The sequence below is a fragment of the Lissotriton helveticus genome, chromosome 7 (genome assembly GCF_964261635.1).
Source record: "Lissotriton helveticus chromosome 7, aLisHel1.1, whole genome shotgun sequence".
NCBI classification, from domain to species: domain Eukaryota; kingdom Metazoa; phylum Chordata; class Amphibia; order Caudata; family Salamandridae; genus Lissotriton; species Lissotriton helveticus.
Genome location: NC_136068.1, coordinates 1,437,648,101 through 1,438,224,816, shown reverse-complemented (window position 1 = coordinate 1,438,224,816; position 576,716 = coordinate 1,437,648,101). Strand labels below are relative to the sequence as shown.

The window sequence follows — 576,716 nt, the reverse complement described above, 5'->3', positions numbered from 1 at the left end:
TTGGGAGTTACCTGAACCCAGATTCAATAAAATTCTCTTTCTGCCTATCCAGGTATATTTTATATTGAACACTGTCCACATCACTGGGTCACTACTGCTATCAACCACGGGTAAGATCCTCCTGGTGGAGGCTGCATACTAACAAACTAACCCTATGATTATGCACACACGAGTATGAAGAGCGGAGAACCAAGATATACCGCTAACCACACTTCCCAACACGTGCATGAGGGTTTTTTATTGGAGACAGTTATTCCGCTTCCTGCATACCCTGGTTCATGCAGGACAAGTGATCCTTCCCCATTTGATTATTTGTATCGATATTAGGAAATTGAAGGATCACAATTTCCTCCTCCCTCTCTTTGATTATAAGATATATGGTTTGGCTGCATCACAGACAACCCTGGTGAATAGATTCCAAAGGCTGCAGAGGGACTCTGCTCTAATCTAAATATTGCTGAGGAAGCGCACTGCACGAGGAGACTTTTGTCTTTTCAGGCCGACGTGATTTTTACGGTTTTCCTGATTTGACCCTCCAGGTGGTGGCCGGTCTCGACTGGGGTTTTCTTTGGTGCAATTTTGCGGTGACCATTAGGTCGACCAGAGATCGGCAGGTGGGAGTTGGAGACTTCTGTTTGGTAAGGTAGCTGGAGCGACCCTCTTGATTTGTTTGGCCTAGGTCTTTTGGTTTGGATTTGTTATTCACTTTTTGCAAAAATTGAAGGCGGGTAATGAGGAGATTTTTCTCCTTTTGGAAAATTTGTTTGGAGTAGTAATATTTTACACACATTTGTAAAACGTGCCTGTTCGCAGAACACTCCGAAAGTGGTGTTGCTACTCTTGTGGTACCAAGATTAGTTTTGAATAAGGTCAGCCGACCCCTCCAGAAGGGACCCCTTACAGGGAGATGTATAGTAAATATGGTATTTCTCCCATAATGTGCGGTTCACTGTGGAACAAATACACAAAGAAAGAGCTTGACTTACAGTGGCCATTAGATGTAGCGTTAAGAATTTTGAATCCATAGTTAGATTATAAACATTTCTATTCACATTACTGTGGTAGTCAATATGCTATCTAGGATATTTTTGTTGGACTCTATTTTTGTGCACGATTAACATACATCTGAGTGCTTGTGCATGTTGTCTGTATGCTTAGGTGCTTTTGTGTGAGTATAAAAGCCTGTATTTGTCCTGCTTTGTTTACATTGGTGCATTTGACCCTTCTTGTTATTGGTCTCTCTCTCTCTCGGTGTACTATACAAAATTGAAACCCACTGGCTTTGTTGCTGCTTGGGCTGACTGCTGCCTATTAGGACAGGCTGTGCCTACGTATGCCTGTCATGTTCTCCTCTGGATACTTGGTAGCACTTGAATAATAATAATTTGTTGAGTGTACTTTTGTCTTTGCTAAGCCTTGAAACAGGTGTTACTATTACCTGATTTAATGGTACTCAGTTTTTTTTATTTGGAAGGATGAAAGTTGCGATCTCCAGGCAGATAAAAACTTCAGTAGATTTACATAACTATTCTATTTTTTTACCTGCACTATGCCCAGTGATAGAAGCAAGGCTTACTTAGTAATATGTGTGGTACATGCTCCATAGTGATACATTCAAGCAGCGTGAGATGTATTAATACTCTGCACTTTACGTCCTCTGCATTGCCAGTAATTATAGTCATTTACATAGTAGGTGTTTTAGGCGCTCAACAGGAAGCATTATTTAGACACTGGTGGAAAATGCAAAATACTGCTTGTTTTAAAATACCACCCATCTCATAAGTGAATTTACCTTGTTGCCAAGAGAAAAAAAAACACTCCGCTGGATTAAAACCAGCAGTAAATGCATTACTGTCAGTCTGAGGATAGCATTAAAATAAAGCGGTCTAAAACGGCAGTATGAAGAATCGATAATAAGTTCAGCTCTGAGCAAATCTTAAACTGGGTAAAACCGTAACGCGACGCCTATACCTGAAGAGTGGTCGAGGTATGGAAACAACACACTTTAGTGATGACAAATATTGCCACAATTCCTGTGACTGCCTTTTTAATTGCTACTATTTAATGTTAGCCTGTGGCATTTTCTGCTGCGGTAGAAAGTTACGACAAAGGTAAAAAAAATATATGTATACTTCTTTTACTGCAGACCATTTGAATTTTCGCTGTGTTATTTCTACCACTAATAGTAATAGTATACTAGCGGTTGTAAGAAATACCAATGACTCCAAAATTACCACCATGTTTAGTGGTAATCTCTGAGGAGTAATCATTTAACACTTGTAGCATTTCTACAGACTAAGGCCCCTTGTAGCTAATACATATAGGACATATATTGTTTTCAGGCCCTTGAAAATGAATTCACCCATCAAATACAGGAGAGCAGTACTGAAATAGCAAATGTGTGTTGTTTACCAGTGCTAATGCTTCATTTGCTATTGTGGGTGTTGCATGACTGCGGTTTGTGTTTATACGCCACGAGAGCATCAAATCGCTTGGAAAAATGATGTTGTCATAAGTCTCAAGGATAGTCATTTCACTACTGTGAAAGTGTAAAATAATGTTACTAGGGAGATGTTAATTGAGACACAGGCTGCAAGGCGTAAAAAAACTCATTAGCAAATGACTGCTCGGGAAGGGGCAGTGCAAAGCCCGGAGATCAGAGAACAGACATGGCTGGCGTCTTTGTTCCTTCACATAAAGATAGGGGACTCCTGCATAATTACTGCCACCCAATCTTTGCTGTTTGTGGAACCGGGGAGCGGACTTACCTACGGACTGCCTGCTGAGGTGGATTTTTGGTCCTGTGCTGTTGACGCGGGTGGTGGCTGCTCTGGGGGCTCTCGCCGGGCTCTGGGGACTACAGCTCTCGGCACCCCCGACTGGCGCATACGTCCTGCGTCATCTCTAAGTGCCCGAAGGCGCTTAAATCACCCTTGCGCCTCCTGCAGCGCGGGACTCCTGCATAATTACTGCCACCCAATCTTTGCTGTTTGTGGAACCGGGGAGCGGACTTACCTACGGACTACTTGCTGATGTGGATTTTTGGTCCTGTGCTGTTGACGCGGGTGGCGGCTGCTCTGGGGGCTCTCGCCGGGCTCTGGGGACTACAGCTCCCGGCACCCCCGACTGACGCATACGTCCTGTGTCATCTCTAAGCGCCCGGAGGCGCTTAAATCGCCCTCGCGCCTCGGGCAGCATGGGACTCCTGCATAATTACTGCCGCCCAATCTTTGCTGTTTGTGGAACCGGGGAGCGGACTTACCTACGGACTGACTGCTGAGGTTGATTTTTGGTCCTGTGCTGTTAACGCGGGTGCCGGCTGCTCTGGGGGCTCTCGCCGGGCTCTGGGGACTACAGCTCCCGGCACCCCCGACTGGCGCACACGTCCTGCGTCATCTCTAAGCGCCCGGAGGCGCTTAAATAACCCTCCCGCCTCCCGCAGCGCGGGACTCCTGCATAATTACTGCTGCCCAATCTTTGCTGTTTGTGGAACCGTGGAGCGGATTTACCTACAGACTGCCTGCTGAGGTGGATTTTTGGTCCTGTGCTGTTGACGCGGGTGGCGGCTGCTCTGGGGGCTCTCGCCGGGCTCTGGGGACTACAGCTCCCGGCACCCCCAACTGGCACATACGTCCTGCGTCATCTCTAAGCGCCCAAAGGCACTTAAATCACCCTCGTGCCTCTCGCAGTGCGGGACGCGAGCGTCGGGCCCGTCCTTGCCCATCACTGACCGGAGGTGGCTGGGCTGGGCCACCCCTCTTGGCTTCTTTTCTTGGGAGTAAGGTAACTTTCTTACGATGCCTACAACTAATGCTCCTGTTCCTACTCAAAGAAAGCGTGCATGTATTGTTAAAGGGCCTCGTACTAACCCAGAAACTTCCACAGTTACCCTGCCTACAGCAATTGACTTAATATTACAAAAGGCGATTGGGGTAGTAACCACAGAAATTGAACTTACGGAAAGACATGTATCTATTACCCCTGACTTTTCCCCCCTGGTAGCATTGACTCCATCTAATGCTGTAAACCTCTCTGAATCATCTGTACTTGAATGCCCCCCTTTGTAAGACTCTGTGTCAACACTCTCATCTAAAGCAGAACTTGCTAGAGAGGGTACTGTCAAAACATCCAAGGGAGACAGGAAGAGGAAGAAGGGCAAAATTAGAGGGTCTAAGGGGAAAAAGGCAGGGGATGGCAATGCAATAGGTACTTTAAATGGTCTCAGACTAGAGAATTGTTTAGGCAATAACCATGTGTCTTTGGTATCTCACCCATATCCACCTTGGGCCCAAACATTACTATCAGATCTACTCACCCAATGTAGAAATATTGTGAAGGAAGAGATTGCCCCACTTTATGATCATATTCAAAACCTAGTAGCTAGTGTGGGTAAAATCCAGGCCACCAGGCAACAGAGCGTTAATACCAACTCACTATCTAGACATCAAATAAGGGCTGAGATCCACCAGAATCCTTCTGAGACCCAACAAATTCAATCCTATCCAGAAATTATTTTGGCCCCGCTTCGGCAAATTCTGAAAAGGCAGCCTCTACTACTGAAACAGTAGATAAGTCTATTCCTCAACTGGCTGAGCATGCCCCGATAGAGACCCATTTCAAAACAGGGAGGGAGGTCAAAAAACAAAATCCGTGTATAGGGGCAAAGCCAACTTGTAATGTGGAAATGGGTAACACATCTACGGAGGGAAATAGAGGGGGGACCCTCCCACATAGGGAAACACAAAAAGTAGGACAGAGAGGCAAGATGGCGGTCGCTCACTAGTGGCTGAAGCAGTGCTGCAGTGAGGACGCATTTCTAAAACGGAGCACTAATGTCGAGGAAACTAATGCGCTAGCAGCCGCTTGTTATCTGGCTGAGGAAGGAATTGAGAAATGAGAGACTCGCCGCTCACGGTGTTGCTGATGATGATAGCTTAGCGGGAGCTGTGTGACCGATCGATAGCTGAAGTGCTTTCCTAGAGCAAGACCTGGGTTAATGCAGCCGGTACTTACTTGTAGTGCTTGCCGTGGGTCCGCGAAAGAGATCTTGCAGGACCTGCGGGATCTGATAGACGTTTTCTCCGCTGCATTCCCGGGCTGCAAATGGCTGGCTGCCGCCGGGAGGCGGAGTAAGGAGAAGGGGAAGTGCCGGGTGCGCTCTCAGCAGAGAGACGTTGTGGACGTCGAGAGTAGCGGTGGCAACTGGAGGCAGGCGAGGAGGGACGATACCTCGCGAATACTATTGAAGAAACGCTTCCAGCATAGCGTTATGGCCCCTAAATTAAATCGTGTGGATAAATCCCTCGGCGCCAGGAGAAAGCAGAAGGAGAAGGACAAGGAGAAAACGGCGGGGGGAGAGGAATGTGCCGAACCTGGGGAAATTCATACACCCCCTGCGGATGAACGAAGCAAGAAGAAACAACTACAGCAGCAGCAGCCGGCAGGGGTACGAACACGGCAAGTAACAACTTCTATTGCCGAACTTTTTGCAAAAGCCGGTAAGGAGAAAGGAGTGGTGGATAATGTAAAACCTTTCGAAAATAAAAATGTCAGCGAGGGTGTAATAATCTGTACCCAGGAATGTTCTGTATCCAGTGAAGCTACTAATCCCACTAAAGACCCCCCAGAATTTGCGACTATAGCAAAAGAGGGAGAGCTGCTAAAAATGGGTGAGAATATAAACTTTAATGTGTCAGACCAGGAGGGTGTAAAATCAAAAGAGGCACAGCAAGTTGTTAATGAACCACTCCAAACTAAGATTAAAAGTTTAATTCCATCCGAATCAGTGGAAAAAAAACCTGAAGCTTCACGTCATAGCAAATCAGACAAATGGTGATAATGGTACAGAATGTGATACAGACACTCTACCAGGTGGAGAACAAAATGGGGTTGCGAAGGAAAGCGCCCCAAGTGAGGCTTTCTATTCCGCGTCTGACGGCCAAGAATGGTCTGAGGATGAAGATGGTGGCTCCTCCTATATAGACTCGGAAAGTGATCCTGAACTGGAGCAACCGGCAACAGCCCAAAATTTTTTATGTACCAATAACAAACATGAGTCAAGCGGGGATCAGCCTCTGGATAGTTCATTGCAAGATGGCTTTGCCCTGGAATCAGCACAAATGACACTCCTAGAGAGAATACATCAAGAGATTATTGCTCACAGGAAGGAAACCCGCAGGGAGAATCAGAAAGCTCATACCACCATAAAAAAATGCATGGGGTAGTCAGAAAACTATTCAAAGTTTGCGCTACTACGGGTGACAGAGTGGCAAATTTAGAAGATAGGATTGTGTCTACTGAGACAGAGGTGGCAGCTGCGGTCTCTAAAGTTGGGTCATATGATGCACAGATGACTGACATCCATTGGAAATTAGAAGAAATGGAAAATAGACTACGCAGAAATAACCTGCGCGTACTTGGAATTCCGGAGGGAATTGAGGGGTCCGACATTAAGGCTTACATAATTAAGTTATTCGCCCAGGCTTTTCCCGAACTAAATGGATGGAACTGGTCTACAGAAGTTCAAAGAGTCCATCGTGTACCTTTTAACATTAAAAAGAACACGAAGGAGGGAGCCTATCCAAGAGCGGTATTGATGTACATTGGGAACTTTGTCCTACGGCAAGCTATATCAGACCTCGCAAGACCAAATACAAAAAGAAATGCCGAAGGAATATCCTTTTTTGTCAGGCCTGACTTCTGCCACACTACTGTGGAGAGGCGATGGCGGCTGAGAGGGATGATTAAGCCCTGCCAGGAAAAGAATTTGCAGGCCTTTCTGTTAAATCCTGCGCAGTTGAAGATAGTAAATAAGGGCAAGACTTTATTTTTCTCATCAGAGATAAAAGTTAAAGAATATCTGGACTCCCTATGATTATTACTGTCAATGTTTTTGATATTTAATGTAGGAACGAGCTGATATAAGCGGTAGCAGCGTAGCGTTGTGAAACGCTGATATTTTGGTTATCTCTTTTTCTTTATATTAAGTAGAATTGTTTTGGGCTCCACAAATTTTGTAGTTAGTTGTAATTGATGTTAGCGTCCTCACTGGGATCACTGTATTCCATCACCAACACAGACCAGTTCTGTGTGCCTCACGAAAAGGGGAGAGTAGGGGGGGTTGGGAGGGTGGGTGGGGCAGGGGTCTAGGAGGAAGGGGAGGAGGGAGGGAGGTGGGTTGGGTTTGGGTGGTGAATGGGTGGAAAAAGGAGAAAAAAGGAAAGTGGTACAATTTTGGACAAAGATCTGATGAGGACAACAACATGATTAAGGATTTAAGTGATGAGAGACATAAACAATTAAATGGCAAGCATTAGAATATGCACTATTAATGCGGGAGGTCTGAATGATTGGAGGAAGAGGCAGAGATTGGCATTCTTAGTAAGGCACGAAAGAATAGATATTATTTGTATACAAGAAACCCATCTCCCATGGTCAAAACGCAACCAACTTTCCCTGGGTGGTTTTAAACTAGTAGCTTCTTCTACACAGACGTCTACAATCCGGGGTGTAGCTATACTGATTCGAGGTTCCCTAGGCAAAGCAAGGAAAGTGAAGGCGGATAGTAATGGGAGATGGGTAATTGCTGAATTAGACCTTGATTTCACGCTATGTGTGACGTATGGCTCCAATCAGGATGAACCCAAAATATTTGATTTTTTAGAAACTGAACTTGTGGGATGGGCTACACCGTTTATAATAGCGGGGGACTTTAATATTTCGGCTGATTGGGTCGGATCTGAATTATATGTAGGTCGCAAACCTAAGGTCTATCAATCCATCCGATCACTTCTAGGCTCTCATGGAATGCATGACGTATGGGGGGCTAAAAACCCTTTGGATTTACATACTTTTCTAATCCTGCTAAAAAATACACGAAGTTAGACTATTTCCTGATCTCATCTTCTGAGTTACCTAAAGTTGACATACTCAAACTTCCTAAAGTGGTCTCTGACCATAACCCACTAATTCTATCATATAATATAGGTCAGAGGGAAAGAAAAAGTAACTCTTGGTCTTTCAAGAAAAAGCTCCTTAGTGATAATAGATTTATAGATCATTTGAAAAAATGGGTCCCACAATTCTTCGCAGCAAATAGGTATAGCGCGTCTAGAAACACGGTTTGGGAAACCTTTAAGGCGGCATTGAGGGGTGAAACTATTAGCTGCTCTGCAAGATTAAGAAAGGAAGATAGAAATAAGATCGAGGGTTTAATGAAAGAGTTAGTAAAAGTAGAAGAGCAACATACGAAGGATATAGTCAAAGGGGTCAATACCACTGTAAGTCAGGAAGCCTTACTGACAATCAAAGCTGCACTCCAGAAAGAGGTAACTATAAAAGCCACAGGAGAATATCAGTCAAATAGGGTTAAAAGATATGAGACTGGTGAGCAGGCAGGGAGAGCACTTGCCCTCAGGTTAAGGCAGGAAAAAGCAAGAAATACTATTTTATGTATAGAAGAGGACGAGATCAGGTATACAGAAAGCAAGGACATTCTGAGAGTATTTGAGAAATTTTATCAGCAGCTATATGAGCAGGAAGAACCTACTAAAAAACCATGGGAAGGAATACGAGATCGGGGCCCCTATCTAGAGGAGGCAGTCAAAAAAAAATTGGATGAGGAAATTACATTATTCGAAGTAATATTGGCATTACGGGAATTAGCCTCTGGTAAAGCTTCAGGTCCCGATGGGATTCCTTTAGAAGTATACAAAATAATAGAAACCGAAATCACTCCGCTTCTGGTAGATTTGTTTAATGGGGTTATGTGTACAGGATTAACACCCGCCTCTTGGAAAGAGACAAATATAGCAATTTTCCATAAAAAGGGGAAATCAGCGGAGAAGGCGGGATCCTACCGACCCATTTCATTAATAAATTCCGATACCAAGTTGTACTCAAAAATTTTGGCAAAGAGGTTGGGCAGGATCATTGGCGGTCTCGTATCCCCATGGCAGCATGGGTTTGTCCCAGGTCGGGGTACAACTGATCATACTTGTAGAGCAATATCTTTATTTGACGCCCAGGCTGCCGTGGGGGGGATATCGCCATGATCCTGCTCGACGCAGAGAAGGCTTTTGATCGCGTGGACTGAAGCTTTCTCTGGGCCATCTTAGAAGCGAGGGGATTTGGTCCCAATATTATAGGTGCCCTTAAAGCCATGTATGTAGAACCGACAGCTAAGGTGACAGCAATGGGCGAAAAATCTGGGGTTATACATATAAAAAGAGGAACTCGGCAAGGATGTCCCTGCTCCCCTATTCTATTTGCGTTGTATATTGATCCCCTCATTCAGGGTATCCTTGACTGCCCAGAGATAGCTCCAGTGATATGCAACAGTTATTCAAGTAAAATATTGGCCTATGCTGACGACCTTGCAGTGTTAACAAATAACCCACAACAAACTCTTCCTGTCCTGATTCAGATGGCTAAACTGTTTGGGGAAGAGTCAGGCTATCTTTTAAATGAAACGAAAACGCAGGTCATTTGCTCCAAAAATATCGCCAAAACTGATTATAGATTCGTCGACTCTGCTCTCTACCTAGGGGTGAAAATAAATGCCAATGTGGAGAAAATTGTAAGCGAGAACTATCTGCCGCTCATTAAGAATATTGAGGCAGAATTAAAAAGAATAGGTGTGATACACCTCTCATTAATAGGAAGGGTGAATGCAGTCAAAATGTCCATGTTCCCCAGAGTTCTTTATTTATTCCGTGCCATCCCTTTACTAATAGAGGACAGGATCATGAAACAACTCGAATCTATGTTTATCAGATTTGTATGGCAATATGGAAGGGTAAGGCGATCCACAAACTTAATGGCGCTACCTAGAGAAAGGGGCGGGATGGGATTACCGAATTTAAAGTTATATCACTGGTCCTGCCTGTTAACCCAAATGACTATTTTATTTCAATCTACATCTTTATCTGATATAGCATTTGGGTCTGTAGATCAACATTGTCCTCCCCAGATATATAGGATGTTATTGGGTGAAAAGGCTATAAACTTATTTCAGTGTGAATTGGAACGAAGCTTTTATAAAAAAACAGGATTGAAGACACTGCTCGGAGCATGGCAGGCTTGGAAAGCAATTATGAAAATCTTCAATATCCCGAAAGTTAATTCTTATTTGCAACTGTACAACTCGTCTCTTTTTCCCCCAACTAAAAAATGATAGTAATTTGCTGATGTGGAAAAGGTTGGGGCTTAGATCCCTGGGAGATGTGATGGAAGGAAGTGAAATCCTGGGGTTTGAAATTTTGCAGGAAAGATTTGGTATTCCAGATAGTCAATGGCTGGTATATGGTCAAGTTACCAGGGCAATTAAGGCAGCCAGGCCTCGGATTCCATGTACAGCAGATTTCCCAATGATTGAGCTATTAAATAGAGGTTGTAGGAAGATTAAGATTTTATACAATTGTTTATTGGATCAAACCCGGATGACATTGAGAAGGTTGAGGCCAATTGGGCGACAAAACTGGGAGATTTTGATGTCGATTTGGATCTTGCTCTCTTATTGAATAAAAAAATATTCCGGGCATCAAATCTTCGCGCACAACACTACAAGACTATTTTTAATCTGTATCATACACCTGCGGAGATATTTGCCTGGGGTATAAGCGAAAATGATAATTGTCCTAGATGTAATGAAAGTCAGGCTGACATTATATATATGTTTTCTTCCTGCAAACAGTTAGATAGTGTTAAAAAAGAGATAACGAAATTTATGGAGGGGCTGCTAGGTCAGTCCATCGACCTATCCCCTACCTTAATTTTACTTGGTATAGATTCCAAGTTGGGTCTGGGGGACGCTGAAAGAGATCTAATGTTTTTATCTGTTGCTGTACTTAGAATTCTAATTTCTGTGGCGTGGAAAGATACGAACCCTCCATCCTTTCAGATGTGGCTTTCAAGATTTTTAGGAATTCATAACATAGAATCTTGCCTCTATGAATATAAAGGCAAGAGGGAGCGTAAGAAGTGTATACGCCTGTGGGCTCCTGTAACTAATTGGAGAATAGATAGAAATGGTTAAAAGATGCTCGCCTTTAATTAATTGAAACTGTTTTCTATTCCTATATATATATTTATTCTCCTTGCTCCCGCTAATAAACTTCTTTTAGAAATGCATGTAAATATATCAAATGTATATCAATGTTCTTATCATGTATGTAATAATTTATGAAATTTGTCCTTATATGTACCATCTTTCTCAAATAAAAATAATAACCAAAAAAAAAGGGTAACACAAAAACTGTTCCTTCTAACTATCAATCTACCTCCAGTGGCAGCACCATATGCACTTATCTTGGCTGGAATTCCCGAACTTAAATATGGCCAAAATGAGTCTCAACTAGATCTCAGAAATAAGATACTGTTCTGGTTGGCTACATATAAACAATTCCCTATAATAGGGCTGGTGAGATCTTGATGGTGCGTAGGGTGGCTTGGATGGGTCCCCCAAAAAAACCAATCCCAGGGGACTGTGTGATTATTAATTTTAAGTCCCCCGAAGCCGTCTGTAAACTGATAACCCATCCCTCCCACTTTTTGGGCCAACAAACCGCCATTAGAGCACTCCCTTTGGACTCCTGTTACCCCTCTTCCCGAAACGCTGGTGAAGTTTATTTCCCCCGGGACTGTGGCAGCTGGCGTTGGGACTCTTACATGACTCCCCCAAACGTTCCGTCCACATTTAATATCCCGGTGTCAAATCAGTTCGCACCTCTGGAAGATGTAGAGTGACTGAGAGGCCCGGAAGTTTTTAATAGTTGTAAATCTGGAATGTGGGCGTCTGAACCTTTGTCTGGTCTAACCCAGGTCCATAGACAGGCTAAAGTACATACTGAGGAGGGTATGGGCAGGAGAATAAAATAAAAATTCTGTCCTGGAATGTGGTAGGCCTAACCAACAAAACTGCTTGCCCCGATTGGGGATCTTTTATAGATCAATATGATATATGTTTACTTCAGGAGACGTGGGCAAGGGATGAGACAGTAAAATTGGGCTTTGCTTCATTTAACCATCTGGCATCAATGGGGGAAAGGGGAAGACCTTATGGGGGGTTATCCATATTGATAGCATCACATTTGGGCTGCACAGTGACACAATTAGCCACTCCAACAATAGATCTTCAATGTGTCACACTTAAGTTCCCATCTAATCTCAGGGAGACTCTTATCAATGTCTATTCTCGTCCTCTCAGCATTGGGAAAGAATCTATGACATTGGCCCTGCTTGACACTTTTATCCCTACTGTTTCTGGTAATAGCCTACTGATCATTGCTAGTGATTTTAATTGTCAGTATGAGCCCCTACTTGCAATTGGAAACTCTATTACTATGGAAGAAGATGAGCAATGGTCTATACCCGAGCTCCAAATTACTCCAATTAAGGCTTGCTCACCACTGGCTCTCCAATTGAACTCAATAACCATGGCCCATTCTATGATACCCATTCCGATCGTGAAGGAAAGGCCTCGTTTAACCGCATTGGCCAAACATCTCGGATAGATTATATCCTGGTCGAGACACGGTCATGGTCTATGGTCACTGATTTTGAGATTTTATCCCGACATGATAGTGACCATAACGCTTTGGTTCTAAATCTGAGACTACCTAACACTGGCATTTCCGACGGGAGTAAACCAAGCCAGAATAGTGAACTGAATCTTTCCAACAATAGAAGAAGGCTTAAATGGCCTGCGGTTAAACAATCTATAGATAAAATGAATGCCTTGTATCCAGTTGTCTATAAAAATGTTATGGAGATTAGTGGTTGCATCGAGCTCGGACAAGAAGAGGTAGAAAAAAAATTGCTTAACTACATCTGAGGTTGGTGGCAGCATTGGCTGATTTACTTAATCCAGTAGTGACTAGACATAGGCCAAACCAGAAGACTCAGTCATGGTTTGATGATAACTGTAAAATGGCAAAGTCACTTTTAATTGAGTCAATTAAAGCCCCAGCCAGGAGCCTAGTAAAACTGAGGAGACAGGAATACAAGCAGGCTATTGCAGAGGCCAAGCAGCAATGGAAAAAACAATAGATGGGACAGTATAAAAAGTGCCCTGGGTAATAGGAATATGCGGGAGCTTTGGGCAATTGTGAGAACTGGCAGCAGTTACAGATATGTAGCAGATGACCCGAGTATTGCACCAGAGAGATGGATGGAGCACTTCGGGGCGCTGTATTCAATGAAAACAGGCTGTTCTGTGAGCCTGGTATCCCCCCAGAATATCCACAATGATTCTCAATACAGCCCGGAAGACGCTCCCACATTGACTACTTTTAAACCAGCTGTAGACATAATAATCACACTGTTGGAGGTGGTCTGTGCGATGAGGAGACTCCCGACAGGAAAAGCCCCTGGTATTGACAAAATCCCCAGGGACTTTTATAGGGACCAACCTGAGATTTGGACCGCGTACTTCTGTCTGTTGTTTAATGCCATACTTCAGGGCTCCCCAACTTTTAAGATTGCAACTCTTATATTGGAAAACGGTTAAAGTAGAGGGTGGGAGCCTCTACTTAATTTTCGTTGACCTTAAGATGGCATTCTATCTGGTACCCCGGGACATTTTGTGGGAAGTTTTGGCGGATATGGGGATTCCAACTTATCTTCTTAATACTCTTAGGAGAATCCATTCTAACAACTTTGCCCAGGTCAGAAGTGGTAAAAGGGGTGCCTTGACCCCTAGGTTTGTGGTCAATAGAGGAGTGAGACAGGGATGCGTTCTGGCGCCCACCCTTTTCTGTCTCTTTGTTAATGCCCTAATTGCCCATCTCAAAGGGGTCAAAGATATTGATGCACCCAAGATACGTGGTGAGCAGGTAGTGGCACTTATGTTTGCCAATGACACCCTCCTTTTGTCCGAATCCCCGATGGGAATACAGCGTGCCCTAGATAGTTTTGCCAGTTTCTGCGAGAAAAGGGGGTTGGAGATTAACATCTCGAAAACAAAGTACATGATCTGTAATTTAAAAGTATAGATTTAATGAGTAATCTGAAAGTTAATCATATTATCTGCCATATAGCTTGGATGCATTGACCTGTACCCTATGTATATTGTTGTTAATCTTGTAGTAAAAGAAAACATATCTCCTCTTTGCCTTTGTACGCACCCAGTATGAACATAGAGCAGTCTCAACCACTGAATGACTTGTATCAGGAAAACGTCTGTCATAGAAAGTGCCATGCTGCTTTGTGCAGCCAGGGTGGACACCATGCAATAATGTAATATCAAACTAACTGTACAAAACCAAACTCTAAACAGATTTATAGCCATATGATGGGGGCTTATGTAATACCTGAAGTGACAATTCGCTACTCAACTATTCAAACATTGAAAGTTCAGCAATATTCTCATACTGTTTCCTTCTTATCTATTAATAAAGTATTGGCTTCATATCCTGGGTACTTTCCACAAAAATGCCTTCGATTGTAAAGTAAAGTAAGTAAATCCACATTTGTAAAGCGCACACTCACCCGTAAGGGTCTCTAGGCGCTGGGGGCCGTCAGGAAGATTAAGCAAGCTATTGCCCAGAGTCACATGGTGCTGGGCTGACCTGCCGCCGGTAACCGTGATCCCCAGATTCCGGAGTCAGTCGCCCTGGCCGCGGCGCCACACCTCTTCTTCCACTGTCCTAATCCACCATCACAATGTTCCCACTAGCTATTTACTCCTCAAAAAACTAAAGCATTTCTCACCAAGAGTTAAGCCACTTCAGTGAACAACCAAACCACAGAAATTGCAATAAATCTGCTTTATAACTATGTGTGTGACGAAAAGGCACTGGCAGATGCAATAACAAAGCCGAAGGGTGAAAGAAAGCTCAGCCAAGGAAATGGAAGGGCAGTGAAGTGAAGTGGTTTGCCCAAGATCACATGGTACTAAACAGGCAGGAAGAGAAGCAGGGCGAAACCTGTCATTACTTTTGAGACTTTTCGTTGGGCTGATGCAGAGCCAGTCCTGTGTCTCTGCTTGAAGAGTGACTCAGCAGACGGTCCCAGTTTGCCTCTGCATAAAATGTCTGTGCTGGCAGAACATTTAATTATAGATGTTGCCTAGATTACAAAAAAATATATATCTCTATTGTCCTGAGTCATGTGGATGTCATCCATGGCGGCGATGAGGGCAGTTTCTGTACTGTTTGGATCTGAAAGCAAACTGAGTGGTGTTGCGTAGTTGGTTGTTATTGCGGTATTCGGTTTGGCGTCTGTTGATTTTCTCTAAAACCTTGGCTGGGAGTAGTGGCTGGGAGATCAGTCTGTAGTTGACCAGCATTAAAGGATCTGTAGAAGGTTTTTCAGCAATGGGAGGACGGTTGTATGTTTTCAAGCATCTGGGAATGTTACGGAGGAAGTGGAGGCATTCAGAATCGATGAGAGAATGGTGCTGATGGGTTGCAATTCTCTAGACTAAACATGGTGGGGCCAGGGGGCAGGTGGGGTCCCTGAGTAGATGGACTTCATGGTATCAGCTTTTTTTGTGGGATGATGAAGGGCCATGTGGTTAGCATTAGTTCTCTGGATAAGATTGTAAGACGGTTGGCGAGGTCAATCACTGCCATCTCCCACTCCCAGAATGTGCTGTTGGTGCAGTGGACTTTTCCTGTGAGGAGGACTGATGTATGTCCAACCGCTACCTTTCCAATGACTTTCAACACATAGTCCTCAATCCTACTGCGTTTTACTCATGCACTTGCCTCTGAAGTCATTGTCATACAATAATTTTATAGGATTTGCAGAGGGAAGGGTTTTTGGGATCATTTATTTTACTTTTGGGGAACAAAACCTTTTTAAAAGATAAAGACTACAACGTTTTATAATGGCAGATTTTTTCTTAGAACAGCAGAGTGCTGCACCCAGCACAAATCTTCTTTCCCAATACTCAAATTCTAAACACCAAAGCGCTCCAAAAAAAAGCTGTAGTTGAGCACTGGTCACCCAACTTGACCAGCAAAATCATCCCTTGCGCACTTCGTCTCACCTGACAGCCGCCGCATTCCACGGTGCACTGAGTCTGCAATAATGTCTTTAGGAATGCCTTAGGTGTTCAGCAGTGCCTCCAGCCGCTCACTCACACAAAAGCAACAGTGACATTGTATCATTTGTAAAGCACTTATGTGCCCTGTGCATGGCACTCATGCAGATCCATGACCACTTGTGCTGCAGAACTGGCGTCAGGAAGGACAGGAAAGGAAAATGTAAGCCCTCGTGGAAGATATATTAAAATAAAACAGAGAACAAATATAGCATCCTGCTGTGGAGAGAACTTTTTATTTAGTGCTATGCACCCTATTAATCCAAAAACTAAATGCAGAGGCCGTGGAGGACGGTGTCCCAGTGAGGTGCAAGATAAGGCACAGGTAAGTTTTTAAGGTGGACAACTGGCTGTGTATGATAAAGAGCACCTTTATTAAGATTTCTTTTTTTTAAATACGCTTTTTATAGGCCAATGCATAACAATGGAAAGAAAAAGAGAAACTGCAAGTAACAGAATTCTAGAATACTATAAGATAACCATTTAAAAAGAAAACACATAGACTGGCACGATGTGGTCTTGATAACACTTAGTCAACTGTCAACGCAAAAGGGTTATTATGATGTTTACTGTTTATACTAAATATCCCCTCCCAGTAAAGAAATGTTTTTAGGCGAAGACATGGCCAAGAAAACTTAAAATCTGTACAAGTGAGGAACAAAGAGGTGCAGGCAGTGGTAGGAGACAAGCATAATATTAATAAAGGAACAACGGTGTGGTGTTGGGCCTCTGGCCCGCATTATGTAATTGGTAGACTTAGACACCAGGTGAGGTAGTGTTGTAACTGGCCACGAGCACGTGCACCCGGGCCCTTTTATTCGCAGGGCCATGTCACTCCTGACACCCGTGATTGATGCGTGTGGTGTTGCAGTGTGTCCAGCCCTCAAGGGAGTGGCTGGGGTTACAGCTTCCTGCGGAACACTAGAATGTGTCCCGCAGGACATTACATTCCTCCCCAACTTTATTGAAGAACTAACAAAACGTTAGTCCAACCTGTGGGGATAAAGCAAACAGTTATATGAATACCACAGGGTCCCTCAGTCTTCTGAGTCAGGTGGCAGGACGACGTCAGAGAGGAGCTGGTGACTTTGCTTGCAGCAGGACCCTCTCGGCGGGCACCCGTAATTTAACCTGAGGGGTTCAGGACACGACCGCTGACTTGGAGACGTCCGCTGCATACCGTCAGTTCACTGATGATGACATGTCAAACGGTCTTGCATGGCTCTCACCTTGCTGACATTGGTGATGGTCTGTTGTAAGTTCTAACAGTGGGTTGCGTCGTGAGCATAAATGGAGTCCACAGTGAGAATTCACAGAGGTGTTACTGGACCGACTGTCCCTGTTGAACTGCTTGGCTGTGACCGGTAACCTGTTGGTGGGACAATGTCTCTTCTCGCTCGCCCCCCTGGGGAGGCCCTTCGTCGGGGTTGCTGCGGGACTGTAGGAGGGCTGCGCTAGGGGCCGCTTGTGTGCCATCTGGGGGCAGCCGCAGGACCGCCGAGGAGCAGTTAATTAGTCACATGCACAACCCTCACGGGTGGATGAGCTTTGGCCAAGATGTGCACTCGCTACCACGGTTCCAGTGTAGGCCAGGTTCACAGGTGGCTTCTGATTTCTTTTAGTCGGCTGGTGTGGCAACGGTGTCGGACTGCCGTCCATCGGTACTCGGGAGTGGTGTTTAACGCATGCGCTGATGGCTGGCGTGATGGCGGTTGTCAGCCATGTGGTGAGTCGGAATGACAGGTGGTGGTGACTTGCTGGGAGAGTTTGGATGTCAGGAGGGACTTAGCGGCCAGGTGTCTCCGCTTTGTTGTGGTTGATATTCGGTGGCGGCTTGACACGTAGAGTGTACGGATCCTCTCTTGCCTGTTTTGGGGCCACTGCCGACTCTATCTTGAGGCGGTGTGAGGGCGGGCACTCAGTGTTGATCTTCATCTGCGGACAGGAGCAGGGATGCCGATTGACTTAGACTGCCGACGCTTGGGGATGGACGGTCGCCTGGGGAAGCGTTGGGATGAGACGTGGTTTGTGCTTGCTGCAGCTTATGTTCGGTTCATCCGTGAGGCTGTACCCTGAGACGTCGGTCCGCCTTGGTGGCTGTCTGGTGTGTCAGGGTGTGATCTTGGCTTGCTGTGAGTCCTCGGTCTTCTCCCTTTGTTGGTCTATTCAGCCCACCTGTGTTCCTCCGACTTTCGGGGTGACCGGCCTGTCACTTTCTTCTTTCTTCGAGGGTGTCGTGCTTGGGCCTAGAAGTGGCGCTGTCATGGTGCCGGCTTCTGCTTTCGCTCCAGCGCGCTCCTTGCTTGCTAAGCGATGTGACTCCTGGTCTTGTGTCGCTGGTTGTTGGAACGCATGTTGCTGTGGCGGCCTGCCACGTGGAGTGTGAGACTCCTCTCTTGCCTGGTGTGGGTCCCTGTCAACTCCATCTGGAGGCAGTGCGAGGGAGGACACCTCTGTGTTGTCTTCGGCCCACCACGGGTCTTCGCTGGTGTAGCAGAGACGTGGTCATTCTCTGTGCGGCGTTCAGCTGTGCTTCATTGTTGAGATGTCTCTATCTCCTGGGCGCCTGCCCGTGCAGTCAGATTTGCTGGTGCGGCTTTCTGCGTGTCTCTGACTAAGTGCGCTTTGTCCTCTTCCTGGGTGCTCTCTTCTGGTAATTGGTGTGCCTGTGGTGTGGTTGGCGGTTGTGACTGTTCACCAGTAGGAGGGAGCGGGTGATGCGACCTCTTCACTGGCGGTGGTGTTGAGTAGCTCTGTGTGGTGCGTGCTCTGCACCAGTCTTTCTTGCGCTATTGCTGGGGGCAGCTCCTTTGAGACGTTGCTGTCTTCGAAGGTGTCCTTGCTGCTCTCACTTGTAGGGTGCAGATGGTCACTTTGTGAGCATTCTTCTCTGATGATATGTCTTGCTGTGCATAGTGCAGTCCGTCTCAGCAACTGGGCGTGAGCAGGCAGTCCTCCTGGTCGTGGCGGTGCGCACTCTGGGATCTGTTGACTGCTGTTACCTGCTGGTTAGAAGGATGCTATGCTGTGCTCTAGTACTGCTGGTCTGTGGGGTGCAGTGCAGCCACACTCGTCACTGGTCTGCCACTCTCGCCTGCTGATGTCAGTCGCAGTGGGAAGTCAGTGCGCGTCATGTGGCACCTTCTGGGGCTCGCCATCTTACTGGGCTTTGTTGCATAGGGACAGACACTGTAGACCTCTCATGTGCTTGTCTCTTGCAGGGCATAGGCGTGCAATCAGTTCTTGTGCTGGCTGTGCTTTGCAGCCTCAGTTCTCCTTGAGCGAGGGCGGTGCAGAGCTGTAGATGTCCCTATTCTCATCTGTTAGTTTAGGTGTGGTTGGGTACTTTCCTCTGTCGGCACGCTCCCTTTCCTCTTCCTGGGCACTGCGTGCTCAGGCTGTCCTACTTTGGGCCTTCGGGACACTGTTCTAGTTGGGGTTTACTTGCGGCGCAGGTTTAGGCTTCATGCACGCTCCCTGTGGGGTTAGCAGTGTGTCCTTCGTGCTCATGGTAGCCATGGGGCTCATGTGGCTGACATCCTTAAGCGGATGGGCAGTGTCGCTGTCAGTATTGGCGTTGCTTCTTCGTTCACTGGGTTTTCCATATGCATGTCCCCCTTTTTCCAACCGTAACGAATGGGCAGTATCGCATTGGCTTCAGACCTTACGTGGCCGGTCTCGCTTGTTGCTGTGCTTCGCAGAGGTGGCAAGCAGTGCTCGGTTTTAACACTTGCAGAGTTCAGTGATGTAGAGCAGGTGATGCACTCCTACCTGTACTCCTTGTCATGCCATGTCATGCAGGTGCTCGCGTTTCTGGCTGACTCCCACTTGCCATGAGTGACTGTCTTTCGCCACAGTATGGGAGCTGGGAAATGCTGTGTAGTTTCGTTTGGGCTGAGGAAGAGCTGGCTGCACTCTGTACTTGTATAGTTCCAGTTCCAGATGGCCGTCTTGCCTCATGAGAGAATGCTGGTACTAGTGCAGCTTTGGGGAGGAGCCCTTACGCAGCTTCTAGGCAGCGCTGCGGTGACTCCGCTCATGCTCCTGAAGCTCAGGCAGGCCCGGTGCAAGAAGGTGCTGGAGCTGAGGATGCGTGTGCAGGGACTCACTGCGCCGGTGCGGTAAGGCGGCCCTTACTGTGTCTTTTCTTCTGTCCACCCACTGCTGTAGACTCGCTAGATTGTGCCTCCACAACTCTGCGGGCCCTGTTAGGGTCTTTACATTAGCGTCTGTTGCTCGCCGGGTGCAGTACACTGGGCCACAGCTAGGTGGCACCTCCGACGTTTCTGGTCACGGTATCCGGAGCCATTACTCTAGCCACAGGCAGCCGCGGCGAAATTCCTTCACCTGCGGGATGCTCTCATGCAGGCATGTACTTGGCTCCTTGGGCAGATCGGGACTACAAAACACCACTCACGTTTTCCAGTGCTGCTGGTCAGTGTGCATGCAGGCTGCAGGTTTGGCACTCACCCTAGAGGCGGCCATGTCATGAACTGAGCTTCGGTTGTCTTCCCAGTGGGTTGAGTCTCAGCAGGCAGCTGGGTTCCCTCTCTGTCGACCGGTTATCATGCTGGCTCGCAACAGGCGTGGGCTGCAGAGGTAGGCGACAACCTTCTACTTCCGGCTGCCGCACTGGGTTATATTTTCCCTGTCACAGTGGTGTCGCAGGTTCGCCTGTAGTACGGCGGTGACTTTGTGAAGAGGGTCTTGGGGGGCAGCCGAGCGTAGGCAGGGTCGGATTGGGATCACAATTCGGCCCGGGCACTCCTTAAAAAAGTGGCCCACATTCCCGAATTTCACCCATTTATAAACCAGCATTTGGCTAGTCTCATTGTGCCATCAGGCCCCAGTGGGACCCCCTTCACTTACTCCACAGCCAAGTATAGCCTCAGGGCGATGGCCCTGCGCAGGGCAGGGGAGGGGTGAAGTAAAGCACAGATCTGTTGTTGCTCCAGGAGAGCGGAGGTGATAATGGCCCAACGGGCGCTTAACCTGCTCCCAACAGGCACCTCAGTTGCACAGCGGGTAAGTGAGACACTGCTTCGGAGTGTCTGCCCTGGGCTCACGGGGGCCAATTCTGCAGCGGCCAGAGTACTGACAGAGCGACGTTGCTGCAAGCTACCTCCTCTGAGCCTGCCTATCCATGATGCTGGCTCCACAACATTAAGGTGGCCGGGTGGGGAAGAAACAACAAGGCTCTGTGGGCCGGTTGATAGAACTAACAACAAAAAAAACGGCCCACAGGTAACTGTTAGGCACCGGCCCATCGGTCAATGCCCGACTGCCCGTGTTACCAATCCTATGCTGAGCGTAGGGAGGTCTGCCCCCCGGGATGTTTGGGGAATGGGAGCGGCACGGTCCTCTGCTCTGCCCCCTTTGGGCTTGTTGGGCTTTTTGGGCTATTTTATAGCCCAAGGGATATTTAGGTCTCCATTTTGTGTTTGCAGCCACCATTTTAAAGTATTCCGGGTGGCTGGTCATAGCCTGTGAGAATTTTTTTCATTTTCTAATTTAATAAGTGAAGGTCCTTTCCCTTTTACTCCCCCTTTCATATACCGGCTCCCTCTCGTTGGCCGTGCTTGGCTGCTAGATTTAGGATCCCTTAGAGCAGCATGACATTTGCCAGGTGTCAGTGAAGACGGGGAACTCCACAGGGAAGAGAGGCTCCTCGCTGTGGCAGCTTGCCTGTGACGCTGGAGAACTCCATATGAAGGCAAACTTAGGTGCTGTGACGGCTTGCGGGTAAACTCGTCAGTACGTGACTGCAGGTGAGACTCAGGTGGCTCCCGTCTCTGGAGGGCGAACCTGATGGGGGTATGTTGGTGCAGGCCCCTCCTTAGGAGAATATGGCTGTGTTTTGGTCTCTGGGTATGGGGGATGGAGAGATGATTTTCCGTTCGGGGTAGAAAGGGTGCAGCCTGAGTTTGGTTCTTGAGAGGCACATCTCGAGCAAAAACTTTGTTCGAGGGCTGCCAAACTTTTTTTGGGGTGGAGGGGGGTTTATTCTGCCATCATTCTTCAGAATTTTTAGTCAGGGGTTGTTTAGAGGGGCTGAAAAGCACCAATGCCTCATTACAAGGGGATAAAGGTGATATGAGCGTGGCGCACAGTAATAGGTTGAAAAATCGAGGTTTTAAAAGGTGAAGTGGAAGTTAATCAGTTTAAGGTGCACCTTACAGGTGACGCAACTGTTCGGATGCGTCCAATGGGATTATGGGGTTGCGTGCGCTACTGGGGTGTAAGCGCATCCCTGCGGCGGGCACTCTTGTGTGGACCCAACACGGAGGTTCCAAAGAAAGTAAAAATCCAAACTTGTAGAAAGTACTTAGAATTTTTAATTCAAATTTGAATGAATGTATTCCATATTAACTTCATATGTAAGGCTTGTAAATATTGTCATCAAGCGTTAAAGAAGCTCCAAAAAAAGCTCCGATGCATTTCGGACAGATGTCCTTTTTCAAGGAGCTCTGTGAATAAAGGATATACAAAAACCATAATAAATGTTGTATCAAATAACCATGATAAAACATAGAAGATAAACTGCACTTAAACATAAGTGTAAATAATGTGAAAACAACCACATGCGCCCATGGTAGAGATAGGTGTATAGCGAGGTTGAAAAAAGAAAGTCCCCGAGTGAATTCAGACACGGAGTAGTGAAAACCTAAACGGTCGGTAACAAGCGGGTGATAACGTGTTTAAGGTGCAGTTAATAACGGCGGAGCCGTGTGCCTGTGGGATAACATGCTTAACAGCAGGAAAACGGGTGCTTTACGCGGTGTGCGAGTGGGTTTAATAAACATCAAAAAGCGGCTCGCAGGAGCATGCACAGTTGAAGCATGAAGATTGATAAGTGCATGAAAGCATGAAAAGCGTGAATGAGCAGGGAAAAGTGCCCAAAGCTAACTTACTTCAGAAACATGAAATGGAGCGTAGGCTGCTCCTGTTCAAACGGCTGTTTGTGAGGAAGTGAGCGCGAGGTTTAGACGAGTGGATATGGGGATAGTAAACACAGAAAAGGGGTATAATGAACAGGGTGCAAACCGTGAGCCATCTTGGAGTGGTGTATGGGTGAGGGAAAAAAGTGAAATAAGGATCATGCAGTTTATGCAAGCATGCAACAAATGCAGGGTAAAGTGCATCGAAAAATGCCCGGGTGGGCATTTAAAGGTAACAACTTAGTTCAGTACGGTCATTCAGACCAAACGGTTTCTGGGATTGCAATCTGTACATCCATGATGTTTCGCGCTGTAGAAGCGTTTTGTTGTTGTCTCTCCCTTCTGTCTTCTGTACAATTTCCAACACTAGGAATTTGAGTTGTGCCACGCTGTGGTTGGCTTCGTTGAAATGGATAGCGATGTTGGATTTAGTGTTCTTTGTTCGGATATTAGACTTATGTTCATTTAGTCTGATTTTTATTTTACGGCTGGTTTTGCCCACGTAGGTTTTGCCGCAAGGGCATTTTAGCAGGTAGATCAGATTGGCTGAGTCACAAGTCGCATCAACATTAAGTCTAATCTTGAAACCTCTCATAGGGTGATTGAGAAAATTACCTTTGATCACATTATTGCAGTTACTGCAATGGTGGCATGGACGTGTACCAGTATGTTGGCTTGCGGTAGGTTCATTCTCGCTTTTAGAAAGCAGTTCTTTCAGGTTCATTGATCTAGTGTAGGCAAAGATCGGGGGATCTTTGAATAATACTCCAAAATCAGGTTCCGACGACAAAATCCGCCAGTGTTTCAAAATGATCCTCTTGTATTCATTGCTGGAGGTAGAATACCTCGAGACTAGTACCATTCTTTCACTTTGGGTTTTCGGTTTGCTTTGTAATGCTTCCTTGCGAGTGATGATCGTGGTACGGTCAATCGCTTCCTTCAAAATAGTTTCTGGATAATCTCTCTCTCGAAATCTTGATGCCATTGATATGATCTGGTTGGTTCTAGTGTCAGGATCTGACACGATTCTGGTAATCCTCAACATCTGACTGTAGGGGAGATGCCTTTTAAGAGAGTTCTGGTGAAAACTGCTAAAGAGCAGGGAGTTGTTGCGATCGGTGCTCTTACGAAAAAGATCTGTCTGTATGCCTTGAGGGGTGATTTTGATCAATACATCCAGGAATGCGATTTCGTTGTGGTTTAAATTCCAGGTGAAGTCAATCCGGTCATCTTTGGAGTTGAGATCAGTCAGGGCTGATTCCAAGCTCTCCTCAGTATCTTTCCAAATGAAAAGTAGGTCGTCTATGTAACGAGCGTAAAATTTCAAGTTGTCCGTCCATGTGTTGTTCTGGTAAATGTGGCTGTGCTCGAAATTCCCCATGTATAGGTTAGCATAGGTCGGTGCTGCGCAGTTGCCCATGGCCATCCCGGACCGTTGAAGGTACCATTTTTCCTCAAATTTGAAATAACTATGATATAGCGTATATATCATTAATTCCAGAATAAAAGGTTTCAAAGTGTCATCGATATTGGATTGGAGTAAAGCTTGCTCTACAGCATCGATCCCACCGTCATGGGGGATTGAGGTGTATAAACTCCTTACATCCGCTGTGCACAAGATGAGTTTTTCATGTTCAAGAAAGTCAATGCTAGATAGTTTATTCAATAGTTCCGTAGTGTCCTTAATGTAGCTGGGTAGGTTCGAAACCATAGGTTGGAGGTAGCGGTCGATGAATTTGCCAGTAGGTTCATGTATGGAACCTCTGGTAGAAACAATTGGACGGAACGGAGGATCCGTGAGGTTTTTATGGATTTTAGGTAGCATGGTAATTGAAGGACTTCGAGGGTGTTCTGTGGTAAGATATTTTCGTGTCCTTTCATCAATTATTCCATCAGTGGTGGCTTTTTCAATGATCAGGAGGAGCTCACTTTTGAACTCGCTGGTAGGATTTCCTTCAAGGACTAGATATGTATCAGGGTCCAAAACATGCTCCCTGGTGCGTAGGTTGTATAGTTCAGTGTTCAGGATGACAAGGGCGCCTCCCTTGTCAGCTTTTAGACATTTAATGGCTGGGTTCCTGGCAATTTTTCTTAAGGTATCCTTGTCTTTGTTCGTGATGTTCTTCTGAGTTTTCTTTCGAAAGTTCAGTTTAGAAATGTCCTGTTTAACCAAGGTTTCGAATGTGTCAATGCTCTTGTGGCTGATAGGTGGTATGAACGTGCTTGAAGGACGTAGCCCCTTAAGTTGATCAAGTTTAGGAACAGTGGCTGGTTCTACGATGTTCTCAAAAAAATGTCTCAGTCTCAACTTTCTAGTGAGTTTAAATGTGCTAACATCCAATTCCAACAAGTTGGTGTTGTTGGTGGGTACAAATGATAATCCTTTTTGTAAGATACTTATTTCGTGGTTCGTTAGGCGTACATCAGAAATGTTAATGACTAACGATTTCTCCTGGTTTTCTTGGTGTCCTTCTGTGGTTGTTGGGTGCCTGAGCTGTTTTTTGCCTGCCCTTTTGCCCCGTCTGGGTCTGCGATTTTGTCTGGGCCTGCCTCTAAAAAAGGCTCCGTGGTGGTTAAGTCAACTCGACTAGTTGTGGGAGTGCCTTTAGACGGTGGTGCTGAAAGTGGTTTTTTTCGGTAGAGGTTCTCCTCGGTGGGTGTCTAGTGCTATCGCCCTCGGAGGACGAAGTGTCAGTATTCGGGTTATAAGGTTTGTTTCTGCGACGCTGGGCGTAAATGTCCGCCCATGTATACACTTCTCCCAGTTTATAGTCCAGGGTGTCCCGGCGAAATTTACGTAATTTGCGTTCATTGATTTCTCTCGTATGTTTCTCTAGTTGAACTTGAATATCTGCAAGTGTTGCACTAAGTTCCTCCGGTGTAACTAGATCCTCAAGTTCCTTTTCAATGGTGGTAATCTCATGCGAAAGCTCAGTTAGGATCCCTGACAGTTCCTCCACTATCAAAAGGATGAGGTCCAGACTGCACTTATTGAGGATGGCATTCCATCGTTCAATAAATGTTTTCGAATTTTTACAGAGTGACGGTTTTAGAGCAATCCGTAGGCCACGGGGAATGCGGAGTACCTTGTGATATTTTATTAGGGTGTTGGCGTGTAGTTTCTGGTTGACTCGACGTCTTGATAAATAAAGGAGTTGTTTGATGCACTGTTCCTTTGTTTTGTTGGATGCGGTTTGGGTGAGATCTTCATTTATAAGCGCGTATATCCTTTCTGTTGCATCAGTGTCGAAAGCTAAGGTTTCAGCTCGAGCTTCAGTGGATTTTGAAATTTCTTCATACTGCATGTTGATGGGGTACGTGCTGCCTGCTCAGAGAACAGTACATAGAAATGAATAAAGGTGATATGAGCGTGGCGCACAGTAATAGGTTGAAAAATCGAGGTTTTAAAAGGTGAAGTGGAAGTTAATCAGTTTAAGGTGCACCTTACAGGTGACGCAACTGTTCGGATGCGTCCAATGGGATTATGGGGTTGCGTGCGCTACTGGGGTGTAAGCGCATCCCTGTGGCGGGCACTCTTGTGTGGACCCAACACGGAGGTTCCAAAGAAAGTAAAAATCCAAACTTGTAGAAAGTACTTAGAATTTTTAATTCAAATTTGAATGAATGTATTCCATATTAACTTCATATGTAAGGCTTGTAAATATTGTCATCAAGCGTTAAAGAAGCTCCAAAAAAAGCTCCGATGCATTTCGGACAGATGTCCTTTTTCAAGGAGCTCTGTGAATAAAGTATATACAAAAACCATAATAAATGTTGTATCAAATAACCATGATAAAACATAGAAGATGAACTGCACTTAAACATAAGTGTAAATAATGTGAAAACAACCACATGCGCCCATGGTAGAGATAGGTGTATAGCGAGGTTGAAAAAAGAAAGTCCCCGAGTGAATTCAGACACGGAGTAGTGAAAACCTAAACGGTCGGTAACAAGCGGGTGATAACGTGTTTAAGGTGCAGTTAATAACGGCGGAGCCGTGTGCCTGTGGGATAACATGCTTAACAGCAGGAAAACGGGTGCTTTACGCGGTGTGCGAGTGGGTTTAATAAACATCAAAAAGCGGCTCGCAGGAGCATGCACAGTTGAAGCATGAAGATTGATAAGTGCATGAAAGCATGAAAAGCGTGAATGAGCAGGGAAAAGTGCCCAAAGCTAACTTACTTCAGAAACATGAAATGGAGCGTAGGCTGCTCCTGTTCAAACGGCTGTTTGTGAGGAAGTGAGCGCGAGGTTTAGACGAGTGGATATGGGGATAGTAAACACAGAAAAGGGGTATAATGAACAGGGTGCAAACCGTGAGCCATCTTGGAGTGGTGTATGGGTGAGGGAAAAAAGTGAAATAAGGATCATGCAGTTTATGCAAGCATGCAACAAATGCAGGGTAAAGTGCATCGAAAAATGCCCGGGTGGGCATTTAAAGGTAACAACTTAGTTCAGTACGGTCATTCAGACCAAACGGTTTCTGGGATTGCAATCTGTACATCCATGATGTTTCGCGCTGTAGAAGCGTTTTGTTGTTGTCTCTCCCTTCTGTCTTCTGTACAATTTCCAACACTAGGAATTTGAGTTGTGCCACGCTGTGGTTGGCTTCGTTGAAATGGATAGCGATGTTGGATTTAGATTTAGTCCCAGAAACCGTTTGGTCTGAATGACCGTACTGAACTAAGTTGTTACCTTTAAATGCCCACCCGGGCATTTTTCGATGCACTTTACCCTGCATTTGTTGCATGCTTGCATAAACTGCATGATCCTTATTTCACTTTTTTCCCTCACCCATACACCACTCCAAGATGGCTCACGGTTTGCACCCTGTTCATTATACCCCTTTTCTGTGTTTACTATCCCCATATCCACTCTTCTAAACCTCGCGCTCACTTCCTCACAAACAGCCGTTTGAACAGGAGCAGCCTACGCTCCATTTCATGTTTCTGAAGTAAGTTAGCTTTGGGCACTTTTCCCTGCTCATTCACGCTTTTCATGCTTTCATGCACTTATCAATCTTCATGCTTCAACTGTGCATGCTCCTGCGAGCCGCTTTTTGATGTTTATTAAACCCACTCGCACACCGCGTAAAGCACCCGTTTTCCTGCTGTTAAGCATGTTATCCCACAGGCACACGGCTCCGCCGTTATTAACTGCACCTTAAACACGTTATCACCCGCTTGTTACCGACCGTTTAGGTTTTCACTACTCCGTGTCTGAATTCACTCTGGGACTTTCTTTTTTCAACCTCGCTATACACCTATCTCTACCATGGGCGCATGTGGTTGTTTTCACATTATTTACACTTATGTTTAAGTGCAGTTTATCTTCTATGTTTTATCATGGTTATTTGATACAACATTTATTATGGTTTTTGTATATCCTTTATTCACAGAGCTCCTTGAAAAAGGACATCTGTCCGAAATGCATCGGAGCTTTTTTTGGAGCTTCTTTAACGCTTGATGACAATATTTACAAGCCTTACATATGAAGTTAATATGGAATACATTCATTCAAATTTGAATTAAAAATTCTAAGTACTTTCTACAAGTTTGGATTTTTACTTTCTTTGGAACCTCCGTGTTGGGTCCACACAAGAGTGCCCGCCATAGGGATGCGCTTACACCCCAGTAGCGCACGCAACCCCATAATCCCATTGGACGCATCCGAACAGTTGCGTCACCTGTAAGGTGCACCTTAAACTGATTAACTTCCACTTCACCTTTTAAAACCTCGATTTTTCAACCTATTACTGTGCGCCACGCTCATATCACCTTTATTCATTTCTATGTACTGTTCTCTGAGCAGGCAGCACGTACCCCATCAACATGCAGTATGAAGAAATTTCAAAATCCACTGAAGCTCGAGCTGAAACCTTAGCTTTCGACACTGATGCAACAGAAAGGATGTACGCGCTTATAAATGAAGATCTCACCCAAACCGCATCCAACAAAACAAAGGAACAGTGCATCAAACAACTCCTTTATTTATCAAGACGTCGAGTCAACCAGAAACTACACGCCAACACCCTAATAAAATATCACAAGGTACTCCGCATTCCCCGTGGCCTACGGATTGCTCTAAAACCGTCACTCTGTAAAAATTCGAAAACATTTATTGAACGATGGAATGCCATCCTCAATAAGTGCAGTCTGGACCTCATCCTTTTGATAGTGGAGGAACTGTCAGGGATCCTAACTGAGCTTTCGCATGAGATTACCACCATTGAAAAGGAACTTGAGGATCTAGTTACACCGGAGGAACTTAGTGCAACACTTGCAGATATTCAAGTTCAACTAGAGAAACATACGAGAGAAATCAATGAACGCAAATTACGTAAATTTCGCCGGGACACCCTGGACTATAAACTGGGAGAAGTGTATACATGGGCGGACATTTACGCCCAGCGTCGCAGAAACAAACCTTATAACCCGAATACTGACACTTCGTCCTCCGAGGGCGATAGCACTAGACACCCACCGAGGAGAACCTCTACCGAAACACCACTTTCAGCACCACCGTCTAAAGGCACTCCCACAACTAGTCGAGTTGACTTAACCACCACGGAGCCTTTTTTAGAGGCAGGCCCAGACAAAATCGCAGACCCAGACGGGGCAAAAGGGCAGGCAAAAAACAGCTCAGGCACCCAACAACCACAGAAGGACACCAAGAAAACCAGGAGAAATCGTTAGTCATTAACATTTCTGATGTACGCCTAACGAACCACGAAATAAGTATCTTACAAAAAGGATTATCATTTGTACCCACCAACAACACCAACTTGTTGGAATTGGATGTTAGCACATTTAAACTCACTAGAAAGTTGAGACTGAGACATTTTTTTGAGAACATCGTAGAACCAGCCACTGTTCCTAAACTTGATCAACTTAAGGGGCTACGTCCTTCAAGCACGTTCATACCACCTATCAGCCACAAGAGCATTGACACATTCGAAACCTTGGTTAAACAGGACATTTCTAAACTGAACTTTCGAAAGAAAACTCAGAAGAACATCACGAACAAAGACAAGGATACCTTAAGAAAAATTGCCAGGAACCCAGCCATTAAATGTCTAAAAGCTGACAAGGGAGGCGCCCTTGTCATCCTGAACACTGAACTATACAACCTACGCACCAGGGAGCATGTTTTGGACCCTGATACATATCTAGTCCTTGAAGGAAATCCTACCAGCGAGTTCAAAAGTGAGCTCCTCCTGATCATTGAAAAAGCCACCACTGATGGAATAATTGATGAAAGGACACGAAAATATCTTACCACAGAACACCCTCGAAGTCCTTCAATTACCATGCTACCTAAAATCCATAAAAACCTCACGGATCCTCCGTTCCGTCCAACTGTTTCTACCAGAGGTTCCATACATGAACCTACTGGCAAATTCATCGACCGCTACCTCCAACCTATGGTTTCGAACCTACCCAGCTACATTAAGGACACTACGGAACTATTGAATAAACTATCTAGCATTGACTTTCTTGAACATGAAAAACTCATCTTGTGCACAGCGGATGTAAGGAGTTTATACACCTCAATCCCCCATGACGGTGGGATCGATGCTGTAGAGCAAGCTTTACTCCAATCCAATATCGATGACACTTTGAAACCTTTTATTCTGGAATTAATGATATATACGCTATATCATAGTTATTTCAAATTTGAGGAAAAATGGTACCTTCAACGGTCCGGGATGGCCATGGGCAACTGCGCAGCGCCGACCTATGCTAACCTATACATGGGGAATTTCGAGCACAGCCACATTTACCAGAACAACACATGGACGGACAACTTGAAATTTTACGCTCGTTACATAGACGACCTACTTTTCATTTGGAAAGATACTGAGGTGAGCTTGGAATCAGCCCTGACTGATCTCAACTCCAAAGATGACCGGATTGACTTCACCTGGAATTTAAACCACAACGAAATCGCATTCCTGGATGTATTGATCAAAATCACCCCTCAAGGCATACAGACAGATCTTTTTCGTAAGAGCACCGATCGCAACAACTCCCTGCTCTTTAGCAGTTTTCACCAGAACTCTCTTAAAAGGCATCTCCCCTACAGTCAGATGTTGAGGATTACCAGAATCGTGTCAGATCCTGACACTAGAACCAACCAGATCATATCAATGGCATCAAGATTTCGAGAGAGAGATTATCCAGAAACTATTTTGAAGGAAGCGATTGACCGTACCACGATCATCACTCGCAAGGAAGCATTACAAAGCAAACCGAAAACCCAAAGTGAAAGAATGGTACTAGTCTCGAGGTATTCTACCTCCAGCAATGAATACAAGAGGATCATTTTGAAACACTGGCGGATTTTGTCGTCGGAACCTGATTTTGGAGTATTATTCAAAGATCCCCCGATCTTTGCCTACACTAGATCAATGAACCTGAAGGAACTGCTTTCTAAAAGCGAGAATGAACCTACCGCAAGCCAACATACTGGTACACGTCCATGCCACCATTGCAGTAACTGCAATAATGTGATCAAAGGTAATTTTCTCAATCACCCTATGAGAGGTTTCAAGATTAGACTTAATGTTGATGCGACTTGTGACTCAGCCAATCTGATCTACCTGCTAAAATGCCCTTGCGGCAAAACCTACGTGGGCAAAACCAGCCGTAAAATAAAAATCAGACTAAATGAACATAAGTCTAATATCCGAACAAAGAACACTAAATCCAACATCGCTATCCATTTCAACGAAGCCAACCACAGCGTGGCACAACTCAAATTCCTAGTGTTGGAAATTGTACAGAAGACAGAAGGGAGAGACAACAACAAAACGCTTCTACAGCGCGAAACATCATGGATGTACAGATTGCAATCCCAGAAACCGTTTGGTCTGAATGACCGTACTGAACTAAGTTGTTACCTTTAAATGCCCACCCGGGCATTTTTCGATGCACTTTACCCTGCATTTGTTGCATGCTTGCATAAACTGCATGATCCTTATTTCACTTTTTTCCCTCACCCATACACCACTCCAAGATGGCTCACGGTTTGCACCCTGTTCATTATACCCCTTTTCTGTGTTTACTATCCCCATATCCACTCGTCTAAACCTCGCGCTCACTTCCTCACAAACAGCCGTTTGAACAGGAGCAGCCTACGCTCCATTTCATGTTTCTGAAGTAAGTTAGCTTTGGGCACTTTTCCCTGCTCATTCACGCTTTTCATGCTTTCATGCACTTATCAATCTTCATGCTTCAACTGTGCATGCTCCTGCGAGCCGCTTTTTGATGTTTATTAAACCCACTCGCACACCGCGTAAAGCACCCGTTTTCCTGCTGTTAAGCATGTTATCCCACAGGCACACGGCTCCGCCGTTATTAACTGCACCTTAAACACGTTATCACCCGCTTGTTACCGACCGTTTAGGTTTTCACTACTCCGTGTCTGAATTCACTCGGGGACTTTCTTTTTTCAACCTCGCTATACACCTATCTCTACCATGGGCGCATGTGGTTGTTTTCACATTATTTACACTTATGTTTAAGTGCAGTTTATCTTCTATGTTTTATCATGGTTATTTGATACAACATTTATTATGGTTTTTGTATATCCTTTATTCACAGAGCTCCTTGAAAAAGGACATCTGTCCGAAATGCATCGGAGCTTTTTTTGGAGCTTCTTTAACGCTTGATGACAATATTTACAAGCCTTACATATGAAGTTAATATGGAATACATTCATTCAAATTTGAATTAAAAATTCTAAGTACTTTCTACAAGTTTGGATTTTTACTTTCATTACAAGGGGAAACATCCTTTACAACGAAACTGTTACAACGCAGTGCTTTTACAACGCAGGTTTTACAACGAAAACCATTACAACTCATTGCACTGGGGGGCGCTCTAGGATAGGGAATAGTTTTAATTTACTATCCAACACCTTCCCTACTATCCACGGGGACTGGAGTTGGAATAGTAAATTAAACTATTCACTATCCAGCACCCCAAAGCGCTATGCGTTGTAACAGCATGCGTTGTAAAAACTGCGTTGTAACAGCATGCATGGTAAAAGCATGCGTTGTAATGTCATACATCCCATTACAAGTATGGTCTCCTTAGGACCAGGGCGGTATTTGGGGGCAGCTGTGCATGGTCCCGGGCGGCTCCTCGGCCTGGGATGACACACGCGATGGAGGGGGGGCTGGACCCCTTAGAGCCCAATGGTCGTTTAACACTTGATTCCTCCCCCTTCTTTTTGCGATTAAACCTTAGCGAGCTACAGCAAGCGGAGGCGGGGCTTTTCGGTTGGGGGGGCTGAAGGTTTCTCTGACCACCCTATTTTCTTTTACTTCTTGGCTGGCAGAGTGCGGCCACAATGATGGGTCGGCATGTCAGTGGAGCAGCTTTGCCGCTCCCATTTCTGTAAAGTTAGTCAGCTGGGTGCAGGCCCCGGGTACTTTCGGATGGCAGATTAGGATACAGGCAGGGACCAGCACACCGGACCATATATTTGCGGCGGGATCACTTTTTCAGCTTTCCCGACACCGGAGAGCACTGTACGGCTCCATTACCCCGTGGTGAAGAGAAGTGTGAGCCCAGTGCGGCCAGGCTGGAGCATCGGCGGGCCACAAGATCACTGCCACACGTAGGCCCTGTACGGCTTCGGCGGTGCACCAGGTCAAGGGGGACAGTACGCCCCCTGGCGGAAATCGAATGGAGGGTGATGGACCACAAGATCACTGCCCAACGTTGGCCCCGTACGGCTTCGCCGGTGCACCTGGAACACAAGATCACTGCCCCACGCATGCTCTGTACGGCTTCGGCGGTGCACCTGGACCGCAAGATCACTGCCCCACGTAGGCCCTCTGCGGCTTCGGCAATGCACCAGGCAAAGGGGGATTGTACTCCCCCTGGCGACAAGCGACTCAGAAAGCAGCTTTAAGGGTATGGTACTGCCTCACATAGGCCACGTACGGTTTCAGCGGTGCACCGGGCCAAGGGGGACAGTACTCCCCCTGGCAGAAACGGACAAAAAAACGCACTTTTAGGATATAGTTTGGCTGGAAGGTTACAGTACGGTTTTCAATGTGGGCGCAAGGGTATATTGATAAAGGTGGAGCGGTTTTGGAGGGAGCTATGGCTCAAATGGTAAGTGGTGTGCTGTTTTGGGTCACAGGTTCAAAAGATAAGATTCCGGTTCCTGTCGATGCTGTCAGAGTATGATGAGGATGCAGTTGAGCAGGAGAGTATGCGGGAAATGCTGCCTCGTATGAGGGCGGACACATGGAATATCTGGTCAATGAGGGAGTAGTTATTAGACGATAATTTGGAGGCACGGGGGGGGATCTCACCATTTGTTCATGACATTTTCCAGGATCTTTAATCGGGCAAGCGGACAGAGAGGTCAGTTGCAGCAGAAGAGCCGTGGGGAGCCCGACAGAAGGTGAACAAAAGGGGACAATGGGCGGGCTCCAGCATGGACGCCGGTTCTGGCACCAGGTAAAAGGGCAGCAACATACTTTGGGTGTAATTGAGGAATGAGCTCTGGCATGAGAGTTCAAGGTGGTGTTAAGGTACGAGGGAAGTCAAGTGCTGCGCTGGGGAGCATTAGTTTACACTACGGGAAGGGCCCATGGCTGTGGTTAGACGGTGTAAGCTGGCAATTAAAGAGAAAAGCTGATACTGGTGGTGCGGGCAGGAGCTTTCATACCGGAAGGGCACCAGGTATGTTGTAGGTAGTTAGGTGGGTCTAAAGGCCCCGGAGGTACACTTTCTATTACCAATGTTATGGCAGACGCCGGCAGGGACATATCAACACAGGCAGGCGTATGGGAACTGCTTCTAATACACCTAGTAATTTGGATCTTTTAATACTTTGGATTGTGGAGGTATAGTACCACAAAATTACATTAATGGCCAAGGGAAACGGCTCACGCTTAGGGGATTCTCCAGAATGTAAGGGTTAATAGTGGTTTTTCATCCAAGATTATTAAGCATGGGGTGGCTCGCTTGGAAGGTGCACTGGAGGAAGGGGGCCTGGTGCGGCTACATTTTTCCGACTGGAATGTCATGGACGACAGGGCATTTTGAGGTCACATGCCACTGGGTAAAAGTGATCATTGTGGGGTGGCAAGTCTTTGCTGGAAGCCTGGATATCTTGGGGCGTTCAGGTGGGTCTTAGGGGTAACTTTTGACATCAGAGCCATTACGATGGATTCAGTGCCCAGCGAGGTTTGTTTACATAGTGATACAGCCACCAAGATTGGGATCAGGTGGGTGTTGGGTACATGGGAGCGCAAGAGCAGATAGCTGGACACGATTTAGAACTGACATATGAGGACATTGAGATCTATCCTGTGGCCTCGGAGGTCTGGTTATGATACAGCAAAACACGATGGGGGATCATAGGCGATTTGGTGATTTGGGGCAAGAGAGCAGACAGCTGGACCCAGGTTGGGGGCTGTCAAATACAGCTGGACCCAGGTTGGGGGCTGTCAAATACAGCTGGACCCAGGTTGGGGGCTGTCAAATACAGCTGGACCCAGGTTGGGGGCTGTCAAATACAGCTGAACCCAGTTTGGGGGTTGTCACATTACAGCTGGACCCAGGTTGGGGGCTGTCAAATACAGCTGGACCCAGGTTGGGGGCTGTCAAATACAGCTGGACCCAGTTTGGGGGCAGTCAAATACAGCTGGACCCAGGTTAGGGGCTGTCAAATACAGGCCGGTGAGATGGAGCCTGAGGCCAGGGTGGCCTGGTTACTAATTGTGATAGAGCAAAGGCAGTTAGTTCGACAAGTCGCCCAGTATGGCACTAGCATACGCTCGAGGAGCGCAGAGTTGACCTTTGCGGTACCATATACAACGTTGAGGATACATGGACCAGAACGGATTTAGCACTGGTTCCAAGGGCTGCCAGAGGTTGTTGGGCAGGCTTGAGGAGCTCAGAGTGCACTTCTGGGGTACCATTGGCAACACAGCAGACGGGTGGCCACTACGTCAGTAGCACATGTTGGAAGAGTTTGTGTTGATATTTTGGGGGTTCCCTGGGCAACATATAAATCAAGTGACCCAGAACAGGACTGGCATGGAGGAGCATCAACAATGATACTGTGGCCATGGAGCCATGGCTGCTTGATGGCGATTAAAGCTGACAAGCCTGTTATGGGGTGCCAGGGGAGGCTTCACAGTTATGGGAGGCATAGGTGACAGCGTGATAGTCAACCGGATCAGCCCGGCACAGTCATTCCTGGGGTGTGATATTGAGGCAGTGATCAGGGAGGTCCTGTGGTCAGGTAGGGGAGGATATGCCTGGTCCACGGACTGCGGAGAAGGCGGGGCAGTGTTGGGAGCTAAGGGGCATGTGCTGAGCACGTTGGCAACAAGGAAAGCAGCTGGACTTATTACTGGCTGCCACTCAGGGGCATTGTATTTGATACTGTGGCAAAGGGGGGTAATTAGAGGGGACAGATTTACCAAGCTATTTTTTCCATCGGCTGTCAGTAGGCGCGGGTCAGTGTTTTGGGGGCAGCTTGGGCCTGGCTTTGGGGCCAGTGACAAACAGGGCAGACAGGTACGGCGCTGACTTGTTTCTGGGTTAGTATGCGCAGATCGGAACTTCAAGGCATGTTGTTAGCGTGTCAGGCGACAGGGAGGGGCTCGGACATTGCTTATGCTTTCTCCGGAGCACAGTGGGTGAGTCCGTTTGCGGTTCACGGTTACAATCCTTGATGGGCTGCCCTGCTTTGCAGGGAGCAAGAGAGTCAAAAAATCCAGAGTGAGGTTTGTGATCGGTACAGTTTCTTTGGCATCCGTTTGAACTGGGATAGTGGTTGTGAGTGGGACAGCCAAGTGGTCCGCAGTGCAGGGTAGTTTTGGTCAGGGTTTTTAGGTTTTTGGGTGGGACCCCCCAATGTTTCTCTCCGGAAACTGTGGAGTAGGTGCGGTAGGTTATTCCTTAAGTTCCTCAGGTGTGTCTCTGTAAATTGTAAATTGATACTTGTATAGCGCACTACTCACCCGCAAGGGTCTCAAGGCGCTTGTACGAATACCGCTGTGGAACCCATCCTGGCTTTCCCTGTGAGGTGTCCACTCCTGGGCACCCCCAAGGTGGAGGCCAGGCATCCTTAGCGTTGTGGGGGCCGTTGTGGAGATTAAGCAAGCTATTGCCCAGCGTTGCAGAGTGGGACTCCATGATTGGAACAGGCACCGAGGCGAGAATTATCAGGTCCGTGGAATTTTGAGCCCAAGACCCGCCGAGGCGGGGAATTGAACCCTGGTCCCGGGCTAGACCTCTGCATCAGGGTCTGCCGCTCTAACCATTGAGCCACACTTCTCCACAGAACTCCTGGAGAACCCTTTAGTTGTGTTTTTTTCCCGCTCATCGGGGTGGTTTTGGGGGGTTTACCCTTGGTTAGGTAGTGGTAGGGTTAAACTATTAAGCTTAGGGGTAGCCTCCTGGGAACAGCATACATTCGGATTTTTACACGCCTACCATAAATCGGAGAGGACTTGGCAGGGTGCAGGGCGTAGGTATTTAATTGTTATGTTTGCTCCGGAACGTGTAGTCTTCATTGTGAGTTTAGTGGCACCGGGCTGGGGCTTGTTAGGTCACACTGGGGGCCAAGGGGCAAATTAGTCCATTGTTCCGTCTTGCTGTGCATCTGCAGTCACACAAGGTCTTGGGAATCTGGCCATTGGGTTCGGGCATGTAGGACCTGGGGTTTTGGGGTGAAGGGCATGTACTGCTGTTAGCAATGTGTTATGGTTGGGGGGTAGTTGTTTTTCAGATTTTTCGTTTTCTGAAATATTATGGTTGTTCTTCAGGTTCGGTTACAGTTGGAGACTCCGGGGTGTCGTTTCGATACGGGAGGAGTCTTTGTTTTACATGGGAAGATCAGCAAGAAAGAGAAGCAGGCTCGGAGTTTCCTGGGCCCCGCTTCATATTGTTTGCACATGGGATCGTAAAGGAGGTGGGGGCATAGGGGTAGCTGCTACCCTCTAAAAGATAGGCTGTTGGGGTGGGGTGTAGGGGTTAGGAATTTCCGTACAGGTGAATTACGCCAATGGTCGAGCGACAGCTAGGTGGGTTGAGTGCTGTCCATGCAGGGCAGTGTATGAGGATTTTTTATTTGGAGGCAATAGGAAGTCATGGAAGGGGTCTTTGGTGCCCGGATTAATTTTCTTGAAACCCACGCGGCGGGCATTATCTATGACTCGTAGGTGATTTTAGGGTCTTTTTTCGTGGTTTCCTTTTTCTCATGGATCGGGTGGTGTCAGGTGCAGGTTTAAGGGTAGTTCACCCCCCCCTTTTTCTAGGTGGCGGTTGTCAGTCAAGTTGGCATGTTTTAGCCAAGTTTATTCATTATTGACAGAGGAAATCCAGGTTGAAAGGGAAAGGGTAGACCGGTTCATGAGGTAGGATCTTTAAGGTGCTTTCGGAAGTTAGGTTAGTGACAGGTTAATAGTCGTAAAGGTTAAGGTTGAAAGGACAAAGGTAAAAGGGTAAAGTTCAAAGGTCAAAGGCAAAGGTTAAAAGGTCATACCAAGGGTAAAAGGGTAAAGTTCAAAGGTCAAAGTTCAAAGGTCAAAAGCTAAAAGGTCACAGTAGATGGTACTGTATTGCAGGTTTTAAATGTTGTGTCGGGGAACATTAGGGGTGGGGGTACCGTAATATAGGTAACAGCTTGTATAGTGAGGTTGTAATTTTGTAAGGAATTTAGGCCAAGGGCCTTTTAATTGTGATGTGCACCTGTTTCAATAAAGCGGCCTTTTTCACACTATTTCTGTGTCAGTGGTGTGTTCCAGGCCCCATATTCCCCAAGGGGGTCTTGGGGGGAAGCCAAACCTAGGGAGGTCTGCCCCCGGGATGTTTGGGGAATGGGAGCGGCACGGTCCTCTGCTCCGCCCCCTTTGGGCTTGTTGGGCTTTGTGGGCTATTTTATAGCCCAGGGGATATTTAGGTCTCCATTTTGTGTTTCCAGCCACCATTTAAAAGTATTCCCGGTGGCTGGTCATAGCCTGTGAGAAATGTTTTCCCCACCATCCCGCCCCCTTTTTTGTTTGCTCCTTCTGCGGGCAATTAATTTCCTGTCTATCAATCTGGTTTTTATGGTTGGCTTTGCTTTGGAACAGGTGTGCAAGGGTTATATGCGTTGGTGTTAGGGTTGTCGCTTGAAGCAGGTGCATGGGCTGTTGTCAGTCAAGTTGGCTTGTTTTAGCCAAGTTTATTAGTTATTGACAGAGGAAATCCGGGCTGAAAGGGAACGGGTAGACAGGTTCATGAGGTAGGATCTTTAGGGTGCTTTAGGAAGTTAGGTTAGTGACAGGTTAATAGTCGTAAAGGTTAAGGTTGAAAGGGCAAAGGTAAAAGGGTAAAGTTCAAAGGTCAAAGGCAAAGGTTAAAAGGTCACACAAAGGGTAAAAGGGTAAAGTTCAAAGGTCAAACTTCAAAGGTCAAAAGCTAAAAGGTCACAGTAGGTTGTACTGTATTGCAGGTTTTAAATGTTGTGTCGGGGAACATTAGGGGTGGGGGTAGCGTAATCTAGGTAACAGCTTCTATAGTGAGGTTGTAGTTTTGTAAGGCATTTAGGCCAAGGGCCTTTTAATTGTGATGTGCACCTGTTTCAATAAAGCGGCCTTTTTCACACTATTTCTGTGTCAGTGGTCTGTGGCGGGCCCCATATTCCCCAAAAGTAGACTGGGTGCTTGTCCAGTGATAAGCAGTGGGGAAATTCCACTGGGTCTTGCAGCTGCCGGGTGGGCCTCGCCGCGAACCTCACATGTGGGAGGGTAGGGGTCTGTGTGTGTGTCACCTGGGATGCGCGTGGGACGTTCAGAGCTGGTATGCTCTCTGTCGTGGCACTGACCGTGGGGCTTGCAGGCAATGTGGGTCGGCAGTGCTAAGACGCCTCGGGCATTGTGCTGGCTTTGACGCTTTGCTAGTTCAGCTGATGCCTCGGGCTGGTCCGGTGAGAGTCAGTAAGGCGCGAATGCCACTTGGGTGAACAGCGCCTTGTTGTAGCGCTGACGAGGCTTTCTCGAACAGGCAGGAGGGGCCGTTACCACAAGCATCCACCGGAGGGCGCCAGGTGTCCACGGACGACGCTTCCCAGAGGCTTTAGGGAAACTGCCAGTAGTTCCGCGGCATACAAAGCCTTTCCGGGGCCGTGAAACGGGGCTTGTCAATCCATGTTTCCTGGAGTTGCCCCGCAGCAGAAGCCATCGAGAGTCCCCGCCATACCTTACAGGTATTTCAGTGGGGGACGGAGTACAGCGCGGATGCGCTGTCGGATTACTCCGCCCTTGCACTGACTTTCATAGCGGTGTTTGAGAAGCCGCCTCTGGAGGATAGTATACCTCCCTTTGGCTTCCTCTGCATTGTTTCCCCGCAATACTGTAAGGCGGGTGTGCCTCGAGACACGGTGACATTGAGAACAGCGCAGGAGCGCGTTTTCCATTCTCTGTCACGCTAGTCTCTCTGAGGGGCTTTAATTTAGCCTTTTACCACTCTGTACTTAAAAACCGGATACTTTGTGAGAATTACTATACCGGTGCACACAACAAGTGTTCTCCATAAGCCTTGCCTGCTCAAACACATAAGTCTATGTGTTTCATGCTTCTTACGTTTTGCCTTGCTGATTTTGCTTATTACGTTTTGCCTTGCTGATTTTGCTTCCTTATGTTGCCTTGCTGATTTTGCTTCTTACGTTTTGCCTTGCTGATTTTGCTTCCTCATGTTGCCTTGCTGATTTTGCTTGATTACAAGTGCGTTGCACTGGACAGATCTGGCATTTTTCCTGAATGGATTGTGGGAAATCTAGAACAAGGTTCCCTCTCTTCAGAAGTGTTTACAAACAGAAAACCTTTTCATATATTTCTGAAACTGCCTGACATGTTAGTATACGCTAAAGGGTTGTTTGTTTTTGCTTCCAAGAGTTTGCTTATGGTGTCCTAATCAAAGGCTTCTTGTCCTTCCTTACCTGCAGTAACCCCTGGGTTAGACGCCTCCTCTGATTCTGTGAATGGCCCACCTTGCTGACAAACAGAACCCAGCAACAGGAGAAGTCTTTTGGCATAGTTTATTATTTTATCCACTTCCCTTTTCCCTAGGGGGCATAGACGCATAGCGGTGTATACTTCGCCCTATGTGTTGTGCGTCCTGGAGAAGAAAGGGAGATTACTTCTATCCATCGTTCCTGCTATCATCTCTCAGAGGTTAGTGGGTATAGTATGTGGCCATTGACATCGTGACACTTGTTCAGACGTGGCAGGACGGCTCTCCCTGTTGCCCCACGGCAAGTGTCACAGGACCTCTTGATTGCAGCACTCACAGTCCGCGCGGCAGCGGGTGCATTGCTGGCATCAAGGGGGCTCTCGCTCTCACCAGAGTGGATCGTTTCTGCGCTATAGTTGGTGCCACATGGGGAGTGCTTTTCCCTCTTGTTTCTGGCGGAACCGATGGGCAGCACGGTGAAGGATGTCGCAGCTTCAGGCATACTTCCTCCTTATGAGGGACGACGCAGTGCCGAGCTGCAGGCACACATGGTCAAACCCACCTCGTCACCAATGTGGTGTTGAGCCTCTGGCCCGCATTATGTAATTGGTAGACACAGACACCAGGCGAGGTAGTGTTGTAACTGGCCACAAGGACGTGCACCCGGGCCCTTTTATTCACCCGTGATGGATGGGTGTGGGGGTGCAGTGTGTCCAGCCCTCAAGGAAGTGGCTGGGGTTACAGCTTCCTGCCGAACACTAGAATGTGTCCCGGAGGACATTACAAACGGGTCCCCAAGACCTGCACGCGCTATAGCAGGCTGATTAGGGGTCTATACACGGGGACCTCCAGGTAACAGCCCATCAACCCCAGATTTATATCACTGAAGAGAACTCGTGGCCCCGCGGGAAGATTTCAGGCCTTTTGAAGTAAAGAAATAACCAAGAGGCATATTAGCAAGGAATAGCGATATTTATCGCAAAATACGCTTAGCACATTTTTTTTTATCGCTGCCTTTCGCTGGATCTGTTAGCAGAGAAAACATGCTATTAGCAACGCTTTTCTACATTGTGCTAAAATATCCAGCGATAGCCGCGAAATGCGTGATTATCGCTGGAAATCCAGTGATATTCACGCATTAACGCCAATGGGGACTTAACCTGACAATCTACCTCCCATTGGATAAACAGGTAAGTCATGTTTTTAGCAGGCATTAGATTATAGCGATAATCGCGCTTAACGTGATTTTTTTATCGCTTTGTCTGCCTTGCTAATAGGCAATAGCTGTGTTAGCAACTGCTTTCAATCACTAACAGTTTGGGTACGCCCACTTTGCATGTCATTAGCGATAAAAATCGCTGACATGCAAAGCGGGCCCCAAACTAGTCGCTATCACCTGAGAGCTGTGCTGCTAGTGACAGGTTGCTGATAGGGCGATAAAAATATTGCTGCTTTAGCGGCAAAAAGTGCCGCTAAAGCGGTGATATGGCCATTTCTAATATGCCCCCAAGTCCCCTAGAAACCTGTATAGTTTCATCTCTTATCAGTTGCCATCCCCTGTATCACCATTATGTTTCAATAATAAAAATAATCCGGTGCCGCTTCGCGGGTTGAAGTGAGGGGCTTGGTGTTGTTGCTGCACAGGACCAGGGAGGAGCAGAGGAACACTCGGTTACTTCGAGTAGGGCGGCGAGAGGCAGGGACTCGATAGACCAGGAGTCCCTGCACTGCTTTGGAGATCTTGGCCGCGCCTTCTCGAAACCACGCCCCCGCCCACGCCACTTCCTACTTACAACCACGAACGGCGCTCAGCGGAACGCCGAGCGAAGCCCGGGCAAAGGGCGGGCAGTCTGTGGCAGTCAGGGGCTGTCTGAGGCTGGGCTGGGCCACCCCTCTGACATCGGTAACACACTACAGCGTTGGTGGACCTACTAACATTAGTGAGAGTACCTGCTCTTCCTTTATAGCTCGAGCTAATGCCCACCCGCTCAGGGAAGAGCTTGAGGGGAGGGGGCGAAGTGTGTCCAAGCGGTGTTATAGGTACCATGGATAAATTTATCACACGGGTAGCAGCCGTCATAGAGAAGGAGATAGTTATGACAGAGCGGCGACTTTCGCAGGAGCTCCATCCATCTAAGAGATCATCCTTGGGCTCTATAGCTCTGGCAGAGTCACCCATAAGCAATTCTGCTCCCCCTTTAACCTCTCCTCATATATCTGAAGAAACGCGGCTTGCTTCATTGATGGCTAGTATCGACAGATTGGAGAGCCTGGCTGCATCATCTATTCCCCCTCATGAGGTTGATGGTATTGAGGCTCTCCCTCCTATTGTTTCCCCTGCTACTATAACCGGCCCTGTGTCTACCCCTCTTTCAGCGGAAAATTCTAAGTCTCTGGGCAAACCGCTGTCGGTCCCTAAGATCCCGGCATTCACAAAAAGGAAAAGGAAAAGGATTGCTAGCCCGTTCAAAGGAAGTTCCCTGGAACTGTTTAAGAAAGCACAGAAACAGGGATCCAAGGGCTTAGGTTCCAAATGTTCAACAAATTCCTCTTCTCTTTCTCAGGGGACGGGTCCCACCTCAGAAAATGTAAGTGCACCTCCCTTTTCTGCCCACCAGCCTTTGACTTTCTGTGCCCCGGCTACCATTGTACAAATCGAGGAGCTGCTGAATTCACTGCTGTCTCCGATTGTCGATAGAGTAGCAGGGTTGGGAGATAGGCTAGACAGGTTTGAACAATCAACCCTGGATAGCTTCTTCTCGCTGAAAGCACTCATCAAACTCCACTCTCAGTTAAGGGAGGAGGGGCAGGGAGGGACTTCTGCAAATAGTAAAACTATGGTGTCTCAGCAGGCTTTGCCTGATGTATCACCTGTGGCTATTGTGGCAACCCCTCAGCCGACTGACATTGCACCCGTAGTGCCGCTGGAGGCTCCCTCGGGGAGCGCTGGTCGAAAAGCGCAAGCTCTTCCTCGTATCCCTAAGCCCCCTAAAGCGCCGGGTGCGAAGCCGGGTCGGGCTGAGCTGCCAGGGGGGAGTGGCCCAGTTAAAACAAAGGGAATCCCAAAGGGGACGGGCAAAGGCAAAGCTACTTCTCAGGCCTGTCCAGCCGAAACTTTGTCTTTAAACCCTGCTCTTACACACCCGCAAACACAACCATCAAACGTTGCCCATAAAGTCGTATCTTCCAAAACTGCGCCCAAATCTCCTCCAGTGAACTTGCCCCCAGACTGCCACCCGTATGTTGCTGTCCTTATAAATGTACCCACACTGAAGGTTGGTCAAAATGAATCCCCTCAAGCTTTACTAAACAAAACAATGCACTGGCTTAAGTCCAACAGACCCCTTGCGAGGGGTCTTGATGGCCACATTATAGGAGCCAGAAGGGTGGATTGGGTGGGCTACGGACGCAAGCAAGCGGAAGGAGACTGTGTGGTGGTCAATTTTAGGGATAGAAGAGTAGCACAAACTATTTGTGACTACAAACCTAATCCTGGGGGGCAGGGAATCGGCATAGTGGACTTAACGTTTTTCTAACCAAGAATAGTCCCAACCCCGACTGGCCGAGATTTCGGCACGGGAAGGAGTAATAGCTCTCACTGTTTTGATTTCCCTGCTAAACCGCTATTCTATCCTCAGGCATTCTGGTCATCGCCTGGGTGGAGACCTCCAGGATATTGAAACAAAATCAATTTTGGGGAGGCCCCCGGAGCTGGCAAATCTGTTGGCGGCTCTGATCTGAGTGGGCTGTCTACGGATCTTGTCATACCCTCCCCCAGCATTGTAATCCCCACTCCCATGCAAGAGTGAAGTCAGGTTCCAGAAGGGCAAGGAGGGGCCAGCAGCCTTGCGATCCAGGACCCTTTGGTGGGGGGAAATGACCTCGACTCTGGCGGTGTTCCAGCTGTGACGGATCCAGTTCTCAGGATTTTCAGCTGGAACATTGCGGGAATCGACAGGAAGTTGGAGTTGCCTGACTGGAATGCCCTTGTGGAGGGATATTCCATCTGCATATTCCAGGAGACATGGGCTATGGAGCCCTACCATAAGGTGGGCTATTCGTCCCACTTTGTTCCAGCTGTTATGTCCTTGGCAGGGAGGGGGCGCCCTTCGGGGGGCCTCCTCATTTGGGTTGCTGTCTCCCTGGATTGCAGGGTGGAGGAACACAGAGAGATAAACGGTTAAGGGGGGGTCCGAGGGGAAAAAAATTATTATAGACCTACTGGTACCTAGTCCCCCAACTAGACACTAAAACACACGGAAGGTACAGAAGGTCTCAGAAATACAGAGGGAGAGAAAAGAAAATAGCAAATCTCTCTATTGGGACCTAATAGTGTCCTCTTTACATGCCCAGAATACACAGTTAATCTGGAAACAACCAAGAAAACAAAAACAAGAGAAGATGCACAAGGAGAGGAAAAAGATACCCATCAGCCCCCTCATAAGTGGAATCTCGTCATCTGGGTATATGTTGGTAAATGGTGTCCTCTAGGGTCTGCCTTGGAAACAATCCATAGGACTGCCTAGTGATGGACCCAGAACATTTCACCAACAGATGACAGTATATGAGCGGGAGGGGTTGAGGTTGCAGTGCTCAAAGAAAAAGAAGAAGAAAAGGAAAATAATCCAAGTGATTCTAAAAATACCTACGATGATGTCATGAAATACTTTATTAGGGCTGACCATCAAAGTGGTATGGTTAAAAACAGTATGCTGATAGCATGTAAGGAATTGCTACCCACCAATGTTGTTATTCGGTCAACATGTTTCAGCCTCAAGGGCTTTCGTCAGGACCTATGGTGCTACTGCAACACTTACTTAAGTGATGTGAAAGTGGGATCTACATCTGCTTTCCAAACTGAAAAGAGTGTATCTTCTCCTGCATAGACACAATACAAAAGACAGAAACAGAGACATGGACAAATTATGTCAACAAAAAGAAGTGCACAGACTGCAAACTCTCGTTTCTATGGTCTTTATAATATGGCTATGAACACTTGAAAGACACTCACCCTTATTGTGGGGAGAGAAAACCTCACCTCACCTGGCCACTGCTCAGGAAGAAAGGGAGGCCACGCACTGGAAATAAACAGAACACTTAGAAAGTTATAACCAGTGGTAGTAGAAACACAATCTACAGACAAGAAAAACTGGATTCAAAACACATAAATCAGAGACACACATGGTGACACAATGGCCAGACTGGTTTCCTCTTGCATCAGGAAAGTATACCACAAAGCCTCACTGACTGCACTGCTTGCACAAACCTGTAGACCTATAAAGTACAAAGGCCCAGGTAGCCAGCCGCAGTCACTGGGAATAGAGGCGCCTACTCCTGTGCTTTCCACCTAGTACTCAAAGACCAAAGACCAAAGCAATAATGCTATTGACTGTACCACCACCACTGACCTCTCCGTCGTTGCCTCGGAGTGAAAACTGAGCCGAGGGGGAGGCGACGACTGATGGTCACACGCGATGTTAAATACACTGCAGTGGACCTGAAAGGAAACTCCTTTGTTTCAAAATTTGATTGGCTCATGTGCAGGCCAATGGGAATCGGCTCACAGGCAGCCAACCGTGACCTACACTGATAAGCCTGCAGTGGACCTGAAAGGAAATTCCTTTGTTTCAAAATTTGATTGGCTCATGTGTAGGCCAATGGGAATCGGCTCACAGGCAGCCAACCGTGACCTACACTGATAAGCCTGCAGTGGACCTGGAAGGAAACTCCTTTGTTTCAAAATTTGATTGGCTCTTGTGTAGGCCAATGGGAATCGGCTCACAGGCAGCCAACCGTGACCTACACTGATAAGCCTGCAGTGGACCTGAAAGGAAACTCCTTTGTTTCAAAATTTGATTGGCTCATGTGTAGGCCAATGGGAATCGGCTCACAGGCAGCCAACCGTGACCTACACTGATAAGCCTGCAGTGGACCTGAAAGGAAACTCCTTTGTTTCAAAATTTGATTGGCTCATGTGTAGGCCAATGGGAATCGGCTCACAGGCAGCCAAACGTGACCTACACTGATAAGCCTGCAGTGGACCTGAAAGGAAACTCCTTTGTTTCAAAATTTGATTGGCTCATGTGTAGGCCAATGGGAATCGGCTCACAGGCAGCCAACCGTGACCAACACTGATAAGCCTCAGCCACATTAACAGGCCGACCGTGAGACATACCTCACGCGCATATGCACACCAGTCAAATCGTAAGGCAGTAAGATGGTGTGTTGTATTCTATCCAAAGAAGAGCCATAAGAAGAGCTAGGTGTGTTTATTTATTTATACTGCTCGAGGGCAATGTTTAGAGGTCGCGCGCTAATTTAGCCGTTTGCCAACTTCCAGTCGGATAGTACCGGGGGCTTAAACTGATATAGACACTGGCTACATATATTCAATATATATAGAACATGAGAAGGGGAACCCTACCCAGCGAGGGTGTTAGAGCTCAGTGGAGTAAAGTAAAAGTAAAGTAAAGTCCACATTTGTAAAGCGCACAATCACCCGTAAGGGTCTCTAGGCGCTGGGGGGCCGTCGGGAAGATTTAGCGAGCTATTGCCCAGAGTCACATGGTGCTGGGCTAATCTGCCGCCGGAGCCGGGGATCGAACCGTGATCCCCAGATTCCAGCGTCAGTCGCCCTGGCCGCGGCGCCACACGTCTTCCACAGTGGAGTAACCCTTATGCCAAAGGCTGTTAGCACAAGGACTCTGTGTTCGGAAAAACAATCTGCGCAATCACAGCTGCATCCAAGGAATGTCATCATTCAATCCTTCTGTGTCACTATGAAGTTTGAAAACCCACTTCTGTTCTTTCCTCAATAGGAAAAGTGAAACATCCGTGACGTGACTAGGTATGTAAGGTTGTTCTAGAACCAACCATCTCAGTTCATCTGGACTATGTCTCTTGTCAAGGAAGTGAGTGGTGAGCCGTGTTGCCTGTTTTCTGCGTCTCATGGTGCTCATATGTTCCTGCACGCGCAATTTGATTTTTCTTGCGGTCATGCCGATATACCTTAGTCCACAGGGGCAGGTAATCTGGTATATCACTTTCTCACTGTTGCAATTAGTGTGGTGTTTCAATTTCCATGGTCGCGAGGTCCCAATGTCCACTTCAAGTGTTTTGCTGGTCAGTGGGCATACTGAGCAATTCCCGCAGGGATGATGTCCTCGTACCGGGGGCAGACCCCATAGAGTTTGCGGGGGTTCACATACTTCTTGCCGAGGTCGTGTATGCACAAGAGAGTCTCTCAAGTTGTTCCCTCTTTTAAAAGAAAAGAGTGGAAGGGGAATGGTCTCACCGGAGCTGTTCAGAATGCGCCACCTTTTCCTGATCATCTTTTGGATTTTAGAAGATGATGTGTTGTACGTTGTCACGCACACCAATCTGTCTAGTGGTGGTTTGACAACTGGAGGCTCAAGCAGCGCTTCGCGATGGTTATTCGCAGCGCGTTTCATTGAAGTCCGGACAAGGTTATTCGGATAGCGTCTCACTTTCAACTTCATGGAGAGATCTTTCGCTTTTCGGCGGAAGTCTGGAATGTTTGAACAATTCCTCCGGACCCTCAAGAACTGTCCAAAGGGGAGGTTCTCACGGAGGGACCGGGGGTGATGGCTATCGAATCTCAGCAGGGAGTTCCGAGCCATGGGTTTCCGATACAAGGAGCTCGCCAAATGGCCATCTTCTGGAAAGATGACAAGATCCAAGAAGGGGAGCTCTGTTCTACTATGCTCAAGGGTAAACCTCAAAAAAGCATTCTGACCATTCAGCCACTCTTGAAACAACAAGAGGGAAGGTACATCGCCACGCCAGACGACAAGAATGTCGTCGATGTACCGCTTCCACATCATCAATTGATGATGATGAGGGTTGTTGGTGCTCAACACGTGGTGGGTCTCAAACTGGTGGACATACAAATTAGCCAGGCTGGGGGCAAATTTGCTGCCCATTGATGTCCCCGAGGTTTGTAAATACAGGGAATCCTCAAAGGCAAAAAAGTTCTCGGTCATAGCAATCCGAGCTAATTCCATGACAAAGTGAGTGGGAGTTGTCAAGGTAGAAGGGAAAGCCTCTAAAAGTTCTTGTACAGTTTGTAGTGTATCCATTTGAGGAATACAAGTGTACAAAGATTCGACATCAAAACTAGCTAAAATGTCAGTATTAATGTCGAAGGTCACCTCAGGTAGAATGCGCAGGACATCTTTGGTGTCCTGAAGGTAGGTCGGCATTGTCTTAACAATGGGACTTAAAAAGATGTCAACAAAGGAGGACAGAGGTTCGAGCAAAGATCCAATGCCCGAAATGATCGGACGGCCCGGAGGGGGTCTCGCAGGCTTATGAATCTTTGGGAGGATGTAAAAGTAGGGAGTGATGGGACACTTGGTGACTAAAAAGATTGCCTCTTTCGGAGTAATCCAGCCTTCTGCGCTGGCTTCCTCTACCAGATGTTTGATCTCATTAGTTAGTCTTGGCGTGGGATTTTCAGCAAGGAGGGTGTAGGACTGTGCATTGCCTAGTTGTCTCAGGCATTCAGCTCGGTAGTCAGTAGTGTTGAGAATGACTATGGCACCCCCCTTGTCCGCTGGTTTAATCACTATCCCCGTGTCTTTCGAGAGAGTGTCCAGGGCTGATCTGTCTCTTTTTGATATATTCTGGTAGTTCCCCTCTTTGGAAAAGTCCATAGATTTGAGGTCTTGTAGTATTGCAGCCTCAAAAGTGCCAACTTTGGATGGTACTTGTTGCAACAGGGGCATGAAAGTGGATCTAACTTTAAGACCTGTGTTTGTATCTTCAGTCGGGGTATCTGTTTCTTTGTTTTTGAAGAAATAGTGCAGCCTGATGGTTCTGAAAAATCGTTCGATCTCCCCTCTTATCAAAAAGGGTTCCCCACTGTTGGTCGGGACAAACCCTAGGCCTCTGTTTAGAACATCCTGTTCAGTAGGAGTGATCACTCGACTGCTTAGGTTCACTACCAAGTCTTCATCCTCTTGTGACTCGCTCATTGCCCTTGTTTGTTGTGTGTTGTTGTCGAGTCCTGGTTGTCTGACCACTGAACTTGGTTTTGGCCTCTCCGCCTGCCTCTGTTCCAACCTCGGCCCTGTCCTAAAAAAGCCTGGTTTTCAAAATACTGAGGCTGCATCGGGTAATGAGACATTGGTGGGGGAAACTGGGGATAACCCCACGGGGCTGGTGGCCACCATGACCCCGTCTGGTACATGTTTCCACGATTATTGTATCGACGATTCGGTCGATTACCACGGCCTCTGCCTCTGGGTTGGCTATTGTCTCCACTCTCAGAGCCAGAAGACTCAGTCTCAGATGATGTGGCATATGAAGAGCCTGCAGTGTGTTTGGGTTTATTGGTATCAGTGGGAGTGTAATTATCACTGGTGTAGGGATACACCTTCTCATGTGAGAACTTAGCCAGGTCTTTCTTGAACTTTTCTATCTTGGCGAGAAAAATTGGATCTTTATACTCCTTGTTTGCTTTGTTGGAGTCTTCTAATTGTTTCTCAAATCTTTTGGTTGTTAGGGTGGTCTTAATTTGCCCTTCTAGAATTTGAATCTCGACCAAGATGGCATCTGCAATACGTTTGGCTGTAGTGATAATTAAAATCAGCCAGTCTCTTGTACAGCGCCAGGCTATTAAGGACCAGTCTTTGACAAAGACCTTGTCAGTGAGGAAGAGCCTAGGCGCGTTGGTAACTATGAGACCTGTGGGTGAACATTTGCCATGTAAATATTCTGCCATTATTTGACCGTGTATGATGGTACGTGAGTGACTTTTTTTCAGGTTTAATATCGTTTCCCAGTCTCCCACAATAGCTGGAGCTGGAGTGGGGATCTGGTCTAGCATACTAGGATTTTTCTATTCCCAGTGACTGCGGCTGGCTACCTGGGCCTTTGTACTTTATAGGTCTACAGGTTTGTGCAAGCAGTGCAGTCAGTGAGGCTTTGTGGTATACTTTCCTGATGCAAGAGGAAACCAGTCTGGCCATTGTGTCACCATGTGTGTCTCTGATTTATGTGTTTTGAATCCAGTTTTTCTTGTCTGTAGATTGTGTTTCTACTACCACTGGTTATAACTTTCTAAGTGTTCTGTTTATTTCCAGTGCGTGGCCTCCCTTTCTTCCTGAGCAGTGGCCAGGTGAGGTGAGGTTTTCTCTCCCCACAATAAGGGTGAGTGTCTTTCAAGTGTTCATAGCCATATTATAAAGACCATAGAAACGAGAGTTTGCAGTCTGTGCACTTCTTTTTGTTGACATAATTTGTCCATGTCTCTGTTTCTGTCTTTTGTATTGTGTCTATGCAGGAGAAGATACACTCTTTTCAGTTTGGAAAGCAGATGTAGATCCCACTTTCACATCACTTAAGTAAGTGTTGCAGTAGCACCATAGGTCCTGACGAAAGCCCTTGAGGCTGAAACATGTTGACCGAATAACAACATTGGTGGGTAGCAATTCCTTACATGCTATCAGCATACTGTTTTTAACCATACCACTTTGATGGTCAGCCCTAATAAAGTATTTCATGACATCATCGTAGGTATTTTTAGAATCACTTGGATTATTTTCCTTTTCTTCTTCTTTTTCTTTGAGCACTGCAACCTCAACCCCTCCCGCTCATATACTGTCATCTGTTGGTGAAATGTTCTGGGTCCATCACTAGGCAGTCCTATGGATTGTTTCCAAGGCAGACCCTAGAGGACACCATTTACCAACATATACCCAGATGACGAGATTCCACTTATGAGTGGGCTGATGGGTATCTTTTTCCTCTCCTTGTGCATCTTCTCTTGTTTTTGTTTTCTTGGTTGTTTCCAGATTAACTGTGTATTCTGGGCATGTAAAGAGGACACTATTAGGTCCCAATAGAGAGATTTGCTATTTTCTTTTCTCTCCCTCTGTATTTCTGAGACCTTCTGTACCTTCCGTGTGTTTTAGTGTCTAGTTGGGGGACTAGGTACCAGTAGGTCTATAATAATTTTTTTCCCCTCGGACCCCCCCTTAACCGTTTATCTCTCTGTTCTGTTGTGCAGCCTTGGCTGCGGGTCCTTCATCTTGAATTAAGGCACTGACCATTTGGTGCATCCCCTGGATTCTTCACATTCTGATTTGACGACACCATGGCGGACTTTGGCGGTCTTGGTTTCGACGATGAATTCCTTTCATCGATTTTATCTGAAAATCCTAGTATGCTAGACCAGATCCCCACTCCAGCTCCAGCTATTGTGGGAGACTGGGAAACGATATTAAACCTGAAAAAAAGTCACTCACGTACCATCATACACGGTCAAATAATGGCAGAATATTTACATGGCAAATGTTCACCCACAGGTCTCATAGTTACCAACGCGCCTAGGCTCTTCCTCACTGACAAGGTCTTTGTCAAAGACTGGTCCTTAATAGCCTGGCGCTGTACAAGAGACTGGCTGATTTTAATTATCACTACAGCCAAACGTATTGCAGATGCCATCTTGGTCGAGATTCAAATTCTAGAAGGGCAAATTAAGACCACCCTAACAACCAAAAGATTTGAGAAACAATTAGAAGACTCCAACAAAGCAAACAAGGAGTATAAAGATCCAATTTTTCTCGCCAAGATAGAAAAGTTCAAGAAAGACCTGGCTAAGTTCTCACATGAGAAGGTGTATCCCTACACCAGTGATAATTACACTCCCACTGATACCAATAAACCCAAACACACTGCAGGCTCTTCATATGCCACATCATCTGAGACTGAGTCTTCTGGCTCTGAGAGTGGAGACAATAGCCAACCCAGAGGCAGAGGCCGTGGTAATCGACCGAATCGTCGATACAATAATCGTGGAAACATGTACCAGACGGGGTCATGGTGGCCACCAGCCCCGTGGGGTTATCCCCAGTTTCCCCCACCAATGTCTCATTACCCGATGCAGCCTCAGTATTTTGAAAACCAGGCTTTTTTAGGACAGGGCCGAGGTTGGAACAGAGGCAGGCGGAGAGGCCAAAACCAAGTTCAGTGGTCAGACAACCAGGACAAGACAACAACACACAACAAACAAGGGCAATGAGCGAGTCACAAGAGGATGAAGACTTGGTAGTGAACCTAAGCAGTCGAGTGATCACTCCTACTGAACAGGATGTTCTAAACAGAGGCCTAGGGTTTGTCCCGACCAACAGTGGGGAACCCTTTTTGATAAGAGGGGAGATCGAACGATTTTTCAGAACCATCAGGCTGCACTATTTCTTCAAAAACAAAGAAACAGATACCCCGACTGAAGATACAAACACAGGTCTTAAAGTTAGATCCACTTTCATGCCCCTGTTGCAACAAGTACCATCCAAAGTTGGCACTTTTGAGGCTGCAATACTACAAGACCTCAAATCTATGGACTTTTCCAAAGAGGGGAACTACCAGAATATATCAAAAAGAGACAGATCAGCCCTGGACACTCTCTCGAAAGACACGGGGATAGTGATTAAACCAGCGGACAAGGGGGGTGCCATAGTCATTCTCAACACTTCTGACTACCGAGCTGAATGCCTGAGACAACTAGGCAATGCACAGTCCTACACCCTCCTTGCTGAAAATCCCACGCCAAGACTAACTAATGAGATCAAACATCTGGTAGAGGAAGCCAGCGCAGAAGGCTGGATTACTCCGAAAGAGGCAATCTTTTTAGTCACCAAGTGTCCCATCACTCCCTACTTTTACATCCTCCCAAAGATTCATAAGCCTGCGAGACCCCCTCCGGGCCGTCCGATCATTTCGGGCATTGGATCTTTGCTCGAACCTCTGTCCTCCTTTGTTGACATCTTTTTAAGTCCCATTGTTAAGACAATGCCGACCTACCTTCAGGACACCAAAGATGTCCTGCGCATTCTACCTGAGGTGACCTTCGACATTAATACTGACATTTTAGCTAGTTTTGATGTCGAATCTTTGTACACTTGTATTCCTCAAATGGATACACTACAAACTGTACAAGAACTTTTAGAGGCTTTCCCTTCTACCTTGACAACTCCCACTCACTTTGTCATGGAATTAGCTTGGATTGCTATGACCGAGAACTTTTTTGCCTTTGAGGATTCCCTGTATTTACAAACCTCGGGGACATCAATGGGCAGCAAATTTGCCCCCAGCCTGGCTAATTTGTATGTCCACCAGTTTGAGACCCACCACGTGTTGAGCACCAACAACCCTCATCATCATCGATTGATGATGTGGAAGCGGTACATCGACGACATTCTTGTCGTCTGGCGTGGCGATGTACCTTCCCTCTTGTTGTTTCAAGAGTGGCTGAATGGTCAGAATGCTTTTTTGAGGTTTACCCTTGAGCATAGTAGAACAGAGCTCCCCTTCTTGGATCTTGTCATCTTTCCAGAAGATGGCCATTTGGCGAGCTCCTTGTATCGGAAACCCATGGCTCGGAACTCCCTGCTGAGATTCGATAGCCATCACCCCCGGTCCCTCCGTGAGAACCTCCCCTTTGGACAGTTCTTGAGGGTCCGGAGGAATTGTTCAAACATTCCAGACTTCCGCCGAAAAGCGAAAGATCTCTCCATGAAGTTGAAAGTGAGACGCTATCCGAATAACCTTGTCCGGACTTCAATGAAACGCGCTGCGAATAACCATCGCGAAGCGCTGCTTGAGCCTCCAGTTGTCAAACCACCACTAGACAGATTGGTGTGCGTGACAACGTACAACACATCATCTTCTAAAATCCAAAAGATGATCAGGAAAAGGTGGCGCATTCTGAACAGCTCCGGTGAGACCATTCCCCTTCCACTCTTTTCTTTTAAAAGAGGGAACAACTTGAGAGACTCTCTTGTGCATACACGACCTCGGCAAGAAGTATGTGAACCCCCGCAAACTCTATGGGGTCTGCCCCCGGTACGAGGACATCATCCCTGCGGGAATTGCTCAGTATGCCCACTGACCAGCAAAACACTTGAAGTGGACATTGGGACCTCGCGACCATGGCAATTGAAACACCACACTAATTGCAACAGTGAGAAAGTGATATACCAGATTACCTGCCCCTGTGGACTAAGGTATATCGGCATGACCGCAAGAAAAATCAAATTGCGCGTGCAGGAACATATGAGCACCATGAGACGCAGAAAACAGGCAACACGGCTCACCACTCACTTCCTTGACAAGAGACATAGTCCAGATGAACTGAGATGGTTGGTTCTAGAACAACCTTACATACCTAGTCACGTCACGGATGTTTCACTTTTCCTATTGAGGAAAGAACAGAAGTGGGTTTTCAAACTTCATAGTGACACAGAAGGATTGAATGATGACATTCCTTGGATGCAGCTGTGATTGCGCAGATTGTTTTTCCGAACACAGAGTCCTTGTGCTAACAGCCTTTGGCATAAGGGTTACCTCCACTGAGCTCTAACACCCTCACTGGGTAGGGTTCCCCTTCTCATGTTCTATATATATTGAATATATGTAGCCAGTGTCTATATCAGTTTAAGCCCCCGGTACTATCCGACTGGAAGTTGGCAAACGGCTAAATTAGCGCGCGACCTCTAAACATTGCCCTCTAGCAGTATAAATAAATAAACACACCTAGCTCTTCTTATGGCTCTTCTTTGGATAGAATACAACACACCATCTTACTGCCTTACGATTTGACTGGTGTGCATATGCGCGTGAGGTATGTCTCACGGTCGGCCTGTTAATGTGGCTGAGGCTTATCAGTGTTGGTCACGGTTGGCTGCCTGTGAGCCGATTCCCATTGGCCTACACATGAGCCAATCAAATTTTGAAACAAAGGAGTTTCCTTTCAGGTCCACTGCAGGCTTATCAGTGTAGGTCACGTTTGGCTGCCTGTGAGCCGATTCCCATTGGCCTACACATGAGCCAATCAAATTTTGAAACAAAGGAGTTTCCTTTCAGGTCCACTGCAGGCTTATCAGTGTAGGTCACGGTTGGCTGCCTGTGAGCCGATTCCCATTGGCCTACACATGAGCCAATCAAATTTTGAAACAAAGGAGTTTCCTTTCAGGTCCACTGCAGGCTTATCAGTGTAGGTCACGGTTGGCTGCCTGTGAGCCGATTCCCATTGGCCTACACAAGAGCCAATCAAATTTTGAAACAAAGGAGTTTCCTTTCAGGTCCACTGCAGGCTTATCAGTGTAGGTCACGGTTGGCTGCCTGTGAGCCGATTCCCATTGGCCTACACATGAGCCAATCAAATTTTGAAACAAAGGAATTTCCTTTCAGGTCCACTGCAGGCTTATCAGTGTAGGTCACGGTTGGCTGCCTGTGAGCCGATTCCCATTGGCCTGCACATGAGCCAATCAAATTTTGAAACAAAGGAGTTTCCTTTCAGGTCCACTGCAGTGTATTTAACATCGCGTGTGACCATCAGTCGTCGCCTCCCCCTCGGCTCAGTTTTCACTCCGAGGCAACGACGGAGAGGTCAGTGGTGGTGGTACAGTCAATAGCATTATTGCTTTGGTCTTTGGTCTTTGAGTACTAGGTGGAAAGCACAGGAGTAGGCGCCTCTATTCCCAGTGACTGCGGCTGGCTACCTGGGCCTTTGTACTTTATAGGTCTACAGGTTTGTGCAAGCAGTGCAGTCAGTGAGGCTTTGTGGTATACTTTCCTGATGCAAGAGGAAACCAGTCTGGCCATTGTGTCACCATGTGTGTCTCTGATTTATGTGTTTTGAATCCAGTTTTTCTTGTCTGTAGATTGCGTTTCTACTACCACTGGTTATAACTTTCTAAGTGTTCTGTTTATTTCCAGTGCGTGGCCTCCCTTTCTTCCTGAGCAGTGGCCAGGTGAGGTGAGGTTTTCTCTCCCCACAATAAGGGTGAGTGTCTTTCAAGTGTTCATAGCCATATTATAAAGACCATAGAAACGAGAGTTTGCAGTCTGTGCACTTCTTTTTGTTGACATAATTTGTCCATGTCTCTGTTTCTGTCTTTTGTATTGTGTCTATGCAGGAGAAGATACACTCTTTTCAGTTTGGAAAGCAGATGTAGATCCCACTTTCACATCACTTAAGTAAGTGTTGCAGTAGCACCATAGGTCCTGACGAAAGCCCTTGAGGCTGAAACATGTTGACCGAATAACAACATTGGTGGGTAGCAATTCCTTACATGCTATCAGCATACTGTTTTTAACCATACCACTTTGATGGTCAGCCCTAATAAAGTATTTCATGACATCATCGTAGGTATTTTTAGAATCACTTGGATTATTTTCCTTTTCTTCTTCTTTTTCTTTGAGCACTGCAACCTCAACCCCTCCCGCTCATATACTGTCATCTGTTGGTGAAATGTTCTGGGTCCATCACTAGGCAGTCATATGGATTGTTTCCAAGGCAGACCCTAGAGGACTCCATTTACCAACATATACCCAGATGACGAGATTCCACTTATGAGTGGGCTGATGGGTATCTTTTTCCTCTCCTTGTGCATCTTCTCTTGTTTTTGTTTTCTTGGTTGTTTCCAGATTAACTGTGTATTCTGGGCATGTAAAGAGGACACTATTAGGTCCCAATAGAGAGATTTGCTATTTTCTTTTCTCTCCCTCTGTATTTCTGAGACCTTCTGTACCTTCCGTGTGTTTTAGTGTCTATTTGGGTGGAGGAACACCCCACAAATTCTCCTGATATCCTCAACATTACGTTGAGGGATTCTCGGGATCTCCTGCTCTTAGACATTTTTAATGTCTATGCTAGAGGTACTAGGGGAGGAGTACAATCGCCCACCATTGCACTTCTGGAAGATCTCCTAAGGCAACGGCCAAGGAACTCGTGCATCATGGTGGCGGGTGATCTAAATTGCACGTTCGAGCCCCTGGGCCTTGATGACATGCTAGGCATAGAAGAGGAGGACACGAGAAAGGGGATTCCGGCCCTGGCTCTGCCCCCCATTAAAAAGTGGACGCAAGTGGCGTTGCTGATCAACGCACTCAATTTGGAATTCGATCTGAGGGCGGTAAATGGGAGGTCCAAATCTGATCTGAAGGGCGCACACACATACAATAGGCCCAACCATACATCGAGTATAGATTATATTCTTCTCGACGTATGTTTATGGAGCACCCTGAGCGACATGGAGATTATTCAGAGCATTGAAAGCGATCATAATCTTCTCTCTCTTGTCTTGTCTCCGGAGTGGCTAAGGGGTAAGGTCGGGTCTCAACAATCACTGTTGGCACCCAACTCCCAGACGATCAGTGTATCTAACTGTGGGAGGCGGTTAAAATGGCCTAAGATCGCCCTGTCCAGGGAGAAATTATCTGCCATAGGGGCCCTGCTGGCTGCAGCCCAGAGCAATTTGGGTTCATTGCTTAGTGCACCTAAGGAGGCTACGCAGGTTTTTTGTGGCCTAATTGGGGCACTGAGCAAACTCTTCGTCTTGCCTAGCAGTGCCTCGGGTATGTCTAATAGGAATAAATCCTGGACAAGACAGGGATGGTACACGACCAAATGCAGGACCTTAAAAAAGGCCTTGATAGGGGCTGTTAAATCTAAGTCCCCACTAGCAGTTAGAACAGCAAGGAAGGACTATTCTCTCACCATAAGGGCAGCGAAAAGGGAGTGGGAGGAGAAGTTTTGGGAAGATCTTTTGGCTGCAAGCAAGGAAAAGGATGCAAGGGGCTTCTGGAGTATGATTAGAAATAGGAATAGGCCAGATGTTTCGCTGGTTACATGTAACATCCCTGCCCAGCTCTGGTACAATCACTTCGAGGCCCTGTATTCTCAACCTGAAGGGGACCTTAGCGAGTCCTTTTTCTTGGAGGATGACACAATGGTTAGTGGCATTGATGACTTTACTGAGAGGGAGGTAGAGGCTGTAATTAAGTCTCTGGTCCCACTAAAAGCTGCGGGCCGGATGGGATACCTGGCGACTTACTTCGTGCCTATCCCAAGGAATGGGGACAATTGGTCGCTACATTATTAAATGCAATCATGAAGGGCGCACTAGTACCTGATTCCTGGAAGGGGGCGGAGGTTGTCCCGATATTCAAAAAGGGGTGTCGGGACAACCCCGCTAACTACAGGCCCATCAGCCTTATTGACTCTTCCCAAAAGGTGGCAGGGAAGGTGATTTTGGGGAGGGTCCTTCAATGGGCAGATGAGCACAAAATACTGTCTGACTTCCAGGCGGGATTCCGCTCAGGTACGGGGACGATCGAACAGGCCTTCAGGCTGATGCTCCTGTACTGGAAGGTGGTGGTGCTGGGCAAGGGCAGTCTTTATTTGGCCTTTATTGACCTGAAGACTGTCTTTGACCTAGTACCGAGGGTAGAGCTATGGAGGGTTTTGCAGGGGCTGGGGCTGCCCCCATACATCCTGTCGCTTCTGATTAAACTTCACTCAGACAACTATGCACAGGTGCGGTGGGGCAAGAATGGGGAGAAAACCAACAGGATTCCAGTGCGCAGGGGTGTCCGCCAGGGATGTGTGCTGGCTCCCACACTATTCTCATTGTATGTGAATGGTGTGGTTGAGCACCTGCTTAAGGAACCAGCAGATGCTCCGTCCCTGGCGGGCACCCGGATCCCCACCCTGCTCTTTGCTGACGATACCCTGCTCATTGCAAAGACACCTCATGGTCTCCAAAAGCTCCTTACCCGCTTCCAGGAGTTCTGTTCCCTTAGGGGCCTGACAATTAATGTAGACAAGACCAAATTCCTGACTATGAACCCTCCCAAAAAGCTAGGGCCCCCTCCGGTTCTTAATACCGTTCCCCTGGAGAGGGTCCGTGAGTTTGACTATTTGGGGATTCGCCTCAGTAATTCCATGAGCTGGACCCCAGATATCCAAAAGATGTTGCTCAACCACAAAAGGGTGACTGGTGCCCTACTCAGGGAACATCGCTCATCCCCCAAACATTGTATCTCCCTTGCTATAGATATATACAAAGCTAGAGGGGTTGGTGCCGCTCTGTATGGGGCGGAGTTGTGGGGCTCCACAAACCTGGAGGTATTAGCCAAGGCAGAAAGTAAATTCCTGAAAGAACTCTTGGTTCTCCCATTGAGCACTCCTACAGTCCCAGTGCTTCTTGACTTGGGCTGCAGACCAATCGCGGACCAGGCGCGATTACGGCCTCTGCTTATGTGGGCCCGCTTGTGGAGGGTCCCGGAGCTAGCCTCTTATGCAGCAGGTCTGTCTGAGGTAATTGCAATGGAGGGATGGCATCGAATTAAATGGCTAAGGGACGTTAAGAGCCTACTGGTGGAGCTGGGTCTGGAAGATTCCTGGGTTACTCGTTCTGCCCCTCCGAAAGCCACCCTGAAGAAGCTACATTGGGACTGGATTGCCTCCAAACTCATTCGCAATCCTCGTCACTGCAACTCGACCGCAGCATTCCTGAGAATTAAAGACGTGGCTGCTTATGAGCCTTATCTGGATCTAATCTCCATCCCACTGGACAGGGCTCTCTATTTTAAACTCAGAGTGGGCACCTAACCTTTGGCCAACTTGGTGTCCAGGTGGAGATCTTCATCTTCCCAGTCCTCACCCTTCTGTGCTATGTGCTCGACACGGGTGGAGACGGTGGCACATTTGTTCTTCGAATGTCCGGACTATCGTGCTCCAAGGAGGCACTGGCTAATACCATTGTGCAGGCTCTTAGGTACACGACAGCATCTGGTGGCCCTCTGCATTTTATTGACTGATACATCCCCCTCCATTGTTTGTGGTGTTTCAAAGTTTTTAAAATGGGCTTGGGTGATTCGAGCTAAAAGGCTTTCTATTTCAATTTAATTCTCTTTTTAACTATTTATTGTATTTTACTTGATTATTTTAGGAATCACAACTGTATGTTACTATAAGCCTTGAGAATGTATTTTTGTATGTACTGCTTTTAAGATATTTACGTATCGAAATAAAGCTTTTACAACAACAACAATAATCATAATAAAATGAAAAAAAAACCTCAACAATAGTTTGATTTTAAAGCCCAACACACAACTTCAGGCCTGCTTTCGGACACAGTGAAACTCCAGCTATCAACTAGTGGAAACACTCTATCTCAGCTGCTGGGCCCAGCTTTGTGATCCCCTTCCAACCCTCTTTGACCTTCAAAGGCCCCGGTGTTTTTAGCCAGCAGCAATTAGCATCCTCCGATGTGTAGTTTCTTGTGGCATAACTGAAAGCCTGTGGGTTCCAGTATTTCCGTACTGGTTATAGGTGGTCTGTTGCCGCCTGGTAGCTGTAGCCTGCTGAAATGCAACTTCGACTTATTCCACCAAAGATTTTAACTTATTTCGTAATGAACAATAGCAGCAAACACAGCCGTGCCTGTATTAGCAGATCTTACAATCCACATATAAAGTAAGAAGAATTAAGCACGGTGGCACCGGGTGGTTTGCGTGTTGATAGCACAAAACACATGCAGAATCGGCCCATGTTGAAACAGTTGTGTAGTCAGTGTGTCATGGGTCCAAGTGCAAGAGGGGTGTAGGTCTTTTCGCTGCTGTTTAAATTACTCAATACAATAACAATCAGGATTTGTTTGGCCCCAGCACCTGCTGCGCCAATGGAAGCTACACCCCTTTGCTGAGAATAGTTTGTTGCGATCCCTCACATCACGCACCTGGCTCGGATCCTGAAGGGACATATCTACTCTTCTCTATCTGAAAAGGGTGGTTTGGGGGGAAGACGAGTCCGCGAGGTCTGCCACTCGGGCAGTTTGGGAGGGGAATGGGTGGCAGGCTGCGGCCATGTTTTGTTAAATATTTTGGGCTCTGGGGATATAGCCCAAAAGTAGCCCAAATTATTTTTATAGCCCAAAGGCTAAAAGGAGTTTGTCCTCCCTCTCCCAGCCACCATTTTAGGTTTGGTTACCAGGAGGCTGGGAGTGTAGCTGTAATTAGAATTTTATAGGGTTTCTGCTATTTGGCGCCATTTTCGTGTGGGTTTAGCGGGCGACGAGCGATATGGCTGGAGAGGACTGGAGAGTGCTAGAGGCGGTCTGGTTGCTCAAGGAGGCCGACCGGCTCGATTTCCTCAGGACGGACTCGGCAGGGGCCACGCGCCCGGTGAGTCACGCGTCCACGGGTGTAGCAGCCGCCGTTGCGGCCTGCTCGCCCCCCAACAGGGCAAAACGTGCGCAGGTGAGTGGCCCGGGCTGCAAGGGTGGCGTGCAGGCGGCCCGGGGTGCTGGCTCAGAGCCGCAGCCTCTGATGAGTGATGAGGCTGCGGCAGGAGGTGTTGCGGGAGGGGTACACAGCCGGAAGGCGTCACGTGTCTCCCCGGCTGGTCCGATAAAGGCATGGGGCCGCTCCTATACTAGGAGAGCGGGCCCACAGGAGAGAGATACACTGGAGCTGGAGGGGGCTATTGACTCATGGTAGGTTGGGAGTTCAGAGGGGGGAGGACTCAGGGACTCACCGGCAGGGCTTACCCTCTCCTTGAGAGCCTGCCGAGTAGTGGGGAGCAAGGGGGCCTTCTGGGGATGATTTCAGGAGGGGTTGAGAGGGGTTTCCAGCTGGGCAACATGAAAGGTCCAGAGGAGGGGCGTCAGGACGCGCAGGAAGGGGGGGCGGGCTAGGGAGGGATGGGGAATTTCGCGGGTACCGTGGGGGGGTCAATGGGGGAGGGCGTCTGGGTCCTGCAAGAGGAGGATGCCTCGGAGGAGCAGGGATCGGAGGAAGGGGGTCGTGATTGGGAGGGCCTGGATATATTTACCTCTTGGCATGAAAAGGTACGGGGCTTGTCTAGGCGGGAACAGATTGATGCCAACATGGCGCACGGGGGTCTCTGGGTCTGGAGACGAGGCGCAGGGATCGGGCAGGTGAGGAATCGGGTGTGGAGGGGGGCATGGTGGGGACAGGGGCGAGGCGCATCGGGGCAGGCATGCGGGGAAAGCTGGGGAGGTGGGAAAGGAGTAACGACAAGGACAGGGATGGGTCTGGAGGGGTGGCGATGGATCTCAGCAGAGTGGGGCATCATTGGGCGGCTCGTACTATGGGGGTAGGCAGGCCAAGGAGTTGGGCGGGGAGAGCTCAGGAATTTAAGCCCAGCACACCAGACCAGACTTTTCTGTTGCAGGCGGTGGAACAGCGGTGTGAGCCTGACTTGGCAGAGCTGGGAGTGGCTCATAGGCGCCAAGGTGAAGGGAGGGTGGAGCCTCACGCAGCGTACCCGGTACTGGCAAGGGAGTCCGTCGCGGCCAGCATAAGTAGGCCCCCGAACGGTCTTGCTGGCCCCAACACCCAATGGCCCTCATTGGGGCATGGAACATTGAGGACGCAGGACCATGCAGGATGGTTTTATCAGGGATTTGAGGAGAAGGCGGTCAGCACCCCCTGTAGTAGGGGGTTGGGGGCAGTTGGAGCCCGAGGATTTAGACTATGATGGGGATAGTCTTGAGGAGAGTTAATTGAGGAAAAGCAACGACGGGGCGGGGGGGCCGAGTAATGTTGTTGGTAGTACCTTGCAGATGTCACAACGCCAGGCGGGGCCTATGGGTCAGACAGCTGGATTTGCAGCAGCAACGGCTCCAGCAGAGAGGCGGGCTACAGCGAGAAGGGCACCCTCAGAACCAGGTAAAACGAACGAAGGATGGGTGATACCGGTGATGGTTTCGGTGGGGACGGGAGGGGGGAGGGGGAGAAGGTTAAGCAGGAGAAAATATGGTTTGGATGTGGGAGTAAATACAGAGAACGCAGACAAGACAGCGGGAGGAGTAGGGGACGACTCTAAATCAAAGACGTACAAAAGGGGGTGGTGATGGACGGAGCATCTGAACCAATCAAACACTCACACCCAGTCAAAAGATTCAGGTTTGATCCATCACTTTTCTTTAGCCCACTCTGCCACCCCAGTTCAGACATGGCTATATGCAAATCAGTCTGACCCTGTGCCTCATGGGAACAGTGCAGCCCGAACTGCCAAGCCATGCCTTCCCTGGACTGGAAACAAGCTTCCGAGGACCGGTTTCTGGTATTACAGCCGTCTTCAGCCCGGCTTGCTTGAATCCAGTGGCAAAGTGAGCAAGGGACTCACGCCTGAGCATACCCTGCCACACTTATGGCGGCCAAAGCGGTACAAAAGGGGGTGGTGATGGACGGAGCATCTGAACCAATCAAACACTCACACCCAGTCAAAAGATCTGGGCTTGATCCATCACCGTTCTTTAGCCCACTCTGCCACCCCAGTTCAGACATGGCTATATGCAAATCAGTTTGACCCTGTGCCTCATGGGAACAGTGCAGCCCGAACTGCCAAGCCATGCCTTCCCTGGACCGGAAACAAGCTTCCGAGGACCGGTTTCTGGTATTACAGCCGTCTTCAGTCCGGCTTGCTTGAATCCAGTGGCAAAGTGAGCAAGGGACTCACGCCTGAGCATACCCTGCCACACTTATGGCGGCCAAAGCGGTACAAAAGGGGGTGGTGATGGACGGAGCATCTGAACCAATCAAACACTCACACCCAGTCAAAAGATCTGGGCTTGATCCATCACCGTTCTTTAGCCCACTCTGCCACCCCAGTTCAGACATGGCTATATGCAAATCAGTTTGACCCTGTGCCTCATGGGAACAGTGCAGCCCGAACTGCCAAGCCATGCCTTCCCTGGACCGGAAACAAGCTTCCGAGGACCGGTTTCTGGCATTACAGCCGTCTTTAGCCCGGCTTGCTTGAATCCAGTGGCAAAGTGAGCAAGGGACTCACGTCTGAGCATACCCTGCCACACTTATGGCGGCCAAAGCGGTACAAAAGGGGGTGGTGATGGACGGAGTATCTGAACCAATCAAACACTCGCACCCAGTCTCCGTTCTTTAGCCCACTCTGCCACCCCAGTTCAGACATGGCTATATGCAAATCAGTCTGACCCTGTGCCTCATGGGAACAGTGCAGCCCGAACTGCCAAGCCATGCCTTCCCTGGACCGGAAACAAGCTTCCAAGGACCGGTTTCTGGCATTACAGCCATCTTCAGCCCGGCTTGCTTGAATCCAGTGGCAAAGTGAGCAAGGGACTCACGTCTGAGCATACCCTGCCACACTTATGGCAGCCAAAGCGGTACAAAAGGGGGTGGTGATGGACGGAGCATCTGAACCAATCAAACACTCACACCCAGTCAAAAGATCTGAGTTTGATCCATCACCGTTCTTTAGCCCACTCTGCCACCCCAGTTTAGACATGGCTATATGCAAATCAGTCTGACCCTGTGCCTCATGGGAACAGTGCAGCCCGAACTGCCAAGCCATGCCTTCCCTGGACCGGAAACAAGCTTCCGAGGACCGGTTTCTGGCATATAAATCAAAGACAGCAAGTGACGCTGGGGCAGCAGTGACAGGAGAGTCCGGTGTAAAGTTGGAGAGCAAGGAGTTAAAAATCAAGAAGCTACCGTATATGGGAGTGACAAAGCCGTAGGTCGCTCACCTGATGTTAGCAACAAAAGAGCGGATATTGAAGGGAGAGTATGTGGAAATGCTCAAGCTGCTGCACAGGAAGGTTCGAGCTAAAGAGGGGTCGAAGGAGGAAGAATATGAGTTGTCAAAGCATCCTAGGGTGCCGCTCATGATAGAAAATTGGATGGCAGCGTTTTTAATATATGCCAGCGTATATTGCGAGAAATACCCGGAGAGGTGCGTGTCACTCTTTAAGTATATGGATGTCATTAGGAAGGGTCAGATCATGGGGAGGGTTACGCTTAGGCCCAGTACAACAAGGAGTTTAGAGCTCATATGGCAATGGATACAGAAGCTAAATGGGGGGAGTTGGATACGGACCTCTGGCGGCACAGGATGGGGTCGGCCCAGGCGGGGAAGACTGTATTCTCGGCCAGCGGGCTCCCGCTCATTTATTGGCCTTCTCAGGGGCAGCCCACTTGGGGAGAGCCGGGTAGTATAGGCAGGGGGCAGACAGGCTCAGTGGGAGCCTGTTGGGAGTTCAATAAGGGATTGTGCACTACAGATTTTTGTAAGATCCGGCATGACTGCTCGAAATGCGGAGGCAGCCACGCCTTGGTGAATTGCTTTAGGGGGCGGGACCGCAGGCAGGGGGCCAGCAGTGGTAACAAGGGGGTTTTCAGGCCGGGGGTCAGCAGCAGCAGACTGTCAGGGGCTAGAGGGACGGGGCCCAAAGACTCGTACGCTAATTAGGGTGATAAAATTCTGCGGGCAATCTTACACGGTTGGAACATACCAGAGGACTGCGTAGGCGCTTCAGACAGATTTATAGTCAGTTTTCTTTGGGGCTGAGAGGCCCTGGAGTGGGACGAACAGACAGTTTCGGACATCTGGGGAATACTCAGAGGGATGCATGATAAATAGGTCAGAGAAGGGCACAAGGCTTGCATGACGTGGCCAAGTCACTGGGAGTGACCATGGGCGTCATAGTAGTTGGTTGACGTGCCCATGTCACTGGTAAGTGGCCGCAGGCGCAACTTGGTCAAGATAGGATGCAACATACAGTCAGCTTTCCGAAGGCTTCCAGCTCACCCGGAGGATGTGGACCTCCTGGGCATCCATTTTGGAGGTGAATCGTATGTGGGCAAAGCATTATCAAGGGGCGGCTTATGTCTGGCGCATCCCTCGAATTTTTTCTTCCGGATCATTCTGCCAGGTGACCGATTTCAGCAACGGCACTGTGATCATGGTGTCTAATTAGCTGGTTGGTGTGGCCAAGTCACTGGGAGTGACCACGGGCGTCGTAGTAGTTGATTGTCATGGCCATGTCACTAGTAAGTGACCACGGGTGCATTTTGGACATGGGAGGATGCGATTGAGCCTGTCTGTCTCCTAGGAGATTCTGAACAGGAGAAGCAGCTTCCAATCCCCTGGCCAGCAAACCTTGTCTGAGGTAGCTGGGACCTTATATGGTCTGCTAGTGGTTGGTACATGTCTACACTGATTGGTGGTTGTATCTGGTGTTTCTATTGGATTAGGGTTAATGTCCTCAATGGTTGGGTATTTGAGGGTTCTGATTGGTTTCTGGGTCTGTGATTCAATCATTGTAAGGGTGGGACTAGGGCTAGGGTTAGGATTTCTATTGGAAGTAGGGACTAGGGCTTCCTATGTTATTGGTTGTTGGGAGTAGGGTGGGATTAGACCTTTAATTGGAAGTAACGATTAGGGCTTCTGGTGTGATTGGTTGCTGGACTAGGTGTGGGACTTAGAGTAGGGTTAGGCTTTCTATTGGAAGTAGGGACTAGGGCTACCTGTGCCATTGGTTGCATGGACTTGTTTTGGGACTACTGGTAGGGCTCGGGCCTTTATTGGACGTAGAGATCAGGGTTTTTTAACTAATTGGGTGCCTAGACTAGGGCTAAGATTGGCTGTAAGGTCCTGGTCTCCTATTGGTTCCTAGATTTTAGGGCTAGTGTTGTGATTGAATAGTGTTAGGGCTTGGGTTCCCATTGGCTGAAGGGGTCACCTGATTACTAGGGCTATAAAAAAGGCCAGGCTTTGGGCGTCTCAGCCCGGGCGTCGAGGCTAAGGGCAGAGAGGACAAGGGCAGTTGCCTGTTTGAGCATGTTAAGGGCAGAGAGGACAAGGGCGGTTGCCTGTTTGATCTTGTTCGAGACTGGTCGGGACTAGGGCCAGAAATGCTGCACTTTTTCTCATTTAGCAAAACCCAGCCCACACCATCCACATCCACAAACAGAGCAACACACTCACACCAAATGTACACCACGCAAAACACTATGCACAGATTAATGTACCAGCCTGCAATACAAACCCAACCAAACCACATCTACACACCCTACTATCCCAACTACCACACATATCCACCATCACCTACAAACAGTACACAACTCTATCCTATACCACTAACCAATACACTCATCACTAACACAACACCAATCAACACCATACATAACTATATCCCATTCAGACACACTATCCCTGCTGTAATTACACCTAACAGACCTTCCATCAGTTGTCCAACAAACACCATCCTCTCCCTTCTACCATAATATCACTAACGCACAACATACACACTGCACACCACCACACTTTGTAACTCTTGCAACACATATACTTTCAATGTAATTATGTATCTACATATTTTTCACTTTCTTCTATTTTCGCATTTCCAATGCACAACCCTATTTCTCAGCCTATACTTCGCTCAATATATCTTCTAGCCCAACCTTCTGACTAATCTCAAACTTCTTCTACTACTCCTTCCAATGAACTACCCTATCTCTCATCCTATACATCTATCAATATATCCTCTACATCCACTCTCTCATGTATCCCAAACCCCATACCACTACTATGATTGCCAAAATAACCCTTTCTAGACTCTCTCCTACTCTACCCCTCCTTGTATCATCTGACACCTCTTTTATTTTACAGATCCCCTAAAACAAACCTTTCTAAACTCTTTCCTCTGAGTCCTCCCCTCCAAAACATATTTTTACTCATCCAAAAGCCTCCTCCTATTGCTAAGACCTAAAAAAACATACAAAAATAAAAATTTAAAAATTTATAAAAAATGTTCACTCTGTTATTGCTCCACTATGCTTTTCAATCAAAATTAACAGACTAACATGTTTACTTCTCAAATTCCATATTAAACTATACTAATATACTACCCAAATAACTGAATAACATATCCACTACTCAAATTACTTCATATTTTTTTACTATACTAATTTTCAACAGTAATCCTTTATGGGTTCCGGGGTGGCGTGCTACTCACCAGAAAAGCGATTCAATACCCATCCGGGGTAACAAGTGCTATATGAATACAAATCTTTCTTACCCTTTTATCCCTCCGCTATCCTTCTCACTTCAAGTAACTGACTAATATCTACCACTGAAATTACTTCATATTACACCATATTAATTCACCACTAATCCTTTGTAGGCTTCCTGAATAGTGTGCGTCAACAAGCGCTATATAAATACAAACCTTTGTCCTCCTCTATCCTTCTGATATCATTCCAAATCCAAATAACTGACTAACCTATCCACCACTTAAAATGTACTTGCATGTTTCACTATACTAATTCAACACTAATCCTCTATGGGTCCCGGAGTAGCGTGCTACTCACCGAAAAAGCGATTTGATGCCTCATCAGGGGTAGTAAGCGCTATATAAATGCAATTGCAATACAATACATACTGTCAGCTTTCCGAAGGCTTTCAGCCCACCCGGAGGATGGGAACCTCCCGGGCATCCATTTCAGTAGCGAATGGTACATGGGCAAAACATTATCGATGGGCGGCTTATGTCTGGCGCATCTCTCGATTTCTTTCAAATCATTCTTCTAGTATTTATTTTCCGGGCACACAAGTCACTGGTACCTGGATGACTTCCTCTATGATGGCACCTCAAGCTCCACAGAAGGCCAGGCAGCACTGGACAGTTCAAAGAGTTCATGAGGGGTATGGAGGGCCTTTAACAGCGTCAACCGATGGGCCTGGCACGGCTGGAATTTGGGGGGCTGAATGGACAGTCAGTCTGAGGGAGACTTGTCTGCTGATGGTCGTACAGTAGCAGAGGCAGGACGGACGGTTTGGGGGGTGTTGACAGGCCGGAGACCTTGGCTTCTCGGTGACCATAGGGAGGAACCAGGGTGGTAACATGCTGGGGCAACAAGGATGATGTCAAATGGTGACAAGAGTTATGCTAGCAGCTCTGCAGGAGGTTTATAGCGCGGTAATGTTTGTTTTGTCTCCTCAAATAGTTTTCTATTTCAGGTTCTGGCATGGACCCCCTCGCCACGGCCGGGATCATATGGATATTGGGGCGTTCTTTCGTGAAGCGGGCCCAGGTCAGGGAGTGGTCCTGCGTTTTTGGAGCAAATTTAGTTTAATAAAGTTTTATTCAAGATTTTGTGGAAAGGATGGGGGAACAGGCGTTGGAAGGAACTATGTGTTCATTGTATGGTATGTTGGTGGCTAGTAAGTGCCACGACATGTTGTAGATTCACATGGGTGGAATAGGAATAACACTGAAAGGGTACGTTATTGCAGAGTTTTGGGGGGTTTTGCACAGGAGAAGATTCAGTTGACTCGGGAGACTTTTTAAGAATAATAATACTCTTAGTAGGGTGAGGGGCAGAAAAAGGGGAGGCGGCTTCACGCCTATGCTACCTCTTTTTCCTGGGTGGCGGGGTTGTTCTAAAGTTGGCCAGATTGGCAGAAGTTTAGAGTTTTGGGGGCCGGGCCAGGGAATGGTTAGGGAGGTGAGATAAGTTTACAATAGAGGTTAGGTAGTTACAGTTGTAGAAGGACAGATAGCGCTGTAGGTTTTATTAGATGGTAGGAGTTTGGAGCTGCAATACTGTGGAATAGGATGTTTATGGAATGTTATGTAATGTTATGTTATTGGCAGGGTGGTGGATTATATTTGGGGATCAAAGGGGTGGGGTGGGAAAAATGGAGGAGCAGTTTTATTGATGTATAGTGAGGTTTTAGTTTGTAAGGCAATGGCCTAGGTTGGACATTGTGATATGCACCTGTTTTTAATAAAGTGGCCCTTTTCACACACAAAAAATGGGTCTCGATGTTGGCTGTCCGCCCCCCTCCCAAAGGTCCAAGGCGGAGACTGGGTAGAGAATGGATGAGACAGCAGGACTAACACTTCACTTCCAGAGGCAGACATCACTGGCCTCGTCTCGGTAATCATCTGGACAGAATTTCCCTGGACGTTCCATTATTTGCTTCTTTAAAAGGCATGTATTGTCCCATAATTACGGCAATCAGGACTACAGCTAGTGCCGCCTCATTGCTATTGCCCAATCAAGATGCTGAAAATATATTAGTAGCTGAAAAGCAAGGTAATATTACATAGGCTTAATGTATTTTCATCAGGTGATTGACTGAAGTAAGATGGTAATAATCGGTTACTGTATTCTGCGCAGCTACGAAGGCTGCGTTGTGGTTGTTTGTGATTACTGCATCACGTCCGTTTACGTTCATATGAAGCGTGGGCTCGCAGAGGCACGGCCTAGCTTCATTTACAGAGAGCAGCACGGGTCTCACCCCTACCAAGTCGACTCAGCGAACTGTTGCATAATATTAGCCAACCCGTGGAGTTAGTGAGATCACTAGGCTCTGGCCTCGTATTCAAATACCTGGCTATGATTCTGTTATACAGAAGCTCAGAGTGGCGTTGAAACCCAAGAAGTTAGTTCTCTCTAGACTGGATTATTGCAATTCTCTTCTGACTGGCCTACCCAAATCTCACCTCTCCCCCCCTCAAATCCGTCGTCCATTCAGCAGCTCGCTTTATTTCAGGGTCCAAACAAAGTGACCACATCACTCCTATCCTGTCTTCTCTTAGATGGTTTCCAATCGAGCTAAGATCAATTTACAAAACAGCCTGCATCACCCACAAACACTTGCACACTTCCTCCCCTCGTTACCTGGCGAATAAACTGAAAATGTCTGGAGGCTTGAGACCTTCTCGGAACGCAGAAAAGTTTCTTCTTGAGCCCCCCTGCTTCAAAAGGGAAAAATCGATGGCTCAATCGTTCTCAGGTAATGCGGTGAGAATCTAGAACTCGCTTCCTACATTGCTCCGTGCCACCACCTCTATCCGGATCTTCAAAGCTGACCTCAAATCTATTCTCTTCCAAGGACACTTTCAGAATTAATACCTTCCTTCTCAGACCCCTCTAGGAAGTTCGTTAGTCATTGTAAATTTGTAATATTTTCTTGTACATTCCTCACCCTTGCTTGCTGTGTTTGATATTGTGTTCTTGCCTTCTATGTTTTACCCTACCTCTTCTTGCGTGCTGTGTTTGATATTGTGTCCTGCTATTTCTGTAATGTTCTATTTTGTAACATTTCTCTCATGTAACATACCTGGTTCTATTGTCAGCGCTCTGACACCTTCGGATAAATTCCGCACTTTATAAAAATGCATTAAATAAATAAATAAAACGTCTTGCCAAAATATGAGCAAGCATTGGCAACATCAATAGGCCATGCTTTTAAATAAGTGTTGTGTGAGAGGCTGGATGAATTAAATTAAAAGAAAGAGTGGAGAAAGGCAAGCTAACCAGTGTCAGGGCACAGGACTGCGTTAGGTCTGGCAGAGACCAGGGATGTTTGCAGAGGCTGGTTATTATAAACATGATCCAGAGCAGGGATGTAGGTATATCTTTCTTTATTCTAGCACAATGGCCACATAAGTTACATATAAACTGTCAACAGCAGAATCCTTCATAATACATTCAATGGGCAAGTCAAGCGCTTGGCTTAACATAACAGAAAATAGACAATAACACATCTCCTGAGGAAAGACAGAAAGTAGCAGAAGCAAAGTTTCAATTAACTGGTTTAACAAATACAATATAAGGCAAGAAGATAACAAGGAAAAGTCACATAGAGGAAAATCAAGTACAGATGGTAACAGAATAAACATATGTAGCTAATACTAGATACGTTTTACCATACAAGTCTTTACCCTGCCATTGTGTTTAACTCTGGCAGCAATGGTATCAACTTATGACAAATGAGTATCTACTTGGAAATTGACACATTCATAAGACAATCTAGAACCACACTCCCTAGAAGAACATTACCCACCTGACCTCAATGCAATCAATTTTTTTCAGCTACTTCATGTTGGTCATATGCCATCATACCTACTGAGACAATTTCCTTCTTCAATACCCATGGGTTCAACTTGGTGACAGGATCTGTAGCCCTTAGTAATTGGACTGGACTACCCTCAGTAAGAGTATGTGGAGTAATACAATATAGCCATAGCTTATCACAAGCATACTCTTTCCATTCATGTCCGAATGTGCGTACCCACACTATGCAGCCTTTGAGAACACAATTGAATCTCTCTACTTGACCAATGCACTTAGGGTCAAACAGTTCTCTAGTAATATGTTTACTACCACACTGAATCAAGTACTCTCTCATTTCGATCAGCTTCAAATGTACACCATCGTCTGTAACCATGGAAATCAGATGTCCTTTTCTACTGAAAATCTCCTTAAAGAAGTCAATCACCCCCACTTTTGCGGCTTACTCAATTTTGAATCCATCGTTTTGAATAATCCACTAAAACCAGTGCGTACTGGGAAATAGTCAACACATTTTTAAATTAACCTGAAATTGCAAAAGCAGCCTTTTCCCAAGGCAGTCCTGGCGAAGGAACAGGATTCAGAGGACCTGTATAGATCTTCATCACTATTACCACACTCCTGGCATTCACCCACCCACCTGTCTGCCATTTTGTCGATATCAGGCTACCAGATGTGTTCCCTCAGTCTCCTTTTCATGGAAGACATCCCTGGATGTCCTTCATGAGCAGCCCGAAGAACTATTTGCGGATGTCTAACGGGAGTAAGCCTTTACCTCTCCTAAACAACAACATACCTTCCACTTTACTGGCCACATTACAAAATTTTAATGCTTCTGGGGAAAACACTTCAGTTCTGGCCAGCCTTCCACAAGCAATTCCTTCTCTCTGACACTCAACACATTATCATTTTCTGCACATTTCCATTCTTCAGAAACTGCAGTCACAACCGAAGAAATGACTTTTCATAATGTACCCACTACTTCCTTGTTAATCTTATACTTAACTTACTTATTGTAAACTTTCACTTCTAATGGTAACCTTGAAAGGCAAACAGTGCTCACATTCAAAATCATATTGATTCTTCCAGACACATACTCCACATGAATACAGTGTTCTTGTAATTTCGATGTTAACCTTGCAATTCGGGAAGTGGCAATCCAACCCCCACCAGGCGATAGAATACCAATCAGAGGTTTGCGGTCAGTTCGCAAAAGGATTTGATTAACCCACACACAATTGTGAAAATGGTCCACTGCCCATACACATGGTTATAACTTCCTCTCAATCACTGTATACATCCTTTCCATGGCATTCAATGTCCGGGAGGCAAATTCAAAATTCCATGCTTACTCTCTGAGAAAGAACAGTTCCCACACCATAGAGACTGGAATCAACTGTTATTACACACTCCGTGCCCACACAATAAGGTTTGAGATTTGGTGCTTCAATAATGTTCTTCTTGACTTGCTCAAAAGTGTTTGTTGTACATCTGTCCAAGAAAATTCAAAGTTTTTCTCAATAACTTTCTCATAGGTTCCATTTTTTCAGCAAATGTATTAACAAATTAACTGTAATAGTTGCAAAAGCCAACAAAAGATAAGAGTTTTTCATCATTGTCAGGAGGTGGAGTTTTTTTAATTGCATTGACAAGTGAGGCCTTTGGTACCACCCCATTTCCCAACAAAGTATGAGCCAAACGTTACACTTTGTTTCAGAACACCTGTGCATCTAACCATTTTTCTAAAGGTGTTTACTTCCTTTAAGTGTTTACTTCGTTTAAGTGTTTACTTCCTTTAAGTGATCCATGTGTCCTTCCTCTGATTTAGAGAAAAGCAAACTGTCATCTTGGAAGCATTTTGCATATATTTCTATGTCTTTACTGATGTGAAACATTGCACTCTGAAACGTTCATGAAGCTGAAGCCAAACAAAATGGCATCCTTCTAAATTGATACAAATCAAATGGAGTCAGGAAAGCTGTGAGTTGTTTGGAATCAGGCTTCAGTAACACTTGATGGTACGCACAACGTATATTAAGCACGGAGAACCATTTGGCCCACTCCAGGGTAGAAATTAACTCATTAATGCTTGAAAGGGGATGACAATCAATGCTAAATCTTTGCAGTCAGAGCTCTTAGGTCCACATGAAGTCTCAAATTGGTGCTTCTTTCATTAATCCTCAAATTCACCCTGGCAAAAGCTACCACATCAATCGTACTACCATCAAATGCTTCTGCCAAAATATAAGAGGCTTCTAGCTAAAGCTCTGCAATCAAGTCTTCAAATGTTTCTCCAAATAAATTGTAATGATTGTCCATGGAGACACTGAATCAGCCAAAAGATCCAAAGCTCTAGCTAAAACCAAAACTTGGCATTTGGGTGAGGAGTGGACCCCCGGTTCACCTACCTGCGCTCATTTGTGCTCTTCAAAACTTTTAATTACCAGAACTACACTCTTTACTTCCTCAGGGCGACATTCACACACACATGAACTGCATGGCACTTCTGAATCCTCATACTCACACAAGCCAGTCTCCTTTTTTTGAGTTTAGAGTTTTTCTTATCTCTACACAGTTTATAAATGGCCCAGTTTACCTCAATGTTTGCACTTCTTTCCATTTGGAGTACAACATTTTGAAAACTCTAAATGACTAATGCTTCCACCCTTAACAAAAGAGAACGTTATCATCCTTTGTTTTTAGGAGAACTTTATCAGCCCTTATTTTCCTATACTCATATGGTTAGGAGACACATTCACATTACATACTTCTGCACACTTTAGCTCATTATTTTCTTCATTCACAATCTACATCTACCTCTCAGACTTTTCAATGGCCTTGACAGTCGCTATGGCATCCTGCAACGCAGGATCTCCAAGAACCCATAATCGCTCCTGAATTTTCTTACTTTTCACATTAACTGGAATCTGGTCTCTGACCATCTCATCTTCCATGACACCAAAATTACATGACATTGATAATGCTCTCAGTGCTGTCAAACATTCATCAAAAGATTCATCCTTACGCTGTGCCCTGCTATAAAACATATATCTGTCTAATGCAAAGCTGACATTTGGTATAAACATTTGCCCCATCCTTAGCATAGCTTTTTCAAACTCATTGATGTCCCCTTGCCCCTCTAAACGAAACACCCGTGGCAATGTGTGATAAAGAACTTGTCCTTCTAAACTCAAAGCATGTAAGAATATATTTTTCCTTCTTTCCACAGTCATTGTATCTGCTTCAATAGCCCTATTAAAGTTACAAAGTCCTCCTTCAACCTGTTCCATGAAACAGGAGGTTCTCCTTTACACTGGAGAAATTTAGTAAGAGGATCAAACTGTATCGTGGAATAAAATATACTTCTCAATGGATTTCAAGAGAATATATCATCAAAAATATTATTTTTTAACGAGGAGGGAAACAACCCCAAAAACAAGCTTTACAAAGATGCAAAAACCATCGTCATTGTTAGAAATTGGGTTTCTGTTTGGCAGAGGTATTCACCTTGTCCAAGTAGAAACCACAGTCCTAATCAGGCTACGTCGGTAACACACTCTAAATTAACCTGTGCTCACCCTCTGGTAGCTTGGCACAGAGTAGTCAGGTTTAACCCCTTGTGAGCTAGTGACGAGCTGAGCTCCTCACCAGCACAGCGGCCCTCCTGCCCCCCGCACAGCGGGGGGGAAACACACCGCAGCTAAGGGGTTAACTAAGTGACAATGTGTAAAGTATTTGTGTACATAACACACAGTAACACAGTGAAAACACCACAAAGAGAACTCCACGCCTGTTTAGAAAATAGCCAATATTTCTATGTGTCACACAAGACCAAAACAACAAAAATCCAAAAAGCAGAAGTCAAGTTATGAATTTTTAAAACATAAACTGTTTTGTATTGCTTAGAAACAAATAGAACCAACCGGGGCATTGCTATCTGATCGCGCTTGGATGGTGCCAATCCAAATGTTCAGGCCTACCACGATGGAGCATGGGTCGGCTACAGCGACCAACCATGGCCCTCTGAACAGTACCTTGGATCCGTCGACTTCAAAGAGGATGCGCGGAGCAAAGCAGGCGATGCATTGCTGTTGATCCTGAAGATGTAGGGGATGCGCCAGTTACGAGCTGTGAAAAGTTGAAGATGCGATGAACATCGGGGTGATGCATCATTGTTGAACAGTTGGGCTGTAGGTGATGCGAGCAGCACAAACGATGGATTGGCCTTGCAAGCTCAGAGATGCATCAGAAACAGGGGACGATGCTTCATACAGTCAGCAATGCGGTGTCTGTGGTTTGTGCAGCATCACCGATGCGTCGATGTTGAAGGAAATGCACCGGTTCTGATCAGCACAATGCCGTAGATGCAGGAATTTTCTGGGTTGCCGTGCTGAAAAACTCGCTTCCAAGGGCCCAGGAGTGGATTGGCACCACTTGGCATAGCAGGGCTTACAGCAGAAATAGTCCAGGTGCTGGTTGCAGGGTGAAGTCTCTGATATCCCTGAGACTTCAAAAACAGGAGGCAAGCCAACAAGCCCTTAGAGATACTTTAGTTCTGGGATGTAGAGAGGTCCAGTCCTTCTCACTCTCAGACAAGAAGCAGCATGCATCAGGCCAGCACAGCAAAGCAGTTCAGCAAAGTGGAAGTCCCACCTGGTAGCAAAGCAGTCCTTCTTCCTGCTGGTATGGCCTCAGTTCCAGAAGTGTTCTTGTTTGGTGGTGTCAGAGGAGCCTGCCCTCCTGCCCCAGCTTCAGAATCACTACAGGGGGTATGCAACCATTTGTGTGGGGAAAGGACACAGCCCTTTTATGTGTAAGTGTCAGCTCTTCCCTCCCAACCTGCTCAGGATGACCCATCAGCATGTAGATGGGCACTCACTCACACCTATCCTTTCTTAGTGTGTGGCTGTCTAGAGGGAATGCTGGAAGACAGCTGACTATACCCCAGACTAGTATTCCAGAGACAGGCAGAAAGCGCCAAATGGTTACAGTAAGAAAATGCCCAACTTTTTAAAAGTGGTATTTTCAGAATTGCAATTTAAAAAACAACCGGACCATAAGTTGTATTTTTAAATTGTGATTCCAGAGACACCAAATTTGGGGGTTCCATCTTTTCCCAACTGGAAATTACACTTATAAAATGTAATACGACAATCCCAATGTTATGCTATGGTAGAGATAGGCCTTGCAGTAGTAAAAAACAAATTTAAGAATATTTCACTCCCAGGACATGTAAAACCTAAAAGTACACACACTACTTTTTAAATCACCTGCTCCCTGCCCAAGGGCTGTCCAGGGCCCATCTTAGGGGTGATCTATATGTAATAATAACGAAGGTTTGGGCCTGGCAAGTTAGTTAACTTGCTAGGTCGAAATGACAGTTGGCCAGCCCATCACAGACCTACAAAATAAAGGTTGTATAAAAGTTTTTATTCACTGTGTAGTACTAGACACCAAGGTCCTGAGGAATTGCTAGATTAGCAAGAAACATGTCGACCTAAACAAAGGGTTGCAGATATTTTCGCCAACTACCTTCGTAGCGTCTATCTCCCCTCCCACTATTTTAACCAAGGGAGTCAGCCACGTTAATAAAAATCCTAGTGGACTAACTTACCTTTTTTAATCACCACCACTTAATCACGACTACACAATTTTTCTGCCCTCTCACACGCATGCACCATATGGCTGGAACAAAAGATCTCCGCTAAAGAGCCCCTTCGCGGGTGCCCGTCAGACATTGCAGCGCCAGTCTGACGAGGAGCAGGACCCATATGATGAAGCATGACACCTAGCTTGCTTGGTGTGTGAGGGTTCTAGTTCCCAAGAGGACATTTTCCCTCTTCCTCTTTCCCTCTTTTCTTTCTCTATACACACACACTCTCTCTTTTTTTCTAGTCCTACTGGGGAACTTTGTGCTACATTTTGCTACAGTTTAAAACTGCACACACAGTCTCTGCAGTGGCAGGCCTGAGTCATGTTTAAAGGGCTACTTCAGTGTGTTGCACAATCAGTGCTGCAGACCCACTATTAGCAGTTGATTTAAAGGCCCTCTGCACATGTAGTGCACTTTACTAGAGACTTATACGTAAATAAAATATGCCAATTGTGGATAAACTAAGGTGGCCATGTTTTAAGTAAACAGCACATGCACTTTAGCCCTGGTTAGCAAATATAAGGTGCTCATAGTCCTAAGGCCAGCAAACATTAGGTCCGCAAAAACAGGAGGTCAGAAGGCAGAAAGTCAGGGGAAACAACACCAAGGATGCCAGGTCTAACAGTCATATCAACTTGTAGCAAATATGTGTGCACATAGGTTAACTTCTCAAAATGTTATACCCAATTATATGTGAATATCACACATGCATTTCAATAATTTCTTTTGTAAATATGTGTGCCCATCACAGATTGATCACTATAGAAGTGCTGTCTTCAATTATGTATGCATGTCACAAATGAAATGTAATTAATTTGAAAACTGTTACATTTAACATTAAGGTTAAAAAATCCAATTCCATCACCAATAAAGTTTGAAAATACCAGTTGCTAACTGTTGGACTTAGACCTTTCTGCAGGGTCATCGCCAAACGTTTTGCCTTCACCCTTTGTGTTGGCTTTTAGGATTCTGTGCCCTTTACCAGTGCAAACATGTGTATGCTCACTCCTTAAATCATGGTAAAATTGTTTTCTCCCCAATTGGTATGAAGAGCCTCAATCAGGTAGGTTTCGCCTGAATTTTTAATGGAGGTTGCATTATGAATGTCCAAATCAAACACAAAGCAAAGTGAAAAATGTCCAGCCATTCACCGACGCGTTTCGTGCACCAGCACTTCTTCTTGGGCCAGGCTGGTCTGAGCATGCACCCACAGATTTTTAAAGCACCTGAATTAACATTTAATATATCGAGGCTCTTCCGTTTTTGGGTAACTTTTGATGGATTTGTACGGCCTGCCTACGCCGTGGAATGAGCCCGCTGCATCGGAGCAGACCCTCGGTGAACGGCAGTGGCAGAGCCATGTTGAGGGACAGGAGCTGTTAATGGAGGTAATAAGGTGTTGGTGAATTGACTGGAACGTGCACAGCGACCCACTGGGGTTTTATTTGCAACACACACTGCCTGAGATGCACCACAGACTCACTGTAGTAATATCGGAGCACAACTAATACCAGGAGGCTCAGCGGTATTGGCCACGCCCATCTGGACGGGTATTAAATGTTAATTCAGGTGCTTTAAAAATCTGTGGGTGCATGCTCAGACCAGCCTGGCCCCAGAAGAAGTGCTGGTGCACGAAACGCGTCGACGAATGATTGGACATTTTTCACTTTGCTTTGTGTTTGATTTGGACATTCATACTGCAACCTCCATTAAAGATTCAAGCAAAACCTACCTGATCGAGGCTCTTCCGTTTTTGGGTAACTTTTGATGGATATATATATAGATATAAATAAGTCAAATGTTGGATGTGTTTTTATATGTCTAACAGCATAAAACCAATTTGTAATTTTTGCTGTAGATGGGCTTTTAGCCCCATTGGGTTAGACAATGTCAACTCAGCTGTGCTAACATCTTAATCGACTACTAAAGGTGGTACTACTTCAAGCTGTCAAAATAAATGTTACATTGAACCCAACTTTTTGTCCAAGTCGAATTTAATGTAACTTTTAAGTAGATGGCAACCTTACGAAGTTTGAAGAAACCAGGTAGCTGCCTGGACACAGGGAACTCCTACATTAAGGCCCTACACATGTAATGGATGAAGAGACTTACTTGCTGCTTGAAAAGGATCCTACAGATAAACTTATGGAAACATTGTTGATAATCTTGAATTCAGCCCTTGACCAAGGTTAGATTTTAGAACGATCCATGAAATTCTTGAAGACAAACTACCACAAAAGACCTTGGATATACATGTTGCCTAACATTCATAAACATTCAGCATATCCACCTTTTAGACCAATTGTATCAGGATGTGGCTCATTATTTGAACCAATTGTGAGATACTTGGAACACTTTTTACAACATATGGTGCAATCCTGGAGAACTTACATTTGTGACACAACAGATTTCTGAATGAAGTTAGATTCAATAAAAAAATGTTGACAGCACAACAATCGTACTGTGTACTATCGATGTTGCGTCTCTCTACACATCTATTCCACACTCAGAGGGATTGGAAGCTGTAGAATGGATGCTCTCACAGCATGAAGGGATCAAAGCTAACAAAATCGTTTTGTTGCAGTTGCTACCCTTTTGTTTGTTTCACAGCTATTTCACTTGGCAAGATAATTTTTTTCTTCAGTGAACCGGTACTTGCGGGGGTTTTGCTGGGGCACCTGCTTACGCTAATGTCTTTATGGCTTCATTCGAAAAAAGCATATCTTTGACAAAACATCATGGTCTGATTATCTAATTTTATACCATTATTTTGTTGATGATATATACTTCATCTAGAAAGGCAGCAGAAATACATTGGAAGAAAACATTTATGCATTAAACACTTGTAATCCTCTGACACAATTTGCACATAAAATCAGTCAAACTACTATTAACTTTTTAGATGTACATATTAAACTCACAGCAACAGGAATGTCAACTAGCGCCTTTCAAAACCCAACAGATAGAAACAACAAACTCAGATATGATAGTTTTCATCCACCATCCCTGAAGAAGCACTTGACAGTGTTGCAGTTTATGTGCATCAAACATATTACATCTGATCAACAGACTTACCAGACCACAATCCGGAGTTCTTGTCAAAATACATGCAACAGCCTTATCCAAACAACATACTAAATACAGCCATCCAACAAGCCTCACAAGACACACTATTACATACAGGCAACAAAAATTCAAAGAAACCTGTGGTATTGTTTAATAATTTTCCACTAAAGCTCATGAAATCAAACATCAGGTTTTAAAACGTTGGGAGTTGTTATAGATAGAACCAGATTCCAAAGAATTATTTCATGACAAACTTTGGTGAGGACACAACACTATAAAAAATAGGACAATTCTTATGTTTTGATGGACATAGATGAACAGTTCTGTCCACAATAGGTTTTTCTTTGATACGGTGTACTGCATGCAGTTTGATATGTAAATCTGAGTATCATGGATGATATACATGCTTAATCATGTTCACATAGGATCATCATTACTTGAAATGAGAGTTTAGGCAACAATCAATCAATCAATCAGTGACACTTATAAAGCGCGCTACATACCCGTAGGGTCTCAAGGCGCTGGGGGGGGGGGGGGTGCCGCTACTGCTCGAACAGCCAGGTCTTCAGCTTCTTCCTGAAGGAGAGGTGGTCTTGGGTCAGGCGCAGGTCGGTCGGGAGGGAGTTCCAGGTCTTGGCGGCCAGGTAGGAGAAGGACCTTCCTCCTGTAGTCGCTCTTCGGATGCGGGGGACGGCGGCGAGGGCGTGGTTGGCTGATCGGAGGTGGCGTTTGGGAGCGTAGAAGTTGACTCAGCTGTTGAGGTAGCTCGGGCCTTGATCGTGTAGAGCTTTGTGTGCGTGGGTGAGGAGGCGGAAGGTGATTCTTTTGTTGACGGGGAGCCAGTGAAGGTCTCTCAGATGTCCGGAGATGTGGCTGGTTCGTGGGATGTCGAGGATGAGTCTGGCTGAGGCGTTCTGGATCCGCTGGAGTCTCTTCTGGAGCTTGGCGGTGGTACCGGCGTATAGGGCGTTGCCGTAGTCCAGACGGCTGGTGACGAGGGCCTGGGTGACGGTCTTCCTGGTCTCGGTGGGGATCCACCAGAAGATCTTTCGTAGCATGCGCAGGATGTTGAAGCACGACGAGGAGACGGCGTTGACTTGTCTGGTCATGGAGAGGGAGGAGTCCAGGATGAATCCCAGGTTGCGTGCGTGGTCTGTCGGTTTGGGTGCGGTGCCCAGGGCGGGTGGCCACCAGGAGTCGTCCCAGGCGGAGGGTGAAGAGCCCAGGATGAGGACCTCCGTCTTGTCTGAGTTCAGTTTCAGGCGGCTGGTCGTCATCCACTCGGCTACCTCTTTCATCCCTTCGTGCAGGTTGGCTCTGGCGGCGGCGGGGTCGTTGGTCAGGGAGAGGATCAGCTGGGTGTCGTCGGCGTAGGAGATTATGCTGAGGTTGTGTTTGCGTACGATGGCCGCGAGGGGGCTCATGTAGACGTTGAAGAGGGTGGGGCTCAGAGATGATCCTTGGGGGACGCCGCAGATGACTTCGGAGGCCTCTGACTTGTACGGTGGCAGGCGGACTCTCTGTGTTCTTCCGTCGAGGAAGGAGATGATCCATTCCAGTGCCTTCTCCTGAATTCCGACGTCGCTGAGGCGCTGCACTAGGGTGCGGTGGCAGACAGTGTCGAATGCCGCGGAGAGGTCTAGGAGGATGAGGGCCGCTGTTTTTCCATTGTCCATCAGGGCTCGGATGTCATCGGTGGCGGCGATGAGGGCGGTCTCGGTGCTGTGGTTGGCTCGGAAGCCGGACTGTGAGGGGTCGAGGGATCCGTTCGTCTCGAGGAAGGCGGCCATCTGCTTGTTGACGGTCTTCTCGATGACTTTGGCTGGACGCCTTTAGGTAACAACAGTAAAAGGAGATTGATGCATATTCTGCTGAATTTATATTGATGCAGCGCGGCTCCCAAAAACCCCTCAAAACTCATCTCATTAACCCAGGAGCAACTATTTTACACATCGGTGGGGCCCATGACACAGTGAGTCACACATTCACACATAAGCATTCACTGCTCCTGAATCAATGACAAAAGAAGGCGAGCTTCTGGATAAGCGGGGTACCTCATTAACCTAAATTCTATATTTAATACATTATATATAAATTTCAAAATGATTCAACAGTCATGAAGAATAACACATAAAGATACTCCGCTATTTGGTCGATGAACCAACTAGTAGATATCAGTTGATGGCGATTAAGTCCAGCTCAATCACAATATATTCCCATAACTTTTAATATTTAATTTGTCATGACTTTTATTCTAAATAAAAAACAGACTCAAGTTTATATTTTACAGTAAATTAATCTAAATCCATTAGGAAAGGAAAATAGCATTTTCTTTAGACAAGCACAATTTAAGCATTTATTAATTATATTCAAGAAATGAAAAATTAGAAAGCATATTACCAATCTGCCATAAGAAGATGACAGAACTGCATAGAACAGGTTCCCAAGCTGACTGTCTTTCTAACCTCCTCGATGTCTCCTAAGTACAAAAATATTTCAAAGTCCTTTGCACCATAAAATTGTACAAACCGACAGCATGTCGTGGTGCGAAATAAAATCCACGGAACCAACACTTTCCCTCATTTGCGCAAGCTCTTTTATACCCTTTTCACTAACTATCTAACCCAAAATTGAAAATTTTAGGGTTCTCACTCATTTCTCATTGGTCCATTAGAGGGGTGGTGATGATCACCTCATGGCCTCCTTGTCCAAACCAGTTCACAAATTTGCCCTGTCATTCCCAAGGCTTTCTCATAACTTAATGTTCACATTCGTACTTGTCGTTCAGTTCTTGTATCTTTTATACAACAGAAAGTTCAACTTCTTCCTTTCCCAGGCTTTTAAATGCAGGCATCCTTTGGCACATCTCCCGTTCATAGGCCAACCTGGACTCGACATCTCTCGCTCCGAGCATAGGCTGTTCACTCATCCCTCATCTACTCCTGCGCATGTCTGGGGGCCATCTTTTTGGAGTCAACTTTCATTGTTTAGTTTAAACAGCCATTTTCAGACTAGGCCGCGCAGGCCTCAAGGGGAATATGAAAACAAACACAACAGAAGTTAGATATAGGATTTTAGCCCTTCTGTTTACCTCCCACCATTCTAAATGTTCCCTGTTAGTAGTTAACTAGCAAAAAAAAGCACACGAACATGCATCATTTACTTACCATCTGCATTCTTTGTGCCATAAAACTACTCACATAAGCACAAATACAAGCATGTATTAAATTATATCCACAATATCACAGCTCTATATTAGTAAGCCTCCTTGTTTTATTAGCAAATTACTTTTTAGCAAAAACAGCAATTAGTTTTACCACGTGTTGTGTTGATTCTATGTGCACTTGGTTGATTAGCCTTCATGCTTCACAAAATTAGTATTATTACAGTTATGAGAGAATGACTTTACAAGGGGTCCACACAAATTTTTGTCTCTCCCCTGCTCCATCAATACTTAGGACATTTATTTTATTTTGTGGACAGTGCTTAGTAGACTAAAATTCATTGATATATTTCAAATCTTAAATTCTTTACTTTATTGTCAATTGTATTTGCCTCTTCCCGATGTTGATTTTCAGGTTCTGGTACCCGGATGGTGTGGCTAGCATGAACCCACCTTTTCACACCTGCACACTTCACTGCTGTGGTGCTGACCAGGATCACTTGGCATGGTTTTTCCCAGCATGGAAATAGGCAGTTCTCCTTCTGTGCACCTTTATTCTAACCCAGTCTCCAAGGCTCAGGTCATGAGCTGGATGCTTTTCCTTAGTAACCTGGTGAAACACAGAAGTCACCACATCAGAAAAAACCGTGCAGTAATCCAGCAAAATATCATCATTTGCAGTTAGCAGTTTGTCAACAGGTACAAATGCTTTACATTGGCTACCCATCGCCAAAAGGATCCTTTTCAAAACCTTGACCATGACCTTTAAGGCCCTACATGGCATAGGCCCTAAATATATTGCAAAACGACTTTCTTGGTACCAGCCCTCTAGGTCCCTTAGATCTTCTTCCCTATCCAAAATGACTGTTCCCATTATCAAGCGCGCCAGAGCAGGAGGCCGGTCCTTTCGCTATTTAGCTCCCCGTGCCTGGAATGACCTCCCGATTTCTTTAAGACAGGCTTCCAGCCTTTTTTCCTTTCGAAAGGCCCTCAAAACATGGCTCTTCCCTTAACTGGTGTTGTTCTCTTGTTTTTATGTTTCCCTTCAGTTGTTATGTTGCTCCCTTTTTGGTGGGTACCTTCGCTAAAGCGCCGGGATGCTCCGTGGAGTGGCCGTGCGCTATAGAAGCACAAAATTAACATAACATAACATAACATGCTTGTCTCATTACTCGTCCATCAGTATTTCATGAGGACTCAAACCTGTTTTTCTGTCTGGTATGCTTCTTAAAGTCATTAGAACAAGTGAAAAAGCATCTGGCCATTTGAATCCTGTTGCCAAATACATTTTTCCCAGCCTGATCTTGATTGTTCCATTTACTTGTTCGACTACCCCAGAAGCCTCTGGTCTGTAAGCACAATGCAATTTCTGACGAATGTCCAGTGCTTCACATATCAATTGTATGAGTTCATTTTGGAAGTGACTTCCTCTGTGTGTTTCAATTGTTACTGGAAATCCATATCTGGGGATGATTTCTCTTAAAAAGAGCTTTGCTACAGTAACTCCATCATTCCTTCTGGTTGGGCATGCCTCCACCCATCGTGAAAACAAGCAAATGATCACAAGCACGTATCGTAAACGATTACATGGTGGCATCTCAATTAAATCTAGCTGTATTCTGGTAAAAGGACCTCCCTCTCATCCTATGGTTACAACAGTTTTTTGTCCTGGATTCAATTGTTGACATATTAAACATCTTCGGCATAAGCTTTCTGCTATCATGCAAAACTTGGGATTATACCAAGTCTGTCTGAAAAGTCTAATCATTGCATCCCTACCAATGTGTGCCTGACCATGGTACATTTGGGCCATATTAGAGATCATGCTATCAGGCATGACTGATCTTTCATCTCTGTATACCCAAATGTCATCTTCCTCTCTTTGTCTACAACTTGCTTTTATCCACAAATCGTTTTCCTCATCACCTGCCTCTTCTTGTAATTGTTTCACTTATTGCCAGGTCTCAACTATGTTAGTAAGCATTAGAGGACTTGAAACATGTTCTTTTTCTCTGTCCCGATTTGTAGATGATGTGTTCTTAGCACAGTACTGGGCTATGGCATCTGCAAACCTATTACCTTCAGTGACGTAGTCATCTCCATTTTTGTAAGCAGCACACTTCACAACCGCAATCCTCTTTGGCAGCTGTATCGCCTCAAGCAACGTTCTCACAAACTCACCATTTCTAATGGGTGATCCCGCAGAAGTCATATAGCCTCTTTGAAACCACAGTTGTCCATAATCATGGACAACTCCCAATCCATATTGACTGTCAGTCACTACGGTGATTCGGACATCTTTTCCCAATTTGCATGCTCGAATCAAAGCAATCAGCTCAGCCACTTAGGCGGAACGTATTCCTTTCAAACAAGATGCTGCCATGACATCTGCCACTGTGCGTACAGCATATGCAGCACTCAAAACACCTTCATCTGTTCTCAGGCATGAACCATCCACAAACAACACATAGTCTGGTTCTTCCAAAGGTTCATCCTTAATGTCAGGTCTTGGTTTGGTACAATACTCAAGCACATCCAAAAATGTATGATCAATGTCATTTTTGACTTCCACATCTAACGTATCAGGCAGCAAAGTAGAAGGGTTCACATTTACACATCTTGCAACTGTCACGTTGTCTGCACCCAGAATCACTTTTTCATATCTGGTCAAACGACTGTTTGTCATATACTGCGTCTTGGTCCTAGTGAAGAGTGTTGCAGAATCACAAACGAGACGCTCCGGTGTTTCCTTCTGGAAGACGCTTTATCCCAACCCCCTCAAGAAACAGTCACTCCAACAAGGATATCAACTCTTGATGGAATAACTGGCACTCAAGGGAAAGGGGAAGTGGAGTGAGAAACAAGACAAACAAAAACTGTTCTTCATCACTGGGAAACCAGCTTTCTGTTTCTCTGTCGAAGTGTTCGGAGTCTTGGTTACACGGGTTACCAGTTCAATCTATACGTGACACACAACAAGGCTTACATAAGTTCTTTTGTGAATATTCACTTGTACCAAACAAACCTATTTAAGAGTGTTATTACAATACGCACCAGTAATCTAAAAAACTCTTGTTCACACTTCAAAGCTTCTTAGTCTCTCTCATAAGAATGGCTCTTGACAACTTGAGCTTAATTCCTTAAGATAAAAGGTTATTTATAAATTGTGCACTTTTATTCCACATTAAGGGTTAGTGTGATTATTGAGTTAGCAACCAATAACTAAACAAATAACAATGATACCTGTGATAGACTTCGAAGCTGGTCTTCAGAGGGTTCAGTTCTACAAGAGAAAACAAAGAAAAGCACAGCAAGGCAACTACTAACTCAGCAAATGGCCTACAGTATTCTTGTACATGCTTCACAACTTTTAACTTTGACTAAACAACCTTAACCTCGTTGTTTTATAGTTGTTGTACAATTATTCATCACTTGCATTGACCAATGCTTATTTGACTTGCGACAGTTGATTAAACAAACATCAGCTGCCCTAATAAGTTTTATGTCCAGTATTTGTTAAACACGAGTAGTCTGCTTATTTAAACAAGAAATGTCCAAAAATCCTTCTGTTGCCAATGCTTGATCCTACTTGGTAAGTTCCAACGATGTACGTGCGGTTTTTAAAACACACTGAATGTCAAATAAAATAAATCTTACTGTTCCTTTGTTTTTTCTTATCTCTAGGGCTCCAGGAAGTGATGCGACGACCAAGGAAGTCCCAGACCGAGGAAGCTTCGGGGAAGAGCAGAATGAAGCCTCGAAGACGGACCGGACAAGGTTGAAGAACCGGAACAGGTGAGAAGGGCTCAGGAGAGGGATCACATGAAGGGAGGTGACAGGAGGGTTCTTACTTTAATGCTGCAGGATCGGGTCCGAAGCGCTCGCTATGTAATGGCAAAGAAGCGAAGCATCGGCAAAATGTCAAGCGGTTCTATTTATAGCGCAGGCAACACCGGTTCCTAATTTGCATATTCCGCACGAGTCAAACTGTGTAAGCGGAACACGTGAAACTCCTAGCACAAGTACGCGTGCATCAGCACGCTTGGTATACCGGCCAAACAAACATTGTTACCTGCAACTTTGATAAACAAGCATTGATAACAACAAGCAGGCAATTAATTCTTATATGCAATACAAATAAATTGTACTGGGAACCAAGTGCAACAGACTAACCACAGCTGGCATGAGCAAAATGAGGTCCCTTAACAAAGAGGATCTCAACTGAATGTGGCACATAGACCTTTACTGGATACCCCATCACTATACCTTCACTCTGTTCCAAACTCACACTTGTAGCAGCTACTGCTTTTAAACATCCAGGCAATGCTCTGGCTACTGGATCCAAAACAGCTAAAGAATATGCAATAGGTCTTCTCATTCTTCCATGCCTTTGAATCAGAACTGAAAATGCACACCCATCTCTTTCACTGCAATACAATTCAAATTATTTTTCATTATCAGGCATGCCTAATGCTGGTGCTTCACACAAGCTAGTTTTTAATTGCTCAATGTCTTCCATCTCTTCTTCATTCAGCACTATAGGATCTTTTACATCTCCTTTAGTTAATTGCTGTAAAGGCTTTGCAATCAATGAAAATCCACTTATCCACTGTCTGCAATAACCAACCATTCCCAGAAACATTCTCACTTGCTTCTGTGTCTTTGGGGGGCTCATTCCTCTTATACTCTTGATTCTTTCCGAGTTCACTTTTCTCACTCCTTTTCCAATCTTATGACCTAGATACTGCACTTCTTGTTGACAAAACTGTAATTCTGATGGAGACACTTTATGTCCTTTTCTGCTAAATGGTTCAGCAGTGCAATAGTATCAGAAATGCAAGCTTCTTTGGTCCTTGATGCCACTAATAGGTCATCAATATATTGAACAAAAAGAGATTTTTCAGGCATTTTTAGACTTTCCAATGATTTCTTCAGTATCTGATTAAAAATGGAAGGCCTATCAGTATACCCTTGAGGAATTTGGCACCATGCCAAAATATGCTCGCCAAGTCTGAAGGCAAATATTGGCTGGCTTTCAGGGTGCAATGGAACTGTAAATAACGCATTACACAAATCAATGACTGTGTACCATTTGGCATCATGTGGAATTTGGTATAATATTACAGCCGGATTTAGTACAATTGGACAACATGGGACAACAATTTTATTCACCTTTCTCAAATCCTGTACTATCCTAAAAGTTCTGTTTGGCTTTTTCAGTCCCATTATGGGTGAATTACAGGAACTACTTATTATTTCTTTTAGGATTGCTTGCTCAATCATTTTGTTAATTACTGGAGTTACTCCTTCAATTATTTCTGGCGTTAATTTATATTGTGCGGTATTTGGATAAATTGCTCCTTCTTTTACAGTGATTTTTACAGGACTTACTCCTTTCATTAGACCTATCTCTTCTCCTGTAAAATCCCACACCTCATCTTTAACTGTTTCTTTTAATTCAATTGGAATTTTCTCTTTGTCAAAACAGGGAACATTTCACTATTTTCTGGATGTATTTTTGACATTGTCATTTTATACAGAATATCATCATCTGCTGTTTGAAAAGCAATACCATCTGGTGAACAGTAAATGGCACAATTCATTTTACAGAGTATGTTGCGTCCAAGCAAGTTTACAGGACTGCTGTCACATACTACAAAGCGATGCATTTCTTTAAAAGAACCAATTTTCACCTCCACGGGTTGTGTGAGAGGGGTTTTAATCTGCCTGTTCGTCACACCTACAACTTGGATATGTTCACCTGAGAGAGGAAGGTTTTGAATTTCTACTGAACTAACTGTAGAATGGGTAGCACCTGTGTCCACTAGGAAAGCAATATTTACACCATTCACTTTTCCATTCACAATGGGACCAGACTGATCTACCTCCAGAGTTGTGCCAAGCACGCACTCCACTTCCTCTCCTATGCACCATCAGTAACTCTCATCGGATTCATTTCCATCCGTTCACAACCAAAACTGCGGAACAGCAGCTGGACGCGACAATCTTTTTACCTTCTCTCCTCCGTAGAATCCTGTTTCTGCACTGTATTTCTGAAGATTAACACCCTGTGGGAGAGGTGCTAATGGCACCTGACTCTGTTGGGTAACTACCTGTTGCTGTGGCGGTGATTGTTGATTTACCTCATTTGGCACCTGTGGATTCAATGATTTATTTTCAGGATTACCCTTTGGGGGTAACGTACACTTTCTTACAATGCCTTATCTTGCAGCAATTATGACATGGCCATTTCTTTTTAGCCTCATCGATATTCGTTTGTCCTTTTCCTTTATTCACATTACCGTTCATTTTTACTTGACCCACTTCAGTATTTTGATCAATCAATGGTGCTTCTTGTTGTTCTGCAACTTTCACTTGTTCCCACATGGCCTTTTCTTTAAGCTTTAGCTGTCTAGCTTCAATATCATCACTACAATACTTTGCATATCTCAATACATCGTCAACTGAACTGGATTGCCAACACATCATGTGATGTTTTATCATGTCACCTATTTCAGGTCTCAAACGAAACACAAACTGATATACAAAGTGACTCATATCCTTCTCACTCAAATTTTCATAACCACTATATTGTTTAAAAACTAGAAGGAATCTTTCATAATAAGCATGCACAGATTCTTTAGGTTCTCGAAGAGTTCTATCAATCTTTACCCAATCTGTTTCTTTGGGAGGATTTTTTTTCTTCAAAAATGTTATGACTTGACCACATTTCCTCATTACCTCCGGACCTAGAGCACCTGTTTTTGCATCTCTCGGATATTCTTCTTTTGGCCAATCAATTGTAATTTTACATTCTGTCCACAAATCTGCAGACACAACTATATCAAACAATCCATCTAAATCTCCCCACAATACCTTTACAAACCTATCTACTTGACTGTACCATTCTACAGGTTTTTCTCGTAATCTTGGGAAATCATTTGTAAATGACGATATATCTTGTCTAGTCCATGGTACATGTATGTAACCTCCTCCTGCTATTTCTCTCATGGGATAGTCAGTTGCTACTGGTTCCTTTTCTTTAACAGGGAAAGCTAAGGATGTTTTATCATTGGCCTCTTCCTTTTTCTTTAACCACCTACTTCTCCATCAGTCTACATCTCCCCATTTTCTCAGTAATACAATTAATTCCTTTACCTGGGTCAATCTTCCTGCTGTGTTTAAATTATCTATATCCTTTTCCGTGAAATCCACTCTATAAGGTTTCTGTAATAACTTTATTTTAGCAAATTCCATCCCTAATTCGTTTGCTGTTTCTTCTAGTTTATCATGTAGATTCTTTGCTCTCCAAGTTATACTTTTTCACATAAACATCAGTTCATCATCCTGATATGTTTTTAGTCTTTCAGTTCCAATGGTTCCAATAATCAGTTCCTCCAAGTCTATTTTTAATCTCACCACATCTAGAAATTTAGGTTCCGAATCTTTCTTTTGTAAGGTTTTAACCCAATCATTTAATTCTTCTGCTGTTGGTCCTACCGAAGTTTTAGTCAAATCTATTCTATCTATACTTCTCTCTGGAGTTTCACACAATTTTCTAACCATATACAAGTATTATAGCCATATTTTGTCATCATGCATGATGCTGGCATTTTCGGTGGAGGAAGTACTTTTCCCTCTCTGGTAACTATTTCCTTGTCTTTCTTAAATAGAGTCTTAATTTTCTTGAACCGTGAAGGTTTCTCCCTGTCTTGCTCATAATAATAATCCATTTTTCACAGTTTTTTCTTTTCAAAACAATTGTACGCTCCTTTTCAGTCGGCTCCGATATTCTGACCTATCCCAGCACGACTCACACTAACGCACCAATCAGAACAGTACACGTCACAATCACACAGACCTATTCCAGTACAGTTCCTGCTAACCCACCAATCAGAATTGCATATGTCACAGTCACGTGGACCTATCCCAGCGCGCCTCTTCCTGATGTCAGATCTGCTCCTGCAGACCCCTCCTTTACAAAATTTATCAGCACACTATTTATATATTTTATACAACTAAAATCAGTTAGTTACGACACAAAACACATTTCCATTGTCTATTTCACTAAAACCAATGAGATAGTTTGTCCAAACACACAAGTTTTCTGTATTTCCAGTAGGTAGCGCTTACCTCTACCCTACCACAGAATTGCGTTTCGCCGATAAAGTAGCACTTCCCTCTACCTTATCCTTCTATCCCATTTCAAACCCATTTCTCTGGGGATAAAACACATGTAGAGACTATGGCTCCTGAGAATTAAGGCCAGCGTTTCACAAGAATACCTAATGTGATTCACTCAACACGATTCACACAAAAATTCCCTAACATAACACCTTCCTTTGTTATCAGCTTTGAAACCAGACAACGCACAATTCCATGTAACTACCTTGTTACATATATCCACTCCCTACTTCCCAGAAGCTTCAAAATTCCGACTACATATAACGTAATACAAACTCAACATATATTGTTAAACGTAAAACATCAATAATCATTATCTCCAAACTGACCTATAGTAACCAGACCTCTACCAAGAAATCTGATGCAGCGCGGCTCCCAAACAACCCTCAAAATTCATCTCATTAACCCAGGAGCAACTATTTTACTCATCGGTGGGACCCATGACACCACGAGTCATACATTCACACATCAGCATCACTGCTCCTGAATCAATAACACAAGAAGGCAAGCTACTGGATAAGCAGGGGTACCTCATTAACCTAAATTCTATATTTAATACATTATATATACATTTCAAAATTATTCAACAGTCATGAAGAATAACACATCCAGATACTCCACTATTAGGTCGATGAACCAACTAGTACAAGTCAGTTGATGGTGATTAAGTTCAGCTCAATCACAATATATTCCCATAACTTTTAATATTTAATTTTTCATGACTTTTACTATAAGTAAAAAACAGACTCGAGTTTATATTTTACAGTAAATTTATCTAAATTCATTAGGAAAGGAAAATAGCATTTTCTTTAGACAAGCACAATTTAAGCATTTATTAATTATATTCAAGAAATGAAAAATTAGAAAGCATATTACCAATATGCCATAGGAAGATAACAGAACTGCATAGAACAGGTTCCCAAGCTGACTGTCTAACCTCCTCAATGTCTCCCTCCCGACATAGATCTCCACTATCAATCACTTTGCCTCATCAAAATTTAAAGTCCAAAAATATTTCAAAGTCCTTTACACCATAAAATTGTTCAAACCGACAGCATGTCGTGGTGCAAAATAAAATCCACGGAACCAACATTTCCCTCATTTGCGCAAGCTCTTTTATACCCTTTTCACTAACTATCTAACCCAAAATTGAAACTTTTAGGGTCCTCCCTCATTTCTCATTGGTCCAATGGAGGGGTGGTAATGATCACCTCATGGCCTCTTTGTTCAAACCAGTTCACAAATTTGCCCTGTCATTTCCAAGGCTTTCTCATGACTTAATGTTCACATTTGTACTTGTCGTTCAGTTTTGTATCTTTTATACAATAGAAAGTTCAACTTCTTCCTTTTCCAGGCTTTTAAATACAGGCATCCTTTGGCACATCTCCCGTTCATAGGCTAAGCTGGCCTTGACATCTTTCGCTCCAAGCGTAGGCTGTTCACTCATCTCTCATCTACTCCGGCGCATGCGTGGGGGGCATCTTTTCGGAGTCAACTTTCATTGTTTCGTTTAAACAGACATTTTCAGACTAGGCCGCGCAGGCCTCAATGAGAACTAATATGAAAACAAACACAACAGAAGTTAGATATAGAATTTTAGCCCTTCTGTTTACCTCCCACCATTCTAAATTTTCCCTGTTAGTAGTTACCTAGTTAAAAAAAAGCACACAAACATGCGTCATTTACTTACCATCTGCATTCTTTTTGCTACAAAAACTTCTAACATAAGCACAAATACACACGTTTATTCAATTATATCTACAATACCACAGCTCTATATTAGTATGACCCCTTGTTTTATGAGCAAATTAATTTTTAGCAAAAACAGCAATTAGTTTTCCCACGTGTTGTGTTGATTCTATGTGCACTTGGTTGATAGCCTCCATGCTTCACAAAATTTGTATTATTACAGTTATGAGAGAATGACTTTACAAGGGGTACACACACATTTTTGTCTCTCCCCTGCTCCATCAATACTCAGGAAATTTATTTTATTTTGTGGACAGTGCTTAGTAGACTAAAATTCATTGATATATTTCAAAATCTTAAATTCTTTACTTGTCAATTGCGAGGCGTATGACAACGCATTGCTTTGTATCTCTATTGACACTGCCATGTTTCATATGTTTTCACTGTATTTCGAAAGAATTAATGATGACAGAAGATTTACCATTCACATTTCACATGTGTTCATAATTTCGGTTTTCGTTTCTTGCTCAGATGTTTTTTTTTTGCCTTTGTTTCGTCTTTTTCTTTGATGTTGCATAATGCAATGATCTTTATAAATATGCATAGCATTAGTATAAAGCATCTTTGGGTTACTTTTCATTTATCCAGTATATTTCTAGAAGTGACCTGAACAGAAATACATGGTCTGTTTGTAAAAGAAACAACATTGGTATATGAAAAGGATTCTTCTTTCTTCACAACGTTTAATATGTTTTGGTTTCGCCAATTCACAATACTAATATTGGGAGAACAACATCGTTAGGAACTTTTCAATTCACTTTTACGTCACTTCCCATGTTCTCAAGATGTATAATACGCATGTTCAGGAAGCAGTACTTTGGAAGCCACAGGACGCCAATGTTTTAAGAGTGGGAAATAGTGGACAAATGTGTGGTAAGGTTTTCATCCATTAATTCTCACATTAATTCTCACTATAGCAAAATATATTTTGGGTTATCACTCAGTGATCATTAATATTTGGATTCAGTGCACAAGTAGACAAGACACCACCATATCAACAGGTCCCGTTAAAGTTGCTTTACCAGAACAGAAACGTGGCAAACATTAAAAGTTTACGAGGAGGTAAGAAACTTTATTTCCCCACCCTTTTTTCAGTGTTTTAGTATTTATTTTAACAAACACATCCCTTGATGAAAGTGTTGATGTTGGTTCTTACGTTCAACTAATTTCAGTTATAATGTAAAGATGCATCTTTGTGTAATGCATTTATTTATGAACAATGAATTGAGAATAGAAATAGTCTTATGTCTAAACCAGAGTATAACATACTGAAGAAGGGTGCAAGACAGCCGAAATGCTTTGGGACTAAGTTGGGATAAGACAACAAAAGCACATTTGTCATTAGAATTCAACGTATTGCATGTTACATAAATTGTGGTTGTTTTCTACAAAAACACGTGCAAGATAAGTTTTAGGATCATTAATTTGGTAATATTTTGTTCAAAATTCATAATTGAAGTAAACTTTGGCCTACAAGACCTAATGTTGGAGCGCCCTGTGTCCAGGCAGCTATGGCTACGTGGTTTCTTCAGACTATAATAGCAGAGACGGGCAGACTCTGTCACGGGGCATGCACGCAAATAAAGTGTTATTATTGATTTACATTTGTTGAATCTCCTTAATTTGAGTGCATGATTTCATAGTTTTTTCATATCAACCTTGTGAAGTTGCCACTTTGTTGTCCAAGTTTTCCAGTGACCATTTTTGGTTGCTGGCCATGAGACAGCCTTGTGCCCTCCTCGGGGAAGGTGTGAACGGCTCTCAGGAAGGAACACCAAGGGTCTGTTTTTGAGAGAAGCATTATCTCTTCTAGCAGGAAGACCACAAAAGAAGAGCTTAAAATGGAAAGCAGCCTTTAAAGGGAACACTTGATCAGGGCTGCTCTGTTGTTCCGGTAGACAGGTTGGCACCGGGGACAAAAAGGGGGGAACAGCTGCCAAACCAGTTCTTCCATGGACTTTTAGCGCCTCGGTAGCCACACCTCTATGGTGTGCTACCGAGCTCCTCACACCGAGAGAGAAGTTCTGCCATCTTGGGAGTGGGCAGAATATTGCAATCTGGAACAGTTAGATGCCACACTTGACAGTAAGTTGTCATCATTTATGAGGGTGCCTGGTAGCCCATTGGCTAGTAGCCACCGCATTCTCAGAGGGCAAGTTCTGGGCATAAAACTGGCACCTCGGCACCCAGATTTCAGTACACATCTACACTGGAGAGAAAACCAAAGAAAGACTGACCTGCTCTACCAAAGAGTGGCTGGACCAAAGCCAAGTTATTTCAGAACGTCCCTTTAAATGACCATGTAAAAGTCCGAAATGCATTGGGGAATGTGCACAGAGCACATTTAGGATGGAATTACTGCATGTTTATTAAATCATTGGAAAAATAACAATTAAGGAAATAAAACAAAAGTGAAGCGATTTGAGTGATTACATACAAATGAACTTTGTGGTATTAATCGCAAATACGTAAGAGAAAAGGAGAAAGCAAGAAAAGAGACTACAACAGTGTTGCAAGTGGGGAATGCAGCCAGGCTACAGGATCATTAACTACTCAACATTCGTACCCAAGTTCAAAGTGTGACACCCAAAAAACACACTGATATAAGAGTAAAGAAAGGAACCTAGTATTAAACAACAAGGGAGTGCGCTGATACAGGGTTTTAAAATGTATGAGAGGCGACAGGGTAATTCCACCCGAGAAACTAAAAATGTATATCTTTGTAGCAGGAGGGGTATCTTGGATTCGCGAAGTCAAAAAATCTGTCAAATAAGTATATTGGTGGCCAGGAGTTCACGTCAACATTGAGAGAGCAGTTAGGGGTTGTGTGCTTTTGCTAATAAATCCTTGAAAACGTATGACTGCCTGACTGCTTCGTGGGAGAATTTTGCCTTTCTAACACCGTCCCTTTGGGGATGAGCGGGAGAACACTGTGGTTCTAATAGATATTTTTTGCAGGGGCCAAGGTCAAGATTGTGGACAAGGCATTCAATAATAGGACAGCATTCCTTAAACTAGGTTAGGTCACCACACACTCTGAGAGTAAAACACCAAAGAGGATTTGTCAAAAATAGATGGCAGCCAGTCTCAGACATGAGGCCATTCAATTGAACTTAGCAGAGACTGTGCTTAACCAGTTCTTCAAACTGTTTTCACAAGGGAGAGCAGCCAATGTTCCAAGCCTTTAAGATGATACTGTTCTGGTGAGCAAAAACAGACAACTGTTAACAAATCTCACGGTATGGCAGGAAGAGGAGGAGGGGAATTGAAGGTGATTGCCATGGAGAGGTACAGGGGCTTGAGGCCCTTAATTTCTGAACAGCTATGGAGTGGTTTCTAAAGGGGAGGAGACTTGAAGACACAGCTTTGTGCCAGACTTTGCCAGAGACCCACTTCAACCCTCCCCAAAACACACATAAAAAAGCTTCTGATACTTTCGCTGATGTTTTGGGGAGGTTGCAAAACCTGTGATGGGCATCAGCTGTGCAGAACCTCCACAGATGAGCTGGAGCCACTCTGTGTAGGGGCTTCCAACTCACCATGTCTTCAATTGTGTGATATTGGCTTTTTATCGGGTGACCCTGTGGAGAGAGCCGATATAGTGTCACACATGATAGCACAATGTAAGTAGGCTGGCCTGGTATAACAGCAGCTAAGCCCTGTCAATAGAAGAGTGAAAACTATATTAAAATGAAACCCCCTGCTTCACTCAGACAGGCTTGGCAGTGTGCCAACAGCATGCATCACAACTTGCAATAATATGCTGGGAAACTGAACTAGGCTATAAAAGAGGAAAGTTACATATAGAAGATCTAAGCAGGAATGATCAGCCACTGCTTCCAGGTGCCATAGGAAAAGAGAATTATCAGGTTTATATAACTTTGAGGTGTGAAATTGCATCAAAAGTCACATGTCGATTGAAGTTGTGAGGTCGAGGGCTGTGAAAGTAAATTTGGTTAGTAAAATTCAAATTACGCACTTTTGAAGTAAATTAGACAAAGTCCAGTCTTGTAATATAGTGATTGTTACGCCAAGGCTATAGGGAACATTGATCAGCTCACACCAGATTACTCACGCCTAGAATCAGCACTGCTATATTACCATAGGCCGCAAGGTTTAAGAATGCTTACACTCATCCAAATGGCAGGATTTTGAATTTGCGACCTAATTCATGGCTTAAGCCGAACAGACACACAGAAGCATAGCTTTTACAATTTCAATAGCATTACCTTCCTGCGGGACTTCATAGTTTTCGCAGCAATGGTTCACAGCCAGGACTGCAATATGATCAAACATATCCACTGCTTTTTCAACAGCAGTTCAGCGCCATTGAATTAAGTAGTATTTCTGTCCCAAAAAGCTGTATCAACAAATGGTACTCTTCCAGTGACTTAGGATCAAGCATCAGCAGAACCCTCCCAACAAGGGTTCATTTCCATTGACTTCAGTGGCATAAACCTCCAAACACATACATGTACATCATCCCCCAGTAATGATTCACCCTTTCCAGTCGACATATCAATCTTTCACATCAGTAGTTCACTTCTATTGACTTCAGTGGCATCTAGTGGCAGCATCGTACCCCAAATATTGGTTCCCTTCCATTGACTTTTTCATGTGTTTACCTCATTACCCGTTGTGGTTTTCCTTATGCTAGCCTAAGTGTGCACGTTGTAGGCCGCATTTCCGTTTGCACACGTCTCTACGTAGACACATTTGCTTTGTGCCACATTGTATTTTCTCATGGAACCTGCATATGTTTTTGCGTTCTGTTCTTTTACTGGGATTTAGTTTGAACATGCTATATAAGGTCAAACAACAATGCCCCTTGATATCCCCTCTGGTTAGACACTAGCACCTAGACAAAACACACGTTTTGTCATATAACTGAGCACAAGGGCTTGAAAAAACGAACACTGAGCGAGGGTGGTGAGACGAGATTGCTATGTCAGATGAGAAGTGCATGCTAAGGTACGGGATCCACCACTAATGCCAGAGATCTTTTAGATATAATCATTTAGCTTCAGTAGAAGGGGAAAGGGGTTAGGATACTCTGTCTTATAATATGACAGGGCTTTTTATGATAAATGGTTTACTGACCATGCTAACAGTATTTATAGAATGCATTTGTTTTCTAATTGTGGCATGAATACTGCATTTTAGGACACAATAGTTTGAATAAATATTCTGAACTTCCTTTGTATGTCTTGTTTATATTATTTTGGATGAGTACGAATGAGAGAGCGAAAGAGTGAGTCCTGTTACCACTATTTCTGAGAGGGTCGAGAGTGTTGTGTTCTGAGCTGCCAACTCACTTGTTTCTCTGGAACGGTTAGGAGGGTAAGTGAAGCACTATATTATTATTATCATCAATAACAAAGTTTATTAAGACCATGGTCTTTAAACAATAGCAAAGCCCATTACAATTATTAAAACAGCACAGATTATTCATTCTCGGCTCACCAAGGAAATTGATACACAATTTCTTATAAAATGTATATCTAACTTAATACATTCTCTAAAAGTGAAATCAAATCATAAAATACATAAGTATAACATCCATAAAACATGACCTAGGGATCAAAACAGATTATAAAACCCTTAAAGAAGCTAACTAAGCCTCCCTGGGCAAGCTTCTAATGGATTTCATATAGTTACCCAAAGCAATTGCTATCTCGAGGTTGGGCAATTCTGTTGTAAACGTATCTAGGACCCTAATTAAATATTCCCGATTCATGCCCTTATGTGGTTATAACAAATAATATCCTTATAAAGGCATAGGAATCATACCCATATTTAGTCATAGCCAATGCAGTCCAAATACGGCACGGCTACTCCCATAGACTCCTAGAAAGCACAACACGTTCTTTAAACAAACCAAGCCTCAAAGCAGCCCGTGAAATCCCCCTGCTTTTGTTTTGATTTGAAAAAGAACTCCTGGAGTCCAGAAAGAACTGTAAGTTCTTAGTGACGTCTTATGTCCAACCTTACGTCAAACTCGACACCTTCCAGGTATAAATATACCAATGTTGCCTTATGCAAACACACGGTGGTTTGGAGCAGAGCGGCTATCTACCTGCACGAAGCGCAGCTGATGCGAGAGCCAAAAGAAGCCGACCCTCCCATTTGACGCACTGAGAGAGACGCTGTCTTTTCTCCTGCCGAGAAATCCAGCCCCAGTGTTTCCAGTCACCCTTGCGGGTTTATGGGAAATCGAGTCCTGAGAAAGAGATACATGACCTCCTTCATTCTATAACCAAGGTACGGAGCTGATTAAATCCTTAAGAGAATTCTTGATTCAGATTCTTGGCAAAAACTAACTTAACTTAAACTGCAGCTCACTTACTCCTTCCCACGTACTAGGCTTAGGTTAGGTACACCGGGGTAGGCGTATCTTAGAAGCACCAGCTGAGTACGTTTAGTCAATGATTTTATGTATGTATATATTTTATCCGTTTTAGTTATCATATGGCTCAGAAACCATATAAATGCTTTTACAGTATTATTTCATAATACTCCTTTTACTGAACGCACTTTACTTTATAACAAGTATTGCAATTGTGGCAATTCACTTCTCTTGCACGAGAAAGAGGACTGCTCAATAAATAACAACTTTTATTGAAAACGCCCGTCTCTCTATTTCTCTGCACTCTGGTGAAACTCAGCATGCACGGTTGACTGAGTGAAATAGCTGTCTATTGTTTTCACACGACTCTGGAGATATACTCCTTATTCTGGAGGGAGCAAAGTTGTCATGTTAATGCGGTTGTCAGAAGCTAATCCCTTCTTGTCTATTCAGGAAAGTTAACTCCTTCCTGTTTACTCGAGAAAGTCTCTAGTGACCTCTGAGCTAGCTGGCATTCATAATTAAGTCTAATATATTCAATAGAGACCTAGCCGACCTCAATCCTACGTCTAAACTATCGTTTATGTTATTCCAATGCGCAGAGCCTATTGGGAATATAGGAACTACACTACATGGCGCCCAACGTTTGGTAAGGCGATAATCTAACGCAAGATACTAGAGTCGTGCTTTTCACACAGACCCCTGTCTCCCGTAAATACTCCAATAGACGTCTGGAGTGGGTGAAAGGTTAATATCCGCCAGAACTTAGTAGGATGAGAATCCTATGTATTAGTTTTTTGTTTAGTCAACGTTGAAGGATACAGTGTTCCAAAATATTGTGCACCTAATCTTTGTTTCCTTGAAACTTGCACTGCAAACAAAACTTTCTGTCAGAAAAATGGTGGAAAGTGCAGATGAAAGGGAGAAAGCTAGAATAGCAGCTCAACTTTTAGCGGATGACACAAGTCTCCAAAATGAAGACCCAAATGTTATAATCATTCCGGTAAACGTAAGAAGAACTATAACTCTACACTTATAGAAAATGGACTATCACCAAGAGGTGGTACAGTCATATTTGTGGTAGAGGCCCATGAATATCGGCAGACAGAGGTATTCTTTTCATGGATACATTTTCCAGCAGCACAAGCACACGCTGTGACACAAGATTTCCACTATTACAAAATAGAGGAATCTCCAGAGGAATACGCTCCTTTCGAGGACGTTGAAATTCCACTAACATACCAAGAGCACCTGCTCTGGTTTAATGGCGCCCTAAAACATCAAAATCACATTACCAGGCTCGGTCCACTAGGTAGACCAGGAGCCACATGGCCGGTTCTAGCTAGCTATACACCACATCCCGACATTGAAAAAATGTCAGACCGAGAACTTTTCGCTCAGCTAAATCAACTCATTAAAATACATAGACAATTGGTCCAATATGTCATGCGGACTTCAACAGTCCAACCAGAAATAAGAATTCCACAACCAACCCCTCAACAGGGGAACACAAATAAAATCACACCACGGAATATACAATCAGCCATTGGCAAAATACCTGCAAAACGGGAACAAATTCCATTCTGGTTAGCTCAAAAAATAACTCAAATAGAGGCAGTATTTCCTGATACTATACCTCATGACAAACACAGAATTCTGACTATCTGTCTTCCAATGGGGATCGCACCACATGTGGAGGACTGTGACACTTGGGGCACAGTCTTTGCTTCGATATACACAAAAACACATGGTGTTCCGTCTATGGCGGTTATACCAGACAGATTCAAAATGAATACGGTCCAGAACCTGCTTTAACTCTAGGTATGAAATTACTGAAAGACTTTAAGCAAGTCTCGGCTATGTTACTAGCCAACATAAAAAGAGAAGCAGCATCTGTGGCGATCCGCCAAAAATTGAAAGAAACAGATATAGCAGAACAACCTTTTGAACTTGCCAGAATCATAGAAAAATCCTATGAAGAATTAGGTAGAGATAGTTTGGGTGGGAAACCACTAAAACCACAACTAATTGAAAATCCTGAAAAAACCTTTATTAAAAATAATCTCAATACTTCAAAAAAGAAGTGGGAAGGTAATAAACAAACCACTCCCAGAGAAAAACTGTTTCAGTCCAGAGGAAGGTCTCCTCAATGGAGAGATAGATCTCCAGAACGAGGAGGCAAGTCTCCCCACAGGGAGCACTCTGAAAAAAGATACAACCTTAGAGATAGTGATAAATCGAGAAAACCTGACAGATATCAAAATAATGATCCACGTCCCTCTCGATCTTTTCAGACTTCCTCACAGAAATCGGAAAGAAGAGGATGGTCAGAACACAAGGAAGAGCACGTCAAGTCCAAAGACAAGGAACCTGCTCATCAAAGTAAAAAATTACAATTTCCAAAAAAGAAGTTAGCTAGTATTAAAATAAAACATGCCGAGGATTTTGAGGACACAACTGAAAAACAGGGAGTGGGCCCAGACAATGCTATACAGCGCAGCATAAGTGACCATAGCTCGCAAGATCCTGATGAATCTTCTGGAGACAGTGGACCCGAATGAATACATTCAAGTGGAAACTGCAGACACCAGAGTTAGCATACCCCATAAATTATATGAAATAACATTACGTATAGAGGGGGACAAAACTAGGAAAATAAAGGGTCTCTTTTGGGATAACCTTTCGAAAGGCTATGATATCCTTCTAGCAGAAAAAGACTGGCCACCAGAGCTTGTCAGGGAGTGCCCACATGGCGATGAAATGATTATGCCTGCCTTCTCAAATCAAATTCCAATTCATAAAAAATACAGATTTGCAAGAAAAAGGGCAGTTGCCCAAGCCCCTGCATTATATAAAAATCATGTAGGATGGGATGAGGATTCTCCTCACCATAAAATTCAGTTAAAAAATCAACCTACTGCACAGAGGCAGTATCCTGTTAAGCAAGAAGCTAAGAAACAAGTCAGGGAGATCTTAGATCAACTTGAATATCAGGGGGTGATTGAAACATGCACCTCACAAATGAACAATCCTTTGTTTCCTGTCTCCAAGCCAGATGATTCATATCGTCTAGTTTTGGACTACAGACACCTAAACTCACACAGTGCAGCACTAATGAATAACATTGAGCGCAAAAAATATAAAACGACATTAGATATCTCAAATGGCTTCTTTTGTCAAAACATTGCACCTGAAAGCAGGTATTTGACCGCTTTCTTAACAATGGGGGCGCAGAAACAGTTTTGCCGTCTCCCACAGGGATTCAAGAATAGCCCAGGATTATTCTCAGCCAGGGTAACAGAGTTACTACAAATGTATGATGATGAGTCATTATCCTATGTCCATGACATCTATCTTACAGACGACGACCTGGAGACACACTTGAAAAGAGTGAACAACTGTTGGGGGTATTACCGGTCGTCTCACTTGATTTCTGAGGTAACTCTGTAAATACTGTAAATGTTTTGTGAATTCCTAAGGAGTCCTTTAAGGGTTAAGAAATATGAATCTAAAATTGAATCTTGAAAAGCGTTGTGTAAATCTTTAATTAGGTTCTTGTAAGTTAAGTACATTTTTAACCTTGCATTTGACAATGCTTGTTTATTTTTGGTGTTTTCTGTAACTGCCTAGATTGTGCGCTCAATTGAGAGAGGCGCGTGTGGGCTCTGATGTTAAGTGACGTCTTGAAACGAGCTCGCGTTGAAGGCTCGTGGCAGAGGCTTTAAAAAGGGTTTCCCTGCCAACGGCTGACGCTTCGTCTCTCGTTGCTGTCTTGAGAAGCGCAACTGTTTCCGAGACGGCGTCGTCGTTGGCCTGATTAATTCCTGTCTTCCTAGTTTGGGCCCTTCTGAGAGCATGTTACCCCCTTAAATGCTGAAGTCCTTTCCCCTGCTAGCTGAAGATTCAATTGTTTTCGTGATCTCCGGTGAGATCGCGTGTCCCGCTTCCTTCCGTCTCCCGTCAGCCGAGGGCTCTGACGAATGCTTGCTGCGTCAGAGGACGGCTGTGTATCGTGAGTCACCGCATTCCTTCCCCGCCGAAGAGACAGTAAGATCTTCTAATTTATTTCCCTAGCGCAGAAACTGATGAGCACCGCGCTACTCCGTGTTCAGTCACCTGTGAGCCTGTGAACCCAGTGACAAGCAAGTTGATTTCTGTGTTAAAGTAGTGAAGCAATCCGTGCCAAGTAAAACAAGCATTGGCTTAGACAAGAGTTTAAACTAATAGAAGCGAGACTTTAAGGCAGCGCTTGGACAGTTGGATAAGCGCAACAAGGGCTTAGTGACTTTTGAGATCTTTAGTCTATAGTTAAAAGGTCACATCAATAAACAAGACTTGGCTAAGGCAAAAGTCCTTTAGGAGGATATTCCTCAGGACGGACATTAAGAACTGTTTCAGAATAGATCAATTCCTGTTTGGAAACTGGTGAAACTCATATTCTCAGTTGTGTAGAATGTAGGATGTTGTTCTTTTACTTATTGTCGTCCTAATACAGATTCTCCATATTCTGATGAAAGTTGAATCAGCAAGTCTTGAGCCTGAGTCAGAGCGTAATCAGCTTCAACTAAGTGTGAGCAAGGGGCTACAACCAAAACGGTCAGTAGTTGTGAATGTTAAGGTTTTCTGGTGATTCAGTCAGGCAGAAGAGTTAAAGGTTTGTTAATATTACACTGCAGAGTTGCAAAGGATTCAGTTCTGAGATCTCATCAGAAGAAGGATCCTAGACCCGGAACACAGTCAAGAGAGACCACAACGGAAGCTCTTGTTTTTCTTATCTGTTGTGAGTCTTCTCTGTCCACTTCCCCTTTCCCTGAGGGAGAAGTTTACTCAGTCAGTGTTAACTTCCTGATTGAGTTGATTGATCCTTGAGGGAGTTGGGAGTTTGCAGCTCAAGAGGAAACGTCAGTAGTGTCTCTCAAGACTTCACAACAGTAGACGATGCCTCTAAAAAATCGTTTCCACTTGAGCTCGTAAACTCACCCTCATGGATACTTCTCAGTTGACACAATTGGTTCAGAAATTGAATGCTGAAATGGAAAATCTCCGTTTGGAGAATTTATCGCTTCGCCAAGAATTAGATGAAACTAGAGCAAATTTTTCTATGTGGAGGGATCCTTCTGAGGAAAGAAAACCAGTCTTAACGCCAACTAGATTTGGTTCTGATGTACATATGTCCCATTCTTCAGGAGAACAATCCGGGACTCAACCAGTCCAAGTCACGGTAGTTACTCCAGCTCCTGTTCCCTTGGCTAATCCTGAAAGATTCACCGGAGATTGTGGGAGATTTGCCACTTTTCTTAGTCAATGTCAGTTGCATTTTATGTGTAAGCCTCAAATTTTTTCTTCAGATACGAATAAGATAGCCTTTATTATTTCTTACCTTGGAGGGGTTGCAGCAAATTGGGCAATGCCTTTGGTTGATAGTAATGATCCTTTACTTCATAATCTGCAAAATTTTAAATCAGCTATGTCAAATTTATTTGCAAAGCATACCTTGGTTCAGGCTTCAGATAATGAATTATTGAATCTTCGTCAGGGATCTAAGGATCTAATTTCCTACATAACCACTTTTAATAGACTTCTGACGGAGACACATTGGCCTGAAGAGAAAAGAATTTCTTTGTTTTATAGAGGGCTTAAAGATGACTTGAAAGATTCTCTGGCACATATTGTTAATCTGCCTGAGGATTTTAAGGGATTTCAGGATTTGGTGGTTAAACTTGAACATAGGTTGGGTGAACGTCGAAATGAGAAATCTAGGAGTGATTTTAGAAGTTCACATTTAAGGGTTGAGAAAAAGGAGCCTGATGTTAAAAATTCAATGGTTGAATCCATTCAGTCGGGAGGGTTTAAGGGGCCTTTAACTCCGGAGGAGAAGGAGCGTAGACGCAAAGGGAATTTATGTTTATATTGTGGCAAGCCTGGACACTTTGCTAAAGATTGTTCTGTTAAACCTACAAAGAAAAGGGTCTTGGTAATTGAAACTCCTTCATCAGATCTGTCGGAAAACTAGGTTTCTCGAGGAAAGTTGAGATCGTTTCCTCGAGAAAATGTTCTTCTAAGATCTCTCAATTTGTCTCTAATGTAACCACTCTCATTCCTAAGCATTTTATTATTCGAATGGTCTTTATTCTAACCTCTCTTCAGAGACATAGTATTCCGGTTCTTTTAGATTCTGGTGCCACTGGGAATTTTTTCGACATTGAATTTGCACATAAATTAAATTTAAAATTTATCACTAAGAAGGAACCAGAGTCTGTAAGAGCTGTGGACGGTTCTGTTCTATCTTCGGGTATGATTCAACACAATACAGAACCATTAACCTTAGTGGCAGACAATGGACATACCGAAAGGGTGGTTTTTGATCTTATCGATGCTCCGTCCTTTGGTGTAATTTTAGGTATTCCCTGGTTAGAAACACACAATCCAAAAATAGATTGGGTTAAAAGAACTGTAACTCTAGAGTCATCTTTTTGTAAATTGCATTGTTATCAGGAGACCAGGGATCCAGTAATGCCCCTTTTTTGTGCTGCCATGAATCCTGAGGTCAATAGACTCCCGAATGAGTATAAAAGTTTTTCTAAGGTCTTTGATCCTGTTGAAGCAACTAAATTACCACCGCACAGGATTTATGATTGCAGGATAGATTTAGTACCTGGTGCTATTCTACCTTGCAGTAGGATTTATGCCTTAACCGAGCCGGAAAATGAGTACTTGAGAAAATATCTGGATGAACTTTTAGAATTAGGTTTTATCCGTCACTCCACCTCGCCAGTCTCGTCTCCTCTTTTCTTTGTTGCCAAAAAAACTGGTGATTTGAGGGCCTGTATTGATTATAGAGCGGTAAACAAGGCAACAATAAAAAATAGATACCCTCTGCCTCTGATACCTGTGCTTCTTAATCAAATTAAGGGTTCCAGTATTTATACCAAACTGGATCTAAGGGGGGCATATCATTTGATTAGAGTTAAGGAAGGAGATGAATGGAAAACCGCTTTTCGTACGAAATTTGGGCTCTTTGAATATACTGTTATGCCTTTTGGTCTTTGTAATGCTCCTGCAGCTTTTCAGTATTTCATTAATGAAGTCTTACATGATCTGTTAGATGTTTGTTGCATAGTTTATATTGATGATATTTTAATCTATTCTAAGAATGTGGAAGAGCATGTTCAACATGTTCAGTCTGTTTTGCAGAGATTGAGTGATCACTCACTTTTTGCTAAGTTGGAAAAGTGCGTCTTTAGTGCCTCAGAAGTGGAGTTTCTTGGTTATTGCTTATCACCTGAGGGGATTTATATGGATCCTAAGAAAGTTGAGGCAATCTTAACTTGGCCAACTCCTGCTTCTATTAAAGACACACAAAGAGTACTTGGATTTGCCAATTTTTATAGGCGTTTCATTTCAAAATTTTCTGAAATTGTTACCCCCATTACTCAATTGTTGAAAAAAGGGAAAGGTTTCTCTTGGACTGAGGAGGCTGATCAAGCTTTTTCTTTATTAAAAAAGGCTTTTACTTCCGCTCCAATATTAGTTCATCCTGATCCGGATAGGCCATTTTTTGTGGAAGCAGACGCTTCGCAGACGGCTATTGGTGGTGTGTTGCTTCAAAAGGATTCAAATTCTGGTCATTTACATCCCATTGCTTTTTTTTCTAGGAAGTTATTATTGGCTGAGCAGAACTATACTATTGCTGAACGAGAGCTATTAGCAATTAAAGATGTGTTTCAGGAATGGAGACATCATCTTTTGGGGGCTAAACACACTATTACTGTATATTCTGACCATAAAAATGTACAATTTTATTCTACTGTTAAGGCTTTTACTCCTAGGCAGATGAGGTGGTTGCAATTTTTTAGTGAATTCGATTTTTTGATTATGTATCGGCCTGGTAATAAGCAGTTGTTATCCGATACACTTTCACGATTGGTTTGTGAAAAAGAATCTAGTCCAATTAAAGAACCGCCTAGTATTCTGCCCGTGGAAAAAATATGTGCTGAAATTCATTCTGAAAATTTTTTAAATTCCATTAAGGAGGAGTTGAAATCTTTTAATTCTGAAGAATGGCTTTCTAAGAAAGGAAATTCTATCAGTGAGGGTCTTTTTTATCATCTTAATAAGTTGTTTGTTCCCACTAAAGTTTTGCAGGATCAGGTGATGCATTGGAATCATGACTTGGCAATGGCTGCACATCCTGGTATTAATAAAACCTTGGATTTATGCCAACGTCATTTTTGGTGGGAAAAGATGATCCCTGTAATTCGGAATTTTGTTAAAACTTGTCCAGTTTGTTCACGACAAAAAGCCTTACATGCAGCTCCTATGGGGTTATTACGTCCTATGACTATACCTCCTCAACCGTGGCATACAATTAGTTTAGATTTTATTACGGATCTTCCAAAATCTAATGGTTTCACAGCAGTTCTTGTAGTGGTGGATTTGTTATCTAAAATGGGACATTTTATTCCTTTGCCCAAGATTCCAACTGCAGTTGAATTCAGTACGGTGTTTTTATCTAATATTGTTAGACTTCATGGTCTTCCTTCAAAGATTATTACAGATAGGGGTCCTCAATTTGTATCTAAGTTTTGGTCACAACTTAGTAAACAGTTAGGAATTGAGCTAGCATTGTCCTCTTCTTTTCATCCCCAGACTGATGGTCAAACGGAAAAAGTTAATCAACATTTAGAACAGGAACTAAGATGTTTGTTATCTACTTCCTCTGGTCCTTGGGATGAGGTTTTACCTTGGGCGGAGTTTTCTTATAATAACACCACTCATTCGGCCTTGGGTTGTTCTCCTTTTTATTTTCTAATGGGGTTACATCCTAGGTCTCTTCCCATTCTTTTACCTGAGGAGCAGCAGTCCATGCCAGCAGTTACAGACAGATTGACCTTTTTGATGGGTATTCAGGAGAAAGCTAGGAAGCTTTGGTTGAAAAGTAAGTTGACTATGAAGAGAACAGCTGATTCTCATCGTAGACCTTCTCCTGAGTATCGGGAAGGTCAGTTTGTTTGGTTATCTACTAGAAACATTCAGTTAGAGGGTCCTAGGAAATTGAAACCTAGATTTATTGGACCTTTTCAGATTAAGAAAATTCTGAATCCTGTGTCTGTGAAATTGATTTTACCTGCTGAATATGCTATCCACCCTGTATTTCATGTATCACTTTTGAAACCTTTTGAGCCTGGTACTCGATTGGATAATCCACCTCCACCTGTGATTATTGGTGATCATGTTGAATATGAAGTCAAATCTATCCTTGATTCAAAAAGGGTGCGGGGTGCCTTGTTCTATTTGGTTGACTGGAAGGGCTATGATCCTTCTGAGAGATCTTGGGAGCCTGAAAGGAATATTCATGCTCCCAGGCTTGTTAGATCTTTTCATGCCTTACATCCTGAAAAACCTCGACCTGTGAGACGACCTTTGGGGGGAGGAACTGTTGGGGGTATTACCGGTCGTCTCACTTGATTTCTGAGGTAACTCTGTAAATACTGTAAATGTTTTGTGAATTCCTAAGGAGTCCTTTAAGGGTTAAGAAATATGAATCTAAAATTGAATCTTGAAAAGCGTTGTGTAAATCTTTAATTAGGTTCTTGTAAGTTAAGTACATTTTTAACCTTGCATTTGACAATGCTTGTTTATTTTTGGTGTTTTCTGTAACTGCCTAGATTGTGCGCTCAATTGAGAGAGGCGCGTGTGGGCTCTGATGTTAAGTGACGTCTTGAAACGAGCTCGCGTTGAAGGCTCGTGGCAGAGGCTTTAAAAAGGGTTTCCCTGCCAACGGCTGACGCTTCGTCTCTCGTTGCTGTCTTGAGAAGCGCAACTGTTTCCGAGACGGCGTCGTCGTTGGCCTGATTAATTCCTGTCTTCCTAGTTTGGGCCCTTCTGAGAGCATGTTACCCCCTTAAATGCTGAAGTCCTTTCCCCTGCTAGCTGAAGATTCAATTGTTTTCGTGATCTCCGGTGAGATCGCGTGTCCCGCTTCCTTCCGTCTCCCGTCAGCCGAGGGCTCTGACGAATGCTTGCTGCGTCAGAGGACGGCTGTGTATCGTGAGTCACCGCATTCCTTCCCCGCCGAAGAGACAGTAAGATCTTCTAATTTATTTCCCTAGCGCAGAAACTGATGAGCACCGCGCTACTCCGTGTTCAGTCACCTGTGAGCCTGTGAACCCAGTGACAAGCAAGTTGATTTCTGTGTTAAAGTAGTGAAGCAATCCGTGCCAAGTAAAACAAGCATTGGCTTAGACAAGAGTTTAAACTAATAGAAGCGAGACTTTAAGGCAGCGCTTGGACAGTTGGATAAGCGCAACAAGGGCTTAGTGACTTTTGAGATCTTTAGTCTATAGTTAAAAGGTCACATCAATAAACAAGACTTGGCTAAGGCAAAAGTCCTTTAGGAGGATATTCCTCAGGACGGACATTAAGAACTGTTTCAGAATAGATCAATTCCTGTTTGGAAACTGGTGAAACTCATATTCTCAGTTGTGTAGAATGTAGGATGTTGTTCTTTTACTTATTGTCGTCCTAATACAGATTCTCCATATTCTGATGAAAGTTGAATCAGCAAGTCTTGAGCCTGAGTCAGAGCGTAATCAGCTTCAACTAAGTGTGAGCAAGGGGCTACAACCAAAACGGTCAGTAGTTGTGAATGTTAAGGTTTTCTGGTGATTCAGTCAGGCAGAAGAGTTAAAGGTTTGTTAATATTACACTGCAGAGTTGCAAAGGATTCAGTTCTGAGATCTCATCAGAAGAAGGATCCTAGACCCGGAACACAGTCAAGAGAGACCACAACGGAAGCTCTTGTTTTTCTTATCTGTTGTGAGTCTTCTCTGTCCACTTCCCCTTTCCCTGAGGGAGAAGTTTACTCAGTCAGTGTTAACTTCCTGATTGAGTTGATTGATCCTTGAGGGAGTTGGGAGTTTGCAGCTCAAGAGGAAACGTCAGTAGTGTCTCTCAAGACTTCACAACAACACCATCATACTTGGGTTCGCATCTGAAGGGTATAAATTCAACTTTAAAAAGTCACGAATTGCCCATCTAACTGTCCTGTTTTTAGGATATGAATTATCAAGTGAAGGCAAAAGCCTAGCAGACAATTTCTTAGAGAAATGTGCAGTACTCCAAGCTCCAAAAACGCTGAAAAACTTACAATCAATTTTAGGTTTCCTGAATTTTGGAAGAACATACATTCTAAATTATGCATAGAGGGTTAAACCTCTCTATGAATTAATAAAACCTGATTTCAAACCAATTAATTGGACTCAGAAACACACAGAAAGTTTACGAACATTACAAACAGACATGTTAATTAAAACAAAACTGCAAACACGCGCAAATGAACGCAACCTTGTAATCCGCGGATTCACATACCTGACCTCTAATGAGGGAGAAACGGTACCAATAGCTTATAAATCACACTTGTATACACAAGCTGAAATGAAATTCAGTTCTACTGAAAAAATTCTGACTGCGGTTCAAACTGCTGTAGCAAAAGAAAGAGCCCTCGCACAAGGTAAACGTATAATAATCGTTACACCGATACCTGCCCTAGAAGCAGTAACAAGAGCAAGCATTCCGAATGCTAAAGCTTTACATCCGTGATTGATACAATGGGTTAATTCTCTTTCTACATCAGACGTAGTATACGAATTCGATCCTAACTTAAAAACACTGGAATTTCTCCAATATGAATATGAATGTCCTCTGCCGACCGAAATCCTGCCTCTCGAACATTACGGCTGTATAATATATACAGACGGTTCCGCACAACCCGCAGTTGGGGGTAAACAAGCATACAGTGCTGCGTGCGCGATTGTTAAAGGTCGTTGACACGAAGGAAAATTCAGACCACTGGTCACTAAAACTCAATCTGTAGGAGATTGTACAGCTCAGCGAGCTGAACTACAGGCTTTTAAGATGGCGCTTGAAAATACCGATCGCGAATTCCCCACACTAATAGTGTGCGATTCATATTATTGCGTCCAGTCTTATAACGAATACTTGCAGAACTGGGTTCAAAACGGTTTCAAAGATGAAAAAGGTGGCACAATCAAGTATAAAATGCTTTGGGAACAAGTAGTTCTTTTATAGAAAGAACTACAAAAGACTCACGTGATACATACACTGAGACATCAACGTGATGGCGTTCACGTTGCAGGGAATTCATTGGCTGATGAGGCCGCGAAAGCAGCTGTGCAAACGGCTACCGTAGCTGCCGTCACCCGGTCAAAAACAAAAATAGACAGCAAGATAATGCTAGCTGTCAGTGCTTCAGTAAAAGATAGTGGTAAAACACTCCCGAAAGGCTTTCCAGTAAAGTACTCATACAAAACTGATGCGAATAATGTTCCTTTTGCTCAAATCCCTGGAGTGGGGGATAGAGTAATTCCAAACAAGGAACACAGGTTAGGACTAATTTTAGCGCCACACGAAGGGATCGCTTCTGCACACGCTGGTGTTTCCGCCACAGTATCATTATTAAAACAGAGATATTGGTGGCCGCGCATGAGAAAACAAACTAGAAACTATGTTTTAGAATGTGAAATATGCCAAAAAATGAAAGTATCAACAGTGAAACGACCAGCACAGACGCCCCTTCTAATCTCAGATAAACCATTAGCATGTGTTTACCTGGACCACTGTGGTCCCTTACAAAGGGATGGCAACTATAAATATATCATGGTCGCAGTGGATTCCTGCACAAGATTCATTTGGATGTGGCCCCAGCGCTTGGCTGACGCCAGAACTGTTATAAAAGATTTGCGAGTCTTTATTGGCACAGACGCAATTGGCATGCTACATTCTGACCAGGGTCCTGCATTTAGCTCTCGAGCTTACAAGGAGGCCATGGGCAGCATGGGCATTGCATTGCGGTACTCTAGTCCATTCCATCCTGCGGGAAATGAGGTAGTGGAGAGAAAAAAACGGGACATAAAGCAATCTATAACGGCGAGGGTATTAGGTTCGGGTGATGGGTGGGTCAAACATCTGACAAGTGTCCAACGTAGTCTTAATAATCTGCCAAGAAATTCTCTAAGAGGTATCACTCCATACAAACGTTTGTTCGGTACTAGAATGATAATCCAGGATTTAGATTGTCAGACTTCAGTGGTGAAAGAAAAATCCTTTGATATCAAAGATCGTTTGGCTGTTTTACAGGACTTAAATGAAACAAGAAGAAGTCTAAGTAACACAAAGCTAAAGCCAACAGCCACTGAAGAAAAACCACCTGTCCCAGCAAGACCTGTCTGGATTCCAAAGATTGGGGATCTAGTCAGAGAAAAGATCGCGGTGAAGAAGGAATTTGGGCCTTCTTACAGAAAAGCAGTACCTGTCTTAGCTGTCAGCGGAACAAGATCAGTAGTACTACCGCCCCTTGCTGGTAAAAAGGAGAACAGAGTTGTATCAATCGACCTGGTAAAACCACAATCATGTGGCCAATAATAAGTAGTAGGCCCAGTGGACTCCCAAGAAGTAGCAGAAGACCAAACCTTGCTACAATCCAAGAGGTTCAAACTGAGAGACTAATCACATTTGATAAACCTAAAGTGAATAAAAAAGGACTATGCAACAAAGCCATGGAACTTGTGCCTCTTGAAACCCAAATTGCAACAGTTCGTCAAGAAACACCAATCTACAATGATGTAGCCTCTGAACATACAGAATCAAAGATTAATAACAATCCGGAAGCAATTCCAACAATTGACAGAACTGCATCTGGCTACTTCATCAATTTCGATGACTTTTCGGATGATCCAAGTGAACATGAAGAAACGCCAGCAACAAAAACTTTGAAAGAAAAATTGACTGAATTCTTTCATCAACTCAAAGAAACATATCTGATTTCACCATGGATTGAATTATGGATTGTGTTAGGTGTACTTTTCCTTCTACTTTGGCTCATCATGATTTTATGTTTGGGTAGATTCATTGATGGAAAATATAGTACAATGGACACAGCAAGCCAGAACATCAACTTGGCCCTAAAACCTCACAGATCGTCTCACATTGAAAAAAGAGAACTGCCATCAGTGAACATCACAGCCAATCCTATACCTGGGGGTGTAGCATGGGACAAAACGGATTACGAAATCTATGGCCCAGTTGAACTCGTGAAATATCCACATCAGTTCAAGGTTTCCTTAAGTGACTTTGTGACACCAAGTACTTTCTCTGATGATTGGGACTTTGAAAAAATTAATAATATGATGTCAGATTTAGAAATGTCAGCAAAATTCACAGAACATGACTATTTGCAGGGTTCATCGAATTATGAAGAAATGTATTGTTATAATCATTATGGTCATCACTATTTGCATAAATCTGCTAATCCTAGAAATGTGTTTACTTATAATCAATGGAAACATTGTCCAACACCTCCCAAAGGCAGTTCAAAAACATTTTATGAGAAATTCCCATACTTCTCAGGGTTTAATACAACTGATCCAGAAACGTTTTATTTTAAAATGTTAAATAAGACAGGAATGAAAAACATGTTGACAAATACTAAATTGATTTATTCTGAAAAAGTTTATGAAAAAATGTCTACATTTGGTTTTGAATTTTGGAAAAACAACAGTGAGACAAAAACCATCTGGGGTACAAATGACTGGCAGGTACAAGGTATAGAATCATTATTTAGAGCCTGCATGATCCCAGAACAGATAATATTCCTGAATGACACCATTCAACAAACAACCTGTCTTGGCTTAGCCAAGATAAAAGACTTAAACAAACCGTCTATTCCAAAGCCCATACCTGATAGTAATAGCACTACAGATGTGGAGATAGACGTATCCCATATTTTACACCAAAACAGAACAAATCCTGATTGGAAAAAATGGTTGATCTGGCCCACAGACACTAATAACTGTCAAGATAGATTCCTGACCAAAACACAGGGGTTCAAGCAGACCAGCACAGACCCAAGATATTCCCAGAAACAACATCCAGGGATATTAACAACATACAGTGTAGGGAAACTATGCCTCGAATGGCTACAGAAATCCACACTGCAGGAAATTAAGCAACACTTGACTTTACTCAAAGAAGGTGCTGACTTGCGAGATTTCATATTGGGACCTCGCAAACAGCGTCAAAAACGTTTCATATACGCCGGTATATACGCAGCTTACAATGAGATTTGGAAAGTAATGCAAATTGAAACTGCTGAAAAAATACGAGAAATTGATCGTATTAATTTGGAAAAATCACTGTCTGTAGTGGACAATGGGTTAACGACTCTGTCCTCCAGAATTTATTCACTGGACAGCATTGTGTCATCTGCTATTGATATAATAGAGCAGGACTTGCTAATGCTACAACATGGCCAGTCCCAATTACGTGGTACAGTTACAATTCCGATAACAACTTTTCAGTTTCAATATTGCCAAAAGTATATACCAGCAGGCCTGTATGAAAGGTTGGGTAAAGGATACATCAAGTCAACCTGGAAATTACCTTATACACATAAATGTTATAGTGAAGGGAAAAAAGAGGTATTTCTTAGTGGTAATAACTGTAAAAATGCACTAAGCGGCACACTTCTGTGTCAAGGTATTAACTTGCATGGAGCCTGCGAAGGTTCATCAAATAACCTTTCATGTCACCTGCATGGCACTCCTGCAACACAGATAGAGCCTTTTTTCAGACAGCTTTCCAACGGCAGCTACGTTGTAATAAATGACCGCAGCTGTTGTGGCATGGTGCCAGGATTAGGCTATCTAGTGAGCGTTACTTCCAGGGTCATTTGCTGTATGCAAGTATTGTATCCAAACAGCAAACCAGACAAGGAGGCAGCAATATGGCCTTCTCTGAATATCTCACCTATTCGAATTGATACTTTAAACAGAATGAAGTCTATTCTTTTACAGACAACTGTGCCTTTAACCCCGTCCAAAGAGACGTATGATCTGCAAGTTGCAAGGACAGCGGCAGAGATACATTCCCTATTATCGACAAATTGCCCCGTACATTTCGTAGAAATGTTAGGTCAAATTTTAAACATGTCTGATACCAGTGGCATCGCACATGTATTTAAGACCATTTTTTCGGGACTGGTAGCACCCTTTGAAACAGTTTTGGGCATCTTCCCGAATTTTGTGCATTCTGTATTTGGCGGACTGCCTCTTCTTTTGGGACTCGTAGCAGGAATTTTATTTTTGTTCCTTCTGCTCGGATATGGAAATCAAGCCCCAGACAAAACTCAGGCTACAATGGAAGAAACGATCGTGGCTATACGATACCGAGAACGGATCACTAAAGTCCTCGGCTTTGCCCAGCTAAGAGATCTGAGTACTACCTGGTTTCTTTCGTTCAGACCAATCTGGCAAGATTGCATCTTAACTGTGCTTCGATGTCTGCTATGCAGAGAAGAATGCGTGTTGGACGTCTGTCTTACACTACCATCAGCAGTACCTATGGATAGCGATACTTTGCTTGGTTAGTTAATGGCTCATGCAACGTGTTGTCCCCAGCGGCTACCTATTCTGATGACGGCATTCGTTGAGACTTCACCATTACGATTAGGTGGCGGTGAAGTACAAGATGAAAGCAGCACCACACAGGTACAACCTTCTGTGAGCATTGCTGATCCAGACATCGATGATAGCAATGATTCTCACATATGCACAATTTCAGCTTTTTCGAACTTGGTCGAACTTTCACCTACTGTTGTAGATCAATTTTTCGCAAGCCTGTCTGATTTGATGTTCTCTCCGAACAACGAGAATAACTTTTAAAAACAACGAGCTCACAGCGTTCCCTGAACTCTGAATTCGGCCTTCAGTTTTTATAAACAAGAATACTGAAAACAATTGGAACTATTTTTTCCCCTGAAAGCGAAATTATTTTTCCATTTCCAAAATATTTACCTTTTTTCTGGCACACGATACTCTGCTTAAAGTAGAACTATTCAAGAGAACAGAACTTCTATTTTTGAAACTCTAAAGACAATATTTTGATTCAGCCTCTAGCATATGTACAGTATTGTATAAATATGTGATGAAATGGTCTCGACCTTCTTTTCTGTTTTAAGAGCCATTTCATAAATGTAATTTTCGCTATTCATTCAACAAATATTTATGTATGCTTTATCTGAATGATACCACTGCTTGAAAACCGTACAGTACAAATACTCATTTTTGTGTATATAACATATACCATTTCAAATGCAATTTATGTTTTTTGGGGTGGGTTGGAAAACACATGCATCATTATATGTTCAGTATTGCTTAGTATTTTAGTAATGATTGACATAATACGTGGAGTGGGTGTTGTAAACGTATCTAGGACCCTAATTAAATATTCCCGATTCATGCTATTATGTGGTTATAACCAATAATATCCTTATAAAGGCATAAGAATCATACCCATATTTAGTCATAGCCAATGCAGTCCAAATACGGCAAGGCTACTCCCATTGACTCCTAGAAAGCACAACGCGTTCTTTAAACAAACCAAGCCTCCAGCAGCCCCAGAAATCCCCCTGCTTTTGTTTTGATTTGAACAAGAACTCCTGGAGTCCAGAAAGAACTGTAAGTTCTTAGTGACGTCTTATGTCCAACCTTACGTCAAACTCGGCACCTTCCAGGTATAAATATACCAACATTGCCTTAAGCAAACACATGGTGGTTTGGAGCAGAGCGGCTATCTACTTGCCCGATGCCCAGCTGATGCGAGAGCCGAAGGAAGCCGACCCTCCCATTTGACGGACTGAGAGAGACGCTGTCTTTTCTCCTGCCGAGAAATCCAGCCCCAGTGTTTCCAGTCACCCTTGCGGGTTTCTGGGAAATCGAGTCCTGAGAAAGAGATACAAGACCTCCTTCATTCTATAACGAAGGTACGGAGCTGATTAAATCCTTAAGGGAATTCTTGATTCAGATTCTTGGCAAAAACTAACTTAACTTAAACTGCAGCTCACTTACTCCTTCCCACGTACTAGGCTTAGGTTAGGTACACCGGGGTAGGCGTATCTTAGAAGCACCAGTTGAGTACGTTTAGTCAATGATTTTATGTATGTATATATTTTATCCGTTTTAAGTATCATATGGCTCATATAAATGCTTTTACAGTATTATTTCATATTACTCCTTTTACTGTACGCACTTTACTTTATAACAAGTATTGCAATTGTGGCAGTTCACTTCTCTTGCACAAGAAAGAGGACTGCTCAATAAATAACAACTTTTATTGAAAACGCCCGTCTCTCTATTTCTCTGCACTCTGGTGAAACTAAGCATGCACGATTGACTGAGTGAAATAGCGGTCTATTGCTTTCACACGACTCTGGAGATATACTCCTTATTCTGTAGGGAGCAAAGTTGTCATGTTAATGCGGTTGTCAGAAGCTAATCCCTTCTTGTCTATTCAGGAAAGTTAACTCCTTCCTGTTTACTCGAGAAAGTTTCTAGTGACCTCTGAGCTAGCTGGCATTCATAATTAAGTCTAACATATTCAACAGAGACCTAGTCGACCTCAGTCCTACGTCTAAACTATCGTTTATGTTATTCCAATGCGCAGAGCCTATTGGGAATATAGGAACTACACTTCAATTCTGTAAGTATAGCTGCCGCTTGAGACCGTAGCCTTGTATCATATTTTAAAAATATTGGGCGAAGATATCGTTTACGCTGGTCTAATAGTATTCGGCGGTCTAACAAGATGTGCATTATGTCACCTTTAGGACCCATTGCACATTTACATGATCCATCACAAAATAACATTTCAGCTTTTACTTCTTCGTTAATCAACCAAGGATTAATGCCAGTTCTTAATCTTGAGCTACTTTTATAACTGTCTTTTATGATGAACTATTTCGAATAAAGGCGTATCAACTGAACTGAACTGAACTTAATCTTAAAATCTCCTGTCTAAATTTCAAATTAGGTAGACTATCCAAATAAGGAAACCAGTTTTCCTTTAACCATGATTCTCTCATAAATTGGACAGATGTTTTCTTATTCAGATACTCTGTCAGCTCTTTTAGACACTTCTTGACCTTGGTTTCTAAGATCACTCTTGGTAAAGTCTACATGTAATGATAACTGACAGATTGGCACCTTTAAATTCTCACTAACAATAGAACTTTCTTTCTTACATCCCTAGCCCACTTTAGGCTACTAGATTCTGTCTCCTTTCTGCACCATTGAGATACCTTCTGGACTGATTCTGTATCTAGCCGTTTCCAAAATCTAATTAAGAGCATTTGAGTCTGTATGCTCCAGGCAGTTGCACCTATCTCGGTTCTTATTGCCTGGATCATCGATGAGCAAGGTAGGGAGAGCAGTGTTTTCAAACACTTCCCTTCCTCTAAATCCCAGTCTCGTTTACCGCTTAGGAAAAGGATTTCTGCTCCATAAAGAACTTGTGGAGATATCATCACATTAAAAGCTTTTATTAGTGGTGTATGGGACATAACTCCATAATCTCGGTTACATTTTTTTTTCAGCCCACAAATTGAAGCGAAGGCTTTAGCTTTTTGTGCTTCAAGATGAGTATACCACTTGCGAGTTTTATCAAACCATAGTCCAAGGTACCGATATTCCTTGACTGTTTCCAATTGCAAATCTCCTAAAAACCAAGTAAAACAAGTATCCTTTTTCCCAAAACATAACATTTTTGTTTTATCCATATTTATGGTTAAAAATTTGCCTTCACAGTACTCTCTGAAGGCATCTAGCTTCCTTTGGAGACCAATTTCGGTCTGGTCCATTATCACCAGTTCGTCTGCATACAGCATACAGGACACTTTCTTACCGTCCATTCTCAGGCTAGCGCTTCTATCAACTTCCAGGGTTGCAAGTAAATCCGCCAAAACAATTGCGAATAGCAAGGGGGCCAATACACAGCCCTGCCTGAGACCGTTCTCAATTGTTATTTTTGGCTTCAAAGCTCCTCCTGTGTCTCTAATTACCTGCTCCCAGTTTCTGCTATGTAGTTCTTTTATAATGTCCAACAAGTTTTCTGGGATGTTAATATTTACTAATGTCTGCCAGAGACAGTTCCTATCGACTGAATCAAATGCGGCTCGAAAGTCAATGAGACAGCAGCACAGTTTGCCGTTTTGTTCAACTGATTTACGAGCCACTGCCCTCAGGGCAAAGCAGTGATCGATCGTAGAGTGACCTTCTTTAAAGCCCCCCTGTTCCACTGGTACGATCGAAAACTGCTCCACCCAGTCCTTCAGTCTAAGCAGTATTATTTTTGCAAAGACCTTTTCCCCTATGTCGAAAAGGTTAATTAACCTACAATTTTGTGGTGCGTTCATATTGCCTTTTTTATGCACGGGTCTTATTACTGCACCTTTCCAGTTTTGGGGTATTTTGCCCAAGTCAAGGATAACCAAAAACATGTGGGAGAAAAAACCCGCCCACCAATTCAACTCTGTTTTTATTAGAATAGCTGGGAGGTTATCTGGGCCTGCTGCTCTGGTTAACTTTAATTTCACTATTGTATTTTTTACATTTATTTCTGTGAAGTCTGCTTTTAGGTCTCAAAGTCAAAGTCAAAATGTTAAGTTTATTTAGATCATTGATCTCTAAACCACAAGGAATACACATTTATTTAAAAATTCTTAAAATAATTACTAAAACCACATATCGTTTCCATATGTACTTATGATGTTCCATATCCTCCATCATAGTTAAAACCAATTTCATACAGCAATAAAATACATTCCAACATCCTAAGGGTAGATCGACTTCATTAAAACCTGTTTTAAAATATTAAAAAAATAAAACTTAATTCTCCATTCTTCATTACTTGATCTAATCCTCCATTTCCTATTCCATGAACAACTTTTTAACAGCCTGGATAAACTTCGCCACCGCAATGGCAATATCAAGGTAAAACATATCTGTGAGGAGCTCATGCTATATTTTATAAATATCGGTCGTAAAAACTGTTTTCGCTGGACTACTCATTTTTGACAGTCTATTAATATATGCAAGCATTTCGTAGCAGTCTGCTTTTAGTTCTTCCATTAACTCTTGCCAGGGCTAGGGCCCTCTTTTATCCAATTCTCTATGAGGGCCATGGAGTTCCTTCAAATATTTCTCTCATGCAGCCTCCTCTACTACAGTTCATTGCCCCCACCATGTGGTCGGCACCAGCTTGTACCAGCTTCCAGAACTGTCGTGTATTCTTAGTTTCAATAGCTTCCAGAAGATTTTCCCAGCATTTATTCTTATACGCTCTTTTTGCATTGGTAATTAGCTTTTTATATTCTCTTTTTAATTTTTTAAGATATAGTTGTCTCATCCCATCATATTTTGTTTAATGCTTCTAGTTACTTTCCTTATCTCTCTTTTTTTCTTTAGGCATTCCATGGAAAACAATTTATGTTGTCCTTCTATTAATGAATGTTTATTTATTTTACCTTTTGTTAGTTCAATTCTAATGCATTGCACCACTTGATCTATTTTTTCCTCATACCATTCTAAATGTTGTCTCCTTATAGCTCCCAAGTCTATCTTCTGCTGTAGCTTCCCTAATTTTTCTATATATACAGCCGTTAGTCTGGTGGTCACTCTTTTAGGGTACTCGATTTGCTGTGGAATTACTTTATCTTGGAGGCGCGGGGATCCCCCCTGCAACTCCAACTGTAGCTGGTTATGATAACTACCTTCCATTTGGAGTATCTCAAACCCTTTTATGAGAGAAAAATTCCATGCAAACATGAACATATAGTCTATTGGACAGTTTTGATTGCCTAATTTAAAGGTTTTCTGTGCGGGAATATTCGTTTCTGATCGTCCGTTCAGGCAGAACAAACCCTTAGTCGGGGACAGAATAATAGGGATGAACGAGCATGCCATAAGGGGCTGAAACCAGTCCTTTAAGGTCCCCCGTAGTTTTCAGGCATGGGAGCTTTATATCAAATGTAGGCAAGCTCCTCAACCCCCCATGCCCCCCGCACCCGCTCCAATGCATGATGTTCATTTGGCAGATGTAAAAAAAGGGCATTAAAACAGTAGAACAACTGTGAACAAAACAAATAGGACTTCATTATGAAATTAGTTAACAAAGTAATTGAATGATGATTTGTTGTAATCGTTGAGATATTTACAATGTTATTTCAGATGACAATCTATTTAAAATAACTCTTAAATCCTTCTGTCTTGCTGAGCAATCAAAATATGTTCACAGAGCACAAGTTGCTGGTACACGATGGTAGACGGTGTCCACCCACTATTTTCACAGGGTGGACGTCTGTGACCCAGAGGGAGGAGGAGTGGTTCCTGTTGCACCTTAAAGGCGCATAAAGGTTTGGACGTCAGTCTCTTGCCAGCCAAACCATCATGCGCACTTTGCATGTTCTCCACCAACTGTATTGTACAGCCTGGGTGGAGAAAATGCTTGGGCTCCCAGGCCCTCTCTGAGTGCCAAACCATGGAGCTGAGAGCAACCATGAAGCTGCTATCAGCAGCATCGCGATTGGCTTCGGAAGTCTCAAAGCCTGGATGTCCAACAACCCACTAAATATGCTGAATTCGTCCCAGTGTAGGTTTCGGACACTGGGACACATTCAACAGCTCCTGCACGTTGTCCGCTTTTGTTTCAAGCAGCAAAGTGAAGGTGGTAAGGGGGCTTTCTTATTTTAAATTACAGCTGACCCAAAACAAAGACCGAAGTTAAGGAGCCATCGGGCCTTCTTTTGTTCGAGTATCCTGGCTGGGAGCTATCTGTAACCTCCCACCTTATTGCAATGGAGGGGAATCAAAGGCACACAGCTTATCACTTCACAGGTACGTAATAGAGGCATGTTTTTGACTAAGTTCAGTCCCGATATAAGAGATATGTGTACACTGTAAGAATATCCGCTGGGTTGGTGTGTCCCAGTATTCACACAAATAACAATTTAAATACCAGTATTTTGTTTTATTTCTTTCACAGAGCTATTCATCCCAATGCAGGGTGTCGGAGCACTTTACATCACATGTAAACATTATACATTGACAATAGATCACATGTGTGTAAATTAAATGTACAGGATGTGTTACATCAGACAGTGAGGGTTATAAGGTGTAGGAGCCACATTTCCTTAATAGCTCACTGTGGTATATTAGAAGGATTACAATGTATCAACTGCAAGTAACAAAAAGATATTTGTGTTAAAATCAGTAACCCACTTATCTAGCTATATAAAATATAAATCTGTCATCTGCATGTTACATGACGTGCTGTGCAGGAGACATATTAACCCTCTATGATATTTTGATTCAAAACTGGGAATAGACAAAACATAGATCTTTCCAGCAAATGTGTTAACCTCCAAAGTTAATCTACCATTATTATTATTACACAAGATTTACTGGGAACACAAAGATCTCTGCAGCAGGTGCGTTAACCCATATGATAATTTAAATGCAGACATTACAACCAATTAAGCATAGCAGATTTGCTGCCACATTTCTCTTAGCTGCCAATTGCTTTGTGGCAGTTTAAAAAAATGAATAGGCTGAGGCCCAGATTTTGTGTCTGGGTTGCATCACTTTTTTGGCACAACCCTGGGGCAAAATGTCACTTGTTAAATCTCTTAATGCACTCAAATATACTAATGATAGAACTGCTAAACATATATCTGAGGTGTTCAGATCTGATGTCACTTTCTTTGAAGTGGTGCCACTTCCTGTGATGCCAAGTACAATGTCACGCACCATAACGTGGTTAGTCACCTGACTTTTTTTAGGACTTCTGCCCTGCGTACTTACACAAACTATTTTTAAAAGGCACATTGTGCAAAGACTACAGAGCGAAACAGTGGTGCAGCAAGGGTGCTATTGGCCCTAGTGCAAGCAAGGAAAACTAATATAGTTTGAGAAGCCAGTCTTTGTAGATGAGCAGCACTACCACTTTACCGGACTGATCATAAAAGTACAGAGGCTCTCTCAAATGCTCGAGTAACTTTTAGACATAACAGCATCTTAGTAGTACCCCAGCCAAATGGTAGTGTAGTTTTCATTACTTACTGGGTCATGTCAGAGGCAGTGAAGGCTGGTAGGGAATGGTAGCGGTGGAATGGGGGGCGGTAAGGAAATAAAAAAACTTACCTGCTGGATGCCGTTGCTAGCCGCCGCCTCTCCTTCATCGCATGAACCAGGAACAGAAAGCATCTGGGCTTCCAGACTCCCATAGCCAATCACAACACTGCTACTGGTTTAAACTGTGTGGTTTGGTACTCAGAGAGGGACCGGGAGTCCGGGTATGTTCTCCACCCAGGCTGTACGATACAGCCGGTGGAGAACATGCAAAGTTAGCATGACGGTTTTGCCGGCCCGATACTGCCAGCCAAACCATCAAGTACACGTAAGGTGCAGCAGGAATCACTCCTCCTCCCTCTGGGTCACGGGTGCCCAGCCCCACCCTAACATGGCTTTGACCGAAATAATAAAAATAAAAAGATAATAACGTTCCGTTATTATCCTTTGCACTGCTTTAAAGCCTTGGGGCTAGGCTCCTCTGCCTTAGCGGAGGAGCCGCCACTGAAAGAGGCCTCTCTTGCATAGCCCTACACCCACATAGGCTCTTCACACCCACACAGTCAACAGTCATTCAGAGAGTGCTGCGTCCTCATTAGGGTTAACATATGATCTAGTTTCCCTTAACAGCATCACACAGTTACATATAGAATTGGGTATGCCAGAAAATTCATAGAGAGAGCATAGACATGGGTCTGGTATGTCTCTAGGTGCCAAAGGTCAAAGCAAGCCACTGAATATATTTGGGTTTTTACAAAACATTCCACAACAAAAGTCATGTAGAAATTTGATAATGACTCAATAAAATTAAACAACTAAGGGCATGATTACGATGTCAGTCTGAGTTGCCTCCAACCGACACCATTTCGTGGAGGAACCACCCGAACATAGGTTGGCAGTGCTGCACACCGAATTACGATCCAACCGCACATAGTGCGGTCGCAAACTCCCATTTCTCAATGGGAGCGTGTGCTGATGGCGGAAACCACAGTGCCTGTCATACAATGCAGGTATTTTCAGGGGGGCACCACAGGTGCCCACCCAGCCCAGATGCGGAGGCCCAAGGGAAATGGAGACCCTGCTAGGAGTCCCCAATGTCGCTTTCCGACAGCCTTTCCATGTCGAAAAGGCTGACAATGTAAAGGCTGTCAGAAACCAACATCACAATCCCGATGGCGGAAATGCCATCCTTAAGGATTATGAGGAGTTTTCGACTGACGTCAGAAGGCATTGGTTGGTCCCTCCGACTGCTGCCTCTTACCTCACGCACTTTCAGTCTCCAATTCAAGAAGGAAGGCCAATGGTGTGTGCTCGGTCTTCCACAGATCTAAATTGGTCAACTAGATGCACTAAATACACTTATCATGTTAAATCAATTCGACAAAAGAAGTATTTCTAGAAAAAAGTGTAATGTTCATCGAACAGGAAGGCAGGCAGGACACTGCCGGCCCTATGCGCAAGAGTAAATGTAGCTGCAAGCATGTGACCAAATTTACCCTGTTTACAGTTGACAGGAAATTTCAGAGGGATCCCTTGCAGGTGTTAATGAGTGGGAATTTCTCTGCCACAAGTGCAGTCGTAAATCCCACTCAAGGGGAGGGAAGTGGATTTTCCAATACTTGGATTGTCCTGGAAGTTTTGGGGCACCCATCGTGTATGTTTACTGGCATTCCAAAAATCATCACCCTCCTTTTCCCACCATGAGAAGGATCATAAATGTAGTCGAGCGACCTGCTGGAGTAACTCCGCTTCCAGGATGAAAGGGGAAAAGGGATCAGCTACCGGTTTCATGTTCGTAGGAGTATGGACCTTCTCCACTGAGAAACATGTTTTGTTTTCCTGGCGGAGATAAAATAAAAGTGTGCATTTGCATTCGGACGCGCAACAGAGTAAGGCTGCCTGCTGTGTGCTGTTTTTACCGTTTTAACCTCAGCTTGTTAAGAAACTTGAATTACTTTTAATCGGACAGACTCACTTGGCACTTTTGATTCCCCCACCCGCACTATTTGCTCACTGCTACGCTTCCTGGTCCACCACAGGTTATTTCCGATTGTGTGGAGGGAGTAAGTGGCGGCGCAGCTCTCCACTTCCAGCAGGAGGCAGGGGCAGAGCCACACAGTCAGCAGTCTAGCTGCTAGACCTATTTAAACACTTCTACCACAATGCGCAGTGGACGTGCGACAGAGTAATGCTGCGTGCTGTGTGCTGTTTTAACCTCAGCTCGTTAAAAAACTTGAATTACTTTTATTCAGACACACGCACTAGGCACTTTCGATTCCCCCACGTGCACTCCTAGCTCACCCGAAGTGACCCACCGCTACGCTCCCTAGTCCACCATGGGTTATTCAGAGTGTGGAGGGAGTAAGCGGCTCTCCACTTCCGGCAGGGGCGGAGCCACACGGTCAGCAGTCTAGCTGCTAGACCTATTTAAACACATGTCTACCGCAACGCGCAGCGGATGTGCTCAGCGATCGCGCCGCTGGCACGCCGAAGGCGCACCAAAGGCAAGCCCATCTGTGCCGGTCTGCGGCCGGACGGGGCCACTCTCCTCTTTTAGCACGGTTAGTAGCCAGAAACGCATATGGGCTAAACTTCCCCTAGAACAGTGGGTCTCAGCTTTTGAAGCTACTACACCTTCTTGTGCATCGAATCCCATCATTGCTAATGATAAGTTTAATAAGTGGATCGAGTCCTCTCTAGACCAGGTTCTCCCCAAAAAATCCTCCCGAAAGAAAAAAGTCAGGACCAACACCTCCCCGTGGTGCTCCGCGAATATAAACAAGTCTGTAAAAGACTAGTAAGAATATGGAGAAGGGACTACGCAGCGTCTAGGAAACTAAAATACAGGGAGGCCTTCAAAACCGATCAAGCAGAAATTAAAACCGCACAATCCACCTACTATGAGGAAAATAATTTGCCTTGCGTCCAATTCCCCGCGGGAAATCTTCTGCATCGCAAAGACTCTCCTCAAACTCCCCTCCCCACAAGCCCCCACTGATGGAGCTCTCACCCGCTGCAACGAACTGGCAGAATTCTTTCACAAGAAAATCCAAGATATATATATAAAAGTACTTTGAGAACGCCGAACCACCACATACCTGGGATTGTGCCCTGCCATGGCCGTGTGGACTGCGACTACGCAGGGGGAGCCTCTCACTGAAGTGGTACCTACGGGTGTGATTCAGGACTTTTGCGGTGGGGTGAGGGTCCCTAAGAGCTGCTTGCCGCCACAGTAACATCTCGACCGGCATGGTAAAAGGAGCGGACACGGCCCACTGAGGGCAGTACTTACGTGAGTTGTCCGCTCCTACTCGAACTTGGATTTCCGAGTCCAGGTCTTCCCATGCAGAAGGCAGCTGTGTTCAAACCAATCGCAGATGGGCATAGTGTTTTTAAGTTGTGGACTGGTGAATCATTGTGAAATTGACCGCATTTGAGAAAGTCATTTACGACGAAACGCGTCATGCAAAGGTCCAATTAAAGCAGCTTCTGGGAGACCCGTGTGTGCTCTACTTTCTTGTATTACAAGCGAGTGTGGAGTGGATGTTTAGGCGCGGCCACAAGCGCCAAGGAGTACCAACCCCTAAAGCAGTTCGGCAGAACTCTGTGGCAAACAGTTGGGAGCCTAAAAGTACTTTGGGAACGCTGAACCACCGCATACCTGGGATTGTGCCCTGCCATCGCCGTGTGGACTGCGACTATTTATTTATTTTGGCATTTGTACAGCGCTCGGTTACCCGTAGGTGTCCTGGCGCTAAGTGTTACTCCTGAGATAGAGGCAGATTAGGGAATCAGTTGGTAAACAGCCACGTCTTTAAAGCTCTTCTAAAGGCCATGAGGTCCGTCATTTTTCTGAGGGCGTGAGGCAGGGTATTCCAAGCTTTGGCTGCGCCCAGCACAAAGCTTCTGCCTCCCCAGCGCGCTCTCCTGATACGAGGCACCGTGATCAACCCCAGGTCAGCTGATCTGAGATTTCTGGTCGTACGGTACCAATGAAAGTACCGCCGAAAGAATAAGGGTCCCTTGCCTTGTAAGGACTTGAATACTAGGCATAATGCTTTAAAAAGAATTCTCTTTCGCATTGGGAGCCAATGAAGCTTAACCAGCTCCTGGGACACGGGGACAAATTTTGGGATCCCAAAATGAGCCTAGCAGCCGCATTTTGTAATACCTGCAGTTTATTGAGTACCCCCTATTGGGCACCAAGAAATGAACTATTGCAATAATCCAACCTTGCCATGACCAGCGTTGTGACCACTGTTTTTCTATCGCTGCCAGGGATGAATGGAAGGATCTTACGGATGGATTTGAGCAGGTAGGCCACCGAGGAAGATAGTGCATTGACCTGGGGACGAAAGGTGAGTTGATCATCGATCAACACCCCCAGGTTTTTCACCTTTGCTACTGGGGTGGGGGCCTTGCCCATCTGGTCTGGCCACCAGCTTGGGCTCCAGAAGTTAGTGTTTGACCCAAACACTATGACTTCGGTTTTAGCCGAGTTTAATTTAAGGCAGTTAACTGCCATCCAGTTTCCAACCGCCAGCATACAGTCCTGGAAATTCCTTGCTACATCTTCTTCCATCCCTGGTAGTACGGACACCACAATCTGGGTGTCGTCAGCATATGATGTAAGATCAAAACCATATGCCCGGATTACTGGTGCCAATGAAATAACATAAACGTTAAATAACGTAGCGCTCAAAGACAAGCCCTGAGGAACTCCGCAGTGCAGGATGAAGGGTTTTGACTCATATTCTCCTAAGGCCACACTCTGGACTCTGCCGGACAGGAAGGCTTTAAGTATGTCGACGCAGTACTACGCAGGGGGAGCCTCTCACTGAAGTGGTACCTACGGGTGTGATTCGGGACTTTTGCGGTGGGGTGAGGGTCCCTAAGAGCTGCTTGCTGCCACAGTAACATCTCGACCGGCATGGTAAAAGGAGCGGACACGGCCCACTGGGGGCAGTACTTACGTGAGTTGTCCGCTCCTACTCGAACTTGGATTTCCGAGTCCGGGTCTTCCCATGCAGAAGGCAGCTGTGTTCCAACCAATCGCAGAGGGGCATAGTGTTTTTAAGTTGTGGACTGGTGAATCATTGTGAAATTGACCGCATTTGAGAAAGTCATTTATGACAAAACACGTCATGCAAAGGTCTAATTAAAGCAGCTTCTGGGAGACCCGAGTGTGCTCTACTTTCTTGTATTACAAGCGAGTGTGGAGTGGATATATATATTTCCATCGAAGTTGCCCTTGCAATGAGAGGTCACGCAGCAACACTCTGCCATCCGGCTTTAGTATGCAGACAGCCTTTCCAAAACATCATTTTCATTTTCTCACCAATGCGTTTCGAGGCAGAAAGCCTCTTCTTCTCGGGCTGCAGTTCGACAAATGAAATATTCGCATTTTTCCATCTACTGACTACCTTTATTTCCATGACCCCCAGTAGGCGTAATTCATAGCTGAGTCCATAAGGCATTATGGGGCATGGAGTCATAGGTGCGAATTACATTTTTCCTTTAGTAAGTTTCCATGTGTTGAAGAATTAAAGCATTTTTGATTCCTTTAGTAGGCAATGTTTTTCAAATATATATATATCACCTTCCATCTCTTGGCTTGCCAAAAGGACCAGTCTCTTATGGATATCTCTCTTCCTTACACTAGCGCTCTGTTGGAGGAAATTCTCCTGATGGACCTTCCCAGCCCTTGTAAAATCAGGCTCCCCCAAGGATCCTGCCCCTGCCACCCCATGCCCTGAATCTAGCCGTAGGAACAATTCTTCCAGTAATTCTGGAACTGATTAATTCCTCCATCTCTTCTGGAGTAGTTCCCCCGTCCTGGAAATGTGCTATGGTAAAAGCACTACTCAAAAAAACCTAATCTGGACTCGGATCTCCTGGGGAATTTTTGTCCTATTTCCCTCCTCCCAGCGATTAGTAAGATCCTTGAAAGGCATGTTAATTCAGTCTTATCTGGAATCTTAGAGTCCCTCAACCTTCTGCACTCCTCACAGACGGGTTTCCGGCCCCAACAGGGGACAGAAACCGCTCTCTTAGCGGTGGTTGAAGGAAAATTCTAGACCAAGGAGGTACAGTGGCTATCATCCTCCTGGACCTCAGCGCTGCATTCAACACCGTCACCTACAACATCCTGACTCTTAGACTCAGTAGTCCTGGAGTGACAGGGTGTCATCACCTGGCTGCAATCCTTCCTGGAAGACAGGTCTTTTCAGGTCTTCGAAGGAAATACCATCTCTCAGTGTATGTCTCTCAGCTGCGGTGGTCCTCAGGGTTCTGCCCTGAGCGTCCATTTGGTATAAAAAGTCACATACGCTGATGACAAACAACTTGTTGTGTCCTTAAACCACCTGGAAAATTCATCCTCAGGCCTGGGCCCCTGTCTGGGGAAGATGACTAAGTGGATGGGGCTCTCCTGCCTAAAACTGAACGGAGAAAAGACGGAGCTTACGCTCTAGGCAACTCACCCATCTTCGACTCAGGGTTATAGTGGCCAAACTGTCTCGGCCCTGCTCCTGCACCAAAAAAATCAGATCAAAAGTCTGGGCATGTGGCTGGATCGCTCCCTGAACTTTGAACATCAGGCGGCAAAACTATTGGCCACTTGTTATGGCATTCTTAGGATGCTTCGCAAAATCCTCCCTCTTCTTCCCTTCCTTGATAGAAGGTTATTAGTCCAGGCTCTTAATTCTCTCCCGCCTGGACAATGGGAATGCCCTCGATTATGGAGCGCCCTGAGCTACCACCTCCAAGTTACAGATTGTTCAAAACTGCTCCTCCAGACCCCCTACCGGCAATCCACCAAGCCGGCACTGAAGGCTCTCCATTGGCTACCTCTATCAGAGAGAATTACATTTAAAGTTCTATGTATCACCCACAAGTCCTTCTGGGGGAAAGGACCAACAATTATGCAATCCATTGTCTACCCTTACTGATCTAACAGAAGTCTTCATTCGGCCAACCTCCTTCTTGCCTCAGTCCCCAAAAAAAAAAAAAAAAAAAAAAAAAAGTAAGAAGTAGCAGCCGCTCATTTTCTTACAATGCCGCCAAGCTCTGGAACGCCCTTCCTCTTCACTTACGTTGGGAGTCCAACCGTCTGTCCTTCCAGACACTCCTCAAAACTTGGCTTTTCCAAAATCCCGCTTAATTAAGCTGTCTTCTCTGTCCGCTGCTGCTATTAGCACTGGGATGCCTCAGGGTAGCTACGCGCTCTATAAGTACTTTTTCATTCATTTCATTTTCTTTGTGCACCCTTCTCTGGCGAGCTCTGCACAACAGGAACAGGTACCCACAAGAAGAATCACTTGATAGTCCATGTAGAGTACCTTTCCAGGTGTTATAGAGGGAATATTTGTGAGTAGCAAAAACTAGTAAATCAGGAGTAAACAACAGCTGCAGATTTACTTTTTTATGAGTGGTGCTCATAATATCGCTGACTTAAAACAGGTGTGCCATAAACACCTCAATGTGACAACCAGACATTAGCAAACAAACCTTGGAGAGCCCTCAAAGGGTGCTCACCTGCTACAGGTCTTCGTGAGACACATACAAAGTGCAACTGGCTACAAAGAGAAGCTGTATTCCAGCTAAATATTATATAAACTCACCCAGCTGTCATGTGCTCAACAGTTTGTGTTTCAAAAACTGGATGAAAGCAATAATATATCAGAGCCTCGGGTGCATAGCCTGGCTCCATTTTGGGATACGTAACAACAATGGTCCAATCGGAGAGACCATAAAAAAGGGGAAAAGGCTAAACTAGTTACTTTACCTAACGTTTCATTCATCAAAACCTCCTCTGCTCTGAGGGAGTAAAATATTGCTTCTGTCAAACGGGAGAGCATATGTAACAATATCAACTCTTATTACCCACAAAACGGTAAATGAATGATTATATATATATATATATATATATATATATATATATATATATATATATATATATATATATATATATATATTACCTACTGGCGGTCGCCAGTAGGTATATATAGTTAGGATTTTTTCTCTATGGGTTTTTTGAAAATTCTATGTCTAATAACTTTGGCGTTTGTGGACGGAATTGGCTGAAATTTTCAGGAAAATGGCACATTTTGTTTCTGAGCAGCCCTTGAAAATTTGGGGGGGGTTCGTCAAGGGGGGGCCGAGAAAAAAGGGGGGTCCCAAAACGTGTTTTTAACACTGAGTTTTCCATAGGGCGGTTGGCCTCACTTTTAGCCCGAACGGCTGAATGGATTTGCACGAAACTTGGCAAAATTGTAGGGACTGGTAGCCCGATGTGCCTTTTGTAGGTCTCAATATATGTGCTCCAGTGGATTTTGAGAAATTAACGTTTAAAAAAAGATATATATCTGTAACAGCGGACCGGGCAGCGCACTGGTTCGCGGACTTTTCGCGCAACGGAGCTTTGTGAAGCGAAGCTGATTGGTTCTCCGGCGTCTGTCAACATTCCAAACAGTCCGTAGCGGCCGCCATCTTGTCTCTCGGTAGGATCGAGAGACAAGAGGAGGTCAAAACAAAGGGGGAAATAACTATAAGGGGGCATAGTAGATCCTCGCTGACCCCCTAGGTTTGATGTGGAGGTTTTAAAAGGGCCCCGCGGGGCAAAAAAAAACCAAAATAATAATAATCGAACGGCTGAATGGATTTGCACGAAACTTGGCAAAATATTAGGGACTGGTAGCCCGATGTGCCTTTGCTAGGTCTCAATATATGTGCTCCAGTGGATTTTGAGAAATTAACGTTCAAAAAAAGATATATATCTGTAACAGCGCTCCGCTTCGCGTACTTTTCGCGTTACGGAGCTTTGCGAAGCTGATTGGTTCTCCGGCGTCTGTCAACATTCCAAACAGTCCGTAGCGGCCGCCATCTTGTCCCTCGGTAGGATTGAGAGACAAGAGGAGGCCAAAGCGAAGGGGGAAATGACCATAAGGGGGCATAGTAGATCCTTCCTGACCTCTTAGGTTTGATGTACCATTTTGCCAAGTTTGGTGTAATTCCGTTCAGCCATTCAGGCTGTAGACGTATGTAAATGTCCTATGGAAAATTGCATGGGGAAAACACATTTGGAAGTGTTGAAATTTAGAACCAATTAAAATGTTACTTTGGTTTTGTATTTGTGTGTGATGAAAGTTAATTGGTTATGTATATATGTCAAATGAGAGGAAACCACAGCCATTTTGTGATACTACTGTCTGAGGTACATTTGTGAGGAATTTTTGGTGGTGAATTTCTGGTGTTTGATTTACACAGTACTAACACTTCTGCTACTTTTAAAAAGGTGAGTTGTTAATTTGTAAGGGGAACTATGTTGTACACTTGAAGATAATTTGAAAAATGTTTTCTGTTATTTATTTGCAGTCCTTCTGTTATACTAAATACTTGATAAAGTTAGTTTTATATTATGTATTACTAAAAACGATAAATGAAAGTGATTATTTTTTTCTGCAATTTACAGCAAGCAATTTCAAAATAAAATGGCTCACAATGAAGAGACCGTGGCAATTTCTTTTGAATTGTCCAACACATTGATTGAAATTGAGAGCACCAATAATGAAATATTGTCACAAGGAGGACATGACTTGTATGATTCCATTAGATTGATTGAAATGGACAGCACCAAGAATGAAATATTGTCACAAGGAGATGACTTGAATGATTCCACTACATTGATTGAAATTGAGAGCACCAATAATGAAATATTGTCACAAGGAGGAGATGGCTTGTATGATTCCATTAGATTGATTGAAATGGACAGCACCAATAATGAAATATTGTCACAAGGAGGAGATGACTTGAATGATTCCACTACATTGATTGAAATTGAGAGCACCAATAATGAAATATTGTCACGAGGAGATGACTTGAATGATTCCACTACATTGATTGAAATTGACAGCACCAATAATGAAATATTGTCACAAGGAGGAGATGACTTGAATGATTTTTTTGATCAATCTCTTGATGGCGAATTTATCGAGTGTTTGGAGACCATAGAGTTACAAGAATCATCATTGGAGACTTTTAATGAGGACATTGCTGATGAGGACATGTTACTAGTTCTTTCAAATTTAGAAAATTCTGAAGAATAAATTTATATTTAGAAATCAAAAATTGTTTGAGACATTATTCATTTTTATTTTTAATTTATGAGGTTGTAGCGAAGTGATTGTAGTATAAAATGAGACTTATAGTATAGAGTGCAACATTTTTATGTTACATGGTAAGTTTACTCATATTTACTTCCCTTCTGCCACTATATTATCTCCAATGTGTATTTGACATGTCTTCTTCATCTCCGGCCTCCTTTCTCTCACTGTGTGTCTCCGATGCATCTTATCGCTGGTATTTTGTGTAATTACAGAAGAGAGTAAAATAAAATAGTTCGGAACGTGAAAAGGGGGCAAAGTAGAGTACTCCTCACCCCCTAGGCCTTTTTAGGCGGTCCCAAAAGGATCAGTTTCTGCTTTCCTGAGAGATTATGGTATGAGTTCCATATACCACAATAACTTGCATTACAACATGCAAGATATCTATCTCCTATTACCAACTTTTGGAGATATTCGCGCTAAGCGCGAATATCTCCAAAAAGTAACACCTGCCCTGAGCAGTTCTTAGCCATGTTATCCAATGGGAGGTGGATAACATGGCTAAGAGCATTAGCTCGGTAATGCATGAATATCGCTGAGTTTTTAGCGATATTCATGCATTGCGGCCGTTTATTATCGCATTTGCGATAAACCTTGATAATAGTAAGGTTTATCTTCGATAATTTCTGACGATGCTTAGTGGTAAAAAATTGGTTGGTAAGCATCGTTAGCGATAAATATCGCTTAACTTTGGTAATATGCCCCAACGTCTGTTAACGTTCGATTCGAAGGAAATGAGGAAGTGTTGAAAAACATTGTCTGCGCCATCTTGCCTTTTTTGAAATGCCACACTTTTGTCGTGCACGGCAGCCATTTTAGATGTCTTGACCAGACCCACTCTCTGCACGCTGTCGATTCGTAGCATGGCTCCTCACCCACGCAAGCATCTTCCCTAGGCACTGGTCACCACCGCTCTCTGTCTTATGCATGGGCAATAAACCTCCCCCCATCTGCGCTGCTCTTCCCTGAGAATCACACTCTGTGCCCGCCCGACACCTCCCTTTCGCCCTATTCACTACCGCACCCTCTGACACTCCTCTTTCTCTGTGTCCGATTGTCCAGGCTATCAGCTAGCCCTGCAGATGTAGTTTATGGCCCCAGCTGTAAAGAATCACCCCTCTTCAAAGGAGTTATAGTAGATCAAGGCCCACACTCGATGAGATCCGTCACACCACACGTGTTCCTACTATCTGAAAACCATCCTGTATTGTGATTGGGGAGGGGACCGAGCCTGAAGCGGAAGATTCCAGGAATGACTCTTTGTACATCAAAGTTTTTACAATTATGTGTCACATTAAAAATATATAGCACTCCAACAAAGTAGTAGGAATATAAAACTTTAATAACATATAAATATATACAACAAAACAAAAACAGTAAAAACATTTAAACAACGAAGAGACCGTGGCAATTTCTTTTGAATTATCCAATAGATTTATTGAAATTGACAGCACCAATAATGAAATATTGTTGTCAGTAGCGGTCTGTTGTGCGAATAGTTCCAAGGCAGCAGAACGCGCTGAAATCTAGATGGCACGAAGGTGATGTCTAGTAAGTTGCCGCCCAGCAAAAAACGGCGTGGGGCGCCGCGGGGGTGAGTGAGTCCAGTAGGCACCACAGCTATTCTTACCGGCATTGCAGAATTACTGCTGGGGACAATGCCTGTGCTGTAGCAGGGTCACAGCAGAAACAAAAAGGATTCTGTTGAAGATGTTGTTGGTTTTCAATTTGAAAACAGTTCTGGTGTCAACTGCTATGCTAATGTAGTGGTTAATGTTTTGTTTTCTCTAGAAAATGTAAAAGAGGGGGAGGCAGTCCAAAGTTCCGTTAAAAGGGCAAAGGAAAGGATCGGTGGTTTGAACTATCAGTCAAAAAGGGGAGGGGGTGCAATAATTTTTCCTACCGGGTCACACTGTGCTTTCACCGGAAGTGAGGTCTGCAGGATTCTAGTAATTCAAAGTGAGGCTGGCGCCAGCATGGGAGCGCCGACGTCCCGCGGATACAGTTTCGTCACTCCACGGGCGATCATGGCAGTCATTCCCCATCGGGGGTCGGAGACTCCCGCGGCTCCTCTAGAATCTTCAAGGTCGTGGAGGACTACGGTGGTGGAGTCAACCAGTGACCGGGCCATTTCTTTATGCTGGGCCCGCTCTTGCCAGGTCGACCGCCATTTTGAGAGTTCGGCAGCTACCGGCGATCGCGGGGTCACATGAGCGGACGGGCTCCACCCTGCCGGGCGAGACGTTGCAGCATGGCCACAGTGGAAGAACCGTTTTCCGGGCGCCTGGAGCGCTGAGGGTGCAGCTGGGAAGTCTCCACCTGGGGAGGCGGGAGAGGCCTGTTCGCACCGTCTCTCCCTCCCAGTGCACCCCACGGCGTCTCGCTTGAGATTTGTTATGGCCGGACCAGGCGATGAGGACGAGGGGGGGGTCGGAGGCATGTGCAAGACATCCCCCCCCAGTGTTGTCGCAGCCATTATAAAAGAAAGAAGTGTCCCGTCCGTCTTCGGGCCGGGCTTCCGGTGGATGTCGGCCGGACGCCCCTGGCTCTGGCCCCATGAACGGGTTTCTTGGTTTATCGGCTGCAGCCGGATCCCGTCGGCCTCGGCCCCCCGACCGTTGGTGGTCGGACCGGAAGAGCATGTGGCGGGACTACCTGCAACTCTCAAGGGCCACCGCGGCCGGACTGGGAGAGAGAGGGGAGGGTCGAGGAGACATTCCCCCCCCCTGCAACTGTTCAGCGTTGTAAAGGCAATCCCCTGGCCGGGTCCCGCTGGCCTCGGCCTCTCCTTCGGCTACACCCTACGTTAGGATCTCCTGGCCGAGGCGTGGCAGCAGGACCTCCCTTATATGGGCTGCTCCCGGCTGGGCGTAGCCGGAACCCTGCCCCACCTTGGAAGTTTCCAGAGTGGGGGCGGATGTTCTACTGACTTGCATTTTCCCTAGTCTATCGATTTTTTTGGCGTGGCAGGCGGTGGGACAGCGAGGGGTGATTTGGTTTCTCTTACTGTTTTTCTGGTCTCTCACCACTGGCATATTTTAACGTTTTCTTGTTTCTAGGACATTAATAGGTTTTATCATTACGTTATGTTATCGTTTCTTTGTTCGTTGTTTAATAAAAGTTCATGTTCATCAGTGGCCTACTGATTTTCGTTTTCCTATTTTTTTCTTTCCAGGTTGTTTCATGGTAAAGTTTCTGTTAACAGGATACAGTGATCACTTCGTTATTATTGCATATGTCCTTTTCACTAGGGGTGCTCTCTGGTCGGGCCAGATGACGTATCTCTAGTAAATGGTCCGGGTGAAAAAGGTGCATCAATCAGTGGGGAGTAGATAGGCATGACAGATTACAACGGGGGAGAACGGTCCGCATTACGTACCCTTTCACTACTTGCAAAGATTTTCCTACGTTTATTTGCAAACAGGGAATACCTCCAAAAAGAACTAATTCCCAAACAGTCAATGTTCGGACAATCAATCAATCAATGAGGAATGAAATAGGTACGACGTGTTAAAGGCTTGCGTTACCTACCCTTCACTATCTGCAAAGGGAGATAGAATATTCCTATTCTTCCTCGTTTGCAGGTAGAGAAGATCCTTAAGAGAATTAACTTCGAACAATTCAATGCTCGATTGAAACAATCAACAAGGGGTACTGTGAACACAAATGAACGCCGCTTATATACATACGCATTGCTATTTTCAACAGGTTGTTCCTAATGTTTCTATTTTAGCGAGGTCAAAAGAGATCCCATTAGTGGCCTACTGATTTTGCTCGATTCCTTTTGTTTTTTTACACGATTTTTCGCTATCTGCAAAGACTAAACAGAGTATTGCGACTCTGTGCTTGTTTGTAAATAGAGAATGAACCAAAGAGAACAATCAATCAAATGGAGAGAGAAGCAGGCACGACGGATTACAAAGGGGGCAAAGGGCTGCGTTAACTACCCTTCACTATCTGCAAAGAGAGAGTACTCCTAATAGAAATGAGGGGTGGGGGGCAGCAATCAAAGCAGATCAGTGTGCATAAACACGAAAATGTTTTTACTTACCACGTACTTGACATTCGACAGCTTATGATATTTGCTATTAAAAAACCATTGAAATTCACTGAAAAAACCATAGGTTATAGACCATATATAGTTAGGAATTAGCATTTACAAAACCTTGAAAATTCACTGAAAAAACCATAGGTTATAGACCATATATAGTTAGGAATTAGCATTTACAAAACCTTGAAAATTCACTGAAAAAACCATAGGTTATAGACCATATATAGTTAGGAATTAGCATTTAAAAAACCTTATTTTACTCACACAAAACCATTGAAATTCCATATATAGTTAGTTGCACTAACTATATATCGCGCACCCGCAATCCACTGCTGATGATGTCACATATTACATCATTCATGACATGGTCAGTGACATCACTGATGACATCACTGATGACATCTCAAATGACATCACTGATGACATCACTGATGACATCTCATTTGACATCAATGACCACATCACTGATGATATCATTCATGTGACAATACAATGCATCTCCTCACACTTTAATATAACCTCTGTTACACCCAGTGTTAAATACAGAGTATAATTTTTGAAACCATTGACACACCAATACTAGTTACTACATACGCACTCAGTGATTCCTATGTTTACACACACATTCACTCATTTACCCATACAATCATTCATACATACAATCACTCATCTTTACAACACTATCATATGCACTCATACACCTATACAGACTCTCACACTCTGTCACTCATCCATGGAGTTACTCACACACCTAGTCAGTCCTGTAAAGAATCAATCACACTTCCATTTTCTAATCTATACAGTTAAACATAGAGCACCTTACATTTTGAAACATATACTAACACATAATTACTCTCTTATACAATCATTGATACAAGTACACATTGATCTGCACAGAGTCACACACCTCCCAGCCAGCCACACACACACTCAGTCTCCCATACAAATACTTGGGCAATCAATCAATAACCCATATAGTTACTCATATAGCTACTGATCAACACATGCAGCAGTTTACAGAACAACAGACATAATGATGCACAAATTAAGACAGTTTAGTCACTAACCCATGCACTCAGTGAGACACATTTAATCACTCACTCATACAGTCAGTCACGCACCTACTAAATCCTTCATCCAGACACTTCTACATCTACTCATTCTTCAATATGTAAAACATATTTAAACTTTACAGAAACACACAGTCACTGGATGATGTCATCAGTGATGTCATCAGTGATGTCATTTGAGATGTCATCAGTGATGTCATCAGTGATGTCACTGACCATGTCATGAATGATGTAATATGTGACATCATCAGCAGTGGATTGCGGGTGCGCGATATATAGTTAGTGCAACTAACTATATATGGAATTTCAATGGTTTTGTGTGAGTAAAATAAGGTTTTTTAAATGCTAATTCCTAACTATATATGGTCTATAACCTATGGTTTTTTCAGTGAATATATATATACACACAAAACGTTGCTCCGTGAGTTGCCGTGGCCCCGAGGGAGGTGGCGTGTACACCGGCCGAGCCCACCGGTAGTCAAATTATCCCAAAAGTTCCAACGTGGTAACACACGCTCTCAGAGACCCAAAACACAACGCAAGCCAGCAGAGTCCAAGGGTGTTTATTAACACCTACAACATGTTTCGGCTTCCATGAAGCCTTGATCACGTGATCAAGGCTTCATGGAAGCCGAAACATGTTGTAGGTGTTAATAAACACCCTTGGACTCTGCTGGCTTGCGTTGTGTTTTGGGTCTCTGAGAGCGTGTGTTACCATATTGGAACTTTTGGGATAATATATATATATATATATATATAAAAAATCAACAGTATCAATACATTATTTTCACTTGGTCACTCCAGCTAGAAAACAAGAGAGAAAAAAGGTGCTTGAAGAAAAGAGTGCCCGTGAGTGGAATTGCAATAGAGAAAGGATGGAGAAAATAGAACTCTTACATATATAGCACAAATTACAGAGAAGCCTGTCAGTTACATTTATTTTACAGCATCAATGTTATTTTATTAGTACAGGATAATTGATTAAATCATAATTGCCCCTTTATGGACCAAATATTCAATCTAGACTGTCTAAAGTGTTGACGTTTCGACACGGCAAAAGGGATAAGGGCCAATCTAATCCTCAACATAGGGTCTTCATCAGGACGGGGTGACTGAAGAGGAGCAACCTATTGGAGAAAGGACAATATGCCGAACTACATTAAAATTAATTTATAAGCATGCGTGATTGTAGCTATGCCCTATGGTAAATACACTGTCGCCTGGAATTATCAATCATTCGGTGAGTGATCTGATGAATTAATCATATAGGTGTCAAAGGCCAGCTGGCTTCTCCTCTGCAGGAGAATTAATAAGAGCCCTAGGAATGCAGGAATTGAGCCCACTAATTGATTGTAGTGTCCCTACCTTAAGTGCACAAATCTGCCAATATAACTAAAGGGAAAATTAGCTCACCTTATGTCAATTGGCCGTGAGGAAAGACTCAAGTGAAAGTTCCTGCTTGAGTTCCTATTGTGAAAAGAGCAAAAATGCCCTATTAGAGTCCTATTTTACTAACCCCAAACCACAAATTAATGTCCCAAAAATAAAAAAAACGGGAAAGAGAACTCACCCGATTCTCACAGAAAATCTGCATAGCTGCAACGTAGAAAGATGCTTTTTAAACTTCACAAATCCCTTCGAGCATTTTGGAACAGGTTCCCATGGGACAAGAGCCAGCCAGAGAAGTGGCTGGAGCCAAGTATTCCAGAAAGTGTAAATCGGGTTGCTACAATGTTATTTCTCGGATCACTAGGCAATATGGCGGCATCCCTTAATCTTTTTGGGCATATTTGGAATATTGCGTAATTGTGGGGCTTGGCTGGCGATGCTTTTTTTTTACGCCGCTAATGATTTCAAATCGTGTTGAAAAGTGAGAAAACAGAGGCAAAAATTAATTTAAGTCAATTATTAAAAGTAAATGTGTGTGTGTGTGCAGAGAAGTTATTTTTTAAGAAACAAGTGAGGGCGTGTTGTTCTTAATTGAAAAATGAATCTCCCACTCTCAATTTGGGGTCTCACTTATACATTACAGCTGAACTACCTGAATGACATTATGAGTACGCTTTAAAAAATTGTCTTTTGCACCAATATGTTTCCGATTCACACGCACAACCAAAGACCAGAAAGTGCACAGTAGCTTACGAGTTGCATAAGGCACTCCTACCCCATGACCTGCACTCACTGCCTGATACATTAACTTCCGTGTGAAAGCTGCTCTAGTCTAAGGGTGTTGAAAGAAAATGTATCCAAAAGCGGAAATACCTGAAACATATTTATGTTTTGGTTGGACATTTGCAACATGCTACATCATGGCACGCATAATATTGTTTATCAGTTCGTGTTCAACTAAGGGCCTAATCCACGTCAGATTTTCATAATGACTAAGCCAATGAGCTCTGTTTGGATTCGTTATATTTAAATATATTTTATATGGATATCCTGAAAATCGGGGGTATGGATCAGACCGATATGGACCTTGGTTGGACACCACTAGTGGAAATGGTCATTTAAAATAAGAGCTTGTCTAGTGTTCATCTGCCGGCCTTTCACAGCATCACCAAACATTGAATACCTGAACGCGTAAAATATATTAAAATTAAGGAGACTGTAAGGGCAAACAGGTGTGCTTATGACGGCCAAACCCAGCAGAGCTATCAGTCAACTCTTCCCCTCCAACTATCAACAAACTAGATGGCGTCTCAAGACATGCCCCATGGAAAAGGTCACTAAATTAAGAGCACTGGGGCTTAAATTTTTTTTTTTTCGCATTGTAATCTCTTCGTCATTAGTCTCTACAGGAGTGAAGGATGATTAGCAATTACAATCAAGACACTGCAAGAGCAACTGTGCCGATGGTGGCAAGGAATACCCAAAAACAGAAACCAAACAATATCATTGGATTCAACAGATCTTTCAGTGTTTATGCATATCAGCACCGACATCTGGGAATAACAAGTGCAACATTTTTGGTTCTATTTTGCATGCATTACTTGCCCCAGTTCTGGTTTTTGAACTCACTGTTGGCAACAGCAAAATGAAGGAGGAAACGTCAAGTGAGCACAATTTTTACTCAGCTGTAATGAACAGGCACACATTCCTTTTGTTAACATTTCTGTACTAGCACCTGTGTCTGGATGATCTCAAAAGAGTCCAAAAACATCAACCATCGCCTGACCTTCCACCAACCGTCAAGAAGACTACGCTCCGCCTCCCTTTCACTTGCCCATACTCCCTGTATCTACAGAAGCATAAGTGGAGGATACTCCTCCCACATCCCAGCAAAGTCCTAGAACAGCCTCCCCAAGCACCCCCACCTCACTTCTGGAATTCCAAACGGCCCTCAAGACCTGGCTGTTTGGATAAGCCTCCGGGACATGCAAGCGCCTGGATACCCTATCTGGTGATTAGCTGCGCTTTATACATCCTGATTGATCGAAATAAGTGAACGAGAAGCCTCAAGTAAAGTGCCCTGCATGAGCGCTCTTGTTTGATGAGGTCAGTGTACCACACCCACAAGCGGTGGAAATTATGTATGACAAAATACAACAATCAGCGTGAGAACAAAAGCATATTTGGCAAATGTATTTATTTATAAATATTTCTGATACAAAAATACATTTTGACACGGCATATGTTTAAGAAGGGTGGCGTTATATTAGTTGTTTTCCTTTCCTAAGGCACATGACATGGAAATACTGAGGTACAAAATGCACATTACTGCATATGACATTCACCACACCCCATGCTCAGTGAAATGCATGTAAAAACACTTTGTTCAGAATGGTTCAGCTTTTAGCCTGCTTTTTCTTAAGCACCAGCTCAACCAGCATCTTGTATCGAACCATGCACTCCTCTTTGCATTTTCCTGGGACACATTTTGCGATCTTGTCCCAGCGCTCCGGAGTTCCCTTTGGATACTGCTGTAGCGCTAACTCCAGCAGCTTTTGTTGGTTCTGGGTCCACAATTCTTCCAAAATGGGCCCTCTGTCCCTTTTTCTGTTTTCGTCCTCGCTGTCGTCATCGGCTTGGCTTGAGCTATCGAAATCCTTTTGGCGTTTCCCTCTGCTCTTTTCCGTCACCTCGTCTTTCGCCGCGAGAGCTGCCTCTGGGCTTTTCATGGGCTTCCGTTTTCGATGCCGGGGTTCAGTGGCTGAGACATCGCTGCGCTGGTTTATACCGTCCGCCTCTTCCACGTCTTCCTCCTCCTCCCGCTGTGTGATGATGTCGTCGGGCATGTTCACGCTTGGTTTTGTACCTTTCAGACTCTGTGCAGTGGATTTTAATTCTGAGAGTCTAACGGTACCCGAAGGAACAGTAACAGAATCCTTCATCTGCTTGGCTTTCGAAGTCACATCTGCCACTGAGCGACCCAGTTCGTGGGCAATCTTTTCCCAGCGACCCGGGGTGCCCCCGGGAAACTTCATCATACTTTTTGCAAGCTGGCAAATGTCCTCTTCTGCCCAGCCAGATGCCTTCTTTTTCTGCACTTTGTTTTCCAACCAGTCGTCAATCTGGTCTTCGATTTCCTCGATGCTGCCACCCTGGTCGTAGGAAGGGACATAAGCAGTAGAATCTGCGACAGTGTAAACTGGAAACTCAGACTTGGGTTTCTTGATTTTCGGCTTTTTCTCCTTCTGAAGGGCTTCTAGCTCGGCCAGTGCCAGGGCTTCTTCCTTCTCCCTTTCCCTCTTTTCATTATAGTCCACGTAGAGCTGCCGGGCCTCCTGGAAGGCCTGCGGCAGCGACTTCACAGCCAGGTAGATCCAGATGCTCACCTTGCACGGGAGAAGGTCGTGCCACTGCGGTTTCTCCAGCAGCCTCTCGTTTTTCTCCGGCTGGCCCGCTCGAGCATCGTCAACAATCTTGCCCCCGGCTTTTTTCCTCTTCTCCTTCTTCTTGCGACTCAGCAGCTCATCCAGCTGTTTCTCGAGGTAGATGGACCAGACGACGGCGTAGTGGCCCACGGTGAGGATGATGCAGAGCAGCAGTGCCAGCTCAGCATTGCTCATCCGCCGGACGCGCCTGTAGTAGAAGACCGGCTGCCGCCAGTCAGGCAGCCCGTTGACCAGGATGTCATCGTACCGCAGCCGCCGCTCGTCGTCCTTCAGGACCTCGTATATGGCCACCAGCTGCCTGAACTGGGTCTCCGCGTCTTCCTCCTTGTTCTTGTCCGGGTGCAGCAGCAGCGACAGCCGGCGATAGGCCTTCCTGATGTCCGCCGAGGAGGCATCCTGCTCCACTCCCAGAAATTCGTAGAAGTTGCGCTGTATCTCCTCCACCAGGTCAAAAAGCTCCAGGTCGCCACTGTCCCAGGCCAGTGATGTGGCCAGAAGACTACACAGTAGTACGGCAGGCAGCAGAGGAGTCCTCATGCCTGTGCCCTGGCGCCCAGCTGTTCAGAATTTCCTTGGACAGTTACAGCTTCTTCTGTAGCCGGCTTTTGTACCGTATTTACGGTAATTTCTACGTACACTGCGGGTCTCCGAAACCAAGTGATTATTTCCAATCAGGAAGGCAGATACAAATGCTTTCAGTTCTGAAAAAGTACAGTACATTTCAATTGGTTGGTAGAACTCTTGTCAGGTGGTTGGTTGAGGAGTCCTTCGTAATTGTTCATTGGATGCCCCCGGCTTCAGAGTCTGCACCGTGGCTTAGGATTGGTTTAGGCTGCTCTTGCTAGTCCTTTTATTCGCTTTCGGGTTTTAGTGAATCCATACCTGCCTAGCGTGGGTAGGCGTGCTGTAGTTACAGTGTGCTCGTATGCTGAGTTTTTGTAGTGCTGAAAGTTGCTTCCCAAGGTCTAGCCACCCTGTGTACCAGATCAAGCCGAAGCCTTAGGCAAGCAGGACAGTGATTCGGGTCAATTCAATCAGTGCGCGTAAACAGATTTGTCACCAAGGCAAGCTTAGTCTTATTAGACCCAGACTTTGCCACGAATCGGCTTCTGCGCGCGATCTAGTGCACAAGCACCACCCGGATTGTACTTTCATCATGAGTACGTCATCTCCTGTTTCATTCCCTCCAGCTGTTCGCCTCTTTGCTTATCCCGGCCAGGTCCTAGCCTCGCTCCTGTTTCAAGTCCCGCCCTATACTTTGCCGGTGTGAATGGTCCTGTATATGCGACCAAACGCCGCCGTTCCTCGCCCGGCCCTGGACTCTCTACACTGCTACACTGCCTGCTTGTCCTCATTTGAAGAGTGTCATCGTCCTTTTAGTAATACTCGCACTCCTATTAAACCAGCCAAATGAATCTGAGACTTCTATAGGGATGATCTCCTTTGCATAGCAGAGCCACCATCCTACCCTTTTAAAATCTCCTTTGAGTTTCATGGGATCGGCCTCTAAACACCTGACTTCACCCTCATTTTGGAGCCTGTAGATTGACAGGTACAGTGCTCCTATGTTGACAGGATCCATGCCAACTATGTCTAGTGGATGTGTGTGTATTGTTTTGGTGTCGTTTTTATGACGTGCTTTCCCCCGATGAGGCGCCAAGGCGCATTAGTGGACACATAGCAAGATACACCAGTGGGAGTGACTTGTGGTAAAGAGTTAAACTGCAATGTGCTCTATGGTATCACGCGTCATTGACCAGAATCAGTGGTTCTCTTAACTTATCATAGCACGCCGTGCCTAGGGGTGCCACGGTGGGACGAGGAGCTAGAGTGGAATGCTATTCATTCATATATCTTGTTTGGTTGAAAGGGTGTAGGTTGTGAATGTGTTGTATGTGGGAAGTGTGTAATGTTGTGCGTCGTAGTGGAATGGACTCCTAGGGCCATATGTACAAGCCCCTATTGCCACCACAACGTCACTTTTACTGACGTTGTGGTGGCGACAGGGGCTGCGCCTTATTTTCTAGGCAGCTGCCTTGTAAATAAGGCCCGCTTTCACTCTATGCATAGCGTGAAACGGGTGGTCAGTGGGTGTTGCAGTAGGCAATCCACCGCAACACCCATTGTTTTTGATGCTGTCCCCTATGTACAAGGGTGGCACACATAGGAGGCAGCGCCAAAATTAAGACTAGGTAAATCCTGGTCTTAAGTTGGCGAAAAGAGGAAACCTTTATTATTTCTGCTAATTTTTGCCTTTTCCATGTGTGCTGCACAAGGCAGCACACATGGAAAAAGCAAAATGCCATGGTTTGTTTATGTACAGTAAGGTGTCCCATCCTGTACACAAACAATCTATAAAAAATGCAATTTTGTCACTTTTATGTGTGCTGTATGAAGCAGTACACATAAAAAGTGATAGAATGGCATTTTAGAATTGTTTATGTGCAGGAAGGGACACCTTCCTACACATAAACAATCCTCCACTGCACACAGACACCTTTGCACTGTGGTGCAAGAGTGCCTGCGTTGACGCTAAGTTGCTAAACTTAGCGCCATCGCAGTGGGAAAAGCAAGGCTGCACCACATTCTTGTAAATATGGTGCAGCCTTGCGTTTCAGAAGTGGCGGAGAGAGGCATTAAGCCAGGAAGGCCAACACCTCTCTTCCCCACTTCCTTGTACATATCCCCCTTTTGTCACTGCTGTTATGTAGCTGGGCTTAAGTGTGGAATACAATGAAGTAGCATGAACTGTATATACGCATGGTGCCTTGCTATTCGTAATAAAGACGGAAAAGTCTGGGTCTAAGTTGGATTTGAGCAGCAAAGGGGCAATCCACAAGAGTGCACTCATTAAGGACTCCAAGGTAGGTGCTCCTTAGCAAGGGTGTCCAACTTGTTTAAGTGGTTTGTCTAATTACAATTGCTTTATTACTCAGTGAAAGATTCAAGGAAGTTACGTGAGCCAGCCCTAACCCTAAGGAGCAATTGGACGGGTTCCTCCACCCACCGAGGGGGAGGTGCATTTAGGGCACACACTGACTTTTCCAGCCCCATTTGTTAGCAACTGATGGACAGCTCATATGTTCTATAAAGCCATAGTTGTGAATGGATACTCTCCAACGAGCAACAAAGGTTATTTGAGAGTAGTCATGTCACCATTCACATACCATTGTGTTACAGAAATCATGCAAGAGCTACATTGTCGTTTGTACTGCCTACCTGGATACCAGAGCCAGTGCAGTTATGCCACAAGGGAAAGGCTATAAATAACTTAAAACCTGCACCAACCTACGGTTGCTTTTATTGCTTTGAAAATTATCACATGGAGGATGAATGACTATTTTCTCCTCTTTTTAACATCATTTTCTTTCTTCTTCTAACTTTATAGCTTCTTTTTCTCTTCTCTTAGAGCACCCCTCTGGTTTCATCCTTTCTAACTCCTCTTCACTTGCCCCCACTTTTACCTGTTATCCCTAAAGCTGAATGGTATGACCAATCTCAATGTCTTTATAACTCCTTCCCCTCTGGATTGTCAATCTTTAACATTCTCGCTTTACCTGTCTCACTGTCTTCTCATTTACTCTTCCGCATCTCTTTTCATAACATTTTCTTTCTCACTTATCTTTCTATATGTAGCTGGTTTTAAGTTGGTGCAGAGTTGCATCTGGGTGGGTACAGGTGTGGTCGTATTTATTCAGGCGCTTATTGAGGTGTGTCAGTGTGGTTTCTGGTGTCTGTGGAGCATGACATTGCTACCATCCAGATGTAAGAGCATGAGGGTTTGAACAGCAGTTCTGATGTCGCTTTCTGGGAGCAATCATTTTACCATCTTAAGGGGAAAAAGCTGATATTCAGCTGTCTTTGTTTGGTTGGCAATATTTTTCTTGTTTAATCCAACTCGATAGGCGGTGAGGGCTAGGAGGTGTGCGCACTGGTGTGTAATACCGGCTAGTCGATTAGGTAATTCATCCACGCTCAACTTACAATCGCCCCACCCCCACCGGGCCACTATTCAGCAAGAATTCATAACCTATCCTGAAAGGAGCGCCTCGGTTCACAATGTTCACAAATCTATTATTCAAGTAATGGTTTCGTGCTAAAAAAAGGTTCATAGGCAGTCTTTGAAGAATTTCAAACTCTGTGGTTTATTTTAAAAAAAGTTTCAAATTGTTAGGTCCACACAATCTTTTTCAAAAACAAGAATTAATCAGTGGCCCCACAATTATTACATTAACTCAATTCTTAAACAGTAATGCCTGCCTATAGCCAATCTTTACACCCTTCCTTGTTCCAAGGGCATAAAATCCCCTTGTACCAACATAATAATTCTATAGTGTGCACCTGGTGCCCATCACTGCCTCGTGAGAACATATCATGTTTCACATACCATCTTAATACAATCTATTATTATCACAGTTGATCAGAACATGTTCAGATATGTCTTAAAAGTCGTAATACAAATTCATTATAATTGCAGTTAGTCAATACCATATCCCAAAGTCGAATATATTAATAGTGTCCCATCACCCCCCTTCAGTGTCAATGGTTCTGTCTGATCCAATCAACTAATCCAAATCCCAAGCGCCAGTAACCAGTACCCTTAAAATTACTGATTCAGAAAACATACCTCCAAATTATGTATTGATAATCTGCTCCGAATTTCCTGTTCCATCAATCCCTTTAATGAGGAAGTTTTCTACAAAACAATAAATATATATGTCTATGTATGTGATAGAAATTAACACACACGTTCATGTCCCAGGCCCATTACAATTGGGCGAGTTGCGCCAACTTAGCTGTCTACCCAGGTGTGCTAAACACAGTACCAGCACCCATCCGTAATGCAAAAAATATATATGCAAATGTGCAGTCAAGTTTGACTCATGTATTAATATCCCATGCTACTACTCATCAAGCGCTATGTCCAATCAAAACTGTTAACATTATGTCGACCATGGGGCGGGATTTCCGTTTAGAACCCCCCTCCTAAAATCGTGTTACTAGTCACCCCATTAGTTTGCTTCCCTTCTGAAAGGTATATTAAGCAAAACAATCGTACTTTGCCGTCTTTAAGGAATAAAACCGTCCCTCCCGTTAAGCAGTTTCGGCGCTTCCCCAAACACAGTAGACCTCCCGTTCCCTGTTCTCACCTGACTAGTAGGGTGTTCAAATCCAGCGCGCGGATGACAGTGTTCAAGATGGAATCCATGGAACCCGCGCAGTTGCTCATGATCTTCTGGGACCTGAAGGTACCCATATGAATAAACTGGTGTTGTTTGGATTGGTGGGAGAACCAGTGAAGGGCATTTCCAGTTAATTCCATTTGAGATTTCCGTGTGCGGAAGAGGGTGGTGTGATCCATGATGTCAAAGGCAGCCTAGTGTTCCAGTAGTATCAGGAAGGAGGGTTTACCTTTATCTGTGGTCAGTAGTCATGATATGCATGATATGGGACTCACCTTAACAAGGCAGCCGCTCAAACATCATACTCCAAATTTGCCTGCTTTTGGTGCAGTCAAGGGAAGAAAAGGCTGGAAGTTGTCCCAAAGTGTCAGAGGCGCATAACAAAAGGCTTTGTGTCAAGTAAGTGTTAGAGTGAACACAGCTTCACAGATTCCAGCCCAGAATCTACTACATTCTGCTTACCACTAGCCACTGTATGTAGCTTTGTAAAAAGGTGGCAACATCTGAGTCTTGCTAGAATACAAATCGTGAGATAATCTGAACCCTAAGCATAATCAGAGAGGCTATTATCAGTGCTCTGGTATAATGAGAAGGCTTCTAACATGTGACTCCTCATGCCTGCCACCACAACAGACAAGTAGATTTCTGAAACATCCTCCCCTTGGCTAAGTAGATATTTTATAAAACTTCCTAGATTTTTTAATAAAAATTCACACTTGTGTATATTATTTTATTGAACATTATTAGATAACATTTACACAACACAACAGAAATAATTTTTCCTATTTGCAATACTTTTGAAATATTGGTAGTGCACATAATGTAATAGCGATTGGGACAGTGTTTTTAATGAAGAGACTAATAGGTTTTCATTAAGAGATATTTAATTATAAAGAATGTGTGTTGCATTACAACTTCATAAAAGTTATTTTGAATAAAGGCCAGTAACAGAGAGTGTGTACTTTGGTGATTACCATTTCATAAAGAGAGTGAGTTAAGCCCAATGTTGAAATAACATCGATTTCAGAGACAATATTTATATTCCAGTTTTCAGCACTTCCTGATAGTCATATTCAGGTAAGAGAGTTTAAAACATAGAGATATTCTGAAGGCACATCAGTTTCAAAGAAAGTGATAGATGGCGCACACTAGTGATGCTGTAATAAACATTTATTTTGTCTTTAGATATCCACTGTGCCGCATAGATGTCAGTACTGAGCAGAGTGATACGTCAAAGTGACGATATCCGTTGTCTCTGTTTTCTCCCTTATCCCATTGCTATTTCCCTGTGTCTGCACATAACCTGACCCCAGAAGGGTGCCATCTGTTATTTGTACGTTTGCTGTCTACGTGCTGCAGCGTGATCTGAAGCTGGACTGATAGTCTTCTAGGAGATGGTTGACGTGATGTTCAAATTGAGCATAGACTGCTTTTTCAATAACTTTACAGATGAAAGGTAGGTGAGTGATGGGAAGATAGTTGGCGAGGCCGTCAAGGTTTAGTGTACGTTTCTCCATGAGTGAAAGGATATTGCCTATTATAAGAGCTCCAGGAAAGATACTGCCACTGAGCGAGGCTTCAGTGATGGTGGACATTTATGATAGAGCTTCTCCAGAGACAGCTTTGCTGAAGGATGAGGGTCAGACCTCTTCAAATGCATTGACTTTGAGGGAGTTGAGATTGTTGGCAAGGGAGTTGAGATAGTGCATCATTTGTAAAAGAATGAGTGCCTAGAGCCCAAAGCTCTGCTCAGAAGCTCATGGCTAGTGCTATGAAATTTTGGCAAGCCTAGTACTGATACTGCATAGTCTGGAATCCACCTCATGCCCCTTTAATCCACTAGCAAACACTCCCTGACATTTTATTTTATTCTTGGAGGTTCCCGATTTCTCCCTTAGTGGCGGTTCATCCACCTTTCTTTTCCTTCTTCTTTCCCCTTCGTTTGTTTTTCTTTTGATTGTTTACTGTCAATGTCTGATGAGGAAATATAAGTTTCTGTTCCTATATGAGTGCCCCCTGCGCCCCACCGGCTCAGATTTAGCACAGTTTGGTGTGTTCTCTGAGGATGACCATTGTGTAATACAGCGTGGATGAGAGGGTGTCAAGAGGAGAAGGAGTTTTGCTGTCGTCCATGTATCTTTTGTATTTTTTAATTGAAGAAATAGTTGGCATTGTCGGTGGCGTATGGGATCGTATTATCAGGCAAGGGGGAATGCAGTATTTGTTTATTTTGAAGAGTGTTCTACTTCTTTTAGTGGCTTTCTTTGATGGTATGTTGGTATATTACTATGGCTGGTGTGATCAGTTGTCTGTGTGCTGTGCAGAATAATTTAGTAGTATGAGATTGGCTGGGGATCTGTTTTTTTCCATTTTATATGTAAATTGTTCACAGTTATTTCAATTAAAGAGGCTAGGGATTGACCGCAGCTTTAAGTAGGTAAATACATTGCCCTAATTTTTAGGCCCTTTAAAGGGCCATTAACAATATTTCCATTTCAATTAAACCTTTGCCACCACATATTGCTGTTTCAAAGCGCTATTCTATATTCTAGCTAAATGTTCACCCAAGATGTTCATGCAATAGCAGTATTTTTAGTTACATAGTAAGTACTTCCTTGTTATAACTTTTCACGAGTTTCGTGATTACACCTGAGTCTTAAGATAAATTATTTGTTTAAAATGAGGCGAAGTCCTCCGTTGTCTCACAGGTTGTGCCCTCTGTTTACATCTTGTGTTACCTAGAATTCTTGTAGAAAGCTTCTTTATAAACAAAGTATTCACATAAACTAAACTGTTATTTTAATAATTTAAATTCTCTCAAGGTAAATCTTTTTTTTCTAGAATTTTCTAGTGTATGATGCCTTTTGTGCTGCAACCGCTCCCTCCTTGTCGATACGTAAAAAGAGATTGAGCCATCACAGAGATTTCTGCATAGCTCATGTTTGCAGGGTTGTAGGAGGGACATCCTGCCTGGAATACTCAAGGCATCCTAGTCCGCTTCTGAATGTTAAAATGTGATAATGGGGGCTTTACTTGTCGTAGAGGATGCTTCTTGCTTATTAGGAGCTTTAGTTGATGTGTTTCAGCCGTAAGATTGATGATATTCTCCTGTGAATATTGGTCCACTTTACTACTACCACATGTCCTATCTCCATTCCTTTGTATGTACCGATTTTTATTTATTTTTTAAATCTATATGGCGCACAGATACCCGGAGGTTTCCCAGCGCCTACGGACACGGGCCTAAACACTACTGATTAAAAAGCCATGTTTTTAGATATTTGCGAAATTTGTGGTAACTCTTTTCGTAACGTAAATGTAATGGAAGTGAGTTCCACAGGGAAGGAACCATATAGGCAAAAGAGCGACCGCCCATTCTACCTCGTTTGATCCTGGGAACTTGGAATTTAAGTTGATTAGAAGATCGTAGAAGGCGTGAAGGACGGTAATGGTGCACCAAAACACCTAGATAGTGAGGAGCTGAACCCATATTTATCCTATGCATGTAGCAGAGGTCTTTAAATTTAGCACAATTGTCTATCCTCAGCCAGTGAAGTTCGCGGAGTGACGCTGTCGTGGATGTCATTCTAGGTAGTTGGCAAAGCAGTCTGGCCGCAGAGTTCTGGACCACTTGCAGCTTACGAAGCACTTCCTTACTAACACCCAGGTATAGCACGTTTCCATAATCTAATCTGAACACAATCAAAGCCTGGAGGACTGTTTTTTACGTAGCGGAAGGAAGAATCCAGAGGATTTTTTTGAGCCATTTAAAAATAATAAAACAGGTAGATGCAACCTTAACCACTTGCTGCTTCATGGACAATTGATCGTCAATGATAACGCTAAGGTTGAGAGCTGTTTGTGACGGGAGGGGGGGATCACCCATTTGAGGAGGCCAATGTTGGGGACCCAGAGAGTTTTATTTCCACCAAAGAGGAGGAGCTCTGTTTTCCCACCATTCAGTTTCAATTTGTTTGCAAGCATCCAGTCAGCTATCTTTTTCAGCCCGAGCTGGAGAGATGATCCCATCGAAGTCTCTTTGGAAGAAAGATAGAAAATAAGCTGGGTGTCATCCGCATAAGAATATATTGTCAGCCCTGCTTCCTCTGCTATCGTAGCCAAGAGGCTGACATAGATGTGGAAAAGCAATGGACTGAGTATGGAGCCATGAGGGACTCCATACGGGGAAGGCTGAATCTGGGAGCTAGCAATCGAGGAAAAGACCTGAAAGGTCCTGTTAGACAAAAAACTGGACAACCACTTGAACGCTGGGCCGACAATGCCCCTTGATTGAAGGATTTGTAAAAGAGACGCATGGGATACTGTGTCGAACGCAGCACTCAAGTCCAGTAAAATAAGTGCTACAGCGTCTCCTTTGTCGACATGTTGGAGAATAATCTAAGTGACTCCCAAAAGTGTGGATTCCGTGGAAAAGCCAGCTCTAAAACCTGATTGAGATGGGTGTAAACTGTTTTGTGACTCAACAAACTTCGTCAACTGAAGGTTAATATGCTTTTCCAAGACTTTGGAGAGAACAGGAAGCTGGGAAATAGGACGGAAGTTTGATAAGACCTCTGGGTCAGAGTTAGCCTTTTTTAGCAAAGGAAGGACCATAGCATGTTTCCAGGCTGCTGGTACCCTTGCTTTGCGTAACGATGCGTTGAGGAGTTCCATAATGAACTGAGTATCGGGAGGTCCAGTTTTTGCGGCACGGAAGAGGGAACCGGATCCTTAGGAGAGCCAGATTTAATGCTGGTAAGAATGCTACAAAAGGAGGAGATGTCGAGTGGAGTCCATTCATCGAGCAGGTTGCCTCGCCTATCTTGAAGGACTTCCGGCGACAGGGTCGTAGAGGAGCCATCACATTGTGGTGCAGAATTTTTGGATTGCAAGTCTACATTGTAGGAATATTAATAAATTCAGAATAAATGTTATCGATTTTATCGACAAAAAACTCCGCCAGTTCATCACAGTGTTTAGAATCAAGACCCTGAGGCTCAGGTTGACAAGTAGCTCCTGACAGTTCACTCACTACTTTAAACAAAACTTTAGGGCAATTTTGTGACCGTAAAATACTGGGATTAGCGTGCTCAACCCGAGCAACAATGCACATTGAATGATAGCTTTTTAAAGCTAATTTATATGAGGATTTGGCTGCCGGCTCGTAATTTTTCCTCTAACGTCTTTCAAAAGTTTACATTTCGTTTTTTCTATCTTCAGTTTTTCGGAAAACCAGGGGTCGGGAGGGTGATGGTGATCCAATTTTTTGTTGGACAACGGAAGACATGCGTCAATCCATGATGTCAGCCAGTTATGGATGACATCAGGGTCATCACATGAGTTATCGAGGTAACAGGCATGGTGTTATTTAGATGGAGGTTCAGACAGTCAATATCTAGCTTTTTCCAATTTCTCCAATTCCTAGACCCCGGATGGAGAGAGGAATTGGTCAGGCACATTTCATGTTTAACCTTAAATTCCACCAGAAAATACTCGGACCAAGGAATAGGAATGGCAATCTGGCACGAGACAAAATGGGGTCTAATAAGTGTCCGACCTTATGGGTAGAGCCTGAATTGTGAGAGAAACATTCATTGCAGCCAAGTCAAAAATAAGCGTGGAGCTGGTAGTGCAAGAAGCTTAATTAAAATGTAAATTAAGATTGCCTAAAATCATGAAGTTAGTGGCTTCCAGTAATAAGGGGGCAATGACATCAGGGAATGCAGCTACCCATGGTCCCGCTGGTCCCGGTGGACAGTAGATTAGGGTCCCTGAAAGGGTAAAATTAGGGGAGAGTAAAAGTTTGAACAGGCCGGCTTCACAGTCCTTGAAGCGTAAGTCCTCCCATTTACACACATAAGAGGTTTTGAAAAGTATTGCTATGCCCCCTCCAATCTTGTCTACACAATTTTTACCAGGAAACATGTAGTTAGGAGGTAGCGCAAAAGCAATATTGGGGCCCGAACTCTCGTTTAGCCAAGACTCCGTTAGGAAAATGGGTTCAGGTTGAGAATCAACCAGGAGGTCATGTATATCTCCCTTATGCTTAGGGAGTGACCTATAGTTGAGACTGAAAAATGTAAATTCAGTACAGGTAACAGCATCCTTATTGGCCAAAAGAGGCATCAAATTATCTTTTCGACACGTAGAAAAGGTGTAGCCACAATAGTAGCAGTTTGAAGAAACTGTATCAAGAATGAGAGGTGAGCAGTTAGGGCCAGGCTAGGGCCGAAGAGCATGTAGTGAGTCCCGAGAATAAGTTCTCTAGCCGTTAAAGATTGGAGCAAGGGTTCTGGCCCCAGGCCCCATCCGGGCGCAGACGGGCTTGCCTTTGGCGCACCGCCGGCTCGTCCGCTGCACGAAGCAGTGAGCATTTGAATTTATGCTCTGCCTCCCCCACCTCTAGCCCGGAAGGAAAACCTGCTGCCGCTCCCTCCACAGCAATTGGGAAAACCCGTGGTGGACGGGGGAGCGTGCGGCAAAAAGAGGGCGTCAGAAATGAGCAGGTAGGCAGTGCTTGTGCAAATAGCAAGTAGATAAAATAGATTAAAGTAAAGAAATGCAGTTTTTTAGAAGCGCCTTAGTCGCAGCTACAGCTTGTCACGTCAAGACTCACACTCACACCAGTGCTCGTCCCGATTTGGCCCTACAACAGCTCTTTGGATAAAAGTGCTATGAATATCCAAGTAAATATTTTTTTAAAAATAAGGAAGTATTTTTTTTTATTAAGTGCAGGATAGAACATGAGTATTGACTTAATTCGCCCAGAATCCAGTGAACATGTTGTGAGAATGAACTTGGTACTTAAAATATTTATTCAGTGGGCACGAGAAGCATATGTGTCTTGGAAGAGAACACTGCAATTCAATTTGTTAATGTCCCGGACATACTGTTAATTAAAGTAAGCCTGTTTTTGCTGTTGGAAGAGAAGGCGTGTTATGTCGAGCTTGGTTGTTGGAGAGAAGTTGGAAGAAAAGTTTCAGATGAAGGTTGACTTTTACCTAAGGGAGAATGAAGCAAATGTACTTTCATAAGAAGGAAGGGCTGTGACCAGAGGTGTTGGTAAGCATACAATTAATATATATGTTATCAGTCAGGAATTCATGAGTAGACCGCAAAGGTGAATTTTTGTCAGAGCCGGAGGAGGTGGTAAGGGTTTGGTCCACTGCAGTAGAACTGAGATATGGCAGTGTTGAATTTAACATTGGGCCAAAAGCGTTGGTTTATGTAAAACTGTAGAGGTTATGGAAAAAGATGTAATGCTTGAGCGGGACAGAGTCAATGGCTCTAGAATGAGTAATGACAGGAAGCCTGGTACAGGGGCTATTTCTGGTGTATGGTAAATGCTCCAAAATTGTGTGTTGATGAAAGAGCATTTTTGCTGATGGAGGGGGGTTTACATATCCAGACTTTTTGGGTGCTTGATGGTTGGTTGGAGTGATGTCATTGTACAGTATGTGAGGGGCAAAGTGAGTTGAGGGTTTGTTATTGTGTTTCAGTTATGTTTGTAGGAGGAAGACGTGTGGTATTCTATATCATAGTGTCATGTTAATGCATGTGTGGAATTTGATGATGTGACTTATTTTACTTACAATGCACTGTGTGGTTCCTAGGTAGTTCAGTTGCTCTTCTTTTGTCATGCTATTGACTGACCTTATTGATGTTCTGTCATAAACGCAGATCTACTCTACTCTACCATGTCTGTTATGTTAACTGACTAATGCAGTGACTTAACACCAGTCCCTTCCCCTCGTGGGCATGTGCCCATGCTTCAGCATAGGACTCACCTGCCGAGAGAGGACTAAAAGTTTCACGCCAGACCACTGCTGCCTAGAGCTGGCTTTTGAACCAGTAACGCTCTGTATGCTGGGATTGTTGAGCCCCCTACTTGTTATGTTACAGCTGAAACACGTCACAGAGTTCAATGTTTTGCTGCAACTTGTTATCTCTGCCCATGGTTTCGGCAACCAGCCTGTGAGTGGGACTAAGGTATAGATGCATCAAAGGAAAAACCGGTCGCAAAGGGGCAGATTCTCAGAATCTGCCCCTTTGCGACCAGTATTTTTGCATTTCGGATGCATCATCCCAAATGCAAAAATCGCAATTTAAGAAATCGCAAAATTGCGATTACTTAAATTGCGATTGCATTTAAGGAATCTCAAATTGAGATTCCTTAAATGCAATACATCAAAGTAAAAAAGTTAGCGATTTCGCTAATAGGGGTAGCAAATTACCATGAAGTTGAACTTCATGGTAATTTGCAAAAACTTTGAAAAGTGCACCCTTGGGACATGTGTGTGTGCAAGATGTTCTCATATGCAGAGTTCAGGGGTGCAACAGGGTGTCCTTTTAACACCCTGGCACCCTTGGAATTGCATTCTCAATTTGCGATTCTCAATTAGAGACTAGTCAATTGAGAATGTCTTCCCATTCATTCCTATGGGCCTCTAGGCCCTTAGGAATGAATGGGGAGGTATTCCTTAATTTCGACTCGCAATTAAGGAATGTTTAGAAATCGCTATTTTTTTTTGCTATTTCTACATGCATAGCCTTTTGCTATTCCTTATTAGCGAATCCTTATTTTTCGCTAATAAGGAATCGCAAATGGCATTGTTGATGCATCTATAACTAAGCTGCTTGTCATCTAAGCCCTTAAAAGGGCAATCACGTTCTTCTGTACTGAAAAATCAGTCATTGTTGAGTGGTGAATTTTACTGAGCAAAATGTTGAACATATTTTTATACTTATTGAAATGTAGCTTCCTAGGTATTTTATTTGTCCCGTAATTGAAATCAAAATGGTCCGACTGGAAACTTCACAAGCAAAATGCTAATTCTGTTATCCCATTCCCAGCTGCATCTGCACGGGCTGATGCCACGCGGGCTGTGTGTTTTATTTTTGAACACGTGTTTATCTGTCTAGGCACCCCTGCTTCAAATGATGTCTGTAATCCAGTGAGTGGTCAGTATTTGATTCAACCCCCAGCAGTGTTGGGGTGGGTGTGCATTCGGGGCTGGTTTGGGATACTTTTGAAGCTGTTCGACAAAGAGGAGTTCCTTAAACGAGTTTGGGGGTGTTGTGTGTGTGGGTGTCCGCTCAAGCCGGGAGCTGCCGAGACATACAATTCATTTTTCACCCCTTAGTAAATTTAAAGTGGGTGACTCATTCCACACAGTTCATTCAGTAGCATCAGCATGTGGAACAGATATCTGTAAAACGTCTGCGTTTCAAATCTTGCCATTACCATTTATTGTGTTTCTTTCTGGTATTGAAATGAGTACTATTGAGTTAGGTATTTTGATTCACAGTAATGAAAACAATCAATAGTCTTTTCCATTTCTTGTCTACTGTGTATCAAATAATTACTTTTTTTTTATATAGCACTTCATGCCACATTTCTGCTGTTTTTAAGCAATGTAAATAATATTTGTTACAATTATCCACTCACTGCTTGTACTTGCCGGGATTCAAACTTGTGACATCATGTGCTTTACTGCGTTGCAGCTCATTGAGCTATCTCTCCGCTTACTGGACATGTAGACGTGTTATTGTGCGTGCCAACCAAAAAATGCTTTGTGTTCTAGCCTAGGAGATGTAACCAATAACCATGGTGCTTAGCATATGTGTCCGCATAACGGACTGGACCCAGGATGAGAAGGGCCTACATTTTATGCCCTAATTCTTAATTCTTCATTCTCTTCTGTAAACAAAGACGCAGTCTGGAGTTGACAGATCAGTGGGGCTGACATGCAGAAGTGGCTCAACTGCTGGCCAAAGAATATAAGGAGCATGTTTGGTATAAACTAGGTTTCTATGTGCCTCTTTTCATATGGCAGATTATCTCTATGACTGTAGCAACAACACTGCCACTCAAAGGACATTGCACTTTATTCCTTTTTGCGCTCTGTATGCTCACTCTAGGAAGCGATTTCTGTGCTCCAATTTTCGCTCCTTTAATATGAACTCCCATAAAGATCCATTTCAAGGGCTAGAGAATGATAACATTTGCATGGCAGTGGGACATTTTGCCTGCCTTTCACTGGGTGTTAGAAAGAAATATGGCTCAATATAACTACCCCACCTCTTGTATATATATGTAAGTTAGGATCGGATCTAATTTTTGAACTTTTAAAACTTATTAGTCTTTAGTATGAGATCCATCTGCCCTTTTATAAATGTTATGCATCTCATCTTTGGGATGTACCTTATGTAGTGCCTTCTTTGAAAATAACTGTATTATCCCTGAATGTGTCCTATATTTTGTAATGCTGCTCTGTTTATTTGTGTAATGTATTTATCATCTGTTATTTATAGCCGCAATTGCCGAATAACGTTTTTGTGACTGACAGACTGTAGCAGTCTCTGAAATGCTTTATAACATAACAGTCTGTTGGTGCACCGTTGAATCAATTTCCTACCACTTACAAGAGGTTTATTGTTACCTAATTCAGTGGTAATCATTTTTATTGAGTTTCATTTAACACAAGTGAGGGGAGAGGGTCCACAGTATCTACAACTCTACCACCCCGAACCCTCTGAACCACAATCATACACACATAAACGGGTGGAGAGACTCAAAGGAACCACATATAACGCCACAAAACAGAACAAATGTAACTGTTTTGAAAATACTTCCCTCACTCACACACCGAAGTGTGTGACATGCTTCATCATTGGGTCTGCTTACAATACGCCCAGGTGTAGCCACACTCTGGACAGAGCATAAGGGAGGGGTTAAACATAAAAGACCAAAGGACACAATACAAAACCAAACAACATATATACTCAACAAAAAGTGATCAGTGAATGTCACCCTGTGACTAGTACTGGTGTACAACACGTGCAGTTAATAGGGAAGTGTTTAAAACTGGTTTGGGGATACCAAACAAAACTTTATTAATAGGTTCCACAACCAGGATTAAAAGGAGAAAAAAGGATGGGTAGTGTTTCCAAGAGAAAATAAAGTTCTCAAAACAACCCTCCTAATACCGCTAGTGTCAACATGTTTCGACCGACAAACTGCGCCAAAAAGGTCACCCCGGTCTTCTTCAGGACATATGTTGCTACCAGTCCTGCTATTGGTCAAACCGTAGCTCGGTCAAAGTACCAAATAACTGATCACATGGGATTCCAATTGAATCAACATGTGTGGAGGGGATCCCAACAGCACGGGAAACAAAAACTGGAATGATAATAATCCTACATAAGTATGTTGTAAAAGGGTGTGTGCCCAATATTATTCAGCCACCCCATTGATTTTGACAAGAGAAATCCTAGAATTGGTCCGTGTTATGTAGCTTAAGAGGATAATGTATTCATCACCCATCAATTTGAATCAAACAACTATTACGTGCAAATCTATAAACATATAGAAATCTACATATCTTCATAAGTCCGGAACGTATAACCGGTAGTGGTATTAGCTTACAGGATATATAACCCACATGCAACGTCACTGAGAGATGTATAATGTGACCCCCGCTCATGTACTCATCGAGTTTATTAAGGATGTAAACTCGACATGGCACCCTGCAGGTAGGTGTCCCAAGAACACAACCTGTATGCACGGGAACAAAGTAAGAGAGACAGATAGCACCCAACACGCTCTATCATATCAAGCTCGAAAAATGATGAGCCTCAGATCCAGGCGTCAATGATAAAGTGTAAGTGAGCCAGGCATACCGAAGTCACCCAGCGTTAGCCCATAGAGGAACGCCCGTATCAGAAGGTAGAACAGTTGCCAGCCCCCCTCTACACTCCTTACTGTTCCAAGGGAAGAACCTCGTACGACTGCCTGCTTCCGGATCGCCGCGAAGGTAACAGCGGCTTCCGGGAATTCGTTAAAATACCCTCTGTGTTCTGCCATTGGTTTGCGCTCTACGCGCATCACGTGGCTCCACGTCTGACGTCATTACGTTCGACGTGGAGACCATGGTAGTCATGGGAGATTGAGTTCCTGGTCGCGGGTGCCGGGAAAAACAACCGGACCAATTGTCCGATGCGACTCAGTTCGACTTAATGCATTCTGCAAGGAGAAGGCATCACAATACGTTGGAGTCTAAACAGACCCCGCAAACTGCCTGAAAAGGTGAAGACAGCATCACAGTCTAAACAGAACCCGCAAACAGCCTGAAATAGTGGTTAAGACTGCATCACAGTCGATAAAAATATGGATTCACAGTTCCCTCAGATCGCCTGAAACAGTAGTTGATACAGGGTTATTTTATATATGTATCATAATGCAAAAAGCCAAGTATACCGCCATGTAAAAAAGTATAGAGGGACCCCTGCGACAGTGTACAACGACAATATTAGCAGGTCGCATGGTAAAAAAGGAAGTGTATATCTAGTCCCGATTATAGTGGGGTAACAAGGCAACAGATCCAGTAGCTATCAACATCAATTATCTAATCCCGAGTAGGTGCAACACGATATCCAAGTTCATTTAGTGTTGCAATACCAACCTATTCGTGATGGATTGGCTAATGTCTTCCTAATGATTGCCAAGGTATGTCATCATTAAGACATGGAATATGGCTTCTCAGGCGGTAAACTCATTTCTGTTCCCGATGAAGTAAAATGCGTTGTTCATCTGCCAACCTAAGTTCAGTTTCTCAATGACAGTCCATCTTAATTCATCAGCAGAATGTCCCATTTCTAAAAAGTGTGCTGTCAGTCTGGTGTTTGACCTGCCACATCTTATTGTACTCCGGTGCTCTGTAATCCTAGTACGCACCCTCCTACTTGTCATCCCCACATAAAATTTATTGCAAGGGCATATGATGAGATAGATCACCCCCTGGGAATTACAGTTAGTGTGGGATCTCTGTTCACAGGGGGTGGGAAGGCCCAAGTCAATATGTTTGATGTTGGACGTCAAAGTGCATACACTGCAGCAACCACATCTGGTATGGCCCATCAGTCTAGGAAGACCAGTTACTGACACGATATCCCTGGTGGCATTCGTAACTCTGGGTCTCGTGTGGACTAGCAAGTCCTTCAGGTTCTGGCTTCGTCTGAACGAGAAAAGAGGCTTCTCCAAGTAGGAGGGTGCGTACTAGGATTACAGAGCACCAGAGTACAATAAGATGTGGCAGGTCAGTCACCAGACTGACAGCACATTTTTTAGAAATGGGACATTCTGCTGATGAATTAAGATGGACTGTCATTGAGAAACTGAACTTAGGTAGGCATATGGCAGATGAACAACACATTTTACTTAATCAGGAACAGAAATGGGTTTACCGCCTGAGAAGCCATATTACAGGTCTTAATGATGACATACCTTGGCAATCATCAAGAAGACATTAGCCAATCCATCACGAATAAGTTGGTATTGCAATACTAACTGAACTTGGATATCGTGTTGCCCCTACTCGGGATTAGATAATTGATGTTGATGGCTACTGGATCTGTTGCCTTGTTACCCCACTATAATCGGGACTAGATATACACTTCCTTTTTAGGGCTCGGACTCCTCCCCCTGAAAGGGGAGGAGTTAGAGAACTAATGTTAAAGGAGAAAAAAAAGAAGAAGAGGGCCTTGGAGAGAGAAATTCCAGACATTCCTTAGCGTTTTATGTCATGTGGCCAGTGATTCGTCTTCCTTGTGTTTTCTTTTTAATAGGCTTGAAGTGATAGGGTAAATGTAGTTTTGTTCCGCCATTTTGAGGCATATTTCGTGCGTGCTCGCGCAAAGAAGTACATTAATTATAATTAGGAGCTGTCAGGGTGCCTCCGTTAGTGAATACAGATGGCCGGGCGCGTTCACAATTCTGCAGCGCTCAGCGCGCGCAGCTTCCTTGTTGTTTTTTTTTTTACAATTGGATCGCTTTCGCGATCTGTGGTCCGGCGTTGTGAAGCTTGTTTTGGTTCTGCCCCTCCCCCCTCCTTTATTCCGCAGCATGTGTGAGGCAACAAGGGCTGAGCTCCTGTTTCCAAAACTCCTTTCATGGCCGCTGGGGAAACAAAGGGCCGGCGGGGCCCCCCCTGGCCCACCTCGGCCGGGCTCCGGAGACGCACAATGGCCGCCTCTGTTCCCGCTCAGCTGCTGTCCTGCCTGCCTCTCCGTGTGCGCGTCCTGGCATCGCTGCGATGGGTCCCAGTACCAGCCGACTCGGCCGCGTGCTTTGTCTTTGTTGCCCGACGCGGCTGAGCACCCCTGCCCCGTAAAGAAGATGAGGAACCCCATGTAGCTGGGGGTAGTAAGACATTGCAGTGGGGGGGGGGAGATATCTGGCCCCGTTTCCTGCGTGCCTGCATCCCTCGCTGTTTGTAGGAGAGAGAATTGGACAGGGAGATGAAGCAGCGGGCCGGCGGTCTCCGCGATGCCCGGTGCGTGCTATCGGGGGGGCTCGGTCGGGCTTGAGTATCAGCACTGCTGCCGCCTGGGCGGCGCACGGACCCTTCCGAATGCGGGCATTTTCCTTGCGATTGCCATGGAAAGCAGGGGTCCGTCATTGGAACTTTGTTTTAGCACGGTTTAAGCTGCAGTCTCGCGGTGCCCCGGGACCAACCCCATCTACCGCATGGAGGCTGGGATCAGGAGAAGACCACAAAACATGGTCACACAGGATAGGGCCCCCCTAATATACAACAGACTGCCCCCAGCCTTGGCGGCCCGCAGTGGGCGTGCCATCCGGCACTGCTGCGACATCCCCGAAAGGGGGGGAAGGCACGAGGGGGGACACCCTCGGCAACTACTCGCCCCGCTTCCCCCAGCCTCCGCACCCCCCAAAAATATACAACCGACTGCTCCCAGCCTGGCGGCCCGCAGCGGGCGTGCCGCCCGGCAGTGCTGCGACCTACTGAAAGGGGGGGATGCACGAGGGGGGACACTCACGGCAACCCTTCGCCCCGCTTCCCCTAGTCTCCGTGGCCAGGCGGGTCGCCCGGCACTGCTGCGACCCTCAGAAAGGGGGGAGCGTGCACCGAGGCGGGGTCCGGGCTAAAAAGGTGACACCACCAGTGGCGATCCTGAAATAGCCAGGGTATAAGCACTAACAGAGGCTGCCCATCACTGCAGACAATTTTGTGGGCGAGGTTTATCAATGCATTCCGCTCCCTTGAACCCAGGCAGAAGGCGTGCACAGTATTTCTTTCCCTATGTGTTCGACACACACAGGCATGGTAGTGGTGCACTAGATATAGCATGCGCTGCCCCTCAGAAGTACTGACCCATGATAATGCCATGTCGAGCTCATCGTGATTCGCTTGCTTGCGCGAACGCGCTCTCCGCCACAATGCCAGCGCGACAGCCTATACTACCATTCACCGGCGACAACATTATCGATGGTCCCGCCTAACATTTGTTCCTCTCCCTTGAGTGACCAGAAGCAGCGCAGATGCAGTGTAGGAACTGTAGATATGCAAAAGGAACTGGACACCCCTCTAGCTCGTATGGAGTCAGTGCTAGGGTGTTTTATATATGCTCTTTCCTTGTGCCTGTTTACTCTTCTCTGCAAAACATTTTTGTAGCGGCATGTAGCGTGAATGGCGTCTGTGTTTGACTGTCAAATTACATTTCATTAAGTGGCTGGTGGCTAAAGGTTTTAAATAAGTTGTGACCCAGTTTTGAAGAGTTGGCCACTGAGATTGCGGAATTAAAAAAAATATTAAAATAGATTTGCTGCGTGTTTATAAACCGAAGATGGCAGTCGCGAAGAATACATGACCTGTCAATGCGCGTGGGAGAGGGGCTTAAAATGTCAGAAGGGGCCTGCCAAGCAGCCTGAGCTAGAGGCCAGGGAGGGAGATGGTAATAGAAACTGAAAATGTGAACTATAGCAATAATAAAGTAACATATTACTCGTTTTTCAGCGCAATTGGTGCTACAGGTTGGCCAACCGGCTTTTGGTGGGAGGAGGTGGTGGACAGACATTTTATTGTGTAAATTTCCCTGTGTGTACCTTGCACTTACTTGTGGGGGTCGGCCTGTGTTCTAAATTCCGCAATATTTGATTTAGGCCTGGGCGCGGTCACCAAAAACTTCCCCGCGCTATGCGGCGTAGTGTGTGGGTTTTCGTCCGGCCGCGCAGTTCGAGCTGATTTTAGCGCTGGGTGTTTGTCCCGCGTTGGAAAATCAACGTGAACAGCACCATGTACAGCACTAGAGGGCAGTGTGGCATAGCACCATAGGTGGAGCAGTTGCAGTGGTAGTGTTGCTTAGCTATGATTGTGCAGCAGGTGCAGTGGCACCAGTGTGTGGTAGCTATCATTGGTGCTGCATGTGCAGTGGTACCGGTGAGTGGTAGCTACCATTGGTGGAGCTGGTGCAGTGGTAGTGTTGCTTAGCTATTATTGTGCAGCAGGTGCAGTGGCACCAGTGTGGCGTAGCTATCATTGGCGCAGCATGTGCAGTGGTACCGGTGAGTGGTAGCTACCATTGGTGGAGCTGGTGCAGTGGTAGTGTTGCTTAGCTATGATTTTGCAGCAGGTGCAGTGGCACCAGTGTGTGGCGTAGTTACCTGTTGTGGAGCAGGTGAGGTGTTATCAGTGTTACTTACCTATGATTGCGCAGCAGGTGTAGTACCACCAGTGTGGCGTAGCTAGCATTGTGCAGCAGGTGCAGTGGCACCAGTGTGGCATAGTCACACACACCACCAGCCATCCATGCACGCATCAATTGTTAACGCATACACAATTAACTATTGTAGCAATCTCAGTATGGTACACTTTACTTTTAAACATATTCATGTAAAGCACAGCATGCCACCATTACTACAATTCAAATCTAACCCACATAATTCCACTACACACCACATGCACACACTCCATAACACATGGCGAAAAGACATTGCCATTTACAATGCCATTAGCTCAAACTCCAATAAATCCGAGCCCGATTGCATTTCCAATGCTTGTTTACCATGCGACCTGCTAATATTGTCGTTGTACACTGTCGCAGGGGTCCCTCTATACTTTTTTACATGGCGGTATACTTGGCTTTTTGCATTATGATACATATGAAAAATAACCCTGTATCAACTACTGTTTCAGGCGATCTGAGGGCACTGTGATTCCATATTTTTATCGACTGTGATGCTGTCTTAACCACTATTTCAGGCAGTTTGCGGGTTCTGTTTAGACTGTGATGCTGTCTTAACCACCTTTTCAGGCAGTTTGCGGGTTCTGTTTAGACTCCAACGTATTGTGATGCCTTCTCCTTGCAGAATGCATTAAGTCGAACTGAGTCGCATCGGTCAATTGGTCCGGTTGTTTTTCCCGGCACCCGGGACCGGGAACTCAATCTCCCATGACTACCGTGGTCTCCACGTCGGACGTAATGATGTCGGACGTGGAGCCACGTGATGTGCGTAGTGCGCAAACCAGTGGCAGAACACAGAGGGTATTTTAACGAATTCCCGGAAGCCGCTGTTACCTTCGCGGCAATCCGGAAGCAGGCAGTCGTAGGAGGTTCTTCCCTCGGAACAGTAAGGAGTGTGGATGGGGGCTGGCAACTGTTCTACCTTCTGATACGGGCGCTCCTCTATGGGCTAACGCTGGGTGACTTCGTTATGCCTGGCTCACTTACACTTTGTCATTGACGCCTGGATCTGAGGCTCATCATTTTTCGAGCTTGATATGATAGAGCGTGTTGGGTGCTATCTGTCTCTCTTACTTTGTTCCCGTGCATACAGGTTGTGTTCTTGGGACACCTACCTGCAGGGCGCCATGTCGAGTTTACATCCTTAATAAACTCAGTGAGTACATGAACGGGAGTCACATTATACATCTCTCAGTGACGTTGCATCTGGGTTATATATCCTGTAAGCTAATACCACTACCGGATATACGTTCCGGACTTATGAAGATATGTAGATTTCTATATGTTCATAGCATTGCACGTAATAGTTGTTTGATTCAAATTGATGGGTGATGAATACATTATCCCCTTAAGCTACATGAAACGGACCAATTCTAGGATTTCTCTTGTCAAAATCAATGGGGTGGCTGAATAATATTGGGCACACACCCTTTTACAACATACTTATGTAGGAATGTTATCATTCCAGTTTTTGTTTCCCGTGTTGTTGGGATCCCCTCCACACATGTTGATTCAATTGGAATCCCATGTGATCAGTTATTTGGTACTTTGAACAAACTACGGTTTGCCAATAGCAGGACTGGTATCAACATATGTCCTGAAGAAGACCGGGGTGACCTTCGTGGCGCAGTAAGTCGGTCGAAACATGTTGACACTAGCGGTATTAGGATGGCTGTTTTGAGAACTTTATTTTCGCTTGGAAACACTACCCATCCTTTTTTTTCCTTTTAATCCTGGTTGTGGAACCTATTAATAAAATTTTGTTTGGTATCCCCAAACCAGTTTTAAACACTTCCCTATTAACTGCACGTGTTGTACACCAATTCTAGTCACAGGGTGACATTCACTGATCACTTTTTGTTGAGTGTATATGTTGTTTGGTTTTGTATTGTGTCCTTTGGTCTTTTATGTTTAACCCCTCCCTTATGCCCCGTCCAGAGTGTGGCTACACCTGGGCGTATTGTAAGCAGACCCGATGATGAAACATGTCACACACTTCGGTGTGTGAGTGAGGGCAGTATTTTCAAAACAGTTACATTTGTTCTGTTTTGTGGCGTTATATGTGGTTCCTTTGAGTCTAATCATTTTATTGAGCCCATAAGAATCAAAGGACGAGTGGACGTGCCGAGATTTGAACCTGTAATTTCGTCATTAACTTGGTTAAATAGAGGCCCTTGAAGTAGATTTGCATGCCAAGTGAGCCACCAGGCATGCTGAAATAAGTTCAGTTTCATTCTGATATGATGGTGTATTATTATAAGTGAACATTATACAACTTCATAACAAACTTATTTTTGTTTTTGTGACTCTAGGTTGCATGAAGGGTTCTGTACAGACAGTCATTCCCTCTGCATATGACTTGGTCGGCCCAGGATGCCTAGAGGAAAAATATGGCTTCAGGAGGAGATCAAGAGTCTTCTGAATGGTGTCCAAAAGTCAGGAAATCTGGATATTCTGATGTCCTCTCGCCATGCTAAGGTCATTGTGTGGGGTCCAATTACTCAGCATCTAGTGAGAGATGGGTATCAGCGCACCTGGAAACAATGCCGTGCAAAGTGGAAGGTTCTGCGCCGTGCTTTCCACTTGGAGCACGAATATAGACTCCTTTATGGGACACATAACAGCAAAAGAACTCCCCGCTACCGTATTATGCTACGAATGTGGCAGCAGGCTGGCCGTCCAGTCTTCAGGGAGCAACACGAAAAAACTAGTGAGTATAAAAATGTTCTTTCTAATTTATGCAAAAGGCTCATATATAACCCTGAGGTTTTTATTTTGATAGCATCTGCTCCCCTGCACAGCTCATTAGTTATGTATTTTGTTTTCTGCTACAAGTGGCATAATATGCTGCAGAGTTTCTTCATTTTATTGTTTGGCACAGAGCAAAACTATTGGAGTGGTATAGTAGAAGAAGGGGACGACACTCGCAGCAGGAAACGGATGCATCACCTATCATTCCTTTGCCATAGAAATGCTTTCATTGTTCAGCATGGACAGTGAGTGTTAATGTAAGATACCGCCTCTTTGTACAGTGTACTATAATGAAATACACTGTAGAAAGTGCAAGAAATCCCCAAACGAAGATAGAGGCAACAAGTAGATAATATTAACTCTCTTTTTGTGGTAGTTTGGGCGAGCAGTTAGGCTTATCAGAGGACAGGGTCACGCAATTGTTGAACTCACAGATGCAATACAATGAGACACATGCACAAGAATAAATCCAAGACCAGTTTTCTATAAACAAATACCGAGATTCTTTATATATGTTTTTAGAAGCAGGACTTCAAATTGTAAATATACCTTGTACAGATTCAATACTTGAATAATACTTTAGATACTTGTGGTTATTGAAATAAATGCAGTGCAGTTCAAAGTAAGCAGTACTTTCGGTATCTAGGCACTCGGCGATCGATACCATCAAATATTTACCATCATGTTCAGCGGGGAAAGCAATGGAAGTGAATAGCTGTAATGTAGTTTCAGATGACCACAGTCCTGTGGAAGGTCAGAGATCATATTCACAGGTGGGATGAAAGTCTTTGGGGACCCAGGACTCGGGTACAGCAGGTAGTCGGGTTGCACCTGGAGCAGGTGTACCAGAGGTCATGGGTGCTGGTTTCAGAGGTCACCGGTAGTGGTTAGGCCTCATGAGTGAGGCATGCCAATGTTGCTGATTAATGCCATCTATGCCACTGGCAATAGGTTACATGGTACGGGCTCTGAGGAATGGGGCTGTTTCCAGCGCTGGCCGTTGTGCTGAGAGGATCCCTAGAGTTGGTGTAGGCGTGCAGGGGTCGGTTCCACTGGAGTGGTGAACCAACAGGCATCTCGCTGCACTGTGTCGACATGGAGTGTGCCTGGGGTGGCTTGGTGAGCAAAATAACGATGGATTAAATCTAGATCAGTGACAGGGGGTGAATGTTTTGCCATTGTGCAACATTCCGTCCATCATCTTGTGTGTTTTGCGGTCCTTAACCACGGCGGTTTCTTTTCCAGCGGATGCCGGGGACTAGAGCCTAGTCCAAAGGGAGGTTCCTGGCAATTTGGAGAAGGCTGGAGGGCTCCGGGGTTTCTTGGGGACCTTGAAGGTTTCAGAAGAGACAGCAGGTTGCAATGGTCGAATCCTTAGCAGCAGCGGGGGTTTGAACCAGTGTCTTCTGGTAGGCTGAGGGGGCGACCACTGCGCCTCTGGCCTGGTCGCCCCCTCAGCCTACCTGCTTACCTGCTGCCCGCTGCACCAGATCCTCGCTGCCCGCTGCACCAGATCCTCGCCGCTGACGCTGCCCCAGCCGCCGCAGGGCCGCCCTCCGAGCCTCGGCCTCCCGTTTTCCCGCCGCTGCCAGCCCGCGGCCCCGCCCCCCCGCCAGCCGATTGGTCGGCCCGCTCCCGCCTCCCCGCAGACCCTCCCTACCGGCTGCCTTCTTAAGGGGACCCAGACCCTTCCAAGGGAGCGACCACTGCGCCTCTGGCCTGGTCGCCCCCTCAGCCTACCTGCTTACCTGCTGCCCGCTGCACCAGATCCTCGCTGCCCGCTGCACCAGATCCTCGCCGCTGACGCTGCCCCAGCCGCCGCAGGGCCGCCCTCCGAGCCTCGGCCTCCCGTTTTCCCGCCGCTGCCAGCCCGCAGCCCCGCCCCCCCGCCAGCCGATTGGTCGGCCCGCTCCCGCCTCCCCGCAGACCCTCCCTACCGGCTCCCTTCTTAAGGGGACCCAGACCCTTCCAAGGGAGCGACCACTGCGCCTCTGGCCTGGTCGCCCCCTCAGCCTACCCGCTTACCTGCTGCCCGCTGCACCAGATCCTCGCTGCCCGCTGCACCAGATCCTCGCTGCCCGCTGCACCAGATCCTCGCGGCTGACGCTGCCCCAGCCGCCGCAGGGCCGCCCTCCGAGCCTCGGCCTCCCGTTTTCCCGCCGCTGCCAGCCCGCGGCCCCGCCCCCCCGCCAGCCGATTGGTCGGCCCGCTCCCGCCTCCCCGCAGACCCTCCCTACCGGCTCCCTTCTTAAGGGGACCCAGACCCTTCCAAGGGAGCGACCACTGCACCTCTGGCCTGGTCGCCCCCTCAGCCTACCTGCTTACCTGCTGCCCGCTGCACCAGATCCTCGCTGCCCGCTGCACCATATCCTCGCCGCTGACACTGCCCCAGCCGCCGCAGGGCCGCCCTCCGAGCCTCGGCCTCCCGTTTTCCCGCCGCTGCCAGCCCGCGGCCCCGCCCCCCCGCCAGCCGATTGGTCGGCCCGGTCCCGCCTCCCCGCAGACCCTCCCTACCGGCTCCCTTCTTATGACGCCCCCGGAGCGACCGCGCAGCGGACGCGCGCAGCGGGAGCACCGAATGAGCGCCGAAGGTGCGCCAAAGGTAAGCCCGTCTACGCCCGTCCGCGCCTGGACCGCGCCCAGTGCCAGGACCCCTGCCCCCCACCGTCGGAAGCCGACCCGCCGGACCTACGACGCCACCGAACTCAACGCACTCAACACCGGCCGAACCCCGGGCTGCTACCGAGCCACACCGAGACGCACCCACGGATCCTTCAGCTGCCACTCCTGTAAGTTCACCTGCAACCGGACCCACGCCACACCAGCACCCACCAAGCCGAACACCAGCACCACCCACCTGAAGTGCATCCTGATCAACACCCGCTCCGTCCACAGACACGCCGTCGAGCTCTGGAACCTGCTCGACACCACAGACCCAGACGTCGCCTTCCTCACTGAAACCTGGATGAACGACTCCACATGGCCATCGCCATCCCAGAGGGTTACAAGATCACCCGAAGAGACCGCGACAACCAGACTGGAGGAGGCCTCGCCATCATCTACAGGGACACCATCCGCATCAAGACCAACACCGACGACACCCTGACAACCGCCGAACACCTGCACTTCCAGATCCACACGGACCCCAAAACCACCCTCAGAGGCACCCTGATCTACCGACCCCCGGGACCATGCACACAATTCAGCGAGGACATCGCCGACTTCATCAGCCCGCACGCCCTCCCCTCCGCCGACTACATCCTCCTGGGGGACATCAACTTCCACCTGGAGAACAACAACGACCGCAACACCACCACCCTGCTCGACAACCTCGCCACCCTCGGTCTCAAGCAGCTGGTGTCCACCCCCACCCACCTCGCCGGACACACACTCAACGCCGTCTTCTCATTCAGCAAAGACATCACCTTCAGCCACACCACCGGACTCCACTGGACGGACCACAGCTGCGTCCACTTCACCTTCAGAAGAACGACGATCCACCACCACCAGCAACAGGTTGCTCGAAGAAGCTGGAACAAGATCACAGCCGACCAGCTAGCCGCTTCCCTCAGCCAGCACCCTCCCGCCAGCTCAGCGAACCCCAGCCAGGCCGCCGACAACCTCACGAAGTGAATCAGCAACTGCGCGGACGAACTCGCCCCACTGAGGACCCCGCCCAACAGACCCGGCAGCAAGAAGGCCCCATGGTTCACCGACGAACTCATGAGTTCCAAGAAGAACTGCCGAGCCCTCGAGAAAGACTGGAGAAGGGAACCAACTCCGCACAACATGACCACCCTCAAGCTTGCTACCCGGAAGCACCACCAACTGATCCGCACCACCAAGAAAACTGCATTCAAGGACCGACTGGACAACAACGCACACAACTACAAGGAACTCTTCAACATCGTGAAAGAGCTCTCCAACCCCAACGCCGGAAACAACGACATCACCCCTTCGCAAGACCTCTGCAATTCCCTCGCCTCCTACTTCCACAACAAGATCGCGGACATACACAACAGCTTCAGCACTCAACCGACGCACGCCACAACCGAACCACCGCCCCCCACCACCACCCTCCGCGCCTGGACGCCGATCAGCACCGAAGACACCGTCCGCATGATGAACTCCATCCACTCCGGATCTCCAACCGACCCCTGCCCTCACCACGTCTTCAACAAGGCCGACGCTGTCATCGCACCCCACCTGCGGGACATCATCAACACCTCATTCGACACCGCCACCTTCCCGGAGAGCTGGAAGCACGCCGAACTCAGCGCCCTACTCAAGAAACCTACAGCGGACCCCACCGAACTCAAGAATTACCGCCCCATCTCGCTCCTCCCGTTTCCAGCCAAAGTCATCGAGAAGATCGTCAACAAACAGCTGGCCACCTTCCTCGAGACGAATGGATCCCTCGACCCCTCACAGTCTGGCTTCCGAGCCAACCACAGCACCGAGACCGCCCTCATCGCTGCCACCGATGACATCCGAGCCCTGATGGACAACGGAGAAACAGCGGCCCTCATCCTCCTAGACCTCTCCGCAGCTTTCGACACTGTCTGCCACCGCACCCTAGTGCAGCGCCTCAGCAACGTCGGAATCCACGAGAAGGCACTGGAATGGATCATCTCCTTCCTCGACGGAAGAACACAGAGAGTCCGCCTACCACCGTACAAGTCAGAGGCCACCGGAGTCATCTGCGGCGTCCCTCAAGGATCCTCGCTGAGCCCCACCCTCTTCAACGTCTACATGAGCCCCCTCGCGGCCATCGCACGCCAACACAACCTCAACATCATCTCCTACGCCGACGACACCCAGCTGATTCTCTCCCTCACCAACGACCCCGCCACCGCCAGAGCCAACCTTCACGAAGGGATGAAAGACGTAGCCGAGTGGATGACAACCAGCCGCCTGAAACTGAACTCAGACAAGACGGAAGTCCTCATCCTGGGCTCCTCGCCCTCCGCCTGGGACGACTCCTGGTGGCCCCCCGCCCTGGGCACCGCACCCAAACCGACAGACCACGCACGCAACCTGGGCTTCATCCTGGACTCCTCCCTCTCCATGACCAGACAAGTCAACGCCGTCTCCTCGTCCTGTTTCAACATCCTGCGCATGCTACGTAAGATCTTCCGGTGGATCCCCACCGAAACCAGGAAGACGGTCACCCAGGCACTCGTCACCAGCCGTCTGGACTACGGCAACGCCCTCTACGCCGGAACCACCGCCAAGCTCCAGAAGAGACTCCAGCGTATCCAGAACGCCTCGGCGTGACTCATCCTCGACGTCCCCAGACGAAGCCACATCTCCAGACACCTGAGAGACCTGCACTGGCTCCCAATCAACAAAAGAATCACCTTCCGGCTCCTCACCCACGCACACAAAGCCCTACTCAACCAAGGCCCAGGATACCTCAACAGCCGCCTCAACTTCTACGCTCCCAAACGCCACCTCCGATCGACCAACCACGCCCTCGCCGCCGTCCCCCGCATCCGAAGAGCGACAACAGGAGGAAGGTCCTTCTCCTACCTGGCCGCCAAGACCTGGAACTCCCTTCCGACCCACCTCCGCCTGACCCAGGACCACCTCTCCTTCAGGAAGAAGCTCAAGACCTGGCTGTTCGAGCAGTAGCAGCACCCCCCCACCCCCTAGCGCCTTGAGACCCTCTGGGTGAGTAGTGCGCTCTATAAATGTCCTTGATTGATTGATTGATTGATTCTGTGTCTGTCTCAGTTCTTGAACCACAGTGGTGTTCTTTCTTGTCTTCTTGTGTCCGTCAAATCTGAAGTCAGGTTCTCGGGGAGCCACCTAAATTCTGAATTTAGGGGAGGTCAGGTAGTAGCCATAGGCCTGCCTACCTGTAGGGTGCCTACACCCTCTTTATGCACACCCCATGTGCCGAGTGGGCATACCTTAACTCCTAATGGCGAATTGTGAAAAGTGGGGTCTACCTGGCCTGCCCACCTGAGGGTGTGGTACAGGGTGAAGGTAGACCCTCCTCTTACTTTACCTAATTTTCCCATCAGTCCTCCTGTCAAAAGTGGAGCAGGACTAGGGGGTTGCCATCTGCTTTTAACAGTAGAGGCTGGGGGTAGGATTCAAAGGGAGCATGTCCTTTGAAGTTCCAGCTTCTGCCAAGGCAGATCAAGCAGGGGGGGAGGTCTGACCAACTCCACCCAGTGCAGGCATTGTCTCTGGATCTGGAGAGCTCTGGCTCTCTATCAGAAACATGTCTGGTGATGGCAGGCTGGCCAAAACTAGACAGGAACAGCACCAGTGGTTGGTTAGATTTCAGGGAACCCTCAAAAAGGGTCTCATGTGCGAATTTATCAATACATCAGATACTGGCATAAGCAAGGCTTTATAAAGACAAGATGTTTAGTATCAATCATCTTAGAAATCAGTAAAGCCATCATGGAGCTAGGAAAGTCATGTTGACAAGTATTCAGCCCTTGTACGCTTTATGGCGTTCCTGTTCACTCACACCACCCAGAACAGACTTGACAGTGTAGGGGAATATTTGCTCATGCTGATAGACATAGTGCATCCTGTCTTAGGACTAAAGGCCTGCATTAGGGGTGGCTTACCTATATCTTATGCAGTGTGAGGGCGGCATGGCACCGTGTGCCATGTCAACTCTTCAGTTTGTCCTGCACCTGGACAAGCAGCCTGCGATAGCAGCACCACCTGGTCCGGGGTCTCTAGGGGACCTTCTTCTTTCCCCATGCCCTGGGTATCAGGTGTACAATTTACTGGGGACTTAAAGGGGTAATGAAGTTGTGCCAATCGTGGTACAGTTTAGGGAAAGGAGATCTGGCACTTGGAATATGGTTAACAGGGACTCAGTTCACTTAGAGGTCGAAATTACATAAGCTAACATAACATGTGTATTTGTAATGTGCACATTCACCCCAACAAGGTCTCTTGGCGCAGAATAACAGATGTTTATTGATACCCAACTCTGTGGTTTCAATGCGGTTCAGTGCGGCATGGGGCACCTTTACCCCATTCAGTGAAAAAGACATCAACAGGATTCTTCAGAGCATCTATCCATCTAACCACTTCAGTGACCCGCTGCCACCTGCCATCTTCAAAGAAATCAAGAATGTACTCATCCCCACCTGGACAAGGATTGTAAACGCTTCTCTATCACAAGGCACGATCCCAGACTGCCTAAAAGCAGCTCTGGTGTCACCTATACTAAAAAAACGAACACAGATAAAACTGACCTCAATAATTTCCGCCCTATCTCCAACATCCCACATTAGCCAAACTACTTGAAAAATGCGTACAATCCCAACTCTGTGTTCATATAGAGAATTTTGAACTCCTAGACCAGCATCAATCCGGCTTTCGGAAGGGGCACAGTACCGAATCGGCTCTCACGCATGTTATGGATGACATCTTAAAAATGCTTGACCAAAATGATTCCTGCCTCCTAATCCTCTTTGACCTTTATTCTGCTTTCGACACGGTTAATCACGACAGCCTTTCTATCCACTCTGAAGAACAGGATGGGTTTCTCAGGTCGGGTGTTACAATGGTTCTCATCCTTCCTTCACCACAGATCACAAAGAATCAAGGCAAACCACTCCCTCTCCCAGCCCTCTACAGTACTCATGGGTGTCCATCAAGGGTCCGCCCTATATCCTATCCTCTTCAACCTTTTTTTGGAACCACTAGCGAATTCTCTAAATTCCACGAACATTCTCTTCCATATGGACAACATCATCTCACTCAACACTACCCTAAATACTTCGCAAAATTGGTTAACGGAGAACCATCTACTGCTCAACCCCTCCAAAACAGAATTCCTTTTCATCTCTCCCCGAACCACATCTCCAAGCTAAACCCTTGACTGAATCACCTCACTGCCTTCAATTGCACCCCTCTCATCATAGACTCAGCCAAATTTCTCGGAATCACCCTGGACAAATACCTGAATATGAAAAATCATATCAGCAATGTGTGTAAGGAAGCTAATCACTTGATGAGGACACTTAGAAACATCAAGTCATTCCTTCCACAAAAGGACTTCAAGCAGGTAGTACAAGCACTGGTCCTGCCGAGGTTGGACTATGGCAGCGCTACGCTCTGTGGCCTTTCCAAATACACCCGGGCTCTCCCCTAAGGGCATCACTGAACGCTGCGGCCAGACTGGTCACAGGTACCAAAGGAAATGAGCACATATTCCCAATACTAAAATCTCTTAAATGGTTGCCCTACCAAGCTCAAATTCAGTTAAAGATTGCTGTTCTGACGCACAAAGCTCTGCATTTCAAAACTCCCAGGTACCTAGTGCAAAAGCTTGAATTATCCTGCGGTGGGAGAGCCTCAAGAAGCGCTGTCACTCATCACTCTCCTCCTGAAACCACCCATCCTTAGCAGTCTCCGAGCCTTCTCCTGCGCTGCCCCAAGGATATGGAACTCTCTTCCACCGGAAATAAGCAGAATCTCTTCAACGACTGCTTTCAAACTGGAAGCCAAAAGATTACTAATGAACACATTTTTACCTTAACTTGGGCTAGGATCACTTGTTCAAAATCATTGTTTCTACAGCCATTGTCGCATTGTGTGTCCCCCATCGTAGCCCGTTATATTCCTGTTTATCGTATTACTCTTCTTGATTCACTTGTCTGGGGAAACATGCGAGTATTCCTGTTGTGTATTCCTACTTGATGTCGATATTGGATCTATGCTCCTCTTTTCCGCATTGTTACCCCCTTTAGTAGCCTGCTACATACCCGTTTATTGTACTACTCTCCTTGATTCATTAGTCTGAGAATTATGAGATTATTTGTCTGGGATTTATGCAATTATTCCTGTTGTGTATTCTTACTTGCTGTCGATATTGGATTTATGTCCTTCCTTCCTTCCTTTGTAAAGCGCTGTTATCCTTCGAGATCTTGTTCGCGCTATAAAAAACTTTATATGAAAATAATGGTACTCATTTTATCGACCTCAGATGGATGAAAGGCTGAGTGGACCCACCGGGATTTGAACTTGTGACCATGAGGTTGAACACGGCCCCTGCAGTGGATGCATTAGGCCACTGAGCCAACAGACCCCGCTATGTCAGACATTAGGCAAAAAGTGGGGGACTAACCATGTAAATAAAGGCACTTTCCTACATGACGCCCCCCAAATGAAAGAAGATGAGACTACACTTCCCTTAGTGAGCTTTTATCATCTAAGTGGAAGAATCTAGAAAATCCATCTGCATTGACATGGGCAGTCCCGTGTCGGTGTTCCACTTCAAAGTCCATTCCCTGTAGGAATATGGACCACCTGAGCCATTTATGGTTGTCCCCTTTTTTTCTGCATTAACCATCTGAGATGCCTGTGGTCGGTTTGAACAAAGAAGTGAGAGCCAAACTGGTATGGCCTCAGCTTCTTCAGGGACCAGACCACAGCAAAGGCTTCCCTCTCAATGGCACTCCAATGCTGTACCCTGGGTAGTAGCCTTCTACTGATGAAAGCCACAGGCTGGTCTTGACCTTCATGATTTAGTTGGGATAGGACCGCTTCTATCCCATGTTCAAAGGTATCAGTCTGCACAATGAATTGCTGCAGAATCTAGAGCTTTCAGAACAGGTGCAGAGCACACTGCTTCCTTCAGAGTGTCAAAAGCCTTTTGACAGCTCACGTTCAGTTCACCTTTTTGGGCATTCTTTTTTTTTTTTAGTTTTGTGAGGGGTGCCACCATGGTGCCATAATCCTTCACGAGCCTCTGGCAGTATCCAATCAGCCAAGGCAGGTCTACCTTGAATCTGGTTGTTGGAGCTACCCAGTCCAGACTAGTCTGGAACTTGGGCTGTAATGTTTGAACCTGGCCTCTTCCCACAATACTTTCCCAAGGTGAACCACGTAATCTGCCTAGGTGGGGCTAAACACAGCATTATTGTCAAGATAAGCTGCACTATAGAATTCCAAGCCAGCCAAGACTTTATTCACCAACCTCTGAAAAGTGGCAGGTGCATTTGTCAGAGCAATAGGCATTACATTAAACTGATAATGCCCATCTGGGGTAGAAAATGCAGATTTGTCTTTGGCTCTTGGAGTCAGGCCTATCTGCCAGTACCCTGATGTGAGGTACTCAGCTAATTGGCTACTCTTAACCTGTCCGTCAATTAGTCTGCATTAGGAATTGGGTGTGCATCAGTCTTGGTCACGGAATTGAGACCCCTATACTCCACACAAAACATAATTTCCTTCTTAACACCATGGGCATTGGGCTTGGGGACTAACACGTCAGGGCTGGCCCAGAGGCTCTCAGATGGCTCTATGACTCCCAATTCCAGCATATTGCTTACTTCAACTTTGATGCTCTCTTTCACATGATCAGACTGCCTGTAAATTTTGTTTTTGACAATTAGACTTTCACCAGTGTCCATGTCATGGGTACACCACCGAGCCTGACCAGGGGTCACAGAGAAGAGCTCAGAAAACTGATTTAGGACTTGCCTGCAATCAGTTTGCTATCGGGCAGTGAGGGTGACTGAGAAGACCACTCCTTCTACTGACCCATCTTTTGGGTTGTTGGACAGGAGGTCAGGGAGAGGTTCACTCTCTGCTTCCTTATCCTCATCTGTAACCGTGAACATGTCACATCTTCCCTGTCATAATAGAGTTTAGGGCGGTTTACATGAATGACCCTGTTGGGGTTCCTGCAGAAGCCCAGACCCCTTATCTTGGAGGGCTCTAGGGGCCACTGGCTCCAACACCCATACCTTCTGCCCTTGTTGGACCTCCACCATGGCAGCCTTTTGGTCATACCAGTGCTTCTGGAGCTCCTGGCTCGCCTCTATATTTTAGTTTGCTTGTTCCATGTATTCAGCTATCCAAGAGCGAAGGAGAAGCCCATAGTCCACTATGTCCTGTTTGGGTTCGACGAGAGGCTTATCCCATCCTTCCTTCACAAGGCACAATGGTCCCTTGACATGATGACCAAACAGAAGTTTGAATGCGGAGAACCCAACACCTTTCTGTGGCACTTTCCTGTAGGTGTAAAGCAGGCATGGCAGTACGACATCCCATCTCCTTCAGAGCTTTTCAGGAAGTCCACCAATCATACCCTTCATAGTCTTGTTGAATCTTTAAACATGACCGTTACATTGTGGGTGGTAGAGGGTAGTGAGCTTAGAAGTCACTCCACACTCCTTACACATGTGTTTTAGTTAGCCAGGCATGAAATTGGTACCTCTGTCTGACACCACCTCCTTAAGGAAGCCCACCCTGGTGAAGACACCAACGAGAGCGATAGCCACTGCAGGGGCAGTGGGAGTCCTAAGGGGAATAGCCTCAGGATACCTGGTGACAGGATCCACTACCTCCAGACTATATCTCTTCCCAGATGCTGTGGGTTGGCCAAAGGGACAAAGATGTCGGTCCCTACCCTTTCAAAGGGAACCTCAACAACTGGGAGTGGGAAAAAGGTGGCCTTTGGGTGTCCATCGGTCTTGCTACTGGCATGACAGATGGGGCAGGAGTTGCAGAACTCCTACACCTTCTGGTTCATCCTTGGCCAGTGTAAGTGAATGACAAGCCTACTCCACGGTTTGTTCTGACCAAGGTGTCCATTTAGTGGGATATAGTGGGCCAATGTGAGGAGGAATTCTCTTAACATCTGAGACACTACCTCTCGCTGAGTGGCACCGGGTTTAGGGTCTCTGGCCGCAGTGTAAAGGATCCCAACCTCCCAATAGGTTTTGTGGAAGCCACTATTATCACCACTTTCCTGTGCAGCAGCTTTGTGTCACAGGCTTTCAAGAGTGGGTCAGGTCCTCTGCCCGTGGCAAAGATCTTCTTTAGAGGTTCCCCCAGGGCCCAAGAGGTCAGCCTAGTTAGGCTCCAAGTTTTGTGGCTCATTTCCCCCTGAGGCTGACTCTTCTCCCTGAGGAGAGAGGTCGGTGTCTGTTCGGAAGCTGGTTCCCCAGTCTTCCTCCCTTTTCTTTTGGATGGCAGGGCCATATTTCCAGACTCCAGTACCTCTTTTTCACTCTGACCTCTGCTCTGTGCTCAGGTTCTTACACATGCCCAGTATGTGATTCCAAGGATTTCAGCATGGATTCTTGGTCACCATGGTGAAAATAGCACCAGTGTCTCTTAATCCTTTCACCCTAACCCCATTAACAACAGGATACTGTCTGTACTTTTGCATGTTAGTGGGCCAGGCAGCTAAGGTGGCTAAGTCCACATCCTCTATGAGAGTTTCCTCAGTGAGCTCTCCGACATGGTCAAGGGCCCTCCTGAGATCCTATCTGGAGATTGCCTACTGCATTTACTGCAGGAGGACTAGAGGCATGTATCTTGTTTGTACAGCCAGGGTCTCCAGTTCGGTGCCCCAAGTACCTACAATCCTGACACCAAGCTGTCTTGGGATCTCAGTCCTTCCCCTGGTACCCACTCTTTGGCTGTGAAAAATCTCTGGGCCCACCCTCCTGAACAGATTTTTGGGGGCAAAACGATGACTCTTTGTTTTTAGGGTTATCCTCTTTCCCTTGAGAGGCCCTTTTGGCCTATTTCTTTTGGTCCCCCCCACCAGTTGTAGGTCTGGTCACCCTAGTTTTGACCCAGTATCTGCCTTCTTCCCCAACTTTAGAAGAGAAAGTGGACCTAGGTCTACCAGATGGTGATGTAAATTTTAATTGTAACAATTACTTAAAAGATGCTCCTTCATAATTAAATTGTAAAGCTCTTCACAGTCTTTCACAGTTACCTTTTTTTTTCACAACAACATTTTTATTTTGATTGATCAGGTAAGGCATGTACGCAGTTCTCCACAGTCAGGAGGGCCTGCCAAATGTCAACATTGGTATGAGTAGCACCGAAACCCAATCAAAGAAACAACCCCACATAGCCCCCCCCACCTCCCACGCGCACCCCATGGCCCACCTACCCACCCCTTATCCCTCCCTAACCCTGCGCACGTGATCTCAATAAGCCTCCAAGAAAGTTAGTGTCCAGCCAGGAAACTCGTGGTCCCACGGGCCTATACTCCATTGTCCACATCTAGACCATCCTCAGGTTCCACTGGAGGCACCAGAGTCAGACCCCGATACTCCGCCCAACGCTTCCAAATTTTGTAATGTTTCCGGGGGCATCCTCTGGCCTCAAACACAGGGCGCTCTAGTCCCATAAAGTAGTCCATCCCTGCTTTCCACGCATTCACCGGGGGGGCACGATCCCTCTTCCATGCTTGTGCCAAGTCCCGTTTCGCCACTATAAGATCTAACAATAAAAGGTGGCGCTTGTAAGTATTCCCCCCACGCCCTCCAGTACATGTAACAGGCCCAGTCTAGGGGTACGGGGAAGATCCCATCCCAGCACCTCCGAAAGGCAGCTCCACACACCCCTCCAGAATCTGGTCAGGCCCACACATGACCATACAGTATGCAACAGGGTACCTATCTCAGCTCCGCACCGCAAGCACTCCGGGGATCCAATCAAGCCTGCCTTCCACAGTCGCTCCCTCGTGTAATAGGCCCTATGCAAATATTTAAATTGGACCAGCCTGAGAAGCACCGCGACAGCAGTCCCTCGCGGGGACTCCAAGGCTTCCCTCCAGTCATCCTCATCCAGGGGTCCAACGTCCCCTTCCCAGGCTTCCTTCAGTGTGCATAGAGTAGAGGAACAATGGGTGACAAGGGTCTGGTAAATACGTGAGACCTTCTTGTCTCCAAGATCCCCCATAAAGACTTTCGCTTCCAGGGGGCTGAACTCCGGTAGCGATTCCAGGCCGACCAGGCTGGGCTCAAGCGCGTGGCGTAACTGCAGGTATTTGAAAAATTGGGTATTGGGCATATGGAACTCGTCCCTCAGCTCCTGAAACAATTTGAGGGCTACTCCGGACTCGACGTTTCCCAGCGAAGAGATCCCTATAGAATCCCATCCGCCAAACCCTGCCAGCACGGCCAAAGCGGGGAGCCGCCCATTACGCCACAGAGGAGTCTCCGCCGTCAATCTGCCCCACCAGCCCATGCGACGCAGCGCCTGTCGCCATACCACAAAGACCACTTGCGTGGCATGAGGCAACTGCCTCCTCAGTGCGGCTGAGTACAAGAGCGTATGCAAGGTGTTAGCTCCCATCAAGGAGCTCTCTAATGCATATGCCGGATCCTCCCTATCTCCGTACCACCAGTCATTCAACACTAACAAGTGGGAGGCCTGGTAGTATGACAGCACATCGGACGTTGCGAGGCCACCACAGTAGGTGGACAGAAAGCAGGTACGCAGTGCCACCCTGGCTGCACCTCCCGCCCACAAGAAGCGCCCCAGCACTGAATTAACTTGCCGGAACCACTGGGGTGCGACCAGGTGCGGATGATTCTGCAGCCGATACAGGAGGCGCGGGAGTGCAACTATTTTAAAGATCACAGACCTGCCATAAATGGTGAGGGGCATGCGGGACCACGTTTTAATGTCCGATTGGACCTTTTCCCACACCGGCAGAATGTTGCGCTCCCAAGAGATCGCCATAGACTCAGACAGGAACACGCCAAGATACAGCAAGCCTCCAACTGCTACCTGCAAAGCCGACGCCCAAGAGCCCGCATACGCTCCGTCTCCCAACACCCATAGGGTGGACTTACGAGGGTTAAGATAAAGACCTGATACCTCGCCAAATATGCGCATAATTTCTAACACCCGAGGGCCCGATCTATCCAAATCCGTGAGGAAAAAGAGGACGTCGTCCGCATAAAGTGCGATCCTGTCCGTGAGTCCCCGGCCCCACTGAAAGCCGCGCAGCTGTGCGTCAATTCGCACCCAGGAGGCCAAGGGCTCCATAGCCAGCGCGAATAGGCACGGGGATAGCGGGCAACCTTGGCGGGTCCCCCGACCGATTGGGAACTTCTCGGAGACAGCCCCAGAGACTCGCACGGACGCCGTGATGTCGGTGTATAGCAGCTTGAGATAGGAAATAAAAACCGTGCCCAGGTTAAGATGGGGCAGGAGCGCAAACAGGTAGGTCCAGCTTACGGAGTCAAATGCCCTATCAATATCTGCCAGTAGTAGGACCGCCCTCTCTCCCGTGGCCCCCACCGCGTCCACTGCCGTCTGTGCCCGACGAATATTGTGTCGCGTTGCCCTGTGCGGCATAAAGCCCGCCTGATCCGGGTGGACCAGATCCGCCACGTAAGGGAGAAGACGGTTCGCCAGTGCCTTAGCCAGCAGCTTAGCTTCGATGTTAAGCAAGGAGATAGGGCGGTAGGAGTCGTGGCGATCCGGCGGCCTACCCGGCTTTTGAAACACCGCCACGTAAGGGAGAAGACGGTTCGCCAGTGCCTTAGCCAGCAGCTTAGCTTCGATGTTAAGCAAGGAGATAGGGCGGTAGGAGTCGTGGCGATCCGGCAACCTCCCCAGCTCCCGCGCCGCCTCCAACACGGCTCTGTAGTGGGACCCCAAATGGAGGTGGAATTTCTTATAAAACTCGCACGGGAAGCCACTCAGCCCAGGAGCTTTCCCGGATTGAGCTGACCCAGCGCATCACCCAATTCCTCCGCTGTAAGAGGGAGGTCCAGTGCCGCTTGCGCATCATCAGAGACGGTATTCAGGGGGAAAATCAGCAATACATTTATCTACTTCAGCAGCCGGAAGACAGTCCCGCGGCGCGTATTGCCCCGCGTAATATCGAGCAAAGCTAGCCACCAGCTCCACTGGATCCGTTAAAGTGACCCCGGCATCATCCGTGAGTCCCGGCAGCGTCAGTGGCTGCAGTGTACGCTGGCACAGCCTATGGAGCATAGTGCAGAACTTGTCTCCCAATTGGTAAACCCTACTTCGCGTGGCCAGCCACGCCTGCCGGGCTTCATCCAGCAACACGGACGCGTAGGACCGCTGTGCCTGCAAGAGTAGCCGCACCGCCACATCGTCTCCCCCCCCCTTGACACCGCCCCTCAAGAACCTCCACGCGTGCCGCGGCAGCAACTATGGCTTCCTTACGTCGGCGACAGGCCGTCGCACACCAGGCAATGTCAACTCCCCGCAATGTGGGCTTCATGGCCTCCCAGACCACCGTCACGTCCACGTCCGCCTCAAAGTTACCTTTTAACCAACCATTCACTGAAAAGTCGACAAATTCGACTGATGCTGGGTTTTTCGAGTCTCCCGGAACCTTATCCTTTACTCTTCAGAGGTAAGACCAAAGTCCTCAATCAGGGTACCCTTCATGAGTTCATAGGTCTCAGCATCTGCCTCCCTCAATGTCAGCAGTGTGGCCCAGCATTTTCCTGAGAACAGTTCCCATAAGAGAGAGTCCCAATGTTTCTTCTCTACTTCCATAGCTAAACAAGCTCTCTCGAAAGCAGTGAGCCATTTGGTGATGTAATCACCCTCTGCATATGGGGGGACAACTCCTTTGGGGAGTTTTAGGTTAAAAGATTTCTCTCTCTCCCTATTTATTTATATGCTGTCACTAGAGATAGGTCCTTGGCCCGTCTCTTTTCTTTGTCTTTCTATTTCCAGAAGCTGGATTTCTAAACTCAGTCTCTTGGCCAATGTTTCGAGCTCGAGGTCCTCATCTGAGAGGACCTCAGCTGTTTCTGAGGGTGCGGTCTCACATCGTTTCTCACTACCTTTATCATTGGAACATTTGCCTGTTCTGATACTATAGCCATTACAGATGGTTCTGCAACACGCATGGTACAGGTCCTTGTAAGGGTCAGGTCGAGCTCCTGATCCTCTCTACTGGTTTCAGGCATAATTTTACCAAATGTGGGACCTTTTTTTTTTTTTTTTATATCCTCATCTGCCCGACACACGTCCCTTAGATGCAGAGAAAACCACCCGACCAGCTCACTGCCATTGGGAGCAATGCCCTGGAAATTGAGCCGCTACACACCTAGGCAGAAATTTTTATGAGTTGGTGGGAACAACCATGCATCTTGTAACGATATCTCAAGGCAGCTTCGTGCCAGTAAAGCCAGTATGTAAGTGTCGAAATCTGGGCAGACCACCATACTGAACCATTGAATGGGTGGGCTTAATCATCGGATATTTGGGGGAAGGAAAAAAAAATAAAAAATAAAAATAAAAAAATTAAAATAAACTCACTTCCACTCTGTCAAAAATTTCCAAAATGTGAGGTTCTGAACTCTACATGATCTTTTCAAGTCTACCTTGGAGGTTTCATAAAGTAAGGTTAGCCATGCTGAGTGAGTGGGAGGGGTGGTGTCCACCCAGTGCATGCATATCTGCCGTCTTGCCAACAGGATGGCATAGAATATAAAGGACCGTGCTGCCCCAGTGATGTTCTGGTCAAAACCAAGAATGACAAATGGTAAAGTTAAGGAAATGTTGGTCTTAATAATTGAATCCAAAGTTACTTTGATCTCCATCCAGTAAGTAGATATATGGGGGCAGTCCCAGAACATGTGTATATCGGAGGCTGCTAACAGTTGGCATTTATTACAGCATTTCCCCTCTTGATATTTGGATAAACGTAAAGGGGTGAGATAAGCCCGATGTAAAGTAAACAGGTGGTTTCGTCTAAGCCAAGCGGGTTTAACCAATTTATACAGAAGGGAAAAGGATTCTGTCCACCAGTCCTCATCTAATGCCGCAATTTCTCTACCCCATAGCTCCATTGGGAGATGAAAGTCCCCATCTATCTCTTCCAGTATGGACCAATACCAAAGAGCCACCTCCTTACCTCCTATCTGTTTTTCGACTAGCTGTTGTTCTAGAGGACTAATTCTCCCGGTATTAGAGTCTTTCCTGATTAATTCTTTGGCCCAGCTACTAATTTGTGTGTATTTAAATCTTGACAATGTCGGCCCTACTTTCTCCCTAAGGACTTCCCACCGTATCAAGATGCCTCCATATAACAATTCACCCCATCTAGAAAGCCCAGCTATAATTAGGGGGGTTGCCAGAGAATCTTGCAGGCACAATGGAAGCCCAGGAGAGTCCCAAATTTGAGCGTGATTAGAGTAGTACGCCAACCCCACTCTACGTTTAATTTGTACCCATGACTTCAGTTGTGTTAGTAGAGTCTTCAGCCTCACCTTCTTGAAAATTTTTCGATCTCCAAACTTAAATAAAAACCCATCTAATGGGAGGTTTGCCCCTACCAGCATTGCTTTAAATAGCTTCCCATTTGAAGTAAGATCTGGTGACTTCGAGAGCATTCTTGAGTGGGAAAGCTGGAATGCCCAGGAGTAGTACTGCAAGTCTCGGAGGGCCAATCCACCTTTTTCCCTCCTCCTCCTCAGTTTTTTCCAAGCCAACCTCGTGGCTTTATAGCCCCATATGAAGGAATTTATTTCTTGTTGGCACTTAAGAAGTTGCTTAGAGTCAAATGCAAGGGGAATTGTGTTAAAAATAAAAGTCAGTTTCGGAAGGATAGACATCTTTATGATGTTCACTTTCCCAAAAATTGATAATCTAAGACCCACCCAGGATCTCAAAAGGACCCTACACTCTCTGGCGACCAGGTCTAGGTTTGCTTTTGCTAAGGCTTCAATATCTTGTGTTATTTTAACTCCAAGGTAACGCATTGAACAGATTGAGGGCGTCACCCCAACACCCGGATTGGCAATATTCCATGTCATTAGCTCAGTCTTATCAGCATTGATGTCGTAGCCTGAAATACTTCTGAATTCCTTGGCCTTTTCGACCACTATGGGAAAAACGTTTGCTGGATCGCTGGTGTAGATTACAATATCATCAGCGTATAGCCCTACTTTCCTTTCCCATCCGCCGAATTTAAATGAAGAAATTCTTGAATCGTCCCTAAAAGATTGTGCAAATGGCTCAATGTATATGTTAAAAAGTAAAGGGGACAGGGGACACCCCTGTCTTGTTCCCCTGGTAATCAAAAAGGGCTGGGTACATACACTGTTGACCATAATGCTTGCACTAGGATTTGCATATAGGAGTCCAATTGATCTCCGAAAATTTGGACCAAATGCGAATTTCTTCATGGTTTCAGCTAGGTATGCCCAATTTACTCGATCGAACGCTTTGGTAGCGTCGAGGGTCATAATGGCCAAAGGAAGAGAGAACGTAGAGGCTATATCCACTGCCCCAATTAGGTCATACGTAAGGTCCGAGAGTTGTCGACCCTTTATGAAGCCCTTTTGGTCAGTGTGAATTATTGAGCCAACCTCTCGCCCTAACCGGTTTGCCAACACAGCTGCAAAGAGCTTATAATCGCTGTTTAGAAGCGAGATTGGCCTATATGAGCCACACTTAGCTGGGTCTTTCCCGGGTTTCGGGATCAGGACAATAATCGCCTCGCCCCATGATTTAGGAGGGGTCACACCGTTTATTAAGATGTCATTAAAAAGTCTTGTCAGCACCGAAACTATTTTGGGTGCTAGAACGCGTAGTAGTTCGCCAGGGAGACCATCAGGGCCAGTTGCCTTACCCCTCTTCACCTTGTTAATACTTTCCCTCACTTCTTCTTCTGAAATAGGCCTGTCAAGACGATCTCTTTGTTCAGAGCTAAGAATGGGTAGAGTAATCTTCTCCAACCATCTAGATTTTGATATCGGGTCCTCCAAGGTCTCTTCCTTATATATTTGCTGGAAAAACTCCAAAAATGCTTCTCCAATATCTTTGATGGACGATCTTTCAAGTGTCTCGCCCTCTACAATGATATGCTTTATATGTTTTTTTGCCTGCTCAGATTTAATTTTCCAAGCAAGGACCTTACCCGCGGACTCACCGTATTCAAAGTTGGAGAGCTTACTTACTTCCCATCTCAGTGCAACCCTCTCCTGAAGAATATTATCTAGCTTCTCTTTTAAATCTTTACGCTGTTCTTGTTCCATGTTGGTCCCATTTCCGGAACCAATACGTTGGTCCAATGATGCTATATCTCTTTCGATATTGGCGATCTTTGCCCTATATATTTTCCCTCGATAAGAGGCCCTGTTAGTTATGTAACCTCTCAAATAGGCTTTATAGGCCTCCCATACTATATTTAACTGAGTAGAGTTTATGTTGATATCCATGAAAAATTTTGTTTCTTGGATGAGGAGGTCAATTTCTTCATCCTCTAAGAGAATCGTGCGATCAAATGACCATAAAGTCTGGGAGGATTGCTAAGCCGATTGTAAAGAGAAAAATATAGCGGAGTGATCTGATAAGTGTGAGGGCAAATATGTTAAGTCCTTTAGGGGGTCTCTTAATGAGTAACTGAAAAGAGCGTAGTCAATTCTCGACTTGTGATTATATTTATAATTATGGTATGATACGCCGAGTGTCTCGCCAGCTCTCTCCCTCCATGGATGCGCCAATCCGAGCGTTGACATAACAACCCCCAATACCTGCCTGGATTTCTTATAGGTTAATGCCCTTGAGTTGGGGGATTTATCTAGTTTTGGGTTAAGTACCAAATTAAAGTCTCCCATCCAAATTATTGGACCTTGAGTTGTTAGTAGGTGGCTCTGAATTTTATTCAGATATGAGGGATCATCCTGATTGGGACCGTAGTAGCCAACCAAATTATATGTATTGCCCTCTAGACTAACTTTAGCGTATAGCCACCTCCCACTAAAGTCCTCCTCATAGGCAAGAATCTGAGCTCTTATTTGCTTTTTAAAGATAATTAATATACCACGAATATTCGCATTGTGGTTAGTGCAAATAAAACAGTCTACCCATCTGATTTTGCTCAACATATCCCTCACTTCATGTTGAAGAAGATGTGTTTCCTGGATGACAATGACCTGCGCTGGAGAGTCCCTCAGATATTGCAATATTCTATAGCTCCTACTCTTAACACGCAGGCCATTGACATTCCAGGACAAGAATTTTATTCCCATCAGCTAATGTCCATACCCTTACCCCAGCTCATTAGAAAATTACATCTCCCAATGCGGATTGAACAGAATAAAAATAAAAATGTATTTGATAGGAATTGTGAGTTTGGAACGGTGACTGAAAGGTGAGGATATTTTATAGTTTTGCCCCTTCCCCCCCCCTCTCCTCCCTGGAAAACCCCCCCTTAGTTAATCTGGCCGTTGGTGCCAGATTTGTCTCTCTAAGAAGTTCCCCTTGCCCAGGTCTGTTACATATATGAAATATAGCCCGGCATACCTAGATAAGTTCTTTTTAGGGGAAACCGTCATAATTGTAGAGAATAGTAAAACTAGAGGTGGGTAGTTGTCACATAGCTTTCCAATCGGAGTTAGTGTTCTAATAATTTTTCCTTTTTATTTGTCTTCGCCTTTTCTGTTCGGGAAAGACTGTCGTGCATCAATTACGCGCCTGCCAGTGGCGTGTTCGGAGGCCCCCGCACATCAAGTGGCCTGACGAGTTTCTGGCAATGCTTCGGCAAGGGACTTGGTCTTGTGGACACTGTCAGGCCCACCACATCATCCGGGTGAAATGGACGCGGTGTTGAGGACACTGTTCTTTGACCTGGGCTAGCTGCACCCGCCGCATGCCCCCGCGTAAGAGACATCTGGGAAGTGTGGTGGTGCGGTGGGGACGGAAGGAGGCTCTTTTCTTTGACAAGCCGGGAAACACTGGACAGCGGGTGTGCACCGCCCTGCTCAATGGCCCTTCCTGTTTTCATCACTGTCGCGGGACCTTGGAATAACACTGTGCATTCTGGGTCCGGTAGTTCTGTTACCGACTGGACTAACTACCTGCTGTGGAGCCCCTCACGGGGGAGGAGTTAAGGCAGCCAATCCAACGGCAGCAGGACATCTATAGGTGCGGACCCGCTTCCTTCTTCCCTTCATTTTCCACGGCGCTGATGATGGCAACAAGACGCCGAAATGCATACGCCTTAGTGGAATTTTGTTAAATAAAGGCTTCCTACCTGTTCCTGTGTGGCCTCCGCCTTTTCTGTTCGGGAAAGACTGTCGTGCATCAATTACGCGCCTGCCAGTGGCGTGTTCGGAGGCCCCCGCACATCAAGTGGCCTGACGAGTTTCTGGCAATGCTTCGGCAAGGGACTTGGTCTTGTGGACACTGTCAGGCCCACCACATCATCCGGGTGAAATGGACGCGGTGTTGAGGACACTGTTCTTTGACCTGGGCTAGCTGCACCCGCCGCATGCCCCCGCGTAAGAGACATCTGGGAAGTGTGGTGGTGCGGTGGGGACGGAAGGAGGCTCTTTTCTTTGACAAGCCGGGAAACACTGGACAGCGGGTGTGCACCGCCCTGCTCAATGGCCCTTCCTGTTTTCATCACTGCCGCGGGACCTTGGAATAACACTGTGCATTCTGGGTCCGGTAGTTCTGTTACCGACTGGACTAACTACCTGCTGTGGAGCCCCTCACGGGGGAGGAGTTAAGGCAGCCAATCCAACGGCAGCAGGACATCTATAGGTGCGGACCCGCTTCCTTCTTCCCTTCATTTTCCACGGCGCTGATGATGGCAACAAGACGCCGAAATGCATACGCCTTAGTGGAATTTTGTTAAATAAAGGCTTCCTACCTGTTCCTGTGTGGCCTCCGCCTTTTCTGTTCGGGAAAGACTGTCGTGCATCAATTACGCGCCTGCCAGTGGCGTGTTCGGAGGCCCCCGCACATCAAGTGGCCTGACGAGTTTCTGGCAATGCTTCGGCAAGGGACTTGGTCTTGTGGACACTGTCAGGTCCACCACATCATCCGGGTGAAATGGACGCGGTGTTGAGGACACTGTTCTTTGACCTGGGCTAGCTGCACCCGCCGCATGCCCCCGCGTAAGAGACATCTGGGAAGTGTGGTGGTGCGGTGGGGACGGAAGGAGGCTCTTTTCTTTGACAAGCCGGGAAACACTGGACAGCGGGTGTGCACCGCCCTGCTCAATGGCCCTTCCTGTTTTCATCACTGCCGCGGGACCTTGGAATAACACTGTGCATTCTGGGTCCGGTAGTTCTGTTACCGACTGGACTAACTACCTGCTGTGGAGCCCCTCACGGGGGAGGAGTTAAGGCAGCCAATCCAACGGCAGCAGGACATCTATAGGTGCGGACCCGCTTCCTTCTTCCCTTCATTTTCCACGGCGCTGATGATGGCAACAAGACGCCGAAATGCATACGCCTTAGTGGAATTTTGTTAAATAAAGGCTTCCTACCTGTTCCTGTGTGGCCTCCGCCTTTTCTGTTCGGGAAAGACTGTCGTGCATCAATTACGCGCCTGCCAGTGGCGTGTTCGGAGGCCCCCGCACATCAAGTGGCCTGACGAGTTTCTGGCAATGCTTCGGCAAGGGACTTGGTCTTGTGGACACTGTCAGGCCCACCACATCATCCGGGTGAAATGGACGCGGTGTTGAGGACACTGTTCTTTGACCTGGGCTAGCTGCACCCGCCGCATGCCCCCGCGTAAGAGACATCTGGGAAGTGTGGTGGTGCGGTGGGGACGGAAGGAGGCTCTTTTCTTTGACAAGCCGGGAAACACTGGACAGCGGGTGTGCACCGCCCTGCTCAATGGCCCTTCCTGTTTTCATCACTGCCGCGGGACCTTGGAATAACACTGTGCATTCTGGGTCCGGTAGTTCTGTTACCGACTGGACTAACTACCTGCTGTGGAGCCCCTCACGGGGGAGGAGTTAAGGCAGCCAATCCAACGGCAGCAGGACATCTATAGGTGCGGACCCGCTTCCTTCTTCCCTTCATTTTCCACGGCGCTGATGATGGCAACAAGACGCCGAAATGCATACGCCTTAGTGGAATTTTGTTAAATAAAGGCTTCCTACCTGTTCCTGTGTGGCCTCCGCCTTTTCTGTTCGGGAAAGACTGTCGTGCATATATATATATATATATATATATATATATATATTTTTTTTTTTAATTCTTCTCCTTTATATTTTATTTTTTTATTTTTTGTAGATTTAGACACCCTCTGTGAAAAATCCCTCTTTCCCCAACCTCCCTTTTTAGGGCTCGCCTGGCGTTGGAGCGCGAAGCGCTCCCGCCAGCGAGTTCTATAGTCACCTTCCTCCCTGCCAAGGGAGTGTGAGCTGTGAACGAGCAGCTCCAGACCTGTGAACGAGCCGACTCAGGTCCATGAACGCGCGGGAACGTCAATGTGCACGTTCACGCGCGTCACGCTCCTGTCCTCCCGCGTCTCTGCCGAGGCGCGCTCCAGGCCGACTTGCGGTGTGCGTCACAGCGTGTTCCAGCGTTTCTGTGGCCGTAGGTAAGTGAGGCCCGAGGGGGGATTTGTTTTTTGCTTATTGTTTGCTTGTTCTAATAGCTGCCGCATTGTCACTGTTGAAATTGAAATACGAGTATTCCGCGCGCACACGTGTAATGGGAACCCTGCTAATGCACCGGGCACACGCTTAGCTAGAAAAGACATGGTAACAGTATATGCGACTTCTGTCCGTCAATGCCCCGAGCACGAAACAAGCAAGCCCCCCTCCCCTTCATGCTTCAGGAGCAGGAGTTATCAGGCCCGGTCCTTTCACAATCCCACCCTGGAAACTGCACAATTATCAATACACCGGGCTCGTCGAGACCCGCTGCCTCCAATTACCAGAATACACACACGTTTCCAGCTATAATTTCAGAGAAAGCGAAAAAGAAGCCTCTCAGAACGAAGCCAGATACTTGACTAATTATTTCGCTCAAAAGAATCAAATAAACAACAAAGACCAACAGCACTCACGTCCTTCACTGAGTACACCACAGAGACCCCTTGGGATCACTCTTTGTTGCAACAAGTAACATCCCTACAAGTCAGGACTATTGGCTTTGTCAATGGTTGTTAGTTGCATAAGCAGCAACTATGACTTGTTTTTCCAGTCAGCAGAACTGTAATTTTGTTGGGAACTCAGCCGGGCGCCGGTTATCATCACTGGGGCCGTGAGTCCACCCGAGGGTCTGCATTGTTTTGGGGTATCAGTCCGCCCTAGTGGCCCTTCATCGGTTCCAGGGTGGCTCCTTCGTGCTCTCATTGATCCGATCACTAGGGCCAGGAATCTAACTGAGGCGCCCCGGAGTGGTTGGGTGTCACTCCCCTGGCGTCAGGGCCCATCTTCGGCGTCCGTGTGGCTATAGAGGGTCGCCAGCACCAGTTCTGAGGCCCTCGCCGATGCTAACATGTCGGCAGGATCTGTGCCAAGCCCGGTGCCAGAAAGATTCCCTCAGTCCTTGGCCGGAGGAGGCAGTGGACAAACAGATGGCGGAGAGTAAACAAGTGACACAGAAAAGCATAAAAAAGACCTAGCATAAAACTGAAGCACTTTCCAGCATGTCTGACAGTGAGACCCACACGCCGCAGGCCACCCAGGAAGCACCGGAAGCGCCCGAGACCCCCTGCGCAGAGCTCAAGGTCGCCATTGAAAAATGGTGAGTGCCCGTAAAATGTGATGTTTGCCTATAGGAATGTACCCCATACTACTACTGAGCAGAGCCTACACAGCGCGAACCACAAACTGGGCTGTTATTAGGTGCTATTACTGTTAAATGGAATGTCTGTGGGGGTTCAGTTTTATTGACCTTTGGACATGGAAAGGCGGACATGCCGGGATCGGAATAGGAAAACTGCAGATTATAGACAAATCAGAACTGTATAGCAGGTGGAAGGAGTCTTAGAAACTAGCTTGCTAAATATAGCAACCCATGGGCTGCAGTTAACAGGAAGGTCTCTGCAGCACGCACACTAACCAACCGAGCTGTCTTACTAGGAGTAGAACCGGTGACCTGTAATTGAAGCAAACATCCCTGCGGTTAGAAGAAAAGTGGCCATAGGCTGTCACCAGGGAGGTGACTGGGGTGTACTTGTAAAAAATACAGATGTTACTTGTTCCACTTTTATGGCGGACTTCTCGGGCTTCATCTAGCCGCGAGCTCTCGTATACACTGGAAATGCAATATGTGAACTGCGGTCTGCGCGCACGTATTTCCGTACCTAGCAAAATAAACCAGTCGGATGACTTATTGCATGTGAATCACTGTCACTGCCCCATTTTAACTTGTCCTAAATGCATCGTAGCGCTTTGCCTCAGCACCAGCTTACATTACACAAGGTCAGAATTGTTTGTAGACCCGGGCAAAATAAGTGATTTGCCCGGAATCAGGATGTTGAGCCCTAGAGACTAAACAGACTCGGACTGTGCATCTCGGGTTTCTGCAGATGGCGCATCCACAATCTTTGCAGTTTGCTGGAAGTGTATGTAGCCTTTGGCCTCCAAGGCATGCAGATATATCTTCAAAAAGCACATTTACTCGCCCAGCTCATGTACTATCTTCAGGAGCTTCTCTGGTGATCCAGTGATCTGACAGATGCCAGACATTTCACCGAAATCTCCCAAAAAAGAATGACGACTTTCTGTGCACTTCAGATAAAAATGGGTCCATTCTCTGCTTCCATCTAACGCAGGATCCACTCACGACACTGCGCTTCATACCACATTCCTGGTGCCTTCTTCCAAGATTATCACTTGGTGCCATGTTACCTGGAGCACCCTCTGGCAGTCCTTTCAGATAGCCGGCGACCCTGGCTTTTGAGACTCGTATTTCGATGCTTCTCATTATAAGTGAGTGACTGTCAGCACCCCTGTGCAGCACGCGGCTCGATAGAAGTGGCAGGAACTCCTACAGACGCGGGGCCCGTTACAACCGAGGCGTTCCGGTACGTGGGGCCCGTTACAACCGAGGCGTTCCGGTACGTGGGGCCCGTTACAACCGAGGCGTTCTGGTACGTGGGGCCCGTTACAACCGAGGCGTTCCGGTACGTGGGGCCCGTTACAACTGCAGAGTACCTGTTTTTCCATCGCCAACAAGAAGCCTCACGTCGTGTGTGGCACCTTGAATGATGGATTCCTTAGCAACAGCAGTTTGCACCTAGGATTTATGAGCATATATCAGAAATGCCAAAAGTTAAACTGCAACTCCCGAAATGCATCTCATCACTGGTTTAACAAGCATTTGCAATGCAATGGGTCTCGCATTTATGCGAGCTTAAGCTATTGCCATTGCAAATTACACGTCTTTTATTTATGTTTCAAAAAACGATACCAAAATAAAAGGCTTAGCCATTTACAATGCCAATAGCTCAAACTTGCGTAACTGCGAGACCTACTGCATTGCAAATGCTTGTTTTAATATATTTTCTTTTATATATTTATTCTATTTTCCCCTTTTTCCCCTTTTTTTTTTCCTCCATATCATTTATCTCTGTATCTCAGTGTCTCCTTACTATTTTACCTGAAATCTACCCCTAGATGTTATCCTGTTGATGATCGCTAATAGATGTCAGAAGTTCATCTGCCTCCAATAGGGAGTGAATGTTATGCATTTTATTGTTATACATAACCCTCAGGAAGGCAGGAAAACTCATCTGGACAGTGGCTCCCAGAGCCCTAAACTTCTCCATTTTCTGGCCTAACTCCCATTGTCTATCAAGAGTAGTTTTCGATAGGTCAGATCTAACAACATAAGAGAAGTCTGGAGCTTTTAGAGCTGTGGATTTAAGAGCTACATTCAATATCTTCTCTTTAACCGAATAGGTTAGGAAGTTGACTAGGATCCTGTTTTAAACGGAACGGATCTCTGTGAGCTCGTTGAATGTCTTTTTCTAGATCTTCCACAGATTCCTCCAGATTCAGAGACTCTTTAAGCAGGGAAGCAACAAATTTTTTCATTTCACCCCCCTCTTTTCCTTCTGGAACTTTCAAGATTCTGATGTTATTCCTCCGTGAGTAATTCTCCAAAGATTCCACTCTCTCTTTTGTTGCATTTCCATCGCGCCTTAAGTAGTATATTTTCTCGTTTGCAGAGTCTAGTTTGGCTTTTAGTTCACTTACTGTGCTTTCAAGAGTATCTGTCCTCTCAGAGAGAAGATCTACTCTCTTATCAAGGGCATCGACCGCCGCTTTTATCTCCTGCTGGTTGCGCTTAGATTCAGCGAACCCACTTTGGATCTCGTGTAGTAGATCTTCCAATGAAATCTTCTCCTGCATCTCCGGGGTCACACCCACCTTAGCCTGAGGGGCTGAAAGCCCGACTTCCTCCGAAATATTATGGGCAGGAACCCCTGAGTCCATATCCACAACTTCCACAGGGGCAGACCCTTGGGTATCGTCTATACCACTCATCTTTCTTATCTCCTCTTGAGGTCTGCAGGAGATTTCTAGGACCTGAGGCAACACCTTAAAGTATGATCTAAGTGAGGGGGTGAGCCTCACCGCACTATTTTTAGTGTTTTTAGCTTTTGGTTTAGCACCTAGTTTTAAGTCTTTTAACCCTTTTAAAACAGACAGCCGAGGAGTTATGGCCGCAGTGACTGTATTGGCAGAGTTGACGGTGTGGACACCGGAAAAAACAAAAATAGAAGAGCCCTGGGTAATCTCACTAGAACCACAATCTGAATCTTTAACTCCCTCCTTTGCGTTACCAGGATCAGGACCCACTTCAGTGAAAGTATCAATGAGGATGTTATCATCAACAATATCTCTAGCTAGGGTCTGTATCTCATCATCTCCAGTCACTGATATCTTGACACCTTTGACACCTTTACCACCTTTAACCCCCTCACACCCCTGCCCGAACACCTTACTTGGGGGTAGTACTTGGACAAGTGTTTCTCCTGCTCCTTCCTCCTCTGGTGCTGCCTTAGTCCCGGTTTTAGGTTTAAGACGACGAGTCCTCTGGTTTTTCTTTTTATCCACGTTGGGAGCATCACCTGATTGTGCTCCTTTGGTTGTAGCAGGGCAGTAATGTGGAAAAGTAAATTTTGCCATGTTATATGTGCCTACGTGTTCCCCATCCTATGTTATATGTGCATGATCGATATGCATATGTATTCCTCTCTGATCGGTTAAAGACGCAATTACAGTTGTGTCCATCTCTAGTATGCCAGTTTCCAGTTCTCGTGAAAGCAACGAATATCAGGCCTATGTAAAACTACGTTGCCACATTTTACAGTGTGCACGTTAATTCATTGAATTGTCCCCGTTTCTAGGCCTCAAAAGGGCCCGGACTCAGATTCAGCTCCTGTCTCCTGAACCCTCTCTGAGGAGCGATACAGCCCCCACCTGCATCCCTGACCCTTCACTTACTTCATGCCTCGCAGTGCCCGGCCCGGCCTGGCTCTGTCTCTCAGTCTGCCAAGAGTATGTTATGATTCTAGTTATCAGTCCAGCCCTCCTTCTCTGCATTCCTAAGCTACTGAATCGCATCAATAGTTTCCGTCATGGTCTAGCCTTTATGTCTCCATGTAAGAGAAATACTGTATTAATATTCATAGAATATTCCTCGCCCACAATACATGTAGAATAATGCAGGCACCAGTCTTAGAGTCAAGTAGCCTTTGCCCTGATAACTTTTGGATTCTATCAACATGTACTCTAAACACCAGATACTAGATATGCCTGGGTACATGTCGCTCTGACACTCCAGACTTTTAGTCTCCTCTTCTAGCACAGAAGTCATAGCCCCCAGTTCTCCCTGGTAACACGTCATTGCCCGTTTGCGCGCACCACTAGGTTAGAGGTCCCAGCTGCTCAGGTAGCCCCCTCCATGTTTCCGCCCCATTTATGACATATTCTGTTACGTTTGCATCACATGTCTATGTATACGCCCTGTACACGCCTTCTTGTTACATCATTTTGCCCTTATCTTTCGCGACTGCTACAAATCACGCCTACTGCTACGCCTACTGTATTGAATGTAATGTATTTTGTTTAACTATATATGTTGTGCACCCATATTAAAAAGTTGCTAGTCATTCCCAGATCCTGCCCCCGGCAGCTGCCATCCTATTCCCGTACAGGCTGTCCTGTTCCTGTCCTCTATGCCTGATTAAAGCCTGTAAACTCCAGCTACCTCGAATCTTGACTCTTATTTATTGAGCTATCTGTTTATATGAGTATCCTGAAAAATAGATCCGGTAATTAATTATTTATTTACCACATAATGGCGCCCGAATAGGGACTTGCCCTTTCCCCACGCGCCGGAGAAGCCACGCAGGCCCCCTGATCCTCTGCAGCCGTGACGGAACCATACCGGCCACGTGCAGATATTTCTGCTTCAAGTATCCCTCAGGCCCACGGAGGAGACGGAGGTTGCGGTCCAGCATCCAGACGAGGCGGTGGAGGAACGCGGCGAGTCCCGACCAGAGCCCAAGCCGAGAGTCCAAGGTCCGAGGTATCCAGAGGCCCACCTGTAACTGAAGTCCGAAGTTCGTCCGTCCGTCGTCGTAGCAGTCCAGTCCAGTCCGAGGCCTTCCGTTCTTGCTGCCCGGTGAGTACCGTTGCTGGGGTAGTATCTAGACAGGGTCAATTAATTTGTCTCTGGTCCGTGGGTTTGGGTACACAGATCCAACACGAAGTGTCCACCTAGGTGGATGCGGGTCCTGACGTGTCTCTTTATGAGACTGGTAAGTTTCGTACTGTTTTAGCAGTGCATCTAGTCATTCCAGTAAGTTCTGTTCTCGAGAAATTCATGTGTTTCTGTTCTCAGTATTCCAGGTAGTATTCTGTTCGAACTGTTATTTTAAATGTTATTTCATGTGTTTTCAATGTCGTGGTATGAGTGATTTGTTTTCAAGTTATTATTGTGTTTATTGTGTATTGTATTGTGTCTAGATTCCAGTCTAAGTCATGCCTCTGTTCTCGAAGTTACGTCAGTTAAAAACCAGAAAAGGTCTGCTCGAAGAAGCAGTTCCTGTCCCGCCTAGGGACAGTCCAGGTCATTTTATGTATCATAAGCATGGCATAAGTGCCATATTATATCTAGACTTATGGGTCGAGTATACTAAAGATCTAGAAGAGAAATATAGATGGCCTGTATCAGGTACATGGGATGCCGAGTGCATCATGCGAGTAGAAGAAGCATTATGGAAAAAGAAATCCAGACAGTCCCAGAAAGATGCCATCGAGTTATGGCGCAAAGAATCTCATAAAAGAACCGAGAAAGAAATCAGAAAAACAGAGTTAAGTAGGGAATCCTCAGAAAGAGCCCAAGAAAGGGAATTAATCGAAATAGGTGAACGAGTTAAAGCCGAACAGTCAGACAGACAGAGAAATGCCCTTATTAAGGGTATGTATCCTCTTCTTGCTGAGGGCTTGCCGAAAGCAACCCCGGAAGCACCATGTAATTTTCCGCCGCCATTAGTTCCGATTAAGCTACGTCACAAACCGACCGCAGCTGATATTTTTCTCTCGTCCTATTTGGACGACACAGTCCCAGAATATGCAAATCCTGTTCCGCCAGCTCCTGTAAATAATGTAATTCCTGTTCCTCCAGCCACCGGGGCACCTGTTACAGCACCTGTCACGGTACCCCCGGTCCAGCCCACAGTACAAGTACCCGCTACATCAGTCACTCTCCCAGCCCGTACGATACCCGTTGATGATTCTAGTCTAGGGGCCACGGGGGGAAGTCCTCCTGGAACCCCGCCGCAACACAAACGTGTAACGTTACTCGAGCTACATGAACGTGTGTTACAGCATACGCCCAAACCCCAGTCCGTTGCAGATATCAAGCGAGCTCTCACCGAATGCCGTTATGATCCAGTCCCAGGCGATGATAATATGGTTATATATTCATTGCGTGTAAGACGGGTGACCGAGTATTTGGACACCCTACCAGATATGAAAGAAGATCTAGACAGAATATATCGTTTCATCCGTACAGGAACAGATCCAGAAAGTATAGGCGAAGCCATGTCTCAAAGGAAAGCTGAGACTCAGCTCATGCTTTTAAAATTTCTGATTAATTGTTTAATAAGGGAACAAGATTATCCGACTAAAGATCCGACCGAAATGAAAGTCCTGACAAGGTGGAGTGATAATATAGCCGAGGGAAGACACAGGACACTAAGTTGTATAGAGAGTATGTACAAGAAAATTCGTAAGGAAATAATAAGGTTACACGAGAAACGCAAAGCAGCACAAGTAAGCGAGAAAGAAGACGACTCTGATACTGAAGAGGTAAACGACGAGAATCCCACCAGAATAGCGTATGTAGGTAAAACTAGACTTCCCGACCGACATTCACCTCTAGAACACAAGAAAGTTTTTCCTCCTCCAGCACCAGAACAAGGTTCTCTTGAACAAGTATTTCAAGCTACCGATCACATTCTGAAATCACGAATCGGTTATAGTGAACTTAGTACCATGCATGAACAAGAACTAGTCCGATCAGCAGTCCGATGGACTACTGATTCTACCACTTTTCCAGACGAAATAGTGGCACAAATGTTTCTGAAACTGCCCCCAGCCGAGCAGCGACTGGTGGGTATGTATATGATCCAGCATCTCATTACACTGTATGAGGGACAACACTCTGATCCAGGTCCGTTACATGATGTTCTAAACGAGTTACTCCAGTATAGATGGAGAGGTCTAGGTACCGATTTAATTAGTATCATTCTAGAACAGCGCCACAAATATAGAACATTTCTGAACCCGCATTTTGTTCATGTCTCACCTCCAGAAAGTAAACCATTCTACATAGATAGACAGCATCCGTTACGAGAAGTACACCCAGTTAGAGGAACGGGTGGTGGACTAGAACGAGTATTTGTTTACACCCCCATTACAAAGATGGAACTCTTAGAGATGAAAAAGTTAATTCCCTGTCACGATAAAGATCCAGCAGGGTTCCATCGAGAATTAAAAGACATGCTCCGTATGGGAGAATACACGTATCCTGATATCATTAAAATGTTAAAAGTCCTGTTGCCCGCAGGGGTATATGAAAAACTCAAGGAAAAGGAATGGGAGGTGGGAGAGAAAAAGATTGATTGGACAGCTCTAGAAGCTGAAGATAATATACGAGTACCAGGTACCGGTCTAGGGGACAAATGTAAAGAATTGCCCGAGTTATTGATACAAGTTTTGCCAAGATTACTAGCCACGAAAAAGGAAGATTGGGATGCAATCTCAGCATGCAAACAGAAACAGGATGAAGACACTAGTGATTTTTATTCTAGATTTGAAAAATGTTTTATTATTAACAGTGGTCTGAAGACAGGTAGCGAGTCATACCCTCATCTTTTTGTTACTAAACTAGTCGAGAATTCAAGTCCACAAGTTAAAAATCGAGTTTTGAAAGTCGAAAGTACCTAGCAAGCTAATACCCCGTCACAAATGCTTCAGATGCTCCAGTACCACCAGAACAGAATCAGGGAAGAGCAAGAACACGAAAGGAGACGTATGAAAGACACGAAAATGAAAGTATTAGTTGCCCAATCTGTTCCGCAAGACAGTCAGAAGAGGGGTCCGAATCAAGCCAGTCATCCTGCAGCTCCCGTTAAAGGGACTTGCAATTATTGTAAACAGCCAGGTCATTTTATAAACGAGTGTGCAGTTCTGAAACACAACATAGCTACTGGTAAGACTAAAGAAAGACCACGTCCGCCTAGACAAGAACAAGTTTCACAGACTTCTCAGTCACCACAGAATGCACAACAGACAGTTCCAGTACCGCAGCCTATCGCTGCAACACAGCATGTTACACAGCAGATGTACCAGTATGCTCAGTCAGAGTATCCAGAGTATCAGCCATATTCATGAAACAGCCTAGAGAGGGAGGTAGGCTTGCCTCTCATCGAGATACCTGTAGATCAAGAGGGTCCCTATGTACACAGTCAAGTATTAGGGAAAGACAGAAAGTTTTTGATTGATACAGGGGCAAGTAGGACTACTATCAGTCATGACGAGGTTCCAGGGGCTCCGCTCTCAGGCTCTAGAAATGTTTCCCTTGGATTTTCAGGAAAGCCTATTGTAAACGAGATTTCGAAACCAGTTACTCTAGAAGTTGGTCCATTGTCCCGAACTACTGATTTATTACTTACTAAATCATGTCCAGAAAATTTGTTAGGCATCAAGACGTTAAAAGAATTAGGAGCAGTTATATGCTGTTCCCCAGAAGGAGTCAGATTGTTTTTAAGAGACTTCAAAGGTCACTATGTATTACGTGATTTTGATCCAAGATTATCGAATGTTCCACAGCATTTATGGGCGCAAGGTCCAACTGATGTCGGTTATATGCAAATCACACCCCATCGTGTGACTCTCAAGCAAGGTATAGTTTTGCCACGAATCAGACAGTATAGATTGCCCCCTGAGGCTGTAGCAGCCTTATCCAAAATTATTGACGAGCTCATTGCTCAAGGAGTGGTTGTAGAAACTGACTCCAATGTATGTAATTCTCCTATCATTCCAGTCATGAAACGTACTGATCCAAATGCACCTCCAGTATATCGATTAGTGATTGACCTTCGAGAACTTAATAAGTGTATTATACCCCAGTACCCAGTAGTCCCAGATATTTCATCCCTATTGACAGCCATTGATTCTGAAGCTACATTTTTCACTGTTATCGACCTCAAGAACGCATTTTTCAGTGTCCCCATTCATCCAGACAGCCAGTACCTTTTCGGTTTTTGTTTAAATGGAAGGAGCTATAAATTCACACGAGCTCCTCAAGGCTTCACAGAAAGCCCTAGTATTTATAGTCAAGCACTTAAAAGACAACTAGACAATATTCACATGCCAACTGACACTGCCCTGCTCCAGTATGTCGATGATCTACTGATCACAGCCCGTTCTGAACGTGACTGCGAGCGTGCGTCACGTACAGTCCTGTATTTTCTGGCCGAGCAGGGGCACAAGGTGTCCCCTTCGAAGCTTCAATTCTGTGTCCAGCAAGTGATCTACTTAGGCCACTTACTGTCCAAGTGGGGTAGGCAGTTGACACCAGACCGTATCCAGTTAATAGCGAGTCTTCCACAGCCCAAGACACAGAAGGAGGTACGAGCTTTTATTGGCCTCACTTCTTACTGCAGACAATGGATTCCTCAGTATGCATTTCTAGCTAAGCCACTGATACAGTTAACGACACAGGAGGCAGCCGTATCGACTGTCCTCCCTTGGACCCAGGAACATACACTTGTTTTTAATGAATTAAAGAAAGCCTTATGCCAAGCACCTGTTCTAGCAACACCGAACTACAGTAAGCCTTTTACACTTTTTGTTACAGAACGTGATGGTACTGCATTATCTGTTCTCACACAAGATCAAGCCGGACAGTACAAGCCCTGTGCTTATTTTTCGAGCACATTAGATCCAGTAGCCCAGGCTTTGCCTGCGTGCCTCAAGTCAGTTGCAGCCACAGCTCTAGCTATCAGACAAAGTGATTCCATAGTGTTAGGACACTCCCTGACAGTACAAGTTCCACACTCCGTGGAAGTTCTTTTAAACCGAACACAGACTCAGCACTTGACAATTGCACGTTTAACAGGTTATGAACAGACACTGTTCCAGCCACACATAGAAATCAGACGCTGCAACATTCTAAATCCTGCTACACTGTTACCGTCAGTTACTTCAAATCCTGCCACACATGACTGTGTGGAAGTTGTTAACACTATGACAAAGCCAAGACAAGACCTGACAGACATTGCATTACCTAATCCCGACCTGACACTTTATGTGGATGGTTCATGTATGAGAACAAGTACAGGAGAACTAGTAGCCGCGTATGCAGTGACTACTGACACTGAAGTTATAGAAACACATCGTATTGACACCCTGTCTGCTCAAGCAGCAGAGCTAGTTGCTCTGACCCAAGCCTGCATACGTGCTAAGAACCTGAAAGTAAACATATACACAGATTCACGTTATGCATTCGGAGTTGTACACGACTTCGGAGTGCTCTGGCAAGAGAGAGGTTTCATGACTTCTCATGGAACCAAGATTCAGCATGGTCTCCTTATTCAAGCTCTGTTAGATGCAATACATTTACCGACAGCTATTGCCATCATGAAGTGCAAAGCACATACGAAAGTTACTGACATTATTTCCCAAGGTAACGATCTAGCCGATCGAACAGCCAAGCTTACAGCTCAGACTCCAGACATTCCAGTTAACACGACACAGACACTCACTCCAGATCCGACTACTTGTATGACAGTTAAGGACCCTACACAAGATGTCATAGACATACAGTTACATGCTACTCCCGAAGAAATCAAGAAATGGTCCGAACAAGGAGGGGTCCAGACAGATCAGGGATGGGTGACGAAGGGAAAAGCCACATGGTTTCTCCCCGACTCTATGGTTCAAGTCATTATTAATACCGCACATAGTCCAGCACATCTAGGAGAAAAAGCTATGTTAGACAGTATTCAGAACCTTTGGTTCAACAAGCATTTACGAGCTGCAGCCAAGCAGAAAGTCCGTACCTGTATGATATGTTGTCAATTCAATCCAGGTAAAAGTGTCCCGGTGGAACAAGGTGGATTCCAACCTCCTGACCACCCTTTTGAAGTCCTCCAGATGGATTATATCCAGATGGAGCGATGTCGAGGTTTCAAGTATGTTCTCGTAGTTGTATGCGCTTTGTCCAGGTGGACAGAAGCATATCCAGTTCCAGATTACACAGCCGCGACCACTGCCAGGCAGTTGGTTCGTGAATTCTTTCCCCGCTATGGACTCCCTAGGGTCGTGTATTCAGATAACGGCCAGCCATTCTCATCTGAGCTTATGAAACATGTTTCCCTTCTGTTAGGGTACCAGTGGAAGTTCCATTGTGTGCGCCATCCTGAAGCAGCCGGTCTCGTAGAGAGACATAATCAAACCCTGAAAATCCGCATTGCCAAAATATGTAAAGAGAAAGGTGTAGACTGGCTAGTTGCCCTGCCAGTTGCATTATTTTATATGCGAATGGTTGCACATTCCAGATCAGGTCTGTCCCCGTATGAGGTCGTATTCGGCCGCCCCCCAAACATGTGGGGTACACCTAGACCCCGCAGTATTACAGATGTTTCCAGTAATATGCTGACAGATTACCTAGCTTCCTTGATGTCTGCCCTACACTCTTGTCGTTCACAGGTTGCCGCTGCATTTCCAGACAATACTGAAGTGAAACCGCATGAGGTCATTCCAGGCGACCTTGTCCTCGTCAGGAACTTTGATCGTTCAAGTCCACTGGAGCCTCGTTGGAAGGAGCCACGACTAGTCCTTCTGACCACCCGCACGGCCGTGAAGTTGGAGGGCCGCAAGGGGTGGGTCCATCTGTCCCATATCAAGAAATTCCATGGAATTCGTAAAAAGACATTCGAAAAGGACTGCCAAAATTCTAAAGACTTCCTGAAACCAGACTCTGAACTTGATTCGGAACTGAAAGTTCCCCTGTTAGAGGAAACTCCGCAGCAGGAGTATAAATTGAAACTCAGGTCTAGTAAAATAAGTCAGCCAGTTTAATTGTCTAAGTCCCTCTCGGGTGAAACGGTTAGACAGGTTTCTGACATGTATGAGATAGACCCCCATAGTGAGAGAGTTAGTCAAAACTCTATAAGATGTATCATTATTCTAAGTTTTCTATTATATGTGAGTTTAATGGTTACCTGCACAAGTTATGCATTACATTTATGTTTTCCAATTTCACATGTAAATAAGTTTTCTAATGCTACAGTAGAGCACACATTTAGTGATCTGCCTCCTCACGAGCTATCCTATCGTCTTGCTATGCGAAACAATACATTCATTAGAATGTTACACTATTCACACCAGACCAGCAATGCCACTAATTGTTGGGTGTGTGGTCGACTTCCCCCTTTCCAGACACCGAAGGGAGTTCTGCCACTCTTTCCTTATCCATTTTCACATAATGGTTCGTGTGGAGCGTGGTCCACGTTAACGTCATCCTCTAATGATATGTCCCTTCTGAATAGAACATGTTTTCCAGACAAGCAAGGTCTCCCCCATAGAACAGGGTTAGATCTAGAAAATGAAGTATATGATTTAGGTAATTATTCTTCGAATTTTATGGTCCTGAATGTTCAGTCTGATACTACTCCAGATTTGCCTGCTATTTCAGTACTACCAGTCAAAGGCGAATTATGTGTCAGAAAGAATGGTTCCGCACATGTAGGACATAGTGATTGTACTACTACTGTCGAGTATAGTGACAGTGGGAAATCTATTTTCAAAGCCTCACGTCATTCTTATTTTGTTTGTGGTCAGACCGCATATGTTCGTCTGCCCCTAGATTGGGATGGAACATGTTATATTGCCTTCCTACTGCCACCAGTTTTTCTAGCCCCATCCGATTATCATAGAAACACACATCTAGTACACGTCAGACATAAAAGGGAGATCGAGTCCCCAATTGTCGATCAAACTGAAACTACTCTAGAACAATATCAAGATTTCAATAAAGGTTTCTTCTTCTTTATAGGACCTGTCCAGAATAGTAAGCTAATCCGTAGGTTAACCAGAACCCTTGAAGCAGTAGTGAATGAGACTACTTCTGCTCTAGGTAACTTAACTGAAGAGCAATCTGCTATGAGATTTGTCGTGCTCCAAAATCGTCTCGTTCTTGACGTCATACTGGCCGATAGAGGAGGAGCATGTAGAGTCATCGGATCTAGTTGCTGCATTTTCATTCCTAATAACGCGCCGTCTGTTTATTCAGCTATAACCAGACTTCACAAAATTGCCCATCAGTTACACCAGAATCCAGGCACCTGGACATGGTCCGGTTGGCTCTGGAGTATTATATCTGCCTGGGGATGGAAAGTATTGTCATTCCTAGGTATTGCAGTAATGATCATATTCAGTTGCTGCCTCTGTATACAATGTGGCCCTGCGATTTGCGGCATTTGTGCTACCTCTTGTATTCCTAGTCCTAAGTCCCGTTCCAAGACAATTCGAGACGAGCAAATGATGCTATATGAAATGATAGATGGTATCATGAATGTTGATGTTTCCTGATGGAAACGTAGGGCACAAGGAGGGAATGTGGAAAAGTAAATTTTGGCATGTTATATGTACCTACGTGTTCCCCATCCTATGTTATATGTGCATGATCGATATGCATATGTATTCCTCTCTGATCGGTTAAAGACGCAATTACAGTTGTGTCCATCTCTAGTATGCCAGTTTCCAGTTCTCGTGAAAGCAACGAATATCAGGCCTATGTAAAACTACGTTGCCACATTTTACAGTGTGCACGTTAATTCATTGAATTGTCCCCGTTTCTAGGCCTCAAAAGGGCCCGGACTCAGATTCAGCTCCTGTCTCCTGAACCCTCTCTGAGGAGCGATACAGCCCCCACCTGCATCCCTGACCCTTCACTTACTTCATGCCTCGCCGTGCCCGGCCCGGCCTGGCTCTGTCTCTCAGTCTGCCAAGAGTATGTTATGATTCTAGTTATCAGTCCAGCCCTCCTTCTCTGCATTCCTAAGCTACTGAATCGCATCAATAGTTTCCGTCATGGTCTAGCCTTTATGTCTCCATGTAAGAGAAATACTGTATTAATATTCATAGAATATTCCTCGCCCACAATACATGTAGAATAATGCAGGCACCAGTCTTAGAGTCAAGTAGCCTTTGCCCTGATAACTTTTGGATTCTATCAACATGTACTCTAAACACCAGATACTAGATATGCCTGGGTACATGTCGCTCTGACACTCCAGACTTTTAGTCTCCTCTTCTAGCACAGAAGTCATAGCCCCCAGTTCTCCCTGGTAACACGTCATTGCCCGTTTGCGCGCACCACTAGGTTAGAGGTCCCAGCTGCTCAGGTAGCCCCCTCCATGTTTCCGCCCCATTTATGACATATTCTGTTACGTTTGCATCACATGTCTATGTATACGCCCTGTACACGCCTTCTTGTTACATCATTTTGCCCTTATCTTTCGCGACTGCTACAAACCACGCCTACTGCTACGCCTACTGTATTGAATGTAATGTATTTTGTTTAACTATATATGTTGTGCACCCATATTAAAAAGTTGCTAGTCATTCCCAGATCCTGCCCCCGGCAGCTGCCATCCTATTCCCGTACAGGCTGTCCTGTTCCTGTCCTCTATGCCTGATTAAAGCCTGTAAACTCCAGCTACCTCGAATCTTGACTCTTATTTATTGAGCTATATGTTTATATGAGTATCCTGAAAAATAGATCCGGTAATTAATTATTTATTTACCACAGTTTGGTGAAAAATGAAGGCTACTGAAACCCCCAAGAACACCGCGAGCAGCCGCTCTGCGGCCCCTTCGCAGCTCCACGGCTGCCTCTACCCACCGGGAAAAAGAAGCGGAAGGTGGGACCTTGAAGCCGCACATCCACACATCCACACATCCGCCAGATAGGCGTTATCACTCGAGGCTGGGCTCACCCGTGTGGACAAGGGCTGGAGCCGCTATCCGCACTGTCCCTTTAGCGGGAGACCAAGAAGTCTGTGCGGATCTATGCAGACCACCGCGGCCGTCCTACGCCCCCCCAGAGACAGCTGATGAACAGCCGACAAGCAGCCACAGCGCCCGCTCGTTCAGAGCGGCTCCTGCCACGGAAAGGGTGCCGAACGCCAGACGCCGAGAGGCGAGAAAGGTAAAACGCCGAATAGGCTCCGTGAGGTTGGAGTTGCTTTAGGGCAGCCGAATAAATCACAATATCAACCACAATCCGAACGGGGATTACTGCATCTTTTCTGATTTTAGCAAGAAAGACTGCCGATTATGCCGATTATGTTACGTTTCTCTGGGCTTGCAGGAGCTCCGTAGAAGAGACGCGACCTGCCCTAGCCGGCGGCCGCCATGTTTTCCTTGTTCCAAATGTGGGACCTTTTTATGACGTTAAAAAAAAATAACTAAAATACTTTGTCTTAACTAAATTACTTACTTTTAAATTTGAACTGTTTTTGCAGGGACGTTACTAAGGCACTAGCAGTTTATTTTAGAAATGTAGAAAAAAATGACCAATGCAAAATTAGACTATCTAAAGGCAATTTTTGAATTTACTCGTGTGGTCACTTATTGACAAAGTTGTCCAGCAAATGCAAAGTCATGTACCCTACTGCTGATCCACCAATGTACGATACCACCTCTCTGTACAGAGTACTAAAATTAAGTACATTATGTAGAGTGCAAGAAATTCCCAGAGGAAGAGGCAGCAAGGCAACAAGTATATAATACTAACTCTCTTTGTGTGGTAGTGTGGGCGAGCAGTTAGGCTTATCAGAGGACAGTGTTAAGCATTTGTTGTACTCACAGAGGCAATAAATGTGACAAACACTATAGAATCAATCCGATACCAATTTTGAAAAAAAAGTCCAAGATTCTTTAGGCATGTTTTGAGAAGCAGGACTTCAAATCAGAAATATACTTTGTACAGTTTCAATAATTGAATAAATACTTTGTATACTTGTGGTTATCGAAATAAATGCAATACTTTCAGTATCTAGGCATTCGGCGGTCAATACCGTTAAATGTTTGCCTTTGCGGTCGGCAGGGAAAGCAATGGAAGTGTATAGCTGTAATAGAGTCCAGTAGACTGCCAACTCTGGTACCATCGCGGTCTCCGATAGCAGGTCATTTGACATGAATGGATTTGGAACACCCAGCAGTTGTGGTTGCTGGAGGATGGGGAAGATTCGGATAGCGGGGGACCGCCAACTCAGTTACCCTCGTGGTCGCTGGTAGGAGGACTCCGCCAAGGAGTTTCAGTGACCACAGTCCTGTTGAAGGTCAGAGGTCATCTTCACTGGTGGAATGAAGGTCTTTAGAGACCCGGGACTCGGGTGCAGCAGGTAGTCAGGTTGCACCTTAAGCAGGATGACCATAGTCATGGGTGCTAGTTTCGGAGGTCACTGTTAGCGGTCAGGCACAGGTGTGATGCAGGGTAGACTGTGACGGAGGAGGCGGTCATGCCAACGTCGCTGCTTTACTCCATCAGCAAGAGGGTACAGGCTCTCAGGTACAGCTGTTTCCAGCGTCGGTCGGTGTGCGTCGAGGACCTCTCGAGTTGATGGAGGCGTGCAGGGGTCAGTTCCACCGGAATGGTGAAATAACTGGCCTGGGATGCTGCAACGTTTCTTTCGGTGGTGAGTCATGTCGACACGGAGTGTGCCAGTCCTCAGCCACGTAGACCGGGAGCAGGGTTCAAAGGTGGCATGTACTTTGACATTTCAGCTTCTGCCAAGGCAGATCCGGCAGGGGGAAAGGTGTGAACACCTCCACTTAGTGCAGGCATCTCTGGTTTTCTACCCAGGAGTCCAGAAACATGTCAGGTGATGGCAGACTGCCTAAAACTAGACAGGGACAACACCGGTTGTTCTTAAGGTTTTAGGGGACCTTCTAAAAGGGTCTCTGTTGGACTTGGGCCTTTTTGCAAGGTCATCCCTGATGTGTGTGGCATGTCCTGATAGTGAATTACAGCCATTTTTGTTTTTCACTATTGCAAGGCTGCCTGTTCTTCATAGGCCAGAATGGGCAGTTTGATTATAACATCTTATAATACTAACTGACTCAGGGAACTAGGTAGAAATTCGAGTTTAGTATGCCTGAACTCAGAATGACAAAATACATCTTTTAGTAAGTTGGTTTTAACATTCTGTGTTTGAAAAGACCACTTTTAAGATAGTAGGTATTTTCTTGCCTAACTGTCCAAGCCTGCCTCTGCTAGGTTGTGTATTCCTTGTCTGGAGTTTGAGTGACAGGGGCTGGGGGATTCCAGGAGACAGGGTGAGTCAGCACAGTGCTGAATAGAGCTGTCGTCATGTAGATGGGTGGGAGTTGCACCTGGGACCTGAATAGGGCTGTGCCTGCCTTCCACAATGCTGGCTCCACCCCCTGTGGTGCGTCTGATGTCCCTGGCCCACACTGTCAAAGGAAAGAAGGAGTCTTGTCAACAAAGTGCTCCAGAACTGCACAGAACTGGTTTGGACTGGGTACAGGACCCTCTGCCTTCAGAGAGCAAAGGATTTGATAGTATAAATATGGGGAACCAGACCCCAGAACTTTAGATCACTTTTGGGAAACAAGAAGAACCATTGCTGAGGAGAGGAACCAGAGAAACTGAGGAGGAGACTATCCCTAAGCTGAGTGCTGTTTGGGGGCTTGGCCTGCAGTGGTTGCCTGACTGTCAAAGAAAGGAGAAAGAACTTTGTGCTACTTTCAAATTAACTTGTAAAGGATCTCCAAGGGCTTGAGATAGAGTGTGGCTCCTGCTGAAGTCCCAGGGACAACAGACTTTACCAACCAGATCCCCTGCCTTCACTTTCTGGGAATTGAAGGGCCTACTGTTGAGCTGGGCCTTCTGAGAACCTGCGTGTCGCTGGAAGCTGGAAGCGCCACTCAAAATGAAGAAGCGTGTTGCCGCCTCAGCCGTTGTCGTCGCATCATCGGAGAAGAGTGTCGCCTTCACATCAGACGCCATCGCATCACCGGAGAAGCGTGCTGCCACTGTCGCCATGGCATCACCCAAAGCGTCTCTCATCACAAGTGTCACCGTTGTAGCAGACGCCGTTGCATCATCGGAGAAGCGTGTCGCAGGGCCTGTCGCGGCTCAGAAGAATCGTTGAGTCGCCGCACGGCCGTCGGGCGTGCACGCATCATTGTCGCATCAAGAAGAAGACGCCGTTTTGTTTCATTGCACCGTATCTTCATCGAATCACGGCGCTGCTGGTCGCATCGCAACAGAAGTGCAGTAAGAAACCGATGCATCACCACGACACGCTGAGAAGAACCAACGCATTCCCTACGAAGTAGTAGGGACCCGACGCATCACCGTTCTTGCGTATAAGGAACCAACGTATCACCTTCCATGCAACATTTTCGTTGTATAGCGTTACGCATCCAAAGGTACATTGAACTTAAAGTGTCACATTTTATATCTAAGGAGACCTAAGCTATTTCTACCATTTTTGAAGTACAGTATTGTGGATTTTTGTCGTTTGTTGTCTTGTGTTAAGTCTATATAAAAATACTTATTTTTATACTACAACTTGTGTATTGTCCATTTGTAGTGTTGTCACTGGGTCACTGTATGTGTTCACAAATGCTTTACACACTGCCTCTGAGATAAGCCAGTCAGATACTGGCATCAGCAAGGATTTATTAAGACAAGATGTTTGGTATCAAACGTCTTAGAAATCAGTGAAGCAGTCATGGAGATAGGAAAGTCGTGTTGACAAGTATCCAGCCCATGTACTCTTTATGACTTCCCTGTTCACTTACACCACCCAGAATGGACTGGACAGTGTAGGGGCATATCTGCTCATGCTGCTAGGCCCTCACATAGGATATAGTGCACTCTGCCTTAGGGCTAAATGCCTGCAGTAGGGGTGGCTTCCCTATATCTTATGCAGTGTGAGGAACATGTCGGATCTTCAGTTTGTCCTGCACCTGGACACACAGCCTCTGATAGCAGCACCGCCTGGTCCTGGTGAGGAGTCCCGAGGGGACGATCTTCTGTTCCCATGCTCTGGTACCATTTTCTGGAGGCTTACAGGAGAAATAGAAGATGTGCCAATCGAGGTACAGTTTTAGGGAAAGGAGATCTGGCACTGGGAATAGCGTTAGCAGGGACGTGTGCATTTACAATTCGAAATTACATCTGTCATCAGGCAAAAAGTAGGGGGCTAACCATGTCAAAAGAGGCACTTTTCCTACAGTCACTGTCATTTGTGCGTATTGACCCTTTATGCAACTCTGCTCGATCATGCTGTAACAGGATAATATTAGTCCTACAATACAAGAGTAAAGCAGTTGTACATATGTTTGTGTGTTTATAATGTCTAGCTCAAGACCGTTTTTGCTGTTTGACAGGACTCTGATGTTACCTCTAAAAATAACCCAGACTACACAACAAACTATAGAACATATAATGTAGATGTATATGGAATTTCCTGGCTGGTTACATTACAGAAAAGAGATCACTTTTTTGCTATCATCTTTTTATTATTTTTAGCTTTACACTAGTTTGTGCATAAATTGCACAAGAAATCTCTGTCACCTCCCATGCCCCTGCTCTTACTTCTTCTCCCACCACATCCCACACACATCACCTCTTTCAAGGAGGCTTTTGATATGTTTTCTGGATTTCTGTCCAGAACATGGCCCGAGAGAGGGTTCTCAGACTCTCTTGCACCAAGGAGGTAGTCAATGCACCAATATGAGACAGAGAACCCAGTGGATGGCAGCTTCCTGCAACACACTGAGTGAGTGAGGTATTCATTATGCAATGGTCAATCATATGAGACCCAAACATATGAGACCTTGTAGTTAGTGGAACCCAAAGCCTCTTCCATTATAAATAGAAACACTCAAGAACACTCAAAAACTAGCAATATAGTTTTAATATATATTCAAATAAAAATCCTTACCTAGTGCACACAATGTGAATTGTGGTTATTATAAAAAATAAACATGATGGCGGCGACAATATTTGAAAGCAGGCAGAATAACAGAAAATATTGTGACATTATGACTGTATTTTAGGGTATTCCTGCATCCCCAACTCCTCCGTTCCCTTAGCTGACTGAGCTAAACATAATACCTAAATGGGGCCTATTTGAGTTTCCTAGATGGTTAACACTCTCATCCCTTTTCTGAACAATTGAAGCAGTGTTCAATAAAGATGCAGCAGCTGATGGTCCTGTATCCATGTTTCAGTGCCTATGTCCTCGAGGCCAGCAGATAAGCTCAGATGCACAAAGGACGTGGTGTGCCCTCCTGTAGCCTTTATCAAGAAAATGTGTTTACAGCTACTGGATGATCCTTCGTTTTGAATCCCTGGAGAAAAGTTCCTCTGTATCTAAACATGTTTAGTTCCAGTTTTTATACTCTGTCTGCACATTATTTAACATCTTCAGAATAAACGATAATAAAGACCCTCTAGCCTTTCACCTACTTATAGTCTATTAAACATTGCTTTCGTTAGAAAACAGAAACCAAATAATCAAGATAACAATTTCTTTGAAATCTTGCTCATGATTTAAAAATAAATAGAAGAACAAGACAGGCCACGTTAAATGAAAACATTACTATGTGCAAGCAAGCTGAATTGTCATGTTTCAATTAAATAAATTATTTACTAACATTGTGTAGGAAGCTTTATATAGTGGACCAAAAAGAGGTACACTGTGTAAAGAGTCCAGGCAAACCTCAAAGGAATTACAGAGGCACCAATGATACCCCGAATGGTAGTGTGGACGAGCAGTTAGGCATATGCGAGGATAGTGGTGTGGTACAGCAGGCAGAGCGGATGATTCCAGAGTGTGGGGCTTCACGGTTCGATACCCGGCGGCAGCACTGCTCAGCACCATGTGACTCTGGGCAATAGCTCACTTAATCTCCCCGCTGGCCTCAAGCTTCTTGAGACCCTTAGGGGTGATTTGTTTGTGCATAACAAATACCAGATTATTTTTAGTGCTAGGCATTTATTGCACACACAAAGGCAGTGAATGAGACACGCACTCAATAAAATCCAACGCTAATTTATAAAAGTAACACCTACTTTTATATGACTTTAGATATCAAGATCATCCGAATCAGGTAAGTACTTTTCGGGTTATACATTTTTACTGTTTTCAAAAGTTGCCACAGTGGATTTTTTGGGTGCAGTAATGTTATCCTGTGGGTCAAAAACATGTACTGCATTCTGGGACTTTACAGCGACTTACAAGACTGTTCTCCAGGACTTAAGGTGAGTATGGGGCAAGGTCCAAGGTCACACCAACATTTCACCTCAGGAGGGTCTGGGGCGTTCGGCTGAAGATGTGTGTTACAGCTTTGGATGTCCGGTTAGAAAGAGGCTGCAAGCAGGGACTAGGGGACCAGTTTGAGAGAACCCACAGGGGGACTCAACCCTTGAGATGCTCGGGCATGGGGGGACACCTTTGGTCCACTTCTCCTCGGGCTCTGGAACACAGGTGCAGTAGTGACTTTTGGCATCGGATCTTGTGCTGGAGACAATCGTGATTGTAGGGGGTGTGCAGAGAGAAGCTGCAGGCGGCAACTGGAAGTCCAGTCTGGTCAGAACCAGGGGTGGGCTTTGCTCTTGTTGGTCTGGTGACACCGTTGGCACTGTCACCTCCCTTGTACTCGGGCTCTGGAGCCTGGGTGCAGAGGTACTTTTTGGCACTGGGTGGCGGCGGTCGAAGACACTCTACTTTTTCTATATTTCTGCTGCACAGGAGGCAAACCGGGCAGGAAGCCTTATATTATGTGTGAGGACATATATCAGAATGAAAACACCAACCCTTGTGCTGGCCAGTTCAATTACTGACAGTACAGGTGAAAATGGCATTTCTAGGGTGAGAGAGCAGCGTTGACAAATGTGTGAATACAAGCGCTCCTCCCTGCCCGTGAAAATAGCTCACGGGGTTATAGTTTGGTAATAATAGCATTAACTTAAGAGACTATACCAATTGTGTACAGTATAAGTGCATGTTTTGAATGAGCACAACATTCTGCAATACTGAATAGGTAGACCACATTGTTGTTTTCTATTTAGAGTGGCGTAGGGATCACCTTTTTGGTCCTGATGAGAAGCCCAGGGGAATGGCTCCAAAACATGTAGATTAAGGAGATAGTAGCCCATTACAGCATACATCCTCCACTCCCCATTTTTAACAAAACCAGCTAGAGGGAGAACTACATTCTAGTTTCCATACAGCCAGGTATTTTTTAAATCACACTTTATTCACTCTGACCCCTCCACTCTCACATTACACATAGTATCATTTCACTATTAAGTGCTCCATGTCTCCGTCAGTTGTAGCAGGCCCCGCCCCACAGCGGGCGGGAAGAACCTGATGATGAAGAATGCCACCAAGGGACCTTTTGTTGGGTGAGTATATTTTAACAAAACATTGTGTTTTCCAATACATCTTTAGGGGACACACAATTTGTGACATTGTTGAACAGATCTAGGAACGATAATAATATTCTGTTTACAAGGGTGGATTCTCTTTGGTTATTCATGATACACAGAGGAGGGTGAGTCCACCACTTACTGAACCTCTTCATTCCCTCTCTTGTTTATAATTGAAGATATTTATGTGGCACCCTCCAATATGTCACTACCCTTTTATGGCATCTTCCAAGACACAAATCATATTCTTCAGCGCCTTGTTTAATCACCCCTACAACCCAATGCTTTTGAAGCATTAGGAGGGGGAGAAATGGTAAGTCATCCATCTTTCAACCCACATTGCCTCCTAGAGATGGACCTTCTCACTTCAAGAAAGGATGGACGTGAAAGACTTTGCCACTACAGGGACTGTAGTACTCCTTAGTTGTAGAGTTTCAGGTTTTATGGCAAGATGTAGGCGCCTATTCCCTGAGGTTCTCAGAGATTCTCAGAGGGTAGTGGTTGTGGTGCCATTGTAGTTCCTCCTGTCCAACCATTTGGTTTATCAAGTCAGGCAGGTCTGGCAAAACCTTTTTGTCTTTACTTCCATGTTCACCAGTAGAATAGGGGATTCAGCTATTTCAGTATATTCTGCATCCCTGTAAAGCATGCATCAGGAGTCTGGAATTTAGTAAACTATCTACTTGTCCATGGGGCAGGTTTCTTCATAAATCTACTTGTCCTGTAACAAAATCCACTTGTCCCGTAACAAAATCCACTTGTCCCTCTGGTGCCATGTATTGCGGCAACAAACTATGGCAGCAATCTCATTATATAAGAGCTCAGATATAGCCTCTCTGATTATACCAGGGCTCATACTATAGTAGTGTTTGAATACTTGCAATCCCCTTATGTTGCCACATTTTCGCAGATCAACATACTGGCGCTGAAGGTAGTGGTAAGCAATAGTTCCAGGGGTAGAGTGACCTTTCGAGTCTGTGCAAACCTACTAACTTCCATATTTTAAGGGGTTTGAACAACTCTTCTCTAATCTTTTCCCATACTGAGAAATGTTGGAAATTTACTCCTGAAAATGACAGACGTAAACCTTCTCCTAGAGTTGGGACTAAAATGATTGGAGGGAAAGTGAACTTTCAAACACTCAAGATTTTCGTATGAGCAAGTCTACACATGCATATTTGCTCATGCTAAAATGCAGTTCATAAATATTTTCTAGAAGTACTATTTCTTGTCCTACTTCTGTAAAATCTTGGGAATTCACGAAAGTATAGCTTCACTTAATGGAAGGTTATATGCCATGGGTGCACTTTTGAGACTTTGTTTAACACCTTGGCTGCTTTAACTTTTCCCCTCCTGTGCTGCATTCCCAGATTTACCATTGTTCATGACGAGCTCAGCTCGTCATAAGCACCCTAGAGGTATACCTCATGACGAGCTGAGCTCGTCATGAGCATGGAAGGGGTTAATAATTGGGACCCTAATTTGGTCTGGCATTGACCGTGACCTTTTTGTGTTTATTAAAATTCTGTCTCTCTCTCTCTGTATCGGCTGACTTCACTGTGTGTGACCGTATTCTGCATATCGGCACACAAAGTAGTTTTGTTCAGTACCAGTAACTACTGTGGCAGTGTCTGCTTTTTGAGACCAGAATCTATTTTTGCTTTTGCCAATTTTTGTTATAATGATGAAGCCCGGCAACTCCCACACCAATAAGGTTTTGCAAAAACCATGCCAAAACAAGTTACAAAAGCTGACCACCAATTTCAGACCTACTGACTTTGCCAATGCTTGTTTATTTTTGTTTCCCTTAATCTTATTGAAACTGGTTACACTGATTTTCCATTATGAATATTCTGGGGAAATACTAGCATGCATCAACACATGTTACTAAATGATGCTGCAAAGAAATAGAACCTGACATTTTACAGTAGTTTAGCGAAATGTTTTTTTTCTACTTTCATTTTTTTATGAACATTTTATTTTGAAAGCAAAGAATCATCAATCTTGCTTTTAAGCTTCTGCAAATTTTTACATCAAATCAGAGAGCATTCTGGGTGCACTATACATAGCCTCATATTGCTAAACTTTGAAAACGTGTGTACACATTTATACTGGAATCACTGTCAGTAGTGCAGCCAGAGCTTACAACATTTACTTAAAGCGCTCACCCTAATAATAAAGGCTTTCAATTAATGAACCATAAATACAAGTTTGAGCTGCATTAGCATATGGACAAAAATATTACATTAACTGCAGTTAGTGCCCTTCCCTGATCCATAATGTGGTACTGCAAACTGGCAGCCAAAGGGTTTGTGCTGCAGGGTGTTGGGCCTACTTGTTCCAAGGACAAAATACACATGAAAACTTGTTGGCCCTGACCCCAAACAATATGTCCTAGGCGTCGGGCTATAGAAATTCCACATCCCTGATGCATCATGGATGAACTACATCAGGATTTCCCTGTTCTCCTGAGAGACAGATGGCCTTTGGCTAGTACCAGGCTTAGATTGTAAAACAGCCCATCCTTGCAGCTCCCAGCAGCTTCATCTTTGGACTGTATCTCTGCCATCCTGCACAATCCAGCTGAAGTAGCTTACCCTACGTGTCTGCCTGACAACAGTTTCCTGCCTCGACCACGGATAACACCAACATACACAGCAACAGTAAACCTCCTGTTTTGACCACCTCATCTTCGACAATGTTTTTTGACTGCTGTTCAAAAGAAACAGCTCTGTACCTGTAGGCAGTCCTAGAATGGAACCTTTGTCATCCATGTTTGGAGGAGCTCCACTTCAGAAGTTTACTCCTCCTTTGACTTTAGTAGGTGATTGATTTGTGAGCGAGTGAGAATCACTAGCCGGTCAGCCAGACCATCATGGGACTGTACTTTTTAGGGTTTATGACCATGACCATGATCATGCTGGCCCATAAATGCTGGAGAGCAGGATGGCCCTTATGGAAAGACCCATTTCCACTGACCATCTGTCTCTGCAATTAGCCCTGCAAATAACATAACTTCTTCCTATTATCCGCAGCAATAGCCTTTCCAGACCTTTTGTAGGATCCCTGCCAAGGTTGAAAACAAAAGTATTAAGCTCCGATTCGAGGATAGGAGTTAAACATACTTTATTAGTGGATCACCGGCCTCTAGCATTCAGCTCTAAGAATATTACAAGCCTCCTTTTCCAGGGGGTTTCTGATCCATTACCTGATTAACCTACCCACGTGATCCTGGGGCCACCACTCTGCCTTTCTGGGGTGGCTGATATTGTGAGGGGGAAACATCTTCTGTAAGGAGGTCATCCACATCTATGTCCTCCTGGTCTGAGTCAAAGATTTATTCATCTAGTGTGTTAATTACAGAAGTAGAACAGGCGGGAGCCAGGCAGCACAGCTTCCAGTCCACGGTACAGGCAGCAACTGACCCATGGACTGGAACACCGTGTAAGAATTCCATGCCTCGCTCCCAACAGGGAAAGAACAGAAAGCATATACACAGCAAACCCCCCCTTACAAAGAAAACAAAACAGATTAGCCAAAATAAACATGCAATAGAATTTTCCAAATTACATATACAGTAAATAGCAAAAACTAACTATAACCACATTACATACTCTATTAGCCAACCAGGAAGTACTCTCTTCCTTCTTCCGCTCACAGCATCATTGCGTGGTGCTTCAACCGGATCGGTGTCACTAGAGGACAGCTCATTCATTCCAGATTTCACTCCTTCCCCAACCTCTTTAGCACCATCCACATGTGGAACTTCAAAACTATCCTGGGTATCCACCAAACCTTTACTCACAGCACTCTCCACCACCTCCCTTTCCAAAGAAATATCAGAAGACACACTAGATTAGAAAGTGCTCGAGTCAAGAAACTCTTCCATCCATTTGGTATCCTTTACACCATCAGCACACAACAACCCTTCTCGTAAAACATTCCAATTTTTTCCAGAACACAATGCAATACTCTTTAGATTCCACACTCTGCCTTCCTCCAAACACACAGCATAACGCAAAAGTTCAACATCCCTGAGTTGTGGCCCTAACTGATTCTCACCCTTGGGAACCTTACCAGGTCTCTTCACACGAACCAAATCATTGACCGTGACCTGCACTTCTTTGACAGCATGATTCTTATCATAATATCATTTACTCTTCTCATGCACTTGCGCCAATTTGCTCCTCACTTCCTCCACAGACCACTGTTGCAAAGAACCATCACAAAGCCAAGCAAGGGAAAACTTACACCTAGGTTTCCATCCTCTCATGTTGACAAAAGGAGACAAACCTGTGGAATCATGAGTGGTTATTCTGTAAGTCCAAACACTTTTTTGCAATTCTAACTTCCCGTCTTTCCTCTTGGAAATAGCTGCTTGGATGACTCCCTCCAAAACGTGGTTAAAGCGCTCCACAGTACCAGTACCACTGGGGTTGTAAAGGGCAGTGGTTTTGTGCTTGACACCCACCCTTTCAAAATATTCCTTAGCACTCCTGGACGTAAACTGTACTCCGTTGTCACTCAAAACACAAGCAAGTAATCCTTCCATCACAAACATTTTATCCAAGAATTTAAGAACAGTGTCACTATCCACTCTCTCAACGATTTTCACCACAGTCCATTAGGAAAACAAATCAATGACAACCAAACCATACTCCTTAAACTCTCCAACAGGACCAAATATATCTACTGCAACCACTACCCATGGAACATTTGGAATCAAACCCTCACTCATTGGGGGTTTTAAAGTTTTCAAAGACTAGTAGAACACATTACACAATCTCTGACACATATTTCCACAGCTTTATCAACCCTTGACAATGATCTTAGTCCTTACAATCCCAAAATGCCCTTCATGGCACAAATGTAGCACTTTGTTCCTAAGACTCTCGGGTTATGACCCTGTCACACCTCATGACTAAATCCTTGTCCACGGACAGTTCAGTTCTAACTTCCAAGAAAGGTCTCAAGTCATCAGTAACATCATCCTTCTTGAGCCAACCCTTGCATAAATATTCCTTAATCAATTGTAATTTAAAATCTTTGGATTGTTCCTCCACCCATTCAGCTTTCCCAATAGCTGGTATACTAGCGTCCTGAATGAGTGCAATGCTGAAATCTCCCCATGGATCATCAGAACACCCTTCCATGGGAACTGGCAAACTAGAAAGACAATGTGCAATGGCATTTTCTCTGCCTGGTACATACACTAAATTATAGACAAACTATTTCATTCTCATGGAGATTCTAAGCAACCTAGCTGATGCTCTAACACTCAGTGGTAAGGATTTTTACTAATAGGCGGTGATCAGTGCAGATCACAACAGGTTTCTCCCAAACAAAATCACGGAAATGCTCCAAAGCCCACGCGCAAGCCGGAGCTTCTCTTTCGATAACAGGATATCTGCTTTCCGTAGGGGACAAGGATCTTAAAGCAAACAACATTATTTTCTCCTTATTGTTCACACACTTCTGCGACAAAACAGCCCCTAAACCCTTATCACTTGCATCTGTTGTTAAAATACATTCTAGATTGGGGTCAAAAGTGCTAATAGAACCCACATTTTGTAAATCACTTTTTACTCGACCAAACTCTGTTTCACACTCGCTAGTCCATTCAAATGTGGAGTTTTTCTTTAACAAGAAACGCATGTTAAAAACTTTACTTGCAAAATTATGAATGAACTTTGCGCAGTACTCAGCCATGCCTAAAAATTATCTCACCTCCTCTTTGTTAGTTGGAGCAGACGAACCAACAATTGCATTCACTAAGGCTAATTTGGGTTTAACACCATCTTCACTCATAAGATGTACTAAATAGGATACACTTCTCTGTGCAAATTTGCATTTACTTATTTCGACTGTTAATCCAATATCTTTTAACACACTCAAAACATCCTTAAGTTTGGTATCATGCTCCTTGCATATAGCAGAGACTAAAATATCGGCCTGAAAATTTGATCCCACTCATTTTCCCGAACAACTTGTGCATGAAGCGCTGGAAGACGGCAGCCGCCTATGCAAGGCCAAAAGGCATGCGTTTGAATTGGTAGCAGCCATAAGGTGTTATGAAAACAGAAAGCTTTCTTGATTTAGGCGATAAGACAACCTGATGGTAATCAGCTAAAAGATCAATGGTGGAAAACCAAGCAGCTCCCTTGAGAGATGATACCATCTCATTGATCTTAAGGTAGCAGAAACCTATTGATGACAATGTTGTTATTTAAATGGCGCAGATGAATGCACAAATGGATCTTGCCATTCCCCTTGCGTGCCACCACCACTGGAGAAATCCATTCAGAACTTTCCACTTCTTCAATCACAATCTTCTCCATCAATCCCTCTAACTCTGTTGCAACCTCATCTCTTATTAATATAGGAATGGGCCTCACTTTATGTATCTTGGATACTGCATCCTTTATAAGAACAATAGTGTGCTCAAACCCTTTAAGAGCACCTACATCTTTATTGAAAACTTTAGGAAACATGCTACCATTCTCTCTTGTAGTTTACTTGAATCGTCCACAATGAGTACTTTCTCCTCACTATTTGGATCTAAAATAATATGCAAATTATTTTGGTCCAGCCAACCTAGGACAGAGGGACCAAACTGAGCTAAATAAAGTTTCCCTCTTACTGACCTTCCCTTGAACAAGAAAGTTAACCATCTGAACCCTAACGTGTTAATCTTTTCACCAGTAAAACTCACTGGATTGACATTTGTGGGAATTAATTGCTGGCCTATTTTGTTAACAAATTTCTCCTTCCAAATTCTTTCATTAATTAATGTATATGGTGACCCTGAGTCAGCACAATTCTTGATAGGTACACCTCCTATGGACATGTCGCACACAGGTTTTTCCTTAACTGAACTATCTGTAATGTTAATCACAAAATTGCCTTGTACATTTTTTACACACTCCCATTCAGGATTCTCATTCTCAACCTCAACTTCAATAGGAGAGTCAACCTCGTACAGGAATTATACATTTCCTATCTTTCTTCTACACTTCTTACTAAAATGACCAATAAGACCACAAATGTAAATTTCTTTTTCATAGCTGGGCAATTCCTGCTGAACGCTAAATGATCCTTGTTGCCACAACAATACCAATGTCTGTCCTCTGGTTCTTTTCATCTCCAAGAACTCCTTTGTGCTTGGTTAGAGCTCCTGGCAACATTTTGTTGCGGTTTTCCCCAGTTCGAGTTTTGGATTTTGAAAACACTTCCATTATACTTATCCGACTCCTTAAGTTGTGTAGCGTATCTTCCAGACATTTCAGCCTTCCTTATTATGGATAATACATCTTCAAAAGTTGCATCACCATTTATCCACAACAGATCTTGGATTGCAGAATTGCTACAGTGCATCACAAGTTGATCCTGTAGAAAGTCATCATGTAAATTCCCAAACTTATAGTCAATTGCACGTCTCTTGTTCATCTACGTATTTATCTACTAATTCACCCTTGTTCTGTTTCCTTTGGAAGAATTTAAAGCGAATAACACCAATGCAAACTTTAGGTGCAAAGTACTTATCTAGGTCTTTTAAAGCCGCTTCAAAAACATTAATTTCTCCACTTATGACCGTTTAAGGCATATGAGAATAAGTTTTCAACCCTATAGGTCCTAAGGAATGTAGCAAAATTATTTTCATTTGATCAGCTTTCATTTTGCCTGCCTCGTCTACAGCTTTGATGTAGTTAACAAAATACTCCTTCTATTCCAGCCATCCCATTGCGAGATGTGGTCCAGTTGGCCAAAAGGAATGGGGATGACTGATTGTAAAATTCTGTTCCGCCATAACTTCTTCTTCTTGGTGACAACCTTCTTCCACATAAAAATGAATATAGAAAAGTATGCAAAGTTTGTAATCCAGAGTAGATCTACTTTAGTGGTTCTCTTGTAATCATCAAAAGAATAACCATGCCATAGTCAATAACTTTACCAATGTTAACAACAACTCAAAGGAAAAGTGTACGTCCGCTTAAAGATATGTAAAATAAAACATCAAAATAACTTCAATTAATTTAAACTGCCTGCCTAACATCCTCACCTGTTCTGTTTTTACTATTTCCTTTAATGGTGGAAAAAAAAAGAAAATCTCTCGACGATCTTGTTAGTAATTCCGAAAAGTCATGAACACCTGGAGTTGCCACGACAACCACAAATACAAAATGTCTGTCACGTAGCGTAACCCCATGTAATGACGTTACGCGCAGAAATGCGCACGCCGGTCATGCGCGTCTCAGTAACTCTGTCACAGCTGACTGGGCGCGCACGGTCTCCGAATGCTGCCACCGCTCGAAAGATGTGGCTGACTGGCAGTTGTAACGGTAAGAGGCCCACTAAGCCCGTACATTAAAATTAAATTACTCACAGTTTTTCTTTGATCCCAGAATGTCTTTAAGTGAAGATGATAGTAGCGTAGTCTTGCCTTCTTGCCACTACTTCGCTAAAAAATGCAAAACCGCTCGGGGAATACTTCCTTCCTTGAATTTAGTTTTCCTTTAAAAAAAAAAAATATAGAATTCTTCCTTGGTTTGCACACGTTGGTAACCCAGTCTTCGCCAGTTGTTAAGAAGGGGGACAACAGTTAACCCTGTAAGAAGTTTATTGCAGAAGTAGAACAGGCGGGAGCCAGGCAGCACAGCTTCCAGTCCAAGATACAGGCAGCAACTGACCCATGGTCTGGAACATCGTGATGTCACAGTGTCTCTCCGTTGATCAGCTGTGCCCTATTAAAGAAATAAAGCCTGAGGTGTGCTGGTACGGCCGAGCCGTAGCCATTACCCAGCGCTTTCTTCTAATTCCATTTTTCCCGACACGCCATGCAGAAGAGATGCATTGGATAAAAGCTTTACTTGAAAATAACTGCACCCTTCCCCTGACGTGTCGTGGCAAGAAAATGCGTTGGGGTGTGTGGGAGGCAGGCATCCACCGACAGCCAAGCGGGGCTACCGGCCTGAAGAGGCACAGCTTTTCCGACGGGACTGAGCAAGCCACAAGGCCTGAGCCTTGCAGGGATGTCCGGGGAAGAATATTTCAAGGGAAAAATATGCTCAGGAACCGGGGCTGTATGAATCGGGAGGGGCGTGTGAAGGCCCCAAATAAAGCCCTTTAGGTCAAAAGACATTCCCATAGAACAAGCTAAGACAGAGGATAAATTAACCCAGAGGGTGTCACCACATTGTAAATAAGCCACACAGAAAGTCAACAACAGGATGGCAAACAAGGATATAAAACAAAGGTACTTAGCCACACTGAACGTCAGTAAGGATGTCAAACAAGGAAATAAAACAAAGGTACTTATCTGTGTGGAGCCACATTTAAAAGAGGCAGATTGGTATGTGCATGAGCCTGTTGGATGCCTGAAGGTTCTGTTCTGGAACAGTTTTCTTTACGATGTATTACTTTTAAGTGGCTGCATGGAGTGTCACAAAAGGAATAATGGTAGCCTCTCATGTTGTAATGAAATTAAACGCACTGAAACACATGATGACAGAAATTTGAAATGTCTCTATGGCTTACCATTAAATGAAGTGGGATATCTACAGCCTCACACAAACAAATAAATTAAAGTAAGTGAGGAGAAAATGTTGGATACACGCAAGTGGTACAGTGTAACATTTAGATCACACAGTAGTGAAATTTGCAGGGATAATACATTTATGATTTAACAATTAGGCCCAAAACTATGTGTAAAGTTCGAAATCCTCTTGCAGATTCCATTTTTATATTGTTGCCATCTGAAGGAAAGCATTTATAACTATGTATATATATATTGGGATATGTGAAACAATACAATATATATATATCTCTTTCCTCTAGAAATATTTTGTGACTATACATATAAGCAATAATTAACGTGCAGAAAGCCCAATGGTGAGAAAAATTACATTTGATCAACGTTAGTCGAGTCCTATTCTGAATAATTGATAAACAAAGTACTTGATCCCCTCATAAAAGTTTTTTCCATTTGGAGCCAGATCTTTTGGAAATTGCTATTCCAGTAGTCTGAAATGGTTGAAGAATAAAAAGAGGTATAATAGTTGTTAGACCTGACATCATTGGCGTGAGTCTCCCTTCCATTTTTGACGGATTGCCTCCTCTGTTTTGACATATTTTTGCTGGTTGTATGTCTTAGGCCCTGTGCCACTGCTAATCAGTGTCACAGTGCAAGTGCTCCCTATGTTAAATTGATATACTGATTGGATTCCCTGATTGACTTATTTGATCTACTGTCAGCCCCTAGTACAGTGCACCAGGTGTGCCCAGGGCTTGTAGAGCAAATGCTGCTGTTGGGCTTGCAGCACTGGTTGTGCCACTCACATAAGCAGCTTGTAAAGTGTGTCTCAGGCCTGCCATTGCAAGGCCTGTGTGTAGTCTGTGACTACCCTGTCGACTTGGCCAAGTGCACCCACTTGCCAGTCCCTAAACCTTCCCTTTGCTTCATATTAGACACCCCTATGGTAGGCTTAAGGGCAGGTAGCATTGTAAGTATAAGGTAGGACATGCTCTGATGTGTGTAGTATGTTCTAGTAGTGAATTACAGCCATTTTCGTTTTTCACTAGTGAAGGCTACCTGTTCTCATAGATTAGAATGGCAGTGAAGATTGTTACATCCCTACAATCCTAACTGACTCAGGGAACATGGTAGAATTTCGAGTTTAGTATGCCTGAACTCAGAATAATAAAATACATATTTTAGTAAAGTTTATTTTAATATTCTGTGTTTGCAAATGCCACTTTTAGAAAGTAGGTATTTGCTTGCCTAACCATTTGAGCCCGCCTCTGCTGACTTGTGTATTCCGTGTCTGGGTTTGTATGTGACAGGGCTGGGGAAGTTCCAGGAGACAGTCTGGGTCAGCCCAGTGGTGATTAGGGAGATTTACCTCCAGATGGGAGGGGGAGAGTGCACCTGGGACCTGAATAGGGCTGGGCCTTCCCTCCACAATGCTGGCTCCACCCCCTGTGGCTTGTCTGATGTCTCTGCCCTGCACAGTGAAAGGAGAAGGGGAATCTTGTCAACAGAGTACTCCAAAGCTGCATCTTCCCTCCCCCGTGCTGGCTCCACCTCCTGTGGGGCGTGTGATGTTTCTGACCTGCACAGTGAAAGGAAGAGAATAGTCATGTAAACACAGTACTCAGGAACTGGTTTAAACTAGGCAGAGGCCTCTCTGCCTTCAGAGAACAAAGGATGTTTTGGTATAAATATTGGGACCCAGTCCCACAGACTTTAGATCACTTCTGGAACAAGAAACCTTTCTGCCAAGAAGAACCAAGGAAGCTGCAGGAGTTTGGACTGCCCCTCTGCCAGTGTGCTGTTTGCTGGGTTGGCCTGCAGTGGTTGCTTCATTGCCAAGGGAAAGGAGAAGGAACTTTGTAAGGACTTTCATCTACAGAATATTCTCCAAGGGCTTGAACTGTGCTTGCCTCCTGCTGAAGTCTCAGGGCCAAAAGACTTCATCTCCAGCTCCCTCCTGAATTTCCTTGCTGGGAATTCTGACTCCAGTCACTTGCGTGCCGCTGGGAGCTGGAAGCGCGACGCATTGAGATGAAGCGTGTCGCCGTCGCAGCTGAAACCATCGCAACGCCGTACAAGCGAGAGTTCGTCGCATCTCCCTGGAAGCGTGTGTTCATCGAAGCTGTCTGCCGTCGCATCACCGAAGAAGCGCGACGCATCGAGAGAGCTGTCATCGCATCGCCAGAGAAGCCCATCGCAGGGCCTGTCGCGGCTCTAAAGTACAGAGTCGCCGCCAGGGCGTCATCGCATCGCCATCGCATCGCCGCATCAAGGGCGCCATCTTCTCGCATCGCAACTGGATCATCGCATCGGCATCGCATCGCATCAGGGCGTCATCTTGCGCACTGCAACAGGTCGAGAATCTACGCATCACCTCCGCACCGGTAAGGCTCACGACGAGTCCCCTACTCTGCGCAAGCATTGAGGAAGGACGCAACCGTTCCCCCGGGTCCTGGAACCGACGCATCTCCCCTTTTGCGAGCCTTTTGTTCACTTTGTGTGTCGCATCCAAGAACTTTGTTGTGAACTTTGTCGCGTTTACCATCAACTTGAATTAAAAGACTTTTATCATCTTTTAAGTAACCTTTAGTACAGTATTGTGGATTTTTGTCATTTATGGTCTTGTGTTTAAGTCTATATAAAGAATACTTATTTTTATAAAACCTGTGTTGTGTCCATCTGTAGTGTTATCACTGTATTACTGTGTATATTCACAAATGCTTAACACACTGCCTCTGAGATAAGCCTGTCTGCTCGTGCCAAGCTACCAAGGGGGTGAGCAGGGGTTATTAAAGAGAGTAATCCCCTTGTCCTGACTTAGAAGTAAGGGTCCCTATTTGGACAAAGGTGATAACCATTGCCAACTAGAGACCCCCATATCTAACAATAGTTATCCCTAAAAACGTTCATGAGGACTTCAGTGCTGTAGTAGTTGCTACATCACAAAATCTAAAAGACAGGAATTTGATAACACATTTTACCACATTAACACACATTCACACCCATGCTATGCTTTGTGAAAGGTGGAAATGGGATGTGAATGAGGGATTGAATACGTTCATATGAGTGTGTAAGAGTTTGTACAATGATGTGACTAAGTAACTGATTCAACATATAAATAAAATAGTGATTTTGTACTTTTGTCTTTGTGTGTGAAGGTATTTTTAGTTTGTGAAAGCGTCCAAGATTGATGACATCAGTGGTGAGGTGTTAAGGCCATAAGATGTAATTGCGAATGGGATGTTCTCTCTTTCTTATTTTAGGGCTGGTTGGGATTATTTCCTAGCCCCTCCTGCCATGTCCAAGCATGGAAGGCTGTTTAGCCCCCATCCCAACCCCTCCTTGCCCAAAGTCAAATAATAATTATTATGATTATTATTGTTTTATTTGTGTACCAGTGTTTTAGACCTATGGAGAGGTGCTAAGTAAAGTAAAACAAAAATTATTTTTCAAAGAAATTGCAGTTTTGTTGATAATGGTTCTGCCTTCCATAATGAAGCGGCGGCATAACAAGCCCTAATCCTTTTCGGCCCAAAGGTGTGGTGGTTTATGTTTTTGAAATCTGGACCAATGTTCACAAACATCTATAGATTTGTATAGGAAATGGTAGAAGGAAGGTTTTTACAATCTCCTTGCATTGCCCAAATGTGAACTGTGGCTATTCATGCACCTCCACCCAACTACCATGGCCAGGTTGAAATTAGGTTCCCTAAGTTCCCCTTCCTTGTAAAAGTGCGAGGAGTAAATGTAAATGTAAATGTATGAAACTTATATAGCGCAGGACTTACCCTGGGGCATCTCCGCGCTTGCTTAGGGAACCCGTCCTGGTATTCCCTGTGAGAAACCCCGGCAGGGTATCCACAAGGTGAAAGCCAGGCATCCCGCCGCGAGGGGCCGATGTGGAGATTAAGCAAGCTATTGCCCAGAGTCGCAGAGTGTGACCCCGTGAGTCGAGTAGGCACCGGAGCGAGAATTGTCGAGACCGTGGAATTTATGAGCCCGAGACCCGCCGAGGCGGGGAATCGAACCCTGGTCCACGGTCGATCTCAGATTCCGGGTCTGCCGCCTCTAACCACTGAGCCACACTTCTCCACACAGTGGAGTAGATTATTGAACAACACTCCCCAATCTTGCTCAAGGGTGAGTGTCAGAACACCTTTCAGAGGGCCATGGGGCAAGCAGGAGCTACTGGGTCTAACCGTGAAGGTTCGATCTTAGTACTCTGATGTCCCCGGGCCCAACTTACTATGGGTCCTGAGCAACTGGGCTAAGTGTCCCTTCAGTACTTGCCTTTCAATGGTAGGGTAGGGTAAACAGTCCAAGGCTTCTCGGAGGGGAGGCAGATGCTGGGGTGAAGACAGGCTCATAACTTAAAATACTTTCAATATCACCAATAAATGATTGTTCAATCAAATACTGGTTTTATGAAAAAAAGGAGCATTCATATGTGAACTCAAAGTAAAATACAGCATACACAAATATTACCTAATACCGTGCCTAAAATGAATGTGTCCTCGTGTAACGTAACTGGAAAATATGTAAAGCGCTCTGATACCTGATTCGGTTCGGGTCTAGTTCGCGCTATATAAAACTCTACAAAATTTTTTTTTAAAAATTACATATAGTCCTCCTGTGGTCAGTGCTCGAGTGTTAGCTCAGCAGGTCCTGGGTCCCACTTCCCTCTTCCTATTGGTTTATTGTTATTCCCCATTCACAATAGGCGACCTTCATGTTAGGCCCCGCTAGCGGTCTTAGTCTTAGGAGTCTCACTCCTATTCTTTCAAAGTCAAAAGTGTTGCAGTGCTCACCATGCTACAAAGCAGAATAAGTTCCCCCGAGTCCTTGGGCGCTTGGACTTCTCTGGATGTATGCAGTGGCTGCCAGCAATGAGTAGCACTATCAGCTGTTCATCCGCGGCGCTCCTCATGATGATGGAGTAAGTTCCTATGATTCCTCACATAGGTAGGGAGGCGAGCGTTTGGGTTCCGATGCTTCAGTTGGGGCTTGGGCACTCGCAGGTCACCATGACAGCCTACCCTCTTGGCATCAGCAAAACCAGGTGACGTCCTTTGCTCTTTATGGTGCCCCCATTCCAGCATATGCTGTCACTGACTTACTCCACACACGAGCTACAGATCCTCAGGCATACGGGTTCATTGACTTTACTCCACACAAGGGCTATGGCCCGATTGACATGGCAGTAATCCACTCTTCATGGCGGCCCCCTCTGTCATGCGGGGTCCCCAACTTTAACCTGCATATGGGCTACGGTCCATGTTGCTCATCTTCCCACCTCGCTATGGGGATTTACTCACTAGGATCCCCCACTAAACCTCACTCCCTCCAATCACTCTCCTCTTCCTCACAGGGCACCATAGTGTACTGTAAACCAAATGTGAACTCATAGTGTGCTCTAAACCAAATGTCAGCTCATATAGTTAGTTGGACTACACAGTACAGGACAGCATCATCAAGTGCACTATTCAGGTATCCAGTTTTGAATATTACCATAAGATCAAAATATCATCAAAAACCGCTTGTACAAAATTAGACCACTGTTGTAATTTGAGTATGTGTAAATATAATTGGTCTTGAATTTGGCCACAAACAAATTTGCATTCAATGGAGTAGCTGCTGAGTTCATTGGTGTTCCGTTTATTTGTAAGAAAGGTAATTGTTGCTTTTTTAAAATAATATATTAAGGAAGATTTTCACGTAAGCAGCCATAAAAAATATTGATACTCTAAATGGTGGATCTGTTATGTTTTTATGAACTTTCGGCAAGAAATACATTGAGCAGATCTAGGATAAGTTTGTAGTGATTTTTATTCTACTTTTGGTAAAATCATAAAAAACATAACTCAAAGACACAACCGATTTACCATTAGAATAAAAAACAAGCATTGACATGGCCAAAAGGTCTCGCTTTTGGGACCTTATAAGTGTTTAGCCGTGCAACAGTTGATGTTGTTGCACCAAGGATTTTGTGCTGCGATAACTAAACACTTATAAGGTCCCAAAGGCGAGACCTATTGGCTATGCCAATGCTTGTTAGGTCTGGTATTGGTCAAGAAGTTTTAACTTTACTAAACTTATATTTAAAATATACTGACAGGAGCCTTCAGACAGGCCTCCTTAGCCTTTGGTCTATTATTGTGTTATTCACATTTCTCCTTCGTCCACTACAACACAGGGCAATGTGTCATCCACTAGCTAACGTCTCGGTGAGAGACAGCAATATCTCCTTTCACAAGAGTGCATGTACACACAAGTAGTTATTTTCTGTGCTGGGACCCAAAAAAATGTTAAACCAACTTTTTTTCTTTTTTGGATTGACGATGCCCCAGCACCTTTCCCTAAAATAAGCTTTTGCAAAAATCCTGACAAAACAAGCATTAATAAAGTCAAAAGGCTAGCGGCCAAAGCAAGACTTATTAGCTTTGCCAATGCTTGTTAATTACTCGGTGCTGAACTCAGATTTGACTTATGCACCAAGGTGAAAGTTTTACATTTATTTTTATTTTACCCTGGAAGCAAGTGAAAAAATTCTTATACCAGAATGTGTGTGGAGTATCTATTACAAAGAATACAATCCCTGCACCAAAGATTTAATACCTACATTCCCTATGTATGTTTTGGTATTCCACTATAGAGACCATAAACAAGAAATCCTCTTCCTCTCCAATATGACCGTGGCGACCGTAACTCGTTTCATCTGACAATAATGGAAATACATATGGAATAATGGAAATTCGACTCATTCGACTCTTTGTATAGGCCGTGGTTACCCTTGATGTGATTATTTTAGTGCCTAGTGCTAAATGCGCATAGACTTGCTTGGCGCTTTCGAAAACTTTAAAATAAAATAACACACGGAGAAGACTCTGTGTCCATTGAAATATAGCATGCCTCTTATGAATATTAATGAGCTGATAATGGTCTTCTAAAGTGATGCATGAAGCCTTTGCAGATGCTTCGACCCATTGCAGTTAACACAGGATCATCCGAGAAGCCATGGGCTGATTGATGATGACTTGTCGAAGGGTGAATGTGGGCAACTCCGGTGTAGCACTCTGAGCACTGCCCATATGTTCAACTGTAAAAGATTCACACATTTCCAATCTATATATATAAAAACCAAAGTATGTTGTTTGTCCTTTATGCATTACTACACCATTCATCCGATCGGCATGAAACTTTGGGAAGTTGTTGAGTACACTCCCGCGAAGGTTTCTGGCTAACAAGAAAATAAATAAAAATTGTTAAAAGTTGCTGAGTACACTCCCGCAAAGGTTTCTGGCAAAAAAAAGAAGAAATTGTTAAATATCGGCCCCCTTGGCCACCCAGGGCCCTCATAATCTTTCCAATACTGAACGTTTAAACTTTCCGGTGCGACTCGCTTTTGCAATGACCATCAACAAAGCACAAGGGCAACCGCTGCAAGTGTATGGACTAGATTTGGAGAATCCGTGCTTCTCACATGGACAACTGTATGTGGCCAGCTCACGCGTCGGAAAACATTCTGATTTATTTGTCTACGCACCAGAAGAAAAAACTAAAAATATTATGTATCCACAAGCACTCGAATAAAAAAACAGAATTAAAACAACACTTTGAAATGTTTTCCATATTAAAATGAATACGTTTCAATAAAAATGACACAATGTAAATGTTATCATAACAAGTTTCCTTAAATTTCCTTTCTTCTGAGATCGCAGCAACGCGCGACGGGTAAGCTAGTGTAATTATATAAAAAAGTGTTTTAACGGGCCATCTATGTTATGATATCACAACTGGTCGCAAAGCAGACCTCATGAAACAAAAGTACATTCTCGAATGCCTGTAAAGGCACACACAATGTTTTATCTTATGCAAACCCCAAACAAATTATTATAATATTTCTAAAAAAGACACGGCGTTGGTGAGATGACCTCTCTGTTTATCTAGTGACCCGTTAGATGCTCTCTGAGCCTTTGATTTACCTACTCCACACAGCATTCTGGGATTTGTAGTTTTTCTTTCGTATTATGACAATTACAGAAACCTAACATTAAACAAAACCATAAATGTATGAGTAACTCCCACCTAACAAGGGGAAGCTGGAGGCCTCATTGCTATTGTAAAAAAATGATTATGTGCAAAGGGCCTCTCTGGCTTGGTAGAGGCGAAGTGAGTGCCCATGCCCATTCAACCGTTGGCCTCTTATAAGATCATCATATGTGCATTAGTGCTACCTTTTTGAACTCCGGCCATAAACTCATTTATCACCGACCACTGCCCAACCAGTCAGGTCAGCGAAGTAATCTACAGGACTCAGGTTTCTCTTATCACTCTATTACTTGCAGCTTGGAGTGCTACAATTATGAATTTAGGACCGCTAATAGCAAAAGCACAAGGAAAATCCCATGACTGAGCAAACGAGTTACACCCCACCTGGGCCAACTTGAAATCTGTGCTTTTGACCAATAGCAGTCATATTTAACTTAAAAGCATCCAACCAAAAGTGAAAAATTATTATTTAGAGGACCTCATACTCCAGCCCTTCGCTTTCATTTAACAACTAAATACACTCTGGGAGTTGTATCCTTCATGAACTGGAGTTGAACTAAATACACTGAGCAACAGTTTAGAATTGATTTTAAGTAGTTTGCCCAGGACTGGAACCAGATGAACTCTGTGCCATGGAGGTTTTTTTTTTGCAGGTTTATAAAGCATGAACTCAACCCGAAGGTTTCACAGCGCTTTACATGAGCACCAGTTGCATTACAGACGTACACAAGGAGATGAGGTGATTTGCCAAGAATCACAGGATGTCCAAGCCTCCCGCTAGACTCGAACTTGGTTCCCCAGCTTTGAAGTCCGCTGCTCCAGCTGTTAAGCTACAGCCTCAGTGGTAACACTTACCATGGGTTGAAAGCACGACAGTCAAGCTGTCACCCATTTGGCACACGAACGATCTCAGGAATATAAATACTTGGATACTTGGATAGCACAAATAATTTGTACAATACCAACGTCTACAACACATACCCTCTGGCCTGTGGCGCACACATCTCCAGCGCACAGCGCACACTTTCCAGGTAGGAAACTGCATTAGACCTCAATATGCATCGTGATTACTCCATTAATGGAGTCCCTCTCATGGTCACTTAGTGAGTTTAATGCTGCTTTTTCTAAGTATTCCTGTGTTTTATGTGTTAAACTGATAAGGCCCCAGGACCCGATGGGTATAATGCATCCTTTTGTAAGTCCTTCGAGGAACACATTTGTGAACCCCTCCTACCCCTGTACCAACAGTTTGCAACCTCTGGCCAAATAAATGGCACACCATCGGAGGCCATAATCACAGTCATCCCAAAAGAAGGGAAAGATGACTCATTGACAAAAAACTATAGACCAATTTCGCTAATAAATCTTGACTGCAAATTATATGCGATGATTTTATCTTCCAGAATACAAAAATATATAACTAAACTCATCCACCCCTCAGGATTTCTAAAAAACAGGTTGTCCAGTGATACCAGAATATTTTGCCATGCAATAGAGAAAGCGAAATTACTAAACTCTCCGACGGTCGCAGTAACGCTTGACGCTGAAAAAGCATTTGATAAATTCGACTGGACATTCCTAGAGGCGTCACTTAGGAAATATAATCTAGGAGAGAACATGATCAAGATGATCATGGCACTATACCATGAACCAAGAGCTCGAGTGAGAGCAGGAGGAACGCTTTCAGAATTTTTCCCGTTAAAACAGGGCACCAGGCAAGGCTGCCCATTATCGCCCTCCTTATTCTTACTAGCGATTGAACCTCTCCTCCAACATCTACGTGCCAATCAGGAGATCCAAGGCATAGATTTTGAAAAGAACACATTCAAGGTCGCAGCATACGCGGACGACATTCTAGTTGTGACCAAGGATGCAGCAAAAGCCATACCGACCCTCATGAAGTCGATCCAAGACCATGCGGAGGTTTCAGGGTACACCCTAAATAGGGATAAGACTGAAGTTAAATTACTCAATCAAATGGCTCCAGGGAAATCTTGGGCAAGTCTGAACTGTCTTGGCAACCTGGACCAATAAAGTATCTAGGACTGGAATTCACAAACGACCTCAACTCCACTCTAGAGGTTAACGAATCCATCATCTTACAAAAAATCACAAATCTTCTAGAAGGGTGGTCTCCAAAATTCTTATCAAGGTGGGGAAAGGTCGAAACGGTTAAAATGATGATCGCTCCTCTCATAAACTATCTCGTTAGTATGTTCCCCATGATGCTATCGGATAACTTTTTAAATAAGCTGGATAAGGCTATTAATAACTTCCTATGGCAACGGAAAAAAGCAAGGATCTCCACAAGTAAATTAAGGCTCTGGAAGAACATGGGAGGAGTTGGCCTTCCTAATTTCAGAAATTATCAAATAGCATTCCTCTGCAAACAGGGAGTTGCATGGTTCATAGATAACCCTAACTACAAACCGCAATGGGTAGATGTGGAATTAGAACTCACTAAAGGAATCCCCCTCCAAGCGATTATGACTATGCAGACAAATAAAATAGAACACTCTAAATACATCATAGCAAATACAAAAAAGCCCTAAAACGTATGGAGACTCTCCTCACAACAAAAATGGGTGCCTCAAATTTACAGGCGATCTGGAACAACCCTGCAATAAAAATAAATAAAGAAACGGTATTCTGGAAAGATTGGTCACATAAAGGGATCAACTTCTTTAAAGATCGATACAACAAGACTGGTCCTATTCCATTCTCCACACTTAAAAAAGATAAGGGCTTTACCGAGTTAGATTTTTATGACTTCCTGAAATTGAAAGTCCAGATCACGAAACTTGCCTCTAATTTTAAACCCCCCCCCACTCCCCTCAAAACTCACCCAATTACTAGGAGCAGGTCACACAGTCTCAAGGATTTACAAACTTCTGATCCGAGAGCCATGCAAACAACACTTGAATAATGTGGCAAAGTGGGAAGCAGAACCTAACAGCAAAACAATTATACTGGACTGGAAGCAAATACACACAATGCCCTTCAAACACAAAATCTCCTCTACTCTCTCACAAACAAAATTTATGATCATAAACAGGTCATACTGGACATGCTTCTGTTATGCCCAATGCTAGAAAAGTTTTGGGATCAAATTTTCAAATACATTTCACTGACTTTTAACATCCACCCGGTTAAGGAACTATCTTTTATTTTGGCTGGCTTTTTGGACCCTGACTTGACAGGGGAGGATGAACGCTTTCTGCTTGACTTAATGTTGACACTTGCATGTAAAATAGTCCTTTGTAATTGGAAGAGCTTTGGGAAAATCGCATTCAAGAAATGGCAAAAATGGTTAATTTTTTTAGGAGGAGCAGTTAATATTGTCTTAAATACCTCCCTCTGGAAGCCCAGACACAGGAAACTATGGAAGGTGCTTGAGGCTAACACTAAGGTTTTTAAACCCCCTTGAGCTGCTAGACCAAAATGATCATGCTCCATATCACCTTACACCCCCCACTGCCCTTGGAGACCTCCCACGAGAACTAATTGAAGGCTTCCCCCCTTTTTGATTTGACTTTAATACACTACCTCTAGCTCTACCCTCTCTCCTCTCTATTTCACCTCCTTCTGTACCTCTGCACTCTCCGCTTTCCTTCTTTTTTTTCTAACTTTATACTGCGGGCCTTGCACTGTTCAGATTTCGACCCTTGCTAGAATTTGGTCTATCAGCTAATTCATGATATTAGGCTGTGCATGACGTCCGGTCACATTCATCTTGTACCCCAGCGAAACATTACAGAGGAAAGTACAACTTAGCATATGGACCAGACACGATCCTACCAAGTTCATCAAGTGTGCATGCTATCTTATCAAAGTTCTCGGGAATTAAGGCCTTCTGCGTGCCTGGTCGCTTAATCTATTTCTTGTCTCCCTTTGCATTTAACTGATTGTAATATTCCGTCCGTTCCACCACACGTTGTCTTCTAGAATTGGTTACATGAATGACGTGATGTACACACAATACTTTGCCCGTTCTTTAATGTATTTTGTGTTGTAAGTAAAATCAATAACATTTCCTTGAATGAAAAAAAAGACCTCAAGATGCATCGTCACTGTGCCATTTAGTAATCAAAGCACAGGGGTGAAACCCCTCCTCACGCAAAGACATTTAAATTGTTTTATATACGTAATCCAACACACCAAAGTGGCAACCTATTGTTTTCAAACTCTCTCAAGGATATAGTTAAATAAATTAAGCAACAGTGTAAAGAGTTCGTGATGGTTTCCTTATGATTTTTACATCTATACAGATTTTCGGTAAGACTTTAACAAGCCGCTTACTTCCTCCGAATCAAGCAGTAGGAAGATATGGGTATGCAAATTGTCAGTTAGGACTGCCCACTATTGACATTTTCTCAGAATAAATGAAAGAAAGCACCATATACAAAGAGCTGCCTAAAATGCTTTGAACGTAACTAAGTGCCCCCAAGTCAAACATGCCTGCTCACCTCTGTGCATAGCGTGCACATTTGAGAGAATCAAAGGAAGTTTGATAGCATTATTAGCTAAGATCACATGTAAAGCCAGTCATGAAGTTATAGATCACAACACGTTGCATTCTGGTACTGGTAGTTTTATTTTTGCCTTTATGGCTGCATTATTGTAAGTGCTGAAGTTCATAGCGACGACCACAGCTGACGCTGAAAAGCCAGATAGCTCAGGTTATTAATCTATTTTCTTTAATTTCCCACAGTTCTTACAGGCTATGCAGCTTAATTATATCACTCTCATAATGTGCCATATTGCTCACTTTTGCCTGATTAACTACAAATGTTATTTTGACTTCGGCTGCACCCCTTGCTCGAGAGCAACTTTAAACCAATCATGTTTATCTGCCGACAACACTAAGCAAGAAGGGCCTTGTAGTTTATCTTATCTCGCTAGCAGTGAGAGCCTACAAATCCCAGAAAGCTTAGAAAGAATGACAGCTGCAAATTTGCCACCAGCAAAAGGTTGAATTCTTTCCGATTAGCACTAGTCTTTATATCTAGCTGCGCTGTTTAGCAGAAAATTGTAATGCCACTTTAACCAAAATCCTACATTTAAGTCAGTTGTGGAAAAGGCATATCAAGGCCACGTCTGTCAGACGCATCAAGAGGTCCTTACATATAAAGTAATGGACTCAAAATGGCCTCTGTGGTATGTGAGAGGAAAAACCCAAATGTAAACCTGTTATTTGTCAGGCGGCCCATAAAATCTTTGAGCTATATTATGTGGCCTTACCTCCTTGTTAAGTCTACCCCCCCCCCCTTACTTAATTAATGAGGTCACCGCGCTATGGCTTCTCGGGAGGCAGCTTGCAGCCTAGTGTCCCACAGCAGAAACAAGGACAGGTCACTGCCAGGGAAACAAGCAATGAAAGCTGTAAAATCATTAGTAACAGGATACCCCTGAGAGGAATTTAAGTGGAGAGCGGCCAAAACAAGTCCATGGACAGCCTTTACCTTGCGGGAGCGAGCAGCAAGGCGTGATAAATGCTAACAGATGGCGCTGCTGCTCGCTCCCGCAAGGTAAACTCCAGACATGCACGAGGACTAATAGGAAACAGTGCAAAACATGCACGAGTTTCAAGAAAAGCCTGGAGCGATTCCAAAAGGTCTGCAAAGAAGGCAAGACCTAAAAAAGGAAGATAGAATTTGTAAAAAAAAAAGTGCTTTTTTAAAAATTCTAAATATCTGACGGAATGAATAGAAAACATCAACCCACATGTCTTTTTTTCTTTTCTTCATGTTATTTCTTAAATTTCAACAATTTTCACGTCTTTTTTTCTTTTCTTCATGTTATTTCTTAAATTTCAACAATTTTCGTGGAAACAACAGATGTGCCTATGCCAAATTTGACGTTTAAAACATCACTCATAATTTTAAAATGTTGTTTAAAATTGTTACTATTTTCATCATTGTACTGATATCTCTCAAATGTTTATAAGCTCAGTTCATTTGTGCTCTTTAATTCAGTGGCTAGAAGGACACAGGGTTGACAACAAAATAGTATTGATTTTCTCACCTTTTTCCGTATCCAGCTTCTTTACAGCATTCCCAGTCTGAGGGTGAGGCGATGAAGACTTTTATGTCCCCACACTCCAGCCAAGTTCCTAGTACTGGATACAGAAGTGTACTCAATGGCTCATCTGGTGGTATGCTTCCGTACTTGCTCTATAGTATGGTGTCAAATATATATAGTACATAAATGCTGTATTCGTTTCTGAACATGAAACACAATGATGAGAGAATATTTAAGCATATAGTTTTTTCCTGTTACTGGAATTATCTGAGCCACGCCTGGTTCTTCATACAGCATTGTGTGCACTTTCCCTTTTTAGGTCTCGCCTTTCAGACAGCGCCCATGCATTATTGTTGGAGCCAATCTTTTATTTTTTTAATCTAAAAAGGGGCTTTTAGCCCAGCCATTACTTACCATTGATTGGCTTCATTATCACTTTCATTTTCTTGCTGCTCATTGGTCAACGCATGCAGACATGGGTGCAGACTTCATTTCCTCTATGTGGGTTTTCTGTTCCATGGCGCATGGACCAAGTACTGATTAAGGGCTTTATTGGTGTCCTTTCACTTCTTACGTTCAGATAGAGGTACTTTTTTTGTTGCTTCTCTTTTTTTTCCATTTTTTCTTTGTTGCTTGTTGACTCTTGGCTCCCGGGGCCCTCTCTCCTGTGTTGTTGCACCCGTCCTTCCAGCCCCTCCTTCTCCCTTGCTTGTTTTAGCTACAGACTTTACCCTCCTTCAATGGTCAGCGGGTCTGTAAGGAGCTTAAATGCACCAGAATAGGTAATCAATTGCTGTTGTCAGTGGTGCTCTTAAGCTCTGATATTGGACGCTTTCTTGATCGTCAGCAGTCAGTGATCATTCGGACCCTAGCTTAGCGTTCTTATCTTTCCTTTGAGCACAAACGTATGTCTGATATGGTGCGGAATAAATTATACAATTGACAACTTCCATCCCACCCCATTCACCCGTTAACAGAGTTGCCTCTTCCCCTCCCACACCCTTGTTGTTCCTGTTGCTTATTCCATGTCCCCCCATACCGCCACAAGGAAAAGAAAAGCTCTATAATGTGGCCAGCGCTGGCCGCTTCATAGCGTGTCTTTTTTCTAAACTTTAAGCTATGCTGCACTGAAGCAATTTCATTAGACCAGGAAGTACAAGTAAAAAATATACAGATCATGTTTCTGTTGTGACTCTTTGCAGACAATTGAAAATCATTCTGCCCTTCTACAAATTCCGCATTTAGAGCCACTTTTCAATAAGGTTTTTTATGTAAATCCTGATGCCAGTATGTTTTTTCTCCACAGTCGTTTACCTACCTGGTACGACTGTGGTAATTTGATTTTTTTCATTCTTTAATCAGACCAGTCTAAAATGTTTTCCATGCTCTGCAAATGAACAAGAACCCATTTGATTTTTGCATACCCCTTCAAACATTAATAATAACTTGCTGCCAGAGGTCAAGTGCTGCTACAGTCTTGCAGGTTCCTAGCACCATAAATAGCAAACAGTGTCCTCCCAAGTTGGGTAAGTTGTATCAACCTTTTTCTGATTAAAGGCTAAAGTAGCCAACCACGTTTTGGACCTCTGAACAGAGACGGCTCTTCCGCTAAGGTGGAGGAGCGCCACCACACTGCTCTTCGAGGAGCGCATATAAAAATAAAACGATAATAACACAATATTATTATTTATTTTTCCATACTGAGGCAGTTTTATGGGGTGGGGTAGGGCTGGGCTGTGGTCTCAGGCAGCAGAGGAAGGAGTGGTTGGTCCACTTAAGTGCGCAAGGCTATTTGGCTGGCCATCTTTGGCCGGCCAAACAGTCATGTGTACTAACTAGCATGTTCTCCACCTGACTTTATTGGTCTCAAAAATGGAAATGCAAAATCTTCAGCAAGGCTGTAACTGAGGAGGGTTGGACAAGCCATTGTATGCAGTCCCAGTGAAGCTGTTGGTATTTGGTGGGAACATTCAGAGCAGGAGAAATTGAATTTCACTCCCAGAGAAGGTCCTTTTCCAACTGGGTACTTTTGATGCCTTCTCCCAGTCAAGATTTCGACATTTATCCTTGGGTTAGGAGGTTCGAATCCTTCAGCGAGGCAAATGTGCAGGTTGTAGCAGAAGAGGACTGACTCAACAAAGCTAGACACCTTTCTCTCAATATCCACTGAATTGGAATTGCTGCTGTGGAGAAGCTCTAAGTGGAAGACATCTGAATCTTTAGCCTAGCGGCAGCACACCTCAACTGGTTCGGCTATGCTGAGAGGAGTAATCTAACATATAGTGAACCTGTCATAATGGCCTATTAGCCCCACCTCTTGGTCTATTCTTAGCACTCCTTGCATTTCACACTAAGTTTCATTTGGTGGCACAACCATGACGTGAACATATATTCCTAAAATATTGTTTTCCTCCCATCACTGCTGTTTGTTTCCTTGTTACTGTGAGAGAGCTTTTCAGATCACTGAACATGAATAGGCTAGTTGCTGCTTTTATAACCATTAAACCAGATTCCCCCATTGTTATGCAATCTGGTTCCTTTTGATCAGTATGTAGGATAATTGTAATAAGTATTAGGTGAATTTTGAAAGTAAGTGTTTATGTACTGGAATAGGAAATTTTATCTATTTGTCATAGAGTTGTTATACTTCAATAACTTAATGTACTTTTTCTAGCATTTTTCACTTTATCTTTGCTTGTTTTGCACTGCTAATCACTTTTGTAATTCAATTGTTAGCATCAGCGAGGAACAAAATTGCCATGTTCTCTGTTTAGCACTTTAGTAATTCACCTGTTAATGTCGGATGAACAAAATTTCAGTTTTCCTGGTTTTCAAAAAACCAAATAGTCATTTAGGCAAACATACAGCCCTGCCTTACTGACATTCTAGGCAGAGTTGTTTAATTTTGCATTGAGGATATGTTCACAAATGTAAGTGAAGGTTTTGTGGAAAGGATAGTTTTGTCTATAAAAGGTTCTGGTTCAGTCAAAACAAAGGGTTTATAAAAAATCCACTGCCACAAATTAAAGCCTGCTTAGCTAATGGGCACAGGATCATCCTGCTATGCGCCATTGCCAAATACATTTGTATGACCCATAGTATTTTGTTAGCTTCTGTCCACTGTTGCCGTTCACCAAGAATTATCTTGGAAAAGAATTTCATTGGGCGAGACAAAGCATAGTAAATAGTTGATAATCATCTAAGTTTTTGAGGTACCCCTTTGAAAAATTACAACACAGACGGCACCCTGCCATACTTCTGGAATGTAAATTTCGTCAAGTGTAGTATTGAACAAAGGGAGCGGAAGATAAACCCACCACTGAGGACCCTTCTTTGAATGTTGATAGACAGGCCATCTGCTGCCTTAACATTGGAACCTTTAGCTGTCTTAATAAGGTAATCCACTTGTCTGGGCATGACTTTCATTTTAATGTTTGTAAAGGAGATGGTATTTGGCTATAGAATAAAACAGTAAAATTTCCTATGTGAATTAGACACGCAATGAATACAAGTTTCATTAATAATCTTGGAACTAACTTCTTGGTGTTAAAATGCCTATGTATACAAGTTTACCACAATGTCACGTCTTATAAACCCACAGCAACTGACATTGGTTCCTAATTCTTCAGATGCACAAATTGTTTGTTAAGTTTTGTCAAATGTTTAAATACTATATTTGATTTTTATATGGTTTAAAATCTGCATAATCTGGAACTCCTTTAGATGAACATCCACATTGTCCAAATTGTTATAGTGTTGGTTTCTTAACCACACAGGAACTTTTTGTTGTTGTATAGAAAGATATAATGCTTTTACCAAGGAATGATAACCATCCTCAATTTCATGTGGTACTAGAGATGGATCAGTATATTTCTTTTAAACAGGGTTAACATTTGAATGTCGAATAACTCAAATTTGAAGGGATACATTTTGTAATTTTCTATTCTTAGGCAGTCTCTTATTATATTTCGGGTTAAAGGCTCTGTGTCCCTTCGCCAAATTGAAACCCACAAAAGGAGTGGGCCAGTCTGATTATATCCATAATGTAGGGTAAGCCCAGCTCCATGTGTAATATGTAGTTTGAGGTAGACTGCAGGAGAGAGACCAGTGATTTAAACTATTTATTCTCAATGGATTGTAATGAATCAACATGAGCCATAACCCAATCACCTGCGCCATAAGTTGCAGCAGACTTAGTTTCGCGTGATAGATTACAAAACGATAAGTTGGCTAAACTATGTCGAAGTAGAGCTCACCACGATGGGGTTGAAAGATTTATTGAAGGACCCACTAGCCCGTAGGCTGATTTCAAGACAAAGGCTGGTGGACATATTAATGTGAAGGCTCAGTACACACGAAGGGAGAAGAACTACAGAAAAAGGTCAGTCCTTGCTTATGAATCCTTTCCTCCTATGTTAGAGGGAGCATATTTTTACTTAGAGGAGGTCTCAATACCGCAACACAAATTTATACAATTGCGGTTTCGCTTAAACCTTATTCCTCTGATGTAAGGGTTCCCAGCAAAAAGGTTCAACAATTCAGAATTGTATATGTGCCCCTGTGATATGAATTCTACTCAAACTGATCTCCATTTATTATTTTTAGTGGATATCACAGAGAAATAGCATATCACACGAATCTTAAAGAGACGTAACTTTAAACAATGTAGTATACTGAAACTTAGAATGAACTGTATTTTTTCTTTTTTTGAATAAGTCTTTTTTAGAAATGATGAAATGTTACTGTACGTTGTTCACGGGAATAACTCATAGTTTATTGTTGTATTATGTACTTTTATGGTCTTATTTGATAACGATCAAATAACGTTTCTAAAGAAAACCAAAGAAAGAAGGGATACATTTGCAATCTGATACTTTGCAAAAAGCAACTCTTTTTTAAAATAAAATACGGTGAAGGAAATAGTCACTTTCCTCCATTAGGAAAGACTTGCACTGGCTTCCCATGCAGGCCAGGATTGAGTTCAAGGCCCTGTGTCTTACTCATCGTGCCCTGCATGGAGCTGCGGCTGAAGACATCAGATCTCTTGTGTCTCTATATGTCCCCGGCAGGGCTCTCCGCTCAGCAAATAAAAAGCTCCTTGCGGTGCCTAGATTCTCCAAGGCAAGGTGGGGCGGGAGGGCCTTTTCCTCCCTCGTACCCAGGATCTGGAACGCCCTCCCGGTGGAGGTCAAGGACCAATCCTCCTATCCTCTCTTTTGAAAGGCCTTGAAGACCTGGCTCTTCAGGGAGGCTTACCTATAGTTGACGCACTTCCTCCTCCCCCTCCCCTCACCCAGCTTTCTTCTGTTCCATTCTTAGCGCCTTGACGCCCATGGGCTAAGTTGCGCTTTACAAATCTCAATTCAACTCAACTCAACTTTCATTGGTGTGTACAAACTTGAAGCCACAGCAGTGGTTTAAAAATGCTAAGACCAAGTGTAATTATAAAGTACGAAACCTGAAATGGAGACCCTAGCAGCCACAGAGATTAATTGTTTTTAATGTGAGTATTTAATGTCTAATTTTAATATCAATACATTTTAGAAGTAATTTGCTCCTCACATCATCCACCCCCCCAGAAATTCATGATTTATTGATTTGCCAATCTGTATCTATTGCCCCTGCTGCTCGTGGGAAGTGTCTTGGCCACTATATGTACTTTGTCACTTGTCCTTGATATTAGTCCTTTAGGATAGTTCAGCATAATCGGAAAATGAATTACAATAAAGTATGACTTGATTGGTTGGTTCTAATTCACTATTACCAGCTGGGATTCAGAATAGTTTTAAATACAAACACTTCTGTACTCAGTTGCAGTTTAATTCTTAAGGCTAAGGTAGATTCAATGCCTATAAATGTGCGTACTACATGTTGAAGGTTGTTTTTTATGCATTGCTTGACACCATAGGGTATACCAAAATGCCTTTTCTTTGGCTGAACAATTGTATAGATGTGGTATTATAGGCAGCAGTATTCCAAGATTCGCGTGAAAACCACAGTCAATGGGACATTTTATTATGCAAGCCATTTTATGGTAATCTCTCCCAATCAACATCAGCATCTTCTTTGTAGACATTTTTACAGTGGTGATTAACCTACATTGGGTCTGTAGTACTGAAGCCTCCATTTTTTATTAGACAAATTAACAGAGATGAAGAAATAAGAACACAGCTTCTTTCTTTGTTGCTTCTTACTGCCACTTGAGAAGAGGGGCATTATCTGCTAGTAAATGACCATTAGAGAAAAACTGAATTAAAGGAGTCCAAACAATGGACCACATCTGGTCAGGTGTTATCTCTATACAAAGATCCTCACTTTAAATGACGAAATAAAAACATATATGGTTTTGGATGTACATTTTAGTTTAGTAATAACAAGATGAAGACTATGTTTGCTTTCCAAAAACAGTAATAATTTAATGTCCGAGGATGTCAAGAAACGTAACGAAGTAACCAAATTTGAAATCTTCAGTGTTGATGTCCAGTACTTCTGCCCCATTTAAATATGTTGGACAATTATCATACTGAAATTATTGGTGAAAGTGTAAAGAGTCATAGATCACAAATCTTAGCTGTAGGTGAATTAAGTATAAAAATCACCTCATTTATTTATTTGATTTTCCAGTAGTTTTCTAAGTTAATAAAAGTAACAATTAAAGAGCTCGGTTTATGTTTTATGTGTCTTCATTGGTGTAGATTACGTTAATGGGGTGTTGAGGTAATCTGTGGTTCTGTTTCACGCCCACTAGAAAATAGATTAGGTGCATGAGTCACATAAAAGGGTTTTGCTTGCCCTGCTCTTTGTTCTTATCAGCTGAATCTACGGGTAGATTCAATTGTTATTTATTGTTTCTCCTTAGTGCAGAACAAGGTGTGTTTGAGGAGTGTTAATCTCCTATTCCTCTGTTTTTATTCGCATGAGAAGAGGCTTGGAGATTTGAATGGTGAGCCAGGGCTTGTTTCTCTGGGAAAGAATGTAGCTCATTGCAACAAACTAATATTTATTATGTGCTGTTCTCCTACAAATACGGAGTATAAATTATAATTATTATTAACTCAGCAAACAAGATAGATGAACGGGTAAATGATACCCCTAAATATATTTCATCCCACACATTTAACCAAATAGTCTAACCCCTAGCTTTATTACGTTTAGCTAATTGAACAACAGATTATTTTAGAATATATTTGTCGAGTCATGTGATGCCCCTCGACCTTTACTAAATTAGGCCTGAAATCAGAGCCCTGTTTTTTAGCATTCCTCTAGCAATGAGTTCCTCTGCCTAGCCATGCGGCAGCTACAAGTATCGTGTATACATTTATTATATATTGTAGTCCATGGAGCGAGGCGAATCTTGTCTGATTGTTGCATTCTTATTCACAAGGACTCATTAATAAAGTGAGGACAAAATGTAATGGGTCCAAAGTAACAGGTGCTAAGGATTATTTTGTGACACATGCAAGTATGCTAAATACCGTTGCATCAGTGAAAGAACAATGACCAGTTGAAGAAAAATAATTGAGGGATTCAGTTGCACTGGTAAATACTTCTTGTAGTTCATCATAGACTTTAAAAAATCGATATGAATTGAGCCACTTAACATTAGAAGAGCGCGGAGTTCATAAATATATTTTACTTGTCTAGTAGATGTGTTTGACACAAGAGAATTATGACTAGTTTAAAGTCTCATAATTGCTTCTCAAAATATTACACATAAGTTATGGATCTTTTGGCTCTTTAGAGCACTTCTTTGTATCATGGTCATTACTGATGGCCATCGCCAGCAAAGGCGAAACCAGTATATTAGAATCTTTCGTCGTGCAAGGTTATAGCCCCTACTTGGACTATGCTTGGATGATTGATTAGCAAGAAGGTAAAATATTGCAGTGAGTGAGTTACAACACAGTTATGTATTCTCACAGATGGTGGGAAATTAAAGTAAGTCGGCCTCCGCCACTTTGCGTGCGATGTGCACACGCCAATATGTCAGTGTTGCTGTAGTTTTGTAGGATGCTGACATCGATTAGAAACAGGTGCAGGTTGATGATATCTTCCTGACATCTACACTCCGCTCCATTGAGCAAATAGTGCTTGCCTTTACCACCCTAGCTGCACTCAGGGGGGCGCCAGCGGTATCAGCTATGAGCCTCGGCAATAGACTGGAACACTAGCCAGTACGATTCAGACATTGAATCTGATCTGGAGATTATAGGGTGTGTGTGGAGAATATTGAAATCATTATGATTTTTGAGAGGAGCTGTATTAAGCAGCCATCAGACAACTCATTTTTTCACAAACTGAGATTTACTGTCGCTCCCCCATCTTCCACACCGTTTGTTATCAAAGTTAATATCTTGCCACAGATTGCTGAAATTTAATCCCATGTAACCGAGGAACAATGTTCTCATGTAGGAAAAGCCTTGTAACATAGTATTAGGATGTTTCAAAAGTCAGAGTTGGCAATGTTTATTGTTAATGTTTTGTTGTATTCTGTCTCAGTCCATGTACAGTCTGAAATCCATGTTTTCAGAGACTCTATTTGAAACAATCCATATATCCCAAGCATAGGTTTGAGATATCTGGGCAAGAAAATAACACCAGCTTCGTGGCATGCTGATTGCTGTCCAAGATATTTATTTATTATTTCAATCCAATTGGTCACACATTTTGATGTCCATATCAGTTTGTCAGTCTTTTAGAATGTAGCATTGCAACTTCTGATTTCTTTGCGTTGTAGCGCAAGATGGAAGCATTTAAAATAATGGGTTTGTAGTGTCATGCGTTGAACTAACATACACCATTTTAAACAGATGTTTTGCAGCAAAATCCGCATTTGGAAGATGAGGAAGTCAAATCATTCCTAATGCCTCGCTCAAGCCGCTCTCCTCGGACTGGGTATAGGAATATGCACAATGGCTCTTCAGGTAGTTCTTGTTCTTCTACATTATTTTCTTGTATTTAGGAAGGGTTAATTTTCATTAAGGGGTTGTCACTTCCTCACACAACATCTCCTGACTCCAAATGCAATGAATAATGTGCATATGTAAAATACTGCCGTATTACAAATGTACCTTCTTTGGAAAAACTGTTGAAAGAAATTGTTTCACTTCCTTTGAACACATTATTGGCTGATTGTATTCTTTTGGCCCTTGGAAGTCTGGATTTCGTGTAATTTACAGCACTGACTATGTGACCCTCTAAGTGCTCGACTGCCCTTTCCTCATTTTGGAAGTAGCAGTGTCTCTTGTTTGTTGCTGCTAAATTTCTCGGTAGTGTATGATGTGCTTGTTGCAACCCAAGCTGTTAATGTGTTCTGTACTAAGAATTCGTCTCCACACTGCAAAAGCCTTTCAGAAGGCGTCATTCTAAGTCCAATCATAGGGTACATTCTTCTGGAAAAAAATTGTTTTCTGCTCATGCAGATTGGTTAATTTGTCTTGACATGTCCACTCTAAGTTGTCAAGAAGTGCACAAATTGGTGTAAGTAGCTGTAATGACCGGATTTTCTGACCAATTTATCAGCTCACCCAAACACCACAAACCCAGTCATCACGTAACATCATCCCTTCCCAGTCCCTATTTACAACAGTACCTGGGGTACTTACCTGGGAATGGGGAACCCACAATATATACAAGCTTATACAGCTAATATACTACTAATTCCTAGAGAAACTACGGAATTCCATCATACATCCTATAATCTTACCTTATAGCCCCACAGCAATCTGGCTCGGGCTACTCTACTCTCTCTCGTGTCGGAGAGCAGCACTATTTATCTCACTTTATGACCCCACAGCAATCTGGCTTGGGCTATTCTACCCCCTCTCGTGTCGGGAGCAGCACTATTTATCTCACTTTATAACCCCACAGCAATCTGGCTCGGGCTATTCTACCCCCTCTCGTGTCGGGGAGCAGCACTATTTATAGTGTTCCCACTTGTAGCCCCACGACTATCCTGCCTGGACTACTCTACCCCATCGCTTCTCGGGGAGCAGCTCTAATATACATCTTTCCACTGTCCTATTGATACCTCTCTTTCTCTCTTGGGGAATCTCCTATGTACCTAATTTCTACTGGAAGTATCTATCTCATATGAATTGTTGTTATTATCCAAATCATCACATCCAAGAATTATCTCCTAGGGTGAAACTTACATTACTCTCCGTCATCAGTTACCTGTAGGAAGGGAATAGCCCATCCTTCCATATGACAGTATCTGGCTAAAAAGAAAGGTTAGCTCCATCATGGAAACAATACTCAGATGCAAAAGGGGTCTCTTTATTACAGAATGATAAAATGACAAGAAGCTAAACAACTAATGCTCTTTATGACACAATGATAGAATGACAAGACAAAGAAAACATTGCATTATGAAATCATATGAACACCTAGCAACCCAAACATAGCTTGGAAAGTAAAGAAAAGAGTTAATGTATGTGTGTGCACTATAATAGCAGGACAGACTTCACCTAGAAAGCAAAAGGGGGGTGAATGATTAATTATATGTTGAAAACTAACTAAGAATACCTCACCCTGTTAAGAAGGGTCCAACTGTCTGTTCCTCTCTCTGGTGGAATCAGGACTCTCTCTCCTGCACCATCACCAACGTGCTAACTTCACTCCACTGGTTCAACTGCTCCAAAAGCTCCAACTGGCAGCTCCAAATCTTCCATCTGACTGGCAACTGCTTCAACACATTCTGACAAACTGGCAGCTCCAACTGACAGTTCCAACTCCAAAGAGGAGTGTGGAGTGGTGTGGCTCACTGGTTAGAGGCGGCAGACCCGGGAGCAGAGGACGGCCCGGGACAAGGGTTCAATTCCCGACGCGGCAGGGTCTTGGACCAGGGTCAACAGACTCGATAATTCTCGCCTCGGTGCCTACTCTAACTAGGGATCACACTCTGCAGCTCTGGGCATTAGCTTGCCTCATCTCCACAACGGCCCCTCACATACGCCTGGGATGCCTGGTTTCACCTTGGAGATACCCAGTAGGGACCATCTCACAGGGAAAGCCAGGACGGGTTCCCCAGCGGTCTACAGCGCAGAGATACTCCTTCGGGAGTCGATTCTAGCGCTTTAGAAACCCACAATCAATCAATCAAAGACCAACTGCCTTTGTCCACTCCAAAGTTCATCTCACCAACTGGCAAACTCCAACTGACTGCTCCAACTCCAAAGACCAACTGACTGGTCCAGCTCCGAAGACCAACTGACAAACTGACTTCTCTGCACTTCAGTAATATAGAATGCTCTCTACTCATGGAAATTTCCAGCAGAAAGCTGCCACCCACCAAATTCCTGTGCCAGCTCCAAAGCTCTCTGCGCAACCGCAGTGGCCACTTGCATGTTGCGTATAGGCCTAAGAGACAAACACATTCCTTCGATAAGAACCAGTCTTCACTGGCTCCTCTCTAGCACATAACAGGCTGAACTCTAAACATTACCTTTACCCTGCAAGCATCTCAGGCAGCTGAGGCAAGAACAAAGATGGCTTCTCTCTAGTTTAGGCCTCCAGGCCCGAAAAGAGGCAAAGAAGGCACAGAATCATGCCAAAGCCAATAGGTAAACCCTACAAATAGGCACATATAAGGCTGAAATAAAGGATTCATGAATATATACTGAGATGGCGGTGGACAACAGTCACCATCAGTCCAAATAGCACAAATTATCCGGGCACCACATTCCACCCGTGACTATTGTCTACCAACATCGAAAGTATCAGGAAAACAAGAACAAAATGCAACTAAAAACAAAGAACCAAGGGATACACCACCTAAAATAAGTAACAACATCAGGTAACCACCTGAGGAACTTATCCCACTGACCACTATCAAGGGTCCCTTAAGCTCAATAACAAGAAAGAAGAACAACCCAATTTCTACTAAACAGCAAATCTAGTACTATGCATATCAAGCAAGGAAATCAGATAAAGATGTCAAGGTGTATTTAACATGTTCATCTAAAAAGATAAGTCAGTCTATCAAGAACCCTAACATCAGATCAGGAAACTCTACAACTGGAATAAGTGAACTAAGAGATTCAGAGTTGGAAACAGTGATAGTAGACTACGCCAAAGGCAATAGGCGGAAGTCATAACTCATCTAACCCAAAGAACAGTATGTACGTAATCCCTCAGTATCCACTATGGAGCATATGTATGCACCACCACCCGGGACACTACACCTCAACATCCCATAGCTTCTATTCTCAGGCAAGACTGTCCTACTGAAAAACAGCAAAGGAATAGGACAGATAAGAACTGAATAATTGCAAGGCCAATCTACACTAATGCTAAGATAGCATAACATACTAAAATCAGGACATCATGATGGTGATTGATGTGTATCAAAGGGCATCAGATCTCAAAAGCATTTCACTAATTATATTGCACCCCATGACTCTCGAACATAAACATATAAATTGCTGAACCAATGGCTCAACCATCAAAACGGCACTGCATCTTTAAATTTGTAACATTGGAATCATAATCAAACAACAGGGCAGGAAAAAGAAAACTATCATTGGGGCCCTGTATCTGTTGACTGCAAGAGTGGCATCAAAACAAAATAATCAGCATCTGAGGAAAGTCCAAATGTCTATGGAACATTCACTGAAAGGCAAACTCATGGGAAAAAATTGGGCACAAGATTGCAGGCCATAAAATCATAACAATAAGGGAATTCACATTGCAGACTACTTGTGTGATGAAATGCAAAACATAGCAAATATGATCACCATTAAATGATGGTTTCTTTCAGGGCTTCACTACATGAATGGAGAAAATGATCATTATGAAGATCACTCAAAAAGAGTCAGGAAATCTTGATATTTATAGCATTGAATTTCTAATCAGGAAATGCAAATGTAACTGCCAAGGCAGCCAACTGTATTGTAAAGTTCAGTCTGTAGCCTAAAAAGATTTTACTCCAAAATGTCTCTATTGAAAGACAGTTCTTTTCTGTGAAAAAGAGAAAAAATAAAACAACCGCAGTTCTCACGTGTGATAAACACACCGCTCTCAAGTTCTTTGTGTAAGAAAAAGTTCCAAAAGGTATAATCCATCTTCATCTGTATTCCTTTGCCAAGGAAGAATCCCATCCGATCTGGTCATCCAGAAACATCAGCACCCATCAGCCATCCGCCACAAGACACCGCTTCTCGCCATCCGCTCCGGTCTGGTTTGGCTCCAGGCTTGGGTGGGGGTTGGGCGTTGGGCGCACTCACACCAAAAATAACAAACAAAAATAAGAAACGAAAATAACAAAAGGAAGGAAGGGGAGGGCCCCACACACACCCCGTTATGATCTGGCAACCTGAAACGAGAGACACGCATCACTCATCTTGCAAAAAACTTCAATTCAAAAGTAATTTTTTTTTTAATTTCCTTCCAAGAACCTTGTGGTTTATAAAATCCTACTCTAAGTTTGGGGAATAGTGTAAGAAAACTACCTGCATTATATTCACTAAATTGGTTTGGGCAAAATCTAATTTTTCCTACACAGCCAGCAGCTCTCCGTGATCTAAAATTGAGTCGCTGCCAATGCTGATCTCACTGCAGGAGCGAAGCGTCTGCCAAGTTTCTGTTTACACTACTAAGAGAGAGCCTGTTCATATTGCAAGCATCCCTTATCTTAAGTCAAGGAAGCTCTTTTGGGCCACTGTGAACAGGAGCGACTTAACCTCTCCCATCATGTCAACATCTTTCCGCGGAAAAGAATGGATTATGGCCAACAATAGCAAACTGAGATGTCTCTGCTCTCGTATGCAACCCCTCCCTCATAAAAAGCCGCGGAGAGGAGAGAAGGCTTTGTGGAATGCATGCTTATCTCTTCAAGGTCACAGCCTAGCTGTTCACAGAAGCCGTATGCTCTACTGTCTAAAAAAGCTCTACTTTCTAAAAAATGCTGTACACTTTTGTCTTACTAATGCAGACGAATTTAAACTAACATTTGTCTACAGCCTTATAAAATACTAACTGAAAGCAAAGCAAACAGTCTAACATTATTAACAGCTAAAGGGCAAAACATTTAGCAACATTAAAAATTAAATATAAAATGACATGGCAATTTTTTGTAACAACATTTGAAACAACATCAATTTTAAAAAGGGGAAGAAACATATTTTGTGATTGAAGTTACCAAATTAGCTTCTGTTTATCAAGACTACATTCTTAAGTCATGCGATCTCCCGTAGGCAGACCACATTGCCTCCTATACCGTTCTGTGTAACATTTTTCAATGCACAAAATATACAGAAACATGGGCATTTATCTAGCATTCAGATTAACACAAAAAGGGGCAATTTGCTTTAGGGTAAAACACAGAATACATTTTCTGTTAATCCACACAACCAGTCACACCCAATTAACTGCTGCACACATGGTGGTGCATTTACCTTTTTTGAAAAATGAATTATCATGCACTGTTGGGTTTACATATTTCTCTGCACATTCCAATTGAAATTCCTCCACTGAATGTTTATTTGAAACCACCCGTGTGTACCTCGCAGCCTGACTGGTTGATTTATAACACTGTGACCTCTGAACCAGACACATTTAATCCTGTTTTCAAAGGTATATCCACACACAACTGTGGATGCATATTAAGCAGCATGTTTAAATGAACACTGCTATGTCCATGCAAGTTGTCACCTTTCCACCAGCTGCCTGTCAAAGTACATAGGTGAACCCTGCAACGAATTGCAAATTAGACTAATATAAGGGATATGTAGCACTACACTAAGATGGTAGTGGGTCATAATCACCACCAGTCAAAATAGAACAATTTATCCTGTCACTAATGTCCACCCTTGACTATGAGCACTAACATCAAAATGAAAGATAAGGGAGAACTTAAACAGGACGTAAACAGTAAAACAATAACAGGAACTCATACTAAAAGATACGGACATAACACATGGACAGAATATATGGAAAAAGGAGGGCACACCCAGAATTCAACAACAAACAGCAACAAAAATACTAATGGCTAGGCTAAATATGGCAACTAATTGAAAAGCCAATCAAACCACCCTTAATCTAAATGTTCACTGACTTCTTGTGTCAGCTCATGTAATTATGCATATTAAACAGCATATTGAAACAAACACTGCCATCCCAATTCAAGATATTATCCATTTGGCAGCTCAAACACACTTTTTCCCCGATGGCTGCAGACACATAGGTAATCCAAGAACTTACCTCTCACGTTTACACATAACACTTGTGCACATTTTTTAAACACATTTACTTGAACAGTTGGAAGGGATCCAGCCCTTCTCTGCCCAATGGAACAAGCCATTCACAAGCCTTATTTACAAGACGCTATTTACAAGTAACTCAACAAGCTATTCATAAGCTTATTTACAAGACGCTATTCACAAGTAACTCAACAAGCTATTCACAAGCCTTATTTACAAGGCGCTATTCACAAGTAACTCAACAAGCTATTCACAAGCCTTATGTACAAGGCGCTATTAACATGTAATTCAACACACTATTCACAAGCCATATTATAAAGAATACATTGCACACTGAATAATTCAACAAGTTATTCACAAGCCATATTATACAGAATACAATTCACATTTAATAATGCATAAGCCACGCAGCAAGCTATGTACAAGCCTCTTTATACAGAATACATTTTATAATACAAATAATTCTTTCCCATGCAGGACCTTCACAGACATTTTTCTTCAGAATACAGTCCACCTCTTCAACCTCACAACTGTCACAATGCCAAGATGTACACCATTTCTCCCTGCACTTTTCCTAGTCATGATGCCAAGATGTAATTGGTTCTCCTACACACTTCTACCCTTCAATCCTATAAGTTCAAACACCAAGATGTAAGCAATCTCCTACACTCCACCTGTTCAATCCTGTAAGTAAGGGGCCAAGATGTAGTGCAGTACCACCACATTTCCTTACACTCCACCCGAGACTGTTCTTAATGTCAGGTGTAATGAAAACCATGACACTTCCCTACACTGCATTCGAACTGTTCTTGATGTCAAATGTAATGAAAAGTATGACACTCCCCCTGCACTTCATTCGAAACTGTTTGTGACACCAAATGTAATGACAATTAGGACGCTTCCCTGCACCTTATCCGAACTGTTCGTGACGCCAAATGTAATGACCGGATTTTCTGACCAAGTTATCAGCTCACCCAAACACCACAAACCCAGTCATCATGTAACATCATCCCTTCCCAGTCCCTATTTACAACAGTACCTGGGGTACTTACCTAGGAATGGGGAACCCACAATATATACAAGCTTATACAGCTAATATACTACTAAATCCTAGAGAAACTACGGAATTCCATCTTACATCCTATTATCTTACCTTATAGCCCCACAGCAATCTGGCTCGGGCTACTCTACTCTCTCTCGTGTCGGAAAGCAGCACTATTTATCTCACTTTATAACCCCACAGCAATCTGGCTCGGGCTATTCTACCCCCTCTCGTGTCGGGGAGCAGCACTATTTATCTCACTTTATAACCCCACAGCAATCTGGCTCGGGCTATTCTACCCCCTCTCGTGTCAGGGAGCAGCACTATTTATAGTGTTCCCACGTGTAGCCCCACGACTATCCTGCCTGGACTACTCTACCCCCTCCCTTCTCGGGGAGCAGCTCTAAAATACATCTTTCCACTGTCCTATTGATACCTCTCTCTCTCTCTTGGGGAATCTCCTATGTACCTAATATCTACTGGAAGTATCTATCTCATATGAATTGTTGTTATTATCCAAATCATCACATCCAAGAATTATCTCCTAGGGTGAAACTTACATTACTCTCCGTCATCAGTTACCTGTAGGAAGGGAATAGCCCATCCTTCCATACGACAGTATCTGGCTAAAAAGAAAGGTTAGCTCCATCATGGAAATAATACTCAGATGCAAAAGGGGTCTCTTTATTACACAATGATAAAATGACAAGAAGCTAAACAACTAATGCTCTTTATGACACAATGATAGAATGACAAGACAAAGAAAACATTGCATTATGAAATCATATGAACACCTAGCAACCCAAACATAGCTTGGAAGGTAAAGAAAAGAGTTAATGTATGTGTGTGCACTATAATAGCTGGACAGACTTCACCTAGAAAGCAAAAAGGGGGTGAATGATTAATTATATGTTACAAACTAACTAAGAATACCTCACCCTGTTAAGAAGGATCCAACTGTCTGTTCCTCTCTCTGGTGGAATCAGGACTCTCTCTCCTGCACCATCACCAACGTGCTAACTTCACTCCACTGGTTCAACTGCTCCAAAAGCTCTAACTTACAGCTCCAACTCTTCCATCTGACTGGCAACTACTTCAACACATTCTGACAAACTGCCAGCTCCAACTGACAGTTCCAACTCTAAAGACCAACTGCCTTTGTCCACTCCAAAGTTCATCTCACCAACTGGCAAACTCCAACTGACTGCTCCAACTCCAACGACCAACTGACTGCTCCAGCTCCGAAGACCAACTGACAACCCGACTTCTCTGCACTTCAGAAAGCAAAAAGGGGGGTGAATGATTAATTATATGTTGAAAACTAACTAAGAATACCTCACCCTGTTAAGAAGGGTCCAACTGTCTGTTCCTCTCTCTGGTGGAATCAGGACTCTCTCTCCTGCACCATCACCAACGTGCTAACTTCACTCCACTGGTTCAACTGCTCCAAAAGCTCCAACTGGCAGCTCCAACTCTTCCATCTGACTGGCAACTGCTTCAACACATTCTGACAAACTGGCAGCTCCAACTGACAGTTCCAACTCCAAGAGGAGTGTGGAGTGGTGTGGCTCACTGGTTAGAGGCGGCAGACCCGGGAGCAGAGGACGGCCCGGGACAAGGGTTCAATTCCCGACGCGGCAGGGTCTTGGACCAGGGTCAACAGACTCGATAATTCTCGCCTCGGTGCCTACTCTAACTAGGGATCACACTCTGCAGCTCTGGGCATTAGCTTGCCTCATCTCCACAACGGCCCCTCACATACGCCTGGGATGCCTGGTTTCACCTTGGAGATACCCAGTAGGGACCATCTCACAGGGAAAGCCAGGACGGGTTCCCCAGCGGTCTACAGCGCAGAGATACTCCTTCGGGAGTCGATTCTAGCGCTTTAGAAACCCACAATCAATCAATCAAAGACCAACTGCCTTTGTCCACTCCAAAGTTCATCTCACCAACTGGCAAACTCCAACTGACTGCTCCAACTCCAAAGACCAACTGACTGGTCCAGCTCCGAAGACCAACTGACAAACTGACTTCTCTGCACTTCAGTAATATAGAATGCTCTCTACTCATGGAAATTTCCAGCAGAAAGCTGCCTCCCACCAAATTCCTGTGCCAGCTCCAAGGATCTCTGCGCAACCGCAGTGGCCACTTGCGTGTTGCGTCTAGGCCTAAGAGTCAAACACATTCCTTCGATAAGAACCAGTCTTCACTGGCTCCTCTCTAGCACATAACAGGCTGAACTCTAAACATTACCTTTACCCTGCAAGCATCTCAGGCAGCTGAGGCAAGAACAAAGATGGCTTCTCTCTAGTTTAGGCCTCCAGGCCCGAAAAGAGGCAAAGAAGGCACAGAATCATGCCAAAGCAATAGGTAAACCCTACAAATAGGCACACACAAGGCTGAAATAAAGGATTCATGAATATATACTGAGATGGCGGTGGACAACAGTCACCATCAGTCCAAATAGCACAAATTATCCGGGCACCACAGTAGCTTTGACGATATAGCATGTGTACCGTCATAATGTAGCTTTTATTGCACACTGCTATTAATAGTGCAACAACCACATACTATTTCAACTTTACCTTGCTAGCACTACATTTCCCAAGTGCGTCTGAATTCTGCCTATAAAAGGCAACCTCACTGAACAAACCACTTGGCAAACAGCATTTGTTGGAACATCAAGCATGAAGTTGCTCGTTTGATTTTCCAGGTCCTATGGGCAACAGAGCGCATCCACTGGTCCACAAGAGCCCTTGAGTCTTTTTGATACGTCACTAAGGCTGGAACCCAATACCAGTGATGTATAGCCCTGTGAAATTTTCTTTTGACACGTGAAATTCAGACTTGAGTGTCACTCAACAGTTGTTTTCCACAGGGTGTTTCTGTTAAGCTACGCAACTTTCAGTGCATCCTCCTTGCCTCCTAACTTGATGAAACTTTGTAGGCAGCCTGTAAGAGAGAGTTGCTAATGTATGACTCATACTGGTGCACTAATCACATAATAGTAAAACACCATCCTTACTAAAATGCATTCATTCCTTTACACTTTCCAACAAGATTAGATGGACCATCAAAGTCAATTGTGGTACAATTTAGGCACAAAACTTGTTAATACCCCTCTATGCATTATGAGTTTGATTGTCGTGGTGTTCTGTAATAGTAAGTACGTTTGCTAATGAGTACATGTTTAGTTGCATTTGTCGAATGCATCCACGCAGTACACTTTTCACATTCACTCACACACATCACATTTTCATACATTACACATTACAAGGAATTTATAAATGTTTCATCCTTGAGATTAACATGTTCTTGAAGGAAGTTCCATGTTCAAGATGGCAGCCTATCAGTTAAGCATGTTGAAATCAAATGCATGGCTGCTACTATAAACCCTGATCTAATAGAGACTTCTAGTCCCAGATTCCTTATCTTAGAATTATCCACAGGCAACAGACTGGATCCAGAAGTTTATGAGCAGTACCCCGCGTGATGGCAGGCGGCGTCTTTCGGTTCCGCGTCAGCTTTGTGCACATTAGAAGTGACATGCGTGGTAGCTATATAGGTGCCACCCTGGTGCTCTGACAGTTCTTACTTTTCTGCGCCAGACAGTGCTGATCCGTCAGAACTACATTTTTTTACTGTCTTTTTCAGATTATTTGTCGGCTTTTCTGGGAGATCTCTTTTGGTGTGAGTATGTTACCTAAAATACAGCTAGTTTCAAATTATGTGGGGCCTGTCACATATACATGTCTGTGACAGACCCCCCACTTGGTGTGCTTATAGTGCTTAGAGTAGGACCACAACTGTAAGACCAGTGAGGACTGCTGCGCCATGCATGAGAAGAAGCTATGGGAGCGATCCCTCAAGTTCTTCGCTGGCTGGTGTCAGATGACCCAGCAATGATCGCACAAAAGGTTCTGGGATCATTCGCAGTGCCGCACCCAGCGATCATTGTCGCAGTCAAAGTTATTAGGTGAGTCCCACAAGCCTAAGAACTGAAAGAAGTCGAAGAGTTTTTTGACTTCGCCGTGCCTGTAGAAATTTTCCAAAGAGGAATGGGAGCATCGGCACTCCAGGCCTCCTGCTTTGTCGGAGCCTAAGTCAGTGTCGCTCTGCGCGTCTGTGAGTTTCCCATAGACGGAGTGACCCCTGCCTAACTTAAAGAATACTTCATATTTGGGTGGCCCTGCCCATCTGGAGCACCTTCGGGCCCCAACGCTTCGGGAGGAGGCCCCACTGGTCCTTGCTTGCGGGTTCGCCCTCTGTACCAGTCAGGCCCCATGGGTCCCTTCTTAGATCCAGAACGTAGCTGGCAGGGAGACCAAGATCTTCCTCGGTGCCTACTCCAGTGCTAACGCCCCACAGCAACACCATCCCCATCATCTTTTCTGACTCCGACACCGAGTCGGATGGGCCCCTTCCGATGCCGGTTCCTGCGCCAAATGGGACCATGCTGTCCAGATCGTAGCCATTGCCTTTTACTTTTAACAGGCGTGGAAAGAAAGACAAATGGGAGGGGTCTGAGGACCATTATGGATACCAGCATCCCTTAGATGAGAATGAGGACAACTGGTATGAGGAACTGGTGGAGGCCTGTGAGTTAGAGACCTCTCCTAACACTGGCTTCAGCTTGCAACCTACTGTGGCTATGGTGGTGCGTAGGGAGTCAGAGATCTTGGACCTTCAGCTACCCACAGTGGCAGTCAAAACAAACGTCTTGACAGAGGTGCTTTAGCTGGTAGTCACCCCCTTTGAACCTTTTCTCCTGTTTAAAAGCCTTCACCGACTTCCTCCACAGGACCTGGTCCAAACCCTGTACAGGGGCTCCTGTGCATAGGACAGTTGCCTACAGCCATCTCCCTGCTCCATACCCAGCACCTTACCCTGGAGTACATAGTGGTCTAAGCATCGACCTCTAGTATCAACCCTGGCACACTCCCTTTTGGCAAGAGAATGTTCTCTTCTGCCAATCTTGCACTGTGGATGGTGAACATTGCCTGTCTTTTGGGCTGCTATTCCCATACGATCTGGGATTCGGTTGCGCAAGTGCTACCTTAGGTCTTGTAGGAGGCCCGAGCCATACTCTTCCAAGCTTTTGCTGACAGGAGAGACAAAGAAAAGTTCCCCATACGGTATGGACTGGACACAGCCAACTTGTATTGTCAGTTGCCCTGTGGCACCACACCTAGCTAAAAACAACTGTTTTTGTGAGGGGATGGCTAAACCTCCCTTGACTGGGTGAGAGTATTCTGCTTAATTCAGAGACTCTGTCCCTCACCACCCCTTGTTGTAAAAAATTTTGTCCACCCTAAACGTGGAAGGGTATACTCAGACATGAGTCCCTTGCTCATTGCACCATCAGGATTCAAGCAAGCCGGGCCGAAGACGGCTGTTATGCCAGAAACCGGTCCCCGGAAGCTTGTTTCCTTCCCAGTGTAAGAATTGGCTTTTGTAGTTTGGTTTGCCCTGTTCCCATCATGCACTGGGACAGGAACAGACTAATTTGCATACAGCCAGGTTCTGAAACTGGGATGGTGCAATGAGCTAAAAAACGGTGTTGGATCTAGCCCTGATCTCTTGACTGGGTGAGAGTATTCTGCTTAATTCAGAGACTCTGTCCCTCACCACCCCTTGTTGTAAATAATTGTGTCCACCCTAAGCGTGGAAGGGTATACTCAGACATGAGTCCCTTGCTCATTGCACCATCAGGATTCAAGCAAGCCGGACCGAAGACGGCTGTAATGCCAGAAACCGGTCCCCGGAAGCTTGTTTCCTTCCCAGTGTAAGAATTGGCTTTTGTAGTTTGGTTTGCCCTGTTCCCATCATGCACTGGGACAGGAACAGACTAATTTGCATACAGCCAGGTTCTGAAACTGGGATGGTGCAATGAGCTAAAAAACGGTGTTGGATCTAGCCCTGATCTCTTGACTGGGTGAGAGTATTCTGCTTAATTCAGAGACTCTGTCCCTCACCACCCCTTGTTGTAAATAATTTTGTCCACCCTAAGCGTGGAAAGGTATACTCAGACATGAGTCCCTTGCTTATTGCACCATCAGGATTCAAGCAAGCCGGGCCGAAGACGGCTGTAATGCCAGAAACCGGTCCCCGGAAGCTTGATTCCTTCCCAGTGTAAGAATTTGCTTTTGTAGTTTGGTTTGCCCTGTTCCCGTCATGCACTGGGACAGGAACAGACTAATTTGCATACAGCCAGGTTCTGAAACTGGGATGGTGCAATGAGCTAAAAAACGGTGTTGGATCTAGCCCTGATCTCTTGACTGGGTGAGAGTATTCTGCTTAATTCAGAGACTCTGTCCCTCACCACCCCTTGTTGTAAATAATTTTGTCCACCCTAAGCGTGGAAGGGTATACTCAGACATGAGTCCCTTGCTCATTACACCATCAGGATTCAAGCAAGCCGGGCCGAAGACGGCTGTAATGCCAGAAACCGGTCCCCGGAAGCTTGTTTCCTTCCCAGTGTAAGAATTGGCTTTTGTAGTTTGGTTTGCCCTGTTCCCATCATGCACTGGGACAGGAACAGACTAATTTGCATACAGCCAGGTTCTGAAACTGGGATGGTGCAATGAGCTAAAAAACGGTGTTGGATCTAGCCCTGATCTCTTGACTGGGTGAGAGTATTCTGCTTAATTCAGAGACTCTGTCCCTCACCACCCCTTGTTGTAAATAAACCTCCCTTATGGACATGCCCTTTGATGGCTCTTTTCTTTTTGGAAAGAAAGCAGACTCAGCATTGGAGCTCATTAAGGGGGTAGAGTTACAGCCAGGTCCTTGGGTTTGTCTGTAGCCACATGTCACCCCCAGTTAACCTTCTGCTTATTTTGTGGCCACAGAAGTGGTCTCCTACCACGTCCATAGCCTCCCAGCCACTACGGCCAACAGGCTTCCCAGTCTTTTTTGGCCGAGGACAAGGGTCCCATAGACCATGTGGGACAGTAGTCAGGGGTCGGGTCAGTCCACCACCACCCCCAGCAGCCGCAGCCTTCAAACCCCTTTAGTTTGCCCTCAGACCTTTATGCACATCCAGTAGAGGGCAGGGAACGTCATCATCTGCACCACTGACGGCCATTAACATCAATCCGTTGGGTTTTGCAAATCGTCCCAAGGGCCTATTCCCTCCCCTATGTGACAACCCATGCTACCCAACTTACGACTGACTGAAGGAGGATCACCTCTACTTGCTCCTTCAGGATGTGCTGGCTGTCTTGGCCAAGAGAGCCATAAAGAGGGTGCCAGCATCAAAAGTAGGTCATGGATCCTATTTCTGCTACTTTCTGGTAGCCAAGAAGGACAGAGGAACTTGTCCTATCCTAGACCTGCACTTTCTCAATCACTTCCAGAAAAAGGAAAGATGCAAGAAACTCACACTTGCGCAGGTTCTGCATGCCCTGGACCCAGGGGACTGGATGGTAGCGTTGGACTTGCAGCACACATATTTCCATATCTCCCCCCTCCCTGCCCATAGACGATATCTGTGGTTCACTGTGGGCCAAGAGCACTTTTAGTGTGCTGTGGTCCCCTTCTGCCTTACCAGCACCTCTTGGGTGTTCACAAAAGTAATCGCAGTGGCTGCGGCTCATCTACAGAGGGGCTCTGGGCACAGTTAAAGGTTCTCTATTTCAACATTTTTGGCAGTTGGCAGACCAACCTTCTTCATTTAAGTCACCTGTTGTGGCTAGGTTTCTTGAACTTTTGCAGCTCATGTTTCCCCGCAGGCCTTTAATCATGCCCCAGTGGGACCTAGATCTTATTTTCACATTTTTGATTTGCGCACCCTTTGAGCCTCTTCACTAGTTCCTTCTTAGGCTATTCAAAATCAAAACTACTGTTCTGGTGGCCAAAACCTTGACCAGGAGGGCCAGCTAATTGGAGACCCTCTCTACACCACCTTCTACCTGGATAAACTGGTCCTCCAGACAGGTGCCACCTTCCTTCTGAATGTTGTGACCCCCCCCCCCTTCCATGTAGGCCAGATGATCACCCTGTCTACCTTCTTTGCTCCACCTCACTCCTCCAAAGAGGAGAAGAGACTGTCTGTACCCAAAAAGAGCGTTGTCATTCCACCTTAACTGTACAAAATAGTTCCGGGTGGACAATCAAGTCTTGTAGGGGTATATAGGAGCTAAGTAAGGTGAGGCCGTCCAGAAACTGACCATCTCACAATGGATAGTGTTTTTAAGATCTGGCACACATTGGCCAAGAAGCAACCGCCTGAGGGTTTGAGTGTTCACTCCACCAGAGCTAAGGCTGCAACCACTGCGTTAGCATGTTGAGTCCCTGTCCTGGATATCTGTCTTGCAGGAACGTGATAATCTTTCCACATGTCTGCCTGGACAGACGCATCATGAGATCAGTTTATAATTTACTGTTCTAAAAAGAAAATCCAAGAAAAACGTTAAAGACATAGGAGTCCCACTCTAGCAGGGACAAAAGATGTGGCTAAGAGTGTTCAATGCTAATATTATCAATTAAGCCACTTAATGTTGATAATGGGTCTAAGCTGGAAGTGGCTGCTGTATTCAATAAAGGGGTTCGAGACAAGGGAAAGAATAAAAAATCTAAAGATAAACTTGGTCAAGGGTGGTTCAAAGAATAGATGTTTACAATGTGGTTCAGGAGCCTTTAAAGGTACAAGTAAAGATTATCCTGTAATGTGGAAGCGTGACATGCTTAACGGGATGTTGGGAGTGTGTGTGATGAACTTTCAAGTGAAGGCAAAAGCCTGGCAGCAAACTTTCTAGAGAAATGTGCGCTGCTCCAACCTCCAAAAACCCTGAAAAACTTACAGTTGATTCTAGGTTTTCTGAATTTCGCAAGAACTTAGATTATAAACTACACAGAAAGGGTTAAACCTCTCTACGAATTAATCAAACCTGATTTTAAAACAGTAAATTGGACACAAAAACACACAGAAATTTTGCGTTCGCTAGAGACAGGCATGTTAGCAACTAAACATTTACAAACACGGATAAATGTTTGCAACTTAGTGGTCTGAATCATTCCGGGGTCAATGCGGATTCACCTACTTAACTTTTACCAAAGGTTAAAAAGTACCAATCGTATACAAATCACATTTGGAAACACAAGCAGAAATGAAATTCACTTCAACAGAAAAAATTTTGACAGCTGTTCAGACCGCTGTAGCAAAAGAAAAAGCCCTGGCACAGGGGAAACGCATAATGGTTGTAACTCCTGTACCTGCCTTAGAGGCAGTGACAAAAGCGAGCATTCCAAATGCAAAAGCTTTACATCTGAGATGGATGCAATGGGTTAATTCTCTCACTGCAACAGATGTTGAATATGTTTTTGATCCATATTTGAAAACACAAGCATTTCTACAATACGAACAAGAATGTCCTCTGCCTACTGAAATTCTGCCTCTTAACCAGTTTGAATGTATAATTTATACTGATGGATCAGCTGAACCCGCTACGGGGGGTAAACAAGCTTATAGTGCGGCGTGCGCGATCGTTAAAGGTCGTATGCGCGATGGCAAATTAAGACCTATTGTCACAAAAACACAATCTCTAGGAGATCGTACAGCTACAAGCATTCAAAATGGCACTTGAAAATACGTATCTCGAATTCCCCACACTCATAGTGTGCGATTCTTTCTATTATGTACAGTCTTATAATGAATATTTACAGAATCGGCTTCAAAACTGGTTTAAAGATGCAAAAGGTGGCACAATTAAGCATTAAACGCTTTGGGAACAAGTAGTTCAGTTACGAGAAGGACTAGAAAACACTCACGTGATACACAGGCTGAGTCATCAATGGGGTCACGTTGAAGGGAATTCATTGGCTGATGAAGCCATGAAAGGGGCTGTGCAAACAGCTTCCGTAGCTGCAATCACTTGTTCAAAAATGAAAATGGACAGTGAAATAATGCTAGCTGTCAGTGCTACATGCAAAGGCAGCGGTGCAGCGTTACCTCAAAAATGTCCACTCATATATAATTGATGCAAACAGCGTTCCTTTTGCTCGAATTCCTGAAGTGGGGGATAGAGTATTTCCAAACAGGGAACGTAGGACAACTTTGATTTACAAAGCGCATCTGGGAGAGGGTCTGATACATCAAGGGATCTCTAAAACGATATTAAAGTTAAAAGAGATGTACTGGTAGCCAGGAATTAATGCACACATTCACATCTTTGTAATAAACAGCATAGACTGCAATAGAGATCGCAGCACAGAACGCCACCAGTTACCTCACTATAGCATAGTCAGCCCAGTACAGACACCATTGTTAGACAGCATTAGACTTTCTACACGTAGGCATCCTTATGGACGAATGCAGTCCCAAAAATACTAAATCAAGGTTCATTTGGATGTGGCCTTAGCGCTCGGCTGACCCTCGAACTGTTATAAAAGATTTGTGAGTCTTTATCGGCACACACCCAATTGGCACGCTACATTCTGACCAGGGTCCTGCGTTTAGCTCTCAAGCTTACTAAGAAGCATGGCCAATTTGGGCGTTGCATTGCGTTATTCTAGTCCATTCCATCCTGAGGGAAATTCTGTTGTGGAGAGAAAAAAACGGGACATAAAGTAGTCTATAACAGCTAGGGTCGTAGGTTCGGGCGGGTCAAACATCTAATACGTGTCCAACATAGTCTTAATAACTTGCCAAGAAGTTCTCTAGGGGGTATCACTCCTTATGAGGGCCTTTTTGAGACAAGAATGTTGGTTGCGGACCTTGATTGTCACACATCAGTGCTGGAACAAAAGAATTTTGATATCAAAGATCGTTTGACTGTTTTGCAGGACTTAAATGAATTAAGAACAAAGCAACGTATTCCTGAAGCCTACCACCACTGGGAAAAAACCAACTGTCCCAGCAAGGCCTGTCTGGATCCCAAAGCTTGGGGATCTAGTCAGAGAGAAGATCGCGGACAAGAAGGAATTTGGGCCTTCTTACAGACAACCAGTACCTGTCCTAGCAATCCACGGATCAAGAACAGTTTTACTGCTGACCCTTGCTGGTAAAAAGAATAACAGGTTGGTGTCCATCAACCTGATCAAACCACACAATGTGGCCGATGCTAAGCAGTATGCCAAGTGGACTCCGACCAAGTAGCAGACACACTCCTCTAGCTACAATCCAAGAGGTTCAAACTGAGAGACTCGTCACCTTTGAAGAATCTACAATGAGAAAAGAAGGACTATGCAAGAAAGCTATGGAACTTGTACCTCTTGAGACCCAAATAACAGTTTGTCATGAAACACCTGTCTACAACGAAGTAACAAGTGATCAAGTGGTTCCAGCGATTTCAACGAATCCTGATGCTATTCCAACCATTGACAGAACTGCCTCTGGCTATTTCATTAACTTTGATAAGTTTTCTGAGGATCCCAGCGAACCTGAAACAACGCCAGCAAAAAGAACTTTCAAAGAACAAGCAACTGATTTTTTTCATCACCTGGAAAAGACTTATCTGGTTTCACCATGAATTGAACTTTGGATTGTGTAGGGAATAAATCTTTCTTCTACTTTGGTTAGCTCTGGTAATAACTCTAGGTATGCTGATAAATGGAAGATATGTCAAAAGGGGCACAGCAAGTAAGAACATCAACTTACTCTTCAAACCACACAAATCATCTCATCGTGAACAAAGAGACTTGTCAGCTGTGAACATCACAGCCGTTCCTGTACCTGATGGTATAGCCTGGGACAGAACAGAATATCATATTTTTGGCCCGTCGGAGCTGTTGAAGATTCCACACCAGTTCAAGATTTCATTAAGTGACTTTGTTTCATCTAGTACCTTTTCTGATGATTGGGACTTCGAGACTGTTAATAATATGATGTCAGACCTAGAAATGTCTGCAGTGTTCACCAATCATGAATATTTAGAAGGTTCTTCAGACTGTGAACAAATGTATTGTTATAATCACTATGGTCAACATTTCTTGCACAAATCAACAATGCCTAGAAATGTATATATGTATAACCAATGGAAACATTGTCCTACACCACCAAAGGGTTGCTCAAAAACGTTTGCTAATAAGTTTCCATACTTTTCAGGGTTCAATGTATCCAATCCAGAATTGTTTTACTTAAAAAATGTAAACAAAACAGGACTGAAAACTATGTTTATTCATGGTTTTGACTTTTGGAAAGACAACATTGAGACAAAAACTGTCTGGGGTACAAAAGATTGGCAAGTACAGGGGGTAGAAGCTTTATTTAGAGCCTGTTTAATACCTGTGCAAAAAATGTTTTTGAATGACACTGTCCAAAAGACATCTTGTCTTGGGTTAGCCAAGATCAAAGACATGAACAACCCATCCATACCTACACCTGAGAGTGATAACACTTCAGAGGGGGAAGTCAACGTACATACTATTTTGCTTCACAACAGAACTGATCCAGATTGGAAAAAATGGTTAATCTGGCCCATAGACCCAAACAACTTTCAAGATACATTCCTGAATAAAACACAAGAGTTCAAAATCAATAGGCCAGACCCAAGATATGTTCAAAGACAGCATTCTGGAATAGTAACAACATACAGTGTAGGGAAGTTCTGCCTTGATTGGCTACAAACATGTGCACTTAAGGATGTAAAGCAACACTTATCTTTACTTACAGATGACGCAAACCTTAGGGAATTCTTGCTAGGACCAAGAAAACCGCTTCAAAAACGTTTTATGTATGCCGGTATATATGCTGCATACAACGAAGTATGGAAGATTACGCAAGCAGAGACTGCAGAAAGAATACGAGAAATTGATCGTATTAATTTAGAGAAAACTCTCTCTGTAGTTGACAATGGTTTAACAACTCTGTCGTCCAGGATATATTCATTGGACAGCATAGTATCCTCTGCCATAGTCATCATGGAACAGGACTTGGTCTTTCTGCAACATGGTCAGTCGCAAGTACGTTCTATCAAGCTATTAGGCTGGACGTTGCAAAACCTTCGTGCAGGCTATGTGCCTTAGCGTTTAATCAATACTACGTCCCTGTTTTCAGAACTTAATCTCACTGATAAACAGATAAAATTGGCACAAAGGGGTGCAAACTATACGTTGCTGCCCATTGAAAAACTGGAAAGATTGCCATTTACAGTCGCAGAAAACCAGCTACTGAATGGATAATACAGGGAACAATCACTCTGCCTGTTTTGTATTGCCTAAAACACACCAGCAGGCACATATGAAAGGTTGGGTAAAGAATACATCAAGACATCCTGGGATTTACCATACACACACAGATGTTGGAGTGGGGGACGTGAAGTGTTTCTAAGTGGTACAAACTACGAAAACACACTAAACGGTTCTCTCCTTTGTCAGGGTATTAATTTACACGGTGCCTGGGATGGTGTTCTAACAACTTATCCTGCCACCTGCAAGGTTCACCGGCTGCAGTGATTGATCCAATATTTGGACAACTTTCAAATGGGAGTTACCTCATCTCAACGATCACAGCTGCTGTGGCATGTTGCCAGGCATACCATATCTAGTAACTGTGTCATCCAGGGTCACTTGCTATATGCAAGTATTGTTTCCTCAAACCAAGACAGCCAGGGACTCACCTTTTTGGCCTTCACTGAACATCTCTTCTATACGAATTGATACTCTAAGCAGAATAGAAGCCTTTTGCAAAAAACTGTGCCACTGACCTCAGCCAAATAGACCTATGATTTACAAGTCGCAAGGACTTCTGCCGAGATACATGCCCTTTTAAATACAAACTGCCCTATACATTGCTCAGAAATGTTAAGTTGTATCTTAAACATGTCTGATACGAGTGGTATTGTACATCTATTTAAGAACGTATGTTCCTGACTGTTAGCATCTTTTCAAGCAGTCCTCGTAATATTTCCAAACTTCGTGCACTTTGTGTTTGAAGGACTGCCCCTCCTTTTGGGACTTGTTGCAGGGATACTATTTTTGTTCCTTCTGCTACGATATGGCAAGCCAAATCACCAGCGCCACTCCAAGCACCATAGAGAGAGCTCTATTGGAGTGAAGTGTCGTGAGCGCATCGTTTACATTTTAGGATTACCACTCATACGACACTCCCTGTTGCCAGCGCACACCAGCCTCATAAGAGCCTGATACAGGTAAGAGGTGCAGGCTTTCAATCTTCTGAATGAGTGACAACGTTCCAGCGAGTCTCGTGCACAGGCTCGCAAGTGTGGCACTGGTCACATCCTACAGGGGGTGGGCTGGTCACTGCTAAAATTGTTCACTTCCCTACCAAGGAAGCGTGGAAGAGAATCACAAAGAAATACTCAACCTGTGCAGAGAGCCAATCACAAATCCCACTTGTTGAGATCCTCCCGATCTACTCTTCACTCAGCAACACGAGCATCAGGATGATCACCGGCAAACACGTCTTCACGGGTCCAGAGTTACCTGGCAGGCTGAATAGGCTGGATCCTTGTTGCCAAATTGTAATAATGTTGTCCACACCAAGAATGGCTTCCAAATAAGTTGAGTTTTTTCAGCCTGCTGGAGCTTGACTTCCCTGAGCCAGCCACAAACTGTAACTGCCTCAGGTAGAAACCTACGCTCCTGGAAGCAACACAAGAATCTTCAGTACAATAATTCTTAAAGACACAACAATCACATTGTCCAGATGGATGATTTTGGATGATTTTGTGCATCAAGATATGCCATGCTCTTGCTAAGAAGAAACTGCCAGAGAAAACTTCAGCCCATCCTGCCTGGGCAAAATCTTCCAATTTGGCACTAGCTAGGGGTTCCATGTCTGTCGGGTAGCAGCATGCGCTTCTGTTGAGATTCAAATGTGAGAAGGAATAGTCGTTTCGCATGATTGGTGACCCAGGAATTCCTAATTTGACCATTCCTTCGGACAAACTAATTAGTGAGGTAACGCTTTTCAATCCATTCAACAGGGGAGAAATCTGCAGGTAGAAGTGCCCATCAGCTGCAAACGTCTGTTACCTTCTGAAAACATCTTTTTGGTGGATACTCTTATCTACCTGCAGATTCCACACCAATCCCACCCGTCTTTCTGTTCTGAAGGGTGGTGATTATTATTATTAATCAGATTTGTAAAGCGCATGGCTACCAAATCAAGGGTTTCCCAGCACTACACCACAGTAAAGCTACCCACAGACACAACGGGCTGCTCCTTATGTCAAACCAGGTTTTAAGCCTCTTAAAAAAGATTGTATGCAAGCTTCATACTCTCATATCGTAGGAGGAGAGAGTTCCACAGTTTTGAGCATAAGACGTAAAAGGCCGGTCTCCTTGCCTGGATTGTCATGTATTCCTATAGGTTCTGAATCGATCCCCCTATTCCTGACCCTATTCTAGTTAAAACAAACCGACAAGTTAACTAGCAGTCAGCCCATGAGGCAGAAAAACCCCCATGATGCAGATACCGTTATCTGACGCAGTCACACTACGACACAGGAACGTGTTATCTGATTAGGTCATAACGCTTGCGATCTAATTAGACAAGCGATATTCCTCCAGCCCCTGATAAGGCATACGGAGTTCTCATAACAAATCAAACCTATGACAACCTGGAAAAACCGTGCGGCCATTGTTTTGATTTCACAGAGAACTTCAGTAAAAGAATGTGCTAACGAGCAAGTCGTATGACATCTTTATTGACGTATCTATGTCCATCCTTACGTCAATCTCGGCACCTTAAAGGTATAAATATTACCGATCTTGCCCTATGCAAACACACGCGTGGTGACGAGACGGAGCAGCCATACTTGCCGAAGCGAAGAGCAGAGCAGACCCCGCTGGCGCAGCCCCGCCTTCCTGACGCGCTGAGAGACGCGCTGCTTTCTCCTGCCGAGAAATCCAGCACCGGCGCTTCTGGGTAGCCCTCGCAGGCAGCCTGGAATATCGAGACCAGAGAGAGAGATACCATTCCTCATTCATCCTAACTTCCAGGTACAGAACTGAATAACCCCTCACAGAGAATTCTTTAGTTATTCACTTGGCAAAAACAAACTTAACTTAAACTGTAACTTTCTATTCCCGCCCACGTATTAGGCTTAGGTCAGGTACACGGGGTAGGCGTATCTAGAAACACCAGTTGAGTACGTTTAGTCAAATGTATATGTGTATGTAAATATATTTTATTCATTTTAAACATCATATGGCTTAGAAACCATATCAATGTTTTTACAGTATTACTTTATACTATTGCTTTTAATGTATGCACTTTACTTAACTATAAGTATTGCAATAATATCGATCCATTTCTCTTGTATGAGAAAAGAGACTGATCAATAAATAACACCTTTTTATTGAACACTCCCGTCTCTTCCTTTTCTCTACAATCTGATGAGACTAAGAATGCACGTACTGACTGAGTAAAATAAATTGCCTTTTGTTCACACGACTCTCGAGATTTACTCTTGATTAGGGGAGAGCAAAGTTGTCATGTTCTATGGTTGTCAGAAACTAAATCCCTTCTTGTCTAATCAGGGAAGTTAAGTCCTCCTTGAACATTCAAGAAAGTTTCTAGTGAACTCTGAGCTAAGCTGGCAAACCCAAAACTTTAAGTCTAGTATCGACAGTAGTAGACCTAGTTAACGTCTGGCCTAGGCCTTTACTGCTGTAGTTATTATTCCAATGCGCAGAGCCTATTGGGATGATAGGAGCTACACTACATGGCGCCCAACGCGTTTGGAAAGGGCGATAAAACTAACGTAAGACATTTAGAGTAACTCAGTCGTGCTTTCTCACTCAGACCCCTTTTCCCACAATACTCCAAAGACGTCTGGAGTGGGTGAAAGGTTATATCCGCCAGACCTCGCAGGAGGGAACTCCTATGTATGGTTCTTGGTATAGTCAACGTTGAAGGATAAAAACTGTTCCGAAATATTGTGCATCTAATCTTTGTTTCCATAAGAAACCTGATCTGCAAACAAACATAATAACCTTCAGGACAGTAAAATGTCAGACAATGAAGAGGAAAGAGAGGCAGTTAGATTAGCAGCTGAACTCGCAGCGGCTGATGCTGCAGCACTCGATGCGGACGGGGATATAATACTCATCCCGGTCATCAAAAGGAGATCTATAACCCTGAAACTTATAGAAAATGGACTGACAGCAAGAGGTGGCACAGTCATATTCGTAATTGAGGCACACGAGTATCGGCAGACAGAGGTATATTATTCATGGATACATTTTCCAGCAGCAAATGCTGTAACAAAGTACTTCCACTATTACAAAATAGAGGAACCTCCTAATGAGTACACTCCTTTCGAGGAGGTGGAAGTACCACTCAAATTCCAAGAGCATTTGCTCTTATTTGATGGCGCCCTAAAACATAACAATCACATCACCAGGCTCGGTCCTTTAGGTAGACCAGGAGCAACGTGGCCGGTCCTAGCCGGATACACACCACATCCAGACATCAATGGGATGTCTGTAGCAGAGCTGTTAACACAGCTAAAACAATTAATAAAAATTCATAGACAATTAGTACAATATGTGATGCGGACTTCAACAATCCAGCCAGCGATTAAACTTCCACAGCTGACCCCTCACCAGGGGAACACAAATAAGATTACACCACAGAACATCCAGTCCTGCCTAGGTAAAGTACCGGCTAAACGGGAACAAATACCATTCTGGTTGGCACAGAAAATTACCCAAATAGAGGCGGTGTTTCCTGACACCACCCCGCTAGAAAAACACAGGATTCTGACTATATGTCTTCCAATGGGAATCGCACCACACATTGAGGACTGTGACACTTGGGGTACAGTCTTTGCTTCTATCTACACAAAAACGCACGGTGTTCCATCCATTTCGGTGATACCAGATGTGCTAAAACAAATTCAAGACGAATATGGTCCTGAACCCGCTTTAACTCTTGGTATGAAACTACTGAAAGACTTCAAGCAGGTCTCGGCTATATTATTAGCCAACATAAAGGGAGAAGCAGCAAACGTGGCGATCCGCCAGAGGTTAAAAGAGACAGATATAGCAGACCAACCAGCTGAAATTGCCAGAATCATAGAAAAATCCTATGAGGAACTAGGTAGAGATAGTTTAGGTGGAATACCAGTAAAACCACAACTGACTGAAAGTCCAGAAAAAATATTTTTTAATAATAATTCACCAAAAAAGAACTGGGATGGAAACAAACAATCCAATCCTAAAGAAAAGAAATTCCAGTCCCGAGGAAGGTCTCCTAGGCGAAGAGAAAAATCTCCGAACCAAAGACACAGGTCACCCCAGAGTGACCCCTCTGGGAAAAGATATAACCTTAGAAATAGGGATAATATAAAAAAACCTGATAGATATCAAGACATTGATACGCGTCCCTCTCAATCTTTTCAGAATTCCTCGCAGAAATCGGAAAGAAGAGGACGATCAGAACAAAGAGAAGAGCACGCCAAGTCCAAAGACAAGGAACCTGCTCAGCTAAAAAAGAAATTACAATTTCCAAAAAAGAAGGTAGCCAGTATCAAGGTAGTTAACAATGCCGAGAATACTGAGGACACAACTGAAAAACGGAGAATGGGCTCAGACAATGCTAGACAGCGCAGCAGAAGTGCGCATAGCTCGCAAAGTCCTTATGAATCATCTGGAGACAGTGGACACGAATGAATATCTTCAAGTGGAAACTGCAGACACCAGAGTTAGCAAACCTCACAAAATATACGAAATAACATTACGTATAGAGGGAGATAAGACTAGGAAAATAAGGGGACTATTTTGGGATAATCTCTCCAAGGGCTATGATATCCTTCTAGCTGAAAAAGACTGGCCACCAGAGTTTGTCAGGGAGTGCCCTCATGGCGAAGAAATAATTATGCCTGCCTTCTCAAATCAAATTCCAATTCATAAAAAATACACACTTGCCAGAAAGTGGGCAGTAGCTCTAGCTCCTGCTTTATATAAAAATCACGTGGGATGGGATGAGGACTCTCCTCCTCACAAAATCCAGTTAAAATCAAAACCAACTGCACAAAGGCAGTACCCAATTAAGCAAGAAGCTAAAAAACAGGTAAATGAAATACTAGATCAGCTAGAATACCAGGGGGTGATAGAAACTTGCACCTCACAAATGAACAACCCTTTGTTTCCGGTCTCCAAACCAGACAATTCATATCGTCTAGTTTTGGATTACCGACACCTTAACACATGTTGCAAAACTTTTGCAGTGCAAAACTCACACAGTGCTGCACTAATGAATAACATAGCGCGCAAAAAATACAAAACAACATTAGACATCTCTAATGGATTCTTTTGTCAAAACATAGCACCAGAGAGCAGATATTTAACTGCATTCTCAATAAATGGCACTCAAAAGCAATTCTGTCGGTTAGCCCAGGGGTACAAGAACAGCCCGGGGGTATTCTCAGCGAAAGTAACAGAATTACTACAAATATATGATGATGAAGCATTATCTTATGTCGATGACATTTACTTAACAGATGATGACTTGGAGACTCACTTGAAAAGAGTGAACACCATAATACTTGGGTTCGCAGCAGAGGGTTACAAATTCAACTTTAAAAAATCCAGAATTGCCCATCTGACAGTCCTGTTCTTAGGATATGAATTATCAAGTGAAGGCAAAAGCCTGGCAGACAATTTCCTAGAGAAATGTGCCGTAATCCAAGCACCTAGAACACTAAAAAATCTTCAGTCGATTCTAGGCTTCCTAAATTTCGGAAGAACATACATTGCAAATTACGCAGAAAGGGTCAAACCCCTTTATGATCTGATAAAACCAGATTTTAAAAGATCCAATTGGACTCAAATTCACACAGAAATTCTGAGATCCTTACAAACAGACATGCTAATTAAAACAAAATTAGAAACACGTGATAACACACGCAATCTTGTGATTCGAGTCATCCCAGGGAGATGCGGATTCACATACCTAACCTCTAATGAGGGAGAAAAGGTACCAATTGCATTCAAATCACACTTGTACACAGAAGCTGAACAGAAATTCAGCAACAAAGAAAAAATTGTTCATACAGTTCAAACCGCAATAGCTAGAGAAAAAGACATAGCTGACGGTAGACATACCACAGTCAGAACAGCTGAATCAGCCTTTGAGGCATTAACAACACCGTGTAATTTACCAACAACAACATTGGATCCAGAATGGATACAATGGGTGAATTCAATCACAACGGACAAAGTATACTATTACTTTGATCCAGAACTAGAAGAATTAAAAAATCTAGAATATGAAAAAACATACCCTCTGCCAATCGACATTTTGCCTTTACGACATTACGCCTGTGTAATCTATACAGACGGACATGCTCAACCCCCCGTTTGGGGAGAACAAGCATACAACCCCACATGTGGGATTACAAAAGAAGTGTGGCGCGGAGGTAAACTAAGACCTCTATTAACAAAAACACACTCAGTTGAAACTAATTCAGAACAACAAACTGAAATATTAGCTTTGAAAATGGCGCTAGATAATGCGGATCGCGAATTCCCGACACTTATAGTGTCAGATTCATATTACTGCGTCAAATCATATAACAAGGATTTGCAGACATGGATTCAAAACGGTTACAAAGATGACACAGATGCACCAATAAAGCAGAAACTGCTCTGGGAACAAATAGCTCTTTTACAAAAAGAACTACCAAAGACTCACGTGACTCACTCACTGAGTCATCAGCGTGATGGCGTTCACGTTGTAGGGAATTCATTGGCTGAAACAGCCGCAGCGGCAGCCACTAAATCGGCTCCCGTAGTTCGAAAAAAGCTTACATTAAAATACATTGACGGTGAAACAGTGCTGGCGGTGAAAACGTCATCAAAAGGCGACTGCTCAGCGTTACCGATCAACTATCCACTCAATTATACATACATAATCGATGCAAACTCCGTCCCTTTTGCTCGAATCCCTGGAGTGGGGGATAGAGTGATTCCAAACATGGACAGGAGAAACTTGTTAATCGCAGACGCACATATGGGCGAGGGTCTCAGACACCTCAAACTAAAAGATTCTCTGGAAGAATTACAATCACGGTACTGGTGGCCAGGCATGAGCCTGCGTCACACCCTGTTTGTAAAAAACTGCCCAAACTGCAACAGAGATCGCAGTGGGGAGAGAAACAGTTTAATACCTCGTCGGTTTTCTCCAGAAAAAATCAAGAGTAAAAAGGAAGGGTTGCGATTAACATACACAGGCTAGTTTCCACTTATAATGTAGATCACCAGCACTCGGCTGACGTCTGGACTGTTATACAAGATTTGCGAGTCTAAATGGCATATACGCTAAGAGCATGTTACGTTTTGACCATTGTCTTCACTCTAGCCCAACAGCCTGAGGGGAAACATGACCAAATGAGCATAGCCCAGCGGGAATCTTCTCACTTCCTTCCTGAGGGTACGGGATGGTGTAAAGAAAAAACCAAGGCAGAAAGCAATCTATAACGGAAAGGATAGTAGGTTCGGGAGCTGGGTGGGTCAAACATCTAATAAGTGTCCAACGTAGTCTAAATAACTTGCCAAGAAATTCTCTGAAGGGATTCAGTCCGTACAAATTATTATTCGGAACTAGGATGATTATCTCTGACCTTGACAGTCAGACTTCAGTGGTGAAAGAAAAAAGCTTTGATATCAAAGACCGTTTGGCTATTTTGCAGGACTTAAACAAAACAAGAAAAGACCTGAGCAACATAAAGTTGAAACAACAGCCAACAACCACTGAAGAACCACCACCTGTCCCAGCAAGACCTGTCTGGATTCCAAAAGTCGGGGATCTAGTCAGGGAGAAGATCGCGGTAAAGAAGGAATTTGGGCCTTCTTACAGAAAAGCAGTTCCTGTCTTATCTGTCAACGGGACAAGATCAGTTGTACTACCGCCACTTGCTGGTAAAAAGGAGAACCGAGTTGTATCCATCGACCTGGTAAAACCACAATCATGTGGCCGATAACAAACAGTAGGCCAAGTGGACTCCCAATAAGTAGCAGAACACCAAGGTTTGCTACCAGTACAGAGGTCCTAACGAAGAGGCTCATCACATTCGAAACGCCTACAGAAGAACAACAAGGACTATGCAATAATGCAATAGAACTCAGACCTCTGAAAACCCAAATCAAAACATTTAGCAGAGACACACCAATCTACAATGAAGTACCAAGTGAACATGCAAAAAACAGAAATCCTGAAGCAATTGGAACTATTGACAGAACTGCATCCGGCTACTTCATAAACTTCGATGATTCCTCTGAAGGCCTCAGTGAATCAAAGACACAGCCATCATCAAAAACCTTTAAAGATAAAGCTAAGGAACTTTTGAAACAACTGAAAGAAACATATCTGATTTCTCCATGGATTTATTTTTGGGTGGGTTTTGGTGCATTTATCCTCATACTTTGGCTCATCATGGTACTTACTTTGGGACGCTTCATTGAGGGAAAATATGCTAAAATGGACACAGCAAGTCAGAAAATCAACTTGATCCTCAAACCACACACATCTTCACACATCGAGAAAAGAGAACTTTCTTCAGCCAACTTCACAGCCAATCCGATACCTGGTGGGGTAGCCTGGGACAACACTGACTATGAAATTTATGGTCCGGTCGAGATCCTGAAATATCCACACCAAATTAAGATCTCCTTGAGTGACTTTGTAAAACCAAACTCATTTGCTGATGATTGGGACTTCGAAAGCATTAATAATATGATGTCTGACTTAGTAATGTCTGCTAAATTTACCAAACATGATTATTTGCAGGGTTCTACAAATTACATAAATCTGCACAACCAAGAAATGTTTTAAATTATAATCAATGGGAACATTGTGCAACACCTCCAAAAGGGAGCTCAAGAACCGTTTACGACAAATATTCATACTTTTCAGGGTTGAACACAAGTAATGCTGAAACATTTTATTTTAAATTGTCAAACAAAACAGGGACCAAGACCATGATAACAAACACAAAATTGATATATTCAGACTCATTCTTTGAAAAAATGAATACTTTTGGTTTTGATTATTGGGACAAAAATGTTGAATTAAAAAGTGTTTGGGGTACAAAAGATTGGCAAGTACAGGGTATAGAAGCTTTGTTTAGAGCCTGCATGATCCCAGAACAAATGATATTTTTAAATGACACTGTTCAACAAACCACCTGTCTTGGCCTAGCCAAAATCAAAGATTTAAATAAACCGTCTATTCCAAAGCCAACAATGTTTAGCAACACTTCTACAGATGAAGAGATAGACGTAAACCATATATTAAACCAAAACAGAACACATCCTGATTGGAAACAATGGTTGATCTGGCCCACAGATACTAATAACTGTCAAGACAGATTCCTGAACAAAACACAGGGGTTCAAAATGACCAGGCCAGACCCTAGATATCCTCAAAGACATCACCCAGGGATAATAACCACCTACAGTGTGGGCAAATTATGCCTTCAATGGCTTCAAACTTCCACACTGGCAGAAATTAAGCAACACCTAACTTTACTTACTGATGGTGCTGACTTGCGTGATTTCATAATGGGACCACGCAAACAGCGTCAAAAGCGTTTCATAGCAGCCTCTGTATATGCAGCATACAATGAGGCCTGGAAGGTTACTCAAATTGAAACAGCAGAGAGAATACGGGAAATTGACCGTATTAATTTGGAAAAATCACTTTCTGTAGTGGACAATGGGTTAATGACTCTGTCCTCCAGAATATTTTCTTTGGACAGCATTGTGTCTTCAGCAATCGACATATTATCGCAGGACTTACTGTTATTACAATACGGTCAGTCACAATTGCGTTCTATTGTACAGCTTGGCTGGACGTTACAAAATCTGCGTTCAGGCTATGTGCCTTGGCGTTTAATCAACACAACGTCACTATTCCAAATCTTTAACCTTACTGATAGACAAATCAGTATGGCGCAAAAGGGTGCTGATTATACAATCTTGAGCATTGAAAAACTAGAAAGATTACCAGTGACAATGTCAGAACGACATGTCAGTGAATGGATAATACATGGGATAATAAATATTCCAATCTCAACCTTCAGGTTTCAATACTGCCAAAAATATATACAGGCTGGCATGTACGAGAAATTAGGAAAGGGGTACCTTAAAACAACTTGGAACCTGCCCTATTCACATGCATGTGTCAGTAATAAAGGACAGAAAGTGTTTCTCAGTGGCAACAATTGTGCGATGTCACTAAGCGGCACGCTTCTGTGTAACGGAATTAGTTTGCATGGAGCCTGTGAAGGGAATTCATACAACCTTTCATGTCAACAGCAAGGCGCACCTGCAACAGAGATAGAACCATTCTTTCAAAGACTCTATAATGGGAGTTACATTCTTATTGTAGACCGCAGATGTTGTAGTCTTATGCCCGGGACTCCTTATCTAGTAACTACGACTGCGAAGGTCAAGTGCTGTGGACGCTCATTGTTCCCCAGCTCCTTTCCAGACAGGGAGGCAAGGGCATGGCCCGATTTGAAAATTACTTCTATTCGAATAGATACTTTAAGCAGAATGAAAACAGTGCTTCTTCAGACGCCTACCAGGCTCTCGTCATCAAAAGAAACGTATGATCTACAAGTCGCAAGGACGACTGCAGAGATACATACATTATTATCAACTAATTCCCCCGTACATTTCGCGGAAATCCTGAACGAAATCTTAAATATTTCTGATACCAATGGGGTCTCAAAGGTATTTAAGACAGTATTTTCGATGGCATTAACACCATTCAAAGCCATACTGGGTATTTTTCCAGATTTCGTCCATTCGATTTTTGGCGGACTTCCCCTGATCTTGGGACTAATTGCAGGAATCCTATTCTTAGTCCTTATTTTTCGTTATGGCAACCCATGTCACAGACCAAACTCTTGCGACAAGGGAATAAACAATCCTAGCCATTGGATACCGGGACCGGATATCAAAAATCCTGGGACTCTCCCGGCTTAGAGACCTGAACATGACTTGGTTTCTATCATTTCGACCAATGTGGCAAAGATGTGTTTTACCTGTATTAAGGTGTCTGCTATGCGGAGAAGAATGCGTGTTAGACACCTGTCTGACGCTACAATCGGATGCGCCAATGGATGCAGAAACATTGTTGAGCCCGATCAAGGTTCACGCTTTGTGCTGCCCTCAAAGGCTACCAATCCTGATGACGGCATTCGTGGAAGCTTCACCACTACGATTGATGGGTAGTGAAGTTCAAGATGAAAGCAGCATCGAACAGGTACGACCTTCTGTCAGCAATGCAAATCAGAATGTCAATGGAGACAATCATGCGCACGAATGCATGATTACACCTATATCCGAGTTAGTGGAACTTTCCCAGAAGCTGTTGACAGTTTTTTCGAAAGCCTAAAGATGTTCTCACCCGAACAGAAATAGAGACTTTTGAGCAAGCTCGCACACGGCGTTCCCTGAATTCGGCCTTCAACTTTAAAAAATAAAGTCACATGAACTATTTTTCACTCCAGTTCACGGACAGCAACTCTTTCAGAAGCCCCAAATTATTTTTTCGGTTTTTCGGGACACTTATCTTCTGCTTAAAGTAAGAAACTATTCCTAAAGAACTAAGATTTCTATTTTTAGATACTTTATAGACTTTAGCTGCCCGCTGGTATGTTCACAAATATTTTATTCTGTGATGGAATGGTCTCGAAACTTTTTTCTGTATTTAAGAAACCATTTCATGTGTAATTCTCATATACCAAATAAGCAATAATGTATACAAATGCGTGATTACTTTAGCTACAGCTTGAGTGCATACAATATATATGTCTGCAATTATTCCGTATATTTGAAAAATTTCAAAATGCATTTATGTATTTTGGGGTGGTAAGGTATACACACTACTCTATAGTATGTTGTACTATGTTATACTATGCCTAGATTAGTAAATATGACCATAGTTAGCGTGGAGTGGGTGTCATGTATTCCTATAGGTTCTGAATCGATCCCCCTATTCCTGACCCTATTCTAGTTAAAACAAACCGACAAGTTAACTAGCAGTCAGCCCATGAGGCAGAAAAACCCCCATGATGCAGATACCGTTATCTGACGCAGTCACACTACGGCACAGGAACGTGTTATCTGATTAGGTCATAACGCTTGCGATCTAATTAGACAAGCGATATTCCTCCAGCCCCTGATAAGGCATACGGAGTTCTCATAACAAATCAAACCTATGACAACCTGGAAAAACCGTGCGGCCATTGTTTTGATTTCACAGAGAACTTCAGTAAAAGAATGTGCTAACGAGCAAGTCGTATGACATCTTTATTGACGTATCTATGTCCATCCTTACGTCAATCTCGGCACCTTAAAGGTATAAATATTACCGATCTTGCCCTATGCAAACACACGCGTGGTGACGAGACGGAGCAGCCATACTTGCCGAAGCGAAGAGCAGAGCAGACCCCGCTGGCGCAGCCCCGCCTTCCTGACGCGCTGAGAGACGCGCTGCTTTCTCCTGCCGAGAAATCCAGCACCGGCGCTTCTGGGTAGCCCTCGCAGGCAGCCTGGAATATCGAGACCAGAGAGAGAGATACCATTCCTCATTCATCCTAACTTCCAGGTACAGAACTGAATAACCCCTCACAGAGAATTCTTTAGTTATTCACTTGGCAAAAACAAACTTAACTTAAACTGTAACTTTCTATTCCCGCCCACGTATTAGGCTTAGGTCAGGTACACGGGGTAGGCGTATCTAGAAACACCAGTTGAGTACGTTTAGTCAAATGTATATGTGTATGTAAATATATTTTATTCATTTTAAACATCATATGGCTTAGAAACCATATCAATGTTTTTACAGTATTACTTAATACTATTTCTTTTAATGTATGCACTTTACTTAACTATAAGTATTGCAATAATATCGATCCATTTCTCTTGTATGAGAAAAGAGACTGATCAATAAATAACACCTTTTTATTGAACACGCCCGTCTCTTCCTTTTCTCTACAATCTGATGAGACTAAGAATGCACGTACTGACTGAGTAAAATCAATTGCCTTTTGTTCACACGACTCTCGAGATTTACTCTTGATTAGGGGAGAGCAAAGTTGTCATGTTCTATGGTTGTCAGAAACTAAATCCCTTCTTGTCTAATCAGGGAAGTTAAGTCCTCCTTGAACATTCGAGAAAGTTTCTAGTGAACTCTGAGCTAAGCTGGCAAACCCAAAACTTTAAGTCTAGTATCGACAGTAGTAGACCTAGTTAACGTCTGGCCTAGGCCTTTACTGCTGTAGGTATTATTCCAATGCGCAGAGCCTATTGGGATGATAGGAGCTACACTACAGGATCTCATAACTCTAAGAACTACTACGAGATTCAAACTACTAGAACGCAAGGGCCAGTTGGGTGTGTATGGTGTCACAAGTGATCTTAAGTAGGAGGAGTCAGAGTCTGAGAGATAGTTATGCACATAGAACTTGACGCTCAATTGGGAGCATGTGCAGATTGTGGGGCAGGCTAGCAGTGGGATAGAATTTGGGAGACAGGAGAGGATGGGGCAAGGTAAGAGTCTTCTTAGAAGGCACTTTGAGACCCCATATGTAAAGAATGTTTCTGTAATAAAGCCTCAAGATGACCAAGGAGTGGATGTCTGTCCACTGGGTCGAGGAAGGGAGATCTCCCAGAATTTTTTTAAGCTAACTCAAGTTACCGAAGCAGGTAGTAGCCACTTTGGTGATTTGATGACTCATGGATCTCGTGCCTAAAATGAAAGTGTGTCCTCGTGTAACGTAACTGGTGCTATGTAAAGCGGTAACGTAACTGGTGCTATGTAAAGCGCTCTTATAACTGATTCGGTTCGGTTCTAGTTCGCGCTATATAAAACTCTGGGGGGAAAAAAAAAATGGATATATTATCGTCCAGCCGGACTCCCAGATTCTTGACTACAGGAGCCAGGGTTGGTAAAATACTCATCACATCTGGCCACAGATGTGGACCTCACAGGTGAAGAAGGTTGCCCAGCAATAGGACCTCAGTCTTTTATCCGTTTCACTTCAAAGAGTAAGTATTCATCCAAGAGCAGACTTGTTTGAGGCAGCTATTCAGTGCCTCTGTTCCATGGTTCGCTTGGAATGGCAGGGAGACAATGATCTGAGTATTGTCGGCGTAAGATAGAAGGGAGAGGCCACACGTTTCTACAATGTCCGCAAGAGGCCTTTCATACAAGTTAAAGAGGGTTGGGATAAGAATGGAGTCCAGAGGGACCCCAGATGGTAGAAGGTGTGGCTTAGAGCGATGCTGGTAGGTGTGAACTTGGAAGCCATGGTCCCGAAGGAATGAGATGAGCCAGAACAGGGCTGTATCCTGAACCCCTCGAGCCACTAACCTATGGAGAAGAAGGTTGTGGTTCACCATTTCGAATGCTGCACTGATATCTAGCAGGATCAGTGCGGCGGTGCCACCATTGTCAAGTTGCTGCCTTAGATATTCTGTTAAGGCCATTAAGGCAGACTCTGTATATGTCCGTATCTAAAGCCCGATTGTGAGGGGTGGAGCAGGCCATTGTTTTCCATGTACATCGTGAGTTGTTTGTTCAAGTAGTTATCTAGAGCTTTAGACAGGGTGCACAAAAGGGAAATTGGTCTGTAGTTAGCTCAGATGGAGGGGTCCAGATTTGTTTTTTTGAGTAAGGGTCTGACCATTGCATGTTTTCATGCCCTTGGGACTATACCTTCTGGAAGTGAGGCATTAAGAAGCTGTGTAAGAAGGTCCATCAAGGAAGATTCAAATGTGCTAAACACTGAGGGAGGGCAGGGGTCAAGATTTGAGCCCGACTTAATGGAAGAGAGTAGGGATTTGAGAGTTGGGAGGTCCAAGGGTTGAAATGAGCTTAGTGAGCAAGTCCTAGCATGAGGACCCTGTCGTGAGTTAATCTCTACCGTGAAGAGGGGAGTACCAGTACTGTCTATCAAGTTATCGCCTGTTATTTTGGGCTGTGCTGATCCTATCCGAAAAGTAGGAGGCTCTAGCTACTTAGCAGCTTTTGTGATGCATTTTATGACCAACTTATACTTTGCTTTGGAATCTGTGCTAAAACATTCAGCGCGTTCTCTAAAGAGATATATACATCTTTTTGTCATTGCATAATGTATGGTTGAACCGGGGGCCTGGTAGAAGGGTTCTGTGATGATTTTTGGCTGTAACTGGAATTAGGGAGTCTAGCACAGATTTGATCCACCTATCAATGATGGACGAGTCTGGACCTACTGAATTGTATAGCATTGGAAGGTTGGACTCCAGGATGGAGTTCAAGGCAGACACATTGAGCTTCAACCAATTCCTGCCAGAGGAGGAGGACTGGGCTGCCCCTGGCCTGAGCACACCTGAAATCGTAAGGGAACTGTGTAGTGGTCAGAACAGGGTAGGGGTAGTGCTTGGTCGTGTCGCAGGTTCTTATTTGTAACAATTGGGGTCAGGAATATGGCAAGCCTCGTGGGAAGGACCACAACTGACAAGTTGGATATCCTGGTGCATGAGATCTTCAATAAGAGAGGACGCAGTTGGGGGCGTGGCTTGGTAGCCGATGGAGGTGGACGTGTGAGCGCTGAGCTCCACAGCGGCCTTCCCCCATTAATCCTGTCATTGCTGATCCTGGCGGCCCTGACGCCCTGACTTCACCCGCGTCTCCTCCTGCACTCCTGGGGGCCTGACCGGAGACGGCGGGAGCGGACCCCCGGCTGCGAGGAGCCTGCGCTACGCCCGCGGATCGGCGGGCGGCGCCGGCCATATTGCGGCCTTGACGCTCGGCCGCATCCCCGGCCTCAGGTGATCCGGAAGCCGACCCGCAGCGGTACCTGGCCGGCCGCCGGCTACCACGTGACCCGGAGCCCTGGCTTTGGAGCTCGCTGCGGCGGCGGAGCTTGAGCCGCTTTCTGAGGTGTGCCTGCGGGGACCCGACGGGGGCGCCTGCAGTTGTGAGGACCGGGTGCGGCCCCCGGCCCGAGGGGGCCCTGCTGCTGACCGGACGTGGAGCTCGTGATCGAGCTCGGACCTCTCCCCACGCGGCCTGCCTGGGACACGGCTACCCGGCGCTGCCCCCTGCCAGCTTGAACTTGGGGGCCCCCGCTGAGCGCCGATTGTGGAGCGCGGGCTCAGAGTGCGGCCCGGCCCTGTGCAGTCCGGAGGAGTGTGGTGTCGCGGGCCTCGGACCCCGTGATTGGGACGAGTCCGGATTCTGAGGCTACCGACCTGAAGAGGAGCGCTCCTGCGCTGACCCCTGGCCATTTCCCGTCGGGGGACTCTGCCGCCGCCGAGCGGCCTAGTGACCTGGCACTGGGGACGCCCGAGGGGACCTGTCTCTTGGAGCCCGGGCACGCTACTCCCTGACCCCCCACGCGCTTGGATCCCTGCACAGCCGCCCCTGCCGCCATTTTGGGCCAGTGGCTTTACACATTGCACTTGGACTTGGGGGAGTGTTGCGGCCAGGGGGGCTCCTGGTGGTCGGTGGGCTGCATGGTGACAAGTGGGGTCCGGGAACCATTGGAGAGTGGCTGGTTTTGGGGGCCGGCAGACCCAGAGGAAGTGCCGTGCGGCGAGTGACCCCGAGGATTGCGGCCTGGCGAGTAGGACACGGGGTAGGACGCCGACCCTGTTGCTGCGGGGGCGAGACGCGACCGCCCCCATGGGGAAACGCCCCTTAAAACCCCCCCCTGAGGCTGCTGGGGGGCCAGAGGTTGATGGGGGCCCCATTCCGGACACTGTCCCGGCGGCGGCGGGTCTGCCGCAAAGCCAGCTGGAGCAGATCCTGAAGGCAATCGCAGATACCAGGGAGGCCCTGCGTCATGATATCGGGCAGGTGTCCACGAGCTTGGGCCTATTGCGTGCAGACCACGGCAAGTTGGCGGATCGGGTCAAGGAGACCGAAGCCCGGATTTATGCGCTGGAACCTTCGTCGAAAGCGGCAGACGCCTTGCTGGGGGAGCTGCAGCAGAGGGTACACCAACTGGAGCAGAGGGCGGAGGATGTAGAAGGGCGCAACCGCCGCAACGACATTCGCGTGGTGGGCCTGCCGGAGAAAATTGAGGGGGCCGACATGTTGGGCTATCTGGAGGCCTGGCTGCGAGCTGTGGTTGTCCCGGAAGGGTTGTCGCCGTTCTACACTCTAGAGCGTGCTCACCGCGTGCCGGCTCGTCCTCCAGCCGAGGGCCGGCCTCCCCGCCCGGTGGTGGCGCGATTGCTGCACTACAGGGATCGGGACCTCATTCTGCAAAGGGCGCGAGCTCTGGGGCCCTATGAGGTGGACAACGCCCAGGTCTCCATATATCCTGATTATTCCTTGGAAGTCCAGGGGCAGCGGTCAACTTTTCTGGCGGTCAAGAAGGCGCTTCGGGAGGAGGGAGTCCGCTACTCTCTCCTGTTCCCGGCCCGCCTACGGATCATGCTTGATGGCAAATCCTCCTTCTACGACAATCCCGACGACGTCTGGAACTGGCTGGAGCTCTACAGGACCGGCGCGGATGCGCTTCACGCGCCTGGGGAACAGCGGAGGGCGCCACCGAGACCTCGGCGGGGTAGGAGACGCAAGAAGCGACCACCGAATGTTCGGACACCCACGGTCTCACAAACTGAGCAGGAGCGCAGGGATGCCCTCCGGGCGGTCTCCGACATCTCCCAGACATTGGACTCCGCGACGGCTGTGGAGTCGGGGTCCCGAGGTGGCACTGACGGGGGGACTTCGGAGGAGTCGGTGACTGGGGACCCCGCACCACCACATGTCACGCCTGGGACTGCGGACGGTTTGCTGGACGAGTGAGGATAATGCTCCCTTGCAATGGTATCGTATGACCTGCTGTGTTCCGGACCTGGGGTGGCGGCATTGACCTGCTGGGCCTGGGACTGGGGTTGGGCGGCCACCTTCTGTGGTGCTGGTTGCTTTACTTGTGGAGGGGATGCGGGGCGCATGGGGCATGTAGGGGAGGCCTACCTGACTCGAAGGAGTGAGCTGCTTGCGATCTGTTGAGAGAGGCGACAGGCCACCCCCTCATCTCCCGCGCCTACTGTGGGACTCTGGTAGTTACCAGGGATTGTTACTGTTGGGCACTACTTATTTGGATGGGTTTCTGCTGTTGGGGACCTATTCTGGGGAGGGGTGGGACGTGGGGTTGTTGGGGAATGTCGGGGTTCATTTGTTGGGGAGTAGTCAGGGTGCGTGCGAAAGTTGCTTTTATGGGGGTTGCGCTTGTCACGAGGAATGGGGACCCTCCTTGATCTGAAGTGTGTGACCTGGAATGTGAGGGGTCTGAATTCCATGCTGAAACGCCACAGGGTCCATGCCCATCTTGTCCGCAGGGGGGTGCAGGTTGCCTTCCTGCAGGAAACTCACATTGATCATACTGAGGGGCGGGCCCTGCAGCGCAGGTGGCGGGGGCATATGTTCTACACCACTTACTCGGCCTTTGCACGGGGGGCTTTGGTCTGGATCCGGGCGGGGGTTCCCTTTCAGCCTTTGGTGACGATAATTGACCCTGAGGGAAGGTTTGTTGCTGTACAGGGCCGCCTAGATGGGAGGGACGTGACGCTCTGCAGCGTCTACGCCCCGAACGTGGACCAGCCTGCCTTCTTTGCGCGCCTGTCTGGGAAGCTGGCGACTGTCCTGGCTGGCACGGTCCTGCTTGGGGGGGATTTTAACTCTGTGCTGGACGTGGGGCTAGATCGCTCTCACCCACCGCTAGCGCAGGCAACAGCTCACAAGTTGGCGCAGAGTAGGAGAGAGTGGCAGAGTAGTTGGGGCCTAGTCGATGCGTGGCGGACCCACCACCCGACCGAAAGGGATTTCTCCTTATACTCCCCCCCGCACGATCTGCATGTTCGCCTAGACAGCATTCTGTGTTCACAGGACGTCCAGAGCCTGGTCCGCCACAGTGAGTACTTGACCAGGACGGTATCTGACCACAACCCTTGCCTAGTGACGGTACAGTGGATGAGGCGACGCCAAGCTATCCCAACGTGGCGGTTGAACCCACTGACGCTGGAGGACCCGGCCTTTAAGGCCAGTGTACGTAGTGGGGTGGAGGGGTATTTCGACACCAATGCGGACACGGCATCTAGCAGGGCTATGGAGTGGGACGCCTTTAAGGCGGTGGTTCGGGGCGTCTGCATCTCGGCTATCGCAGGTGTCCGTAAAACCCTACTGCAGGATGTAGAGCGCAGTGAGGACCGATTGCGCGCGGAGGAACGGCGCAGCCACGCGGACCCCGAGGCTCATGGTGCGGTCTCAGAGGCACGTGAGGTGGTGGCGACAGTATTGGAAAAACTGCGCTGCTTTGATTATAAGGAGTTCCTGGTCCGGGCTCACGCTGAGCGGGACAAAGTGGGTTCGCTACTGGCGTGGTTGGCCAGCCCTGGGGCCCGTGGCTCCCCTATAGTGGCGCTCGCCACGCCGGAGGGGCGCATGGTCTACACGCAGTTGGACATTAACGACCAATTTCTTCAGTATTACAAACACCTTTACAGGAGCAGGATGCCGGATCCCCCAGCGGCGCTGGAGGAGTTCCTGGTGACGGCGCGGTTGCCCAGGCTCGACCCGTAGCACGCGAAACTGCTAGGCGGGGATGTCTCCGAGGGTGAAATCAGGGTGGCCATCAAACACATGGCCCGCCGCAAGACTCCGGGTACGGATGGGCTCCCGATTGAATTTTATGCGGCCTATGTGCTGGTTCCGCGACTGCAGGCGGTTTACCAAGAGGCCTGGACCTCAGGGTGCTTGCCGGCGTCTACACGCGAAGCCTTAGTGATACCCTTACTGAAGAGAGGGGGTGATGCGAGCTGCCGTTCGGCGTACCGCCCGCTCTCCATGCTCACCACGGATTATAAGATCCTGAGCCGGGTTCTCGCGACGCGGCTCCTGACCCACATGCGCTCCTTGGTGCATAGCGACCAGGCGGGCTTTATTCCTCAGCGCACCACTGCCACCTGTGTGCGCCGGTTGCTCAGGATCATGGGGGGTGAGGCCGCAGGCTTTCCGAATGCCGCAGTCCTCTCGATTGACATCGAGAAAGCATTTGATAGCGTCGAGTGGCCGTACCTGCTCCGTGTCCTAGAGGCCTTTGGGCTGGGTGACCGCTTTGTGAAATGGACCGCCTTGCTCTATGCCGCGGCCACGGCCCGGGTCAAAACGGGGACCACCATTTCAGCCTCTTACGCGGTGGGCAGAGGAACCCGACAGGGGTGTTCTCTGTCACCCCTGTTATTTGCACTGGCCATAGAACCACTGGCTGCGCATGCCCGGCTGGGCCGGGCGTATGCAGGGCTTCCGCTGAGAAATGACACCCACTACATCTCTCTCTATGCGGACGATTGTCTGTTGTTTCTGGCGGACGCGGACGACTCCCTGCGTGGGGCCGAATGGCTCCTGTCGGACTTTGGTCAACTCTCGGGGCTGAGAGTCAACTGGGGGAAGTCTTGCCTCTTCCCGCTGACTCCGAGGGCCGATGACACCCAGCTGGAGGGTGCCTTGCAGTGGGAGCACCACTGCCTCTCATATCTGGGCACCCTCATCTATCACTCGCCGGCGGCCATCCTAGACGGTAACATCAACAGGGCGATTCGGAATCTACAGGGTTGCATGGGTTTCTGGCAGACGCTGCCGCTCTCGGTCGCGGGGCGAGTCGCACTGTTAAAGATGGTGGCACTTCCCCGATTGTTGTACCTGTTCCGCACTCTGCCGGTCTGGATACCCGTGTCAGTTTTCAACAGACTCCGCTCCCTGACGACGAGGTTCATCTGGGGATCGGGCAGGAGACGGGTGGCGCTGACCACGCTGATGCGCCCCAGGGCGGACGGGGGCCTTGCGGCCCCGGACTTTGAGTGGTATTATCTGGCAGCGCAGCTGCAGTGGCTAACCCAGGCGGTGGCTTTGGAGTTCCGTGGCCCGGAGGATGCGCCAGGCAAATTGTTCCCGAGACACATCATCTCCTTTATAGTTTTGGGACAGAGACTAGACCTAGCTCAGCTCACCTTGGAGGAACGGACGATTCGAAGCTGCTGGCTTCGGGCACACAAGCGTTCCGGTGCCGCTCGCCCTTACGCCCCAGAAATTCCGCTCGGGATGTGCACGGCCTTCCCACATGGCGGCGACTGGTCCGCACTAGCAATCTGGGAGGAACTTGGCCTGCAGATGATTGGCGATCTCTACAGGGATGGCTCGCTGCTCCCGTTTCAGGAGCTGCGGGACTCCTACGATCTACCGAGGGGTGGATATCTGCTCCATGCTGCATTGGTGGCTGGTATTCGCCGATACTGGAGGTCTGGGCTCACTGAACCGCCGGCCTCGGAATGCTGTCAATATGTGGTGTCGGCCGCTGGCACTTATAAGGCTGTCACATGCCTTTACCGACGGCTGTCGTCTACTGCCCTGCAACCCTTGGACGGGCTGCAAGCCAAGTGGGAGGGGGACATCGGGCGATCCATCCCTGACACGGTGTGGCCACAGCTACTGCGCAGAGCGTGGAAGGGCACGAGGAACGCCAGGTTCCAACTGGTCCAGTTTTTTACCCTACACCGAGCGTACCTAACGCCGACGAAAATCTCGCAATATTTCGAGGGGGGCTTCCTCGCTTTGTCCCCGATGCGGAACCGCGGATGCGGATTTCGCCCACATGTTCTGGACTTGCATCAAGCTAGCGGGTTACTGGGAGGCGGTGATGTCCTGCCTGAATGCTGTCACGGACGACCGGCAGATCGCTCTTGACATGGGCACATGCCTATTATTATGGTTCCCTCATACCCCTCGTACTCGAGTTACCAGCAAATTTTGCGACCTGGGTTTGATATTGGCCAAGCGTGAAATCTCCATGCATTGGAAATCTACTCAAGGCCCCAACTACCTGCGCTGGAAGACCACTTTAGAGCGCTGGGCGAAAGCGGAGAGTACATTGCGGCTGCGACAGGCTAGGAGCCTAGATACTGACAGGGCGCTGGAGGTGGCCAGGGCGTGGGAGGCCCTAGTAGTAGCGCTCCAACAGCCAGATGGTGACCAGAGCGAGGATGAGGGAGGGACTCCAGGGTGAGAGCACTGAGCCTGGGATTCCACACACCCACCAGGATGCACGCACTACTTACACCTACTGATGGCAGACCTGGGGGTCTGGACGCTCCGTTGAGGGGCGCCTCTTACCCTTTCCTGAGGTCCCTGTCCCGGACAAGTAATGATAATATGTCAACGACTGGAAAGGAGGAGTACAGCACACTGGCTACGGGGGGGGGGATTGCGGGGTGGGGTGGGTCAGTTGGGGACTGTTTTATATAAAAGGTATCTTGTGGGAGCTGTGCTGCTTTACCGAATCGTTGGCTGATGCCTGAATTGCTTTTATCCTGTAATGTACCCTCTTCACTTGATTACCAATAAAAATCGTTTTTACAAAAAAAGAGAGGACGCAGTTTTGCATGCCTCATTGTCTTAAGGGATATTAAAATCTACGAGAATTGTAAAGCTAGCATACTTTACAATGTAAGGGGATACGATCTCTGTTAAAGTGGAACTACTGGTGCCAGTCAGAACAGGAGGGCTATAAAGCAGAGTTCCTGACCTAGTCAAAGTATTGGAGAAAGTCAGAGAAAGCAATAGAGCTCAACAGTCTGGGCTATTGATCTTGTCTATTTTACAGACATACTGTGCTTTAAAATTAAGAGCAATGCCGCCCCCTTTCTTGTGTGGCGATCCACTCTAACAATCTGAATGTCAGAGGGCACACGGTTCCGGCAATGATCTGTTAGAGAGTTGAAAAGTTCAGAGTGTTGTTTCCGTAATGAACCTAAGATGGGCGTAATTAGTTAAATGCACAGTATCCCTTATCGGCGGTGATCACTGTCCAATATTTTGTGCTTGGGGTGTTGTGCAAGTGTCGAAAAGTGCAAAACTACAGTGTGGGGATTTTGATAAGGCTCTATCAGGATTCCTGGGGAAGTGGCGGGTTTGTGGTGTTGAAGGGCGTATGGTAAGCAGCTGAGATGAAAAGTAGGCCATCCTACCTGAGAACATTCGACCAGCCTTCCTGGCCTCTGGTCCCGTTTGGTCGCTGACTGACAGGCACAGACGGGCTTGCCTTAGGCACCCCCGAACCATGGCTGCGAATTAATAGGCAGGCTGGGTGTGAGAAACGACTAGAGCGCTAACCGCTCTGAACAGGTGGCGCACTAAGATGGCCGCTGGATGTGATTTGTCTCCCCCTCAACGGTAATCAGGCTTATTTCAGAGACTATTAGAGCAAACATTTTCAAAGTTTCCCCCAAATTCAGTTATCCACACAGTAGAATACACAGAATGACAGTAGTTTTCTTAAACAATAATGCATCATGATAAAAAGCAGTTAAAAAAGAAGAGGTGCCTCATGTACCACATGGGTGACAGAGCCTCCTGCGCCACGACCGCGAATAACTAGGTTGGGTGCGAGAGAGAGGGAGCGAAACTAATGGAGCACTAACCGCACGGAACAGGTGGCACACTAAGATGGCTGCCTGGCTGTAGTACGCCCCCCCCCCAACACACACACACACACACACACACACACAGTAATCAGGCTTATTTAGAGTGATGCTTAAGTCAAACACTTTCAAAGTTTCCCACAAATTCAGTTATCAACACAGTAGAATACACTGAGTGACAGTAGTTTTCTTACAAAAATAATTCAGCGTGATAAAAAGCAGTTAAAAAAAAAGAAAAGGGTACTTGACCCAGGTATCATAAGAGGACACAGTAAAAAGATTCCAATTTGGATTGCGGCACTATACACCATTTTTCAGCTTCAGTGCTAATTTCTATCTTCAATGTTGTAAAAAAAAAACACATACGTGGGGCTGACATCAGTGCTCTGAGTGGAAGCTACATGGCTCTTCTGGTTCCAAGATGGATCCAGTGCCTTTCCCCTCTTCCCCCCCCCCCCACCCCCCCCCCCAGTGCAAGAGAACTTTGGAAGTTTCTGGATCCAGCAAGTGAGTATCCTGCATTTAGATGTAGTATCTACTAGAAAGACCGTGATGGAAGGGAAGTAACTTTTTCTTACAGTCAGAGTTTTTGCAAGCCCATTTACAGGATTTAGAAACAGATTTGTCATGTCCATATGAAGATCGAATTTAATATATTATTTTTCAAAGTTGAACAAGGTAGAATCTCGATACTAAATCTGCAATTGAATTTTTGAAGGAGTGTTTCCACATAGAAAGCATTCCCAGATCTATTAGGTTAGACATTGGCGTACAATTTGTTTCCCAGAACCTTGACACAGTCTTTAAAGACATGGGAGTGAAACACAAGTGCAGCACATTGTATTTACCCAGTATGTATGGGTCCGTTGAAAGATTTAATAGGTTGTTTTTGGAAGGTGTCCAACTTGCAATGAAGTTAGGTGTAGATGTTCTAGAACACATCAGTAAGTTAATATAGTCTTAACACTGCACACAACATAATATCACAGGGTGTCACTTTTATTTTGTGAAAGGTAGGAATCTGACAATAGTTAGAACCCCAAGAGGCTTATTTGTCATATTAACCCAGTCTTGCATATAGAGATGTACAGAAAAGCAAATGTATTTGCTAATACTAATATTCTAACGAAAAACATAAGTGTAGATAAGTAAAGATATGAACCAAGGTTGTAACTTAGCAGTCGGTGACCCGTTAAAAGTTAAGAAAGCAGGATCTAAATTTGCAATTTTAGTTGAATTAAATTAAAATTTTTAACTGGATAACAAGTAAAATTATTGCTTCTCTGACAAGGGATTTTACATTCTCTATTGCCCAAAAAATATGCTATTCTCACTGGAAATCTTCTCTGAATCGTACTCCTCTGACCAGTAAATCATATATCATTTTGGTTTTCTCATGGCACCTTGTTCCTTGTAGGGTGCTCCATTACTTTCCAAAACTACGTTCATGACAAACTTCAAATACAAATGTAATTAAATTATGGTTGTTACTTTAGGACTTTTCTGTAACCGCCCTGTAGGAGTCATTTTCATTTTAAAAGCTTCAGTGATCTTTAAAGAAACTGAATAATTTACCTCATAACAAGTAAATTAATTGAAGATGGACTCTTTAATAGCCCCATTAAATATTAAAACATTATTCTGAAATCTTAAAGACTAAGCCTAAACAAATTGTCCTTTCAGAGCAGCTACGAATACCCTCATGGAGTCCTGAGGAAGAGGAGGATCTGCAAGAGCAGGATACAATGGTAAAAGAAGGTAAAATTAAAAGTAAAAATACATTTTCGCACACGTGGTTGTTTATCTCTATACTGCCCTCCCTTAGATTAGTGTATGCCAAATTCCCCAAGGGATCCTCCTCAAATTTACACCCTTCGAATCATTCCCTGTAACCTGGCTGGACCCTGGAAACACCAACAAACCAACTTTTGAATGTGTTTTTTTCTGTTTAGAAAAAAAAAAGGCATGAAGTATAAAAACTAGAGAAACCCACCTCAAGGAACATCAGCATGGAAAATATGCCTCTCTCTTTAAAACGTTTTTGAAGTCACTTGGGCTTACATTTGGGCATATAGACCAGTCCTCAGACAACCATTACATTTGTTCTTTTTCTGCCTACTTCAAAGAAAAGGACACAGAACATATTTTATGTTTTCCACAACGTTTTAATTTCCAAAGACATTAATTTTCACTCTTTGAGGGATTTTTCTGCACTTCTTTTCCTCTTTTTTTACTATTTGCTGAGGTTAGAGTGGCATTTTTAACCTTCCTTAATAAAATGGGCTTATTCAAATATTTCAGTTTGAGTAATTAGAAGATGTCACATGAGGATGGACATCCAGGTACCTCAACTTGCCTGCCCCATTACCAAGTCATTTTTGCATACAAGTATTGTTTGAAAATGAGGTACAGAAATTATGAACAGACTATTGAAACTGTTTGTGGCTCAAAATAAGAATCCATGGTCTTCTTAACCCCTTACCTAATTTAGGCCGTCCAGACATGACATGCCGGGCACATCATCATGAGGGTTTAGGATTCCCCTTCACATACCTACAAACATTTGAGATAGCATATGATGGATGTTTATTGAAAGAAATTATGAGACGTACATTTTACCATTAACTTATATTGGGAAGAGGACATTTTAAACACAAAATATGATACAATAATAAAATGTTTGCTGTAAGAATTGACTGTCTCCTACCTAAATCAGGAGTGCAGGCATTCAGCATTCTAAGCCGCTTGATGCTTTATTTATGGTGCTCTGTAGATGCCTGCGGCCCAGAACGGATCTGTTTCTATGGTAAAGGGAGTATTAGAGAAGATCAGCTCAGTTTTTCTAATACAAGCTAAGGGTGTGCCCTCTAGGATACAGCAAAAATGTAAACCTCTAAACTTGGATTGTATTTTTCTCCAAGTTTGTTGATCAGTTGACTGTGTGGTAGCGTCTGTATTTTCGAAAAAGTATCCAGTGAGTGATGTAATGGGCAAACCTGCTGCCGGACAAGGATAGCTAACATCTAAGGAAATGAGCCACAAATGAGAATTTCTTTTAGTTCCTACTTGACAATAAAAGTTTGAAGGCTCAGGCTTTTTATCGAATGGCATGACATCTTCATCGTTTATTCACCATGCTGCAGATATTCTGGGTTTTTATGTACACTATTTAGCCAATGATGAGGTGTTTCAAAGGAATATTTGGTGTAGCTAATGCTTACATCATGTTTATTTGCCATTCACAATATAAACACATTATGTAAAGTGTTGCTCAGAAAACAAAGAAAGTTCCTATCTTCACTTCAGCAACTTCTCAAGGTCTTTCAACTACAGTAGCACCCCACCATGGGAGGTAGAAGAGGGGTAGTAGGGAGCAAAGGGGGACAACAGATTTTTACACAATATTATCACTCAGATATGCATATAAATCACCAACCTTCCTCAAAGGAAATAGTCGGCAAAATCATGCAGCCAATCAGTCATTAACGATTACCAATCATGAACCCTGTAATTTTTTCACCTACGTTTCAGGCATTTTTGCTTTCTATGCTTTCTACAAATTCACATGCAGCCCATGGGCCACTGAAGATGCAGATCTTACTGTCCGAGGTTATTCTCTGTTTTTTTGCGGAAACCATAGTGCTATTATATATACTAAAGGACAATTCTTTATTTTTGGATATCATTTAGCTCCTTTCTTTGATCTTCCATATTCGACTAAGATCTGCAAATACCAAAATTTGTTCTGGAATACGACGTGGGTAATGGTTTCTCGTTAAATTGGTATCGCCAACTCAGATATTCCCACCATGGGGGTTCTTGTCCCAGGACCTCTCATTAGCAATGGGGTGACTTAGTAGATACCCTCTGTAAAGAAAGACTCCAAGCCCTACTACTTGGTCTGACGAGAGTGAAAGAAATAAAGGCCTCCATTATTGGTGGAAATCACAGAACCCTGAAATGTGTCACCCAAGATGCATTCCCAAGCAACTTAATCCTGCGTTCCAGTCAGACTGTGATTTAGACTGCATAGTGGTTGAGATTGTCCTTGTGTCTTAGATCTGTTTTTACTGCTTGACTGGGGTTCTTCCCCCACACCACCTACTCTCAACGTTCCCGCCCCCTGACCCAGCCCCACTCCCGCCTCCCTTCCGCTGCTCCTGCCCGCCCCCCCCTACATATGCTGACTGCTTCGGGGGAGCGCACTTGACTCCTTGACCTCTTGGGCCAAGGCCAGCACTCTCCCCAGCAGCTCCGCCTGATCAGCCGACCGTGGCACTGTGCTCCCTCCTGGCTGGGTTCGACCAGGCTGCTGTCCCTGCGCCGCAGGTTCTCCTTGCGTTTCTGTGGTATTTCTTCCCCTTAATTGTTTTTATTGTGCATTCTGGTGTTGTGTTGTGATTTTGTGATTGCTACTTGATTCGTTTTGCTCCTCTGTATTTACTGCTTGACTGGGGTTCTTCCCCCCGCGACCTACTCTCACCTTTCCTGCCGCTGCTGCCCCTGCGGCCCTGACCCAGCCCCGCTCCCGCCTCCCTTCCGCTGCTCCCGCCTCCCTCCCCTACATAAGCCCGTCTGCACCCATCCGCGACGCGACCAGCGCCAGAAACACTGGTCCGCCCAGACCCCACCGCTACGACTCGACAAGCCTCACCGCACTCAATCCCGGAAGACACACCGACTGCGGAAGAGCCTCACCTACCACCACCCACGGGCAGTTCTCTTGCATAACCTGCTGCATATCCTTCACCGTCGACAGAGCTCCTGCAACCACAGACTGCACGCCCGATGCATCCACCACCAGAAACATGACTTGCATCCTCCTCAACATGCCCTCCCTGCACCGACATGCCATTGAAATCTGGGGCTTGATCGACACCCACTCTCCAGACGTCACCTTCTTCACAGAGACCTGGACCAACGCCACCTCCGGCCCGACATCTCCACTGCCATCCCCGGCGGCTGCAAGTTCCAGAGAAAGGACTGCCCGCACCGACCAGGAGGGGGACCCGCCATCGCTTACAAGACCGCCCTTCGACTCTCCACCTTCAGCTCGAGTGACCACCAGTCCAATGCAGAACACCTCCATTTTCAAATCCAGACCAGCCCCAGGACCACGCTATGCGGCACCCTCATCTACAGACCACCAGGACCCCGCACCCAGCCCGCAACAACCATCGCCGAGCTCGCTGCCCTCCACGCCATCACCTCCATGGACTACATTCTACTCGGGGACCTGAACTTCCACCTAGACAAAGGCAACGACCCCGACTCCTGCACTCTCATTGCCAACCTCGCCAACCTAGGACTGAAGCAACTCGTCAACACACCCACCCACAGAGCAGGCCACTCCCTCAACCCAATCTTCGCAGGAGGAGCAAACATCCGCTTCAGCCACACTATCCAGCCCCCCTGGACGGACCACCACTGCGTCCACTTCACCTTCAACGCCACCAACACACACAAGCCCGCCCCACGCCCGCCACAATGGAACTGAAGCAAGGTCACAGAACAACACCGCAACGCCACCCTCAGTCAAAACCCCCCGCCGCCACGACCGACACCAACACCTCAGCCTGGAAACTTCACCGCTGGATCTCCTGCTGCATGGACAAGCTTGCACCCCTCCTCCCCCCTACCAAGCACCGCCCGCTGAAGGCCTCCTGGTTCTCCACAGAACTCCAAGAAGCCAGACGCACCTGCAGATGCCTAGAAAAACCCTGGCAAAACCAGAAGACTACAGAAGCACGGAACAACCACAAGAACGCCCTGAAGGAATACCACAAGCACATAAGAAACACCAAACGGACATTCATGAAAGACAAAATCCAGACCAACGCCACCGATGCAGAGAACTGTTTAACCTCATATAACAGTTCGCAAGTCCCGCCTGCGAAGCCAAGGACGTCACACCTTCCCAGGAACTCTGCGATGAGCTCAGCTCCTACTTCCATCGGAAGATCAAGGACCTCTACGACAACTTCAGCGAACCAGCCCCAGACACCACCCCTCGACCCACCACCGCCATCAAAACCTCCCTCACATCCGGCATCTGCCCAGATGAATGCAAAGGGGCTGAGGTGAAACCCTCCTCAAGAAACCAACAGCCGACCTTACGGACCTGAAAAACTACTGGCCCATCTCTCTCCTCCCCTTTGCGGCCAAAGTCACAAAGAGACTCGTAAACACCCAGCTGAACGCCTTCGTCGAAGATAACTCCATCCTAGACTCCTCCCAGTCTGGATTCCACAGCAACCACAGCACCGAGACCACCCTCCTAGCCACCACTGATGACATCCGCAAGCTACTGGACCAAGGACACATGGCGGCCCTCATCCTGCTAGACCTCTCCGTGGCCTTCAACATTGTCTCACATCGCACACTAACAGCCAGACTTCACAATATCGGGATACAAGGAACCACCCTAGACTGGATCAAATCCTTCCTCTCCGGCCGAACCCCGTGGATCAGATTCCCTCCCTTCCGCTCCGAACCCACGGATATCAACTGCGGAGTACCCCAGGGATCATCTCGCAGCCCTACGCTCTTCAACATCTATATGGCCTCCCGCGCCGCCATTGTCAGACAGAATGGGCTCAGCATCGTATCCTAAGCCGACGACGGACAGCTCATCCTCTCACTCACAAAGAACCCCGAAGACACCAGACTCTGCATCCAGGAAGTAATGAAAGACATGGTAGCGTGGAAGAAGGACAGCTGTCTGAAGCTCAACTCAGAGAAGACCCTGGTCCACATCCTCTGACCCTGCTCCACCGCCTCGACTCTTCCCTCTCCATGAACTGCCAGATCAACGCTGTCGCCTACACCAGCTTCAACTGGCTTCGCATCCTCCGTAAGACCTTCCAATGGATCCCCCAGACTTCAGAAGGACCATCACACACACACTCATAACCAGCAGACTTGACTACGGAAACACCCTCTATGCCGGAATCAACAGAACTCTGCTACGCAGACTCCAAACCATCCAGAATGCCGCAGCCAGACTCGTCCTCGGAAACCCGCGGCAAGAGCACATGACCCAACACCTACTCGACCTTCACTGGCTCCACGTCGAGGCAAGAATCACTTTCAAACTCCTCACCCACGCCTACAAAGCCCTCAACGACATCAGACCCAAATACCGCAACGAGAGAGTCTCCTTCCACGCACCCAAGAGAAACCTCTGCTCCGCTGACCTTGCCCTGGCAGAAGTTCCCCGCATCTGCAGAAACAAAACCGGAGGAAGAACTTTCTCCTGGCAGCTAAGACCTGTAACGAGCTCCCGGTGAACATCAGACGCTCCCCAACCCTGCACATGTTCAGGAGGGACCTCAAGCCCTGGCTCTTAGACTGATCCGGAGCCGCCTCCCCCCCCCCCCCCAAGTGCCTTGAGACCCTCACGGGTGAGTTGCGTGCTATATAAACCCCTGATTGATTGATTGATATGAGTGTCCAACAGAGCCTCTGTTTTCGACCGTCTTTGGTCCTGTCTTCGAAGGTCTTCTTATAGTGAGACACCTTTGCCTTTAGTCCTCCAGGCCAGTGTCCATACATAATACCATGACCTTAATCATCTGCCTCGTGTTTTTTAAGTATTTATTTTCAAGCATACCGTTACCTTTGGCTTCTTTCTGCAGCATAATGTAGGTAAACAGCAACTTAACATATATGCTACAGGTTCGTTCCAAATCAAACATCTTATTTCAAGTTAAGAGTGACGCTCACAACATGTAGTGTCTCCGCAAGGTGCCCATATTTACAAAGCAAGTTAATCCTGAGCAGAAGAGCTCAGCCCTGCCCCAAATCTTCTATGGTATACCGATTTTCCCTCTGAGGTCAGACCTCTCCCACACTGGCCTACAGCGGAAGGTGTGATCATCTGAGGGTCTTTATCGGAACATCCTGTGCCCTTGTACTGCTATGAATTTGGTTTTAACGTTATGAATCTGGGCGCAGTTACTTGCTGCCGAAGTGGAAGTTAATTACCTGTAATGTTAGTTCTGCAGTGAGGGAAGGGGGGGGGGGTTCCTCCTCAGATTCCCATACTCCTTAAGATACCAGATACCCATCCTTGCCTAGGTGTTGTGTTGGATATCTTCTACTGAAAAAAAGAGTTAAAGTAAAATGATTGCCTCGTTGCTGATCACTCTTTCTAAACAAAAAGCCCAGGTGATTGTAGACAAATATATTTCTTTCTTTTGTTACTTCACCTCATGCACTTTTTGAAAGAATAAAAGTTAGAAAGAAAACTGTTAAAAGAAGTTATTTTTGCAGTGTTTCCAATGAACTCCTCGAAGAGGAGAGAGGTTTTATGGTTATGAATCTGGAGAGGATATATCACTGGAGAACTTGCGCACCAAAAGTTTGCCTTTACCAGATTTATAGGGATTAAAGGACATATATTTAGTTTTGGAGCAGTTTATTTCTAAGCCCTTTTCTTTGCAGACTTTAGCGAATTTATTTAAGAGGTTTTGGATTCCTCAAGGTGTTCTAGCAATAAGCAGTGTGCTGTCTTCAAATAGCAGACATGGCACTACTCTACCTGCCAATTTCGGGGGGGGGAGGGGGAGTGGCGCTGCCACAGTTATAGAGTTCACCAATTAGACCATTGATATAGAGGGTAAATAATGTCGGGGCAAGAACACAACCTTGGCGCACGCCTTTACGAACCAGAATGTTATTGGTCAGGCTGCCATCGGAATTCCACCTAACCTTAGCATAGGTGTTGTGGTGTAGCCGAATCAGGATTCTGAGTATATAGGATGGTAGTCCTAATTTGCTCAAGGTTAGCCAAAGTTGGGACTAGTCTATTGAGTCAAAGGCCGTTTTTAAATCCACAAACACCACATATAAATGACCTCCTCTGATGGTTACTTCCTTCCACATTAGCAGAAGGAATCTAAAGACTTGGTCATTGGTGCTTGTGGAGGCCCTGAACCCTGCCTGTAAGTCAGATAGAACATTATTATCCTCTATCCAATTATGGATTCTGGTCAAAATGATTTTACAAAAGATTTTTTGGGGGACATCTATTAAGCTAATGGGCCTGTAATTACATGGTGACCCTTTGTCACCTTTTTTGTGGATGGGAATAATTTCAGCGCCCGCCAAGTTTCCGGGATGGCTCCCCCATTCAAGATGGTGTTAAACACTTTTTGGAGCTGAATTTTAAAAAGTTTGCTTTATTAAAAAGCAGTCAAAGACATGGTGGTCTACTGACCAAGGCAGGCCACCATCCCTGTGTTGGTTGTCATTTCTAATGGGTTGCAATGTGCGATCGTCCTCATTAATATTCATGAGGTAGGCCGATTTGCAAACCATTAGGATTCGTTATTGAGAACTTTAAGATTTCTTACATTACGAATCAGGATTTCTTAATTGCGGTTCCATAAGAATTGCAATTAAGAAATTGCAATTCCTACATTTTTTACAAGTTGTCCTTAGAGTCCTGGTGCATGCGTGGATCAGCTTTCTTCAATTGTTCCAATGCTAAGGTTGTTTCTTGAGTTGAATATAGTGACATTCTACTTGGGACTGGGCACTAAAGGCATTCCATGGAGTCAGGCTCCGGACCTCGCTGGATCTTGATCTGTACTTTGGTCTCTTGAATGGGTGCGGGTGGATTAGTTGAGCTGAAAGGCACCACAGTTTCCAGGATGGTTGGTAGTGGTGAGTTTATTTGCACAAGGAACAACAAACTGCACCATATTGTGTTTTCACAAAGCACAGTGCTTTCTAGCTAATGCTGGATTCCTGGGGAAGCAAGTGGAGAGCCTCTACAGCTATTTAGTAGGGTTATGTCAGTGTTAATGTAGGCACATTTTGGATGCCTTATTTTGCGCTCATTTATGCTTGGTAAAAGAGTTTTTTTAAATGCCCAGTGTAGTCTGTTAGGTTCATGCAGAAGTGCCATAACCAGCGAATTTGTAAGATCGGTCCTATGGTTAGGTTGGAGGTATGCAAGCACTTTTCAGAGGAGAGGACTTTGGAAGTTAGTTCCCTTGACAACTGAGTTGAGTTGTGGGACATAATTGATCTAAATTGATGATCACACCTTTGTTTGCTGAAAAGCGGTGAAAGAGAATGCGCAGGATAGGTTGGCAACTCGTAGAGAAGTAACTATGTACTAGCCTCTCCTGGGTTATGATTTCAGTCCGTCCAGGCAGAGTACATTTCCTTTCCTTAAGCCAGGGGAGTACAACAAAGTGGGAAGACCTTTAGGTCCTCTATGTTGTGCTTTGCAGGAAGATGAAAATTTGACCTTATACAAAGTTGTTGTCTTGGCTTTGCAGGAATGAGCAAATCCAAGGAAGTGCCATCCCTGATATCCCTGCCTGCTTATTAAACTTTCTCAGCCTACAATCATTGAAGTTTTGCCGGTACTGTTTGGGCACAATAGTGCACTCAGAGACCCAGGATATGTCTTTAAATCCATCTTTGTGTTAGAATAAATTCTTATCTAAGTCAAAATTGTTAAAACATGCAATTTTCAAACACCCACAATTAAACTAGCATTGGCACCGTCAATAAATCGTGCCTATGTAATGTTCTATTATGGAAGAACAACGGATTATAAAGGAAAATCAACAAAAATAAAACTAGACCATTGACAGTAAAAATCTCTGTAAGCTACCATTGTCAGCTCGTCATGGCAGGATTATGCCCGTCTCGTTGTTACTGAGCCCTTTACATTGAATTATCTCCACATTTTTCTGAATCTCTTAGTTCACTTTTGTGTAAACATCCTACTTTAAATGAATATATGTGATGGAATTCTTCAACCATTGATCTTTGGCCGTGTGGAATCTTTCCAGTGGAGTTTATACTGTAAACGGGCAAATGGCTAGAAGAACGATGTTGGGTTTGAATTCAGGTGTTATTCCCAACCTAATTTAATCATAGATCATTGTATATAATCTGCCACAGAGATTTTACCCAAGACAGAGTCCCAGCATGTTCTAACTGCAGGAAGGCTAGCTAAAACATTTATGCTGTCTGAGTTTGACTTCTGGGACACACAGCGGATTGATCGGGTCTCCATTTATTAATGTTTTGTGGAATGATATAAAAGCATAGAGGTTACAATAGTGTTGTAATCTAACTTTGGCTATGATGTCACTGAGAACATGGACAGGGTTAGTCTTAGTGTCTCATGGGTGATATATTTTCCCAACCAGTCTCACCATTTGATCTCAATGCAGCAGCTGGTAGTCCTCTGCCTCCACGAAGTCTCCTTAAAAGGAACATGTTTTGATAATGTCAAAATTCATGAACAAAGAGCAGATGTTAGAAAGGAATCAAGATCTCAGGATCTAGTATAATCCTAATTGACATAAGGCTGTCTTTAATTTGTAGACACTTATAGCATTTGTTGTGCGAAATACCACATTTCGTAGCTATTTTAGTAAATGATTTTAACGAACCATGAGACTTTAGTTGGTAGAAATCTCATCTTTAAAAATTGATTCCAGTGCTATTGGCTTTGCCAATGCTTTTTTCCATTGACATTTTTAAAAAGAAAAAAATCGAACCTAGCCATCTGTGCATCACAACTCATGCGCATGAATGGGAGGCCATCCTGCAATGGTGTTTCTTTATGAGAAAAATTATTCCAAGATAGCCACCAGCACTTCACCATACACTCAAATGCAAAAGTTGCCATCTTAATAATAATAATAATAATACAACGAAAGTTATAAAGTGCCTGGTTACACCATGTCGGTGTGTCCCCGCGCTGGAATGAGTGGGAGAGGCAGAGCCACAAAGCCTAGGCTTACGTCAGAGCATATCTATTAATGTGGGAACAAATACGTTTTGAGATCCTTCCTAAACTTCATCTCGGATGAATCCAACCTGAGGTTAAGAGGGAGTTTATTCCAGCTCTGGGCAGCCAAAAGCCGGAAGGCCCTACCACCCATCCTGGCCTTCTTAACCTTAGGGACTAACAGCAGGCCAGTCCCACTTGATCTAAGAGGCCGTACAGGCATATAGGAGGTAAGGAGACTCCGCAGATACGTAGGGCCAGTGCCCTGGATGATACAATGGCACGTGCATCTTGTATTGGTTTGTGCTGCATGTGCCGAACTCAAAAACTACCGCCCCATCTCGCTCCTACCATTCCCGGCCAAAGTCATCGAGAAAGCCGTCAACAGCCAGCTCGCCGCCTTCCTCGAAACCAACAAATCCCTCGACTCCTCACAGTCCGGCTTCCGAGCAAAACACAGCACTGAGACCGCACTCATCGCAGCAACAGACGACATTCGAACCCTACTGGACAATGGAGACACAGTCGCCCTCATCCTCCTTGACCTCTCCGCAGCCTTCGACACAGTCTGTCACAACACCCTCCTACAACGCCTCAGAAACATCGGAATCCAAGGAAAAGCACTGGATTGGATCACCTCGTTCCTTACCGGAAGAACTCAGAGAGTCCGACTTCCACCATTCAAGTCAGAAGCCACTGAAGTCATTTGCTGCGTGCCACAAGGATCTTCACTCAGCCCCACTCTCTTCAACGTATACATGAGCCCCCTCGCGACCATCGCACGCCAACACAACCTCAACATCATCTCCTACGCTGATGACACTCAACTGATCCTCTCACTCACCAAAGACCCGAACACCGCCAAAACCAACCTACATGAAGGAATGAAAGAAGTAGCCGAGTGGATGAAACTCAGCCGTCTGAAACTGAACTCAGACAAAACAGAAGTCCTTATCTTAGGCACCTCCCCTTCCGCCTGGGATGACTCTTGGTGGCCAGAGGCCCTTGGAAAAGCACCCATCCCGACGGACCACGCACGGAACCTGGGCATCATCCTGGACTCCACACTCTCGATGAACAGACAAGTCAACGCCGTTTCATCATCGTGCTTCAACATTCTTCGCATGCTCAAAAAAACATTTCGCTGGATCCCCACCGAAACTAGAAAAACGGTCACCCACGCACTGGTCACGAGCCGCCTGGACTACGGTAACACCCTATACGCCAGTACCACCGCAAAACTTCAGAAAAAACTCCAACGCATCCAGAACGCTTCAGCCAGACTCATACTAGACATCCCGCGTAAAGACCACATTTCTAATCACCTGAAGAACCTCCACTGGCTCCCCGTCAATAAGAGAATAACATTCCGCCTTTTAACCCACGCACACAAAGCACTTTACGAACTCGGATCCTTCTCCTACCTGGCAGCTAAAACCTGGAACTCACTCCCCATTCACCTTCGCCTCACTCAGAACCACCTAGCATTCAGAAAGCAACTTAAAACTTGGATATTCGACAAGTAATTCCCCACCCTTCCTCAAGCGCCTTGAGACCCTCTGGGTATGTAGCGCGCTATATAAATTATTTGACTTGACTGACTTGACTTGACTGCATGTGTCGTGGCACGCCAACAGATGACATTATAATTTCCAATTCTAAGAAGGCTATTGTAATTTCCAACTGACAATTAAAACCAAAAATGTATGCGCATCTGCGCTAAAAGAAAGAAATCAGCGGGCCAGGAGCATTGTCAGGCTCCTGGGTCTTGAAGCAAAAGTTGATTGAAGGCTGCTTGCAATAGGCCTACCCACTGGCAATAGCTTTGGGTAGCACTTCAACCCATCGTTCTTTTGCTCACCATGCCACCTGAGTTTGGACTAAGCCATATTTAAATCAGTCTTGACCCTGTTCCTCATGGGAACAGTCCAGCCTGAACTGCCAAGCCAGGTGCTCCCTGAACCAGAACATAGTTAACCCAGGACCGGTTTCACCTAAGTTATGGGTTAATTAACTGGGTATAGCTTGGTTCCAGTGACACAGTGAGCATGGGACTGACATCTGGGCATACCCATGCCACTTAGGGCAGTACATGAAACACACAACACCAAAGGTGATGGGAGGCTGTATGCAATATGTCTAACCACTAGCAATAGCTTGCAGTAGTACTCAAGCCATTATTCTTTTACGCAATATCCAACCTCAGTTTCGACCCTGCCATACAGAAATTAGGCTTGACCCTGTTCCTCAAGGGAACAGTCCTGCCTGAACTCCCACGCCAGGTCCTCCCTGAACCAGAACACAAGCAATCCAGGACTGGTTTCACCCTATTTATGGGCTCAGCCAGGTACCAGTGAGACAGTGAGCATGGGAGTCACGTCTGGGCATATCCATGCCACTTAGGACGGTACATGAAGTCGACAAAAGGCAGTCCTGCCTGAACTGACTTGCATATGGCTGGGTCCAAACTTAAGTGGCATGGTGAGCAAAAGAATGTTGGTTTGGAGTGCTATCCCGAGCTATTGCCAGTGGTTTGACTTATTGCAAGTATCCTCCCATCACCTTTTGTGTGTTTAACCCGTTTACCACGGCGGGCTTTCTAATGGGTGGGCGGGGCTGTGTCGGCCGATGGCCGACGCAAACACGGAACAGGTTAATGTACTGCACTAAGTGACAGTGGTATGCCCAGACATGGGTCCTATTCTAACTGTGTCACTGGAACCAAGCTGTACCCAGCTGATGAACTCATAACTAGGGCGAAACCGGTCTAGGGTTGCTTGTGTTCCGGTTCAGAGAGGACCTGAATTGGCAGTTCGAGCTGGAATGTTCCCATGAGGAGCAGGTCAAAACTGATTGCATATGGCTGGATCCAAACTGAGGTGGCATAGTGAGCAACAAAACTATGGGTTGAAGCACTACCCAAGCTATTTCCAGTGGTTAGATTGCAAGCAGCCTGCCATCACCTGTTGTGTGTTTCCGCTCCTGGGTCTTTACAAAAGTAATTAATAAAATAAGGAAAAAAATTAAGTAGGTGGTGTGAGAGCAATGGATGAGCATGGGAGTGAAGTGAGTAAAGATCATTTTTTTTAAAAAGAGTCCGCTAATGTTAGCAGTGGAAGGGTACAAGTCATCCAGTAAGAAATCATGTATAAAACAAATGCTCCTGGGGCAGGACAACACAAAAATAGGGAAGAAAACTCTTGCACAGGGAGCAGGAAGCTGAGATAGACTTGAAAGCCTTCAAGGTATGAGCAAGCGACTGACAGAAAACGTCCTCTGTATATACTGAATTGTAGATAGTACGTCTTCAACAGTAGACAGCTAAACCTGTATGTAGGTACGACCTACAAAATACCCATTCAGTTTCAGTTTCAGTTTTATACGTCTTTATTTCGATTTTTTACATCATAAAAGACAGTCTACATAAAAGGAATAAAACCAGATCATACATACATATAGTTCGAAACACAATATTTCTTCCAAAACAGTTCATCATTTTAAGAAAAATTAAACTGTAATTTTAAAGACGCAGTATAAGAAATGTCCATAAATAAAATTGATAATCAAGATACATGAAGGTGTCTAGCTCTGATAACCCAAGCCCACCCTAGGTACTTTGCTACACCTATAACTACAATCTCTGAAGTGTTTGTTCTTAAAGCCCACAATGCCTCTGCACTCCCTCCAATATTCATCTGACGACAAATGGGCCCAATCCATTTATTCCTTGGGGCTGAATAGGCAGGACAAGCAAAGAAAAAATGACCCACACTCTCCTTTTGATCATTACACCAGGGGCAGTACTCGGTTGAATGGCCATGCCATTTCTTGGAAAAGGACCTTACTGGCAAGGACCCAACTCTAAACTGGTGGTATCATTTTTTGTCCAGGCTCCTGGTAATAACATCCCAGTAGTTCTCCAGTAGGGGATCCAATTTATTCACCAAGAATCTACCCGTAAGGGTGGCGGCATCAGACAGCATGACAGATTCGTATCTAACAGATGCCCAATAGAGTGTTTTAAATTCTTGTTTGGGGGGGAAAGCAGTAGACCCCGGGTTAGCCCACAATTGGCTAAGACCCATGCTTTCCAAGATTAATTTCACCTCCCGGAGCCATGGAATATTACCAGAACCCAAGATTGATCTCACTTCCGCGAGTTCATTGGCAAAGAGGCTTAGATCCGGCGACGTCCAAATCCGTCTCCACAATGCTACCAACCGGTACCGTGCCATCACATTTATCGGCTTACAGCCCATATCCAACAAGAGGGGTTTAATTGGTGTGGATTGGGGTAATCCTACCAGTTTGCGCAGGAATTTATTTTGGACTCTTACCAAGGAGGTTAGGGCCATAGAACCCCACAAGTCAGCCACATACAAAATGGCAGAACTAATTTTTGCTTCATAAATCTTTAGTGCAGGTGTTACTCTTTTGGTTAAAGACATTCTTTGCTCCTGGATTAGGCAGCCCGTAAGGCGTACTAATCTTAAGTGGAGAGCATCAACCTGAGGCTTCCAGCGTAGACGATAGTCTAGGGTCACTCCAAGGTAGGTCATGACATCCACCTGTTCAAGGGCGACTCCATTCATGCTAACATGGCTTTTAATAGGCCGATTTTTAGTTAAAACCATACATTTTGTCTTGCTCACATTTATTTACAGATCATTTAATTTGCAAATATCTTCAAATCTGTTAATCGCCTTTTGTAGACCACTACGGGTCTTGGAGAGGATTAAAGTGTCATCTGCAAAGATGAGCAATGGGAACTTGGTCCCACCCAATGTCAGTGCGTCAGTAGGGGTGTCTGCAAAAAACTTCACCACCTCGTTAATAAATAATAGGAAGAGGGTAGGTGCCAAAACGCACCCCTGGCGGACACCCCTCGTTACGGGAAAGCTATCTGTCACCTGCCCCTGTCTCCTCCACCTCACCCTAGCAAAATTGCCCTCGTGCAATCTTACCATGAGTTCAAGGAGTTCGGGCGGCAGTCCCAGCTTACCCAATACAGCCCACAATTTTGCCCTAGGCACAAGATCGAAGGCGGACTTAAGGTCCACAAAGGCAGCATAGATGGACCCTCCGCCCAACAGCACCACCTTCCGGTATATCAGAGTGAATCTGAAGACCTGGTCGATGGTGCTGGTGCCTGATCTAAAGCCAGCCTGCAGCGGTGAGAGAATGCTCTCCATCTCCATCCACCCTTGGACTTTGGCAAGAACCATCCTAGCGACAATTTTCTGCATAGAATCTATGAGGCTAATAGGGCGATAATTTCCGGGGACCGATCGATCCCCCTTTTTGAAAATCGGAAGAATTTCCGCACCTTTCAAAGACTCTGGGATCCTTGCCCCCTTGGCGATAGCATTAGCAATCAGTGTAATATAAGGAACCCAGAGTTGGGAATCAATTTTGAATAAGTCTGCCAGGATACAATCCATCCCAGGAGCTTTCCCTGCTTGAACCAAACGGAGAGCAGACTCAGTGTCATGATTCGTAAACACCAAAGAATGACAGGGAGAAGGAGACAATGGTGCCCAAATCACCGGGGCATCGGGGGGTTCATACTCTGGGTCTTTAAACTGGGACGAAAAAAAGTCCACCCATGCTTCCGCAGAGACATAATTTACTGGGGTCTGCGAGTCAGGGTTTCTGCCCCATTTCACAACTTCCCAGAACTTAATCTGATTAGAGGATAGGCAGGCCTCATAGAGGTCAGACCAATAACACTAGTCCCACTCTCTCCTCGCCTCCCACTGAACCTTCTTGTACTTTTGCCGTGCCAGTTTGATATCAAGCGTTACCCTAGATTTGGTGGCTTTTATGAGCCCACTATGCGCCTCCCTACATTTTTTATTATACCATTTCTTACTGGTCCCAGTTAATTTCTCTTTCCCGTGCTTTAGGGGTAGAGTAAGGAGGGCCTTCAGCTTGTTGAAACACTGCTCATGTAGGTCACTAATCTGGTGGACTCCTTCCATATTAGAAGATAGATCATGTATGGCACTCAAGGTAGATGAAACTTCCAGAGATATGCCAGCTAACAAGGCGGGATCCGCCACGACCCTGCACCATCTTACCCTCCTTCTATCATTGGTTAAAGCGGCCTCTGCAGTAATGCACGTAGCTACAGGAGACCTGCCAGAACCACCAGTAAGCTTCAAACTTAGAGACAACGGGTTATGGTCGCTCTCAGGGCGAACCACGACTACCATATCTTCCAGGAGAGACCAGTACTCCCTTTTAACCAAAATGTAGTCGATCCTGCTTTTACTAACCCCATTGTCAAATGTAGGATTACCAGCTTTGTCGGAAATCGTTCGACCATTGGCCGCTCTCATACCGCACTCTAAGCACAACCCTAACCAATGCAAAGCAGCCTCTGTACCCTTTTTAACATGGTTCAGTGTCAAATTCGGGATATTCCACACAGCATCTTCCCCAGAACACAAGTCATCGCCCTCACTCATCAGGGGTTCAAAGGTGCAGTTTAGATCCCTCGCTATAAGTATTAGATTATCTCTCCCAATCAGTTCAAGGTAAGAGTCCAGCTCATCTATAATAGTCGGGCGTCGCCCGCCGGGAACGCCTCGAGCATATATATTGATAACAATAATATCCTGGTGGTTTTCCCTACATAACTTAATCCCCAAAATGTCGGGATTATTCACTAGAATTTCAACCGGTCTATAACTGATGGACTGCCTAACCCAAATTACTAGGCCCCCTGACGCTCTACCCTTGGTACCCAGATAGCCTGCCCTAAAGATTGGTTCGGGAGCCCAGCTCTCTTTAAATAATAAAATATCAAAAGAATCCACGAAATCTGCCCAGTCCTCAGAACCTATTCGCCCCTTTAGCCCTGAAATGTTCCATGATGCTAATTTAAGTACCATATCCTCAGTGGAAGAAGCATCTTGATTCAAAACCCTCGTCTCTCGGCCAAAATCCCCATCCTCCGTAGACGAAAAAAAACCAAGGAGTTACCATCTATAACACTCTCCGCAACCTCATCCATCTTCGGGTACCCCCCTACTGACTGGCTAAACGAGCCATACTGTGTAATCCAACTTCCCTATTTGCAAAGTTGCCAGAATGACTCTCGCTGCCGAAGACGGGATGGAGTCAGTCAATGCCCTCCAAACCAGAGAGTGGTTCAAAGCGGTTAAACAATTGGGGAATGAATGGGGTGTATATACTCCTGTCTGCCGCGAATCTCCCATAAGATCTACTAGGCATTAGGGGGTTGGCAAAGGGCACAAGATTTCTTTTGGGGTAAAAATAACTAAGACCCAATGACTGCACGTCGCCCATCCTCCCAAATCTAGCTTCCCTATGTATAAAGTCCACCACCCAAGGATCCCTGAAGTTTACTATAATGCAATCCCTATCTAGGTCCTTCGGGCTGTGTCCCACCCACTTTACTCTTCTGACACTCAATATCTCCGTGGCAGAGGAGGGTGGAAGGGGTCTATTTTTGTTTAACCAGAAAACAACTTTATTTTTAAGATCCCCATAGGATTCTGGTAAGTCTTCCCTAGTGGTTGAGACACCTGTTAGGACAATCGTATAAGGAGTGGCCTCAGGAGGTAAGTCGATACAAGGGGGACCCTGTTTTTTAACCTTCTGGACTAAGGCGTTGGAATTTTTGTCTTGACTCCCCGATGCTCTAGCACTTGACTTTGTCAGGGGGATCGATTTAGAACTACCCTTCGCGGGGTTCACTTGGGCAACAGTGGCAGACTTGGTGTTAAGTATTGTATAATTTTTCAAACTCCCACCCTTAGAGGTTACCCCTACAGGATTATTTGTAGCAGGCCGAGTATTGGTTTGTTTGACAGGGACCTGAAGTGGCTGCTTGGTTGTAACAACAACAGCTCCCGGGGGTTTTAGTATGCTAGATGGAATAGAGGGTGTAACTTGAGCATTTACTAGCTTATTTAATATGCCTGTATTAGCGTTAACAAGATTCTCCAGTAAATCCAGTTTCGTATTCATAAGTCTAGTACGTTCTAAAAGGGGTAGCATAAGTGTTTTTACTAATAATTCCATTTTGCTTAGGAAGCCATCGTCTTTACTGTTACACTCAGGGCTAGTAACTAAATTCCTATATGGTACTTGAAGGGGAGACGGAGAACTACATATAACCAGTGGGGGTTGGGAGCAGGTAATTGTATGGTACTTGAAGGGGAGACGGAGAACTACATATAACCAGTGGGGGTTGGGAGCAGGTAATTGTTTCTGAGGCAAGGATGGGCTGGGAAATGCTATTTAATTTGGGAATTTTTGAGGTACCCCCCCATCTGTGGGCCCTTCCTTCTCTTCCTCTTACAGGGCATATTCCTTTGTGACTCTCCATTAGTAGAATCAAGATGAACTGGGCTAGCATTTAACACACTATCCCCATCCCCACTACCATAAGAGATACTAAGTTGTGAGTCACCATCAGGTGAGTTCAAAAACGATCCCTCAACCTCGGGGTGCTCATCTACCAACACAGGGTCCAGAAGCTGGTTGGAAGTAATAGTGGATGCATGGGGGCTGACCACAGATGCAATGCGACCTATAGAGGAGCGTTTCCCCGAAATAACATCTAGCGATAGCCGTTTCTCAGCAAAGGCTATCTCCTTTTCCAAAATACCGGTCGCCTTAATTATAAAGGCGTCCAGGGAGCCAGTTACCACCCCGCTAGAAGTCTGCAATTGCACTGATCTTTCATTCCCCGAACGTAAGGACATGATTTAAAATGACAGAAAGGAGGCCAACAATTTATGAAGGGAGCCGAAGGTGAACAACAATACCACCCAGGAATAATAGACAAAAACAAGTTCAGTAGGACAAGGGGGTGGCCCAACCCAACCTCAGCCGACCTCGGACGGCCTCAGACGGCCCGCCCTTTGCCCGGGCTTCGTACGGGCGCGGCGCGCGAGGCGCGTATGTGGGCGTAGTTATTTGCTAAGGGGAGGGGGGCGGGAAGAGTCCCAGGTGCGCTGGATCACCTTCGCGCACTGCCGCCTGGGACTCGCAGTCCCGCTCCCTCGGTTCACCAGTAAAAAGCAGTCCCCCTTCACAAGTTCACGCCACCAATAGATCCGGGCGAAGTCTGGCAGGTCTCCAATTCACCGTGCTGTCCGTAAAGGGCCCAGGAACGGCTGAGAGCGGCACCCCATTCAACACAAACACTGACTGTTAGACCTGGCACTATTGGCGTTGGTCTCATTTCCATTTTTTCTGCTGTTGCCCCCTGTGTTTTTGCTATGTTTATGCTGGTCTAGATGCTTTGGGCATTTTGTCACTGCTATTCAGGGCCAAAGTGCAAGTGCTCCCTATTGTAAATTGTTGTAATCGATTAGTGACTCCATGATTGGCTATTTGATTTACATGTCAGGCCCTAGTACAGTGCACCATGTGTGCCCAGGGCCTGTAAATCAAAAGCTTGCTGGTGGGCTTGCAGCCCTGGTTGTGCCACCCACAGAAGCAGCATGTAAAATATGGCTCAGGCCTGCCATTGCAGAGTCTGTGTGCAGTCTGGGACTGCCATGTCGACTTGGCAAGTGCACCCACTTCCCAGTCCCTAAACCTTCCCATTTCTAACATTGGTGGTCAGCTGTGAGGTTTTGGACTTGCATTTGTGACACATATACAGTGATTGGTGTACACTACTAGTGAGTTACAGACCATTACACGACCACATACATTTGGTAGAATTTTTCTGCGATTATTTTTTGAGAACTCCCAATACTTACCATGAGTAAGCCAGCATCCAATGCACCTATGGATTTAGATTTTTAAGAAGAGAGAGTTGATACCAACATTGTGCCACACCTTAAAGCTGTTTTTAGACAATTCAAAATCTCCAGGAGAAAGAGGGCCCGGTTGGAATCTAGGGATACCAGTGAGCATCCTGAAGAGGCTAGAATGGAGGGAGAGAATGTGGATGGGCAGCTGAAGGGGCCATTGGGTCTGACTGGGGGAAAGCACCTTCCAGGGCAGGCAGCAGTGTTTATTCTAAGGGCCTGTCTCCAGAAGAGCTGGAGGGCAGGGAGAGAACCAGGATGCATGAATTGGAGCTCACAAAGCTCAAGCTGGGGAGCGAGGATAAGGAGTTGGCATTTCAGAGAGAAAAATTACCCCCAGAAGAGAAAAAGTTCCTTTTAGAGCATGACAGAGGTTTGAGGGGGTTGGATCTGAAAGCAAAAAGTTTAGAGACCAGTCCCTCTGGTGGCAGCACACCACCTATGCCTGCAGAAGCACGAGTGTTTATTCCCAAAGATGTCATTAAGGAGTTCCAAAAGCATGAAGATATTGGGCAATGGTTTAAGGCCTATGAAGTAGCTATGACCTCCCACCGGGTTTCTGAGAAGGATTGGAGAGTGTGGTTGTGGGGCGGTTTCTCAGTGATGGGCGGGATACCTTGTTAGACTTGCCACCACACGGAGCTAGAAGGTCCATAATTATGTTGCGCTTAGGCATCTTACCGGTTTCTGCCTTTACTTCTAAATGGTCACCAGGAGACTCCCCTATGTGTAATCTGTGTTTTGGTGGAGTTCAAGATATAGTGCACATCTTATTCGTTTGCCCACACGTAAGTGTAGTTAAAGCACGGAAAAGATATGTAGGGCCGATATATCAGAAATATAACATTACTACAGTTAAAAGTTTACTATCATTATGTAAACAACCGACAGATGAATGGGTTTGTTATAATTTCTACAAATTTTTGAAATCTTTTTTAATATTATATTGATGTGTATATTGACTTTTTGTAAATTGTTTTTAAAGATTTGTGGTCCTCAGTCGAGTACCAGATCAAATAAAAACTTTTTGACTTTGACTTTGACTTGCCCTCTGAGGAGCAGAATTCCTATGTCCACATGAAGGAAGCCTTAATGACCAGGTATGGGTTGTCCCAGATCGCTATAGACAAAGGTTTAGGAATTGTAAGAAACTGGAGTCAAGTACTTGGGTGGAATATGTGAATTTCTTTTGCGGAGCATTGGATGGTTGGATGAAGGGTAGCAAAGTGAATGATTTTGAAGTGCTCTGTGATTTGATTGCTTGGGAGCACTTGTCTAGTAATCGTTTTCCAGAGCTACGCCAGCACCATATTGATAGTAAGCTGACTATCCAGAGGAAGCTTGCTGAGGAGGCGGGTCGCTGGGTTAGCACCCGGGTCCACAAGGGTCATGTGGGAGACTTTGCCAAAGGTGGGCAGGATCCCCAGCAGAAAAGTGCGGGGGACAAGGGTAAACAGAGGGAGTTACAGAAAGGGCCACAAAGTAATCCCCAAGGGAACCAAGGGAAGGGTTCCCAGCCTCCCCCTGAAAAGAAGTCAAGGGCCCTGACAGATAAGCCTGTTCAGAAGGGGCCCAGGAAATGTTATAATTGTGATCAGGTGGTCCACTGCTTCTGAGATCCTAAGTGTCCCATTAAAGCGAATACAGCACCCAATGGTGCACCTCCCGGCAGATGGCTAGTGTAGCCCTGGGAGAGGAGATGGGAGCCCAATGTGGGTGGGATCCCGCAGAGATGTCCCTAGTCTTTTTAGGAGACAGTGAGATGGTCCCTAGGACCCAGCTGCTTGATAACACAAAAAATACAGGCAGTGGGTGACCATCAATGGCCATAGGGTGGAGGCTCTGAGAGACACCGAAGCTAGTGTGACAGCTGTCAGTTGTCGGCTGGTGTCTGAAGAGCAGGTGATCCCCATGCATTTTACCCTGTAGTTGCCTCTGAAATCTCAGAGAGCCACTGTAAGGTGGCCCGGGTTACCTTTGAGTGGGTGGGGGGTCTCAGGTACCTTTCAAGTAGCTGTGAGGCCAGCCATGCCTGTTGACTGTTAGGCAATGATTTGGAAAGCTCCCCTTGGGCTGAAGTGGAGCGAAGGGCTCATCCAGAGATGTTGGGTCTGCCTGAGTGGGGGTGTGTGTGACCACTCGGTCCATGGCAGCCAGTAAGGGTGTTCAAGAGGACCTGGAGTCTGAAAGAGGGGCCCAGGTGACTGCCTTAAAGCGAAGAGGCAGGGGGAGCTGGAAACCGGCCCGAAGTTCCCACGGTCCAGGAGGAGGCTGACCTTGAGGGGGATGCCCTGGAACCTTCAAGGGAACAGGAAGCTGAACTGGGGGACCTGCCTGAGCTGTTCCATTGGCAGCAGGAACGAAGACCCTTCAGGGAAGAGTTCTTCAAGGAGCATAAGAAGTGCCCTCGTCTTGTGGGTTTGTGGCAACAGGCCACAAACCAGGCAGCAGGTGTGATCAGTCTGGATCACATTGGATGTACTGGGAATATGGTCTCCTGTATAGCGCGCCTAAGGTTGCTGAGCCTTGGTCAGCCCTTGTGCTGGTGGTACCCCAGCGGTTCAGAGCCTTCCTACTGGGGCTGGCTCATGATGTGCCTTTAGCAGGACATTTGGGGCAGGACTAGACCTTTTGAAAGGCTTGTCACCCACTTTTATTGGCCCCAAATACACAAGAATTCAGATACTCATTGCAGGACCTGTCAGACTTGCCAGGCAAGTGGTAAGAGTAGGAGGAAGCACAAGGCTCCTCTCCAGCCTTTCCCTGTGGTCAGCACCCCCTTTGAAAGGGCGGGCATTGGCATTGTGGGGCCTCTGGATCCCAAGACAGCCATGGGCAACAGGTTCATCCTGGTCTTGGTGGACCATGCCACCCAGTACCCGGAAGCCATCGCTCTCCGGACGGGGACGGCCCCTATGTTGGAACGTGCATTGATGGGGATTTTCTCCTGTGTGGGGTTCCCCAGAGAGGTGGTGTCTGACCGAGGTACCAACTAAATTTCCAAGTATATGAAGTCCCTGTGGCAGGAGTGTGGTGTAACTTACAAGTTCACCACTCCTTACCAATGCCAAGGTAATGGGCTCTTGCCATGCCTTCTGTTTGCCTACAGAGAGGTGCCACAGAAGTCTTTAGGTGTCAGCCCCTTTGAACTGCAGTATGGTCACCCTGTAAGGACACCTCTTAGTTTGGTAAAAGAGGCTGGTAGAAAGCTCCCAGTAAACCTCCGCTGGATGTATATTGCTACATGCTAGCCTTCAGAAACCAAAACCGGGCGTTTCAGACAACTCACTCAGGCGAATCTGGAAGTCCACCAGGAAGAGATGAAATGGTGGTATGCTCAGAATGCCATTCTGATCGAGTTTCCGCCTGGTCAGAAAGTTTGGGTCATGGCCCCGGTGGAGCCTTGTGCGCTCCAGGATAAGTGGACCAGACCATTTGAGGTGGTGGAACGCAAGAGTGATGTAACCTACTTGGTGGACTTGTGTTCTCCTAGGAACCCTTTGCGAGTCCTGCATGTAAACTGCCTGAAGCCCTTCTTAGAGAGGTCTGAAGTGGGCATGCTCCTAGCAACAGATGATGTAATGGAGGAGGAGACTGAGCCTCTTCCTGACCTCCTGTCTGCAACAGAGCAAGATGGTTCAGTGGAGGGTGTAAACCTCTCTACCTGCCTGACCCCTGCGTATGACTGTCGCCAACTGTTGGGACTGTTTCCTGATCTGTTCTCCTTGACTCCTAGTGTCACTGATTGGTGCGTCCATGATGTGGACACTGGGGACAGTCCTGCAAAGCACAACACTTACAGAGTGACTGACAGGGTCAGAGCTTGCATCAAGGAGGAGGTCTCGAATATGTTTGCGTTAGGGGTGATTGAACCCTCTAACAGCCCTTGAGCTAGCCCAGTGGTCTTGGACCCAAAGTCTGCCGCGTCTGGTGCCACACCCGAACTCCGGTTCTGTGCGGACTACAGAGGACTCAATTCAGTCACCAGGACTGACGCACAACCCATCCCCAAAGCTGATGGGCTCATTGATCGGTTAGGGGCTGCCCCGTACCTCAGCACGTTTGATTTAACATCTTGGTACTGGCAGATCACCTTAACTGATGGGGCAAAGGAGAGGTCAACATTCTCCACACCAGATGGGCACTACCAATTTCGGTTTATGCCCTTTGGGATGAAGAATGCCTCTGCCACCTTTCAGAGGTTGGTCAACCAGGTCTTGGCTGGTCTGAAGGATTTCAGTGCCGCCTACCTGGACGACATGGCAGTGTTCAGCGACAGTTTGGAAGAACATCTGTGCCACCTCTGGGAAGTGTTGATGGTGCTGCGGAGAGCAGGCCTCACGATCAAGGCGAGTAAGTGCCAGATTGGTCAGGGTTTTGTGGTGTACTTGGGTACCAGGTTGGGAGTGACCAGGTGGCACCCCTAAAGCCCAAGATTGATACCATCCTGGCTTGGGCACCCCCTAAGACCCACACAGAGGTGACAGCCTTTTTAGGACTCACAGGTTACTACAGGAGGTTTGTCAAGGGGTATGGCAGCATTGTTGCACCCATGACAGAGCTGACTTCCAGGAAGCAGCCCAAGAAAGTGAACTGGACTGACACCTGTCAGAAGGCTTTTGATGCCCTGAAGACTGCCATGTGCACGGCGTCCATGCTTCAGGCACCCAACTTCTCTAAAGAATTCATTGTGCAGACAGAAGCTTCAGAGCATGGTGTAGGGGCTGTTCTTTCATAGATAAATGAGGAGGGCCTAGACCAACCTGTAGCCTTAATCAGTAGGAGGTTACTTCCACAGGATCAGAGGGTGAGTGCAATCAACCGTGAGGCATTTGCTGTGATCTGGGCACTGAAGAAGTTGAGACCATACTTGTTTGGAACTCACTTCCGGGTTCAGACTGACCACAGGCCCCTCAGATGGTTGATGCAGATGAGAGGTGAGAATCCAAAGCTGTTGAGGTGGTCCATTTCCCTACAGGGGATGGACTTCATGATGGAACACCGCCCTGATACAGAACACGCCAATTCTGATGGTCTGTCCAGATTTTTCCGCCTTATTGAAGAGAACTCCCATGGGGTGAGTAGTTTTCCCCACATTTCAGCTTGAGGGGACATGTGTTAGACCTGGCACCATTGGTGTGGGTCTCCCTTCCATTTTTTTTGCTGTTGCCCGTGTGTTTTTCTATGTTTTTGCTGGTCTAGATGCTTTAGGCACTTTGCCACTTCTATTCAGTGCCAAAGTGCAAATGCTCCCTATTGTAAATTGTTATAATGGATTAGTAAGTCCATGATTAGCTATTTGATTTACTTGTCAGACCCTAGTGCAGTGCACCATGTGTACCCAGGGCCAGTAAATAAACTGGTTGTGCCACGCACAGAAGCAGCTTGTAAAATATGGCTCAGGCCTGCCATTGTAGAGCCAGTGTGCAGTCTGGGACTGCCATGTCGACTTGGCAAGTGCACTCACTTGCCAGTCCCTAAACCTTCCCATTTCTAACACAGACAAATTAATCGTTTCAACTGCTGCATAAACTTCTGTAATTCACTCTCTACTCCAGTCTGTATCCCAAACCCATCATTATTGTCAAATAATCCAAGCGAAGAAGGTTTAAAAGCGAGGTAACAGTGTTTGGAACATCTTCTCCCACCACAAAGGAAGTCCATTCACTCCCAACACAGTACATTTCAACTTTTTATCTGATATGTATCTATATACTTTAAAAGAAAGAAATAATGCTATATCAATGTGGATATGAACTGTGATCCATAAACATCTACTAGATTTAATTTCCTAAGTGCCAGCTTGCTTCTAAAAGATGACAAAGGCTATTACCATTTAGATGGTCACTACATTTTTAGTGATATTTCATCACTGCTGTTACTCGCAGAGAAAACGTTTTCGTTCAAGCAGTTTAATTCACATTGGCCCACATGCATCAAAGCAAAAACCGGTCGCAAACGGGCAGATTCTCCGAATCTGCCCCTTTGCGACCGGTATTTTTGCATTTGGGATGCATCATCCCAAATGCAAAAATCGCAATTTTAGTAATCTCTAAATTGCGATTACTTAAATTGCGATTGCATTTAAGGAATCTCAAATTGAGATTCCTTAAATGCAATGCATTAAAGTAAAAAAATTAACGACTTCGCTAATAGGGCGAACAAATTACCATGAAGTTGAACTTCATGGTAATTTGCAAACACTTTGAAAAATGCACTTAAGTGCATTTTTCAAAGTTCCATTTTACACACACACATGCCCTTGGGCCTCTAGGCCCATAGGAATGAATGGGGAGGTATTCCTTAATTGCGACTCGCAATTTGCGAGTCGCAATTAAGGAATGTTTAGAAATCGCAATTTTTAAGCAATTTCTACATGCATAGTCTTTTGCTATTCCTTATTAGAGAATCCTTATTTTTCGCTTATAAGGAATCGCAAAAGGCATTGTTGATGCATGTGCCAGTTAGTGTACAAATTCAAAAATGATATTATGTTTTAGAAAAGTGCAGGGTTACATTTACATAAATTAGCTATTTTTCCTTCTGCTCTTCTGATAGGTGGATTACTTTAATAATGATCAGTTCTTAGACTTGAAAATAAAGCATGAACGCCATCTGGATTTGTCAAACGATGTATGATCCCTATCAACAGATAAGTGAAATTGATAGTAAATGTTTTGGTTGCTCCTTTACCAGGTTGCAAGTTAAATTCAAATTTGTGATTTTAGTAAAGCATGGGCAGAATGTGATCGATTGTAGAGACAGCGCTGCTTACAAAAATTATTTTCATTGTTTCTCCTACAGAGAGGCTGTGGTCCCACCCTCCCCTACCAACAAAGGCTGCTGAGCGACTCCCAGCTGCATTCTCTTCAAGTAAGCTTTTATTGCCTGGTTGTAGCTGCACTGCCTTACTAAATCCCACCATGTGAGTAACACATATCTGTTGTCAGACAGCTTTTATGTATATATCTATTGATGTTATTTGCCAAAGACAACAAAAAAGACATGATTCTTGATGAATTCGAACCTCATCTTCCAATGTGTGTCAATTCTCTTTGCTTCAACCTCGACATTAACCTCTCCCTCAAGGATCACACTGCTTAAAACACAGAGAGCCTGGTACCAGCTGTTCTTTAAAGAAAGTGGACCATTTGTTCGAGAAAGAGAATTCTGAATTGCTTTTCAAGCACTTATGCTCTCACATCTGGATGATGGTGGTGCCCTCCTCCATGGCCTCAAAGACTTCACACTGGAACCCTTTAAGTGGACTCTACACACTAGAGCAGGTTTCTCCCAACAAGTTGATTGCAAGCTAACAGTAGCTCGCATAAACCTTCAGAGTAGCTCTAGACAGTGCCATATTTATAACTGAAAAATACAGTCATTTTGTTTTAATTGGGAGAAAGTGAAAGTGAAGAAAAATGTTTCTTCTGCCAATTAAGTCCTAATGTTTTCTGAAGCATGTTTCTTCACTTTAAATGCCTCACATTTAAACAAATGACTATATTTTTCTATTATAAATATACCACCATGTCTACAGGCCACTGGGAGTAAAATGCCTGCTGATTTTTAAGGCACTTTGACATAGAAGAAAATGAAAATGATGGTTTTATGTAATGCATGTAAACATAAAGTTAACTCTTCACTTGAATTTTCTTCTATTTCATAGTATCGCACTTACACCTAGCAGATATCTTGCTCCCTGTGCCTGGCAGACAAGCCATTTTCATTTTTAAATGGGAGAAAGTTAAAAAATGCAAAAAAAGTTCCCTTGAACTTCAGAAAATGTTTGCTTTTTAGCAGCATTTTTGCAGGAAATGTTTTGTTGTATGTGTAACGGTGCCACATATGGTGAAAGGTATGTCCTGTGCCACAAGTACATACAACACAGGCTCTCAGTCTCCCATACATATATATATCCCATTTATTCATACACATGTTCATACATCCCCACTGACCATGCACTTACTGTCACATGACAGCCCTATCATAGTACCCATAGTCACAGTATTTTGTTCAAACCTTAGTATCAGGCTCCAACAAAATTAGGTTTAAAGTCAATGAAGCTGAGCGAGGTGCTGTCTGGAAACAATGTGCGAGTTACTTGGCCCTCCGTAGCTCCCAAATATTTTCACTGATCAGAAGTAGCTCTCATTACAGAAAAGGTTTGAGACCCCTGCACTAGAGCACGTCTCATCTAGGGAAAGGTATGCCCAGATGTGTATCCTGTGCTCGCTTTGCCACTAGATTCAAACTAGCCTGGCTGAGAGGTGAAACCCCAAAACTGTTGCCAGGAAGCTAGGTTTCTGTTCCGGGAGGACCTGGCCTGGCAGTTCGGGCTGGACTGTTCCCATTTGCATATGGCTGGATCCAAACTGGGGTGGCGTGATGAGCAAAAAAACAATGGGTTTCACATAGATATGTGACTGGGGATGAATGTGTGACAATGTTCAGCATTCCGTCCATTATTGCTTTGTGTTGCTCCATTTGCTGAAGGAGCTGGCCAAAATTGCATAAGTTATACAGCCATTAATATAATCTAAGTTCACTGTTTGGCATGGGGTTATACAATGCTTAAATTATTTAACATTCACTTCTACATCTTTCTTACTTTCAATTTGTTAAACTTTCCATTTCAAATAGAATGTCCATCATAAAATAGTACTATCTGCAAAGGGCAGACTAGGAGCATACACTTTCACAGATATAGATCATAAATTATATTTCATATTAGTCGTATCTTACTGTTTTTGACAAAGAAGCTACTGCTTAGGTTACAGAGGTTTTCAAGTTTCAGACGAGTAAGTTACAGTACAGCAGTTTTAGTGATTGCACATTATGACATACCTTTGGACTCAACATAGGTCACAAAACATCACGGTTTGCATCAGATAAGTTCCTCTAGCACCAAGAAAAAGATGGCATGGCACAAGCATTAAAATTGCTTTGAATCCATGTAAATTATCAAATATAATCCGAGCCAGTTCCGGAGTCTAGTTTTTAGTGCATAAACTCATTTTGTCACCGAAATTCAGCAGGTCGTTTTAGTACATTTATTTATTGTCTAAAAATACTCTTTTCATGTTCCACAAAGAGCTTTTCATTTTTAGTAATCTAATTGTGTTCTCCGATACCCCGCAATATCAGCGTGCCACTTTCAGTAAATTGACTGAATGTGCCCCAAATATTTACGTATTTTCATTAAATACTCTATTACCCCATGCAACTCCACAACAATATGGAGGCCTAATTTAATCACACATAATAATGAACAATTTCCCAGGCCAGGCATATGCTAGGAACAACTTCATATGACCAGCCGTCTGTAATTTTACAGCCTCACATGCACATGTATTGTTCAGTATGTCCATATGCCACATTTCTTCAGTTAAACACAAGTTGCCTTTCTGAGATATACTTATAACTGCAGATTCTTCACCTTTAAGATTTTCCCATGCACAAGATTGGATCCGGAAAGATTTCACAGCAGTGCTCCTGCGCAACGGCAGGTGGTGTGTTCGGCTCCATAGTGACTCATTTCCACCCCGTAAGTGATGTTTGCAAGCAAACAGTGTTCCCTTCCAAAATTCCAGGATTTAAACCTTGTTGTGACTGCCGAAAACAAATTCTGGTGACAGAACCATCCACAGGGCTTGATTAAGATATTGGCGGTCGAATTACTCTGTCACAAATGTGATGTACATCCTGTCCGCTGAAATATAAATCCCATAGGATACAATGGGATGTATATTTCAGTGGACGGGATATCATTCCCTGTTGTGGAGTAACCTGTCCATCAAGATCTAAATCATGCCCCAAGTCTGTCTTTGGTGTCTGGACTCGAGACACGACTCCAGGTTGTGGGAGTCCTCATTAAATAGAATAGTTCACCTTGCATAAAATTCTGAAGAACCCATGCAAGTCCTACTCCTTGAAGTAGATCCGTTTACACAACAGATCCTGTTCATTGTCAATGTCTTCTGGTAAGCCAAAATCAGAACAGAAGCACAAGAAAGCTTAGCGGGACACAGTCCCATCCCGCCTTTCTCTACGAACGTGTCAAGGTGCCACTGGGACTTGCTCTCTATCTTTCATCCGAGGAGCCAATTCTGCAGTTGGTACCGATGCACTCCGAGTTCCCCTTGTTCATCAGCAAAGCCACAGTAGATTGAGGGTTTTCGGAGGGCCATGTTGCACATCTTTGGAACTCGTATGGTTCCCTCTGGCCTGTCTTTGGATCTCAAGGATTCACAGTAGCCTCCAGTCAGGCTCCCACCAGTGGATCTGTCCTCAAGACCAACTGTGCCTCCTGAGCGGACCTCAGGTTCCACACCAATTCCACTGCTGACTTCCCCTCTGGTGCCACAATCTCCTTTGGTACATCAAACATCAACACCAGCTATGATGCCACCTGTTCCAGAGGGGAAGCACCCGATGTCTGACTCCAAACTGAACTCAACTCTTCTCTGCCTCGACCGCTGTTGCGTCTCAAATTCACCCTGATGCATCTGAACTCCATTTAGTCAGAGTCTAATAGAGCACTGCCTCTGCCACAGGGCCACCGTAAAGTGGTCCGTCCTCTTTTGGCTCCGGCTCGGCTCAAAGCCAACCACCATTTGGAGATGATAATGGAGCTTCTGGGGATGATTTTCTCCCACATTTTGTGGATGACAACCTATACCTACAAAAGGCCAGTATGCGTGATCCTTTCCTAATAGTGAGTGTATTTTCCCCTCCCACAGCCACCAACAGAAGAAAGTGCTTCTTTTGCTGTGATGATTAAATGTGCAGCTTCGGTCTTTTATCTAGAATTGCCCTTTCTAGAATTTTAAACAAGCAAACTAATGTAGATGTTTTGCAGCCTGGGCAGGCCACTTTGGAATCCTCACTACCATTTAGTGGAGCCCTAACTGACACATTAATGGGCGCCTAGTCTAAGCCAGGTTTTGCCCACTGGTGTAAAGGTAGGTATCCAGATTCCACAGACCAGCACTAGGTGTCCCTGATTTATTGACTCCGTACCGTACACCAGAGAGATTGGTGGTACAGACTCCCACCTGCAAAGTGAACCCTAATTCATTCCCCACAACCTCATGGACAGAGAATCAAAGAAAATTGAGACATTCAGGAAAACAAATGTTCCAGTCAGGCAGACCAGCCTAGCCGTAAGGTTGATCAGTGCCAGTTGCCTACCTAGTCTTTAACCCCTTGACCGCGGTGAAAATTCCGCCGCGGTGCGGGTGATTTACGGCGTGGGCGTGGTTCGGACGGACCCCGGCCGTCCTCCGCTCCGCACACGCCCACCGTGACGTCGGACGGCCGCCGGCCGTCCGACGCATGCAAGGGGTTAAACACATGCCCTCAGAGACATGGCAAGTGAGATCTTGCCATCAGTCCCTGAGGGGTTTTGACCTTCCCTGCGCCAACCATTCAGAATTCATCCAAATTAGTTCTGGCCTGGGCACCACTGATTGCTTGGGATGAGCATTCAACACTAGTGTAGTGGTCCGTCGACATGCATGGCTGACCTCTATAGACTTTTCTGGAGATATCAAGGCAGCCTTTATGGATATTACATTCAATGGAACTCACCTATTTGGTGAGAAGTCTGATTCTGCCCTCAAATGCTTCTAGGAGAGATGGGCCACCACTCATTCTTAGTGGCGTGGCTCATACTTAGGGCCTTCCAACCCTTGCCAGAGAGTTTTCATAATAATTTCAGCCCTTTCGGGCTATTCAGAAAGTCTAGCATACAGCACACACCTCACCAACAGGCAACCCAGCCCTTTCAATGTTGTGGATGGGATCAGGTATGCAACGTACAGGTCTCCAGTGGCCACTGATCTTCCCAGTGCCTCTCCCTCACAAGATCAGCTTCCAAACCGTTTTGTGGCACACCATTATGTGGGGCGCAGGATCAGACATTTCCTCCAAGGGTGTCAACCTGTCATATCCAACAGATGGGTCTTTGAGATTGTCCAGCAGGGCTAGACCCTTACGCTCATTCCCGACCCACTGCATCTTTCACCCACATCAGAGTGCTTTCAGAGGAGCACCTGACAATTATGTTGCAAGTTGTGGAATTTCTACTGTCCAAGGGGGCCAGAGAGAGGGTAGGTGATTTGGAAATCAAGTTTGGTTGTTACTTCCACGATGTCCTCATACCAAAGTAGTACAGATGCCTTCATCCTATTTTAGATCTTCACCCTTTGAACACCTCGTACCAAAGTAGTACGGATGCCTTCATCCTATTTTAGTTCTTCACCCTTTGAACACCTCGTACCAAAGTAGTACGGATGCCTTCATCCTATTTTAGATCTTCACCCTTTGAACACCTTCTAGCCGAAGAACACGTTCAAGATGCTCACACTGGCCCACGTTCTGTCTGGCCTGAATCTGGGTGACTGGATAGTAGCATTGGAACTGCAGGACCTGTACTTTTATGAGACCATCCTGCAGCTCTAATGACTTTACCTGCAATTCAAGGCGGCCAGGACCCCTTTTAGTTAACCGTGCTCCCTTTCAGCCTAACCAGTGCCCCTCAGTATGTCACAAAACTAGCTGTTCAAAGCGCTCGCTCCTCAGTCAGCGTAGACCTCCTCAGACGACCTCAAACTTCTTGACATCTTTGGGGTTCATGAACAACGTGCCGAAGGCACACCTGACTCCTTTGCAGAGGATTCGCTTCATAGGAGTCGCAATGGCTATGGTGTAGTTCAGGGCCTTCCTTCCGTCAAAACTGGTACTGGACTTTACGTCTGTGATCCCAATGTTTCAGCATTGGTCTTAGGTCTTAGTTAGAGTGATTCTCGGGGTTCTGGCCTCTTAGCCTCATACATCCTGCTTATCAACTATGCCAGGTGGCATATGCAGGCTCTGCATTGGAATATGAATTATTTGAGGAAACCTGTTGGATATAATCCATTTTTCAAGGGAGAGAACTCGAAATCTGCTGTAGTGGCAGCTTGATCACAACCCACCCAGAGCTAACGGTAGTGACAGATTTATCATTGCTTGGTTGGGTAGTTCAGCTATAAAGGTGGAGATCAGAGGACTCTGGTCTCTGGCAGAAAATGTACTCCATATCAATCTGTTAAAGTTGCAGGCCATTCACCTGGCATTGAAGACTTTCCTACTGTCCATCAAGGGAAGGCTGGTATAGGTTCCTACCGACAATACCACAGCAATGTGGTACAGCAATAAGCAGGGTAGAGTGTGGTTCTAGGTCATTTGCCAAAATTCTCTATGCCTCAGGAGTTGGCTGGAGCATCAGGGCATCTCCCTGATTGGGAACCACCTGGTAATATCTTTAATATCCAGGGCAGATGGTCTCAGCTGGTGATGCTTGGTGGATCACAAATAGTGGTTGCATCCAAAGGTGACGCGGGACATCTTAGGACCGTGAGGTGAGCCATGGCTGGATCTTTTGGCCTCTGTCAAGAATGTGCAGTTTCAAAACTTTTGCATGTTGGAGTTCCCAAGAGCACTCTCTCTAAAAGACGCTTTCAGGCTAGAGTGGGGCACAGGTACAGCTATCTGCCTCTGCCTCTTCTGCCTTGAGCTCTGAAGAAGATCAGTAACAACTGGGCCACTGTCATCCTGTTGGCTCCGTATTGGGCCAGAACTTCTTGGCCTCAGCATTTGTTCTTCGATCAGGCCACTGCTTAGGGAGGATCGTCTGTCGCAGCAGAAGGGCAGGGTTCTGCTGCAGAGCCTGTGCAATCTACACCTCCATGCATGAAGATTGAGTGACGACATCTAACTGAGTTCAGCCTACCTCCTTGCCGATGTCATCCTTGCAGCCAGCTGCTCCTCTACAAAATCTGTTTATGCAGGACACCAGGACAAGCTTGTGACCTGGTGTGAAGTCTGCAGTATAGAACCCCAGCAAGCAAAACTGTCACATGTTTTGTTGGTAGTGTTACCTTTGGTCCAGGTCCAACAAGGTCTTGCAAGTGGACATCATGAAGGGCCCTTTCAGCCTTTTTGCTTTTGCCAGACCAACTGTCCTTGCTTACATCACCTGTTGTGATGCTGTTCATTAAAGATTTGACACACATGTATCATTCCATACCATTTGTGATGCCACTGGGTGATCTTAATTTGGTCCTTGCATTCCTCTTGTGCACCCCCTTCAAGCCAATGCACAGCTGTTTGTTGTGCCATCTGACGCTAAAAACCATCTTCCTCATTGCTATCACTTTAGCTTGTTGCATGGGTGAGCACCACACTTTCTTGATGCAGTGGCTAAACACCTTCTTTTTTCCTCACAATCTGGTGTTGAGAACCATGGCGACCTTTTTGTAATGTCCTTTCATGCTGGGCAAGCTATCACTCTTCCTACTTTCTTTACTCCACTTCACCCCTTAAAAGAGTAGGAGAGATCAGTGCCATGAAACCATTTGGTGTACGTGGGCTCAATAAATTCCTTAACATAACATACCATCTCATTAGCTGGACCACAAAAGAGCCTTTAGTTTTCACATCATTTGTACCAAAGACCATCGGGTCTGGTCTGAGTTCTCTGGGGCAAAGAAAGGTAAAGCAGTGCAGGAAAGGACTTATAAAGGTGGACAGTCCTCTGCATTCAGATCGGCTTGCATTGGCCAAGAAGCATAGGCAAAGACTACTACCACTCCTTTTTCAGGTGGAGTGCCTGTTCTTGACATCCAACAGGCTGTGACATAGGTTTCAGTGCACATGTTCGGATAGTGCCAGTGCCTTGACAACCAGGTCTGATGAGAATAGCATTTCGCCTATTTGGTCCTGGAAAACTTTTTGGTTTGAGTCCATTTCCCAGACCCTCCATCTTGGGGGTTCTCGTTTGGTATCTGCTCTACAGGTGAGGAAACTGTAGTTAGACGTGTGCATCGTAAAAACAAGTTACTTACCTTCCTTACCTTCCCTAATTCTGTTTCTGGTGGATATTCTATCTAACTGCAGATTCATCACTGCCCTCCTTCATCCCACAGTATTTGGAAGGGTCTCTTTTTCCATCTAAAAAAGTCCCAAATCAAAGAACTTTCGACATCCAGTCTTGCGCCTGGGGGATCTTAAATGTGAGTAATCTGTGGTTAAATATAGTATCCACCAGAAAGAGCGTTACTAAAGGTAAATAACGTGTTCATTAGATACTATCCAGCATACATAATGCATCACTATCATATTCCAGGTATCACCATTGTATTATAAGTAATGTCATCATAGATGGGGAGTTACCATCATGTGCCAGCTTCAGCTTCATGTTGCCAGGTTCAGCCATTATAGATACTCATATATCCATGTAGTGCCACATAATCCAAAATACCCCTTAATATGCCAGGAACTGTTCATGCGCAAGGTTTCAGCTTCACATTTCCTAATACTGACTCACGTTATATTAACGGAACAGCTTCCCATACGTAGAGTCAGTATTGTATTTTTTGGACAACATCGCATGTCCATAAATACATCATACCCCATTACACATTGTCTGCACTAAGTACATTCCCATTGAAATTCCCCAGAGCCACGTCTATATGTCATAAATTGTAACCATATGCGAAACATCACATGCTGGGTATTGCTAACAAATGGCAAATGTCTAGTGTCTGATACAGCCACCATATATATTTTCAAATTGATTTACCATCTTGTTGTAGTCGCAAAATTTTCCATGGTTGTATCTTTCACTGTCCACACACTCTTTCCTTTTCTTTTACAGTATACTTTTTGAAGTTGTTGAGATAAGAGCTTGTGTTTAGCAAATACATCAGTCTTTTCATGAAGGCTCTATAAGGTAGGGGTGCACATAGCAGGCAGGTCATTCACACGCTGCTGGGTCTGGGCATTATGTTTACTGACAGGGCAGGGACCTGCTGACACTGCTGCTGGGTGCAGGGCACAAGTACTGGGCACTGTGTCGGCATGGCACAGAAAAGTCAATGTCCTGTGGGTGTTGAATGCTCCTTTGCTGGGCGTGGGCCATAGCTGGAGCCCTGGCACTGTGGATACAATGGATACTGGACATGGCTGAAGTCAGGGATGGGAGTCGGACCAGAGCACAGCCCTCGCGTCAAGCAATCTCCACCAACCCATAATCAACTCTCATCCTAGAAATTAGCCTGTAAAAGTTGAGTTATATTTTTAATCTAAACAAGCATGTATGAAAGTTTGTGAAAGGTTCAAGCAAACTTAAGTTACTTGAAAACATGTTACTATTGAAGCAGACCTATATCATACAACACTGTGGTCAAAACTGAAAATGAACCTCCAGCTGCTGAAGGACAATTGTGGTTCATACAGGACTATCTACAAAGAATTTCAATGAGTTATAACAATATTTAATTCAGGAGTAGTGAGGCACACTATTTTAAATTGGGTGAAGAAAATTCATACTCCGTGTAATCTTCTTGGGTGCACGTGGATATTCCCCTCTGGCCTAAGGGAGTAAGTTCAATACTCAAAATAAAGCACTACGTTTATCTTCCTTAGTGTCCCCCCTATTGCACTCCTGTTGGGTTAAAGTAACCTGTCTCTAATTCAAATAAGATCCACAATTGTTCACTGTTTCTTTATCCAAAAAGATTCCTTTTATTGGATGTTACAGCATCACTATGATAATTCTCACATGTGCATGTACATCATGTAAACTGCTTATTGGTATCACATATATATTGCATCTCTTTTCAATCATCCCAATGCATTTTGGGTCAAAGACCCTTAATCAGGGAACTGTTTATCCTAAAAATAAAAGAATCAAAATCAAGCATTTGGAGCCTTCCACCATATACAAGCAAGGTGAGTTACTTCAAGTTCACATTACTCCACAGTTACTTTCGTTGGAATGACAGTAATCTTTTTTTGTTGTCCACTTCACAGTGTGGGTGGAAATTGTGTCAGACAAGAAATCGTACATAACAGTGCAGACAGAGGTGTTTCCGCTGCAGGCTGCATTGGTCTAAGATGGACCTGGCCTCCTGCATTTCCCTGTCCTTCATTGGACGTATTTCCCAAAGTGTTTGCATTGCTGCATGTGACTTTCCTCAAGCACAAGGGATGTAGCTTCCTCACAATTGGATCTCGAGTCTGGCATAACAAATTGACCGTGTTTGGGAGTTCTTCTGTATTGATCTTTGTCCCTGTAAGTTTAGAAGGTAATTGACTGTGACTTGTTTCTGCCCGTTTCTGTGTCCTGATCCTGTCTTCTACCCTGACCGTGAATTGCCAGTTTCCAGTTTTTCTTTCATTTCATCTTTGTGCATAGCCCTTGGCTTAGTAGGCAGTACTTTGTAATTCAACTCTTGGTAAGTGTTTTCTCTGTTGGAACTCATCTGAAGAACGTAGCCATGCTGGTTTAAAAGCGATTGATTTACATTGCAAAGTGTATGTTTCTTGTTCCATAGCAGCCTTACTTTGTAAGGGGGCCTCTCCCCTCAGAGTGTCACACTTGCGCCTAGACAATGTCAGAGATAAAAACAAAAACACAGAGTGTGGGAGCACTCCACTAAAACCAGCTGTAATCACATACTAGTGCTGGACAAGGCTTTCTGTTCCAGCATTGTGGCCCATGGTGCCATGTGATAGGCATTTATCTTCATCTTTATACCCATTCCTTGCCCCATTAGCCCATGCCAGCGCATTTTTGGAATTGTGATATATCTTATAGTCTTATTTGATGCAATGCAACAACTGAAAAAAGAAAGGGTTAATAAAGCCACGAAGAGCACGCGCATGCATGCAGCTGTGTGTAACATCATGATCAGTTTTGATTATACCCTCTTAAAGCAATAATATTTACCAACATATCCATTCAGGACATCTAGGGAGGCTTCCGTTTTGACCACCATGTCCACTTTCCACTATTTAAAAGTCCATTGACACTTTTTGTCATGTCCAGGTAGAACATTGCGATCAGTTCCATTTATGTTCTGGTAATACGTCACTGCCACTTCTTATTATTTCTAGTTAGCACATGGTGACTTCCTTTAATGATAATCTGTGCATCGTGCTCAGGTTCTCACTTAACACACACACCCACATTCTATTATGCCAGACCTCATAATTGTTTCATGCACACGGCTTCTCTAATTTAGATATTAATGCATTTATTAGAGATCCGTGCAAAAACCTGATCGATAGCTATTGTTCATATAGGATATTGATAAGGCTTAGCCACAACACAGACACATACAGATTTCTGGACCGCACAGCAGAAACCCAGGGTTTGGGTAAATGTCTGCATGGAGTCTGCCCTGTCCGCTTGTCAGCTCTAGATCTTGAACATGATCTTCAAGGGTCTGCATATACACAGATCAGGGGCCTCTGCATGTGCAACCCCAGGGCATTCCTTACCTACAACTCAGCTGCTGAACACAATCTGGAGCCTCTAGAATTATTAATTCCTTGGTAGCTACATTTCACCACTGTTCCCGGATAGCCAAAATAGAGACTACGGACTGATTTAGCACTAAGCCACGCAGAGCAACATGTCCCACCATGTGTTGATGGCTGACTGGTCAAGTTTGAGCTACATCACAGTAAGTTAAGGATTTTCATTTGCCTGGAAGCACCAACCCTGATTTTGGGTATTTCAGGAATGGATACATGCTCTTACTGATAAGTTGTCAGACAGTCGGATGCACACCTACAAAATAATATCTTATGCCTTCCTGTATTTCTTTAAGACACCCAAGGTGGGCTTCACACCACAGCATTCATTCCCTGAGAGGAACAGTAAATTGTGGTGGCATTTGAAGCTTCATTCCTACCCACAAGCATTTGAAACATTTTGAAAACAAAGTCTGCTAGCTTTTATGCCCACTGTAAGATGTTACCTAAATTGTTTAAATGAATAATCTATTAAGTTTAATGATGAATTATATGTAACCGTAAAGGTTAGTAAATTTACATAAATAAATGCAAACATGTTTATTGATTGAAGAGTGAGAGTGCATGACTGTTGTTCTCCATTCTACGCACATGCAGTTTTGTCCCCACGTTTTATAGATCACATATTGTGTTATTTCTGTGGACTTAGAATCACATCCTTGAGGACACTAATGCTCGAGTCAAAAGGTTATATATATTTTTTTAATTAAATGTCCCTGAATACCTTTGCAGGACATCCTGCGTTTGTGACTCTTTAGTCTTGTTTTAGAACAATTAATTCCTGCAGGTATTGTTATTTTTGTAACATTGCTGTGTTACCTGACGCCATTTTTCATTACCAGATCCACTGTGGCCCCAAACTCCTCTGCCAGCTCAAGATAGCGAGAGGGATCCATCAACGTCACCTTCACGTAAGCATCTATTTATACTGCAGACTGATGTTGGTCTTTCACAGGTACCTAAATGTGGTTCTGTTTGTGCTACAGAAGGTATAAAACTCAGGTCTTACTGCTGTGTTTAGCCTCTGTTACAAATACCTTCCCAACTTCAAATGCTTCGTATGTTTTAGGTACTATATATTACATGTTTGAAACTACGTACTGTTCTGTTTGAGGCTTACATTTATACTTTATTGTACATGTAATCATTATTGTGAGGCAATGTAGCACCCTGCATTATGTTTTTTGTATTAATTGTTGTTATTGTTATCATCTGTATCAATGTTGAGGCATTTTGGCATACAAAAAGCTAGTCAAAAGTAGCAGTATACATCAATTTATAATGAACTATTGCTGTTGGCGTGACAAGATGGCCGATCGGACACACTTTTAGAGTGCACCACTGCCCCCAGTCAGTATCCTGCAACATCGAGCATAGTTAGGCCACGAACGTCTTGAGGACAGCTACCAGAGAACTGGACCGCGATGCTGAGCTGCTGTGACCAGCGGTAATCCTGGAAGTCTGATCCTGCCGCGGCAGTGAGCCTGCAGAAGGAGGGCTGAGCGAGCAACGGGTCGCTGGCTGCAGCTGCGCCCAGTGAGAACTGTGGCTAGAGTCATGGCAGGGGACAACAGGGCTTCTTTAGCCTGCGGGCGAGGCGGAAAGGAGCAGAAAGACATTGAGGGGTGCCGAGTCCCCGTGGACATCTTACACAAAGATCTGTAGGAGGTGAGAAGCTGCGAGGGTCAAGGGCTTGAGAAAGAACACCTCTGAGTCTGCAGAGGACTTGCAATGAGGAAGCAGCCCCTCTGAAGATCTGACATCGAGCAGGGGACCCAGGACTAGAGATGCTTGAGAGAGAGATACATAGGAGAGGGGCGAACAGTAGAGGCTCACTGTGCGTCGGGCATCAAGTTTCTTGGTGAATTATTTAGGGATGAGGGCATTCCCTCTGTCCTCATTACACGTAACGGTACTCAATTATTGTCAAGAGAGATGCAAAGGTTTTTGAAAAATTGTGGAATCGCTCATCACCGTACTTCTTTGTATAACCCTCTAGGGAATGATTTGTGTGAGCGAGCTAACAAAGGTGTGAAAGGGATCATCCAGATGGCTTCTGAGAATGGTTCTGTTGTGCGCAAGATGGTGGATGAAATGCTTTGGGCCTATCGGACTACTCCTCTTGTTGATGGAGAGAAATCTCCATTTGAGTTGATGAGGGGGAGGGCACTGTTGTAAGTAGATTAAGTAGGCAGCAGGACACGTCTTCAGATTATTAAAATAGGTTTATTAAGTTACATAGGATAAGACAGCAGAGCAGTAAAACCCCACAGCTGACCAGACCAACTGCCAAGGCTGGAATCTCCACACACCAGATAGAACACACTTAGGTACTATGGGAGATAGAGAAGGTAGGAACACTAAGAAAGGACTACAGACACCAAGTAGTCATATTGAACCAAGTAAGAATATACAACAGGCCCCTGGCTCTAAATTAGATCCCACATGGATGAAGCAGTTAGTTACTTTACGTTGAATTTCGATTGAGCCTAAAAGGAATTTGGATATTCCTTGTCGCTTCAATGAGGGTGATTTAGTGAAAGTGAAGAGTGGTAGAATTGGGAGAGCTATCTCCAAGTTCAAACAGCCCTACACTGTGTGTAAAGTTCTTGATCACTGTGTTGTTTTAGATAATGGTGTACGTCGGAATTTTTGACGTGTTGCACTTTACCAAAAGTGTGGTGCAGTACAAAAACAGGATAAATCGTTGGTGTTTTGCAAACAGGTGATTCCCCACAGTAGTAGCAGATATGTTCTAGCTCAGGGGTTTGAGGATGTCCCCTGTTCAGGGTTGTCTGGTGCCGCTCTTGTTGGGGGGGATTCTTTGATTCCTGTGGGTGTATCTTCAGATAGCTTGAATTTTTCTCAAACTAATGGTTCTGTTTTAGGCACTGAGGGTTCCTGTCTTCACGTTCTGTTAGGTACCGCAAACCGCCTACTGTAATAGCCAAATTCTCTGGTCAAGCTGGCAGCCTACCCTAAATACTACACACCCGGCCACTACGTAACACCATCCCTTCCCAGTACCTATTTATAACAGTACCTGGGGTACTTACCTGGGAATGGGGAACCCACTGTATATACACTTTTATACTACTACCATACGACTAAGTCCTAAAGAAACTATGGAATTCCATCCTATGTCCTATTATCTTACTACAACCCTACAGCACCCTGGCTCGGGTTGACCTACCCCCTCTCTCATTGGTGGGCAGCTAATTTATAGTGTCCCCACTTGTGACCGCATGACAATCCAGACTGAGCCACTCTACCTTCTCGCTTTTCGGAAGGCAGCTCTCCACACTTCCGAGCCCCACGGTCCCTACCTGAGCTATTCTACCTCCATGCTTCTCGGAAGGCAGTTCTCTCTATATCTCCATTGGTAGCCCCGCGGCTCCTGCCCGAACTACTCTACCTTCACGCCTTTTGGAGGGCAGCTCATTGGTCCTAATAATACCTCGTGCTCTCTCTCTCTCTTGGGGAATTTTCTAAGTATCTGATATCTACTGGAAGTATCTATCTTATATGATTTATTATAGCCAATCACCACATTTGGACATTAAAGCCTAACTCGGTTAACTCCCCCTCCCGTCTACTGCTACCTTGGTGGAAGGTAACGTACCCATCCTTCCATTCATCAGCATCTGGCTCGAAGAAAGGTTAACTTTATTATGACAATAATATACAAACACGTTCTTTTAAGGACTGGGGTCCCTTTATTAAACAGTAAAAATAAACATTGCATTCATACTAGCACCTAATAATTCTAAGCATAGCCTGAAAAGGAAAGAAAGAATTAGCATCTCTCTACGCACTATAATAGCAGGACAGACTTCACCTTATAATTACGTGGTCCGACTCTGGCTGTCGTCTGGGTCCCTCTCTCATTCGTGCCTTGGCTCATCTCAGACTCTGCTCTGCACTCACGGATACACGTCTGCACCGCTATGCACCTCCACCTCCGTCACCCCTTCAAAGCACTGGAACCCTTCTCTGGTCTTCGCCTCTATCTCTCAGCTTTGCACCGTCCAAACTGCACTGACTTCTCTTCTCCTCTTTCTCCCGTGGACTGTCTTCACCTTCAAGCTTCACTCCGCTGTTATAAGTTCCACTATTCTGAGAACCAACCGTCGACTAACTTCTTCATTCTATGTATGCCGATATTGGCCACAAACTAGCTCCAGCTATTCTTACAGACCGATTGATATAACTCCGGTCTCTCCAAAGGATCATCAGTGTGGCTAAGAATCATCTGTCTCGTCTCTCTTCCAAGAATCGTCTGCCTGCTCTACCTTGCTGCATTTCGATAATATAGAGAGCCCTTCGTTCGTGGAAATTTCCAGACAGTAACCTGCCGCCCACCAGACTTCTGTACCAGGCCCCGAGCTCTCGCCGCTCCCACAGCGGCCACCTGTTGTTGCGTCTCGAACTCGAGCCCCATCTACATTCTTCCGATAAGGGCCAGCTCTGACCGGTTCCTCTCCAGCGAACAACAGCTCATAACTAAAACATCACTCTTGACCTACAAGCGCCTCAGACAACCGAGAAGAAAAAGGAAAATGGAGTCTCTCTCGTTTGGGCCTTGCAGGCCCGAAAAAGATGAAAGAGACGTACAGTTCTGTCAAAGCGCATAGGCAAGCCCTACCAATAGATAATATTGAATCAGGAATAAAGCATCTATCTTCTAATGTAAGTTTTCAGGCCCAAATGCAATGAAAGGGGCACTGAATCATGTTAAAGCCAATAGGCAAACCCTAAGAATAGGCTACAAATAGGGATCTATCCACTATACTAAGATGGTAGTAGACCACAGTCACCATCACTCAAGAAATAGGGCAAAATATCCGGTCACCACACCTACCTATATTAAGGATTTTGTCTGTTAGTTTTTTTTTTCTTTTCTTGTTTTTTTTGTCTTGCCTAGTTTGAAGATGTGTAGTATATGCTTTACAGTCTAGTTTTTTAAGAATGTGCCTGTGTTTGTATTCCATGTCATTGTTTGAATGTGAGTGTTCTCTTTCAAGGTAGTTGTTTCCCTGACCTGCTTCGAAGAGTACGCTCTCATCCTGCTCTGTACTTGATTAAAGTATACAAGACTTACCTGCCGTGTCCACAGTCCTCCTTTACTACACAGTGCCTTAACGTTTGCTCTGCATGTGGTGCAGTAAAGTGCAGTAACAACAAAGCAGGAACTTGAAGAAATCCTGACTGAAGGTTGGGGGACTTCCTGCTGGCATGATTATTTTAGAATGGGGAAGGACAAGATGGCAAAGAGTTATCAGGGCAACACAATCATGAGTGTGCCACCCCCCGAGGGAGTTACACAAGGACTGCTGGTGAGGTGGCAGTGCAGGAGGAGGAGCCGACTCGTGCGGGCTTGTTGGAGGTAAAACCACGGTTCCGAAATAGCACTGGAGGGGAAGACTGATGCAGTGTCAATTGATGGGGCTGCTCCATGTGGACCTCTGCAAAGTAGTGGAAAGGGTCACCTATGCTGAACATACAATTACGGACCTGCAGATGGAAGATACAACTCTCAGGTGTCTCATCTAATAGTGACCATTGCATCGCTGGAAAGCAAGGGGAGGACGCCGAACGAAGATTGTAGAGGAATAACCCTTGGTTTTTGAGGATCCCGGTGTGAGTGGAACATGGATTGTGAAAAGTGTCCTTGAGGACTTGCTAAAAACGAAACTGAATTTATCTGATCTGTCACCCATATTATCTATTGAAAAGGTCCACAGGGCGCTTACAGTGGTGCCGCTGCTGGGGGCACCGCCAATAACTATAATTGCGAGAATATACAATTATAAGGAATGAGACATCATATTGAGGGCTGCACGTGGACTGAGTGGCATGTGTTATGAAACCCGCAGCATCATCATCTTTCCAGATTATACCTGTAAGGTGCAGACACAATCAAGTCATTTTGGAAGCCAAGCAGAAACTAAGAGCCACGAACTTGCCATACATGCCGTTGTACCTGGCACGTCTCAAAGTGATTGCAGATGGCAGGACACAATTCTTTGAGAAACCATATAAGGTGTGGTCTTGATTGGAGATGTGGGACAAGGTACCTGGACGTGAGAAGGGACTGCACAGATCGGAGAGTGTGAATGAACAGCGACTGCTCCAGCAGGTTATGAGAATAATGCCCCTTTGAGGTGGGAGTGCAGAGGCATGGGCTCACGCTGATAGTGATGGTGCAGGAAGATGGTACCTTCAGTGGAGAGACGAAGAGTGGTGGTGACAAGGAGAGGACTATGGACTATGACTGAGCGACGGCGGAGTACTGTGTGGACTCGGAAGAAGTTGGTTGAACTGCTGCATTTAGGGGTGGGGGCATGGTGCAGTCAGCCCTGCTGGAATTGCAGGTGTGGTCTGTAAATATTGGAGAGGGGCAGCATTGAATTCTGGATGGGAGAACACTTTCCGCAGACATCAAATAACATGTAAGAATACTGTTGAGACAGGATGAAGGCAATAATGTGGGATGCTGTGGTACTTAGCTTGGGTACAGTAGGGCAGCTGGAGTACGACTCTTAGTGGTATTTCATCCTCCCAGGATTGGAGACCTGCTAGGTGTTGTCTTACTTTTGCATATTTCAATTGTTAGGTAGCGTTTAAATACGTTGTAGTCCTTGAGGAGTAAGGAAGTTTGCTGTTGCTTGCAGTGGAGAGGGTGGGGCAGGTCATTGCTGTGTCGCTGACCAATTATAGGTGGCTATTCACAAGGTAAGGTTGTTTTGTGACGTTTACCCGGGGGGGAGTCAGGGAGCGGTGGTGTTGGTATCAGTATTTTCAGTTTGCATTTTTTACAAGATTCACTGTTACGGGATTCGGCGACCGGAGTCGGTGGGGTGGAGGAGCTAGGCATGGTCTTGGATGGATGAGGAAGCAACATGACACAAGGCTACAAAATAGTCACTTGGAATGTTAGAGGGCTGGGGGGGTATTTGCAGAGGCATAGAGTGATGTCCTACTTGCGCAGTCAGGGATTGGGATAGCATGCCTCCAGGAAACATACTTGATAGAAGAGGAATTTGGTAAGCTGAGAAGAAAGTGGAGGGGCCAGTTGTGCTCATCAACGCACTTGTCATATGGGTGGTGTCTTAAGTCCAGTTTAAGCTGCAATATTCAGAGGTGAACCTGCGGGTAGATATATGTTGGTGCAAGAAAGCTGGAAGTTATGATTCTTTGTATTCTGAATATATATGCACCTAACAATGATGATTGAGATTTCTTCCTGAAGATCCAGGATTGTTAATGGAAGCGGTGGGCACCAGGTTGTTGTGGGTAGGAGATTTTAACTGTGTGATAGATGGGGAGCTGGATAGGAAGCCACCAAAACATTTGACGAAACCAGGAGTGGTGGAATCGCTAAGTGCACTTATGCAGAATGTGTAATGTGTGGATATCTGGAGGGTGATGCACTTAATGACCAGGGAATACTCATGTCATTCACTGACGTAACGTACCCATAGTAGGCTAGACAGAGCACTGGGCACTGAGTACATCACCTCCTCAATGCGTACAGTTATGTATCTGGGGCGTTACCTATCTGACCATAAGCCTTTGCTCTTGGAGTCGATGAGGGGAAGAACAATGCAGGGCCCCTGTTGTTGGCGGCTGCCCCCGGATGCCCTTATGACAGGACATGCTGGGAGACGTTCATTGGTTCCCAAATTTGTGAGCGGTATCACCCGTTTGTGCCGTCAAAATTAGCCAGGGGAGCCCCGAACCGAAGGTAATGATCATGTAAAAGAGCCTATTTTTAAAGTAACAACTTTTTGTTTTACTGTTTTATATCAGATGTTTCCAATTCTAAGCAGTATAATGTTGTGGTACTGTTGATGTCTGGAACCATAGTTAGGAAATTGATTGAAGAAGGCCAGACTGGCCTAAATTGTTGTCAGTTTCTCAACACCTCAGAAGGCCGAAATTCTGAAATGGCCTTTGCAGGATGTAAACATGTGGCCCGCAGTATGCACACAGATGCCAGCAATGAGCACGTTGCTTCCTAAACTAATTTCCCGGCATACATCAGGCAGATGCATTTCTTCAGCAGTGGTTACCCTGCAGCTTTATTCATCATGGTATTGCCCTGTCTTTGAGAAAGGTGAAACAAAAATTGCCCATAGTGTAGATACATTAACACAAGTCAGCAACTTACAGATGCCATTGTAGACTGTCCTGAACACTTATCTGATACTCATGCCAGTTCTAATTCAGTCATCGTTCGAATCAGCAGAGAGAGAAACACCTTGAACTAACTAACAGACTTAGGGGCCGATAATGAACTTGTCCGGAATGCTTTCCGGACGACTCGCATCGGGGGAGTCCGACCGAGTGATTTGTATGCAACCGTATACGATTTGCTCGAACTCCCATTGACCTCAATGGGAGCCTGTGGTCCGAATGCGAACACAGGCTCCCTTTGAAAAGAGGGGTGGGTGGGGAAAGTCGTGCACCCTGTGGGGGCACCCGTGGTGCTTGCCACACTGTGTATGGTTGGAAAGAGGGGACCCCTGATTACCCCCACGGGTCCCATTTGGAGGGCCCCGGGTAAGTGGGGTCCTGCTATGGACCCCCAAGACAGATTCCGACAGCCATTTTGCTCCAGGCAAACCGAATCGGAACGGCTGTCTGAATCGTTCATCGGAATCCGAGTACATAGAGCTGTACGATTCAGCTTCGAAAGGCTCGACCTGTCTGAATGCCATTTGGAACCTGTTCGGACAGCCCTTACGGTTTCTGGGCATAATAATCGGACATTTGGAATTGGGTACTGTTAGACCTGACATCATTGGCATGAGTCTCTCCTCCATTTTTTCTGTTTGCCTCCTCTGTTTACGATGTTTTTGCTGGTATATTGCTGTGGGCACTGTGCCACTGCTGATCAGTGCCACAGTGCAAGTGCTCCCAATGTGAAATTACTGTATTGATTGAATTCCATGTTTGGCTTATTTGGTTTACTGTCAGTCCCTAGTAGAGTGCACCAGGAGTGCCAGGGCTTGTAAATACAAATGCTGCTAGTGGGCTTGCAGCACGTGTTGTGCCACCCACAGAAGCGGCCTAGTAAAAGTATGTTTACAGGTCTGCCATTGCTAGACCTACGTGCAGTCTAGTACTGTCACGCAGACTGCGCAAGTACACCTACTTGCCAGTCCTTAAACCTTCCCTTAACTTCATGTTAGTCACCCCTATGGTAGGCCCAAGGGCAGGGTGCATTGTAAGCATAAGGTAGGACAAGCCTGACAAGGTTGGCATGTCCTAATAGTGAATTACAGCCATATTCGTTTTTCACTATTGTAAGGTTACCTGCTCTCCATCAGTTAGAATGGGCTGCCAGGATTATTAATGCTATAATCCTAGCGGGCTCGGGGAGCATGGTGCAATGTCGAGTTTGGTATCCCTGAACTCAGGGTTTAATAACGCATCCGTTTGGGTGGATGGTTTTTGGACTCTGTGTTTGAAAATAGCACTTTTAGAAAGTAGCTATTTTCTTGTCTAACTGTCTACCGGTCTCTGCTGGTTCTGGTGTGCGTGTGACAGGAGCTGGGTGGCTCCAGAGGTCTGAATGAGTCAGTGTGGGGTGAGTGGGGCATTTGCATTGAGAGTAGGGGAAGAGTAGCTCCTGATAGCTTGCCCTGCCTGATACAATGCTGGATCCACCCCCCTGCCAGGCGGCTGATGACTCTGTGCCTGCCAGGGACTTTCCTGGCCCCACCTCCTACCGGGCGACTGATGGCCCTGCCCCTGCCTGTGACAATGCTGGCTCCGCTCCTGCTGGGCGGCTGAAGACTCTGCCCTGCACAGTGAATAGGCCAGGTGCCTCGGCCTGGCAACACCCACAACAAACCCAAGATGGGGGGAAATTCCCCTGCATGGACAAAGGGATCAAAGACAAAAAGGGGTACAAGAGAAGGACCCCTGAACCAAGAACTTAGATCACTTCTGACAAGGAAACCTGAACCAAGGACAAGAAGCCTGCTGATCCAAGGACTGCCTACCCCTTCTGCCAGAGTGCTGTTTGTTGGGGGAATCCTGCAGTTGCTTCTTCATTTTTGCCAAGGAACCAGGAGAGAGGAACTGAGTGTGTACTCTCAAACTTGCTAAAGAAAATCTCCAAGGGTTGGAAGAGTGCCAGTGTTGGACTTGGGCCTTGTGGCAGGTTCACCCCTGAACTTTTTTTGCCTTGAAGGGTAGTGATTTCTGGTCTTTGCGCACTTTAGCCCTGTGGCGCAGTGTAAAGTGCGTGCTCTCCCTGAGTGCGTGTGTGAGATTGGCCTGCCCTCCCATAGGAATGCATGGGGAATGTCTGTGTCCCTGGTAGTTCCTGATGCGTGAGGTGTGCATGGTCAAGTTTGGTATGTGTGAACGCGGGGGAGTGAATGCTGCGAGATGGTGTATGAGGCATGTATGTGTCTAGAAGGGAAGTGCTACTTCTGGACATTGATGTGTGTGTGCAGAGAGGGTGCTGGAGCGTGATTGGCTGGAGCTGGCTGGCATGCCAGGCTCCAGGAAGTCTGGATGGGTCTGCCCGGTGGTGAGTGTGAGATTAGCATGAGTGATGTGTGGGAGGAGTGTACCTGTGTCCTGGATGGGCTGGGTTTTCCCCACACAATGCTGGCTCCGCCCCCCTGTGGTGTGACTGATGACCCAAGCCCTGCCAGTGAATAGAATGGGTGGTTGGGCCATCAAGAGTGCTCAAGAACCAGCTGCGACTGGTTCTGCCCCCACCCTGCACCTAAAGACAAAGGGAAAAGGTGTATAAAAGAGGGGCTGTGACCCCATGAAAATGTTCTTGTTCCCAACTAGAATCTTGCCAGGGGCGTGCTGCTGCTTGGGCTCAGGGGAAGGCTTGCCTCCCTGAGCCCTGCCCAGCCCCTGGACTGCTAAAATGCTGGAATACTGAAGGACTTGTTGCTTTTTGTGCCTTCATAGCGCTGGGAGCGCTGTATTTTCCTTCCTAGCGCTTGGGAGCGCTTTCCATTGACCCCTGGTGCAGGAGAGCGGTATTCTGTGTGCCTAGCGCTGGGCGAGCGCTTTATTTGCCTTTTAGCGCTTGGAAGCGCTATTGATCTCAGCCGGTGCCCACCCGGCGTTATTTGCCCCTGTTTATTACTTAAAACGAGCGAGTGCCCACCTCGCTGTTTATTTTAATCTCGAGGGTGCCACCCCTCTGAAATGCCCCTGAGATTCACCGCCGCGGCCCGAGCGCCGCAAAACAGGAAGTCAGGCACGACGGTGCCTGATGCGGGGCGGGACGTCCGGTTTGCCGGAGGAAGTCCCGCCCGCCGCCGCGCTGTGATTGGCCAGCGCTGCCAGCGGGAAAAATGGAGGAAGAATGCCGGCCGAATCCCTGCGGCCCGGGGCTCCCAGGAGTGAGGGAGAGCCCCGGGGCCGCTCCGGAAAGCAAAGAGGGAAGCGGCAGGCGGGGCTCCGTGGCCGAGGAGAGCCCCGCAGCCCGAGAAGAGGAGCAGCGCGAAACCCGCCAGGAGCCCCCGCCAGAGTAGCCCGGTAAGTGAGAAGGGCTAGGGGAGGCTCCGTGTGGCAGGGTGTCACGGTCTGGAGCCCTGGGAGGCTCACGAGGGCATTCCTGAAGGGGTAGAGTGGCCCCAGAAGGCAGTGGGTCGCTCCCCCAGCGGACATTGTTTCCAAGTCCCCGGGCATTTTAGCAGAGCCGTGAGGGGCTCCAACGATGGCTTTGGGAGATGATTGAGCCCACGAGGCTCCCAGGGGGTATTATTGTATTTGTGGAGCCCCGAGGACCTAAGGGGCCACATGCTGATTTTCAGAGCCTAGAGGGCTCCAACGATGGGGACAGTTATTTCTAAGGAGCCAGAGCGCTCCCATGCACGCCATTATTTCCAGAGCCAGATGGCTCCCAGGTGTGGCACATGTTGTTTCAGGGCTTCTGAGAGCCCATGCCCCATTTAAATGATTCCCAGCTGCCCAGCAAGTAGTGGGCAGCTGCACCGTGTAGGTCTTTCTTTCCCTAGGGACATGTACTCTGGACTTTAGGAGTGAGGCGCACTCCTTCATCCCTGGCCTTTCCCCAGCTGCGCAGCATTTAGTGCCAGCTGCAGCGTTTAGGCCCCCTGTTCTGTCCCTCAGCTGCCCAGCACTTTGTGGGCAGCTGCTACGTTTAGGTCTTGGCGCAAGTGGCGCAATCTGGACTTTGTGAGTTCTGCGCTAAAGGTGATTTATGCGCTAACTGAGGTTTAGATGCTGTTATGATCTATGTCCTATTGCTTTTGGGTGTTAGGAAATGTACAATGTGTAGTATGTTTTGCGCACCCTGTGTTCTGCACCTCTGAATGTGTTGTGGATGCATCATGTGCCTTGTTCCTTACACCGCTGAATGTGTGTTGATGCGTCATGTGTTTCCCCTACACCTCTGAATGAATGTTATGCATTGCATCATGTGTTATGTGCTTGCTAGTACAGGTGGTGCTAGTGAGGTCCTGGCCCCCTGCGTGACCTGTTCCTAAGGTGGTTAGGATTGCGTAGGTGGTAGTTACTGGTTGTGTGCTCTATTTTTATATTGTGCTACAGTGATTTTCTGTTATGGTCTAAGTGATATTCCAAGGGCTTGATACTGAGCTCGCCCCCTGACCAGAGTCCCAGGACCAATGGACTCTATTGTGCCTTCCCTGACAAATTGCTGGGACTTGTCTGATCTCCCTGGGCCCCTGGGGCCTCGCTGAAGTGTGCCTCGCTCGTTCCCTCGGCAGCTCGTGCACGGCAGCCCGTCCAAGCCTCGAGCAGCGCCGCTCTCCCCTGAGCCGCGCCGCTTCGCTGGGTCGCCCGCATCCTGCCTTCCCCTCCTCTTCTGAGCCGCACACATTGGTCGCCCCAGAGAAACGCTTGTACCTTGCCGGCCGCCCGCTCAAGCCTCGAGCCGCGCCGCTCTCCCCTGAGTCGCGCCGCTTCGCTGGGCCGCCCGCTCAAGTTTACAAAGGAGGTCACTCGCATTATCCCGCGCAACCAGGACGGAAGGTACTGTCCAATAGGCTCTATGTTCTAAGTTCTAGGCCTATAAGTATTGTATTGTTACTTCTAAAAGTGCTGATTCCTGACAGTGGTCCAGGTGGCCCTGTCTTGTAAATTCTGCCCGTGCCTCTGGCACATTGTAAAGTGTGTGTTTTATCTAATGTGTTTTGGTGTAATACAAAGGCTATTTTTATATAACCTTGTGTGGAGTTTCCTTTGTGGTGGGCCTGGGTGTTGTTGCTGGGGTGCGTGCGCAAATACTTAACTCACATCGCCTCCAAGTTTAGCCTTGCTGCTCGCGCCACGTTACCTAGAGGGTGAGCAGGGGTTATCTTGGCGTGTAACTCCCTTGCCCTGACTTGGGAGTGGTGGTCTCTGACTGACTTTGGCGAAAGCCCTGGCCAGCCGGGGATCCCATTTCCAACATTGGCGGCAAGCGGTGAGGATGAGGATTTGTGTTTGCGTTGTACCACAGTAGCAGCTGGCTGCACCACAAAACTCTGCATTTTAGATAACCACATTTTGGGGATTATTGTATGGAGTTGCTAAAAATTTCATTTTTGTGGAAATGTGTTTCTTGTGCACTTTGAGTTAGGTGTCCCTAGCTCGGGAGGGTAGATCATCCCCCTAAGTGCAGTGTGTTTTCTGGATTTCACAGAAGGGTGGGATCCAGTGGTGGCAGCATAAGTGTGTCCAGTGCATGTGTCCCCCGTCCCTGTCCTGGAGTAATGGTACCTGTGTCAAGTGTGGTCAGGTTGAGAAGTCAGGGGTGGTAGAAACTGCCTTACCAGTCTGGGGAGGGGTGTGTGTGGATGAATGGTGTGTGGCACTGGATGTGTTTGTGAGTTCTCTGGATGGGGAGCTTGCTGAATGCTAGTTTTGCTCAGATACCTAAGTCCTGTGTGTTGAACTTTTCCCAAGAACGTCTGCAGATAGTGGAGCCTGCTTTTTGATTTCTGTGGTCTGTTGAGAGACAGAATTTTGGAGTTGGTAATGTTCTGGGAGGAGAGAGGCATAGGGGATGGAGTGATTCCAAAAGGAGTGTCTGAGGTGTCTTCCAGCCCAGCGTGGTGGAAGAGGTTCAGTGTAGCCCAGCTAGGTCTCGGTGTAGGGGCTCACGTCCTGTCTCAAGAGGAGAAGGAGTGGGTGGGACTGCATGTCTCCAGGTGCCCGAAACCCAGTGTCAGGGCCTGGAATGTTTCTGAAGGGAACGTCCGGTCGGGGGCATAGGCTGTACCAATAGGTCATTTGAGGAGGATCTTCCAGAGTGTCTGGAGAACGTGGAACCTCTGTAACCAGGGTTCCAGTAGTTCTGGTGTCTGGCAGTACCGCTCCAGTTGGGAGGGTGCAGAAGTCCAGATGGAGGGGTGCGAGGGGGATAGGTTCCCCAGTGGAAAAGCCAGTGGGTCAGGGGCCAGCCAGAAGGGTTGTGTCGCCAGTGAGTGACCATGGTGATGCCACTTCTGTCCTGAGTGTCAGGCAGACTTGTACACGACCCATTAGTTATGTGTCACCCTCAAGGAAGTCCTGGTGCGCCAGGCATCTGACCAAAGGGTACGGCCCTCGGTTGGGGAGCCAGTAGCCGGTGTTTCCGGATCTGGACGTAAGGGCAACTGTATGTAGTGTCCTGAAGTTACAAGAGGGAACTCCTGCCTGAAGAGAAGGAACCGGGTAAGCTGTATGGGGTATTGACCTGCAGTGGTTGCCTTGCTGCTGAAGGAGGAGAGAAAGTCTTAGATTTTTGTTTTCAACTTGTAGAAGTCCTGGTGCGCCAGGCATCTAACCAAAAGGGTAGCGTCCCTAGGTTAGGGAGCCAGGTTCAGGTGTTGCCTGTCCTGGATGGCAGGGCGACTGTAGCCAGTGTCCTGGCCGGTTTGTCTTCTAGGGGTACCCCTGTGAACACAGGTGGGGCTCATCTTAAGTGAAGAGACCCTGTGTTTCCCAGAAGGGGTGGTACAGGCCTAGCAGGGATCTTTAGGGTTCTTGGCTGAGTGTTGTGGTACTACCCTGAGAGCAGGTGGGGCCTACCTTAAGTGGAGGGACCCTGTTCTACAGTGGGAGGGTGCAGAACTCTGGAAGGGGGTCAGAGGGAGTCTGACCCCTGTGCATCCGGTGAATTTGAATCCCCGGTGGTAGACCAGTTAAGGGAGCTGTGACTCTGTCATGACCAGCCTGGTGTTCTGTAGGCACCGAACTGAGCCGCGTCTGCCTTCGGCCGCGCAGCCTATGCCGCTCGCCGTCCCCGTCTCGACGCGGTCCGCGAGCCGCCACCTGCGCCGCATCTGGCAACCCGCAAAGTGCAACGCCTCACTACACCGTTCTTGTGCTGGTCTGACTGTGGTCACTGCTGCTGAGGAAGTCAGGTCCTAAACTGGTGGGAGAGTTGTGTTCTGGAGGGTGCTTCAGAAGTAGAGGTAGGGTGGGGCATTCTTGCCCGTGACCTCTGGTCAGCCTGAGGGTGCGGACCCTAGGTAGAAGGATCAGTGGTAGTTTGGAACTACACTGAGAAAGGGAGTGGAGAATGGCTAGTGCAGGCCAGGGGTTACTACCCCCCACTCTGTGGATTGGCATGGACCAGTGGTATCTGGGTGGCCTAGGGCCTGGTCCTAGCCGTGGACAACTAAGGAGTACCAGTGGGGTAGCCTAGTTGGGCCTGTGTTTTTTTTTAAGGATGTGCTTGTCTTATGGATCAACTTGGCGTAGAACCGGAGGGTGTCCCTGCAGTGCGGGCCCGCGTCCGTGTTCTATCGCCCCAAGCAGGGAAGTCCATCACGGTGGTGATTGGCCTACCCTGCGTTTTGGCTGGAAGGGGGTTGTGTTGGACTTGGGCCTTGTGGCAGGTTCACCCCTGAACTTTTTTTGCCTTGAAGGGTAGTGATTTCTGGTCTTTGCGCACTTTAGCCCTGTGGCGCTGTCATGTATTCCTATAGGTTCTGAATTGATCCCCCTATTCCTGACCCTATTCTGGTTAAACTAACTATCAAGTTAACTAACAGTCAGCCCATGAGGCAAGACAAGCCCCCATGATGCAGATACCGTTATCTGACGCAGTCACACTACGGCACAGGAACGTGTTATCTGATTAGGTCATAACGCTTGAGATCTAATTAGACAAGCGACATTCCTCCAGCCCCTGATAAGGCATACGACGTTCTCATAACAAATCAAATCTATGACAACCTGGAAAATCCGTGCGGCCATTGTTTTGATTTCACAGAGAACTTCAGTAAAAGAATGTGCTAACGAGCAAGTCGTATGACATCTTTATTGACGTATCTATGTCCATCCTTACGTCAATCTCGGCACCTTTAAGGTATAAATATTGCCGATCTTGCCCTATGCAAACACACGCGTGGTGACGAGACGGAGCAGCCACACTTGCCGAGCCGAGAGCAGAGCAGACCCCGCTGGCAGCAGCCCCGCCTTCCTGACGCGCTGAGAGACGCGCTGCTATCTCCTGCCGAGAGACCCAGCACCGGCGCTTTCGGGCAGCCCTCGCAGGCAGCCTGGAATATCGAGACCAGAGAAAGAGATACCATTCCTCATTCATCCTAAATTCCAGGTACAGAACTGAATAACCCCTCACAGAGAATTCTTTAGTTATTCACTTGGCAAAAACAAACTTAACTTAAACTGTAACTTTCTATTCCCGCCCACGTATTAGACTTAGGTCAGGTACACGGGGTAGGCGTATCTAGAAACACCAGTTGAGTACGTTTAGTCAAATGTATATGTGTATGTAAATATATTTTAATCATTTTAAACATCATATGGCTCAGAAACCATATCAATGTTTTTACAGTATTATTTTATACTATTGCTTTTAATGTATGCACTTTACTTAACTATAAGTATTGCAATAATATCGATCCATTTCTCTTGTACGAGAAAAGAGACTGATCAATAAATAACACCTTTTTATTGAACACGCCCGTCTCTTCCTTTTCTCTACATTCTGATGAGACTAAGAATGCACGTACTGACTGAGTAAAATAATTGCCTTGTGCTCACACGACTCTGGAGATACACTCTTGATTAGGGGAGAGCAAAGTTGTCATGTTCTATGGTTGTCAGAAACTAAATCCCTTCTTGTCTAATCAGGGGAGTTAATTCTTTCCTGAACATTCGAGAAAGTTTCTAGCGAACTCTGAGCTACGCTGGCAAACCCAAAACTTAAGTCTAGTATCGACAGTAGTAGACCTAGTTAACGTCTGGCCTAGGCCTTTACTGCTGTAGGTATTATTCCAATGCGCAGAGCCTATTGGGAAGATAGGAACTACACTACAGCGCAGTGTAAAGTGCGTGCTCTCCCTGAGTGCGTGTGTGAGATTGGCCTGCCCTCCCATAGGAATGCATGGGGAATGTCTGTGTCCCTGGTAGTTCCTGATGCGTGAGGTGTGCATGGTCAAGTTTGGTATGTGTGAACTCGGGGGAGTGAATGCTGCGAGATGGTGTATGCGGCATGTATGTGTCTAGAAGGGAAGTGCTACTTCTGGACATTGATGTGTGTGTGCAGAGAGGGTGCTGGAGCGTGATTGGCTGGAGCTGGCTGGCATGCCAGGCTCCAGGAAGTCTGGATGGGTCTGCCCGGTGGTGAGTGTGAGATTAGCATGAGTGATGTGTGGGAGGAGTGTACCTGTGTCCTGGATGGGCTGGGTTTTCCCCACACAATGCTGGCTCCGCCCCCCTGTGGTGTGACTGATGACCCAAGCCCTGCCAGTGAATAGAATGGGTGGTTGGGCCATCAAGAGTGCTCAAGAACCAGCTGCGACTGGTTCTGCCCCCACCCTGCACCTAAAGACAAAGGGAAAAGGTGTATAAAAGAGGGGCTGTGACCCCATGAAAATGTTCTTGTTCCCAACTAGAATCTTGCCAGGGGCGTGCTGCTGCTTGGGCTCAGGGGAAGGCTTGCCTCCCTGAGCCCTGCCCAGTCCCTGGACTGCTAAAATGCTGGAATACTGAAGGACTTGTTGCTTTTTGTGCCTTCATAGCGCTGGGAGCGCTGTATTTTCCTTCCTAGCGCTTGGGAGCGCTTTCCATTGACCCCTGGTGCAGGAGAGCGGTATTCTGTGTGCCTAGCGCTGGGCGAGCGCTTTATTTGCCTTTTAGGCTATTGATCTCAGCCGGTGCCCACCCGGCGTTATTTGCCCCTGTTTATTACTTAAAACGAGCGAGTGCCCACCTCGCTGTTTATTTTAATCTCGAGGGTGCCACCCCTCTGAAATGCCCCTGAGATTCACCGCCGCGGCCCGAGCGCCGCAAAACAGGAAGTCAGGCACGACGGTGCCTGATGCGGGGCGGGACTTCCGGTTTGCCGGAGGAAGTCCCGCCCGCCGCCGCGCTGTGATTGGCCAGCGCTGCCACCGGGAAAAATGGAGGAAGAATGCCGGCCGAATCCCTGCGGCCCGGGGCTCCCAGGAGTGAGGGAGAGCCCCGGGGCCGCTCCGGAAAGCAAAGAGGGAAGCGGCAGGCGGGGCTCCGTGGCCGAGGAGAGCCCCGCAGCCCGAGAAGAGGAGCAGCGCGAAACCCGCCAGGAGCCCCCGCCAGAGTAGCCCGGTAAGTGAAAAGGGCTAGGGGAGGCTCCGTGTGGCAGGGTGTCACGGTCTGGAGCCCTGGGAGGCTCACGAGGGCATTCCTGAAGGGGTAGAGTGGCCCCAGAAGGCAGTGGGTCGCTCCCCCAGCGGACATTGTTTACAAGTCCCCGGGCATTTTAGCAGAGCCGTGAGGGGCTCCAACGATGGCTTTGGGAGATGATTGAGCCCACGAGGCTCCCAGGGGGCATTATTGTATTTGTGGAGCCCCGAGGACCTAAGGGGCCACATGCTGATTTTCAGAGCCTAGAGGGCTCCAACAATGGGGACAGTTATTTCTAAGGAGCCAGAGCGCTCCCATGCACGCCATTATTTCCAGAGCCAGATGGCTCCCAGGTGTGGCACATGTTGTTTCAGGGCTTCTGAGAGCCCATGCCCCATTTAAATGATTCCCAGCTGCCCAGCAAGTAGTGGGCAGCTGCACCGTGTAGGTCTTTCTTTCCCTAGGGACATGTACTCTGGACTTTAGGAGTGAGGCGCACTCCTTCATCCCTGGCCTTTCCCCAGCTGCGCAGCATTTAGTGCCAGCTGCAGCGTTTAGGCCCCCTGTTCTGTCCCTCAGCTGCCCAGCACTTTGTGGGCAGCTGCTACGTTTAGGTCTTGGCGCAAGTGGCGCAACCTGGACTTTGTGAGTTCTGCGCTAAAGGTGATTTATGCGCTAACTGAGGTTTAGATGCTGTTATGATCTATGTCCTATTGCTTTTGGGTGTTAGGTAATGTACAATGTGTAGTATGTTTTGCGCACCCTGTGTTCTGCACCTCTGAATGTGTTGTGGATGCATCATGTGCCTTGTTCCTTACACCGCTGAACGTGTGTTGATGCGTCATGTGTTTCCCCTACACCTCTGAATGAATGTTATGCATTGCATCATGTGTTATGTGCTTGCTAGTACAGGTGGTGCTAGTGAGGTCCTGGCCCCCTGCGTGACCTGTTCCTAAGGTGGTTAGGATTGCGTAGGTGGTAGTTACTGGTTGTGTGCTCTATTTTTATATTGTGCTACAGTGATTTTCTGTTATGGTCTAAGTGATATTCCAAGGGCTTGATACTGAGCTCGCCCCCTGACCAGAGTCCCAGGACCAGTGGACTCTATTGTGCCTTCCCTGACAAATTGCTGGGACTTGTCTGATCTCCCTGGGCCCCTGGGGCCTCGCTGAAGTGTGCCTCGCTCGTTCCCTCGGCAGCTCGTGCACGGCAGCCCGTCCAAGCCTCGAGCAGTGCCGCTCTCCCCTGAGCCGCGCCGCTTCGCTGGGTCGCCCGCATCCTGCCTTCCCCTCCTCTTCTGAGCCGCACACATTGGTCGCCCCAGAGAAACGCTTGTACCTTGCCGGCCGCCCGCTCAAGCCTCGAGCCGCGCCGCTCTCCCCTGAGTCGCGCCGCTTCGCTGGGCCGCCCGCTCAAGTTTACTAAGGAGGTCACTCGCATTATCCCGCGCAACCAGGACGGAAGGTACTGTCCGATAGGCTCTATGTTCTAAGTTCTAGGCCTATAAGTATTGTATTGTTACTTCTAAAAGTGCTGATTCCTGACAGTGGTCCAGGTGGCCCTGTCTTGTAAATAATCCCTTGTAAATTCTGCCCGTGCCTCTGGCACATTGTAAAGTGTGTGTTTTATCTAATGTGTTTTGGTGTAATACAAAGGCTAATTTTATATAACCTTGTGTGGAGTTTCCTTTGTGGTGGGCCTGGGTGTTGTTGCTGGGGTGCGTGCGCAAATACTTAACTCACATCGCCTCCAAGTTTAGCCTTGCTGCTCGCGCCACGTTACCTAGAGGGTGAGCAGGGGTTATCTTGGCGTGTAACTCCCTTGCCCTGACTTGGGAGTGGTGGTCTCTGACTGACTTTGGCGAAAGCCCTGGCCAGCCGGGGATCCCATTTCCAACAGCCAGCCTCCTGTTGAAGTCACAGGGCCAAAGGACTTCATCTATTTGCTAAAAGTGCTTGTTGCTGGAACCTGAAATCCAGCACCTCTGAAGAATCCAGCAATCTCACGCCGACGGACGCCGCCGAATCCAGCTCGACATCGTGAGTAACGGCTCCAGTGTCCCGCACTTTCGACGCCGGCCGCCGGGCCCGATCGACGCCAGTAGCGACGCCAGTGAGTAGCGAGTTCGGCTCCAGCTCCAAGTGACCCTGTGTCGACGCCGCTGCTGATCGCATCGACGCCGAGCCCTCTCGACGCCGTGAGCGCTGCTCACTCTTGCAACATCGACGACGACGCTGTATCCTGCTTCACCTCGTGAGCGCTGCTCCAGCCTGACATCTGTCGACGCCGCTGCAGATCGCCCCGACTCCGAGGCCCGATCGACGCTGAAGACGCGACGCCGGACATCTCGACGCCGCTGATCATCGAGTGCTTCACGTTTCCAAGGTACTGTGTTGTGGGGGTCTGTGCGACTCCGGGCTCGACGTAGCGCTCCTCGCGGTCGACTCCGAACCTTTGGATTAACTTTGCCTCGACGTCGTGTGACTCCCGTGTGGGTTACATTGTTGCCAAGAACTGTGTTTTAAAGAAGAAGAGTTGCTTTTGTTACTAGAGACTTTTTGGTGCTAAGAAGAAACCGTGCTTGAACTATTATTTTTCCTTCCAAGAGTATTTATTAAGATTGTGGTATATTTTTGTCGTTGTTTGGTCTTGTGCTAAGCCTTATATAAACATTCTTATTTTTATAATACTACTGTGTCGTGTCCATTTGTAGTGTATTCACTTTATTACTGTATGTGGTCATAAATGCTTAACGCACTGCCTCTGAGATAAGCCTGTCTGCTTTGCCAAGCTACTAAGGGGGTGAGCAGGGGTTATCTAAGTGTGTGATCCCCTTGCCCTGACTAGAAAAGGTGTGTCCCTATTTGTCAGAAGTGTATACCTCTGCCAACTAGAGACAGCCACTTCTAACAGGTACGATTCGGTCGGAAACAAGGGTTTAGAATCGGATTTAGCAAGCCCTTCCGAACAAGATCATAATTGGCCCCTTAGTATGAAGAAACTTAATAGATGCTCAAAGGGAAAGCTGAAGGACTCTAAACACATCTTGAATTTGATATGAGGTTAGAAATTCATGTGTGCAATCAGCAACACTTGAAGTGAGGAAAAACGAACACTACAAAAAATACAACGCAAAGTTACTTAGTCTCAAGGATCACACTGCCAAGGAAACAAGGACAGCCTGGGATCATCAGACTGAAGGCAATCATGTGCCAAAAAGAAAAATCTAGACTGCCGAACCAGACCTTCTCTATCAATGCACGTAGGATCTTAGACAACATTCATGTATCTATCAGGGCCTCACAAACCCTGCTCAGGGACGAGCTAAAGACACACCTCTTTAAAGAGCCCTACATCGCTGTGCAGTAACAGTTCACTTCTCCGAACCCCTGTCCCTCCAATCGGTCATTGATACCTCATGGGGATCCGCAGTGGATATAATAGGATAACATCTATAATTATAATACTTTCATCGACTTCATCCCAATTATTTTTAGGGGGAAAAAAGGAAGAACTCCCAAGGCCAGGCTTACATCTCCCCTCTCCCCTAAATAAAGTAACATCATGGGTAACCACGACCAATAAGTCAAGGGAGCAGCGAGCTGAAACATTTTGGGAACCACCTCATTATGTGCAGCATTGACAAAGTACATAATTGGTAACTGGGGCACAAAGGCTTGTAAAGCGAAAGAGTGGAAAGTGATGAAGGCTGTCATTAGGGGGAATGTATGAGTAAGGTGTGTGGTATCAGTAAGCAATTGAATGAGGATCTGAAGACACTCGAGTGGAAGCCTACAAGGATGTGAGGTTATGGATTTGGTGCTTGGGGGTGGAGGTTATGACAACCAGGCACTTGAATAGGGAAACCCGGGATAGTTTGCGTACATTTACATGGAAGGAGTACAGATAGTGGCGACATAGGGAGGTTGACAGGCCGCATTGGCTTTTAGCCTAGCTATTTCAAAGGGAGTACCGGAGGCTCCCTAATAAGTACTTGAGAAGACATGGCGGGATGCTGGAGAACACGCAAGAGTCAATTAATGAAGTACTTAAGACCCAACTAGAAGGCCTGTATGTGACAGGGAGGGACTTGGGGCTGGATGTGGTGGCTGAGTATGTGGAGCAGGTGGAGCTGCCTGTGCGCCAAATGGTGATGCATGAGGAACTGGATGTGAAGCTCACTTTGTAAGAATTGAGAGGAGTGCTGGGGAAGATGACTAAAGGGAAGACCCCTGTAGGGGATGAGTTCCCTGTGGAATATTATCATATCTATAGATTGTAGTTAATGGAATCTCTTTTGGAGGTCTATGAGGAAGTGGTGACTGACCCCCCGGCGTATAGACCCCTAACAATGTTGAATGAGTACACAAAGGTTCTCTGCAAGAACTTAGCATCGCGCCTGCGAGGGGTGGTGGGAGCCTTGGTGCACCAGGTCCAGTGTGGCTTCATCCAGGGATGTAGTACAGCTATGAACCTATGCAGATTGGCCCATGTACTGCACTCAATGGAAGATAGCTGGGAGGAGTTGGTTTTGAGGTTCATGGACATCGCTAAAGTGTTTGATACGCTTGATGGTTGTATATGCTGCAGGTACTGGGACAGATGGGATTTGGTCCTGTGGGTGGGTTAAGTTACTGTACAGCGCGGTGCATGGTGCCTGAGTTGGAACTGCTCCAGCTGGGGCTCCATTGAGAGACGGAGGACTTTTAAGTATTTAGGGATAATGGTGGTGAGAAGGGCGGTGGACCAGTACAGCTATAACAAGAGGAAGATGTTGGAGGCGCTGTAGAAGTCAGTTGCATTCTGAAGTACCCTCCCGCTCTCGGTGTAGGGTAGCACTTGGGAAAAGGGTTTTCCTCCCTAGATGTCTGTACATTGTGCAGACCTTGTTGTACAAGATACCAGTCAGAGTATTTAAGACTCTGTATTGTATATCTGTCTCCCAGCTCTTGGGGAGAAGAAGTAGCGTTGCACTGATGAATCTCAAGCTTGATCTTGAGGAGGAGGGCGTGGGTTTGCCCGACCTCGAGCTGTACTATTATGCGGCAAAGCAGCAGCATGCAGCAAGGTGGGCCCCGGTGAGGGATAACTGGGAAAAGAGATTCATGCGTTTAATAGAGGTATTGATGAGGGGGTCCAGGACACCGGCTCACATCCCCTGTCTGATCCGGTAGATGGGGTAAATATGGGAGAGGGTGATTAGCAGGGTGCGTAAGAGACCTCTGTTTGCGAGAGAGCTAAGCTATTGGTCATTGGTGAAGTTCAGACACATTATCGAGGCGATGTCCGTTACCTGATGAAGAGCGGGGATGTGAGACACAGGAGGTCTGTATCCAGAAGACAGGTTCTTATCACATTTGAGAATGCGGGCACAGAACTCTCGGTAGGGCCTGACCAATTCCTACAATATGCCAAGATTGCTGGGATGTCTCGGGACCAAAGGAGGGCCGGGCACACTGCAGATACTATCTCTGGGCACCGCATGGTGTTCTTGTTTTATCGGATAGTCGAAGGGGACCGTGCTGGGTGGGACATTCCGGCCAAGCAGGGCTGGTGGGAAGCTGTGGGGAACAATTTGAACGAGAAAGAATGAAAGCAGGCCTGCTCACTTATTGGACGGGTGTCCTGGAATGCTGGGTTCAAGTTTACATTTTAATTATTTGCACTGTATTTATTTGACATTGATTAAATTGAGCTGAATGTTTGCGGGTGGGGTGGCAGACTGTCTGCAGTGTGGATCGGGTGTCCTTTCTGCATGTGGCCTGGTTGCGTCCGACGGTGTGTGGGTCTCGGACAGAGGTGAGGGATGGAGTGGAAAGAGTGACTGGTGATTGAAGAGACACCCAATGGATGCGTCCTGGGTCTAGTTAAGAAACCACAAAAGAGCTCATCACTGTGGAAGTTTGTACAGTTGGCACTGGTTGTCTAGGCTTGATGATAAGGTGAGGGAGGAGATGGAAGTCTTGGCGGGGAGTGTTGGAGGCCTTTCAGGGAATCGAGGAAGCAGAAGGGGATCTGGAGACAGGAGTGCATTCGGGGGCAGATGTGAGTATTGAGGAGGGGGAGCATGACGGGAATGTGGGGGTGCCAGATATTGCTGGAGTAGACAGTTGACTCAGTAATTGTACTGGGGGAATTGTAATGTGGAAAAGTTCTTTAGTCATTCTGTGACATGTGAAAGAGTTGTACATGTATGTACATTGATATGGAGGAAGGGAGGGAGAGGGCACTAAGCACGGCACAAAAGATATTGGTAAGGTTGACTAGAACTATGGTAATGTTGTCTTCGATAATATTGGTGACCAGTTGTATGTCAGTGAAAATAATAAAAATATCTATTTTCTTTTGGCAGAGGAAAAGGAAACCTTTTGTGCTAGAGCTCCTTATATCTTAATAGAGTCCAGTAGTACGAGAGATATCATCTGGTCATAACACACAAGGCTATTGAAGAAACCACACGAACTAGAGGAAGGGAGAGGACACATAAAGAGGTCAGAGCGTATCCTTGAGAACCATGAGCCCACCACGTGATCCTCAGACCTCTGGTCTCCTTCATTACCCCTGGGCCAAGCAGTACTTTCAGTGGCACCCTTAGTGGGAGGGGAGAATACGAACACCAGCGCCAATCCCTTACCCAAATGATGTGGCATGCTTCTTCCTGCAGGTTTCTCCCTGGGGTAAAGAAACTTCCTAGTGGGTATGGGAGCGGCACTTGACATGGGTATTATATAAATTCTCATATTGTGTTGTTTGTCACTGGTCCCCACTGCTGATGTTGCCATCAACAACGTTTGTATATCAACTGTCTCAATAGTTTCTGGCTGTTCACAGTTCTCTAGTCTCCACCATGGTACCTCAAAAAGTGTGTGAGAATAGGCGAATGCTAATTTTATGGATGCCGTCCTTCCAATAAACTATTCTTAAATGAATTGGTGCCCCACTGTAAGTGATAGAAGTGTTAAAGTGTTATACATTTGAATGACGAGTAAACAAAGTATTTCTTACTCGCACGGCATTGGACTTAGTGGACTGGAGAAAACAAAGGCATAATGACAAACAAGCTTTTGCTTCTAATCTGACAGGAAAACTACATCAGTGGTTCTTTTCTCACCATTATGAGCAGGTGTGCTTTTTCGTGATCCTGGCAGTGCCTACTTCTTTACAGGAAAGACTTGGATCACGCTAAAGGACGTCTTCCTATGGAGAGCTGGCATATCAGGGCGCTTGGCTTGAGTAATCAGAACCTCCAGTAAGTGAACTCACAAATCACTGTGAATATTCTGCACCCTTCTGATGTCTAGTGTCATCATTTTGTAAAGGGGTCCTGTAGCTGGCAACGTTTTGTTAGTTTGCCTGATCATTGAACGTCTATAATTCAGACCATTTTTGCCTGACAAGAATATATTGTCAAACTGACACTTTATCTCACAAAGCCTTTTGGTCAAAGTTGTTAGAGTCGAAGAAAATGGCAGGTAATTTCTCCACAATATAGCTTTCATATAGAGCAATCGTTCTGGTTGTGTCTTTCTTCCTTTTGTCGAGTGATCTCAGCTCCATTAGTCCTATGTGGAACAGCAAGGCTGTTTTGTATAGCAGCTTAGGCCAAACAAAGGCTGTTTTAATTGCTATAAAATATAGCTATTTGGCATTAGCTGCACAAGTCATTTTCTCATGTGCCTAACGATTCCATATTCAATCTGGACAAATTGAAATTAATGGGACATACTGTTTCCAAAGAGATGAGATTACAAACTTAGTGACAAGCAACAATTTTGCAACTGAAAGGCCAAAGCTGGGCAGAATGCACCTGCGAGTGACTGATAGATCACAGCATAAAGTATTCTTCTACCCACTCGTGCTGTCTAAGGTGTCTTAATCGAATTGTTCTAACAACAACACCCGTTGTGAATCAATCAATCAATCAATCAATCAATCATATAATTTGTAAAGCGCACTACTCACCCGTGAGGGTCTTAAGGCGCTCGGGTGGGGAATCCTGCTACTGCTTGAAAAGCCAGGTCTTGAGGAGTTTTCTGAAGTACAGCAGGTCTTGGGTCTGCCGTAGGTGGATGGGGAGGGTGTTCCAGGTATTGGCGGCGAGGTGGAAGAACGGTCTGCCGCCGGAGGTCGCTCTTCGGAAGCGGGTGACAGTGGCGAGGGCGAGGTCGGCGGAGCAGAGCTCGTGGGTGGGGGTGTAGAAGCTGAGTCGTCTGTTGAGGTACGTTGGTCCGGTGTTGTGGAGTGCTTTGTGTGCGTTGTTGAGGAGCTTGAAGGTTATCCTCTAGTTGACTGGGAGCCAGTGCAGGTCTCTCAGGTGGGGTGTGATGTGGCTGCGGCGAGGGATGTCGAGGATCAGGCATTCAGAGGTGGTCTGGATGCGTTGGAGCCGTCTCAGGAATATGGCCGAGGCTCCTGCGTAGAGGGCGTTTCCGTAGTCCAACCTGCTGTTGACGAGGGCCTGGGTGACCTTCTTGTTTCAGTGAGGATCCATTTGTAGATCCTGCTGAGCATGCGGAGGGTGTTGAAGCAGGAGACGGCGTTGACCTGTTTAGTCATGGAGAGATTGTGGAGTCGAGGATGACCCTTAGACTGCGTGCGTGGTCGGTGGGTGTTGGGGCGGTTTCCAGTGCGGTCGGCCACCAGGAGTTGTCCCAGGCCGAACGGGTGGATCCGAGGATGAGGACCTCCTTCTTGCCCGAGTTCAGCTTCAGTCGGCTGTTCCCCATCCATTCAGCGACAGCCTTCATTCCTTCGTGAAGGTTCTGTTTAGGCAGTGTCGGGGTCCTTGGTGAGGGAGAGGATCAGCTGGGTGTCATCGGTGTATGAGATGATGTTGAGGTCGTGCCGACGGGCGACGTGGGCGAGCGGTGCCATGTAGATGTTAAACAGAGTTGGGCTGAGGGATGAGCCCTGGGGTATGCCGCCGATGATCTCGGTGGCTTCGGAGCAGGAGGGGGGAAGGCGGACGCTCTGTGTTCTGCCGGAGAGGAAGGAGGTGGTCCAGTCCAGGGCCTTCTCTTGAATCCCGGCGTTGTGGAGGCTTGTTCGTAGTGTGTGGTGGCAGACCGTGTCGAAGGCGGCTGACAGGTCCAGGAGGATGAGGGCCGCCATTTCTCCGTTGTCCAGCAGGGACTTGATGTCATCGGTGGCGGCGATGAGTGCAGTCTCGGCGCTGTGGTTGCTGCGGAACCTGGACTGGGAAGGGTCCAAGATGTTGTTCTCCTCGAGGTAGCATGTAAGTTGTTGGTTGACGGTCTTCTCGATGACCTTTGCCGGGAACGGGAGCCTGGGAGATGGGCCAGAAGTTCTTGAGGTCCTTGGGGTCCGCCTTGGGTTTCTTGAGTAAGGCGTTGATCTCGGCGTGCTTGCACCTCTCCAGGAATGTTGCTGTCTCGAAGGAGGTGTTAATGACTTTCAGGAGATGAGGTGCGATGGTTGTGCTTGCTTTGTTGAAGATGTGGTGTGGGCATGGGTCTGACGGAGATCCAGAGTGGATGGTGTTCATGATCTTGATGGTGTCGTCGTCGTTGATGTTGGTCCAGGAGAGCAGGCGGTTGGTGCGGATGGTGGTCGTGGGGGCGGAGGTCTCAGTGGTTGTCGGGGCGATCATGGCGTTGAAGCTGTCGTGGATGTCTGCGATCTTGCGGTGGAAGAAGGTGGCCAGCGAGTCTCACAGGTCTTGCGAGGGTGGGATGTCGTTGGTGTTGGAGCTGGGGTTGGAGAGTTCCTTCATGATGTTGAAGAACTCTTTGCTGTTGTGCGCGTTGTTTTCTAGGCGGTCTTTGAAGGAGGCCTTTTTGGCGCATCTGATGAGGTGATGGTGTCTGCTGGTGGCATTCTTGTGGCCTGCGTGGCTGTCCGCTGTTCGTTCACAGAGCCAGATCTTCTCCCGCTTTCAGCAGGTGTCCTTGGAGGCCCGGAGGTCTTCAGTGAACCAGCTGGCTTTCTTGTTGGTGTGACTGTTGGAGGGTTTCTTGATCGTGCAAGAGTGTTGTCGCAGTCGTTGATCCACTGTCTGAGGTTGCGGGCAGCGGTGTCGGGGTCGGCAGGTGTGCTCTGGGTGAGGGTTGTGGTTAGCTGGTCTTTGGTGACTTTGCTCCAGCAGCGGCAAGGCATCTGTTGGGTGCGGTGGTGCGTGGTGGGTTTCTTGAAGGTGAAGTGGATGCAGCGATGGTCTGTCCAGTGGAGTTCGGTAGTGTGGTTGAAGGAGACGTGGGGGCTTGCGGAGAAAATGGGGTAAATCGTGTGACTGCCGGAGTGGGTGGGTGTTGTGAATGTAGATATCGAATGGAAACCAGCACCATGACACCCCCCTGCAAATCCCAGACTTCACCTTTCATCTGAGAGGGAAATAGAGGGTATCTTAGAATATTTGTCTATGAATTCCTCGCTTTATGTACATATTGACAACATTATTTCCTTTGCTCACAATTTCTACCGGATATGCTCGTCCTGGTATTTACACAAGTCATTATATCAATCCACAAATCTGTATAATGGTCTTCATCAAAATACTTGTGGCTTGTATCATGTAAACACGTCACATTTTTTGAGCTCTCAAATCTACTTTCCTCAGCAACTTGTACATCACCTATGAAAGCTTCAAATAACAGGTTGTAAAGTAAGATATAATTACAATTACAAACTATAATGTCACATTAACCTTAATTTTTTTCAGTGAATTATAAAGATGTCATTAGTGATGTCATAAATGATGTCATAGAACAAGTCTTGAGTGATATGGAGGTTAGAAGCAGTGCATGGCGGGGCGCAAGATATTGTTAGGTTTGCTAACTATAACTGGTGAATTTCCGTGTTTTTGTTTTTGTTCAAAACGTTATGTTGTCCCTGCAGTTTTCACCTAAGTATAACATCACTTTAACCTTTGTTTTTTGAGTAAATTCTAGTTTTTAAAAAACTTAAAGTAATACTATATTACCAAAGTTAAGGCCAACCCCCCACTGCAAACAGCCTTTGGCCGTGCACAGCAGGGGTTTAGCCGCAGGGCTGGCCAACCCAACCCCTCACAGCCAAACAAGGTCATGACGCTCCTGGCCGCATGCGGTTGACCACAGGGCCTAGCCTGTGGTCAGGCCCTGCAAACAACCCTCTCCAGGCAGCAAACCCCAGCCACTAATGGCCTATGGCCATGATGGGGCCTGGGCTGTTGCCCCCCCCCCTCCCGAGTGTTAAGAGGCCCTAAGGATCGCATCCCCTGGGGCCAAACATATTTATAGTGTGGGGGGCGGGTGGCCCAGCCCCAAGAGCCCTGGAAACCCCATCCACCGGGCCATACATTAATTATATGGGAGGAGGTGCATGGCCCCCCTCCTTGGGGACACTATTTCCCGGTGGCCAGACATATTTATATTAGGAGGGAGGGGTCCATGGCTTCCCTCCCCAAGTCCCAGTGGGCCCCCGGGACCACATCCCCCTGTTCATGTGGCATGTGGCTATCCTCTCCTAGCTTTATGAGGCCCCAGAGACCCTATCTATGGAGCCCCAGGAACCCTATCTCTGGGACAAAAAACAGTTATTTTAGAGGAGGGGGCATATGCCCACCCCGAGCCCAAATAGGCCCCGAAGACACATCCCCCAGGGCCCAAACACAATAATAAAGGAGGGGGTGTGTGGCCTCCCTCCCCGAGCATTAAAAGGCCCTGGATACCCCGTCCCCCGGGGCCTATTCCAATCTAAGTGGGGACCCATTCTTAAGGTCAGGCACCTTCTAAATTAAATTTAAGGTTTTATGAATGGATGTAGGACGTATAATTGAAATGTTATTTAGTTGTGCAGTCCGTAGCTTTTTTCATCTTCCTTTGAGGAAGACGTTTTCTTTTTTATCTATATATTAAAAATTCGCTGAGTTTGATATTCTGTAATTTATTTGCCTTTTCTGTTTTTACTCCTTTTTTCAGGGGGTTAATTCTCAGTTTTATGCTGTAGTTGTGACTTAGATTTTTTGGGGAAGTGGAGTGAAACTGCGTTGAAACCAGTTTAGGCACCTCATTTCTTGTCTTGCTATTTTACACCATTTTGTTAAATAACTGAATCGGGCCTTGACCTAAACAAGAAGCACAAAGCCTGTTACCATCTCTAGAAAGAAAACTCACACCGATCAAAATTAGTCACTCTGAAGGAATATATTTCAGCCAAAATAAAAAGGCATCTCACAGAAGAAAGACATTTTAAAATACACTCGTCTTGGGGTAACCAGCCAGACACTGGTGGGAGAAGAAGTGGAATGTGGCAATTTCAAAGTACCTGATCCGTAGTAAGCTTCTGAGAAGAAGTGTCAACATGTATGTAGATTTCAGAAAAAATCTATAAGGAATACATTTACACCTCAGATGGTACTAGAACCAACAATCCATGACTTACAAGGCGAGTGCTTTATCCATTAGGCCACTGAGGATACCTTCAATGGCTGAACTCCAGGTGCACTTTTTAAACATATTTAATTATAAATCACGCATTTCTGCAATCAGCCATTTCTCTTTTCTGCATTTAAACAAACTTCATATTTTAATCCTCCACTATCCATGAGTGTAATACTGCGTTTTATGCTACAAAGGTGCTTTAGGATTTTTAGCAAATGGAGAGAAACTGCCGGGGAACCACTTGAGACTCGACAGTTCTTGCCTTGCTACCCTTCACAATAAACCTGTTTTAGAAAATCATATCAGTCGAGCCTCGTCCTTAGCCGGACATGGAAAGCCTGTCACCTCCTCTCGAAAGAAATGTAAACCACGTCAAACTAAATCATTTGAAGAATTATGTTTCCACCTCAACAAAAGTACATTGCTGGGGACCCCCGCGGCCTCAGCTGTCTTCCAACATGCTGCGGTAGCCGGTATTACTCCTACAAGAGGGAGCAATTGTTTCTGCTTGCAGATTCTAGGCAGGAGCTCTAGGCAGGAGCAATATCTGTTTCCCTGCCCGCAGGAGCACAGGCAGGGAAAGAGAAATGTACTTCCACCCAGCTGGAGCATTTTTAAAGCTGCCACCGAGTGAGAGCAGATATGTCTTCAAGCAGGGAAGGCATGTTTGCTCCCATTCAGCTAGAGATTTCAAAATGCTCCAGCCAGGTGGGATCAAACATATATGTCCCTGCCTGCGCCCGTGCGGGTAGGGTAACTACTGTGTTCCGCGGTGGGAACCCCGGGACATAGTCTGTGAGTTGTCCATGGTGGGGGGGGGGTCCCTGGGAGCTTGTTAGGCTAGTAGAGGGGGCTACACGCTTCCTCCCCTCTACTTATTGTTTTTCCCTGGAGATGGAGTCCCCGGGGTCCATTCGGGCACAGGGAGGGATCTACATGCCCCCCTCCCCTTCAACTAAAGTTTTTGACCCCAGTATTTGGGCTTGGAGGGGGCCCATGCCCCCTCCCCTTCAAGTAATGTGACTGGCAACAGGGATGGAGTCCACGGGCCGCTTCAGGCTTGGGAATGGGGGTCATGCCCATCTATGTTTTTTTTTTTTAAAGTAGGCCCCAGGGGATGGGGTCCAAAGGGCCAAAAATGGTCTTTGGTGGGGCACACCCACCCCAAAGTATTTTATGTAAAATTAAGGCTATCTTGTTCTTTTGTTTTGCAGGATCGTGGTAAACATTCCTGTTTGTTTTCTATTTGGGGCGCAGGTGTTCTAGGGGTTGCAGGGTATACCTACCCTGCCCCCTTATATATTTTAAAAACAAACATTTTCAGGACTGGGAACTAGGGTCTTTGAGTCCTGTAATGGCTGCCAGCAGAATTTTCGTCATGTTGCTGGCAGCCAATCATCAGAGTGCTTGCTGCAATGGGTTCTTGTCTCCTTTGGGAGTGAAAAAAAGAGGAAACAAAAAAGCTCCTTGGGCCAATCAGAATGCTCTATATTTTAAAATTGGGTTTGAGGGACTCTCACGATAGTCCCTCGAACCCAAATGTCTACAATTATTTTGTATCTTAATTTCTTAAAAACTATTGAATGGATTTTCACCAAATAACAAAAAGCACGCTTTCTGGACCAAGATCTAGCTTCCTACCAAATTTGGTGTAATTCTGTTCAGCAGTTTTATGTTAGCACTGCCTAAAAATAATTTATGGAAAATCTATGGGGGAATTTGCTTTTAGGACCCACCCTTTTTTCTTGCCCCCCACTTGAACAGTTCACCCCGAAACGTTACAGTAAGGAGCTGAGGTAGATGAACGCTTCGGGGAAAATATTTCATGAAGATTCGTCAAATGGCACCAAAATATTGCTTCTGTTACATATAGCTGGTGAATTTGAGTGTTTTATTTACTTTAAAACGTTATTTATTTTTTATTTTTAGACAGCCTGTGTATAACGCCACTTTTACCTTTGTGTTTTTTCTGTGAATCTCTAAGTTTGTTCAAATCATACTACCTTACATATTACTCCATTTTACTCTTTGTTTTTTTTTCAGTAAATTGTTATGTCTTTTTAAACGTAAAATAAAATTATGTTATATTGGTAGGATATACAGGTCCTTGCTTTTCCAGCGATTGTTGGTAGTAGTAAGTTGGTGAAAGATGAGACAGCCCCTTCTGTACAAAAACCTGTAAAAGAAGCTGCAGGACACCATGGCATGAACAGACTCCCAGCATATATTAATGATAATGGGACAACATTATTGAGTGCCCAGCAACTTCTGTTTGCATACATGGGAAGAAGGAGCAGACAAGAAAGCATGTGTCCTTTGGTTTTAAGACCTTTGCAGATCTTTTAATTGTTTGTACGTGCAAGAGTTTTATTCCAAGCTTTGGTTTCATAGTTTTAGCAAGATTGTCTTCCTCCATCCCTGACACCATATTATTTCAGAGATTCTATTGTTCCAAGAAACAATGAGCTTTCCTGTATTATGTCCTTCTACAGGTTATAATCCTGTGTATGGGCTAAATTTTTGCTTTCAGTTTCAGATATTCTTAAAATTTGGTATTGACTCACCGCAACTTGAGGTCTACCAATTGCATACTATCGCGACTTTGAGACGTTTGGCTAAAGCAATGTGACGTTAGTTCTCACGCCTCTCAACTTATTATGGTTGTCTCTTGACTGTGTGGACCACTTTATCCAGTGTTCGTATTGGGAATTCGTTTTTAGTCATTACCCTTTCATAGTTGAATTACACATTTTGAAACTAGCGTATTATACCGAGACGCCTTTTCACGGCAGGGAAGGGTGCCACGTACCGGGAGCTCCCCCCTCTTGTCCTCTACGCGTTACATGACTTACCGCGCCACACTCATGTCAATTCTAGATACTAAGCTTCATTAATATACGATGACTGGTTCTGCGACACTTTGATGCCACTTGTTCATCTCAGGTTATCCTACTAATGCCTTGAAAAAGTCCTTGTGTAGGACGAAACACGTGTTGGTGATCTTTACTTATTGCTGGGAATACCTGTTTTATGAAAAATGAAAGAATAAAGATTGAAGAAAGAGAAAGAAGTGGATTATAATTTTTTGAATCCCCTGTGTTGACTAAAATCTATGTTGATACTATTGTGCCATTACTTTAAAATAACTTTTGTATAACTCTATAACTAATAGAGTTAGAAACATTGGAATCCAGGGCCTATTATTTATGCCCTAACGGTTATGAGTACGTGTTTATAGGAGTGCTGTCAATAGTTTCTCAAAACTTTTGTCATACTATCTCACAACAGGTGCGGTGACCTGAATCAAGTGGTGACAAAGTTCAAGAGAATTCAGCAGTTCTGGATAAGGAAACTTCACCCATGCTTGTGGCATGCCATATCATCTGTAACCCTATCCCTTCCTGGTTAGGTAATGCTACCTGATGGACTCAGCCTCAAATTGGAGGGAGTTCCTGATAAAGTGACACCGGATAGTCATAGGGATTCAGATATCAAAACTATCTCCAGGGTAAACAAAATTATTGTATTGAAGGTACCCTCGATAAGATTAAAAAAAGAGCTGTTATGATTCTCTTGAGTGCTGTGGCTAGCATCCCTTTATATACCACCCTGTTTAGGCCTGTAGGCTGACTTTATGAGTCAAAGGCCTTCTTCAGGGCTGAGCGTGATCTCTACCTACACTGTACATTCACTCATGCAAACAAAGTCGAAGCCATTGTTTCGGAATATTTTCATACTTGGTAATGAACATAAAGCAAGGAATGTAATAATGGTAACTATAACGTCATCCTTGACGTGAATACAAACATGAAAGCAGTGTTCCCTTGGTGAAAGAAGGGTTCAGGTGAAAATACTAGATGAGGACACTGCAAATATGATGGGGTGAATACAAGCACACTCTACTATATAACTTACCCTGGAGAAGTGTGGCTCAATGGTTAGAGCGGCAGACCCTGATGCAGAGGTCTAGCCCGGGACCAGAGTTCAATTCCCCGCCTCGGCGGGTCTTGGGCTCAAAATTCCACGGACCTGATAATTCTCGCCTCGGTGCCTATTCCAATCATGGAGTCCCACTCTGCAACTCTGGGCAATAGCTTGCTTAATCTCCACAACGGCCCCCACAACGCTAAGGATGCCTGGCCTCCACCTTGGGGGTGCCCAGGAGTGGACACCTCACAGGGAAAGCCAGGATGGGTTCCACAGGGGTATTCGTACAAGCGCCTTGAGACCCTTGCGGGTGAGTAGTGCGCTATACAAGTATTAATTTACATATCAATTTTACATTTACCCTAGCTATGGGTTACAATAGCATCATAATGGGGAGGAGGGGACCATTGTCAAACACTTAAATACGTGAAAAGGTCATCATTTATTAAAGCCTGATGTTCACAGGCAATACCAAGAGATGTTTATATTTATTTACTATAGGGTGCAAGAGCCTCAGATATGGTAATCATATAGGGATGTAATAGATCCCTCTTTAGCTGTTGCGTCTAGGTGTAAAATGTCTAGTGTATTCTACCTAACCGAGGAAGAAGGGGTGATGCCCCTCATAATTTCATTCTTATTGTAAAAATATAAAGTAGTACATACAATCTCCATATTTGTGTCTGATCTTAATTCTGGATTCATGTTATCGCTAGATGATCATTGTCAAGCCCCCACTCATTTGAAGCCTAGTTGTGTTATAGATCATCCATGTGTTAATGTTACATTTCAGTATATACATTTAGATATATGTTACATGGGAACATTGATGATCTCTCAACCAGTCATTCATGCAAAGGTTATATCTGTCCTTCGTAAATTAGCTTACGGCCCAGAGTCGGTATATGGTTCTGTATGTTATGCCCACCATACTAAAGAATAATCACATTACAAATGCACATTCTTGTGCGTTAAATCCGATATATGTATTCATCACGTACATGCTGCTCTTTCTGAAACAATAGCAATTCTCTCGAAGTCGATGTTGGAAATGGCCCTTTTTGCAGGGTTATCCCCAATATTTTTGCTTCTTCCTCCTCTATTTTTTCTGACCTGTGGTTGTTGGCAATATGACTCTGGGCACTTTACCACTGCTGATCAGTGCTAAAGTGCATGTGCTCTCTGTGTAAATTGTTATTGTGATTGGTTATCCATGATTGGCATATTTGTATTACCAAGAAGTCCCTAGTAAAGTGCACTGAGTGTGCCAGGGCTGGTGATTCAAATGCTACTAGTGGGCCTGCAGCACTGATTGTGCCACCCACATGAGTAGCCCTACAATGGTGTCTCAGGCCTGCCACCGCAGTGCCTGCGTGCAGTTGCCAACTGCCATGCTGCCCTGGCCAGTGTCCACACTGGCCAGGCCTAACCCTTCCCTTTCTGTACACATTGGACACCCCTATGGAAGGCCCAGGGTACCCCCTGGGCAGGGTGCAGTGTATGTGAAAGGTAGAGCATGTACTAGTGTGGGTGACATGCTCTTGTAGTGAATTACATCCATTTTCGTTTTTCACTATTGAAAGGCTATCTTGCCCATAGGCTATAATGGGGATTGCTGTGTATAAAGTTTACCTGCATATCTTCCCATAGGAGCAAGATGGAAAATTCAAGTCTGGTATCCCTGAACTCAGAATTTACTAACACATCTTTTAGAAAGGATGTTTTATAAATCCTGTGTTTGAAAGCGGCACTTTTAGAATGTGGCTGCTTTCTTGTTTGACCTTTCTGTGTGCCTTTGGCTGTTTGTGAATTGACTGTCTGGTTTGTGAGTGAAAGGGCTGTGGGATTCTAGGAGACCGAATGAGCCCGCCCAGTGGTGAATAGAGAGAACTGCATCTAGATGGGAGGGAGGAGTTGCACCTGGGGCCTGAATAGGACTGTGCCTTCCCCCCCACAGTGCTGGCTCCACCCCCTGTGATGCGTCTGATGTCTCTGCCCTGCACAGTGAAAGGAGAGAAGGAATACTGTCAACAAAGTGCTCCAGGGCTGTGCTTTCCCCCCAAAATGCTGGCTCCACCTCCTGTGGGGCGTCTGCCCTCTTGTACAAAGGGAACAAAAGACTTTGTGGCGTACAGGACCCCTGACCACTGAACTTTAGATCATCCTGGAATCAAGAAGGAGCTGGAAGACTGAAGAAGGAAGACTGTCCTGCTGTTGCTTTGCTGGACTGACCTGCAGTTGCTTTACTGCCAAGGAGAGGGGAAGGACTTTGCTTTGTGCTGTGTCCCCTTGCTTGAAGGAATCTCCAAGGGCCTGAAGAAGAGCTGGCTCCCTGTTAAGAAGTTCCAGGAACAAACGGACTTCAGCCCCCAGCTTCCCTGAACTCTACTGAGAGAGTTCTGTCCTTCCTAGAGTGCTTGGGCCAGTTGTGGTGCCTCTGGAAGTTGTACCTGTGCTGGGAAGCTGGAAACCAAGATTTTAAGAACTTTCTGCAAAATTTAACGCATCGCTCGGTTGCAGAGTGCATCCCCGTCATTGCGAGGGAATTCCCGCTGCCGCGAAGGCCGAGATCGTCGCAGCGCCTGTTGCCGCTGGCGGAGTCGTCGCATCCTTCGCTCGAGGGACGCACCAATCCGGTGCGGAAAGATTACCATCGCTGCGAGTATCGTCGCAGAGCCATCGCATCGAGGGGCCGCAAGAGGAGAAGATCGACGCTGGGCCGCGCATCATCGGCGAAGCGGAGAACGTCGTCGCCCCGAAGATCGACGGATCGTACCTTTTGCGAGCCGCTTCCACCGAAACCTGTGCACTGGAATCCACGCAAGGTATCGCATACCTCCCCATACAGACCGGAGTCAACGCAATACGGCCGCAGCGTCCACGGGGTTGTCGCATCTCCTCCCCAGGGTCTCAGGAGTGAGACGCTACAGCTTTCACTTGGAACTTTTGTCGCATCTAAAGGTACTGTTGGCTAAAATGTGACGCAACTGTGGATTATTTTACCGCAACCTTAAGAACTCTTTTGAAACCATATTCTTGAACTGTGTATGTTGGATATTTGTCGTTTTGGTCTTGTGTAGTTTAGATGAAAAACCTTTATTTTTCTACACTGTTATGGAGTCAGTTTGTGATGTGTTCACTGTGTTACTGTGAGTGTTGGTACAAATACATAGCACATTGCCTTTGATAAGCCTGACTGCTCGTGCCAAGCTACCAAGGGGGTGAGAGGGGGTTATCCAAAGAGTGGTTCCTCCTTACCCTGACTAGAAGCAAGGGTCCCTATTTGGATAGTGGTACCCACCTCTGCCAACTAGAGACCCCCAGTTCTAACAGTCGCATATTAACTTTTATGCCAGCAACTCATACATGCATACTTTATGAGGCTTACTTCTTAAGAGTCGATTCCTGCTATTGCACTTCTGACTGCCGCATTGGTGTGCGATTCACGGTTGGTGAGGCTGTTTTATATGCAATTCATTTGCTTCTTCTGTATGGGCGCCACCACCACATCGAACAGAGCACGCTGGTGCAAGGCGTGTGACATCACTGATTGGGAACATGGGAGTAGGTCAATCATTCCTATTATACGAGGAACGTAGCGAGTTTTAAAGGGTTCATACACCATATCCAATAAAAGAGGAGAATCTAGAGCTACCAGAAATGTTTCCAAAACAGGTGTAGCATGTATAGAGTCTTATTGTACCACAATTAAATAGTAAATTATCAAAAATAGCAAAAACATATATTTGTACAATGCATATATATAGTCTTTAATGAGCAAACTCTCATTTGCTGTTTCATTCCTCTGTAGCAGAACATTAATGTATCTTATGCAAATCTATTCCAGAGGTGGACATGTATGTGAGAAATTTGAGACCCCTACATTACAAAGTTTAAAAACATAGTTCTCTCTCTTATCTCCTTGCCAGGCTCCCTTTCTGTCTTCCAATCATAAATCTGTCATTGCGAAGATCAAAGAAAAAATTCCGAATTTGCTGTTTAACCATGAATTATAAATGTGATTGTATTCTACTAAGCATTACCACAAAACATGTGTATTTGAATGCAGTACGTGCTGCAAAATGTTCTTGATCAGATTGTGGCTGATTTTATTGCATTCGTTAGCGTTATAACACTACATGAATTACATTTTAAAAGCTCAACAAACTGAAAATCAAAAGCGCTCTGTGCAAACATAAAATTCCTTATCAAATTCAGTTACACCCCAGCACATGTAATAACCATGCTTCCTGTTTAAGGGCTGTAGGTAGGCTCAGCTGGGGTTGTTAGGATCCAACATGCTCATCACAGTGGTTCCAGTGGTTCTACAAACATATTTATGATTCCCAGCTCGAGTTAAATGGCGGAACAGTGACATTTCTGTGAATAGTTAACAATACTACAATGTTACCTTCCACTAAATTTAAAAAGACCATCAACAGAATAGGACACACACATTCAATGCCAAAGATCAGTGATTGCCAGAGCCTTAACTATATATACTTTTAACATATGTCTGAAGTACTTTCACCCCATAGCTTTATACATGATAACGATGCCATTTCCACGTGCAGTTGCTCTCTTAGATTGGCGCTGTACATGTAAAGTGGAGTAAGGTTCTGTACAAACACAACTGTTATAAAAAAACATAACAAGTTACTTGCTCTAACCTGTTTTGCTCAAGATACCAATTCAATGTCTTCACTTTGTTCTTTGTTAACTTAACTTTTAATAAATGTTTTTTGAATACACAAGCACTGTGTCCAACCCTTTTTGCATTCTGATTGACATCATATCTAAAGTTACAACATTGCCTGCATATAAGGAATTATAGGTAGAGCAGCCCCCGACTTTAGGAGGATGCATTCATATGTTCTTAAATATACCAGTACGTCATTGATGTACTTTGGGAATAGAAGCAGAAATTCTGTTCATTTGTTGAATTATTCCATGCAAAGAGCCCTTTGTTTGCCCTCAAGAGTACTCCACATCAACTATCAGTACGGAGTTTTATATTTAAGTGCAACAGTCTTATTGGGACACCAGGAGTCAAGAAAGGGTTGGATGATCTACTCTTTAAAATGCCATTGAGTAATCAATACAGATAGAACAGGTGTTCTGTAGCATTATCTAACATGGATATAGGGATATATTCCCTTTAAATTCAGTTTGTTACACAGGCAACAAATTATTCCCAAAAATGAACGACTGGAGACAACCCAATTGTGTTAAGCAAGCAATCTGCCTAGTGCATCACATACGGCAAGTAGTAGCTTTAGGAAAGTTACACAATCCCTTTTTAAGATATAGTTTGCGAGAAGACTAAGGGCCATATGTATGAACACATTTTCCCATAGACTCAGAATGGGTAAAACCCTTTGATACATCTGGCTCTAGGGCACTAAACAAGCATGCAGTAAAAGGAGGGATTACCAGATGAGTTCATACATCTGGATTTTCTAGTGTAATGGAGAGGTAAACTGAGGCTTATCCTAGATCTTTTCTTGACTTTATAATTAACACAGAAGTTATATCAAGTCACTGCTTCCAGATACCATATTTTACATATACCTCAGTACCAGCTGGGGAGTTATCATTTGTAGAACATAAAACAGATAATGAGACCAAACCTGCTCAAGTATTGCTGTAGTGTTACCCATTACTTATGTCCCCCAGGCCAGAGAGATCAGCTACCATAATGTTGTAAAATATTTTCTAAGCAGTTAGTTGCAGGTCATGCCATGTTAATATCTTCTTAAGCTTCAGGCACAGGCCTGCTTTTTTCACTTTTGTATCACAACGACTCTCTCTTTATATGGTAAATGAATGTATTTATTTAGCAGTGAAGATAGTACTCATTCTGTTGGATCACTCTAAGTTAGTTAAGACATGAGTCATTATCTTTCTTGGGGTTCTAACCATCCTCTGGATATTTTCATCCACCAGCCGGGTTTGTAGGCCATAAATATATCATAGCCTCACCTATGTACATAAAAATCCATATTTTGTGTTGTACATTGTACCCTGAGGATACGGGGATTACCCATTTGTAGGTATAACTCACAGTGAGTCAACTGAAAGTCAATTATTTGAACCTGTTACTTTAAGAACAGCGAGTAAGACAGGATCATCTGATCTGTTAAAGACGAGCCTACGGGACCTTTTCTTGTTGAACAAGCAGGATTATCCCCTCAAGTTGTCCATTTAATTTTAAAGAGCAAAGTTCATTTAGCCCTTATAAAAGAATGAAGCGCCATCTTGCCACATAACATTAAGGGCTAGACATAAAAGGTGGAATCCACAAGGCCTCTAACTGATCATATCTAGACACAAGGCCAGCAGCTACTCAGAATTTTTAGCATTAAAGTCTCTAGCTGCTCCTTCCTCCCACTGGTATCCCAAGATAAGGATCGCGAGAGGAGCTGTGGCCGACCTGACCTGGTCAGAACCGGACACTCCTCCCGCTCCTCGCTGTGACTGATTACCTTTTGCCAACATCATAATTCCATCTGCCTGGACTGCCTGCTTGGTATCGTACCCCTGCATCTGTGCCCAGAGTAGCATTGCATTGTTTTGATTTTATTTGGTATAAGTGTTAATTTCATCCGTCTGTTTCCGCACCCCTGCATCTGCGCTTCGATTTTCATTTTCTGGTATTAATGCTAGTGACCTCCTGACTGTGCCCCGATCTCGGCTGCATTATTGTTGTGCCATTTGGGTGCATTATTGTTGTGCCATTTGTTGTGCCTCTCAGCCCGTCCCTGCCGCTGCTCCCCCGCGGCCCCACCCCCCGTCCCCTACCGCATCTCCAATTCAATCCCTTCCCCACTCGCCACCCCGCTCCCGCCTCCCAGCTGCTCCTCCCTCGCTCCGCCCCCCCTCCGCTCTCCACTTATGTCAGATGCACCCTCGCGCAGCGGACGCGCCCCATGCGCGCCGATGGTGCGCCAAAGGTAAGCCCGTCTATGCCCGTCCGCGCCTGTACCACGCCCAGCGCCAGACCCCCTGGCCCCCGCAAAAACCTCCCCTCCCGCCTAACGTACAACACCGCAACCCTCTCTGCAATCAACACCAGCCGACTCCCCGACTGCCACCAAGCCGTCCCAGGACGCACCCATGCACCCTTCACCTGCCAATCCTGCAAATTCTGCTGCATCAAGACCCACACTACATCCACGATCGCCAAACGGAGCTCCGACAACAACCACCTGAAGTGCATCCTGCTCAACACCCGCTCAGTCCACAAACACGCCACTGAACTATGGAACCTACTAGACACCACAACACCGGACGTCGCCTTTCTTACAGAGACCTGGATGAACGCCACATCAGCGCCCGACATCGCCATAGCCATCCCGGACGGTTACAAGATCATCCGAAAGGACCGCATCAATCAAAAAGGAGGAGGCATCGCCATCGTCCACAAGAACACCATCCGCATCACGACCAGCTCCGACGACACCCTCACAGTCGCCGAACACCTTCACTTCCAAATACACACCGACCCCAAGACCACACTTAGAGGCACCCTCATCTACAGACCACCAGGACCCCGCACACAATTCAGCGAAGACATCACCGACTTTATCAGCCCACACGCCCTCCCCTCCGAGAACTACATTCTCCTAGGGGACCTCAACTTCCACCTAGAAAAGAACGACGACAGCAACACCACCACCCTTCTGGACAACCTCGCCAATCTCGGACTCAAACAACTAGTAAACACCCCCACCCACTACGCCGGACACACGCTCGACCCAATCTTCTCCTCCAGCAAGCACATCTCCTTCAATCACGCCACAGGACTCCACTGGACGGACCACAGCTGCGTCCACTTCAACTTCAGAAAGACCACGGCCCACAACAAGTCCCCTGCAGAAACTGGGACAAACTTACCACCGACCAGCTCACCACATCGCTAAACCAAAACCCTCCCGCCAAACCATCGGACCCAAATCAAGCAGCCATCAATCTCGCACAATGGATCACCCACTGTGCTCACGAATTAGCACCCTTGAAAAAGCAACACAACAAGCCAGGTAGCAAAAAAGCCTCTTGGTTCAATGACGACCTCAAGAACTCCAAAAAGAACTGCCGCACCCTCGAGAAAGCCTGGCGAAAAAACCCAACCACAGACAACATGACCGCCCTCAAGGACGCCACACGCAAACACCACCAGCTGATCCGATCCACCAAGAAATCAGCATTCAAGGATCGACTCGACAACAACGCCCACAACAGCAAGGAACTCCAGCATCGTTAAAGAGCTTACCAATCCCAGCGCCGACACCAACGACATCACTCCCTCTCAAGACCTTTGCGACTCTCTAGCCTCGTTCTTCCATAGAAAAATCGCTGACATACATAACAGCTTCGGCGACCAGTCCTCCCCCCTTAACACCGAACTGAAGCACCCCACCACCACCCTTTACGCCTGGAACTCGATCAGCACCGAAGACACCATCCGCTTGATGAACTCCATTCACTCCGGACCCCACTGAACTTAAGAACTACCGCCCCATCTCACTCCTCCCTTTCCCCGCCAAAGTCATAGAGAAGACCGTCAACAGTCAGCTCGCCGCCTTCCTCGAATCCAACGGCTCCCTCGACCCCTCACAGACCGGCTTCCGAGCCAAATACTTTCAAAAAGGGGGTGGTGATGGACAGAGTATCTGAGTTAATCAGAACACTCCTACCCAGTCAACAGATCAGGGCTTGATCCATCACCGTTTTTTAGCTCACTGCACCATCCCAGTTCAGAACCTGGCTACATGCAAATTAGTCTGTCCCTGGCCCAGTGCATCATGGGAATAGGGCAGACTAAACTACCAAGCCAATTCTTCACTGGAAAGGAAACAAGCTTCCGGGGACCGGTTTCTGGCATTACAGCCGTCTTCGGCCCGGCTTGCTTGAATCCTGATGGTGCAGTGAGCAAGGGACTCATGTCTGAGCATACCCTTCCACACTCATGGTGGCCAAAATAATTTCAAAAAGGGGGTGGTGATGGACAGAGTATCTGAGTTAATCAGAACACTCCTACCCAGTCAACAGATCAGGGCTTGATCCATCACCGTTTTTTAGCTCACTGCACCATCCCAGTTCAGAACCTGGCTACATGCAAATTAGTCTGTCCCTGGCCCAGTGCATCATGGGAACAGGGCAGACTAAACTACCAAGCCAATTCTTCACTGGAAAGGAAACAAGCTTCCGGGGACCGGTTTCTGGCATTACAGCCGTCTTCGGCCCGGCTTGCTTGAATCCTGATGGTGCAGTGAGCAAGGGACTCATGTCTGAGCATACCCTTCCACACTCATGGTGGCCAAAATAATTTCAAAAAGGGGGTGGTGATGGACAGAGTATCTGAGTTAATCAGAACACTCCTACCCAGTCAACAGATCAGGGCTTGATCCATCACCGTTTTTTAGCTCACTGCACCATCCCAGTTCAGAACCTGGCTACATGCAAATTAGTCTGTCCCTGGCCCAGTGCATCATGGGAACAGGGCAAACTAAACTACCAAGCCAATTCTTCACTGGAAAGGAAACAAGCTTCCGGGGACCGGTTTCTGGCATTACAGCCGTCTTCGGCCCGGCTTGCTTGAATCCTGATGGTGCAGTGAGCAAGGGACTCATGTCTGAGCATACCCTTCCACACTCATGGTGGCCAAAATAATTTCAAAAAGGGGGTGGTGATGGACAGAGTATCTGAGTTAATCAGAACACTCCTACCCAGTCAACAGATCAGGGCTTGATCCATCACCGTTTTTTAGCTCACTGCACCATCCCAGTTCAGAACCTGGCTACATGCAAATTAGTCTGTCCCTGGCCCAGTGCATCATGGGAACAGGGCAGACTAAACTACCAAGCCAATTCTTCACTGGAAAGGAAACAAGCTTCCGGGGACCGGTTTCTGGCATTACAGCCGTCTTCGGCCCGGCTTGCTTGAATCCTGATGGTGCAGTGAGCAAGGGACTCATGTCTGAGCATACCCTTCCACACTCATGGTGGCCAAAATAATTTCAAAAAGGGGGTGGTGATGGACAGAGTATCTGAGTTAATCAGAACACTCCTACCCAGTCAACAGATCAGGGCTTGATCCATCACCGTTTTTTAGCTCACTGCACCATCCCAGTTCAGAACCTGGCTACATGCAAATTAGTCTGTCCCTGGCCCAGTGCATCATGGGAACAGGGCAGACTAAACTACCAAGCCAATTCTTCACTGGAAAGGAAACAAGCTTCCGGGGACCGGTTTCTGGCATTACAGCCGTCTTCGGCCCGGCTTGCTTGAATCCTGATGGTGCAGTGAGCAAGGGACTCATGTCTGAGCATACCCTTCCACACTCATGGTGGCCAAAATAATTTCAAAAAGGGGGTGGTGATGGACAGAGTATCTGAGTTAATCAGAACACTCCTACCCAGTCAACAGATCAGGGCTTGATCCATCACCGTTTTTTAGCTCACTGCACCATCCCAGTTCAGAACCTGGCTACATGCAAATTAGTCTGTCCCTGGCCCAGTGCATCATGGGAACAGGGCAGACTAAACTACCAAGCCAATTCTTCACTGGAAAGGAAACAAGCTTCCGGGGACCGGTTTCTGGCATTACAGCCGTCTTCGGCCCGGCTTGCTTGAATCCTGATGGTGCAGTGAGCAAGGGACTCATGTCTGAGCATACCCTTCCACACTCATGGTGGCCAAAATAATTTCAAAAGGGGGTGGTGATGGACAGAGTATCTGAGTTAATAGTTCAAGTTCAAGTTCAGGCATTTGTAGAGCGCACTACTCACCCAGAGGGTCTCAAGGCGCTAGAGGGAGGGGTTCATAGTTTATCGAATAGCCAAGTTTTCAGTTCTTTTCTGAAGGAGATGTGATTTTGAGTAAGGCGGAGGTGGGTGGGGAGTGAGTTCCAGGTCTTGGCAGCCAGGAAGGAGAAGGATCTGCCACCCATGGTGGTTTTTCGGATGCGCGGGACTGCGGCGAGGGCTTGAATGGATGATCTTAGTTGGCGGGTGGGATAGTAGAAGGACAGTCGCGAATTGAGGCATTCTGGTCCTAGATTATAGAGGGCCTTGTGTGCGTGGGTAAGAAGGCGGAAAGTAATTCTTTTGTTGACGGGAAGCCAGTGGAGGTTTTTTAAGTGACCGGTGATGTGCTCTTGGCGCGGGATGTCTAATATGAGTCTCGCTGATGCGTTTTGGATGCTCTGGAGCTTTTTCTGCAATTTTGTTGTAATTCCGGCATAGAGAGTGTTGCCATAGTCCAATCGACTTGTGACCAGTGCATGGGTGACAGTCTTTCTTGTTTCGAGGGGGATCCAGCGGAAGATCTTTTTGAGAATGCGAAGGACGTTGAAGCAGGAGGACGATACGGCGTTGACTTGTCTGGACATTGAGAGAGAGGAGTCTAGAATGAAGCCAAGGTTACGTGCATGGTCAGTGGGTGTGGGCGCTGATCCCAAAGCGGAAGGCCACCAAGAGTCGTCCCAAGCTGAGGGGGAGGATCCAAGGATGAGCACCTCAGTTTTGTCTGAGTTGAGTTTTAAGCGGCTATGTTTCATCCATTCGGCTACTTCTTTCATGCCTTCGTGAAGGTTGTCCTTGGCGGTGTTGGGGTCTTTGGTGAGGGAAAGTATCAGCTGGGTGTCGTCGGCGTAGGAGATGATGTTGAGGTTGTGTCGACGTGCGATGGAGGCGAGGGGACTCATGTAGACGTTGAAGAGGGTGGGACTGAGTGAGGAGCCTTGAGGTACGCCGCAAATGACTTCGGTGGGCTCTGAGTAGAAAGGGGGGAGTCGGACTCTCTGTGTTCTCCCGGCTAGGAACGAGATGATCCAGTCCAAGGCTTTTCCTTGTATGCCGATGTTGTTGAGGCGTTGTATGAGGGTGTTGTGACAGACAGTGTCGAAGGCGGCGGAGAGGTCGAGAAGAATGAGGGACACTGATTCTCCGTTGTCCAGGAGTTCTCGGATGTCGTCGGTCGCAGCAATGAGGGCGGTCTCGGTGCTGTGTTTGGCTCGAAAGCCGTTCTGTGAGGGATCCAGGGAGTTGTTGGATTCAAGGAAGGCTGCGAGTTGGCTGTTGACGGCTTTCTCGATGACTTTGGCCGGGAAAGGGAGGAGGGAGATGGGTCGGTAATTTTTCAGTTCTGAGGGGTCTGCTGTTGGTTTCTTCAGAAGGGCGCTGAGTTCGGCGTGCTTCCATATCTCCGGAAAGGTGGCTGAGTCGAAGGAGCAGTTGATGACATCGCGGATTTGGGGAGCGATGATGGAGTCAGCTTTGTTGAAGATGTAGTGGGGGCAGGGGTCAGAAGGTGAGCCGGAGTGGATTGAGTTCATAAGGCGAGTGGTATCTTCAATGGTGATTGGGTTCCAGGAATTAAGGTAGTTAGTTGGAGGGGTGGGAACAGAAGGGGGTGGGGTGAGTTGGTCATTGGGAGTGTTCTTGAAGCTGTTGTGGATGTCGGCAATTTTGTTGTAGAAGAAGGAGGATAGTGCATTGCAGAGGTCTTGGGAGTTAGTGATGTCGTTGGATGCTGCAGGAGGGTTGGTGAATTCTTTGACGATATTGAAGAGTTCCTTGCTGTTATGAGAATTGTTGTCGAGACGGTCCTTAAATGCTGATTTCTTGGCGGATCGAATCAGTTGGTGGTTTTTGCGGGTGGCTGTTTTGAGGGAGGTCACGTTGTCTGAGGTAGGTTCTTTTCTCCAATTCTTCTCCAGGGTGCGGCATGTCTTCTTGGATTTTTTAAGGTCAAATTCAAATTCAAATTTGGCTTTATTCGATTTATCTGCGAAAATCATAAAAGCATACAAATACATTTTATACAACAAATTTTAAAAGGTTTTCCCCATCAAGAAATTTATAAAAAAACTATAAAACAGTTTTCCATATGTAAAAAGTCACAGATAAAGATATGGCCAAAAGCCTCATGTTAAAGCGTCTAATAAAATTTAAACATGTAGGGCTTACATCATAGAATTTCTATATTTCATTACTGACATTAAAAACCGAGAAACAACAAAGATGACATACACCTCATCTAGCAAAAGTAACTTCAAATAAGCATTTTTGCATGTTCTTATGCCCCAACGTTTAAGCAGAGGTAAAAGGAACAATTTCCTTGGGGCAGAATACAGGTTGCAGAAAAACATAATATGAATATTACTTTGTAATGAGTGATCATCGCATGGGCAACTTAGATTCAACGAAATCCAATCATTTTGTTTTGGAAGAGTGACCATACGGAAGAAAGTGCCTAAACGCAGCCTGGTAAGAAGCATACGAGGATAAGGTGCAATTTCAGTTTTAAGATACAATTGTAAGCCTTCAATAGGGGTAATTTTTTGGTAACTCAAGGTGGTATTTTTGAGTTTCTCAGTGTCCCATCTAACGCTTTCCAGGTGTGTGATTAAAAGTTTTTTGAGGGCTGGCCTAGACAAGTGTTCTATGGACTCTGGGTCATCATAATATTCAGGATGTCCAATTTTAGAGAACATCAGCCGGACGTGTCGTAGCCATTTGATTTTGGATGCAGCATCCAGGTTCATACAATCCGTGATGAGTTCTCTATTAAATTGGCATTCCATAGTGGTCCAGATTTTATGCCAAAGCAAACACGGTGATAGCTTTATAGTGTCGCTAAGGTATTTGAGGCCAGTCTCAATGTGAGTAAAAAAAGTTGAAGTAGATTTACTCACACCTAGTAAATAGCGAATAAAAAGATTCTCACAAATTTGGAGTGAGGACACATTTTCGAAGCCCCATAGGCCTGCACCATAAGTGACTGTCGCTACACACTTAGCTTGGTAGATCTGTAGCATCTCGGCAGTTGGTTTGCCCCCGATTTTAGCTGCAAAGGTTCTCAGGGCCCCAATAGCACGAGTGAAGGCAAGCTTCCTAGCAGACACTGCATGTTTCCAAGCTCCTTTCCTCTCAAAAACAACACCCAAATAACAGAAAGTGTCTGTACTCTCAATTCTTTGCTCGTCAAGATATATCGAGCATTGTGACTTTTTACTTTTTTGGGTGCATGGCATAGAGAAAGTTTTAGATATGTTCACTTTCAGATTTCTTTTCCCCATGTAGGATGAAAATTCACTTACGGCTCTCTGCAACCCTAGCTTAGTCCTAGACATAATTGCCGCGTCATCGGCGTATAATAGGATGGGTACAGGCCTACCATTGACGAGTGGGTAGTCAATTGGCAGATTTATTAGATGGTCTACAATAGAGTTAATATAAAAGCTAAATAGAAGGGGCGCAAGTATACAGCCTTGCCTAACCCCTCTATTTATGGCAAATTTCTGTGTACATTGCCCCTGAGTCCCGAACCTCACTCTGGCACCGGCATCTCTGTACAGTTCTTTTATAAATGCGACGATGGTAGGATCCACCCCAATAAGTTCCAATGTTGACCAGAGCTGCAGATGATCCACACAATCAAATGCTGAGCTAAGGTCAACAAATGTAACAAACAGGTCCCCTTTTTTGGCCTCAGTATATTTAGACATCAATAAGGACAGGTTTAGACATTGTTCCTGGGTACCCAATCCCTTTCGGAAGCCATATTGGAATTCCGAGATGACCTTTTTTTCTGTCTCCCAATGCTGAATTCTCTTAAGGACGATTCTTCCTGCAATTTTCATGAGGCCGTCTAGCAACGATATGGGACGGTAGCAAGCAGGATCGTCCCTATTTCCCTTTTTAAAGATGGGCACTACAATTGCGTCTGACCAGGTGTTAATTAAGCCGCATTTGTTTCCCATATTTAAAACATTAGTTAACATGGGAGCCCAGAATTCTAAATTTGTTTTGTAAAGATCCACTGGTGTATGGTCGGGGCCAGGTGCTTTCCCTGAGGGGCTTTCCCTGATTGCGTTTTCCACTTCTAAGGTAGTGAAGACCAGATCAATTGGATATGGGGATACTGGGGGGTCACTTGACTGATATCCCTGAGTTAATTTATTCAAGGAAGAGATTACCTTTTGTTTGTTCTGGGTGTCCCCCTGGCTATTGGTGTAAAGTTTGCCATAATGTTCTACCCAGAGCTCTGCCGTGATTGCTACATCTATACAATTGTCAGTATCTTTTGTATTGTATACTGATCTTATAACTTTCCAGAAGAGGTTAGTGTCCTTATTCCTGGCAGCTTCCCCCAAAGCTTCCCAGGCCTCCCTTTTCATGGTAGCTTTCCGATGGTTGATTTCCCTCTTGTACTCTCGTCTGGCCTGGGAAATGTGAACCCTATTTTTCGGAATGGTGTTTAAGGCTTTCTTCAAGTTCTTTAGGGCAGCTGTACACCTAGAGTCAAACCACCCGCAAGCGTGATTCCCATTCTTTTTGTGGCTCTTGGTTAAAGTATTTTTTATGTGCAGCTGGATATTAGCGAATGCTGCCATAATCACCTTGGGCTCAATATCTTCTTCCAAACAGACAGATATGTCTGCAAAACAAGATGATATAAGGTTGTGGAAGAAGATTGTAGGGTTCAGTTTCTCCCACTTGATCACGTAACCATTTATCCTTGTTAAGGCGACCTCTAGTGGATAAAGTGAACCGCCAGATTCCTTTGCTTTCTCCTCTAGGAGCCTAACCCCAAAGGTAATAGGGTAATGATCACTCATTGGGTCATCCCCTATCTCCCAAAAAGTTATAAAATCAGGTTTAGTGGGGGATATCAGTGCAAAATCGATCGTAGTTTCACAGCCTCTTCCATTATATGTTGGGGCAAAGGGAACTGGGGGGGAGCATGCCTGATTGATGAAGGTAAGATCAAAAGAGAATATAATACTGTTAAGGAGAGACCCCAGCTTAGTGTGTGAGAAATGAAAAGGGCCATCCTCCTCGTGATCTGTAAGGCCGCACAAACCTAACTCAGAAAGTGGGCAGATGGCGCAATTAAAGTCTCCCACCCAAAGAACTGTATGGTCACCCCTGTTTTGATCTCTCACTTTATGGATATGATTTGACATTTTATTCAAAATCAATTCCATTTCACTTACTGGCATGTTGTTATAAAAATTCACCAGTATAACCTTTTGTGTAGTGCCCCATTTAAATGAAAGGATTTGGAAATATTGGTCAGAATGGAAGTTATATACCTTTATATCCCCTACATTCGAAGTGTATATACACAAACCCCCTTTATTGCGACCCTGTGTAGAGGGCGCAGCGGGGGAATGGAATGTTCGATACCCCATGATGTGTCTTTCCTCTGCCAGCCAAGTTTCTTGCAGGCAAAGTATGCCATGCTTCTTCACGGTCTCCAACCAAGGTGTGTGCATGATCTTATTGCCCAGACCTGCTACATTCCAGGATAACAGTGAGTGCTTTAATTCGCTAACTTCCCGATGTGTATGGCCCATGTCCCCCGTTACGTCTGCTGGGACTTTGGAAGGTACCCTGTCTAAATGTGGTGTGGCCTGCACTAAGAGTGAGAGTGGGAGCTGGACAGGGCAGGGTTGTTCCACCACCAAATGGATTGGATTGTTAGCATTGAGTGATGATTTATCACTAATACTGGCATTCGTTGAGTGATTTTGATCACTCGACCGGAGTGGGAGATCTACGGTGCCCAGTCAATCCACCTGATCTAGGCATTCAAACCTATTCATGGTGGGTGCTCCTTCCCACCAGTTGTTAGTGGGTTGCCATCCCTGCCCATACCCCTTCCCTCTGTGGTTGTGAGCAATCGTCCAGGCCCCAGGATACTCTACTACCTGTTTTGGAGGGTAAAAAAAGGAAAGGGGTTTAGTAACAATGGCTTGTTTAGTCGCATATGGATCCCATGTGTTGATGAGATGGGCTGTATGGGGGTCCGCAAATGACACCACGATGCAATCTCCTGGTATCGATTTGTGAGTGCGACCCACCCATGGGACTCTCCTGGCCATTAGGACCCTACCCCTGTTGTTGTGAGGGAGCTGCCTGTTGACATTTAGCCAGTAGATCACTTTGTTCTTTAAGGACCACTGGGTTTCCACAGTGTTAGGGTCAAGAGGAGGTACCCCAGCCAAGATAGCAACATAGAGCCCGGCCTCAGGTGGGAGGTCAATATAGCCTCCGCGAAAATTCTGGTGATTTTGATGTGAATTGGGTCTACGCTCTAACAGGGGTGTAATAGGATTACTCACCTTCTGGTCAGCTCTAGAAAAAGATTTGGGCTGCGCCTGTTTTTTAGAAGGCCCTTTCTCTGATTTTGGTGGATTGGATAATGGAGAATCAGCGACATTTGCAATTGTCCGGGGTTTAGGAATTGGAATAGGTTTGGATAATGGGGGGGGTAAAGGTGAGGGCAAGATTAAAGGAGCACAGGGTGCCTCCCTAGAAACTGGAGCCGTTTGGATGGCAGTATTAAAGGCTGGTACAGGTTGGATGCCATCATTACTAACCTGGGGGTCACCCTTATTAAATTGGGGATATGTTGCTTCTAACTGTTTCAGGCTAAGCGTAGCCAGGGATACTAAGGTTTTATCCATTTCAAGAAGGTGGTTCTCAATGCGTGACAGTCTGAGTTCAAAAGGTGTCAAAAGTTGTTTTAAAGTAACCCAGACTGTTTTGAGAAAGTCTTCCTCATCACCCGCTTTATCAATGTCCCTCCCTAGCTCGTTTTGCCCTTCCCTTATTAAATTATCGCTACGAACGCCAGGATTCTCTACAACAGGGGCAGTAATAGGATTGAAATGAGTAAGGTTGGTATCACCCCCTGTTAGCTGAATAGCTGGAGGTGATGTTTGTTTAGGCTCCCCTGTTCTAGGCAGAGTTCTTCTGTGATTGAAAAACTGCTGCCTTGCAATTTTTGCCTTCTTGCGAGCATAAGCAAGTTTTGCATAGTTTTTCTTTTTCAGACTTTGGCGATGCAGGTTTTTACTTTTTGTTACAGAAAAGGAAGGGGCAGGAATATCCGGCCAAATGGTAGGGTTTCCCTGTTCAGTAAGCAATTGGCCCTCACTAAGTTTGGAGGTCATGGGTGAGAAGATAAAGGAAGAGTCTAATGGTAATGGAGAAGAGGAAGGGGTGGAATGATGAACATCGGCAAGAATCAACAAGGGGGGGGGGGCATGACGGATGTTGGGGGGATACAACAGACGCAATGTTTCCCAGGGAAGATTTTTTAGAATTAGCAAAAGTTTGGGAGAGTCTGCGCGCAGTGTCTAACTCGATAGAAACCCTCTTCTGCATTTTTGTGATTTCGGCATCTATGGCCAAGTTTGTTTTTACTAGAAAATCGTCCAAGGTACCATTTGGCTTAGTTAAACCCAGTGCAGTCTTACTGCGACTCCCCCGAGTGCACATAATGTTCGACAGTTATAATTTCAGTAAAGAACTCACTAGTCTCAAAGTCCAGGCACGATGACAGTGACAAGAACCAAGGGAGGAGGGCCAGGCCAGTCCTCCTAGTCCTCGAACGGCCTCAAACGGTCCCGCCCTTGTCCCGGGACGCTCCCGCGCGCTCCCGCGCAGCGGTGTTCGTGTGCTTACTTATAGCCTTGGATACAATTGGGTAATGGGTGAGGGCGTGGCGATGAGGGAGAGCGGCCCAGGTGTTGCGGGCGGAGCTGAGCTGTGACTCTTGGGAAACTGAGTCCAGCCCCTCCTGCTCGCAGCCCTCACAGCCGTTAGCCCTGGTCTGTCCCAACAACGGCAGCTCCCAAGTTCCAGACGCCCCTTGGCGAAGCGGGACCCGCGCAGCGGGTTCCGCAAGACGTGAGGTCAGAGGCAAAGGCAAAGGCGATCCGCACGCCGTCCAGTAGGTCCACGTACTGCCCAGGTATGTGCGAGTGTTGTCCCACGTAGAGGGAGGAATCCGGCTGCTTTCACTGGTCAGCTGAGGGCGGGGCGATGAGGGAGAGCGGCCCAGGTGTTGCGGGCGGAGCTGAGCTGTGACTCTTGGGAAACTGAGTCCAGCCCCTCCTGCTCGCAGCCCTCACAGCCGTTAGCCCTGGTCTGTCCCAACAACGGCAGCTCCCAAGTTCCAGACGCCCCTTGGCGAAGCGGGACCCGCGCAGCGGGTTCCGCAAGACGTGAGGTCAGAGGCAAAGGCAAAGGCGATCCGCACGCCGTCCAGTAGGTCCACGTACTGCCCAGGTATGTGCGAGTGTTTTTAAGGTCATCATTGAACCAGGGGGCTTTTTTGCTGGATGATTTCGACTGGTGTTTTTTCAGGGGTGCTAGTTCGTCCGCACTGTGGGTAATCCATTGCCTGAGGTTTGTGGCCGCTTGGTCTGGGTCCGTTGTTAGGGTGGGAATGTTTTGGTTGAGGGATGCGAGGAGTTGGTCGGTGGTGATTTTGTTCCAATTTCTTCGGGGAATGGGTTGTGGACGGTTGTGGGTCAGGGTTGTTTTGTATCTGAAGTGAACACAGCTGTGATCCGTCCAGTGGAGAGCTGTAGTGTGATCGAAGGAGATGTGCTTGCTGGAGGTGAAGATAGGGTCGAGCGTGTGTCCGGCTGTGTGAGTGGGGGTGTCAACAAGTTGTTTGAGTCCGAGATTGGACAGGTTGTCCAGAAGGGTGGTGGTGTTGTTGTCGAGAATGTTGTCAAGGTGGTAGTTGAGGTCTCCTAGAAGAATGTAGTTCTCGGAGGCGAGGGCGTGCGGGCTGACGAAGTCAGTGATGTCGTCGCTGAATTGAGATCGGGTGCCTGGGGGCCTGTAGATGAGGGTTCCTCTAAGGGTGGTCCTGGGGTTGGTGTGGATCTGAAAGTGGAGGTGTTCGGCGGTTGCAAGATTGTCGTCGGAGCTGGTTGTAATTTTGATAGTGTTTCTATGGACGATGGCGATGCCTCCTCCAGTTTTTTTAATAGTGCGGTCTTTTCGAATGATCTTGTAGGTGTCCGGTATGGCTATGGCGATGTCGGGGGCAGAAGATGCATTCATCCATGTTTCCGTGAGGAAGGCGATGTCAGGTGACACAGTGTCTATTAGGTCCCAGAGTTCGGTTGCATGTCTGTGGACCGAGCGGGTGTTCAGTAGGATGCATTTCAAGTCGTTGGGTTCGGGACCGAGTGTGGAGGAAGTGTGTTTGGTGAGGGTCCTGACGCAGTTGAACTTACAAGAGAGGCAGGAGAATGGGCCGTGGGTACGTCCTGGGGTAGCAACGCAGCATGGTGGGGTGCGTCCGGGGTTGAGGGCGAGGAGAGTAGCGGCATCATAAGTTACTCTGGGGGGTTGGGAGCGGCATAGGGCAGGGGGTCTGGCGCTGGTCACGGTCCAGACGCGGACGGGCGCAGACGGGCTTACCTTTGGCGCACCTTCGGCGCGACTGGGGCGCGATCGCTGCGCGTTGAGTCATAGGTCATAAATGGGAAGTGGAAAGGGGGAGGGGCGAGGGCGTCTCAGCTGGGAGGCGGGGCGGGCTTACGAGGACAACAACAAGAAACAAACAAAATGGCAGCGGAGGGGAGGGCAGAGCACAGCGCCGGGGGTAAACGCGCTCTAATGTTAAAATTAATGCAGTGGAAGCGAGGCGAAGCGCTACAATACAATAACAATTGCAAGCAACACGTGGAAGCGAGGCGAAGCGCTACAATGCAATTACAGATGCAGGCAACACAACGATACCAGGTCTCTCCAGGGAGACTAGGGGAGCGACCTCTCAGCGAGCAGCAGTGAGGGGATCACAGCGCTTCCAAGTACGGGAGCGCTGTAAATACTTAGTGGGAGGGCGTCTCAGCTGGGAGGCGGGGCGGGCTTACGAGGACAACAACAAGAAACAATAAACAAAATGGCAGCGGAGGGGAGGGCAGAGCACAGCGCCGGGGGTAAACGCGCTCTAATGTTAAAATTAATGCAGTGGAAGCGAGGCGAAGCGCTACAATACAATAACAATTGCAAGCAACACGTGGAAGCAAGGCGAAGCGCTACAATGCAATTACAGATGCAGGCAACACAACGATACCAGGTCTCTCCAGGGAGACTAGGGGAGCGACCTCTCAGCGAGCAGCAGTGAGGGGATCACCCTTAATCAGATCACCCTTAATCAGAACACTCCAACCCAGTCAACAGATCAGGGCTTGATCCATCACCGTTTTTTAGCTCACTGCACCATCCCAGTTTAGAACCTGGCTACATGCAAATTAGTCTGTCCCTGGCCCAGTGCATCATGGGAACAGGGCAGACTAAACTACCAAGCTAATTCTTCACTGGAAAGGAAACAAGCTTCCGGGGACCGGTTTCTGGCATTACAGCCGTCTTCGGCCCGGCTTGCTTGAATCCTGATGGTGCAGTGAGCAAGGGACTCATGTCTGAGCATACCCTTCCACACTCATGGTGGCCAAAATAATTTCAAAAAGGGGGTGGTGATGGACAGAGTATCTGAGTTAATCAGAACACTCCTACCCAGTCAACAGATCAGGGCTTGATCCATCACCGTTTTTTAGCTCACTGCACCATCCCAGTTCAGAACCTGGCTACATGCAAATTAGTCTGTCCCTGGCCCAGTGCATCATGGGAACAGGGCAGACTAAACTACCAAGCCAATTCTTCACTGGAAAGGAAACAAGCTTCCGGGGACCGGTTTCTGGCATTACAGCCGTCTTTGGCCCGGCTTGCTTGAATCCTGATGGTGCAGTGAGCAAGGGACTCATGTCTGAGCATACCCTTCCACACTCATGGTGGCCAAAATAATTTCAAAAAGGGGGTGGTGATGGACAGAGTATCTGAGTTAATCAGAACACTCCTACCCATTCAACAGATCAGGGCTTGATCCATCACCGTTTTTTAGCTCACTGCACCATCCCAGTTCAGAACCTGGCTACATGCAAATTAGTCTGTCCCTGGCCCAGTGCATCATGGGAACAGGGCAGACTAAACTACCAAGCCAATTCTTCACTGGAAAGGAAACAAGCTTCCGGGGACCGGTTTCTGGCATTACAGCCGTCTTCGGTCCGGCTTGCTTGAATCCTGATGGTGCAGTGAGCAAGGGACTCATGTCTGAGCATACCCTTCCACACTCATGGTGGCCAAAATAATTTCAAAAAGGGGGTGGTGATGGACAGAGTATCTGAGTTAATCAGAACACTCCTACCCAGTCAACAGATCAGGGCTTGATCCATCACCGTTTTTTAGCTCACTGCACCATCCCAGTTCAGAACCTGGCTACATGCAAATTAGTCTGTCCCTGGCCCAGTGCATCATGGGAACAGGGCAGACTAAACTACCAAGCCAATTCTTCACTGGAAAGGAAACAAGCTTCCGGGGACCGGTTTCTGGCATTACAGCCGTCTTCGGCCCGGCTTGCTTGAATCCTGATGGTGAAGTGAGCAAGGGACTCATGTCTGAGCATACCCTTCCACACTCATGGTGGCCAAAATAATTTCAAAAAGGGGGTGGTGATGGACAAAGTATCTGAGTTAATCAGAACACTCCTACCCAGTCAACAGATCAGGGCTTGATCCATCACCGTTTTTTTAGCTCACTGCACCATCCCAGTTCAGAACCTGGCTACATGCAAATTAGTCTGTCCCTGGCCCAGTGCATCATGGGAACAGGGCAGACTAAACTACCAAGCCAATTCTTCACTGGAAAGGAAACAAGCTTCCGGGGACCGGTTTCTGGCATTACAGCCGTCTTCGGCCCGGCTTGCTTGAATCCTGATGGTGCAGTGAGCAAGGGACTCATGTCTGAGCATACCCTTCCACACTCATGGTGGCCAAAATAATTTCAAAAAGGGGGTGGTGATGGACAGAGTATCTGAGTTAATCAGAACACTCCTACCCAGTCAACAGATCAGGGCTTGATCCATCACCGTTTTTTAGCTCACTGCACCATCCCAGTTCAGAACCTGGCTACATGCAAATTAGTCTGTCCCTGGCCCAGTGCATCATGGGAACAGGGCAGACTAAACTACCAAGCCAATTCTTCACTGGAAAGGAAACAAGCTTCCGGGGACCGGTTTCTGGCATTACAGCCGTCTTCGGCCCGGCTTGCTTGAATCCTGATGGTGCAGTGAGCAAGGGACTCATGTCTGAGCATACCCTTCCACACTCATGGTGGCCAAAATAATTTCAAAAAGGGGGTGGTGATGGACAGAGTATCTGAGTTAATCAGAACACTCCTACCCAGTCAACAGATCAGGGCTTGATTCATCACCGTTTTTTAGCTCACTGCACCATCCCAGTTCAGAACCTGGCTACATGCAAATTAGTCTGTCCCTGGCCCAGTGCATCATGGGAACAGGGCAGACTAAACTACCAAGCCAATTCTTCACTGGAAAGGAAACAAGCTTCCGGGGACCGGTTTCTGGCATTACAGCCGTCTTCGGCCCGGCTTGCTTGAATCCTGATGGTGCAGTGAGCAAGGGACTCATGTCTGAGCATACCCTTCCACACTCATGGTGGCCAAAATAATTTCAAAAAGGGGGTGGTGATGGACAGAGTATCTGAGTTAATCAGAACACTCCTACCCAGTCAACAGATCAGGGCTTGATCCATCACCGTTTTTTTGCTCACTGCACCATCCCAGTTCAGACCCAAAGCGTGGAAGGGTATACTCAGATGTGAGTCCCTTGCTCATTGCACCATCATGATTCAAGCAAGCCGGGCCGAAGACGGCTGAAATGCCAGAAACCGGTCCCCGGAAGCTTGTTTCCTTCCCAGTGTAAGAATTGGCTTTTGTAGTCAGGTCTGCCCTGTTCCCATGATGCACTGGTCCAGGGACAGACTAATTTGCATACAGCCAGGTTCTGAAACTGGGATGGTGCAATGAGCTAAAAAACGGTGTTGGATCTAGCCCTGATCTCTTGACTGGGTGAGAGTATTCTGCTTAATTCAGAGACTCTGTCCATCACCACCCCTTGTTGTAAATTATTTTGTCCACCCTAAGCGTGGAAGGGTATACTCAGATGTGAGTCCCTTGCTCATTGCACCATCAGGATTCAAGCAAGCCGGGCCGAAGACGGCTGAAATGCCAGAAACCGGTCCCCGGAAGCTTGTTTCCTTCCCAGTGTAAGAATCGGCTTTTGTAGTCTGGTCTGCCCTGTTCCCATGATGCACTGGGCCAGGGACAGACTAATTTGCATACAGCCAGGTTCTGAAACTGGGATGGTGCAATGAGCTAAAAAACGGTGTTGGATCTAGCCCTGATCTCTTGACTGGGTGAGAGTATTCTGCTTAATTCAGAGACTCTGTCCATCACCACCCCTTGTTGTAAATTATTTTGTCCACCCTAAGCGTGGAAGGGTATACTCAGATGTGAGTCCCTTGCTCATTGCACCATCAGGATTCAAGCAAGCCGGGCCGAAGACGGCTGAAATGCCAGAAACCGGTCCCCGGAAGCTTGTTTCCTTCCCAGTGTAAGAATTGGCTTTTGTAGTCTGGTCTGCCCTGTTCCCATGATGCACTGGGCCAGGGACAGACTAATTTGCATACAGCCAGGTTCTGAAACTGGGATGGTGCAATGAGCTAAAAAACGGTGTTGGATCTAGCCCTGATCTCTTGACTGGGTGAGAGTATTCTGCTTAATTCAGAGACTCTGTCCATCACCACCCCTTATTGTAAATTATTTTGTCCACCCTAAGCGTGGAAGGGTATACTCAGATGTGAGTCCCTTGCTCATTGCACCATCAGGATTCAAGCAAGCCGGGCCGAAGACGGCTGAAATGCCAGAAACCGGTCCCCGGAAGCTTGTTTCCTTCCCAGTGTAAGAATTGGCTTTTGTAGTCTGGTCTGCCCTGTTCCCATGATGCACTGGGCCAGGGACAGACTAATTTGCATACAGCCAGGTTCTGAAACTGGGATGGTGCAATGAGCTAAAAAACGGTGTTGGATCTAGCCCTGATCTCTTGACTGGGTGAGAGTATTCTGCTTAATTCAGAGACTCTGTCCATCACCACCCCTTGTTGTAAATTATTTTGTCCACCCTAAGCGTGGAAGGGTATACTCAGATGTGAGTCCCTTGCTCATTGCACCATCAGGATTCAAGCAAGCCGGGCCGAAGACGGCTGAAATGCCAGAAACCGGTCCCCGGAAGCTTGTTTCCTTCCCAGTGTAAGAATTGGCTTTTGTAGTCTGGTCTGCCCTGTTCCCATGATGCACTGGGCCAGGGACAGACTAATTTGCATACAGCCAGGTTCTGAAACTGGGATGGTGCAATGAGCTAAAAAACGGTGTTGGATCTAGCCCTGATCTCTTGACTGGGTGAGAGTATTCTGCTTAATTCAGAGACTCTGTCCATCACCACCCCTTGTTGTAAATTATTTTTTCCACCCTAAGCGTGGAAGGGTATACTCAGATGTGAGTCCCTTGCTCATTGCACCATCAGGATTCAAGCAAGCCGGGCCGAAGACGGCTGAAATGCCAGAAACCGGTCCCCGGGAGCTTGTTTCCTTCCCAGTGTAAGAATTGGCTTTTGTAGTCTGGTCTGCCCTGTTCCCATGATGCACTGGGCCAGGGACAGACTCATTTGCATACAGCCAGGTTCTGAAACTGGGATGGTGCAATGAGCTAAAAAACGGTGTTGGATCTAGCCCTGATCTCTTGACTGGGTGAGAGTATTCTGCTTAATTCAGAGACTCTGTCCATCACCACCCCTTGTTGTAAATTATTTTGTCCACCCTAAGCGTGGAAGGGTATACTCAGATGTGAGTCTCTTGCTCATTGCACCATCAGGATTCAAGCAAGCCGGGCCGAAGACGGCTGAAATGCCAGAAACCGGTCCCCGGAAGCTTGTTTCCGTCCCAGTGTAAGAATTGGCTTTTGTAGTCTGGTCTGCCCTGTTCCCATGATGCACTGGGCCAGGGACAGACTAATTTGCATACAGCCAGGTTCTGAAACTGGGATGGTGCAATGAGCTAAAAAACGGTGTTGGATCTAGCCCTGATCTCTTGACTGGGTGAGAGTATTCTGCTTAATTCAGAGACTCTGTCCATCACCACCCCTTGTTGTAAATTATTTTGTCCACCCTAAGCGTGGAAGGGTATACTCAGATGTGAGTCCCTTGCTCATTGCACCATCAGGATTCAAGCAAGCCGGGCCGAAGACGGCTGAAATGCCAGAAACCGGTCCCCGGAAGCTTGTTTCCTTCCCAGTGTAAGAATTGGCTTTTGTAGTCTGGTCTGCCCTGTTCCCATGATGCACTGGGCCAGGGACAGACTAATTTGCATACAGCCAGGTTCTGAAACTGGGATAGTGCAATGAGCTAAAAAACGGTGTTGGATCTAGCCCTGATCTCTTGACTGGGTGAGAGTATTCTGCTTAATTCAGAGACTCTGTCCATCACCACCCCTTGTTGTAAATTATTCCGAGCCAAATACAGCACGAGACCGCCCTCATCGCAGCCACAGACGACATCCGAACACTACTCGACAACGGGGAAACAGCTGCCCTCATCCTCCTGGACCTCTCCGCAGCGTTTGACACGGTCTGTCATAACACCCTAGTACATCGTCTCAGCAACGCCGGGATACAAGGAAAAGCATTGGATTGGATCATCTCGTTCCTCTCCGGAAGAACCCAGAGGGTCTGCCTCCCCCTTTCAGATCAGAGGCCAGCGAAGTCATCTGCGGCGTACCACAAGGATCATCGCTCAGCCCCACCCTCTTCAACGTCTACATGAGTCCCCTCGCATCCATTGCACGCCAGCACAACCTGAACATCATCTCCTACGCAGACGACACCCAGCTGATCCTCTCCCTCACCAAAGACCCAAACACTGCCAAAACCAACCTACACGAAGGGATGAAAGACGTAGCCGAGTGGATGAAGAACAGCCGCCTAAAACTGAACTCAGACAAGACGGAAGTACTCATCCTAGGTTCATCCCCCTCTGCATGGGATGACTCCTGGTGGCCACCAGCCCTAGGCAGCGCACCCAAACCAACGGACCATGCCCGCAACCTGGGATTCATTCTAGACTCCTCCCTCTCGATGACCAGACAAGTCAACGCCATCTCATCATCATGCTTTAACATCTTACGTATGCTCAGAAAAATCTTCCGATGGATCCCCACCGAAACAAGAAAGACGGTCACCCAAGCACTTGTCACTAGCCGACTGGACTACGGAAACACCCTCTACGCCGGAACCACAGCCAAATTACAGAATAAACTCCAACGCATTCAGAACGCCTCCGCCCGGATCATCCTAGACATACCCCGCCACAATCACATATCCAGCCACCTGAGAGACCTTCACTGGCTCCCCGTTAACAAGAGAATTACGTTCCGTCTCCTCACCCACGCACACAAAGCCCTCTACGACCTAGGACCCAAATACCTCAACACGCGCCTGACCTTCTACACCCCCACCCGCCAACTACGATCATCCAACCAAGCCCTCACCGCGGTTCCACGCATCCGAAGAGCCACCATGGGAGGAAGATCATTCTCCTACTTAGCGGCCAAAACCTGGAATTCTCTCCCCACCCACCTCCGCCTTACTCAGAACCACCTATCCTTCAGAAAACAACTCAAAACCTGGCTATTTGATAAGTAGCGAACCCCTCCCCCCCCTCTCAAGCACCTTGAGACCCTCTGGGTGAGTAGTGCGCTATACAAATACTTGACTTGACTTGACTTGACTTCTAGTTATGAAGACATCAGCGCTTTTGAGTACCTCAGCAATAATAGTGGACTTATCAGTGTAAGTACTTCATGCTAGTTGTGCTGATTGATGGATCCTGTAGTTACAATAAAAATTTGCTTGGGGACAGTACCCCACCATCACTCTCTGCTAACCATGCTTTTATACGCTGATCAATGGATTATATATAATGAGCCTCTTATGCGTCCTGGCATAATACCCATTCATCAGTATCGTTGGACTGGCAGTAGCTTGACCTTGAGTTGTTTCGGCAGCAGGAGCTCCTATGACTAAAACCCTGTCTAAGTTGTTACTATTGAGATGCATGCATCTTGTAAACATATCAAAATATATTGCTTTTCCTTTAACAACATCAGATTTTCCTGATAACTTTTGAGGCCTGTAATTTTCATGTAGCAATATAAATATTAAAGTTAAAACAGCTGTTGATCATTTCTATTCATAATTTGTTTATTCAATACTCCCAGTGGACATCCACTGTTATGATGGAGTATTTTGCACTCTGAATCATGTCTTTTCACAAAATGGGGCATGTCACAGCTTTGGAATTATAATTAATGTTAGTATTTGCATAGTTTTTTATTATTCATAGTCATTTCTGATCTCTCTCTGGGTGTTTGTAGGTGAAACGTTTACTCATTTTCCATTATTAGTTAGGGATGATTGACAAAGCAAACTTCACTCTAAATACACATGGTTCAAGCAGAGGGACCCACTTTAAATCAGTAGAGCAAACCACCCTTAAACTTGCAATAATGTGTAAAAGGACCAGTAATTTTAACCTGTTTAACCAAGTTGTTACGCTGAGGAAAACAAAAAAGCTATAGGTGGATTGCTTAAACTAATCTCCACAACATTGCTCTAGGCGCAATCCAGTCCTTTGTTTTTTTCCACCATGCCACCTCAGAAAGGAATCAGCCATTATCAAATAATCCTTGGTCCTGCTCCAATAGGAACAGTTCAGCCTGAAGTGCCAGGCCATGTCTCCTCTAATCAGTAACACAAACAATCCCAGGCTAGTTTCTGCCTATTTCGGGTCTCTTCAGTAGAGTGCTGCTCGAGTCCTGTGGCACAGTGAGCACAGGAGCTATATTTAGCATACCGGTCACACTCTGGGTGTTGCATTGGGGAAAAGTGATGGGTGGATTTCTTGAATTAATTTCAGTCACTGGTATTTACCCTGGGTGATAATCCAGTCCATCATTTTGTCGCCCGCCTTGCCAGCTCAGACAGAGACCAGCCAAACGCAAATGAGCATTCATTGATTGCATTCGTGTCTGGAGCAGACTTGGCCTGGCAGTTTGAGTTGGACTGTTCCTATTGTTGCAGGACCAAGACAGATTTGCATATGGCTGGTCGATGATTAGAGTACCACAGTGGGTGAAAAACAATGGAATAAAATGAGGCCCTTAGTAATCGGCAGTGGTTGAGATTAATCTAAGCATTCCTTCTATCACCTTGTTGTTTGTTGCAGTAGACACCCTAAGTGTGTCAGGTAAGTGCAAAGGTGAGTTCTGTGCTTCATGTCCCACATAACACAAGCAGTACCACACTGAAGAGGTCTAAATAGGCTGAAACCGATATAGGGTTGCTTGTGTTCTCAGCTCGAGGGGACCTGCCTGGATTGTTCCTATTGGAGCAGGGACAAGATTGGTTTACATATAGCAGGCCTCTACTTAGAGCGGCATAGTGAATTAAAAATAATGGACTGGAGTGCTGCCCCACATGATCACTAGTGGCTGAGATTAATTCAGTTATTCTTACCATGTCCGTGATATTTGTAGCAACGACAATATATGGGTAGATTGTCATCCAATACCCAACATAAATAAATTATTTGCAGGTCTTAAAGTAGGGCATTTTTACTGTACTCTCAACAGCTCAAACGCATATTTCAAGACATTTAACCCTGGTCATAATGCTTGAAGTGCCATTCTGGTTTGTGTGCATGCCATTTGGCCTGTGTCTGCTTCGGCGGTATTACAACGGGTCATGAATCCATTTCTGGCTGAGGTATAGAATGTAAGATTCTTTCAGGATTAAGAGAGAGAGAGAGAGAGAGAGAAAGCAAGGAGATGCCTGACGTGTTTTTTAAGAAAGGTGTGTGGGACATATTGGAGAAGGTGGGTCTCTCAGTGGAGATGAACAAGTGTAAGGTTGTACATCAGATTCTCTTCCAGGGGATCCTCATCAAAGTCATAAGCATTAGAATATTCCCGCCCATGCGCGGGACCCCGGAAACAATATATTATATGTGCCCCACATATATTATAGACATATATATAAATATATATATATATAAAAATAAGCAATTGCAGCCAAATAAACAATAGAGCTGGAATATGCAGTGAAGAATTTCCACAATACAGTGAATTCTGTATTAGAAACATGAGAAACAACACCAATGCTTGTTTAGAAACTGTTTTAATGTACAGAAAACAGTAGAAATTCTCATAACACACTGTAAGCATATACAGCTCCCAGGCTGCATTGCAAAATCCCAGTCTAAAAAGACTGAAAAGCTAACCTGTAGCTGAATGCACTAAAACTGACGCTGTGCCTTTAAGGCACCTCTGCCCCTAGCTTCCCATCATGCCTCAGGGGTTACAGTTAGGTCAGTTGTTCTTTCCGGCTCCTTCAGGAAGGACCCTGGATACACAGCTCCACACTTTTCTGCCTTTTTCAGTCAGAAAATCTTCTAAAGAACAATTTTTTTGATTTACTTTGACTTTTCACATCATAGTCAAGTAAATAACTGCTTAGCAGTCAATTTTTAGTGAGGTTTTTCCTTTCAGGATGCCCTCACTTTTTGATGATTGCCCTTCTTGTGGCCACAAGAAGGCAAAAACAGACTCTCATGAGGTCTGTATTTTATGCTTGCCAGAGGATCATGATCCTAAAGACTGTTCTCATTGTAAAAAGCTGTCTGACAGAACACTTAAAGACAGAGAGAGGAACAGACTCTATAGTCTGGCCCAGAAATCCATGAGAGGAAGATCTGCGGAGAGAAAGAGTTCAAAGAGACCCAGAACTCCCTCCAAAGGCAAGTCAGAACGTCCATCAACCTCAGCACCGGGCTCGGCGCTGAAAAAACGACATCTGATGGACAGTTCAAGAGAAAAAGCTCCGTCGGCGTCGAGATCGGCGTCGATGAGGAAATCGTCGTCGAAAAGAGGTTCGCCGTCGTCGAGGAAAGCTCCGCCGTCGTCAACTAGGCGACGATCGGCGTCGAGAGAAGCCACGAGATCGCCGTCGACGAGAGGTTCGGCTTCAAGACATGAGTCAACTCCGCCGCCGTCAACCAGGCGACGGTCGGCGTCGAGAGACAGATCACACTCGCCGTCGTCTCGACGTCGACAGGCTTCGAAGAGTGTAACACCTCCGTCGACGTCTCCACGGAGGCGCTCGGCGTCGAGGAGCAAGAGCCCCCTCGGACGATCGTCGTCGAGGAAGGGATCATCTAAGGCACGTCGGCGCTCGTCGTCGAGGATGTCCGATCCTCCGCCATCGCCACATGCCAGGTCGATGACATCTCCGTCGCCGACAGATCAACGTCGGCCGACGTCGAGAGCTCCGTCGACGGCAGGACTAGACCGTTCGACGTCGAGACCTCCGTCGACGGCAGGATTAGGCCGTTCGACGTCGAGACCTCCGTCGACGGCAGGACAACGCCGGTCGACGTCGAGACCTCCGTCGACGGCAGGACAACGCCGTTCGACGTCGAAGGAGATGACTCTGTCGTCGGCACATCATCACCGATCGACGTCGAGGGACCACAGCCCCGTCGACGCCACAGAGGCGTTCGACGTCGAGGGAAAGGCTTTTGAGACGTCCTCCAACACCGGTGAGACGGAGATCACCTTCAGTGCCTTCGACAGTCCTGGTGACACAATCTGCTTCACTCCATTCCTCCTCAAGTGCCTCGGGGTCAACCGGGTCATCTTCGAGGAGTAGGAGTCCGGTTCAGAAGAATCCCCATCGGGGTTACACTTCACATATAAGACTTTCGCCAAGATGGTACGCTCCTTTGAGTAATTGGAAGGATTCTAAGGCACCAGAGAGACTTCAAAGGTACTTGAGTCCAATCCACCGGTCTCCTCTTCAGCAAGCAGAAGAGACAGAGCGATCACGCTCACGAGAGAGAAGAGTGGACAGGTCACATGCCCCTAGGGTCTCCCGATCACCAAGGAGGGAGCAACCCAAATCTCGAACACCGAGAAAGGAGGTACGAGATGTGAGATCGAGATCTCCAATACATCAGAGGGTATCACGTTCTCCTCGAAGGGAGGAACGACCTAGGAGATCTCCGGTGAGGAAGGAGCATTCTCACCACAGGAGAAGAAGAACTCCTTCATCCTCTCCTCCAGCTTCGCCTAGATCTTCTAAAGGGGACTACTCTCCGACGCTGGCAGACAGCCCCCGCTCAAGAACTTCCCCTCTGGACGACGTCAACACGTATTTGGACGTTTTGCAAAGGGGTGCTTACAAGCTGAATATAGAAATGACCACTCCAGAGGTGTCCACTACTGTGATTTTTGAGACTCTTCATCACAAATCATATGCACGGCCGTTGCTTCCATTAGTCCCAGGAATAATGGACCCAATCAAAGAGGTTTTCCTCACGCCAGCAACGATCAGAGCAGTTCCGGCACGTATCCAGAAAAAATATAGGCCGGCTGACTCAGATCCTATCTTCGTTAAAGGTGAGCCTGCGGCGGACTCAGTTATTGTAGCCTCAGCTAGGAAGAATCACACGGTCGCTCCTTCTTCGTCAGTTCCTCCTGACAAAGACAGCAAGACGCAAGATTCTTGGGGACGCAAGGTGTGCAACACAGCAGCTTCATCCCTAAAAGTCTCTAGTGCATCAGCCCTTCTGGGAAGGTACGATAGAGCCCTATGGGACTCCATGGAACGATTCAAAGAGAAATTGCCCAAGGAGGACCAGAAGGACTTTGAGGAGACCGTGACGGAGGGCTGTTTGGTGGCAAACCAAATGATTAGTTCATCAGCAGATAACGCCCTTCTAGCTGGGCATAACTACTCACATGGAGTATGTGCGAGGAGATCCTCTTGGCTGCGTTTAACTGGGCTCAAGCCAGATGCCCAGCAGCGCATACTCAATCTGCCTTTTTCCGGATCTTCACTCTTCGGGGAGCATGCCGATCAGGAAATGGCCCGGATGAAGACCGAGTTAGACACAGTAAAGGCAGTAGGTCTGGAGAAACAGAAAGCACCGTTCAAACGACGCTTCAAGACCAACAAGAACCGGGGAGGCCAACAGAGGGTTCAAACCCCTCAATGGTCTCAAAACAAGCAGCAAGGAAAGCCACAATACAGAGGAGGAAGGTCAAGCAGAGGTAGAGGCGGACATAATCAATCCTCTACCACACCTAGAGGAGGCAAGGCCTGAGCAGTGGCTTCCTCTGTCGCCGTTACCCACTCCAGTGGGAGGAAGTGCTGCACAACATCTGGCAGAGTGGGTCAGCATCACGAAAGATCGGTGGGTGCTGAATATACTGCGCAATGGATATGCGCTACGTTTCAGGAAGAAACCACAACCGGCTCCTCCAAAAAAGTCTCGCTCGTACCATCTGGAGCTCCTCAAAAAGGAGGTGAGCGTCCTCTTAAAGAAAAACGCAATCGAAGTGGTACCCCTCTCCCAAAGGGGGAAAGGAGTGTACTCAAGATATTTCCTTGTTCCCAAAAAGGACCAAGAAGGCAAATTCAGACCAATTTTGGATCTTCGACTCCTCAACAAAGTGGTGGTCAAAGAGAAGTTTCGCATGTTGGCACTCCATCAAATATGTCCTCATCTACAGATCGGAGATTGGATGTGTTCGGTGGATTTACAAGACGCGTACTTCCACATTCCTATTACACCAGGTCATCGAAAGTACTTGAGGTTCCTGGTAGGGTCCAGGCATTACCAGTTCAAAGTGCTCCCTTTCGGACTCAAATCCGCACCAAGGGTCTTCACCAAGTGCATGGCAGTGGTAGCGGCGTGTCTACACAAAAAAGGTCTCTTTGTGTACCCATATCTAGACGACTGGCTCCTGAAGAGTCCGTCGCCTCGGCAAGCCACCAAAGACTGTCACCTGTGTCTCCAACAGCTACACAGGCTCGGCCTCCATGTAAACTCAGAAAAATCGATCCTGCAGCCCACACAAACTATCCACTATCTGGGAGCAGTTCTAGACACAAAGTTAGGAAGAGCGTTTCCTTCGCAAGAGAGACTTTCTTCCATGGGACAAAAATGCAAAAAGTTACTTCAGATTCCTCGTCCAAAGGTGCGAGACGTAGCGTCTCTGTTGGGCTCCATGGCGTCCTGCATCTTCCTAATACCGAACGCCAGGTTGAGAATGCGGCCTCTTCAAGAGTCGGTGGAGGATCAGTGGGACCAAGCGTCTGGAGATTGGGAGGATCGAATCATCCTGTCTCAAGCAGCGCTGACCTCAATACAGTGGTGGACTCGCCCTCGGAATGTCCTGCAGGGAGTCCCTTTTCAGCAACCTCTGCCTTCTCTGTCTGTGGTAACGGACGCATCTCTAGAAGGCTGGGGTGCTCACATGGGTCATCTTCAGATTCAGGGTCGCTGGTCGACCAACCTTCAGACATACCACATCAACATGCTGGAACTTCGAGCGGTTCATCTGGCGCTCAAGGCGTTCCTTCCAGCAATAACAACGGACAAAGTCCTGGTTCAGACGGACAACACTACAACTATGTTCTATCTGAACAAGCAGGGAGGAACTCGATCTCGCCCTCTGTCTCTGGAAGCCCAGGCGATCTGGCACTGGCTTCTGGCTCGGGGACTGTCGGTGGTGGCAGTACACCTTCCAGGCGAGTTAAACACAAAAGCAGACGCACTCAGCAGGCACTTCGAAGATCAGCCAGACTGGGTGCTAAACGACGAAGTGGTCGAAGAACTCTTCCGTTGCTGGGGTCGGCCAGACATAGACTTATTTGCGGACGACGAAAACGCCAAATGCCACGCCTTCGCGTCCAGGTTCCACCGGCCAGGGACGCAAGGGAACGCTCTCCTGCTGGAGTGGACAGGAATGTTCGCTTATGCTTTTCCCCCTCTGGCACTGATTCCGAAGGTGGTGGCCAAGCTCATCAGATCGAGCATGGACATGAACCTATTTGCTCCGGATTGGCCGCGACAATGGTGGTATCCAGATCTGTTACATCTGTCGCGGTGTCCACACAGACGGCTGCCGTGCAAGCCAGACCTGCTGAGCAAAATGGACGGGAGGATCCTGCATCCCAACCTCCAGTCGCTGAACCTGACTGCATGGCTCCTGAGGTCTTGCAATATGGACACTTAAATCTGCCTCCGGAATGTATGAATATTTTAAGAGAGGCGAAGAGACCTTCCACAAGGACGTCTTATGCGTTCAAGTGGAAAAGATTTTTCATTTGGTGTAAGGACCATGGCTTTGATCCCACCAAAGGGCAAGAAGAGGTAGTCCTACCATACCTCCTATACTTAGCGACATCAGGGTTGAAATACGCTTCTATTAGGGTTCATCTATCTGCCATAGTAGCGTACAGAAAATCACCTACACAAACATCGTTTTTTCAGGTCCCGGTGGTGAAAGATTTCCTTCAGGGATTAAAGAAGGTCTATCCACCTGTGAGAAATCCTTCTCCCCCCTGGGAGTTGAACCTGGTTCTCTCCAGACTGATGTCTACACCGTTTGAGCCTATACACAAGGCCTCCTTGCAGCATCTCACTTGGAAGGCGGCCTTCTTGGTGGCAATAACCTCTGCGCGCAGGGTTAGCGAGATTCAAGCACTCTGCACCAAGGAACCTTACACTGTGTTTCACCACAACAGAGTGGTAATGAGGGCTCACCCTTCTTTTCTTCCAAAAGTGGTATCGGATTTTCATATAAATCAAACGATTACCCTTCCTTCGTTCTTTCCTAATCCATCGACCCCAGCTGAGAGGTCGTTGCACTCGTTAGATCTTAAACGGGTGCTAAAGTTTTACCTAGAAAGAACAAAGGACACCAGAAAGACAGACCAACTCTTTGTCAATTATGGTGCAATGAGGTCCGGGTTTGCAGCAGCCAAAAGATCCATCTCCAGATGGATTGTCTCTTGTATCAAACTAGCATACCAGCTGGCTGGCAAACCTTTGTTGCAATCACCCAAAGCTCATTCCACTAGAGGGAAAGCAGCCACAATAGCTTTTTTGCATGACATTCCTATGTCAGAAATATGCAAGGCTGCGACATGGAAATCAGTCCATACCTTTACAAGGCATTATTGCCTAGAGTCTGATTCCAGAGCGGATTCTCAAGTAGGGCAAGCCTCCTTGAGAAACCTATTTGGGTAGAAAAAGGCCTATTTTTGGGCCTACGGATATAAATGTTATCTGTTGATTCCTTTGCCCGCAGGGATGAGGTGAGGCTCGCTACTCTATTCTAATGCTTATGACTATTGATGAGGATCCCCTGGAAGAGAAGGATTAGTTACTTACCTGTAATCCTAGTTCTCTTCCAGGGGTATCCTCATCAAAGTCATAAGCAACCCTCCCGCCTCCCCGGGCAAAGGACTTTGTTTATTTAATAGGAGATGTTTTTTAACCTGTTATTACCATGGTTTGGTTTTCAGTCTCCGAAAAGAACAACTGACCTAACTGTAACCCCTGAGGCATGATGGGAAGCTAGGGGCAGAGGTGCCTTAAAGGCACAGCGTCAGTTTTAGTGCATTCAGCTACAGGTTAGCTTTTCAGTCTTTTTAGACTGGGATTTTGCAATGCAGCCTGGGAGCTGTATATGCTTACAGTGTGTTATGAGAATTTCTACTGTTTTCTGTACATTAAAACAGTTTCTAAACAAGCATTGGTGTTGTTTCTCATGTTTCTAATACAGAATTCACTGTATTGTGGAAATTCTTCACTGCATATTCCAGCTCTATTGTTTATTTGGCTGCAATTGCTTATTTTTATATATATATATATTTATATATATGTCTATAATATATGTGGGGCACATATAATATATTGTTTCCGGGGTCCCGCGCATGGGCGGGAATATTCTAATGCTTATGACTTTGATGAGGATACCCCTGGAAGAGAACTAGGATTACAGGTAAGTAACTAATCCATGTTGAATATTTGGCCATACAATATCATACGAAGGGATGAAACCGAAAAACAAGTTAATGGAAGCTGTTGAGAAGACTCCGCTTCCAGTTGATAAAGATCAATTGAGATCTTTTTTTAGGCCTAGGGAGTATTACGCCAAATTTGTTAGGAATGTTTCAGATAAAGCGCAACTTCTTCGAGTGTTAATGAAGAAGAGGCAAAAATATGTGTGGAGGAGTGACTGTCAGCTAGCATTTGATGAGATTAAGAAACAAATAGCAAATGTGGTAGACTTGAAACCATTTGAGGGGCATGATAATACCATATCCACAGATGCGAGTATGAATGGACTGGGGGCTGTGCTATGCAAGTCTGCAACGGAAAAGAAAGAGTTGTGATGTTTGCCTCGGGAACACTGAAGGGGTCGGAAGCAAGTTATTCAACAATCAAAAAGGAAGCTCGCTCCTGTTCATGGGGAGTCCAAGATTTTTTACATTTTGTATGGGTAGGGAGTTTGAATTGCAACTGATCATAAGTCGGTAGTGGATATTTACACTACAAAAGGTGCAGGCAAGCTTCTCCAAGGATTGCTAAATGGATTCATAGTTTGCAAAAGTATGTCTTTAAAGTAAAGTATGTTCCAGGTCTATGCAAGGTGAATGCAGACTGCTTATCTAGATAACCATTACAGAAAGATACTGGAGAAGAAGAGGAAGATTGGATGGCTGCGGACAATGTATACACGAAAGTTAAAGCTATTTCTGAGAACAAATGGAGGGAGATAGTAGTAAAGGACATAGAAATGCAAAGTCTTGTAAGAAATTTACTGAAAGGATAGTCAGTGATGGAAAAAGTGAATGCAATTTGACAAATAATAAAAATGTGTGGTCATAATTGACATTTGAGGGTGGAGTTGTGGGGAGAGGAGACGAGTTAGGGGTGTCAGTTCAGTTCACGGAAAAATTGTTAGAGATTTTGCTTGAAGGTCATGAAGGAGTGTCTGGCATAAAGAAGAAGGTAAGAGAAGGCTTTTGGTAGCTGAGGGTAAACCGGTACATGGAAAGGTACGTAAGGAAATATGTGAGTTGCACAAAACGCATGGAGTAAAAGAAACGCCGTAGTTCAGATATGTTTTCTGTGCAAAGCACGGCAGAAAGTAGCTATGGACTTTTGTGGTTTGTTTGAGTTGGAGAACAGTGGGAAAAGGTTTGTCATAATTATGTTGGACTATTATTCCAACTGGCCTGAGCAAAGTTAAGCCCTGAACAATAATTGAATTTTGTGAGAAAATGTGGCGAAGGGAAAGTTATCGTGATGTACTAACGACGGATAGTGGTCCTTAATTCATATCGGAAGAATTTGGAGTGTATCTGGAACAGTATGCGAAGACAGCGATTGGAAAAACGGCCTTGTAGAAAGATTCAATAGAGTTCTTACTGAAAACATACAATTGTCTGAGCAAAGTGGATTAGCCTGGAAGGAGGAAGTTAAAAAATTGCTGTGGAGCTATTGCACTACTCCCAACTTCACTACATCGGAGGCACCTTTTGTGTTATTAAAGGGAAGAACGCTGTTTACGAAAGCAATTCCAGGATGGATGGGAAGAAGAACAGTAAATGGGAAGGAATTATTTAGAAGGGTACAGGAAAAGCTAACAAAGTACATGAAAGATGGGAAGTATGGACGCAGTGAAAATTAGTACGTTTATGGAGATTTTATGTGCACACGTTTCTTGAGTGGCAGTAGAAAGGGATTATCTAGGTGGTCACCTCCAAAAGGGATTGTGAAAGTGAGGCAGTACAGTGTGGAGTTGGAGGATAGAAAATGTGGAATATAAGAAGCATGGTAAGGTGTGGTAAGGCAAATGTGGAACTATGGACGAGTAGTGACGTCGAGAGTGATGAGGGAAAGAGAACACATTGGAAAAAGGGTAAAGGAGGAAAAGGGAATGTATGAATCAAGGAGGAGTGATAGGACATGAAAGGTACCTGAGCATTTAAAAGAAAAGTCCGGATTGAGGAGTGATAGGACAAGAAAGATGCTTGAGCATTTAAAAGAATATGTGTTGAGTGAGAATTGAATGCAGTATCAAATAAATGGAGGTGTATATAGTTATATATGAAATCTATAAAGTGAATGTAGTATCAAATAAATGGAAGTGTGTAGGAACTGGGACCTCCAGTTCCCCGGGGGGGGGGGTAGCTTGGCTCGAGCAGGTAGGCAACCAGGGGCTTAATTGTAAAGTAGCTACACAACACACTCATCCACTGAGACAATAAGTGTGCGCAATAATGGAGACCACACCAGTACTTTGGATTAAAATCAATAGCTTTTATATAGGATTAGGATCAGGGCAATCAATACATCAGCATTTCCTTGAGTATTTCACTAAAGCATTTTCATCATGGGAGCAAAGGTAGCAATTCGGTAAATAACATAGCCTGTCGCAATAACGTTTTCATCATATGACTGTCGGCATTCATCAGTCACTGCATTAGGCTGGAGTTAAACATTACATCAAGAATAGACATCTCCTTATGCAGGTATACCCATCTCATTAAGGGACCAGGTCAAGGGTTAACTGTGGGCATATCTTCAACCTCGCCTTAGGCCAAGAACCAACATTTCATTAGGCACAAGCAAACATTTCACCCGGCAGGAATACACTTATCACTGTGTAGGGGTAACCACTTCCTTGAGAGTCATGAAGAAACAGGTAGAAACCCTCTCTTCTCCACACTTAGCACATTCCTGCCGCAGTGTTATCCCTGGGTCCTGCCTTGGGGCAGGTTTGAACACAGTCCCCCTAACACGGGGTTCGCAGGCCCCAGGGGGTGGTAGGCCAACGGGGGAGACCCGCGCTACTCTCGCGCTCTTCCCTAGTCTACCTCCGGCCCCAGAGCAGTTCCGGCTTCCTTCTCGGCCGTTGCGAGGGCCCGGGACCAATCCGGTCGCGTCCTCGGGGGCGGGGGAGTCAACCACCAATCGCGGCGCGGCCAGTGACAAGGCCGGGCCGCGGGATCAATAGCGGCACAGGAGAGGCGGGGCGCGGCCAGTGACGAGGCCGGGCGCCCCCGTCACGTGGTGGCGGTGGCGGTGGCTTCAGGCCTAGCGAGGCCTGACTGGAATACGCGGTGGCCTTCTTCAAGCTCCGGGGGCCGCCGCGGGATCTCTTCTCAATCGGGCTGGGCCTGGCAACACGCCGGTGGCCCTCTCCTGGCACCGAGGGCCGCCCGAGGGCTATTTCGGCGCTTCACTGGGCACCGCAGGTAAGCGCTTGAAGGGGCACACGGCCCTGGGTGAGGATCACGCCTGGGGGGCTTACAGCGCTCCTTAAGAGGCACAGCAGGGAAGCACTTGAGGCAGTTCTCAGGCGAGCACCCAGCAGTCTCTTCAGCCAGGGCAGATTACAGTGCTGATGAGGGGAGCAGGATACAGCGCTCCTCAATCGATTCAGCAGTGGGTGAGGCAGGACAAGAATTTGATCAATTCAGTCAGGGGGAGGCAGGCAGGACAGCACAGGCCCGGGTGGAGGCAGGGAGTGCGCAGGGGCAGCACAGTCCAGTACCTGGTCGATCCCCCAGTAGTCTCTGTATGAAGGGCAAGTAGTCTTCTCGGCGCTTGGTTGGTTCTGCGCCCTTATGAGGTGGTTTCTTGAAGAGGGGGGGGTTTGAGTTGGAGGCTTGGCAAGTTTCCTCAGGTCACTGAAGATGATCCCTGGGCTCCCCTACCGCCGGGCCAGATCAGTGGGCTAGCCTAGGATACCTCACTCAACTTAAGAGGCAGCACCTAAGTCCTGTCACTCCCAGTGGCATAAGTCCCTGACTAGGCCCTACCGCCTAAATCTCCTGCGTGGGTCCCCCAGGTCAGTGATGCCCCAACTGACTAAAAAAAGTTCCCTTCCTTGCTTATGTATGCCCAGGTCAGGTGACCACTCTCTAAGGCGGCAAAAATAAGCTCCGCCTTTCTTCTGGAAGGTTCCAGGAGCTTCCCCACTCTACCTATGGGCAGGCGATGGCAGGCTGGCATTGCAACAATGTATGGGGTCCCAGCCAGCTCCTGGCAACTAGGGTGCTACACTAGAAGACCACGCTACAGTAGCAGGGGCCAGTGGCAGCCATGTTTGGAGTAGAGAGCACCTGCACCCTAACATCGATTAGCCATGGAAAGGTGCCCGAAGACCTAAGGGCCAACAAAAAGAAGGTGGGAAAAATGAGGCAAGGGCTAAAAAAGTAGGGAAAGACCACCCTAGGGCTGACAGGTCTAACAAAGTGTATATAGTTACATATGTAATTTATAAAGTGAATGTAGTATAATAAAAAATGTAATTGTATATAGTTATAAATGTAATTTATACAATATGAATAGTGTGTATTTATGCAAAGGCAGTATTATTATGTTCATGTATTAGGTGGGTTTTATTTGCTATACATGTAATCGGGTTCTTGGGAAGGGAAATAAGTTGTATTATGGTAGAACGTACATATGTAATAGTAGTCTTAGCAACATGCTGCTAATTAATTAAATAAAACATAGATTAATGTAGAACTGCCGTGCCTTGAATGAATATAGCACTGGCAGGAGCTGACTGTGTCTTGCTAGGGTTGGTCACATTTCTGTACTTGAGAAATACACAGTAGAACCTGAATTTTGGTGGAAGCGTGCTTCTTCAGGGGGCATCATTCTGCGTTACGCCACAGCTAAGGGAGCAGCCACTAAGAGTGAGTGCCCAGATAAAGGAACGCAGAAAGGTGGTCAACGACCCCTTGTTTCCCCAACTCCTAGGCTATTTAAGTGCAGTATACGTAGAAATTCTTAAGCACGTCTCAGGAGAAAGAAAGTAGCATCTGTTCCAAAGAAGTTGTTTTTAGTACCGAGTCAGCACACTGACTACAAGTTTTCAGGCCTTTATTTGTAAAGCCTTTGACTCTTTATGTGGTGCTCCATTCGCCAGTCACCAGGCAACCGCCGGCAAACAGAATGCCACACTGATACAAAGGAAATAGAGCATAGAACCCTAGGGATGATCGCAGGGCCGATTTCCCTAGAAACCTATGTAATTATGATAGAGATCGCAGGTCACCCGACCAATAATTACACCACTTAGGTTTCGGGCCCATATACTTCAATTCACCATATGCATTGATCAGATGACCTTACAATCCACTACCAATAATCATTGAGTCCCATTCGATTATTTCCAGTGTACCCGACTTACCATCCACCGTTACGGGTACCTATGACCACGATGGGTCAGGGAGCTAGCTGTAAAAGGAAAGGCAGCAAAATACAAAACCCAATTTTAATAACTTTGATATTCATCAAGTAACCACGGACAACTGGGAAGTTTTAAGAATTTTATCTAAAACTCAGTTTCGGAAAATATAAGGTTCACAGTTAAGAGGCAGTCAATAATCAAGATGACGAAAATCACATATCCATAAAGGAACAAAGTAAGGGTAAACATTTAGGTTTTCTAAATGATAGTGCAACAGGAAATATGCTAAAAGGGGAACTTAAGAATAGACATCTTTAAAGGGGCAAGTTTAAGCTAGTATATATTTATACTACAGGGCATGAATATGAATGGGAAATTAGGAATCCTAAACAACTATAATAAGAGCGAAAGGTGGAATACGCTATAACTCTAGAAATTTACTTCAGTCAGTTTTATACGGAAAATTATAGACCACATCAGAAAATTGCAAACTGCAATGGAGAAAATGATTTCTAAAAGGTAGGGTAACATAGGAACACGCTATGAAATTAAATGCAAAATGACTTTAGGATATGCAATGGTTGCGGAAAGCATGGAAAATTATCATGTGCAAAGGTATGTCTTTATTGAAGCAAAGACAGAAAATAGAAAGGTGCAGTTTTAGAGTTTTCGGCAAGATATTTACCTAGTCTGGTGTGAAAACCAACCCTGGCCACGGGTCAGTTAAGGGCAGGAAATACCCCCAGGAAGGACAGACATCAACGGGACAGCAGGTGCAGACTGGACACCCCAGGACAGGACAGGACCACCAGATTAGGATCAGGACAGGACCACCAGGACACGACCAGCACCCGCAGTTTGGAAGCAACGCCTGCGCTCCACCCTCTCTGCAGCTATCAGTCAGAACCCCGATTGGGTTAGCGAGCTCCCCAGCAAAGTGCTCCGCCAGCACTTAAGGTTTAGTAAAACCTTTGAGTCTATGGTCAAATTCGGACAGAGTGCTCCGCAGCGCTCTGTATTCAGTCACCTATTGAGTGCGCTGGGTCAGTGACAGGTCAGCTATTCGGACAAGTCGGACAAATTCCCTAGGTGAACCTAGGGTAGTTATACTGTTTTTGGGTCAGTGTACCACCCCCAAATGTTGCAAAGTGTCAGAATCCCCAATTTCGATTGGTCCTAAGGTAGGATGGGTTAACACACCAATCAGAACAGACTTTTCTAAGGCCTAATCTACATTTTTGGGTACCGCCTAGCAAGATTGGGGTTCCCATGAGAGAATACACAGAATACAATAGAATAATATCATTGTAACAGTTTCAGAACAGTTAATTCCATCTTGCTGGGTCAGAGGTGGCTTTCTCATGAGCATTTTGACTGTGGCTGCCAGCTGGCTGAGTTCCACTGTCCAAGGTTATTTCTTCCTTGGCGGCGCGAGCATGCGCGGAAGGGCCCTTCAAGATGGCTCTCAGTACATTCAGACCCCCATTTCCCGCGATACATGAAAAGTAAGCGAAAACAAATTAAAACATAGAAAATAAATGAATGTATTTCATGTCATGATTTCACACTTCAGGTTTATCATTATAAAAATATTCTATGCCGTTATAGGTTAGAGCAACACACAATAACACGAGAGCAACTGCACGAGCTTCACCACATTATTACATTAAGCTGCCATCTTATGGCTATTACGCATGCGCACCCTTTCCCTCCAGAACTCCAATTACGTAGAGTCACGTGAGTGTGACTAACGCATGCGCAGAAGCAGATTCTAAAACAGCGGCCATTTTTAAGGACGAGGGTTAATCGTATTAGTAGAACACATAGGCAAGCATCACTAGGATACACACGCACATTAAAAAATACATAAAATTAGTAAAACGTACAATTTGGATTACAGGAGTATAACAGATTTCGAGGTTCTTGACTCGAGCAAGTCGCGATGCGAAATCTTGCTCTATCAATCCCCTCTTTGATGATATTTACTATCATCACAAAATAACGGAACCAGATGCCAACTTTCTTTCACACTTTGTACAATTCTATCTCCTCCAACAGGCGATTCAGTTTCTCTTTCTCATTTTTGGTAGGGTGAGAATTTTTCACCCTTTTGTAAATCTGATTATTCATTTCTTCTAATTCAAGTTCATCCGCACTCCGTTTCACTCCCCTTGCATTCACTTGATACTTCTTGGTGTGTTTGCGACATTTGCCAAAGACGAATATGAGAAATAGGATAAAACCTATTACTCCAATTGGCATCAGTACCTTAAACAGTAAGCTTTTACCTAAGCTAGCAAACCAATGACCTATATTGGAGAGACCATCAACCAGTCTCTTCCAGGCACTGTCAACCTCGAGTGGTTTGAGTTCCTTTTCCAAATTAGTAATATTTTTCACATATCTTTTGAGCTGTACACTTTTGTCCGGAATGTAAGTGCAACAATGTTGCACCTTCAACATCCGGCAGACTCCGCCCTCTTTTGCTAATAAGGTATCAAGCGCAAGTCTGTTCTGCAAAACTATTGATCTGATCGCAACCATTTCGGTATTGACCAATAGAAATCCATAAGCCGTGTCAGTAGACAACACATCCACTATTGTGGATAATTTGCAAATTCTGTGAGTGTTCAGAACCACTCCCACTCCAGGTATCAGTGCACTAAAAATACTACCCATTATTTCACCTACGCTTTCTCTTTTGCTACGCACTAAGCCATTAGTGTTTTCGTTGCTCCCAGCCATCTCATTCACATGATATATTTTCGGGAAGACAATGCCAAAGTAGCAGCTTCCATACCAGTGATCCGGCAATTTGAAATAAGCCTTGTTTCCACATATATAACAAATTCCAGGAAACACAGGTTCTGACCCATTTTTGAAACCCCAACCCCCAATTACCTTGTAATTGTGTTCACATTGACTGGAACCAATGAAAATGTTATTATAATAACTAGTCTTCTCGCGATGAAGACAGAGTTTCCCTTTCCTTTCGAAATCCAGCAACAAAGCAGGCCCTGCTCCGCCATTTGAGGTGCTTTCCATGTCCTCAGCCCATTTAGGGGTTTTCTGTCTTTTGTCATTTGCCTTTCTTTGGAAACTCTCCCTTCTTTTCTCTGCCATGTTCAAAAATATTTGTTCTTGTTCATGTAATGAACAGGTCAAGTTGTCCCTGTGTGCGTCATTTAGGTCTATGGTACCTATAGTCAGAAAGTATTCTCCCATATAACGTGTAACGTCACTTTTAGTATGTACAGGATTCAGATTTCCACGTATAGGAAGTTCAGAAAATATCACGTCTGAGTTAGAGTAGTAGTACTGCAACGGTCCTCTTTTGTAAAATAAGCTTGCTAAAATACTACAGGAAATTCCGTAAGTCAAAGGTAGTGGTGATAAGTCATGCCTTCAGCTACAGAAGTAGGTAGCTTCATGCAGACATAGCAATCTTCTATCTCCATAGTTTCTACATAATGTACTAACAGGTTTGCGAAAACATTTAAATGAGTCTGGTTCTTAACTCCATGATAATGTAGTCCTTCCTCATCTGATGCTTCTAAGTCTCGTTTTGTTTGTCTAAGTGCCTTTTCACGTCTTTCTACACTTCGTGTTGTCAGTTCTTCAGTGTCGGTAGTCTGAGTAGGGTCAATATTAGTACTTTTGCTTACCATAAAAGGAATGAAAACTGTTAGGCCTATCCAAACTAATATAACTATAACTATACTACATATACATACTTTGCAGCATGTTTTGCAACAACTGCGGCTAGGTCTACCACTCACATTTGAATCAGACATTTTGGCTCAGAAGAAGTTTTAAACCCCTCTTTGTGGCCTTGCACAGGTATTTTTATACTGAGGTATTTTTATACTGAGCAATTTCACGGCGGTTCGTCCTCTTCTTCTGCAGAGTAAACAGCAATCGGTTCCCCGTCGCTTTCGTCAGTAATATCAAGATCCTCAAGATTTTCCAAAATCAAGTAAGTCCACTCAGGATTTTTCGTTCAGTCTCTTTATTCGATCATTCCTTCGTTTGGAGCTTTCTCCAGCTTGTTCCGCTATTCGTATGCTTTTTCTTCTGTCAGCAAGTTTCTCTTCTACTGTTTTTATTCTCAGCCTTAGTCTCTTAATATATCTTGGTTCGATATTTTTCTTTTTCTTAAGTCTTTTGGCTGGCACTGTGATTTGGTTTTCTTCTAATGCTCTTTTGTTTTCACTTGTTTGTGGCACTTCTGTTTCTGCTTCTTCCCTTCCTGTCTGACTAGTCCCAGGTCTTGTATCTATTTCTTCTGCCTGGTTACTAAGCTGGCCTGGTTCAGGTGAATTTTGTGTTTGGTTTTTGAATGTCTCTGTTTCTGTGTCCTGAACACGTTCTTCTAACTCTATCTGATCCTGTTCAAGCACTTCGATCCCTTGATTTTCTTCTGCTCGAACTTTTACACTAGTTGTAGTCTGTCCCTTTTCGATTTCAGGAGTTAGTGGAGGTGTGTCAATCACCTGTTCTGTCCCTGTCTGACCATCTTCTTCGTCCTCAGACTTGATGTGAATCTCAATAATCTGAGGGTCTTCGCCTGTGCCTGTCTCGACCTCTCTATCCCACTCTCTATCTTCGTAGATTCGCTCTCTTGTTCTGATTGGGTATTCAATGAGATCGATTATAGGTATCCAATCATCTTGGCTGGTGCTCGGTTGCTCGTCATCAGCTACTTCCGGACCAACGTCTGCAGGACCCTCAGCTGGACTGGTGCTCGGCTGTTCGTCATCAGCTACTTCAGGACCGCAGACCCCTCAGCTGGACAACCTTCAGCTCCAGGCTCCTTGTCTGGAATTACCTTTTGAGTATGGCTGGCATGGATCCACCTGGGAACGCCTGCACACTTCATCGTGGTTACCAGTATTACTTGGCGTTTTTCTCCCCACCTCGGTGCAAGGCAATTCGAACGAGTGTGCTTCTTGATTCTAACCCAGTCAGCAGGAACCAATTTGTGAACTGGAGTTGTCGGGTTGGCGACGGCGTCTTCCCCAATCTGGCGAGAGATAGAACGCACTTGGTCACCCAGTTGCCTGCAGTACTCAAGTACCAAATCATCAGTAATGCTTAACAGTTTGTTTCCCGGTACCCATGCTTGTCTCATCACTCTTCCCATCAAGATTTCATGGGGGCTCAGGCCTGTTCTCCGATCTGGAATACTTCTGAGTCCCATCAGAACAAGAGGCAAGGCAGTAATCCAATTCATTCCATTTGAGTCACACATTTTGGCCAACCTCGATTTTATAGTGCCATTTATTTGCTCTACCACTCCAGAAGCCTCTGGACGATGTGCACAGTGCAACTTTTGTGTGATTCCAAATGCTTTACAGAGTTGGTCCATCACTTCATTCTGAAAATGTCCGCCTCTATCTGATTCAATAGTGACTGGAACCCCGAACATAGGTATCAATTCTCGCAGTAACAATTTGGCTACTGTTAAGGCATCACTCTGTGGCACAGGGTAAGCTTCCACCCATTTTGAAAATAGGCAGACAATGACAAGGACATATCTTTTTCCCTCGCAACGAGGCATGGTGATGAAGTCAATTTGTATTCTCACAAAGGGACCCCCTGACTTCCCAATCTTCCCCAGTTCAACTACTGTTCTCTTGCCAGCGTTGAACTGTTGACACGTCATGCACCTCTGGCAAAGGGATTCTGCTACCTTCCTGAACTTCGGGTTGTACCAGGTCTGTTGAAATACCAGAACCATGGCATCCCTACCAATGTGTGATCCTTCATGTATCAATCTGGCCATAGGGGCAAGCAGGTGTCTAGGTAACACAGGCATACCATCCGGGCTCACAATGACACCATCCTCACGTCTTGGTCGACAACCAAGTTCCTTCCACTTCTCTTTCTCTTCCCAGGGCACAGCATGCTGCCATTCTCTCACTTCATCCCAGGTAGGCACTTCTTCAAACACCATAAGTTGGCAGCTGTTTCCAATCCCACCCAGTTTGATATTTATTGACATGCGATCCATAGCGCATTGTTTTGCTACTCGATCAGCAAAATCATTTCCCAATGACACAGGGTCAAGGCCCTTTTTATGAGCAACGCATTTGACCACTGCCAAGTCTTTTGGTAATTGGATTGCCTCTAGAAGGTCTTGTATAACTTTTCCATTTCGAATGGGAGTACCTGATGAAGTCAGGAATTCTCTTTGTAGCCATAATTGGCCAAAGTCATGCACAACCCCATAACAGTACTGGCTGTCAGTATACACTGTTATTCTTTGGTCTTTTCCCAATTTACAAGCTCTTATCAGGGCAATCAATTTGGCTACTTGTGCAGACTTCACTCCGAATAAACAGGATGCTTCTTTAACTTTGTCTAAAGCAACCACAGCGTAGGCAGCACTTAGGCCTACAAGTTCGTGTCTCATGCATGAACCATCCACAAACCATTCCTCATCATGTACAGGCAAGGGTGTTTCTTTAATGTCTGGACGGGGTTTAGTACTGAACTCTGTCAGGTTAATGCAGTCATGCTCATTTTCTCCCCCATCTTCCATAATCATTGAGTCAGGGAGTAGAGTGGCTGGGTTCAAAATATTACACCGAGTAATGGCCACATTTGCAGCACCCACGAGAATCCTCTCGTATTTAGTCAGCCGACTAGGGGTGAGATACTGAGTCTTGGTTCGGGTCAGCAAAATTACAACTGCATGGGGAACATACACAGTTACAGGATGTCCCATGACAATGGATTCACTCTGCTCTAAGCTTGTGCAAGTGGCAGCTACCGCTTTCAAACACCCAGGTAATCCAGCAGCCACTGGATCCAAAGTGGCAGAAAAATATGCCACGGGTCGTCTGGTCAAGCCATGCTCCTGTGTTAGGACTGACAATGCACAATTATCACGAGTGTCACAGAATAGAGCAAACTCCTTGGAATAATCAGGCATCCCTAGAGCAGGTGCTGTACACAGACAATCTCGTAATAGTGAATGCTGTTAAGCTTTCATCATCCCATTCCACAGGGTCCTGTGCTCCTTTCTTTGTCATTTTTATCAAAGGCTTTGCTAGGACTGCGAATCCCACAATCCATTGCCTGCAGTATCCTACAACTCCAAGGAACATTCTGATTTCTTTCTGAGTACGGGGTAACTGCATATTTTGAATTATTCTGACTCTCTCTGAGGTGACTTTTCTGACGCCTTTTTCTATCTGGTGCCCCAGATATTTCACTGATTTTGAACAGAACTGCAATTTCTCAGGGGCCACTTTATGTCCCTTCTCACCTAGGTGGTTCAGTAGAGCAATGGTGTCAATTACACAGTCCCTATGACTTTTGGACGCCACCAAGAGGTCGCCGATATATTGCACCAAAACAGACTTTCCAGGTAAGACTAAAGTTTCAAGGCATTTTTTCAAGATCTGATTAAAGATAGAGGGGCTTTCTGTGTACCCCTGGGGGACACTTTTCCAAACATACACGTGACTGTTGAAAGCAAAGGAGAAAAGAAATTTGCTGTCTGGATGCAATGGGATCGAAAAGAATGCGTGACATAGGTCTATCACAGTGAACCACTCAGTATCCCAGGGAATCTGATACAGGATCACTGCGGGGTTCGGGACAATAGGACAGCAAGGAACCACGATCTTGTTTACCTTTCTCAGGTCTTGCACTACTCTGTACTTGCCACTAGGTTTCTTGATTCCAATTATGGGTGAGTTACATGGACTACTCATCACTTCTTGTATGATGTTTGCTTCTAGCAATTTCTGTATTTCAATGGCAACTCCTGCTCTTACTTCGGCACTCATTTTGTAAGGCTTAGTGTTGGGGTAAACTGCATTTTCTTTCATGGCTATTTGTATTGGGTCTACATTGGCCATTAATCCCACATCCTTTCCTGTAAAGTCCCATACTTCTGATTTCACTGTCTGTTGAAGTTCTTCAGGTAAGTCCTGTATAGTCATACGTTTAATTTCTGAGTCAGGTCTGATTAACATTAGCTTGTAAATACCATCTTCATCTGGGGTTTGAATTTCGACGCCCTTTGGTGTGCAAAAGATAGTGCAGTTCATTTTGCACAGCAAATCACGTCCCAGTAAGTTCACTGGGCTGGTGTCACAGACGACAAATCTGTGCATTTCTTTAAAGTTCCCTATTGAAATCTCCATGGGTTCTGTAATGGGGGTACTAATCAATTGATTAGACACCCCTACTACCTGGATTGCTTCTCCTGAGAGGGGTAGGTTTGGAACGTCCGCTGTTCTCACAGTAGAACGGGTAGCACCAGTGTCCAACAGAAAGGTGACATCATTTCCATCAACCTTTCCTTCAATGTATGGCCCTGACTGGTCTACCGGCAAGGAGGCGCCAAGTACACACTCCTTGTCCTCCCCTCTCAGGCCCCGTCAGTACTGATCGTCACAGAAAAAAGTGTCATTTAGTAAATACTGCGAAGTTGCTGCATTTCTGTTCTCATTGCCCCCCCAGATCTCTACGTCATCACCCTGCGGTGATTTTCCCTTAAAAGTTGGCTTTGGCGCTCGGGGTACTTGGATCGTTTTTACCTGCTGCTGGGTCTTTCTTGGCTTTTCATTCTGCGTCTGTGGAATTAAATCAGGGTTTTGGGAATTATCATGCTGTAAATATGGACACTCGTCTCGCCAATGTCCAATTTCCCCGCACTGATGGCAGGGAAATTTCTTTTTGGCTTCTTCTCTGCTCATTTTCGCTCGGGGCTTTCCTCCACCCCCACCCCCAGGGCCTTGGTTCTGAGTAGCCTTATTTAACTTATTCAATTGCTTTTCTTGTTGTTCTGCGAGCTTTACTTGTGCCCACATCACCTTTTCCTTCAACGCCTTTTTCTTTTCTGCCATCTCGTCCTCACAGTACTTTGCGTACCGTAGGACCTCGTCCATTTTCTTGGACTGCCAACAGATTTTGTTATCTTTTATCCACTGGCAAATTTCGGGTCTTAAACCGTTTACAAACCTGTAAATAAAATGCGTCACGTCCTTCATTTCGATGTTATCTATACCACTGTATGTTTTGAACACCTGCAACAGTCTTTCATAAAAGGAATGCACAGTCTCGTCCCTTTACTGCGTGGTTCTATCTATCTTAGTCCAATCAGTTTCCTTTGCGGGCACTTTTAGCTTCAGATGCTGAATTACCTGATCATATTTTTTCATCACTTCCTTAGAGGGTTCTCCTGTTCTAGAGTCCCTCGGGTATTCCTCACTAGGCCAAGCTATGGCTATTTTACACTCAGTCCACAGATCTACAGGGACCACAATGTCGAAGAACCCATCCAGGTCCTTCCACAAGCATTTCTGCACTTTTACAAATCTTTCTACCTGCCGGTACCAATCCACAGGCTTCTCTCTTAATTTCGGGAAGTCATTAGTAAAGGACACAATATCCTGTCTGGACCATGGAACATGCACATATTTTCCACCTGGCACTTCGCGCATAGGGCATAACTGTTCTGGCTTGTCAGCTTCCTTTAGAACGAATTCGGGAGTTACCTGCTTAGACCTGGCCTCATCTTTTTTCCTAGCCCATCTGGCTTTCCATCTCTCTACATCTCCCCATTTCTGCAACACTGTCAATAGTTCTTTGACCTGTACTTTCTTTCCTGACACATTCAGGTTTTCTAAATCTTTGTCTGAAAAGTCTGCTCTGTAGGGTTTCTGCAAAGGTTTCGATTTTGAAATATCTATTCCCATGCTCGCAGCCGTGTCTGTCAATTTTTCATGGAGTACTCGGGCATTTCGGGTAAGACTTTTGCAAATAAACAGCAGCTCTTCTTCAGAGTAGGTATTTAATCTATCTAATCCTACATTTCCTGCCATTAGCTCTTCTATTTCTACTCTCAATTTGTAGAGATCTAAAGGTTTCGTCTGTGGAGTTTGTTTCTCTAATTCTTGACTCCATCTTTCGATTTCCTCAGGAGTCACCAACGTGACACTCTTAGTACCCGAAGTCGATTCCATTTGAATCTCCCTCGTGTTGAAAGGATTATGTCTTTTCTGCATCCTTTTCCCTGTATTTCTAATGGGCAGATCCAATAGTGAGACTTTAGATTCGCACTCACTCGTCTGTTCATCTACAATTAAGGGCTCTGGTCTTGGCTGTGCTATGACGGGAGTAATGACTGGAGTTTTCGGACTCCCTTGACGGTCCCCATACAACGGAACCACCGGTCCGATAGTTACTGGGATTGTCAAGGCTTCAGGACTGGTATTTAACTGGGAGATTTTCTGAATTATCTCAGCTCTCTGCTTTGCTAGAACCTCCCGCTCCTTTTCTTCCAATATTCTCTCTAAGGTTTTGTCATGTAACACCTGCGGGGTCAGAGTGGGAGCATAACTTGGGGCAGTGGGATGTGTTTCACTAGGTCCTTCGCCATAATTAGGTCTTGGGAACAAACTTCCTGTGCCTAGGGATCTTGGTTCCTCCTCATATAGAGGTTGTAAGAACGGCATTCCTGAACCTGAGGGTCTCGCTTCACCTCCGTAGGGAGGTCGAGAGCAAAAGTCTCTTTCACGGGAGTATCTTGCCTCCCCACTAACTGGTATCCTTGGATAAATATCCCTCTTCTCTACAGGACCTAGACTCTCGGGGTAGGGAGGTATGATGCAACCCCCTCCTGCACTGGCAGATCTGGCCTCCTCCGGGGGAGGAGGTCTTCGGAAAATTTCCCCTTCACTAGAAGGTCGACGTTCTTCATTATAAGGAGGTGGGCTTCTTGTAAATATGTCATCTAACAATTCATCATCCGATTCCCCAATGGGCACCCAATGTTTACATTTTTCTGTTTTCTTCTCCCCCCCAGGAGGCCCACATGCTGGCATCATTGGAAACAGTCCTTCTACAATCGTATTCTGTCTCCACTGTTTCATCTTTTTGGCTCGGGCTTCCTGCTTCAGCTTTGGATAAAATTTAGTCAACCCTTTATCCATTCTAGGCTTATCCCTTTCAAAAGCCTCGATTTCCCATTCCTCTAGTGCTTCGTACTGCGTTAATCTAGGTCTGGGATGTAAATCATTCATTTGGGTTCTCAGATTGAATAGAATCCTGCTGTTGAATGTTCCGTCTAACGGAAAAGCCAATACTCCGTCATCTTTCGTGTATTCCGCCCAGTTTTCCAACCATACACATGTGTTGTACCCTTTATCGAACATCATGAAAGATGCGGGAGTGTTGGGTGGCGGAATGACAACACCTTCTCTAGTTTTAATCGGCTTGTCTTTTTTGAAAAAATTCTTTACCTTATTTACAAGGGACAATTTTCTCTTATTTCCGTACATAATGTTGTTTTTAACACCTTTCCACTGATCGTTCTCAAATTCCATATGCCGTGGATCGGGTCGAGTATGTGGTCTATACGAATGCCACATACGATTTCAACGAGTGACTTTGTTTACAAAATCACTTCCAATCTAAGTGCGTCTTTTATTTTCGTGCGGCCAATGAAATGCACGAGTTCAAATATTTTCGACCAATGGGTGCGCGGCCCTTTCGCGAGACAGTTCTCACGCTTCGGCACTCACCCCTCCTTTTCAATTCCAGCTCCGCTACACACCTGCTGCGTCTACCAATCCCAACGCGGCTCAGAGTGATGTCAGAGCAGCCTCGCAACTGACTCCCTCCTTTACAAGGTAACGTAAACTTTCTTTCTTTCTAAAGTGCTAGTGCTTGGATATTTAACAACGAATACACATTCGCCACTGTGCTCAAGTGTCTAGACAGGAAAGAGTTTGTTTCACTGCAAGTAAACTACTTCCATTTACTTTTCATATACTACGAGTAGATCTCTTCTGCCTACCCTTCACTCAAGCTTTAGAGAACCTGTTACTTCCCTAGACTCATCCACCTTTCCGGGATATATCCGAGTCTAAAGTTTCACCAGCGAACCCCTTTGCTTTCACCCAAGCTTCGATGAACCTGCTACTCTTCCGGTGTGACCCTCACTAGGTTATGCCACAATAGGAATTTTGCCAATGAACCTCGTTGCTAACATTTATTCAATCATACATTCAGAAACCCTAGTTAGTGCTTCCAGTTCTGCCTAACCTGCACCAACTTTCCTTGAAAGCCAGTGACCTCGAAGCAAGTGGATTCTATTCACCACTCGCTATTCTTTTCCCCGGGGATTCCGACAACACATATAACGTTTTACAAACGAATGGATTAATACATATAACAGTATAATAACAAGAATAACAATTTTAAAACATTTCATAATTTTTTCAAAGGAAACATTTCAAGTGAGTGATCAATTCCCTTGAACTGCCTACTCTCGTAGCAGCAATTAAGATTCCCTACCTAGCAGCATCCAACTTGGCTAATCTAACTAGTCCTACCTAACCTTTAACTATTCCCTAACCATCCTCTGCTACCAGAAAATTACTGATAGAGATCGCAGGTCACCCGACCAATAATTACACCACTTAGGTTTCGGGCCCATATACTTCAATTCACCATATGCATTGATCAGATGACCTTACAATCCACTACCAATAATCATTGAGTCCCTTTCGATTATTTCCAGTGTACCCGACTTACCATCCACCGTTACGGGTACCTATGACCACGATGGGTCAGGGAGCTAGCTGTAAAAGGAAAGGCAGCAAAATACAAAACCCAATTTTAATAACTTTGATATTCATCAAGTAACCACGGACAACCGGGAAGTTTTAAGAATTTTATCTAAAACTCAGTTTCGGAAAATATAAGGTTCACAGTTAAGAGGCAGTCAATAATCAAGATGACGAAAATCACATATCCATAAAGGAACAAAGTAAGGGTAAACATTTAGGTTTTCTAAATGATAGTGCAACAGGAAATATGCTAAAAGGGGAACTTAAGAATAGACATCTTTAAAGGGGCAAGTTTAAGCTAGTATATATTTATACTACAGGGCATGAATATGAATGGGAAATTAGGAATCCTAAACAACTATAATAAGAGCGAAAGGTGGAATACGCTATAACTCTAGAAATTGACTTCAGTCAGTTTTATATGAGAAAATTATAGACCACATCAGAAAATTGCAAACTGCAATGGAGAAAATGATTTCTAAAAGGTAGGGTAACATAGGAACACGCTATGAAATTAAATGCAAAATGACTTTAGGATATGCAATGGTTGCGGAAAGCATGGAAAATTATCATGTGCAAAGGTATGTCTTTATTGAAGCAAAGACAGAAAATAGAAAGGTGCAGTTTTAGAGTTTTCGGCAAGATATGTACCTAGTCTGGTGTGAAAACCAACCCTGGCCACGGGTCAGTTAAGGGCAGGAAATACCCCCAGGAAGGACAGACATCAACGGGACAGCAGGTGCAGACTGGACACCCCAGGACAGGACAGGACCACCAGATTAGGATCAGGACAGGACCACCAGGACACGACCAGCACCCACAGTTTGGAAGCAACGCCTGCGCTCCACCCTCTCTGCAGCTATCAGTCAGAACCCCGATTGGGTTAGCGAACTCCCCAGCAAAGTGCTCCGCCAGCACTTAAGGTTTAGTAAAACCTTTGAGTCTATGGTCAAATTCGGACAGAGTGCTCCGCAGCGCTCTGTATTTAGTCACCTATTGAGTGCGTTGGGTCAGTGACAGGTCAGCTATTCGGACAAGTCGGACAAATTCCGTAGGTGAACCTAGGGTAGTTATACTGTTTTTGGGTCAGTGTACCACCCCCAAATGTTGCAAAGTGTCAGAATCCCCAATTTCGATTGGTCCTAAGGTAGGATGGGTTAACACACCAATCAGAACAGACTTTTCTAAGGCCTAATCTACATTTTTGGGTACCGCCCAGCAAGATTGGGGTTCCCATGAGAGAATACACAGAATACAATAGAATAATATCATTGTAACAGTTTCAGAACAGTTAATTCCATCTTGCTGGGTCAGAGGTGGCTTTCTCATGAGCATCTTGACTGTGGCTGCCAGCTGGCTGAGTTCCACTGTCCAAGGTTATTTCTTCCTTGGCGGCGCGAGCATGCGCGAAAGGGACCTTCAAGATGGCTCTCAGTACATTCAGACCCCCATTTCCCGCGATACATGAAAAGTAAGCGAAAACAAATTAAAACATAGAAAATAAATGAATGTATTTCATGTCATGATTTCACACTTCAGGTTTATCATTATAAAAATATTCTATGCCGTCATAGGTTAGAGCAACACACAATAACACGAGAGCAACTGCACGAGCTTCACCACGTTATTACATTAAGCTGCCATCTTATGGCTATTACGCATGCGCACCCTTTCCCTCCAGAACTCCAATTACGTAGAGTCACGTGAGTGTGACTAACGCATGCGCAGAAGCAGATTCTAAAACAGCGGCCATTTTTAAGGACGAGGGTTAATCGTATTAGTAGAACACATAGGCAAGCATCACTAGGATACACACGCACATTCAAAAATACATAAAATTAGTAAAACGTACAATTTGGATTACAGGATTATAACAGATTTCGAGGTTCTTGACTCGAGCAAGTCGCGATGCGAAATCTTGCTCTATCAATTACATTACAACACATCCCCTTACATTATTATTACAAATAAGAACACTGTAACAGTGTTGAATGAAAAGAAAAGGATTGTTGTTGGTAAAACAAATAAATACAAGATATAATTAAACATCTCATGACCTAAACAATACACTGTATTGCCAAACGGCAAGTGCTTACCCTGTAAAAGAAGGAAAACACAATTGAAAGAGAAGCTAAAGATTAGCATATGAAAAAAATGTGCAAACTTACACATCAACAAATCCTTTGAGCAATGCAGTAACATTCATCAAACAAAGTCTTGCAGGCAGAAAGGTGGTCTCCTTGGCCTGGGAATCCTACTGATCCCACTCCAGCTCCTACTGCCAGCACCAGAATCAGCACTTGGCCTGGCGCCATCACCACTCCCAGCGCGATTGCCACCTTTCATACCAGTACAATTCAAGTTCACCACTTCTTCATCCTTCATGAGCATAAAGCCACTACATCCTTAACTTTCATCGCAACACCTAACAGTCCCTTGTGTACTATACTTGGCTACTCTCCTTCCAACGTTCACCATTAGTTAAGACAACATAACACCTGTAAACAGTATTCACCTCAACATTCCAGTGAAAATTACTAAAACCTTTTTTTTCTTGCCCGTACTTAATTTTCACCCAATCACCGGGCGCGATTCTTGTACTGCCAATGACATCCGATTGGAAACTGCTAGACCCTGCACCCCATCCTTCAATCAAATCTCATATGTATGAAGAGCAGAGGTTGGGAATAGGTTTCCTTCCTCTCATCATACAAAAAGGAACTTCACCTGTTGCAGAGTTTTCTGTTGTGCAATAAGCCCAAACAAGATCTGAAATCATATCCTCCACATCCAATTTGTTAGCTTCTGCCATTTGTAAAGCTCCTTTAATCATGTGGTTCGCTCTCTCCACAATTCCAAGGATTGTAAAGTCTGCAAATGCCTCACACCAATGATAGGGAATAGTCTTTCATCTCTCCTGACGTTAAGTACCATTGTCAGTAAAGAGTGAAGAGTACCACAGGAAAACATTCCTCTTTGAAAACCTTGCGTAGTACCCCAATAGTTTACCATGTAGTAATTTCAGACATAAATGTCTCTACCAACCACCTAGAATGGACATCCACCATAACCATTACAAATCTTCTGACACGTCCAAGCCTTGGCATAGGGCCAATGAAGTCCATGCACACATTGTGCCATGAACTCCCAGGATTGTGGATTCTGCATAAATCAGATTGTGCACCAACCCTAAACATCTTCTCAATTTCCTTGCATTATGAGCCCCGTTCTACCCATTCAACAATGTCACTGTCCACTGCTAGCCACCAAAACTCCTTTCTCAACCTTTTCTTTGTGACTTTTCTTTGGGACTGTCTATCCCAAATGCCCCTTATGAGCTATGTCTATGCCTATGTCTATGTCTATGCCTCTTGTGTACTTCACTGGGAGGAACAATACTGTTTTCACTCATCACCGTCATCCCCACAAATTCGGAAAGCTCATCTATGACTTTACCATAAGGCTGTTGGACCAATGGCAGAGTACTCTCTCTACTTACACATTTCCGTATCATCTCTATCACGTTTCCCAGGACACCATCATTTTTCATAACATCAGCCATTTCAACTTCACTCAGTACTTCATTACGCCAAAGAATAACATTTTCCACACTTGCTACAGCTCCTTTCAGTTCACTGCGAATCACAAACTTCTGGTCCACCCTTTTCCAGTCAAGTGACAACCGCAAGAGGCAATCCGCTTAAACATTTTACAACCAGGTATATGTTCTATACAATTATTTTTTTTAAACATACTAACATCGACAAATTGAATGAAGTAAATGAGAGAATCAGTTTTACATCTACCATTCACAGGCACGAAATTGCCTTTTTGGATGTACTGATATTAAATCAAGAAGGAAGATTAACAACTAAAGTACACACAAAATCTACTGACAGAAACAATCTCTTACATTTGACCAGTTTTCATCAGCCCTCATTGTAAAAGCATTTACCGTTTTTACATTTACTCCGTATAAGAAGAAAAGCATCAACTGAGGAAGCTTATACAGAAAAAAAGATTACAACCATTGAAAAATGTAAGCAAAGACGATACCCCCAACATCATTTTACAAGAAGCTATGATGAAAGTTCAAAACAAGGAAGAAAGTGAGTTACTCACACATAAACAAAAGAATGATGAACAACGATCCGTATTTGTGTCAAAATGTTCAACTCGGAGCCACAGAATCAAAAAGGCGGTAATCAGACATTGGTCTTTACTTACGCTAGAAGATGAATTCAAGGGATTTTTCTCTCAACAACCCAGATTTGCGTATCAGCACACGCGTAACTACAAGGAACTACTTAAATACAAAGAAAGAAATACAGAGAGTAATCACCGGAGAACTCTTCCATGCCACAATTGTAGAAACTGCAATGCAATAATCAAGGGAAATTAAATATTACACCCCTCTAAAGGCAACCCTTTCAAACTGGAAGTATCAGGTACATGTGTCAGCAGTAACCTTATATATATGTTAAAAGGTCCATGCGGACTGGCTTAAGTGGGGAAGACACAACGAAAACTCAAAACGTGAGTAATTGAACATAAAAGCTACATTCGCATGTAGAACACTAAATCCACAGTTGCAACGCATTTCAATTCCTATAACCACAATCCCAGTGAACTTTGTTTTTGTATCCTAGAATGTGTACCAGTTCTTCAAGGGAGAGACAATTCGCAATATTTGTCATCTTAGTACCATGCAACCTAAAGGTCTCAATGAACATCTAGATTTCAGTTGCTTTCTATAGCACATTTCACCATATTAGAACCCGTGGACTCACCTTTAAAACTGATGGACACGTTTTTTTAACCTTTTTATTTTTTGAAGGAATGCAGATACTGAATTCAACCATGCACGTGCTAAGCACCTGCAGGCTTATCACATTCTTCATACAGTTATATTATTTTAGACAAAGTGTTATGTGGAAACATTGATAATGTTGTATACAATGTATTCATCTTTATTTTATACTTATTTTTTTCACGGACGCTCACTCCGTTTCACTTCTTCCGGTTATTCATAAGTATGCACATAAGTCCTTTCACTATGTCGTTCACGTTTGTCATCTGAGCACATGACTAACACTTCCGGGTTCGCCCCCGACATAAACCAGCGTCTAGTAGCGGCACAGTTTCTTTATCCACTTTTAAATACAATCAATCAATCAATCAATCAGTAAAATTTGTAAAGCGCGCTACTCACCCGCTAGGGTCTCAAGGCGCTGGGAGGAGGGGGAGACGCTACTGCTCGAACAGCCAGGTCTTGAGTTGCTTCCTGAAGGAGAGATGGTCCTGGGTTAGCCGAAGGTGGGTGGGGAGGGAGTTCCATGTCTTGGCCGCCAGGTAGGAGAAGGATCTTCCTCCAGCAGTGGTTCTGCGGATTCGTGGGACGGAGGCGAGGGCGAGGCTGGCGGATCGAAGCTGGCGGGTGGGTGTGTAGAATGTGAGGCGGCTGTTGAGGTATTTGGGGCCCGTGTCGTGGAGAGCCTTGTGTGCGTGGGTGAGGAGCCTGAACGTGATCCTCTTGCTGACGGGGAGCCAGTGCAGGTCTCTCAGATGGGCAGAGATGTGGTCGTGGCGGGGGATGTCCAGGATGAGTCGTGCAGAAGTATTCTGTATGCGCTGGAGTCTTTTCTGGAGTTTGGCTGTGGTTCCCGCATAGAGGGTGTTCCCGTAGTCCAGGCGGCTGGTGACGAGGGCCTGGGTGACCGTCTTCCTGGTTTCGGTGGGGATCCACCGGAAGATCTTACGGAGCATGCGCAGGGTGTTGAAACAGGATGACGAGATGGCGTTGACTTGTTTGGTCATTGTGAGCAAGGAGTCCAGGATGAAGCCCAGGTTGCGTGCATGGTCCGTTGGCTTGGGGGCAGAGCCCAGGGCCGGGGACCACCAGGAGTCGTCCCTGGCAGAGGGGGAAGGTCCCAGGATGAGGACTTCCGTCTTGTCTGAGTTCAGTTTCAGACGGCTGAGCTTCATCCATTCCGCGACGTCTTTCATTCCTTCCTGGAGGCTGGTTCTGGCAGTGGTGGGGTCGTTGGTGAGGGAAAGTATCAGCTGGGTGTCGTCAGCGTAGGAGATGATGTTGAGGTTGTGTTGGCGTGCGATGGCTGCAATGGGGCTCATGTAGACGTTGAAGAGGGTGGGGCTGAGCGAGGATCCTTTCGGAACGCCGCAGATGACTTCGGTGGCCGCGGAACGGAACGGGGGGAGGCGGACTCTCTGGGTTCTTCTGGCGAGGAACGAGATGATCCACTCCAAGGCCGTTCCTTGGTTTCCGGTGTTGCTGAGGCGCTGTACTAGGGTGCGGTGGCATACGGTGTCGAAGGCTGCAGAGAGGTCTAGGAGGATGAGGGCGGCTGTTTCCCCTTTGTCGAGCAGGGCCCTGATGTCGTCGGTAGCTGCGATGAGGGCGGTCTCGGTGCTGTGGTTTGCTCGGAAGCCGGACTGCGAGGGGTCGAGGGATCCGTTTGTCTCGAGGAAGGCGGAGAGTTGTTTGTTGACGGTCTTCTCGATGACTTTGGCAGGAAAAGGCAGGAGCGAGATGGGGCGGAAGTTCTTGAGGTCCGTGGGATCCGCGGTGGGTTTCTTCAGGAGGGCGCTGAGCTCGGCATGTTTCCATCTCTCCGGGAAGGTGGCGGATGCGAATGAGCAGTTAATGATGTCCCGGAGATGGAGTGCGAGGATGGTGTCTGCTTTGTTGAAGATGTGGTGTGGACAGGGGTCGGTTGGGGAGCCGGAGTGGATGGTGTTCATCATGCGGGTGGTGTCTTCGGTGCTGACCGGGGTCCAGGCGCAGAGGGTGGTGGTGGGGGGCGCTGGTTCGGTGGTTGGGTGCGTGGACTGTTCGCCCAAGCTGTTGTGTATGTCGGCGATCTTGTGGTGAAAGAACGAGGCGAGTGAGTCGCAGAGGTCTTGCGAGGGTGTGATGTCGTTGTTTACGGTGCTAGGGTTGCAGAGCTCTTTAACCCCTTCTATGCTAATGACAAGGTCAGCTCGTCATGCAGTACCACTGGAGCTGTGCTTATGACGAGCTGACCTTGTCATGAACAATGGTAAATCTGGGAATGCAGCACAGGAGAAAAATACCCTGTAGCATTGAAGGTGTTAACGATGCTGAAGAGTTCCTTGCTGTTGTGGGTGTTGTTGTCCAATCGTTCTTTGAATGTTGTCCTCTTGGTGGTGCGGATCAGCTGGTGGTGTTTGCGGGTGGCGTCCTTGAGGGCTGACATGTTTTCTGTTGTCTGGTCGTGGCGCCATGCTTTCTCGAGGGTGCGGCAGGTTTTCTTGGATTTTATGAGGTCGTTGGTGAACCACGAGGCCCTCTTGCTGCCGGGTCTGCTGGGAGGGTTCTTCAGCGGTGCGAGGTCATCAGCGCAGTTGGTGAGCCACTGAGTGAGGTTGCGGGCTGCTTCGTTGGGGTCCTTCGTGTTGGTGGGAGGGTTCTGGCTGAGGGAGTTGGTGAGCTGGTTGGTGGTGATCTTGCTCCAGCTTCTGCGGGGAACTTGTTGCGGGTGGTGGTGGGTCGTGGTTCTCTCGAAGTTGAAGTGGACGCAGCTGTGGTCTGTCCAGTGTAGTCCGGTGGCGTGGCTGAAGGAGATGTGCTTGCTCGAGGAGAAGATGGGGTCTAGCGTGTGGCCGGCGTAGTGGGTGGGGGTGTTCATCAGTTGCTTGAGTCCGAGGTTGGCGAGGTTGTCCAGTAGGGCTGCGGTGTTGCTCTCATTGTTGTTCTCCAGGTGGAAGGTGAGGTCCCCTAGGAGGATGTAGTCTGAGGAGGTTAGGTCGTGCTAGCTGATGAAGTCTGCGATGGTTTCGCTGAATTGGGTGCGTGGTCCCGGGGGTCTGTAGATGAGAGTACCCCTGAGGGTGGTCTTGGGGTCGGTGTGTATCTGGAAGTGAAGGTGCTCGGCGGCGGTGAGGGTGTCGTCGTAGTTGGTCGTGATGCATTCCACATTACATCGGTGAGTGCAACAATATTCGCTAACACTACCCATAAGGTGGAATAGAATAGTGAGTAACGATTGTCCACCGTTTACAAGTTACCACCTTATTTACATTATATGACGCTGAGATCCCGAAATCAACTACCATGATTTTACCATTATTTCACCGAATAACCCCGATAATTTTGAAACATTTGATAAGTTCTGAAAGATATTAATTTATTTTTCAGGTTTCTGTACGAACACTCACGTTACTGTTACAGACAGCATAAGTCTAAGCCTTTTTTGATATTTCGTGAGTGGCACTATAATGCATTTTTCACTCGGCAGTTACCGTTAATTGCACGGTTACAGAGCTTTTTCTTAGACGCATGCATTATATTTCTGATAAAGCATTCGCGGTGCATTGAAACGATCCCTTCCCGTCGACAGCACGTTGGGATTCGTAAAACTTGTATCTGGCACCTTCCTTAATCACCAAGACGCCTCACTATCCTAACCAATTTCTAAACTTCACGGCACATTCACCACTTTCTTAACACAGCTTTCACACGCCCAGCTCGTCTCATGTCATTGACCCTATCCTCATGTTGAATGTGTAACACGCATTCGAATAGACATGTTTGAAGCATGTGTACCTTCACCATCTGATGATGATTTTCACATATGGCATGCTAATTCATTCAGCCACTGATTTAACAACTGTTTTCTGGCACGCAATTGACTAGTTGTGTTGAAAAATCACAGCGATTTTTCCTGTACCTGATTGAATGTCATAATTTATATTTTCAGAAAAAAACCCTGATGATGGGTTAAGCCCGAAATGCATTAGGCAGAAATGAATACAGAATTACAAACGTGATGCATTCTATGAAAACAATAGTATCATGATGAAATGAATTAATAAGAACTTATGAAAAACTTATAAATAAACTTCAATAAAAAGTTTTTGAAATTTTACTTTTGGAGTGCAACTTGGAGACGCTCCCCTCACGAGGTATAGCGCTTGTTTCATTCATTCATTTACCCTCATACTCAGGAGGGTTAACCAACTAGCACCCACAAACTTTTGAATTATCCAGTATAAACAGGAGTGCGATCGTCCTCCTTCCGATTGGCTTTCACCACAAATGATAGTGAAACATATTTTTAGCAGCATGCAATGCTTTGCTTTCAGTTTACCCTGTGTTGGGAATTGGAACATTTCAACTGTTATATGTATGTCCTTGTCATTTTGCATCTTAAATATCCCAAATTTATCTTCCTAGAAATTAATAATTTGTGTCTTTTTTTGCTTCCCACAGAACAAACCGAAATGATCCGCCTCCTGAGCTCCATCCAGATGCAACAGCAGGAGATTATCAACCGCTTGGATTATCTGAACCACAATCTAGTACAAGCCTCCTTGTTAAGTGACCGACAGACAACCGCGGCTTCTTCTCAGGGGGAGGAGAGCAAGTCTCCCCTCTTTTACATTCCTTCTTCATTGCCCACTGGCCACTTATCACAGATGGCGAAGCCCACCACATACATTCCTGCTCACCAGTCTCGTGCGTCTCCTTCTGTGTTAATGTCAAGGTCCAGACCAATCCCCACAACTAGCTACTCATTTACTGTCAGACCTACTGAACGTTCCAGGCACAGCTTCTGAACTCTGTCTTCCCCAGTGCTGATAAATTATGACTTCTGATGTACATAGTTATTATTTTCTTATGTTTATATTCTGAGTGCATTTTTATGTATTTTTTAGGGGTGTTGGTTTTCCACTCCCAAATCTTCTCCCTAATGTTGTACTCCTCTCGTACAATTTAGAGCTACTGAGACATACCGACCACAACACGATCATAAGGTTTTTCTAAAGAGATTTACCAGTCTATTTGTTCATGTGGAAGCAAATAGGGGTTTCCTAAACAAAGAGTAAAAGTGCTTGCTACTTAAAGATTCTGTGATGGATGGCATAAGCAATTTTCTGACACTGAGATGCCACCAACATAGATTGGAGTACCTCAGTTGCATAAAACATGCTGGACGTGTCCCTGGAAAAAACAATAATGGTTGGGTTAAGTTTTTAAAGAGGATTAGATTTGTTGACAGCAATCACATTTGTCTTATGTGCTTTCACTTGATTTGTAGTTACGGGATGTATTCAAGGGGAGCTGCATCAACAGTTAGTAGCACTTCTATAAGAAGACTATAAAAACATTTACATGTTTTATTTATTTAAAAAAGTTGTGAAATGCACATTTTGTAAAATGCAACCAATATATTAGAACATGTAGCATTAACCCTGGGCTGAATTGTTGGTCAACTTCTCATTGTTACATACACGTCAAGTTGTTAATTTTTTGTAGGATAAAACAATTTATTTTTGCTGAAGATATATTTCCCATTAATTCACTTATAACCTCGCCCTGTTGTATACATGTACTATTGTTTGTAGTGCTTCTGCCAATTAACCCCAAGTCATATAATTGTAGTTATTTATCACATTGTCTTACTCCCTTGTTTTCTGTCCTTGGCAAATTCAACTTTTATTGAATGATGTGTTACTAAGCACTCAATAATACATTTTATTAATACACACAAATGTGTTTACATCTGCAGTAGTTTCCTCACCAAATTCGGAACGTAAACCATAGAAAGGCAGCATGCAAAATAATGCACAATAAGCTTAGTGATAATTATTAGCCTGTTCTAAAATGTTAACACCTGAACAATTGTTTGGATTACATTTGCAAGAACGTTTTGTAAATTAGCAACAACCACTCAAGTGTCTTCACCTCCATCTGTGTTTCTTAAACTGCCACAGCTGATATGGTCTGGCAGTGCTTCCATGCCTAGGTAGGCCCAAAGAGAACAGCTCAGAGATTGCATTTATTTGAGTAGATTTGTGACTATGTTCAAAGAAACATCCACTTCTCCTCCAGGGGAATCTTCATTACAGTCAGAAGCACTGAACTGTACCTCCCTACTCGTGAAATCAAATAACACTTTTCCCTAAATATAGTTATTGTTCCCTAAATATGCTTTTTTTTTGTTTAAATAAAAATAAATGTTTCAATGTAGACAGCTATGTTGCCCAATTTTTGCCTAATTTCTGTTAAAAAAAGAAAAGCACACTAAAATGCAGACAAAGTGTCACTATCATTAACATAGTCACAAACAAAAAGAGTCACAAAACTTTTTAAGGGAAGGGAGAGAGGCGATGGAGACAATGTAGTCTGGAAAGGCTGGGAAAATTAACACTTCTCCTTTAAGGAATAGGATGTCACCACATACTATCATGTCCTGCCAGTGGCAGGGGAGCCAATCCTTTTATTAGCTCTTGATGACCAGATCTAGAGCACCGACCTTGACCTTTTAAGGTTTTTTCTTTTTGAAAACCTTTCCAAACCTTTAAAAAATATCTTTACTAAATGTCTTTAGGGACCAAATGTACTTTTTCTGTTTTCTGGCAGATAAAGTATGTTTTCTTCACAAAATGCCTTCCATCTTTGTGAAGTATTCTCACGCTGACTTTATTGTGTGTCTTTCCACTTTTCGTTCACCCAGACTCCTGCCAATTTTGTCAACATATGTCATGGAGGACTCTGAAGGACAGGGAAAAGATCGTAGGGACTGCAGGAAAACAAGCACAGGCATTACGAAGTAGCGTCCAGGACGTGTGAGGGATATGGAGAGGGGGCTTCATCTGCCACAGCTCCTTCAACCATTTCCAAGACCCCCTTGTGAGGAAGATCCAAGGAAAGATCCCAAAGGGAAAATGTGGACGCACCATTTTAGAGTTGAGATCCATGACATTGAAGGTAGGGTCAGTGACACTGCTCGCTGTCGAGGGCTGACTCCGCATTGAAGAAGACTGGCATGTTGACTTCAAAGATTGCATCAACATCAAGGCGGCACTATGAGAGTTCCACATATGCAAGATTCAGACTACTTCAGGATATGTTCACTGCCCAGAACAGTCTTGCCGGCATTAATGCTATTATCTGCCTCAGGTCGGTATGTGCCCAGTTGCACTGCCTACTGAACTGTTCTTAGATACACCTCTGGTGGCTCATCTGTATGTCTTGCCCGCCCCTCAGATGGCTCCTCAACCTGTGCTGCCCCGTCAACCTTTCTACTTCAATTTCCTCATACTGAGGCTCCCTTATCTCCAATCAGGCTTCCTTGTTCTTCAAGAGGTGGATACAGAATTCTGGGGAGGCGTTATTGGCATCCTCACCGTAGGAGATGTCACCGTTCCAGGCCCTTAAGGCATCACTCTTCTCCAGCAATCAAGGTCATATTGTTCAAGATCTACTCAACGATCAAGATCTACACACTGCTTTTGATCTTGTCATTCAAGATCTTCATACCATACATACACTTTATTGCTTTCTCTTCAGTGGTGTTTTCATCCGAGTTGGTTCAGTACATTCTCACCCAGAGGCACCAGTCTGGTGTACATCTTTGTCCCTCGTGAAGGAAACTCACTTCCCACTGCTGTGTATCCACCCTTTGCTGGTACAAGGTGCTGAAGACACTTGAGTGGTAGTTTCTATTTACAAGACTATCTTGCCGATGTACTCCTGCACAGCAGTTTCTTGTGCGGTTGATCAGACAGATGGGTCGATGTATCACCGTTGCTTTGGACACTCCAGAGCAAAGAAGATCGTTTTCGCTCTGTCTCTAATTAGTTTAATGATTACCGATGGAATTAGCAGGATAGGAGCAAAAATTTACGCAAACATCTTTGACCATCTGAGTGTTACTCAGTGTGTCTGGTTGGTGATACCAGGATATGTAATGTGGGTCTTTCTTATTTTCTGTGATTCTCTAAATCTCCATTTGCAAAAGACATTGGGCCTAATTACAGTGTCGCTCGGAAAGCCTCCAAATGCTGGTAGGAGGCTTTCTGACCGACATTGTAGTTTTAAACTCTGACCACCAGATTAGGATGACGCTGGTTGGAGTTTAAACTGGCAGGGGACTCCCACTCGTCAGACTCAGTCAGAACTGCACAATAATCCCTTAAGGATGGTGTTTCCGCCATCTGGATTATTATGTTGGTTTTCAAAAGCCAGTCCATGTTGGTCTTTCTGATCATGGATCCGGGTCTGGTGGCTCAGTGGACTAATGCATCCACTGCAGGGGCCTGTGTTCACCCTCATGTTCACAGGTTCAAATCCCGGCGGATCCACTCAGCCTTTCATCCATCCCTTTCGGGTAAACGTGCGCTTTACAAATACACATGGGATGTTATGTTATGGATTGGCTGACGGAAACTGACTTTGGAGGCCCCTATCAGGGCCCCTTACCCCTTAGCCCTCTGCATTTGGGCATGGGGGTGCACCCTAAACATTCCTGCACCGTGTAGCAGGCTACTCACGGTGCCTGGCACACGGTGCAGAGATGTTTACAAACGTCCATTTTTCAATGGCAGTTTGTGCTGGAGACATTTCAACCCTCCGCTCAAGCACTCATAAAAAAAATGGAAGTTTAACGGTCGCATTCTAATCGGGTTGTCGAAACCGATGACCTATGGTCGGGCGGTTCCTTCTCCAAAAGGATGTCGACATCGTAATTAGGTGTGCACCAGGGGATGCGACTGATTTTCAATTAGAAGCACTGTTTTGGCAATTGTTAACAAGACGTCCTGGACAAGAGACGTTACCCAGGCAGCACCCACAATTGAATTTAACCTATGTTGAACATTATGAACTAAGGCTGTGCACTAACTTTCGTTCGTTTTTCCTATTTGTTGACATCGTAATTAGGCCCTCAGTGACGTGTGCCCTTCTTCTTTCTTAGAGGAATGTCAAAGGAATTAACCTCAGTTGTACCATGATCCTTGATCCCTGAAGAAAGAGATTTGGCTCGAATAACACTGACCGGGCATGATGGGAAATGGTGGTTTGCTATTCCTTAAGAGGGAAGTATCAGGTTTCCCAGTCTTTTCGGACTGCAACCTATCAGGCTACATTGTCTGTATTTCATCTCTCCCTTTAAAAATCATTAATTAAATAATTTTCTTGTCCCTATATGAATTTCCGAGTCGAAAATGGGCAGTTTAGCCTTTTAAATACTATCAAAAATATTTTTGGGTTAAAACAGTGCCTTTTTTTTTTTAACTCTTTTTATTAATAACAGGGCATAATTTCAAGCTGTTGCTAATTGCAGTATGTTAAACATTTCACGTCTCGTCTCATATTAATATACAGACGATCACATTACATTCAATGCAGTATATTTGGTAGGCAGTTGCGAGCAGTCCCATTCCGCCCGCCATCTTCAGTCAGAAGCAGTATCCGACACGGTCTGAGGTGGAGTACAGATGTTCCCCCTATATGTGTTCCAGGCTCCCCATATTCTCTCCCACTTCTTGGGGCAGCCGCGGCATACATATGCCGCCTTCTCTACCACCAAAGCCCCGTCCATATCTTTACACCAGTTATGGAGTGTTGGAGTGGATTGTGACCCCCAGAATTTAGCTATATTTCGTTTGGCGAACATCATCCCAAGCGTTGCCTAGTCCTGTGAAGCGTGAGTGAGATCCGTGGGCTCCCAGACATTTAGGAGACATCGCTTGGGCTCAGGGAGCACTGCGACTCCACCCACTAATAGTTCGCATAACGGCCGTCCAGTGGGGCACTATTCCTGGGCACTGCCATATTGTGTAGTAAAACTTACCCTCCGCCCTACAGCTCCGGAGACAAAGCGAGTTCTCGGCCCCCCTATTTTATGTAGGATTATTATGGTACAGTATGTTCTGTGTAGTATTTTCAGTTGCATCATGTTTAGTCTGGAGGAAATCGCTACTTTGTGCGGTGATGAGAGCGCCTCCTGCCAGTCTGTCATCTAAGTCCCCAAGTTCGTTGGACCATAGTTCACGGAGGGCCGTCATAGGATCTGGTAAATTGTTGTTGAGTTTGCAGTAGGTGATGTAAGTGGCCTTCTTAGCCATGTAATCTGTCAATAACCTATCCTCTAGGGGGAGGCCTCCGGAAGTGTACTTCCAGCTGGTATAGCTGCATTTAGTGCATGCCTGATCTGTGTGTATCTGAATATTTCAGAGGGTGCCAGTTCATACTGTTCTTGGAGGTGGGCAAAGGTAGTTACCTCCCCCTTGATCCATAAGTTCCCCACCGTTGATATTTCGAGAGTCCCATCGGCGGAAGCCCTTACTATTCCGAAGTCGTCGTAATCGTTTTGTTTCCAAGAGTGGAGCGAGTTGGGTTAAGACACCGTCCCAGCCTAGTTTCTTGAGTGTTATGTACCAGATCTGGAATGTGTGTGCCGTGGGTCCAATCAGTGGGGTAGCTTGCTTTCTAGTGTATAATACCCGCATCATTCCTCCCTCCCCAACCCATGTGCGTCTGCTCTAAACGCGGATCTGCCTGTGGAGCGTGGATCAATTGATTCATTACCGTCAGCTGAGACGCCCAATAATTTAGTTGTATGTTTGAAAGTGCTATGCCCCCATCCTACCAGCCCCTGACCAATTTGTTCATGGGAATACGTGCCTGCTTTTCCCCCCAGAGTAAATTAGAGACTTCCGCCGCTATCGCCTTAAAGTAGCTTGGTGGAACAAGAAACTGTGTATTCTGTGGGGCATAGAGAAACCTGGTAAGCGCCATCATCTTAAAAAGTGCCGCTTTCCCGAGCAGTGTCAACGGTAGGGAGTGCCAGTGTACCGCATCACGTTTGAGTCGTTCCAGAGCTGGTGTGAGGTTTTTTTCACAAATTCCCCCGACAGCAACGTGATATGTATTCCTAAATCCTGAAAACCTCCCTTTGTTATCTGTAAATTACACCCCTGCGGGAGCGTGGCGGTGGGCCATGCAGAACATATAGAAGCGACTTAGTCCAAATGATGGTGTACCCAGAAACCTGACCAAATAACTCACGTATATTGAGCAGCACAGGGATGGACCATTTGGGGGATGCTATATATAACAACACATCATCAGCATACAAGGATATGCGGTCCTCCGATCCATCCGCCCAATGTAGCCCTCAGATATCCGGTGCCCACCGAAACCATGTGGCCAGTGGCTCCAGAGCTAGGGCGAGCAAAAGCTGTGACAGGGGGCACCCCTGACGCGTTCCCCGCCCCAACAGGAAATCCTCCGATAAGTGGCTGTTCGCTCTCACATGAGCCAAGGACCCGAGTACAGCAATCGCACCCAGGTGCCGAATTTTGGGCCAAAACCCAGGTGTCTCAGAACTGCAAAGAGGAAGGGTCACTCAACCATATCAAAGGCCATACGGGCATCCAAGGAGAGTATGACAGCTGCTTCCTGAATAAAGGGAATACGTGCCATCACACCATGTAGACGTCTTAAATTAAGGGCTGTATTCCATGAAGCCGGATTGTTCCGGGTGTATTAAGGCAGCGAGATGAGGGGTCAATCTGGCCGCCAGGAGTTTAGCGAGGATTTTGGCTTCTGCATTATTTAATAAACATTGCTTTTTTTAAAGAAAAGCATATTACATAAATATGTTTTGTAAAATGTGAAATAAGCTTGACAATTCTGTGCTGATGACTATAATGAAGATTCCCTGAAGAAAAACTAAGACTACAGGTAAGTAACAATTCCTTCCACACCAAATACTTCTGTGGTCCCTTTGGATTTGCCTGGTCCTTTGTTTATGCCTTTGGCCCTAATTATGTTCTGGAACAAATTCCGAGTCCTGCAGAAACAGTAATTTTGCACAGGAATCGTTGTTCCTAGTTGACAAATTTCAGGAGGTCTAACCTGCCAAAATGTACCCGGTGAAAACCTGTGAAAAACTCAGTTACCTAGAGAATTTGGTCAAATGAACTCTGATTCTGCATGTAATTCTACAGGTATTTTCCGCAACAGCTAAATACAGCACCTTCCAGGTATCTGTATTTATCTTGTGCAGTAAATGCTTCCTCATTTACTGACCCACTGATAATAAGGTTTTTTTTGTTTTCTTGAGGGGGAGGAGTCCCTTAACACTTGTCATTGTCACAACCAGTTCAGACCATATGATGGAAGATGAGAAAGGTCTCATTTGAACGCCTCCAAATCAGAATAGTTTAGACACTAAATCAGAGACTACAGAGTTTTTTTCATCTCTTGCAGTCCCCTTTCCCAGTACTAGATTGATGTTTCCTCACCCAGTGATCTGTTATTTGAATAGATTACCCAAAGACATATTTTCGAATTCTAAGGGCCTTATTATCGCTATGGCGGGTCGTGGTGGCGGTCCGACCACCGCCACACAGGCGAACCGCCCACAGTATTATAAATGTGGCGGTAGGACCGCCACTGAACTGCTGCAGATCACGGATCCTGCAACAGTCTGGCAGCAGTTTGCTGCTAAAATATGCTGGCGGAGCTTCAGCTGCACTGCCAAGCATATTTTGAGGTACCTCATGGCCACCCTTTCATAGCGGTCGCACCGCCATGAAAAGTGTGGCAGTGAGGCAAAAAAGAGGGCCCTACAGTACCCCCTTGTGCTTCTGTGCACCGGGTGCATTCAGGAGGGCACATGTTGTGCCTCCCTGTATTTTAGCACCCTCAGTTCCTGCACGGAAAGAAATGCATGACATGGTGCATTCCTTCCCATGCAGGAACGTGCACTGGCGTTGCTGTTTAAGGCTCACAATGAACCTTTAAACAGCACCGCTGAGGGACCGCCATACTGCCCACCCACCAGACCACAAAATTACTTGCAATCTGGCGGTCAGGCAGCAGTGATTTTCGGCGGTCCTGGGGCAGAGTGGTGGGGTGCCGCCCCCTCCAGGACCGCCAAAACTAGTAGTAAGGCCCTTGGATATATTTTACAGTACTTTGTTTTATTTATTTATGTATTTTTTTCTAAAGCAGTAGGTCTGGTGCACCTGGGAAGGGTACATAGAAATAGAGGGGAAATTGAATAACACTTCAGGTGATTAAAGGCAGTCAGCTGAGCATCTGAAGGTTGGAGTCTGTTGGTAAAAGCCTGTATCCTTGTATAAAAATAAACAGTGTCAAAAACTTTGGTGGACAAACTACAGCATCCTAATAATTGGTCTGAGATGTTTTTAGTTGTATGGCCATTGCAAGACAAATCTAAGGACGGCCCTAACACAGTCCAGGATAAGATGACTAACTATACACCTACATCAAAAGCTCCGTATTAGGGTTCTCCAGAATTTGAGAAAGTAATTTTTGATTATCATCTGTGGCAGTAAAGTATTTCTCACATAGAAACCTTATGCTATTTGTTTTTTATCCAGTCTGCCATATCATGAGTAAGTTATGATTGACTGGCCTTAGATTTATAGATCGATGGTGAGGAACAAACAGCTAGTGCAATATATAGCTAGGTGATCAGCAATGTAAAACTTAGTGGAAGCGTATTTAGAAGACTTACCGTCTATTTGTAGGTAGCAAAGAACGGGTCTTTAGTGACGGTTTGACGGCGTTGTAGCATTTTCAAAGGTAATAGCAGATGGAACAACATGTTTCTGGACTCTTTGTAGTTTTGAAAGTGATTTGTTTGGGAGCCTTCTGTAGATGCCCTTGATATATTCCTGATGGGACATGATCAGTTCAAGGATATGTGTGAACCAAAACTAGTATTCCATTACGCTTTCGTATGGTTATCTGGACAACACTTTTAAAAATAATTAAATTGGATTTCAAATTAACGTTGGAAGAAATTGGGTTGTCCAGCTCTTTTTCATCTTTATTATTTAAGAAGGACATTTAAGCAGATCGGCATAAGAATATTATTTGACTCTGCCATTTTACGGTAGTGTCCAAAATAATTTGATGCTGCCTTAAAGACAGCAAGTTTGCTCCGTAAGCCTTCAGTTTCATTTAGTGCTCAGTGTATTTTCTTGCTCTGTGTTGAAAGGGTCTCTAAACATTGAACTTTTAACAACACTTTTTGCTTCAGAAACCATGATAACCATTTTTGACAAATACACACACAGAGGGGAAAAACAGAAAGATTCGTGTTTATTTTGCATAAATTGTCTTCCTGACTCTCACACAGTAGCCGAGTGTTGTTTCTCAGCATATGTCACATAGCATCCGGAGGGACAGGGCGGGGATTCACATACAGTCCTAGCATTTTGACAGTTCATTCCATATTTAGTACTATTTTCTAAGAAAATGGTCCCAACTCAGCACAAAGTCCAGGCAGTCCTGCTTCTCTCTCAAAACTTAGTGGAACCAACTGAACAATGCCAGGAGTCACTTTTAGAAGTGGTGTTATAACAGCAACATTTCCGGTCTGCATTGATGTGGCTTGCAAGGGCAACAAGGCATTTATTGCCATCAAGGTCTTCCTCATAGAAACCCTCAAAGTTCAGGACTTCACAGTTGTTAAGGATTCCCTCAGACAGTATTGATGGCACTGGACCCAGAAGTGGCCCAGAAAAGTCTGCAAGCTATTAGTGAAATATTGCTTTCTCTGTGGAACATTTAAGCCTATTACATCTCAGCTACGAGATATCACCTTATATCAGAATATGAAGAAACGTCCAACGCCAGAATAAAGCAAATCATCATGAAAAAGTAATAACCTATTAAGGCCAACAGGCTCTCCTACATCAACTAGTACTCATAAACTTTTGGTTTGCCCAAGGATATCTGTTAGAAGTCATAACTGTGGATCTCCTAGTCTCAAACGAGATAATAAGTATGGTAGCTTATGTGGGAGATTGTTCAGCCCTAGGCCATGACATCATGATGCATCAGTCATGCTGTCTTCGACCAACAGGCCTAATGTTGGATGCTTACCCGAAAGCTGTATACTGCGTTTCTCGTATTCTTACTTATTTTAATCATGTGTACAGGATGAAGTCCATGAATAAAAACAGAAGTAGTCAGCATAAAGGCAAGGCCTACAGAAAAAGAAAGATTTCACATGATCCCAATGCAGAGGATGATCATGTAAGAAATACATTTGGAAATAATTCCAAATCTGTTATCAGTAACAGCAGCAGCATCTGTTACAGAACTCTTACTGCGCCAACTAAGAAGCACATGAAAGAACGATCAACTAGTTACTTCTGAAAAACTTCCCGAGAAAAACCGAAGACTTCTTCGCTCTCTTTCTGCTATAACATATCTGCCTTGTTTATCTAACTGGCAGCAATTGTAGGGAGAAGAACAAATCTGCAGGGTAACGCTTGGGGGAACACCACAAACCAGTTTTAGCACTGCAAGCAACAACATGGTACAGAATTGTGCACAAAATGGTTATGCTCTCCTACAGAAATTCTACACCAGACATTCCTCCTTCAAGGTCAAGCAACACTCTCTATTTCTGTCCTGGATCAAAGGGTTTGAATATCTCGCAACAAAAAAGTAATTGTGTCCAAATCAGAAAAATACAAAAGGATTTACTCCCACTAGCTCTTGGTAAGAATTAAGGGTCAAAAGGAACGACTAAGACCATTTTCAGCGTGAAATCTGTAAAGGGAAGAACAAAGAAAGATTTTCTGAAAGTTGGCTTTGCAACATATACTCTTGCATCTGGCAGAGTAGATTGCTCAACAGGTCTTCAGGATGAACATATTCATGTTCCTATTGTAACGAAGCAGAGGTAATCCTTGATGCTTGTAGCAAATAACTAAAGTTACCAATTAAAGAACTTGCCATTTGGCATAATATCTACTCTTCACACTTTCTCCATATGCATGACAGAGGTAGTCGCCCATCTCGGGAATTTATTTTGTTTGTTTACCTGTATTTGAACATTTGGCTCTCACAGCAACCTGCAAGAAAATTCAATAGGATTTCCATACAGCTTCTGAATTGCTCAATAGCTAAGGCACCAGATGCCTACAACTAAATGACATAGTTTGTCAGGATTCTGAGTCCACAAGGCAGATGAACTGATATCCTCAGGAGCAAAGACAAGGCCTCCACTCTCCTCTAAGGTACTGCCTGGTCCAGCGAAGTATGGGTTAACAGAATACAGGCTAGTGATAGAGCGCACAGGTCACCCGACCAACAATTTTACCATAAGTACATTGGGCCCATAAATTCAATTTACCATATTCATTAATCGGGTAACCTACACACTACTAACAGCAACCCAGTTCCTTCCTATTTATTTCTAATGTACCCGACTTACCAATCCACTGTCACGGGTACCTATGATCACTATGGATCAGGGAGCTAGCTGTAAAAGGAAGGCAGTCACCAAAAAAAATACAAATACCATTTATATCATTTGCACTCATGTAATAACCAGAGACACAGGAAAGTTTCAAAGTCTTTATCTAATCTTCTTCAAGGTCAGAAAGTAAAATGTTTACAGCAATTAAACTATCAATGATTAGAAGCACGAAAATTGTATAGCTATGCAAGAAAAGGATAAAGCCAACCATTTAGGACTCTAAAGGGAAGGTAAGAACAGGGAACATACTGAAAAATAGATTTCCGGCGTTTGAACTCGATATAGGGTGTCTAAAGGACGAGAGATAAGGAACTTGCTAGAATATCACAGTTGAGTATTCCTCAAAAGACTAAAGGAATTTGAATTACCATGTGGCTATAGGGAAGGAGAGAAATGGAATACGCTAACATTCAGAGCAAATATTTTAATTCAGTAAAGGGTGGGTAAAGAGAAGGAACATCTATTTATTCAGAAACAATGTTTATTCACCTATAGGTAGGGGAAAAAAGTGGAACATGCTAATAAAGATACTTTCACGATTTCAGTAATTTATAAAAGGGTAGGGTAAGAACAAGGGACATATGCAATTTACGATTTTAGCAAAAGTTCAGGCAAAGATAAGGATAAAGGATGCAAGTGTGTTTCCCTAATAGCTTTATATTTAACTAGCACGGTGTGGAGACCAACCCTGGCCACGGGTCAGTTAAGGACAGTAGGAACCCCAAGGAAGGACAGTCGCCGGTAAGCCGGCAGGTGCAGAATGGAAACCCAGGACAGGAATACCAGATTAGGATCAGGACAGGACCACTAAGGTAAGACCAGCACCCGCAGTTCAGTTGCAATGCCTGCGCTACACCCTCTCTGCAGCTATCAGTCAGAACCCCGATTGGGTTATCGAATTTCCCAGCAAAGTGCTCCGCCAGCACTTAAGGTTTCAAAAACCCCGTTTGGGTCTCTGGAAATTTCGGACAGAGTGCTCTGCAGCACCTCTGTATTGATCAGCTATTGAGTGCGTTGGGTCAGTGACAGGTCAGCTATTCGGACAAGTCGGACAATTTCTCTAGCTAAACCTAGGCTAGTTATACTGTTTTCGGGTCAGTGTACCAACCCCAAATGTTGCAAGTGTAAGAATCCCCAATTTCGATTGGTCCAAAGAAAGGACAGGTCATCACACCAACTAGGATTTGACTTTCTCAAGCTCACAATTTACATTTCTGGGACCTCCCATCGAATTTGGGGTTCCCATGACATGTGCTTCTCACCTAACAATGGCTAATACAAATTTCATATACAATTGTTTCAAATGCAGTACAGTTCAGCTTCGTCTTGCTGGGTTACAGGTCGGTTTCCAGGAGCATCTTGGCTGTGGCTGCCAGCTGGCTGGGTTCCACTGGTACAAGGTTTTCTTCCCTCTGCTAGGGTGACATGCGCAGTAGGGACTTCTAAGATGGAGTAGTAAGCACCTCCCAGGCCCAAAGGATTCAATGCATGGATAGTAAAGGAAAACAATTTAGAACACAGAAATAAATGATTACACTGTATACCAGGAATCCCTATATGACTCCCCTTACTTTATACCAACTATAGCATTAGAATTAGTGCAAAACGAACAGCATAGCAAAAAGCTGCAGTGCAAGCTTCGGGCATGTGAGAACACAAAGCAGCCATCTTATTGCTAATGCGCAAGTGCAAAAGATTCCCACCAGAACTGCGAGTACGTCACGTCACATGGTTATGACCGACTCACCGCATAGCAGCAGCCATTTTAGTGGCAAGCGTTTTAGGATGAGTAAACACATAAGCAAGCGTTACGGGACACCCCGTGTAATGTAAACTGTGCAGTATTAGTAACACGAACAGGTTGGTTATACTTATTAACATTATTTGAGGTTCTTGATACAAGCAAGTCGCTTTACGTGCGAATCCTTGCTCCATCACTAGTACCCACAAGGAGAGAAGAGACAACTCAGGACCACCAGGAAGAAGATGCAGCGGTATATATTCCCAGTCCTGCAGCATAACAAGAAAATAATAAAAACAAGGGAAAGAGACTAGTATTAGTCAAAGTGTCCACATATAATAATGATCTAAACTATACACAATAGTAAGGATTAGCGAAAACAAGTTTTGTACACTCCCACGCTCACTAAACTTAAGAAATGATTCCGCAAGAATAGAGGTCTCCACAGTCTAGGAGAATTCAACCAAGAAACTGGTCACACTGTGGTCTGAGTCGGTCTATGCAATTCACGATAGGCATACGTCTGCCACATGAAGGTGGAACAATGTAGCCTTAACGACTGAAGGGAAAAGGCAGGAGTCCAATGATAATCCAGCATTACCATGCAGATTAGTTCTGCTCCTTACAATTGCTACCAGTTAGATAAACACTTGAGAGGTTACTAAATAACCGTCTCTAATTCTGACTGACACGATAAAGAAAACCCAAACAAAGAAATGAAAAGGAGCGTAGCTCAGCCACAGACTAAGCACAAGGCTGTCGACAGCGCTTCCTCGCGCTGGAGACTACAAAAATAAAGCTGGATTCCGATGGAAAACTCCCATGAAGAAGAAAGAACATATTTACAGTTTGTGTTCACCTGACTGAGGTAAACATCCAGGCAGATGGGGGGAGGAAACAAGAGAGCGTGTCCTTGCGCTACAAGCAGAAGGTTGAGGGCAAGGCGTGGGAGGTCAAAGCAGCGCGTCCTCGCACTGAACTCTTCACAACAGACACCGCGTCCTCGCGCTGAACTCTTTACAGCTGACCGCGCATCCTCGCGCTGAAGGTGAGGCGTTATGCAGGAGAAAGCGGTAGTTGGATTCACAACGCGCTGAAGTCCCGAAAAGAAATGCCTAATAACCTGAGGAGGGGATATCAGGTTGCACAGGTTTCAACAAGGAAGAGAACTGGATAGGGAGGCGTGAAGCACTCTGGAACGTAGGCGGGCTTCATTTGAATCACATGAGGTCAGCTGACACTGTCTTGGTGCAGCATGGGAATGCACACAACCCGTTCTCCTGCCCAATGCATTATGGGAAAGGTAGTCTAAATATACGGAACAAGAGCAGGAAGCCTAAGGTGTAACAGTTCTCCTCCTTGAAGGTGAGGCGTTATGCAGGAGAAAGCGGTAGTTGGATTCACAACGCGCTGAAGTCCCGAAAAGAAATGCCTAATAACCTGAGGAGGGGATATCAGGTTGCACAGGTTTCAACAAGGAAGAGAACTGGATAGGGAGGCGTGAAGCACTCTGGAACGTAGGCGGGCTTCATTTGAATCACATGAGGTCAGCTGACACTGTCTTGGTGCAGCATGGGAATGCACACAACCCGTTCTCCTGCCCAATGCATTATGGGAAAGGTAGTCTAAATATACGGAACAAGAGCAGGAAGCCTAAGGTGTAACAGTTCTCCTCCTTAAAGGTCTTCTCATAGGTCGTGGTTTATCGGGGTGTAATGCATGAAACCTCCTTACCAACAAAGGGGCATGTACTTGCTCAGCAGGTTCCCAGGTTCTATCTTCAGGACCGTATCCCACCCAATCTATCAGGTATTGCAATTTACCCATATGCCTCAACGAATCTATGATGCGTCTGACTTCATATTCTAGTTCACCTTCTATATTGATGGGAGGGAGCGGTGGCTCAGGGCATGAAGGAACCTCATACTGTTTAATCAATGATGTGTGGAAAACAGGGTGCACTTGTATTTCTGTTGGCAGCTTTAATTTCACTTCTACAGGATTAAAGAGGTGCAGTATTTTATAGGGCCCTATGTATCTAGGCTGCAATTTTCTAGGTCCCCGCCAACTGAGGTTTTTGGTGGCTGACCATACTTGGTCTTCTGCCTTGTAATCACGGGCAGGACGTCTATATTTGTCTGCTTGTTTTTTCATCTGGTTTTATGCCTCTTGTAATTCTTGTTTAGCCTGGTTCCATATAGACATGAGCTGACTGTGGTGTTCTGTGACTGCAGAAGTCTCTGAGGTAAAGGAGAGAAGATGAAGAGGTAGGAATTTTGGGTGGTAACCGTTAGAGAAGAAAAAAGGGGAGATCTTGGAGGCGGAATGTGTTGAGTTATTGTAGGCAAACTCCGCCAAGGGGAGTGCTTGGACCCAGTCACTATTGTTTGTGCTCAATAAACTCCGTAGATATTGTTCCAAGGTCTGATTGGTCCTCTCCGTTTGACCATCTGTTTGAGGATGATATGCAAAGGAAAGATGATGGTTCATTTGTAGGGCCTTGCAAATGCCCTGCCAGAACTTGGACACAAACCTAGGGCCCCTATCAGAAACGATGACAGAGGGCACACCATGTAACCTCACTATTTGTTCTATGAAAACATCTCTGAATTCTGAAATCCATACTGATAGAAAACCAGGGGTTATGAGGATTGGGTAAAGGACGTAATAAACCAGCAGGTGTGCAATGTTGGGATTTCTGTCGAGCACAGATTGGGCAGACTTTAACGAAATTGTGGTTGTTCTGATTCATACCTTTCAACCAGAACCATCTCATACATGTTTGAAGAGTCTTTTCTACTCCAGGATGCCCTGCCAAAGGTAGTGTATGACACCATTGCATATTCAGGACACAAAGTTCTTCTGAAGGTATATATAAACGACTGTCATGGTAATAAAGGTCATTCTCTATTTTGTTAAACGGGTCTGCTAACAATTCTTCAGGATCAGGAGTAGTGTGTGCTAGGGCAATTTCTCAGAAAAGGATTCGGACTCAGTCTCTTGCAATTCCCCTACAGCCAATATTTTACTATCGGGGATAATGGGCAAGGAAGTGTCTGTCATATGCTTATGTTCTTTTCCCAGGCGGGATAAGGCATCAGCTTTTCCTTGTTTCGTTCCAGGGTGGAATGTCATGACAAAATCATATTCACAAAAAAAGAGACCCACCTCATTTGCCTCAGAGTAAGAGCTCTAGCGGACTTAAAAAACTCGAGCTTCCGATGGTCCTAGTAAATGGTGATGACATGAGGAGAACCTAGCAGGTAATGCCGCCACTCCTGGATGGCTAGTTTAATGGCTAAGAGTTCTCTCTCACCTATGGTGTAGTTTTGCTCAGCCGGTAAAAAGGTCTTGGAGAAGTAGGCCACTGGGTGGAGAGAACCTGTCTTTAGATCTCGTTGTAATAAAACCCCACCCACTGCATATTGCAATGCATCAGCTGTGACTTAATATGACTGAGTTTCGTCAGCGTGTCATATGATGGGGGCGGAAATGAACCTGTCTTTTAATGTTTGGAATGCTTGTTCTGCAGATTTATCCCACTGAAAAAAGTATCCTTTTTAGGTCTCGCCTACTCAGCGCGCATGCGTTGCATAGGCAAAAAGACCTTTAGCAATCACTTCAGCTTTTCAGCCAAAAACATGCACGCGCTCCATTGCCTTCAATGGCAGCGTGTGCACGTTTGGCGATTCACTTGCGGGAGCGTGCGGCGCCATATGGTAGCAATTATTGCTCCTGGCGCTGCTCGCTCTCGCAACTGAAACGCTTCGCTTGTTAAGCTTCCGTAAACTCAGCTGAAATTGAGAGGCAGAGATGTAAACTATGTGAGTACTTATAGATTTCTAAACCTATTCCAACACAATTAAAACATTATTGTGTATTCGGCATTGCTGCAATTGGTGAAGCTGAGGTAACATACGTCATCTGCCTTGTGACTCGATAATCTAGCAACTTTAGATTAATTCCCCAGATGTTGTAGGCTCAGGTTAAGTGTTATTTTTAATTATCACCACGCAGGGTATTTTCATTTCTGCTGCAGTCATCATGGCTTAGAAAATAACTAGCCGTCACACGTACACTGGTTAACAGGCTCTGCTTACCTGAGGCGATGTTGATTTGATTTATCTTGGTCTGAGTGACATTAATGTGTGTGCTGATTTTTCCCTCAGTTAGGACAATTTTGACGGTGCCAAGATCATCTGCGTAACTGCTGAACAGCAGACGGCTGCTGGGGTTCCAAGTGCGGAAATGGAAGTTGACGGTGAGCGCATCCACGTTAGGCAGGCCAGGTGCGATCAGATAGCTGGTAGCGTTGAAGAAGACAGCCACCGAATGCGATTCTTTGCAAGAGAAGCTAATGTTTCCCTGAAAAAGAGGAACACGTATCAGTTTGTTGACATCCACAACTAACTAGGTAATGCACTGAGCAGCAAGGCCTAAAATGCTACTATTGAACTTATGGCGTGCGCTTAATCATTATTATATTTCTAGTCATTCAGAAAAATACTTACGAGTATGCGTAAATATATATTCTTTAAATACTGCATATTCACAGTATTACTGTGCTTGGGTATGTGCTCACACTGCGACGCTCTTCTTGCCACACCAATAGAAACTTGCTATTTATAAGCAAACCAACAATCATTTGAATATATAACTAATTAATCTTCAATGATATTATATGAATACTTCCTTATTTTGATACAATACTTGCTGATTCAGTCTTGAAGTGTGTTGGTGTTAAAGATAGTTGTTTGTTGCCATTATCCCATTCAAAGTTATTTAAAGTTATCAGAAGGGCGTAAAGTGTTTCCAAATATCAAATAGCTTCTTCAATATTTTCAATGCAATATTTTCAATGCTTTTTTTGTGAGGGTTTAATTAGATTTCCACTGTTCAATTTTATAAAGCTCTAGGGCAACATGAACTTGCTTCTGCATAATATATAGGATGTTGATTTCAACTAATATTACTTTATCACTAAAATAGATATCAGTTACTAATAATGGATTTTTATAAACAGATTTTTCTATGCGGAATTCAAAGATTGTTTGATAGAATAGTGACCATTAGAATATTAGAATACATAACAATATCGGGGAGTTATGTATGTTATTCATCATTATGCTCTCTGCTGCCTCAGTGCAGGGTAACTGGCCTGTTTTAATGCACCTGCAGGTTCAAAATTCAATTCATTAAGACCAATATTTCTCCTTGTTGGAGCATTATTTTAGACAGCACAAGTGAGAAACAGAAAGATGGAAATCTTGCTCACTGTTTCCTAGCTGCAACTGTCTGAGAACAAAGCTCCAATGCAAAGAAATATTTTGTTAAATTAATTTATTAATCTCAGAGGCAGAGATACTACTAATTTTATCCAAGGTTAAACCCTCAAACAATCATTGCAACGTGATTCTGTGTTCAATCAGAAAATGTGTAGCTACTTCCAATAAGGTCTACACTGATCAATTTCTCTCTTGAATAGGGGTTGTTCCCAGATCATTTAAAAATAGATCAAATTACTCCTCTCCTAAAAAAACAATAATTGGATTCAGACAATCTTAACTTCTGTTCAGTCTCCACCCTGCCCCCTTACGAAAGATAATTGAAAGCTGCGTTACCTGCCCGCCGTCATGGCACATCCAGGCAAACAACCTCCTTGACTCTCAACAATCCCGCTTCCATCAAGGCCACAGCAAAGAGACTGCAAGTCTGCAGATCGTTTAGGAATCCCTTCCCATATGTAACAATGGAAATTCCTTTCTTCTTGTACTCCCCAATCTTTCTGCTTCCTTTGGCACTGTCACCAGGTTTTGTTAAACACTTTTTAGAGGTGAATGGTTCTTGAAGGTGCAGTCTTAAACTGGTTCACTTCATGCCAAGCAAACCTCTTGCAACTAGCATCAAGCATTGGCATAGCCATTGGGTCTCGCTTTTGGGACCTTATAAGTATTTAGTTACGCAGCACAATATCCTTGGTGCAACAATATCAACCGTTGCATGGCTAAACACTTATAAGGTCCCAAAGACGAGACCTATTCGCTATGCCAATGCTTGTTTCAGGAGTCGTGTAATAGGAGTGATGAGGTAGAAGAAGTGATCGATGAACCTCCTATATAAGTTGGCAAACCCTAAAAAGGAGTGCACTTCCTTCACAGTCGTAGGACTTGACCAGCTGGTTCTAGCAGACACTTAGAAGGATCCATGTGGATTCCCTCGGGGAAGATGACAAACCCCAGGAAGTCAACCTTTTTGGTATGAGAGAAGCACTTATCCAGGTTAGCAAAAAGATGATTATCTTGGAGACGTTGTAGTATTAGTTTAACATGTTTGACATGCTCCTGTTCTGTTTGTGAATAAATCAGTATGTCGTCTATGTAGACAATTACGAATACATCCAAATACTCCCGCAAGATCTCATTTACAGAATATTGAAAAGCTGCCGGTGCATTGCACAAGCCAAAAGGCATCACACAATACTCTTACAGACCGAATTCTGTGCGAAATTCTTCCACTCATCTCCTTCTCTGACTCGAATCAAGTGATAAGTTCCCCTAAGATCAAGTTTGGGGAATATTTTGGCCTTGCGCACCTGATCCAAGAGATTGGAGATGAGTGGAAGAGGGTACTTATTTTTTATTGTGACCTTGTTCAAGGCACGATAGTCCAGGTAGGCTCCCAAACCTGCTTCACGTTTTGGAATAAAAAAAAAAAAGGAGATGAGACCGGAGAGGTGGAATGTCTAATAGACCCTTTCTTGATCATGTCTTGGAGATACTCATACAGGTACTTTGTTTCGGGATCAGTGAGGCCATATACTCTGCTGAATCCGCACCTGCTACCAGATCGATCCTGCAGTCATAGGATCTGTGCGGGGGCAAAGCCACGGCTTTTACTTCATCAAAAATGCCTGCATATTCTTGGTACTCTGAGGGTAAATTGGAAGGGACGTTTGTAGCTAGAGCACAACTTATAGGGGATTGAGGGGATTGCCAGTGAGAGGTTTCCTGGTAACAATGAACATACAGTAATGAGACCTTAGGGTAACTTTCCTAGAAACCCAATTAATATGAGGGTTATGTACCAGTAACCAAGGTAGTCCTAGAATGACACTAAAATTAGGAGTATTGATCAAATCAAACGTGATGTTTTCTGAATGACCATTATCACATAACGTGATAAGGACAGGAGTATGATAGGTTAATATTCCTGATGATAATTCTATACCATCCACCACTCTTACCTTTTCAGGTTGCGGTTTAGGGATAAAGTCTACACCAAGTGCTTTGGCCTGAGAAATATCCAAAAAGTTTCCAGTCGCCCCAGAATCTAGCAGAAAAGACATGGTCTTTTTATGTTGAGATAGCAGGATAAGTACCACTGTTATGGTAAAATGTATAGGCATAGAAGCTAAGGTATTAGCAAGAAACTGCGCGATCTGTAGAAGAGACGGACTTGGAAGATCGATCTCTGTGTCTTCCAAGTCTTTTAGTTTTCCGAGTGGATAACAGACCCCGACTTTACAGCAGGAGTTTTTATTATTGCCTTTGGTTTTACTGGACAGTCTTTTGCATAATGGCCTCATTTACCACAATAAAGGCAGAGATCTAGGGCCAGATGTAGGTAAATTAAATTTTGCGAGCCCTTAATAGCGATTTTTACCAAATCGCTGTTAAGGGGTCGGAAAATTGAATGTAGGTGGGAATCGTAAAAATATTTGCGATTCCTTAATATTCCTTGATTGCGAATCGCAAATTGAGATTCGCAATCAAGGAATACCATCCCCTTCATTCCAAGAGGCCCATAGGAAAGAATAGGATTTGCGTCCGCAATTTGCGAGTAACCAGGAGGCACTCGCAAATTCCGGGCGCAATTTCAAGGGTGTAGGGGTTCCAAAAGGACACTCTGTTGCAACGCTGAAATGTGCATGTGTGCGCATGTGGGGCACATGCATGACCTAAGGGCATGAATGTGTGCCACATGGCACTTTCATCGCACTTTTAAAAAATAAAAAAGTGCTTTTTTAAAGGAAATCGCTAATTACCACCAACTTTAATTTGGTAGTAATTAGCGATTCCTTAGGGCTAAAGTGCACTTTCTTTGTTGCTACTTACATTGCATTTAAGGAATCGCAATTTGCGATTCCTTAAATGCAATCGCAAAATAGGGAATCGCAATTTTTGCATTTCCTTTATTTTGCAAGTACGTTTTATCTTACCTACATTGCTCAAAGCCAAAATGCTATCGCAAAGGCTGAAATTCTGTGAATTACGGCGTTTGCGGTCGCTATTTGGCTTCCTACATCTGGCCCTTAGTTTTCTAAGTTTTTCTCGTTCTTCACTAGATAATGGGCCCCTGATGCCGCCTATCTGCATAGGCTCACTAGTATCTTTCACTTTTTTTCTCACTCGGGGCTAAGAAGAGGCGAGAATATTCGCCTTTGGTCTATTCTTCTCTCCTTTCAGTTAAACTATAGTATAACTTGACAACCAAATCTATAATTGAAGGGCAGTCTTCCGGAGGATCGACTATTTGGGCTAAGATGTCTTTTAGTTAGTCCCTCAACCCTCTGTAAAACAATGAAGTTTTCTTTTCTTCAGGCCATTGGGTTTCTGTTACCAACCTATTAAAGGTGGTGATGTACGTTAATAGACCTTATGAACCCTGCTTAAGTCCTAGCAATTCATTGTCACTAGCCTGCATATATGAGTGTCGAGCGAACAGACTCTTCATCCTGTCTCTATACTGTGCCATGTCATACAGAATGGGATCATCATACTCTACTAGGGGTACTGCCCATATCGCTGCATTGCCACTTAAATAAGAAATTATAAAGGCGACTTTGGCATCATCATCTGGGAAGGAGGTGGCTCTACACAAACACTGCAGGTGACACTGATTCATAAACAACCCCTATTTACTACTATCTCGGGCATTCCTAAAGGTGTTGAGGGGGTGTTTCTACGGTAAGAATGTATGTCATTACAACGCATGCTATTACAACGCATGCCATTACAACGCATTTTTCACAACGCAAAAACCATTACAACGAATGTTTCTACAACGCATACCATTACTACGCAATGTAATTAGAAACCATTAAAAGTTCCATTACATCGAAAAACAATACAACGCATACCATTACAACACATAAAAAAAAAATATATTTAACATTTTTTGTAAAATAACTCCTGGAACGGGATGCAGGGAAAATAGGGGTTTTGGGTGGGGAAGTGTATTAAAATATGTAACGCAACTAAGCACATATTTATGAAAACACGAACTTTTTTAAAGAAATGAATACCCTGGAATTAAAATGAACCCTCTGGTATTAAAATTAATACTCGAGTATTAATCAAGTAACAAACAATATTGAAAGAAATCAATAAAAACAACAGAAGCAAAAAATATTAATTTTGAAACAGTTTAAATTCAAAGAATGCTAAGTCAACAAGAAAATACACAATAAACGATAAAAAGAGCCACCTTTTTAAAACCTTCGTGAAGGTCAAGTTCTACAACAATTTTCATGACAAGAACCCTATGCCACAGAAAACAAAATGGAGGAGTAAACACTGTCGAAGAGATTAAACAGTAAATTTAAAACAATTAAATTAAAATAGAGGTTCTCACATCAAAGAAATCGCATAAAAACACAAATAAAATGATTCTTTTCCCCTAAAATGGTGACAGACACAAAAAACTATAAATAAGAGTAAGACACCATTTTGAAGCCAGTGGTCTACAGACTACCAGCGAGAGCAGATGGATTTTCCGAATACTCTAACATTCACAGAAAAACGAAGACTCAGCAAATGCCATACATCAATTCTCCCAAAAACAAGTATAACACATTTAAGTAAGACTATTATCTGTAAATAAATTAATATTCCAGACATTTGAAAAAGGTCTATAGCCAAGTAGTACAGATTCTTTTTTAGATTTCAATATTCGAATGTTTAGGTATATTAACATATATCGTCCAACTGTAGAAAGACACTTCAAAAAAATTATTTATCTGATATTAAATTTTATTAATGATTTGTGTTTTACATACGAAAAATGTTTATATATCTTTTTGTTGATTTTTTGTATATTTCTCTTTTTTTGTCACATTAGCAATTTATGAAGAACAATACAGTGTTAAAGTGATTGATATTATACATAAAATTCGTGTATTTACATATTTATCTAAATTCAGGAAAAATTTAAAAAACATGAACACAGACGATAGAAGACATAATCAAAAAACTAAAAGAATTCAGCAATTGAGTTGAAGGCAATACGGTAGATAACACTACGCGCGTTTCGGCTCTTGGGCCTTCTTCAGGTGACCGTCTATTGCTCTATAGGGTATGGAAAGAGAACATGCATCACTCTTATTATATAACAAATTTATATACAGGTTTATATACAGGAGGACAGGAGAAGCAAAACATTTCTTCGTGAACTTATTTGACTAATTTATATACAGTAGTTCTAATCTATATACAGTGAATATGTATGTACAGTGAGACAACCTAGAACCTTTGAAGACAGCACACAAGGTATATATATAAAACAGTGACAGTAGATGTTATGCCTACTAATGATGAGACATCTCTTGAATTAAAGACATAGCAAAGTGAGATGGGCATTGAGTAGCTCTATCCCTGCTTAGACTATCAAGATGTGCAGTCTATTATTTAACTGAAAATCTATATGATTGTGGGCTTCTCACGTTGTTACTAGGGTAAATGGTGGAATAATCGATAGAGCCACTAATAATATAGGATGATCATATAACTGGATATAGTTAATTAAAGTATACTTACAGCAGGGCAAATTGATAGACCCAGACTAGATGTATGGCAGCAGTGAATTCAGAACAGCTGCAGAATGGAGGAGTTGTTCAGGTATAAGGATACGGGATATCTAGAGGTGGAAGATGTATCAATATAATATTTGAATACCACTAGGGGTTGATACGATTATGAAACTAGAGCCATAGAGGCCATCACTGCCTAGACATTAAGAGTCTATGATTAGAGTGGAATAGTTTAGTGAGAAGTGATACATGACTCTTTATGCGTGGAAATCACTGCTTAGACTACCAAGGTGTGGAGTCTGATATTTAACTGAAACTCTGTATGGTTGTTGACTTCTCATATTATTACAAGGGTAAATAGTGGGATGATCGATAAAACCACTAATACTAAAGGAAAATCTTAAGGCTGGATGTAATTAAATAAAGTGTACTTACATCAGGACAAATAGGTAGACCCAGACTGGATGTATGGCAGCAGTGAAAATAGAACAGCCGCAGAATCGAAAAGTTGTTCAGGTATAAAGATACGGGATATCTAAAGGTGAAAAATGTATCTATGTAATATTTAAATACCATTAGGAGGTGATACAATAATGGAACTAAAGCCATAGAGACCGCTACTGCCTAGATATTGGGAGTCAGTGATTAGGCAGGCACAATTTAGTGTGAAATAATACATGACTCTTTATACGTGGAAGTGCAACCAACTTATTTATCTGGCATTAAGAAAGGTCCATATATGGTATTTAAATGCAATGGATTCATTTGTCAGACAAATGTAAAGAAATGATGGAAGAGGGGGGTTGTTGTACTATATCTTGAGACTATAATAGTATCGATTTGTATTATACCTACAACTTACTAAATGAACACAGAGACAACATGTGTGTATATAATTGATGTGTACCTGAATGTTTACGTCTTCATATGTCGTAAACGTAGTTGGCAAAGAAGCATAGCAGTGATTCTATATCGTCTTTGGTAGTCTGTGGGTGAGCTAAATAAAGAGAAGCGGGGGGCGTTGACTGGCGAAGCAGTGATCAATGATGATAGCTCATTATATGTGAAAAAAACAAGTAAGTAAACTAAATAATATAGGTTACCTTAAGAGTGATGATCTGTTATATTTCAAACATAGTGAGCTTGGCCATTGTTTTAGCGGTATTGGCAACAAGACTATTGGAAACAAAGGGGGAGAAAGAATGTTTACAAGAGACGTACAATAAGAAATTCATTACCACGCTCTTGTATGTTGCTTGTATATAAGAGAGAGTGGTATTTCAATAATCTTTGCATGTATACCTAAATGAATAGCTTGACTCGAAATATGAGCGGGTGACAAATTACCTTGTAATTATGATTCTCGTGTTTTCCAGGAGTTCGGATCTGATATAGGTGTACTGATTGTTGCAGAAACCGTAACTGTAATGCAGAAATAATAGGGGTCAAGTCACGTAAATTATAACAAAACACCATATACATGGTAATATTTATTCTATTATGAGACTAGACTCAACGAATGGTACGTCTCTGCTCTGGTAATATCAGGACAATTTCCGCTTCATTTTTTAGAGAACAGATACCCGGAACCTCGTTGGTAGTATGCGCGATAGTTAAATGTTGTTTGACCGAGATGCGCGGTCAAAGTCTAGTGTGGGTTCGGATTTCAATATTGAAGCAAGCGTGGTTATCGCTTAAGCATTTCTGTTTTTAAGTCCGGAGCCTCATTGGTAATATGCGCGGTAGTTAAATATTGTTTGACCAAGTTGGGAGGTCAAAGTTTAGTAAGGGTTCAGATTTCATTATTTAAACAAGCATGGTTTTCGCTTAAGCATATATGCTAGCGGTAATTTAATGTTGTGCCTGAATAGGGCGAACGAAGTAAGTTCCGCTAGATGGTGAACAACAGATAACGTCTGTAGCAGCATGTCCTCTTAAAGATATGCGGCATAAGTTTGCAATCGAAAAATAAACATTCCTAGGTTAGCGTTTTTACCTGAGGGTAGTTAGTTGGTAGCGAGGAACTCCCGGTATTCTTACATCGGCTGTGTGTGAGCAAGGCAGTCGGGTTTAAAAGACATGCAGCTCAAAACGCCGTGTTTTAATAGAGGTCAGGTGTGTCTGCCTGACGATGGAAAAAGGTGAAAAGGGATAACAGACTCTAGAAGTTGCTTAGTGGAGATAGAAAAGGGAACCATATAAGTGACGATTTCTACTTGAAACAGATTTCTGGGCATAATCTTAGATGCGATCAGATATTCATTGTGGACGGTATATTATGCAGTTATAGAATCGCCTGATCCCAGGGGATTTCTAAATTTAAGCCGTCATTCACAGTGTTAAATATAAATATATAATATACCTCACGTTTTTGCCTTATTTTGTTGCAGCAGAGCCCTGCTGTTGGGGAGATTTTTTCTAGTATGTACCAGCGCATATCGTCTGGTGAGTGTTGGTTTTCTAAATAATGGCATACTAGAGGTGCTGTTGTTTTTTGAGTGCGTATTGCCGATCTATGTTCAGTGAGCCTTGTATGTAGAGATCGTGAAGTCTCTCCCACATAAGCTTTGTCGCATGGGCACAGTACTATATATACAACATTTTTACTTTTACAGTTCGTGATGTATTTATTTTCAATCGTTGTACCTTTATGACTAAACGATCTGTTCTCTATGGCCATAGGACATGATTTACAAGTGCCACATCTGAAGTTACCATGAACTGGCTGTAAGTCTGTAATGGTGCGTTGTATTGGTTGTTTCTGTTGTGGCATGCGGGATCTTACTATGAGGTTCTTAAGATTTTTGTTTTTACGATAGGCAAACATAGGTTTTGGTACAGTCTCTTTGGTTTGCTGATTGATGTTTAGTAAATGCCACTGAGAGCATATGATCTGTCGGATTTTATCGTTAAGGACAGAGTGTCTAGTGACAAATACTAGATTCTGATCTTTTGTTTTTGTATTTCCAGTGAGTAGATGTTGTCTGTCGTAGAAGCGAGCTCGCTTACAGGCATGTCTGATGATTCTATGTGGGTATCCACGATTTTCAAATTTGATTTTCATTTCTTCCGCTCTGCGATCATAATCTGCAAGTTTGGTACAATTGCAACGGAGTCGCAAAAACTGACCAAAGGGGATTGCATTTCTCTGAGTAAGGGGGTGGAAACTAGTATGGTGTAAGATGGTGTTACGTGCAGTGGGTTTTGTATATAAATCCACGTACAGTTGTTTCGTGTCATGTTTTATCATGATATCCAGAAATTCAATCTCTACATTGCTGTAGTGAGAAGTGAAGTGAAGATTTTCGTCACAGAGGTTAAGCCACTGTATAAACTCAGCCAGTACATCCGTGTCATCATTCCATAGAAATATGATGTCATCTATGTATCGTGACCATAGTGACACTGTTTCAAAAAATGGGGCCTCTTCTTTGAAGACAAATTGCTGTTCGAAGAAAGCCACATAGATGTTCGCTATAGTGGGAGCACAGGAAGCCCCCATGCTAACTCCCTTGGTTTGTTTATAGAGAGTACCTTGAAATTCAAAAATATTTTCTTTAAGAACAATGGTCAAACAGTCTAAGATAAACTTGCTATTACATTCGACTTGATAGGCTTCAATAAACCAGGCATTATATGGAGTATCTTCAAGGAGGTTGATAATTTGGCTAGCCAAATTATCAACCTCCTTGAAGATACTCCATATAATGCAGATACACAATGGCTAGTCACACTAGATGTGGAAAGTCTATATTCTAACATCCCATATGAAGGGGCCTTGTGTGCAACTGCCTGGTTTATTGAAGCCTATCAAGTCGAATGTAATAGCAAGTTTATCTTAGACTGTTTGACCATTGTTCTTAAAGAAAATATTTTTGAATTTCAAGGTACTCTCTATAAACAAACCAAGGGAGTTAGCATGGGGGCTTCCTGTGCTCCCACTATAGCGAACATCTATGTGGCTTTCTTCGAACAGCAATTTGTCTTCAAAGAAGAGGCCCCATTTTTTGAAACAGTGTCACTATGGTCACGATACATAAATGACATCATATTTCTATGGAATGATGACACGGATGTACTGGCTGAGTTTATACAGTGGCTTAACCTCTGTGACGAAAATCTTCACTTCACTTCTCACTACAGCAATGTAGAGATTGAATTTCTGGATATCATGATAAAACATGACACGAAACAACTGTACGTGGATTTATATACAAAACCCACTGCACGTAACACCATCTTACACCATACTAGTTTCCACCCCCTTACTCAGAGAAATGCAATCCCCTTTGGTCAGTTTTTGCGACTCCGTCGCAATTGTACCAAACTTGCAGATTATGATCGCAGAGCGGAAGAAATGAAAATCAAATTTGAAAATCGTGGATACCCACATAGAATCATCAGACATGCCTGTAAGCGAGCTCGCTTCTACGACAGACAACATCTACTCACTGGAAATACAAAAACAAAAGATCAGAATCTAGTATTTGTCACTAGACACTCTGTCCTTAACGATAAAATCCGACAGATCATATGCTCTCAGTGGCATTTACTAAACATCAATCAGCAAACCAAAGAGACTGTACCAAAACCTATGTTTGCCTATCGTAAAAACAAAAATCTTAAGGACCTCATAGTAAGATCCCGCATGCCACAACAGAAACAACCAATACAACGCACCATTACAGACTTACAGCCAGTTCATGGTAACTTCAGATGTGGCACTTGTAAATCATGTCCTATGGCCATAGAGAACAGATCGTTTAGTCATAAAGGTACAACGATTGAAAATAAATACATCACGAACTGTAAAAGTAAAAATGTTGTATATATAGTACTGTGCCCATGCGACAAAGCTTATGTGGGAGAGACTTCACGATCTCTACATACAAGGCTCACTGAACATAGATCGGCAATACGCACTCAAAAAACAACAGCACCTCTAGTATGCCATTATTTAGAAAACCAACACTCACCAGACGATATGCGCTGGTACATACTAGAAAAAATCTCCCCAACAGCAGGGCTCTGCTGCAACAAAATAAGGCAAAAACGTGAGGTATATTATATATTTATATTTAACACTGTGAATGACGGCTTAAATTTAGAAATCCCCTGGGATCAGGCGATTCTATAACTGCATAATATACCGTCCACAATGAATATCTGATCGCATCTAAGATTATGCCCAGAAATCTGTTTCAAGTAGAAATCGTCACTTATATGGTTCCCTTTTCTATCTCCACTAAGCAACTTCTAGAGTCTGTTATCCCTTTTCACCTTTTTCCATCGTCAGGCAGACACACCTGACCTCTATTAAAACACGGCGTTTTGAGCTGCATGTCTTTTAAACCCGACTGCCTTGCTCACACACAGCCGATGTAAGAATACCGGGAGTTCCTCGCTACCAACTAACTACCCTCAGGTAAAAACGCTAACCTAGGAATGTTTATTTTTCGATTGCAAACTTATGCCGCATATCTTTAAGAGGACATGCTGCTACAGACGTTATCTGTTGTTCACCATCTAGCGGAACTTACTTCGTTCGCCCTATTCAGGCACAACATTAAATTACCGCTAGCATATATGCTTAAGCGAAAACCATGCTTGTTTAAATAATGAAATCTGAACCCTTACTAAACTTTGACCTCCCAACTTGGTCAAACAATATTTAACTACCGCGCATATTACCAATGAGGCTCCGGACTTAAAAACAGAAATGCTTAAGCGATAACCACGCTTGCTTCAATATTGAAATCCGAACCCACACTAGACTTTGACCGCGCATCTCGGTCAAACAACATTTAACTATCGCGCATACTACCAACGAGGTTCCGGGTATCTGTTCTCTAAAAAATGAAGCGGAAATTGTCCTGATATTACCAGAGCAGAGACGTACCATTCGTTGAGTCTAGTCTCATAATAGAATAAATATTACCATGTATATGGTGTTTTGTTATAATTTACGTGACTTGACCCCTATTATTTCTGCGTTACAGTTACGGTTTCTGCAACAATCAGTACACCTATATCAGATCCGAACTCCTGGAAAACACGAGAATCATAATTACAAGGTAATTTGTCACCCGCTCATATTTCGAGTCAAGCTATTCATTTAGGTATACATGCAAAGATTATTGAAATACCACTCTCTCTTATATACAAGCAACATACAAGAGCGTGGTAATGAATTTCTTATTGTACGTCTCTTGTAAACATTCTTTCTCCCCCTTTGTTTCCAATAGTCTTGTTGCCAATACCGCTAAAACAATGGCCAAGCTCACTATGTTTGAAATATAACAGATCATCACTCTTAAGGTAACCTATATTATTTAGTTTACTTACTTGTTTTTTTCACATATAATGAGCTATCATCATTGATCACTGCTTCGCCAGTCAACGCCCCCCGCTTCTCTTTATTTAGCTCACCCACAGACTACCAAAGACGATATAGAATCACTGCTATGCTTCTTTGCCAACTACGTTTACGACATATGAAGACGTAAACATTCAGGTACACATCAATTATATACACACATGTTGTCTCTGTGTTCATTTAGTAAGTTGTAGGTATAATACAAATCGATACTATTATAGTCTCAAGATATAGTACAACAACCCCCCTCTTCCATCATTTCTTTACATTTGTCTGACAAATGAATCCATTGCATTTAAATACCATATATGGACCTTTCTTAATGCCAGATAAATAAGTTGGTTGCACTTCCACGTATAAAGAGTCATGTATTATTTCACACTAAATTGTGCCTGCCTAATCACTGACTCCCAATATCTAGGCAGTAGCGGTCTCTATGGCTTTAGTTCCATTATTGTATCACCTCCTAATGGTATTTAAATATTACATAGATACATTTTTCACCTTTAGATATCCCGTATCTTTATACCTGAACAACTTTTCGATTCTGCGGCTGTTCTATTTTCACTGCTGCCATACATCCAGTCTGGGTCTACCTATTTGTCCTGATGTAAGTACACTTTATTTAATTACATCCAGCCTTAAGATTTTCCTTTAGTATTAGTGGTTTTATCGATCATCCCACTATTTACCCTTGTAATAATATGAGAAGTCAACAACCATACAGAGTTTCAGTTAAATATCAGACTCCACACCTTGGTAGTCTAAGCAGTGATTTCCACGCATAAAGAGTCATGTATCACTTCTCACTAAACTATTCCACTCTAATCATAGACTCTTAATGTCTAGGCAGTGATGGCCTCTATGGCTCTAGTTTCATAATCGTATCAACCCCTAGTGGTATTCAAATATTATATTGATACATCTTCCACCTCTAGATATCCCGTATCCTTATACCTGAACAACTCCTCCATTCTGCAGCTGTTCTGAATTCACTGCTGCCATACATCTAGTCTGGGTCTATCAATTTGCCCTGCTGTAAGTATACTTTAATTAACTATATCCAGTTATATGATCATCCTATATTATTAGTGGCTCTATCGATTATTCCACCATTTACCCTAGTAACAACGTGAGAAGCCCACAATCATATAGATTTTCAGTTAAATAATAGACTGCACATCTTGATAGTCTAAGCAGGGATAGAGCTACTCAATGCCCATCTCACTTTGCTATGTCTTTAATTCAAGAGATGTCTCATCATTAGTAGGCATAACATCTACTGTCACTGTTTTATATATATACCTTGTGTGCTGTCTTCAAAGGTTCTAGGTTGTCTCACTGTACATACATATTCACTGTATATAGATTAGAACTACTGTATATAAATTAGTCAAATAAGTTCACGAAGAAATGTTTTGCTTCTCCTGTCCTCCTGTATATAAACCTGTATATAAATTTGTTATATAATAAGAGTGATGCATGTTCTCTTTCCATACCCTATAGAGCAATAGACGGTCACCTGAAGAAGGCCCAAGAGCCGAAACGCGCGTAGTGTTATCTACCGTATTGCCTTCAACTCAATTGCTGAATTCTTTTAGTTTTTTGATTATGTCTTCTATCGTCTGTGTTCATGTTTTTTAAATTTTTCCTGAATTTAGATAAATATGTAAATACACGAATTTTATGTATAATATCAATCACTTTAACACTGTATTGTTCTTCATAAATTGCTAATGTGACAAAAAAAGAGAAATATACAAAAAATCAACAAAAAGATATATAAACATTTTTCGTATGTAAAACACAAATCATTAATAAAATTTAATATCAGATAAATAATTTTTTTGAAGTGTCTTTCTACAGTTGGACGATATATGTTAATATACCTAAACATTCGAATATTGAAATCTAAAAAAGAATCTGTACTACTTGGCTATAGACCTTTTTCAAATGTCTTGTTTCTTCCCTATGTATAGCAAGTAGAACTATAATATATAGGGGTCCCCTTTTTCCAAAATATTAATAAATTAATATTCAACAGTTTTAAAAATAGATTCATTATATTTTACAGTTTTGAACACACTTGAAAATCGATTAAACAAGAATATTGACAAGCAATTAAAGATATTAGTAGTAAGTAAAAAAAAATTTAAAACATTATAGTTAGTATGTCACACAAAATGTATGTTTGTTAAAAAATAATTCAAAGAAAGCAATGATATGAGGCCAGGTTGTATTTTTTTTAAAACTGTTTATTAAACAGTGTGTATAAAAAATGAAAAGCAAAAAGCCAAAACTAAATCTTTTTTTCTTCAAAAGGTAAACATATTAGCAAACCTAAACGATGTCTCGTTTTCGTAATTTCAGCAAAATAAAACTATTTTGGAACATATCTTTAAAAAAAAGATTGAAGAAAGGACGCAAACAATTTATAAAGACATCTCTTTCAAAGGTAATAAATAAGAATACAGAATTAATAATTTAAATCAATAATGTAGTTTTTTTTAAAGATTTTTTATATTAATCAGAATTAATTTGACAACTGTTACTAAGCTATATTACAACAAATGTGGAAGCAAAAATGTAAAAACAATTTTATGTCAAAATAATTCAAAGCAGGATATCCATGAACTAATGAAATAATTTTTTCTCATAAAAATAGAGATTTAATAATTTGAAAATAAACACATTTTTATACATATATCCCACTACAGATATCTTCAAACAAATATCAACTCAAAAAAGCAAAAAACAACCAGCTGAAGACCATCTTCTTCTGAAAACGAGACCATCTACAATACAACGAAAATAAAAAACTAAAGGTAAATAGTAATCAAAAATGTTGAGAGTAATCAATTAACCTCTTTTAACTCCTCATAGAGTTACTTCGCAAATAAGCACAAAAAAAATATAGTCTGCTTTAATTTGTAACAGCTATACGAATTCAAAGGTCAACAAACCAACAAGAGGATCAACAAGATACATCTCCAGAAACCAACAAGCAACTTTTAAAAAGGTAAAAAATACAAATACATTTTTAACAAATCAAAATTAAAAGTTATACACGAGATAAGTATAAAAGTAGGTTACATTTTGAATCGTATAGGGAGAATAAAAAACGAATTCTTATATCAGGGGGTGTAAAAGTAGGGAAAGTGCTTGATAGTGTAGGAGTTTTAATTACTATTCTATCTGGAAGAGAGTGTACAATTAGGGTAAATGCTGGATTCTTTAGGAGTATTAATTACTATTCTAACTCCAAGATGTTTAAAAAGTAGGGAAAGTGCTAGACCGTGTAGGAGTTTAAATAACAAATATAACTCCTAGGGTTGTAAAAGTAGGGAAAATGCTGGATAGTGTAGGAGTATTAGTTACTATTATAACTCCTGAGGGGTGAAAAAGTAGGGAAAGTGCTGGATAGTGTAGAAGTATTAATAACTATTCTAACTCCTGGGGGGTGAAAAAATAGTAAAAGTGCTGGACAGTGTAGGAGTAATAATTTCTATTCTAACTCCAGAGAGTTGTAAGAGTAAGGTAAGTGCTGGATACTGTATGAGTATTAATTACTATTGTAACTCCTAAGGTGTTTAAATTTAGGGAAAGTGCTGGATAGTGTGGGAGTATTAATTACTAATTAAACTCCTGGGGAGTGTAAATGTAGGGTAAGTGCTGGATACTGTAGGAGTATTAATAACTATTCTAACTCCTGGGGGATGAAAAAGTAGTGAAAGTGCTGGATAGTGTAGGAGTAATAATTACTATTCAAACTCATGGTGGGCTTTAAAAGTAGGGAACATGCTGGATAGTGTAGAAGTATAAATTACTATTCAAACTCCTTGATGACTTTAAAAGTAGGGAAAGTACTGGATAGTGTATGAGTATAAATTACTATGCTAACTCCAGGGAGGTGTAAAAGTAGGGTAAGTGCTGGGTAGTGTTGGAGTATTAATTACTATTCTAACTCCAGTGAGGTGAGAAATTAGGGAAAGTGCAGGAGTATTAATTACTTTTCCAACTACAGGGGGGTGAGAAAGTAAAGTAAGTGTAGTATAGACCTGGGAGGTGTTAAACAGACTTAAAAAAAAACATTTAAATTTCTAAAATTTTTCTCAAACCATTCTTCTCATTTCAGATAATGTCCACAGATAAGGCAGCCAAATATATTACTTCAAGCAAAGGAAACCGACTGTTGAAACATGCAGGGTACATATATTGCAAGGAGAGAATTACAGAACCAAGAAGACACTGGAGGTGCGTGCAATATTACTCAAGCCATTGCAAAGGCAGAGCGGTTACTCTGGGTGACACAGTTGTTAAAGCATCTGAACATAACCACTCTGCCTCTGCAATGGATATTGAGGTAAGAGAAACAATTAATGAAATGAAGGATATTGAAAGCACCTCCAAGGACTCCTCTGGTTCTATTTTGAGGGAGGTTGCTCAGCATGCCCTAGTCATGTTGCTAGCAGTATGCCTATCATACCTCATCTGAGGAGAATAATACAAAGAAAAAAACAGGCAAGTAACCCACAAAGAATTGCACCTCAAACCTACTCTGATATTAAAATTCCTCCTGAACTCTCTCTTTCTATATCTAACGAACCTTTCATCCTGCAAAATAACAAAAACCCTAAAAAAGAATAATTATCTTTAGCACACCCCGTAATCTATCCAAGTTAGAGAATAGTGAAATTTGGATGATGGATGGGGCATTTAAAAGCACGCCACATCCGTTCACCCAAATATACACCATACATGCAAAAATTAACAATACAGTAGTCCCCTTAGTTTACAGTTTGCTACCTGATAAACAATCCACAACGTACACTGAACTTTTGACAGTGATTAAATCTAAAACTTCTAACATAAGTCCTAGGAAAATATTAATTAATTTTGAATTTGCAATGATAAATGTAATTACAAAAACGTACACGAATACCCAAATTCAGGGATGTTTTTTCCAGGCATTTTGGCGTAAAATACAAAAAACATCCCTAGTTGTGGATTATGCATCAGATAGCAAACTGCAATTCGAATTAAAAAAACTAACAGCACTTTGCTTCGTTCCTCCTGATAGTGTAGACGAGTACTACACTGCAATTACTGAATCAGAGTTTTACACAGCAAGCAATGAAAAATTGGCACCCGTACTAAATTATTTTGAAGACACATGGATTGGGCATCTAAGCAGGTCGGGTCGCAGGAGGAAGCCACGTTTCCATGTGGAGTGGTAGAACTGCTACACGAGCTGCTTAGAAGGAGGAGCAAAGACAAACAATGCCATAGAGGGATGGCACAACTCCTTCAACCATACAATTGGAAAACCTCACCCTAACTTTTATCATTTTTTGGAAACTTTGAGGAAGGAGCAAAGTTTCCAAGAAATGAGAATGTCACAAGCATTAACAGGTAGTCTAAACCCACGCATTTCTAAAATATCAAAAGAAATGTCAGAAAGACTATTGGGTGCATTAGAACAATTTACTTTGTGTGTGGCTTCAGACTACCTGGATAATGTTGCTCACATACTACATTACTAACTCTACCTACACCATTACTTTCCTGTTTTGCCCTAAATTACATAAACAATGAAATTAAAATTGACATTTTTCAAAGACATTTTTTCAAATTAAAAAGTCGGGTCACCTTACCTTATATTTCTTAATTTTTTATTTTTTTTTATTAATCCAAACCATATCCATGCTTTTTTTAAATCCAAATGAAAAATATCAGCCCCCCAAAAAAATGCCAATAGATATTTCCTCAATAGTAAGATAGATTCCAAAAAAATAAGATCCATTGCCAAAAAATGGTAATCCATTCGAAATAAAAAGAGACCTTTGGAAAAAGATCGATTCAACAAAATCCCCCCAAAAAAATCTTCTCCAAATCCAAACGATCGTGCAGTGAAAATCAAAAACAAACAATGATCCATCTTCTTTCTTCTCTTAAAAATCCAAGTCTTCAAAATTCACATTCCAAAGAATCCCAATAAACATATTAAGCTTCCTCGATTAAAAAAAATTGGGAAAAAATACAATCCATTTTCCCAAGAATAATTCCAATCCAACGAAATCGATCTTCTTTCTGCGGTCTTTTTAAATCGAAATTTATTTTACGTAAAAATACATACAATAGCAAGTATTTACAGTACAATAAACTTTACTATTATTTTCAAACAATCATATCATTTATCTAACTAAAAACACTTGACCCGACAACGGCATACTCTAACAACACGATCGGCGACATACTAAAAAGCTAACAACAACATATATATATAACTAATCTGATCCTCCCTCTTCTCTCCTTGCAATATATGTCACTCTCAACAACCTTCACATTATAAATAAAGTTTTAAAAGTTTCCTACCTGAGCGCAGGTCTCCTTGCTTCTGCTCTGTCCAGTGACGCTCCTCAATATGGCCTCAATGAATCACGTCTACGTGTCATCCGGAGCTATGAGAAAAGAAAAAGGACAATTTATTTACTATTTATTATTAAAACATATATATATTTATAAATGAATTTTTTTATATAATAAAATACATGAAAGTATTTCTCATTTTATTTAAAAAAAATAAAAATTATTATTTAATAAACAATACGTTTTTTTGAAAAAATTTAAACAAAGTCTTGCATTGCAATTATTTTTTTAAATTATTTTATTTATTGAACTATTAATAATCTAAGCATGTAATTAATTTGTAATACATGTACTTACCTTTATGATGCACCCATTTACTTCTGTTGCATCCCGCATCAATGTAGAAATGAGTTCATAAATGATACACGCGGCAAACACATAGACATCTATAGAAATAAATGAAGGACAAAACATCACATTGCAGCCAATTTAAAAGCGTGAGAAACTATGTTCAATTATTGTTTTAAATATTTTTAACATGTCAATTTATTTTAATTAATAAAAAATATAGTAGAACATTAGAAAACAAATTTATTTTAAAAAAAAGAAAGAAATGTTAAACCATTTCAATTAAATTAAATTATAGATTAAGTGGTTTTTAAATTTCAAACTATACTTTTAAGGGGTAATAAAACTAGGGTAAATGTTAGAATGTTGTTGAGTATTATTTACTATTAATACTCAACAAGAGAATAAATTTAAATGTAAGACAGTATAGGTTTTTTAATTACTAATTTACATCCAGAGAGGTATAAAAATTGGTTAATTACTGGATAGTGTAGAAGTATTAATAACTATTCTAACTCCAGGGAGGTGTAAAAGTAGTGTAAGTGCTGCTTAGTGTAGGATTATACGTTTCTTTTCTAACTCCTGGGGGGTGTAAAAGTAGGAAAAGTGCTAGATGGTGTAGGAGTATGAATTACTATTCTAACTCCTTTGGAGTGTAAAAGTAAGGTAAGTGCTGGATAGTGTAGAAGTATTAATTACTATTCTAACTCCTGGGGAATGTAAAATTAAGTCAAGTGCTGAATGGTGTAGGATTATTAATTACTATTCTAACTCCAGGGGGGTGTAAAAGTAGGGTAAGTGCTGGATAGTGTAGGAGTATTAATTACTATTCGAACTCCTGAGGGGTGTAAATTTAGGGAAAGTGCTGGATAGTGTTGGAGTATTAATTACTATTCTAACTCCTGGGCGGGTGTAAATTTAGGGAAAGTGCTAGATAGTGTTGGAGTATTAATTACTATTCTAACTCCTGGGGGTGTAAATTTAGGGAAAGTGCTGGATAGTGTAGGAGTATTAATTACTATTCTAAATCCAGGGGGGTGTAAATTTAGGGAAAGTGCTGGATAGTGTTGGAGTATTAATTACTATTCTAACTCCTGGGGGATGTAAATTTAGGGAAAGTGCTGGATAGTCTACGAGTATTAATTACTATTCTAACTCCTGGGGGGTGTAAAATTAAGGTAAGTGCTGAATAGTGTAGGAGTATTAATTACTAATCTAACTCCAGGGGGGTGTAAAAGTAGGGTAAGTGATGGATAGTGTAGGAGTATTAATTACTATTCTAATTCATGGGGGTGTAAATTTAGGGAAAGTGCTGGATAGTGTAGGAGTATTAATTACTATTCTAACTCCTGGGGGGTGTAAAATTAAAGTAAGTGCTGGATAGTGTAGGAGTATTAATTACTATTCTAACTCCAGGGGGGTGTAAAAGTAGGGTAAGTGATGGATAGTGTAGGAGTATTATTACTATTCTAACTCCAGGGGGGTGTAAAAGTATGGTAAGTGATGGATAGTGTAGGAGTATTAATTACTATTCTAACTCCTGAAGGGTATAAATTTAGTGAAAGTGCTGGATTATGTAGGAGTATTGGGGGGTATAAAAAATAAAAATTACATTTTTTTAAATTTTTAATTAAACTAAAATATATTACAATAACTTTTTTTTTAAATATAATAAAAAACGTACCCATACTTACGTTGTAATAGCATACACTGTGAAGGATCTTGCGTTGTGAAAGATTCGTTGTAAAGGTAGTGCGTTGAAAAAGTTGCGTTGTAATGGTTGTTCCCCCTATGGTAACATTAACCGGAGAAGAGGCAGCTACAGTAGGAGTAGTAGAGGAGGAAGGCTTTTGGAAATGGGTTGGCTGAATGTAGCTTCTCTTATATTTAGGGGTACTATCTGCCCCTCCAGGCTCAAATAGTTTCTGTGTCTTTAAGAGGTCTAACTCTGTTACTTAACGTTGGTTTTCGCCTCTTAGGACTCTAAGTTCAGTCTGTAGGTTAGCTACAGCTGTTGCCAATTCATTCATGGTAGTTTCTGGTGTTTTAGGAGACAGGGTACTATCCATGAGTGCCTCAAATACAGCACCTTTATCCATCTTTGCTCAGGGGATATGTAACTATGTGGGCTTTGCTTTCTGTCGGAATTCTGAATCCACAAGGCAGATGAACCGATATCCTCAGGACTGAAGACAGGGCCTCCACTCTCCTCTAAGGTACTGCCTGGTCCAGCCAAGTATGGGTTAACAGAATACCGGCTAGTACCCTCAAGGAGATAAGAGACAACTCAGGACCACCAGGAAGAAGATGCCGTGGTGCCAATGGGAGGAAACAATGAGAATCTGGAATATATTCCCAGTCCTGCAGTATAACAAGAAAATAATAAAAACACAAGGGAAAAAGAGACTGGTATTAGTGAAAGGGTCCACATATAATAATGATCAATCAATCAATCAGTCATGGTGGGGCCACTACTGTTCAAACAGCCAGGTCTTTAATGTCCTCCTGAAGGTCAACAGGTCTTGGGTCTGTCGTAGGCTCAGTGGGAGGGTGTTCCATGTCTTGTCGGTGAGGTGGGAGAAGGATCTCCCGCCGGTGGTTGTTCTTCGGATGCGAGGGACGGTGGCGAGTGAGAGGTCGGCGGAGCGTAGCTGGCGGTTGGGGGTGTAGAAGGAGAGCCGTCAATCGAGGTAGGCTGGGCCAGTCTTGTGGAGTGCCTTGTGTGCGTGGATGAGGAGCTTAAAGGATATCCTCTTGTTGACGGGGAGCCAGTGCAGGTTTCTCAGGTGGGAGGTGATGTGGCCGTGTCATGGTACATCGAGGATCATTCGTGCCGAGGCGTTTTGGATGTGGTGTAGTCGATTGATGAGCTTGGTCGGGGCTCCCACGTAGAGGGCGTTTCCGTAGTCGAGTCTGCTGCTGACGAGGGCCTGGGTGACTGTCTTTCTTGTATCTGTCGGGATCCATCTGTAGATCTTGTGGAGCATGCGGAGGGTGTTGAAGCAGGAGGAGGAGACAGCGTTGACTTGCTTGGCCATTGAGAGCGTTGAGTCGAGGATGATTCACAGGTTGTGTGCGTGGTCGGTGGGGGTCAGGGCTGGCCCAATGCCGTTGGCCACCAGGAGTCGTCCCAGGCTGACGGGTTGGTGCCGAGGATGAGGACCTCCGTCTTGTCCGAGTCAGCTTCAGGCGGCTGATCTTCATCCAGTCGGCGTGGGCCTTCATTCCTTCATGGAGGTTGGCTTTGGCGGTGATGGGGTCCATGGTGAGGGAGAGGATCGGTTGAGTGTCATCGGCGTAGGAGATTATGTTGAGGTTGTGCTGTCGGGCGACGTGTGCAAGCAGGGCCATGTAAATGTTGAACAGTGTCGGGCTGAGGGAGGAACCTTGGGGTACGCCGCAGATGATCTAGGAGGCTTCGGAACGGAACGGGGGAGGCGGACGCTCTGGGTTCTGCCAGAGAGGAAGGAGGTGGTCCATTCCAGAGCCTTTTCTCGGATCCCTGCGGCGTGGAGGCGTGTGCGTAGTGTGCAGTGGCAGACGGTGTCGAAGGCGGCGGAGAGGTCTAGGGGGATGAGTGCTGCAGTCTCCCCGTTGTCTAGCAGGGTCCTGATGTCGTCAGTGGCGGCGATGAGGGCGGTCTCGGTGCTGTGGTTACTGTGGAACCCTGACTGGGGAGGGTCAAAGATTCTGTTCTCTTCGAGATATCGGTTTAGCTGTCTGTTAACGATTTTCTCGATGACCTTGGCCGGGAAGGGGATCAGAGAGATGGGTCGGAAGTTCTTGAGGTCTCTTGGGTCTGCCTTGGGTTTTTTGAGTAGGGCGTTGATCTCTGCGGGTTTCCAGCTCTCTAGGAAGGTCACGGTCTCAAGGGAGAGATTGATGACGTTCCGTAGGTGGGGTGCGATGGAGCTGCTTGCTTTGTTGAAGACGTGGTGCGGGAATGGGTCTGACGGAGAGCCGGAGTGGATTGTGCTCATGGTCTTGTGGTGTCATCGACGCTCACGCTGGTCCAGGCTAGCAAGGGGATGTGGTCCATGGTGTGCGGAGGATCTGTTGTGTTGCTGTCTGTTGGGGCTGTCTGGGTGTTGAAGCTGTCGTGGATGTCTGCTATCTTGCGGTGAAAGAAGGTTGCGAGGGAGTCGCACAGGGCTTGCGAAGGCGGGATGTCGTTGGTGTTGGAGCTGGGGTTGGAGAGTTCCTTCAAGATGTTGAAGAGCTCCTTGCTGTCGTGTGCGTTGTTGTGGAGGCGGTCTTTGAAGGACATCTTTTTGGCAGCCCTGATGAGGTGGTGGTGGTTGCGGACGGCGTCCTTGTGTGCTGTGTGGTTGTCCGGAGTTTGTTCACTGTGCCATTTCTTCTCTAGTTTCCGGCAGGCTTGCTTGGAATCTAGGAGTTCTGCGGTGAACCAGCTAGCCCTCTTGCTGTTGTCTCTGTGGGGGGGTTTCTTCAGCGGGGCAAGGGTGTTGGCGCAGTCTTCGATCCAGCGTCTGAGATTGTGGGCAGCGACGTCAGTGTTGGAGGGTTCGGTGGCTGGGCTGAGAGCGAGGTTTGCATGTAGTTGGTCTTTGGTGATTTTGCTCCAAGGGTGGCGGGGGATCTGTTGGGTGCGGTGGTGTGTGGTGGGTTTCTTGAAGGTGAAGTGGATGCAGCGGTGGTCGGTCCAGAGGAGTTTGGTGGTGTGGCTGACTGAGAGGTACGGGCTTGAGGAGGAGATGGGGACGAGCATGTGGCCGGCGGAGTGGGTGGGCGTTGTGACGAGTTGTCTCAGTCCGAGGTTGGCGAGGTTATCGATCAGGGTTGCGGAGTTGTTGTCGTTGTTGTTCTCAAGGTGAAAGTTCAGGTATCCGAGGAGGATGTAGTCGGTGGAGGTCTGGGCGTGCATGCTGATGAAGTCGGCGATGGAGTCGCAGAACTGGGAGCGGGGTCCGGGGGGTCGGTAGACGAGGGTGCCTCTGAGGGTGGAGTTGGGGTCTGTATGGATCTGGAAATGCATGTGTTCGGCGGTGCTGAGAGCGTCGTCGGTGCTAGTCGAGACCCTGATGCTGTTCTTGTGGACGATGGCGATTCCTCCTCCGACTCCGTTGGTGCGGTCTCTGCGGGTGATATTGTAGCCGTCTGGGATGGCTATGGCTATGGCGATGACGGGTGTGGAGGAGTTGTTCAACCAGGTCTCTATCAGGAAGGCGACATCCGGGGAGGTTCTGTTGAGCAGGTCCCAGAGCTCGACGGCGTGTTTGCATGCGGAGCGGGTGTTCATTAGTATGCATCGGAGGTGGTTGAGGTCTTTCTTGGCGAGTGGTTCGGCGGCTCTGTGGCTGGTGTAGCTGCAGTTCCGGCAGGTGAAGGGACCGTGTGTGCGTTTCGGGGTGGCCTTGAAGCATTTGTGGGTCCGTTCAGGGTTGAGAGCGTGCAGAGTGCTGGCTTCGTAGTGGCGGCGGTCGTCATGGCGGGTGCGGGGGACAGAGGTTCTGGCACTGGGCGCAGTCCAGGCGCGGACGGGCGTAGACGGGCTTGCCGCGCGTCAGCGGCGCGACCGCCCAGCGGCCGGCATGTTTGGGGAGGTGGGAGTGAGGAGCAGCAGGGAGGTGGGAGGCTGGGGCAGCGAATGGGCAGCCAGGGGGGCGGAGCCGCAGGGGACGCAGCGGCGGGGGCGGTAAGGGGCGACGAAGGAAACAGAGGGCAAAAGGGCACAACAATTGAGGGGGGGACGAGTGGCACAGAGGGCAGAAAGGTCACAAGAGTACAGGGGGAAACGAGTGGCACAGAAGGCAAAAGGTCACAAGAAGGGCAAAAAGGTCACAAAAACAGGGGAAATGAGTGGCACAGAAGGCAACATGTCACAAGAAAGGGCAGAAAGGTCACAAAAAACGGTGGGAAACGAGTGGCACAGAAGGCAGAAAGGTCACAGAAATGCAGGGGCAGCTAAGCAACAGACGGCAAAAACGGGCAGAGAGACACGGGGGCCGCGAGAGGAGCAGAAGGAAAAACCGGGCAAAGAGACACGGGGCAGTGAGGGAAGCAGAAGGGAAACCGGGCAGAGAGACACGGGGGCAGCGAGGGGAACAGAGGGAGAGAACAGGCACAGACCACGTACAGGCAGCGGGGGAGACAGACAACAGCAGTCACAGACACAACAATGAAAATGCAGTCACTACAACGGGAGCAATGAAAGAAAATACAGGCAATACAATGGAGGATGAGCAAACCTACGGCCTACCACTGGCCACCAGGGATGAAGCGCAGGTGGTAGCCTGCGGGTGGAGGAGGGCTTCGAACTTCCTCGGCAGCATCAGCTGGGCAGGGAGGCACAGGCGGTGCTGTGCGGAGGGGGAGCGACTTACCTGGAAGGGTCAAGGAATCTAAACTATACACAATAGTAAGGATTAGCGAAAACAAGTTTTGTACACTCCCACACTCCCCAAACTTAACAAATGATTCCACAAGAATCAAGGTCTCCACAGTCCAGGAGAATTCAACCAAGAAACTGGTCACACTGTGGTCTGAGTCAGTCTATGCAATTCACGATAGGCATACGCCTGCCACATGAAGGAGGAAAAATGTAGCCTTAACGACTGAAGGGAAAAGACAGGAGTCCAATGATAATCCAGCGTTACCACGCATATTTGTACTTCTCCTTACAATTGCTGCCTGTTGGATAAATACTCGAGAGGTTACTAAATAACCGTCTCTAATTCTGACCAACACGATAAAGAAACACACCCCCACCCAAAAAAAACAAAAATGAAAAAGGGGCGTAGCTGAGCCGCAGACTAAGCACAAGGCTGTCTACAGCGCTTCCTCGCGCTGGAGACTACAAAAGTATCACCGCTGGGTTCTGATGGTAAACTCCCATGAAGAAGAAAGAACATATTTACAATTTGTGTTCACCTGACTGAGGTAAACATCCAGGCAGGTAGGGAGAGGAAACAAGAGAGTGTGTCCTTGCACTATGAGCAGAAGGTTGAGGGCAAAGCGTGGGAGGTCAAAGCAGGGCGTCCTCGTGCTGAACTCTTCACAACAGACACCGCGTCCTCGCGCTGAAGTCTTCACAGCTGACAGCGCATCCTCGCGCTGAAGGCGAGGCGAAATGCAGGAGAAAGCGGTATTTGGATTTACTACGCGCTGAAGTCCTGAAATGTTCAAGTAATGCCTAATAATCTGACGAGGGGATCTCAGGTTGCACAGGTTTCAACAAGGAAGGGAACTGGACAGGGAGGCATGGTCCCGCCCAATGCATTATGGGAAAGGTAGTCTAAATATACGGAACAAGAGCAGGAAGCTTAAGGTGTAACATAGTTCAAGTACAGAGAAACTAGGACATGGGAGCTCTCATGAAGCCTTGTTTGATTTGTCAAAGTAGTCTGCAGGCTACTGCCAGACAGCTCTCCTCTGGGATGGATGGCATCCTACAACCCTATAGGGCCGATTGGTTGCACATCAGGCCCCTACAAGTCTATTGTGATGCCATTCGAGATGCCACGTGTATGTGCGTGGAATGGTTGTCTGTGCTGAAGGGAGCTGAGAGATGCGATAATATCAGGAGCCAAAGATCATCATCTGTGTTTAACCCATCCTACGCAACGGTGCTTGTGTACGTCAGACGGCTCCTGGTGTCCACGCACACGGCACTGGAAACCCCTCTGGTACGGGCACCAGAGGGATTTCCTATATTCCAAAACAACCCGACTAGACTCTTGGGACAATTTTTTCTTTGTGTAACGGTGGGGGCTTCCCAGAATGGGCATGCCAATGACCCCTTCCAAAAACAATGGGCACAGTGTTTCTGCCCCCACACCTACCGGGGGGCAGATGTTGGTTATTACACCCGATCTGCCCCCTCCCCCTAAGAGGGGGCAGGGAGCTCATTATGCACCAGGGATATGTGTATGGGCATGCCAGGGAGATGCCCCATAGGCAAGGGTCGCTCCCCTTTTTTTTAGACACACATTTTGACTGTTTCAGTGATATTTGTAGGCTAATCTGCCCTAAGTGGGGTAAGAAACCACTAGCAAACAGGGAAAGTGTGTGTATGTGTGAACTGGAGTTTGGCTGACGGTCCACTTGTACTGGTCTTTCGCTGGGATTTTGCTGGCGTTGGGAATGGACTTGCACTTGGCTGATGGTGTGTGGACTTGCGCTTGGTGACGGTGTGTGTAGATCTACGCTTGCTTGGTGGTTTGCGTAGAGTGGCACTTGGTTGGCATTGTGTGTGGATGGCAGTGTCTGTGGACTGACTCTTGGCTGGCGGTGTGCTTGGACTGTCGCTTGGATGGCGGTGTGGCATGAATGGATCCCCCAGTGTTTTCTTACCCAGAATCCCCTACAAACCTCAGCTTTACCTAAGTAGTCATATTTTCCTCGCATTTCTGTGTGGGAAAGTTATAGGATCACCACACCAGTGCAAATTTCCTACCACCCAGCGTTCCCCTCAGTCTCCCAATAAAAATTAAACCTTACTCGTGTGAGTGCCCAGAACAGTGTCAGCCTTAAAACTTATAAACAAATTGCCTTTTTGAACCTGATTTGGTTCCCCCTCAATCTATACACATTTTTGGCCCTTCCCTGTCACAGGCACTTGGCTCACGAATGCAATTGAAGTATAATTTTTATCGCGAGACTGAGGGTAATACTGAGTGTAATGTATTGTAATGTAAATTGGCATTTGTAAAGCGCTGACTGTCACTCCACGAGGAGTATCCTGGCGCTGGTAGATTGGAGGTGGGAGGGAGTTCCTAAACGTGCTAGCTCCTGGACATGTTAAATCAGCGCAGTAGAAACAGTGCACTGCGCGATTAGGACTTGTCTCACCTTCCTGCTCCGCCTAGGAAAGGAGTGGTAGGAAATTTGTAGTGGTGCGGTGATCCCATAAAGAATTTTGAGGAAAATTTGACTTTTTTGCTAAATTTGAGGTTTGCAGCGGATTCTGGGTACGAAAACGTTGGGAGATCCAAAGAAGCCACTCCTCCATAGACTCCCCCGGATGTGTAGTTTTCATAAATGTCTGGGTTTGGTAGGTTTCTCTAGATGCACGCTGAGCCTGGAACTAAAAACGCAGAACTCCCTCGCAGAACCAGGTCTTTTTTGTGATCAATAATTTTGAAGTTTCCACAGTACATTTTGGGCCATTTCCTGTCACCAGCACTAGGTCCACTCACACAAGAGAGGTAAAAATTTTAATGGGAGACTTGTTGTAATGCTGTGATGAAAATGTGTTTTTGTTTGACAAAGTTTGAGGTTTGAAAGGGATTCTGGGTAACAGAACCTGGCGAGAGCCACACAAGTGACCCTATCCTGGATTACTCTGTGTATCTAGTTTTAAAAAATGTACAGGTTTGCTAGGATTCCCTTGGTGCTGGCTGAGCTAGGGTCCCAGATCCACAGTTAGACACATTGCAAACAAAGGGCCTGTTTTCTGTGGAAGATATTGGAGTGTTTTACGAGCACCACAGATTGCTGTGCTAACGCTGATGTCGAGGCTAGAACCTGGTTCTCCGCTCCAAGGTCGGCAGCTCTGGCCGTGATACCACATCCTCTCATGAATGGAGAATGCAAAAACTAACAACAGTCTCTGTTAGATATATGAGGGTGCAGTACCTCAGGTCATTACTAGATGTCCCTGTATAGTCAGGCTCTACTCAGCTGATAAGGTTTCAGATTGCTTATGTGTGACATTTACATTATTTCAGTGTCATTATGAGTGACAATCAACGACTATGAGTGATACTTATTAGTGAGGGCTAGCTTGGGCAATAAAACGGTGTGCCTGGGTCAGCTAACAAATGAGTACTGAGGCAGTTGATATGCAGCAAAAGTGCCCAGGATGACCACAGATTGCTGAACTAATGCTGATGCCGAGGCTCGAACCTGGTTCTCTGCTTCAAGGTTGGCAGCTCTGGCCATAAGACCACATCCTCTCATGAACGGAGAGTGCAAAAGCTAACAACATTCTCTCACCTTCAACATCAATGATTTCTTCATCTACTCATTTTGTTCGGGGAATGAGTACTACAGGCTGTGGTTGGATATCACCGTTAGGTATATGAGGGTGCAGTACCTCATGTCATTACTAGATGTCCCTGTATAGTCAGGCTCTACACAGCTGCCAAGGTTTCAAATTGCTTATCTGTGAGATTTACATTATTTCAGTGTTATTATGGGTGACAATAAACGACTATGAGTGGCACTTATTAGCGAGGGCTAGCTTGGGCAATAAAACGGTGTGCCGGGGTCAACTAAGAAATGAGTACTGAGGTAATTGATATGCAACAAAAGTGCCCGGGATGACTGCAGGAGGGTCGGAGAGCGCCGTAGCAGTTTGGATTGGTACTCAATGTGCCAGGTTCGAATTGATAAGATGGCTTAGAGCTATGAATAGGTGAGTGTTAGATCTGGGGGTCTCTAGTTGGCAATGGTTATCACCTTTGTCCAAATAGGGACCCTTACTTCTAAGTCAGGACAAGGGGATTACTCTCCTTAATAACCCCTGCTCACCCCCTTGGTAGCTTGGCACGAGCAGACAGGCTTATCTCAGAGGCAGTGTGTTAAGCATTTGTGAATATACACAGTAATACAGTGATAACACTACAGATGAACACAACACAGGTTTTATAAAAATAGGTATTCTTTATATAGACTTAAACACAAGACCACAAACGACAAAAATCCACAATACTATACTAAAGGTTACTTAAAAGATGATAAAAGTCTTTTAGTTCAAGTTGATGGTAAATGCGACAAAGTTCTCAACAAAGTTCTGGGATGCGGCACGCAAAGTGAACAAAAGGTTTGCAAAAGGGGAGCTGTGTCGGTTCCGTGACCCGGGGGAACGGTTGCGTCCTTCCTCAATGCATGCGGAGAGTAGGGGACTCGTCGTGAGCCTTACCGGTGCGGAGGTGATGCGTAGGTTCTCGACCTGTTGCGGTGCGCAAGATGGCGCCTTGAGGCGATGCGATGACGATGCGATGATCCAGTTGCGATGTGAGAAGATGGCACACTTGATGCGGCGATGCGATGACGATGCGATCACGCCCTGGCAGCCTTGCGACGACTCTGTACATTGGAGCCGCGACAGGCCCTGCGATGCGCTTCTCCGGTGATGCGATGACAGCTCTCTCGATGCATCACGCTTCTCCGGCGATGCGACAGCAGACAGCTTCGATTAACACACGCTTCCAGGGAGATGCGACGAACTCTTGCTTCTCCGGCGTTGCGATGATTTCAGCTGCGGCGGCGACACGCTTCTTCTCGATGCGTCGCGCTTCCAGCGGCACGCAAGTGACTGGAGTCAGAATTCCCAGCAAGGAAATTCAGGAGAGAGCTGGAGGTGAAGTCTTTTGGCCCTGAAACTTCAGCAAGAGGCAAGCACAGTTCAAGCCCTTGGAGAATATTCTGTAGATGAAAGTCCTTACAAAGTTCCTTCTCCTTTCCCTTGGCAATGAAGTAACCATTGCATGCCAACCCACCAAACAGCACACTGGCAGAGGGGCAGTCCAAACTCCTGCAGCTTCCTTGGTTCTTCTCCTTGGCAGAAAGGTTTCTTGTTCCAGAAGTGATCTAAAGTCTGTGGGACTGGGTCCTAATATTTATACCAAAAAATCCTTTGTTCTCTGAAGGCAGAGAGGCCTCTGCCTAGTTCAAACAAGTTCCTGAGCACTGTGTTTACATGACTCTTCTCTTCCTTTCACTGTGCAGGGCAGAAACATCAGACGCCCCACAGGAGGTGGAGCCAGCACAGGGAAGGGAAGATGCAGCTCTGGAGTACTCTGTTGATAGGATTCCCCTTCTCCTTTCACTGTGCAGGGCAGAGACATCAGACAAGCCACAGGGGGTGGAGCCAGCATTGTGGAGGGAAGGCCCAGCCCTATTCAGGTCCCAGGTGCACTCTCCCCCTCCCATCTGGAGGTAAATCTCCCTATTCACCACTGGGCTGTCCCAGACTGTCTCCTGGAATTTCCCCAGCCCTGTCACACACAAACCCAGACAAGGAATACACAAGTCAGCAGAGGCGGGCTCAAATGGTTAGGCAAGCAAATACCTACTTTCTAAAAGTGGTATTTGCAAACACAGAATATTAAAATAAACTTTACTAAAAGATGTATTTTATTATTCTGAGTTCAGGCATACTAAACTCGAATTTCTACTATGTTCCCTGAGTCAGTTAGGATTGTAGGGATGTAACAATCTTCACTGCCCAGTCTAATCTATGAGAACAGGTAGCCTTCAATAGTGAAAAACAAAAATGGCTGTAATTCACTACTAGAACATGCTACACGCATCAGAGTATGTCCTACCTTATACTTACAATGCACCCTGCCCTTGGGCCTACCATAGGGGTGTCTAATGTGAAGCAAAGGGAAGGTTTAGGGACTGGCAAGTGGGTGCACTTGGCCAAGTCGACATGGTAGTCACAGACTACACACAGGCCTTGCAATGGCAGGCCTGAGACACACTTTACAAGCTGCTTCTGTGGGTGGCACAACCAGTGCTGCAAGCCCACCAGCAGCATTTGCTCTACAAGCCCTGGGCACACATGGTGCACCGTACTAGGGGCTGACAGTAGATCAAATAAGCCAATCATGGAATCCAATCAGTATCTCAATTTTACATAGGGAGCACTTGCGCTGTGGCACTGATTAGCAGTGGCACAGGGCCCAAAGCATACAGCCAGCAAAAAATATGTCAAAACAGAGGAGGCAATCCGTCAAAAATGGAAGGAAAACTCACGCCAATGATGTCAGGTCTAACAGTGAGGATCATAGAGTGCCAGGACACACTGGAAGAGCAGGAGCACTCCATAGCAGCAGCAGGGGGGTAACTGGACAGAAGAACCAGTGAATGTAAAAAGGAATCTTATAAAGGAGCAGAGGTTGATAGGGACATTGGTTGTAGTGCAGTAAAAGTTCTTGTGGCAACTATAGAGAGGAGCAGAGAGGACTATTGGCAATCTTGAGAGAACCAGATCATGTTGGGACTAAAATAGAAAGTTGAGGAGGAGAGTGTCACCTGTAAGTAGAGATGGATTTGATACAGCCAGGGGAGATTTAGAAAGTATAAAAGCGTCCAAGGGATAATCTAGGGAGGTGCCTATAGGTTCATGCTGTTGATATTGTATAAGTTTTATTTCAACAGCTTGTGTCATAAAAGCTTGTTTGATAGAAAACGACCAGTAGAGGTCATTAAAATACCAGAATTGCCTTAAGCTGAGGGCTTTTTATTTTTATTTTTCTGGCAATTGCCTCTATTTAACTTTCTTGATAGAAAACGACCAGCAGAGGTCAGTAAAAAAACAAAATCACTGTAGCATTCTCTAGATTCTATTCCATAGAAATTGTCTTCCACGAGCACCCGTAGACAATAATATGTTTTTCAAATCTTGTATTTTTAGTGATATGACCACCAAAGTCCCTGATTTTATATTTAAAACAGAGCTTTGGACTATACCATTCACCGCTGAAAGGCAATATTTTTCCACATGTGCTCCCATACCTGGCGTGTCACGTAGTTTGGTGCTTACTTTCCCTCCATATTAAAGAATAGTAGATGTTTCAGCACTCAGGCTAATATATTACGCATTGCTAAATACATATAAAGTCCTAAAGGCGAGACTGATGCATTGCAAATGCTTGTTTTACTTGTGCATTCACTCTTTTTTTCCAGGTCTAGAATGGAACGTAGGAGGCTGCTATCTTCAATATGTACACTTATAATCGCTTGAGCGAGATAATCACGTCACAGGTTGTTGGTCACAGCAAATACTGCTTTAAGCCAGGCCTTAAGTGAGTTCTCTGGTGCATGTATGATCCTGTTGTAATATTTCAGGAGAGCTCCTTGCGTTTTTCTGCTGCCTGGTTCATGAGTTGTAACTTTAGTCTGAGCTTCGCACGTGCCGAGGTACGTGCAGGATTTTCTTATATGCTGCACATTGGATGGAGTCCAGCAATGGGGTTAGCACACCTGGAAAGGCTTGGTGGCTTTAGTTTAATGATTATATCAATTTGGCTTTTAGAATTCTTAGGAGGGAATCAGCTGTGAGGCTCATTAAACAACTGTTTATGTGTTTCATACCATGAACTACACCAGCTCTCATGGATCTTAAATGCTTTAGGTCTACTGTTGGTGTGGCCCCTTCCAAAAACCAAACGTCTAGATAGTTATATTTTGTTGTTGTAGTGATTTGTCTCTCCTCTATACACCAACGAGCATGTTTTTATTGCAGATTTTTGCCAAAAATGATGACTTTTGTTTTTTCTTGATTTACTTGTAGTTTATTGTCATCATTATACTTAAGCCATGGATTGAAAGCTGTCTGTTGGCCTGCCTTTATGTGGTCCATCTCCACAATGTCTGTATACTGCAGGATGGTGAGTCTTGTTCCCATCCTTCGTGCGTTTAGGCTGGCACTTTCGAGGGCTTTTCCCAGGTCAGTGGTGAACAGTTTAAAGAGAAGGTGGAGTCAACACACACCCATTTGAAGCCACTGTTCGTTGGAACTTTAACAGTGCTGGGATCAGTTTGTATGCAAACCCAAGTCCCCTGATATTAGGATGTTATTACCTTTAAAAGCAGAGGGGGCCCCCAATGCCTAGAGTTTCCTATACAGCGTCCCTCGGCCCACCATGTCAAATACAGCGCTGCAATCTGTGAAGCAGCAGAACAGTAGCAATTGTTTTTTCCAAGTGCCGTAGTGTGTCAAATAGGCAAGCGCTGTGATATTATAGGCGGTGGAGGCTGCTGCCCTGAACTCTTTTTGAAAGAAGCATTGGCATAGCCAATAGGTCTCGCCTTTGGGACCTTATAAGTGTTTAGTTATCCAACACAATATCCTTGTTGCAGACGTTCCTCTGATACAATTGAAAAGATTTCATAGGGTGTACTACACTCGCACTTTACTCAAAGATGGGCAAAAAAGATACAGAAAAAGCCTTTAGAGGATGCAATTGTAGAAGCATGTTGAGACAGTGTGGGATTGCCCTAGACTTTCACACGTTTGGGTGGGGGTACAATACAGTATTGCAAGAGTTATTAATCACAAGCTGGAGATTAATGCACAAGTTATATGCCTAGAGATCTAGCAAGGCCAATGTCTGACCAGACACAACATGTTGTTCTGTAATATTGCCCTTGAGAAGGCCAACAGAGCTGTGATTTTGCTCCGGGGAATGAGGACATACCCCAAGTGGCCCAGGTGGTCTGCAACCTGGAGTGGTGCAAGCAGGTTGAAGAGGCCGTATATAGGCAAGGGGCTGCCCAAGAACATTTGATAAGATTTTGGGCTTGTGGCATGAGGTTCAGGATGAAAAACAAGGCCCCAGAGACTCAGCCAGAGGGCTATTCACAGGAAGTGAATTGAACGGTCATCTAGACTATACACGCACTGGGAATGGATTTTGGAAGATGGCTGGGTGACCGCGCTGGAACGCCATCCAGTTGGAAGACGTTACTAACGACCATAACCGTTGTGATACATTGTTCTGACATATAATGCACTGTATCTTTGCAATGTCATTATCAGCATGCCTTATTTGAGAAAAAAGGCATAATATTGTCGAAAAAAGACTTAATGGAGGAAGAAACGGCCCCATTGGGATGTTCAACATTTGTGGCATAGACACTAACAATGTGAGCTGAAATAATGGGGATAAGTGACACTGCCGGAGTCTAAAATTTCCATACAAAAGAACAGGCACTGCTCAGTTGTACTACACTCCGAATAGAAGCTGCTTCAGTTTGGAGATCCAATAATCAGAAGTGTGACTGCCCAAGTCAAAAATAAGTACGAAGATAAGAGAGAGTTCCCCAGGGTGCCAAGACTGTTTCAGAATGAGAACCCACAAAAAAGAGACAATGTGCCAAGTGAGCTATGAAGAACCAAAACCAAAAAGACACCCTATCAATGTCAGTTCTGCAGTATTAATGCCACTTCGTCCTCCTACCCAGTAAGGCCCGTTAGTATAACAACTAAAGATCCAATAGCAGGAATTATTCCACGGGAAAAAGCAAAAAAGTACCTACCAATAGAGCAATGCTTGCCTGTTGTACTTGTAACCACCCCTCTACAGCCTCTTCCCTGTACAGATGGTAAACAGTTGCAACAATGGTCCAACTGTTAATAGAAGTATGCAAAAACATGAGATCACTGCCTTAGTGTATAATATATACATGAACACAAAACACTTCGAAATAAACACAGGAGTCACAACTGAAGTCAGACTTTATTCTTAGCCATGAACTGAACAAATAAATTACACATTCAATTTTTTTCCCGTTTTACATTTTTTCATAAAATAATAGTTTACTATTTCGCTGGATTAAAAGAACGTGTTAGCTTTGAGGATAAAGTTATTCTCTCAACGTGGAACATCGTTCCATTGTACAGGCACACTACATGTAGTTGCTGCAGCAGTCTTTATGTAGAAGAATTTCAAGCCCCCTCCTCTGAAGAGCTCTGCTGAAAAACAAAAGAACAAAGTGTGCACGAGTATTAAGCGTTAAAGACTATTTGAAGCATTCGTCGATGCTGAGACTCGGACAAGGTGGTTTGATCGTGTTATAATCACATTATCCATATGGTTTTCTGCACATCTCAGCTCACCCTCGGTGCCAGAATTTTTGGAGGAAAAGCTAAAACAGTGTTACTCTTGTACACCTGCCCGTTCTCCAGACACTGTTGACGTCCTGCAAATCACAGCGCTGATAAAGAAAAAATGATATTAGAGCATCAAATGGACCCCCAGAGCATCGTTCGACAGTAGAGGATGTCTGAAGGTTAGAAACCAATATCTCTGAGCAGCTCAAAGTTGGGATCAGCAAATGCGCTGCATTGAATAGTATAGGAGCCATAACGTTTCAAAAGGAAAAAGAGGTATGGGTGGTGTACTGAGGTACAAAACAATAATTAGTGATAGGAGAGGCACACCTTGATTAATCTCTAATTAACAAAAGTTTAAATGCTCAAAAAACACGCGTGCTGCGGAGGTAGACGCAATGTCCAAACTGCGCCAACAACTTATAACACAATAGACTCAAGCGGAACCGCTTGCCCTCTGCGCACTGTTACGTCTCCAAAGTGGATCTTTGTATAATATTCAACTTAATATCAACATAACAAGTTACATGAAAAACTCTTAGACAATAAAAAATTGTAGTTCATGTGTCTTTTACTGGTTTCATCTCAATTAGACTACTCGTGATTCATTTAATGTAAGATAAGTACAATTCGCTCATCAAAAAACAGGAAGTTTGATGTTTACATCACACCAATTTGTAAATTTTCATCTCACAAAGTTGCCCTGCCCAATGCATTTCGGGCCACATGGCCCTTCGTCAGGGGCGGTGTTTGAGTAATGGTGAAAAGTGATGACGTTATGTGTGGGCTGTGGACCAAATTGAGGGTTACCGGTGTGAAGAGCATAACGGGTCAATGTGATGTCAGTTAAAAAGATGACAGGAAAAAGTAATCCGTTCGGTCCTCATATCATAAAAGGGAACCTGGAAGGCTGGAACATACATTAGTGTCGGCAGCGCATATGGAGTTGCCTGCTTAATTTTTAACAACGCGGTGAGTTTCACCCGACTTTACACGCACGAAGTGTGACCGAGTAATACCCGGCTCCCTTAACCGGATGCCGGATGGACAGAGCCATTGAGCGTTTGTTACCGAGAGCGGGACCTGGATTCTGTCATTTCTGTGACCCTTGAGTTAAGGGAGCCGGGTATTACTCGGTCACACTTCGTGCGTGTAAAGTCGGGTGAAACTCACCGCGTTGTTAAAAATTAAGCAGGCAACTCCATATGCGCTGCCGACACTAATGTATGTTCCAGCCTTCCAGGTTCCCCTTTATGATATGAGGACCGAACGGATTACTTTTTCCTGTCATCTTTTTAACTGACATCACATTGACCCGTTATGCTCTTCACACCGGTAACCCTCAATTTGGTCCACAGCCCACACATAACGTCATCACTTTTCACCATTACTCAAATACCGCCCCTGACGAAGGGCCATGTGGCCCGAAATGCATTGGGCAGGGCAACTTTGTGAGATGAAAATTTACAAATTGGTGTGATGTAAACATCAAACTTCCTGTTTTTTGATGAGCGAATTGTACTTATCTTACATTAAATGAATCACGAGTAGTCTAATTGAGATGAAACCAGTAAAAGACACATGAACTACAATTTTTTATTGTCTAAGAGTTTTTCATGTAACTTGTTATGTTGATATTAAGTTGAATATTATGCAAAGATCCACTTTGGAGACGTAACAGTGCGCAGAGGGCAAGCGGTTCCGCTTGAGTCTATTGTGGTGTACTGAGGTGTCATTTCTTCCCTTGGATTCCCTTTATATAATAAATACAATGCAGAGCTTTAGTCAAACCAACATACACATCATGTAAAAAATATGCATATTTCTAGAGGTAGGAAATTTAATACCAGCCAGCACTGAACAGACAGTGTAGGTCCCCCTTGACAGAGGGAGCAGATAAGAAACTGTGCGTAGAGCTGGATGCAAGCTTTCGGAGGCAATTTATTTTTACTGAAGGTAGTAGCACTGTTAGCCTCGCAATATACGGTTAGAATTGTGAGCAACAGGTTTGTGCAAAGTTCACCCAAACAATTCTCAAACCCAATAAATAAGGATCCTTTACTCCTGAAGATGCCAACAGTTCTATTCGCGGGACACTCAACCCCGTAAACAAACCAATGGCAGAAGAACTGCATCTAAATAGTTGCACGAGCTGGCAGGTGTTCACCAAAGTGCAATGCAGCTGTCTCTCACAGACTTCAAACCTCTATTTTCCAGAAAGAGCAGCAAAAGCAGCACGCAGGAAAGGGGTCCCCGACACATCACTAACACAACAAAGCAAGAGAGGAGGGAAGGAGGTGCAGGCAGATCAAACCTGGGTCGCTAAAGACAACACTTTGTGACAGGGCAGTGATTTACATTTGTAATGTCAAGTCGTTACAACAGAGACCGGAGGGAGTACAACGGCGGAAATGAGTTGAGGACTTAACGGGCTAGGAAATATTAAAGTTTAAGGCAACTTATATCAGAAGCGGAAGAAAAGTGGAGGTCCGCAGGGAGGCAGAGTACTTGGGGAAAGAGTCTGAAATATCAAAAATTCCAAGTACCACCATCAGTTTAAATGGGCCAGAAGAGCGTGATGGGCAACGAGTTTAAAAGGAAGCTTGAGTTCATCAAGCACTGCCAGCACGGGGACAAAGGCAGGTTGAAGGCTGAAGAAAGTAGTGTTAGTGGGTTTGGAGAGGAAATCTATAGAACAGTGAAGCTTCTTACTTCACACACACAGTAGTGTTTAACAGAACCAACTGGGAGCATCAGTAAACCTGATGAAAATGAGCTACCTATTAAAATGACCTCATGCTGATATTTATTTTACACTAAAGTTTTATAAATTACATTTGCATTAAAAAGTGGCAAATGGTTTAATCGCAGGAATGGTTAAGTGGGAAGTGTCTTTTTCACTTGCTTAGCACATTACCATTTCTTGCACTGTCTGTGCTGCATTTGAATTTCCGTCGGGCAAATGTCATTTTGTTACAAAATACATTGTTAGGTGAAGTACAGCGCTCCATAATTTAATCAAATTTGATGTACTATCTATTTTAATTGTAAATATTTGCCATGTACAATAAATTTAATAGTCTCATAGATAGTACAGGTTTGTCTAATACACTAACCCAAGACAGTACCCACTTTTTAAAAAAAAATCAAATCTTTAAAGGCCAGCAGAAATCGCTGGTCTAGAATGCCCAGTTAAGTTTTGCATCCTGAACCAATCTATTTTCGGTGGAATAATGTAGAGACACGTGCCATTCTGTCCCGACACAAGGGGCAAAATTCTAGTTCCAAAACACTAGAGCTGAACAGAGGCTGAGCCAAAACTACAGAATGGAATTTGGAGGACACTACAGTGCAGACACTCCCACCTACCATGGTAGAGAGGAAAGTAAAGTCCAGGGCACTATGCTTTGCCTTGCCTGACTTCTCCTGTCCAAAGCTGGATAATCCTAAAAAAGTAAAATCTTAGGGTTTGCAGATCCTGACCTCGATACAACTGCACCGTATAACCAGCTCTGCAATGCTACTGGAGAACTTATAATGAAGCGGCGTTTAAAAATAAATGGGGTATTTCCAGTGTGCAAAATGTAGCTTTAACCTTCAATTTAGGTTGTGAAGTCACCCCACCTTTAAACCAAACGCACAGTGCACACCATCTCACGAGCTACTTCCCTAAGAGCAGAAACACCCTAAACAAACACAAAACCCTCAAAGTTGTGCGGAATAGGAAATACACACAGTCTAACACCTACGTACCATCTATCAAACAAACAAATGGTGCGCACAAAAGTGATTGCGAGCAAGACGTGCGGCCGCGACCGGGAGTTGTGTGCGCGTGCGCAAAAAGGAAATAAAAAAAAACACACAGGCTGGCTAGTGGTGTGCGTGCACCATGACGAGAGAGGAAAGCCATATGGCGCCTCTGCTCGTCATTGTGCGCGTAACCGGATGCTCTATGCCAGGCAAAAGCGTGTGGTAGGACTTTTAAAAGCCCACACACTAAATGTCTCGCAGAGCAGCGCATGCGCTGGCTCAGCAAGTCCTAAAAAGGGGAGGATATCATTCTTTTTCACCCAGGTCTCTAATTCCTCAAGCAGTATTTGAGCCCGATAATTGGTGGGGTTTGAACGGCCTCACTTTTTGTGTATTAGAAAAAGAATAGAACCCCTCCAGGAGTCAGAGGTTGTTGCTGTTGCGAATGAAACATTGTAGAGTAGGACAAGTAGCCTTACCCAGAAATCTTACACAGACTTGAATATTGCTGCGGGGAGGCCGCTTGGGTCAGGTACGCAATTGTTTCTCATTTTCCTTATTACAGTTATAATGTCAGCTTTTATGATAAACCCGATAGCTGATCTGATGGATCAGAGACAATCTCAGACAGCCAGGTTTTCGTTTTGGTCTCTTGCTTGTTCATCGGTATTATCTTTTTTTATATGAATTATCCAGTCCCTCTCAGCCACTCCATTTTCCCTGGTCAGATAGAAATTGTTTAGTTTAAGTACTCTCATAAACAGGAGTGATTTCTCTCTTGCACCAGTGCAAAGATCTTGAGCCATTCTTCTTCAGCTTTCTTTCATTTCAGTTGCCATACATTCTTTCTATGGAGTGCTTTGTTTGTTCTATCCGCTAGTGCTGATATTTGTGTTTTTTTCGCTCATTTGTGAGCTGCCAGGGCTTTCCAGACATGGCGCTTACTGGCGGCTAATTTCTTGGAATTTGTTAGAGGAGCGAATGACCAGTCGATTTGCTTCATTCTAGGGCCCACCGTAGCCCTTTGCACAGAGGGTTGCAGATGCCCGCCATCATCTCATCCCAGATTTGTAATAAGGTTTGGCTATGAGTACTGTGAGGTATGCCTGTTTTTATCACAATCCAATCATCCATCCTTGTGTAGGAATTTCCTTTCCAGTTAATCCTAGCCAGGGCTTTATGTAATTCTTCCCCTGTTGCTTCTCCCAGTTAGAGTAGTTGGGCAGATTGTTTAGACGCTAGCTTCAAGGAAACTCGCGGGGGCTACAGTCACTTCCCTCTAGTCGCTAACTTTGAAGGAGCCGGGGCTCGGAGTCAATGTGTCACTGATGAAGATATAATTGATAGCCGACAAATACCTGAATGTTGGAAGAAAAGTGTAGTGCGGCTCACTTGTTTCCTTGAGATTTTGCACGGAAACTAACATGTCAGTGTTAATGAGACTCTGGAATAAGGCTTCATGTGTCAACTTACGACTAGATGAGATCAGGTGGCCAAGACCCCGGATGTTAAAATGGTCTTGTAGGTTGAATAGTGGTTTAGCATGTCTTCAATTGTCTCAAAATTCCTCCAGGACTCGCCGTTTCTGTTTCTGTCCGGCATTGAATTGTATCTTATGATCATGTTTCACATAGACCGAGATGTTGCGCTTACTGGCTGGAGTCAGAAATGTACAGAATCCTGACAACAACATAGTGCCTGCAGCCCAGACCTCCAGCTGGCATAGGATATCACCTGTGCTCGAGTAGTCTAATACTTATTTGCTTCCTTCGTATTTGTTTGGGGCCGGCTACGTTCGAGGAGTTATTGTTAAGTGAGAGCTAAGGCTGGGATTGTCTGACCTTTATTGATTTTGCTCACTAGGAATGCCGGTGCTTTTGGGTTGTTAATGACCGTGCCAATTATTCCCAGTCTCTTGTTGCTACCTGAAGGTGCATCACGCTGTAGTCCTTGACACATGATAGAGTGAGAGGTTTTTCTTTGCCACTGCCGAGCTGGTGTTCCTATGCCAGATAAATACTATTTGTTCCTCTTAGTATGGTGTTTACTCCATTCTTTGAGTGCTGAGTCAGAAGCACGTGGGGGTATTTCTCAGGTTGATTTTTCTTCACTTTTCACCCTTTCAGCGAATTGGCTCGCTTCCTTTATCATTATGTCCGGTGGACTTGTTAGTGCATTCCTACAATGGTAGACTCACTGTGAGTGTCTGCTGTGAGTTTTTGGAAAATAACCCAGGCAAGATCTTGAGTACACAAGTGGGCTAGGGATGGAACATGCTTGAGCAGGCGTAGGATGTTCCATCTGTTAAGTATGTCATTGTGGCCACTTATGTGATAACTTGGGGTTAACACTAGCTTGACGATATCTGCTGGAGATCCTGTAAGGTTAGTTTTTAATGGCCTTGTGTGGGCCCCCCCTGAGGCGTTTGTTGTAGTAGGGCCCCTTATTAGTGATGTGGCAGGGATCGCTAAAGCACTTATGTGGGAGGATGGCTCTCCATTTAAAGGGGATGTGTTGCTGTTCCTGGCAGGATGGATCCCGAGGATGTCAGTGCTTGAGTCTTTACTGGCCTCAACGTGGGTGCTTATATGCACTCTTCCCTTGATGGAGGTGGGGGAATTGTCTATATTGTGCTGCTTTTGCCTTAATGAAGCAGCTCCTGGTTGAACTCTAAGCCCTCCTAAGGGCCAAATATTGGATATAGTAAAATGGCTTCACACATGGCTGAGGGTTTGGGTGGCTTGCGTATATTTAGCTCTAGTTCAACCATTTTCACTGTTGAGCTTTTCTTGAGTTGTTTTCTTAGATATTTCTTCACTTTTCGCGAAAGTGGCTGAGTGTTTTGATTTTGATGTAGTTCTGCCTCCCTGTTGCCATCCTCAGCTGGTGGAACGATAATGTGTGTACTGCTATTGAAACCAGGGGGCTGTTGGTATAAGGGCTCCTTCTGGCTATGGTCTCACGATTACTTTTGGGAGCCCTCCCATACCTCCATTAATGAGCTAGAGCTTGTCCCAGATTTTGCTCTCTTCCATAGATACGTGTGTTTACTGGTGAATTCTCATTACTTGTAGATGATCTGGGCTTTTGACTGTAGCGACTAAATCTGTAAGGACTACCGGGAGTGAACACAGTTTATCGATGATGGGGGCGCAAAGACAAGAGCCTCCTTCCCCGGATGTTGGCTTCTATGAGATCCAGTATGATGCTCAGGTCTGCTAGACAGAAAGTCCACATTTGTAAAGCGCACAATCACCCGTAAGGGTCTCTAGGCGCTGGGGGGCCGTCGGGAAGATTAAGCGAGCTATTGCCTAGAGTCACATGGTGCTGGGCTAACCTGCCGCCGTAGCCGGGGATCGAACCGTGGTCCCCAGATTCCAGCGTCAGTCGCAGGGCCAATGATTGTAGTAAGTCGATTTGAAGTTCTTTTTTGGAAGTCTGCCATAGCAATGCTCTGGCCATTGCATCTTGAGAATCACTAATGGAGTCCATGAAAGGATCTGTGGGTTGAAAAGGCTTCAAAGTTTCATGCTTTGTTGCGTTGAGTACTCTGAATGGCTTTGGGGTGAACTTCAATGTTTTTTCAATTTATGTTTCAATATTGTGGACAAAGGTTATTGAAAGGCTACCTAGATCATATTTGAACTCCGCTGTATTGTCTGTGTTTGAGGTTGCTGACTCGGCACATATGGTCAGAGGAGAAGTAGGTCGATTCCATTGGATTTGAGCGAATGTCACCATTTTGTGCTTGGCTGTGGATGGTTGGCTTGTGGTGGCTTCTTTGGTGTCATCATTCCTGTCAGTTAGTGCTTCTTTACACCACTGCCTGGGCCTTCAAATGTGTCAGTACCATCGCAGTTTTGTGAGGAGTGCTGTGTTGAGCAACTGGTAGGTGTGCCGGAGAGCTCCAAATCACTGCTTAGCCTTGGGCAAGAATGAGACCAGCGCCTCTCAGTTGCGAAGAGGCCCGATGCTGTTGTTCAGACTGTTATTGAGGGGTTCAGCACTTTTATTACATACTGTGATTGAGCCCTGTGAGGCTGGGAAATACTGTTTGATGAGTCTCAATGGAGTTGGAGCTGGAGACGCCGGTAGGGGGTGCGGAGCAAAACGTGGCTTTAAATAGCTCTTTATTAGTCCCAGGGACTCTTTACTATCGGAAGGGGTTGAAGGCATAACTTTCCTCACTGCTAACCCCTAATCTACAGCAGGCCCGGTTCTAGCGGGTGGGCCGGGTGGGCCAGGCCCACCCAAATAGGACCCTGGCTCACCCAAACAGGAGCCTTGGCCCTCGCAGTGAGGGCTTGAAGGCAGCCGTTCAACGCACAGGTCGTGTGTGACAGCCCGTTCCGAGACAGCTTCCGGACGCGCGCACACACAGACAGTTTTAGAGATTATCGTAGCCGCACCAAAGTACTTAACAGGTTTTTAAAAATGTTTAGTTTTTCACCCCTTCATCTCTGCATGGCGAAAGGCAACAAATCCTTTCTTTGACAATGGTAACCTTTGCCTACTGTCCTGCTGCGTTGATAATTCTTATTCTATGCAGCGCAGGAGAAAAGAGGTTTGTTTTTTCATAGTCACCTTTCCTGACCCCTGCAGCTGCTTATCACATAAGGCTGTGACACAAAGTTTGAGTAATTGAGTAGGTAAGAGAATGTGTTACTACATTTTTTTCTTTTTAAAATCTGCACAGGCCGAGCAGGACACATACTTTGTGTGTGCTTCTTTTAAAGTTGTTATCATTATCATAGCCGATGCAGGACAACAATAAAACAATGCAAAATGCCCAGATAACGCTGGTGATTAATGACCCTGCAAGAGAGCAATCATTTGTCTGTTAGTAGTTTTTAAATGCAGATGAACTGTATTTTATGTGGATAGCTCAGTGGGTTACTGACTTTATCACAGAGTTCCTTGTGTTACTTGCAGTTCAGATGTTACAATCCTGACATAGGACAGTGGGCAATGAACTGTCACCAAGGAGCTGCATACAAACATGAATGGTATAGTTAGAACTTCACTTTTTTTGTGATAGAGTTAGAACCTCCCCAGTCTTCCATTATTCTAATTTTGCTAAAATGAGTATGTTTGGGCAGATATACATTTTTATCAGTAAAGTTGACCCCCATGGAATACTCTTTAAATCCGAAGGTTGTGTTTCCCCAGACCAAACCCTTTTAAAATATTCTGCCCACCAGTATGGATGACATGTGATTCCTACACCTTGTAATCCTCATTGGCTTATGTGATATTCCCTGTAGACTGATTTACATACTTGTATGATTCATTGTCTACGTATAATGTGTCAGTGGTGTAAAGTACTGACACACCGTACATTGATATGAGTAGCGCTATACAAGAAATGAAATGCATATGAGAGAGGGGCTAAGTAAAGATGAGGGGCGCTGGTGGAGGATGGCAGTGAGGGAATCCGAGGAGGATGTATTGGGAGGGGCTATGGAGCGATGAGGGGCACTATTGGAGGGTGACAGTGAGGGAATCAGAGGAAGAGGTCATGGGTTGGAGGGAGGAGCTAAGGCGAGATGAGGGGCACTGATGGAGGGTGGTAGTGAGGGAGTCTGAGGAGGAGGTCATGAGGGGGAGGGGGTACAGCGAGATGAGGGGCACTGGAGGAGGGTGGCAGTGAGGGAATCCAAGGAGGAGGTTATAAGGGGGAGGGGCTATGGGGAGATAAGGGGCACATGTGACAGTGAGGGAATTCGAGGAAGAGGTCAATAGGTGGGCCATGGATGGATGAGGGGCACTGTTGGAAGGTGGTAGTAAAGGTATTTACGGAGAAAGCGGTTATTGGTGCGGCACCAAAAAAGACTTTCGCATCAGTGCTGACGCCGGCCCTGTCATGGCCTTTCTGTTTTTGTTTATTTAATTAGCAGTCTGGCCATAAGGGCCACTGTGGAACATACTTAAACATGTGTGCTAATTATATTTACTGCTATATTCAATGTTTTAAGTGTGAAGGTGATTTTACTAATGTTTTTACCTAGAAAAATGAAAGTGGTGTCCGATGGTGCCTGATATGGGGCTGGGACCCAAGATCATCTGTGAGATAAGGTGCAGTGGAGAGGAATAGTGGCTAATCAAGCCTGTAAGGGAGTGTGTTATAGAGTCCGTGGTCAGGTGGAGGTAGTAATGAAGAGGGATTCTCCAAGAAGGCTCACACATCGGGAGCCCGAGAAGTGTCACTTGCCTGATACTCCCACCTCAGAAACCTCCTCTTCCTATCAAAGGAAAATGGCATGGAAAAAACACTTTTTGAGAGTGATGACATTAAAAAGAGATTTGGAAAAGAGTGAGTTTTACTGGGACTTGTAAAACTAAGAAAAGATAAAGGAGGACCCTGAAGCAGGCCTGTCTAGACATATATGCAACAAATCGAGCCCGCAGTGGCCCACCCAAATGCATCCTTGGCCCAGCCAAACAAAAATTCCTGGAGCCAGGCCTGATCTACAGCCTTGCTGTGGCTTGATAGGCATCTGGTAGTGCAAGGGACAATGTCGCTATGCTGCGGCTGGTTAGCAAATAGACAGCATTTCTCAGTGAGGAAAGAGTGTCAGGAGAAACAATGGAGGAAACCAAGCCGATGCGGGAAATGGTGGTGGCGGGGGAGCACGTGGCGGAGGCGAACCATACCGGACCTAGTCCACCAGCTTCAACTCCTCCGGCCACAGCACTGGCGCTGCTGCCACACCACTCCACTAACCGCTCCTCCACTCAGCCTCTTCGCCTCCCCGCCAACTCTCACCTCCTGGCTGACACGAGAATGCTGGGTTGAGTGGGACAAGAGCAGGAGCAACAGGCAGCGGCAAGTCCCACTGTGAGGCAGGGGAAGGGGCAGGCAGGCTGCAGCAGCTGTGTAGCGGGCAGGCTGCAGCAGCTGTGTAGCAGGCAGCTCAAGCAGCAACCCGCTGAGCGCTTTGGGGGTTGCCAGGGCAGGGGCAGGCAGATAATGCGGCTGCTGAAATCATCACCGCTCGATCACAGGAGCCGCAGAACCAGCAGACAGCAAAGAGCAAGCAGTGAGGGTCCAGCGGAGTCCAGCGGCGGAGACAGCAAAGGAGTCGGCGTAGCCCGTGCCCCGCGGGGTGCAAGTGACAAGCTGTGGAGCGGAGCGGGAATGTGAGGACGGCCAAAGCGGGTGCGACAGGGACCGCAGGTCTACGGGTCCGCCGCCCGAGCTCGAAGACACCTGTATAGCACAGGTGCTTCTTTGATGGCTTGCCTTCCTTTTCTTGTGCTTTTCCATGTCCTGGAGCATATCCTCTTTACCATCCTTTTGATTGGCTGACCTGTATCATTCCTCAGCTCCCTTTGAGGGAAATAGTTTTTTTCCTTTTCCGTAAGCACTCCATGAGAGTGCATGTGTCATCCTGCTACCTCAGTCGTGTGTTTCTCCTGCCAAGTAACTGCATTCCTTTTTGCCGTCACCCTGGGTGCTGCTCTTTCTCTTGTGTGCTTCTCCCCAGCCTCTGTGTTATTCTACACTTCATGAACGCCTCCCCTCTTGTGCTCTTCGTCATGTGCTGCTTTTCTCTTTTTGCCCTGTACACGCTCTATTGCTTCTTCACACCCACTCCTTCAGTGGCTCGCCCACACCCGCGCCTTCATTGCTCTGCCACCCTTCATGAAGTCGAAGCCTTCAAATAATTGTACTTTATGCACTGCCTGGAAGCTCCCATTTGCTGCTAGGCCACTCTGCTTTAAGAAATGCACTTTAGCGTAACTAAAAATGTATTTTCTCATTAACAATCCAAGTGGCTTCAGCCATCTTGCATCAGTAAATATAAATAAATGGCACCTGCATCATTCTGTAGCCATGTCTAAGCGTCATCAAGCATGCACAAGTAGGGAATAATACAGTCATGTCAGTATACCTTTTTTTTTTTACAATGCTGCACAACATTGGCAAAGTTAATAGCTGAATAACAACGTGAACAACTGCCTATTCTGCAGTATGTGCAGGACACAAAATGCTATGGGAGGATCCCAACACTAATGGACAGCCTACTAAACCCATGCCTAATGCCAGCTGAACCACCAGAACAAATAAGGGAATGCATGGTTACTTATCGGTAAATCTTATTCTCCTTAGTTCCTAATGTCCTCAAAATACTCATTACTTTTCAGGTGAACTCTACCTTAACCAGGACAGAAAAACAAGAAGTTGGGAGTAACCCCACCCACCCTAGGGTGGTATATACACCTTGCTAATCATATCACTTCCTGACAATCCCAAGCCACGTGAAGACCAGCTGTCAGGGTAGGTCGTAATGATGAGGACATTAGAGACTAAGGATAATGAGATTTACTGGTAAGTAACCAGGCATTGTCCCAATGTCCCATGTCCTCATCCTAGTCATTACTTTTAAGGATTAACAAAGCAAGAGCTGGGCATTACAACCAACCCCAAAATAATATAATACTGAAATCACAGTACACCAATCGTGCTCAGTGTGAGAAGTTAGCCTGGCATATGATGTCCACTAGTTCTAGTGGGCACCATGCACCAGTCTAATCGACCCTTATTGATGGTGGTTGTTAAGTCAACCTTATAGAAAGCTATCCTAGGGGTAGCAGTGACAAGCAGTCTTCAGGCTAAGACTTCAGAGAGCAAATTAAGCAAGTTGTTTTACCAATTATAATCCCTAGAGTACCAAATGAAAGCACACCACACAAGGTATATATCAAAAATATATGTATTTATTCTAAACACAACCCCTTTGCACTCTTTATGAGGTCAGAGGTAAAAGTACAATACAAGTTACTCAATTAGTATACGATAAGTTGCACAGTATACGTTATGCCCTGGGGGTCTCACAAACCATATACTAAAATAGTGGTATAAGAACCACGTGAGAATTAGGAAGCAGGCCTGGGGCCTGTGGAATCGCTGGGGCTACTCTAAACAACCAAAGGTTAGGAAGTAGGAGGCCCACGGGAGACGTGTGCAGGGTCTAAACACAGCCGCGGGTTACTATTGACTTTCTATGGGAAACAAACAAGTTACAAATGTACAATTCAAGGACACTTCCCGATGGACTACGATGGAACCCTTTTAAACTAGGACACTTCGAGAGTCACGACCCACGGGAGCACTGGAGTACTCGTGTTACCTCACCCAGGGAAGCCGGGTGCATAGGTGTCTTTTCGGGTCGAGTTTCGTAGTCGTTTTCAATGGAGAGCTGCAAAGAAGTGCTGCAGGCGACCAGAGGAAAAGTGTCCAGGTGGATCCAAGGGTGGATCAAAGATCTGAAGAACCTGAAAGCAGAGGAGACAGAGTCTGGGCCACTAGCCAGTGACCAGGGCGGCGATAGAAAGATGCCACCAGATGTCGAGTGCTTGCAGGTGAAAAGGTAAAGTTTCTCCCTTCAGCCACGAGGACCAGGAGGCGTCGATGATGACCAGGAGCTGGATTCGAGCTGTGCCACAAAGGATCTAGTTGACTGCGGTATCGGTATCCAGACTGGACCCGACAAGCCTTGGCAAATGCAACCCACGCAGAATGTCGAGATTGGCTTCGGTGCAGACCAGCAAGGTCTGAGGAACTTCTCCTTTGCAGGGAAGTTGGAGCAAGCCTGGAGCAACCAGGAACGCAAGTTAGATTCAAAGAAAAGTCTTTGGGGGGCTCACTAGCCAATAGGCAAGGAACTGCAAAGACGCATCAAGCTGAAATGCAAAAGCGGGGCCCACAGGTCACTCGTGGAGTGGGGGCCTCTGAGCTTCGCTGCAAATGGTGCTTGGGTCTGGGTCTTCAAGCACCCCAATGCACAACTTCGAGATACCTTGTGAAGTAGTTGCAGCTTGCAAAATGCAGGATGTCCAGGAGTTCCGGTCCCACGTCTCTCATGTCTGCCACGGGTCTCAGCTTTGCTGTGAGTGAAGATCGGGGTCAGAGATATCTGAAAGTCCATGTCCTGTGTCGCAGACTCTTCAGGATCCGGCGGGAGCCTTAAAAATGCAGACCGGCAAAGTTGCTGTTGGTGCCTGTTTGAACAGGGTGGTCACTCCTTGACCACAAGGGAGATATCTTCCATCTTCCAGTCGAAATGGAATGTCGAAGGTCCAGGATATATGTTTCAGAGTTTAGTCCAGGGTAAGCTAAAGTCCTAGGGACTAGGTTCCTATACTTATACTAAGTTTAGGGGCTGGACTACTGTTAGACCTGGCATCATTGGCATGAGTCTCTCCTCCATTTTGTTTCTGTTTGCCTCCTCTGTTTACGATGTTTTTGCTGGTATATGCTTTGGGCACTGTGCCACTGCTGATCAGTGCCACAGTGCAAGTGCTCCCTATGTGAAATTGCTGTATTGATTGAACTCCATGTTTGGCTTATTTGGTTTACTGTCAGTCCCTAGTAGAGTGCACCAGGAGTGCCAGGGCTTGTAAATACAAATGCTGCCAGTGGGCTTGCAGCACGTGTTGTGCCACCCACAGAAGCGGCCTAGTAAAAGTATGTCTACAGGTCTGCCATTGCTAGACCACGTGCAGTCTGGTACTGTCGCGCAGACTGCGCAAGTACACCTATTTGCCAGTTCCTAAACCTTCCCTTAACTTCATTCTAGTCGCCCCTATGGTAGGCCCAAGGGCAGGGTGCATTGTAAGCATAAGGTAGGACAAGCCTGACAAGGTTGGCATGTCCTAATAGTGAATTACAGCCATATTCGTTTTTCACTATTGTAAGGTAACCTGCTCTCCATAAGTTAGAATGGGCTGCCAGGATTATTAATGCTATAATCCTAGCGGGCTCAGGGAGCATGGTGCAATGTCGAGTTTGGTATCCCTGAACTCAGGGTTTAATAACGCATCCGTTTGGGTGGATGGTTTTTGGACTCTGTGTTTGAAAATAGCACTTTTAGAAAGTAGCTATTTTCTTGTCTAACTGTCTACCGGTCTCTGCTGGTTCTGGTGTGCGTGTGACAGGAGCTGGGTGGCTCCAGAGGTCTGAATGAGTCAGTGTGGGGTGAGTGGGGCATTTTGCATTGAGAGTAGGGGAAGAGTAGCTCCTGATAGCCTGCCCTGCCTGATACAATGCTGGCTCCGCCCCCCTGCCAGGCGACTGATGACTCTGAGCCTGCCAGGGACTTTCCTGGCCCCACCTCCTGCCGGGCAACTGATGGCCCTGCCCCTGCCAGTGACAATGCTGGCTCCGCTCCTGCTGGGCGGCTGAAGACTCTGCCCTGCACAGTGAATAGGCCAGGTGCCTAGGCCTGGCAACACCCACAACAAACCCAAGATGGGGGGAAATTCCCCTGCATGGACAAAGGGATCAAAGCCAAAAAGGGGTATAAGAGAAGGACCCCTGAACCAAGAATTGAGATCACTTCTGACAAGGAAACCTGAACCAAGGACAAGAAGCCTGCTGATCCAAGGACTGCCTACCCCTTCTGCCAGAGTGCTGTTTGTTGGGGGAATCCTGCAGTTGCTTCTTTATTTTTGCCAAGGGCAGGAGAGAGGAACTGAGTGTGTACTCTCAAACTTGCTAAAGAAAATCTCCAAGGGTTGGAAGAGTTCGTTACACAGAATCTCCACTGGTCGTTTTTTTTGCTGGCTACCATGCCGTTTTTCTAGTCCCTTCTGAATATTCATCAGAAATAACAGACCTCTCCAATTGATACATGATCTAGAAAAATTGTGCAGCTCAAATTATACTCCATAAAGACAGGTTTTTGAGCCCTGAAGAAGTCTCATTTCTGAGACGAAACGCGTTGGCTAAAGGCTAAAAAAAGAAAAAGAAATAAACCTGCTGTGAATTGGAATATATTTTCTTATTGTGTGAAAACTACATTAAAGAATTGAAAAACTACCGTGATCAAGTTCGGACCTGTTCATTTGAAGTGGACCAACTTCTGATTGAAGGACATTTACCATTATGAATGACACTTCCTGATGGGTGCTGATTCCATAATTTGTGTTAAGGGTTGGAAGAGTGCCAGCCTCCTGTTGAAGTCACAGGGCCAAAGGACTTCATTTATTTGCTGAAAGTGCTTGTTGCTGGAACCTGAAAATCCAGCACCTCTGAAGAATCCAGCAATCTCGACGCCGACGGACGCCGCCGAATCCAGCTCGACATCGTGAGTAACGGCTCCAGTGTCCCGCACCTTCGACGCCGGCCGCCAGGCCCGATCGCCGCCAGTAGCAACGCCAGTGAGTAGCGAGTTATGCTCCAGCTCCAAGTGACCCTGTGTCGACGCCGCCGCTGATCGCATCGACCCGAGCCCTCTCGACGCCGTGAGCGCTGCTCACTCTTGCAACATCGACATCGACGACGCCGTATCCTGCTTCATCTCGTGAGCGCTGCTCCTGCCTGACTTCGGTCGACGCCGCTGCAGATCGCCCCGACTCCGAGGCCCGATTGACGCCGAAGACGCGACGCCGGACATCTCGACGCCGCTGATCATCGAGTGCTTCACTTTTCCAAGGTACTGTGTTGTGGGGGTCTGTGTGACTCCGGGCCCGACGTAGCGCTCCTCGCGGTCGACGCCGAACCTTTGGATTAACTTTTTCTCGACGTCGTGTGACTCCCGTGTGGGTTACCTTGTTGCCAAGAACTGTGTTTTAAAGAAGAAGAGTTGCTTTTGTTACTAAAGACTTTGTGCTAAGAAGAAACCGTGCTTGAACTATTATTTTTCCTTCCAAGAGTATTTATTAAGATTGTGGTATATTTTTGTCGTTATTTGGTCTTGTGCTAAGCCTTATATAAACATTCTTATTTTTATAATGCTACTGTGTCGTGTCCATTTGTAGTGTATTCACTTTATTACTGTATGTGGTCATAAATGCTTAACGCACTGCCTCTGAGATAAGCCTGTCTGCTTTGCCAAGCTACCAAGGGGGTGAGCAGGGGTTATCTAAGTGTGTGATCCCCTTGCCCTGACTAGAAAAGGTGTGTCCCTATTTGTCAGAAGTGTATACCTCTGCCAACTAGAGACAGCAGCTTCTAACATTGGTGGGTCAGCGGTGAGGATTTGAACTTTGCATTTATGACCCATGTGCAGTGATTAGTGTGCGCTACATAGTGAAAGCAGACCATAGCGCAGCCACAATCTGTTTTGGTTGGATATCCTATTTTTGTTCTCTAATTTCCTGAAGCTTGATTTTTTAAACTGCCAGTTTTGACCATGAGTAATGCTGGAGGCATTACCCCTGTTGTTGTTGTGGAGGAGTTTGATAGGAGTAAGATAAAGGATTACAAGTTACAGCAGCTGAAATCCTTTTGCAAGCAATTTAAAGTTCCTACAACAGGCCTCAAAGTAAAGGAAGAATATCTCAAAGCATTGGAGGCCTGGTTAGAGGCCAGAAATCCCTCTGATCCGGTGGTGGTACCGACAGGGGAAGGGGAGGAGGAGGTGCCAGTGAATGGGCCCACATCCCCTCCTGGCAGCAGTGTTTCCTCCAAAGGTCTTTCTCCTAAAGAAAGAGAAGAAAGGGCGAAGGAGCGAGCATACAACATGGAGATGGCAAAACTTAAGATAGATGGGCAGTTGGAAATAGAGAATGCAAGAGGCAGGAGAGAAGCTGATATGGAGATCAAAAGGTTGGAGTTTGAAAGAGAAAAGTTAGCTTTTGAGCGTGAGAAAATGGTGAGGGACATGGAGCTTAAAGCTAAGAATTTAGAATTGAATCCCTCTGGTGGCAGCATCCCATCTGTGCCTGCAGAAAGTAGGTTTTATTTTCCTAAAGATGTGATCAAAGATTTTCAGAAGAATGAGGATATTGGTCAATGGTTTAAAGCGTATGAGTTAGCATTGTTGGCCCACCGGGTCCCTGAGAAGGATTGGGGAGCGGGGTTGTGGGGTCGCTTTGTGAATGAGGGAAGAGATACCCTGTTAGACATGCCTGTTGAGGATAGGATGTCTTATACTCATATGAAAGATGCTTTAATGTTAAGGTATGGCCTCACCCCAGAAAAGTACAGACAGGCCTTTAGAGAATGTAAGAAATTGCCTGGTACGACGTGGGTTGAATATGTGTAATTTTTATGCAGAGCCATGGATGGTTGGGTAAAGGGCAGCAAAGTGGAAAGTTATGATGCTCTTTATGATTTGTTTGCTTGGGAGCACTTGTCTAATAACTGTTTTCCAGAGCTGCGTCAGCACCTTATTGATAGCAAGATATCTAACCCTAGAAAACTTTCGAGGAGGCGGACCGCTGGGTCAGTACCAGGGTCCACAAGGGTCCAGTGGGAGACTCAGCCAAAGGTGGGCAGGGTCCCCAGCAGAAGAGTGGGGGGGACAAGGGTAAACAGAGGGAGTTCCAGAAAGGGCCCCAAAGTAATCCCCAAGGGAACCAAGGGAAAGGTTCCCAGCCTCCCCCTGTGAAGAAATCAGAGGCCCCGCCAGGTAAACCTGGTCATAGGGGTCCAATGACCTGCTTCGCTTGTAAGCAGGTGGGACACCGTTTTTATGATCCTCAGTGTCCCTTGAAGAACTCTAGTGCACCACCCCGTGCACCCCCCACATCAGCTGGCGAGTGTAGCCCTGGGAGGGGAGGAGATGGTTGCCCATGGTGGGGAGGGTCCCGCAGAGATGTCCCTGGTCTCTTTAGGAGACATGGAAATGGTCCCTCCACCCCCTCTGCCTAGTAACACTAAGAAATATAGGCAGTGGGTGACCATTAATGGCCATAGAGTGGAAGCTCTCAGAGACACCGGAGCGAGTGTGACAGCTGTCAAGTGTCACTTGGTGTCCAGAGAGCAGGTTGTTCCCCACGCATTCTACCCTGTGATAGCTGCTGACAACTCCCAGAGAGAGTGTGAGGTAGCTCAGGTTCCCTTTGAATGGGGGGAGTTTCAGGTACTCTTCAAGTTGCTGTAAGGCCCGCCATGCCTGTTGATTGTCTCCTGGGCAATGATTTGGAAGACTCCCCTTGGGCTAAGGTGGAGAGGGAGACACATTTGAAAATGTTGGGTGTGCCAGAGTGGGTGTGTGCAACCACTCGATCCATGACAGCAAGTAAGGGTGTTGATGGGGTTCTGGAGCCTGAAAGTATGGCCCAGGACCCAGCTGTGAAGAGAAGAGGCAGGGGGCGCGGGAAACCGTCCCCCATAGTTCCCGTGGTCCAGGAGGAGGCAGACCTTGATGGGTATGCCCTGGAACCCACAGGTGAACAAGTTGCTGAACTGGGAGACCTGCCCGAGCTGACCCACTGGCAGCAGGATGGTGGTCCCTCCAGGGAAGAATTTTGTGCAGAACAGAAAGTGTGCCCTTCTCTTGTGGGTATGAGGCAGCAGGCCTCAGCCCAGACAACAGGTGATCAGTCAGGGTCACATTTGGTCTACTGGGAGAACGATCTCCTGTATAGCGAGCCTAAGGCTGCTGAGCCTGGGTCAGCCCGTGTGCTGGTGGTACCCCAGCGCTTCAGAGCCTTCCTACTGGGTTTGGCTCATGACGTTCCTTTAGCTGGACATCTGGGGCAGGACAAGACCTATGACAGGCTTGTCACCCATTTTTATTGGCCTCAGATGAGAAGGGATACAGATATCCATTGCAAGACCTGTCAAACTTGCCAGGCAAGTGGGAAAAGCGGGCGGAAGCAGAAGGCTCCCCTCCAACCTTTTCCCGTGGTCAGTACCCCCTTTGACCGGGTGGGGATTGACATTGTTGGGCCCCTGGACCCCAAGACAGCCATGGGCAACAGGTTTATCCTGGTCTTGGTGGATCATGCCACACGGTACCCGGAAGCCATCCCTCTCAGAACAGTGACGGCCCCCGTGGTGGGACGGGCACTGATGGGTGTTTTCTCCCGAATGGGGTTCCCCAGAGAGGTGGTGTCAGACCGGGGCACCAACTTCATTTCCAACTATATGAAGTCTCTGTGGAAGGAGTGTGGGGTAACCTACAAGTTCACCACTCCTTACCACCCTCAAGGTAATGGGTTGGTTGAAAGATTCAACCGTACCCTTAAAGGCATGATTATGGGTCTTGAAGAACCAATGAGGCGTAAATGGGACGTCCTCTTGCCATGCCTGCTGTTTGCTTACCGTGAGGTGCCACAGAAGTCTCTAGGGTTCAGCCCCTTTGAGCTTTTGTATGGACACCCGGTAAGAGGACCTTTGAGTCTGGTCAAAGAAGGCTGGGAGCAATCTCCCAGGAAACCTCCCCAGGATGTATACAGTTACATGCTGGCCTTTAGGAACCAGACTAGGCGCTTCAGAGATCTTGCTCAGGCAAATCTGGAGGCCAGCCAGGAAGAGATGAAGCTGTGGTACGACCAGAAGGCCACTCTGGTAGAGCTTCAGCCTGGACAGAAAGTTTGGGTCATGTCCCCTGTGGAACCTTGTGCGCTCAAGGACAGGTGGACTGGACCATTTGAGGTTGTGGAGAAAAAGAGCGATGTCACCTACATGGTGGACTTAAAGTCTCCCAGGAACCCCTTGCGGGTCCTGCATGTCAACCGTTTGAAGCCCCACTTAGAAAGATCCGAAGTGGGCATGCTCCTAGCTACAGATGCTGGAATGGAGGAGGAGAGTGAGCCTCTTCCTGACCTCCTGTATGCAAAAGAGCAAGATGGGTCAGTGGATGGTGTTGTCCTCTCTGACACACTGACCCCTGAACAGCAGCAGGATTGTCGCCAATTGTTGGGACAATTCCCTGATCTGTTTTCCTTGATTCCTGGTGTCACTCAGTGGTGTGTCCATGATGTGGACACCGGGGACAGCACTCCTGTGAAGCACAAGGCTTATAGAGTGACTGACAAGGTCAGAGCATACATCAAGGAGGAGGTCTCCAAAATGTTTGCCTTAGGGGTGGTTGAGTCCTCTAGCAGTCCTTGGGCCAGCCCAGTGGTCTTGGTCCCAAAGGCTGCAGTGCCTGGTGCCTCACCGGAACTTCGGTTCTGTGTGGATTACCGAGGACTCAATTCAGTCACCAAGACTGACGCGCACCCCATCCTCAGAGCTGATGAGCTCATAGATCGGTTGGGGGCTGCCCGGTACCTTAGTACGTTTGATCTGACGTCTGGGTACTGGCAGATCGCCTTGACTGATGGGGCAAAAGAGAGGTCAGCATTCTCCACACCAGATGGGCACTACCAGTTCCGGGTTATGCCCTTTGGGATGAAGAATGCCCCTGCCACCTTCCAGAGGTTGGTCAACCAGGTCTTGGCTGGACTGGAGGATTTCAGTGCCGCCTACCTGGACGACATCGCAGTGTTCAGCGCCAGCTGGGAGGAACACTTGCGCCACCTCCAGGAAGTGTTGTTGGCCCTGCGCAGAGCAGGCCTCACAATCAAAGCCAGTAAGTGCCAGATTGAGCAGGGTTCAGTGGTGTACTTGGCGCACCAAGTAAGGAGTGGCAAGGTGGCCCCACTGCAACCCAAGATTGATACCATCCTGGCATGGGCACCGCCCAAAACCCAGACTCAGGTGAGAGCCTTCTTGGGTCTCACGGGTTATTACAGGAGGTTCGTCAAGGATTATGGTAACATTGTGCAACCCTTGACTTCGCTGACTTCCAGGAAGCAGCCACGACTAGTGATCTGGACTGACGCCTGTCAGACGGCCTTTGACACCCTGAAAACTGCAATGTACACAGCACCCATACTCCAGGCACCCGACTTTTCTAAAGAATTTGTTGTCCAGACGGACGCTTCAGAGCATGGCGTGGGGGCTGTTCTAGCTCAGGTGAATGAAGAGGGCCGAGACTTACCTGTAGCCTTCATCAGTAGGAGGTTACTTCCCAGGGAACAGAGGTGGAGTGCGATAGAGAGAGAAGCATTTGCTGTGGTCTGGGCGCTGAAGAAGCTAAGACCCTACCTGTTTGGGACTCACTTCCGGGTTCAGACAGACCACAGGCCCCTCAGATGGTTGATGCAGATGAGGGGTGAGAATCCAAAGCTGTTGAGGTGGTCCATTTCCCTACAGGGGATGGACTTCACGGTGGAACACCGCCCTGGCACAGATCACGCCAATGCTGATGTTCTGTCCAGATTTTTCCGCCTTAGTGATGAGGACTCCCTAGGGTAAGGGTAGTTCTCCCCACATTTCAGCTGGAGGGGACACGTGTTAGACCTGGCATCATTGGCATGAGTCTCTCCTCCATTTTTTCTGTTTGCCTCCTCTGTTTACGATGTTTTTGCTGTTATATGCTTTGGGCACTGTGCCACTGCTGATCAGTGCCACAGTGCAAGTGCTCCCTATGTGAAATTGCTGTATTGATTGAACTCCATGTTTGGCTTATTTGGTTTACTGTCAGTCCCTAGTAGAGTGCACCAGGAGTGCCAGGGCTTGTAAATACAAATGCTGCTAGTGGGCTTGCAGCACGTGTTGTGCCACCCACAGAAGCGGCCTAGTAAAAGTATGTCTACAGGTCTGCCATTGCTAGACCACGTGCAGTCTGGTACTGTCGCGCAGACTGCGCAAGTACACCTACTTGCCAGTCCCTAAACCTTCCCTTAACTTCATGTCAGTCGCCCCTATGGTAGGCCCAAGGGCAGGGTGCATTGTAAGCATAAGGTAGGACAAGCCTGACAAGGTTGGCATGTCCTAATAGTGAATTACAGCCATATTCGTTTTTCACTATTGTAAGGTAACCTGCTCTCCATAAGTTAGAATTGGATGCCAGGATTATTAATGCTATAATCCTAGCGGGCTCGGGGAGCATGGTGCAATGTCGAGTTTGGTATCCCTGAACTCAGGGTTTAATAACGCATCCGTTTGTGTGGGTGGTTTTTGGACTCTGTGTTTGAAAATAGCACTTTTAGAAAGTAGCTATTTTCTTGTCTAACTGTCTACCGGTCTCTGCTGGTTCTGGTGTGCGTGTGACAGGAGCTGGGTGGCTCCAGAGGTCTGAATGAGTCAGTGTGGGGTGAGTGGGGCATTTTGCATTGAGAGTAGGGGAAGAGTAGCTCCTGATAGCCTGCCCTGCCTGATACAATGCTGGCTCCGCCCCCCTGCCAGGCGACTGATGACTCTGAGCCTACCAGGGACTTTCCTGGCCCCACCTCCTGCCGGGCAACTGATGGCCCTGCCCCTGCCAGTGACAATGCTGGCTCCGCTCCTGCTAGGCGGCTGAAGACTCTGCCCTGCACAGTGAATAGGCCTAGGTGCCTAGGCCTGGCAACACCCACAACAAACCCAAGATGGGGGGAAATTCCCCTGCATGGACAAAGGGATCAAAGCCAAAAAGGGGTATAAGAGAAAGACCCCTGAACCAAGAATTGAGATCACTTCTGACAAGGAAACCTGAACCAAGGACAAGAAGCCTGCTGATCCAAGGACTGCCTACCCCTTCTGCCAGAGTGCTGTTTGTTGGGGGAATCCTGCAGTTGCTTCTTTATTTTTGCCAAGGGCAGGAGAGAGGAACTGAGTGTGTACTCTCAAACTTGCTAAAGAAAATCTCCAAGGGTTGGAAGAGTGCCAGCCTCCTGTTGAAGTCACAGGGCCAAAGGACTTCATTTATTTGCTGAAAGTGCTTGTTGCTGGAGCCTGAAAATCCAGCACCTCTGAAGAATCCAGCAATCTCGACGCCGACGGACGCCGCCGAATCCAGCTCGACATCGTGAGTAACGGCTCCAGTGTCCCGCACCTTCGACGCCGGCCGCCGGGCCCGATCGACGCCAGTAGCGACGCCAGTGAGTAGCGAGTTCGGCTCCAGCTCCAAGTGACCCTGTGTCGACGCCGCCGCTGATCGCATCGACCCGAGCCCTCTCGACGCCGTGAGCGCTGCTCACTCTTGCAACATCGACATCGACGACGCCGTATCCTGCTTCATCTCGTGAGCGCTGCTCCTGCCTGACTTCGGTCGACGCCGCTGCAGATCGCCCCGACTCCGAGGCCCGATCGACGCCGAAGACGCGACGCCGGACATCTCGACGCCGCTGATCATCGAGTGCTTCACTTTTCCAAGGTACTGTGTTGTGGGGGTCTGTGCGACTCCGGGCTCGACGTAGCGCTCCTCGCGGTCGACGCCGAACCTTTGGATTAACTTTGCCTCGACGTCGTGTGACTCCCGTGTGGGTTACCTTGTTGCCAAGAACTGTGTTTTAAAGAAGAAGAGTTGCTTTTGTTACTAAAGACTTTGTGCTAAGAAGAAACCGTGCTTGAACTATTATTTTTCCTTCCAAGAGTATTTATTAAGATTGTGGTATATTTTTGTCGTTATTTGGTCTTGTGCTAAGCCTTATATAAACATTCTTATTTTTATAATGCTACTGTGTCGTGTCCATTTGTAGTGTATTCACTTTATTACTGTATGTGGTCATAAATGCTTAACGCACTGCCTCTGAGATAAGCCTGTCTGCTTTGCCAAGCTACCAAGGGGGTGAGCAGGGGTTATCTAAGTGTGTGATCCCCTTGCCCTGACTAGAAAAGGTGTGTCCCTATTTGTCAGAAGTGTATACCTCTGCCAACTAGAGACAGCCGCTTCTAACAACTACCTTTAAGGTCCCTCCTATGGGTGGACCTGGGAAGGGGGTGGTTACACCCCTTTCCCTTTGTTCAGTTTTGCACCAGAGCTGGGGCAGAATGCCCCAGCAACCGGTTTGAACTGGGAAATGCATGGAGCACCTTATGTGCCCCAGGCAGTGTCTGGAAAGCATTCACTGAACGCAGCCAATCCTGCCCCAATACACAAAAGCCTGTCTGGGGAGGTGCCAGCACCTCCTTGGACAGGTAACCTATTGTCCAGGCCTCCCCTGCCGGAGTTTGGTCCAGCAGCAGGAGGGCAGACTCGTGTATGTGGCAGCAGCATCCATTTTGTGATGCTGAGGCTCTGTTTAACTTTAACCGGGTAAACCAGTAACTACATGTCTTCTCCCTCTAGAAGGGTGGACTGCTACCCCCGCCGCCAGAACTGGCGTGGGGGGTAGTATTCCAAAGTGTTTGACACCTTACACAACATGTTTTGATAAAGCCAAACCAAAGTTAGCATTAACCGCAAGGATTATAATGCACTTAAGAGTATATCGTATGGCTATATCATAGAACAGCTATAAGGAGATGGTTCCGAAAGCTGCAGAGGGGCTCAGCTCATGCTAGGGCACCCTCGCACATAAAACCAAGCACTCTGCCTCCAGGATTGTTAAGGCCTGCCATAGGAGGTGTATATGTGTCTATATGTATATATAGATATAGGTATACTATATCTAAATAAGGGGTGATTACACCACCTTACCCAGGATGTGTGAACAGGCCTGTGGTGTCAATTTGGAAGGCAAACCAGGGGTGGCACAATACATGCTCAGCCCCTGGTACGCCTAGGATGCACCTATGCCCTGGGTACCTATGGTACACTATACAGGGGCTCACAAGGGTGACCCAGTAACCAATCTGGTATATACCTAAAGTACATGGTATCAATTTAGAGAGAGAACTGCTAGGCTGTGGGCCTGAGTAGCAGGGTCACAGCCAGACTAAAGTCGAAAAACCAGAGAATCACAGCAAAAAGTGGGGGTGACCATAGGAAGCAGACCCTACTTTCCTACACAACACCCCCCCTGCTCCCAAACGCAGGGACATTAAACTAACCTTGACCAGTTGAGTCTTCATGTTCTAAATGGAAATATCTAGAGAGTCCATCTGCATTGGCATGGTTACTCCCAGGTCTATGTTCCACTGTAAAGTCCATCCCTGTAGGGAAATGGACTACCTGAGCAGTTTGGGATTTTCACCCTTCATCTGTTTTAGCCACAAGAGGAGCTTATGCTCTGTCTGAACTTTGAAGTGAGTACCAAACAAGTATGGCCTCAGCTTCTTCAGGGCCCAAACCACAGCAAAAGCCTCCCTCTCAATAGCTGACCAACATTTCTCTCTAGGGGTCAGCCTCCTGCTAATAAACGATACTGGCTGGTCTTGACCATCTTTATTCAGTTGTGATAGCACAGCCCCTACCCTCAACTCAGAAGCATCTGTTTGAATAATGAATTCTTTGGAGTAGTCTGGACTTTGCAGAATTGGTGCAGTGCACATGGCCTCCTTCAGGTCATCAACTCCCTTTTGACAGCTGACTGTCCACTGAACTTTCTTAGGCATTTTCTTGGAAGTTAAGTCATTAAAGGGTGTCACTATGGAACCATACCCCTTGACAAATTTCCTGTAATACCCAGTCAGGCCCAAAAAAGCTTTGACCTGAGTCTGGGTGGTTGGAGCAGTCCAGTCCATTATTGTCTGGAGGTTGCTCTGCAATGGTTAAACCTGGCCTCCACCTGCAAGGTGGCCCAAGTATACTACATGACTCTGCCCTATCTGGCACTTGGTAGCCTTGATAGTTAGGCCTGCCTTTTGCAGGGCCTCCAAAACATTTTTCAGGTGGATCAGGTGATCTTCCCAGGTGAAGCTTAAGACAGCAGTATCATCTAGACAAGCTGCACAGTAGTCATCCAGGCCTGAGAGTACTTGGTTCACCAACCTTTGAAATGTGGCAGTTGCATTTTTCAGACCAAAGGGTATTACCACAAATTGATAATGTCCACCAGTGGTTGAAAATGCTGTCTTTGGCTTTGCATCATCAGCTAGTCTGATCTGCCAGTAGCAAGCTGTCAGGTCAAATGTGCTCAGAAACTTGGCAGATGCCAATCTGTCTATGAGCTCATCTGCCCTGGGTATTTGATAGGCATCTGTCCTAGTGACAGCATTGAGACCTCTGTAGTCCACACAACATCTCATATCCCTTTTACCATCTTGGGTGTGAGGTTTAGGCACAAGGACTACTGGACTGGCCCAAGGGCTCTCTGAGGGTTCAATGACTCCCAATTCCAACATCTTCTGGACTTCTGTCCTGATACAGTCCCTGACATGATCAGGTTGCCTGTAAATTTTACTTTTAACAGGCAGACTGTCCCCAGTGTCCGCTCCATGAGTGCACCAGGTAGTCTGACTTGGAGTCAGTGAAAAAATATCTCTGTAGGCCTGCAGGACTTGTCTGCAGTCATTCTGCTGTTGGTCAGTGAGGCTGCCTGCCAAGGCTACACCGTCAACTGAACCATCATCAGTGTTCTGAGAGAGCAGGTCTGGGAGAGGGTCACTCTCTTCCTCCTGTCCTTCATCAATAGCCATGAGCAAGCCCATGTCTGCCCTGTCAACATATGGTTTCAGTCTGTTGACATGGAGCACCCTATGGGGGCTCCTGGGAGTTCCAAGATCAACCAGATAGGTGACTTCTCCCTTCTGTTCAATATTAGCGTGGGGTCCACTCCACTTGTCCTGGAGAGCTGCTGGGGCCACAGGCTCCAAAACCCACACTTTCTGTCCTGGCTGGTAAACAGTCAGTACAGCCTTTTGGTCATGCCAGGCCTTTTGCAATTCCTGACTTGTCTTAAGGTTTTTGGATGCCTTTTTCATGTACTCTGCCATCCGGGAGCGGAGACCAAGTACATAGTCCACAATGTCTTGTTTGGGAAGTTTGAGAGGTAACTCCCATCCTTCCTTCACCAGACAAAGGGGTCCTCTTACAGGATGCCCAAACAAAAATTCAAAAGGGCTGTAGCCAACCCTCTTCTGTGGGACCTCTCTATAAGCAAACAAAAGGCAGGGCAGCAGGATGTCCCATCTCTGCCTGAGCTTTTCAGGGAGACCCTTAATCATGCCCTTTAAGGTCTTGTTGAACCTTTCAACTAGACCATTGCATTGTGGGTGGTAGGGTGTGGTGAACTTGTAGTTCACTCCACACTCCTTCCACATTGCAGTCAGGTATCCAGACATGAGGTGTGCACCTCTATCTGATACAACCTTCTTAGCGAAACCCACTCTTGAGAAAACTCCCAGGAGGGCTCTTGCCACAACAGGTGCTGTAGTGGTCCTACGGGGAATAGCTACTGGGTATCTGGTGGCATGATCCAGAGCCACCAGAATAAACCTGTGCCCAGAGGCTGTTTGGGGATCCATTAGCCCAACAATTTCAATCCCTACTATTGCAAAGGGAACCCCCACCACAGGTAGTGGTATAAGGGGGGCCTTTGTAGTGCCACCTGATTTTACACTGGCTTGGCAGGTGACACAGGAGCGACAAAACTCCTTGGTGTCTTCTGATATATGGGGCCAGTGAAAGTCAGGGACAAGCCTGTCCCAAGTCTTGTTCTAAATAAGATGTCCTGCAAGGGGAATATCATGGGCTAGTGTCAAAAGGAAGCCCCTGAATGCCAAAGGTATGACCAACCTCCTGGAAGCACCAGGCTTGGGGTCTCTACCCTCTGAATGCAGGAGCCCTTCATCCCAGTAAACCTTATGGGTTCCACTAGCATACCCTGCAGCCTCAGCAGCAGCTTGCTGTCTGAGGGGTTCAAGAGAAGGGCAGTCCAACTGTGCCTGCCTCAGATCTGCCCTGGAAGGTCCCCCTGTCCCAAGAAACTCAACCTGATCAGGCTCAAGCTCTTCTAGGACAGTTCCTTCTTGGGTCTCACAGTCAGCTTCCTCAGAAGGCTGATCCTCATCCTGAGGCAGGGGAGAAGGCACAGCCTTAACCCTACTGCTCCTTTTCCTGGTAGGCAACTGGTCTATTATTCCATAATCCAGTGCCTGTTCAGTGTTGCAATATTTGACCTGTGACCTAGTCACAACAAGCACATTTGCAGAGATGCCTAGCATTTCTGCATGTGGCCTATACTCCACTTTAGACCAGGCTGAATTATCTAGGTCATTGCCAAGCAAACATTCTACAGGGAGGTCTGAGCTAACAACAGCCTTCTTGAGGCCAGTTACCCCTCCCCAGGAGAAATTAACAACTGCCATACTGTGTGTGGTAGTGACATTGCTAGCGTTGGTCACTAGGTAAATTTCACCTAGTATGATCTGTTCAGGGTTCATAAAGCTGGGTGTTACCATTGTGACACTAGCACATGTGTCCCTGTAGGCCTGAGCCACTTTATCATTAATCAAAGGAGTTTGTCTGTACTTGCCCACGTTATTGGGACTAACAGCAGAGGATATGGCTATATCCCAATCACAGATCAAAACAGCTTGAGTTGGTACTCTGACTAGGCCAAAGTCCATCTCAGTTCCCAGGGTTAACCCTACTACACCCTTCTGTTGAGAACCACCACTTGGAGCTGGATTAGGGGGAACCATTGCCTTAGGGGCAATGGTGGCTGGAGCTGTCTCCTTTTTGTTACAATCACTGGTCCAGTGAGTATTACTATTACAAACATTTCACCAGGGTTTCTTTTGGCCTTCTTTCTTTTTGGATTGTTGGGAACCCCTACCATTAGAAGCTTTTTGGGGACCTTGAGAAGACTTCTGGTCTTTTGCTTTCTCCCCACCCTTTTGGTCTGGCTTCTTCTGGGCACCACCTTGGTTCTGTACCTTCTGCCTCACCCTGGTTCTGACCCATTTGTCTGCCCTCTTACCCAATTCTTGTGGCGAGGTCAAATCAGAGTCAACCAGGTGTTGATGCAATAGCTGGTTCTGACAGTTATTAAGAATCTGTTCTTTCATTATAAGGTAATACAATCCTGTATAGTCACTTACTTTACTGCCCAGTAACCTACCTTCCGGAGCCTTAGCAGCACAATCTACAAAATCTGTCCAGTCGTGAGTCTGTGTCTTCTGGGTGTCTCTGAACTGCAACCTGTACTGTTCAGTGGTTAGGCCAACCCCATCCATTAGAGCACTCTTCAGGACAGTGTAGCTATCAGCATCCTCTTCCCTAACAGCGAGGAGCTTGTCTCTTCCTTTGTCTGCAAAGGAGAGCTTCAAGTCTGCTGCCCACTGACTTTGGGGTACCTGCTGTACTTTGCAGGCCCTCTCCAAATCAGTTATCCACTTGTGGATGTCATCCCCAATCTGATAGGGAGGGACAATCTTGTTCAGGTTTCTACGGTCATGAGACCTTTCCCTACCACTAGGGATATTGCTGCCACCAGTGGGCTCTAGCCCACACAATTTGTTCTCTCTTTCAAGAGCTAGGGTCTCTTTGGCCAGGGCAACCTCTTGCCTGCTGATCCTAAGATTGACTTCTGTCATTCTTGATTCATGCTCTCTTCTCTGAGGGGATGTTCTCACTCTCCTCTTATGAGTTGAGGCAGTTGACCCTATTGATGAACCGGAATGGTGAGATTCACCTGAGTTAGATGTCTGTCTTCTGGGTACACCAGTAGGCCTCCCTGGGTGAATGAAGGAGTGACCCTCATGGCCATCTCCAATTAGTCCTGTTTCTCCCAGGTCTGGTTCATCAACCTGTTCCTGGTCTACATCCTCATCATCCTCAGAGTCCTGGTGGGGTGCCCCACTTAGATCCTCCTCTGATGATGGATGCCCCCCCCTCCCCACAACCTAGGGTACCTGGATCTGATGCTTTTGCTAAGTCATCTGCCACCATTATATCTATGAGGTGCTGGGTGGTTGGACTCTGTCCTTGCCTTACTTTTCTAGTGACACATAATCCTCTCAAATCTTGGAATGAGAAGGTGTCATACTTAGATGTCTGCACTTGGCTGACATCTGGCAGAGAGCCACTAGCTCCTGCTCTCAAGGCCATGACTAGTGAGGTGTGGTGTGTGCACTACCTACACTATTTGTTTTCCTACTAGAACCTCTCTAGAAGTTGTAGTCAGGGTGTGCTAAGCCCTTACCACCTACAACTGTTAAGTTCAGTAGAACCTATGTATTATAGGTCTTGATTCATATGTACCTACAGGTAACTTGATGTGATTTTTCAAATGATATTCTCAAGAATATTTGGTAAAACAATTCAAGCTCTTATCCCATCCGCTGCAAACCAATGTGAGAAGTTAGCCTGGCATATGATGTCCACTAGTTCTAGTGGGCACCTTGTACCAGTCTAATCGACCCTTATTGATGGTAGTTGTAAAGTCAACCTTATAGAAAGCTATCCTAGGGGTAGCAGTGTGAGCAGTCTTTGGGCTAAGACTTCAGAGAGCGAATTAAGCGAGTTGTTTTACCAATTATAATCCCTTGAGTACCAAATGAAAGGACACCACACAAGGTATATATCAAATATATATGCATTTATTCTAAACACAACCCCTCTGCACTCTTTATGAGGTCAGAGGTAAAAGTACAATACAAGAGTCTCAATTAGCATACGATAAGTTGCACAGTATACGTTATGCCCTAGGGGCCTCACAAACCATATACTAAAAGAGTGGTATAAAAACCACGTGAGAATTAGAAAGCAGGCCTGGGGCCTGTGGAATTGCTGGGGCAACTCTAAACAACCAAAGGTTAGAAAGTAGGAGGCCCACGGGAGACGCGTGCAGTGTCTGAACACAGCCGCGGGTTACCATTGACTTTCTATGGGAAACAAGCAAGTTACAAATGTACAATTTAAGGACACTTCCCGATGGACTACGATGGAACCCTTTTAAACTAGGACACTTCGAGAGTCAAGACCCACAGGAAGCACCGGAGTACTCGTGTTACCTCACCCAGGGAAGCCGGGTACATAGGTGTCTTTTCGGGTCGGGTTTCGTCGTCGTTTTCAATGGAGAGCTGCAAAGAAGTGATGCAGGCAACCAGAGGAAAAGTGTCTGGGTAGATCCAAGGGTGTATCGAAGATCTGAAGAACCTGAAAGCAGAGGAGAGAGAGTCTGGGCCACTAGCCAGTGACCTGGGCAGCGATAGAAAAATGCCACCAGATGTCGGGTGCTTGCAGGTGAAAAGGTGAAGTTTGTCTCTTCAGCCACGAGGATCAGGAGGCGTCGACGATGAACAGGAGCTGGAATCGAGCTGTCCCACGAAGGATCTAGTTGACTGCCATGGTGGTATCAGGACAGGACCCAACAAGCCTTGGCAAACGCAACCCACGCAGGATGTCGATAATGGCTTCGGTGCAGACCAGCAAGGTCTGAGGAACTTCTCCTTTGCAGGGAAGTTGGAGTAAGCCTGGAGCAACCAGGAAAGCAAGTTAGATTCAAAGAAAAGTCTACGGGAGGCTCACTAACCAACGGGCAAGGAACTGCAAAGTTGTGTCAAGCTGAAATGCAAAAGCGGGGCCCACGGGTCACTCGTGGAGTGGGGGCCTCTGAGCTTCAGTGCAAATGGTGCTCGGGTCTTGGTCTAGCACCCCAATGCACAACTTCGAGATACCTCGTGAAGTAGGTGCAGCTTCCAAAATGCAGGATGTCCAGGAGTTCCAGTCCCACGTCTCTCGTGTCTGCCAAAAGGCGTGTGATGGTTGTGGCTGTTCCACTCCAAGGCTGTATTCAACTACTAGGAGTCAAGAGGGGTAAGGAAGACTGGATCGCCCTCCACTCAATCAGACACTAATCAAAAAATGACCCAGTCCTCAAGGCAACGTAGAGGTAAGTCCTGCTATAAACAGTTCTAGATCGTCCAGAGCGCTCTCTAGTTATATCCCTATTCGTAGAGATTATACCACCGTTTCAGGCTGTTGCCAACGTTAAAAATTAAGCCCATCTCTGATAAACAGAAAACCTTTCAACACAATACAGACATTCATTCAAAGGGACAACATTAAGAAAAAGGTGTGAATAGCTAGATGACACCTCACGGGCGCACCACCAATGGGGCCCCTGGTTGGTACTCACCAGGTTAGCCCTGTTCTCATCATCGGTGTCAAATAGCTTAACGCAAAACGTGTCCAAAAACCCAAAGTAAGGAACATAACAGTGAATGGTGCAGTGTACAAACAACATATATGTGACACAAGACTAACCGCATTCAACATATAACATACACTAAACTGCGCAGCAAGATATTACTCATACTTTATTGATATCTTTTTGTTGCATTGCAGTTCAACATGTAATATAAAAGGGTGAAGTATGAATACTACCTATCGCCTCATACTCAACCCGCAGCCGACATGTTTCATTGCCTTAGGTATAATATCAGGCAATTTCTTCAGGGCCAACGTATATTTACGATGTCACTGCCAGCGGTACTGTGCTTTTAGATGCTGGAAATCAAGAACATAAGACACACATATGTATATATGTGGGCATCTGCCTGTAGCAATACTGCATAATTGATATCTGCTTTGCACCCTGTTGTGGACAAAAATTGCTTTTTACCTAGATAAGACAGTTGCTTTCATACCGTTACCGCTCTGGCTCTGTGCAAAGACTCTGACCCCCTTCCGCTCGGTAAGTAGGGTCCCGCCTCCCTTCCTGAGGTGCCTGGATAAATGACACAGGAAAACGCCATACGGGCAGAAATTAACATCAGCATATCTACTCTCACCATATCTTCATTGTCCGGTTCCGCGTATGCATGCTTACTCGCGGAGGTCCAGCAAACGGCATTTCCTCAACACCGGAGCGTCATGGGTTGTGCTCGTAGTGTATTTATCCGTGTTTCTGTATAGCTAGACTCTGATTGGCCCAACACCTCACGTGAGCAACAGGTCGATGATTGGGCCATGTAACCACGTGACCGCTTACTCGTTTACACTGTCTATTTTGTTGTATTCAGCCTGTCTTATAAACCTACACTCGTCCGAGTGGGGTATAAACAAGTAGAATTAATATGTATAAAGATTTGATTTCACACATATGACTTTACACCGATCGAAGGGGCGGCCGCCATCTTGGAACAGTCTCTCTCAATGACTTATCCCTTTCCAATATTATAATAACATATCGGCCATCTTGGAATATACAAAACTTGGTTTCCAATGAAGGCACCATCTTCCTGTCAGTTGCTTGTTACCTTCTCCAATTCCCATTAAGATCATATTACTAATGGTGTGGTGTTGGGGTATTATCATGGCATTGCCTATAAGGTAGAGACATATTACAATGTGTATAGGTAAGATCACTCCAAGGCTGACCTGGTCTGTATGTTTCGCGTGAAATCTGATGCCATTTGTTGTCTGGAGGTGCATGTTGCAGCATCTCTATGTGATTGTCACCATATTTGTGCCTGTGAGCAAAAGTCGGGGTCAGAGATGTCTGGAAGTCCATGTCCTGTGTCGCAGATTTTTGGGGATCCGGCGGGAGCCTCAAAAATGCAGACCGGCAAAGTTGCTGTTGGTGCCTGTTTGAACAGGGTGGTCACTCCTTGACCACAAGGGAGATATCTTCCGTCTTCCAGTCGAAATGAAATGTCGAAGGTCCAGGATATGTGTTACAGAGTTTCGTCCAGGGTAATCTAAAGTCCTAGGGACTGGGTTCCTATACTTAAACTAAGTTAAGGGGCTGGACTAACTTTAAGGTCCCTCCTATGGGTGGACCTGGGAAGGGGGTGGTTACACCCCTTTCCGTTTGTCCCGTTTCGCACCAGAGCTGGGGTAGAGTGCCCCAGGAACCGGTTTGAACTAGGAAATGCATGGAGCACCTTGTGTGCCCCAGCCAGTGTCTGGAAAGCATTCACTGAATGCAGCCCTCTCTGCCCCAATACACAAAAGCCTGTCTGGACAGGTGCCAGCACCTCCTTGGACAGGAAACCTATTGTCCAGGCCTCCCCTGACGGAGTTTCGTCCAGCAGGAGGAGGGCAGACTCGTGTCTGTGGCAGCAGCATCCATTTTGTGATGCTGAGGCTCTGTTTAACTTTAACCGGGTAAACCAGTAACTACATGTCTTCTCCCTCTAGAAAGGTGGAATGCTACCCCCGTCACCAGAACTGGCGGGGGGGTAGTATTCCAAAGTGTTTTACACCTTACACGACATGTTTTGATAAAACCAAACCAAAGTTAGCATTAACGGTGAGGATTATAATGCACTTAAGAGTATATGGTAGGGCCATATCCTAGAACAGCTATAAGGAGATGGTTCAGAAAGCGGCAGAGGGGTTCAGCTCATGCTAGGGCACTCTCTCACATAAAACCAAGCACTCTGCCTCCAGGATTGTTAAGGCCTGCCATAGGAGTGACTTATAGGTGTATATGTGTCTATATGTATATATAGATGTAGGTATACTATATATAAGTAAGGGGTGATTACACCACCTTACCCAGGCTCTGTGAACAGGCCTGTGGTGTCAGTTTGGAAGGCAAACTAGGGGTGGCACAATACATGCTGCAGCCCTGGTAGGCCTAGGGTGCACCTATGCCCTGGGTACCTATGGTACACTATACAGGGGCTCACAAGGATGACCCAGTAACCAGTCTGGTATGTACCTAAAGTGCATGGTATCAATTTAGAGCGAGAACAGCTAGGCTGTGGGCCTGATTAGCAGGGCCACAGCCAGACTAAAGTCGAAAAACCAGAGAATTACAGCAAAAAGTGGGGGTAACCATAGGAAGCAGACCCTACTCTCCTACACTCAGTAATATTTAATTAATCCACAAACAAAAGATTCAAATTATACAGAAAATAAACTGCATTTAACACATTTTCCCCAAAGTTTTACCCTACATATTACATTCAATACAGAAGTGTTTAACAAGCTTTTGCACTGAAGCCCACATGGCTGCTCGACAAATCTCTGGCAGAGGGGCCCCTGAGCCTCAGCCCAAGAAGCTGCCACTCCTCTAGTGGATCTTTCCTATATTCCTTCAAAGAAACATCTGACAATGAATACGTTGAAGCAATGGTTTATCTAATACATATACATAAAGTGACATTAGACATATTGTGATCCTGATTCACATCCCCACATACCACAAAGACATGTTTAGACTTACTATACTCATCAGACCTCTGGAGGGAAATTTTAACCACCCTCTTCAACTCCAGCAAATGAAAGAGTTCCTCCTCCTTGGAAGTTGAAGTGGGGTAAAACACAAATAAGAACACTTCTTGCTCCCTATGTAAATTTACCGACACCTTGAAAAGGAAAGCTTTATTGTGTTTAAACAAAACGCCATCCTCTCGAAGTTTCAAGCACGGAGATTTGGATAAGAATGCTCCCGGCCTACCAATCACCCTAGCAGCGGTAACATCTGAAGGATAAGGGACACTGATATTGAGGAGGAGAAGACCCTGCTTAGCCTGTCTGCCACAGAATTGTCTTCACCCATGATATGAGATGTTGTCAGGGAAGGATGTTTCTCTTCTCGTGTTACTCCTATACTCAGAGACACCAGTTTGAGGGAGGTAGACCTTTGGACCCTCCACTCCATCACCTCATTTCCATATAAAAATACCATTGTGTTGTCTGTCCTGATAAACACATGCTGGTTCAAAATGTTTTGCTTGAAATGTAACATCACCTGAAGAATTCCAGACAACTCCTTCCAGTTCAACGTCTGTGTCTTGTCTTTTGGTGACTACTTTCCTTGAGCCTCATTCCTTCCCAACCTAAAGAGCTGTCATCCATTGTTATGACAATCTATGGAGGAGTATGAAGTGAAAATCACCTGCTCAAAGAATCCTGCTTGTAATGTAGTTGATCGTTGATCAGACTTGTAACTGGGATACTTCCTTTCCAGTTCATAAAACATGGTTCCGATATTTTGCCAGATGAGCCAACAGTGGTCTCATATGAAGTCTTGCCCAGGGGACTAGAAATACACATGAGGCCATGCAGCCTTGAACTTTTAGCCACAACCTTGCTGTAGCCACCAACCATAACAACAGGGGTTAGAGAGTTGTTCTTAACTTTTTCTGCCAGAGAAGATAGCAGCAATTTGCTGCTCTCTTCTCTAGCAGTAAAAGCTTGCCTGAGTCTGTCCTGACAGGGCTCCAATGAAAGTTGTGTTGGATAAACAAACAGTCCATCCTGAAGATGGAGAATCACAACCAAGGGAGCCACCATCTTTGTTAAAACCCTTGGGGCCGACTTGATGCTTAAGAACAATATCTGTAACTGATAAGGCTCTTCTAAGTCACAAAATCTGAGGTAATTTTGCTGAACCGCAGCTATGGAAATATGGAAGTAGGCATCAGTTAGGTCCACCCCTCTTATATCTATGATCAGCCAGAACTGAACCAAGGGTTTGGGGACTAGAAAGATTCTTGAGTACACTCCCTTGCCCCTCTCTGCTTTTTGAATCTGAATCACCACTTTATTTTCCACCAAGCTGAGAATTTCAGATTCAAAAGCCAATCTCCTTACTGCATTACAGGGGTCGGGCATAGGAATGATCCATGAGGCCATCGGAGTCTTCAGAAAGTCTAACTGGTAATCTTTCTTTGCCACCTGACCGACCCAGGTGTCGGAAGGCGATCTATCCTAGGCAGCAAGGAAAAACTGTATTCTTCCTCCCATAACCTGGATAAACACCTTCCCGGCATAGTCAGGAATGCTGCTTCCTAGCTGGAGACTTCTACTTTTTGCTTCTGATCTCCCTGATTCCTGTTTGCCCTTCTGAAAAATGAAACCCCCCCCTGCGTTCTCCACCAGCAGCCAGCTCCGGCTGGAGTATCCTTGCATTTGGCAGGCAAGGGCAGATTCCTCCTTCTGTGCCCTCCTTGTTTTGCTAAAACACCTTAATCACCCTGTTGTAGTGACCTATTGGTCACTGTTCTAGTCGTTGTCAGCACCAGCCACTCCCAGAGGGCTGGCTTACACCCCACCCAGCACCCAGCACCCATCCAACACAGGCGTCACAGGACATGTGGCCCTACCAATAAAAGGGGCTGGGCGCGTGTGCCTTAGCCAGTTCTACCAAAGTAATCAACTGTGTATGTGTCCTTACTCTTTATGCATGGGGGCCCAGGGCCCAACAAAATTACATTGGCGACAAGCGGGCTGAGCCCGCGTGTGCAGCCGCCTTATTTGGTGATTGAAGGGGGAGTGTGATGCCCGTGTTGAGGGCACCCCCTGCAAGCAGGACTCGCCTGATGGCCCGCGGGACATGTGAAGAGCTCCGGGGGTGAAGGAGGTGATCGGGAGCCCACTCCGCACCTGGTGTGCCCGCAAGCGCATTGCGGCACCCAACAGAAGGATCGTCTGGTGAGTGACGGGGCCAGTGGCAGGACCCCCGCCACCAATGTGCTGAGGCCCCGACTGAAGAGCGAACTGAGCGGGAGCCCACCCCGCATCGAAGTGACGGCCGGAGGCGCAGGAGGTAGCCTGAGCAGTGCATGATAGTGATGGGGCGGTGTGAAGAGTCAGCGTGGGGGAAAAGAGAGTACCACAAAAAAAACACAGTAAGGCGGACCCCCTCCCGGCACTGGCGAAGGACTGAAAGAGTGCGGTGGGGAAAATCGAGGCTGAATAGTGCCAGTAAGATGAAGGCCCTGCAGCCCCTGCCGTGGCGACAGATCAGCAGGAGGAAGAGCGGCTGCTCTGATGGAGGTATCCGGTCGCGTGTGGTTGTGGTGCTTGATGACCTGCCCCTACATAACTGAAGTGTTCGGCTGCAGGAGGTGTCGTGTCTGAACGGCGTGCAGCCCATAAAGTTATCAGGTGCGGCACTGAGTAACAGTGCACTGTCAGTGAGAGAAGGTGGTGTTGGCTCGAACCTTGGACCGCCATCTGAGTTTGTCAGGTTCTGTACTCCTTAGGATCCGGATGATGCTATAAGGGGTCTACCCCTTGACATCCCCAAACTCTGAATACAAGGTCACAGAGTGGCAGGGCGATCAAGTGAGGCAAAGATAAGGGTAGGTAACAGCAGGGATGAGAACCTATAAGACAAAACAACATATATCAACACACACATATGCATATATGACTACTCTCAGTAAGGTCTAACTAAAGCCAATAACTACCTTATACAACAGCGCATGGAACGGCATTACACTTCTCCATATAAGAACACCCAGTTCTGTTCTGTTGGATAATCCTGGAAAAACAGAGCATACAGTAAACACATACACTCCCTGTTCTACCCTCCTGCCCAGCTTGTGTGTGCCCAATAATACTCTTATTCCTTTCCACACTAAACTTCTCACCAGTTCTGCTTGAGGACATCTGTAAACAGTAACATCAAGAATCAGTCTTGGATAATGTGCGAAAGTTGAATTAAATTAAATAGTGCTTGTATTATCAGTGAAAATTCCAGTAATAGCGCTAAACTAGAATTGCCCAAAGTAAGTAAGCACAATGAAGAAAATCCCAATGTCGCGCTCCCTACTCAAAAAGAACTGCGGTTTCCACACCGTAAAGCCCAGAAACATAATATACAGTCTTAGTGTTGGCAAAATAATACTAATATGAAGGAGAGTCTCTCCGCAGTATCAGAACAGCTGCATCTTCTGCAGTAAAGGGGGGGACCCAGGGAGAGCCGTGCACGAGCCGGTCTCTCCCTGGGTAGGTTCGTGCGAAGGCTAGCTGGACAGGTGGCAATCAGGCAGCGCGAGGGTCAGATGCTCTAATTAGGGACAGCGTAGGGCGGGAAAGGGCGCAGTTAGCGGGAGGCGGGGGACGGAGATTGTTTTGCGTGCGTTTTCTCGTCTTTTGCTGTGACACTCACCAGTTTGTTTTCATGGAGGAGTCGGCGGAGGTTCAGAGGGCACTGCAGGTCCTCCGTGACGCGGGACGGGCGGACCTCATTACCCCTGGTGTTTCCGGTGTAGAGTGGGTTGGGCGTGCCCGCCCTTTCAGGAAGGCGGCCCGAGGCGTGGCCTAGGCGGTGTCTGCCTGCATGTCGCCTCCCTCGGAGGCTGAGGACGGAGCTGCTGCCATGCCCCCTGTGCCTATGGAGGAGGGGTTGCAGAGTGCCTCGCCGGACGGTGACACCCCCGAGTTGCTGGGCGATCCTGTACAGGTATGTCCTCCTCCTCCTAGAGTGAGGGGCCGTGTGGGGGCGTCTGGTGTCAAGCGGGGGAGGTCTGCTGTCCGGGCTGCTCGTCTGCGTGTTGGGGTGCCTTCCTCTTTGCCTGTCAGGCCGGTTTCTTGTGCTCGGGGCAGGCGGGGGAAGAGTCGGGGCAGGCGGGGGAAGAGGCTGGACAGGGGGGGGCGGTCTTAATGCTGGGAGCAGCCCCTGTTTCACCGTTTCCTACCCCTTCAGTGCTCCTGATTCCCTGGTGTGTGGAGGGCCGGGTCAGGCTTTAGCCCAGTCCATTCAGTTTAATGGAAGACTGTATGTTTTATCCCCCCTTCTCAGCAGGCTCAGTTTGTGGCTCTCGGCCACCCTGTTTCCCAGGTTGGCTTGGCTGTAGGGCAGGGAGGTGTCTTGCAGGAACCTCATGCGCCTCTTTCTTTGGAGGGGGTTTCAAGGCCCGTCTCCGTGCCGCCTGGTGTTCCCTTGGCAGTTGGTTCCCTCACCCCCGCCGACCCTTCCCTCATGGTGCCCACTACTTTCGCTACAGGGTCTTCTTCGGTGCCACAAGGCTTTTTTCTTCTCGGCGCGGGCAAGGAGTGTTCTGTAACGGGGGTGAGTAGCGAGCAAAGGGGTGGTCATTTGGTTTGGCATGGCTCCAGTGTGGATGCGGCGGTTGCTCCTTTTCGCGCAGCCGGGGACAGTGGAGCAATCACTAAGGTACGGTCTGGCTCGAGTGGCTCTAGGACTAAAGATAAAGCTACGGTACGCCGGTCTTCGGCTGGCAAGAAATCATTGCGGGCTGAACATGTGGCGGTTCAGTCTGGGGTGGGAGGATCAGGACGGGGATCTGGAGCGGATTTCTCTTCTGGGTTGCGAGGAGCAGTGCGCAGCGACGATACTCACTGGCAATTTTATGATGGGGGCATTGGTGATGGAGAATTGCCAAGTGGCAGTGGGATTACTGTTGGACATGATGATGACCTGCTGTTGGATGTTTATGATGACCTAGAGGAGGGCGAGTTACGTGATGAGGATGTTACAAATGTCACAGTTGCAAATGGGAGGGGTGTTTTGGGGCAATCTGGTTCTCTTAGTTTTTTGCAGGAGTCAAGTGTGGACCACGCAAAAGTTCGGCTTTCATCGTCCTTCCAGTCACGGCGACAAACCGGGGATCCTGCTTTGTTTCAACAGAAAATGTCACAGTTGCCAAAAGATAAGGCGGGATGGTGGTCTGTTTGGCAGCAAGGGGGTGGGGGTGTTCCTGCGAAGCGTACTAGATCCATTGGCATTGGGGATGGGATGGTTGAGGAGCAAGTTGCTGTTACAACGCTGTCTGTGCGGCAGGCTCTTGAGAGTGATAAGTCTGAGGGGAATGTTGCTGCTGTTCAGGTTGGGCAGTCAGGAGATGCTGGAAAATCTAAAGCGCAAGTGGCCTAGCGCCCGCGCCAGGATACTCCTCAGTAGCAGAGCGCGCTATAAAATGGTTTAATAATAATTAATAATAATAAGTGGTGGAAGATGTGCACATACATAAGAGGTTGCCTTACACAGGTATTGGTATGCCCTTGGGGTCTCACTTGTCTGAGAAGACGAAGTCTAGGATCTGGCGCAATGACTTTGTGGACGTTTTTAAATTACTTCATCGTGATATTCAGGCGAAGGAGGGGTCCAAAGAAGAGGAGTTGGAGCTGGCCTAGGGTCCCGAAGTCCATTGAGAATTGGACGTCCGCCTTCTTGATATATGCAAGTGTATATTGTGAACAGCATCCAGACAAGGCGGTGGCTATGTTCAAGTATGTGGACGTCATTAGGAAGGCGCACAGTTACTTTGGAGGCTATGCCTGGCTTTCCTATGATGAGGAGTTTTGTGCTAGGATGAGTTTGTTCCCTGATCGTTCCTGGGGGGAAGTAGATGCTGAACTGTGGTTACAGTGGATGGCCTCTGCCCATCCGCCTGCGACTACTCACACGGCTAGTGGGTTGCCAGTGACATATCGGCCCTTTCAATTCCGTCCCGCCCAGTTTGGGGCGGGGGTCATGGGTAGGGGACAGACAGCATCCTCCGGGGTATGTTGGCACTATAACAAGGGCTTTTGCACCAGACAGTATTGTAAGTACAAACATGAGTGTTCGCAGTGTGGGGGTAGGCACCCTCTCACCCAATGCTTCCCGGGACAGCGCTTTGGCGATCATGGCAGGGGTCAAGGGGGCAGAGGCCAGTCTTCCCAGTCTTCTCAGATTGTCACAAAGGGCTCCTACTCCTATTAAGGTTGAGGTCTTGTGCCAGTGGTTACAGGATTATCCGGACTCTGAGGCAGCAAAGCGCTTGTTTTGGGGGTTCCAGGTGGGATTTAAGATTGGATATCAGGGGCCCCGGCAAGGTCGGTGGTCGGATAACTTGATATCTGCAAAAGAGAGTCCCCAGGTTGTGCAGAAAAAATTGGACGCTGAACTGGCTGCGGTCAGGATTGCTGGTCCTTTTGTACACTGTCCTTTGCCTGATTTAATTGTTTCACCACTGGGTGTGGTGCCCAAAAAGGCTGCTGGGGAATTTCGCCTTATACATCACTTGTCCTGGCCTGAGGGTTCCTCCATCAATGATTTCATTTCCCCAGAAGATTCTAGTGTATCTTACTGTTGGACCTGGCCCTTTTGGCAGGTTCACCCCGAAACTTTTTTCTTTTTCCTAGCCTGTTTCTGGAACCTGGTGTTGGTGATTTTAGGCCTTTGCGCACTTTTTCACTGTGGTACAGTGTAAAGTGCGTGTGCTCTCTGTGTATGTGTGGTGAGTGACCTGCCCTATCAACAACAAAAGGAGACCCAAGAGCTATTGAAGATACAGAGTCCATGCTCCTAACTACATCACTAAAACATAAAGGGACACTGCAACTTGCACGTCGGATGCAAATAGTCATCACAAAACGTGGGGGTGCTAAAAAGTCACCTACACAGACAATTTAAAGAGAAAAAAGTGAGGAAGAGGGCAGAGAGAGGAGCCTAGGTATAATCACCCATCGTGACAAAGGCCAATATTGTCCTTCGTAGCCCTCACACACCCTTGGGATATCATGTGTCATCATACACCCATCGGATGTCATGCTTCATCATCAGGCCACAGCTCCACGTGGGGCCGGCGCTGCAATCCCCCACGGGCCCCAAGATGGGACACTTTGCTGGAGATCTTTTTTGGACAGCCGGATGGTGCATGTAGGTGTGCGGGGTAAAGGTGGTATGGGATAAAATGAGGGAAAAACCAGTGCCTAGTGAAAAAATGGGGAGGGGGTTTGTACGCAACAATATGTCGTAGTGATAAACCTCAAGCTGTAGTAGCCATGAAAGACGTTCTTGTTCTAATAGGTATTTTCACCTAGTGAATCAAGGAATTAACGGTCAACATGTTTCATGCTCATAATACCTAGGACAAAGAGACAGACAGAAGAATATTTGTATATGCATCACTACGAGGCATTGAGTTCACTATCACCCGTGTGATTGTTGAGCCCCTCTTTTGGGCGATTTTGCCTGTTTATTTACGCACTCGTATATGTACATGCCTGCGGTGTGTCTCTTGTGTGCAACTCACGTTTGTCTTTTGTGTAAGATGTGCACCACTGTGGGCACACGTTATGACATCAAGTTGTTACTGATGCATATACAAATATTCTTCTGTCTGTCTCTTTGTCCTAGGTACTATACAGGAGCGGGACACATTAAGAAGATGTATCCTGAGATTGGATACTTAACACCCCCCCCTGGCCGCCCTGTTAAGATAAGTTGAGAGATTTTCCTCTAATTTTAGAAATCACGTGCACTTACAAATCTTGTGGTCCTGACGAAATGCCACCGACCTCTGGGCGATTATGAGCATGAAACATGTTGACCGTTAATTCCTTGATTCACTAGGTGAAAATACCTATTAGAACAAGAACGTCTTTCATGGCTACTACAGCTTGAGGTTTATCACTACGACATATTGTTGCGTACAAACCCCCTCCCCATTTTTTCACTAGGCACTGGTTTTTCCCTCATTTTATCCCATATCACCTTTACCCCGCACACCTACATGCACCATTCGGCTGTCCAAAAAAGATCTCCAGCAAAGTGTCCCATCTTGGGGCCCGTGGGGGACTGCAGCGCCGGCCCCACGTGGAGCTGTGGCCTGATGATGAAGCATGACATCCGATGGGTGTATGATGACACATGATATCCCAAGGGTGTGTGAGGGCTACGAAGGACAATATTGGCCTTTGTCACGATGGGTGATTATACCTAGGCTCCTCTCTCTGCCCTCTTCCTCACTTTTTTCTCTTTAAATTGTCTGTGTAGGTGACTTTTTAGCACCCCCACGTTTTGTGATGACTATTTGCATCCGACGTGCAAGTTGGAGTGACCTGCCCTCCCATAGGAATAAATGGGGAATATGTATGCCCATGGTAGTTTCTGATGTGTGGGGAGTGCAGGGTCGGGTTTGGTATGTACGAACTCGTGAGATTGAATGCTGCGCAATGGTATATGCGGCATGATTGTGTCTAGTCTAGAAGTGCCACTTTTAGAAGGTATGATTCAGAAAGGGGGGTGGTGATGGACAGAGCGTCTGAATTAAACATAACACTCGTAGCCAGTCAAAAGATCAAACTACCAAGCCAATTCTTTACTGGAAAGGAAACAAGCTTCCGGGGACCGGTTTCTGGCATTGCAGCCGTCTTCGGCCCGGCTTGCTTGAATCCTGATGGTGCAGTGAGCAAGGGACTCATGTCTGAGCATACCCTGCCACTCCTATAGTGGCCAAAACGATTCAGAAAGGGGGGTGGTGATGGAGAGAGCATCTGAATTAAACAGAACACTCGTACCCAGTCAAAAGATCAGGGCTTGATCCATCACCGTTTTTTAGCTCACTGCACCATCCCAGCTCAGAACCTGGCTATATGCAAATTGGTCTGTCCCTGGCCCAGTGCATCATGGGAACAGGGCAGACCAAACTACCAAGCCAATTCTTTACTGGAAAGGAAACAAGCTTCCGGGGACCGGTTTCTGGCATTGCAGCCGTCTTCGGCCCGGCTTGCTTGAATCCTGATGGTGCAGTGAGCAAGGGACTCATGTCTGAGCATACCCTGCCACTCCTATAGTGGCCAAAACGATTCAGAAAGGGGGATGGTGATGGACAGAGCATCTGAATTAAACATGTGTGATTTCTATCTGATGTGTTTTGACAATACAGAAGTTATTTTTATATAACCTTGTGTGGAGTTCCTTTTGTGGTGTGCCTAGGATGTTGTTGCTGTTGTGTGCTGGCGCAAATGCTTTACACATTGCCTCCGAGTTTAGCCTTACTGCTCGTGCCAAGCTACCAAGGGGGTGAGCAGGGGTTATCTTGGCGTGTGACTCCCTTGCCCTGACTAGAATGGTGGTTTCTGCCTGGCTTTGGCGTCAGCCTTAGCCTACCAGAAATAGCCAGTTCTAAAACTTACGCTTCGGTGGATGATGCGCTAGGTTTGGTGAGATCTGCGGGGCAAGGGGCACAGTTGGCGAAAAGTGACATCCAATCGGCTTTCCTTCTTTTGCCTATTCACCCCTCTGATTTTTGTCTGCTAGGTATGCATTTTCAAGGGCAGTTTTATGTCGACAAGGTTTTGCCAATGGGATGTTCAGTGTCCTGTGCATTATTTGAAACTTTCAGTACCTTTTTACAGTGGCGTTTCACTTTCATCAGTGGGCATCGGCTGGTCTGTCACTATTTTGATGATTTCCTTTTCATAGGTGAGCGCCATTCTGGTCAGTGTCAGTTGGCTTTGCAGAATTTTCAGGCCATGACTGAGGAGTTGGGGGTGCCTCTGGCCCCTGACAAAACAGAAGGTCCGTGTACCACACTAACGTTTTGGGGATCGAAATTGATACTCTGGCCATGGTGGCGCGGCTGCCCTCGACCAAAGTTCAGGAAATTTCTGCTTTCTTGTCGCTTGTTGTGGCAGAGCGTAAGTTGGAGCTCCGAAGGGTCCAAAAACTGTTGGGATACTTGAATTTTGCATGTCGAGTTGTTCGAGCAGGTAGGACGTTTTATAGAAGGTTGGGGATGTCCTTGTCTGGGGCGTATCTTCCCCATCATCGTGTGCGTATCACAGCAGCTGTCAGGGCAGATCTGTCCATATGGTTGACTTTTTTGCAGGATTTTAATGGTGTACCTTTGTCTTTTGCGGATGAAGACACGATTTGGCAGGTGCAAATCTATACAGATGCGTCTGGTGCCCTGGGATTTGGCATCTTCTGGGAGGGGCGCTGGTGTGCTGCTGGTTGGCCTGTTCACTGGCAGCACCATGGTCGCAGTATCGCATTTTTGGAGTTTTTCTCTTTGCTGGTTGCGCTGTACATCTGGGGTGAGGAATTTCTGAACAGGACTGTGTTATTCCATGTTGATAATCTGGCTGTGGTGTCATTGATTAACAATCAGAAGGCAAGGGATTTGCGTGTGTTGAAGTTGTTGCGTGTTTTCATGTTGAGGTGTCTCCAACTGAATATAGTTTTCAAGGCAAGGCATATTCCGGGAACCACTAATTGTATAGCAGACGCTTTGTCTCGATTTCAGTTGACGGAATTCCGCAGACTGGCTCCTGGGGCAGATCTCGAGCAGACACCGATCCCACAGTACGTATGGGCCTGGGGGGAGTGATGGTTGCCCATTTGGTTGAGAATTCAGTGGCGGTTTCTACTCGGCGGAATTACTTGCAAGCATGGCAGAAATCTTTGAGATTTGGTGAGGAGTTTCCTTTTCCGGAGGTGGGGTTGTCTGAGGAACAGTTTCTGTTGAGTTTTGTTTTACACTTAGTTGACGCAGGCCTTTCCCACAACACTATTTTTGGTAAACTGGCAGGGATCTCTTTTTATGGTCAGCTCCATTGGGGGAGGAATCCTGTGGGGGGTGTTTTGGTCAGAAAGGTCTTGAAAGGTTTGGGTAGGCTACAGGCTATTTCTAAGCGGCTGAGACAGCCCGTCACTTTTGAATTACTTCAGTGCATGTTGTCTCAGTTGCCTTCTTGTTGCTACGATGCTTTTGAGTGTGCTAAATTTAGGTTGTGTTTTGTGTGGTTATTTTTTGGGGCATTTCGGGCTTCGGAACTCTTGGGTTTGCGGGCCAGGTCCGGCATGACTAGTTCTGAGGTTTTTGTGGATGGGGATAGATTGCGACTTTGGCTGCGAGTTTCTAAAACAGATCAGTTGGGTAGGGGCAAATGGGTTTTCTTGGGGAGGAGTGGTTTGGAATGATGTTGTCCGGTTCGGGAATGGGACGTTTTCGGCCTGGAGTTCTCTTTTGCCATGCAGATGGCAGCCCAATTTCTGTTTCCCAGTTATTGGCTTTTTTTGAGGAAGGTGCTGTTGACATTGGGGCAAAATCCTTTTCAATTTGGCACTCACTCATTTCGGATTGGGGCGGCAACCGAGGATGCCAGGTTGGGGTGGGACTGGTCTCAGATTCGCAGAATTGGGCGATGGAGGTCGAGATGCTGTGAAAAATATGTTAGAAAGTAGGTCTCATTCGTTTTTTGTTAACATGTGTTTTTTCTCCTAGGTCCATTGCTCAGGCTGGTCAGAGATAAACTAAGGGTATGGATTGTGGGACATTCCTTCGTGAAATGGGCCGCACTCTCCGCAGAACGTCAAATTTGTGGGAGATCTCTGGTTCTTAGCAGTTTATCTCATGAGGTCTTTGGCATGGTAAAGGGGGAATGCGTTGGGGGGGGGATTGTTTCCTTTTTTGTCGTTTCTTTGTGAGGGTGGTTGGGGTCCGCCAGACTTGCTAGTAATTCACCTGGGTGAAAATGACCTGGTTTCCTTATCTAGTCTGACTTTGATCAAAATGATGCAGATGGATCTTGAAGTCATCAAGAACGCCTGGGCGAGCACCATGGTGATATGGACTGAATTTGTGCCACGGCTCTTCTGGAAGGGAGCACGAAATCCTGTTGCCTTGGACAGGGCAAGGAGGAAACTGAACCGCTCTATGAGACTTTTTTGCAAAGACATAAGTATTTACAGTTTGTCTCATTCTCATTTACAGGTTTCGGAGCGGCACTTGTTCCGTGAGGATGGGGTTCACCTTTCACAGTTGGGTCAATCCTTTTATTTATTGGAATTACGTGATTTGATTGCCAAAGTTTTGAATGTCCAGTTGTGGTGTTCTTAGTTAGTCTTCCTTCTCTTTTAGGTGGGGCAGGAAAACTCTAAAGGTTTTCCTGGTTGGCGGGTTTTTAGTGGGGGTGGGCAGCCTGGAGCGGGTTGGTCCATCCTCAAAGGGCAGTTAAAGGGAAGGAAGGGGTAGCTACAAGAGTTAGTTGCTTCTGGGTTCTTTAGGGTTAACTTGGTTGGGGTTTACTCTTGGTAAGGATGCTTAGTTAAGCTGCAAGAATTTTGGTTAATAAATAAATAAACAATATATGTTCAGATGTTTTTTGGTTAACACCTGTCTTAATAAAGTGGCCTTTCTTGCTTACAAAGAAGTTGTGGACAGTGAGTTCTTGCGCGAGGACGCACGTTCACCGTACGATGTAAACACAGTCTCAACACTTCACCGGGAACAAATGACCAGGGCGCTCACCCTAATCCATGATATCATAACCGCTGCGCCTTTTGTCTGAAATTGACGCACGTTCACAGTCTGGTGCAAACACCGTCAAAGGGAAAACTCCACAAGCGGGCAACAGGACGCCAGCACTCACCCTTCCAGATGCGTAGGTGCCAATTGTTCACCCCTCCAAGGGAATCAGTTTTAGCCCAGCCGAGCTAGCACCTAAAGCGTCTCTGCGCTCCTGCGTCTTCCGCCGCCAAAGGAAAAACAAACTCCAGAATTACGCAGGCACACGTGTGCGCACCGTCATCTTATAGACACTGACTCCTCATCCGCATGCCCCTGGGTGTTGTAGTGTTCAATAGGTAGGCGCTCTTGGTCCCGTACATCCTGACAGAGTTAAGGCTACGCACCGGAGACTATCGGTAAGTAGCTTCAAACCTGCCCCCGCCCGGCACGTGAGGCCAGAGAAGGCTGCTGGCGAGGGGCAGAACAGCGAAAGAGACGGTGTGCGGCAAGCACTGCCAAGAAATAACTGGAAAGTCGGGAGGTTGAATTGGTGTCCCTCCCTTAGACACTAGCGATGCATTTTGTCCTCCCGCACGGCCCCAATATAAGAAAAGAAGAAAAAAAACTTACAGCAGAGATGAGGAAGTTCTCCTGCGGAGTCCGGCTGCCTGTATGTATCCCTGGCGGTGGTCGTCTGAGAAGGTGCCCCTCCCATGAGGCTGGAGAGCGAGTGGCCAGCAGGACACAGGAGCAGCCCTGGATGGGCCCCGTTATTGGCCAAGAATCAATGCGATCTGCGAGGAAGGGGCCAAGTTTTCCCTTGCTGCAATGTGCCAGCAGCAGCGGGCTTAGCTTCAAGTGACCGTAGCCCCAACATACTGCGAGAGAGCACAAACAAATCGCATCGAAGGACGCTGAGTTAAAGAAAAATGAGGCGTGGACCGCAATGGAAAGAGCAACAGTCCCACCTAGTCACCATTTTGCAGTACCACACTTTTGAATAAAAGCTATTGTTATCACGGACAGACCGGCAGCATGGAGTAGGTTGCTGTGGCCTACTATCAGAGGCAAGGGGAGAGAGCAGCTAACTCCGTGCCTTTCCTGAGGAAAAAAGAGGTCGATATATACATGTAGTATTCAAAATGAAAGGAAAAGAAAACTATTGCAAAAATTGACACTACTACAAAAGAGACAGTGTAAGGGACAAGCACAGCAGCTCTAGGGCAGCTGCTGCTGATGAATGCTGTTGATGGAAAATGGACAATTTCCTTGACTGGAGTGACAGACCCTCCCCCCAAAGTCTCAGTTTTTGCTGGGGGTGAAGAAAGGATTACAGCACGGCGTGACTCATCCTGTGAAGCCGGCTTGAGAGAAGGCTGCAAAGAGAGAACCACATTGGTGTGGCATTGAGGCACCTAGAGCGTGCCCTCAAGAGAAGATGACCTGCCAGAGATCAGCGGAGATGACCTGCCAGAGGCCAGCAGAGACGAACGGCCAGAGGTGAGCAGAGATGACCCGCCAGAGGTCAGTGGAGATGACCTGCCAGAGGTCAGCAGAGATGGACTGCAAGTGGTCAGTGAGGATGACCTGCAAGAGGTCGGAGAAGTGGTGACCTAAGAAGAGGTCTGACAAGAGGACTGAGGAGAGGTCCATGAACAGGACCGAAGAGAGGTCTGACAGCATTGTCCTGAAGTCAGAAGTAATGAAAGGAAGAAGGTCGTGACGATAAGTCTGATCACCGAATGAAGAGGATGCATTGTCCTAGGGGTAGGACAGGACCAGGGAGACCTGCGTGAAGTGTACGTCACATGAGAGGCTTGGTCAAAGTAAACAAGCAAGAAGATGGGACTAGACAGCTTTGCAAAGCAAAAGAATAAGAAGGAGGAAATTGTGTGGTATGGCAACACTGCTAAGAAACTTCAAGAAGAAGAAGAGAGAAGAAGAGAGGAGTGTGTGATCTGACAACTGGTACACCAGAAGGCAAAGGTGACTGAGTGCAAGAATATCTGGCATGGAGCACAGTCCTTGGAGGACATTGGTGGCACTTGGAGAAACTAGCTATTCATGAGTCTTCAGAACACCGAGCAAACCTGGTGACTGCAGAGGCAAGCAGGCTGGACCATTTCTGACATCCACCTTTGGGGTCGCATGGGAGACTGGACGGTGAGGCTGCTCAGATGTCCTGAAGAAGAGGTTCCGACCACTCCACACCAGACCATGGTGACCCAGGGGCAAAGGCCTCAGGGACGCCATTGAGAGTGGGTCCCGCCATGAGAGATGAGTCTTCAGCTGCTCTTCCGCAGGTCCCAGGAAGACACGATCTTGTGCTAAGTGGCAGGAGTAAACAACTACCCTTCAGGTGGAGCTAGGGACATGAAGGTGGGACTCGTAGTGCTTCCTCCACACACCAAGAGGGTGGCGTTGGAACGACACAGCGAAGTACACCCAGTCCATTGAAAGCCTGGTGATAAGGGCCTCCTGGACATCCCGTGAGAGGGGAATACCCGCGAGAGGGTCATCCTAGTGAGAGAGGGATGTTTGCATGCACTCCACCATTCCGTAGCAAGGAACAATGCTGCCTTTGTGAAGATGCAACAGCAACCAGGACTGATTGGTGAACTGTGTCTGTGTCATTACTCTTTATGCATGGGGGCCCAGGGCCCCACACCATTACACCTGTGTCCGGCACAAGAGTAACTCAGATGTCACAAACGGACCTAAGTCTGGCAGGTGTTCCTACGTCCTGGTTAGACAGATGTAAAAACAAGCATTTGCAATGCAATAGGTCTTGCATTTGCAAGAGTTTAAGCCAGTCGTGGCCAGCATTGCTCGCGGGTAAGGGGGCACAGGCATGAGGGGTCGTGGGTGGGGGGGATTCATGGGGTGTGTCATGGGGCGGGGAGGGTCAATGGAAAATAAAAAAAAGAAATTAAACTTACCTTCCTTTCCGCCGGGACCCGCAGGAACAGGAAGCAGGCAGCCAGGCTCTCTCTGGACCCTCCCCTAAATCAATCACAATGCTTCAGCAGCATTGTAACTGGTTGGAAAGCCGCCCATCCAGGGGCTAATGGGGTGGCCATGTTCTCCATGTAGGCTGTTATGCAGCCTGCATGGAGAAAGGGCAGAGTGCGCATGACTGGTTTGGGTGGAACCAGAGGGCTGACCAAACAGTCTTTGCACACTCAGGAGTGTGCAAAGCACTCCTTCCCTACTCTTCTCAAAGAGCAGTGATCAAAAGTTCCTAAAAAATGTGACTTGTGCTGCTGTGAAGTGGAGGGCCCTTTGCAAAGGTTGACTGGTCACATTTCTCCCTGCTGCAGTTGTATGTTCCACTGGTACTAATAAGGAACAATCTTTGCAGAGACTGTTAGTATGTGTAAAAATGTCAAAATAATAAAGTATCAAAAAGTTGAAAGCACCACTAATACCAATGTAGGGTGTCAGAGCTCTTTACATCACACATATTACACAGAGACCATCAATAATACATACGTAAATCACTGTATAGGAAATGTTACATAAGACAAGTGACTACAAGGTGTAAGAGTAGTAGGCAACCTAGTAGGCAGCATACTTTAATAGTAATTGGTCTGGAGAAACACAAGCTCAGAATTTAAAACATAATATCATGGTCGGTTGTTACCTTTTTATTAATCAGAATTGATTTCTACCCAAATGAACCCTTTTTGTGCAACATTAGGATAATCAAAGACTGGGGAAAAAACCATAACACTCTAATTTTGACCTTGCAGTTTGCATGCAGCTCTTACATGACAGTTAAGAGCTCACTGTTCTAAGTTAAGCTTTTAACTGCATGGTACATGTTGTTAGCAGCAGGCACATTAACCCTTTGTGCTTCCTTCCCATGAGTCAAAATGTCCACTAAACAAAACATCATCTATCTCTACTAAGAACATTAATCACTGGAGTTATCATTACATTTTTATTGGAGGCAGGAAGGAGGCAGCAAGTGCTTTTAAAACCATAATATACTTGCAAACCCGACAACATCACCTGAAGTCAGCGCCAGTCGTTGTCCGTGCAGGTAACAGTGGGCGGGCGGTGGGGCCGGGTAAGGGGGGATTTTGAGGGACGATGCACAGGGAAAATTATTTATTTATTTAATTTCCCCTCTGCATTGTCCCTAGAAATCCCCCCCTTACCCGGCCCCTCTGCCCCACTTCTGTTAGCTGCACGGACTGCGGTTGGTCAGCGCCTGCTGCGGTCGCACTGCTCTAGATCCATCCTGCTCAAGGGTCCTGTGACTTCAGTGACAGAGTCACTGTCACTCTTGGTGTGCTGCTTCATAGGCCTGCCTGCAAGACTGGAGGTGAACTTCAGAATGAATTGTGGCTGACAGGCCTTCAAGGTTAACCCAAACTTGCAACTGCTAGGGCCCTCTTGCTGGTGCTAAGATACCAGGGCTTTTAAGATCTTGCTGGGCCTTCTAAGGTCTAGCATGGGAATGTGCTCCCTCAGGGGGAGAGGTCTGGGGGACTGGTCATGAAGGCTGAACCTGGTTCCCCAGTTTCAAATTTAGCAGCTTTGACCATAGTGCCACATCCTCTCCCTCAATGAACACCATACTGCCCCACTGAGAGAAACTTGCACTGCGCTGACCCGCTATAAACACCTGGATGTTACTCAATTCAAATTATGCACTAGACAAGAGCAATATGCTGCCTAAAAAAATTAACAACATCCTAGAAAAAGCAAACACTCATAAGGAATGCAAGATTAAGTAAAGCATGTAAAATGTAAGCAGGAACAATATGGTTACCTTTTTCTTTTTACACTCATTATTCAGAAATCAGTGTGTGCTTTTGCCTGAAAAGTTAAGGACATGACTACAGGACCCAGGAGGGACCCGGTTCAATGCCCATTGCTTATATCCTTCCAAAACATTAGCAGTGTGGTTTAAAAAGACCACATTTGTAAATACAGAGCTGCATTTTGTTTTCCAATTCACCTATCAAGCAGTTATGTCAGTACCTCCAGGAATAGTGCACTTTCCCACCCAGGGAAAACAATGTTGTTCAAACATCGAGGAGAAAACAAAAGTAGCACTTCACTGGCAAACACTGTAAAGTGGTGCTAATGTGTTTAGGTGTGAATAAATCAATCTGACCACCTTGCAACCACTCTGTCTTGCTTCAGTAATTCTTCATATTTTGATTTTTTTTATTTCTTTCCACCCCGAGGCTGCACTTAGAAATTTAAAAATGGCAGGAAAAGACGACGTTTCCAACAAAAGTATTTTTTATTTTTGGATCCATTTCACAGGGGAGCAAATGAACGAAAGGAGGAAAGAGAAGGCAATACCTCTTTCTTGAAGTCTCTGTTTTACTAAATGAGGAGGAGAGACACATACAAAAGGGAAGAAGGGGAACAAAGAGGCCGGGGGGGGGGGGGGGCAGAGCAGGAGAACTGGACACTGTCCTTGTCTTCTTTGGGCTCGAAGGAAAAGACAGAGTCCATTTCCTTCTCTGCCCGTTCCGCCCGTCCTCAAAATCGGCTCTGGGGATTTCTGTCTTCCGGAAGGCATGTTTCAAATAGAAAGTAGGGGAACGACTCAATGAAATGAAAGAAGTAGGGGCACGCCGTGCCCTCCCGATCTCGCCCACTTTGACCACTGAATAGAGATTGGTTCAGGTATTATTGTTTACTGAGTTAGCGTTTATGACTTACCTGGACTTGTACTTTCTGTCAATCAGGGGAGTTAAAATACCAATATATCAATGGCTTGCCCGAAAGGTTTTCACATGCCTACCAGTGACTGAAGCACACTGACAGATGGAGGAGGGAGCTTGCACGGACTGAATATCAAATATGCCCTGAGTGTGAAATGAAAATCCTCCAGAAGGATTGTGAAGAACCAGGACGTGCGTGTGAATGACTATATATTATTTTCACCAGTAGATGGTGCCGTATGAACAAATAATAATTTGCATACTGTGTCCACACATAAAGTCTTTGTACAATGGCACACTGCTACATCAGCTGTCTGATTGTAATGATATGGTTTGTGGAGAACAATGTTCAACATGTCAAAGGTCACAGTCCAGGTTCAAGCAAACGGACCCCTTAGCAAGACCAATGAATGGCGAGAGCTTTTAGAAATACAAAGTAAAATGGTGAGCCCCGGGGTATGTAGAGTCGCACACTAGTCTTCCCCTGGGATCTTTTACACAGGAGGGCCAGGCTGGTGTCAGGGGTTGGGGCTTGGGGGTGGGTATAAGAAGGCAGGGGAGGAAGGTGACTTCCTCTTCCTGCATTCTGGACACCATCAGGAGGGTCAAGTTAAACAAGCATTTACAATGCAACGGTTTCGCCTTTGGAAAAGTTTGAGCTATTGGCATTGTGAATGACAAACTTTTTATTTATGTGTTGGTTTTGAAAACAGATAAATAAATGGCATTGTCATTTACAATGGCAATAGCTTAATCTCTCGCAAATGCGATTTGTATTGCAACTATTTCAGTTATCATTTGCACTACGATGAAAACTGGCTTGTTCATTTACTCCTGCAGAAGAGTATCAAGAGGAGAGTCAGCAGGCGTCCCTGTAGGAGGTAGTGTATTCAAGACTGTGTGTTGGACCCGGCCTTGTGGCGTGGTCCTACCCCTCCCGCATGGCGGGCCCTGGATGACATCGGCCCTCCATCGACCCGCTGTCGCCCCCGGACACCACCCTCAACGAACTCTCGACGAGAGCCGCCCCCCTGGCAAACCCCGGCTTTCCCCCCCCTGGAACCTGGCGAACCCGGCTTGCCCCAACTCTGCAGGCCCGGTCACCACCCCGGACCACCCTTTCAGGCCCGACTCCATCTTGGGCCCATCGCGTCCCGAGCACGTGGCCTCGGCCCGACCCCGGCCGCGGTCCCAGCGAAGCCCCGACATCGTGGCACCAAGATCAACCCAGGTGGTAAAGTGGCCACTTGGCGGATCCCGGAGGAGAGGGGTTTCGATGGCCCTCCAGCCGTCCCCGGACGCCTGGTATCGATCGCCCTCCGGCCTCCCTGGGCGCTGGCTCCACCCCCTGCTGAGTGTCTGGACACCTTCATCCCGGCCCCTCTGCCTCCCCAGGCGCGAGGGTCCGGACATCAAAGGACTCCAGTCCTATATCTGGCCAGCCCTGGATCAGGAAGTCAGTTGTATCTGGGAGTTGAAGCCCTGCTGATCTCGTCGCGGCTGATCCTGATAAGAACTCTTGAACCTGGAACCGCTGAGCCCTGCTGACGCTGTCGCGGCTCCACGAAGCTGAACCATCCTCCGAGCCCTGCTGACGCTGTCGCGGCTCTACCAAGCTGAACCATCCTCCGAGCCCTGCTGACGCTGTCGCGGCTCTACCAAGCTGAACCATCCGCCGAGCCCTGCTGACGCTGTCACGGCTCCACCAAGCTGAACCACCCTATGAGCCCTGCTGACGCTGTCGCGGCTCGACCAAGCTGAACCACCTTCGGAGCCCTGCTGACGCTGTCGCGGCTCGACCAAGTTGAACCATCTTCGGAGCCCTGCTGACGCTGTCGCGGCTCCCGGCACCCCCCCCCAGCTCGAGGATTGAGAGCTGTGCGCAGGGTTTCCTAGTACCAACTGGAACCAAGACTGTCCCGCTACCCCCTTCCCCGGACATTGAGACTTTGTTGGGATCTCCCGATCCCCCTGTACATATTGCTGCGGAACCTTGCCTTTATTCTTTATATAAAGACTCTTAAACCTACTCTCGTGTGGTGTCTCTCTGTGGTGGTGTGATTGCTCGGCTGTTACGATAGTAGGAGAGGAGCCTCGCCCAAGAGGCCTCTCGACGGCGCTCGGCCAATTCCATACGGAAAGGTGGGTTTCGGGGCGGCAGTCAGACATCTTCTGTCTCCCCTGGAATCGCCTTTCTAACATTGGTGGCAGGCGACGGGATCCGAGCCGACGCATATCGTACAGCGAGCAACTCGCCCACTACTAACAGAGATCACAGCAACCATGAGCGATAAAGAAGCCGGAACGACCGCAGAGTTCCAGAAGGAACTATTGGAGGAGTACACACATAAAGAACTCAAACAGTTCTGCAAAAACTTAGGTATCGCTACCACCGGACTAAGTACAAAGGAAGATTTTAAAGAAGCGCTGCAAACATGGGTGGAGGCCCGAGAGACACCATCCCCGACCGGAGGTGAACCGGTCCCAGACGTGCACCAGGGGACCTCAGCAGCCCCCGTAGAGGAAAGAAACACCAACAGAGACCCGGGCCTCTCCCACGAAGATGCCCGAGAACGAGAGAGAAGCCGGGTCCACGAGTTGGAGCTCGCCCGACTCCGGCTGGACGGAGAACTCCAGCTAGCGGAAAAGAAAATCGCCCTTGAGCAACTACGGCTGCAAGGAGACCTGGAGGAAAGACGGAGACAGAGCGAATTGGAAGAAAAGAAACTCTAGTTCGAACACGAGCGTGGCCTCAAAGAGCTGGAGATCAAGGCCAAGAGCGAAGAAGCTGGCACCGCTGTGCTCCGAAACCCCCCGCCTCCTGCCGACCCGAAGGTCCACATTCCCAAGGATGTCGTCAAAGAGTACTACAAAAATGACGACATCCAGCAGTGGTTTAAGGCCTACGAAGTCGCCATGGCCGCGCACCGCATACCCCGAAAAGATTGGGGTGCCGGCTTATGGGGGAGATTCGTCAGCGAAGGAAGAGACACCCTGCTGGGCCTGGCCGACGGCGTGATGTCCTCCTATGATCACATGAAGGACGCCCTGCTCACCCGGTATGGACTCACCCCTGAGATGTACCGGCAGAGATTCAGAGACTGTAAAAAGATCCCTGGTACTACATGGGTGGAGTACGTGAACTTTTATAGCAGAGCGCTAGACGGGTGGATAAAGGGCAGCAAAGTGACCACCTACGAGCAGCTGTTCGACCTCATCGTATGGGAGCACCTCTCCAACAACTGCTTTGGCGAGCTCAGACAGCATCTACTCGACAGCAAGCTGACCGAGCCACGGAAACTCGCCGTTGAGGCCGACCGATGGGTGAGCACCCGGGTCCCCCGGACCCCAATAGGAGAATCCGGACGGAACACGCAAGGGCACCCCCGCCAGCGAGGCGGCGGAGGAGGCCAGAACCGGATCCGAGACTTCCCGCCTGCGCCGCCCCGGAGTCCACCCCGGGGGTCGCCCCAGAACAACACTTCACCGTCCCTGACCCGAAGAGGGCCCCCCCCCAGCACGACCGGGGCCCCGCCCGAACTTTACCTGCCACAGATGCCAGCGGCCAGGTCACTTCGCCAGTGACCCCCAATGCCCAATGAACCAGCGCACTGGCATCGCCGGACCTCCGACACGCCAGATCGCTGCCGCAGCCCTGGGAGAAGGAGGCGAGGAAGAAGAAGAGGTCTACAACGAGGACCAGACCGAGTGGGAGCCAGCCGCCATGGCCCTAGTCTGTCTGGGCGAGAGAGACATGATTCCCCGGGCTCCACTCCCGAGCAACACCCAAAAGTACCGTCAGTGGGTCAACATTAATGGGCGACGGACCGAAGCACTCCGTGACACTGGAGCCAGTGTGACAGCCGTCCGCTGCCACCTGGTGACCCCCGAACAGATCCTACCAAATGTGCTGTGCCCCGTGCTGGCCGCCGACAATTCCGAGACCCTGTGCCAGATGGCCCGAATCCCCTTCGAGTGGGGAGGGGTGTCGGGCATGCTAAAGGTAACCGTCCGGGACGACGCCCCCGTGGACTGCCTCCTCGGAAACGATCTTGAGAGTTCCCCCTGGGCCCAAGTCGAGCGGAGAGAGCATCTGGGGATGCTGGGACTACCCGAGTGGGTTTGTGTGACAACCCGATCCATGGCCGCCCGGGCCCCGGCGCCGGCGGAGGCCGCCCCGACCGAAGAACAGGAGTGGCCCGCGCCTCCGCCACCCGCCATCGATGAAGAAACCGGCCTTGAGCCCGGGCCCCCAGGGCCCAACCGCGAAGACCTCGCCGAGCTCGGTGACATCCCTGAACTAAGCCAATGGCGCCAGGAAGGTGGTCCCACCCGAGAACAATTCCGGCAGGAACAGAAGACCTGTCCCTCCCTCGAGGGGACCCGGCAGCAAGCTGCAGCTCAAGCCGCCGGGGACACGTTGGGGTCCCACTGGGTCTACTGGAACCACGACCTCCTATACAGTGAACAAAAAATTGCTGAACTGGGGGCCAGCCGAGTGTTGGTGGTCCCCCTACGATTCAGAGACTTCCTCTTAAACCTGGCACACGACGTGCCCCTCGCCGGGCACCTGGGGCAGGACAAAACTTACAGCCGCCTGGTGACCCACTTCTACTGGCCCAAGATGCGCAACAATGTGAGCAATCACTGCAGGACCTGTCCGACCTGTCAAGCCAGCAGGAAGAGCGGGGGAAAAGTCAAGGCCCCGCTCCAATCCTTTCCCGTGGTGACAACCCCCTTCGAGCGAGTGGGGATCGATATCGTGGGGCCCCTGGACCCCCGCACCTCACAGGGACACCGCTTCATCCTCGTCCTGGTGGACCACGCCACCCGCTACCCAGAAGCCATCCCCCTCCGGACCATAACGGCCCCCGTGGTGGGCCGAGCACTAATGGGAATCTTCTCCCGAGTGGGATTCCCCCGAGAGGTCGTGAGTGATCAGGGCACAAACTTTATATCGAAATATATGCGGTCCCTGTGGCAACAATGCGGGGTCACATATAAGTTCACCACCCCATATCACCCCCAAGGGAATGGACTAGTGGAGCGGTTTAACAGAACACTCAAGGGGATGATCCAGGGCCTGGAAGAACCCCTCCGCCGCAAATGGGACGTCCTACTACCATGCCTCCTGTTTGCCTATCGGGAGGTACCTCAGAAGGCCCTGGGGTTCAGCCCCTTTGAACTATTGTATGGACACCCTGTCCGAGGTCCCCTCAGCCTGGTCAAAGAAGGCTAGGAGAATACAGTCGGAGATGCCCCCCCAGATGTCTACCGGTACCTCCTGACCCTCCGGAACCAGACTCGGAAGTTCCGGGAACTTGCCGAGGCCAATCTGGAGGCCAGTCAGGAGGAGATGAAACGCTGGTATGACCAGAAAGCCTCGTCCATCGAGTTCGAGCCGGGCCAACAAGTCTGGGTCATGTCCCCGGTCGAACCCTGTGCCCTTCAGGACAAATGGACGGGGCCCTTCAAAGTGGTGGAGCGCAAGAGCCCCGTCACCTATCTGGTGGACATGGAGTCCCCCAGGAACCCCCTCCGGGTCCTGCACGCCAACCGGCTCAAGCCTCACTTTGCCCGCATGGAGCTGAGCCTGCTGCTAGCTACGGATGACGGGGCCGAAGGCGACTCCGAGCCCCTGCCCGACCTCCTGAAGTACTCTGAAAAAGATGGCTCCGTCGAGGGAGTTCCCCTCTCCTCCGCCCTGACCCCCGAACAGCGCCAGGACTGCCAAGAGCTGTTGGGGCAGTTTGCGGACCTGTTTTCGCTCACTCCCGGGGTCACGCAGTGGTGTGTCCACGATGTCGACACCGGGGACAGCCCGCCCATGCGACACCGGGCCTACCGAGTTCCCGACCGAGTCCGGGCCAGCATTCAGTCCGAAGTTGCCAAGATGCTAGCCCTGGGAGTGGTCGAGCCCTCAGACAGTCCCTGGGCCAGTCCAGTTGTCCTGGTCCCTAAAGCCGCCGCCCCCGGCGCCCCTCCAGAGCTCCGGTTTTGTGTCGACTACCGGGGACTGAATGCCGTTACCAGGCCCGACGCCCATCCCATCCCCCGGGCGGATGAACTGATCGATCGCCTGGGGGCCGCCAGATACCTCAGCACCTTCGACCTCACGGCCGGATATTGGCAGATCGGACTCACCCCCGGGGCCCAAGAACGATCCGCCTTCTCGACCCCCGATGGCCACTTCTAATTCAAGGTGATGCCCTTCGGCATGAAAAACGCCCCCGCTACCTTCCAGAGACTGGTGAATAGGGTGCTAGCGGGGTTAGAAGAGTTCAGTGCCGCTTACCTGGACGATATTGCGGTGTACAGCCTCCACTGGGACGAACACTTGAGACACCTCTGGGAGGTCCTGACGGCCCTCCGACGGGCCGGACTAACAGTGAAAGCAAGCAAGTGCCAGATGGGCCAAGGTTCCGTGACCTATCTGGGCACCAAGTGGGGAGCGGCCAGGTGGCTCTTCTCCAACCCAAGATTGACGCCATCGTGGCCTGGGAGACCCCGGTCACCCAGACAACAGTCCGAGCCTTCCTGGGGCTCACGGGATATTATCGGCGCTTTATAAAGGACTACGGGAGCATTGTGGGACCCCTCACTGAACTGACCTCCAAAAGGCAACCACAGAAAGTACACTGGACCCCCGAGTGTCAGACGGCCTTTGAGACTCTAAAGGCCGCCATGTGCACCGCCCCTGTGCTCCAGGCCCCTGACTACAGCTGGGAGTTTGTGGTCCAAACCGACGCCTCGGAGCACAGCATCGGGGCGGTCCTGTCGCAAGTTAACCCCGAGGGGGTTGACCAACCGGTGGCGTTCATCACCCGGCGGCTGCTGGCGCGAGAACAACAGTGGAGCACCATCGAAAGAGAAGCCTTCGCCGTTGCGTGGGCCCTAAAGAAACTCCGGCCCTACCTCTTCGGCACCCACTTCAGGGTACAGACCGACCACCGGCCCCTGCGGTGGCTGATGCAGATGCGTGGCGAGAACCCGAAGCTGCTGCGATGGTCCATCTCCCTGCAAGGGATGGACTTCACTGTGGAACATCGCCCTGGTAACGACCACTCCAAAGCTGACGGCCTGTCCCGCTTCTTCCGCCTCGACGAGGAGAGTCCCCAAGAAGATGGGTGACTCTCCCCGCCTTCAGCTGGAGGGGACGTGTGTTGGACCCGGCCTCGTGGCGTGGACCTACCCCTCCCGCATGGCGGGCCCTGGACGACATCGGCCCTCCATCGACCCGCTGTCGCCCCCGGACACCACCCTCAACGAACTCTCGACGAGAGCCGCCCCCCTGGCAAACCCCGGCTCTCCCCCCCTGGAACCCAGCTTGCCCCAACTCTGCAGGCCCGGTCACCACCCCGGACCACCCTTTCAGGCCCGACTCCATCTTGGGCCCATCGCGTCCCGAGCACGTGGCCTCGGCCCGACCCCGGCCGCGGCCCCAGCGAAGCCCCGACATCGTGGCACTAAGATCAACCCAGGTGGTAAAGTGGCCACTTGGCGGATCCCGTAGGAGAGGGGTTTCGATGGCCCTCCAGCCGTCCCCGGACGCCTGGTATCGATCGCCCTCCGGCCTCCCTGGGCGCTGGCTCCACCCCCTGCTGAGTGTCTGGACACCTTCATCCCGGCCCCTCTGCCCCCCCAGGCGCGAGGGTCCGGACATCAAAGGACTCCAGTCCTATATCTGGCCAGCCCTGGATCAGGAAGTCAGTTGTATCTGGGAGTCGAAGCCCTGCTGACCTCGTCGCGGCTGATCCTGATAAGAACTCTTGAACCTGGAACCGCTGAGCCCTGCTGACGCTGTCGCAGCTCCACGAAGCTGAACCATCCTCCGAGCCCTGCTGACGCTGTCGCGGCTCTACCAAGCTGAACCATCCTCCGAGCCCTGCTGACGCTGTCGCAGCTCTACCAAGCTGAACCATCCGCCAAGCCCTGCTGACGCTGCCGCGGCTCCACCAAGCTGAACCACCCTATGAGACCTGCTGACGCTGTCGCGGCTCGACCAAGCTGAACCACCTTCGGAGCCCTGCTGACGCTGTCGCGGCTCGACCAAGTTGAACCATCTTCGGAGCCCTGCTGACGCTGTCGCGGCTCCCGGCACACCCCCCCCAGCTCGAGGATTGAGAGCTGTGCGCAGGGTTTCCTAGTACCAACTGGAACCAAGACTGTCCCGCTACCCCCGTCCCCGGACATTGAGACTTTGTTGGGATCTCCCGATCCCCCTGTACATATTGCTGCGGAACCTTGCCTTTGTTCTTTATATAAAGACTCTTAAACCTACTCTCGTGTGGTGTCTCCCTGTGGTGGTGTGATTGCTCGGCTGTTACGATAGTAGGAGAGGAGCCTCGCCCAAGAGGCCTCTCGACGGCGCTCGGCCAATTCCATACGGAAAGGTGGGTTTCGGGGCGGCAGTCAGACATCTTCTGTCTCCCCTGGAATCGCCTTTCTAACACTGTGCAATACAATACAGGCTCCCTTCCCAACTCACTTGGTCTCGAACGCCCAGTCATACACTGCACCACCATACATTGCGACACAAATCTGGACATACATTAAAACGAAAAACCGCCTGTTTGTCTATAGTTGACTGTACTCGGTGGCCTTGAGAGAGGAGGCAGAACTGTGGTGAAACTGCTGGGCTTGTGTGTACGAGGGAGGAGAGGAGTCGTATTTGTGACAGAACTTCTGGGTGTGGGCGAAGGAGCTGGGAAGACCTGGCACAAGAGTGGAGGAACGGCAGGGCGCACTGGGGCAGTACGCGATGCCGGTTGAGACGCCTTGGTAAGAAGCATGGTTGCATCACTCTGCACGTGGGTGGCCGGCATGCAGGGCTGTACCCCTATGTCGGAAGCAGAGATGTATCATCCAGCGCTTGTATTGCCTACCTGTGCTCTGCTGAGATGCAGGGCCGCACCCCCCCAGGTTGCTTAGGTTGGATGCAGGGTTGCATCATCCACCGCATGGCTAGGAGACACGGTTGTGAAGGCAGGGGTGCAAGGAGGCGCCGCCCAGCGCATGTCAGAGGCAGGCTCAGCACATCTACAAGTGGCACAAGCCATTCTTATAGTTATGGGGGGCCTAGAATAGTCTGAATTGTCACACTTGGAGTGTGAAGTGTGACAATAGTAGTTGTGTTGGTACTGTTATTGGCCGCGCTGATAGCAGCAATAGGTGGCACAAGCAGCAGTGGCCTCCTGACGAGAGCACTGGCTCTTATTGTTTTACAAATTAAGCACTAGACCAACCTCATACTCAGGCAACAACTAGCATGGCGGCACAGGCTAACACACCCGCACCTCTCAGCTCTCGACACCGCCCTCGTGCACTTCGTGCACACACCCACGCAGATGGGAGATGTTATGTTACGAGGCGCACAGCTGCACCAGCTACGGGGCATTTCGGGACTAAAATGCAACTGTCATAGGCAGACCAGGCGAGACGAGAAAGATCAGTTATGCAAGAAAAAGATGGGTTTTGATGGCTCTGCGGAAAAGTGAATGATTTTGGATGCTTCTAATATTGGGGGAGGGGGGGGGGTCTGCACCGGCACAGGGAGTGTGCCTGGCCACCCGCCCATCCATAGGTTCTTTCTGTATGGAAAGCGCGTGTTCATCCTGAAGTGGTATAACAATGCTGCTGACGAGTGGGGTGATGCAAAATCATGCCCCGCACAAAATGTGTCTCTTCCATATCTCACAGATGTTCATTGGCCTTGGGCTGGATGGCCAAGAGAAGAGTTGGGCCCCCCTCCGACCCCCACACAGTGGCCTGCGTTACGCCCCTGATGCTGACAGGTGTTTATTGAACTCATGCTCAGTGAATTTACTTTGGAAGGATGAAAGGTTGAGTGGACCCGTCTTTTGTCTCGATTCACTGTTCACTACAGGCCCCTGCATCAAATTGATGACTACCTCACCTGAGTGTCCAAATCCCAGCCATACCCTGTAACCGAGTGGCACCGCATCAGTGAGGCACCCCTACAGCCCGCCAGAGCCCCAACCGCACGCACACCTCGAGCAGCCTAGACGCGTAGTATGATGCAAACATCCCCCCCACCCCCGTCGTAGTCCAGTCCAGGGTGGGCCATCACGGACTCTAATGGGCACACTCGTAGTTGCAATATCGACGCCATGACACTACGACGGCTGGACCTCTGACCTCTGTGAGGGCACTTGGTACGCTACGCTCAGCTGCTCCATACTCCGCCCTATACGTGAAGTGTGGAGTGTGAAATTACCTGGGAACTCGAACCTAAAATTAATATTTCATGAAACCGGAGGCTTCCCCTGTATGCGCGGAAGGACTGACTATGCCTTGTGCGAATCCCGGAACCTGCTGGCGCCGACACCCTGGTGGGCATAGCCTTGAGTTAGCTGGCAGGCCAGACATTAACCCGCCTCTGGAATTAAACGGCCCTGTTGCAGGCCCGTGGAGTTTCAAGTATCTGTTGTGCATCACCTCATAACAAACACAGCATAATTGTACACGGGACGGAGAAAACAGTTTTTTTTTTAAGAGGAGTGCCCCTCTAAAAGAAAGGCCCCGGTTTCTCCTGCTTTCTTTTACAAAGACGCACTTGGTTGTTGTGAGGCCCAGGTTGAAAAGAGAAATCGCGTTGTCAGGTCAGTCTATTGCAGACCTAGGTCTCGGCTTCTACACTTGTCCTATCCGCGTGATCCTCGGCAAATCATGAAATCTCTGCTGTTCCTCCATTCAACTCCGTGCATCAAATGTGGCGAGCCCACAGTTTGTTAGGGTTACAGATGAACGTTCCTGTTAGCAAACTCCTCTCTATATGAAGTTGTAGGCGTATACGCTCAGTGAGAAAAACTACAAGGCCCAGAATTCAAAGTGCAGTTTGCTGAAAAACCCGGACAGTTCGGAGGTGTTAAAATTGAAGAGGGGCTACCTGCATGTGAATGCACATGTGTGGTCAAGGGGGCGTGGGGGGGGGGGGGGGCTCCTCAGCACATTGTACAGTGCAAGCAGTCAAGGGTGGAGCAGCAAGGATTGCCGTCAGCATTGAGAGGTGCAGAGGACATACAGGCACGCCAGCAGCATGGAAGGGTCTTAATGTAGGGCGAGAAGTGGTACTTTCGCTGCCTGGAGAGACTCATAAAGCGGCAGTCACACGAGGAGAGTTGCACAAGACAAACGAGTCACAGGACACGCTAAAAACAGATGTCACTTATTTGAATGGATGAATGAAGTAATGCTGGAGAGAAAGGCGAGACCTCTCCAGCCAAATCACGTATGCATCTGTTATAATCAGAAGCAAATATATTCCAGATATATTTTCAGTTGACAAGTTAGATGGATACATTAATGTGTGGGTATATAGCGCAGATGGTGGGTACCAGAACGCCTCTAGGCGCATTGTGTGTTCGGTTCACGCTCTGCACGGTTCTGTTACCGGTCCACTCTGTGCTACAGATGTTTGCTGTAAATGGCAGAGGTTGACCACTCCTTTTGACTGACAGGAACAGCTGTTTTAAAGTGAGGGGCTGGTTCCGGGGAATAAAACAGCTGTGCATCTTTTACAGGGTGGACTCTCTGCCCTGCCATCCACTCTGGGAAGTGATGGGGGCGAGGGCCGTGTGAGCATCCGAGGGAAATGTGTGGGGAGCAGGAGAGAGGGGCCGGGAAGGAGACCACAGAGGTGCAGAGCCGTGGGGAGGGGGGGCGGGGGATAGATACATCGACACACGAGATGGAGGGGAGGGATAAGGGGAGGGCATGGAAGGGGGAGGGGGTGGCAGGGGAGAGGGGGTTCTTATGAGGCAGAGTTTGGGGGGAAATAACGTGGCAGTGATTCTTCCTGAGGGAGGTGGACACCTAAGCATTAATAGGGCAGAGGTGTAAGGTAGAATGAGCCAGAGGTGAGAGGGAGATAGAGGAAGAGGCGAGATTGAGGCAGAAAAGAGTGGGAGAAAAATGAGGCAGAGTGAGGTAGAGGTATGAGGCACTTATGCGATATGTGATTGAGGTAGAAGGAAGTGAATCTACACACAAGAGAAGGGAGGCAGCAGCATACACTTCGGTGATGTGAGAGGTAGAAAGGGATGAGGCAAAGGTACGATGGGGGTGAGGAAAAGATAAAGCGGCAAAGGTGAGAGGCTGAGAGAGACAGAGGGTCGTGTGAGGTAGAAATGAGTGGGGACAATGTAAAGACATCGCCTCCTCCCCTGAGGCGTATCTGTCAATAGTGTGGCAGGTGCAGTGGCGCCAGGGGCAAGGATGTGAGGGGCCACTCGACCCCAATTAATAAGATTATAAGATTGATAACTGTTTTGACTACCAAACCAGAAAATAGGGGGGGGGGGCGCAGATTCCTGAGATTCAGTTAGTGCTCTAGGGGCTTTGCATCGACACTTGAGTAGGGTGATGGCGTAGCACAAAATGATGTCCAACCCCCTGCACAATGTGATGCGGGGCTCTTGAGTCTCCCGCGTGTTCCGTGGCCTGGTGCTAATAGAGGGCCCCAGAAGTATTCGCCTCTGAAGGCGGTGGCGGAACAATAGTCCCCGCAGTGCAGGGGGGGGGGCAAACTCCAGGCGACGGGGGGTTGGCACTGTGCATGGGCATACCTTGAGCTCCTGACTGAGCCTTGAACGGGGGGGGGGCGCCTTCCATGCAATTTACAGGGGGGGGGCACCCTCGAGTTTTATGACGCCACTGGCCTGAAGGGGTGGGGTGCGGGCAGCGTCACGCCCATGGACTCGGGCGGCTCGCCAGTCTCGTGGCCCTCAGGCCCCTGTGCAATCACAGGCCCCCACCCCACCTGTTTCCCGCAGCCCTGTCCCTCCAACGGACGCGCCCGGGGCGAGCGCTCTGCAGAGCAGGCTCCTGCGAGCGTCACCTGCACACCTGAGCCCGAGCGCTGCCAGGTGCGGGGGGAGGGGAGCTCCAACGTGCACTCGCGCGTGGTGCCGGCCCTCTCCACACCGCAGGGCGGGCGTGTGTGCGCTATACCCTGATAACTACTCGCTGCCACAGGGACGCCCTATGAATAACTGTTGCTCAGAGAGGGGGTGAGAAAACAACGATAGCGCAATGAAGCTGCAGTCCACGCAGCGCTTCACAGAACCACAAACACACACATTTAAAACAAGAAGCACGGACAGCGGGGGGGGGGCGGGAACGGACAGCGGGAGGGGGGGCGGGAAGGCAAGGAAAAACAAGCACTAACCTGGACTTCCTCCGGCGGCGGTCGGCCGCGGAATGGCCAAAACAAACCTGGACGACAAAAAAAAATAACCCCCCCCACGGCCGCATGACGTTGCGGAGGGAAGAAATCGCGGGAACGCCCACGAATCTGGTCCGGCCATGACGGACAGATCTCTGTTCCAATGGCTAGCCTCCATTTATGGAGCTAGCCAATGGAACAGAGGGCGGATTCCCAAGCCACTCTATTGTTCTCATTAGGTTTTCACCTGCGTGAAAAGCTGCGCAGTGCGCAGCTTTCACTTAGGCGAAACCTAAAAAGGGGAGGAAAGGAGCTTTAGGGCCTCGGTGTTGTTGGATCCTGTAGGTGGGCAACGGTAGCGGCGGACTCACTGGTCGGTGGTTTTCTGGAGGCAGGGAGCTTGCGGCATTCGGTGCAGGCAGAGCACAAGGCGGACGTGACTGATGATCAGGTGAGGGAGCACCTGAGGGTGTTGGGCCGCGCTGGCTGGGAGGATCTCCTCTAGCCCGGCGTTCTGGAGGAGGCTTGGGTGGGGATGTCACAGGCCTTGCGGGCGACCTCTGTGGTTGTTGCAGCAGCGATGGTAGCTTGTATGGAAGAGCCACCACCGCATGGGAGAGGTGCGCATGGGAGGGGGAGAGGCGCGGTTAAAAAGGAACCGGCAAGTGGGGGCCGGCGCAAGAGCCTGCCTCCGCGACTTGATTTCAGTGAGCCGGAGGTTGGAGGGTTCGCAAAGGTGGACGGGCAGATTGGCAGGCCTGATTTTGTGGAGCTGAGCCTGAGAAGGGGAGAGGCAGCTGGGCCCCAGCCAGGCCCAGTGGCCTCAGTGATTGCAAGAGAGCAGGCCCAAGTGGAGGGGGACGGGGGTAGGCCCGGTGCACGATTTGACGGCAACAGTTAAAGGAGTGGGCACCCTTGTGATGGAGAGTAAAGGGGGGCAATGGGAGGACGCTCCCATTGACCTCTCCAGAGGGTCACGTGCAGGCACCCCAGCGCCTGTGGGGGTTGAGGTGGAGGTCCCCAGGGTGGGGGATGAGGCCTGGGGTGGGAAGGTTCCCTGACATTCCAAGGGGTTGGTTCCTTGGGTGCAGCGGCAAGGTGTGGTGGCCCGAGGGTATTGCCCCCCTCCTTCCCCGGTGGGAGTCGATGCCCTTGGAGGACAGGATCAGGACACAGTGCCTCCTTGTTCAGAAGACAGAGGCGTGGTGGGTGGAATTGAATGCGGCCAGGGGTGGGGCTGTCTCGGATGAGTAGGCGGTGGGGCCCCCCACGCCAACTTCGGAGGAGGAAAAATGGGTTGAACAGGAGGAGAGGGTCAGGGAGGCTAGGGGCAGGTGGGAGTGGGTAGGCAGCAGGGGGGCCACAGTTTAAGTTAGGGACAGCCAGGACAGCTATGAGGCCCGATAGTGGCGGGGCCCGCCCAGGTTGAAGCGACCTGGGGGCAGGGAGGGATCCAAGCCGACGGAGGTCGGTGGAGTGATGGGTGGCACGGCGGGGTGCAGCATGGTCTCAGGACACCGGCCTGAAGCAGCAGGGGGGTTCGCGGCGGCCTTACCTCCGGCGTGGGAATGGGCAACGGCGTCGTGAGGGGCGAGTGGGGGTGGTTTGAGTGCGAAGATGAGTAAGGGTGTGAAGAGAGAAGTGCGTGAGGTGTTATGGGTGTCCGTTGAGGTTGAACCTTAAGTGGATTTGGATTAAGACACAGAGAGTGAGGAGCTAGAAGACAAGGAGGTGAGGGATGATGATGACAGGACGGGGGTGAGGAGCAACAGTCGAGTCGGTGTCTTGCAGGGATCAAAGCCAGCGAAGGGCACGGCGAAAGCTGAGACCACCAAAGCCAGCAGCACCAAAGGAGGGTCGGGAGAGGCGCAGATGGCCTTGACAGGTGAGGGGGCATGGTGGGCAACTTGGGATGGTGGGTCAAAAGGGGGGAGAAAGAAGGCCTGCCAGTCGGTGGGTGTGGACGATGGGTCTGTGAAGGATGCTGGGGTGCAGCCGCTGAGTGGATCCAAGGAGGGTGACAAACTAGAGGGGGCGGGTAAGACGATGTCCACAGCTGAGGTTCAGACTGACAAGGCAGAGGGGAAGGAGGATAAAGTGGAGAAGGGAGAAGACAAACACCATAAAAAGTTGCCGTACATGGGTTTGGCTATGCCCCTGGGGTCACATTTGTTAGAGAAGACTAGGAACAGAATTTGGAAACACAAATATGTGGACGTGTTTAAACTGCTGCACAGGGAGGTGCAAGCGAAGGCGTGTTCTAAGGAAGAAGAATTTGAGCTAACTAGAAGGCCTAAGGTTCCGGTACACATGGAAAACTGGACGTGGGCGTTTCTCATTTATGCTAGTATTTACTGCGAGAAACACCTGGACAGGGCCATAGCACTCTTGAAGTATGTGGATATCATTAGGAAAGCCAAGATGCATTTTGGAGTTTCGCCTGGCTGAGCTATGACGAGGAGTTCCGGGCCAGGATTAGCGTGAACCCGGACAAGTCTTGGGGGTAGGTGGATCAGGAGTATGGATGCAGTGGATGGCATCCATGCACTTGTCGGCATCTACTCACATGGCCAGTGGTTTGCCGGTCACTTACCGGTCCTTTCCACCGCATCCTGCCCATAATGGGGCGGAAGGGAATACTGCCAGTACAGGAAGCGCAGGTCCACCTTCTAAGCCAGCCACCAGCACCACCGGTGCATGTTGGAGTTACAACAGGGGCTATTGTTCCCGGTACCCATGCAAGTTCAAGCATGAGTGCTCCAAGTGTAGAAGACGGCATGCCCTTACCCAATGTTTTACATTGGCCACGCCTTCAGAGCAGTGGCGGGCCATGAAGGGATGGGCGCAGGCTGGGCAGAAGGGCACCTACACCAGTTAAAGTTGAGGCAATGGCCCCGTGGCTCTCGTGTTACCCGGACAGGGAGGCGGCATTGAAAATTCAGTGGGGTTTTACATAGGGCTTTGGGTGGACTATCAGGGACCTAGGGTGCGGAGATGGGCAGACAATCTGAAATCAACAAAAGAGTTGTCGGGGGTGATGGCGGTTAAGCTGCACAAGGAGGTGGACGAAGGCAGGATTGCGGGCCCGTTTGTCAACTTGATCATCTCCCCGTTGGGAGTGGTGCCCAATAAGGAACTGGGTGAGTTTTGAATGATACACCACCTCTCGTGGGCGGAAGGGCAGTCTGTGAATGATTTCATAGCAGAAGCAGACTCAAGGGTGCTCTATGCCTCAGTGGATGATGCAGTCCGCCTAGTGAGGGTGTATGGGCCAGGGGCAGAAATGGCAAAGTGTGATGTGAAAATTGCCTTCCGCCTGCTGCCTATACACCCTGTGGATTTCTCTCTACTAGGTATGCAATTTGTAGAGGCCATCTACGTGGACAAGGTGCTGCCCATGGGGTGGGCGATTTCCTGTCCGCTGTTCGAGATGTTCAGCACATTCTTGCAGTGGGCATTTACGCAGATCAGTGGGCATCAGGAAGTTTCTCACTACCTGGATGACTTTCTCTTTTTGGGAGGGCACATTCGGGGGATTGTGGCAGGGCCCTGTCGCAATTTCAGGAGATGTTGCAGCGGTTTGTAGTCCCCTTGGCACCTGAGAAAATGACTGGATCCAGCTGTAGATTGACATTTCTGGGAATTGAGCTGGACTCCATTCAATGGATAGCTCGACTCCCTGACGTGAAGGTGTCGGAAATAAAGGCGTGCCTCTTGTTGGCGATTGGGGAGAAGAGGATCTCGTTGAGGGCTGTACAACAACTGTTGGGTTTCCTGAACTTCGCATGCAGGGTGGTAAGGGCTGGACGGACGTTCTGCCGACGGCTCTGCATGGTCATGTCGGGTGCAGTCTTATCACACAACAGGGTCCGGATTTCCATGGGGGTTCGGGCGGATTTGAGGACATGGCTGACTTTCTTGACTGATTTCAATGAGGTTTCACTGGATTTTGAGGACGAAAAGATGGTTTGGCAAGTGCAAATTTACTCTGATGCGGCTGGGGCAGCGGGCTTTGGGGTTTTTCTGGGATGGCAGGTGGTGCTCTGAGGACTGGCTGGCACATTGTTTGAAGCAAGGGAGGAGCATTGCGTTTCTTGAATTTTTTACATTGTTGGTGGCGCTGGAGGTGTGGGGTACCGAGTTTCGGAACAGGTCAGTGCTTTTCCATGTGGATAACATGACTGTGGTCGAGTTGGTCAACCGACAGAGGGCAAGGGATTTGAGAGTACTGCGTTTGCTGCGAAGCTTCATGCTACAATGCCTGAGATTGAATGTGGTGTTTCGAGCCAACATTGTCCCTGGGGCGAATAATGACATTGCGGATGCTTTGTCTCGTTCGCAGTGGCAGCGGGTCCAGCGGTTGGCACCAGGAGCGGATCAGTTCAAGACCGAGCTGTGAGCCAGAATCTGGGCCTGGGGGGAGTGAGGGTGGTAGGCCTGGTGGAGAAATCTATTGTTGATACCACGAGACGGACCTACAGATTGGCATGGGCGGAGTTCGGATCCTTCATGGCAGTGGTTCCCAAACTTTTTTGACCCGTGGCTCCCTTGACCTAATTGGCAGTAGGCCGTGGCTCCTTTGGGAACCACTGGTCTACATGAATAATCAAGCCTAGACGTGATGAAGGATTCAGAGAGTAGCCATCTCTGTTATAAAACCTTATTTGCAATCACAAAGATCTTATAAAGTACATCTCCATGCATACAACACCATCATAGAGTAGCTTAAAGCACTCCCACTAAAAGTAACCAGGCTAGAGAAAGGCTCAAGGAGCTCTGTGGCATTACAAGAAGTTTACGTGAGGTGGGCTCTGATCATGGGCATCCGCAGAAATGTTTTCGGGGGGGGGGGCACATTTTTAACTTCATCACCATCCCCCTTTCACCCTTTCCTCCTCTGCCTTGCACCCTTCTACCCCTTCCCCTTGTACCCTACATCACCTCAGCCTTGCACCCTTCTCTCCTCTGCCTTGCACCCTTCTCCCCTCAGCCTTGCACCCTTCTCCTCTCTGCCTTGCACCCATCTCCCCCACCACCTTGCACCCTTCTACCCCTTCCCCTTGTACCCTACTTCACCTCAGCCTTGCACCCTTCTCTTCTCTGCCTTGCACCCTACTCCCCTCTGCCTTGCACCCTTCTCCTCTCTGCCTTCCACCCTTCTCCCATCTGCCTTGCACCCTTCTCCCCTCCGCCTTGCACCCTTCTCCCCTCCGCCTTGCACCCTTCTCCCCTCCGCCTTGCACCCTTCTCCCCTCCGCCTTGCACCCTTCTCCCCTCTGCCTTGCACCCTTCTCCCCTCTGCCTTGCACCCTTCTCCCCTCTGCCTTGCACCCTTCTCCCCTCTGCCTTGCACCCTTCTCCCCTCTGCCTTGCACCCTTCTACCCTCTGTACCCACCCAACGCTCTCCACCTGGCCCCTGAACCTGCACCCACCCAACGCTCTCCACCAGGCTCCTGGCCCTGCACCCACCCAATGCTCTCCACCAGGCCCCTGACCCCGCACCCACCCGCCCAACGCTCTCCACCAAGCCTCTGACCCTGTACCCACCCAACGCTCTCCACCGGGAGTCTGATCCTGTACCCACCCAACGCTCTCCACCAGGTCCCTCACCCTGCACCTACCCACCCAACGCTCTCCACCAGGCCCCTGACCCCGCACCCACCCACCCAACGCTCTCCGCCAGGCCTCTGACCCTGTACCCACTCAACGCTCTCCACCAGGCCTCTGACCCTGCACCCAGCCACCCAACGCAATCCACGAGGCCTCTGACCCTGCACCCACCCACACAACGCTCTCCACCAGGCCCCTGCCCCCAGCCACCTGATCCTGCAGCCACCCACCCAACAGTCTCCGCCAGGCCCCTAACCCTGCACCCACCCAAAGCTCTCCACCAAGCCTCTGACCCTGCACCCACCCACCCAACGGTCTCCACCAGGCCCCTGACCCTGCACCCACCCACCCAACCCTCTCCACCAGGCCCCTGACGCTGCACCCACCCAACGGTCTCCACAGGCCCCTGACCCTGTACCCACCCACCCAACACTTTCCACCAGGCCCCTGACCCTGCACCCACCCACCCAATGCTCTCCACCAGGCCCCTGACCCTGCACCCACCCACCCAACGGTCTCCACGAGGCCCCTGACCCTCTACCCACCCACCCAACGCTCTCCACCAGGCCCCTGACCCTGCACCACCCACCCACCACTCTCCACCAGTCACATAACCCTGCACCCACCCACCCAACCCTCTCTACCAGGCCCCTGACGCTGCACCCACCCAACGGTCTCCACCAGGCCCCTGACCCTGTACACACCCACCCAACACTTTCCACCAGGCTCGTGACCCTGCACCCACCCACCCAACGCTCTCCACCAGGCTCCTGACCCTGCACCCACCCACCCAACACTTTCCACCAGGACCCCAACCCTGCACCCTCCCACCCAACGCTCTCCACCAGGCCCCTGACCCTGCACCACCCACCCACCGCTCTCCACCAATCACATAACCCTGCACCCACCCACCCAATGCTCTCCATAGGTAGAGTGCAAGTGGGTACATGGCAGTGGGACATTCTGCGTACTGTGGACATGGCGCATTCAGACAGGACAGGCTCTCCTTGCAGAAAAATAGGGCAACAGCAGCCTCAGAGACTCACAGATCGACAAGACAGGAAGACATGCACTGGACTCATTCACAGAGAATCCGGACAGTCAGCTTAACCGGGCTCACAGAAACAGGACAGGCAGCTCCACCGGGCACAGAAACAGGACAGGCAGCTTTACTGGACTCACAGAAAGAACTGCACTGGGGGCAGAGAAACAGGACAGGCTGCTGCACCGGGCTCAGAGAAACAGTCCAGATAGGAGCGAGAAGAAAACACCGGGAGATGCGTGCCCTGGGGAAATGTCTGCCACGTGTGAGAATTAAAGGCTTTCTCCATCAATCACTAATTGAGATGCAGAGTGACCTGGCAGCACAAAGAAGGGGGAGGAATTGCGGCTGCATTTTCCACGACCCACATCCTGCGCCGCGGCGCCCCTGGCTTCTAATCACGGCGCACCAGGGCGCCGCGGCGCACACTTTGGGAACCACAGCTTCATGGGATGGTGTGGGGAGTCGTCGTGTGGAGACCGATCAACTGTGGAACAAGGAGTGTTGCAGTTAGTATTGCATTGCATTGACAAAGCGCTGTCTTCCGCGACGATTGCGGGGAAGTTGGCGGGAGTGTCTTTCTATTGTTGTTTGTTTTTTGGAAAAAATTTGATTATTGGGAGCGTTCTCAGAGGTTGGGGTAGAGAGGGAGGGGGAGAGTGGGGAGAGGGGCGTTAAGAGAAGCAATTACGTTTGACTTATTGGTCAAGTTGGTTGAGTCCTTGCCTCAGTGTTGTTATGACGGTTTTGAGGTTGTGGTTTTCCGTTTATGCATGGTATGGATGTTTTTTGGGGCCTTTCGGGTGTCAGAGTTGTTGGGGAGAAGGAAGGGCAGCGGCAGTAGACAAGACATGAGGAGATTAGGTTGGACGCAGGTCACCTGGGGATTTGGTTGGGGCACTCCAAGACGGATCTGTTGGGGAGAGGGAAATGGGTTTGTTTGTGTGCGAATGGCTGCGGCGGAGTGTGTCCGGTGGCTGAATGGCAAAATGTTCTATTGACGACGAGGTCCACGGCTGGGGACATTTTTTGTCACACGCCTGGGGCGAAGGTGACGGCATCACAGTTATTGGTGGTTTTGCGCATGGCCTTAAGGCGGTTGGGTTTGAACCCGGCGGGTTTTGGGACACATTCTTTCCGTATTGGGGCGGCGACGGCGAAAGCGCGCCTGGGATGGTCTTGGGATAAGATTCGGCAGGTTGGGAGGTGGAAGTTTAGGTGGTGCGAGCGCTGTGTGCATAAATAAGGGGTCCTGACTGGGGCTTTGCCGCCAAGGGGGGGGTGTGTTAAGGGTTGTCTGGACGTGTTACTAATACCCTTTTCACATCGTAGGTTGCATGGGTGGCCCGGGGCGAAGACGGTCACATGGATCGTTGGGCACTCGTTTGTGCATTGGGCTTCCAAGAATGCAGAGCAACAGGTGTACGGCCGTAACCTGCGACTCAAAGGACAACATCAGGCGGTGCATTGGTGGGGAAAAGGGGGATGCGATGGGGGCACTATTGCCCTGGCTCATGAAGATGCTCTTCCAGAAAGGATGCCCTGACCTGTTGATACTGCATTTGGGTGAGAATGATCTAATTGGGCTGTCGGGTTTGGCGCTCTTACAGCTGATGCAAACAGACTTGGAGATACTGAAACAAAGGTTGGCAGAGACCTGAATTGCATGGACAGAATTTGTTCCTCGGAGAGTCTGGAAGGGGGCAATCAAACACAGGGCTGTTGAAAAAGCACGGAGAAAGCTAAACAGAGTGATGAGGGTTTTTTGTTTAGAGGACATTAAAGTGATTGCTCATACTGGACTGCGACTGGAGGAACCGCTACTTTTCAGGGATGACGGTGTGCATCTTTTGAGGCTGGGGAACGCATACTACCTGATGGAGATGAGAGATGTGGTCAGCAAGTTGTGGAACAAGGCTTTTTGATGTAAGAGGAATGTCTGAGTGGGTGGTCAAAAGATGCACAGTATGACCCGGGGGCGAGGTAACCGCCCTAAAGGGGGTTCCCTGATTGCCAGTACTTTGGAGGGGTGGGGAAGTCACTGGTGGGCGCACCCACCCCTCGGGGGTGGGGGGGAGTGATGATGGGGGGCTAGAGGCATGAGTGTAATGCCAGGTGATACCGGGGAGGATGCTAGAAGAGAAGTGAAGAAATGGATGAAGAAAGGAACAGGTAATGGAGTGGACTGAGAGGTGAGTTTGGAGTGGGTGAAGGGAGTGAATGGATGAAGAGTTGATGTGGGGGGTTTGTTATTGGTTAATAGTTGTTATTTGGATATTGATTATGTTGTGCAGCCTGGTCCTAATAAATGGCCTTTTACGCTTAAAACATCAGCGTGGACTGTTTATTGCGTGAATGTAAATCTGAAGCCAGCAGTTTTGTGGAATGAGATTTGGGCTTTGGTAATTGCAGCATTCTGTGCCCAGAGGTATGCGAAACATATGGTCTTTTGCCGCAGGGGATGTCAGCAGCCCAGCATAGCACCGCCCAGGGGAACTGAACTCCATTTCTCCTCCCCACAATCCGCACCGAGCAACAAAAGCAACAGATAAAGGTTAACTTATTGCCACGCGGCACCTGTATTCCAACAGAATAAATTAACACGCTCTATTAGGAAGGAAGTACAACTATTTCTGTATCTGAGTTAATAAAATTCAGAGTGGCAGGATGTTACCTTTGAAATCGAGAGCTGCGTTTTTTACGTAAAGTAGAAGTGTTGGTTGGTCAGCTGTATTTATTCCGCACGTTGTGTGCGACAGACCTTTAACAAGCGTTGGTGTTTTGATTGTTTTTTTTGCATATGTTCGTTTCTTTAGAATATTCAGTGGAAGAGCTCAGATACATAGTATAGTTCAGCTTGGCGATTGTTAAGTTCAGGCAATAGTTTATTTAACAGAACACAACAGCATATATTGAAACTAGCAGCAGTGACATTTTGCGCTTTCGTATGACTGAGCATTCACGGTGACTGGTATTTTTAGTTTAAAAAAAAAAAACAGAACACCTTAGTTTATGTTGAGTAAAAAAATGGTTACAAAGCTTGAGCTGCAACAAAAACACAGCAAGTACGTGCTGCATGTGTGTTGGAGGTTGGGCGGAAGCAGCGACAGGCGCGCAGTGTGTCTAAAGGCAACACTGCATTTGTGTCTGAAGTTGGTGGGAGGGAGGAACCAACTACGGGCATCAAGCAACCTTTTTAAAAAAAGGTTTGCTAAACGACATATAAACAAAGTTAGCGTAAGGAGGCCATGGTTGGCCAGTGCTCCTTAGCTTTGACTGGAAGGGAGGTATTGGCTATAAGGATGCAGCGAAGAAGAGCGACGGAGGAGGGAACCAATGATAAGTAGCAGGCGGAAATAAAGTAGTTTTGTTGACTACAACAGGTCTTGCAGACAGCCTATGCGTGCTGATGCTCAACCTAAAAAACCTAAAAAAAAAAAAAGGAGGTTATGTGGGTAGGAGGTTGTATATACCACCCTAGAATGGGTGGCGTTACAACTCCACTCCCTGTTATTCTCTCCTGGTTGAGGCGAAATACACCACAAAAGTAATGACTGGGACAAGTTCATGGGACTTAGGCATAATGCCCAAAAACCCTTTCTGTTTACTTATAATGGTGGATGTTGTGTTTTATGTAGAGGTTGGTTAGTCACTGAACGCTCGAGCCTGAAGCCTGGCTCAGGTCGAGGTCCTGTTGAAACCTCAAGCCCATAATGGCCCAAGCTTTCAAGTGGCTTCTGCCTGCCACTCTCCATCTACCCAGGATGTGGCATTACAGCCAGAGCTGCTGACTTTGGAAGTTTGGAACTAGGTCTGAGTGTCAGCTCAACATCCTGTGATTCTGGGCAAATTATTTCATTTCCCCATGCCTTTAAATAAATCAATGTGGCCTTTTGTAATCTAATAGGTGCTCATTTAAAGTGCTCCAATATCTTTGGGTTGAGTATTTTTCTGTAGTTTTTATATAGCACAAAGAGATAAAAACAAAGTGTTAACATAAAACATGAAAGAAAGATAGATACACATTTAGTATCTGCTTTGTGCAAAATGAAACCAGAAAACTTGGATAAATTGTGGCTTATCCTTAAAAATGTGTGATCTTAGGCAAATATTTTATTTCACCAAAACTTCTTTTTCTTCATTATCGCTTAAAGAAGCGCTTGCAAATATGTGGGTTCACCATACCAGTTGTACAAAACGTATTGTGTTTTATTTAATAGACTATAATATTGCTCTATAATAATTTTGGCTGCGTACAGGGTTTAAATGACAGCTATCTTGCCTCCTAGTTCATTAATAGTACATGTTTAAAAACTATCACTTTTAATTACTTCTCAGTGTTTAATGCCAAAGCTTCTATATGTCAATACAATTTTTGTGATATTTTATGTGAAGTGTGTAATATGGTTTACGTAGCAAACATTTTCAGTGATTGGCTCGTGCACTGGCTCTAAGAGCTTAGCCAATATCCTGGCATTGCTCTCCATGTTAATTTGTTGGCTTGCCCAACTCTAGCATTATGTTTTGCATTGTGTGATGGAAAGAGAATTTGTTCCTCACGCATGGGTGGGCGCGATCTCTGTATGATGTAATCTTTATGTTCAAATGTGTCCCGTGCATGGAGTGGACACTGGTCAGGGTTTGAACATCGGTTAGTTGCCGTTTGATCACCAGGCCAAGAGGTCGCTCCATGTTGTGAGTAGAAGTAAGCTCATTTATAAGGGAGAAAAAAATAGCAATAAGTGTACAATATTCACAAAACTTGCAAATTCCAGGACAACATAATAATAGTTATTTAACACACACTCAATCAGTCAATCAATCAGTGGCTCATAAAGCGTGCTACTCACTCGTGAGGGTCTCAAGGCGCTGGGGGAGGGGAGCAGCTCTGGATCAGCCAGGTCTTGAGGTCTTTCCTGAACGTGTGCAGGGTTGGGAAGCATCTGATGTTCACAGGGAGCTCGTTCCAGGTTTTTGCTGCGATGTAGGAGAAGGATCTCCCGCCTGTTCTGTTTCTGCAGATGCGGGGGACCTCTGCCAGGGCGCGGTCGGTGGAGTGGAGGTTCCTCTTGGATACGTGGAAGGATACCCTCTCATTGAGGTATTTGGGTCCGATGTTGTTGAGGGATTTGTGGGCGTGGGTAAGGATTTTGATGGTGACCCTCTTCTCGACAGGAAGCCAGTGGAGGTCTCATAAGTGTTGGGTCATGTGTTTGTGACGCGGTGCCCCGAGGACTAGTCTCGCCGCGGCGTTCTGGATGGTCCGAAGTCTGTACAGATTCCGGCATATAGGGCGTTTCCGTAGTCCAGTCTGCTGGGTATGAGTGCGTGGGTGACGGTCTTTCTGCAATCGGGGGATCGATTTTAAGGTCCTGCGGAGGATTACTGATAAATGACTGTGTCCATATTCAATTGTTATTTTATATCAAAATTATTTTTATTTTCATTCTATTTTTTTTTAAGTACCAAAAGCCCTATTTATCCTATATTTAAAATCATCAATGCATCAAGACAGAGGTATATATGTATATATATATATATATACAACACCAGATTTGGATCAGGGGTATTCATTATGTGCAGTTAACGTGAAGGGGAAATGACCAAGATTCACTCAAAAGAAATCAGCAATCTTTTTGTTTCATATGCAGCTCTAAAAGCTATATTAGTAATTTTGTAGGATGTCCAGCTGTTAACAAGCGTTGCATAGTCTATAAAAAAGTAGGGCATTTTCAGGACGTTTGCAGGAGCAACAGGAAACCTGTGAGTGTGGGTAGTGTGGAAGAAGTAGATGCATGTGCAAATTTGCTCAGCAACGTGGTGTTAACACTCGACTGTGAGGAGGGCTCAAGAGTGGTCAAGGGCCCATTGTGTACTGCCACCATTAATAAAAAAAAATTGCAGGCCATGGCGGACTCCGGGTCATCAAACCTCCTGAGGGACACTACTTATTATGAACATTGGGGAAAGAATTTTACACTGTCTCAGTCAGACGTGAACCCTAAAGCATTCAGAGAAAAAGATATAGAGATGATTGGGTATTTTGTGTCCAAAGTGCAATGTTTGGGTAGAGAAACAGAGACAACGGTATATGTAGCAGTGAAAGAAAAAAAAAATATATATATATATATTATTGATTGGAGAGACTTGGCATGTATGGGACTGTATCTGGTCCCGGAAGATGAGAACCCAGTTAGATTGGAGGAGTTACCAGTTTGTCAAGTGGATTGCATGCATGGTTCCATTAAAGAAATTCTATCAGAGTACCAGCCTGCATTTAGTGATCAGGTTGGTCGGGTCTCAAGATTTGACAATGTTCGTGACCCCTTTTGGTGCCTCTAATTCTCTGTAGCTTCCTTTCAGACTAGTGTAAGCAGGCAGCATGTTCTAGAAACGTATGGACACATTATTTAATGGCACCAGGGGGTACAAGCATACCTGGACGATATCCTGATATAAGCAAAAACTTTGGAGGAACATAATGTAATTTTAAAAGGAGTACTATCTATATTGAAAACTAGATATATGATGGTCAGGGCAGACAAGTGCAAATTTGCGTTGCAGGAGTTGAAATACATAGGTCACACTGTGTCTTGCACTGGTATAAAGCCAAACTTTTCAGTGGCGAGGGCAATAAAGGACGCCAAGGCACCCACAGATAAAGATTCCCTGTGTTTGTTCCTCGGTCTGGCTGAGTACTATGCCAGGTTCGTACCTAGTTATGCTCAAACAGTGGAACCTTTACGTGCAATACTCAGGAAGGGCCAAGGGTTTAAGTGGTCGGAGGATTTGGAAAAAGTGTTTGGAAAAGTGAAAGTTTTGACCATAACAGCACAAGCCCTGCATGCATTCTGTGAACATTGCATATCATTCATAACTGTGGATGCTAGCATTCACGGCCAAGGTGCAGTGCTAAGCCAGAAGATGGGCAGTTGTGAGCAAACTGTAGTGTTTGCGTCAAGATCGCATAAATAGTTTGAATGCCAGTATATTAAGATTGAGCGGGAGGCTCTGGCGTGTGTATAGGCAGTACAGAAGTTTAAAATGTATATGTGGGGGACGCAGTTTTGACCTGTACATGGAGCATAAACCATTAGTCTATATTTTTAGTAAGGTTAACAACAACAATATGTCTGCATGGCTCACTAGATTAGTATCAAAAGTACAGGAGTACAATTTTGACCCTAAACACATCCCGGGGGAAAGACTTTTTGGGCTGATTGTTTGTCCAGGATGCTGATGGAAAAGCATGATTCACAGGTGGATGACAGAGTGTGTGGCGGTGGTGGACGCTGTGGCAGAGTATGAATCAGTAATATCTGAGGACGTTTGGAAGGAGGCATGCAAGAATGATCAAATTTTGAGAAAATGGCCGAATATGTCATCCTCAGTTGGCCAGAGCCAAGATGTTTAAACAGGGATTTAAACATTTTTGCACAGATAGCTGAAGATTTCTATGTCAGGACTGGAGGCTTTGGATTAGTCATTAACTTTCTACACTTTATTCTCAAGCAGCCATCAGTAGCTATAAAAACACAACAGAAACTACATTTCCCATGATGCTACAGGAAATTTAAGAGAAAACTTTAGCAATAATTTCCAAACACGAAGCAGGGACATCCAGTTACTTCCCCCTAGGATGCTCTACCCTCCTCTTTCTTCACTGCTCCAGCAGCTTCAAGATGAGTTCCTTGTATTTGCTGTAGTAAAGGTAAAACGTGTTTAAATTGGACTGTTTCTCAATGTGCAAGTACTTATGGGCATATGTGCTTTAATTTTCACTGTGCTTGTGATGCAGCATGCTTTTCTGATAGTTTAGCGACCGCGGGAACGTCGCTTGCTTCCTTTGTGGCCGGTCTGCCTAAGTGTTCGCCCTAAGTTGACAGGGTATGCCCAGACGTGGGTCCCTTGCTTACTTTGCCACTGGATTCAAGCTAGCCTGGCTAATGACGGCTGATTGACAAGAAACCGGTCCCAGGGTGCTTGTTTCTGGTCCAGGGAAGACATGGATTGGCAGTTCGGGCTGGACTGTTCCCATGAGGCAAAGGGTCAGACTAATTTGCATATGGCCATATCTGAAGTGGGGTGGCGAAGTGAGCTAAAGAATGATGATGGATGAAACCCAGATCAGTAGACTGGGGGTGAGTGCTTGCATTGTTCAACACTCCGTCCATCATCCCCTTTGGTTTTGCTTTGTTCGCCCTAAGTTGGCAGGGTATTCCCAGACGTGGGTCCCTTGCTCACTTTGCCACTGGATTCAAGCTAGCCTGGCTGATGACGGCTGATTAGCCAGAAACCGGTCCCAGGATGCCTTTTTCTGGTCCAGGGAAGACGTGGCTTGGCAGTTCGGGCTAGACTGTTCCCATGAGGCACAGGATCAGACTGATTTGCATATGGCCCTGTCTGAACTGGGGTGGCGAAGTGAGCTAAAGAATGATGATGGATTAAACCCAGATCGGTTGACTGGGGGTGAGTGCTTGCATTGTTCAACACTCCGTCCATCATCCCTTTTGGTTTTGCTTTGTTCGCCCTAAGTTGGCAGGGTATGCCCAGACTTGGGTCCCTTGCTGACTTTGCCACAGGATTCAAGCTAACCTGACTGACGATGGCTGATTAGCCAGAAACCGGTTCCAGGATGCTTGTTTCCGGTCCAGGGAAGACGTGGCTTGGCAGTTCTGGCTGGACTGTTCCCATGAGGCACAGGGTCAGACTGATTTGCATATGGCCATGTCTGAACTGGGGTGGCGAAGTGAGACAAAGAATGATGATGGATTAAACTCAGATCAGTTGACTGGGGGTGAGTGCTTGCATTGTTCAACACTCCGTCCATCATCCCCTTTGGTTTTGCTATGTTCGCCCTAAGTTGGCAGGGTATGCCCAGATGTGGGTCCCTTGCTCACTTTGCCACTGAATTCAAGCTAGCCTGGCTGACGATGGCTGATTAACCAGAACCCGGTCCGAGGATGCTTGTTTCTGGTCCAGGGAAGACGTGGCTTGGCAGTTCGTGCTGGACTGTTCCCATGAGGCACAGGGTCAGACCGATTTGCATATGGCCATGTCTGAACTGGGGTGGCAAAGTGAGCTAAAGAATGATGATGGATTTAACCCAGATCAGTTGACTGGGGTGAGTGCTTGCATTGTTCTATACTCCGTCCATTATCCCCTTTGGGCTTGCTTTGTTCGCCTAAGTTGGCAGGGTATGCCCAGATGTGGGTCCCTTGATCACTTTGCCACTGGATTCAAGCTAATCTGGCTGATGACAGCTGATTAGCCAGAAACTGGTCCCAGGATGCTTGTTTCCGGTCCAGGGAAGACGTGGCTTGGCAGCTCAGACTGGACTGTTCCCATGAGGCACAGGGTCAGACTGATTTGCATATGACCATGTCTGAACTGGAGTGGTAAAGTGAGCTAAATAATGATAATGTATTAAACCCAGATCAGTTGACTGGGGGTGAGTGCTTGCATTGTTCAATACTCCGTCCATCATCCCCTTTGGTTTTGCTTTGTTCGCCCTATGTTGGCAGGGTATGCCCAGATGCGGGTTCCTTGCTCACTTTGCCATTGAATTCAAGCTAGCCTGGCTGATGATAGCTGTTTAACCAGAAACCGGTTCCAGGATGCTTGTTTCCAGTTCAGGGAAGACATGGTTTGGCAGCTCGAGCTGGACTGTTCTCATGAGGTACAGGGTCAGACTGATTTGCATATGGCCATGTCTGGACTGGGGTGGCGAAGTGAGCTAAAGAATGATGATGGCTTAAACCCAGATTATTTGACTGGGGGTTTGCTTTGTTCGCCCTAAGTTGGCAGGGTATGCCCAGATGTGGGTCCCTTGCTCACTTTGCCACTGGATTCAAGCTAGCCTGGCTAATGACGGCTGATTAGCCAGAAAACGATCCCAGGATGCTTGTTTCGGTCCAGGGAAGACATGGCTTGGCAGTTCGTGCTGGACTGTTCCCATGAGCAACAGTGTCTGACTGATTTGCATATGGCCATGTCTGAACTGGGGTGGCAAAGTGAGCTAAAGAATGATGATGGATTAAACCCAGATCAGTTGTCTGTGGGTGAGTGCTTGCATTGTTCAATACTGCGTCCATCATCCCCTTTGGTTTTGCCTAGTGACTGGCCATCAGCGCGGTGGGGCTCTCCCGCCCTTAGGGGACCGAGCTTTGTTTATTCTTCATGCATGAGCGCTTCTGCCCCCGCATGGCCGGTTAGTCGTCCTTCCGCTTGACAGAGACGTGGGGAGACTCGCACGGCCGTTAGTCTGCACAACTGTATGCGGGGGAAGATAATTGATTTTTTTAACGCTTTAGAATTGAGAGCACTGCCTGGAGCTTGACACCCGTGACACAGGTAAGACTGCCTTTCACTCGCGTATAAGGTACCAGCCCAGGAAAGTTACAAATCCTCATTACCAGAAGGGAGCAGTGGTCCCAGGCCTCAGGCCCTAATATTAATACCCTAAGGGTCTATAATTAAATACAGGGTATCCCCTATATTAACCCCTGTCTACCCATACTCCTCAATCTTATCTTAAGAAACTATGGAGGACTTTGAAGACAATTATGAGGAAGAGGAGGAGGTTTCTTACCTGCCCATAGATGACTACATCTGCCATGTTTTGGACACCTACATCCTCAAGGCAGTCTCCCAGGTGGTAGCGCCCTTGGATAGGAAAATAAATCAGCTTCAGGCCCCTGTGCCAACAACCCCTCAGAATGAGGGAAGACCTATCTGGGACTCAAAACCCATCACCTCCAGGGCAGCCCTCCACCACTGCCTTAGACCCCAAACATAAGCTCGACAAGGACACTGGGGTAGATACCAGCGTGTTTACCCGTTTAAAGAAAGCGTTTATGGATGCCCAATACCGCTCAACCTCTGATCGCCCCTCAGAGGACCTGGCAGGACCCTCGGGATACCCCGATATCTTACCTACGGGGGATCCGGATGCGTCCCCCCCAGACCTCGGACGGGGATGGAGACTCGGGCAGGCCATTCCACCTGGCAAAGGCAGCTCAGACTCTAGAAGCCGATGCAGGGAGCGATATGCTGATCCCTGATTACGTTCTACACCCAAGGTCAGCGGAATGGACTCCAGTCCCTAAGGTAGCAGCATATGTGGCTGCCAGACTTCGTAAAACTCTTGACAAAGAGGTTAGGAGCCTCCGAGCGGGATGCCTGAGACCGGCTCTGAAAGGAAAAGTCTCCCTTACGCCAGAGGTGGACCCTAAGATGGCCACATTTCTGGCCAGGTTTATCCATGACCCATGGAAAGGCATAGACCGTTCCTGGAGGGCTTGCCCTGACAAACTCCTGGACACAGCAGGTCCCCTGGCTAAGATTCTAGACATGGCAGAGGACGCCAAGTCCTCAGGCACGCTCATGTCCAAAGAGGCCCTCTCTAGCTGGGTGCAGAGAGCGGTCATTTTTCTAGGAAATGCAATTACAGCAATTTCTACGGAACAACGTAGGTCATTACTGATCAAAATAGATCCTAAATTAGGGGAGCTGGCCACCTCGAAGCTGGACCAGTGGTGGAGGGCAACTTCTTTGGGGACATCTTTGTAAAGGTACTAGGTAAATTTGTCAATACCTTCAACTCCATTGACAAAGCCCAAACATCGATTAAGCGCATCTTCACCTTGTGTGTTTTTTGCGCAGCCGGTCGTGGCAGGAGGCGCTCGACCGACCGTCCCTACAACCAAGCCTCCTACAAGTCTGCTGAACCACGCAGAGCACAGTGGTAAGACCCTAATAATTTTGGGAATTTCTACCCTACTAGATCATATCCATGCTGCAAGGGCGGTAGAGGAAGAGGAAACGGTTACTACAGTAATCAACAAGGGGAGAGTTCAGAATTCTGGGAGATACAAATAGGAGGCAGACTGCAAGTTTGTATCCACAATTGGGCCTCTTAAACATGGATCTCTGGGTCTTACAGAAAGTGCACGGCTTCCAGATCGAGTTTTTCGAGTATCCTACTCAATTGGCTCGCCCGAAACCACTCTCCTTTCTAAGCGAACAGATGGAGTTAATAGACAGGGAAGTTTTAGATCTCCTGCGGAAAAGGGGCATTTTACCTACAACCCTCCACCCACTGGGTTTCCTGAGCAATATTTTCCAGGTGGAGAAGCGGGGCAGAGGCTATCACCCAGTGAGAAACCTCAAGGAGTTCAATGAGTGGCTCACCTACCACCACTTCAGAATGGATGGTATCCACTTCCTCAGGGACCTTCTACAGAACCAAGACTGGATGGTCCGGCTGGATCTCAGGGATGCAAATCTTACTATCCCAATTTTACCCCTCACAGATGTTCCCTTCAATTCCAGTGGAACTCCCAGATATTTGAGTTCTCCTCTATCCCTTTCGGTCTATCCTGCGATCAGAGGTACTTCACCAATGTGATGAAGCCAGTGGTGTAGCACCTCAAATCAGAGGGGATCAGACTTGTAGTCTACCTGGACTATATCCTCATAATGAACCAGTGCCCTCGACGCGTGCTCGCCCACCTGCAGCAAACAGTAAACTGGTTAGAATCCCTGGGGTTTGTGGTCAACGAATCCAGGTCAGACCTCAATCCCTCTTAGATGATGCCATTCCTGGGTTTCGTGTAAGACTCAGTCAACGCAACTCTGAGCCTCCCCCTCGCAAACTGTCCAAGATCAGACACGAACTTTGACGCACTCTATCCAAACCCACAATATCTCTTCGCCATCTAGCCAGGGTGGTGGGCCTCCTATCGTCCTCTATACAGGCCATATTTCCAGGCCTCCGCCACTACAGGGTCATGCAATGCCCCAAATGCTCACACGTAGGCAGAGGCCTCATGTATTCCCAATTTGTGCCCCTCTCGGAAGAGGCCAAGTCCAAACTGCAGTGGCGGATCTCCCACATGGAGGCATGGAATGGTCGGGCCATCTTCAGATCCCAACCAGACCTAGTGATAGAATCCGACGCCAGCAACTCAGGCTGGGGTGCACGGTGCAGAGCTATCTCTACTGGAGGAAAATGGTCTTCCACAGAACAGAATCTTCACTTAAATTGCCTAGAACTATTGGCAGGTTCTTTCACGGTGAAGTGTTGGACCAAGGACAAGGCCCAACATTATGTTCTTCAAAAGATGGATAACGTGGCAGCGATCCATATATAAATCACCTGGGGCAGCCAGATCCAAAGCCGTATTGGATCTGGTGCAAACCTTTGGGAATACTGTCTGTCCAACCAGATATCGCCATCAGCTGAACACCTTCTGGGAATGTCCAACCAGGTTGCGGACTGGTACTCCTGCTATTGGGAAGACACCAGTCTATGGAAGCTACATCCCAGGGTATTTCATGAACTCCAGGTCCTGCTGGGGCCCCTTCTCGATCGACCTCTTTGCCTCCCGGCTGGATGCCAAACTGGAGAGGTACTACAGCTGGCGGCAGGAAGCAATGGCGGTGGATGCATTCCTTCAGGACTGGAGTTCAGAGGAAGGTTATGCATTCCCCCCTTCGCGATGATAATAATTGTCAACCCAGGAACAGAGGCAATGGGCGGATCTGATAGTGATCACCCCAATCTGGAGGTCACAAGCCTGGTTTCCAGTTCTAATGGAACTTTCTTGGAATTTTCCAATCCGTCTACACCAGTTTCAGGATCTCCTCCGAGATCCTCAAGGGAATCCCCACCACCTCCTCCTCATGGTCAGTCTTCACCTGATGACCTGGTGGGTTACAGGAAACGCTGGAAAGTTCCAGTCCTTTCGGCAGATGCTGCCTTACTACTTGCAAAGTCCTGGGCAGAGAGCACAAACAAGAGATACCGCTCCACCTGGTCTAGATGGGGTAGTTGGTGTCTTCGACAACAAGTGGATCCAATGGGGGCCGATGTTATCCATGTCCTTAATTTCTTAGCCTCCTTGGCAATGGAGGGTTTGGATTACAGGTTAATCAACATGTTCAGATTGGCAATATCGGCCGGCCATGTCACAGTAGATGGTCAAAAAGAACAATTGATGGACAGAATGCAGAACAATATCATACATTCACCCCAGTGCAGAGATCTGGGCCTAAATCCATCGTTTTTTGCTCCCCATGACATTCCAGTTTGAACCCAGCCATATGCAAATCAGTCTTAACCCTGCACCCAATCGGAACAGTTCAGGTCAAACTGCCAAGCCTGATCCTCCCTGGACTGGAAACAAGCATCCTAGGACCGGTTTCGGGGTTTCACCCCTCATCAGGCAGGATAGCTTGACTCTGGTGTCATGGAGAGCACATGACCCACATCTGGGCATACCCTTCCCACTCGGGGGACAAATGCAAAAAGATCAGTAGGGGAGCAGCTGTTGGTGTATAAGCTACTAAGGGCTATCAGGCGATCTGTGCCCCCAGAACCTCGATACTCCTCCCTCTGGGATGTTAAAGTCAAAACCAACAGTTGATGGACAGAATGCAGAACAATGTCATACATTCACCCCAGTACAGAGATCTGGGCCTAAATCCATCGTTTTTTTGCACTCCACACCACCCCAGATCTCTGTACAGGGGTGAATGTATGACATTGTTCTGCATTCTGTCCATCAACTGTTGGTTTTGCATTTGTCATCCTGAGTGGGATGGGTATGCTCAGACGTGAGTCCCATGCTCTCCACACCACTGGAGTCAAGCTATCCTGGCTGAAGACGGCTGATAGCCAGAAACCGGTCCTAGGATGCTTGATTCCGGTCCAGGAAAGACATGGCTTGGCAGTTCGGGCTGGACTGTTCCCATGAGGCACAGGGTCAAGGCTGATTTGCATATGGCCATGTCCGAACTGGGGTGGTGTGGAGTGCAAAAATAGATGGATTTAGGCCCAGATCTCTGTACTGAGGTGAATGTATGACAGTGTGCTGCATTCTGTCCATCAACTGTTGGTTTTGCATGTTAACAAAGTCAGTCAGTCAATACAAAGTGTATTGTGAAGATTTCTTAAAACCATAACAATATAAAATGTTTAAAATACATGTTATACAAAGGACAAATACAAAGCGGTGGGTCCTTGCAATACCCTCTAGTGTAACTGGCACGTAGTGCCGAAGAATAAATCTCAAAGTGTACAAGCAGTTTTAGTTAAGTATAGGGTAGTTTGGCTATTTAAGATCTATTGTAGGTGAACCAATTTGAATTTTTATGCAAGAGAAGTTAAAATAGTTAAAATCCACAACAAGAACAACAAAGTTTTAAATTTGTTTCGCTTATGGCCAGCTAATAAGTTAGTATCTTTCTAGGAAACAAATGTCAGCAAAGTTAGCAGCTCTTCTATGCTCCATATCCTGCTGCAGGGTTTCTGACGTGAGGGCCTTGGATCTCACAGGCAGAGTTTTCACATTTCATACATCTAAAAGAACCAAGTGTAATTCAAAATCAGTATCCTACCCAGCCTTTCCTGATGCCCCATAATTATGTGTGGTCCGAACACTCAAAGCCTATGAAGTGATGACAGTAGATATACGTCCACAGGGCATCAGACTGAGGAAAATTGAATTTTGCCCTGTCATGTGTCCCTACGTGTTCCCCATCATATGTTATATGTGCATGATTAATATGCATATTTACCCCCTTGACCGAATAAAGACGCATTTACAGTTGTGTCCAACGTTAATATGTCAGTTATCCAGTCCCCCGTGAAAGCAACGTGAATTAGGCTTCTAGGCCTATGTTGCCAACATCTTTACATTGTGCACGTTAAATCATCGAGTTGCACCCGTTTCTAGGCCTCACAGGGCCCGGACACCAGATTCAAGCCTCAAGTCTCCTGAACCACTCCGAGGAGAGATGCAGCCCCGCCCGCATCCCTGACCCTTCACTTACTTCCTGCCAAGCAGCGCGGTGCCCGGCCTGGCCTGCCTGCCTGTCTGCCAAGAATATGTTATGCTTACAGTTATCAGTTCAGCTCCCCGGTTTCACATTCCTAGCTAACGAACCGCATAAACATCTTCATCTATAGTCTAGTCTTCCTGTCTCCATGCAAGAGAATTACTGAATTAGTATCCATAGAAGATCCATAGCACACGCAATACATGAAGAAATATATGCATGCACTAGCCTTAGTGACAAGTAGCCTTTGCCCTGATGACTTTTAGATTCAAGCAACATGTACTCCAAACACAAGATATCAGATATGCTATAGGTACAGGTCGTTCTGACATCCCAGACTTTAGTCTCCTCTTCTAGTGCTAGAAGTCAGAGCCCCCAGCTTTCCCCAGTTACACGTCATGACCCGTTTGCGCGCACCAGTAGGTTAAAGGTTCCAGCTGCCCATGAAGCCCCCTCCATGTATTCACCCACTTAAGACACTTCTGTGACGTTTTCATCACATGTCTCCGTGCACGCCCTGTGCACGCCTTCTTTTTACGCCCATATGTTCTTATCTTCCGTTTGTCACTTGTTACGCCTACTGTATTCAATGCAATTGTACTGTTTTACTATATATACTGTATGATGTTAATGAGATATTAGCTGCTGCTGTCCCGCCTGTTCCTTTTGTCCTGTGTCTGTCCCTTCCTGAACCTTAGCAGGTGATGGAACTCGATGGTCCATTGGCTCGAGCCATCTGATTAAAGCCCGTATGACTCAGATACCACGGATTCTGCCTCTTATTTATTGAGCTATCCTTTTTCAGTTAATGCATAGAAAAATAGTACCGGTAATTATTTATTTATTTACCACAAAATGGCGCCCGAACAGGGACCAGCCCCTTCCCCACGCGCCGGCGATGTAACGCAGGCCCCCTGACCCTTCTACAGCCGTGACGGACCCCTACTGTGCACGTGCAGATATTTCTGCTTCAAGTCTCCCTCAGGCCCACGGAGGAGACGGAGACTGCGGTCCGGCATCCAGACGAGGCGGTGTGGAAGGCGGATCGTCCCGACCAGAGCCCAAGCCGAGAGAGCAAGGTCCGAGGTATCTGGAGGCCC

General features: G+C 45.9%; 2 protein-coding genes across 8 annotated transcripts; one reads left to right on the top strand and one right to left on the bottom strand.

The window, feature by feature from the left end:
* Positions 1-143,412: 143,412 nt before the first annotated feature.
* Positions 143,413-145,351, bottom strand: DNAJC1 (DnaJ heat shock protein family (Hsp40) member C1). Its single transcript, XM_078654782.1, has one exon. It carries the CDS (start codon positions 145,215-145,217, stop codon positions 143,631-143,633), a length of 1,587 nt encoding a protein of 528 aa, XP_078510908.1. The 5' UTR covers positions 145,218-145,351; the 3' UTR covers positions 143,413-143,630.
* Positions 145,352-145,572: 221 nt separating this feature from the next.
* On the top strand, positions 145,573-434,164 carry LOC144770339 (uncharacterized). Of its 7 annotated transcripts, none has more exons than XM_078654783.1 (8): positions 145,573-146,232; positions 168,721-169,118; positions 240,282-240,395; positions 249,073-249,186; positions 295,580-295,654; positions 322,262-322,330; positions 334,669-334,737; positions 432,404-433,686. In XM_078654783.1, exons 2-8 carry the CDS (start codon positions 168,782-168,784, stop codon positions 432,748-432,750), a joined length of 1,125 nt encoding a protein of 374 aa, XP_078510909.1. In that variant the 5' UTR covers positions 145,573-146,232; positions 168,721-168,781; the 3' UTR covers positions 432,751-433,686. The 7 variants fall into 7 exon arrangements, with proteins under 7 accessions (XP_078510909.1, XP_078510910.1, XP_078510915.1 ...); XM_078654784.1 differs by having other exon boundaries at positions 145,712-145,840; positions 432,404-432,959; XM_078654786.1 differs by lacking the exon at positions 249,073-249,186 and having other exon boundaries at positions 145,924-146,232; positions 432,404-434,164.
* Positions 434,165-576,716: the final 142,552 nt, after the last annotated feature.

Excerpts from the sequence above, each read along its gene's own strand:
- DNAJC1 (XM_078654782.1), bottom strand. The coding sequence starts at position 145,217 with ATGAGGACTCCTCTGCTGCCTGCCGTACTACTGTGTAGTCTTCTGGCC.
- LOC144770339 (XM_078654783.1), top strand. The coding sequence starts at position 168,782 with ATGCCTAGAGGAAAAATATGGCTTCAGGAGGAGATCAAGAGTCTTCTG. Across the intron at positions 169,119-240,281 it reads GGAGCAACACGAAAAAACTA|CTTCTTTACAGCATTCCCAG; the intron begins GTGAGTATAAAA and ends TTCCGTATCCAG. Across the intron at positions 249,187-295,579 it reads TATGCACAATGGCTCTTCAG|AGCAGCTACGAATACCCTCA; the intron begins GTAGTTCTTGTT and ends TTGTCCTTTCAG.